At 40.9% G+C, this 576,716-nt stretch overlaps 1 protein-coding gene and 2 long non-coding RNA genes across 9 annotated transcripts; 1 reads left to right on the forward strand and 2 right to left on the reverse strand.

Annotated features, from left to right (window-relative positions):
* Positions 1 to 4,977: 4,977 nt before the first annotated feature.
* On the reverse strand, positions 4,978 to 351,378 carry RALGAPA2 (Ral GTPase activating protein catalytic subunit alpha 2). 7 transcript variants are annotated; one of them, XM_067532900.1, is made up of 40 exons: positions 350,960 to 351,378; positions 333,828 to 333,938; positions 331,283 to 331,332; positions 300,871 to 300,928; positions 295,028 to 295,071; positions 293,824 to 294,001; positions 291,278 to 291,393; positions 286,281 to 286,419; positions 284,025 to 284,224; positions 281,359 to 281,583; positions 271,116 to 271,283; positions 269,936 to 270,073; positions 266,576 to 266,724; positions 260,894 to 261,005; positions 255,706 to 255,943; positions 252,716 to 252,880; positions 234,731 to 234,871; positions 228,546 to 228,683; positions 226,395 to 226,492; positions 224,099 to 224,189; positions 223,745 to 223,921; positions 202,562 to 202,755; positions 201,860 to 201,958; positions 201,380 to 201,535; positions 176,586 to 176,714; positions 171,974 to 172,102; positions 166,123 to 166,181; positions 160,538 to 160,646; positions 151,367 to 151,477; positions 150,832 to 150,900; positions 150,529 to 150,663; positions 147,902 to 148,085; positions 139,548 to 140,319; positions 138,974 to 139,045; positions 127,106 to 127,229; positions 123,505 to 123,660; positions 108,422 to 108,580; positions 100,469 to 100,596; positions 30,282 to 30,403; positions 4,978 to 7,793 (listed from the first exon to the last, which is right to left on the reverse strand). In XM_067532900.1, exons 1-40 carry the CDS (start codon positions 351,063 to 351,065, stop codon positions 7,639 to 7,641), a joined length of 5,904 nt encoding a protein of 1,967 aa, XP_067389001.1. In that variant the 5' UTR covers positions 351,066 to 351,378; the 3' UTR covers positions 4,978 to 7,638. The 7 variants fall into 7 exon arrangements, 6 of the variants coding, with proteins under 6 accessions (XP_067389001.1, XP_067388995.1, XP_067388998.1 ...); XM_067532897.1 differs by lacking the exon at positions 234,731 to 234,871 and adding an exon at positions 12,516 to 12,555 and having other exon boundaries at positions 7,672 to 7,793; XM_067532898.1 differs by lacking the exons at positions 4,978 to 7,793; positions 234,731 to 234,871 and adding exons at positions 10,514 to 10,967; positions 12,516 to 12,555.
* A 38,898-nt stretch (positions 351,379 to 390,276) lies between these two features.
* On the reverse strand, positions 390,277 to 393,583 carry LOC137143199 (uncharacterized). The gene is made up of 2 exons (XR_010917125.1): positions 393,302 to 393,583; positions 390,277 to 391,553 (listed from the first exon to the last, which is right to left on the reverse strand). It is a non-coding gene; the product is annotated as an uncharacterized lncRNA (long non-coding RNA).
* A 136,418-nt stretch (positions 393,584 to 530,001) lies between these two features.
* LOC137143238 (uncharacterized) lies at positions 530,002 to 546,309 on the forward strand. Its single transcript, XR_010917134.1, has 4 exons — positions 530,002 to 530,402; positions 542,696 to 542,939; positions 544,356 to 544,462; positions 546,214 to 546,309. It is a non-coding gene; the product is annotated as an uncharacterized lncRNA (long non-coding RNA).
* Positions 546,310 to 576,716: the final 30,407 nt, after the last annotated feature.

Here is a 576,716-nt window from a genome sequence, read left to right on the forward strand (position 1 = left end):
CCCTGTCCTGCAAACACAGCTGCATGTGAATTCAGTGGGACTACTCGTGTGTAAAGTCACTCATGTGAAAGTGTGTACAGCATCAGGGCCTTCATCTCCATCAGTCTCTCAATTTTGGAGTATCCTGCAATTATTTTAACCCTTTTCTGACTGTCCTTGGAAACTGGGCTGTGGTAGAGTAGACTCCGCTTGCCAGCCCTGACTGTAAGGAGAGCTGATTCCCAATTGCTTACAATGTAGCAAATATCAACTTACTATTTCCCAGACAAGGAGCTTCAAAAGTGGGGTTCTAAAGTTAGTCACCTAGAGGACCCTAAATCAGTGGCCTGATTTATTGACTTGAATGGGAGCTTCTGAGTGGCAACACTTCTGAAAATCTCATCACTTACTTAGGAACCTAACTTTAGGCCTCCATTTTTAAAAAAATCTTGGCCAAAGAACCAGTATTTTTAACCCTAAAATGAATGTAAAGCACTTATGTTGTGGAGGTAGCAAACACATACTGAACATGTGTATCCCATCCTCAGCAGCTCAAACTAATTCACTCTCAGATCACATTAATCATTTTTACAAACAAAATCACTTTAGAATTCACCTCCTGCTGTGTAGGTTTAACTTTCCATTTCAGTATCAAAAGTTCACCCAAAGGTTATTTAAGAGAGAACTCTTTCATCCCCTCCTCTCTCCAAAATAGAGCAACTGTAGGGTGCCTTTTCCCACCAACAAACAAATACCCCCATATGATTCTCATTATGACTGAGAGACCTGACTCTCTTCATTTTCTTATGTAAACTCTCTCTAGAGTAGAAAATGGACATTGGAAACAGGTCATTTTGAATGCTCCTGTAAATCACTCTGCAACAAGGCCTTATGAGACTTGGAATAGGACAGATGACCTCTCATCAAGCATTTCTTACAATGAATGGTATATAAATAATGTCTTTTGGGGTTGGTAATAGCCCATCGGTATTAGTAGCAAAATGCTGCAAAAACCCAGTCAGAGGAAGCTGAAGATAAGGCCATTGTTGCATTTGCACAGCCTCTGCTGGTTCAAACTGTGCCAGAGGCTAGACTGAGAATGCTTGCCAGGTTCAATACAGTGGGAGTGCTCTCCTGAGGGGCCCACTTCTGCATTTATCCAAAGGGCCATTTCTTTGAAAATATTGATCAAATGTACTTAGCTCTGTCAGCTGAGTGCTGTAATGAAAGCGCCTAAATACGATCCAGCAAAAAGATGCCGGTGGCAGCGCTGGCTCTAAGTTCAGTTCTCAAAGATCCTTTGGAGGAGACAAGGCTTACAGACAGTGGGGACTTTTGCCCTTTTAAAAAAAAAAAAAAAAATTTCAGTCTGAACTGCCTATGTGCATCAAGGACACAGCCATCTGTGTGAATAAAAGAGGTAACATTCCAATGAAGAATCAGTCTGATTACTTGGCGTACCCTGTATGGGCTCAGTTTAGAACTCCTCACTCAGGCAAATCTCTCCATGACATATGTATGGTGAGGGGCTTTGCTGAACATTTCATATGGAAGCAATCCAAGAGTTCTACAGATTTGCCCAAATGCGGATGGAGGCTTTGCTAACTGAAGCTCTTTTCATTTGTTCAGGAGCAGATTGCATTTTGGACTTGAAGCATTCTGTCAAACATTATTAGCTGACAATAATAAAGGCTCAGACTCTCTATTCCTCCTTGCTCCCCTGAGTGGATGGGCTGAATTCATCCCGGGTATGTCTCCTTTGACTTGGATACAATCGGACGAGGGATGACTGTGACCTTTCTTGTGACACAGTTGCATGACTCAGGCCCAAAACAATCTGAGAAACCACTTTGCTAAATCAAGTTCTAAGAGGAGCAAAAACTGGTAATGCCACTATCCAGTGCAATTCACCAAAAAGGTGGTGCCCACTTTCTCCCAGAAATCATCCTAGGACACGAATTAAACTTCTAACGAGGGAATTCTTAAGAAGCTAAATAATCTGGGACATGGTTTCTGAACAAAGACAGGGTGCACCATTAGTGCATCCATTTGTGCCCGGGATTATTCAATAAACGTGCATTGTGGAGCCTGTAACTCCTGCCATGAAATTTCATTCGATCCCAAGCTAAAAGTGCAAAAACAGATTTGATAACATTTCAAATCTTGAGGGCCTGACTGCTTTCTAAGCCACTAGCCACATTGGGGGGGTTGAGGAGAGACTGCACTACAGCATGAACCCCAGATGGAAATTCAGCTAGGGCTTTAGGGAAGCACATACTGCAATGACTCTCTGCCACTGTTTAAAGGTGTAGCATGCACTGTGCTTTAAGCCAGGCCAGCATGGTTGATTGGGGTGGGATGCTCGTACCCTGCCCCCTTTTGGGAAGTTAGTACTGCTGCCAGCATGAGCTGGGGCGATACCTCTGATCTCCAGTGGGATTATTCTTGGCCCCTGCCCAGGACTGCAAGGGAAGGCAAACCTCTTTGCATTGTCACCTCTTTGGCCACCGACACTTAGGTCTGGGCCTCACCTAGCACTTAGAGTAGTAAAGGATTTAGTGCAGCTCGTGATATGCTGGAATCCAGTCTCTGCAAGGACAATTTATTTTCCGCAATTCCAGTGTTTGACTCTCATGAGGATGATGAACTGGGAAAATTGTTTGGTACATTCAGAGACAAGAAAATTACAAAGCACAGCCATTTCCACTTCACCTCTGCTTCTGGACAACTCCATACACTGTACATCACAGATGGGCCCAATATGAGAACATATAAAAGACTGAAGCTTTTCCAACATCTTTTTTCTAGCAAAAGCAATAGAAGCCGTACTTTATAACTTGTGATAAAAGCAAAGCCACTGTTGTGGAAATACCCATGTAGCCAGCTGTATATTAGGAAAACAGACTCCTATGATTGGAGACATTAAAATGTTGTATCTTACTGTTTTTTAAAAGACTCCTGCTTTCCTAGTACAGAGGGTGCAAAATTGCCCCTTTCCTATGAAAAATGCAGTATAATTTTATTTTGAAGGAGGAAAGCTTCCTGAGTTTTTCTAACGATACCATGACACCTGAATGTGAAAGATATATTCACTGCAGCACCTTTGACAAATGACACACAGCGTTGCACTATGGTAATAAGGTCTTGCATCACAACAGCACCACTTCTGGAGCAATTTTTTCCCTCAGTTAAGGATACTATGAAGCAAATAGTCAAGAGAACTGGAGAGGGAGAGAATTTTCAACAACAGCTGTTGTAAACTTTAGTCCGCTACAAATTGAAAAACATCTTTAGTCTTGTGACTTTAAAAAAAGTGACTCCCTCACCCCAAAGTTTTACAAAATATTTTTAGACACTGGTATTATTGTCATTATTCATCCAATAGTCATTGTATGAAAGGGTTAATTGGAGCTCCTCATGTCATCAGCTATGGGAGATTTCCCATGAATATTGAAATGAGCGTATTTGTAACAAAAAATTTCAAATTTCTAGGAAGTCCTATGGAAATACAAATATTGTTATGAGGAGCAGGGGCAGGAAGTGAATTGCTAAATTGTCCTGTGTCCTTACATTAAATTAAATTTAGTTTTTGATGTTTAATTATGCCAAATAGAACCTGGGTCCATCAAGTAGACCCAGGTAGACCAATAGTTTTCATTGATAAAAGCAATACAAAAAAACCAAACCAAAACAAAAACCTTCTACCTGTCAGAAACCAGCTCATTCATAAAAGTACAATACACTTTAAAAAAACCTGGGGCCTGCTCATCCTCTCAAATGACTTCAAAAGGGCCTGCACGTCCAGGCATGATGGGACTGTGTCCTGGTCCCCATGTCTGGTCCCCTGTACTTTTATGGATTAGCGGTATACTTGTCTGGCTGAAATCTATGATGGGCCAGATTCAGCAGTGACTTAAAGAATGGCGTAAGCGGGACAGAAAAAAGGTATAAGTAAACGCCTTGGTATTCAGCAGGTGTCTATTCTACCCTCCCATTCCATTCCTTACACCCTCATGTCAGCTGTTCTTCCTGCTGTACAGCCCATTCTGCTGCTCAGCTTCAGTCACACTAATGCCAGATCAGTGTAAGTGACATTGCTTTACCATTTACACCAGATATGTAAGTTGTTCATCATGGAAGTCTAATGAAATTGGCCGGAGTCTTCCATGAGAACTGCATTTACTTATGCCAAGTGTGAACTTTGGCCAATAGTTATGTTCTCTCAGCTAAAATGCAGATGGTAAAAAATGGTGCAGTTAAGCAAATGATATTCTATTGCATCCATATCCATCCAAAGCATTCAAATCTACATTTATTATTGGAACCTTGGAAATAAAAATCCATTGCCATAGGATCAACGTCTCTTGTTTTACCTTGGTATCAAAACAAAGGACTAGAGAGAGAGTAACTGTATACCGATATACAAAGATAAATGTAAAAAAAATAACATCTTTTTAATCAGAATGACGTAGTGAACTGATATTTAATTGATTTCTGAGAAGTTAAGAAAAGGGTGTGCCTGTTGATTTTACATTACCAAAACCCTCGGATTCTAATTTTCCTTTTTAAAAAGAAAAGAAGATATTTTTATAACAGGGAAATAATAATTCTGTATCTGCACTTTCGTTTTTCCCTGCATTAGAGATAGTGGTAGTTTTAGAAAGAAAGATTTTGTCTCATTCAGAAAAATGCCTTTGAACTATTCCACCCACTGTGTATTTGATACACACGTTTGGATAACTAAGCACAGTCCTAGCCTCCCTACCGGGGTGTATACAGGAATTTAAATTTGAATACTTTTGGAGGGGCATGATAAACACAAACAAATGAAAGGTTTGATGACCCCCCATCCACCCCTCAGATTTCTTGAGATTCCTCTAGTAGGGATGCACAGCAGCAAGGAGATAGCAGCTCCTCCTGGCAGTGGCACTCTGTGTCCCTGCAGCCCAAGGAGGGAGGAAATAGCAGGGCAACTGGCTGCCAGCTGAGCTCCTCCGCCCCCCACCTCTACAGCTGCTGCTTCTCCTTCCCTGCTGCTACAGTCCCAACGCTGCTGCCTGCTTTGCAGAATACCCGCTGAGGTGAGTCTGGGAGTAGGGCTGCAGGGACACGAGATTTTTGTGGGGGCCGTGCTGCTGCTTGCCCCCCCCCCCCCCCCCCGTGCACACTCTTGCTCCCTACCCAACAATGATTAAAATGAAAACACATTAGATAATGCAATATAAATTTTTTTCTAACTTACTTTATAGACACACAATCAGAAAGAAGCTAAGAACCAGGTTTTAAACAGAATTGAAATGGCAGTCAGAAATGTTAACAATTCAACTGTGCTCTGTCCGAGAAGGCTGACTGCATTTACCTGTGCACTGTAAATGCTAGCTAATGCAGACTATGTATTAACATCACAAGCAACGATTCCTAGTTTCTGCTCTGGATAATGAGCGCATCCCATTTTAATTTTTCCTGATAAACTGGTTACCACTAGAACCAAATAAACTAATACATAAAGTCAATAACAAAACACAAAACTGTAACTTATTACTGTAAAGATTTATCAAATACCATTAATTATTTACAGTGAATAAGCACAGATCACTTTCAACGTGAAAATACACATTCACTTAATGTATACACAGAAACTGAGTGCAATAATAACAAAAAAAACCCCACAAACAAATAAAAATGGCTACTCAATGGTGCATTTAGCTTCACTTAAAGTAGCTCCCCTTCAGTTAAAGTAAGAAGTCACATTAAGTTTTTCAGGTGTGCATCCAGATTAATAAACACAAACAAACAGGGACTATGTTAACTAGACCTGAGGAAGATTAGGAAGGTTACAAGGATGTAAAAATCAGGCATATAAACTAATACTAGTGCCAAAAGGTCAAAAAACCAAAGTTAAGGTAACATCAGGTGTCTGAAAACTACCCCCTGTCCCTTCACCAAACAAAAAAAAAAGGTCAAGCAATTCAATTTTGAAATTCCACCCAATACACTGTTGTTCCTAGGTATTACAGCATTTATCATAATAGAAAATCAATATCTGTTTAGAGAACTTTGCAACACGAAGTCTTTCTTAACAGATGACAGAATTTCAGCCTTAAATATAAATTTCCTACCTTCTATTAAGTGCTTAGGTGGTTACAGTATGTCTCTCTTATTTTCCTTGCTTTTATGGTAATGTTAAGTTTCTAAAAGTACAAAAAATTCCCCTTAGCTCCTCAAGCCCACTATTCATTGAAATTGCACTGCGTTGTTTTTTATATTCAAAACATTTGCATAATATGCAGATCACCAAAAGAACACAATGTAATATATCCTTGACAGGTTTTTATAACATCTAAGATTAATTAGGGATACTTCAATTTGCAGATTATTGCCCTGTTGATGTGATGTGTCAGTGTGGCTACCTAGGATGTGTACTGGCTCCAAGTTATATATATCTGGGTGAAAAGTACTTATTACAAATGTGCAATATTTGTTTTTCTAAATGAAATCACCAGTCATTTTATTTTTCCACACAAGTAGAAAAAAGGTGATTAGCTCACATTATCCATTAATCACATGCAACATTTCATATGACAAAATGACCCCATATCCAAAGATAGAAATCTTCTTTTGCAGCACTATCAGAAAATAAATGGACAGATAGAAACTAAATGGTTTGAACAAAATTGTGCATGTTAACATCTAACCTGTGTTACATTTTATGCTGTAAGTATGAATCTTTGTTAATAGATACAAATAATGCCAAAACTGCAAACCCTTAAGTTCAGCAGCCTTGGCATGTGATGTTTATAACAAACACTAACAGAGAGAATGCAGGGGTCTTAATTCTGCTCTCCGGTATGTTAGTATGCTGCATCACTTAGGGCCCAATACTGTGAGGATCAGAGCAAGCTTACTGTCAGGATTTTACTAAATGTATGGTGACATGCACCCTGGAATAAAAAGGCAAAATTAAACCAAGTGACTTTAATTCAGGTCTTGGAATTTTATGCAATTGGCAGCACTTTCCTAGATTCCAAATAAAACAGCTATTTGATACTTATGATTTTTATGCACAAAAACTGTACTGGGGGATCAATTCAAAACAGAAAAGGAATGGAGCACTTGATGACATACTAAAAAGCACCCATGTCTTTCACTCATACTTGAGAAAAAGTCCCTCATATGTTTAATTAAATGAAAATTTGTTTTCCATTTAGACAAAATTTGCTAATATACACGTGTTAAACTATAATTGGAATGACTAAACAATCAACACAATGAAAGTAAATTAAATAATTGGTTTCAATACTTGCTTTCCATCCTCTTCCTGTGACATCTGTACTTGCACCTACAGATTCTAAAGGACTATAAGTGAGTTATCCCACATCAGTTAAATGCCTCACACACTGAAAAATATCCAGTTTTGACTTAGTTATTGCTGTGACAACAATAATCAAGTGTAATGCATGATGGGTAAATCAAGTGATATCTCTCCATCAATAATATAAGTTTTGCAACAAAAGGGAACTGTAATTTTACAGCAAAAAACTACTTCCTTATGTGCTCATTCAAAGCATGTAATAATGTTCTATTGATACAGTAAATGATTTTATATATTTTGATTATTTTTTCAAATTCCCTTTAATGGGCTTCCCCTTCCAAAGTGCTTTAATTTGAAGATTTGCTGAGAGCACTAGTAGAGCGACGAAGTTTCCCAGAGGTTTTGTTTTTCATAGCATCTGGTAGTGGTGGAGAGGTCTGCTCTGCTAACTCTATGCCTGTAGTTACAGTAAGATCGGCACTCGCACTCATACTGAGACAGCCTGGGGAAAAAAAAGTGGGCAAAGAAAAAAAAGTATCATTAGAACAAACAGAATGCATCCAATGACAAAAGTGCTTCCTAAAAGATACAAAAAAGAAACCAAACTTCATCGCCGGTACAACTCCATTGAATTTAACAGAGTTGCACTAGGGTTCTGTTTGGCTCAAGGAACCTAAAGGTTAAGAAGAACAAGCTTCTCAGTACATGGTAAGGAGGCTGGTATTGGTAGCTTCCAGAGACGGTGATAAAGGGCTAGGTTGTGACTTGGACTAAGCGCCAATGCAGGGAGAGTACGAATCTTCTTCACACCCTTCTGCACACTACCCAGACCTTGAGACTAAAGAGTGCAGGAATGAACAAATGCTGCCCGTGCCAGCTACTCCCCCACCTCAGAGCAGGTGTTTGGGGAGGGGTGGAGGAAGGAACAGAGTCTCCGGACGTGCTGGCCAGTTCAGCTGAGTTAGCACAGAGGTTGTTATAATTTATTGCTGCTGTAGTTATCATCCCTGACCTCCCTGGAGCAAGGAGGAAGCAAGGAAGGAATTGTAACGCAGAGGGGTGTTTCTGGGTCACAGTGTCTCCTGGGGCTACTCCTAGATTGGTGTAGCTTACACAGCACCCTTTGCTCAAGGCTGTACTTAAAGGTACAATCTAGCTCTAAATCTCCCTCTTGCAAATATTATTAAAAGTGCTAATCTTTGTTGTGTTTCATTGGATGGCTCTGCAGTATTTCATTTCTCTGTTCCTGAGGGCTGAAAATTAGTTTCCTTAGTATTAATATTTTTGATAAAACTACAACAGTAATGTGCCTTAACTGCTGATGCTTAAGAGAAAAAAGCAATATTTTCTTTACAATTCCAGCAAGGAAGCAGTAAATTAAATCTCCATAATTTCTGTTGTATTTAAGAATGCTATTTACAAACTTTATGCAAAGCTTAGCAAATCCCTGTCGGCTATCACATAGTCCACGTGTAAATTTACACATTGTTATTTTACACATTTAAGTTACAATTCATTTATTCCCAAAAGGTGATTACAACTAGAGGTCAGGACTAAATAGCTTGTCTGAATGAGAACAGATGAGGACACAGCTATTAAACTCAAAAGTAAATGAATAAAATTAAAGCGTGTGTGGAACTCTTGTCTTTCCCCAGTGCAATTATAATCCTGCTCTGAGGAATACAAAAATGCATGCTGCAACACAGCTCTGTTGTTGCTACTGTCGTTTTGACTTGTCCCAGGACATTTCTGTAAGCGTGAATGCCATTTCATCAGCTCTCTCCTGGTACAATGTTTTTAAATAGTGGTCTAGTTCTCTCTGTAAATCCTCAATATAAATATTTTTATTAGAGATGGGACTGAAGCAAAGCTCCATATCCAAACACCTCCAAACCTCTAGGGATGGAGGAGGAAGATTCAGAATCCAAACTCAAATCTAGATCTACATTTCACAGTTGCCCTCTATGTTTTTAAAGGGCCGAGCATCCACAAACGTCAGACCAGGAGCTAAGCCCATATCTAATTTATCGACATACTGCATTTTCAGATTGCTCCTGTAACTGGATTTAATCTAGTTGTGTTAAAATAACATTTTACATGTTTATAGCACCTTTCATCCTGAACGATCCCAAAATGTGCACAAACACCACCACTGAAATGCATCTGCCACTGAATTACATCTGCGGTGGGAGTTGGCAACCAACCAGTTGAATAGCATGCGACACAACAGCGGGAGGAGAGGAATAATTGGCCCAGAAACAATGGAGTAAACTCTGCCCTTGTGAAAACTGCCAGGAAATCTTTCATGTCAAAGCAAAAGAAGACAGGACATCCATTTGTGAGGTCTTAACTGAAAGATTCCCATGCAGAAAACTGAATGATATTCTATTACCTTGGAAGGACAAAGGACTAAGTTGACTCTGCTGGATTTGAACATGTCCAGTGAATTCTAAGTATTTAAAACCTGATACTTGGGGCCACTAAACTACCTCATCTTATCCTTTCTTATAGTGATGTAAAGGAGCTGTAAACCCAGTCTAACGGGTACTCTGCATTGCTGGAGCAGTGGAAAGCATCTGCAGTACACTGGTGAATCTAGCTCAATGTGTGTGTGTAAAGCATTTTCATTTGAATCACTTTGTCCTGATGCCTGACAGAAGGGACACATTCTAATGATTGCAGCTGGCATTCTACCATGAGCCCATGCCTTTAGTTCCTCACTGAAGGGGTTAAGATATTTTACAGAAAGTATATTTTATAAATTTCTAAGTTTAGGAGACAGATTCTCACAAATCAATTACACAAAAAGCAATTCCTATAGGTGTAGCTACAAGCAATCCTGGGTTATCGTCTGAGTGCTTCTGGAAATTCAGCTCACCACTGAGAGCTAGATGCCTGTATTAATCTTACTTCTTCTCAGAAACAAAGTCTGGAAATTCAACAGCATGGTCCATGCCTCAGTTTATTTCCTTACTATAAGGTTTAAAAGACAGGACTCATGACGAGTCAAATCTGTAATCATTAAATGCAACTATGTTAATAACTATTATAGTAATGCATAAAAAAAAACAAAAGCCAGGGCGATTCAGTTGCTGTTAATCTGAAAGCATTTATTGCTTATTTTTAATTCTTAAACTACTTAACAAACCTGATACTCACATTTCAAAAAATACTTTTTACTTACCAGTTTTATATTTTAAAGCAATTGTTTGGAGCAGAAAAAAGCACTTCCAAATAAGTGAAAAATGTGATTTAACATGCAAAGACATTTTGTGTGAAAGCTGTGGTTAGTTTTGACTTAGAACTGGAAAATTGCTGTGTTTTCCCTAAGAAAGAAAGCGTGGGGGGAGGGAGGGAGGTGGTGTATTTTACATTCCTGCAGCTAAGCAGAATGGCAGATGGTCAAAATAATACAATTTTCACCAAACAGGCAAGCTCAAGCAATATTCATGCAAGCTCTCAGCAATAAAGCTCCAGCACATATGAAAAGCAGTGCAGTTCAAACAGTGTGTAAGAAGGAACCGCCACACCTAAGCATTTAGAATCATCCCAGGCATTCCATTAGCCCTTAGAGTCTGTGCATTCCATCAGTCAAAACTTTCTTCTGGCAAGTCCTTAACTATGCAATCAACCTTGAAGCTCCCTCTAAACCGTCTTGATTGATAGGAGACGGCAGCTGCAGAATGAGCAAGTAATAACCACAAAAGATTAAGGCTTTCATACAAATATTATAATTCCACTTGCAAGCTGTCTGGCATGAACTCAAATTACTTGGCCTTCTCGCAAAGGAAACTTGGAACTTTATTCAGACAAAATACTCTAACCCACTTAACTATACACCACTTTAGTGAAAGGAAACAGGACATTACACACATATGTACAAAATAAACAATACATTAATATAAAGGTTACAATTTTTGTGAGAGATTTCAAGATTTTTGAACAGCCCATAAGAGGTTTATCTAAATCTAAATTCTAAAAAAAATTTTTTTTGGGCGGAGGGGGATAAGCAGCACAAAAATTATAAGTCATCAAAACACTTATAAAGATGGCTGGGTAAAGTCCATCACTAAATAATGAACATTAGTGTCTAAGATTCTGATTCACAAATGGCACCGTTTTCCTGGGGAATATTTCAACCCTATAAAATACACAATTCAAACACAAACACCTACCAAAAGACCCTCTATGCCAAAAATCATCATTTCACATAACGTAAAACAATCCATCATTTATAAGCAACACTTTTTAGATGATACAATGTGGCTTATAAAACCATTCATCAATCCACTGAGCTTCTAGTTTGACAGGTTATTATTTAAAGGCTCTTAGGTTACATCCATCTGTGAATCAGGATTCAAAGAGTTAATTCAGTGCTTCAAGCCCTCTTTGCTTAAGCCCAGCCTACCACTGAGCATATCCAGCCAGCATGCTGCTGTCAGGCTGCTTCCCTCCATTCGATCAGTGCATTGGAAATTGCCCAGACAAACAAGCAGAACCAAGGAGCCTGCAAAGGTCACACCTGGCGTGTGGCCGGCTGGCCTGCTCTCCGGGTCCTAAACCGCACCCCCAATCGCCAGGTTCAGGGCACTCTGTGTTTCCCCTCTTTTGTTTTCTTTTCCTCCCCCAGCTGTTCCATTCAGAGGCCCAAGTTCAGCAATCTGCCCTCCCCAGAAAGGGAGGCCCTTATTAAGCTGAGCTAACTCAAAGGGCCAGCACAGCACGTGCCGCTCCTTATCGGCCCCATCTCAAGATCCTATTCCATGGTGCTTAGCCAACAAAAAAGTAAATGGACTTAACTCCCATTGGCTCCCCTGCAGCAATTCAAACAAAAGTGCAAAGCAACAAAGACATTTTCCACTATGGCAGGTGTTGGTGTCAGATTCTGCCTGCAGCAAACAGGAGCAGAAGAAAGAAAAAAAAAGTATGTGCTTCTCAGACATGCAGGGGGATGCTTACAGGGCAGGCAGCCGGGCTCTTAGAGCTGCTGCTTATAGGCAGGCATAGTCAGAGCCACTTGAGTTCCAAGCACTGTGCTGGAAACATGTTTTGGGGGAGAGAAAGAGACCCGGCCTGAAAGTCAGGTGGGACTGCAGTGGGAGAAAGAGAGACCCACACAATCCAGGAATTGTTTCAGCTTTATATTAGCAACAGAAGGAAGGAAGCTGGTTAGTAAATCTAGCATGATGCCAGTGGAATAGCCTGCTCGAGGTATCACTCTTACCTTTCTCAATTACCGTAATGAGACTTTTACATATTTTAATCTAAAGGGAAAAAACACAAAATCATATCAATAAAGGAACAACTCACCCACTGTTCTGTTAGAGACTCAGAGGCTCAGAGACATTGCTTACAACCATCTAGAGGTGCAAGAACACTAGTTGTGCATCTTAACGCAAACTAAACATTCAGAGGGTAACTTTAAGGTATCATTCATAAATGGAAATTAATGATATTCTTTAAAGTTCACATTAGTGCCATTATCCGGTGAGGTATAAGTGGGAAGAGCAGATCCACACTTCTCTCCACTGTTGGTTGAAATATTGAGAAAAAATCTGAGCACACAATCATTTCCCCCCAATTTAAGGACATATTATATGCACATTATTATGAAATTATAGAAATTTTAGTGCTCTGATATTGCAATTGCATATCCAACAGGTAGTGGCTGTATAATTTCCAAAAGCTGTAAACTCTGAAATTTCATGAAGATTTAAATAGCTTTGACCTGCTAGTCAAGTTAAAAATCAGCAAGTGAATAAATAATTTTAGGCTTTTTGGGCTACATTTTTATAATGTAGAAGCCCACTTGTGCATGCAAAAATGCATGTACAAGTCTGTGCCTAGGTGTGCACACAATTTACACAATCACATGCACAAATAAGGTATTTGCATGAACAAATGATGATTCAGACACTTCATTTGCATATGCAAATACTTGATTTGTGTGCAAAATTATGTTAGCTATATTGTGCAATTGCACATCATTTTTGTCCATAGATCTCAGGCTTTATATTTCTGGTGCATTATGTCTAAAAGGGGATTACAATATTCAGTTTCTAATAAAGAGGAAAATTATACTTCTAATGAACGGTCTGTGATTCCTGGAAAATTAAAAGGACAATAAGTTAGTTTAAAAGAATTCAAGTTTCCGATAGAACACTCTTTACTCTGCATGTAGATTTTTTTAAAAAATCTATAAAAAAAAATAAGGGATTTTTCTTTTTTTGCTGTTTATTAGGCTCTTTCCATCCCAGGAGGGAAGGCAGTCCTGAAAGCAACACCATTAAATATGCTCTGTCCCATTCCTTTTTGCCCCTCCCCTTTCTGTGTATATGCCTGCCTGCCTGCCACCTCAGTTTCAGATTTGCTGCTAACATCCTCTGTATTTGCTGTAGAAGAGCATACATGTGAGCTCTCCTAGTGCATGAGTATGATGTCATCCCGCTAGAACACAAGTCAGGAAGTGCAACTGACCAGTTGAAACCAGTTGAACAGTGAAACTGACTAGACAGGAAGGGATGCTAAAAGCACAAAATAAACAATCTGGAAAATATTGTTTTCTCTCTAATGTCGCTCCATTGCAGCAATTTTAGGTGTTATTGTAAAACCAGATGTTCGTTATTCAATGGAAAATGTGGTTTTCAAATTGATAGCATCCTTTTAATTCTATTTTCAACAACTATGCTTTACATGAACATAGTCCATGTCATCTCAAAGAGTTTGACAAACAATATACAGTTTGTATATAACAGGAATTCAGTACTGTCAAAATTCAGCTGCCAAAATTTTTATCGTGAATATTTGGTGTTTTTTCTAAAAGCCCCACCTCCTGGAGTCATGTTATTAGATGAGAATCTCAGCTTTCATTAAAAAAAACCAAAAGCTTCTAGCCCTCATTGGTATGAAGAAAACCTGGAAAATATGAACCCTAAAGGCTCAAACACCAAAAACACAAATAAAGAGAAACCCCAAATTTATTTTTAAAATCTTCTGATTTTTAAACAAATCTCAAGATTTTTTGAGGCTTGACTCATGATTTTTGAACATGGGGGCGTTTTGGGCAAAACTGGGAATTACTTTATCACTAATATCTCATGGCTGTGAGGGGAAAGGGAGAAGTAAGACAGAATCAGCAAAATGCAAAGTGAGGAAATATTGACCAAAAAGACAAATCTCTACTGTTACCAAAAAGACCAAGCAAAGCAGGTATTACTTTATATACTGTATGGAACTAAATGCATCTTCCTTGTAAGGATGAAGGGCTGAGTTGACTCTGTTGGAATTCAAATCAGCAAGGTTTGATCAAGTGCCTAGGACAACCTGGTTCCTACAGAAGGTCAGCATTCATTTAAAAGAAGGTTTTAAGCCTTCACATTTGTGAAGAAAAGCTTGTAAAGTTGATCTGAGTGTAACTGATGCAGCAATAACTGCCTGAGTCTGCAAACAGCCGGAAACAATAATTCAGGTGCCTAAAGGGTTGTTAAGTCTGAACCTGCTGCCCTGTCAGCAGCCCTGACAACACCCTCTCAGCAGTTACCTGATCATAGCTCTGCTGAGGTGGTGTTGGCAAGGTTCTCCTGTCTCTGCTTCGATGGGTAGGGGCTGAGTCCTCCTGCCTCTGGGATGGAAATCAACCTGCCAACGCAGGGACAGTGGGTGAAAGGAGGGCCTGGTCTACCTGAAGAGGAGTAGTGGAGGAGTTCTCCACCATATAGCTTAGGGTTTGGAGTATCGTCCTCTATGTGTTAAGTAAGAACAAAAAGATAGAGAACAATAACATCATCTCATCTGTAAATTCAACCGTAGGTTCCCTATTCCTGCCACTCCCTATGGCCAGCTCACTTTCCTTGTCATTCATCATCCTTTTATGGACCCCATTACTGTAGTATCCAAGTGCCTCAGAATCTTTACTAAATTAATAATCACAACACTTCCATGAAGCTGGAAAGTACTGTCTCTCTATTACAGGTGGAGGGTTGAGGCACAGAGAGACTAAGCGAACCACCCAAAGTCACACAGGAAACCCTTAGAGAGCAGAGAACTGAACCTGGTAATTAGGGTCCTACCAAATTCAGGATCCATTTTAGTCAATTTCATGGCCATAGGATTTGAAAATTGGTCAATTTCTTGATTTCAGATGTTTTCATCTAAAATTTCAGTGTTGTAACCGTGGGAGTCCTGACCCAAAATGGGGTTAGGGGGAGCACTTTTGTAGCAAGTCTGATCTCCCCTGTGCTGCTGGGAGTGCCCCAGCCCAGCCAGGACTAGCAGCGAGGGGCCTGTAGCTAGGGAGCTCCCAGCAGCATGGGGAAATTCAAACCCACTCCCAGTACCTCCCCCTGCTGCAGGAAGCTCTGGGACTAGGCAGCCGCCCCAGAGGTTCCTGCAGCTGGAGGAAGCTTCCAGTCTCCCCCATGCTGCTGGGAGCACCCCAGCCTGGCCAGGACTAGCAGCTAGAGTCCCCCAGTTGGGGCGCTCCCAGCAGCATGGGGTAGAGCCAATGTCACGGGAAGGGGCCAATTTCACGGTCTATGACGCGTTTTTCACAGCCATGAAATTGGTAGGGCCCTACTCACAATCTATTCTGTGATGGTGATATGTCTTAGGTGGGCTGCCTCAGTAGAGTGCTCCAGGGTAGGAACTTATCTCCCCAAATATCCCTTCCACGAGATTAGATGATTGTCTTCGTTTCAAGGCTATAATGTAGTAACTAACTCAAAACAATTCAGGACTCATAAGAACATAACAGCTGCCATACTGGGTCTGACCATGGTCCATCTTGTCCAGTATCCTATCTCTGAGAGTGGCCTGTATCGAAGCTTCAGAGAAGTGTACAAAACAGGGCAATTATGAAGTGATGTACCTCTTTTATTCCCCGCTTCTGGTAGTCAGAGGTTTAGCTTGTCCCGAGGAGGGTTTGCATCCCTGACCATCTTGGCTAATAGCCATTGATAGACCTATCATCCATGAACTTATTCAGTTCTTTTTTGAACCCAAGTTATACTTTTGGCCACCACAACATCCCATGGCAATGAGTTCCACAGGTTAGTAGTGAATTGTGTGAAAAAGTACTTCCTCTTGTTTGTATTAAACCAGCCACCTATAAATTTAATCGAGTGATTCCTGATTTTTGTATTGCATGAAAAGGTAAATAACATTTCTCTATTCACTTTTTCCACATCCTTCATGATTTTATAGACTTCTATAATATCCACTCCCTTAGTCGGTTCTTTTCTAAGCTGAACAGCCCTTATATATACACCATATATTTCCAGTGTGTGTGTCTTTTCTCCCTCATAACCCTTCCAACAGGTGGCATGTCCGACCCATTATTATCTCCTTTCAGATGTCTTATGTCATAGCCCCCTTCCTCCCTGACTCACAGCTCTGTTATATTTTTCAGGATTCTTTCATGTGCCTGCTTTTTCATACCAGACACATCCCCAAAGTAGTGTCCTCTGGGGTCTCTAAAGAGGGAGATTTTAGTCTCTCCCTAAGGTAAGGCATTAATTATTGTAATCGCTGTGCTGGAAAAACAGTTTAGGTTCCTATTTTTCAGAATACCTTTGGACTTGTCTAACACGAACAGAGTTTGCAGCAAGATGGGGTGTAAACCTACCCTGCATTAGCCTGCCACACACTAAAAGTCAGTCTGGACACACTAACCCTTCCCTAGTGTGCCTTGATTTTGAAATGGGAGTAGATCAAAGCATACTAGGGAAGGGTTAGTGTGCACCAGTAGGGTTCACATGGACATATTGTATGGCATGCTAGTGGAGGGTAGATTTACACCCCAGCTTGCTGCATACTAAATGTTTGTGTAGACAAGTCCCTTCATAACCTGAAGTTTCCTTGAAGGTGTTTTTTTATGTTGTAATTGTTTCTCAGTTGATCATCTCACCTTATTACCCAAAAGGTATCCCTCACTCCAAAGGCCTTCTGGTCTGTGTTCTGGCCTAATAACCATGCTTTCACACACTGATTGTCTTAGCTGAACATGTTAACCTAAACCCAGTATGCTGCCTGACTTGCATCTGAAGTTTAGAGCAACAAGGCTCCTAGAATTCTTGTCAGTCTCTTAACATTAATTCTAATCAAATATGGATTATTCACAGTTTAAGTGTAACCTGTCACATGTCTGAGTTAATTATTAAAATGCAGTTGTAAATTTGCCTTGCTTTAATTTCACTTTGATCTTGGAATTATGCAGGAATTTAAACTTTTTTTGGATGATCAAATTCATCCTGTGATTCTAACTTTTAAAAATTAAATTGTTATAAAGATACGGACTCTTCTGACTATAGAGTATGTTTGGACTATGGAACTGAGAGGTCTTCCCTGCCTACAGGAGAAAGACTAAGGCCAATTTTACACTATAGACTTTTGCAGTCATAGCTATGTTTGTCAGGGATGTAATGATGTGCGACACAGCGGTGCCAGCAAAAGCCACTAATATAGACATGGCCAAAGAGATTTAAGGCCTATGAACTATTCTCTAGTACTCTGGGGAAGAACTAAAATCACTTATCCAAAACTATGCTAAGGAGAACCCAGTGCATTTTCTTTTGAGCAGTGGACTTTTGTTGATAGGTTCTAAGACGCATCAAAGCTGCATTGTTTATGAGGTCAGATTGTTTGGGTAACAAGAATACTGAAAATTTCTGGAAAAATGACTGCTCTGGACCATTGCCTGAGACAGTATAAATCAGGAATAACCCATAGATGGGATCTGTATCAATTCTGTCAGCCCTTTTCTTTGATTTCTTTTCTTTCCTTCTCTCAACCTATAAGTCTAATGGTTGCTATGCCTGATGAACCTGAGGCAATGATGTCTTGGAGGTTTAAGAATGGATCTTAGAGTGTTCTAGATTTGGTCTCATCTTCTTGTCTGACACCATCTCCACTGGATCCTGTTACTGGGAAAGAGGAGAAAACTTACTCTAACAACTGAACTTTGCCTCCAAACCAGTCATCCAGATTGACCTAAAATGGACTAGGGAGTCTCCCTGCTAGAGAAAGCACAACTCCTAACTGAACTTGACAACAGTCACTACTTATCTACCTCAGCTGGACCATAAAAAGGAGTACCTATTTATTTTTTCCCCTTTCTCTGTTGTCCAAGTTTGGTTGGGGGAACTGATTTGCAAAACTAACATCAGAGTGTTTTGGCTGCAACTGAATAAACATTTCCTTCATTTAAGAAAAAGGCAGAGAAAGAAAAGTTGGGTTTGTAACATGCAATGTTTAAGTAAATAAAAAGACAGAAGAATTAACATCAGCGGTGGTGATTAAGGAGTTTAAAGCCTTAGATTGTGAGAAAGAACCCTAAACTATTTTACTGTTATCCAGTGTGTGTTACTGTAGCACCCAGGAGCCCTAGTCATGGACCACACCACTGTTGTGCTAGTCCAGGGGGTCTCAACAAATTTTTTGGTGGCCTCAGAATGGTGGCCACTCTGACATCTTTTCCTAAAATACTTAATTAACTTTAGGAAAAACAAATAAATATGCACATATACACATCCAAATCATTGTAACTTACTTCTGGAGGTGTTTCTTTTTGTGGACTCAATAATAAAAATAATACACAGTGTCTCTATTCTTGGGCTTAATTTGTCCTGGGGCTTCCTGAGAAAAGTGATATTAACAAATGTACAATTATGACTTTTCACAGCACGCTTAGCAGGTAGCTGGGAGGCTGTGAAAAGTGATGTGATATTAACAAACATACAAGTAGTATCACTTTTCACAGCCTTTCGACTAGCTAGTAAGTGTGCTGTGAAAAGTGATACTTGTGTATTTGTTAATATCACTTTTCTCAGGAAGCCCCAGGACAAATTAAACCCTGAAGGGGAGGTCGGGGAAGGCAGCAGGGACATGGGGCAATGGCGGGCTGGGGGAAGGAGCGGGGGTCAGGGGCGATGGGGGGGTGAGCCCTGCGGCCGGGGCTGGAGGTCAGCCCTTGGGACCAGCACTTGCCACCATGTGGCCAGAGCTGGGGGCCCAAGCTCAGGGTCGGTGCCTGCTGCTGCGCAGCTGGAGCAGGGAGTTGGTGCCTGGGGCTGCCTGGCTGAGGCTCGGGGTCGGTACCTGCCACAGCACAGCCAGGGCTGGGGGTCGGCCCCCAGGGACAGCGTCGCTGCACAGCTGGTGACAGGGGTCAGTGTCCTCTGCCGCATGGCCGGAGCTGGGGCCTGCCTGAGCCGTGTGGGCAGGCTCCCAAAGTCTCGCTGCCCAACAACCCCAGGGCTGAAGCTGGATCCCTTCTCCCGATGGGTCAAGAACTCACCTGCTTCTCCAGAGGCAGTACAGGGCGGTGCACAGGAGCAATAGGGAGAGCAGGGAAGGGGCCAATGTTTTGCCCCCCATCACCGCCCAGGAGACTGTTGTGGCTGCATTTGAGAAACAGTTGTTGTACAAACACTGAACAAAAGACAGTCCCTCTCTCAAGGATCTTACAATCTAAGTATAAGGTAAGAGAGAACAGATGGATATAGACAGACAGAGCAGCACAAGTAAACAATAAGAGAACAATGATCAGGATGATGGGCTGTGGTGTCTGCACATCAACAGCTTTACCACTGTCAAGTGTTTGGTAGGATATCATGGCAAAGGAGAGAGTTGAGGAAGGATCTGAAGGTGTATACTGAGGCAGCTTTGCAGATTTTTATGAGAAGTGCCTCCCCAGTGCTTACCGCAGCATGGGAAAAAACACAAAGATGGGCAATGGAGGCTGGTATCATGAGACAATCAGAGGTGACTACCAACAGTCTGATAGCAAATGAGAGATGACAGGTAGGGTGGAGATTGACTGTGAATGGCCCTGAAAGTGAATACATGCAGCTTATGTTTGATGTGAGGGAGAAGAGAGAGCCAGGGGAGAGCAGTGCAAAGAGAGTGGTGACACAGTCAAAGCAATGCCTAGGAACATGATACTTGAAGCATCATTCTGATTAGATATAGGAGAGGCAAGATTTCATTTGTCATGAGAGAAGAATATTGCAGTAATCTAAGTGTAAGATATTGAGAACCTGGATGAGAGTTTTAGCTGTGCGGGTGGACAAGAAAGGTTGTATCTTAAAGATGTTATGCAGAAATAACTGGAATAAATTAGATATAGCCTCGATGTGAGTTCCTAGAATTTTAGCCCTGGCCCTGGGATGTACAAAACAACATCTAAATAAACTATAAGTCGTGACAGGTCTATGAAAGTCTTTGTTTTCAGGATATTACATTCATGTCTACTGTTAAACAGCCACAAAGGAACACTGGTAAATCTGCTTAGCACTTCAATATACTGTACTTCTAAACCTGCATGGACACTGGTCACTGCGGTTATAATCATAGTGTAACTGGAAACTTTAGCCTATGTGTTCAAGTCAGTATATTTTGAAGAAGTTATCAATTTAACAAAAACAATTAGGGCTGCATTCACTCAGAAACAAACATGTTTTAAACACATTATGATCAGAAATGCAGATCTATAGTTAAAAGATATAGGAGTGTGGAAAAGGAAAACACAAATTCCATTTAGACCAGCTACTCATTTTTTAAGTGTTAAGAATGGCATGTCTGGTGTAACCTGTTAAAGGATTTGATATTTGGTTATACATGATCATTCATTTAAATCTTTCTTTGGATCTCTCTCATTTGTACCTTTCTGTGCAAAACATTTATTAAACCACAGACTCATTATATAATCTAACTTTTAGTTATATTTGGAGGGTTTTTTTAAACAATTGAATTTAAACAAAAAAAATATATACATGAAAATACTGCATGAGATATACCGTTCACCATGCCACAGCTGTTATGCAGCACATTTTTTGCGCCAGCAGAACACAAAGTATATGGAGGACATTAATGCCAGAGAGTCAAATATAATAGGACTCAGCCTTTATTTTTAGGATCAGATGCAGAGCCGACTGAAGTCAATGGGACTCTTTCCAGTGACTTCACTTGGCTTTGGATCAGGCCATTGATGAATGTCTAGAGGAGAATCAAAAACTTCTGTACAATAAGGTTTAAGGTAATAATACCTAGCTTTTATATAGAGCATTTAATCAAAGTGCTTCACAATTTTTAATGTATTTATCCTCACCATGCCCCCATGAAGTAGGGCAGTGCAGTTATCCCCCATGTACAGAAGGGGACCTAAGAGACAGAGGGGCTACGTGACTCACCAAGGTCACACAGGAAGTCTGTGGTGAAGCAGGAAATTGAAGATTAGTGCCCTAACCACTGGACCATCTGTGGTTCAGAAAAAGTTGCCATATTTAAAAAAAGACAATCACACGATATGAGGAGGGACTTGAAATATTTCCAGGGAGGTGAACTCAATTCATTTTAGAACTTATCCTGAGAGAAGGTAAGCACCCAGTACTCCCAAAGGCAATGAGTGCTCAACTTCCCACAGAATCAGGCCCTTCATTATATTAGAAAATTGAAAATAAAAAGCAAATGTCTGCAGGAAAGAAATAATGAAAGCAGTGAGGGCTCTGATTACCCAAGCCATTTCTGCCGTTACTCACCAGCCAGCAAAAGCTTCACAAACCTCCTAACCTCCACAGCCAGGGAAGCTACAATCTGTCTCAAAGAGGTATGTCCTTCTTGAACTAGGCCATATAATGCTAGAGAGAGCCTTAAAACGCCAGCCAATATTGTCTCTTCTTGGGATGGAGTTGGTGAATGGGAATGACACCATCACACAGGGGGCTAGCTCACTCCTGGCTGGCTGGCTGGCATTTGTCAGCCACGGATGAAATTTTAAAAGGGCCATACTGCCTGGAGCTCTCTTGCTGGCTGACAGGTCAAGCAGCTGGAGCTGTCAGCTTGGAAGAAGAGAGAGGCCCATCGAGTTAATATTTCTTTCTCTGCAAACTGATTGCTGGGGAGGATGCTCCCCCCACCATTATCTTCCAGAGATCGTGGAGGGGGAGAGCTGCCCCAACTGATTGCTGTTCGCAGCTCCTAGTTACTAGAGCCACATATAGTGGTTACAGCAGCGTAGGCCAGGAGTAGCTCCTATAGCCTAAGCAGCCCTAGTGGAACAGATACAAATTGTAAGCAGTGGTATGCAACGGGCAGGCAGAACTCCTGCCATGATCCTCAGGGTTTTTCATTCCCTTTGTACAGCAGGAAGGCCTTTCCACGACAGGTCCAGCCTGCTGCATAGCCACTGTATGCAGACTCCTTAGGCCTCACAATTTTGCCTGAATAGATCCCTAAAAGAAAGGGGGCCAGATCCTCAATTGGTGTCAATCAGCATAGCCACTGAAGTCAGTGGCGCTACACCAAGCTACATTGATTGACACCGTCTCAGGATCTGGCCTTTGGTATTTACTACAGCTTTTTGTCACTGATTTAATAGAAGAATATTCCTCACACCAACCTTACAGATTTTACTACTTAACTACAGTATTTCTGTTTCCTGAAAAATATGCAAATCATCATCTGGCAACACACACAGTATTAAATCATTTTAAAATGTTAAGCGTCTGATCAACCCACAAAAATCAGAAGAGTGAGTTTAGCATGTGTGTTTTCTTCCCACATTCCATTGCACAGAACTAGTGGAGGAGTTTCAGAATTCTGAGACTCATCATACCCATTAGTAGATCACTGAATTAAGGATGGTATGGCAGCCTGAAAGAAGAAATTTCAGTGTTGTCCTTGTGACCATGGCAGGTATTTGTGTTTGAATGAGATTTCTTCATTCCTGCCGAGCTGTTGCATGGTTCTTCAGTGAAGTTATAATTTTGCTTATGATATCAGTTTGTTGCCACGGAAATTACTCTGATCTCACAAATTCACCATTAAAGATCCAGAAGATGGACCAGAATTTGTGTGTTATATCGTCTGAATGCACTGATTCTAAATTTACTATAATGAGCCATAGAAAATTAAGGAAAATGTGAAATGGAATTACATTTCAGTCAGATCTCCTGGAAAGATTTCCTTAAGATGAAAGGGTAAATGTTGCTCCTACCTGTAAAATGGGTTTGGGGGTGGCGGGAGGGCTCCAACCATCTGAAAACTACAAAGTTTTTCCTCCTTTGTTAAATCCAATAGCTCCACCAGTCAGCTGACAGAAAACTTTGGCACCTCTTTATCCTCTGCTACCAAAGCGCGCTCTCTGGCCAGTTGATAGCTTCTCTAGGTGGAAGGATTAACACCTGCCTGTCTGCTCAGGGGCTCTAACAACTGGGAAACTGGGCCTGGCAATACACAAAACCCAGACTGGGAGGACTTTTCTGGGGAATTTTCCAGAGATTCCTTGGACTACAGCACTCAGGATCATAGGCCCAAAAGCTGCATCGGGGGAGCTTCAATGCAGAGGAATGGAATGCCAAATGCCCATTTGTTTTCCTGTTCTGATGCAGATTCTCTCTCTGCTTACGAGTTGACTACATTACGAGAGGAGTGATCTTCAATGCCTATGGAATAGGGAGACTGCAGTGTATGCTTCCTTAATACATACACAAATCCATTTAGCAATGACCAGATGGGAATGATCTACCCCTTGGGGGAAAGGGAAAAGAAACAGGGAGAAATACTAAATTCCCTGTAAGTAAAACTTCAAGTCCTACCACCATCTACGGAATGCTGATCCCTTTCCATACACAGAGTCATCTGAAGATGAAATGGTATGGAGATCAATGTCCAGATCCCTGCGGAGCTCAGAATTTCTCTGGTGAACAGACCTGGGAAGCACATGAAGAGTTACTTTACGGGATATCCAAAAGAGGAACTGGCATTGCAGGAGAGGGCTGTCAGCTCACTCACTCTCCACGGGAGGAAATGGCTATCAGGAAGGCCACTTTTACTGAGCTAAAAACAAGGTATGGAGCCACAATGTAACCGGCAGCAATGGAGATAGTTACTAAACTTGGTTTCTACAGTTATTGAATCCTAATTTGGGGCCACAAGGGTCCTTTAGGCACAAAGTACCTTATATAATGAGAGATGATGACTTGCCTCAGGACGTAACTGTAGGGTCTAAGCAGGGCAGAGTACCCCAGAAGATGACACACCTTTCTGGTAGTCTATAAAAGTTATGCATAGCCTTAAGGAAGACAGGCTTGGCATCAGGTTTCTTATAGGACTTGGTGATTAATTCTTAAATATCTGAGTGAATTTGGGAAACTGTCTGGGCTTAGACAGTAACTTTCTCCTTTCTATTATCAAGGCTTCAAGTATCTATCCTGAGGATCTAATGAATCTCCCTCTTATCACTGACCTATCTATTTGCACCCAATAATTTTTAGTATGCAAAGTCATACTGAGTTCAATCAGACTTTGCAACAGACTCCGTGCTAATCATAATCTGTTGTTTCCTCTACATTTGGAGATGAAAATTGTTTTGGAAACTGATGGATAGATAGTACAGGAGAGATCCAAGCACAATTCAGGCAAGGGCTATATATGACTCTTCAACTACAGCACTCCAGTCTTGACATGCAACACACCCGAGGCAATTCTAGTTTTGCCGCTTTCCTGATCAGAAAATGTCAAACTGCTGCATGGCTTTGTGAAGTAGACTTTACTCTACTGCAGAATAGGAAGTCACCATCACCCGTGAGGGTCCAGCCCGAGCCCAAACGTCTACCCTGCAATTTTACAGCCCTGCAACCTGAGCCCCTCAAGTCTGAATCAGCTGGCATGGGCCAGCTGCAGGTGTTTAACTGCCGCGTAGCCATACCCAGAGTGTTCACTAAATCAAGACTATAAAAAGTGTCTTTTTAAATAACATGGCTGCATTGAATATTTCTTTCCATGTAAATAACAAAAGGGATCAATGAAAGCTAAGTATTAAGCAAAATGTATTTTCAAAAACAGTAAATATGTGTTGGCCAAGGAAAACATTTTTTATTAACCTCTCTTTTATTTCTAGAATGTGTAGTTCTTTTACATCTTTTTTTAAAACAAAACCAAACAAACAAAACCAAACAAAAAACGGAGCAACCTGGCTACCAAGTTTCAATCTTATGGAAATGAACATGTAAGAGTTCCATAGCCTTTAAAACTGGGGAATGCTGGAAACGCCTACAGTTCCTTAAGTGTTCCTCCTGGGCAATGCTACAATACTCATTAAAGAATCCATTTATCAACATATATTATTGTGTGCCACAGTTTTCCTATATAGTTTTCCTGTTAGTTCAGTGACAATAAAGGATGCCTAAAAAAAAAAGGTGCAGTGTGAGGTTCATTTATCTTTCCTTTCATTCTACAATAGCCATCGGCTACTAAAAAGTAAAGATTTACACTATTTATACCCTTTCTGATAATGTCAAGCATTATGCTTTATTTTCCAAATCATTAGCATGCACAAGAATGACCTCATGGTGAACAGATGCACTTGGATATGGCAGTGATTAGATCAGTCCTCTCAGCAGTCAAGTGTGCCCACTCCAATTAACCCTTTCAAGAATCAACTGCAAGTCTACAATATTAAAAGTACGCTTGCAGATACAATTTCTGGGTTCTCATGTCAGGTAGAAAGCTACCATGACGAGTATCCAAATGTGCAGTACAAAGCTCTTTCTGAAGGAACCGTCACTTGACGTCTGAATATTTTCTTTTCTTGAACTTGCAACTGTTTCCTTCTCTTAGGAGTTAAAATCACTGTCGGGCTTCCAGTCTTAAACTGAAACTCTATTTGTTTCATCAACAAGAGCAATTAGACTTGGAAACATATTTTATGCATCTGTTTGTACATATGTATCAACCATTTAGGATTGGTTTTTTTGAAAGGATGCACCATCAAGTTGCACCTTCTGACGTTCATGTGGAGTACCAGTATTTTGTCCAATAAAATTGTTTTTGGCAAGTGGGAGGAAGAAGAGGAAAAGATTGTAGCTAATACCACCCTTCAAAATGGGAAAATCTGCAGAAGGACAGGATGAGAATTAAATACTGAGGGATTACTGAAGACTTCCTGTGTTGACATTTATACACAGCCTAATTAAAATAAGGCATGCAACGTACCAGTTTAGCAACAAAGGACCTTATTCTGGTCTTTTGATCCTAAATCTGCACATCCCCTAAATGAGTTATGGGGTGTTTATCTGCATAGTAGCCTGTATTTTCAATGCCTAAGATGCATGGAGATCTAACACCACGTATAAAGAGCTAAAGGCCCTGGGTCTACAAATAGTTATGGAAATCAACTTGACTTCACCCATGCATAAAGTTAAGCACCTGCATACATGTTTGCAGGATGGGAGCCTAAGCCAGTGCACACTTTATAATCCATGTCACATGCGAGTCTGAGGGGAACATTCATTCTGCAGCATCTGGCTATTTGCTAGTAATCTGATGCTGTGTCACAGAACATGGAAGCACAATTTATTTTTAAAAAGGTGATTCATAATAATATACAAATTACATATATTATTAATGGCTACATTTTCACTGCACTAATTTACAGAATATCACAGGATGTTTTTTAATCTTATGTTGCATTAACTGTTTAAAAACCCTGGATAAAATAAAACTGTACTACTCATTGATACCTGGGATTGTGTAGATGTATATACAGTGATCATGGATTATGATTAGGTGATGTTGAGAATAGGATGGAGGAAGAATGGGCCCTGAATTCACCGTGAAAGCTTAAGCTGTTCAGGGTCAATTTTTCCAGTTGGCTTGCTGCTTGGAAGAGGGAAGAAACACAGATAGATGGGCCTGCCTTGGGCAGTTCCACTTCTCTCTGCAGGTTTCATTTCTCTGTTTCAGGATGGGCATTCCCCTCTGTGTAACCTGAGATCTTATCAACATGTGTCAAATTTCTTAAATGGAAGAATGCCACTTCCACACAAATTGCACAGCCACCCTGTGCTACATACATATGTAAATAAGGCAAAATTCCAAACTACATGTGACATGATGGATGGTAGAAAGTGTATCTACAAATACAGCACTGGTAAATTACAAGCTGAAATTATCTCAATTTGTGTTTGCTTGCACTCAAACATGCTCTGGGAATAGTTCATTTAAAAATAACACCCCTTCCCCTTCCTGGACATTGATGTGAATGAATGTGAACTCATTAAAATGAATTTAATAGTAAATTTGCTTTTTATTTTAAAGGAATGGCATTACCGTTTCATGAAGGATCAAGATATTCCACATTTGCCCGTAGAGTTACAAACACACACCATCCTGATTTATAGTTTTATGCATTGAGTTGGTAATGGAAGATCAACTGCAAAGTACTAACCTAAAATGTGATGATAATGGAAATGTTAGATTAATCCAGATGTCTCTGATTTACAGGTGGATGTGTGTGGGAAGACCACTGTGTACATGCTGAACTCCACTGACTTCACTAGGGCTCTGTTAAGGTGCAAGAGCCTGCCTGCTTGGATCTTCTTGTCGAATCAGGGCATGTATTAGTGCTTGAGCACTGTCTGGGACCATACAGCATTAACGGCGATTGTGAAATTACATGAGTTATATCCAGTTTCAATATTGACTTAAAGCCTAAGAGTGCAGAATCGTGAAATCTAATTATAATAGGACTCATAGCAATCCTGACACTAAACAATTTAGCAATTAAGAAGTAACAGATAAAAGTGTGGATAGATTCTCTTTTAATCCCAGAATAGGGCAATTCTTGAGTCACGGATTCACGTATCTTTGTAAAGGATAATATGACAAGTAATTTTCATGATTTAGGAAGCTGTCTAATCTAGAAAATTCTATTTTAAAAATATTAAATAACTTATTCTCTTCTAATGCATAATTCAAAACCTTACGATATAGAATTTTCTAAAGCCCATAAATGAATGAGTTTCTGAAGTATACAGTTTGTCATGTTATTCTTTCAACATTCTCTAATTACAACAGATCTTTTAAAATAGGTATTAACTGTCTTGTAACACTAAAGATTTGCACAGTCAGAACAACTTGAAACCTTGAAGGGGAATAAAGGAGACTGCCAGGGGATGTTTCTAAATTCAAGCCTGAGCCTGAGTCTGAATTTTGTGCCACTAAATATAACTAAGCAACTGAAATCCCAGTTCTGAACACTTTTGAACTTTGGAGCCTTGAGTTTTGGTATCTGACTCATGACTGGTCTTAGTATAACAGAACCATATTTTTAGTTCAGCCTAAGTACATCAAAACTTTGGAAGGCTGAAAATTAGGATCTGAATTTTGTGACATGTTCTGTTTAAGAAAAATTAAATCACAAACAAAGAAAATTATTCTAGTACTTAATGATTATTTAATGATTCTTCTGAACAATTTAAACAGATCTTAAGTAAATTTTTTTGCATATAACAGATATTATAGAATTTAGAAAGTTATCCCATATTAATGTCTTTTCTAGTTATGCTTAACTTGATCAGAATAATGTGAACAAATAATGTATGCCAATGTGGTGGAATAATAGCATGGAAAATTGATGAAGGCAATAAAATATGCTTACAGTATTTTAAAATTCTGCCAAGATGCCTATGTTTTTATTTGCTGATACCTAAACAGATAAATGACTCAAAGTTTCTAACAAAACTGGGTATGAAATTTACATTTCTTTTGAAATTGATAATTTTTTTTGTCTCAGAGTTTTGGCAGGGTGTATAAAAGAATTTAATTCACAGCTGTTCTACTTTTTTAATGTAGAAAACATTAATCAAAGCTTTAAGTTATAAGCTTTTCTAATGTTGTTTAGTATTCCAGTTCAACAAAGATCAATAGAGGCCATCCCTGTGTTTCTTGACGCCTCTCCAGGAAGCAGAGGCGCGATTATGTAAATAGCACTGGTTCCCCTTTACTTCTGCCAGCTTGCTTATCTCCAAAGCCTTCTGCCTGCTGCTACTGGCGACCAATACAAGTACATGCATATACCTCTTATCTCCTAACAAAGCTCTGAAAGCTCAAGGATTGGAGCCAGTAATGTTAAACAATGATGCATGGCTGATTTTATTGGTAAGTGATTTATTTCAGTAAATTTAATTTCTTCCTTCAATTTTTCAGTTTAGATGGAAGATATTTGTTAACAAGTCAGAATAAAGAGAAATAAAGTAGATGTTCTGAAACATTTATACAGGTTTGAAATAATCTATTAAACAATCCACAAGAGTATCATGAAATAATTAGGAACTGTACACTCAATGGCTGCAAAGAAGGGATTAAGGAATCTTTATTAAGGAATTCATCAAGCACTGACCATATACTTTTCCGCAACAGAAGAAAATTAATCCTGAGGGTGCTAGAAACCTACTCTTCAGAATTAATGTTTCCTTTTAAAGCAGATTTATCTAGAATAATTAAAATGATAAAGTAGAAACTGGTATCTTATTGACTTAGAAGTTAATTTAAAATCCTGTTATGATGTAAAGAATATATTCACTGAGTTTTACATAAATCTCCATCTTTCAACAAGACTGATGAAATAATTGTTGAAATAGAGTTGAAAAATGAGATTCCAATCCAGGTAAAGGTAGGAAGTTTGAAATTTGTCCACACATATACCAAATATTAAAAGGAAAATGTTAGCATACTGTATTACTGTTAGAATATTCTAACCAAACACTATCCTGACATTTCTTCTGCATTAATCCCTGACCCTGGTATCTCAGCAGCATAATCCCCATTTAGCATTAGTAGCAACGGCTTCTACTGTGAGGAACTATTTTTCGATAAGTAAGCACTGATTCAGGCATAGCTTTTGAACAACATATTCCCAGCTCAGCAAGAAACCCACACTCCTGAATGAACCAGAGCACATTACTGAGAGAAAGTTCATTAACCTTGCTAGATTCAGAGGTTAACAGGATAGCTGAAGAAAGGAACTGAGTGAATAGCTCTGATGCAAAACAAATTAAAATGAATGTCATCATTCCTTTTGATATTCATTAGTTGATTCAGAGGGAGAATGCTCTTCTTAAATTTGCAAGCATTTATCTACGAAAAACAGGTGTACATCTGCTGCTCAAGTGCTTCTTAGTGCTAAACAGAAGAATACTGTACAGAGACTCACCAGTTCCACTGAGGGAGTAGCTAGGAGAGGGAGAAAAGATCTGAGCAGCGAAATCCTCAAATGTCATTACTTCTTTGTGATTCTGGATTATTGCTTCAAGATACAGAGCTCTTTCCTCATAACTGCAATAATCAAGTTAAGGAAATGCACATGCAAAACTAAATGCTGTTACACAATGTCTTTGAATGCTAACAGTTCAATCCATGCAAACACATGTACACAACTACATCACTGGTGTGAAAAACATGCCTTTCAAAATTTCTTTAAAATATTAAGATTTCTAAACATAAGCACTGAACTATAACTTTGTACTTTTAAAAATTATGTATCATAATAATATTTTTCCACCTTCCATACTAATATCATTATTGAAAAAGACATAGCTTAGTGGCTGAATCCAAGGGATCTCAAAAGTTAGTGGGAATGAAAAGAGAGACCCTAGGAGTGCATTCCTGGAAAATAAAAATGTTATATTTTAAGGTGAAAAATCATAACATTAACAGAAATGCTGTAGCATGTTTAGCATGCTCCTGATGGACAATATTTTGATTACAATTATTCTTTTCATCCTATCAACAAGGAATGAATTGAGAGTACAGGTTATAGGGAAAGGGAAAGAATAGATGCAACTGAACATTGTACTACTTAAAATAAGGAAATATACAGTATTGAATAAGATTCCTAAGCATGCAAAGTTTACATTAAAGGTATACTGCAGAAGGTATCATCTGATGTACCAATAGATTATACATATTAATAAAAAAACATATGCAGTACAGTCTACATAATACAGACAAGAAAGCAATCTAAACCAAGGCTATTGCCTTTTAATTAAAACTCGGCAACCTGGAACACGCAGCATTCAAATGTGTAATCAAAAACCAGTCACCAATAAAACTTACAAGCGTAACAAGCTGAAGCAACTTTCCAGCTGTCTTAATAGGACCCCTGCTTGCGGCAGCTTTCCACAGTGGAGAAAGCAAATCTTTTCCTTTTGTGTGCAGCTTCTGTTTTTTCAGAAGGTGAATCATGCATTTCCAATAACAGGATAATGTCTGAAACAAATCTACAATGGACTGAAGAACCTCACATGACTTTATGAATTAACACTTGAAGAAGCCAGTATGACATCTCATTTCCCCATTTTTCTTAAAGAAAGAAGAATTTTCAGATCTTCATTGTGTTTTTGTCATGTGGAAAGGCATTCTAATTTTATGAGATTGCATTAAGTAGGAGAAAGTGCCAATTCATAATTAGCAAATGATGAGATGAAATAACATCAGTGACTCAATATAATGTAGGTGATTGGGGTTTTTTTCATTGAAAAGCCGACATTAACTCATTAGAATTATTCCAAGGAATAAGTTTATGGTTTCTGCTACATGAATATGATACTTTAAAAAGGACTGAACGTTCTTTTCAATTCATAGTAAAATAATGCAGCATTAGATTTCTAGTGCTCTATCTCAGTGGGGATAATCAATGTGTTTATGTCTTAATCATATGCAAGTTACTGTAGTCACTGGGGTTAAAAGGCATTTTAGAAAGATTTTCATGCTAATGGAGACAGATACACATATGATAAATCCTTCTATAAACTTCCGTTGGGAAATTGAAGAAAGAAAATGAATACTTAGCATTTCAGAGATTGCACCTGCTGACAATTTTATTTACTTATTTTCTTTTTAAGTCCAGAAGAACGCATTCCTGATAGCACAAGTATTAGGCTGAGTGTGTTTGGGGCTGCTTCACTATTATAGGCTGAACTCCTGATGACTCTTGTTAATGAATAGGCTGCCAAACTTCCTAAGAGAGGAGGCACACGCCTAGAACCTATTCTAAAGGGACTGACTGATGCCATTCACATCTCATTATGAACATGCTTATTCTGCACAGCACTTGGCTGTTGCCAAGGCTCTGTATTCCACACTGCCACAGCAAGCCGCTGGTCCTGTTAACAGCAGGATGTTAGGCTTGAGTGGCCGTCTGGCGAACAGGCACTCTGACACTAAGCTGGCACGTGCTGGCGCAGCAGGAGCAGACCAAGGCGTGACAAATTACTGAAAGAGCTAAGCTAAACTTATGGCTGACAACCACCTGAGCCTTAGGACCTCTATGGGCCTGCCATCAACTCTCAATTCATTGCTCACCCTTTTAGTCCGCAGTCTGCTTGTGGGCCAAGTTTAAACAAGGCAGATACACTATAAAGGCTTTTCATGCTAAGCCTAATAATATCCTGCTGTTTAATGAAAGGCCTTGCACATCTAACACATAAGCATACAGTGCAATAAATCACTGCTAACAAAACAGAAGTTCCTATGTATTTTGCTAAATATTGTACGGAAAGAGAGCAACATGAGGCCCTTGCTATGTTAATTCAAATCATATTGAAATGAATTATGAACACTCTTATTTAGGAGGGAGAAAATGTCCCTAATATTGGAAAAGGCAGAGGGAATAAGTCCATTAGTTTTCAGTAACAACATTCAAAAAATAACATGTATGTTGGCTAAACAAGCATTCAGAGATCTTCAAAGATTTAACATGCTTTAAAGGCATAAAAAGGATTTTTCACTTAAAAAAACAATTTGCATTTGAATTTCTTGCAGGTGAAAGACAAAAAGCACTACCTGTAGCTCACGTCATGCGCAGTGTGGGAAGGTTTTGTGAACGTTTCCCCAGATGGTTGTTCTCATGCACTGTATTATTGAATTCAAGATATTTTTTATTCCAGTTTCAGTCTACTCTCAAGCACAGACTCCAAGAGGGCCAAGTTGCCCAGTGAGTTTTGTATTGTAGACAGAAATCCACTTGGGAGTAGAGTGAGATGATCAAACTCATTTTCACTTGTAGCCTAAGCCAGGAAGTATTAAATGACTAAATAAAAATGAACGTAAATTCACTGTTATCTATTTTAAATGGGCAAAAATATTTGTCCAAGGACAAAAAATAGTTTTATCAAGATCACTTAAAATGTTAGCTTAGATGGGAGGTAAAAACCCCAATTTTTATGGGAGACTGTAGAAGTTTTATTAATTTAGTAAAGTATAATATAGTATAGAGCCATTTGACAATATATTTCTTTAAATAAAGGTAATTTAACAAATATCTAAATGGCCTGTTTTCAGAGAAATTTTCTCCAAAACTAAATATCTAAGCACATAGGCTGAGTTTTCAAAAGGGGTCTAATAGAATCAGGTGTCCAAATCCCATTGGATTTAACAACAAACAACACCTTCACCATGAATGCCTGTTTATCACTCAGGCCACACATCAAGCAGAGCTTTTCTGAATAGCTATATTGGTATATACTATACTGGCAAAGTGCTCCTACTGTGGGCACAGCTTGCACTGGCAAAACTATGTTTTTGCTGGTGTAGCTTATTCCAGCCCTCCCCAGCAAAATAAGCCATGCCAGCAAAAGCACAGTTTTGACAGTATAACAGTCTACACTAGGGCTTCTGCTGGCACAGTGTTGTCAGTCAGGGATCACACCTCCTCATATTCCTGATTGGTAACGCTATGCCAGCAAAAAATTGTAGAGTAGACCTGGCCTTACACAGATCTGTCCAAATGAGTAATTACCCAAGGAAAAAAGAAGAATGGAAGAACTTCCAGAGGAACATTTCAACAACTTTTGTACTGCTACAGGTACTTTGGTGACTTATTACTGTTTAATTTATCAGCTGGAGTAAACTGTTCTAGCTCCATTGTCATAGTCACAAGCTATCAGGATTGTTTCTGTTGGTTAAGGGAACAATTTCAAGTGGAGCTGGAGGGAAGGGGACAGTAGCTACAAGGCATGCTCCCCTCTCCACCTGAATGTCCCTCTGAGAGTATGCTTGGGTTACATGGGACTAGAAGGGGTAGAGACATGGAACAATCATTCAGAAAGTTATGCACAGGAAAAATTTAACAGGTCTACATCACTAATAACTAAAGGCCAGTTCAGAATGGGATACAGCATGATGAGCAAAAAAGAATGTTCTGAGAACAAAAGGAGTGATGAAAAGCGGACAACAGCTAGATGGATCTATACAGCACCAACTTGAGGCCTGAAGACAGAAGGTTTTGCAAGACATGATATAAGTAGCAAATAAAGGAGTCTAGGGAGAGACTCGAGTATCACAATGAAAAATGTGTTCACTTAACTCTACAGATTGGAGGGTTTACTATTCACTGTCAACACCTGCCTGCTGGAACGGGGATTATTATTAAAGCTTTCGGACTCAGCCTTTAGGAAACAGTGATTATCAATAGCAGTTTATATTTATATATAGTGTGTTTCATCCCAAATGATTTCAGAGTGCCTTATGAATTCTCACACACATATTTTTACACATATACTTCATCTATATAAACACATACATTTTTGTGTTCTGTTTGTACAGCGACTAGGGCAATGGTTCCTGGTCCATGACTAAGGTTATGAGACAGTATGATGATACAAATAATAAATAACACTCACAAGAAATGAACATTAACTACATACCTGAACTCTAGATTGAGCTTCCACAATAGACAGAACCAGAATCCCAGATAAACTTGGACATTCAAAAATCAGGCCTTAACTTTACCAAAGTCCTGAATGATTGGATTCAGTATTTGGATTGGGCCAGTTGTAGAGATCTTGGATCCAGACCCCCTCCAATATTTATTTATTTATATATGATGTATAATGTGCATGCAAGAGCTGCACACAAAAATAACTGTAAAGTATAAACATCATATAGAGTAGAAAGACCCATTACTTACCTCATGGTAAATGTGGTTCTTTGAGACGTCTGCACATGTGAATCCCACTCATGGTGCATGGGCACCCCAGTACAGTAGTTTGAAATGTTTTCACTAGCAATATCCTGTAGTGGTCACGCTTGCACAGATCATTCTCTTGTTTTCCACACCTCCCAAAGGCAAAGAAAGCACGACAACTCCCCCATCACCACACAATTCCTTTGCCATCCAGAACCCAAAATATATAAGACTCTGAGTTGTGGGATCCACATGTGCACAGTTACTCTAAGATAGTAACCACTCTTCCTTCTTTGTGTACTACATATATGGGTCCCACTCACAGTGGTTAGCTAGCAGCGACCTTAAAAAGAGGTTGGGGCTAGGAGTTATTACAAAAGAGATTGTAAAACTGTCCCTCCAAAATGGGTATCTGAATTAGAAGCATTCCCTAAAAAAATAATGTTTTGTCAAAAGTACCAGTCAAAGTCCAGGTAGCATCTCTGCAAATCTCTAGTATTGGCACTCAACTTAGGTATGCAACATGCAAATGTTTTTTCAGGTGATAAATCTGAGGAACTGTCCCAGACTGTAATGTCATGTCAACAGAGGTGGTTTTGGAACAAACTGATAAATTTAAACAGTAATACGTCAACAGGATCAGATAGTATTCACTCAAGAGTTCTGAAGAAACACAATTAAAATTCCACAACTATTAACTGTATTATGTAACTTACTGCTTAAATCAGCCACTGTATCAGATGACTGGAGAACAGCTTATCTAACACCAACTTTTAAAAAAGGCTCCAGAGGTGGATCCTGGCAATTACAGGCAAGTGAGTCTAATTTCAGAACCATGCAAACTGGTTGAAACTATAGTACAGAACAAAATTGTCAGACACATAGATGAACACAATATGTTGGGGAAGAATCAACATGGCTTTGGGAAAAGGAAATCACACCTCACCAATCCATTAGAATTCTTGAGGACATCAACAAGAATATAAAAGAGGGTGATCCAATGGATATAGTGTATTTAGATTTTCAGAAAGCCTTTGACAAGGTCCTTCACGAAAGGCTCTTAAGCAAAGTAAGCAGTCATGGAATAAGAGGAAAGGTCCTCTCATGGATCAGTAACTGGTTGAAAGATAGGAAACAAAGGATAGAAATAAATGACCATTTTTCACAATGGGGTCCCCCAAGGATCTGTAACCGGAATCTGTGCTGTTCAATAGATTCATAAACGAAAAGGAGGTTGGTCACAGTGAGGGGTGCAAAGTTTGCAGATGATAACTATCATGAGTAATTTTGTAAGTCCAAAGCTGACTGTGTAGAGTTACAAAGGGAGCTCAAAAAAACTGGGTGACTGGGCAAAAAAATAGCAGATGAAATTCAATGTTGATAAATACAAAGTAATGCACAATGGAAAACATAATCCAAACTATACATAGAAAATGATGGGGTCTAAATTAGGTGTTGCCACTCAAGAAAGATCTTGGTGTCATGGTGGATAATTCTCTGAAAACATCTGCTCCATGTGCAGCTGCAATCAAAAATGTCAACAGAATGTTAGGAACCATTAGGAAAGTGCTAGATAATAAGACAGAAAATATCCAAATGCCACTATATAAATTTATGGTATGCTCACACCTTGAATCTTGCATGTAGTTCTGGTCACCCCCTCTCAAAAAAGATGCATGAGAATTAGAAGAGGTACAGAGAAGGGCATCAAAAAAGATTAGGGGGATGGAACAGCTTCCATATAAAAAGAGATTACAAGGACAAGACTGTTCATCTTAGAAAAGAGACAACGAGGTAGGGATAAGATAGAGGTCTATAAAACCATGAATAGGATGGAGAAAGTGAATAGGGAAATATTATTTAACCTTTCATATAACACAAGAATGAATTAATAGGCAGCAGGTTTAAAATGAACATAAGGAAGTACTTCTTCAGACAACACACAGCCAACCTGTGGAACTCATTGTCAAGGGATGTCATGAAGGCCAAAAATATAACTGGGTTAAAAAAGAATTAGATAAGTTCATGGAGGATAGGTCCATCAATGGCAATTAGCCAAGATGGTCAGGGATGTAACCCCATGCTTTTGGTGTCCCTAATTCTCTGACTGCCAGAAGCTGGGACTAGACAACAGGTGATGGATCACTTGATAAACTGCCCTGTTCTGTTCATTCCCTCTGAAGTATGTGGCACTGGCCACTGTCGGAAGACAGGATACTGGGCAAGATGGACCATTGTTCTGATCCAATATGGCCATTCTTATGTCCTTATGTTATTTGTGGTCTGATAGACTGTGTCTGAATGTTTAAAATTATTAATTGTATTATTATTAATAATATTGCAGTCCTAAAACAATCAGATATCTATTTTGAAAGTCTCTGAGATGAAATAACCATTTCCTTGGATTTATTACTGTAAGCAATACAAAGTTTTGAAATCTTATGTAAAGTTTTATTTCTATCCACATAGTAGAACAATGACCTTTTGGCATCCAAGGTTTGTAATTTAACTTCAGCTGGAGACAAATGAGGTCTTGGAAGGAAAACTGGTAAATCAATAAGTTGATTGATATAGAAGTCGAACACCACTTTTGGAATAAAGGAAGGAGGAGATCTCCTAGTCACCCTGTCCATATCTAAAATCATGTTAGGATAGTAATTATTAATGCAATTCACTTATCCTATGTGTAGAGGTAATTGCCACCAAGAATTCTACCTTCATTGATAAAGGGTGAATTGGACAGCTTAGTAAAGGGTTTCAAAAGGGGGCCCCCTTAAGGGAAGAAAGCGCTATATTTAAATCCCAAATTGGAGTATCCTTTCTTACAGCAGGAAAAATTCAAATCAAGCCCCTCAGAAATTTGCTCACTGACTGATGACAGAAAATAGAACCTCCTTTTGCAGGTAGATGAAATAATGATATTAGTGCCATATGTACCTCACTTGAAGCAACAGAAAGATTCAAGTACTTTAAATATAATAAATAATCCAAGATTATTGGAGCAAAACACTGAAAAGAAACCTGACCCTGCCCAGAATAAGAAAACATTTCCATTTTGCAGAATATGTAATTCCTTTAAAAAAAATTTCTGCTCTGAAGTAAGATATTCTGTTCTTCTGAAGAACGTTTTCTGTCTAATGTAGACATACAGAAACCGTCCAAGTTGTGAGATGTAGCAATACTGGATTTGGGTTAAGAACTAAGTGGATGAGTTATCAATCACATAAAGAACAACAATGTAGTGGAAAAGATTAATCTTTCTGGTGGATCGATATCTTCGCATCACTATAAATTCTGTTGTTCTGATTCTGAGCAGGAGAATGATGTGACTCTAGAGAACTTGAATTATGTGACTTACATGTATGCCCTATGTATTGCGGGGGAACTTGTCCTGATTGTTGCAGATACTCTGGCTATGGGGTCCCATATGGCCGAGGCTGAGGACCATATGGATGAGACACATTCACCCAACTCGGGAGATACCAAGGAGAGTAATTAGGATTTAAACCTTTACATTCATAACAAAGCTCATTTGCATTGCTTTTTCTGTTATTCTTTTTACTGACTTGCACTCTTCTTAAGTGGAGGACTCCCCTCCTCCTGGAGTCTGAAGAGGCATCTGAGTCAGAAGATGAAAATCCTTCTACTGATGGGATAACCATACGAGATGTTAACATCTGAATAGGGCTTCTATTCTCAGACTTATTGTTATGCTGATGAAGAGAAAGCTTTTCTAGTCGGCACAGGTACTCTACACCTCCCCGAGAGACGGTAACTATGTTGACAGAAGAAGCCCTCCCATCGACATAGCACTGTCTACACCAGGACTTTGGTTGGTATAACTGCATCGCTCATGGGTATGGATTTTCCACACCCCTGAAAGACATAGTTATACCTGACAAATCTGTAGCGTAGACAAGGGCTTAGATGGTACAGAAAAGGAGAAGCTTGCAATAAAGGTGATGCAGGCTCTGGAGTTATTCTAATACAAAAGAGACAAGTATACTTTGTACTGCAGCTAGCCTTTGTATTGCACGTTATTGGAAAAATGTGATTCCTATGAAGTTGTGGTAAAATATGGATTGTTCTTGTAATGGAGGAGCTTTCACAACACATATGTACACAAGAGACACCAAAAAAAGGACAGACATTTAGAAATTTGGTCATCCTTTTTAGTGTGCTGACAGGAGGAAGGCTCCTCATCCAATGAGCCAGAATCTTTAGACAGGTTCTTTGAATATTAATCTGAACATGAATAAATAATGTACAATAAAATATGTTCACGTTATATTGTAACTTTGTAATAAAAGTTTTAAAAAATAACTGCTATCATAACTAACAAACAACTATAAAAGGAAGACTAATGTTGTTCCAGCTGCTCTGCCTTCAGTGGTCAGGGTCACCATGCTCTTTATGTCCTTGGGAGGAGAAATGCGAGTTGATCCTTAATGGACACTGCTAGTGAAAACACTCTGAGCTACTGCACTGGGCATCTACATACCATGAATAGGATCCACATGTGCAGTACTCAGAGAACCGTCTCTATTTTACAAGCTAATTGGGGGATTGAGGTGTTCATAAAAACAAACAGTTCATAAAATTGAACATTTCAAAATTACAGTAGCTCTGGTGCATAAACTGCAGTAGGATGTACTGTGCTGCTATCTTTCTGACCTTCAAACCACTGCAAAGCAACTTCCAATGCACTGAAAGCATCAAATGTGAAGAGATGTTGACTTGGTCATCAACAGCACGTTTGTTGTATGATTTTTCCCTCCCCCGCCCCCCCCCCTCAGGAAAAATGAGACTGGCATTCGTAAAATGGAGATTCTACTGTAATTAGAAATGAAACTGCTGTGGGAACTGAGGTAGGCAGAACATAGCTATCCCAAGCAGAATCTGAACATTCTGCTCTTATAAACTCCCATTAGCCCTATATTCCTTACAATTGGAGAGGATCACACTTTTAAGTCTCATCTTAAAAATAAGGAGATTCTAGACTGCATTTTACTTTCACCAACATATGGCGCATGACCGCCATCAAGCATACATCATTCTGACATGCCATTATTTAATGAAAGCACAGAGTTAAACTATGAGGGTCTGTGGATATGGAGGGGTGGGGATTGACTGACCAGAGTATTATTATTTGTATTGGGGTGGTGTGTAGAAACCCCAGTCATGGACAAGAAACCTATTGTGCTGGACTCAGTACAAACACAAAACAAAAAGATTGTTCTCCCACCAGCCCTATGGGGATTGTTAAGCAAACTAATGCTAACTATCCGCATTAACCTATTAAGGGTCCCATCAATGGTGTGAATTCCACCCAGAGAAGGGACTTGTGAGCACGTGACCAGTGGATAGGCTGAGAAGCAGTGTGGAGGCACAGGGCTCCCCTCATGTGGACGGCTGTGGTCTCTGGGAGATCAGCTAATTCTTTCAACCCACCGTTATCCATTCAGTGAGAGGGCAAGCTCTGCCAACTGCAAGAAATTTAGAGGAAATTTCGCCAGCCCAAACTTGGGAGATTCCAGCACCCTGTGTAGGAATAACCCATTACCCACACAGTTGATTATTTGGCTCATAATTATTGTAGACAAGACCAGGGAACCCCTCTTCTGTGATGACACATTTCCTTATGTCAATTTTGCAGTTTACAGGATACAGAAGGAGTACAAGAGCATGGTGAACTTTTATTTGTTTTGTTGATTGCTCCTTCAAGACTCCAGCACCAAAGAACAACTAGCTGGTAATACCCACCACTCATCTGCATTAGCAATTATATCTTTTGGGCATTAAACTTACTTTCTCAGTTTAGTGTAGGAGTGTCCACAGCATGCCTCTTGACATAGAGCTTTAGAATAAGTAGTGGTAAAAACAAGAGAGGCAACAGTTTTCGTATTACTGGAAATAGCAACAGAAGGACACACAAGGTTTGTTAAAGTTTTGCCATATGACTTCCATCCAATGAGTCAAATCTAGGCACTGTGATCTTGTTCTCAATAAAATCAATAGCAAAACTCCCATTTACTCTAGTAGTGGAGAATCAAGCCACGTATACTAATGGAAGCTGATTCTTTGTTCTCATGGTTTCCATGTAAAATCACTAGAAGGGGAATCACTGCACTCATATTTAAAATATGCACTAGATAAGAATGCTGTTAACAGCAGGTCAAATCCCTCCCAACTGCTGGAACATGGATGTGTATTTCAGTTGTTCTTTTAATTAAATATGGTGAAGCTAAAACATCTTTATTAAACAAAGAAATTGCACAATAAATATAAAATTCCAACAAATATGGTACATTATAAAAACCAATGGAGACTGAAACACTGAGGAATTGTAGGTCCAAAAGATGAATGTAGCTTTGCATTTTATTTACAATCACCTTACATTGTTTCACAAATGGCAGAAATGGTTCTCCAAAGAGGTATTAATATTACACCAAATTAATGTATAAAAGATAATATGGTTATAAAGGATAGGGGTTTACCAAAAGGGAAGAATGTAGGGACCATAAAAATGATTTCAACAGAAAGTGTTAGTACACAACTCTTATATGCCTAATCAATCTACTGCTTGCTCTAAGCACTTTAAAAACATAACAGGTTGTACTTTAAAATAAAAAGTTCTGATGGTTGATTTGTGTGTGAAACTCAATATGCTTGGTAGGCTTGCTATCAGTTACGGTCCAGTTATTGCCACTACTGCATAAATTTAACTGAAAACTTTTGGGGGAATTCTAGTAGCATATATCCTTCATAGAACAGGAGCAATTAAACCATATTTGTTAACAGTTACACTTTTTTAAATTTTATTTTTGGTAATTAAGGCAGAGGTTTCCATATTATAACTAATGTCAGATGCTGGAACTTAAATAAACAAGAGTTTCTCATCAGTATGAGAATACGGGCTAAAATTCAATCTGCCCTGCATCTCCCCGAGTCAATGGCTTTGTGTGTGGAACTAGGTGGGATGAAGATGAAATTCACTGCTTCAACCCAGGGACTGGCCACAAGAATATAATGCAGTTCTGTGGCAGCTACTCCAATCTATGGGATGTCATAGTGGCTGCTGTCCACAGTGGAATTGAACTGGGTAAGAACAAATGCTGTTGCTCTTCCCTAGCCTTTCCCTTATTCAGAGCAAGCAGAGTCCTCCTCGGCTGAAGTCGGGAGATGCAGAGAGTGCAGCCACCATACGGACTTATGCTGGACAGAGGGCCTTGTGCTGCCCCTGCATCCTAGGTTTGTCCTGCCGATTAGGAGTACATGCTTTAGAAACATAGACAAAGCAGCAAACTTAGAAGTTGGTTTTCAAAGGCACAAAGGGCAGTTAGGTGTCCAACACAAATGGGCTTTCAATGGGAGTTAGGGAACTTTGTCCCTTTAAATATCTCCCCTTTAATGTTTTCAGCAGCTTTCTAACACCTGAATCATTTGTCTGTTGTGCCTGTAGATTACACTGTGAACAATGAGAAACTTTGCTGAACCTTTTCAACTGTATCTTCCTATATGTGTAGACAACCCTAAACACAATGGTGCCCAAACCCAACTGGGGTCTCTAGATACTATCATAATATAAATAATAAAAATAATTATACTGGAATGTGTTCAACTGTTCAACAGAAGTCTGTAAAACGTAACCTGGTGGGATACAGTGTGTTTCTGAATGATGATTAATACCACTGGCTTTAAAATTAAAATAAGACAATTTTATATTAGAAGACCAACTCTTTGAAGAGGAATAATATAACAACAAAAACATATAGTGGCTGCCCTCAGGTGAAACATTAAGGCTTCTGCTATTATGTTCTGAGATGCTCTGTCGCATCTGCTCCTGGTTCTGGTTCAATCTGTGGTACCCCAAGGTGTGCTAAGGACCACCAATTTAGCAGAGGGTGCTACTATTCTTCTTCAAGAATATGTGGTAGATTAGTCATACCAAGTGCACTGGAGAAAAACAGTTCATTTGTTATGAAAAAGGGAGTAAAGAATCATAACTTGTTTACTACTGTTCCTTCCTTGAAGGAGACCTCCTGCAAACAGATGCATCACATCACTCTAGATGATTTATTTGATGATAGCACTGAAAGAGCAATGGGTTACTTTCCTGGTTCTGCATTTTCATTGGGGTTTTTTTTCAGTTCTTTTAATTGCCTTTGTTATCAGACACTCTTATTTATACAGCTATCTGCTCTGTAGAAAACATCACAAATGCAATTTATCTTCATTATAAGTTACTTCTCTTATTACAAAATTCTCACATACTTTGGAAATGACTTCCCACTGCAGCATTTAGAAGGATTGGCAAAAAGAAAAAAATCTGTCACTCAAAAATATTGTGGTCAAATCTACAAATCTAAGGAATAAAAAGACACTGTGATCTCATGAGACACATTAAATTTATCTTGACTAGAAAGCTCTGTTAGACATACTGTATTTTTCATTTAAAAATATCATGTAGGAAACAGTAGAAAGAAAGCCAAACTATTAATCTTAAATTATGATGTTAGATACATACCTCTACTACAAAGTAGTCAAGCTGTGTGAGAGACCAGAATAAAATATTGTAATGCTGAGAAAAAGATACTAATCCCTTATTTTTAACTTCTCTGTATAATTCTCCCTACAAAAAGTATTTGTCAATTTGACAAATAAAAAGCCTATTCAGATAACTTGTGCTACTAACAATCAAATGAATAATATGGAGGAAACCTAGCTAAAACATGTTCATACAATTACACTCCCATATAAACTGACGTGCAAAAATACCATCATTGCTCTAAGGACTTCAATGGGCTACAAGAATTTACACCAAAAGGGGTTCTGTCCCATTGACTTCTCCCTATTGTTCAAAAGCAGAGCTCATAATACCTGATATATCTGTTCTCCGGGCCTAAACTTTGCTGAATGGAGATTGCTAATCATCAAAGGCACTCTTGGTGATGATACAGACTGAAAGCAGCTGAAAAAAGGCAACAATATCTTACTGAATTAAAAGACAAGAAAACATTTTGAAATTAAGGGCTGGGAGTCCTGTTACCTGGGAATGGGTGACAGCTTGGTTTGCTCTCATGACAAACTCCTTAGTGAGATCTTCCCAATCTCATCATATGGTCAAACTGTATGTGATGAAGGCAACAGTAATGTTATCCACCCCTCACTTTAAGTGATGGAATCCACCACAAAACAGTCCAATCCCCATCAATACAAGTGATCTGGACAATGTTATAGAAAAAATAATATATCCCCAGTCTCCTGACCACTGTGCAGTTGAGAGATCACTCTCACCCACTGACAGCTGTGTGGTGGCAGCTATTTCAATCCCTTCTGTCAGGGCCATCAACCTCGTTGTTAATGGTCTAAGAATGGCAATTCTGTGAGAAGAAAGGAAAACTATAAAGAAACCCCATCCTAATGCATCAGAAAGAAAAATACCTAATTGTAGCTGTGCACAAGACAGACAGACAGACAAGTCATAATAATACTCGTGCTACAGAAAATAATCCATTAAGAAAACAAGCCAAAAGCTGCAAAACAAAGAGGGACTTACACCTGTGCTATAAAGGTGGAATTTGTTCACACAAGGCATTGCAGATGGCAGACTCAGACCACCACAAGCTCTAGCTTCCACTTAGTATTATGCTCGCTCTGCACCCTACTGGTGAGATTTCAATCGCCATAGTTCAGCATTCAAATCCCCCTAAGGGGTAAAGTTAGCCCCTATTATAGGCATGTGATGTGCTTTTGTAAAGATCTCAGTATTTATCAGTGTACAAAGATAGTATATTAAAAAGCAAGCTTCACAAAACACAGGCTTGATGGCAACGATTTAGTAGGAGATATAAGTTCACAGAGTTTGACCCAAAATTTCAATAGAAGTCAGTGTAACCTGTGGGTGCTGAATTCCACAGTCTCCTGTGCCTTGGTGATTCCCAGGACATTTTTATCCCAGGTTTCTCCCCCCTGGTTTCTGTGTGCCTTTATAATTCTGTTACATAGACCCAAAAAATCTATTTTGCCTCTACATTTAATACATCTGAATGAAACAAATTTACACTAACTAAAGATTTCCATAACGGAATGCAAAGCAGAACCCAAAAATTACTTGATATTCAACGCCTCTTACTTATAATTCATTTTAAAATCATAAACGCTGCTATTAAGGTAATGAAATAACTATGTACCATGGACAACAGTCCTATACATGTCTTTAATATTAGGTAATTTCTCAGAACATCGAAATGTTCAAATACTAAAGCATATCTACTTTTGAAAGGGCTCTTCTATCCTGGGGTGAAATCCTAGCCCCACTGAAATCAACAGTTTTGTCATTAACTTAAATGGGGTCAGGATTTCACCCCATGTATATTATTTTATATGGATACCCTCTGGTTTATAATCTTATTCCTAGTCATATGATGTTGAGAGAATGAAGCCATCGTTTCTCATTCTGAACGATAAATGCCATAGTAACAGCAAAAAAGACCAGTAATTCTAGAATTAAAATATAGAAGTCCAGACCAATTCATTCACGCCTATGGGACTTTCCATATTTCAGCCTCACATGGTTATAAGATACTTGATACCTACTTTGAGAACAATAATTCAAATGACTAAGCTTGCTTTTATGCATAAGAAACAGTTGTTATGCTCCACTAAAGGACATATTTTCTGTGCTATATTTTGATATCTATCAATATAAATAATCTTAAATATTTAATGAGTTGCCCTGTTTGCTTTAAAAAAAATGAGTAAATATTCATCACTTCTTTGAGAAAGTTTGACTTTTCCATTGCAGAAAATAAAGGATTCAAAATAACTAGCTCATGGACAAACAATCAAAGATGTCAAGACATCCACGCATCTTGAATAGAGGATTTCCAAGCATTTCCCAGTTATTCAAATCCTAAAGACATCAGCCACTTGTAGGGATAAATTATAAGTTTAAACCAACCTTAATGAGACAGAACACAGTGGAAAAAGCTGATGAAACTATAGTGCTAAAACTCTGGTTACCTTACAGTAACTCTTTATTACAAGACTGAATGATGAAATGACCCATGCCACTGTAATCAATGAACCAAATTCAGCAAAGTTTGCGCAGGGAAGTGTAAATACACTTGCCTACACCAGCTTAGCCCACTGCACTCCAGAGGAGTCAACTTTGCTGAATACCCAAAACAGAAGTTGGTGACGCTTTGCATGGCTGCAATCTGGCCCCTGGCACCGTCCAATACCAGGCCTCTCTGCTATTGTTTACATCAGTGCAAAAAATGGACAATTTAACTTTGTACATATAAAATGTCTATGCAAATTGTACTGAGTCATTAAAAAGATATTATACATGAATCAAAACTGAGAAGGGTCTTATATCATTACAGAGCTTTCAAAACAAGTCCAATGTTGGACACATCAGAATGAAAAGGAGGTTGGAGTATTTGGTTCCAAGAATAAAGCGTACGACATTGCAAACTAGGAGCAAAGATCTGTCTCTGCATGGGAAAAAGCACCTCAGCTAAGGGAAGGCATGTACTGATCAGCACGGGAGAGTGTATAACATTAGGGATTCTCCTGTCGGAAGAATAGACATTTTTAGTGTCTCTCTCTCAGAGGCCTGAGACACAGAAGGAACAAAAATGATTTAGAAAGGTATGCTGGAAACTACCTTAGAGTGCGTTAGTCTGTTATTTTTATTTGACACTTGCCTATGCATCATGCAAATGGGACAATTAATATAAGAGAAACATACCATCTCAAACCTGTCTCCCCCCTTAAACTGAGAGAATGTGGACGGATGAGTGAGTACGCTGCCAAAATTAAATCTTCTGAGATGAAGAATTTCCAGGTAAAAAAAAATCTCATATCAGGAAACTAAGTCACGTGTCCCAGAAGACCAAGAGCAACAGTAATATTGCTGCCCGCAGTTTGAACTACAGCATGAAGTTCACTCCCTCTATCAGTTGAAGTCACTATCACCAGGAATATGATCTTCCAAATAAGAAATCTGATCTCACAGGTCCTGTGTGGCTCAAAGGAGCTTTCACCAGCTTAGAATCATAGAATATTAGAATTGGAAGGGACCTCAGGAGGTCATCTAGTTCAACCCCCTGCTCAAATCAGGACTAACCTCAGCTATATCATCCCAGCCAGGGCTTTGTCAAGCCTCAGCTTAAAAACCTCTAAGGATGGAGATTCCACCACCTCCCTAGGTAACCCATTCCAGTGCTTCACCACCCTCCTAGTGAAAAACTTTTTCCTAATGTCCAACCTAGACCTCCCCCACTGTAACTTGAGACCGTTGCTCCTTGTTCTGTCATCTTCCACCACCGAGAACAGCCTAGCTCCATCCTCCCTGGAACCCCCTTTCAGGTAGTTAAAGGCCACAATCAAATCCCCCCTCATTCTTCTCTTTTGCAGACTAAACATGCCCAGTTCCCTTAGCCTCTGCTCATAAGTCCTGTGCTCCAGCCCCCTAATCATTTTTGTTGCCCTCCGCCGCACTCTCTCCAACTTGTCCACATCCTTTTTGTAGTGGGGGGCCCAAAACTGGACACAATATTCTAAATGCGGCCTCACCAATGCCGAATAGAGGGGAATAATCACTTCCCGTGACCTAATGCAGCCCAATATGCTATTAGCCTTCTTGACAACAAGGGCACACTGCTGACTCATATCCAGCTTTTTATCCACTGTTACCCCCAGGTCCTTTTCTGCAGAGCTGCTGCCTAGCTCGTCGGTCCCCAGTCTATAGCTGTGCATGGGATTCTTCCTTCCTAAGTGGAGGACTCTGCACTTTTCTTTGTTGAACCTCATTAGATTTCTTTTGGCCCAATCCTCCAGTTTGTTTAGGTCCTCCTGTATCCTATCCCTACCTTGCAGGGTATCTACCACTCCCCCCAGCTTAGTGTCATCCACAAACTTGCTGAGGGTGCAATCTACCCCATCCTCCAGATCATTAATGAAGATGTTGAACAAAACCGGCCCCAGGACCGACCCCTGGGGAACTCCACTCGCCAGCTAGACATGGAGCCATTGATCACTACTCGTTGAGCCCTATGCTCTAGCCAGTTCTCAATCCATTTTATAGTCCATTCATCCAACCCATACTTCTTTAACTTGCTGATAAGAATACTGTGAGAGACAGTATCAAAAGCTTTGCTAAAGTCAAGGTATATCACATCCACCACCTTCCCTACATCCACAGAGCCAGTCACCTCATCATAGAAAGCAATCAGGTTGGTCAGGCATGACTTTCCCTTGGTGAATCCGTGTTGACTGTTCCTGATCACCTTCCTCTCTTCCAAGTGCCTTAAAATGGGTTTCTTAAGGACCTGCTCCATGATTTTTCCAGGGATTGAAGTGAGCCTTACCGGTCAGTAGTTTCCTGCATCCTCTTTCCTCCCTTTTTTGAAGATGGGCACTATATTTGCTTTTTTCCAGTCCTCAGGGACCTCCTCCTGTTGCCACGAGCTTTCAAAGATAATAGCCAATGGCTCTGAAATCACCTCAGCCAATTCCCTCAGCATCCTCGGGTGCATTGCATCCGGCCCCATGGACTTGTGTATGTCCAATCCTTCTAAATAGTCTTGGACCTGTTCCTTCAGCACTGTGGGATGTTCGACTCCTTCCCATTCTGTGCCATCCAGTACAGTAGTCTGGAAGCTGATCTTGTCTGTGAAGACAGAGGCAAAAAAGGCATTGAGTACCTCAGCTTTCTCCACATCCTCTGTCACTAGATTGCCTCCCTCATTCTCTAAGGGGCCCACACTTTCTCTAATCTTCCTCTTGTTGGCAACATACCTGTAGAACCCTTCTTGTTCCCCTTCACGTCCCTTGCTAGCTGCAACTCCAATTGCGCTTTGGCCTTCCTGATTTCATTCCTGCACGTTCGAGCAGTGTTTTTATAATCCTCCCATGTCATCTGACCAAGCTTAGTCAGGAAAAGAAATCCACATGCAACCCTTTCCAGCTTGGAATTTTAAGTCTATCAGGTAAATGGCTTTTAAAATGCCAAGAGGACATAAATCACTTCCTTGGACTCACCATAGCAATTCATCAGGATGCAGGCTGTCAGGGAGTAGTATTCTGCGTTGGAGTAGAGGGGGTGTTACTCTTGTTCTGAGTAATTATCTGAGATCACACACTCATCCCGATGGGGCTGATGATGACCATTTGCAACAGAGCAGAGAACCAAACCTGATTGGGCCAGCATGACGTTATGAAAACCATCAAACCTCTTTCTGATCTTTGCTATGACCCTTGCCACCAGGACTACTGCTAGAAAGTCATATAGGACCTTTTCCCATAGCAGATCTTGCAAGGCATTTCTTGCAATTCTTTTCTCAGTGCAAGGTGCAGAAGTAGTAGCTTTTTGTTCAGACAGATGGCACTGCAGGACATTCTGATCTGCCCTTTCCTGATCCAGAGACTACTCACAAACAAGGATCTATTACAAGTGGACTCATTCTGTGATTGTGTTTTGCTGACCAAATACTTGATGTTGAAGCCTGCTCTCCCACTTTTTGGGTTATCAGGTCTCTATGGGTATGTCTACACTGCAATTAGGCACCCATGGCTGATCCATGCCAGCTGACTCGGGCTGTAGGGCTGTTTAATTGAAGTGTAGATGTTCCAGCACGGGCTGCAGCCCGAGCTCTGGGACCCTCTTGTCTCACAGGCTCCAACATGAGCCCAGATATCTACACTGCAATTAAACAGTCTTTCAGCTCAAGCTCCACTAGCCTGAGTCAGCTGGCAGGGACCAGCCGTGGGTTCTTAACTGCAGTGTAGAGATACCCTAAAGGTCCTTGGTGAGGTCAGGGCCACTCATCTCCATAATATTGATGGTGCTGAAGTTATTCCTGGAAAGCCCAACCTGCTTGAGTGTAGAGTTCCTATGCACGGGCTCCTCATCCCAGGATGAATATGTCTGTGGTGACTGCAGTTTGAATAGTGGTCATAATGCAGGCCCTGTCCTCACTGAAGATTGTCTCTGGATTGCCTCTGGGCCAGAGAGCATCTGTCCCCAGTGCAATCTGGGCTGCTTCTATTAGAGGGTATTTTGTTCAGTAAGGTTGTAAGGTCAGGTTAACAATGCTCAAGACTCTTATGTCCAAAGAACTATCAGCTGGGCGGAGGGATGGTGGCAGCTCTCGCACCAACATACTACTACTGCCCTCAAAGACCAAAAAGCTGAGAGCTTGAAGTGAACTGCCTGTCTCACTTAAGGGAGCATAAAACCCAGGAATGAGACAGTATATTTAGAGAAACTTAATTACAAGCAGGGCTTGGGCACCGATGACCTTTGCCAATGCAGACAGCAGGTGTTGATTCTCAGGCAAGTGTGAAAGGAACCTGTTGTCATGCAGAGGCTTTATGTAACACTCATTTCACTGCAAAGATCCAGAATGAAATAAGCCTGATGATTACAGAAGACAAATCCCTAGATCATTTTTCTACGAAGATCATTATAACAATGCGACTGTCCCATTTTATCTGTGTATGTACAGCTGCCGATGGTCATGTTCTATAATTATCTATCTTGTTCCACAAACTAGGTGATCATCGGGGGATAAATAACTGGAGGAAAGGTCACATGTTACGAAGCAATGCTTCCCCTGTTCTTTGTTAACGTGTTAATCTTATTCAAAATACTGATAAAATACACCTATTTCAATAAGTCCACTAATGAGCTGTTACTTCTGGAGTTTAAGAAAGTGGGTGAAGTTAACTGAAATCTACTTTTTATTTAGTTAATTGTCATTTACTAATCCCATTCAGTTCCCTGAACTGAGCCATTCTAACTGACAGAAATGGTATGCCATCCTACTGTCAAAAACTACAAAAAGCTAATTATTGAAGAGCTAATAAAAATTAAAGTGAAAAGCCAACATTGTCACAGGATTGTCTCTGATACTGTATGCACATGCTTAGGGAGGATGAGATATTTCTGTTCAAAGCATGAGCGTTTCACCCCCCTTACAACAACATCCTAAGCCATTTACTTACTTGTAAAAACTACAGGTGGGATTTTCCAAAAGTACTCGGCATTACCCAACTCAGCTCCCATTGAAGTCAATCATAAAACTGGATTCAACTGGACATGAGGTGGGCTAGCCCTGAGCGCTCCTTTGAAAATACCAACCCTACATCACTTGAACATCTGCAGTATTGCTAACGTAATAATTCAAACTGACATCAGGTGTTACATTTTGAGCCCTTGACTTGAGCCTATTCACATGCTTACGTGTTTGTAGGATCGGGGCACTAGTTAAGACAAGAAAGCACGCTAAGAACCTTTAAAAAGTTGATGGAAAAAACACTGTCAATTTGCATTAGGTGACACACTTGAATTTTTTCACTGCCTAGCATTTTTTTCATTATAGCTAAAGTGATTAAACACTAATTAAACAGCTGTACTACCTAAGAGACCATTCAACTGCCAGATATACATTTTAAAAGTGAAAATATTCTTCTGAGTTCTAAAGAGTATGACTGTCAAGAAAGAGCACTCAAGCTGGGCATACACGTATTGTGCCAGTCTTCTGCTTCGTATGATTTCTTAGGATGCGCAAGTTGCATCTTGGTTGACAGACTAATGAATTAAGAATTTCCTTTCAATTATGGCAGTAGGGGCTGAATGTTCAACTAAACACAAAACCTAATCCGTGCACTCTTATAACCCAAAATACACGAAGGTGTGGCATAAAGATGTTATTAGCATGACTCTAGAATAGCTGCATTACTCGTGAGTACGGATACGATTTGGTTATGGAGGTCACAGATTCTGTGACTTTAATAGACCTCTGTGGCTTCCGTTTCAGCTTTGGCCCTGGACAGTGAGGCTTGGGCAGTCAATCTTTCCCCCCACCCTCACCACAAACCTCCCTGTGTGAGGCTTTGGCTTCCATGATTTATGGTTTATTGCCTGCGTTCTACCCATGAATTTTAATAAAAATCCTGTGCCAAAATCTTAACCTTACTCATGAGTGCTGAAACCATGTAAGCATTGTGTGTGTTGGTCTGTTCACCTTTCAGAGTATCATGTTGATGGATCTGGCTCTCTCTATTTTGCATAGTTTCTCTAAATTGATCACTTTTTCTCTTTCTGTGGGCTATCCATATTATCATTTGTCGTTCAAGTTGTGTTGGTGGGATCCTTAAAGCACGTCCCGAATATGTCCATCATTGTCTTCTTACCATATTTGATGGTTTAGATTGGTTTGTACCCCTTAGAATTTTTGATGCTGCAAGAAACTCTTTCAAATTGACTTTGAAGATGTTCCATGGGCATTTATGTTAGACTGAACTGACCCCTTTTCAATTTCTGTTGCAGGTTTTCATGACTCTGCTCCATCAAGGAGGACAGACATGATACCGGTGTTAAAAATATATATTTTTGTGTTAGTGATAATCATGCCTTTTCCAAATCTTTTCAAGTTTATGAATGTTGTCTGCTACTTTTGAAATTTGTTGCTTAGCATTTAGCACGGTGTCACCATCATTGCACATCTCACTCCCTAGGTAGGTAAAACGACTTACTTCTACTATTTCTTTGTCCTTTCTAATGGTTACATTTGTGATATTGATAGCCAAATAGTTTGTCTTCCCCATATTGATGAACAAACCAGCTTGTTTTGCTGCATTTGCCAAAAGCTGGATCTTTTCTTCTATTAAGCAACGGACTGAACTAAGCAGGACAATGTCATCAGCAAAAATTAGGTAATCCAAGCTTGCTTTATCATTTGTCCATACAATTCCTCAGTTGCTTTCTGTGGTTACTTTCCTTGTGACATAGTAGCAAACAATAGTGGGGACATAATACACCATTATCTTACCCTAGGTGTCACTGCAAACCTTTGTCTGATATTGTTACCATTTCTGATTGCATATTCAGCATTATCATATAGATCCTTGATTATTCTAATTTTTTTTTGGCTGGTACTCCCTAGTATGCCATAATTTTCCAGACTGTCTTTGTAATTATAAATGTAATTATCAAGTAATTATGATAGAATAATTCAATATTTTAAAGTAAAAATTGATTTTAAATCTTCTCTTGCCTGAACAGTGTATCCAAATTTTAAGTAAACTAAATATAAAAACTATAAAAATATATTTTTTCCATGTACATTTTAGAATTATGGTGACTAGTTCTTAGGAAATTGAGGATGTGATGTCAACTTGATAAACTAGATACGTTTGGAACAATTCAGCAGCAAAATAAGAAGTCAGTATCTACAACTGTAAGTAATAAAATAAAGACTTCTGTCTACTTTGATATATAAATGTATCTAAGAACATAATACTTAGCACTTACATGCTGATTTACATTTTTAAAGCACAGTAGATTCCTGAATCTACACACTTGTTCAAACAAAACTTAACCAGAAGAAACAATAGTAATAAGACAACAATAAGATGGCATGTTGGTTTTTTTCCTGCTGGGTGCTGGAGACAGCTCCCTGTGGTTTTCTCAGAAAGGAAGATAGTGTAATGGGTTCAAAAACTTTATGAACGGTTTTATAATCTGCTAAGAAATCACAACTATGATGCAATTTGAAATGATTTCTTGAATCATTTAGCCCAAAACCTTTTCTTGAAACAAAATAACCTATAACTTTTCCCATAAATTTATCTAACCTTCCTTTAAAGACAGCTAATGATTGAGTAAAAATTACCTTATCTTCAAACTGTTCCACTGAGACAAGTTGGATGAGGTAATATCTTTTATTGGACCAACTTCTGCTGGTGAGAGAGAAGCTTTCAGGCGTACACAGAGCTCTTCTTCAGGCCTGGGAAATGTAATCAGAGTGTCAAGGCTAGGTACAAAGTGGAAAAAAAATGTTTAGGATAAGTAGTTAACACATATTTCAAGGGACCATGCAAGATGACATGGCCCATTAACACTTTTCCAGTCATCAGGCATAAGGGGGGAAAATGCTAGGGGAGAAGGGTAAATGGATTATAGATTGTTGTAATAAGGCATAATTCCAGTATTTCTATTCACTTCATGATTTTTAGTATCTAGTCAAGTTATGAATTTGCATTTCCAGGTTCATCTTTTGAAAGTGTTGTGGCAAGTTTCCTTTGGGAAGGGGACAGAGTCAGATATAGAGTGATCACTTTGTGAAAAGTGTTCACTCATAGGTAATAGTGTTTTTGTCTTTTATCATTTTTCTCTGCGAGTTCACTTGAAAGCGTAGTGATTGTCTGGTTGCACTGGTTGTTATTGGGGCATTTAGTGCATTGATAGATACGCCACATGGTGTGATAGATACATGTAGGATCCATGGATCTTGAAAGGTGTGGTCTGGGGGTGTTGATCATCGTAGCAGTGGAGATATGTCTACAGGTTTTCCATTTGTTGTTCTGGCAGGGACTGGTACCACTTTGAGTTGGTAGGACCTGGTCTAGGTGGAGTTTGGTAATGAGCAGGTTGGAAGGTTGTCTGAAGGCCAGAATAGGAAGTTCAGGAAAGATTTCTTTCAGGGTGTGGTCCTCATTGAGTATGGGTTGAAATTGCTTGATGATACCCTGTATGGGTTCCAGTGCGAGGTGGTAGGTGACAACTAGAGGTGTGCAGTCAGTGGGGGTTTTATTTCTATATTGAAGCAGGTTCTCTCAGGGTATTTGCATGGCCCATTCCATGATGCAATCTAGTTCTCTGGTGGAGTGTCCTTGTTTGGTGAAGGCGGTTTTAAGTGGGTTAAGGTGCATATCCTGGATTTTCTCCTCAGAGTATATTCTGTGGTATCTGAGTGCCTGGCTGTAGATAACAGATTTCTTGATTGTTTGGGGTGGTAACTGGATCTGTGACGGTAAGTGTGGTGATTGGTGGGTTTCTTGTATATAATTGTCTGTAGGGCTCCACTGTTGAAGATGATAATGGTATCCAAAAAGTTGATGCTAGCATGGAAGTGTTCCATAGAGAGTTTAATGGATGGGTGGTGATTGTTGAAGTTGTGGTAGAAGTTTGAGGGATTTTAGATCATCTGTCCAGAGGATGAAAATACCATCGTTGTATCTCAGGTATATCATTGTTTCATGGTGCATCTGTCCAGAAATTCTTTTTCAAAGTGGTCCATGAAGGGGTTGGCATACTGGGGAGCCATCCTAGTACCCAGGGCTGTTTGGACAAAGTGTTTGTTGTTTAATGTAAAACTGTTCTGGGTGATGATGAAATAGATGTGTTTGGGGTGGATATCTGAGGGTTGTCCATTGTCTTGTAAATATTTGAGGCAAGCAGTGATGCTGTCATTGTGAGGGATGTTGGTGTAAAGAAAGGTGACATCCACTGGGCACACATGGTGTTTTGAGGGAGGTTGTCAATGTTGCGGAGTTTAATCCTCACCATTCAGTGTACTAAATGCCCCAACAACAACTATGGCTTGGTCTACACTTACCTCGGCGATTTGGCGGCAGTCGACGGGAGTTAAGCAAAGTATGCAAAGAACTTGAGTAACTCCTGTCGACTTCTGTGTTTCTTTTCTGCGCTATCTTAATTGCACTCTGCCGACGGGAACTGCATTCCCGTCGACGCAGCGCTACGCCACTTGGGGAGGTGGTTTTAGTAGGTCGACTTCTGGATCGACTGAGCGGGTCTTCACTGACCGCTCAGTAGATCCAGATAAGTCGATCTGACGGTGGCGACTTTGCCGCCATCAGTGTAGACATGGCCTATGTGAGTGAAACCAGACAATCACTATGCTCTCAAATGAACTCAGAAAGAAAAATGGTAAAAGACAAAAACACCAGATCACCTGGGGTGAACACTTCACAAAAAGTGATCACTCTGTATCTGACCTCTTAGGCCCCATTCTCAAAGAACACCTGCACAACACCTTCAAAAGATGAACCTGAGAGCATAAATTCATAACTTTGCTAGATTCTAAAAATCACGGACTGAATAGAAATACTGGATTTCTGGTTTATGACAATAATCTCTAACCCTACCACCAACTTTTTTTCCTTTTTCCCCAATGACAGAAGAGGTGTTAACGGGCCACATGACCTTGAATCATTCCTTGAAATATGTGTTTAATTATGCTAAACAATCTGTTCCATCTTGCATCTAGTTGTGACACTCTGAATACATTTCCAAGACCTGAAGAACAGCTCTATGTAAGCTTGAAAGCTTCTCTCTCTCACCAACAAAAGTTGGTCCAACACACAATACTACCTCACCCATCTTGGCTCACTAATATCTAGAGACCAAAATGGCTACAACAACACTGCATACAAAACTATTCCACTGCCCAACTAAATATTGTCATCACAGAGTCTTCCTCATATCTAAACCAACAAATTCAAAGCATCTGGGGCAGGATGACTGTGTAATACAATATTGACACACAGGCTCTAAATTGTCAACTAATTTATATGACATAGGTGAGAACACAGACACTTGAGGTGGGAAGGAGGAAAGAGATTATGAAGTAACAGTATTAACCTAGGAAATCTCTGCACTGAAAGGTGCAGATGTGGAGGTATTTTTAATATGCACCATTTTTTCTTATTCATGAACTGAACACTGGTGAAAGGACCCAGACTGACAGCACAGGAGATGGAGATTCTTTGATTACGGATCACTTGCAAAGGTCTATATTTTAAATGTATATGGACAACAGTTCAGAGGCCTGATTGAAATGGTTCATGTATTCCAAGAGCAGAAATCTGTAAAGGACAGATTAAATGAGTGACTTCTGCTATTTCCAGGATCCACTTAAAACAGTATACATATTTTCAGAGGTTCTTTGAAATTTAAAAAGATCTCTTATCTACATGAAACAAACTTGTTTGGTAATACTCCTCATAAAACCACTACACAGCCCAGACCATCAACTGGCCTGATGGTCTTGTAGTAGTACAATGCACTGTCACAAGAAGATCCAGGTTCAGGTTCTAAGACCAGATTCCAACTAAATCTTTTTCTTGGGCTTCCAAGTAGCAATTTTATGTTGGTCTCATGTGGTCCCATATACCAACACTCAGACTTGTACAGACTGGGGAGAAGCTGCCTTGCTTTCTTGTTGGCTAGGAGGAATGTCATCATAAAACCAGATTTGTTAGAGTAGGGGCGACAAGGAGGTAAAAAGGGTACATATTGTGCAGGCTGTCCCTCTTTCTCCCTCATTTCGTGCTCCTCAAAAAAACAAAACAAAAAACTACTTCTTTAAAGAGAGTAAGGGTCTGATCCTGAAAAACTTATGGATGTGCTTAACTTAATATATACTGAGCAGTCCCACTATGAATATGACTCTTAAGCAGTCCCACTATGAATATGAATCACTATGAATATTAAGCTTTTGTTCAGGGCTTCTTCAATTTTTAATTATCACGGATTATAAAACCTATGGAGGGTGAGAGAAGGCAGTTTATTCCCTATCTACCCACTGCAGCATTCTTACACCTTCTTCTGAAGCATCTGGTACTGCTGGACACTTTCAAGACAGGATATTGTCTCAGTCAGACCTTGGGTCTGATCCAGTACTATTGTTCCTATGTGGGACCAGGTGCTAAGTAAGGATACTGTGGAGTTGGCATTTTTCGTATTTTTATTAGAAAGCTTTTGAGATGTAGTTAATAATTTGGGGGGAAGGGGAGGGGAAAGAACTTTTTTGGAAAGACCCCGAGATACTGCTTCACCAAACCCATTTTATTAATTGGCAAATGTTTACCTTAGAACCAAAGAGATTCTAGACTAGCAAAACATAGGATTAGGCTAAAATTGATAAGAACACATCTTACTGATGATCTCTTCCCTTCAAAGCAAGTGGTCCTAAATTCCACAGCATGGCCCTTCATTTCTGCAGCATTTTGATGCAACAGACTGGAAATTATGTGGCAGATGTATTTAAATTTTGAAAATGGAGGTTTTAAATGAAATAAATAAGAAAATGAATTCAGTCGGTACAGTAGTTTAGTAGCCCATGTTATTTATTTTACACTGTGACAGTATTTTTAATATGCCACACATTTTTGTAATGACAACACACAACTGCATACGTGAAACAGGCAAGGGAAAAGCAGGTGGTTTGAGCAACTGGTAAAGGGGCAATTGGGGCTTCCAGCACCGGGGAGTGAGGAAGGCAGTTTAGGACTGTAGGATAAAAAACATTAGTTGGATATTTCCCCCAAAAAAATCTAGTAATTAAACAGCAAATAATGTTGACATTTGAACAGCCATCTTTACGTTTCAGACTTAAGCCATTGAGATGAATGGGGCTCACCTCAGAGAGGTTTTATTTCAGGCTGTAGGTAGACTCTGGAAGAGCACACTGCATCTATTTACATGGTTATCGTCACAATTCCAAGAACTAGAAACAATTTTTAAAAGACACAGAAAATTAAATACCAAATTTTGGAGCAATAGTTCTTACTCCAGAGCATTGTGTCTTCCTGTGTTAAAGAACTTCTGACAATCTCATCATGGTTGCATGGTAAAATCAGTTAAAATAAAATAATTGAAAGGACAGAAAAATTAAGAATGCTAAACAACAGAATGGTAAATGCACATCTGCATTGTTAAATAAAACATGCCATTTTAGAATGCAGTACGGTCTTAAATAATGCATTTTGGCTCCAGCCTATTGAAATGTATACAGTAGACAAGATGACAAAATATTTGGTTCCACCTGTATTTATGCCCCAATTCTCCCCTTTATTAGGACAGCTCTGCCCCATTCCACGGGAACAAAGGAGCCCTAAAGCTGGTGTAGCTGGCCACTGGAGAATTTTCAGTGTACTTCTAGTCTTACATTACCCTACTGATGAACAGCATAGAAGTTAAGACAGGGAAAGAGTGCATGTTTTGGGTTTTAATTTAAAAAATAAACAAAATGACATTGTATGTCAAAATGTCTATTTGAAATAACAATTTTCATTTAGTTTTGACTTAAAATGTTTTGCTTCAAAATGTGATTTGAAACACAAATTATTTCAAATTGGTTCAAAAATCCATCTTTTCCCTAGGTTCTGGGAGGAAGTAGGCTGAAGGCTAAAAGTAATCTTTGAACCCTTTTCCTCAGGCTTGCACCAAGTATTCCTCAGCCACACCAGAGAATCTGGCCCTTAATATACTAAGGAATAAGAAGCATTGCAAGGTAGTTATGAAGTAATGAATGGACTAATCTATTGTAATTGAGACTGAAATGCTCAGTGTATCATTTGAATAAAATCCTATTTCTGATGTTCTGTAATGGAGCTTCAAGTTCTTCACAATTAACAACTTTACATCTGAATAACATTTGAGCAAACCTAAAGAAGAAGGTTTAATTTGACTGAGAATATATGTTTTGTAAAAGTTTAAAAAACCTAAAATATATAGAAATATTTCCACGCATTAAACATTTCTGTTCAAGATAAGAGAATAGCAAAAAGTAAACAGTTTAATAGTGAAAAGTACATACATTTCCTTCAGTCTTAATAATCTGAGGTTTTATCAGAAACCAATATAAGGAAATGAGTTTCTAAAAGTGTATGGAGCCTTATTTCCAAAGGGCCTCAAAGTGGTTTTCAAAACATCTGGAAAGACTTTTTGAGCACTGACACGCCTACACATGTGATTTGCATGTACCAGTTCTATTACCCATCTGCACATGTGTAAATACTCAAAAAGCATAGGTAAAGGAGTTTACAAAATTTGTAACTTGACAAAATTTATTCCTTGCCAATGTCTATTTAACAATACATCTCTTTGCAGTAATAGCTTTTTCAGATGTATTTTAAAATCAGTATATTTTCCCTATTGAAGATTATTAACCATAACTACCAGTTTGATAACAGAAAATGATGCTCAGGCAGCTGTAATCAGTACAAAATATAACTACACAAAATAATCCTCCCTCCTGTGTCATTTATTACAGAGCTTTTAATTATTTCTGAGAAAAATACTAAATAGCACAATTTTATAGAATCATAGGACTGGAAGGGACCTCGAGAGGTCATCTAGTCCAGTCCCCTGCACTCATGGCAGGACCAAATAATATCTAGACCATCCCTGACAGGTATTTGTCTAACCCGTTCTTCAAAATCTCCAATGATGGAGATTCCACAGCCTCCTTAGGCAATTTGTTCCATTGATTAACTACCCTGACAGTTAGGAAGTTTTTCCTAATGTCCAACCCAGTGTTTCTCAACCTGGGGGTTGTGACAGTTTTAGAGGGGTCGCTGGTATTGGGGGTGGCAAGAAAGGCAATTGCCTGGAGCCACAGGGGCGCCATGAAACTAAGTTACATGCCTCAGCCCCGTGGGGGTGGGACTCAGGCTTCAGGGGTACAGTAGTTTGGAAAGGTTAAGAACCACTGGTCCAACCTAAACCTTCCTTGCTGTAGTTTAAGCCCATTGCTTCTTGTTCTGTCCTCAGAGGCCAAGAACAACAATTTTTCTCCCTCTTCCTTGTAACAACCCTTTATGTACTTCAAAGCTGTTATGTCCCTGCTCAGTCGTCTCTTCTCCAGGCTAAACAAACCCAGTCCTTTCAGTCTTGCCTCATAGGTCATGTTTTCTAGACCTTTAATCATTTTTGTTGCTCTTCTATGGACTTTCTCCAGTTTGTTCACATCTTTCCTGAAATGTGTCACCCAGAACTGGACACAATACTCCAGTTGAGGCCTAATCAGCACGAAGTAGAGCGGAAGAATTACTACTCATGTCTTACTTACAACATCCCAGAATCATGTTAGCTTTTTTTGCAACAGCATTACACTGTTGACTCTAGGTCTATTACAGTTAATAATTTAATTGCAAAACAGCAATAGGTTACCAGGGGGCTTATCACCAAGTGCAACATTGCCAGTGGTACCTCTACAGATGCTGGATACTGAATATATTTTGCTGCTGTGGTGCTAAAGCACAGGGAACTGTTTACCCAAACACAGTTCTGCATTCAAGGTTTTGAAGGAAGAAGAAACTAAGACTCAAAGAACCATGTTGTCCTAGCTTACATTCATAAACACAGATGAAAATTAGAATTTGACAAATATTCATGACTCCTATAAATATCCAAAACCAGACTGGACCTGGGAATTCATATTCATAAAGTAAGGCCAGAAGTGGTCATTGTGATCAAGTTCAGCCTTCTGCATAACACTTCCCTGAATTAATTCCTGTTTGATCTATAGCATCTCTTTTAGAAAAAAAAATCCAATCTTGTTTTTAAAATGTCCGGTGATGGAGAATCCTCCATAATCCTTGGTAAATTGTTCCAATGGTTAATTACTCTTACTTAAAAATCTGCACCTTATTTCCTGTCTGAATTTGTCTAGTTTCAATTTCCAGCCATATATCTGACCAGTTAGCCACTTGAACACAGACACAGAGCTCCCTGTAATATAAATACCACCTTCGGAAACACAGTTTTTCATCTTTCCACATTGCATCCCCTGGAAAGCCTCAGCTTTGCCTAATATCAAAGCAGATATTCCAGTGTTGTTTCCTTTTATTTGGTGCAAAAGAGTCTAATTTCAGCAAACATATTCAGTATTAGCTCTACCTGAGTTCATTAGGAGCACTTGCATACTCAAGAGTCAAAACTAAAATGACGGTTGGCAACAATCTTTAGATTCTAGCCTCCCAGCCATACTGTGCAATCATGCTGTTTATTCCACTGTAACAATCAGACAAACTGAGCAGAACACCTGGTACTCTCAATCCTTGGCCTTCCTTGGCAGTAGACTGCAAAATCTCCCTACCAGGTGGTTGCACTTCAATTACATTAGCTAGTCATTCTAGGGTTAACAAGTACCAAATGGAAATCTTTTATTCATATAACATAGTGTCCTTTGTTGATCATTGAACAATGCTGCTTAAAATCCATTAAATTAAAATACACTTTGCAAACATGCAGATTGCAGTGGTCTAAATACAGCAGTAAGTTTCCACTGTGTTCAGTTCACAAAGCATTGTAATGGTTCTTACCAGTTTCTTCATGATTTGAACCTCAAAGACAAACAATTAGGTAAAAATTTGAAATAGCAATTTTTCTTAAAGGGACTTGTCCGTTGGCAGAGCAGATTCTCTCCCACTACCCATTTCAACACAATGAACATATTTGGATATTATTCAGTTTCCCCAAAGGAGTAAATTAAAATACTAGTGCACCTAGGTGAAACCTCTGGTTTTCACTTGGGAAGTATGGTAATAAAGCAAAACTGAAAGTGTTAGCAACACCTTTGCAAAAAAGTTATATGTGAAAGTTTGCCCATTTTTTCTGATTTTTTCTAAGCTTTGTTCCTATTTCATGATTTTTGCAAAGCAATGACATTAAAAAATGTTAAAAAGAATAATTTTGTTTAGTTCTAAGGAGTGCAGTAAGAATGAGGTACAGGTTTGCTGTAGGGTCTTAAAATCGTGCATTGAATTGTGGAGCATGAAGTAGAGTTAATGATTCAGTACAGTTTTATCATACATTATTCAGACGAACAACTTTCTCAGTACTAAACCAAAACAATGGAAATGTTACAGTGAGAAGGTGGGAGAATGGGTGGTGACATGAGACAGAAGTGCAGGCACAGTGTAATAATCCTGGTGTGCAGAACTGGTTGACAGGTCACTGAAGGCAGTAGAGAACGCTTCAGTTTTGAGCTACGTCTATAAAAGGGATGTGAGGCTCAGGCATAGGGAAGGCAGCAGGCTGCGCCAGATAGATAATGTGACTTCTGACAGACAGTAAGGCGGACTACAGAGCTCAGAAGAGGCTGGGATGGCAGCGAAGAATATATCAGTGTATAGGAAGAGCTTAGATTACAGAAATAACTTGAAGTGGATGACCATGAAAGGTCTTGAAGAATAGGAGAGTGATATAGTAAACAAAATGGAGCTTGGGCAGGCAATGTGGGTGATGATATCTTTTAGTGGATTGACTTCGGTTGGTGAGAGAGACAAGCTGAATAGCTCTGTGTGGCTCAACAGCTTCTCTCTCTTACCAGTAGAAGCTGGTAATCCTCACCCACTTTGTCTCTCTCATACCCTGGGATCCACGGCTACAACTACATTGCACACAAAATGGAGTTAGGACATAAACTGACAGACATCTGAGGAAAGAGTTTTAATAATTGAAGTGTGAAGCAAAAACCATTCAAATACAATGGTGATGGTGCCACACACGTACCTAGCTAGAAAGCAGCAATGAGAACTTCTGTAGTGTAAGTGGTGAGGTGGGTCGAAATTCACAATGGGTTTGGGTGTTGCAATGCTCAGCGTTGCAATGCCTGATTTTTAGGCACCTATCCTCCCAGGGGAATCCACAAACCCTGGATTAGGTCCCTAGACTCCCTATAAAATGCATGGGCGAAAAATAGGTGCCTGAGAATGGGAACCACAAAAGTCACATACTAGGCAGGCAACGAGAAGGGTGTGTCCTAAGCCCTGTCTCTCTTGGATTTAGCTGTCTAAATCTGGGCTGGAGCAAGATGCCTATCTTTGCTTGAGATCCACAACCAGTAACCCTCTCCTGGAATCAGGCACCTAAGCCATTTCTTGGAAGAACAGCAGTGGTGCCTGCCTAACTCCATATAAAATGTCTGGTGGGGGTTAGGAGGCTTCCCTTATAACCTTTAACTCAGTGGTTAGGAAACTCATCTGGGAATTGGGAAACCCTTGTTTAAATTTCCCCCTGGTTCATATGATAAGAGAGTTGAACATAGATTTCCAACATCTCATGTGAGTGCCCTAACCATTCAGCTACAGAATCACTCACTCTCTAGCCCAATGCGTATTTAGTTTTTTAATTCTTTATATATAGTGGAACAACTTCAACAAGATAGATAGAGAGAGCCCGATATCAGAATACCCCATAGTTTAGGGGTTAAGGCACTCACCGGAGAGGTGGAAAACCCAAGTTCCAATCCCTTCTCCTAATCGGGCAGAAGGGGAAATTGAACCTGTCTCTCCCACATCCCATGTAAGTACCCTAACTACTGGGCTAATGGCTGTAAAGGAAAGCCACCTCCTGTTCCACACCCTGGCTGGTCACTGTGTGTGGAGTTAGGTGAGCTCAGAACATGCCAACTGGATTGCGCCCTGCAGGAGATGGGGAACACATAACTTCACCTGGTTTGAGGATCATGTAGGAGCTTAGGAATGAAATAGGTGCATGCTCAAAGGCAGAAGCATAAGCACATAAGAGACTTTGACAATGAAAGTTTAGGCTTTGAGGAATTTTAGGTACCTAAAGGGTTAGGTGGCACCTAAAGTGGAAGGAGTTTAGGTGCCTAAGTACTTATGTGGATCTTATGTGGATTGTGGCTCATCACTATAATATCCGGGCTGCTGTGGAATATGCTGTTGTTGTGGTGATATTAGACTGACTTGTAGAAAGACAGCTCAAGGTTTGACAATGACACCTGCATTATATTAAAAAAAGTGAAAATGAGATCAGATTTGAGAAGGAAAATGAATGAGATAGTGAGATGACTGAGGGATTGCTGGAGTTGAATTTCGAAACGATAGGCCCAACTGGGTGCATGTGAATAGAGAACAGGAAGTATAGAGAGAAGAGGATGCCAAGAAAAAAAGTTTTGGGAATTCTACAAAGCAGTGGTCCTAGATGCAGATGCCACTACATCTCAATCACAAATTATTTCATGTGCATATTTAATTATGATAAAAATAAAGATGAATTTATTACTACTCTTATTTGTATGTTGTTCTTTCTATGCTAAAGTTTAGTATGCTTTCCTTTAAATACCAGTAATACAAAATGAACCAGGTGTTTCAACCTATTAGCTTGCTAGACCATCATCTGTCTTTTTTATTGGCACAAGAAAGAAAAATAATCAAAGAATGTAATACCAGTTAAATTCATAAGTCTTTTTTTTCTTTCGTTTGTTTTTTAATTTACAATACATTTTCTTTTGAAAATGAACTTCTATGAATAATCTTGTTTTCTATAGTCTGAAGAATAGAGTTCACAAATTTTCTGAAATGAGGGTTACTTACCTGTAAACAGAGTTCTTTGAGATGGAACTTTGCATATTCACACTGTTGGGGACTTGTGCCGACAGATGCAGCAGGACAGTAGAACCTTCTAGCAGCAGTATCAGGGCATAAGCACGGCACTGTTGCCGCCTCAGTTCCTTCCACCGCTAAAGTGGAAAAAACAGATATTTTAATCTGGACTCTGCAGGAGTGGGGAAGGTGGGTGGGAAGTGTGAATATGCAGAGTCAATCTCAAAGAACTCTGATTACATGTAAGTAAACTTCATTTCTTCTTCAAGTGTCCTCTGCCTATTCCCACTCTTGGGAAAGTTTGGCAAGCAGTACAGAAAATTGACTGGAGGAATGTGGAGTTCTGATTAAACAAGGATTGGAATACCATTCTACTAAATTCGGTATCCAAGTTAGATGCCATATCTAAGGCATAATAGTTCGTGAAAGTGTGAATGGACTTCCACGTAATAGCTTTGCATATTTCAATCAGGGGAATGTCTTTATTAATAGCTGTAGATGTAGCTACTGTCCTAGTAGAATGAACTCTAAATCGACTAGGAGTGGGGAGAGAAGCTCCTCAATAATACTCTTCAATGCACTGTATAACCCTCCTAGACTGGGATTGAGATGAAATTACTTTCCCTTTCGAGTCACCAGCATATGAGACAAGTAACTCGGAAGAAGACCTAAAACTCTTTGTTCTGTCTAAATAACATGGTAATACTCTTGGCATCCAATGAATATAACCTGACTTCCCCTTTAGACGAATAAGATTTTGGAAAGAACACTGGTAGATTAATGGTTACACTTGCATGAAACTCAAACAAATTTAGGAAGAAATGTAGGGTATGGTCCAATAACCATCTTGTCCTTGTAAGAGGTATTATAAAAGAGGTCCTCCACCAATGCATATAATTCCCTAATTCTTTTTGCAGAAGTAATTGCTATTATAAAAGCCATCTTCACAGCTAAATGGAACAAAGAGCAGCTCACTAATGGTTCAAAATGTTCAGACACTTATTGAATCAAAACTAAATTCAGATTCCATGTGGGGAAATGGTCCAGCACTGGGGGAAACAGATTCAATAGTCCTTTCAAAAAGTTCTCAACCAGCAAATGTTACAAAATAGATTTGCCATTAATATGAGTATGGTATAGTACTACTGCTGTTAAATGAACATTAATGGAGAACAGACACACACAACCCATTTATTTTTAAGTGGAATAGATATTTCAGAATAAATTGTATTGGAGCTAAACTGGGTTAGCACCTTCCCCAGCTGTCCATATAACAAATGTTTTCCACTTGAACCCACAATTTTTTCTAATTGATAGTTTTGTGGCATTAATTAAAACTGTGCATCTCAACTGAGTACAGTACCTAGGTTTTCATCAGGAGATAAGCCACTGTCCCTGCACCATAGCTTGCTGTTGAAATTCCTGTAGTGGAGAAAGGTTCTCTGATGCTACTTCTCAAATAATGTCTCCTGTGGTAAGGATGGGAACATTCTCTAGATGTTGGATCTGGACCCCTTAGATCCTGACCCTTTGAATCTATTGGTTCTGGTGAAAGATGTAATGGCACCGAAGAGTCATAGAATCATAGAAGATTAGGGTTGGAAGGGACCTCAGGTTGTCATCTTGTCCAAGTCCCTGCTCAAAGCAGGACCAACTAAATCATCCCAGACAGGGCTCTGTCATGCTTCTTGCAGTGATAGTGGTAAGTAGGAGTTGGCCAATATGGCCAAGGCATTCCAGGTGACAGGCAAATCCTGCCACACATCCCTTGCTTGGAACTTGGTAGCCAAGGAGGAAATCCTTACAATATCCACCATAATAAGCTGGTTTATTACTAAGTGACTAACTCTCCAAATGTCATCGTCATTGTTTACAAGAAGGAAAAAAAAGGGGGGGGGAGGGGAGGACAAACATTGCTTTCCAAAGTAAAAGTCTAAGTTCATTGTAAATTACTTTGTCCTCCACAGAATACTATTAGGGTTGACTAAACTTAAATACTGCAGGGTTATTCATACCCTATCATCCTGACATTTTCAATTTTTATCTTTATTTATTGTTAATTCAGACAACTATTGCTTGATGCTAACAAATAAAAGGAACATCTAGCATTGGCTAATACACATGAAAAATTTACCCTTGCGGATTTTCCAATTTTACTCTGCTTTGACAAGCATCAACTCTCTGCTGTTGAAGTCTGGGGTTGCTCCTGTGCAGAGACTGCAAAACTGTGTCTGTTTTCAAGAAAACATTTACCATGGGCTAAAATGAGGCTTCCCAATTAATTTCACTTGCTAATTAACTTTTCAAATAAATTACAATACAGTTCTCAAGAATTACTGTAAAAGGCTAGTGTAATCATCTACTGCATCATCTAGCTCTCTTTTTATTTTCAAACTGAATTACATTATTTGGTGTAATAGCAGTAAGGCTAATGGAACAACACATAGTTATGAGACCATGATCAGATACTTTGAAAATAAATGTTTCAATTTTTTTCAACATTTATTTTCAATGAATGCCTTAGCATTTCTCTTCTGGGGCAGACTACTATCTGGTGCCAACATATAATGCCATTAACATTATCGTTTATTTGTATTACCTTACCTTAGATAAGGTTTACTACAAAGGTATTATTACAATATGCCTTTTTGGAGCAGATACTCTTCTACAGCTCAAAACAATAACCAGCACTTCTGAATGAAAACAGAGAAAGTGAACATTAGCACATCAAAGGCCCCTTTCTGTAAAGAAAAAAAATTGCATGATGCACACTTTAATCTTTCGGACAATCTATGCATGGATTGAACTGAATTCCATTTTTCATACAAATGTGAATGCTTGGTACAAGGACATCTTTACCAAAAGTAAAAAGAAGAACACAAAGATATGCTAGTGCGGCCTTTGAACTTGTAAAATATTTATCATTGGGCAATAATATTTAACTATTGATAGAGTAATATACAATTTTCAGTTGGTCCATTAAAAAAATCTAAGTAAAACCAAAATAATGATTACATGTAATATAAGGAAAGCTTTAAAATAGATACTATAACATTAAAGTAAAAACGGTTTAAAAATCTGTTAAATCACGATTAGCGGAGAGCCAACATGGAAAATATTAAAGTATATCTTTTTACTCCATTAAACCAACTATTCTCAATATAACAGTCTGAAGTTTTATAGATATCAGTTGAACTTGCACCTCGGTAAGAACTAAACTGGGCTCAGATTCACAGTTTTAAAGGAATATAGTTAAAATAAACTTGTAATTAAATCTCACATAAAGCATGGCTTTCTAGGCCTGATTGGTTTAGCTATTTTCATCTACTAATTTTGCATTAATCATTCTACATAACAGAAAAATACATTTTAAAGAGCTAAATCCTTGGACTTGGAGAACTCTTTCTCAACAAGATCTGGAGAACAGATACTTCCAGAAAATAAAATGACATGTCTGTTAGCCAAAAGTATTTATTACTTCTGGGATGTGTAGTCGATTTGTTTCTCTATCAACTCAGAACAAATGATTATTTCTTATGGTAAAATACTTTTTAACTAACAACTTTGATTAACCCCTGTTTTGCTTTGATGAGTAAAATCTCATGCTCCATTCTATTTCTTTCTTTCGAGTAGGGGAAGTTAAAGAAAGATTATTTATCAGTAATTAGAATAATCTAATTATATTGCCCTCATAGATCCATATTGCTGGAACAGTGTACAGTGTTTTCTAGGTCCCAGAACTATTACAAACTGTTTATCATTAAGGTCCATGCATGCAGATCAACTCCTGGTTGCAAACATTCTGACAGACCAAGTCAGAATTGTATACTTTGAAAGGAAAGGCAAAAAAAGCTTGAGGGTGAAGGTTGACAGATTCTTCAATACTTCTCTTCCCATTCCCCCACAAGGATGCTCTAGTTGCTCCAGTGAGGTGCTGCCAACATTTTATCCAGGAGGTTCCAGTGAAATCTTCCCCTTTACACTGTTGTAAACGCTGTGCACAGTGGGCTGACATGCCTACAGGGATGAGGGAAGTAGGGAATCCATTTGTGTGCATTTTCATTTAAACAAAAATGCATTCTCATAATTATAACCTAGGAGGGAGATGGCAGGATTTCACAAAAAACATATTAAATGCACATGCTGTATCTGCTTAAGTCTTTGAAAAATACACTGTCAAATTCATCTGGGTGCAACTCCATTACACTTAGAGGTTATATCGGGGATGAATCTGGGCCAAGTTTATCAATTATATAGCACAGTGTTTGACTTGTACACTTGAGATATAGAAAGAGTATAATTGCATTGAAGACTATGTATCAGCTAGGGTAGCATCTTCCCTGGTTAATTGTTTTGAAAATACACAATGTTTTGTGAAAACATTCCCAAACAAAATATTTGCTCTTTAAAAGCAACCTTTGTTCCCAAGGGATAAACCTCTCTTGCGAGGATGATTTGGTAGTGTCCTGAAAAGGTGATAAATTCTACCAGAGGTAGGGAAATCATCCCAAACCTACTCTCAGTTCAGTGGTGGAATATGAACAAGGGGCTCCCTGAAAACCCCTTTCTGTTTATCCTTATGCTACTCAACCCCTCCCAATGAGGCAGCTGTCATCTCACCCAGCCAGGCTCTTACACTCAAAACTCAGTGAAGCTCCTGTCACACCTTTTGTCTTCATAATTACATTTAAGAAAAGAAAAGGTTTGCCTTATTTTCGTCACTCCCTCCCAATTCCAGCTCTTCAACCACTGTACTGTTTGCATGTGCCTGGGGTCAGTTCTTCTAACAGAAATTTTAAGTCCCTAAAAGTCCCCAGTTTCTCTCAGATCAAAATCTAGCATCAGATTCCAAAGGAAGAGAGAAGGAGGAAGGTTCAGCATAGGTCTTCAGAGGTAATGCATTCTGTGAACTCCAGTTACTAATATGTGACTGTCCTTTTTCCTTCATTTAACTGCCTCTATAGTGTCTAGCTGGAGGAGATTAATCAGCAGTAGAATCTCCAAAGAGAGCACTGACTTGTGAAGCCCTCTGCAAGAGGCTTATGGAGACAAGGCAGAGGGGGGTTAGTAGCACAAGAGGTGTGCAGATTATGGTAGTACCAAGACTGCAGTACCTGCCATGAAACAATGGATTTTTTTCATCCTCAAGTCCTGCCAACACCCTATCCCACACCTGGGTACTCAGGCTTGGTACATAAAGGCTGGAGAAGAATTCCCCTCTGGAAAATATGCAAAGATAATTTAAGAATGTATTTATGAAAATATTTTTAGGAGATCAAAAGTCATTTTTATTTTTAGTGAGAGGTAGGGTATTTCACAGGGGAATGGGAATTTGTGCAGCAGAAATGCTGAGAGAATGAATGTGAAGGGCCAGGAAGACTCATGGAAAGGAGGACTGATACAGCTGGGAGATACTGACACTTTAGAAAGAGGTTTGACTGGATCACAGGAGACTCCAGAGGAAATAAAGGCAGATAACTGATGCTGTCTCTAAACAATTCTCACACAGCCTCTGAAAATCTGAAAGACACTCCTCTCTGTTTCACTCCTGAAAGGAACCATAAACATCTAGGCTTTGACCCAATTCCTCCCTTATCATGGATGCAGTCCAGTTCCTCTTAACACAAGAACATAAGAATGGTCATACTGGATCAGACCAATGATCCATCTAGCTCAGTATCCTGTCTTCCGACAGTGGCCAAGGCCATGAACAGAACAGGAAATCGTAGAGCAATCCATCCCGTTGTCCACTCCCAGCTTTTGGCAAACAAAGGCTAGGGACATGCAGAGCCTGGGGCTGCATTCCTGACTATCCTGGTTAACAGACAGTGATGGACCTATCTTCCATGAACTTGTCTAGTTCTTTTCTAAACCCTGTCATAGTTTTAGCCTTCACAACATTCCTTGGCAACTACTTCTACAGGTTGACTGTGCATTGTGTGAAGAAGTACTTCCTTCCGTTTGCTTTAAATCTGCTGCCTATTAAATTCATTGGGTGACCCTTAGTTTTTGTGTTATGTGAAGGAGTAAATAATACTTCTTTATTCACTTTCTCCACACAAGTCAATATTTTATAGACCATCATATCCCCTCTTAGTTGTCTCTTTTCCAAGCTGAAAAGTCCCAGTTTTATTAATCTCTCCTCATCCGGAAGCTATTCTATACCCCTAATTATTTTTGCCACTCTCTGTACCTTTTCTAATTCTAACATATCTTTGTTGAGATGGGGCAACCAGATCTGCATGCAGTATTGATGGTGTGGCCATACCATGGATTTATATAGAAGCATTATGATATTTTCTGTCTTATTATCAATCCCTTTCCTAATGGTTTCAAACATTTTGTTAGCTTTTTTGACTGTTGTTGCACATTGAAGGGGTGTTTTCAGAGAACTATCCACAGTGACTCCAAGATCTCTTTCTTGAGTGTTAACAGCTAATTAAGACCTCATCATTGCGTATGGATAGTTGGGATTATGTTTTCCAATGTGTATTTCTTCGCATTTATCAACACTGAATTTCATATGCCATTTTGTTATCCAGTCACCCATTTTTGAAAGAACCCTTTTTAACTCTCTGCAGTTTGCTTTGGACTTAACTATCTTGAGTAGTTTTGTATCATCTGCAAATTTTACCATCTTGCTTTTACCCCTTTTCCAAGATCATTTATGAAAATGTTGAACAGAACTGGACCCAGTACAGACCCCTGGTGGACACCACTATTTACCTCTCCCCATTCTGAAAACCGACCATTTATTCCTACCCCTTTGTTTCCTATCTTTTAACCAGTTACTGATCCAGGAGAAGATCTTTCCTCTTATCCCATGACTGCTTAGTTTGCTTAAGAGCCTTTGGTGAGGGACTTTGTCAAAGGCTTGCTGAAAGTCTATGTACACTATATCCACTGGATCACCCTTGTCCACATGTTCGTTGACTCCCTCAAAGAATTCTAATAGACTGGTTAGGCATGATTTCTCTTTATAAAAGCTATGTTGACTCTTCCTCAACAAATGGTGTTCATATATGTGTCTGATAATCTGTTCTTTACTGTAGTTTCAACCAATTTCAACCTGATATTGAATTTCGGTTTACTGGCCAATAATTACTGGGATCGCCTCGGAAGCTTTTTTAAAAAATTGGCATCACATTAGCTATCCTCCAGTCATCTGATACAGAAGGAGATTTAAATGATAGGTTACATACAGTTAGTAGTTCTGCACACCTGCCATCAAAATGCATTTCAATCTCCCTGACCTAAGGAACAAAGACATACCTGAAGCCAGTCTGCTGTGCTAACTTTGGATGCTGAAAAGTAATTTGACAGGGTTGAGTGGGATTCTGTCTTGAATATATACTTGGATTATTGAAAAAATGTCAAAGTAAGGTAAATAAAATAACACCATACTTCAGCCGCACTGTCTCAGTATAAATGAATTACCTACAGATCTTAAATCTAAAGAACAGCATCAGGAAAGTGTGACTTTTCTCTCCACTACTAGCCTCTTTAGCACTGAAACCCCCAGTGACAGCAATTTGATATATGGATTTGATATATCAATTTGATTATATGAAGTCTTCCTGAATGCAGGAGTTATTACAAGAATGTTATTGGCTAGAAATCCTGTCTTAATCACAGAAATGATAAAGGCTATAGCTGACTGTAGAGTTATCTTAAGGTCCAAATTCAAATAGCTCCATTTCTGAAATCCTTGTCATTCTTGAAATGTTGTTCTCTCTCTATTCGTAAGAAACAACAATTTACTTGGATTAAAACAAATGATAAACTACTCACCTGCTCCTAACAAATCAGGTACTCAAAGTTATTGAACTATCATTTAAAATATATGTACTGAGATATATATGATATCATAGAATAATAGTCCCCAAACTTTTGGGGTCATGCCCCCCCTCTTTACCTTGTCTCTGCTCCCCCTCCCCTCAGGAGCTGAAATCGGGAACCAGGGTGGGAATGGGGACAAAGCTGGGGGGAAGGGGGTTGGGAATGGGAGCCCAGTGTGTCCCCCCCAAAGATTCCTAGGGAGGCACGCCCCATATCGTGGGGACCTGTGTCATAGAGACCATAGGTTATTTTAATGCAAAGGTTGGAAGTAACAAAGATGGGTTGGATAAAATTATGGGCAAGTGCAGCAGGAATTTGGACATGAACCAAAGCGGTGAAGAATTAGAAGAAATTTGCAGTGTGAGCAATAGATGGAATAATAGTTCCTCATAAAGAAATCTATAAAGTGACATGGACCTCCTAGATGATACTACGGACCAGGTAGATCACTTCTGAATTTCAGTGTTTTGCAACTTGCTGACAGATGTACATGCATACAGGGCAGCAGTTGTAAGCAGTGACCATAACCTTCGTATCACTAAACTGAAGGTCAAGTTAAAGACGAAAAAGGTTAAAAGGAAACTGTGCACCAACATTGCACATTTAAAAGATTCATACACAAATAGTGTTTTTCAGCTTGAACTGAAGAACGGGTTCAGTGTTATAATGGAGTTAACTGAAGAAAACCAAAACACTGATCCTCTGTGGGAAAACAGCAGACACTGCTATCTAGAAAATGCAGAGAGAGTCCTATAACAACAAAATCTAAAAGGAAAGAATGGACAAGCCAATGCTATTTGGGCAGCAGTGGAAAACAGAATAAATGTAAAGCAAAAACTCACGAATGCTGAGATGTAGAGAGACAAGCAAATGGCAAGAAGAATAAAGAGATCTACACACAGAAGTTAAAAGGAAGGCTAGAAGAGATAAAAGGACATATATTGATAGAAAATGTCAAAAGGCTGAACATGCTAGCCAAACCTTACAATCTTCCATAAGACAATCAAACAGCTAACAGGAAACTTTAACAGTACTGGAATCTTTATTAAAGATGTAAATGAAAAGACTCAATATAGAAGAAGAAAGGAAATGATGGGAAGAACATTTTGAGGCTGACCAAGCCTAAGAAAACTACTAGAAATATGTGATGAAGATATACCATTAGAGCTTGATATTGCAGAGTTAAAAGATAACATGAGGGAATTTGGTTTTTTTTAAATTAAATTAGGAACAAAAAGAATCCTAACAATGGTATAGGTCCATCACTAAATAGAAATGGTAAAATTGTCAATAAAAATGTTGAAAGTGTTAAATAAATATTTCTGTTCTGCATTTGGGGAAAACCAGATGATATATTCTCATCATACAGTGATGGTAACACTCTTTCCATTCCATCAGTATCTCTGAAGGATGTTAAACAGAAAATACTAAAGTTAGACATTTGCAGGTCCAGATAATTGCATCCAAGAGTTTTAAAAGAACTGGCTAAGATGCTTGCTACACCACTAAAGTTGATTTTCAATAAGCCTTGGAGCACTGAGAAAGTTCCAGAAGACTGAAAGAAAGCTAACGTGCCAATTTTTAAAAAGGATAAATGGGATGACCTAGGTAATTACAATAAGAATCAGAGAAATATAGGGCTGGAATGGACTATGAGAAGTCATCAAGTCCAGCCTCCTGTGCTGCGGTAGGACCAAATAAATCTAGACCACACCTCATGTGTTTTTCTAGCCTGTTTTTAAAAGCCTCCAATGTTGCAGATTCCATAGCCACTCTTGGAAGCCTATTCCAGAGTTTAACTACCATTATAGTTAGGAATTTTTTCCTAATAGCTAACCTAAATCTCCCTTGCTATAAATTAAGCCCATTATTTCTTGTGTTATCTTCAGCAAGCACGGAGAACAATTGATCACCATTCACCTTATAACAGCCCTTAACATATTTGAAGACTTATCAGTTCCGCTTCAGTCTTCTTTTCTTGAGACTAAACATGACCATTTTTTCAACCTTTCCTCCTCATTTTTTTTTTTAAATCATTTTTCTTGCTCTCCTCTGGACACTCTCCAGTTTGTTCACATCTTTCCTAAAACATGGCGCCCAGAAATGGACACAGTACTCCAGCTGAAGCCTCACCAGTGCCAAGAAGAGCAGGACAATTACCTCTCATATCTTACACACGACACTCCTGTTAATACAATCCAGAATGATAGCCATTTTTGCAACCACATCATATTATTGACTCATGTTCAGTTTGTGATCCACTATAGCCCTCGGACGCTTTTCAGCAGGACTACCGCCACCCAGTTATTCACCATTTTGTAGCTGTGCATTTCATTCTTCCATCCTAAATACTTTGGACTTATCTTTATTGAATTTCATCTTGTTGATTTCAGACCAATTGTCTAACTTGTCAAGATCGTTTTAATTCTAATCCTGTCCTCCAAGGTACTCGTAACCCCTCTCAGCTTAGTATCATCTGCAAATTTTATAAGCATACTCCCCACTCCATTATCCATGTCATTAATGAAGATATTGAACAGTAGTGGACCCAGGATTGACCCCTGTGGGACCCTACTAGCCCTTCCAATCTCACAGCAAACCCTTGATAACTATTCTTTTCAGTACAATCTTTCACTCACCTTACAGTAAGTGCGTCTAGACCACATGTCCCTTGTTTGCTTATGAGAATGACATGGGACTATGTCAAAAGCATTACTAAAATCAAGATATATCACATTTACTGCTTCTCCCCTATCCACTAGGCCAGTAACTTGTCAAAGGAGGAAATTAGGCAGGTTTGGAATGATTTGTTCATGACAAATCCATCCTGGCTATTCCTTATAACACTATCATCCATCAGATGCATTCAAATTGATCGTTTATAATTTGTTCCAATATCTTTCCATACACGTATCTAATTTAGACTGACTGGTCTATAATTTCCCAGGTCCTCTGTTTCTTTTTTTAAAGATAGGTACTATGTCTGCCCTTCTGTAGTCTTCTGGGACCTCACTTGTCCTGCAGGAGTTCTTTAGTATAATTGCTAATGGTTCTGAGATTGCTTCAGCTAACTCCTTAAGTGTCCTAGAATGAATTTCATCAGGCCCTGCTGACTCAAATACATAACTTATTTAAATATTCTTTAACTTATTCTTTTCCTATTTGGCTTGCATTCCTTTATCCTTGTTAATATTGTGTTGAGTATTTCGTCACCATTAGCCTTTTTAATGAAGATTGAAGCAAAACGGACATTAAACACTCCAGCTTTCTTAATGTCATCAGTTATTAGCTCTCTTTCCCTGCTAAGCAGAGGACCTACATGTCCCTTGTTTGCTTATGAGAATGACATGGGACTATGTCAAAAGCATTACTAAAATCAAGATATATCACATTTACTGCTTCTCCCCTATCCACTAGGCCAGTAACTTGTCAAAGGAGGAAATTAGGCTGGTTTGGAATGATTTGTTCATGACAAATCCATCCTGGCTTCATCCTCCATCTTTCTCTTTTTCCTAAATGTACTTAAATAACTTCTTATTGCCTTTTATGTCTCTTGGTAGGTGTTACTCATTTTGTGCCTTAGCTTTTCTGATTTTGTCCCTACATGCTTGTGCTATTCTTTTGTACTCCTCTTTAGCAATCTGTCCATGTTTCCACTTTTTGTAGGATTCCTTTTTGATTTTCAGATCATTTAAGAGTTCCAGATGGCGCCATATTGGCCTCTTATTATTCTTCCTATCTTTCATTTGCATTGGGATATTTTACAGTAGTGCATTTAATATTGTCTCCTTGAGAAAATGCCAACTCTTCTGAACTCCTTTTTCCCTTAGATTTTCTTCCCCTGGGACCTTACCTACCCATTCTCTGAGTTTACTAAAATAAACTTTTTTGAAGTCTATTGTCCTTATTCTGCTGCTTTCACTCCTTCCTTTTTCTTAGAATCATGAAATCTGTCACTTCATGATCACTTTCACCCAAATCGCCTTCCACAGATTCTCTAGCAATTCCTCCCTGTTGATCAGAATCAAGTCTAAAATGGCTGTTTTCCTGGTTATATCCACCACTTTCTGGGACAAAAAGTTAACTCCAATAAATCCCCAAAATTTACTGGAAATTTTGTGTTTTGTGATATTTCTTTTCCAACAGAAGCCTGGATAGTTAAAGTGCCTCATTACTACCAGGTCTTGTCTTCTGGACATTTCTGTTATTTGATCTAGAAATTCCTCATCCATCTCCTCTTTTTGGCTCCTAACATGACATCACCCATATTTTTTACCTCAAGACTCTCAACTGGTCTGGCCCCCACCGCATTCGGGACCTAAGTGAACATATATTCCTGATGTATAATGCAACTCTTCCTCCCTTTTTACTCTGCCTGTCCTTCCTGAACAAGCTATTCCCATCTATATAAACATTCCAATCATGATATTTATCCTACCACGTCTCTGTGATGCCAATTAAGTCATTAGAGAACTGTCAGACTGACCATGATCCCAGGCAAGATAATGGAGCAGCTGATCCGGGACTCGATTAATAAAGAATAAAGAATTAAAGGAGGGTAATGTAATGAATGCAAATCAACATAGTTTTATGGAAAATAGATCCTGTCAAACTAACTTGATATATTTTTGATGAGATTACAAGTTTGGTTGATAAAGGTAATGTTGATGTAATAGACTTCTGTAAGGCATTTTAGTTGGTACTGTATGACATTTTGATTAAAAAACTATAACGACAGAAGATTAACATGGCACACATTAAATTGATTAAAAACTGTTAGCTGATAGTTCTCAAAATGTACCTGCAAACAGAGAATTGTCATTGAGTGGGTGTGTTTCCAGTGGGGTCTCATAAGGATCATTTCTGGCCCAACAGTATTTAACATTTCTTCCAATAACCTGGAAGAAAACTTAAAATCATCCAGATGATAAAGTTTGCAGATGACACAAAGATTGGGGGAGTGGTAAATAATGAAGAGGTCAGATCACTGACAGACTGCCCTGGTTCACTTGGTAAACTGGATGCTTGGAAATAATATGCATTTTAATATAGCTAAACATAAATATATAAACCTAGGAACAAAGAATTTAAGCCATACTTACAGGATGGGGGACTCTATCCTGGGATGCAGTGACTATGAAAAAGCTTTGGGGGCTGTGGTGGATAATTAGCTGAACATGAGCTTCCAGTGCAACTCTGTGGCCAAAAGAGCTAATGCAATCCTTGGATGCATGAACAGGGGAATCTTGAGCAGGAGTAGAGAGGTTATTTTACCTCTATATTTGGCACTGGTGCGACTGCTGCTCAAATACTTTGTCCAGTTCTAATGCCACTATTTAAGAAGGGAGTTGAAAAATTTGAGAGGATTCAGAGAACAGCCATGAGAATGATTAAAGAATTAGAAAATGTGCCTTATAGTATAGAGTTAAAGAGATCAATCTATTTAGCTTAGCAAAGAAACAGTTAAGGGGTGACTTGATTACAGTCTAGAACTATTTAATGGGGAACAAATATTTAATAGTGGACTCTTCAGTCTATCAGAGAAAGGTATACCATGATCCAATGGCTGGAAGTTGAAGCTAGACAAATTCAGACTGGAAATACGGTGTAAAATTTTAATGGTGAGAGTAATTAACCACTGGAACAATTTACCCAGGGTCATGGTGAATTCTCCAACATTGACAATTTTTAAATCAAGACTGGATGTTTTTCTAAAAGATCTGCTCTAGGAATTATTTTGAGGAAGCTCTATGAGGTCAGATTAATATGATCATAATGGTCCCTTCTGGCCTTGGAATCTACAGAAATTATGGCAAACTAAGGAATACCAGCAAAAATAGCATGACAGGCATTGACATAAAAATATGAATTTTTAACATTGACATTTCTCTGCTCCTTTATAGAGCAGAGTTATAGAAACCTATAATAGAAATTGATAAGAAAATCAACTCATTCCAAAATAAATGCCTGTGGAAGATCTTCAGAGTCTACTGGAAAGACTTTCTTGCAACATCAGAAACTATAATGTGATGCTTTAGATTGGTTTGCCTCTAATATGATAATATGACAATGGACTTATTTGGAACACAATTTAAGAATGCCACTAACACAACTTCCATGGCAAGGGATAATACAGACAGCATATGGAAAGAGAAAAAGAGGGCTACCTAGAAAAACATCACACAGAACAACAGAAAAAGAAGCCAGCTCCATCAACATGACACTAAGAATCCTGAACAGACCAGCTCAAGACCGAAATAAATGGCAGAAATTGATGGATGCCCTGTGCACCTGAGAATGTGGGAGGATAAAGGAAGAGAAAAGACAGATAAATAAAAGCATTATTATTATTTATATTAAATTAGTACACAGAAGCCCCAGTCAGGATCAGAGTCTCATTTTACTGGGTTAAACACAAATACAGAGTAAAAAGACAGGCCCTGCCCTGGAGCTTACATTTTAATGAAGTGGGCAGATGAAAAATAAGGGGAAAAGATATGGATTTATCTGCCATCTCTCTACTTTCATTGCCTTCCTTTTAGAAAACACAAAAGACATGCATACTGAAACATTTTTTACTGCAGTTATCCATATATCCTTCTCAATGGCATACCAGGAAAAGAGATCAGAAAGATTTAAAAAATGCTAAAAGCTTTAGACATCAAAAAGAGTAATAAAATTAATGTGAGAATTTGAGCCCCTCCTTACACAAATCCTAATTAATCTAATTAATCTTATACAAGTCAAAGCTCTTCAATTTGCTTCAAGAATTATGAGTACTTTGCATGTGACTTTTGGAATTCCATAATTAACACTACTGTAGTATTTTAAAAAACAGGGTGGACATGCTGGCATGCCAATCCTATTCAACAATTTGAGAATTCTAAAAGCTTTTACAAGGCAAAGACCACGTTAAAAGTTCATTAATTAAACAGTGCTTGTGGAACAGATGGAATGGCTATCTGGACTCTAATTACTGTAAGTTGGTACAGCGGTTTGCAGACCTTAACGAGGTTCAATAAAATGAATAATTACACATTAGTCACAATTACAGAAACCTGCAAGATGAGCTGAATTATCATGGCAACAAGTCATAAAACATAGTAACACAAAGACCAAAAAGCACTGCAAAACCTAATAAAGAAAATGCTTTTGGATTCAAACAATACATTCTCACATCCAAGCTCATGGAAAAAAATCATCAGGATTTAAAGTAACTGTTTACCATTTTTATACATGCAGTAGAATTGCTCAGTTGTAACCAAGTCTCAGGGAAAAGTAGCACCTACAGGGTTAACCAAATGAAAACCAACAGGGCAATGATCTGAAAAATAACTAGCTACAGAAATGAACAGAACAGGAATCTTTTTGTCACACATTAAATGCATTATTGAAAATGAGACATTGAAGTTTCCTTTTATCTTTACAGCAAAATGGAGATGTAATGTGTCAGGTACTGAGGCTGTTTAAACCAGTATGATTAGTAAATGCAGCTATCCAGAAAATTGGATTATTAAGATTATTCAAAATTTATTTTTTTTAGTAGCTGTAATTAGACCTTTAGTTCTGTAGATATAATAAGTCCTTAACCTTATTTATTTCATAGCTTGTTTTTGTTTCATGTGATATTGAGACGACAGTTGTCATGAAGGATGAGAAATTATTTTATTCATTAAATACAGCAAAACCATTTTGATGAAAACCTTTGACTATGTTTTTACTTTAGTAGAACATTTTCTTAATATTTTTATGAATCAAGCACATACTTCATCAGTGTAAAGTGTTACTGTTTCCCCATTCAGAAGACCAGTTATGATAATGTAATTAAAGGTGGCTACATTAAGCACAGAGAAAATGCTTAGAAGAATGTACTATAATACAATCATCATAAATCAACTACAATACTGTAAAATACTTTAGACACATTTGTATTTAACTGGTAAAAGGGACATTTTAAAACTAAAATGATAAAACAAAGTAATGTATTTAAGCCACTTGAATTGAAATTCTGCTAGATTCTTTATATTATTGTTTATTGTAAAGACGTTTACAACTTGGATGAAAAAGTAACATGCACTGAAGTTAAACATAGCATACAAAATTTTAATCCATTGAAAATTTTATTTAGAATAAAAGGTTTCATATATTTATATGGTTATCAATATAAAATTCAAGTTTAGGACATATTTGCTCTGCCAGAACCCTGTATCCATGGAGCATTCTCCCTATTCTGAATGGGATGTACTCTGTATGTAAAGCTCATGTAGCCATGCAAATCCTGTCACCTTCCTGGGGTGGAATCTGTGACTTATCACCTAGCCCAATGAGTCTCAAATGCAGCCACTGAGGCCACTTGTGGCCATCAGGAGCTTTTTCATGCAGCCACAACAGCCTCTTGGGAGGTGATGGGGGGCAAAACACCGGCCCCTTCCCCTCCCTCTCTGTTGCTCCTGTGCACTGCTTCTGGAGAAGCAAGGTGAGTTCTCGACCAATGGGGGGAGGGGAGGCTTGGGGCTCCGGCTTCAGCCCTGGGGTGGTTGGGCGGCAGGACTTCGGGAGTCTGGCCGTGTGGCACCAGGCTTCATCCCTTGGCTCTGGCTGCTGGTCCCAGGCACTGACCCTCGGCTGCGGATGCTAACCTCATCTCTGGCTGCGCAGCAGCAGACGCTGGCTCTGGGCTCCGACTATGTGGCGGCAGACGCTGGCCCCAGATACCCACCTCCGGCCCTGACTCCCTGCTCTGGCTGCGCGGTGGTGGGTGCTGGCCCCCGGCTCTGGATACAAGGCAGGGGGCACTGGCCCCAGGCGCCAACCCTCAGCACCAGCAGCAGGCTTGGGCCCTAGCTCCGGCAGGTGCTGGCCCCAACCCTGGGGCTTATCACCACCCCCATCACCCCTGGACCCCCACATCCCCCCTGGTCTCCTCTACCTGCCCCCGCAGCCCTCATCCAGGGCTTCATTTGTCCTCGGGCTTGCTGAGAAAAGTGACATTAACAAACATGCAAGTATCACTTTTCACAGCAGACTTACTAGCTAGCTGAGAGGCTGTGAAAAGTGATACTTATCACTTTTCTCAGCAAGCCCCAGGACAAATTAAGCCCAAGACTAGAGAAACTGTGCATTATTTGTGTTATTGAGTCCACACAAAAAAAATCCTCCATAAATAAATTACAATGATTTGGATGCGTATATGTGCATATATATTTGTTTTTCCTAAAGTTAATTAAGTATTTTAGGAAAAAGTGTCAGTGCAGCCACCAGCAAGAGTTGATGGCAAAAAATGTGTTGAGAGAAACCCTGAACTAGCCCTTTTTGTCATACTTCTAGGGCTTCCAGGGACTAAACTATGAGCAGGCAGTGGGTATGCTCAACAGGTAGAATTTATCTCAGGCTGAGTGACAGCTCAAAACATGAACTCGGCCAATGAGAAAATATGTTGGAGGGCCCTTTGGCAACCGGAGAGGAGGAAGGCGATCCCCCTCACTGTAGTTAAGGGAAAGTGAAAGGAGCCCTAGTCACAATACAGAGATACAGATGATCTGCCCCTTATTTCAGAGGCAGAAACTCTGCTCAGCTTGGCATTCCGTCAGTCAGTGTGAGAGTAACTACGACCATCCCAAACCTTCTTTTTAAATAAAATGACAAGAAATTAGTCTCAGTCCCTTCCTCTCTTTTCCACTGGAACTGCTTAGAAGGAAAGGTCTTACCAGAGCCCAGAATTTCTAAGCCAGTAGTAAATTTCAGTAGCTCCAGAAAGATGGAGAAGAAACTTTTAGAGGGGAATAGAAATAAGTAGCAGGGCTACTTACAGAAGGGATAGGCTCATTTACAGTACAAGTTCTTAGCATTCCAAGCAGCTTCAGGACTGTGCCCTCGATAACAGGTGCAGTTCAGCTTCTGTACTTATCTCCCTCGGAAGATGTTCTGGTGCACAGACTGCATATGTACTCCAGAAATCAACATTCTATATATGAAGGCTAAATAGGGTCCTAAAATATGTAACAAGTCAAAATATGGACCTTCAAGTATATGAGGAGGAAAAAAAGGGAATCTCAAGGTAACATCTACAACTTCAGTTTCATAATTCAACATTTTTTATGTCAGTCCTTTGCAGTAACAAACAGCGAGCTACGACTATGTTTGTGTGGTAGAGTCATGAATTTGGATTTAAAATGGAGACACATACTACTTAGTCAAGCTAAAAGATGCATGCATGATGGATCCATTTTACGTCATGAAGTCAATGATTTGCAAACTAAGGTTTGGTCTACACTACAGACCTATATTGGTATAACTACATTGCTCCGAAGTGTGAAAAATCCACACTGCTGAGCAACATGACATAGTTTATACCAACCTAATCTCCTGTGTAGATAGCGCTATGTTGACAGGAGAGCTTCTCCTGTCAACATTGCTACCACCTCTCGGGAAGGTGGATTAACTATGCTGATGGGAGAGCTCGCTTCAGTTGGTTTAGAGCATCTGCATTAAAGCACTGCAGCTGCTCTGATGCAGCATTTTAACTGTAAATCTACCCTAAGAAGCGTTATGAGATTATCTCCTTACAAACTGTTACTGCTTATATGGACAACTCAACTGACCAGATTTATAATATAGACCATAACTTTCCAGAAGATACCATAATGGATTCTGAGGGACATGATTTTTCAAAATAAACATAATCAAAACAATATTTACCTACCATGTTACAGTACTTCAAAGGAGCCATTGTAATGTATCAGGGAAACTGAAAAAGGTTTTCAAAATTAGTAACTATAGGGAAACACTACATATCTGCTGGAATCTCTTTTATGTTTAGATTTAAGTAACCATAAAAAAGGACCACTTAAACAAGAGGTTTAGCCACTCTGATAGTAATCTTACAACAATGTAACACATCCAACAGAATTAAAAATATAAACATTTGCACAGAAAAAAATTAACTCAGCAGGCAGGAAACCAGTTACAGAAAAGTACCTTTCCATAAGCCCTAACTTCCTATTGTCTCCAGGACCACACCTTCAGCCTTCTACAGAAGCCCTACCAGATAAATAAACTGAGTTGCCTTTTTCAAGGGCATATAAAGAAAGAGAAAAATGTCATGAAGTGTTTAAGGGCTGATACAAAACAGCATAATGACATTTAATATAAAAGCCCTAAATAATTATACACCAGATCCTATACATGCAATTACATATTAGACTCATGGAAGTTCACAAACCAAAGTAAATGCATTTTGCTTATGAGACAAGCCAACAAAATTAAGGACTTTCAAAACTTTTTAGCTATGAAAGTACAGAATACATAAAACCAGGTACTGAGCTCAGACTACTTTCAGAATGAAAAATTGGAGCTTGGTGTACAAAATGCATATTCAATTGTATATTAGTGTATGAATTTATTACATTTATTAAATTGAGTATCTGTATATGCAAATAGCCAGATAGGCATCTAGCTGGTGTATTACATCTTCATTCATTCTAACCACAGGTGCAAATGTAAGTGTGCATTTTTAGGAACATAGGAATTGCCATTGTTAGTGGATCAGCCCTGTGGTCCATTTAAGTTCAGAATCCTGTCCCCAGCGTCACACACTTCAGAGAAACCTGCAAGAACCCTGCAATAGGCAGATATGGGGGCAGATTATCTTGAAAAGGTCTCATTCAATTCCCTAATAGTTAGAATTGGTCTTAATCTTGAAGCATTGCTGTTTATTTCCCTACCAAAACTGCTAGCATTAACTATAACAACTCTGTATATTCTTGAATCTCATTAAATTCTTGGCCTTAGTGATATCCCATAACAATGCGTTCCACAGTCCAATTATAAGATGTGTGAAAAAGTATTTCCTTTTATGGGTTTTGACCTTTTAATTTCATTGACTGTCCTTTTGTTCTTGAACAGAAATACCTGATCTATCTTCCCTAGTCCATTCCTTATTTTATATACTTTTTTCATGTCCTCTCATTTGTCTTGCCTCTAAAGTAAACAATTACAATCTTTTCAATCTTTCTTCTTGAAATTTTTTCATGTCCAGTATCATTCTTGTACCCAAACACTTATTTTCCATACAATCAATTTCTTTGTTTTATTGTTTTTACTTTGAATCACTTTGGTTTTGGCAGTTTATTTTAGCCACATTACATTGTAAAAATTTGGTCACATTCTTTTATATCTAAATTAAATTACATACTCAAAATAATTTAACGTAATTTAGTTAAAATATAAAAGTGATCACTGTATATTCTGCACATAGGGATTATATTGGATGGTTTAGGAATACTATAAACAACCATCAGTAGCTCCCGCTAGATGGAAAATTATTCCCCCCCCGCCCAAGAAGAACATAGCATTCTGGGGAAATAAACAGATGTTTCAACCTCACCATTATAAATGGGTGGTCACTGAATACTATAAAATTCAAATATGCCAATTCCACACCCAATAGCTATATTAATATTAATATATTGATTGGCTCATTTCCTTCTGAAATACAATTGAAAAGATTCTGTGTTTGTACAGGATGATTCTGACTAACTTTCTAAAACAGAACTATTAGAAAAATTAAAAACCTCAGAACAGAACAGAACAGAACAGAAACAGAAAAATGTATGGTTTAACTTGTTAGAAAATGAATCCTGAATTTTTATACTATTTTAGTTTTAAAATAAGACAAGAACTTGCATATACTTTTAATAAATATAAGCTTTCAGATATTGATCTAGAAGCCACCGACTTACATTTACAAAGCTTCGAAACTAAAGAAGAGGCTTTTTAGCCTGAGGGGTTAAAAGTGTGGGTGTGGAAGTGGGCTTTTGTTAGAAAAATTAGCAATGCTATGAGTCATTGTGCATTAGTGGCAGAATAGTTTTGCATCTTGTATGAATCCAGACACCATATGCCATCCGAGGACCTATTACTTTATTCGGTGCCATTGCTGACAGGCAGACACGTGGGTATCCCCAGTGGAAAGGCTGTCTCCTCTCCATGGTGAGTACAGGAACCCAGTGATCTGAACACATCAGACATTGTAACTAGCAGCAGGAACAGCTGGTAAGCAAGCAAGAAGCAATGGCAATACAGAGCTAGAATGTTAATGAGACTGCATGAGCTCACAACACAAACCTCAAAAGGGAAAATATCAATTTGAATTTTGTCAGTTCCTGCATTGCAAAATGTGTAAATTTTAATTTATTTTTGATATCTTAAGGCTCAATCCTGTGATCCTTATTTAGGCAAATTCCCACCACAGTCATGGGAGTTTGCCTGAGTAAGGACTGAGTAAAATCTGAGTAAGGGCCTTGGGATTTTGCAGTTTAGTTCTATTATTTTAAAAATGTGACCTTTATTTCCAGCTAATAAGGTAGTAAGCGGCCAAACTGGCAATCTTCCGTCAGGCAAAACTTGTGGTAAAGCCAATGAATGTTTTGTTTTAAAGGGGATTACAGAGTCTGAATTAGATTTAAAATTAATTCACAAACAAAAATATTATAGGATCTCTCTACACACACACTCTCTCTCTCTCTCTCTTCCCCACCCAGAAATTCAAAGCATAATATTTGGAGGTAAATTTTCAAAAAGTGTTTCTCAAGGTTTTAGTTCATGGCTCCATTTGAAATTAATGGGAGCTGCACAGCAAATTCCCCAAGGATTGCCTTGAAAATTTCACAGTAAAGTCCCTAAATCCTTACTTTGTGCTGGTGTGGGGTTAAAAAAAAAGCCACAACTGTTTAGAGTTAACAATTCAGTGTTAGCCCAAACATAGGAAGTATTGTGGTTAATTTTGTTTTCTGTCATAACTTTAAAAGATATTTTACCTACGAGTATCTGAGTTAGAGGTTCTTTGTTTTTCTTGAGAACCCAGAATACCACTAAGCTAACAGGCGTAGGGAGCTGTATTCAGCTCTTTCTTGGAGAGGAAAGAACCCTACACTCAAGGGAGGAAGTGACTATCAACTATTTTGTTTTTAAAATCTGCTTATGATGGAACCTAATTCTCTCTTTGCTAATCAACAAACCAGATATTGTAAACAAAATTCTGGGGTTTCACCAATTTCCAACACAGATTTTAATACTAATAACAATGTATAGTAAGGGTTCATAATACAAATACTTCATTATTTTAAAAAAATATACTGAAGTACATTTAGTAGTGTAGTATTAAATTAGTGTTACAAATAAAACTATATTTCTCTTAATTAGTGCCCAATTTTGCTAATGTAACTTACACTGAGTAGCATTGCACTCTGTGAGTAACCCTATTGAAATCAGTGGAATTACTCACAGAAGAAAGCACTACTCAACAAACAGTAAGTGGCCCTCAATGACCAATGGACATTTCAAAATTCAGCATTACTATTTAGTATTTCCATAGCTCTATACAGATTGCTCCTGGTCTCAGAGTGGTGCAAAGAGACTATAAAGCTACCCGAATTGAGGCTATTCTTGTGGTGAGCCCTACACAATCCCCCTTTGCAGGCTATGGCTGGGGTAGGGGAATGGTCAATTCGCCTTTGTGCTCTGATGATCCCATATTATAACTACCCCGGGAGAGTTATTACCAGCCAATACAAATTAAGAGTACAGCTGAGGTTCCCTTTACTTGGTTATTGGTGAAACCAATCTCGAGCAACCCAAAAAGAACAAAAGTGGCATATTGTCACACTTTTGTACAACTCAGCCTTATCCAAGGAGTGGGATCCACATGTTCAAAGCATTATACACATAATAACTAACAAAATTCTGCAGAATAAGTGTATGGTGCAGTATAAATAAAATTGTTACAGATGGGGAAATAAATCAGAAAGGGAAAGTGATCTGCTAAAATAAAAGCATTTTCCATGATAGAGCTAAAATTAGAACTCATAATTCCCAAATCCACCCCCTATGCTCATTCTAGTAGACTATACTGCAAAAACACAATGTACTTTCCAATCCTCAGTATGAATTAGAGGTTTTACTGTATATTTAGGCCAAAAGTTTTAAATTCAGTGGAATTACTCCACATTTACACCATTTTCACAGAATAGAATGTGATTGGTATTCTCTTTATGACATGGTATCTCACACAGTTAATTAATTTTTGGTTTTTAAAACTATTTAGCCTACCATGACATTATTTAACCATAGATTCTGTTTTATGAATGTTACTAAAACAATGTAACAAAAACCTTTTAAAAATTGCTTATTTACTGGAGAGACAATGGTTTCTGCACATATGGAGATCATAATCAAGAGAGGATGCAAACAGAGCAATTGAAACTTCTATCAGTGGATTAGGACTGTATCAGTGACATCACTGTCAAGAGTTGCAGCACTAATGACTATATCAAAAACAGAAAATAATGATTCTCATATTGAGACTAAGGCCTTTACCAATAAAGGGAACAGGATCAATTGTCTTGCAAAATTCACAGCACCTAATCGAGGTGAAGGGTAATTAAGTTCAAAGTTGTGGTGGAAAGATTAGTTGGATTGTTGACATGGGTTAATTCTAAGGCATACGAAAACATGGGGGAACAACAAAGGCCTCTTTGTCAATAAGCTTTCTGAGGGTAGTGCACTCACAATGCAAGCTAGATACATATAACATGGAGGTCTTTATTTGGTAACCCTGACTGTAACGCCAGCAATGATTTCAAGGAATCAAATGGAGCCTTGAAATCAATGAAGAGGAGCAATGCTTCTGTTATGATGAGAGAGATTTCAAAGAAAAACAAGAATGAATTGGCAGGAGAGCTAAACTATTCACTATCAGAGACAATCCTCCTATCACTCGTCTGAGGGATGTTGAAAGTGTGAACTATAATTGCTGTACCTGATCTATGAATAAAGAGGACTTTGCTTTCTGGGGCTGGCTACCGTTCTGGTTCTCAATTCAGTTCTTAATTCTCTTTAATTCTGTATACATGAGATACAGAAAGGAAGAGATGGCACTAAGCTTTTTAGGATGGTGATCATCATCAGAAGTGAAAAGGAATTTACATCCAAGATATGTGAAAAGGGAAAATGAGCAATCATTAGTATATGGGAGGAAGCACAAATGTATCTGAAATTTAAGGTTTTAGGTGCTTATGACTGTTAAGTGTGACTCTGTGGAAGCGAATATATACAGAACTATACAGTACCACTGGAATGCAATATATTTCTCTCCAAGTCTAAGAAGTGCACTATGAATAAAAGCTGAAGAGCTGCCTCCACAATCCCATGTAATGCCACCTAAATGCTTTGCCTCGCATGACTTATTACAGGCTGGAACAGATTAGAGCTATCGATTGCTGCCTGGAGAAGGTTCTCACTGTGAGAACGGAAGGCAAGCAGCAGAGACTCACAGCTAAACTATCGATCTACTTCAGCAGGGAAACTGCACTTGAAAATGAAGGTCACTACTCCTTTACACCACCTATTAGAGCTACTGTAGCGTTCATCAGACTACTTCAGAAATTGGTGTGATTGGACCACTACTTCTATCTCAAACCTGTCTTGTGATAGCTGGTTACAATAGCTGACAGAGCTACAATAGCTAAACATGGCAAGTTAAATCTGTACCTTTTCTGTAGATAAGGTATCAGAGACTGACTATGGATACTTCTTAGAGTTAGAACTTATCATTTCAGCAGAAAACTGTCAAGTGCCATATCAAATAAATTGCCAAAGCTACAGTAATACAGTCTTAAGAATTGCATTCTAATTTCGAACATGATCTATATAATTTAAAGACAAGTATCACTGGATTAAAAAATCCCTAACCCTTAACCTAAAAATCTAGATTTTTAGGCTTTTTCATTGATTTTCAAACACAGGTACCATCAGAATCAAATAGATCAAAATGGCACTCTTCTTAATTAAAGTCCAACACAGCAAGTAATATACATTTCAAAAAAAATTGCCTCTGGTATGGGTTGTAGCATACCAAAAATGTTTTAACCCACCAGACAGTCCATGTACTTAGAATTATATTTTAGCCACACAAATGTTTAAATCAAGCACGGTGAATATTTACTCTTTCAGGACAACTATTAAAAATAAAGAGGTGGTATGTAAAATTAATGTTAAGGGTTTGACCTAAACCAACAAAAGGAAATATATTCAGAATTAAAACTGAAAATCTGCATTTAACTTACCCTATTCTGGACATCATATAAAGTAGATATATTAATATCTGGACACAATATGGTGAGTTGAAGACTTTGAATATCTTTGCTTTTGTGGTTCTACAGGTTAGACTTTTATACTTAACCTAATGTAGCTAATTGTTGTTTTAATATAGGTAAGTATACGTACTGTATTCACTACAGCACATAAATGTTTAAGAATTGCTCATGTGCCAAACTACTGTACTAGCAGTAATTATCACACTTTCCTACTAATCTGCAGTACTACAAACAAATATATCTGAGTAGAGAAATAGTGACATCCAATGCTCAGCTATTACATAAATCAAGTGTGTGTTCTTGTTGTCTGTATGTTTATATAGACATATACACAAACATATACTGTTGCAGTTGAATAGTATGAGCATTCAAGATAAGCCTGAGAAGGCACTCATCACAACCCTCTACTTTCAGGGTTTATATGTGGATGAAAAAACCCCAGCCTCGCGGTGGAACACCATACGCTGTCATATTGGGAGTGAATTTTTTGCTAGCCCAGTGAAATTTAGTTCAGCTTGATTTTTAATTTACACAAGAGAAAAACCAAACAAAACCCCAAAATGATAAATGACACTGTTAGTATTTTCAAATTTTTGGAACCTTCTTGCCCGACTACTAGCAGCAATGAGTCTATGGAACAAGAGGAAGAGGTGTAGTAGAGTGTAACACAGCTATCTCCATTTCTATTGCAGGGAGGAGACAACCCCATACTGCAGAATAGTGGAGATTTTACTAAATGAAATGATAAAGATACACAGGAATCTGAAGTTGCAGGAATCAAGTGGCTCAAGAAGAAAATAGCATCAGTTTTTGTTGATGTCCTCTAAAATGAGGCTTTTTAAAAAGATGTCTTTAGATTGACCATGGATTTATTAATCCAAAACAGATATTAATTTACCATCTAATGGTTCCTGATAGGAGAAACTGTAGTTAAACTATTAAGGAAGTAGTTAGAAGACCAGAGTCAGATTACCACTGAATGTAGAAAGCATAGCAAGCAATGTGTGTGTGAAGACGACGACAGACCGTAAATCTTATGGTCTTCAATGGATGCTTTAGAAGTTAGGAAAACCTGGGGCAGCACTTCAGATGTGTCCCAAACATTTTATATCTTCACATTGTTCTAAGCAATGAACATTAGTGAAACGATAAATTGGATAGGAATTACTACAGTCACATCCAACCGAAGGAAATACCCAAAGTCAACAAAGGACCAGCAGATTTTAGCACCACAGTCTCTTCTGAAGTTAGACAGGACCTTACCAGAACTATCAGAGAATAACCATATAGGTATTTCCATCAAAGAAATGAATGCTCCAATTATCAGTGCGCACCTCTTATAGTTCAAGCTCAAGACAGAGTAATCCTTCCTCACAGTTCCACTCAAGGATCCAATTCACCATGGATCAGTGTGGCCATTCCTCAGAGGCAAGCTATGAGATGCTCTTCTCTCAAATTCAGAAGCAGGCAGAAAGGCCTCAGTAGATTCTGTACTACTTCAAACCTTAAGAGTTTCCCAGTGCAAGTGGACTGAGTTTATCCTTTCTCGCTAGTCGATGTAAAGCATCACTGACTGGTTGTACAAAGACAATTTTGCATGACACCAGATTTTTAGTGATCCATAGAGAATCCAGGAAAGTTTTCATTTCTAGGATGCTGATATGTACTATGCACTCCTAGAGGGACAAAGTATTCTGCGTATGAAATTTCCTGATGAGCAGCCCAATTGTAAGCATAAATGACCAGAAGCAACTTAGATTTAGGGAGTTAGAAAATTAATCTGCTTTGACAGATTGGATTTGGAGACATGTTAATCAAAGCAGTATTTTCCAGTTGCATTCTGGGAGTATGTGCATGATATGAGGTCATTGAAACGTCAAAATCCTTTTGGCAATCAATTTGAAATTATGAATTATGAAACAATATTACTTAAGTCCCTGAAACTTGCAGACTCAATTGCACCTTCACCTCCAGAGAATAAAACTAGTACGTAAGATTCAAAACAACATAGCGATTTAGATTTAGAACAGTATGAGTGCATTTTACAATACAACCTTGCTTTGTTTCTTTTTTAATCTTGACAGATAAACCCAGTTCTCAAGACGCATGGTAAATGACTGCAAGACAACTGAGGAAACAGTACCTGTGGAACATATGGATGTGCAAAAAGACCTTCCTAATGTATAGTTCATTAAGGAGAATCTAGAGGAAAGCACAAAAATACATTGTATATGTGCCAGTGTCAGAAGTTACCCATACTTAATTACAAATACGTAAACCATGTTCAACCTCTCTCTAGATTGTATAAGATCTGGATTCCATCAAAAGCCAAGTCTATATATCTCATTATGGACTTTATGTATTTCAGTTATTGTATTTTTGTATATAAGATGGAAGAGATATTGTTTAAGAAAAGAACAAGAGGAGCTAGCCTGAAGTTCACTAAGCTAAATACAAGTAATCCATATCTCAGAAAAATCCTTGAAGTCAGTGACAGGTCAGTTTGGGTTTTATTAATTGCTTTATTTACAGTATTAAATTTACAAACAAACATTAGTTCAGCCAATAAAAGTTTTTTTCTGATATTGATTATTTTCAATTAGCCTAGTGAACCCACACATTGAGCATTCAATGTGAAGATAATGTCCCACACATGCCAAAAATAAGTATCTTCCATAATACAAGAGATTGAGAAACTTCTGTGTATTTTCTGAAACTTGCAGCTCCATGCAATCTGCCTGAATCAATTCCTGATCTTCACAAGCATCAATGCGTATCCTTACCACATGCTCAGCTATTTCTCTAACCTACAAAATCAGCTTCTGGGAATTCCTTGCATACAATATACCATTATTTATCTTAATTTTAAGCACTTTTGGTAGTCATTTCTCAAAATAATCCATAGAGGGGACTCCTACCAAAGAACATGGGACTCGGTAGTGAAGAATATGATCACATAGTTTATCTAGATATACCCTGGTTTCTCACAAGGAAACCAAGTAGAGTTAGCAGAAACAGCAATTTAATCTTATAATATACTTAATTATCCAAAACATTTTCATATTTTTTTCTTTTATTACATTACTTGATTAGGCCCCAAAACATAACCTTCTTAGAAGAATAAATCTAGGGGAGGACTTGTTCTTTCAAGTTTTTACTGCCATGAGTTTGGGATGGCTGAATTACTCACATGTAGAACAGTTGTGAGTGACTTACGAAGGTCTTTCTCAAACAATCGCCAATTAAAACTTTTACAGCAGCTTCACAAAATCACATTTTGTTTATGTTAGATTTTTACAACCTCCTCCATTCCCCCACCCACAAGTATAACTGATGCAATTGTTATTTTAGAGGAAGGGGAGGAGAAAAATGGGAGAAACGTATTGCTGTCCACAAGTACAATGTGAAGCCATTTTACTAGTAGTTTTAAATTTTATACCCGGATTTGTGAGATATATGGTTTAATGTGGTGGCCATTCTACACATTGCTTTACCAAGCACCAATCATTCTCTCTCAGATGCTTAGCTAACTGGTTCTTGCTCACATGCTCAGCGTCTAAGTGATCACCATTTGTGGGGTTAGGAAGAAATTTCCCCTTATGTTAGATTGGCAGTGGCCTTGGAAGTTTTTTGCCTTCCTCTTCAGCATGGGGTGCAGGCCACTTTCTGATTATCTGGATATACTGTACTTAATCAATTCCCAGCCATACAAGGGGCATTTGGTAGTGCTGTACCTCAATTCCTCCTGTTCTCTGCACCTCTAGCACATAATAGTGTAGTCTCCTGTGGGCTGTAATACTCAGTCTAATTTCAGTTACTGGATTTAGTGTGGGGTGCTGCCGGTGGCATGGGATATATAGGTCAGACTAGATGATCTGGTGGTTCCTTTTGGCCTTAATCTCTATAACCAATTTGCCTCAATCCTGATTTACAAGGTTTGGGCCAATCTAGGAGATGTGCTACTTCCACAGCTGCTTTATAGCAAAACTGAAGATAAGTTAGATGTACAACAGCAACTTGACCTGCAGTCTTGAATTACAAGAATTTATATATATATATATATGTCACTGTGTCTATGAAGTTGTTCTACCCAGAAGCTACATCATTTGCTAAAAGAAGCAGTTTAAATCCTCTGAAACTGACTATAAAAATATAGCATATTTTTCTGAGCTCTGTGTATAATATTTAGCAAAAACATTCATTGCCATCATTAGAAAATGCGTATAAGTAAAATTTCCCAATAAATTACATTTAAGGAACTCTAAATTGACTAAAAAACTATTGGAGAACCCTGAAGAAGAGACCACACAGAAGGATGATTCTTTTTACATGGAAACATTTTTCACTGCATCATAGATTTACATGCTCTTTGTAGTGCCCTGCCTTTTTCTCTGTGTGTAATTAAACTGATTTAAAGCCTTAGTTTTACACAAACTGTTTATCATCCCTACTCCCATTATGTTCTTTTCAAGTTGGTGCTGAGAAATAGAGACCTCAAATTTAATTGGGATTTGATTAGGAGGACCTTTTATTTATCTGCAGTCAATTGTTTTAGCCTGAGAGAGTACTCAGGAATGATATCTCTTGAAGATTACTTGTTCCTTCCTCTCTCCAGGAAACAGAAGATGGTTTTGAAACCCTCAAACTCTTATGCAATACTTAGTATGTTAGTTTACAACAATTTCTGGTAGATTTACATATTTGTATGCTATATTCTTATTATGATATGTCATCTGAATGCTTATGATTAATCATTAAAACATTAAAAACACATTTGTGCCTCAAAAAGCATGACAGTGAGGCTATTCCCTGAACAATATCAGCTAGCCCTTTATAGCATCTTCAAGTTTGTGAGAGTACTCTTTAGTGTGGGCTAAAGCTGGGAGTCCAGACATTTCTAGAAACTAAGACTGTACTCCTGAAAATGAGTGGATTATTTAAATGTATGCTGATACCGGACACTAGTAAACTATATAACACTTCAAGAGGAAGCTGGGTTCAGATCTTTCAAAAGAATACTATTCTAGTCTCTGTTTTGTAATCTAACTTAACACAAGTACAACTACATTGGTTTGACTTTGTGCGATACCATCATTCTGTCTGAATTGTGTAAATGAACCAGTTTACATAAGTGTCTTTGAGATAGAAGTCAGCAGCTACACCCTAAAACTTAAATATATCAGTTAATTAACAAATGTTTCATGCTCTAATATATGCTTTAAAACATAGAAATCACTGCAGCAACATGAAAAGTATTTAAGGCCAGGGAGAAAAAAAACACTCATACACTCTTTGAAGTTTTTACCTTTCCTACTTTCTAACATCAAAATGTATTTGGGTACAACAATGGAATTTGAGTCATCATGACCAAATGATTACAGTGCAAACCCTAGATTCTTCTGTGGCTCTGCAGGCTTCTGGTCCCCATGGTAACTAAACCTCAGATATTGTCCTCCACTCAGCTGGAGTACTAAGTATTGGGAGGCTTTTGTGTCTGATGAGATTTCTTCCACAACCTTCTAGCAACAGACCCTAGTGCTTCCTCCTGACTCTTTTCTAATTGAGATGCAAATTAATCTCTGTGGCTGATTACACTTCCCTAAAGCTACTGACAAGTGCAGCTGTAACCAGAGTTTACAGACTTTCCAACAAGTGACTTCAGCTGCCATTATTTGCATGAGGCTGCCAGGACTTTACAGCCCACTATCTGGGAGATGTTGATCACTTCCCCTTAGGCAGTGCAAGCATTTTATTCATTGCATGTTGTTTAAATTTAAAGTGAAAATGAAAGTGAACTCTGCTATCTGAAATAAATGTTTTTACAATTATTGTACTGTCCCAAAAATTATTCTACTCTTTGCAGCATGTCTCTGACTCCATCATCATTTGTCATAATGCACTGTCTCTCTTTACTTCCAAGTCTAGGTCATAAACAAATTTCTGAAGCCCTCTAATAGTTTTTGTTGTTGTCCTCTGAATGCCTGCAGATTTGTCAATATTTTACTGCTACTGAGGTGCCCAGAACTAAATGGAATATTTCAGGTATGGTCTCGGCAGAGATACAATACTCTGCATCACTATCGTTTACCACACATCGTTTACCACCTATACACAGAACAAAAAGTATCTTTGGTAATTTTGTGGTAATGGTTGACAAATGTTGACCTTTTAATGGCTTGTACCTTAAAGAGAATGGGAACATTGTTTCCCTGCTCTGAGAACACTTCTTTTATACATATGCACCCCAAAGCTGCAACAACTTTTTTGGTGTCATATCCGTGTGCAAAGTCATGTTTAATTTTCTGTCCAATCTCAATCTTAATTCTTTCAGCATTATTGCTTTTTGGGTTTACCCTTTCCATTGAATATTTTTGTTTTAATTATTTCACAGCAGATTTCTTAATTTGTGTTTTTCCACACTGAATCTTATTTTCTTATTTCCAATTTTACTAGGTCCTTTTCAATTATTTCCTTTTCCTCATTTAAGTTTGTAATACCTGCAGTTTTTATTATCTGCAAATTTTATTAATATGATATTTAACCCCTTTCTTATCGTTATTTTAAAAAACTGAATCCCAAAGAGTTTACGATCTTAGGCCCTAATTCTGCAACTCACACCAAGTGCACTTACTCACTGCAAGAGTCACATTAAGTGGGAATAGCTACTCAGCATGCATAAGCATTGAAAAAATCAGACCCACAGCAAGGATGTAAATGAGACTGGACATAAACTTCAGCAACCTGCTAGACATCATCTCAGCAACGTAACACATTGCTATTTATAATTACATTTGGTTACAGTTCTTCAGCCCATTTCCAGTCTACATGGCACTGTCCATACCTAGGAAAATCTCATTAAATGTTTAGAGTAAGATTTCATGAGACATCGGAAAAGCTTCAATAATATTTGAATACTGTACAGTTATTGAAACTACCTTTTTTTGTAATTCTGTCAAAAATGCAAATAAATGTATCTAACTAACGCATGAGCCTATTGTTCAGAGTTCAATTAATCTGTAGATGCTTAGAAAATTTTCCTCAGTATATTTTTTCTACTATTTTACTGAGATTTGGAGGGCTTCTTTTTTCAATAGGAATCACTGGGAGAATTATCAGGATGATTATTCTTTCCCTTTTTAGAAGAAAAGAGGACAGTGATCTTCTCAGATCTTATAACTCTATCAATTCCTTATTCAAGTACTTCTGTTTAAAAATCACAGGGTGCTGCTCAAGGAACATGTTTAGTTTGTAACCAAACACAAATTTTCTTCTTAACACAGTCACTCTGAAAACACCAAGGTTGGATATCACCAGAACACAAAATATGAAAACTACAGAAAAGACTATTAGCATGTACATATTGAGCTTTTGATTATAATTACTAATTGCTAAAGTTTCTCTCTTTTGGTGTAAGCATTTTATGTGCATATAGGTGCATGGAAAATGATAGTTGTACATGTGAACCTTTTGAGCTTATCCTGTCAATCCCTCTCCAATCCTTTCCTATTTCCAAACAGCCCGACAGATTCCTCCACCCAAAAGGCTGAAGCCACAGCTGCCTTCTCATCCAATGATGGACCCTTAAGTCCTAGAGTGCTCTGTTCTGTCTTGTTTTCCCCACCAGAAATCAGCTGCTTCAATGAACTCCCTATGGCAGGGGTCTCCAACAAACTGCTCCGTCCCTTCCAGAATGTCACCAAACCTTTCCTTTCTTTTTAAAGGGGAATCTTTATTCTCTCCACTTTCTATTTGCAGGTGTTTTACTCACATCCAATAAAAGTTGCTTAGGACATTCCATCCTGCCTCGGTTTCTTCCCTTCTCTGATGTGACCTCTCCACTATGTTACCTGTTGTGAGATCCAGCTGCTTCTTTGTCAGGCTCCACTATTTCCATTTTCCATTCACATCACATCACTACAGGCACAGATTGATTTGATGCCAAAGTGCACAGAAAGGTAGAGGTACCTGGAACCAAGTATTGATGCAGTTAGACCGCACAATGCACCCCGAAGGGTAGAGTGGCACGCATCATGCCTAGTCTGTGTCTGTGTTGCATTAGACTAGAGTATAGGGAGACAGAGGCCTAATGAAGGTTGGGTCACAGCAGACTGGTGAAAACCAAACGCCTATGGAATGTGGAGAGACTCTAGAGAGTCTAGGGGGATGAAAGTCATGGCGATTCCTCTGTAAATTAGGTGGATGGGGTAGTCACAACAAAGGAGCGGGGGACCTGTTTATGGGGTGGTGTTGCCTTAATAGGAACCTTAAAAATTATTTGTTTTGGAGAAACAGCTGAATGATACAGTTCCTTATGAAAACCAGTTTACCTATCCCTAGCATTCTTGTATGGATATAATTATTTATATAAAATAACTATTTTCTTTTTAACACAGACACCCTCAGATGCCAGTATATCACCCTCAAATGCCATTACACATGCACAAACAATTAGATACATATATATCTGTGCTAAAGTGCTAGGGAATAGCCAAGTGGTTCTCATAAGAGAACTGTATCAGACCTGAGCTCTTTCTTTAAAACTAATCCAAACCTCCGTATGCGTGTGCACACGCATATGTATATCACTACCTTTATATCAGATTCTGATACCCAAGCACAAACTGTTAAGATATGTATTTTATCACGTATACAGTGCTCTGAAGTTAACGCTTCAGTATTTATACTTGCTGTATATCACTGTTTTTAGGTGAAGGAGCTCAGCTATAAAGAAATAGTTTTTGGACATGATATGCAGTGACCATGATTTGATTCTAAAATCATTGGTTAACTTGGGAACTGTAACCATAGCAAGTGGCAAACTTCCAGTTTTCAGCACTCTAGACATAGAAATACGTTCACTGATTGCCCACTAGGGAAAAGAAATAAGCAGATGGCAGTTGAGTTAGCCCTCACCACTGAGAAAGAGCAGTGACCACTAGATAAAGGCTAAACTTGATAGATTCTATTTAGCCTGCTGAGGAAGTTATTATAGGAAAATCTAGGAGGAACAAAGGGCAAGGATGAACATTACATCAAATCGTATCTTCTGTTTTCCAACTGTGTCAAAAATCATTTTTTCCCTAAGAGGTAATAGCATCTTTTTCACTCTTATAATCTCTGTTACTATGTTCAGGTTACCAGCAACACTACACTGACTGTTTTATTGTCAGACACAGCTTAACACATCTACTCATACAGTCAAGGTTACAGATAGAAGGAACTACTTTGACAGCAGTACTTAGGTGAATTACCCACTCATGAAACAAAAGTGAAAAAGCTAGTGAGTTTTGAGTCTTCTATTAAGTACTATCATAATCATCTAACTAAGGTATTGTTTGGACTTGCCTGTGCAACTCCAAACAACTTCACCTTGTTTAAACTGAAGAGAAAAAACAAAAAGGTAATAAAATGTTATTTAGCTTCCTTGATTCCTATGCAGATCTTCATTTCTGAAGCTTTTCACAAACACAATGAATGAAATTCAACCTTTCTACAAAAATTACTATTTCTTACATAGCCATAGTAGCTAGAAAAATTGAACCTAAAATGTACATGCCTCTGATAAACTCTAATAAAGCCTTCTTTCCTTCACCACAAAGATTGAGAATTCCAATTGTTTCATCTCAGGAAAATCAAATGAGGCACCCCTCATTACATAATTCAACCCCCGCCCCATCAAAAAAGCCTCCAAAGTAAACTTAAATAAGATGAGTGCTGATCCACAGAAACTTCTGGGACTGGTAACAGTGTGGTTAATGAAGCACACTAGAGCCATTTGATAATATTAGTGACATTAGGAGAAAGAAAACAGAATGTCAAATAATGAGTGATTTTATGCCATTATCCTGCATACCATGCAAGAATAATAATTCATATGACACATTCTACAACACTGGAGCATTCCTTCCAGTTACCTAGAACTACTGCTGTAAGAATGTGTTCTCTATACTCTAAGATGCAATGTGAGTAAAATGAAAATGGAGATAAAGACTGATAAATATCAATACCATTGGCCAAATGCTACCTATCTTATTGATGTGAAGATTCCCAAAGACGACTGTGGAACTACTTGCATGATTACAGTAACTGAGTAGAACTGAGCTCCTTTTGTAAATATTAAACTAATATAAACAATTATTTTCTTTATGCTACAGAAATTTGAAAATAATCCCCTTCTAAAGTTTAAAACACCATTACATCTAACAGTATGCCTGTTGACTTTGCAATTAGCAGGAAGGTCCAAAAGTGTTGGTGGGAACATTTCTGTATTGCTATCTTTTATTTTTAAAACATACCAAATCAAATAAAATCTCAGCAAGAATGAGTCTAAAAACATGCTGCTTGATATGGCATTTTCCTGATGCACAGTTCTTAGCATGAAGCCAAACAGAAGAGAATTCATTAGCACTTACCTCTAATAGGAAAATATTTGTACTTATGATTCCTACTTACAAATTGCATAAAATGCACAGAAAGGAAGGATACAAGCTCTGGTAGAGTGGTATAAGAGATTTCACAGCTCTGCTGGCATTGATGCATGTGGCACATATAAGGCTTGGCAGCAGTTTTGCAGTCACTATTGCTCCATCAAAGAGAGGACCAAAAAATGGCACCTGCAAACCAAAAAAATAAAAGTGATGGTCTTTTCAGATACAGCATTCTCTAGTCTTAAATTGATTGTATCACGCGGGGTGAGGGAGGAGGAAAGGATTTCAAAGGCATAAATGGGCACTACGCACTCAATCCCCATTGCCTTTTAAAAGGAGAAGGGCAACTAATTGTCCTCTAGACCTTTGAAAATCTATTCTGAGGACATTATATTAAATGCTGCAGTACACAATAGGGATCAATGGGGTTTTGGAGGGGAAGATTAAAAAAATGAAAATTATCTGACCAATTATCTCTTTATAATGAGCCTGTTCCTCTATTTCCAACCGAAACAAAGTAACCATGCTATTATATGCACCAAATCATCTTCTAGTAAGACATTCACACCAATATTTTGTTTTCAAGAAAACATATATTTGTTCAAATCTGGCATTGTGCTCTCAGCTAAATATTTGTATACCTAAAGTTCTGTCACTGGATATTCTTCACAGATATAACCATCAGCTCCCATCTCCCTTGGAGACCAAGAAGATACTAATAAATAGTTTTTCAAAGTCTGAGTGCAGACATAAAAAAATTGATTGTTAGAATAGTTCCTCCTGCAAGTGTGTTTGGGATGTAGTCCCTCCTCCATTCCATCACTTGGGCTAAGATCAGAAGAAAGGTAGGGCAATGAACATGGAGGAAAATTCATACCCAGCAAAGGGTTTAGTTTTGGTAAGTACTGCAAAGCAGGTTTTTTTGTCATGGATTTTCCATCTCAGATTGTAATTTTTGCTTGAGAACAAGCTATAGCTTAAACTGCAGCACAGATTCAAGTTAAGAACAGAAAAATTTGATGGCAACTGTCAGTCTTTGTATTTATATACGAAAGTAGCAGTAAGGTACAATGTGGAAATAATGCAGACACTGAACCGCAAATCTGTTAGATGATGATTGGTCTGGCTTGGGCCATGGGGACTGCTTTACCCCTTTATGCTCCAGATCTTTAGATGCATCTAGTGCAAGTTTGTCCAACGGGGACCACCTCCCGCTTAAAAAAGTAATTTAAACATCTATTAAATACTGACCACCATAACACATTTTGAATAAAGGGAATCTCTAGGTGTATTCTTATAAGCCATAGCACTAGGAAGAATACTGAGGTTCACTCATGAGTTTGAGATTGTCTAGCATCCTGAAGAACAGAGTCACCCTAAGAAGACATAGTTTAATGAAAATGGTAACAAGAGTAAAACTGAAGTCTCCAAGGGATGCAAGAAAAGAGAAAATCGCAAAAGAGGTCTAGAATCTGATACAGCTGTTAAGTAAACTTTAATGGAAGATTGGATTGAGCTAAATATAAAAAGTGAAGTAATCCAGTATGTCTCTCAAAGGGATTCTAAAGACATAATACAATCATTTCCTTTTAGCTTTAAAGAGTTTTGCACTGGAGACTTGAGGTGATAATGTCCTCAAGGGCCATACTGTCTAAGTTAGGGATGCCAGATATGGATGGAGGATCAGGTTCCAATGGCAATATACCAACAACAAATACTGTACACATCATCTCTTTTAGACTGTAAATTCTTCAGGACAGGGAACATCTCTGCTATGTTTGTAAATGACTTATAAATTTAGGGCAGTATAGACATGATTCTTTCTATAATTAAGATTGGAGTTAGCTTTCCATTATAAGCCAAATTTTAATAGGTCCTCACATTTATTAAAGCTGAATAAATTCATCAGATATTATCCGTGTGTGATCTGATGCCAGACAAGAATTTTTCTGGAAAGCTGCTAGGGGTAGGGAGAGCAGACAAACCAGACAGTGTTGTCATGAGAGCTTAGAAATTGAGTTTCTACTTGGAATGTTTCTACATTTTTTTTGGCCTGTTATTTTTAAAAAATGACATGAACTAGAACCCCAAACTTGATGTGATGATTGTTAGTTCTTCAAGACTAGAGCTGTTCTTAAATTATTTCTAAAAATGTAAAGAAAATATATGAATAAAAAAAAACCTGAGAGACTTGACCTATATTGAAAATACGTAGTCGTACCCTCAAGGATTCCTTAAAATAATTTACATCTTAAAAACAAAAAAACCCCAACCATCAGTCATTAGATAGACACCAAAAATTCAGTCAAGATCACCCAAACAACCATCCTTAACAGAGCCCATATTCTCATCTTTCGGATACTGTTGTGATAGTTTCATTATGGAAACCAAGATAGTATTAGACATATTTCAATGCATGTAAGATAGATACATTTTGCTGAGAGGTTAAACACTACATAGCTGTCCTCAGCACGCCTGACATGTAAACAAATACCTTCATAAGGTTTTTAAGATAAAGCACATTTTAATTTTTTATATTATGTATAACTACAGAGTTCATCTATGAACTTGAAGGCTGTAGTGTGTTTCTGGTAGATATTAATTTATGATATTCAAAGTAAAAGATATTTTTCTATGCTGAAGCTCAACAGGAAACCCCGCTCCAATGGGACAATATTGGAGGAATTTCTGCAAGTGGAACCTTGCCACAGAATTCCCCTCCACTGTACAGCCCCCCCTTGCATGAGTTTTATAAAGGGAAAGAATGATCTGGTCCAAGGTAATTAGCTTCTTGGCAAAGAGGTAGTAATAACAAAAACAAACAAAAAAAACCCACCTTAAAAACAGTATCAAGACTTAGAACTGTGACACCTTTCATTGGTTTAGAATCACTGCCCAAGGAACTGATCATATCATGTAACTTGACAACTTGCAATGCTCTCAGTGCCCCTGACCATCACAAATAAATGCTACTATAGGGACAAGACATGGAGAAGCCCAAATCATTTTTAAAGTGGTAAAATGTGCGGAAACATACAAAGTGAATATAGATGCTTAAAAGAAAAATGAAGTCTTATGAATACTAAAAAATTTTAAGATACTTACTTTCAGAATAAGTCAACCATGAACTCATTTCTTCATCACAAAAATCAAAATAAAAAAAAAACTAAACAGGAGCTAGTAGTAATTATCAAAATTTAATCTATGGATTTTTTCCATCTGTACTGAGGCTTATCACATAAATAAATACCCTCTATTATTCTTCTGCAACTGCTTTGTGGGTGACTGTGACAGTCATTCAATAAACGGACAAAAGGAATAATATAAATCCCCTGCATCCAGGGAATCCCTCTAATTAGAAGTGGCAATGAATCACAGAAGAAATTTGGTTTTAATATAACATCTGCAAATGACAGCTGCCTTTTCACACAGTTCTTATTAATGCCATTCCTTTACTTAAAATAACTATTAAACCAGAAAAAAAAAGATTAGTATAAAGTATTTCCATAATTTGACTAATTTTGGATTATTTTCAGCACATGCAATTTAACATTTAGAGACTTCATCTATTTCTCTATTCAAGATTTAGTAGACCCCCCAGGGGAAAAAAAACAAACAACCCATGCCACACAAGTTCTAGAGCATCAAGTTTTGTGCTGACTTGTTTTAAATTAAGAATTGCATATACAAAAACAATTCTATGAAAGGAAGAACAGTTTTAGAAATATTGAGACAGAGAGCAAAACCTGTTAATTTTGTATGCCAGGTGTGAATAATGAGGGTATACACTTATAAACACCATATGCAGACTTCACACACATTTTCAATTTGATATTTGGTGAGTTATGCATGTAAATGCCCAGAAACTGATCTGTTAGTCAATGTATTAAGAGTTAGTTTTACAGAAGTTTTAATATTCACATATATACATTTAATATCTAGAATTATAAAATGTTCAAAAATTTTTTTTTTTGACTATTAGTCATTATTTATAGGGTCTTGATACCAGCATATTAAAGAAAATGATTAGAATCTTGTGGTGGGTTGTCTTGAGGAAGTATCAAAAACTGAGTTACTAAATTCATCATGACATTTTCTGAAATTCTTCAATAGGAAATCTTCAACAAATGTCAAACAATCAAATGTTTCCAAACTCAGACATTTACATCTACAGAATTAAATGCTGGATTCTGACACATAAATCTATTTCAATATTATATCCCTAAAGAGAAAAAGCATCCATTTTTTCCATTCATGATTGTATTTTTATAGTATTCAAGAGAAGTATGCCATTAAACCATATTCTGAGCTAATGTAAAATGTTTTTCTGAATAATATGCAATTCAGAAGAAAAGCAGAATTCTGAAAACTGGAACTATTACCTTGTGTTACAGAAGAGATTTTATTGTTATTTGTATAACTCTAAAAGTGTCATAGGTATTTATGGATAAATGTGAAGACAAAATCCTTGCCCTGAACAACTTACAAAGTAAAGGCTCAATCCTGCCAACATGTGCAAGTAATTTTACTCATGTGAGTATTACCATGAATCTTCTCATCTGCATAAATGTAACAGGACAGGTGCCATAACATATGATATGCAAACAATGTGGTGGGGAAGGGGAGCAATAATAAAGAATATGGTACAATTGTGAAGTTAAGTCTTGTCAGTTCCATGATTTTGCATGGATTACTTTTTATGTGAATAACTTTTAGTATATCAGGGGGGAAAGTGGCCTATGGTTTAGAGGCCTCTCTAAAAATACGTATTTTCAGGAAGACTTTGAAGAAGAATGAAGGGGGTAGACAAATCTTGGACTTGGTCAAGGGAATTTCCAGGCAAAAGTTTCTATGAAAATTATCTAATTCCTGTGGTTTATAAATATTTAAAACACAGCAAACAAACAATGGCAGCTGCTGCCAACATGTGTACACAAACACCGTTTATGCACATACCTCTTTTTAAATGCAGTACAGATTCAACGAAAGTGAGCACAGAGAGGTCAGAATTGACTTTGCATGACAGTTAATGAATGTGTGGTATAAAAGACAAATATTCAGAATGCCAGTGTGTAACATGGTGCTGGTGATACCCAGAGCTGTGAGCGTGTTACCTCTCTGCCTTATCTAGAGTGTAGAGTTTCCTGGTGATGAAGTCAGGGTCACAGAGTGGAATATGGAGTTAACAATATTATTATTATTATTAATAATAATAAAAATATGTATTTATCCATTGCTATAAGCATACCTGGCACTTCCCAAAATGCGTTAAATCCGTAACATTAATAGCATTGTGTTTGAGGGTCCAATCCTCTGAATTGCTGAGAATGCTTAATTCCATCTGAATTCAGTGGCTGTTAAGGGTGTTCAGTACACTTCAGGACTGGTCTCTAAATCCCTAGTTGTGGATTCTAATTCCTTGCGAGTGTTGGCTGCACAAGGAATACACAACTGGGCCATAAATCCATAAGAATAAAAAGACCAGAACTATCAATTCATATGCAGACTCTCAATGCCCATGCTGAGGCCCATTAAAATCAATGGGACTCAGTATAGTCATAAGCTTTCACCCATGTGGATCTTTTTTGACTTAATGAGGTAGTTTGGTTGAATAAGTAAATTGAATGTATATTACTATGTCCTCTGTTCAGTACTTTATGTAAGCTGATATTATTTTAAGGACCAAAAACAAGATTACCCTTTGAAGAATCTTGTGTCACAAGGATGAAAAATAAATGTACTAAGCTAAAATAAACTATAGTCAGATAAAATTTACAGATGTAGAGAGAAATGTCCCCTTTTGACCACTACAAATTCTAAAGTAAGATATCAATGAAACACAAAAATTAATATTCTCTGCATTGCAAACACCTGCTTCATTACAATCACTAAGAAAAAATAGGGTTTTTTTGGTTCTACACACTAAAAGAAGGCAAGGTTAAATAAACCTTTTGAGTATAAATACTTCACTCCTATAGTAAGCAGCACTAGTTAAAAGACTGGGGAATGGGTAAATTATTGTACCAAATGGCTGAGAATTAATCTCTGATGACTAGCTGCAATCTAACGAGGCATCTGTGTCCCAGGGAACCCACAGTATGTCCCTGGCGGTATGTGTAGTGTGTAGAGTCTGCATGGCATTCTTTGTCCTCTTTTGCAGGCAGCTTTTCGTCTCATTGTTTAGAATATCCTCATGCATCTGTGACGCGTGGAATGCATTCATACTAACAGACTTACTATTGTTTTCTCTCAGAAGCTTTGTTGAGCAAAGACTGCATCGCAGTTCCTGATAATTATATTGCTTAATTAATCAAGACAAAAAAATTTGCAAATCATTGCCTGGTTGCCAAGCAGGGAGATAAAAAATGAAAACAATACAAGCTGAAGCAATATAACAAAAGTAACAGCTATCTGATCAGAAATTCTTATATAATGAAGCTATTAATGCTAAATCGGTTAATGTTAACATTGCTCCAGGTGTCTCTACTTAGATGCAAACAAAAAGGCTAACATTATGTATATAAAAGGCCAAATGTTGCCATGGATTCTGTAACCTGATAGAGAGGACAGCCTTTTCATTTGATTAGGGAATGCAATTTAAATACCAGGGACTGAAGCCAAACAACAGACATTTCTCTCTGCAAGCCTCTTTCATTCACCCTGAGGTCAGTAGCTGGTGAACAAAAGGTCAGCCACACTTGCCCTGGAAATGTCTGGATTAATTTTATTACATTGTAATGGTTTGTACTTTAAATGTAGGGATAACACTAAATTTCCAGTTGGCTATTATTCTTTATGCCTTTGGGTACTTTTTTGACTAATATATAAAAAGAGACAGCTTTTCTCGGGTTGATTCACACAATTTTCAAACAAATTTATAATGCTAAATTCTAATTTTTTAAATGAAATTATCTCATGACAAGATACTATTGGCTAGATTATTGTATAATACTTCAGCATTCTAAGATGTCATTTTCACTACTTTTAAGTTCCTGACAAGTGGATTGCAGATTCTTTATATACCCAAAATAAAATTTAACAGCAACAAAAGGTCATGACATAATTTAAAAAGTTGCAAATTCTAAGGTTTATTTTTGTAAATGTATGCTGACAAATTACTAGTTGTTAAACTGTACAGTTCCTATATCTTTCACTGTTCTGAAAGACATATTATATTCATCTTGAAAAATGTGTCACTAGATTTATGCATCATTTCTGCACTTGGCTGTACTCCAAGGCAAATATCATCCTTTATGTATGAAGGAAGTGATATTGTGGACTATAATTACCTTTATCAAATAAAATTTTCCTTCAAAAGTTACCATATCAAATATATTAGAATCACAAATTTACACACACTTATAATTTCTGCATTTAAAACATAAAAATCCCATCTTTATAAATACAACTTTTTAGACACTGGTTGCTTTTGCTTTGAGATTTAATCCACATTTACAAGGAAGTTGAAAAGTTACACTATTTTAAATTCTTGACTAAAACAGAAAAAAATTAAAATAAGCCTTATAGACACCACAACTAGTTTGATATTTCACAAAAAACCACAGATGCTGAGTGAGAGGAATGACACACAATCCTTAAATCATCCCACTAAGTCATCTTATTGCAGAGGCTTCAAAAACTGTTTGAGGGTACATACAGTACCATATGTGCAGCAGTAGCTAAGCATGATGGGGTGAATTAATGCCAAGTGAAAGCCTTAATTCTAAATTCCCTTGCTTTTATTAGTTTATTAGTTATTAGTTATTAGATCTTTGCCATTATTTTAAACATCTTTCTTTATATTTCACCTCTACAGTGTTATAATTTTGAAAGGTTGCCCCAAATGCTCAGCATTAATGTAATATGAATATGTTCTTCATTTTGTATCAAACAATTTAAATCTCTACGCATATTAAATTCTCAAAATAAGAGTATTTTTTAAAGCTACACAAGAATTGTTAGCCATTTGAACAATGTTTATGATGCACCAAATAAAGTAGTCAAAACATACCTCCGGTTTCTTCATTATCTCTACAAAAAACATGTGATTCTTCATTGGATAAATAATAATTAAAACATCTCCAAAATCTGTTGGTATAATACCCCTGCGGTAGTTCCTGGTGTGTTCAGACCAGACGATGTGAACCTCATCATTTCCCAAGTGACGAAGCTGCAACAGCAAATTGGCTCTTTATTAATCAGAGTGATAACAACAGTTTATGAGGGGTCATGGCTTACAAATTGAATTACAATGCTTGACAGTAGAAATATTTCATTACAAAAAAAGGTTAAAATATTGCTTTTTCTCTGCTTGTTGGAATTAAAAGCAACTAAATAACTTGTTTCATTCAAAGCACATTGTTATTTAATGGTTTGATTAAGTAATTATCAAATTATCAATTTGCATGAGGTGTAGATGCACAGTATATATACAGTTGTCTACACTAATCTGGATTACTAGACTAAAATGCAGAATATTTAAATTCAGTTAAAATATATTATAGCTTTCACAGTGGTAGTGACTGCTATGATTCAGTTTGCAAACACACTTTCCATTGTGACTCCCCATATCCTATTTTCTCAGACACCTAAAAGATTCACTTTTGGGTCTGACACTTACTGTGCTATATCTCTGCCAGAAGACAAATAGTGTTTTGAAAACGTGAGCAAAATCTCTGAAGTATTTTCGAGTTACGACAGAATGGGAGAAAAATGACCTTTTAAAAATATGTCTAAAGTTTAAAGTTGAAATTTAGCATAGAACTAATCCTTATTAAGTACTAATGTCTTTTCTTTGTTAGGAAAGAAATGTTTGTTATTTAACAAAGGTAAAGTCACTTGAAAATTATGTATTGAGCATCCACAACAGATTGTTTCTGCTATATACTTTACCTTGACATTATATCTATTATTAAAGATGAAATTTACTGCTATGCAGAGTGCCAGCACAAGACCTGTGCAATTCTTAAATTTCATTTAAACCTTAAAATAGATAAAGCTAGTGATTAAAGTGAAGCATAGGCCTTGTTTCTGGCTCTCTGTATAGTGATGAATTTCACTCTACTAGAATTGGATGGTAATTTTTAACAGTAAAAGATTTCTATCAAAGTTGCAAAACAATATTGTGATATCTTGCCAAGTTTCTAAGAATCAAAACATTAAAAACATTAAAAACAGTACCTTTGCTTAGGACAATATAGGGCAATAATATCTGGGATTTATACTTGAGCAAAGCAAAATAAGACATGCTCATACAATAACTCAAATTATTGTATGAGCTCATTATTTGATTTTACTTGACACAGAAAAGTTCTGAATGTATTTATTTAATTTATATGTATAAGTGAAAAAGCCATTTCAGTCCTATTTACAAAACAAGTAATCATCAGTCCTTCATTCCTTAGTTTGAAATGTGTAAACACTACACACATACACTATTTTTTCCCCTAGACCTCTACAGATTAGCATAAATTAAGTCTCACTATCCTGCCCATGGCTATGAGTATTCCATTATTTTCTAATGATATCTGAGGACTGAGATAAAAATAACTATAATGTGTGAATATTGTAAATATACATATTTAGCCATATTAAGCGATTGCACTATAAGATCATAGGGTGAAATCTTGATTCCACTGAAGACAATGGCAAAACTCCCATTGACTTCAATGATTCTAAGATTTCACCCAAGTGAGCAAACAGATGCAACTATAAAATCATAAGAGTGACCACAAGCAAGATGTGAAGCAAATTTGCTATTGAAAAAGAACTACCTGGGTTACATTAATACATACATTACACATATTCAGAAATAGTCTGTATTGATCTAACAAAAAGTAAAAGGAATCTGGAAGGGAATTCACAGCACTGAAACTGGTACTTTAATGTATTAGTATACTAGCAGAACAATGGTAAGGGCCCAGTTATACCACCGGTACCCATTGAGTAGCATTTCTGAAAACAGTTCAATGGGACTGTTTTTGGAACTGCTACTCAATGTAAATGAGGGTTAATATATATAACCCAATTAATCAAATATAGGCTTGGAATAGAGTTCTAGCAGTAGCTTTGCAACAAATTAAAAACTTACATTGATTGAATTTTAAAACCTTCACTAATTTAACAAATTTCAGTAAATAACATATGTGAGTTCACAGAACACCCTCTTCATAGATTATTCAACTGCACAGGAAAATTCACAAGAGAACGCAAGCACATTCATTTAATTATAAGATACATTCACAGCTATGAAGAAATGCCTCTCATAATGCTCTGCCTCAGATTACTTTGGAAAGATAAACAGTATATGAAGATGTAGTGAAAGCAGTGAGCAAAACATAGGACCAAATCCTTTTAAAAAAGGAATATCTTTTTTCATTGTATGATTCTTCAACCAATGATTTCTTATATTTATCAGCATTTTTCATTCTGAAAAATCCCAGAATACTTTATAAACATTACCCATGATCACTCACCCATATCTGAAATATAGCCACTTCTAGAGTGTTAACATAGTAGCCATTCTGAACCAGCAATACTGTATTTTGTAGTAAGATTTAGATACAAGAGAACTACAGGAGGAATTTAGGCCAAAAGAATGTAATTTTGCTAGATGCCATTTAGCCAGGAAACAATAACTAACACCCCTAACTCTTGCAAACACCACAGTGGCATACTTAATGATCACATGTGATCGGAGCCTGGTTCCATGTCTTTTCTGAAAGATATCTCCCTTCAGCAGCATAGTGCTCCTTAGCACAATGCTTTGGCATCAATTTGATACCCACTTAGAGGAAAGAGAGATATCTACTGAATCACGAACCTTACTTCCTATAGCACCTAAGGGTCTCTGAGATGTTACCCATCCAAATACTGGCAAGGCTACATTCTGTTTCATCTGTGAGATTTAACACAATCACAGCCCAAGGTAACGCACTAGAAAGATGCATTTGCTTTAGATTAGGGTGATAATTGCCTTTAAAGCATAAAACATCATTTATCACAAGATTTGTAAAGGTCGTATCTCCTCGATCAGTATTAATTATTTGTATTACAATAGTGCCTAGGAGCCCTAGACATAGACCACATTGTGCCAAGCACTGTACAAACATAGAAGAAAAAGACAGTCCCTACCCCAAGAGGCTTACAGTCTGGTATATGAGATGAAAACCAACAGACTGATATAGTTCAGGGGTCGGCAACCTTCAGCAAGGGCTGTGCCAAATTCCCCCCAGCCCCCTCCCCTGCAGTGCTGGAGTGGCGGTTGGGGGGGGAGGGGTGGTCTTCAGGCCTGTTCCTGGCAGCAGTGGCGGGGGGTGTTTGCGGCCCTGTTCCCGGCAGCGGGTCTGCGGGCCTGTTCCTGACTGGGGGGGGAGGGAGGGGGGGCGGCGTGCGGCGGCAGCGCAGAGCAACGTGCGCGGTGCTGCTTGGGGATGGGAGCAGTGCGGCTCTGGCCAGGGTGCTGCATGCACTCAAAGTTGGCGCATGTGCCACCTTTGGCACGGGTGCCACAGGTTGCCAACCCCTGATATAGACAGACAGGGGAGTACAAGTAAACAATGAGGCAATTTGGTCAGCATGACGGGCAGTGGTCTCTGCACAAGAACAGCTTAATCATTGTCAGGTTTTTTGTAGATATCATTGCAAAGGAGAGTTTTGAGGGGGGGATCTAAGGTTGGATAAGCTAGCTATGTGGATGTTTATGGGAAATGCCAACCAAGCATGTGGGGCAACAAAGGAGAAAGCACAAAGATGCCTGTTTGGAAATTTAACAAGTGGGAAGTGGAGGCTGGCATCATGGGCCAAACAGAAGCAAACACTGACAGCTCAATAGTAAACGAGAGATAAGTAGTATACGGATTTACTATGAAGGGTCTTGAAAGTTAATACAAGAAGTTTATGTTTGATTCAATAGAGAAGGGGGAGCCTATGGTATATTCAAAGAGGGGTGACATTATAAAAGTGACGGGCTAGGAAAATGAATTTAGCAGCAGCATTCTGAATGGATATGAGTGGGGAAAGATTGCATTTGTCAAGGCCAGAAAAAAGAATGTCACCTTAATCAAGGCATAAGATGATTACAGCATGGATGAGAGTTTTAGTTGATGTAGAAAAGCCATATCTTAGAGATTTAGATATAGCCTGGCTATGAGGACCTAGAGAGAAATCTGCATTGAAGATGACATCCAGGTTATAGGTCTGAGTGACAGGCAGGATGGTGGTGTTGTCCACAGCGATAGAGAAAGGAGGTAGCAGGTGTGGGAGGGGGAAGATTAGGAGCTCTCTTTTAGCCATGTTTAGCTAGACATCCACAAGATGCTCAAGAGACAGAGCGAGATTTTAGTTTGGACAAAATACAACATGGAGCAGAGATGCTGGCATGGTAGTTAAATTTGTATTTGTGGATGAGATTACCCAGAAATGAAATGTATAGACAGAAGAGAAGGGGACCTAGGACAGAGGCTGTGGAACCCACACAGAAAATTAGAGGGCAGATGAAGAAGGACATGCTGAAGAAGAGGTTAGAACAGGGGTGGGCAATAATTTTTGGAGGGGCCACTCCACAAATTCTGGTAAACTGTCGCAGGCCTGGGCCACTTCCAGCTTCCAGTCACGTGACTGGAAGAAGGAAGTTCGGGAAGCAACTGGCCCGAGAAACCAAGCTGCCCGACACTCCAATTACCTTGGCAACTGAAGCGTCAGACAGCTTAACGATTCTCGGCTGGTCGCTTCCTGAACTTCCCACTTCTGATCATGTAACCGGAAGCCAGAAGTTCAGGTAGTGGCAGGCTGAAAACTGCCTGACGCTCCAGTGTAGCGCTCCTGTATGGTGGGCTGGTGAGCCAGACAGAAACGTTAGACAGGCTGATCCGGCCTGCAGGCCGTATTTTGCCAACCCCTGGATTAAAGTGTTAGGAGGAGAACCAGGAGAGGACATAGTCTTGTAAACCAAGAGAGGAAGAGATTTCCCCCAATTTGCAGTGGATTCATACAATATTGATTATATCGTTATAATACTGTATCTATCAAATAATTTTTTTGAAAGATCAACTTTTGTGTTTTGCTAAAACATCATTATATCATCATTAATATGGGATAGTAAAATCATAATACACTAACTGGAGACATCTTACTTGGATCACTGAAAAAAAATTGGATTTTTTGTGGGATATACGCAAAGCTTCTGAGCATAAACTAAAAAACAAAAGTAGCAGTTTTGGCTATGCCCAAATAAGCAACAAAGTGATGAGTCCTCCCTCCTCCAATATAATTCATCTGAAAACAAACAAACATGAAAAGGATGAAACAACTGGAAAATAAGACAAGTAAGTAGACTGTCATTTTAAATTGATCCCTGTCCTGAAAGATACTGGAGATGTACATCAGCAAATATTCAGGAAAGGAAGCTTTTGCAGTTTTCTATTTTCCTCCTCAAAACTTCATAGATTAGTATTAATTTATAAACAGCACATAAAGGCAACTTTAATAATGTGAATGAGATTTACAAACATTTTTAACCACATATTTGTTCAAGTATAGTAGTTTCCTTAATGTCTCAATTAGATCAACCCATGAATATACATGTAACTTAGGTCAATTTATAGTCTCTAATTTGAATTACACCATCATTAATCATGTCTCGGCTGCACTCCCTCAGCTATAATATGTGCTTCAGAATGTACTTGTCAGTTACAGCACAAATGCTCGTTTTTCAAGCCTTACGAAAACAATTCCATGTTCTGAGGCTAGTCGTGCGCCGCTTCCACTCACTCGAGTAAATAGTTTTAAAGGCACTCTGCTTTAGCTAGTCTGCATGCTGCCTGCCAGGCAACACGCCACTGCTGACACTGGTCATGGTACACACCTAATAGTCTGACCTCCTTTTCCTACTAATTGCATTACATAGCCAGCTGGCTCCAGAAAGGAGTCGTCTGTTTGATTGAAGAATTCCTGCTTTTGGGTAGGCATGGCTGCTACTTTTACTAAGTAACAGTCAGGCCTGACATCCCCATTGTTTGTCTGACAGTGTGCCCATCCTAAAATCTAAGTTTTATTTGTAAATTAACCAAGAAACTTCCTGCCAGAACAGCGCTGCCTGGAGACTGATAATGTGTGCCTTTCATTCCCTTTCACTCTTACTGTATCACTGCCAATTTGTTTTTCTGCTGCTGGCCAGCCTTAGGCTATAAAAGCCTTGTAAGACATAAGTGCAATTATAGTCCTGGAGTCAAATGAATTGGACAAATCCAATAGCACAGCTCTGTCCCCACTTTGCAAACCCCTACAGCTGTTAGATTAGCTGCTAAAAATCTAATCTAGCTATAGCTAACAAATTTCTGCACCGAAGGAGCAAGAGTTCAGTATAGGGTTGCAACCAGATTTCTGAATTGAAAATGTTCTACTATGACAATGGGAGAAGAGAGAATAAATCACTTTGAAATTTTGCAGCTCACTTTTAAACTGTTAGGTACAATTTAGTTAGACTAAGACAAGGGACTGTAGGATGCTGTTACTGAGATTGATTTTCATTCTAGCTGCAAGACATCCTGATAAAAGTTTTAACACTAATGATGCTAAACCTTATAGCTGGAAAAGGTACCAGCTGAATTTTGATTATGTCAGTAGGAAACCTTTTGTTCAGGGCCAAGTCTTTTAATATTATTTCGAGTTGTAATATTTATTTATTTTTAAAAGAGCAACAACATTTTTAATATAAAAATTTGATTTTTTACATTTAGGCCATAAAAATATGTAAAGGAATAAAAATATATTTGTAAATTATTGTAGTCTGTAGAATTACTGAGCCAAATTCATCCCTGATGGACATCCACTAATTTTAGTGAATTTTATACTAGAAATGGATGCATCCCCTTGTGCCTAATAAAAAAAAGACACCACAGTACAATATTTATGTGGGGTTCCTACATCAGTCTGTAATTCCACAACCCACAGAATCTATGGCCAACTGTACAACTGCAGTATTTACAGGATGCTTCCTTGGCCAGCAGAGATAAGACTTTCTGTTCTACTATCGGGCTTACAATACAAAATAAGATGATCAGCACACTGTTTGTTCTGCCTGGAGAAAGGCAGAAAGAATAAAGCAAAGAATACAGATATGAAATAGACCTACTGGCCTAGGAGCAACAGGGTTACTTACCAGTAACTGTTGTTCTTCGAGATGTGTTGCTCATATCCATTCCAATATAGGTGAGTGCACGCCCCGTGCACTGGTTCCTGGAACTTTTTTGCCCTTAGCAAGCCCCGTAGGGTCGGCTCAGGCGCCCCCTGGAGTACCGCACTCATGCCATGGTACATAGGGCACCACCGACCTCGCGGGCCCCCAGTCCCTTCTTTCTGCCGACTCCGACAGTGGGGACGGAGAGTGGGCATGGAATGGATATGAGCAACACATCTCGAAGAACAACAGTTATTGGTAAGTAATCCTGTTTTCTCTCTTCGAGTGATTGCTCATATCCATTCCAATTAGGTGATTAAATAGCCATATCTTGGAGATGGGTAGGAGTCAGTGTTGAGCTGCTCTCGCCAGTACTGCTCTGCCGAATCCTGCGTCCTCTCTCGCCTGCTGCACGATGGCATAGTGGGACGTGAAGGTGTGGACTGACGACCAGGTCGCTGCTCTGCAGATGTCCTGCAGGGGCACTCCTCCCAGGAAAGCCACAGATGAAGCCTGGGCTCTAGTTGAGTGCGCCGTCACAGCGCCCAGAAGCGGCACCTTCGCCTGCTTGTAGCAGGTCCTAATGCAGGTGGTGATCCAGGTGGAGATGCGCTGGGTGGAGACAGGTGAACCCTTCATCCAGTCTGCCACTGCCATGAACAGCTGCGCTGACTTGCGGAATGGCTTGGTCCGCTCAATGCAGTAGGCCAGGGCTCATCTGACGTCCAGTGAGTGCCATCTCCGCTCCTCCTCCGAATCGTGTGGTTTAGGAAAGAACAAGGGGAGGAAGATATCCTGGTTATAATGAAACTGGGACACCACCTTAGGCAGGAAGGCCGGGTGGGGTCTCAGTCGCACCTTGTCTTTGTAGAAGACAGTATATGGGGGCTCTGAGGTCAAGGCCCTAATCTCAGATACCCTCCTAGCCGATGTAATGGCCACTAGGAAGGCTACCTTCCATGAGAGGACGAGCAGTGGGCATGTAGCCATGGGCTCGAAGAGGGGTCTTGTCAACATGGTGAGGACCAGGTTCAAATCCCAGGGAGGCACCGGGTCACGGACCTGGGGATACAGCCTCTCCACCCCTTTGAGGAACTTGAGAGACATCGGGTGCGAGAACAATGACCTCCCCTCCAATGGCTGGTGGAAGGCCGAGATGGCCGCCAGGTGCACCCTCAGGGAGGCCAGGGCCAAGCCCTGCAGCTTCAGATGGAGCAGATACTCCAATATCACCTGTATGGGCGAATGGCTCGGTGGGATACCCCGGGACTCCGCCCAACAGGTAAAGCACTTCCACTTTGCTCGGTACACCACCTGAGTGGAAGGTTTTCTGCTACCCAGCAGAACCTGTTGGCTCTCTCTCCCTCCATCAGCCACAGAGTCTCCACACTGTCAAGTGGAGGGAGTCCAGGTCCAGGTGCAGCATGCGTTCCCGGTCCTGTGAGAGCAGGTCATAGCGCCTCGGGAGCAGGATCGGCGTGGCGATGAACAGGTCCAGCATGATGCTGAACCAATGCTGTCTCGGTCAGGCTGGGGCGACCAGAATGATGTCCGCTTTGTCCCTCTTGATCTTCAAGAAGACCTTGAGCAGCAGCGGAATGGGGGGAAACGCGTACATCAGGGTCCCCGTCCAGTCTATGAGGAACGCGTCGGAAATGGAGCCCGGCTCGTGGCCCCGGAGTGAGCAGTACCTCAGGCACTTCTTGTTCCAGGACGATGTGAACAAGTCCAGTTGGGGAACACCCCACTTGCGGAAAATGGAAGTCAGCACCTCCGGGTGTAGAGACCAGTCGTGGCAGGGTAGAAACGACCTGCTGAGGCAGTCCGCCTCGTCGTTCCTGACCCCTGGGAGGTGAGAGGCAGATAAGTGGAGGTCGTGCCTCATCGCAAGGTCCCAAAGTTGAATAGCCTCCTGGCAAAGAACCGAGGAGCGCGCCCCCCCCCTTGCCTGTTGATATAAAACATGGCCGCCGTGTTGTCCATCAGGACTTGTACCATCCTGCCCCTCAGGAATCTGAGGAAGACTTTGCAGGCCAGACGGACTGCCCTGAGCTCCCAAACATTGATGTGGAGACCCTGCTCCTGCACGAACCAAAGCCCCTGGGTGCTGAGGTTGCTGCTGATGTGGGCCCCCCAACCCACATCTGAGGCATCCGTGATCAGAGTTATCAAAGGCGTGAGTTCTCTGAAGGGGACACCCCTCAATACCTTCCCTGGGTCCGTCCACCAATCCAGGGAGGACAGAACTTGAGTGGGGACAGTGACCACTCCGCTTAGTGAGAGCCTGGCTGGTGCGTATACTGAGGCCAGGCAGCCCTGGAGAGGCCTGAGCTTGAGTCGGGCCAGCCTTACCACATATCTGCATGCAGCCATATGTCCCAACAGCTGAAGGCAGTGCCTGGCTGTCGTCGTGGGGGACCTGTGGAGATCTGTGATTATGGCGGTCATTGCCTCGAAGTGAGGCCGTGGGAGGAAGGCTCTGGCCTGGATGGCATCTAGGGTGGCCCCGATAAATTCTATGCACTGCACCAGGGTGAGCGTGGAATTCTGCTCACTGATGAGCAGACCCAGTCTGGTGCATGTCGCACAGGTGAGTGCCAGGCTGTTCCTCACGTAGGCCCTGGACTTGCCCCGGATCAGCCAGTCGTCCAGGTAGGGGAAAATTTGGACCCCTCTGAGGCGTAGGTGGGCCGCCACCACCACCATACATTTTGTAAAGACCCTTGGGCAGACGAAAGGCCAAACAGCAGGGCCGAAAATTGGTAGTGGCAGCCAGCTACCACAAACCGGAGGAACCTTCTGTGACTGGGGAGGATAGTGATGTGGAAGTACGCGTCCTTTAGGTCGAGGGCAGCATACCAGTCCCCTGGATTGAGAGCAGGAATGATAGAGGCTAGAGAGACCAAATGGAATTTGAGACACCTGATGAACCTGTTCAGATGTCGGAGGTCCAAAATGGGCCTCCGGCCCCCTTTTGCCTTGGGGATGAGGAAATAACGGGAATAGAACCCCTTTCCTCTTTTCTGAAGAGGAACCTCTTCCACCGCTCCAAGTAGGAGAAGAGAATTCACCTCCTGGATGAAAAGATACTCATGAGAGGGGTCCCTGAAGAGGGATGGGGAAGGGGGAGAGTCTGGGGGGAAGGCCGAGAGTTGCAGGGCATAACCTCTGCGCACTACGCTCAGGACCCAGTGGTCTGAGGTAATGCTCTGCCACTCGGCAAGGTATGGTCTCAGTCTGTTCAAGAAGGGAAGGTTTTGATCCAGAGGGACGGGGGAGGTGCCACCCTCGGGCGTCCCATCAAAATTGCTTTTTGTTGTTGCCCTTAGAGGGCGGTTGCTGTGGACCCCCTGAGGGGCCTTGGCGGTCCCGGCGGTTGGGAGCCCTATATCTATCCCGACCCCTCCTGGGTTGAGGGGGTCGGGAAGGCGGTCTTGGTGCCTGTTATGGCGGACGCTGGGGATGTGGCCGCGCCTGGCATCTTGCGGGCTGCGGCGTATACAGCCCCAGTGAGTTCAGGGTGGCCCTGGAGTCCTTCAGGGCGTGTAGTTTCTCATCTGTGCGATCTGAAAAGAGGCCAGCACAGTCAAAAGGCAGGTCCTGGACTGCCTGCTGGACCTCCTGTGACAACCCTGAGGACTGGAGCCAGGAGCAGTGTCTCATAACAATGCCCGATGCCATAGCTCTACCAGCAGCACCTGCAACATTGCAGGTGGACTGGAGGGCCGCTGTTGCCACTGTCGCAGCCTCCTGGATAAGGATGGCAAAATCCTCTTCCTGGTCCTGAGACCACCCTTGCAAGAATCTTTGGAGGGAGGACCATAGATTCAAGTTATATCGGCCAAGGAGAGCCTGGTGGTTGGCTATCCTGAGTTGTAATGCCCCTGTGGATTAAACCTTCCTGCCGAACAAGTCAAGCTTCTTGTTGTCCTTGTTCTTAGGGGTATTAGCTTGGGCCCCCCGTCTGTCACGCTGCTTGGCAGCCTCCACAATCAGTGACTGTGGGGCAGGATGGTTATACAAATATTCAAAGTCCTCAGCAGGGACGTAGTATTTACGCTCGGCAGCCTTCGAGATGGGGGCCACTGAGGCAGGGGTTTGCCATAGGGCCTTAACCGACTTTAAAACACGCTTGGGGACCCGGAGGGCAACCCTGGACGGTCCCGCTGAACCCAAGACCCCGAAGAGGGGGTCCTCCTCTTCGGAGAGCTCTTTTAGCTCCAAGTTTAAATTGTCCGCCACTCTCTTAAGAAGCTCCTGATAAACTTTAAAATCAGGGAGCGGAGCTCTCCTATCCCTGGTGGCTGCATCGTCCGGGGAAGAGGATGACGACTGCGGGAGGGGCCCTGTAGAGGGACCCTCCTGAGGGTCGGATTCCTCCTCAGAGGAATGGTCTTTTTCCACCCGGCCTGGAGGGTGGGGCGGTGGTATGGCAGTCGAAGAAGGGACCGACACCGTACCGTGGGCCGTCTGAGAACCGCAGGGCCCCCAGTAGGGCCATTGCCAGGGACCTTGGGGCCAAGCTGGGATTGGTCCTGGTGCCACATAGGGAGGAACCCCGTGTGCCTGGCGCCCCGAGCTACAGGACTGGTGCCGTCAGGACTTGCGGTCTCTGCTGGCCCTCCCCGATGACCCACTCCGGGACGATGAGTGGTCTCGGCGGTGTCTGCGGTGGGATGAGTGGCTGGAGGAGCTGGACCAGTGCCGTACCGAGGTCTTGTACCGGCGCTTCCTAGGAGACCGAGAGCAGTGCTGACCCTCTGGAGTGCACCCCCTCCTGGACTCTGCGGAGCGGGAGAGGTGCCGAGTGCTCCTCTGGTGCCGGGCCCGGCACCGGGCTTAAGGTCGAGGATCAGGAGCGGTGCCGATGTTCCCCGACGCTGGAGGAAGTGCGGCGGCGGCGACTGTCCCCGAAGCTGCGAGACCGGGACCTTGATCGGTGCCTGGCATGCCGGGTACCAGGCTCTGGTAGGCTGTGGTCCGGGGATCTGGACCGGCGCCGAGAGGACTGGGTTCCCGGTGGCACCAGGATCCACGCCGGACTGCGCACTGGAGACAGAGAGCAGTGTGTATCATCCACGGGCGCCGGGATCCGCACCGGACTTTGTGCCGAGGATCGAGACCGGTGCCGTGCTCCTCTGTCGGCCTCTGAAGAGTGGGAATGGTGCCAGGTGTGACGAGCAGTCGGTGCGGGGCTATACCCTGGGGATCTGGACCGGCGCCAGGTGTCTCCTTTCTCAGCCGCCAGGATCCATGCCGGGGTGCTCTCACGGGAGTGGGAACAGCTAGGCGAGGCGGGGCTTGGATGACATCGTCCCACTGTAGAACCTCAAGACCGGCCTTGGTGGTGTGGTATCGAGGGGCTCAATGATGCAGTGTTGGAGCTAGGAGGGGAGCCCGCACTCTCGACCCTCCTCGACCTTCGGGGGGAGAGGGGGGAACCTCGACCCCTGTCTCCGCCACCCACTGGGGCCACCCAGCGCGAGTTTGCCCCGAGACACTGGTCCCCAGGGCCTCGGCTGAGGAGGGGACGGAGGCATGGGCATGCCCATCAGGGCTCATGCCACGGCCAATGCCTCAGGCGTCGACGGCCCTTGCAGGGGCACTCCACCACCCCCAAGAGTCGGGGGAGGCTCCCTGTGGGGAGATGCTGGTGCCGGAGCGCACTCAACGGCATGTGGCTGGGGCATCTCCTGTGCTACCCCCGGCGGTACCGGTGGCGTGGGGGAGTCCATGTGAGTGGCACCTTGCCACTTCTTCTTTGGCACCGCTGGCTGCTGAATCGACTGTCCCGGTGCCGGCAGTGCGCTGTGCACCAACGATACGCTCGGTGCAGCGGGGGAGCGAGACGGTTCTGAGTCCGGATGGAGCGCGGACTCCATGAGGATTGCTTTCAGGTATGCATCCCGCTCCTTCTGGTTGCGAGGCTTGAAAGCCTTGCAGATCCAACATTTATCCCTCCGATGCTGCTCCCCGAGGCGACGGAGGTAGCAGTCGTGGGGGTCGCTGATAGGAAAGACCTTGCCGCAGGCAGCGCAGGCCTTGAAACCGGTCAAGCCGGGCATGGCTCAACATAAAGCCCCGAAGGGCAAGTCTTATCTCTAACTCTAACTATGCTACTAAATACTGTACTTAACCAAACAACAAACTCTAACAGCTAACACTGGAAGAACTACAGGGATTGCTGCTTGCTTAGAAAGCAAGGGGCAGATGTTCCAGCTACTGTCAACGGGCAGAAAGAAGGAACTGGGGGCCCGCGGGGTCGACGGCGCCCTATATACCACGGCATGAACGCAGTACTCCAGGGGGCGCCTGAGCCGACCCTACGCGGCTTGCTAAGGGCAAAAAAGTTCTGGGAACCAGTGCACAGGGTGCGCACTCACCTATATTGGAATGGATATGAGCAATCACTTGAAGGGAGAACATCAGGTTTCATGGAGGTGAAGTATCATTGAGAATCTGCCTAGTGGAAGCAGAGGGAAAGGGAGAAAGAGAATGCTGCCCTTCTCTGATCCTGGAATGGCAGCACACTATGATTCTCACCCCTGAGTAATACAAGTTCTCTTTTTAGCATTAGATATTTCTGTAGTAGCATCAAATGAATGGAAAACTACTAAAAACATGAGGTTTTAATGCCACAATATATAAATCTCTCCTCTGTCTTCCTTGGGAAGTTACAGCAGGGAAGGGAAGGAGTGCAAAAAGGTGTATTTTATATCCGCATCATAAAACTCTCGTCTCTTGACATACTTCTCCATTGAGATGGAAACATGGATTCCTCCTACATGAACATTTGGATGGATAACATCAGGCCTGTTGTGAATATGGCAGATACACGTCATGACCTTATTTGAGAATGTCACCCAGATGTGGCAACTCTCTCTCACTCCTGGATGAGTGACATGATGAGTCCAATGTTTTTATGACTTGTTCTGGTCAGGTTCTGACTGATCCACATGCAGAACAAAGGTGTTTGTGAGGGCAACTATGATATTTTCCTTTTGATTGAAATGCATGAGACAGTCACACGGAGATGTTTATTCAAGCACATAGTCCTATGTGATTCTGTTAGTGTACAGACCACCAAATGTGGGATTTCATAGTTTAGTTCTCTGAACTGGTCTGAGTGTTCCTGTTGGAGGAATGCTGGAAACGAGGATAGCAAATGAGAAAGCTGTGATGCCATTACTAATGGACTTTAACAACTCACTTTATGAGATTAGGGTGCCGACCATCCTTAAAACACGGGAAATGTTTGCCACGTGTCCAAAATATCGCTGGATTCTAGAGTGCCTGCCAGTTACTGTTCAATCTCAAAAGAAAAAATAGTTGGATATCAACAAAATTCTGAGTTGGTTTCTGTCTGGATTCTAGTCCTGCCTGGGTCCTTTGGAGCTGAGACTCTGTCAGGATTGTGAATGATCCAATGATGATTTTAAATTGAAGTCGGTTGGCTATTTTTGCTACTACACTCATCACTTTTCTTTCATTCCTTTTCTTTTTCTTTACTAGATTAGATTGCTCATTTGTTCATTCATGTTTATATTTTAAGAGGATGATACTTTATCGCATTTTATTACAATATATATGTTTTTATTCTGTTGCACTGAACTCTGAAGGTTTTGGCAGCGAGGCAAATGAAATAAAATGATTGCTATTATTATTACTAATAATGGTATTTGGTACTGCCATGGAAATGCAGAATCCAGTGTTTACAAGGCACTTAATTCAAGGGATCTAGCTGCAGAATTTAACTCCCGTGTGCTGCAGAATAAAGAAGGACTTGCATGTATAGTACAATTTGTATTTCGTTCAAATTTGATTTAAGCATATGAACATTACCTCCTGTATTTCAAAATAATTTACTAACAATATCTTAGAAATGTCTATCATAGTAAATGATATAAATGAGCTACCTTTTTGGTCAGTGAATCATCTGAATCTGATGGCATTCTTGTGGACACATGAAAAATGACTTCCACGGTAGAGGTAGCATAATATGGTGCTGTTTGTCCTGTGCTGCCATTACGTTGCAGACCACCCATAAATCCACAATGTGTTGAAAGCTCAACCTTATTGACGTAAAAGGGAAAACAATAAGGAAAAACCCTCTCCTTGCTGAGCCATACTTAAAGATTATAACACAGACAATCAATATGTGTGTGTGTGCATATATTTGAAATGTTAAGACTTTAATTTTGTGCATGTGGGGAGGGTCTTTGTATAACATTTTAGGATATGCCAGTTTTCAATTTCTGTAGCTGTAAGCTGCTAAGAAGAAACATCTCTATAACTAGAAACTAGACAGTCATAATGGAGACAAGGTGATTTGCTTACCTGTTAATATAGTTTCTTTTAGTCTTTAGTGGGTCATTACAGACAACTGGTATTATATCTTTCTACTAGCAAATGGAGGGAGGGATCAAAAAAAATTGCATAACACTAGGCTCCTTTATAAAGGCTAATTCTGTTTAAGCAAACCAGTTCATGGAACCTCAGAGTAATGAGCACCCTTAATGAAATATGAGCACCATGCACCCTTAATGAAAAATAAATGTCAAATATGGAGAAAATATAAACAAACAGGGAAACCACAGATGAAAAGAGCCTCTCTCACTAAATGTGGGTAATACCATTACAATTTAGTGAAAAATATAAATATCTAAAAGCATACATGCTCTGTACAGCTTCATTCTTATAATAACTGTAAAACCCCACATTAAAGGGCAAAGAAGAACCAAAGTTTACACTCCACAGTTCAGCAATCTCAGGGTTGGAGATGTGGACTGACCCATTAAAAAGTAAGAGAAGCTAAAATTAGGATAACAGAACTATCTTCTTTCTCCTATATCCTATTGTCAGTCCTGACAGTGGGAACGTCAATGGCAATATTGTTATAGGAATTAATGTAACAATCAACAGACCACATTATGCAGGGCTTCCTTGCATGCATGCCAAGCTGGCCGTCGCAAGAGAAATGATGTAGGAATGCTTATGTTACAGCCATGCAGAGTTCTGTAGGAGAAGCATCTCTCTCTTTCTGCCTATGAGATGACTACATTCCTGTTAGAGCAGGCTGATGGCTGGAAGGTGATATCTGCTTTAGATCACATAGGTGACAGAATGACTCAAAGAGATGTATCTGGCAATTGTGTCAACCTTCCCCACTTCTGTAAGATGAACAAAAGGTCAGATGACAGTCTGTCTAGGGCTTTTTTAAAGCTGACCCCCAGTTTCCTCTTCACATTAAGGGTATACAGTAATTCTCATTATTTAGAAAGGTACAGAATTGCTGTTTGTTTATGCCACATGGGTTGTTTATACAAGTTTATACAAGTGACCACGGTCATGTTCATCTTCACCACTCTGCCCACAGCTAAAATGAAGGACAAACTACACTGCCCAGTGGCCTGAGTTTCAGAGGTGCTAAGCATCCACAGCTCTCATTCAACTCCACTGGATCTGTGGGTTCTCAACACATCTGAAAATCAGGTGCTTAGTTCCCAGACAGTTAGGAACTCTTCGATTCAATCTAGCAGCCTTGTGCTGCTTTGTGACAAAAGTGAGCAGTACAGGTCAAGAAGCTACAGATGACCCATAGTAAATGATATCCTTTCAAAGCCAACAGCTCAGGGATAACTTCAGGTCTAGTGAAAAAGACAGTAGCTCTAAAAGGTACAAAAATCTCATGAGTCGTAGCTGAAGAGAGTACTTGTGGAAGTGAGCCCACAAATAGATGGATCTATTTATTGAAGTTTACTGAGTGCCAATCTTTATAACATGCAAGCTCTCTAGGCAAATCGACAAGAGCACAGAGATCTGATCCCTGACAGTATATTGACGCAAGGCTCTTCGAAGAACACCTTGCCTCAGTGAGTACTGAGTTGGGCTCCAAGAATTCAGAGCAGGGGTAAAGGATTCCTTGGACTATAACTTAGTTCTGGACTTATATATAGCAAGGACCAGTCACTACTACTTGGAATATCTGGTCCCAGAACTTGGCTCAGATGAGTAGGTCTTCCAGAGAAAGATGTCTAAAGAGATTCTCCTTCTAATGAGTGACAGCTAACATCACCATCACCTTGACAATCAAAAGCTAGACCAAACTCCAGGGCTTCATATTAATAATCACCACTAGACAAAAATGGAGAGAAACAGATAGGTTGGTCAGATGGGAATGTATACATTTATACATAGGAGATCTAGGGCATAGAGAGACACATCCAGGTTCACTGCTGCAATCACTGACTTCAGACATGAGATGAGCAAAGAAGCACACAAGAAAAGGAGTTCAAAAGCCCAATGAGTCTTTGGAGACCACAAAGAACATACAATATCTTCTGTGGCAGGACTTGGGGTCACTGTCCCAACTGCTAGCAGGTGTGTTCAGCATTTCCTGATTCATTTATAATTCAATCAAGTCTTTGGACACAAGAAAGGAATGAAATGATTCTTTTCATCGTACAGCTGCAATTTAAACTCTGTTACCTAAAGCAGAGAAATTCCTTTTCAGGACTCAGTGATCTGACGTGTGGAGTCTGTGCTTGTGAAAATCTTTGTAGCCTCCCCTGAATAAGTGGAGTTCCCCTGTGAGCATATGGGCTTTCAAGCAGTTGAGCTTTTGACTGTGGAATCTTTTATAACCTAAGCTGAGACTCTGGCTTCTGATCTAGGAAGGGAAATGGGAGAACCTAGAACAGCACACCATAAACTTCCCACAAATGGTGGACTGTTTTTCCATGTAGCATTCTGTGAAGCAAAAGATAGAACAGGAGAAAATAACCAGAACCGTTTTCCAGTGGAAACGTTTTCCACTGCCTATTTATAACTCCAATGGAAAACAAAGTATCACAGAACAAAGGTAAGATAAAATATATTAAAAAAAGCTAAAAATAGAATTGATCGAGACATAGCTGTAGACAGAAAATGAACTGGTTTTGTGGAGCTCAAACTAGCCTTTCTTGGGGCAGATATTACAATATTAATTTGTTTATCCATCTCCATCTTCAGGTAAGAGAAAAAAATAACCACTGTCTGGCCTCCCTACAGGAGAAAACTTGTTTTGTTCTGAAACATGTCAATGTAACATAACTTAAAAAAAAAAAAAAAAGTAAGGGAAAGTTGCACTCAGATTGCTCCCCTCAACACAGCCCCCTGAAACACCTGATGGTAAGAAATGTTTCACAATGGAATAAACTATGAAAACATATATAAAAATAAACTTAATTTAAATGGGTACTTTTAGTCTCCTTTTTTAGAAACTATTTTCTAAAATGTTTCACAGTTTACATGTTGCAGGGAGTGCTTAACATATTGACTATCAGGATTCTGCTTTGTATATTGGTCAGCATTTTTAAATGAACTTTTGCCAGATATCAGTATGTAAGTTTAAATTATTTCTCTCATTTTCAAAATTAAAATATATGTAACCAATGTATAATTTCAATGTTTAAAAAATGTTGATTTCAACTACCCTACAAAAACATTCTGAAGTTTGCCTATATTTGTTGTAATTACCTCCCAGCCCAATCCAGCAACAAAATCTTCATATGCTTGGCTTCCTCTTGCATTGGACAGTATTGAGCATTTGTCCTCTTGTCCTTCTGCAATGTAAAACACTGCAATCTTGTGAGTTTCACGGCTGCAATTAAAGGTAACAAGAAATCTAAGTTAATTTTAAAATGGGGAGATTACTTACTGTAACCGGAGGTTCTTTGAGATGTGTGGTTGCTATCCATAGTCCACACATGGGGCATGCATGCATGCCAAACACCCGAGTCTGGAAGTTCTTCAAAGCACTGTCCGTGGGTCTGCACAAGCGCGGTAGCTCTCATGCTCCTGACCGAGGGTATAAGAGGCAGTGTGGACTGACACCTCTCCAATTCCTCCTCTTACCACAATCCAACAGGATCTGAAGCAAAGGGGACGGAGAATGAGTAGTAGAATACAGAAAGGGAACATACATCTCGAAGAATCTCCAGTTACTGTGTGTAACCTCCACTACTTCGAGTGATGGTCCCTATGTGTATTCCACATGTGGATGAAAGCAGTGTTCAGACTGGAGGCACATGGGAGGAAGCTGGTAGCAATACTGCCTATCCAATCGCAGCATCTGCAGCTGAAGTACGAACTAGGGCACAATGCGTAGAGAGCATGTGGACTGAACGCCAGGTGCCCACTCTACAGATGCACTACAGCGGAATGTCTGACAGGGATGCCAAGGAGGCAGCTTGTACTCACTGGACGGAGCTGTGACACTGCCAGGAGGAGGAATCTTTGCTAACTTGTAGAACTCTAAGATGCATCCTGAGACTCACTTAGTAATCCTCTGAGAGGATACGACTTGCTCACGTGACTCTCTGTTATGGCAAAAAAGAGTTTTGGGAATTTCCTAATGGGTTTGGTTCTTGGCAGACAGACCGCCAGGGTGCACCATACATCGAGGGAGTGAAGTTTCTGGTCTTCAGCTCAAGTGTGACATTTCGGGAAAAATACAGGTAGGTGTATTGTTTGAGTGATGTGGAACTCAGAAACAATCTTGGGGAGAAACTTGGGGTGTTGTCAAAGATAAACTTTTCTTTGTGAAACACTGTATAAGGAGGGTCCCACCATGATGGCTCTGGGCTTGCCGATCCTCCTAGCTGAGGTTAAGAATGCCACCTTCATGGACAGGTGGGTTATGGTACAAGTCACCATGGGTTCGAAATGTGGACTAGTGGGCTTGGACAGGACACGGTTAAGGTCCCATTGAGCACTGGTAGGAAAGGCCTTTAGTGAATTGTACTGTAGCTGTATGAATAAAGACAAAGTGTTCTTTCACCAGAGGGAGGAAGGCACTAATCACTGCTGGGTGTACTCGTTGTAAACTAATAGAGATCAGAAGTCTTTAGGGACAGGAGATACTCTAGAACAACTGGAATGCTTACAGTATCTGGAAAATGTTGGTGCAATTGTGCCCTGGCCAAAACACTTCTCCATTTGACTTGATAGCAGGTTCTAGTAGACTTTTTTCTGCTCTGATTAAGGATCACCTGAACAGCGGCTGAACATGAGCGTTCTATTTCTGACACCCATCCAAAAACCAGGCTGTGAGATGGAGTGAGCCTGTACTGGGGTGCTTGGTTTCCCCCACATCTTGGGTTAGGAGATCCAAGAACAGGTGAATCCTGACTGGTGGTTGGGCAAACAATGTTAGAAGAACTGACTGGACCAGTGGCAAGCTATGAAAATGATGTTGGCTCCGTCATGACTTATCTTTCCTATGATCTGTGGAAGCAGAGAATTGGGAGGAAAGGCATATCTGAGGCCATTTATCCAAGACATCAGCAGAGCATCGCCTTGGGAGTCACAACCCATTGCTCCATATGGAGCAACATAGTGGAGCTTTCTGTCTGTTTGGGACAAAAAGAGGTCCCATAGCAGAGTACCCCACTGTGTAAATATCCCGCTCAGGACTGTGTCATGTATCTCCCACTCATGGTCGATCAAGAAGTTTCCGCTTAATTTGTCTGCCAAGGAGTTTTGAATACCGGGAAGGTACGCGGCTTGTATCGTGATGCAGTTCCTGATTCACCAATTCCAAAATCTGATGGCTTCCTGGCAGAGGAAACGAGATCTCACTCCTCCCTGTTTGTTTATATAGACCATGGCAGTGATATTGTTTGACATTATCGGAACATGAAGCAAGTGTATAAGCAGAAGAAAGGCCTTGCACACAAGGCAGACTATCCTCAGTTCCAATAAGTTTACATGTAGTCTGGCCTCTTGTGGGATCCAGGTACCCTGAGCAGTTAAGCACTCCACCCCAAAGGAGTGGTATCTTTCACAAAGGTAGTCCTGGGGGCCGTAGGGCTGAAGGGAGCTCCCACCAAGACCTTTTCCTGATTCGACCACCAAGTTAGAAAGATGACAACTATGGGGGGAGCTACTACCCTGGAGTTTGTGTGGTCCTTACTTGGTTGATCGGTCCAGAGGAGCCAAGTCTGCAGGCACTGTAAGTGGAGTCTAGCAAAAGGAGGTCACACAGATGCATGTGACCATGTGGCCTAACCGTGAGAGTCACTTGTGCACTGAGGTTCGTGGTCTGCGAATGGCATATGAAATCAGGGTGCTCAGTGCATGAAACCCTTCTGAGGGTAGGAATGCTCTCAAGTTCAACCTTGCCCCATAAAGTTTATTGACCTTGTGGGTAACAAAATGGACTTTCCTTCATTTATGCAAATACCTAGGGTTGTTAAAAGTTGTCTAAGAATCCTTGTCACAGACCAGATCTCCTGACAAGATTGGCCTACCAGGAGCCAATTGTCCAGGTATGGGAATACCATATAGCCCTGACTCTCATCTGGGCCGCTAATACAGAGAAAACCTTTGTAAATACTCTTGGTGCCATAGCCTGCTCAAATGGGAGGACTTAAAGTGGAAGTGCTCCTGGCCTACCATATAACACAGAAACTTCCTGTGTCATGGGTGAATGTCCACATGGAAATATGTCCCCTTCATGTCAAGAGTCGCAAACCACATCCCTCCTTGAAGGGAGGATATTATAGATTCCAATGTAATCGTCCAGAACTTCAGTTTTCAAATAAAGATGTTGAGTTGCTGAAGGTCCAGGATAGGTCTCCACCCTCTCTCTTTTTTGAGAATTAGGAAATACAGGGAGTTAAATCCTCTTCCATGGTAATGAGGCAGGATGTGCACTAATGTCCCTCAGTGTAACAGGGATTCTGCTTCCTGTTGAAGAATTACCTTGTGAGAATGGTCCCTGAAAGGGATTTATTAGATGAGAAAGAGAAACTCTGTGGAGTATCCCTGGTGGATAATCTCCAGTATCCAACTGTTCGTAGTGATCTTGTTCTATTTGTGGGTGAAGAATGCAAGACTGTCTCCAACAGTAATAGGTGATGAGGTGGTTGGCATCAGCGGCTCTCGACCAATATGTCAAAAGAGGCTCTTGGCTCGTGGCAGAGAATGAGTAGAGATTGTGGCAGTAGCAGGGGTTGAGATGGGAGACCTCTGAATCTTCTGACATTTGTGTGGGGGCTCAGCTCTGCACTGGTAATAAGGTGCATGAGGAGGGGATAGCCTCGGTCTATAAGGTTGCCTCTGGTACTTCCTGCTGGAGGTAGAACGCCTCTCATAAAGGCCAGGACGCCTCTCATAAAGATTCCATGGACCCCAATAAGGCCAAAAAGAGGGATGAATTGGTTACAGGGGACCCCAAGGAAATCAGTACCAGCAGTCCCTGGGAAAGTTGTACCTGGCAGAATGGCGAGTTCAACCCCTCGACTGTCTACCAGGGCTCAACTAACTCTATGGAGATAATGGTGAAGCCATCTCTGATTTATCTGAGTCCAAGAACTGCTCCACTGGTAACAGCAGTGACATCAGTACCAGGGCACTCCTGCCAGTTGGTTGGAGGTGAGACAGCTCTTGGGACTTCTCCCGAGTAAAGACATCCTTTAGGACAGCAGAGCCAAAGAGAAGTGGAAACAGTGGATAAGGGAGGAATATATCCTGAAGTGTTAGTGTCTGAGGGTTTCCCACAGTTAAGTCTGATGGATCTGATACAACTGGACAGTCTTTAGATGGATGAGGTGGTACCGATAATAGTTCTGGAGCAGCACTCATATATGGAACTGGTGAGTGTCCATCTTTATGCTTCAGTACCAAGGTGACCAGGGGAACCAGTAGATCTTTCTTTTTACATATCTTGCCCTCAGATCTGGGGGTCTTCCGTGGAGCCAGTTCCTTAGGTTTCACTTGCGACGACACATGATCCAGACTGAATTGAAGAGGAAACGCATTTCTTATAGACAGTCCTTAACAGGGATCTGTCCTTGCACTCATGAGAGTGCCCTCTACTCTCATGGGGAGCCCTGGAAAAGAGTCCTTGGGTTTAGATGTTGATGGCTCCGCTCCAAGGCACTGCTAGGTAGTTGAGGCCAATGTACACAGGGGTTTCCCTGGTCCAGATCAGAGAAGGGCCTCATAGCCTTCTCCATCAGATAGTTCTGTAGGAGAAGCTCCTGGCTTCTCGATTTCTGGGTGGGAAGAAGCAGCAAATACCGCACTTTGCAGAGATACGCGTCTCACCCAGACAGTTCAGGCACCACTGATGTTCATGACTGATGGAGAAGAATCGACAGCAGGAGATGCAATTCTTGAATCCCAGGCCTTTGGGCATAGTCCCAGAGCAGGGGAGGGGTTCCCCGTCCAGGGAGAAGGAAATACTTTATACTATACTATAACTTTTTGGCTAAATAACTATTTATAAATAGATTATACAATGAAGTGAAGGAGGATCTGATTCTGACTCAGGCCATGTGACAGTAAGAAGGAGCTGGAGAAGCATCAAACCTCACTGCTTCTTATACCCTCAGTTGGGAGCATGAGGAGAGTTACAGCACATGTGCAGGCCAATGGACGCTGCTTTGAAGAACTTCCAGACTTGCGTGCATGGTATGCATGCATACCCCCACATGTGGAATACACATAGGAAAACTTGTTAATTCAATTAATTTTTCTTCAACTTAAGAGCAGTCTACTCTGAAATAGGACTTTATAAAAATCATACCATTTTACTCAATAGATTTGTTCCTTGTAGAAATAGTCATATTACTCAACTTCAGTGACAAAAACATATTTTTATCATGTTTTACTCCTGATTACACTGAAGAGTAAACACCATTAGGGAAGAATAAACTGGATTCTGTTCTTTTTGTGCAACAGCAAAAGAATTGATTACCTAATTCCAGTTACAGGTTAGTCACTTACATCTGTGCAACCTCATTGAAGACAAGGGAGTTGCCCAAGTGTTAATGAGGGCTTAATTTGGCCTCTAGAATCTTGGTTACTGGTGATGATGTACAAGAAGAAAAAAACATTTAGGGACTTTCAGAACCTAGGTTGAGTTTGAAGAGCCTCGGTGTGTAAAAAAACGTTTTTGGGGGGGCTAAACTGAGCATATTTGTCATGAAAAATGGAACACATTAACAATGGAACCCGACAATGCTATCTTTACAATCACTTTTCAAAGAAAAAAAATCACACTTTAAGGAATGGCAAATAGTACATAACATTCAGAACTCTGTTCTGCCACTGCCCAGTTCTAAGAGATAGTTTTGAGCTTGCTCTTTAGAGGACTGCTATTGTCACATGAATCATTTTGAAGAAAATTCTTCTTTGGGAAAATATTCCTCGACTAATATACATTTACAGTATCTCCTTTCACCTATGTTACTCTGGACACTGGCACGAGAAAGGGATGTTACTTACTGTAACTGATGATTCTTCGAGATATGTGGACTCTATCTGGATTCCATACATGGGTGTGCATGTGCCCCTTGCGCTGGAACTGTTAGAAGTTGTCTCCATTGACCCATATGTGCATTACGCATAGTCCACACCGTGTGTCGAGCTCTTATGAGACTGCGTGGATCAATGCTCCCTCAGTTCCCTCTTATTACAGACATCAAGCCTGCAGCAGAGGGGATGGAGAGTGTGACTGAAATCCAGATAGGGACCCCATCTCTTGAAGAACCATCAGTTACAGTAGGTAATCTCCTTTTGTTCTTCAAGTGCTGGTCCCTATGTGCATTCCATATGTGAGTAACGTATCAAGCAGTAATCAGTGTGGAAGTGGGCACGAGGATTCAGTAGAGATGAGTGTTTGCAGGACTGCACAGTCAATTGCCATATCTGCTGCTGCTGAGCTGGCTATGGCATAAATTAGTGGTGAATGTGTGGATAGAGGACCACGTTGCTGCTTTACAAATGTCTTGCAATGGAATGTCTGTGAGGAGGGTGGACATAGGGGCTTGTGCTCGTGGCATGACAGTGATTCCAGGTGGCGGAGAAAATCGGGAAAGGGAGTAACATTCTGTGATGCAGCGTCACTGGGAAGAAAGCGCGTGGCCTCAGCAATTCTGCTATTGTGAGAAAAAGTCTAGGTGAGCCTTGGAAAGTGAGGGTGCGCTGGAGATAAAAGGCCAATGCATGATGGACATTGAAGGAGTATCGTGTGCACTCCCTGTTGGAGGTGTGTGGTTTAGGATAAAAATTTGGGAGATGTATGACTTGGCTGAGGTCAGACGGTGAGGCTACTTTGGGGAGAAATTTGGTATGGAGTTGTAGGGAGGTTTTGTCCCTGTGAAACACTGTAAAGGTGGGTCTGCCATCATGGGTGCCCACTGACTCATTGGGCAGAAATGATATCCACTAAGAAGATTATCTTCATGGATAGATAGGTGAGTGAGCAAGTGGGTAGGGGCTCAAAGGGTGATTTAGTGAGGGCTGAAAGGACAAGGTTGAGGTCCCAATGGGGGGTAGGTTTCCTGACTGAAGGGAAGGTGTTAAGAATAGCTTGGAGGAATCAAGCACTGGTTGGATGGCTGAAGGCAGAGAAGCCATGTACAGGTGGGAGAAAGGCAATGATCGCTGCCAGGTGGACTCGAATGAAGAAGTGGGCAAAGCCTGAGAGAAGGAGGTTAAGTAGATAGTCCAGGATGATCGGTATAGACACGGTGTCTATGGAGTGATGATTGCTGGATGCCCACTCTGTGAAGTGTCTCCATTTGGCTTGGGAGCATGACCTGGTAGCAGGGCATTGGTTATATGTGAATACATCCCGCACCGGTGTGGAGCATGCATTGTCTATCCTCAAGACCCATCCAAATACTAGGCAGTGAGATGCAGAGGGAGTGGATTGGGGTGGTGGATTTGGCCCTACCGTTGTGTGTGGAGGTTCAGGAGAAGGATTGCAGGGCAGGTTGAAAGGTGAAGAAAAACTGTGAACCAATACTGGCGTGGCCAGAAGGGGGCTATGGGTATGAGGACCACTCTTGCCTCACTTTGTGGAGTACTTGGGGGAGAAGCGGAATGGACGGGAAGGCATAATGTAGTCCCGGGGTCCATGGAAGGGGAAAAGCATCCCCTTGTGAGCCTTGCCAGAGGGTGCTTCTGGAAATGAAGAGGGGAAGTTTGTGGTTGGTGTCTGTCATGAACAGGTCCCATCGTGCTGTGCTCCTCTGATGGAAGATAGAGTGAAGAGTGGGGTTGTGGAGCTCCCAGTCATGGTCGCAATTGAAGGAACAACTGAGATTGTCCGGCAGGGTGTTGTCTGCAACCGGTAAGTGGAGTGCATACAGTGTGACGTCATGTCATAGGCACCAGTTCCACAGCTGGATTGTCTTTTGGCAAAGGGTTGGTGATCTGGCTCTGCCTTGTTTGTTTATGTATACAACTGCTCTGAAGTTGGCCAAGAGAAGTTGTATATGCTTGGAGTGGACAAGAGGGAGAAGCGTTTGACAGGTGCGCTGGATTGCTCGTAGTTCTAGGATGTTGATATGCATCCTTGCTTCTCTGGGAGACAACAGGCCTTGGCCAGGTGGCCCTGTATGTGGGAGCCACAGCCTGTGTGTGAAGCATCTGTGGTAAGGATGGTGTGGGGCATCAGGAAGTTGAAGGGGGTGCCTACCATGACCTTGGATGGGTCGCGCCATCATGAAAGGGAAGTTTTCACTGAGGGTGGAAGGAGGATCTGTTTGTTGAGATGGTCCTTCTGTGGGTTGTACACCAAGTGGAGCCACTGTTGCAGGCATCTCATGTGAAGGCAGGCACAAGGTGTGACAGAGGTGAATGTTGCCATATGTCCCAGGAGTGAAAGACAGTGACGGAGGCATGTGTGGGGATGGTGTTGCCGCTTTGTATTGAGGAAGGTGAGAGTGGCAAAGCAGTCTCTTGGAAAGAAGGCCCTTCCAGCATGGGAGTCCAAGTGTGCACCTATAAAGATGAGTTTGCTGGTTGGTACAAGGGTTGCCTTGTCCTCATTGATGCAGATGCCCAGACTGTTCAGGAGGTCTTGCAGCATGTGGACAGTGATGAGGAGGGGATCGCGGGATGACAACACTAAGAGCCAGTTGTCCAGGTATGGAAACACGGAGTGCCCAGGCATCTCGCATATACATGGCAACCATGGTGAAGACCTTTGTGAACACGCAAGGGGCGGTGGTGATACTGAAGGGGAGGATGCAGAATTGGTAATGGGAGCGTCCCATCGTAAAGTGAAGAAATTTGCGGTAGGTGGGGTGGATGTTGAAATGGAAGTATATGTCCTTCATATTGAGAGCTGTGAACCAGACTCTGCGGGGAGGGAAGAGTGATCATTTGAAAATGAAATTTGTGGATGAACCGGTTTAGTGCCCGCAGATCCAGGAGAGGGAAAAAGTCCCCTCCTTTCTTCCGTATAGGGGGAATAGAAGCCATGGGCCTGATAGTAGTGTGGGACCCATTCTATGGCACCCTTTTGAAGGGGTGGTGGTGTTTCCTTCTGGAGAAGGTCTAATTGAGCTGGGTCTGCAAGGCTGCTCTGGGGAGAATGGTGGAAGGGGGAGGTATGGAAGGTATCCCTGGTGTATGATGTCTAGTACTTATCTATCAGTGGTATTCTTGCTCCAACTGTGAGCAAAGAGAGCAAGATGGCCCCTGATGATCGGGGAAACTGGGGGAGGGGTGGAGCAGGGTTTGTGGTTCTCTATGGAGGAGTCAAAAGGGTTGTTCTGAGAGGCGCTGCTGGACGGTGGAGGCAGTAGAACTAGAGGTGGCAGAAAAGCTGGATTGTTAAGAACCTTGGCAGCAGTGGGGTTGTTCTTGTTAATGTGGAGGGTAAGGTTAATAGGTGGGATAGGTGGGGTATCAAGATTGGAAAGACAGTTCTGGTAGCGGGTAGGGACCAGAGTATATAGGCCCAATGACCGAAGTGTGGTCCGAGAGTCTTTGAGTGAGTGTAGACTCTTGTCTGTTGTCACTAAACAATTTTTGGTTGTAAAAGGGGAGGTCCTCCAAAGTGGTTTGGACATGCTTAGGGAAACTAGATATTTGTAGCCAGGAGTCCCTTTGAAGCAAGACCCCAGAGGCTAGGAAGCACGCTGCTGTGTCTGTGGCATTGACTGCTGCTTGGAGACAGACCTTGGCCACTAGCTTGCCCTCCTCGATGGGGGACTTGAATTCTATTTGTTTGTTCTCTGGAAAGAAGGCTTGCAAAGCCGCAGTTTCGAGTACGACCTAAAGTCGTACTTTGCCAGTATGGCTTGGTAGCTGGCAATGCAGAATTGCAGGCCAGCTGAAGAGCAAACCTTCCACCCGATCAGGTCAAGCTTTGTGGCTGCTCGATCCGGAGGAGTGGTCCCGAAGTGTTGTTGTCTGGTATGTTGCATTGCCGCTTGCACCACCAGTGAGTTGGGGGGAGGGCATGAAAAGAAAGTAGATACCCTTGGCCAGAATAAAGTAGTGCCTATCCGCATGCTTAGGTGTTGGGGTGCAGGATGCCATGGTGTGCCAGATTGCTTGGGCTGGTTGAAGGAGTGCATTATGGATCGGTAGCATGATGCATGAGGGACCTGCTGGCTGTAGGATATCCAGGAACTCGTCCTGGGCGTCTTTCACATCCTTTGCTGACAGGTTGAGGGTTATTGCCATACAGCACAGTAGATCCTGATACTGACCATGATCATCTGGTGGGGAAAGCAAGAGAGGAATGAGCGCCTCATCCGGGGACAATGATGCTCAGGTTGGGATTGGCAGTTCCGATGGCACTGATAGTGCCAAGAGCATAATGGTGCCATGTGATTCCTCAAACTGAGGGAGGGTCAGTGTGCTGGGGAGATGGTGGTGCTCCGCTGTGACAGTGGTCCCAATGATGCCAATAGGACCAAGCATACTAGTTTATTTGTGCCAGCAGGCCATGGTGGTGCATATGTTGGAGCATACATTAGGTGTTATGGTCATGGGCTATGTGAGTGTGCCAGTGAGAAGGCCGGGCCCAGTCAAGAGGACCAATCTGAATCTGACTGCTGTTCTGAAAAGTGCAGTGCTGTCAGAGCGGGTGGTGCAAGTATGGTCTATGATGACTCTCTGGGCTGTCCGCTAGATGGTTGATATAGCAGCAGAAGTTCATCTGCCGGAGATGGAGGCTACCTGATACCAGGTGATACGTGCTGTGGAGGGAGCCCTCAAGAGGCAGAAGCAGTTTTGCTGTGGGCATCAGGAGCGATAGATGGCTCAGTATGCATAGTACTGGGAATTCACATGGTACCGGACATAATAAGCCAGATGGAATGGGTGGAGGGGATGGAGCCAGGGGTTCCAGTGATGCGCCAGTGGTTGTGATGGCAGAGGACTCCAGTCTGTCATGATGTTTGGTCTTCCGCTCTGCTTTAGATTTCTTTGGAGCAGATGCTGCTGTGTCAACACGTGATTTCTCACCAGCTTGTCTTGGTTTGCGGAGGTAATGCTGCACTTGGAGGCGGTCCATCTCAGGGATCTGCCCTTGTGCCCATGGCTGTGCTTTTTCTGAGCACAATGGCTTTTAGCTGGCGCTGGTGGCACCACTGGCATAGTCCTAGAGGGAGACACTCACCAGTGCGGCTGGGTGTTCAGGTGCGTCCATTGGTACCACCTCTGAGGGCACAAGTGGTTGCATTGCCTCCTCCATGAGGTGTTTACCTAGTCTAAGTTCTCTAGCCTCACAAGTTCACAATGGGAAGGATTGACAGATGGAGCACCAGGCGATAACGTGGGTTTCACCAAGACAATAAAGGCATCGTTGGTTTACGTTGTTTATTGAGAAGGATCGTGGGTATGAAGCGCAGTTCTTAAACCCGGCTTGCCAGGACTCCTGGAACGGGTAGGACACCCCAGATGGAATCAAATGACGGTAGACTAACCTAAAATGTTAAACATTTTAACTACAGCTTACTTTAAACAAAAAAACCCCACTACAATCATAAAACTATTAAAACTTTTTTTTTTTTTTTTGCTATGCCGATCAAAAGGTGAAGAGGAGGGGTGTTCTGACTCTGACCATGTGGCAATATGAAGGAATTGAGGGGGCAGTTGACCCGCGCAGTCTCAGAAGACTTCGGATGCACCATGTGGGCTACAGGTCAATGGAGACTACTTCAAACAGCTCTGGCACATGATGCGCACATGCACCCATGTATGGAATCCACATTGGGACCAGCACTCGGAGAAGAACAGGATTTTTGTTTAAGAGGTTATATGTTACTGCTACTTCTATTCTATCTCATACATTGACAGTATTTTGCTCACCCCAGTTAAAAAAAAAAATCAAGAAATCTTTTCATTTCCAACTTGTGAAGAGGGTCTCACCCAAACAGACTGAAAGCATGGGAAAAACAGTAATAGGCTGATTTACTGAATACCAAGGTTCTCTCATAAAAAACGCAATACATTGAATTCAATACACAAAAACAAGTATTTGCATTGCTAACACATGCAACTTCTGTTTAGTTTTGGGTATGCTGTTGTGTTACCTTCCCTTGAAAATGTTGCCTTTAATATTAGAACTATTGATCAAGTTTCACTTACCATTGCCGGGAGTCCAGATTTTTCAATTCTCTCAATAATTTAGAATTTTTCTTAAGTAGATGAAAGTTTTTTCTATAGATATATAAAAGAAGGATTTAAGGGAAAATGCATCACAAAATATATGAAGCAACTTTCATAAATCAAACAGCTAAGTGAAGGTAAACAAATAGTATGATTTAAAATATACATATAAAAACTTCCATCCATTATGACTAAACTGCATCAGTTCTGTCCCAGACACCCAAACCAGCAAAACCAGGTATAGTAAATACTGAAAAATGCTCTCTTTCCAACTACTAACCAACCTCAGTTTTCTCTCTCTCTTTTTCCAACATTTGGGGAAACAAAGGTGTTTTGTAGCCTGCTCTGAAGACAATCAAATTTGAGAAATTTCAGACCCAGGGACCCTTCTCTCAGAGAATACTGTGCCAGGGCTCCACCTGATTAATACCAAGGTGGCTCCAGCATGAGCATCTCTGCAAATCACAACTGTGGCAGTACAGCAAAAGGAGACAGAAGAATTTTTGAGTTTTTTGAGGTAACAGCGGCATCGAAAACATAGATTCATTCTTACCTTTTATCCCAAGAATTCATTCCTAAGTCATTTAGCAACAGCCTACAGAAATAAAATGGTGCTTGTGGGTCTGCAGAGTTTGGTTCTTCTTGACTGGCTACTTTCATACCAAGATCAGAACTGCATCTGTGTACATGCTCTTTTTCTTGGGCACTCTGCCTTATTATGGCTTCTATGATGTCATTCTCTTGGTCATGGCTCATACCAAATGGTGGTGGTGATGGCTCATTTAGTTTTAGCTGTGGATGTAAAAGGCATTCAGGACTAGCATTACCAATCTTTTCTAGCAATTTATCAAGAGCATCTTCTCCTCCTTCCGTTGGAGAAAAGTCTGTCGGGGTTTCAAAATGCTGTTTATGACTGCCCGAAATCACAAATGAATTATTTCCATTTTGGCTTGCTAGACAGCCTTCCAAAGGTCCGTATAATATCCTTCCATCCCAAGAATATTTCCCTGAGATATCTCTGACAATTACTCTTACATCTGAGAGGGCTCCTGCTGGCTCAGTATCCACCGTTGTTTCTGAAGGAATTTGAAGGTAAGATATAAGAGTACTGTCATTAAACACAAATAATTGCAAATTTGGACTTCTGAAGACTTCTGAAGACAGTTCAGATGATTCTACATAAAAGTTGTCATGATTCTCACTAATAAGGCTGTGAAGAATAGCAGGTCCTCCACTGAGGGGAAAGTGACTTAAGTGGTTTACTAGATGTGTCATAACCATCCGTGCCGTTAGAGGTATTAATTCCAAGCTTCTTCTTTTTTTTTCTAAAAGTCAGTCAATAGAAAGAGAATAATCAACAGCAGCAGTAAAGAGTAATTAAAATGACCATGCATACATTTCAATCAATATGTACTCCATTTTTAGTTATAAGGCTGCTTTGATTTTTTTTTCTTTTAAACCATCCATTTTTCCATTAAAGAAACTTTTTTTTAAAATTAAAAAAAAAAACAAAAAAAACACTTCCCATTCCTTTTCAAATAATCTTTAGATTTCAAAATTCTCTTTTGGCTATTTTACATTTATTCTAATGCACATCTTCCTCAAAATGTAATTATCTGAGAATTTGACTACAATGACATCCAGTGAAAGTGGTAACACTTATTTTATGAAAAATCTGACCTGAGACTGGCTATCAGAGTTGCCTTATTTCTACTGTACTAGGCTCTTATTTCTTTATAATCTACAAAGTATAGCTCATCAACAGATATGAGAGAATGTTTAACAACAAGGATGTTGTGACTTTAAAGAAATCTGATGAGACAAAATGGATTAGATAATCTTTTGTTGGACCAACTTCTGTTGGTGAAAGAAACAAGCTTTCAAGCTACAAAGAGCTCTTCTTCAGGTCTTGGAAAGGTACTCAGAGTGTCACAGCTGAATACAAGGTGGAACAGATTGTTTAACATAAGCAGTTAGCACATATTCTAAGGGACCATTCAAGGTGAAGAGGCCTGTTAACAACCCCCACAGTCATAGGACAAAAAGAGGGGTTAGTGGGATATGATTATTGTAACAACATAATTGTTGCAGATCTGAACGATCACTTCCTGATCAATCACAAAGCATTTGTCTATTTCATATGACAATGCTAATCTTCCTTGCAAGATGAGTTACAATCATGAACTCTCTCTAGATATTGCCAAATTCAATGTAAAACAATACTAATGAAGTGATGTTATAGCCATGCTGGTCTCAAGATACTAGAGAAACAAGGTAAGTGATGTAATATTTTGTACTGAACCAACTTCTGTTGGTGAGAAAGACAAGCTTTTGACCAACATTTTACACAGTTTTTCTTCAGCTCTGTGTAAGCTGGAATGCTTGTCTCTCTCACCAACAGAAGTTGGTTCAATAAAAGATATTACCTCACCCACTAATGAAGAGTTTCATAGGACATGGTTTCTGAAGGAAGCTTGGGAAATACTGAACCTACCATAACTGCCAATGAGATAAAGAAAGTGAGAGGAAATGTTTTTGCTCTTGCTTATAAAAATAATTGGAAACAATCTCAGTAGTAAAACTTGGTGGGAGAGGCAAAATAAATGAAATGTGTTCACCTCTTTGAATAATAACAAAGAGGAACATTTAGAAAGAGGCAAATAGCCTCCAATTGAGAGATAGTAGTGTTATGTTAAATAAGGAAAGCAGGAGCCCAGAGTATGTCCCTCAACTCTCTTTATGGAACTGGTTTACCATCACAACAGAACAACTACTGTATCCCACTCCCAATCTTACCTGCCATCCCCATACCTCACTTCTTACTCCACACTCAATCCTGTTAAAAACACAGCCCCTCTGATGGTTATGTATCATATACAGAACAACAACTTCTTCATAGCTAATGCTACCTGGAGTAGGGTATATGAAAGACAACATAAATAGGCACCATTTAAGTACCCTAGAGTTCCAAAACAGCTCTAGCTAAGAAAAAATTGCTGAGGCACACACTGGATGGTGCAGGAATCTATCCACTTTGAAGAAATTGTAATTTTAATGAAAACACAGACCTTACAGAATTTAAAGGCAACATTTACAATGAACATATTAAATTTGTGATCTGACTTCTATATCCGACTGTTGCCATTAAGTAAAACTGAACTTGGATTTCAGAAGCCTGTTTAAAATCACTACTGTATATAGTTCCAGAGGGGTAGCTGTGTTAGTCTGTATGCAGCAAAAACAACGAGAGTTCTGTGGCACTTTAAAGACTAACAAATTTAATATTTGCAGGCATAAGCTTTCGAGAGACTTCAGCTCTCTTCTTCAGATGCAGTAATACAGAAAATAGGTACTGCATCTGAAGAAGAGAGCTGAAGTCTCTCGAAAGCTTATGCCTGCAAATATTAAATTTGTTTGTTTTAAAAGTGCCACAGAACTCTCGTTACTACTGTATACGTAATGGTCGATATGAGAGAAAGAGAAGTTATTTATCAGCAGCTGGCTCTTGGAGAGCGTTGCCTCTGAATATTCCCACTTATGGACGTTTCCCTTTCGTGCAGCTTGGTTTGTGAAGCTTCCAGCAAAGCAATGCTTTTTGGCACTCTTTGCATCTCGCAACACAAAGTTCAGAGCTGAAGTTTTAAGAGGTCATGAATTCCACAAATACCTCCATTTCTTCTGCTAAATCATAGAACAAATGAGTGATAAGAATGGAGGGTGTGTCATCAGGTCCATTACTACTAGCAAGACACTAACCCCCTCTTTTAACGTACTAATGTGTACTTTTCTGAGACCTGCATGACAACACAGAGCAAAACAAAATTATTTCAGAATGTTGGGGGAACATTAGATATTGGCAGGCTGGTAAGAAGGTAATGATTTTTATAAAAACAGAGAAATTTACACTATTTTCTTTTGTCAGCAATGGATGTAGCTGAATTTGTTATATGTCTGCCCAATTTTGAGATCAACTAAAATTCAACTCTGTTTCACAAACCCCCTTGTTTTCTTTTTTTTTTTTTTTTAAAGAGTGGAACCTTCAAGAACATTTAATATTACTGCTCCTGTCCACCCCCAAAGACACAAAGCAGCTGCCTGCATTCTGTCACAATGGGCTGGATACAGCTCTTTCTGGACCTAATCAATGACATTCCATTCATTGGCAAGAAGAGGTTACAAGAGTGTTGTCAGGTGTTTCCTCCTTAGGGGCTAAGCACTGACAAGCCTCTTAATAAACAATACTTAACATGTATACAGTGCTTTACATCTGAAAAGACAGACACAACACAGACGATTGTTCTCAAATGTTCATTGGTGCTACTCTAGTCTAAAGTCTCATTAAATCTTGAATATCAACAGCCTAATTTCATCTTATTTTACTTTTGCTCACAACTTCTTAGTTATGTTACATACTCTTCAGAATAAATTTATGTCCAAACAAGTTCATAGTCTAGAAGAACATCACCACAGTTACAGGGTGAGCTGTGATTTAGAACCCTTTTAGTCCCTCTTGAGTGCACCCTGCAGGTGATCAGCCTGGATTCCTGGACGTCTCTTTGGGTGGAACCACATCATCCTACCACTCTTGGACTTGATTCTGGGCTGCAGCTCTCTTACCAATTGTGTTAACCTGACAGACCCAACCTGGCATGTAGGTTTGGTGCCTCTAAGCCCATTTCCCCTGGAAAACTGCGACAAAATAAGTTTGCAGTGACAGAAACAACTTCTTCAGATCAAAGCATTATTTATTCGTTCAGCCAAAGTACCTAGCAATCAGAATCAAATGTTAAAATTATAAAGGTCTATATGCATATTTCCTCTTATCTAAACCCTGATCTTTCCTTGCAAGTTATAATAATTTCTATTCAGTCCAGTTACCCCCATCTCTGGGCTGGGAGGGACAGCCTGCCTTGCTGCAGCAGCATGCTCCCTCTCACTCTCTCTGTCATGAACACAACTCCAGCTGCTGCTGACAACCCTTTCAGCCCTCCACTCCCCTTCCAGCTTAGGCTAGCTTCTTTAAGGTTTTAGTATATCCTTTGATCCTAAGTCTAGCCTGGGAAGAGTAAACTTTGCCAACCTAGTGGGCATCAAGCTGGGGGTTATTTACCTACAGCTTCCCAAAGGACCCTTGCTATTCTGTACAATACCATCTTATCTTTGCCAATATGTAGTTTCCTGTTGGTTTCCCACTTGCAGCATCCTTTGATTTAATTTGCATTCAGAAAGGATACTATCAAACTGGTATATCGAGTGCATAAGATATTAAAAATACACTCAACTCCTCCATGCTCTACCAAGAAAGATGACTTTCTCAAAATTCTTTATTCAAGTATTTAGCATTTATTTCATTGCGGCATAATCAATCATCTGACAGGCTTCAAGTTCATCCCAACAGGATAGAAGTATCTGTAAAAGTCAGTGGAATAAGGCTGTGAAAGACTGTCCAGGCCTCTGCCCATAATTCATAGTTCATGATACAAGAACAAAAAACCTGCTTACGGGTTTTTAACAAGGGGCCCGACCAAAACTAGACACAACTAGGTCTGTGAAAGTCAGCATCTGAGCTAGGTCATTAAGCTTTTATTGTTCAACAGTCAACCTCTCCCTCAGTGGGCTGTCTCCTGCAAGATGAGGCATGAATCTGGTACCCTACTGTGAGTGACTGAAGTTGAGAAAACTGTTTTGGAAAGTAGAGATAGAGGCTCTGGATCAAGGATCTTGGCATGGATGGTGAGTAAGAAGAGAGATCTCTTTCTATAGACAGCAGAGTGGTGCTGACACAAGGATCAGAATGGTTAGACAGAGGGAATGGTTAGACAGACAGAATGGTTAGACAAGCTGTAACTAAGCTGAAAATGCTACATCTAGGTTATGAGAATTAGAAAAGTAAATATGTTAAGCAAACCATTTCTCTTGTTTCAATTCCATTTCTTTCTGTTTCTAATAAACCTTGTCTTTGTAATGATTATTGTTGTATGGGTAATTTCATGCAGTCTGACTTCAAAAAGAAGAAAAATCTCTCCCATAACTTCTAAGGAGAAGTGCTGAAGAGTAAAGATTCTCTGGAACCTACATACTCCCTTCTCAGTCTCAGGTAAGGCATATGACACAGGTATCCTATCCCAGTGAGGTGTGTTGTCATTAGGCTGCATTGGGTAAACACAAGGTTAGAAGCCGAAGGGCCAAGCAGAAGAGAGTTGGCGGGATAGGCATTACCCAAGTGCTTGCTGGTTATGTGACAAGCACAAAAAAAAAAAAAAAAAGAAGATCCAATCAAAAGGGAGTAACATGTCCTGAATACATTTTGGTTTTTAGAATAAATATGTTCAATATTCCTAATATTCAGGTTTTCATTAATATAAAAATAGTGACAGTGATTTCAAGCTGTTACGTTTCCAAATTGTTGGGGACTATGTCTAATTTTCTTGTGACTGGTGAGAATAGTAGAGAAGTGGGAGAGACAAACAGCAGAAAGCTTTATTAATTGTAATTTATCTTGTAATGATTAACTTTTTGTATTTAACTTATTTTAATTATCATGGACCTTGCAAAATTAGTAATCAGTTTTCTACCTATGCGATTATTATATTTTGAATAAAAATACACACTCAGTACTGTTTCTACAATGCTTGTTGCTACTATGGCAGCTGTTACTGTAATGTGTTTCCTCTTTCCTCTGACCTGATTAAATCTATTGTATTGTTGTTGCCAGCTATAATGAATGATGAATAACGTGATAGGTAAAAGGCATATGTAAATAACAAAAAATAAAAAAGCAGCAAGAATCCCTTTTTAATATTAGTTTGAGAATAGCAGGACAGTAAAATGGAAGAGTGTATAAGGCAAAAACATATTCAAGATGAGAAACATTTTGTTCTGCCTAAAATGAAAAATCTCTCTCACATCTATTTTTAACTTTCTGCTCTTCACAAAATGTACCCAAGTCAGCAAAAAGGATGTGCAGAGCAATTGGTTTTAATGCTTCAAATCTTTTTGTTAAACTAAATATGCAGGTACAAGGGGAGTAAAAAGAAAACATGCTGTAGTGATAAAAATTTGTTCCAGTATGAAACACAGAAAGAACTGTACTTCACAGTAGCATAGAAGATCTAGCATTATTTGGCACATCCTTATACTACATCTGTGTTTCTGAACCCTGTGTAAAAATATTTCTATTATATGATTTACATAAATTTTTAGAATAATATTGCACTCTGGAAGTTATTTTTAATCTAATGCTGGATATAATGATATTAGCCAAGATGTTTTCCCTTAGTGAAATCATCCTTCTAGATTTTTTTTTTAAGTGGGTGAATCACATGATCTGACATATATAGATCTGAATTCACTATAAAATATGCTAAATGTGTCTCTCTCTCTCATCTAGAAAATGTTTATTTGGACATTTTATGTATTACAATCACAGGAGCTTTTCTTGCAACAACCCCCAAGAAATGCTGCATTTTCTTAGTATCATACTACAATTTTACACCACTGAGCTTGCCAGAGTCTATGGATGACACATTTTGGTTTTCAGTAAATCAATATCTTTACCAAAGATTTTCAGCATCAATTTCTTTGTTAAATATTCAGCTCAAGACCTTAACTAAGGTCCAAATTCTGCTCTCAGGCACTCCTAGTGACTCTCCTTGAAATCAATATTTATGAAGTTAAGGTCATTTTTAGTAACAGGTGAAGAGCCACTGCTGTTTGGAGAGTGTTCATATTATTCCATCAACATCAGATCACTGAAGACTACATACTTGTTTAGTTTCCCGTAAAGCAGAAAAGGTATTCAAACATGGTACACAATTGACTAACCACACAGTTCTCAAAGGAATTTTACTTGGCGTTAATTTTATTCACTCAGTTTTAATTCTGGATATGTAACCACAAGCAAAAGCGATTGCCCTACGCCATCTTATCTATGACTTTTTCACTATAGAATAGGCACATGGGAAAGGTGACATTTTCTTCTCTATTCATCTTAGTAGTTGAACCGCTGGCAAGGGATTAACTGACTGGATTAGCAACTGTGCCTTTTTACAATGCTCTTGTGAGATTACGAGATCCTAAGAATTCCATATCACATATCTGCAGTCTATTAATGACTTTAAGACGTTTTCGTGATGCTCTGACAAGAGGCAGAAATAGAGCTGTCTTGAACCCAACTTTTATTATGACAAATTCTTATCTTTCTGAGGACTTGAATTCAATCGAATCTCAGAATTTTTATGAAAATTAAATTTGAATCAATGGATAAGGTCATATTTTCTTCCATACATCACTTAACATAGAAAGCATACTCACAATTAACAATTTGTTTATACTTTACCCCAATCCTATTATCTCTTTAGACTCCAAATGAGAATTTCAATCAGACTTCTTAACGGGACAAAAATTTACTCTCTTGCCATTCTAGCTCAGAAGTGTTAGGAGTTCCCAGCACTCTTTTCAAAACAGTACATCAACTTCCTTACGTAGTTAACTAGTATAATTTCCCTTCCAAAAAAGGGCTCTTGAGGTAAACATTTAATGTTTGCAGTCATACTGAAGATGACTTTATGTTCTCTTTTGGCATATTTTCAGCCATAATTTATTCAAGGCTGTTATTTTCTCTACAAGAAATTCTGGTTTTGATACATTTTAGCTGAGCAGCAAGAAGCATGTGAAATTTTCTGGTTCCTCACTGGTGTTCTCCTTATATAGTGAACATGCCCAACAAAAGTGCTATTAATGCGTTGAATCACATTGTTTTCCCTGTAAAACACCTGTAGAATTAAGTGTTACCAGTGCAAGCATGTTTTTCAACTAAGAAATGCCACTGAGAAGGTTATTAAATCCTCAAATTGTTAATGTTGAAATGCTAGCAATATTTATGTTATTTTCTGTGGAGTTACTTACCCTCAAGAACAGTGAGTAGATTTCCCAACTCTGTGGTGGAATACGAATGTACTGGCTCAGAATTCTTGACATTTCCCAATGGCAAAAATGGATCATAGTCATTAGATGAGAGATCTGCAAGGCTCAGTGTGTAATGGCTTTGCTGTGTATATGTGCTTGAGCCATAAACACAACAATGCAACACCTGCAAGAAGAAAAAAGACAAAAAATGTACTAGAAATAAATCGGACAAAATATATCAAGTCAAGTGATATACAATGTCACAATTTACTATGGTGTTAAATACTGACACATTGTAGCATATGCTACAATATAGACTGTGTCTAAATCTTGCTGCTTCTTCCTACATAACATTGCTAAAATAAAACTCTTGCCCAGGCCCTCATCTCACATCTTGACTAGTGCAGCAGCCTCCCATTACAAGATTCTCCCTTCTGGCCTTGAAAAATTAAATCTCTCCCTGCTTGCATCAATTCAAATTATTGCTGCAAAGATAATTTCCCCAACCCATTGTTTTACTTAAGTCACCCTTCTCTTTGCATCCCTTCACTGGCTTTTGCTTTTCCATCATAATCATCCCTTTTAAAGCCCTTCATGGCTTATCCTTATCCTACCTATCACTGCTCCAACTATCAAGATGTTAAGTTCTGCCTTCGCTCCGACAATGCCACCTGCCTTCATCGTCCATTTGTTAAATTTTCAAACAAGCACCGTTGTCCCATGCTGCTTCTCATGCTTAGGAGGAGCTCTCCACAAACATTTGCAAGGCTATCTCATCCTCCTTCAATCTCTCCATAAAACATTTCTTTGCTATGATACCTTCTAAAAACTTGACAACAGATATACATCAGATGTGCTGAGATTGCTGCCCATCATGCTGACTAGTATTGTTTCAGTTTCCTGGTGCTCTCCCAGTCTGTCTCTTTAATCCACCTGTTCTTTCGTCTTATAATTAGATTGTAAATGCTTTGAGGATTGGGCTATCATTTTTGTATGTTTGTACAGCACCTACTGCAATGGGACCCTGGTCTGTGACTGGGGCTCCGCTGGGCTACTATAATATAATCAAATAATAATAATGCCCGTTGTTAAATTCTCACTGATTCTTTAAGAATTAAAAAAGAAAATGGTTTTTCTTTCTTATCAAATTATCTGTTTAGCAGTAAACTACAGTATTTGCCTTGAAAGCAAAAACCCTTTATCATCACAGATCCTGATTTTAATTATATGTAAAATCAACATGTTATTTATATATTTGGAAAATGTGTTTATGCGTATTTTAAAGCAAGACTGACTTCATGCTTAAGTAAAATTTCACAATTAGGACAAGACCTATTGTGGTATATTGTTATAAATTGGAATGTCGTCATAGAATATCATCCCTCATGCATATGCAGACATAGCTGGGGTTTGGTCCTGCTTTGAGCAGGGAGTTGGACTGGATGACCTCCTGAGGTCCCTTCCAACTCTAATATTCTATGATATTCAAAACTGTACTACGTCACTTATAAACCAGATTATTTTTGTTTACTTGAAAGATGTTATTGATGCTTCATAAAACATGTTTAACTTATTTATGGAAAATTTTGCTAATTTTATATAGTTTTACTGTATTTCTTGCCTTCACTTGATTATTATTGGCATTTGCATTAACTGAAGAAGTTCTACAAGTGTCTGAGGGTGAGCAGTCATGAGACTGCTCGTCCATTGGGAAATGGCCACAAAGCTTAAACTGGCTTTACACAACTGTCTACTTCTATCTCTTCAGCCTCGGCCCTAGGTATCCTACAAGGGCCCTCTAGGGGGACCTCATATTCAACAGTCACAGCTCTGATAGAAGGAGGTGCCTATAGTTTTCATCCAGATGCACCCATCCTCATAAACAAGTGTGCAGGAAAGACGTAGTATCGCTATGGATCTCTTAAAGTCCTCAAGACAGGAACTCCTTTCTTTGTGAAGTTCACTAGTCATGTTTCCCCTGGCTGGACTCCTAAGCTCCTTGGGAGCATTGACCCTGCTTCTGTAGTGTTTTGAGATCTGTTGGCCAAGGCACTTTCTTTTTTTCTGTCAAAACTGACAACATTTAAAATTTTATATCCTGGAATTTGTGTGCGCAAAATTTCAGCTCTTAGTATCAAATGTCTTTTTTGTAAATGTCGGCTTTTATAATGTAAATAAAGAGTTATGACAAGCAATGCTCATAATGTTGTACTTTTTAATTTTTTAAACTAACCTAACACATTTTGTTTAGTTCTTTTTTCCACCCAATGATTAAAGCATTTTAATAATCATTTGTAGTCAAAATGATCCCCAAAACATGACCCACCAGCTATGAAATGTAAAAAGGAGTCATTTTAACTCCTCCAAAGCTACTGAACAGATTTACTTGTAATTTTCCAGAAAATTAAATCTACCCCCTAACTATTAGGAGTGAAATTTTAATTTGTTTTCATAAATAAGTGGATTTAAACCACACTAACTGAAAAACTTCAATGCAGTCTAAATGACAGAGTCATCAGTCATGCTTCCATAATGCTTCTGTGTCTAACAGATCCAGGATAGGCACATCTTTTTATGTTTAAAAACACTGTTGGATGAATTGTACCAAATTGATTCTTTGTACTCACCCTATATATGTAATCCAGTAAGGGAGCTTTGGATGAATGTTGATCTTCCAGAACAGTAGATACTGGCTCTAGCAAGGTTTTCATTGGTAGTGCCATGCACCAATCCAACAAGCAAAGTAATAATGAAACTATAAACTAAACAGAAACATGCAAAACAATACATAAGCATTACTCATCAAATTCATCAAAATGTTTAAATCTTAGCATGATATTTTAAAGTAAGATTTAGGGCTAAACTATTTCATTTAATATGTAGTTCAAGTAGCAAAAACAATGAAGGAGTTTGTGTTTTAAGCCACATACCTTTTTATCTGTTTCTACAGAGGAGTATTCAGCACTTGGCAAAAGAAATGCAATCGTGGCCACAAGTATCTGCACAAAAAATCAAACCCACATGCAAACAAAATTACAAAAAGATATTTTATTTTTTTTAAAACAAACAAACAAAGCCTGAACCATTCACCTTCAATAGGCTTTGGATGAAGAATATAAAGAGCAGTTAGCAGCCATTTTTGTAGACAGCATCTGAACCAAACAGAGTTTCATATTGTTAGCAGATTCTAGAAATAACAGTGCAAATTGGAAAAAACACACTGGCTCCAGCAATCTACAGCAAAGAACTCTCCTAATAATGATTGCAGAAGGAAGCAAAGAAAGTTAAGAGTTATATGATTGCAACTTTATGTTAAGCAATGATTCTTTCAAACTGTTAAAAATAGCTTCAGTTGGACATTCTGTTAACTTTGAAGCTTTTTCAATTCTATGAACAATCAATACAGAACATCAGATGTGTTATTGTCAATTCCCATACATGAGTATTTTAAGAGAGAAGACATACTTCAGTAATTTTCCTGGATAAAGAGGATTCATACTTCTGAAGCTTTTCCCAATAAGAAACTAGCAGTTGAAGAACATCACAGGCTACCTGAGCTACCAATTTATTAGAAAACTGTAAGAGAAAAAAATAAAATTAAACAAAACAGTATCATGCCAGAAAAAATATTCACATATAATAAACATTTAATGTCAGAGTTTCTACTATTTTAAATGGTGCTACAGCCATAAAAATTACATTACAGGAAAATAAACGTTATTTGTAACTGGAGTTCTTCGAGATGGCTCTGCATATTCACATTTATGGATTTTGCACTGCCTAGTGGTGCCTAATGGTAGAACCTTCTCCAAGCAGCGTCCGATCACATGCCCACTCCCTAGTGCCTCTGAATGTTCTGAAGTTGAGACTATATAAAGGGTGTAAAGTGCCCTCCACCACTTTGGTTCCTTTCACAGCCAACTCAGACAAGCAGAACAAAAGGGATTCGGAGAAAGAGGAGATATTGGGTTGGAAGTATGAATTTGCAGAGCCATCCTGAAGATCTCTGGTTACACGTAACCAACCTTCATATCTTTTTTGAGTGGCTCTGCATATTGCCATTTATGGGTAGTTTGATAAGAAGCGCTGAAAATAACCTGGAGGAGGGAACAGGGTGTAACTACATTGAGACTGAAATGCTGCTCTACCAAATTGAGGCCAAAGTGAGAGCATAATGTTTAGTGAAAGTGTTTATACAACTCCAGGTTGAAGCCATGCAAATTTCAGTAACAGGGACTTGCTTAAGGCAAGCAAAAGAAGCTGCCATAACTCTAGAAGAATGAGATCATACTGTTGTGAGGTATAGGAACTTCTGCTAATGTGTAACATTCAACAATACATTGTTTAATCCATCTAGAAAAAGTCTGGGAAGACTCTGTATAACCCATGTGATTCTTAGCATACGACATAATTTAGATGATTTTCCAAAACTTTTAGTTCTAACTAAATAATATGCAAGAGCTCTTCTTACATTCCAAGTGTGTAAAATAGTTTCCATCTGCTTAGCGTGCAGTTTTGGAAAAAAACACTGACCTATTCATCTGACTGATGTGAAAATCATAAACCACTTTTGGCAAAACCTAGGATCAGGCCCAAGAACCACCTTATCTTTATGAAAAGATGTAAATGGTGAATCAGCTATCAAAGCATGTAATTTGTTCACCTTTCTGGCTCACATTATGACAATAATGAATGCCAACTTAAGGGATAAGGGAAAAATAATATAAAGAACATGAAGCCAAGGGGGCAACAGGTAACTTACTGTGATTTTAGCTACACTCATGAAGATCCCATGGAGGAACAGGATTTTTCAAAGTGGGATACATAAACTTCTTAACTATATTATGCATGAATAGCAATCTATCATCAACTAAAATATGGTAAGTGAAAATACCTGCCAAATGAACTTTCAAAGGAATGGAAACTGAGACAGGTGAATCAGATTTTCCCCTCACCCAAGTCAGAAACCTGGTCCACTTCAAATGGTAACACATTCTGGTAGACAACTTTCTAGAACTAAGCAGTACATTCTGCACCGACAAGAACCATGACTGTTCAAGAATAGACAAAATCCAAGTCTGATTGCCCAAGCCATCAGGTTTGTAGATATGGATGAAGAATCCTGCCCTGTTATAACGACACAAGATCTCGAAAAAGAGGAAGATGGAAAAGAGGAAGAAGACCCATCAACTATGGCTGATGTGGCCAAGCCAAGGCAATCAATCATATTTGCCCTGTCCTGATGTATCTTCATCACTACCTTCTGGATCAATGGAAAGGGAAAAAAGCATACAGAAAGCCACTTCCCCACTGCAGAAGTAAAGCATCTGAGATGGATTAACTGTCCTGACGACTCTTGAGCAGAAGAGGCAACACTTTTTGTTGAACCTCATGGCCTACAGGTCCATGGTTGACCTCACCTAAAAATATATATTCTGAATGAAAAGATCCTTCAGAAACCATTTGTGTATTTGAGATCCGTCCCTGCTGAGACGATCTGCAATCACATTCTCTCCTGTTAAATCAGCATCATTGGATAAACATAATGAATAATCTGATCACTACTGTGCAAGGCACAGTGGATTAAGTAACCAATTTGCTGATGTAATACATGGTGGATGTATTGGCTGTTATTACTTGCACAACCTTCCTGGCTCCCAACTCCAACATGCTGATGTGCAACGCTCTTGCCTGAGAAGTCCATTGATCATGAACTATAAAATGATTCAGATGTGGCCCCGCCCCCAACCACTATTTGACACATTTTATGTTATCTTCACTGATGGTGAAGAGCGATTGAACTGGACTCCCCTGAGAACGCATGCTCTGACTGACCATTACATCAATGATTCCAGACTGTTTTGAGGCATGCTGATTAACATTTAGAAATTTTCCAGATTTGGTCTGTAGATCTGAGACAGCCAAAGTTGCATTGGCCTCATAGTGAGTTGCACAAACAGAGTAATAACTGCCATAAAACCCATAAAGAAGGTTACTTTCTAATTTTGACATATCTGAACGTATAAAACATATTGAGCTATTTTAAAAAATGTGTCTTCTAGTAAAAAGGCTCTTCATGCTACCAAGTCCAATATGGAGCCTATGAATAAAATTTTCTGAGTTGGACAGGGAATTGACTTTTTGACATTCAGAAGAAATCTCAGGTCTGAAAAAAGAAAAGGGGGGTGGGGGAGATGTAGAAGCCATGTGGCTTAATAAAACCTCACAAACAGCCTTCAAGAGACAATCTCAGGATAGGGGTAAACAAAAATACCCTGCTTTCTCAACTGAGCCGCTACAACAGAGAAGCATTTTGTAAAAACTCTTGGTGCTGTGGACAGGCCAAACAGTTGCCCCTTATACTGGAAATGGTGTCCCGCCATCACAAAATGAAGGTACTTTTGGTGACCGTGTCAAATAGAGATATGAAAATATGTGTCCTTTAAACTGAGAGTCACAAACCCAATCCATAACTGAAAGCTTCCATAGTTAAAGTACAGAACCAAAACTTCGGATATACTTGTTCAAGTTTCTTAAATCTAAAATGGGACGAACCCCCCCTCCCCCAATCAATTTTCAGCACTAGAAAGTACCTTAAATAAAACCCCTGATCTTGCAAGTTCCCTGATACCTCCTCAACCGCTACCATGAGAAGAAACTTCCACATGTCTGAAAATAGAATAGCCTTGTGAGAAGATTCCCTGAAAAAAGAAGGGCAGGGGAAACAAAGCGGTAGTTTCTTGAACTGAATGGCAAAGCCCATTTCTATTTGTTAGATGTAAATAAGCTTCATTTGATGATAAAATGGGCTAGGATGTCTCCAAATACAGGAAGGGAAGGGTCCTCACTGACTAATTCTAGACTCTCAATCCTCATATCAAATCTGAGGCCTGGTATGAGACAAAGATGACAGAAAAGGAGCAGATTACTTAGAGTTAGGCCTCGATTTAAAAGACCTTTTCTTATGCTAGCTCTGGAAATACATAGCCCGCTGGTGCTGCTGTAGAAGTTTTTGATTTGACAAGAAAAGCTCAAGATGACTGTGGATAACACTTTCTCTGATAAGGGAAAGAAGAAGTAAAAAGTCTCCTCCTAATAAAGCTCAAAGATTTTGTCTTCTTCAGCTTCTCCAGCAACTCATCTGTCTTTTCACAGAAAATACCATCTCCTTTGAAGGGGAGATCTTCCACATTAATTGTAGTATGCAGAGACAGAGAAGAGGAACAAAGCCAAGCATGTCTCTTCGAAGTAACTGCAGAAGTCAGTGATCTAGCAGCAGAGTTCGAGGTATCAAATGAAGTCCTGAGAGAGTGCTTTGCCACATTCTGACCCTCCATTAGGATTGCATTTGCCAATCTCTTTTTGTCATTTGGCAAATCCTGCACAAACAGTGCCTTCTTTTTCCAAAGGTGAAGCTGGTAGCAGGCCATAACAGCTTGGTAATTTGCCACTCTAATACCAAGAGAGGAACAATAGAACACCTTCCTCCCTACATAATCAATCTTCTACCCTTCTCGGTCTGCAGGGGTGGAACGTGCATGTCTACACCTCGACCTACTACTGGCAGCAGTCACCACCAGCAAATTAAGTACAAAGTTTGAATGCAAGTATGAAAATCCCTCCAAAGGTACCTGATTTAATTTGTCTGCTTTCTTGGAAATAGGTTGGCAAGAGGCAGGCATGGACCAAGCAGTCTTAGCAGGCTGCAGCAAACTATCAAGGATTGGTAATGACATCCTATTCTTGAAGGTAGCCCCAAAAATGTCCAACATCAGAAGGGATGTCTCTTGCTCAGGCACTGTAGGTAAATGCAAAGTGGACACCATGTGATCCACTAAATCAAAAAATTGTAGCATGGTCCAGAAGGGGAAGAGGAAGCTACTCCCACATGCTCACATGGTGAAAAATCAGGACCACAGTCTGTATCTGCATGATCCTGTTTAAAAAGAAGAGCAATCTCATCATCATCTTCTTCAGACAGAGTACCATGGACCACTGTCTGAGATGCAGGTGGATCTGGTGGAATCGCAAGAAAGTATTTCTCCCCCACTGTCACAAGGTGCACCACTCACCGCTGGACTGGCGCCTCCACCTGGCATCGTGGAGATTAGCTTGAGGCTGCCACCTCCCCCGTCTGTGGTTTGTACACAGTCACTCCATCCGGCTGCAGCTCTTCCCACAGACTCAGGAACCACAGCATTGTGGCTCAACACTCCAGCCGTGTCACTGTCTGTGTTTCCCCTTTCTGGGGGAGGTTTCGCTCCTCAATAGTCCTAGGCAGTCCTCTTGCTCACTGCCTTGGTGCCACTCACCCAGTGGCTGGTAAGGGAATCTGGGCCCGCCCTTATTGATACTGGACACTTAGTGATCAGTGTGAATACCAGTGAGACACGGTATTCCCGATTAGCAGATCAATAAGGTTTAATGTGCAAGGTTTTCTATAGATATACTAGTTGAATACAAAACCTAAAATTAACTACAATATATCATATTCACTAAGCCTGGAGAGCTAAGCAGTCACTCAAAAGGCTGTATATAGAAATGGCTTTCTTCAGAGGCCCCATCAGGGAGTCAGCAGCCTCTGGTCTGATCGGCAGCACCTCTCGTGGAGTCAGGTGTTGATGGAGCATGCCCCTTTGTCTAAGTAGTAACTTCTTATACCCTACCATAAGCAACTTTTACATAATTACCTCTCTATTCATTATCATATATGCTAATTACCTACACTGGGTTTTCACCCTTAACTACATTCCATTCTCACCATAATAATTGGGGTCGTCAAAACAACATTTGGTGATAGGAGGGGCAGTGTAAAAATATGCCCCTCGGCAATGAAACGGTGTACCCCCAGACATAACTTCTTGTTCCCATCACCGTTATCTACGTGCAGCTGCAAGTATACATGTATATTTTGTCTTGTTATGTGCTATGGTATGTGGAAACTAAGACATCTGCAAGGTTACTCAGTAGTCCTATTCACTCTACCAACTGGAAGATGTCATGCTACAAGGGTCAAAATAGCCAAGCAAGCAACTGAAGCTATGCTAGGCCTGTAAGACAGTGATCAAACAACTCAAATTGTACTGGGCCTCCAACAGCCCTCATCTCCGGATTCCAGCGTAGGGACCCTCAGCTCAGCAATCTGGACCTTTTTTCTCTGGTCTCACTGCTTTATCCCTGGGCTGCCTCCTATTGCTGATTCCCCTTTTCTTCCTGGGTCTACCAGTTCCCAAAGCCTCCTCCCTCTTCCTAGGGAGTGCCTGTAGCCTCTACTTATTCCCCTTCTCCTGGGAGTGTCTGATTTTTCCCAGCAGCTCCTTTTCCTTTCAGCTCCTGGGCTTTATAGGTCTCACGTATTCCTGCTCAGCCAAGCCTCCTTAATTAGCTGCCTAATGGGTTAATTGGCCCATCTGGCCTGCATTAAACCCTGCAGAGTGAGTGTGTGGTAGTCACCCGATCACACGCACCAAATCCTTTACAGATGAAACATGACCTCTCCATTCATAAAGAGGACAACTGAAAAGTCCCTGAAGCTCAGAACTGCCAGTCTCCCTGGCAACTGGAATTCAGGAACATACCTGCAGGAGGATCACCAAAAAGAGGGACAGATCAGGAGGAAACATCTCTATTATTCCTCTATCCTCCTTTAGATACAGATCCAGCCTTGGATCCACTATGGAATGCACCAGAAACAACGGCCTGGACCGAGGACAGAAATAAATGGAGAGAAAGCTGTGTGGAAGCCCCCCTGTAGGAGCCTTAGGAGGAGGAACTATAGTGAGTCTTTTTCCTCTGTTACTCTCCCCTTTTCTCAGGTGAAGATGATGCAGGCCTCAGAACCATCAAAGCCTGTATCACTCAGATCCGAGGAAGAAAGCAGAGCACAAAGCACAATTCTTGAAGAATCTCGGATTTTTTTTCTTCTTTAGTTTCGCCATAACCTGGAACTGAACTACTAACTACTGATTTATACTTAAACTACAATACTAAACAATTAATTAACACGAAGAATGGAGACACCTCCCTCCCACCCACCTCCCCAAATGCAAATGGACTGGAGCGGTTCACTTGCATCGAGGCAAACAGTTGGAAGGAACTGAGGTGGTAAAGGGCCCTCATGAGCCCTTATATAGCCTCGCCTTCAGAATGTTTGGATACACAGGGATGAGGGGTAGAAGAGAGCGTGTAAGCATATTAAGAAACAATGCTTGGAGACTAGGTGGTGCAAAATGCATAAGTGGGAATATGCAGAGCCCTTGAGGTAGTAGTTAAGGTTGCAAAGTCAAATACTCAAAATTAGTAAATGCCATAATTAAGGTTACCTACACAACCTTAATCCAGACCCCTTTTGTATATGCATTATGATATTATACAGTTTTTAATTACATGATCATATACTATTTTTTCACAGGACTCACTCAGCCACTCTGAGAAGGGTGCATGAGTAGTTTGGTTGGTATGTAGGAGCAGTGGGAATGGAACTACTCAGTGCAGATGGACTCTTCAGAAAATTTAACTGCCAATCTAACAGCATATGCAAACAGATCATTTCAAAAGAGGCCAAATTAGGGTGAATTTTCATAGAGATGGCAAAAGGCACATCCCTTGCACCAGGTCAACGCCACCAGCCAAATTTCACATCTTTTTTCTACGGCATAGAGATGCTAGAGCTGCTGAGCTTCTCAGTGAAACAGATAAGATTTTTTTTTAATATGGGCAAAACAACATATTTTTCTCTAACCTCATTCTTAGATACAGTTGAACTATGTTAGCTGAAACTTTCCAAAAAAACTCAGCCTGAGGCAGATACCCACCATAGAAAATTTCAACCTAAATAGTTTAAGTTTGGCAAAGTTATAAGCAACAGAAAACAGGGTCCTATAATGGAAAATTTCAGGCAACCTGAACTAAAGACATTGCTACCGTCACCACCTATAATCACCTTTATTTAGTATAGTATAACTAATTATTATAAGGATAAGTAATTATCATTACCTTACGTAATATAATCATTTCCTGCTTACAACTATTAATTTTTTACATGATCTTTTCAAGCACTTCCTGAGTTTTTCACAAGGCCTCTTCAATCATGCCAATATTTGTATGAAGTAGTCAAGTTTTTGTTATTTGACCAATATGTCTACCCATACAATGACATTTCAGACAAACACATACGTTTATGAAAATTAAAGGCACATGCTAACAGAGATGATCACACTGATTTTTAAAAAAATGATCACTAGTTCAATAAAAATTAGTGAAGTATTTGAAGATTAAAAAATAAGGTATATCTTTCATTTATTTCTTAGATGGCTGAGACTTACCAATAAGATTTTGAAAATTTAGTAAGAATATTTATTAAATTAAAATATTTACTATTTTAAAAGAACTGCAAGCTCATTCTGTTCTCTATAAGCCAAAAGGAAATGTAACTTTCCAAAAACTGACACAATGAATAGCCGTCACTCCCCTGCATTTACTAATTACCAATTATTTGGAATGATAGAAAAGTCATTTAACACCATCTCTAGGCAAGTGGCTCCTATCTCTCATCAAAATTTATTTTCTAATATTTTAGAAAGTATTCATACAGCTGCAGGAATTTATCACCCCATAGCAACACTCTATTCCTTTGCCACTATGTGTCTTTGACGAAGGTGAAGAGACTGTATCCAGTGAGCAATTGTACCACATGGAAATAAGAGAATCTTTTCATGATTCTTTCATTCCTTCTGCTAACATATTAAAGTAAAACTGTTTCATTTATTCCATCTCAACTGATATTAAAGACAGCATCAAGCAACACTGAGATAGAGTGGTAGGAAACCGTAGCTGATCCAGCACTCTGGTAACTAGTACTCCAATTTAGACGCTCTAGAGCAGTGTTTCTCAGGTTCCGCAGGAACACTGTTGGGATTCCGTGAGAAAGTGACATCGCGCCGCCAAGAGCAGCTGTTCTCCGTGCTGCCGAAAAAGGGAAGATGTCCCGGATTTTTCGGCGGAGGGTATCGAGTATGAGTGTAATTTCCCCGCAGAGCCTAAAGGGTTCCGCGGGGAAATTTAACTGAGAAACGCTGACCTAGCAGTTTGTATATAATTTGCTTATTTCGACATTTTTTTTGACCCCATATGTAAAAATACTGTTAAGAGTTTGGGGGTTCTGCAATTATTTATTGAGTTCAAAAGGGTTCCGTGGCCAAATTTAATTGAGAAACACTGCTCTAGAGCAACAATTCTCAAACTTCATTGCACTGTGACCCCCTTTGGACAACAAAAATTACTACATGACCCTTAGAAGGGGGATCGAAATCTGAGTCCAAGCCCCACCACCCTGGGCGGGGGGACCAAAGCCGAAACCCATGACTTGCCGCCTTGGGTGGGCGTGCGAATGGGAGGGAGAGATAATGAAGCCCAAGGGCTTCAGGCCTGGGCAGTACAGAAGTGTGCACTATCTCAATTCATAAAGAACCAATAATCAGGATAGACAACTGAGACACACCTTGATCCTAAGTCAGAAAAACACTTATGCACATGCTTAACTTTATGTATGCTTGGTGAATATTCCAAGTATCTAAAATACCTTCTTCATACAAATGTTCCCTTTATTCATCTCACAAACACATTTCATACTAATACCTTTAGTGTCACACCTATAACATTTATCGCATCCTTCACTTGAGGATGGTTTGTGCACTGTACTAGTTCTTCACATATCCAAACTCCAAGGCAGCAAACAGCTATACACCTTTTAAAAAGAAAAGGAAACAATGATTTAGTTATAAGCTTTAAAAGAATACCCTCCTTCCTTAATATTTCTCACTTTCTGAAAAATATCTTTTGGAAGACTTCATAATGATTTCTTAATGACACAGTACAAATCTTTTTTTATTTACAGAAGATTTTATTGCTAATTTACCAAAAGCAACAGAATCAAAAAGAGAGTTTGACATCGAATGAATGTTAGTCAACCCGAAATAAATTTTAAACTGTGTTCAGGATGTCTCAACCCCTAAGGTATGATTTTTTGAAAGTACTCAGAAATGGCCTAACTCTACTCTCCCCTGAAGTAAACAGGAATGACTTGAAAGGAAGCAGAGTTAGGGCAATGCTGAGCACTTCTGCAAACCCACCCTAAGTTTCCCTTTCAGCCAGGGAGAAGAGGAGAAAGGGCCCATTAAGTCACATCTCTCTTTCCTACACCTCTTGGCAATGCTCAAAAGCCAATTATTTTGGGGGAAGGAAGGAAGGAAGAAAAGAAGGAAGGAAAGAAAGAATGAAAGAAAGCTCCTTAAACATTCAAAGATGATACTTGCAAGCAATAGAGGTGCTAGCAAAACCTCTAATGACTGTGGGTGGGTAGAAAAATTCCCTTCCTGACAAAAATCCCTTATAGATTTTCTATTTTATAAATAACAGATGGTGTAATAAAGGTGCAGCACACAGGAGTGTTGATAACAGACTGTTCTCTGTTTCCTGTCCCCAGCCATATATCATGGGTCAGTGTTATTATAAAAGGGTATACTCCTGTCACAAGGCAGGACTCGAATGGCTACTGCATCTTCCCATTAAAAAATAACCAACTGTAAATAAAACATAATATCAGACAAAAACATCAACCACAAACTAATGTAAGGGTAAAAGAAAAGTAAACAATCCCAAATCCAAACAAACAAGCTAACCAATATTTAGGATGGAGGTCAGGCTAGACAACCAGTAACCTCTCCAGCAGATTGGAGAACTATTCTGTTTCTTAGCAATCATTTGTCAACTACTGTCTCTGAACCTTGGTGGCTTTCAGACCACATGGCCACTTGTTCTCTGTTAATTTAACTTTATCTGTCCATTTAATACACAAAACCATTCTTCTGCAATAGCCCACACAACCACTGAGGTGCACCACTTCCTGGAGTCTGGGCTTGCTGTTCCTGACCTTTTTCATTTTCAGTGACCAAGTGGGCATGTTTCTTTGGTCTGCTCACAAGCATGGTCAGTAGAATTCTACATGTCCTCGAGAGACAGAGACATGGTGTCCTTGGTTTTGTTTGAATGTCTTCTGTTATTCCTGTAAGAATGGACTTCACAGATCACTAAGATACAACCCCTTGGTAAGGAAGGTATTGCTTTTAGTTCAGCAACTTGACAGCCACTTTATGTTTGAAACCCTACAGTCACTCATTTACAATGGAGATAGCTGTTTGGCATTCTTGTCATAGCCTGCCTTTAGTTCAAATCTCCTGAAATTATAGCTCTTCTGTAACTACCCCAGGATTAACAGTTTTTGGTTCAGGAAGCTCGTTGGACATTGTAAGGTTTTTATCCAGAACTTTCTAAACTAGTGACCCTCAAAGTATTATGAGTTTTGTTGTGCTATTTTAACATTGCTAAATTCTGAACCTTTGAATTGGCCTGGAGTTTTATTTTATTTTTAAAATCAAGTTGTTTGTTATTTTTTCTGACTCTTCCGCCAACCAAACTGACAGTAGCCTTTGGAAGCTGTTAGGAATATATAAGCCACAGTCTACAAAACTGATCCATGAATCTCCTGGCTGGGGAAAGCCCTCAAAGAACAAATGTTCTCACTAATCATGGAAATAATCCTCCAATGAAACTCTAGCAATATATTAACCAAACAAACATTTTTTAGATGAGACACATACACCTCTATTTCACAATATTATATAGCAAATATAGATTTATGTCCTGTCATATGACCCACCCATTTCAAAAAAATCAACTCCTAAAAGGATGTCTTCACTAACAGAAAACAATTCTTATTCGTCTTAGTTGACAAGCCTCCACTTCAGATAAGCAACCCTGCCAACCTACTTGAAAAAAACATTAGTCTGCTCATTCTTGAAAAAGCCAACATTGAGAAAGAAAGACATTCCCAAATCTCACCCCATCTTCAACCTCACTTTCTTACGAAAAATCATCAAGGATATAAATAAGTTAGTGCTTGCAAGATCGGGACCTTACTTGTGATTACAAAAATTATTTGTAGAGGAACTGTATATTGCACTAAAATATATTAAGTCTGATCCTGCTGCTGCTGCTGAAGTCAAGAGTAAAGCTTCCATTGACTTAAGTGGTAAAGGACAGCATCCACAGGGATTATTTAAAAACTTCTTTCTTTATCTGATATCACAGTCTTCACTGTTTAAATGTAAAGTTTAGCATTTCTTTTCATTTAGAATCCTTAAAGGACTTTCTCAAAAAAGTGTAGAATTGATGGTAAGCTCTTGTTTAAAGCTCTCATGATCTACTCCGTGTATCTCTGACTTTTAATTAAATGTTACACGTAACTAATAGCATGTTAAAATATCCAGATTTTTAATACCTACAAATAGATCTGATGGATTCAAAAGCCTCCTTCAAAGCTGTAAGGCAGTGATGTTGTAGCCATGTTGGTCCCAGGATATTAGAGAGACAAGATGGGTGAGGTGACTTTTATTGGACCAACTTCTGTTGGTGAGAGAGACAAGTTTTCGAGCTTACACAGAGTTCTTCTTCGGGTCTGAGAAACGCACACAGAGTATCACAGCTAAATACAAGGTGGAACAGATTGTTTAGTATAAGTAGTTAGTGTCATGCTGGCTGGATTGGGGGGGCCCTTGAGGTGTATTCAGGAGCTCTGGTTACTCCCTTCTACACCAATCTCGCATTGGGGGTGTCATGCTGGCTAGATTTGGGGGGGGGGGATTTAACATCAATATGTCAAAATCATAATAATTCATATGAGATAAGCCGTGTCAGGTACTGTTAGAAAGGCTATAATGTGCTAAGTAAGATGATGATGTTTATGTTCATGTGTTATATGTGTAATGGAAGTTATGGATATGTTTGATATATCTGTATTTCAAATTGTGCTGTGTCTGGGCGACACCCCAGACAGGATGGCTGCAGCACTAGTCTGCTTAATGGCCCATTAAGAAATTCACAGGTACAAGGGGCCCTGGGGGAGAAGCCAGAGATATACCTGATGAGTCACCAGGACTTACTCATGTGACTCTGGACTCCATTTTATTCCTGTAAAATTCCACAAGCAGCATGGCCTAGGCCAAAGGACATAAAAGGCAGCTGCAGGACATCTATTTGGTCTTTAGTCTGTTTTCTGTCTTCAGTCTTCACTTATCTCTGGATCAACTCATCTACAACTGAACTGAAGCTGTGAAACAAAGGACTGAGACCCACCCAGATACTGAATGTATACCAGAGGGACTATACAAGCCTGCAAACTCCACAATCCTACTAGACACCTGATATATATGGACTTTCAAATAATTTGTATGTACCTGATTGCTTTTAATCCTTTAACATTTCTCTTATAATTTGTTTCTTTCTTTATATAATAAACCTGTAGTTTCATTTACTAAAGGATTGGCTGGCAGTGTGGTATTTTGGGTAAGATCTAAACTTATATTGATCTGGTACTGTGGCTGACCCTTTGGGGTCAGGAGAAACCTTTTGGGTAAAGAGTTTTAAATAACTGATCTCTTTACTGGACCTAGTGGCTGATTGGGAGCCAGAGACTGAAATGTAGTAAATATATTTTGGCTTCTTGATAACCAGTGTGGGGAATCAGAAGCACTGTTTGTGGCTGGTTGGGAAGTCTGACTTCAGTGTCACCCACCAGTGTTGGGAGAATCGGCTCTCTTTTTGCAGCCTGCCCTGACCTTGGTATTTTCAGGTGGCTACACTAGGCATGGACAGGTCACATTTCGCACATATTTCAATGGACCATTCAAGCGAGGAAAGAAGGCAGCTAACCATCCCCCCATCGCCTCCCATCCCCTTCCTTTCTCCACTATGTCTGGAGGGGTATTAATGAGCCTGAATTGTCCCTCATCCACCTTGTCTCTCTAATATTCTGGGACCAACACAACAACATGTACACTGCATATCTTGTATCGGGGTAGTAACAGGTGAACAGGCCAAATCTGGACAGCCAGATGCTTTTGAACAGACTGTGAAATCTTTTTATTTACTTATCAATATTGTTGTTATTTCTGTATTCTTTTCTCTGGAGTATGGACCTTGACTATACATTGACCAAGAAATAAGGACCTTGACAAAAAATTGATTACCTCTGCCATGTATCCTTCAAAGCTGACAGGATACAAGTAAATACATTTGATACAAGTAAATACAAGCCATGCTAAAAAGGTCTCAGAATGGACACATACTCTGTTTACCTGATTTTCACATTATGCAGGATGATGTGCTTTGTCTATCAGAATAATCCTTTTTGTAAGAAAATGCATAAGACAGCAATTTATTAAAACTAATAGTTGAAAACGGAAAATAAAGGTTAAAAAGAAACTTTTTGGTTTTATTTTAAGTGCAAGGTTTCTTTTGTTTAATAAGGATTTGAAAATATGTCTTATAGTGATAGACTCAAAGAGCTCAATCTATTTAATTTAACAATGAGAAGGTTATGGGGTGTGTTGATTACAGTCTGTACGTACCTATATGGAGAACAAATATTTAATAATGGGCTCTTAAATGTAGTAGAGAATGGTGTTACGCAATCCAACAGCTGGAAGTTGAAGCAAGACAAATTCAGAGTGTAAATAAGGTGTCAATTTTTAATGGTGAGAGTAATAAATAATTGGAACTATTTTCCAAAGGTCATATTGGATTCTCCATCGGTGACCATTTTTAAATCAACTTTGGATGTTTTACTGATATGCTCTAAGAAATTATTTTGGGGAAGTTCTATGGCCTATGTTGTACAGTAGGTCAGACCAGATGATCATAATGGTCCCATCTGGCCTTGGAATTATGAATCTATGACTAAGTACAAAATCAAAGAGGTGAGATTTCAAGGTATGTATGCAGGCTTACGGTCCAAATTCTGATCTCACTTATACTGAGAATGAGAGCAAAATATGGTCCCCCCGTCTGTGCTACAAAACAAAAGTTCAAAAACGGAACTTTGGACATAGTTATTTGTTTACAGATAGATGAAATAATAGAAATAAAAAACACCCACCCGACCACAATATTGTTTTACAAGACACTTCAGTCCAATCTGTTTTTAAAACTTTACAATACACTCAGTTTCAAATATCCACAAAATCATTGTCACCCAACCTATTATTTTTGATACTGTTCAAGTTGTATGGCCTCCAAAAAGTACAGTCATTTCACACTAACTTATTTCTATTTCAATTTGCCATCTTAAGATTTCACAATATTTTCTCTTTTATTCAATATTTTACCTTGCAGCTTCACTTGGCTCGTCTGTGGCATTCTTCAATAGAATATTTATGAGGTAACACTAAAACAATAAAATTAATTAGAATAAACAATTTTTTCCCTACAAACAGATTACTTCTTTATTAATTCAAGTGTGTTAGATATCTAACTTAGACTGGGTCACAAGTGAAATAAATTTGGTAGTCGCAGTACACTCTCTCTAATGGATATTTATTTCACATCCTATTTTGACAAAAGTGGGAGAAATATTGGTTACAGCCAAAATTTATAAAATTGGGTGGATCACCTTAAGTACTTACATTCAAACACAGGCACCAAAATTGAAGTGGGTTGATTTTCAGAATTGCTGAGCACCCATTTGCCCCAGTGGGAGAACTCAGAATTTCTGAAAATTCATATAGTCACTTTTAATTGTTTAGCTAGGGATTTATGGGACAGATTCACAAAGAAATGTAGGTATGGTGATGCTGAGTGTCACCACACCTAACCTCTAGGTGCCTAGAAAATTGCTGGGATTTACAATGCCTGAGTTCAGTGCCTAGGCTCCCTATACAATAAATAGGGAGAGACAGGTGACTCAGACAGGGGTTCACAAAAGCCAGCATGCTAGGCAGCGCCCCACCCAAGCTACCCAATGGGAAATTCCGAGATGGAGGAGGACTCCTAAATTCTACCCTGAGGGAGTTTGGGGCCTAAATCCAGTCTGGAGGAAGACGCTTCCCCCTCTTCTTGGGATCATCAGGTGCAAACCCTCTTTTGACATTCGGCACTATGCGTTTTTGCAAGAAGCTGGGCATAGGTGGAGGTGGAAAGCAGGAGTTCTCTCCTAACTTTTAGCCCAGTGGAAAGAGTACTGCCGGTTCAAGCCCTGCTCCACCTAAAGAGGAGATAGCATTTGAACAGCGATCTGCCCTCTCTCAGGTGAGAGCTCTGACTTATGGGATATTTTTATGTGGGGCTACCTCAGTCTCTCCAGTTGAAGCTGTTCCACTGTGGATAAATAATTTTAAAAAGTCATGGGAGCAGGGGACTAGATCCTGGGTCTCCCACTTCCCAGGGGTGGTCTCTAAACACCAAGCTAAAGAGCCATTACTCATGCTTGCCCTCAATTTCTCTCTGGCCCAAAAATTATTTCATTATTTATTCACAGTGGAACAGCTTTAAGAGGAAAGACAGAGAGCCCCTCCTGAGAATATCTCATAACCCGGCACCTAGGCCACTGACCTGAGAGGTTTATAGATCCCTATTCAAATCCCTTCTCTCTCTCAGGGGAGTACCCTAACTACTGGACTAAGAGTTATGCGGAGGGTCCTCCTTCCCCTGGCCACTCTGTATGAGCATGTTTACACAGGTCCATTAAGTGCACTCAGAGCTCTCTTACCACATTAGACCCTGCAGGTTGGTGTGACACCCTGCATCCCATGGTCACCCTTATAGTGTGATTGTGTATTGTTAAATGTAATGTGTGTCATGTGAGATATTTCTGGAATGCTCGTGACGCACTGAGCATTATTGCTATAGTAGTATGTTTGTTGCAATGTCATGTGTATGGTTATGAGGTGCCACTATGTAATATTCAAAAGATGCATCCTCATGGCCTGAAACATATCCAGGCAAAACTCTGCAGAGCAGAGGGGCAATTCGCACCTCATTAAGGCATGCATAAAACAAACCCAGCTCAGCATTCCAGGAACAAAGGACAGGATTAGGTATCAACAAAGGATCAAAGAGACTCTCGAGTGAATTACTTCCCTTCCCTTGGCCAGTATGAAACTATGATAAGGTGATACTCACTGACTCAGGACATGGATGAAACCATACAAGGACATTGTTTGTCACCTGACCCTGGAGGCAGCCGGGGGAGGAGGGGAGAGGGGGGGGGGGCGCCAAGCCCCACAGGGGAGAAGGAATCATGCTCTCTCTCTTCCACTTCCATCTGCAAACACCACCAAGCAACTGAAGTCCTGACTGGGGGGAGGGAGGAGGGGGAGAAGAGGGGAGTCTGACTGAAAGAAAACCAGCCAGCCTGTGGTGAGAACCACCTGAGTTTGTAGAGTTGCTGAAAGTGTTTAGTTTAGAATGTGTTTGGCTTTTGTTTATTTTGACTAAACCTGACTTGCCTTCCTCTGACTTATAATCACTTAAAATCCTTCTGTAGTTTAATACATTTGTTTGTTTATTTTATCTGAAGTAGTGCATTTGGTTTAAGGTGTGTGGGAGAAGCGACTTGAAGTAACAAGACTGGTGCATATCACATTATTTGCTAAACTGCCGAATATATGAACTTGCAGAGTGTATGAACGTGCAGATGCCTGGCGTGGGGCTGCAGTGGGCATGAGCAGAAGCAGAAACATAGGCACGCAGAGAACTTTTGCTGAAAAACTTAGGTGCAGGAGTGAATTTAGGCGCCTGCAGTGTTTGGAGTGGGAAGCTTTGTGAATCCCATCAGAATCTGATTCTGGAACTTGGGTGCCTGAAGTGGCAGTTAGGCACCTAAGTTCTTTTGTGAATCCAGCCATAGGTGTCTCAGTTCTAGGCAGTTGTGTGAAAATTTTGGCCTACTTTAGTTAGCTCAGAAAAGGACTTAACCCTACCTAATTTGCCTCATTTTAACATTTCTCATAACTCTATAAGGTCTGATTTATATTTGGTTGAGAAAGCAAGAATATTATGCCATGGTGTTAAGGAGGATGCGGGCAGGGGTGGTTGTCTTGTGCTTTCTCCTTTTCCAACCACCTACAGTTCCCTACATGACATTTGAAGATTCTCCTACATCCTTACCTAAATTCCCCAGTATATTAGTGTGGTATCTCATGTTTTATATATAGATATATAGCTTTACCACTAGGGCTGACTTCAGTGTAAATTAACATTTTATCACTTGTTTAAAACAAGGTGATTACTATTAAGGCCCCTCTACTGCAAAACATTATATCCATGTGTATAGTTACTCTCCTATGGAGTTCCATTGAAATTAATATTTTAGGAAAAAATATATATACTACCTACCACCTGACCAGGATGGTGATAATTACTGTGAAATGCTCAGGGAATTTAGATCATAGAAAAATAAAAAACTCTATAATAATGGGGGATTTCAACTATCCCTATAATGATTGGGTACATGTCATCTCAGAACTAGATGAAGTTTCTGGCTACCTTAAATGACTGCTTCTTGGAGCAGCTAGTCCTGGAACCCACAAAAGGAGAGAGAATTCTTGATTTAATCCTAAATGGAGCACAGGATCTGGTCTAAGAGGTGAATATAGCTGAACCGCTTTGTAATAGTGACCATAACATAATAAAATTTAACTCCCTGTGGGGGAAAAGCATCAAAGCAGACCACCATGGTAGCATTTAATTTCAGAATGGGGAACTACATAAAAATGAGGAAGTTAGTTAAACTGAAATTAAAAGATACTGTGTCAAAAGTGAAATCCCTAGAAGTTGCATGGAAACTTTTTAAAGACACCATAATAGAGTCTCAATTTAAATGTATACCCCAAATCAAAAAACATAGTAAGAGGACCAAAAAAGTGCCACCATGCCTAAACAACAAAGTAAAATAAGTTAGAGGCAAAAAGGCATTTTTAAAAAGTGGAATATAAATTGTATTGAGGAAAATAGAAAGGAGCATAAACTCTGGCAAGTGAAATGTAAAAATATAATTAGAAAGGTCAAAAAAGAATTTGAAGAACAGATAGCCAAAGACTCAAAGTAATGGCATTTTTTTTTAAGTACATCAAAAGCAGGAAGCCTGCTACACAACCAGTGGGGGGCCATAGACAATGGACAATGATATACAATCGAGATGCTAAAGCAACACTCACGGAAGATAAGGCCATTATGGAGAAACTAAATGAATTCTTTGCATCAGTCTTCACAGATGAGGATGTGAGGGGGTTTCCCAAATCAGAGGAATTGTCCCAGATTGAGGGGTCATTAGAGGTGATTTTGGAACAAATTGATAAATTAAACAGTAATAAGTCACCAGAACTAGATGGTGTTCACCTAAGAATTCAGAAGGAACTCAAATGTGAAATTGCAGAACTACTGACTGGTATGTAACTTATTTAAATTAGCTTCTGTACCAGATAACTGAAGGATAGTTAATGTGATACCAATTTTTAAAAAAGGGTTCAGAGGCAATCCTGGCAATTACAGGATGGTAAGCCTAACTACAGTACCAGGTAAATTGGTTGAAATTATAGTAAAGAATAGAATTATCAGACACACACAAACATGATTTATTGGGGAAGAGTCAACATGGTTTTTGTAAAGGGAAATCACGCCTCACCAATCTACTAGAATTCTTTGAGAGCATCAACAAGCATGGGGACAAGTGTGATCCAGAGGATTTAGATTTTCAGAAAGCCTTTGACAAGGTCCCTCCCATATTAAGCAAAATAAGCAGTCATGGGATAAGACACAAGGTCTTCTCCTGGATCAGTAACTGGTTAAAAGATAGGAAACAAAGGGTAGGAATAAACAGTCAGTTTTCAGAAGAGAGAGAGGTAAATAGCAGTGTCCTCCAGGGACCAGTACTGTTCAACATATTCATAAATGATCTGGAAAATGGGGTAAACAGTGAGGTGGCAAAATCTGCAGATGATACAAAACTACTCAAGAAAGTTAAGTCCAAAGCAGACTACGAAGAGTTAAAAAATTTCGTGACTGGGCAACAAAATGGCAGATGAAATTCAATGCCGATAAATGCAAAATAATGCACAATGGAAAACATAAGCCCAAGTATACGGATATAATGATGGGGTCTAAATTAGCTGTTACCACTCAAGATAGAGTTCTTGGAGTCACCGTGGATAGTTCTCTGAAAACACCCAGTGAATGTGCAGTGGCAGTCAAAAAAGCTAACAGAATGTTAGGAATCATTAGGAAAGGGATACATAATAAGACAGAAAATATCATATTGCCTCTCTATAAATCCATGGTACGCCCACATCTTGAATACTGCATGCAGATATCGTCATCCCATCTCAAAAAAAGATGTATCGGAATTGGAAAAGGTACAGCAAAGGGAAACAAAAATGATTAGTGGTATGGAAAAGCTTCCAAATGAGGAGAGATTAATCAGACTGGGACTTTCCATCTTGTAAAAGAGACTATTAAGGTGGAATATGATAGAGATCTATAAAATAATGACTGGTGTGGAGAAAGTAAATAAGGAAGTGTTATTTACTCCTCTTCATAACACAAAAACTAGGGGTCACCAAATGAAATTAATAGGCAGCAGGTTTAAAAAAAACAGAAGGAAGCATTTCTTCACACAAGGCACAGTCAACATGTGGAACTCCTTGCCAGAGGATGTTGTGAAGGCCAAGACTATAATGGGGTTAAAAAATGAACTAGATAAATTTATGGAGGATAGATCCACCAATGGCTATTAGCCAGATGAGCAGGGATTGCTGTTTGCCAGACGCTGGGAATGGGTGAAGGGATGGATCACTCAATGATTACCTGTTCTGTTCATTCCCTCTGAAGCGCCTGGCATTGGCTACTGTCAGAAGATGGATACTGGGCTAAATCGACCAATGGTCTGACCCTGTATGGCTGTTCTTATGTAATGTGATTTGGCTGACAGAAATGAACAGCACTTGATTTCAGCTAGTTCTCTCTCATTTAAATTAAAAAATTAACATCACAAGTTGAAAATGTTATACTATATATTTAGCTTATTGCTAAAAATGGTCTGCAAAATTAGCAAAGTATCATTTATCAATTAAGTTGTGGGGTTTCTTTTGTTTTTTTTTAATGCATGATCAAAATCAAATTATTTAACCAAATGTAAAACTTCACTATGTTAGATAAGGATTTACTAATATAATTGTACTTTACTTTGACATCTGCAGTTCCTTCTATGATTTCATCAGCTTCAAGGATGGGTTGTAATAGGGGGATTTCTTGGTAGATATTTGGAAAGCAAACTAGAGAACCAAGAATGGTATGAGCTTCTGAGCGAGGGGCCTAAAGGAAAAAATACAAACATAATATATGTTATCTTTTCCAATAAGCTATAAAAAGGACATTTTAAACAATGGTGATACAACTCAAAGTTCTTTGTACTAGATCACATTTCTCTTCTGCTCTTTCTTTGCTGAATTTGTACATCACATTAAACTATTCCCTCAATACTGATCAGGCATTTCCTTTGCATAGTAAGCATAAAGTTTTGGTTTTACGATGATACATGCTGTTCCCTCCTCTTATTTCCTCCTATTTCCATTTTCAGTTGGTCCTTAGGCTCAATAGTTTGGCAACAAGAGGCAAGCAACTTCCCCTGTAGGATCTGGCTCTCTGACTGACCACAGTGACCACTCTTGGAAATTAGGCCATTACATCCCACTAGAGGGTTAAATTTTCATTGATCTTCATCTGTTGTTCATGCACAATGTATTATTACCAACTCTTTTGGATAATTCTGTAGCTTCACATTTCTGTGTCTATCCATGCTACTTGGAATCAATTGTACACATGTAATAATAATGTGATGTAATAAACATGTAATTATATACATGTAATAATCAGAAACTACAAGATGTTTGTTATTCTTGCTGGACCAACGTTAGAGGCATTAAAATCTTTGCTAGTTTGAATTATTTCTCTCAAGCAAGTGATCAAGGGCTCAAAGTGCTAGATGCTTCGTCCAGTATCACATCATAGCACTTTCTGCATGCGTTATGCTACATGCATCACAAATGAAATACTGCATTTAGTTTCATTCCATTAACTCTGAAACATGAGCCTCACCCTTTACAAATGGCCATTAACATTCTAATCTAAAATGTGATCTTTTCTAAGATTTGGGGAGCCTAATTTTCACAAATGCCTAAACAGACTGTTCAAATCCCATATTTGGAAGCTTAAACTCACAGTTAAACATATAGAAGTCTATTTTATGTGCCTAATTGCTGATTTGAGCATCTAATTTTAGCATTTGGATCCCAAATTTGAAAATTATAGACTCTCATCCATTGGATGCTAAAAAATAACTATACATTTAAAAATTAGAAGTCTATTGATATACTTGGAATGCCCAAGTAAACACAGAAAGAGGGTCAAGCAACACAATTACCTTTAAATGTTTGTCTTTGAAATTTTGTGTTAAATATTCTTACTTTATACCTCTTTAGGATAAGGAAAAAATAATTATTTACTAAATGTTTCCTTTAACCTAGTTATCGGATACATTTAGCATATATATTGGAAGTTACTGATGTTTATAATTTGAGATCAGCCTGTAAATTGATACATATTTACAATCTCTAAATCTAGCTACATCTCCCTGTTTTTTAGGCAGTCCTCATCAACATGGTATCTCAGTGCCTTAGCTCTAACTTAAGAAGTCTGTGCATTGTGCCTCTTATTTTGGTTACTATGACCTCTCCTCCAGCATCTCCCCACTTTCTACCTCTTTGGATGCTTAATCTATGTTACTCTCATGGACCTATGATTACATCAGAGTCTCCCTGAATTGCTTCACAGGCGTCCTTCCATCACTATATCAAATTCAAGTACTTCACTGTCAAGGGCCTGTGCTACCTTGCTGTAAGTTTCTTTATATACCCCATCTCTAATCCCGACAGTCCTCCAAATTTTCTCCTTTTCCCACTCTCTGCTTTGCACTCTTTCATGCTTGGAATGACTTGCCTACCAAATGTTCCCTTTCCCTTATTCCTCCAAGTACTTCTTTAAAATCAGTTTCTTCTAGAAATCCTTCCTATCTCGTTCTGCTCTCCAGTCTCTTCGGATCCGTCCTCACTTGTACTGTTCTTTTTTTGTGTGCAATTTTTGCTGTCTGATTATCAGTGTTTTTGGCCAGGGAACTTGTCTATGCATTTTGTACTACACTATAGATATTTATGGCACATTATAAACAATTTTAATAATGTACAAGAAAAACAAGGTTACTTACCAGAAACTGATGTTCTTTGAGATGTGTTGCTCATGTCCATTCCACTATAGGTGAATGCATGCCACCGTGCACGGTTCCTGGAACGTTTTCCCCTTAGCAGACCCCGTAGGGCCAGCTCTGGTGCCCCCTGGAGTCCCGCGCACATGCCGCATTACATGAGGCACTGCCAGCCCTACGCCCCCTCAAGTTCCTTCTTTCCACCCGAGAGGGTTGCTGGAACTAGCCTTGCTCTCTGCAAGTACCATTCCCCTTCTTTGAACTCTTTGTTATTTGAAGTACTTTAGTTAGTTTTAAGTAGTTGTTAAGTGTAGTTAGATAAGAAATCCCTGAGGGACTTAGAGCGGTCAGGCCATGCCCCGGTCGCCTGGATTTAAGCCCCATGCCTCCTGCGGGAAGGCTTTCCCGCACAGCGACCACCATGATCGGTGCCTTATGTGCCTGGGGGAAGAGCACAGGAAAGATAAATGCAAGATTTGCAAGGCTTTTAAACCATAGAGATCCGGTTAAAAGGCCTGCTCATGGAGGCAGCGCTTCACCCGGCGTCCAAGCCGTCCCGCTCCACCTCGGCGCCGAGTGTCACGTTGGTGCAGAGTGCACTGGCCTCGACTCAGCACCAAGCAACATCCCCGATGCTGAAGAAGAAGAAACAGCACGTGGAGTGTGGACACTCCCCTGCACCATCAGTACGGGGAGGGTCGAGTGTGGAGATGCACCAGCCACGGCCCGGCGAGTCTTCTCTGGTGCCTGCATCTCCGAGCAGGGAGCCTCCCCCGACTCCTGGGAGTGGGAGAGCGTCCCTGCCGACGTCGTCGACACCAAAGGCTTTTCAGGCGGCAAGAGCCTTGTCGGCCTGGCCTATGCCACCTCCACCCTGCCCCCCCCCGCCGAGGGAGAAGTTCCAGAAACCATGCACGGTGGTGTGCACTCCCCTATAGTGGAATGGACATAAGCAATCACTCGAAGAACTAATGCTTCTATTTGTTATGGGTGTTGTTTATGCAAAATAATGTAATGTAAATATTCTTTAGATAAAACTTTTTTTGCATTTGAACTGTAGTGTGACAGAACCCCATTTAATCATCCTTGGTACAGGCAAAAAAAATGCTCTTAGGCCAGGGTCAAGCATGGAAAATTTCAGCTCTCTAATCTATTATTTCCATCTATGGCCTAACCCTGAAAGCTCATATGAATGGGCATACTCCTGCATCCATGTGGAACCTCCTCAACACTGATGGTTCCAACCTCATTATGAGCTTTCAGCACCAGAAACTATGTTTTTATACCATGCCCATCATTGCAGTATCCAAGTGTCAGTCATGGCTGCAGAAACCAAACCAACCAACCAAACAACTTCCCCACAAACAAACAAACAGAAGGTGTGCAGGGGGTCTTGAATGGAAATTCAACATTTACAGTAACATTGATAGCATGACATTAGAAGGAGAGCATAGAGCATTCAAAAAGTAGACCATATAGGACTTACTAGGTTTACTAGGTGAAGCACTATTCCAATTAAACTGCCCAAGAACTACTAAGGGCAAATGGATATTTGTACATTAAGTATATTATTTAATTCTGCATAATATTTTGTAATATTTCAAATAAAAACATTGTGTAACAAGCATCAAATGGTTTGTACCATAAAGGTGGTTTTTCAGAGGAAGGATTTTTTACATATTTACATGAAGTATAGTTTTATGGGGTTTTGCAGAACTTACTAGCTTTGCAAACTTTTGATCAATAATTAGGTTGATTAATTTTTATGATAATTCTGTACAAAGTGGACTAAAACTGATGACTGGAAATCCAAGGATAACACAAGAAAACTCAGGCTATGGACAGCTAGAGGCAAAAAGTTTCACCATTTGAATTCTGCTGAAATAGCAGGTAATCTTTCTTCTTCCTTAACTCATGCACTGTGCCTGGATATTGCAGCTAACATACTGCTACACAACAATCTAAACTTACTGTGCATAAGAGCTTCAATAATTACAGTAGGCACAAACACACAGAAAGAATATCCTTGTTCTGATGTCCCATTCTTATGCCCAAATTCTCCTGCTTTTCCATGCTTGTCAGACCTTTCACTTTATTTTAGCCTGCTAGTAATAGTTTTGTATTTTATTATTTTTTTTAATTAGATGTAACTGTATCTGGTTCACATTGCTATTATCTTCCATAAAATATAGGCAAATCAGCATTTGTTATCAGAAAGCTTTGTGTTTTCAATATTCATTTATTGTAGAAAGCTAATGAGATTCTGAAATCTAAGTCTTGCTTTTAGTGTGTAAATGTGCTGCAATATTAGTGAGGATATGATTTCTCACACTTTGGCCTTTTGATGAAACACCTTTGCAATACTAGTATGTCACCGTATCCTACAATTTCACACATCAGCTGCCATGGTATCTGCCCCGAGAGCCCAGTTTCATATTGCACTAATGAATCAACACCTGTTAGAGTGGAGAAATCTGAACCTTGTTAGTGACTGTGCACTCTCCTGGGAACTTGGATGTTGAGCATTGTCATACTCACCTCCAACATGTCTGTACTAAGAACTCTGGCTGCAGCTGTGATGAAGTCTCCTATCAGCATTGTAAAACCAGGTAAACCCAAGAAGAAAAAGCAAGATGGGCAGTGTTTTATGACAGTATTTAAAATGTCCTGAAAAGAAGAAGAGATTATCCCTTAATTTTTATAGAAAAAATGTTTGAGAATATTTAACATTGTATTATTATAATGATGTTACTGTTTACAGAAATTAAGTGCTAATATTTGATATATAAAACATAAATATACACATAATAAGAGCACCCCGAAACATCAATCTGGTTTACTATTCTGTCTTAGAGAAGAACACCTACTAAGAATGGTTTCCCATTTCTGTAACATTTCAGTTCTTACCCCCCTTTGAGAAAAATTCATAGGTTTCTTAATTTAGAAACACTGAAAAGGAAAACAACTATTTATAAGATGATGTGTTTGCTTTATGTTTATTAGGTGTACTAAAACATTCAACTAGTCAGTAAGTTTAGGATAAACTGATATAACATCAGATATAAGCTATGGCTACAAAATCATTTTATTCAGGATTCCAGATCTACGTAACATTAATGAAATTGCACTAGCTATTGTCCTTGTTTCTGAGTAGTTCAAGACAATAACCTACAGCCATTATTAAAACTTTAGTATGACTGCTTTATAGGCTTTGTAACTAACTCCACAATAACCAAGAAATGCACCGATGTCAAACACAAAAAGTACCTGGAGCATAGCAAAGAGAAAGAGTAACGGATAAATCTTTGTTAAATTTTTTTTTTTTTTTTAAACCAAAAAATCACACTTACCTTTACCATAATAAACTAGGTGGGGGTAAACATCTTTTTTTCATGCATTATTTAATTTGCTAAAGGGAAGTCTGCATTAAGTATAAGGGGTAGAACACCATCAAAAGCTTTGCTGCCACAACTTGGTGCCATGCATCTTATGTATTACACACACATACACACACTTTCTTGGAGTGAGATTTTTTTCATCCCCCTTTTGCTTCTGCTCAATTTTTTCACTGGCTATCCTCATTGAGAAATGATCCCAACGATATTTGAGTTAAAGTTCCAAATCTATAAAATTTGACGGGGTTCAAAATTAGACACAAAGTTTGCATAAATCTGACTGCAATTATTATTTTTGCAGAAGACTGAGGTAGTTGATTTCCATAGAAGTTCAAAACCATTCTCATTCTTACTAAAAGATTAAAGAAAACTTGCTGAAGAAAATGACTAGGTTCCTTTCCTTCCCCACTACTTTTACGATGCATTAAAGAAGGCCTTAACTTATTTCAAATCACAAAGTATTTTTTTTTCCTGCTTGATTTTTAAATTAGAAATTAAAGTTTTTTCTACCTTGGAATAGTCCATAGGTATCTAACAAGAATATGACATCAGAGGTATCAAGGAAGTGAAACTTAACTGATATAGGATAAATAATTTTATTCAAACTGTTTAAAACTCTGGGTTTTTTTTTTTTTAACGTCACTTATTTAAACTAAAACACCCGAGAAAAGCTCCCTTTGTTAAGGATTCAACATTTCCATCCTTTCAATTAAGATCTGAGAAAGTATTCAATCTACATTAATTCTTAAACCACCAGTGAGTCCTCAAAAACAACGAAGACCAGATTTGACATTTCTGAGATTTTTTAAACTAAAAAAACAAGCAGAAAAAAAGTCTTCTTCATACACACAATAAATTAGCAAAAGAGCATAAACTCAAGTCTTTTTCCCATTTGCAGACCATCTTTTTAAATTACATCAGTAATTTGCAAAACACTATAAAAGTCTGAGCAAAAACTATTTATTGTTTCTCCTTTAAAATATTTACATTAGCATACTGTGAAATGATAAAAACCATGTTATAAAATTAATAGATAATTTTTAATTTTGGCATTGCAGAAGATAATGTTTTCACCTCTCTGAATGACCACAATGCCACTCAAGTTAATATTTAAACTAGTTTTAATCACTTCCTTTGATACATTTTAAAGTCAATATCAGTCAATGCAAACATTCTAAAAGATTGAGCAGATGGATGCTGCAGCTCATAAAGTGGGTGGTAAATTCATGCTCTGAGGGCAGAACAAAAGATCCACCCTTTTTCATAATTAAGGGGCTGATTAATGCACTGAGCTCCTCACGACACACCTGTAATTACTAACCAAGATAGGTATTGTACTGTGGTCTGTTTCTGAATATCAGGCATCAAGCTATACAGCAGCAGATGGGAGTACACTTCTGCTGACATATGCTACAATAAAAAAATGCTTGCTAACCTGGCTTAAAGAAGGCAGAGTGTAGCATATTTGAAGATGAACACCATAAACAACTGCATTAACTTTGTCCTGCTTTCATTAATTCCATCTGTTCAAGTTAGATATTAAACCAAATCTTCAGTTTTCTTTTTGAAATCTTTAAAAGTTGGCTATGGAAACTACTGGGAAAGGGCTTTGTATGGAGACTATGGACAAAAGGTCTGTGAGCCTGCTAGGGAGGCTTCAAAGATTCAATAGGCACCCAGTCTTTTGGGTGTTTATCCAAGCTGAACCTGAACCTTTAGGAAGATCATCTCTTACTAATGTCTACAACTAGTATGGTGTTGATTAGATTAAGAAAGCACTGTGTGCCAGATTATGAAGCTTTAACTTTGGTCCTTTTTACATCACCCTTTGTAAATAAGCAAAGGAAGAAAAGAATATAACTGGAAGACAATGCTGTAGGTGTGAGAATACAGTTGCAATATAAAACAAGATGATGCAACTTTAGCCCCTGATATGTGTTTTCACATTGCATTTTTCTAAACAATGCAAAAATATAGTTACAGGTACCACATTTGCTGCTGAAGAAACATGATAGAGTATCTTTTACAAATAAAAAACGGATTTTTTTCCCCAAAGTAAATAGTCAGAAAACTTCTACAAAATTGTTTTACAATGTCTATTACAGTGGAGTGACCCTTAGCTTCTCATTTTCACTATTTACAGTCAGGTTTAGCAATTTCATAACACATGAAATGTGACTGAGTGATGTGGCAAACTCACAACTTTTGGCACCAAAGTTATCTATGTACAGTTAAGTAAAAGTCAGTTTACACCCAGTGTTTGACTTTTTATCAGTTTCTACAGCCAAATCCAGTGTAAATCCAGGATGGTTCTATTGATTTTATTAACATTAATCCTGTTTTATACCAGTATAAATAAGATCAGAATCTGAAAAAAATAAGAAAAAGGCTTCTGCTTTCTTTGAAATTAATACAACTAGTATAACCTTAAAAAATGCAAAGTTTAATGACAAAGTTTGTCAAATTGTCTCGCTCATTTCCTGATTAACATACTTTTGTGCATTGCATACATCTTGTGATAAAAGCTAGATTTTATGTAGTAATACAGCAGATTTGCAGTTTATCAAAAGATTCAGGTTTATGAGAAATCAACCAAGTGAGAACATCTGTCCTTTATCAGTGATCTTGCAAAAATCAGGTAATTCAAACAGAGGCAAGTTGTTTCCTTCCCTTCAAAGCACGGTTCTATAAATGTAAACTGTATTCAGCAGCTTACAGCCTAGTAAATGAATCACTTTAATTGAATACTATGTACACAGTAACTGGAAAAACACAAGCAATAAGAAAAACATATGGTGATGGCAATAGAAATTGGTTTACTCATTTTGTACAGTGTTGTTTCTTTACTTCTTTCATAACTGACCTTTAGAACTATAAATGTGTAAAATAATTTTGGTTTATTATGGCTCCAAACCTTTCAACAATTATACAAAATGAAAATCTAAATGGAAGTATTCATTCTGGAAGCATTTCCATTGTTTACATAATTGCACAGCTATAATTTAGTGTTCATGTTGTTATGGAAAAGTGAAAAAAAAAAAGAACCATTATGGACTATTTCAATTCCAAATGCTTCACCGTAGTGTCAAAAATGGAAAAAAAAAATCCTATTTATGCCAGTCAAAAATGGATTAACCCTATAATTGATAAAATATTTCAATACAGAGTATTCTAGTAGTGAACAAAATAACATCATATAGTCATCACCATCCTCTGAGTATGTGAAAAAAATGTTTTATGCAAGTTCACTGGAAGGTCAATTATAAAAATATTCTTCCACTTAGTTTTTTTTCAAGCTATTGCAGATTATAGGTGTAACAAAATAGCTTGCCATCTGTCTTTATCAGGTTTCCCAACTGTCCCTCATCAGGAACAAGCCGGGTTTTTCACTGAAAGTTCACCTTGTTCTTCAATGAGATATCATTAAGGACTGGAATTTACAAAAGGGAAAATATCCGTCAGAAAATTGCTCTGTTTTGTTTCCACTTTTTTTAAAGGAAAAATACTCAAATATACTGGTTTTTGAATTTCCCAGAATACATTTTTTCATCTTTTTCCTTTTTCAGAGTTGCAATATAACTACTATATGGTGTGAACAGACAAAGGATTAACAGGCAGAAATTTTTGATAAAGGAACCCTTTATCATTATTAACTCTTTAACTCTATTGTAGCTACAATGATATTTTAGGTGTCAAACATTAATCTGTAAAATTTGAAGTTTCAATAAAATTCTATACAAATTTTAACTCACGTGAAGCAACAGGATTACTTTGATAGACCAGCCATTAAAATCTGTCATTTAAAAGTACTCTCCAAACAATTATAAGTACTAAAGTGTATATTCAGCTAACAGCAGGGAATGGTGTTAGAATTATAGATATATATGGCCAATATTTAGAATTTGGTGAGACAGAGAAGTGACCCTGAGGAAAAAGTGTGCTTAATAAGAGACAAGAATGGAACTACATGGAGTCAGGGATAACTGGAGATGAAAATGGATGGATCTTCGTGTCAGTCTAAAAGGTTAGGGGCATAAAGTAGAAGACAGACTTCAAAATTTGAAACAGGAGTGAAGAGGTGGAAGGAAGAAGAGGGGCAGAGGGAGAGAAGAGATCAAGTTGGATGTTACCTATTTTGGAATTAATAAGTTCCTGGGCAGGGTTAAATAGCTGGGAAGTGAATGTACAGAAGAGACTGGTGAGGCCTTCGGTGTAAGAATTGATTAGTGGGGAAAGGTAAAATTATTTACAAAGGACAAGGGCAGAGATGAGAGGCAAGTGATGAATTTCAGTTGTAGCTACCAGACTCACTACAGAGTTCCCTGTTTCTGTAACAGACAAGTCCCAGTTAGAGGGAGGGGCTACGGAAGGGGAAAGCCATTCTACTACGTTGCCGTCATAGGAGCTCTCATTCCCTGGTCTCTTAAGAAGGGTTGGAAGTTCTACCAAGCATTGGTAGAGCAGCTTCATGGAATGGCTTTAAATGTAGCTTTTTGACTCTCTAGAATACTATACACATAACACCCATATGCTCACACAGCAGTGTAAGATTTTATTGAAAAAGGTGCACTACTAAGTGCTTATCTAGAAAATGGCATTCGGGGAAAGAAGAGGTGGGAGAAATCCATTATGACTCTCGGAAGGAAACCAAAATTAACAAAATAATATGGAAGTCTTATGAAGTTATATCAGTTTTATAAAAACATCAATCTATAAAAATGGATCTAATATCCACAATGGCTTATGGTTTCTAAAATGCCTTAGAACTAAGGGTCCTCAGCTGCAACAGTTTATCAGCCACATAAATACCTACAAAGAGTACTTTTTTCCATGGAGAACAAAAGCAAAGCTACTTGCTTATTGTGCCTTTAGAAGACAATGTTCTACCCACCTAATACATGTTCCAGTAAACAGCACTAGTAGCTTGGCAGTCTAAAAGTTCTACACTACTCCTCATTGTATTTATAAACAAGAACTTAATAGAAAAAAACATAACAACCCACAAGTACTTTTTTACTTCATAACAATGGTGATACAAAATAGATCATTTAAATGGCTTCTATAACCGCCCTCACATAAAATGCTTCACATTATAAATTAGTAAGCTTCTTAACAAAATCAAACTAACATCTCTCCATATCTATTGTTTCTACAGAAGCTTGCTACATAACTATGTTATTTCCTTGCCACAAGTACCAATAGCATATTCAAAATATGTTTAAAAAACCCTCTCATCTAAATACGCAGACTATCTTAATAGACATAAATGACAAATAATTTGTATCACTAATGTACATTCACTTTTTCTAAGCCTGGTCTGGACACACCTGTAAAAATGAAAAGAAGAAATGAAGTAAAAATGTAACCCTTAACTTTTCAGACTACAGCTGTGCAGCTCTTTGTTGGCTTACACTTTCTATATGAAGAAGCATATCCTATCTCTCTGTGTTGAAATTTAATCACCAAGTACATCTGCTAACTCAGCAAGGTTTCTTTTCTAGGTTTTAGTTTTATTCTTAACTTCATAAAAGTAAAACATGGGGCAAGTGCAATACTTTCCTATTACTTTAAAGCTGGAGTTTTCACTGAGCATTTCTGAAATAATATTCTTTATAAATATTCTCTAATATATTTTCTATCTTAAACTCATAGCTCCAAAATGGGCTACTTAATTAAGTTGATACTGCATCCATGAAATCTAATTGTTAAACTTTCAAATTTTTATGGAATTAAACTCAAAAGTTTGGAATGTTGTATAATCCATTTATCCCCATCTCAAACATTCCCCTTTGTCCAGTGATCATATATTATCTATTATTATACTAAGTATGTTCACCAATGTGTTGTGGCACGAGGCAGAGGATCTCTGAGGGAAATTTACACTAATCAGCTGGGGGTTCTTTAAAACAGTGGTTCTCAACCAGGGGTACACATACCCCGGGGAGTACACTGAGGTCTTCCCGGGGGTACATCAACTCATCTAGATATTTGCCTAATTTAACCATAGGCTACATAAAAAGCACTAGTGAAGTCAGTACAAACTAAAATTTCATACAAACAATGACTTGTTTATACTCTATATATTATTTGCTATATATGTATTATGCTCTATATATTATACACTGAAATGTAAGTACGATATTTATATTCCAATGGATTTATTTTATAATTATATGGTAAAAATGAGCAAGTAAGCAATTTTTCAGTAATAGTGTGCTGTGATACTTTTTTATTTTGTGAGATTTTGTAAGTAAGTAGTTTTTAAGTAAGGTGAAACTTGGGGTTCACAAGACAAATCAAATTCCTGTAAGGGGTACAGTAGTCTGGAAAGGTTGAGAGCCACTGCTTTAAAAGAATCTCTCCTTTCAACGTTAAAAAGAAAAATCTTTATATCTAGATAATGAAGTAATTCTGCCAAACAAAACAAAAGCAGTTTTTTTTTTCAGATGAAAATTCATAGGAAGAGTTTCAAATGGCAGTTAGATATTCAATGCACACTGAAAGTGCGCCTTAAACTAGTTGGTGCAGTTCTAGCCATAAACAGCAAGAAGTGAGCCATGAAACCTGTGAAGATTTGATTAAAGAACAAATCATCATCTAAAAGATGGAAATGTTCATCCAGACCTCTTCTGTCCGTAAATTTCAAAGAACTGATCTGCTCATAAGATTTCTAGTACTTCTGATTTCAGATGACACCAGGAAATCACAGAGCTGTGTGAAATGCATCTTTATTAAGGTTCGTAAAATAATAAAAAATGGTTTCTTACCACAGTAAATATGGATCTTTGAATATACAGAGGCAACCCTCTCAAACACTTCGGAGGATCTATACCTTTCTGGACCCCTTCTCCGACTTTTTGGAAGACCTGTGTGCCCTAATGCTTTGGGAATCATTTAGAAAACCAAACCCATTGAAGCTACAGGTATATCTTCCTGTGGTACTGGATGTTTGGTGCCAAAATCATAAAAGGGCCATACCGCACCCATCACCTCTGACCCTTTTGTAAAATCCCTATGGCACCAGAAGATGGGAAGGTGGCTAGGTAGTGTGAGTATGCAGAGGCAAAATTTTCAAAGAAATAGTTATTATGGTAAATAACCATTTTTTCCTTCTTTGTGGTGGCCTCTGAATAATCCTACTTATGGAAGTGTAGTGAGCAATATAACCCTCAAGAACTGCTAATAATTAAGCAAGAAAGAATAGATGTAGATGTCAAGCTGAGAAAGCCATACTCTGCAAATGTGTGCGGAGAACTCCAGGTAGGAGTCCTGCAGATTTCTATGATGAAAACATTAGGAATGCATGCCATCAATCCCATCTTAGCAGTGGTAGTAAGCTCAAAGACCGAGAGCTACTGACTTCCTTGCTAAAGCATAATGTGTCTCAAAAGACATCCTATTCTACTTAGATAATTGTTCAGTGTAAACAGTATTTAAAATGTCTACATGCCTTAATCCTTCCCAAATAAAAACTAAAAGCTCTCTTGAAATCTAGGATATGCCAGATAGTTTTCCTTCAAACAAGAATGAGGTTGTAGGAACACCACCAGAAGATCAATGGTCTCATGGAGGTGGAACTCACACACCTTTTTAGTATAAACTTGGGCTGAAGACATGGAACACCTGCACGATACCATGTCTCTGCATGATACCATGAAAGAAGGATCAGCCTTTAAAGCCTGTAATGCACAGTTTTTCCAGATGTAATTACAGTTAAAAACAGTGGCCAGATTCACAGTTGGAGCAAACTGGCATAGCTCTATACAAGACAATGGAATGGGATTTCTGACCTTTTGGAAGCATTTAAAAAGACATTTCAGATGACTAAAAACAGTACAGTCATCTACTGGCAGAAGATACATTGAACAAGTAGATAAGTGCACTTTGAAAGAAAAGAGGGGGCTGCTAACAATAGAACAAAATAAAGTATACAAACACAGAGCATGAAGAAACTTCTCTGGTGTACACAGAGGGAAAAAAATGACTCATAACATTTAAGCATTGGTGACTTTCTAGACTGCAGCAGACTCTCACGTGGAATCTCCTAAAGAGCATGTCATGTGAGAATTGGACAACGTCTTATGTTTCAGCCCACAAACTGGGACAAATCCAGATCAGACCTTGACAGTTTTTCTGATAGCTGGTTCGATGATACTGATAGAAGAAATGACAGAAGGAGGTCTATGAATGGCCAGTCCCACTTCTTCTACAGCAGATCCACCACGTACTGTTCCAGGAAACACTCATGTTATCTCTGAAGCTTGTCACTGGGGTTCACTGCTAGCACATTCTTTTTGCTACCCAGATGGAGAGTTATTAGATGCACTTGATGAGGCAAACCTATTGCTTCCTGACAGGGTTTTTGGGAGTCAGCACCAGATTGTTTATTGATATAATACATAGATCTTGTGCTGTCTGTTTGCCCTTAAACAAAACCCTTAAATGGAAGAAAATCTTTTAGAGCCCACCTTTTACAACTTTCAGATCCAAAACATTTAAATGGTATTCCGTCTCCCACACATTCTACTGAGTACGAACTGTCAAGCTCCTGGAGGACGAGTTTCCCAGCTCTAATTGGTGATAGTGATTATCACAGGAGTTGTGGGTGAAGGATTGAAACTTTCAACACATTATCTGGAAGCTCCCACCAATGGAAGGTAATAAGGCTTTCAGAGGAAGACGTGCTGGAGCTGCCATGTCAGCCACATTTGGGGTGAATTTTGTTGCCTGAGATGAATCGCAGTACTTGGTCAAGGCCTTGGTGAAACAGAAATGCCAAAGGAAAAACACCCTGAACTGATGTTTGATCCCCCACGTAAAAGTGGAGGGTTTTTTGTGAGATTAAGAAAGTAACAGTTTAAATCAACAGCCACAATCCAACCGGGGTTAGAATCATAGAAGCGAGTATCAGCATATAGAATTTAAATCTTTTGGAGAAACTGCTTAGTTTCCAGGAGGTCATCTGGTATAAAGAAGTACCATGAATAAAAAGCCTATCCTTTTGCCTCTGAGTTGCTGAGGAATGTCTATGGCTCCCATTCTTAAGAAATGTACTTCTAATCTGAACAATTTTGGAGGAGAAATCACTGATAAGGAAGGATTTGAAGGGTACATGCAGTGGAACTGGATCATATTTTGATCAAAACTGAATGGTCTCTAGTACTGCATAAAATAGGAATTCCATCTCAAGACACCAGGAAGCAACCTCCAAAGAGGGGATGGCAAGGGAAGGAAACAGGTTTAAAACTGTTTATGGGAACATGGGCAATATCAAATTTGAGGCCTTCCTCAGAAATTATTACTGTGTATTAACATCCTCAACTCCATTAAATGAGGTGTTTCTCCCTCTATTGGAATAACTAAAGTAGACACAGAGTATTTAATTTGCTACAAAAGAGGAGAATCCTAACAGTTTCCATTGAATCAAGTATTAAGAAAAATATTCTAGTAGTGCAGTGGTTCTCAAACTTATTTGATCAGGCTCCCCTGCTCTGCGCCTGTAGTCATTTACATCCTCCTCCCCACCCCACAAGTACATATACCGCCACCCAGCTCTGAAGGCAGAATGGAGAGCAGCAGTTGCTAGCTAGGTACCCAGCTCTGAAGACAGTGCAGAAATAGGGGTGGCAATACAAAAAGTGATATTTGTAAATATCGCTTTTCACAGCAGACTTAGTACCCCATTGCCACCCTTACTTCTGCACTGCTGCTGCCACCTGGGGCTGACAGCCAGAGCCTGACCGCCTTCCGGTGAAGGAATGTGAGGCGGGAGGAGAAAAGCCTGAGCCTGGGATGCCTCATGGTGAGGGATTAAGAGGGAATGGAGGGAGGGAGGAAGAGGCCCGAGCCCAGGGCTCCAGGTGTCCCCTTTATCCCTGCCTCCCAGGTGTGCACGCCCCTTCTGCATGAGCTCCAGCCAGACGGGGCTAAAAGTCAGAGTTCTTTTAAAAAAAGCACACAGCTCACGCCTCCCTTCACACAGTCCCATGCCACCCTTGGGAGGCCCATCCCACAGTTTGAGAACCGCTGTTCTAGTGTATCATCTTTTCAGGATTCTTCAGAGTATTATGCAATCAAGCCCAGAATTTAGATGTTAGTAACAGTTAAAAGAGTACCACACAATTTGCTTAGCAAACAAAGATTTACATTTAATACACATAAACATCATACACAGCATTTGAAATACTCTTAAATAATTTAAAACAAATACTAACATACCCCTACTGTGGCAGACATGGAATGAAACACTGGGCTTGATTCTGTGTACATTGAAATAAATAGCAAAATTGCCACAGACTTCAGTGGTGCAGCATCAGGTGCATAATGCAGCACAACATAAGGTTTTAGCACAACTTTTACATGTCTGTACATTAGCACACAAAAAGCATTTTCTTTGCCTTCTGATCTTCTTTCAGAGGTTCATTTTTCATTTTGTATTGTGGCCTAAAAGGTAGCATGTCACCTGTATTCTTTAGATCCTGAAAGGAGACAGGAGCATTTTTCATTTGAAATCCTCACACTTCCGTCTTGTCAACAAACAAAAGACTGGTGGCTCCTTCTAGCTAGCAACATTCACTCATTTGTTAATAGGAACATAGGAATCCCCACAGTGGATCAGACTTGTCCCCACATTACGTCTCATCCTAATTTTTAGTAATTTGGGATTAGTTTAACTCTGAAGCATGAGGTTTAATATTCCTTCCAAAATTTCTATTAATAATTAATTATAAATCTGGATTTTATTATCTGTGTAAGTATCCAATTGTTTTTTGATCTTGCTAAGATTTTACCTCAATTCCATCCTGTGTCAATGGTTCCGCATTCTAATTACATGTTGTGTGAAAAAATATTTCCTTTTATCAGTTTTGAATTTATCACCTTTTAATTTCACTGAATGGCCTTGTTCTTGTGTTATGAGACAGGGAATAGAGAACTCCCAATCTACCTTCTCTAGACCTTTCATTATTTTATATACATTTATAACATCCCCTCCCATTCATTTCCTCTCTAAAATGAACAATCCCAATCTTTTCTATCTCTCTTCATATGAGAGTTTTCCCAGGCATTTGATCATTCTCATCACCATTCTCTGAACCCCCTTAATCCTGCAATATCCTTTAAGAGACAGGGTGACCAGTACTGCGCACAGTATCCAGATGAGGCTGTCTACATCACTGAATTTATATAATAGCATGATAACTATATTATTCTCCATCTCATTACTTATGTATCTTAATATCTTTTCAGCAGTGAACTTCATTTGCCATTGTGTTGTCCTATTTACCTGGCTTGATAAAGTGCTCTCTGGTCATGACCAACTTAAAAGAACATTGCATCATCTGCATATTTTGCTATCTCACTGCTCACTTCCCTTTCCACATTTTTATAGGCAAAAGCTGGGAGTGCCACCTGTACTTAAGGTTGCCATTTATGACTCTTCAGTTTCTTATAATTTTCTGAACTTTAACTGTTAGAGGGATGAAATTTTCCGTGATGGATGAGCCTCAGGGTGAATTTTGGGTGCGGGAGAGAAAGGGGGAGAATTTCAGCAGAAGTTGTTTAGCTGTTCCCGAGAATGAGATTAGAGGAAAATATATTGTTTTGCCCAAGTTAAAAAAATTCTTACAACCATTTTGCGGAGAAATTCTAGTGTCTCCATGCTTAAGAGCAGCGACTTGAAACTTGGAAGAGGAAAAAAAAGTCCTAGTGTCAGGGATGTGCCTTTTGCTGCTTCCACAAAAAATGGCTCAAATTTCATCAAATTATAAGACATTGAAAAATCTCAGTTCCCATGTGCTCAATAGAAGACAGGTTAGCAGCTAAATTCTTTGAAGAATCAATCTTCATTAAGCATGCTACAGCCCAGGAGTGCAGAGTTGAGCAGGACATTCCCTGCAATTGCTGCTCCTGGCTGCTGCGGTGCTAGGCACCAGAACTGAGACTCCCTCCTGTCCATGCCCCTCCTGGGCCCACACAAGGGGAAGAAGCTGGATTCAAATGCAGAGGCCACAAGAGCTGGCCTCAGGAAGGGATGTGGGAGAGCACAGAGCAGAGGGAATTGACTGGGACTAAGAGTCAGGGGAAGTGCAGTGACTGGGTCTAGAATCTAATAGTGGGTGTGGAAACTGGGACTGAGAGCCAAGGTAAATTGGGGATAATATCACCACTTCACCATGCAGAGGTGGTGTGAAAATAAATTTATGAATGTTTGTGAAGCTCTCTGCTAATATAACAATAAGCTCCACAGAAAAGCTATCAAAAATGAATAATTCTGTATTCAGAACAGAGTTTGAATAATGTACAATAAATAAATCACAGAACTACATACTGATCAGTGAGGAAATAACAAAATATTGAATAGCTGGTCTTCTCATGAGCATCATTGCAGAGGCAACCCTAATTCTGGCCTATCTGCAGATTTGAGAGTTGTCTTTGCCACCTTATCTTTTTTTTTTTAAACATTGTGGGTGTATGTGTGTGTAATTCATTAATATAGTTAACACAGGACCTAGTGCAGATTTTTGAGGCACCCCACTGTTAACCTTTGGCCATGATGAAAACTGACCATTTAATCCTACTCTTTGTTTTGTCTTTGGCCTATGGCAATATTTTGCCTCTCACCCCATGACTATGTAATTTCTTTTGTAGCCTCATGTGAGGGATCTTGTCAAAAGCCTTTTGAAAGTCTAAATTATGTCCACTGCTTCTCCTTTATCCAGTACTTCACTGACACATTCAAAAATTCTAATAGAGTAATGAGACATGATTTTCCTTTGCAGAAATTGTGTTGGCTAGACACTATCAAATCATGATCTTCCAAGTGTTTTATTATTCATTTTTAATTATTTTAACAGGTCATTCATTCTCCTCAGCTTGTGTGGTCAGACAGGAGTTTTTGCTTAAGACCAAAGTGCGACAGGTTTTGACCATGCTCCTGGCCTCACAAGAAGTCCACTAGGACTCTCAAGAACTCCTATATTTATCAGGTCTTTCATCATCCTTGAACTGCGGATGCTTAAGACATGTATAACTACCAGCCCATAGTAGGGGTTTCTATACAGCTTCAAGAAAACTACTGATCATGCTTAGTACCTAGATCTGGGTGAAAATGTTTAAATGAATTGCTTTTTCACTGAAAAAAATGCATTATTTGCATTGGAACACAAAAAAAATTCATTTCAAGTCAACTCAAAACATTGTGGTCAATTCAAAATGATTTTTTCCCCCAATTTTTTCAATTTGAAGAAAAAAAACCAAAACAAAAAACTGTTTGGGTTTGAATCAGACTGGATTTTTTTTCGGTTCAGCCCCCCAAACTCAAAAATCTATTATTCACTAAGCTCTAGTAATAATTACCATAGACTACTTCTGGGTTTTTCTGAGCACTTTTAACTGAATTCCGCTACCTGCAATTTGCTCTCTGCACACATGTAGAAAAACAAATGATTCAAACAAATCCATTCCTCCTCCCCTTCTTTGAGCTTACTAAAAAGAAGTTCAGTATAAAGCATGTTGAGTACAATGACATATCAGCCCAATGTGGTCTTTATCGGTCTATAAAAATTTCAAGTTATAAGGCGGGAGGGTATTTCCACACCGTATGTTATGACTAATTCTTATTTTCCACTATACAGTATGATTTCTCTAGTCTGAAAAAAGGTGATGCAATTGTTGCATAGGATTGTTCATGTCTTCGTACAGGGATGTTTGTTATTAGAGGCAGGTTTGACCAAATTACAGGCCTCTCAGTTACATCACTCTTTCTTTCTCTTTCTTTCTAAGCTAATTGCTAAATCTTAAACTCAGAATGCCTCTGGGAGCTTTGCATAAAATATTCTCTTACACTGCTCTTTTCTATACCTCGAAAGAGGAGACAAACATTTCCAGCAAGCTAGAAATGTTAAGTCATGTTTGCCATTAATTATATTGTATTACTATATGAACATAAATCAAAAAGATATTTTTTAGTTTTACTCCTTTTCTAGCAATATACAAACATCGATAAGATATAGAGGGAAAAAATTCAAATTCAGCACACACGTAGCCTTCAATAAGGATTGCTATCTTTGCCAGTCTGACTAGAGTTGTTTTAGAAATAAAGTGATAAGGAAGTAAAGACAGCATATGTGCTTTAGCAATGAGGTATCGTCCTTACCAATTTAAGAGTACTGTGGTATGTAGCTATCCAGATATAGAGAATATGCAGATAAATAGGCACATACATCTGGATGTCTGTGCACTGAAAGAAACTCAACTGTTTGTTGTTCAACTAGTATCTGCTTGCTAATATTTTATGTGCTTTCTTTTCTGAAAGAAAGCTGTCAAAACTCTTTGTCATAACGAAAAATCATGCCAGCAATGTTGTGAGCAATTCTTCAACAACAGGTTTGCATGTGTGATACAAGATTTGTGGATTTTTGTTTTTAAATAATGAAACATTTCAGAAAAGGCTTATTACTGGTGCCAACCTGCAAACGGAACCAGAAACTCTTGACTCCACATTTCAATGGAAAGGTCCCTGGGATGTATATTTACTTCATTATACAACCACACAAGAACTTTAGCTCAGTTGTATGGTGGTCCGCAATCTTTGTGCTCTCCCCTCACTGTGAGCTTTGAAGAGCTTTGGGCATTTGTGTTGTGCAACCACCTGAGGATGTGATTATTATTCACAGTATTTTCTTAGACTGTAAGGACTGCCCTCCTGTATGTGTCTGTATAGTGCCTAGAACAATGAGGCTCTGGGTCTATGACCAGAGCCCCTATACGCTACCATAATAGAAATATTAACAGTGATATTACTATACTATATAAAAAATTGCTAGGCATTCATTTAAACAAATCTATTAAATATCACTGACTTGTATTTTTTACCAGTATCTACATTATTAATGCTATATTATGAGTTTTAATAAGTTGCTCTGGTTTTGCACAGTAATTTTTTTTTACGACTAAGGCATCAGTTAGCTCTCTGAGAAGCATGATCTAAATTCTGCCCCAACACCCCTGCATAGTAACATTCCACTGCAGTCAATTTAGGACATTCTGTAGCAGCTTCAGATAAAATTGAAAATTTAGGTTTTTATTGAATTAAATAGGGAAATAAACATGAAAATAAATATCACAATCAACACAATATCACCTCCATTTCAATCTGCTGTTAAATTGAATTGTGTTCTACTGATAAATTTTAAATTTTGAGTGTGCTGTAGATCTTTGTACTGAAAATGCACAACAATTCTATAGAATCCATCAGGGGAAATCAGAATCTTTGGCAGATTAGCAAGGGACAATTGGGGCTTGTGGCACCCAAGCAGCTATGGAAAACATTTGAATCTGTGTGATAACTACATTAACTGAATGTTAAAATAATTGGCAATGAAATAGTTAACGAGATTGATTATGCTAGTTTTATAATTAGATTTCAAAGTTAATACCCCACTGAGCTGAATGGAGTAATTCATATTTCTCAGAGCTTCTGTTTCAGGCTGTCTGAAGACTCAAACAAATATCCCTATATAAGTTTGTACCCATTTCTTCTTTGACAGGCTTTCATCACGACCATAGGGACAGGAACTACTGTTCTTATGAATATTTAGATTCTGGACTACAGTTCTGCAGTAAGGGATGAATTTGCAGGATTATCAAGTACTTAGGGCCCTATTTATTATGCATACTATATGTCCAATGGTATCTCATCCCATTATACAAATATATAAATAAGTAGCATGTTATTAATAAAGTATATAGATTCAAATAATCAAAAGTTTATACAGTAGTATAATATAGTAGTATATTGTAGTTGTGGAGCAGCAGGTGTTAAGACTAAGTACTTTGATATCAGGTTATAATGTTACACCCCAGTTGCTGCAAAATATGCTTGCTGAGTGTACTGTAATTTTTCCAGTTGCAAAACAAAGTTTTCATAAATCAAATCAGTTATTTTCAGCTAATATAACCACCTTCTTTGTAAATATTCTTACATGACTATTTGTAGTAGATTTTATCTTCAGTTTATGAAACAGATCTGAGTTGTTGATCTAGCAGCATGATAATAATCACAGTGGTGACATTCTAATAAATAAAAAATAGTAATAATTAGAAAAAACTCATTTATTCATGAGTTTTGAAAATCAAAAGGAACAAAAAGCAAATGATTCCTCTGAGCAGCTTTTCAGCTAAATTAAAAGTAGACAAAAATAAGAGAATATAGCATGATAGGAAACGTGCAGTCAAGTGCGCCACCAAGGGGCAAAATTCAGCAAGCCACGTAAAAACAAAAGGACACTGTAAACATGTGACAAAACTGAAAAACATTGGAATGGTTTATAACTCAGGATATGCATTCACTATGCAGTCTTGACACCTTGACCAGATTTAAATTCTAGATAGTAAAAATATATCAAAGATATATATTCATATATAAAAGTAAAGAAAAAATGTTAAAGTGGCTCCAAGGGGAAAGTGTTGTCCGGTAAGTAAATTCACTGGTTTTAAAATGCCAGTGAAATTCAACTGTGTGATAGTAAGATACAGTAAAAGAGAAACAAGAACAGTTTATGGTTAGAATACACTGCAGTGAGCATTTCATTTTAAATTTTGGCACTGATTTTTCAAGAAATACAAAACAAAAATTGCAGTGACAAAATGAAAAACAACAAGACATTTAAATTAATATAGTGGTAATTACCAGCACTAGGATAAAGGAATGTAAACATACAGGGCTAGATTTCCAAAACAGCTCAGCATCAACAATGGAGGCCAGATTTTCAAAAGTGCTCAGCACCCAGCAGCTCCCTTGGTTCTCAACAGGAGCTTCTGGGCGATGCGTTTTTTGAACGTCTGACCACTTTGTGTAGGTACCTAAATGGGAGAGAGAATTTCTTTAAAAATGCCCCTCAGCCCCCGTTAAAGCTTCTATTAGTTCTCTTGTTTTGTTTTTACTTTTTGTACTAGGAAGGGCAAGTTCAAGACCACAGTGTCAAAGAATACTAATTATTTTGTTTTTGTAATGTTCATGTAACAGCCATGTTACAGCATTAATGCAACCATGACAAATCAAGTGTTTTCCCCATTTTGTTGCCTTTAGAGAGTTATAGCTGTCTGCAATTCTTTCAACCATTCTGAATAAACTGGACCTGTAATAGTTTAATTCCAATATAATGATTTAAGCAGACATTTGTATTCAGGATGGCACAAAAACTGTTTCTATATTCCTCTAGAAATTTAATAATTGGGGGCAAGAAAAATTATTTTGCATAGCACTTGCCATGCCTAACTAAACCTGCTTTAAATAAATGTTTTGGCACACAATAAAATCAGTTTGATAGTCTCAGGACAAAATCTCAAAGAAATAATGGCATCCTTAGGCTCCTGAATTCAGATGCTGAGGATTTTTCCATGTCAGAATTCTCACATTCCTCTTGAATAATGTCCTTCAAGGATGCGCTCTCAATGGAAGGGCTCTCTCCCCACTAATCATATGAATACATTTTTAGAAGATTTACTGATATCCCCATAAAAAACATGGAAAACCATTTTTAGAGATGTTCCATTTTGTTTAAAATATCTTACTTCCTGTACTTTTACACTATGTATATTTGCACGAAAACAGAAACTTAGTTTAAGAGAAGATCTGTTTCTGTTGCCTATTCCTCATGTTAATCCATAATCTCTTAATATCACTCCTTTCCTGATTTCCCACTGATTTATTGCTCAGCTTTTCACCAAGATTTAACACAGGAGCTAGAAATCGTATTTATGCAAGCAACACAAGTAAGCAGAATCACAATGGTGGCTCATAGTCATCCTGTGATCAACCAATACACTCAGGTCTTTCTCCTCCATTATTACTTCCAATTTATACGTCCCCACCTTATAGCAAAAAGTCTTGTCGTTAGTCCCCAAATGCATGACCTTGCACTTTGCACTATTAAATTTCATCCCATTTCTATTACTCCACTTTACAAGGTCATCCAGATCTTCTTGTATGATATTCCGGTCCTCCTCTGTATTGGCAATACCTCCCAACTTCGTGTAATCTCTAATTTTATTAGTGCACACTCACCTTTTGTGACAAGGTCAGTAATACAAATGTTAAATAAAATTGGTCCCAAGACTGATCCCTGAGGAACTCCATTCGTAACCTCCCTCCAGCCTGCCAGTTCACCTTTCAGTATAACTCGTTGTAGACTCCCCTTTAACCAGTTCCTTATCCACCTTTCAATTCTCATATTAATCCCCATCTTCTCCAATTTAACTAATAATTTCCTATGTGGATGAAATCCAGGTAGATTAGATCTACTGCATTTCCTCTGTCTAAAAATCAGTTATCTTCTCAAAGGAGGAGGAGATCAGGTGGTTTGGCACTATCTATCTTTTGTAAAACCATGTTGTATTTTATCCCAATTACCATTAACCTCTATGTCCTTAACTACTTTCTCTTTCAAAATTTGTCCCAAGACCTTGCATATAATTGAAACCTGTAGTTTCCTGGATCACTTTTTTTCCCTTTCTTAAAAATAGGAACTATATTAGAAATTCTCCAGTCATAGCTTGGCTTTTGGCAGTTCTCACTTAATCCCTACACTTTTTGACCTCCACCCAGATGACCCCTCCCATCTTTCATATTTTGTAGGCTTTCTGCTTTCTCTTAATCACCTGTTTGAGATGCTTGCTCATCCAGCCTGGTCTACAACCTCTCTCTACACATTTTTTTCCTCTTGCTTGGGATGTAGACTTCAGATACTTCAAGTCAAAGTTTCAAAAAAGAAGTCCAAGCCTCCTCCACATTCAGATCCTTGAGTTCTTCAGTCCAGTCCACCTCCCTGACTAATTCCCTTAATTTTTCAAGTTAGCCCATTTTAAATCCAGGACCTTAAGTTGCAGATTTATTTTTGTTTATCCTTCCACTTAGTTTAAACTGAATTAGCTCATAAACACTTGATTCAAGGTTGCCCCCTACAACCAGTTCTTCTATGAGGTCCTCATTACTCACCAATACCAAATCTAAAATGGCATCACCTCTTGACAGTTCAGCAACTATTTGGTGAATAAATCTGTTAGCGACCATATCCACAAAAATATTGGCCCTATTACTAGTAGTAGTTCTTGTCCTCCAATCTATAGCTAGGAAGTTAAAGTCTCCCATAATCACACAATTCCCAGTAGTATTTATTTAGTTAAAAATATTAAAGAGGTCTTAATCTATATCCAAATTGGATCCTGGGGGTTTGTAGCATACCCCAAACATTAGCTAAGGAGAACCTCTAGTAACTTTCTTCCCCCAAGTGATTTTGCCCCAAACAGACTGTCTTATCCATTCCATCACTTCTAATTTCTTTATAGTCTACCTCATCATTAATATACAATGCTACTCCAACGCCTTTGTCTTTATTTCTGTCTCTCCTGAGCAACACATACCCTTCAATACTTGTACTCCAGACATGATTACGATTCCATATATTTCTGTTATCCCTGTAATATCTGGTTTCACTTCCTGCACCAGTAGTTCTAGTTCCTTCATTTTGTTACCCAGGTGTCTTGCATTGGTATACAAATATCTTAATTGTTGCTGCTGGATTTCACTCACATTCCTCGCCTGATTGGGTACAGTCATTCTACTGCCAGTATCGCCTACCTGACTGTTAGCTTAATTGGTATTGGCACTATCTTTCTTCTTAAGTCCATTCTCCTAAATACTGCTGTTCCTTTCTTACTAGACTTTGCTCCCTCTCAATCAGGTGTGGAGATTACATGAGCATCTCCCAACTGTCTCCCCCAAGTTCCTAGTTTAAAGCTCTTTTAATCAGTTGTGCCAGCCTCCATCCCAGAAGTCTATTTCCCTCCCTACACAGGTGGAGTCCATCCTACGGGAACAGTCCTCTGTTCTAAAGGATAAAGTTCTTTAGAGAAAGGAACCTGTTGAGAGAGATAAGCTCTGCCTATTATCGAATCCAGAAACAGTCCTATAAAAAAAGAATTTGTTGTGCAGGAGTAAAAAAATCAATTTTTTAAGATTTATCTGCAAGCTTAGACATCAAAATAGTGAAGTTTTTGTTTGACCTGTCAACCAAATCTGATATGACCGACCTTTGAGGAGCCAGTCATCAAGGTAGGGAAAGATGTATTCCTAGATGATGGAAATAGGCAGCTCTGACTGCCATGATCTTTAAACTACCCTTGAGGTGGATGACAGGCTAAAGGGTGGTAGGACTCTATACACTACTAATAATTGTGACTGAATGTGAAATGAAGAAATCTTTTGTTAGAGGCATGAATCATTATGTGGAAGTAGGCCTCTTTCAGGCTGAGTGTCTCAAGCCTGTTCACTGATTCCAGGGAGGGAACTGTAGCTAGTAGAGACACCATCCTGAATTTCAGATGTCTGACAGGCTTGTTCAATTGTCTGAGATCTAGTAACGGCCCCTGAGTATCAGAAAATATCTTGAATAGAACTTTTTTCCCCTGTGTAGAAGTGGAACTCGTTCTATGGCTCCTAGACTTAGGAGACATGAGCTCTCCTGTGTTGGCACTGATTGTGAGAGGGGTCCCTGAACAGGGACGGAGAAAGGGGGTGGGGTGGGATGGAGATAAACTGGATAGTGTAACACAATGTAATGGTCTCCAATACCCATTTGTCCAATGTTATATCTTCTCATGTTTGATGGAATAGAGAGAAGGGTGCCCAAACTGAGGCGGGGGATTGTGTCATGCAGCTGAGAAATCCTGGTCAGTAGGTGGTTTGGACTCAAACCATCAAAAGTAATGTTTGGATGATGTTGATGGCTGGGATTAAGCCATCGATGTAGCTGTAAGGCTTCTTTTTTGAAAATCGAGCTCTTAGCTGGTGTCCCACAGAAGGAGGAAAATTGAGCAGGGTGGGATCTTTGTGACGACTGAGACATAATACATTTTCTCTTATTTGTAGGTGTGTATATCACTAAAGACATAAGCGTGTATAAAGCAAATTGTCTTTGGAGTCCGTGAAGAGCTTGTGGCCATCAAAAGGTAAACCTTCCACATTCGACTATACTTCCTGTGGAAACTCAGATAGCTGGAGTCAAAAAGCTTGTTTCATAACTACTGCAGTGGAAACAGATCTGGCTGAAGTCCACCCCATCAAGTGAAGCCTTCAGTGATGTTTTGCCAAAAGCTGATCCTCCTTTATTATGGTGCTAAACTGCTTGTGTGTTCCTGTGGCAAATGGTCAATAAAAGCATTAAACTTCTTATAGTTCAAGCAGTCATATTTTGACATCAGTGCTGGTGATTAGCTATTCTGAACTGTAATGTTGCTGATGCCCTTACAACCAAAAAGGTCCAGCCTTTTCTGGTCCTTATTATAAGGTGTGGTTTTTTGGGTATGTTGCCTGCCACTTTCATTTACTGCATCCATGACCAGAGAATTTGGTGCTTGGTGAGAAAATAAAAACTCGGAATCTGTGTCCAGTACAAAGTGTGTGTGTGTGTGTGTGTGTGTGTGTGTGTGTGTATATATATATATATATATATATATATTTTTTTTTTTTTTTTTTTTTAAATCAGCTCGCTTGCATGCAGGGTGGGCCTTTGCTGCACAGGTGATCTTGGCTGGCTCAAGAAGGGCTTTGTTAATTGGCCTCTTGCACTAAGGTAGAAGTGTGCAATACGGGAATCCTAGACTTCTTCCAGGGGAATCTGCAGGGTGTCAGGGACCCACTTCATCAGGTCCTGGAATTGTCTTAAGTCATCAGCTAATCATGGGAGTGATGGTATGACTGCCTCATCAGGTAACGATGACAAGATGTTTGTAAGGAGGTAACCTTCTTATCCACTCTTGCCTCTTGCTTCTCAAAGGTCCTCTAGCTCAGAGTGGAAAGGAGGGATGGACAGTACCAGGGAACAAGGTCTTCTGTGTTCCTCATAGGACTGAATCAGAGTCCCGCAAAATTGCTGGTGATACATTGCCCATGGATCCCATTAAGGCGAAAGAGATGGACCATAAGGCATGGGGGGAGGTATCCAATATTGGCATCCCAAGTGTTATTAGCCAGGGGCCTGTTATCTTGCCTTTGTTGCATTTGCATAGGGGAATAACGTCTCCTGAAATATACTGGAAAGCCTTGAACAGAAAATTCAGAGTCTGAGTCAGAATGCTCCTCCACATATTATATCATAGTTGAAAACCCCTCTTCATGGATAATAGAAGTTGGGGAAGAAGCAATTTTCACAGAAACATGAGCAGACTCAGTAACAGGAGATGTCTGAAGGTCACAAGCCTCAGGGTCATTCGGTACCATGAGGACTTTTGGGTACCAAAATTCCTGTGGTACTGGAAGCACAACAAAGATTGATATAGGCACCGATGATGTTCTGGATACCATTGTCTGAGATGCTGATGTCGGTACCTAGGGGATCGCAGATTCTATTGAAACTGCTCTTTTGGTCATATTAGTCTTCATTATGAAGTCCTTACTACTGAGGTATGGGACTGAATTTATGTCTCCATTACCACTTATGTCAGCAAAATTTATTTCACTCAGGGGTGTGAAAAAAACAGCACCCTGAAAGAGTTTTGCTGGTATAAGTGGCAGTATGCACAGCGCTATGTCAGTGGGAGAGCTTCTGCTCATAGAGGGGGTTTACTATATCGACGAGAAAGCTCTCTCCCGTAGGCATAGAGTGGCTTACGCAAGCAACTGTACAGCGGTGCAGCTGCATCGGTACAGCTGTGCTGCTGTAAGCTAGCTAGTGTAGACATTGCCTAATTTGACATCTTGCAGTACTTTGCAGTACCTGAAGCTCTCAGAACCTCATTAGCACTCCTCTTGGGGCCTGCAGTCTTTTGAGGAGAAACTGCTGTTCTGCTCCTCTCATCCATCTCTTCAGTCTTTGAGTGGGAAGCTCTCTGTACCTCATGCACTGTTGTTGGTATCTCACTCATGGACAGCATCAGAGACATGGGTTTCAATGCCATCTTCACCTTGGAAGTTCTGGTGACCATGATCTTGACATTGACAGGGCACTGACAGAAATTTAGAGCCCCTGTGCAGGGGGTTCCAGGACAGATGCCAGTCTTCAGGCTCACTCCATCATTAAGAGCAGATACTTTATTTCCCTGCTCCTAAAGGATCTTCCCTTAAAAGAAGTGAAGATCTGGCATTTGCTGGGATTATGAGTCTCCCAAACAAACTAATTAACTGGGAGTGCCCGTCACTAACAAAGACTGCTTGTTGCCAAGAAAGGCACCTTTAAACCCAGAAGCCCAGCATCCCAGAAAGAAGAAAATTTGTTATGGCCCCTCAATAAGGGAAAACAAACAAAAAATTATTTCTTTTCTTTCCAAAGAAAATACAACAAATGGGAACAAATGTTCCAACAGTTACACTACAAATTAATAATGCCAAGAATACTAATGAAAGAGAAAAAAGGCACAAACTAAACTCCATTTTTGGCTGAAGGAGACTGAGAAGAAACTGAGGGTGGTTTGCCTGCGCAGGCCTCTATAGCCTCGGTATGGGGCATGAGGATGCATAGGGCGCATGCACGAGCTGAACGGGCACTGCTACCAAAAACCTCTGATCAAAGGCCCTGTGGTGGATGCACAGCTGAAGTAAAGCACCCACAGAGATATTAGTCAAAGAACAACAATTACTCTTACTGATGAAACAAGCAAACCAACAGCATTTTACAAGCTGGAGAGAACAAAATTTAGGAGAACAGAAAAAGGAGGCAAATATACAATACACAGGGAGAAGAATAGTTTAGGCTACAGTATAAATCATTTCAAGTCCATATTTTATTTTAGTTTGTGGTACAGCCATTTCTCCCCAACTCCACAGGTTCAAATTTGCTAATCCAGGCTTCACCATCAAAACAATGTAGTAAATGTGTAAATGCAGTAGTAAACGTAGTAAATGCAATTAAATTATTTTTAAAAGAAAAGTCAAGCTTTTACCTGATCTTCACTAGTTAAGCCAATGTGCATCACGAGGTAAAAATGCACTAGGAAATCAGAATTTGGCAAAACATCTTGGCGCCTAGTCATCATAGCACAGATCAACCTGTATGCTTGAAGTTTGCCTTCCTTATATTCATTTGGCAAGGTTGTTGCCTGAAAAAAGCAAAGAATTTTTAGAATCTCTTCTAGTTACTAAATAATTCAAATCTGTATCTCCTGCAAGATATATTTGCAGCATGCTAATGTATGTAATGTTAGCCAATAAATGTTTTGAAGCCACATTCTAAACATGGATACTCAAGCGTCATTTTGCTGTTTTAGACAAAAGAATAGCTAAAGAGTGGACACTGATTATTTTTCTAATAGATCTAGAACACCAAGGATTGCAGAAAGAAACATCAAAAAAACCACCATTAAATGATTCAATATTGACATGCAGCAAAATTTTACTCTGTGCAGCATTTAAAACTAATTTACCTTGAACAACCATGATGCAAATATTCTGAGAGGTGGAATTAAAACAGGAGGAGAGGGTGTAGACTGATTGTCCAAACTTATAGCAAGGTTGTCCCTTATCTGATTTAAGAAAAATAGAGAGAAGGGATTAACAAAATAACATCTAATACGTTAAAATAAGTATTTACAATACATTATTACTTCCCAGCCTTTCTACTGCCCTCCTGTCTTCCCACCCTCCCTCACTCAAGCGTTCGACCACCTTAACCAAATATTACCATTTAAGGGTGTACTGTGGAATTACATTAATTCCCAACATTTGTGGATTAATTTGTACTTTCAATTCATTGCCTCTTTTTCACTATTTTATTGTCTCGGAATACACTAATTTAAATCCTTTTTGTTACTACTCTGAATTGTCTTTTATTAGGTGTTTTTATTGAAATTCAAACACCCTTTTCTTTATTTAAAATACAATCTTCCCCGCCAAATACCACACTTCATTGCATTCTTCAGTTAAAATTATAGTATCAGTAAAAAAAACCAGAATGAGCAGCTGAAACTCCTTAAATACTCTAATAAATAGTAAATTTTACTACTTAGTAAACTTTTATTAGAATATTCTGTAAATTAATTTTACAGTGTATTTAGTAATCAATCATTTTTATAGCAAATACAAAACCACTCTCTGAATTAGAATAAAATACACATTACAAACTATACCTTTGCCAGTTTGTACCATAGTTCATAGAGATACCCAAAAACTTTGGCATGGATTTTAGGAGACTGGATATTGTTCACATCTCCAAGAATTCCCAAGATCCTCCTCCATAATACAGCTGCAGAATCAGGATGCCAACCTATAAGGTTTCCACCAGCAATTATACTGCAGTCATCAGCAAGGAACTCACTGCTGTCTATAAAATTTTAAAAAAATGGTTTCCCTCAGTTATAAATGCAATGGGTAGTCAGTCTATCTTTTGTCAACAACACACAAACATTCATATAAAACAAAGGAATAATGTTTATGAAAAAAGTTCTGAGCTATGAATTTAAACATTTATTATCCAAAATATATATTCAGAGCAACCTTTCTCAATATCAAAATAAGGAATGTTTTTACAGATAATTGGTAAAATTGCCCCGGTAAGTCATTTTTTTTCCAGGAGATGCACCCATTTTTGGCCCTTTTATATCCTCTAACTTCCTACTGTGAGATATCCTCATCCAGTCTCTCCTTTTCTAATTCCAACATGACTGACATTTTAAACTCAGAAATAAAACATCAAAAAGACATTTAGCTATATGCATTCACTTAGATACAGTGAGTTAGTAATGGGAATAAACAAATGCTTTCTTTACAAGTTTAGGAGTCAAATATGGGAAATTTTGACTCCCATGCAATTAATTTAATTAGGAAAAAATAAACTTTACCTAATACCCCAAGTAATGTGTGATCTTCCCCATTTGGAAAGATTCAAAACAGTGAAATAATGGTTTTCATTATTAAAACACAGACAACTACTTACGAAAATCATGGCTAACAGATTAGGGAACGAAAGGGAAATTGAGCTTCATTAATTATTCTACAGAAGAAACGGGTAATATCTACAGATAATGGCACATTACATGACAGACAAAGAATAATTTATAGTTACTGATGGTCATGTAATTAGAGAAGGTCTTTGTTAGCATTTAACAGCAGTATCTAGAGTCTCCTAAATAATTTTCTCTGGGTTCAAAGTTCAGTTATTTTCTTGCAATGATTTATTCATACCCTGTAGTGATAGTACATACAAAATGTTTACAACTTTTTTTTCCCCCTTTTTTTTCCTTACTTCACTAGGTAGGATTGCCCCTTCAGCACCATTCCCATTTGAACTAGGTTAAGAACACTTATCAATTACTAGCAGAAGCAGACGGCTATATTAAGCATTAGACTGCAAGGGGATGACACACTATTATTAGTAAGCAAACCCTGTAAAACTATTTTTATCACTCAAATCATCATGGAGAAGTTTGGAGATTTTTCTAGATATAAATTAAATCACTCTCAATTAGCAAAAACCCTACAATTCCACTATGCTTATGCCATGGGAATTTAAATGGGTAACAAAGAACATTTATTTGGGAATTAAGATGACTATGATATTAAACAATACAGACAAGGAAAGCAAAAAATTAGGCTCCTACACATGAAGTACTTGACCAGAGCATGGAGACCTGAAATTTCCAGGTCTCAAGCAATATAAAACATACTAATTTGTCAAATACCAATTCATTAGTGGATCTCTGTACCCCAAAACCTTGAGTTGGGATGCAGGAATGACCATGGTAAAAGTTTCAACAGCCCATAACTGTCACCATCAAGGTTGGGAAACACCTATTGTCCTTTAGGGGCAAAGATCAATTTGACCATTAAACAAAAACACATCTTCACAGAGTCCCATCCCAAGGACAAACGAAGACTTTAAAAATCAAAACAAAAAAGAAATTGAGTGTGTGTGGAAAGTGCCAATCATCAGGTATGAACAGCCTTCACTGGTAATATGGTGGCAAAAGCTGCTGCCCTCAACCATTAGTATACACAGGAATGCATGGCTACAAATCATCCAGCCTTCATAACATGACATGGCACAGTGTCAGGTTCTCCGCAGCGTACTAACAACTGAACTCAGAAGGCTGTTAGAATCAATGAGTCCTTACTGACAAAAGTCACCAAGACTCAATCCTCTCCCATATATTATTCAACAGCCACATAAAGTAAAAGGGAAAATTAGCAAAACAACACAGCTTGAAGTGCTTATGAAATATGGACAACACCCAGCTCTTCATCCTCCTTTCATCAGACAGAGCGCCATCTCCCAGTTTTCTCAATGCTTAGATAAAATTAGCATGGAAGATGACAGCCATAAAAAAATTAAAATTTTACATAGAGCTTGACAGTTTTACCTCATTATGTTTCTGCAGTCCCTAGTATAATGAATCCCTGGGTGCTACTGTAATACAAATAACATTCTACAAAATTAGCAATTCAGGGAAGAGATTTTCAAAAGCATCTAAGGGAAACAGAATCCCAAACCTCATTGCCTGCCAATGTGAGTCAGGTGTCTGTCACCCTCTGGTGCTTCTGAAAATCTCACTCCATCTTATAGACAAAACCCATACTCTTGCTCAGAGTTTTTTTGTTTTTGGTTTGTTTTTGAGATTATAGACAGTGAAATGACCTGGGATTGCAATTTTTCCCTTTCAGGTTTTTTTGATAGTTTTTTTGTTTCATCCTCACAACCTCTTTATGAGCCACCTTGAAGAAACCAATGATATACCTGAAATACATTGATATTTTCATCTTCTAGACCAGGGGTCGGCAACCTGTGGCATGCGTGGCATGCCAGGCAAAATACACTTTTTAAAGCCAAGTATCTTCATCTTTGGATCCACCATGCAAACCAGTAGACAGAACCAAAGAGCTGTCTCTATAACCTATACTAAGAATAAACCATTCCTTAACAACTAATTAATTTTTCTTAAGACTAAGATCTGAAGAAGCTCATGTCATCTGCTGTTGTGGTTGGAAGGAACTAAGGGGCAGAGGTTCCCAGAGATGGTTCTGATCTCCTCTGTGCTTCTGGAAGCACCTCAGTCTGGGGTTTCTAGCTAGTCCCAGCAGGGCTGAGGAGAGACTGGACTTCCTTTTCTCTTGCACAGCCACTCTCGGGGCGGGAGCTCACCTCTACCTCTGGATACCTTGCCGACTGCAGGAAGTGTCACGGCTGCTGCCTTCACAGCCCATTTTCAAATAAAAGTCTGATTTTTAAAAAAATGCTTTAAAGCCAAGTTCTTTATCATTATTAAATTTACAAAGTCAACTTTATGTTCTATGCATCGAAAGTTACAGTATGTTTGGACTTAACCATAGTATGCACTGTGAATGGGAACAGTTTTAGCACACATACAGTAAGACACTATGTAAAGAATGAAATGGAATAAATTATTTACATATAGCATGAAATAATGGATTAACTCTGGAAATCGAAGACAAAACATCAGAGGATAATAAATGTTGGCCTATCTAAGAATCGTAAAATATGTATTTAATACTTAATATTACATTATAGCTTCCATGTAGTCTCCAAAGTGCTGTCTCAACTTTATTTATGTAGTGCAATGAATACTTTTTATTATACAAAGCAAATGAATGGTAAATAAAGGAATGACATTTACTAAAAAGCAAGTGACCTTATTTTGCTAAATCAACATGTGATATAAAAAGTAATTCTACTACAATGAAACTGATACATACATTTCAAGCTCAAGTATAGCCCAAAATTTCAAGATATATGTCGACTTACTAACTTCCTTTCATATTGCTAGATTTCCCTATAGTGTTTGAAAACAGTATCTTCTGGGTGGCAATATGCACCAGTCTGTTCTGAACATGCCTGAGGATATAGATATTATATTTAATCTTGAAATGTTGGTGTTAAAAAAAAACAGGGCAGTTTTGTCGGCAGGGAGGTGACTGCAGTGTGTACACCAGCACTGTTTTGTTGATAAAAGCTGACTTTTGTCGACAAAAGTCTTCAGTGTAGACCAGACCTAAGGGAAAATAAAATAAATCACAAATTTCCTATTAATGGGATCCTTATGGTTAGCAGTGATAGGAAAAGAACAGAAAAAAAAAAGAGAAAATGGATTTCACGTATTCTCACAATGTCTGTATGTGATTTACTTATTTAACATTGTATTGTATAGACTGTTCAGTATGTTGTTTAGAGATATCATTATTTGATTTTGCAGTGTAGCAAGTTGTTCTTTGGAAGACTGTTTCCACTACTTCTAGGACGACTACAGTTCTTAATCCAATTTAGAACAGCTGTCAAAATACAGTACAAGATATTATAACGGAAAGAAAATTATCTGTATGCAATCTGTGTTTAGTTTAACACACCACAATTTAACTACATAATTTTTAGCTGTAAATCTCAATTAGGCCTAGTGTAGGTAGCCTTCCCTCCTGCTAGCACAATTTTCAGTCTGTCATCTAATCCTGCTGGAAGCAAGTGTAACTGACATGATTCCGAAATCATGTTGGCAGCCAACTGGTATCTACGTTCAGACCTCTAATGTTGCTTATTAATAATAGTAGGAAATTTATCACAAATTTATATTGTGCAGACAAGGCCACAGATATCCAAGGAAGACAATACAACAAGGTTACTTACCAGTAACTGATGTTCTTCGAGATGTGTTGCTCATGTCCATTCCAATATAGGTGAGTGCATGCCACCATGCACAGTTCCCGGAACTTTTTTCCCCTTAGCAGACCCCGTAGAGTCAGCTCTGGTGCCCCCTGGAGCACCGCCCACATGCCGCGGTATATGAGGCACTGCCGACCCTACGGCCCATCAGTCCCTTCTTTCTGCCAACTCCGACAGCGGGTACAGAGGGTGGGGCTGTGGAATGAACATGAGCAATACATCTCGAAGAACATCAGTTACTGGTAAGTAACCTTGTTTTCTTCTTCGAGTGATTGCTCATGTCCATTCCAATATAGGTGATTAAAAAGCAATAACTTGGAGATGGGTAGGAGTTACCGGTGAGCTGCCCTCAGCACAGCTCTGCCGAATCCCACATCTTCTCTTGCCTGCTGAACGATGGCGTAGTGGGACGTGAAGGTATGCACCGACGACTAGGTGGCGGCTTTGCAGATGTCCTGCAGGGGCACTCTCTCCAGGAAGGTACAGAGGAGGCCTGAGCCCTGGTTGAGTGCGTTGTGATGACACCCGGAAGTAGCACATTCACCTGCTCATAGCAGCACTTGATGCAGGATGTGATCCATGTGGAGATGCGCTTGGTGGAGACAGGTGATCCTTTCATCTGGTCCACTACTGTGACGAAGAGCTGCGCTGATTTTCGGAACAGCTTTGTCCTCTCAATGTAGTAGGCCAGGGCTCGTCTCATGTCCAGCGAATGCCAGATCCACTCCTCCTCCGAGCCATGTGGTTTGGGGAAAAACACGGGAAGAAAAATATCTTTGTTATAATGAAATTGGGAAACCACCTTGGGCAGGAAAGGCTGGATGCAGCCTCAACTGCACCCTATCCTTATAGAATACAGTATAAGGGGGCTCTGAGGTCAAGGCCCTAATCTTGGAGACCCTCCTAGCCGAGGTAATGGCCACCAGGAAGGCTACCTTTCACGAAAGGATGAGCAGAGGGCATGAAGCCATGGGTTCAAAGGGGGACCCCGTAAGTCCGGAGAGGACCAGGTTGAGATCCCAGGGAGGCACTGGGTCACGGACCTGCGAATAAAGCCTCTCCAATCCCCTTGAGGAACCAGACCGACATGGGATGGGAGAACAGGGATCTCTCCTCTAGTGGCTGATGGAAGGCCGAAATGGCTGCCAGGTGAAACCTCAGGGAGGCCAACGTCAGACCCTGAAGCTCTAGCTGGAGCAGATACTCCAGGATTGCCTTAATAGGAGAGAGGCTTGGCGGAATAATCCGGGACTCCGCCCAGCGGGTAAACCGCTTCCACTTAGCCTGATACACGACCTGTGTTGAAGGTTTTCTGCTGCCCAGCAGGACGTGTTGGACCTGCACTGAGCAGGCTCTTTCTCTCTCCGTCAGCCACAGAGCCTCCAGGTCGTGAGGTGCAGAGAGTCAAGGTCCTGGTGTAGCAGGCGACTGCGGTCCTGGGAGCTCCACGGGCAGGGCGATTGACAGGTCCATCAGTATACTGAACCAATGCTGTCTCAGCCAGGCTGGGCGATGAGTATCACATCCACTCTGTCCCTCTTGATTTTCAAGAGAACTTTGGGTAGAAGCAGAATGGGTGGAAACGCATACATGAGGGTCCCCATCTATTTGATGAGGAACGCGTCGGATATTGATCCCGGCTCGTGACCCTGGAGCGAGCAGAACCTCGGGCATTCTTGTTCCAGGACGATGCAAACAAGTCCAATTGGGGAACACCCCACTTGTGGAAGATCAAAGTCACAACCTCTGGGTGCAACGACCCATTGTGGTGGGGTAGAAACGACCTACTGAAGCAATCCGCCTCGTCGTTCCTCACCCCCAGGAGGTGAGAGGCAGACAAGTGGAAGTCGTGCCTCACTGCAAAGTCCCACAAGCGGATGGTCTCCTGGCAGAGGGCCGAGGAGCGCGCTCCTCCCTGCCTGTTTATATAAAACATGGCTGCATTGTTGTCCATAAGCACTTGCACCACCCTGCCTGTCAGGAATAGGAGGAACGTCTTGAACGCTAGTTGAATAGCCCTGAGCTCTTTTACATTGATGTGCAGGTGCCTTTCCTCCCCCGTCCAGAGTCCCTGAGTGCCCAGATTGGTGCTGATGTGGGCTCCCCATCCCACATCCGAGGCATCGGAGATCAGTGTGACTGATGGGACCAGGACTCTGAAGGAGACACCCCTCATCACTGCCCTGGGAGTCCGCCACCAGTCTAGAGAGGCTAAGACTGGCGGGGGAACCGTGAGCACTCGGTTCAAGGGGTGTCTGCTTGGCAACTATGCCGAGGCCAACCATGCCTGAAGCGGCCTGAATCTCAGGCGAGCTAGCCTCACTACGTACGTGCAGGCTGCCATGTGGCCTAACAGCTGTAGGCAGTGCCTAGCTGTTGTCGTGGGGCACTGGTGTAGCTGGGCGATGATCGCTGCCATAGCCTCGAATCGAGGTTGTGGGAGGAAGGCTCTGGCCTGGTAGAAACATCCAGGGTGGCCCCAATTAATTCTATGCTCTGTGCCAGGGTTAGTGTTGATTTCTGCTCGTTTATGAGCAGTCTCAGCCTGCTGCACGTGGAACAGGTAAGGGTCACACTGTCCTGCACGTAGGACCTGGACCTGCCCCTGATTAACCAGTCGTCCAGGTAAGGGAAAATCTGCACACCTCTGCGCCTCAGGTGGGCAGCCACTATCGCCATGCATTTGGTGAATACCCTGGAGGCCAACGAGAGCCAAAGGGTAGGGCTGTAAATTGGTAGTGGGAGCCAGCCACCATGAAACGGAGGAAATGCCTGTGGCTGGGGAGGATAGATTCATGAAAGTATGCCTCCTTGAGGTCGAGGGCAGCATACCAGTCCCCTGGATCCAGAGAAGGGATGATGGAGGCTAGGGAGACCATGCGAAACCTGAGTCATTTGATGTATTTGTTTAGATGACGCAGGTCTAATATGGGTCTCAGAACCCCCTTCGCCTTGGGGATGAGGAAGTACCTCAAATAGAACTCTTTCCCCCTTTTGTCTTGGAGGACCATTTCCACTGCTCCCAGGTTGAGGAGGGTGACCACCTCCTGCAAGAGGAGTTGCTCTTGAGAGGGGTCCCTGAAAAGGGACGGAGGGGGAGGGTTGTTGGGGGGGGGGGGGGGGGGGGGATATGATGCAAATTGTAGGGCATAGCCCCGAAGGACTCTCGAGGATCCAACGGTCCAACGTAATGCTTGCCCATTCTGCATAGAAGGGTCTTAGTCTGTGCAGGAAGGGGGGGGGCAGATCAAGGGAGATAGTAGGGGCGCCACCTCGGGTGCACCATCAAAATTGCCCTTTTCTATTGCCCGACCCCTTGGGGGGTCCCTGCTGGGAGGCTGAGGACAAGCTAGGGGGTTGATTCTGCCTTTTAAACCCCCTATTTCTGTCCCTGCTCCTTTCGGGCTGGAAGGGCCTAGGGGAGCCATGGTTGCTGCTGCGCCTGGGGCCAACTCTGCCGCCTGAAAGCCTGGGGCGTGTACAGGACCAGTGAGCAGAGCATGGCCCTGGAATCCTTGAGGCTGTGCAGCTTAGCATTGGTCTGGTCTGAAAACAGACCGATGCATCAAGGGGGAGGTCCTAAATAGACTGCTGCACCTCCTGCGACAGCCCTGAGGACTGCAGCCATGAGCAGCGTCTCATGGAAATGGCAGAGGCCACTGCCCTACTTGTCGAGTCCGCCGCATTGCTGGATGTTTGCAGTGCTGCCCTAGCCACTGTGATCCCCTCGTCCAGGACCGTGGTGAAGTCTGCGGCCTGGTCTTGGGGCAAAGCCTCAGTGAACTATCTGAGGGAGTCCCATAAGTTAAAATTGTACCTGCCCAGCAGGGCCTGGTGGTTGGCAATCCTAAACTTCACGGCTGCTGTTGAATAAACTTTTCTCTCAAACAAGTCCAGTTTCTTATTGTCTTTGTTTTTGGGTTCCGGGTGGGTGAACAGGAACTCGAACCCCTCGGCTGGGACATAGTGCTTTTTCTCAGCCCCCTTAGATGTAGGGGTGACCGAGGCAGGTGTTTGCCACAGGGCCTTGGCAATTTTAAGGACCCTATCATGGACGGGCAGAACAACCTTTGCTGGGCCCTCTGCGCCCAGCACGTTGAAGAGGGCATCCTCTTCCTCCACTAGTTCTTTGACCTCCAGCCTTAAGTTAGAGGCCATCCTCTTAAGCAGCTCCTGGTGAACCCTCAAGTCCCTCAGTGGTGCCATGTGGTCCCTGAAGGCTGCCTCATCTGGGGAGGAGGACTGCCAAGGTGCAACCTGTGACTGTTCCCCCCACTGAGGTGCACCCGTGGAGGATCCCTCTCCTGGGTCTGATCCCTCGTCCAAAGAATGATCTCTCTGGGCTTTGTCTAGTGCAGGAGGCGCAGACTGGACCGCCAATGATGGGACAGACTGTGGCCCCGGTCCCATCTGGATGCCCCATGGGCCCCAATAAGGCCATTGTTGCTGCCAGAGACCCTGTGGCCAACCAGGGGCTGGCCGCGGCACTAGCTAAGGTGTCTCGTGAGGGCGTCGGCTGGCCTTACGAGCATCCCCCTGGCTGTTCCCCTTTCGGGACCCCAAGCCACTGGAGAGGCCCATGGTGCCGCTCCGTGCCGGTGACCGACCTCTCGACACCTCTGACGTGGAGGATGACAAGGACCGCCTCCACCTCCTCAACCGGTGCTGGCAAGCAGAGGAGTGCTCTGAAGAGCTCGATGTCATTGAATGCCATCTCGGCACAGATGACTTCCGGTGCCGTTTGCCCTTAGAAGAACGGGAGTGGTGTCGTTGGGAGCGTCACGGTGCCGACCCCAACTCCATCAACCGGGTGCTGTGCTTCCGCGAGGGTGACCAGGTTCTGCGCGGTGCCTGTGCAGGCGAACCCTTCGGTACCGGGCTCTCTGACAGTGATCTGGTCCTGCACCTCCGGGTTGCGGGCGACCTCCTCAGTACCGGGGATTGGGACCTGGAACCATCCCCGCGCCGCAGGGCTGACCTCGAGCGGCGCAGCCTTTTTTGCGCTGCCTCTGGTGTCAGGGACCGACTTCGGTGCCATGGGGAGGATCTGCTTGGCAAGATGGACTCGGAGTTACTGTTAGGGGAGCATCCTCGCTCTACCCTCGATGGCTGTTCGGCGGGAGACTTTTTCCACCCCTGCCGGGAGGCTCCACCACCTTTCAGAGGGACCCAACACGGGTTTGCCCCGGGACTCCAGCCGTCTCTCCCTCGTTGGAGGGGGGGAGTAGGCAAGGCCATCAGGGCTCTTGCTGCCTGACAAGCCTCCGGTGTCGATAGCAGCACACCCCCACTGCCAGGAGTTGGGGGAAGCTCCCTGCTCGGAGATGCAGGCACCGGAAGGGACTCGACAGGCCGTGGCTGGTGCATCTCCGCACTCGACCCTGCCTTTACTGGCGGCGCAGGGGAGTGTCAGTGCTCCGTGTGTTGCTGCTGCTTCTTTTTCGGTGCTGGATCAAAGTCAGTGCTGGGGGTGTGCTCTGCACTGAGATCACGCTCAGCACCAATGCACATCGGGTCGGTTCGGAGGCCGGGCGGAGCGCTGCCTCCATTAGAATAGCTTTTAACCAAATATCTCTGTCTTTTTGTGTCCTCAGTTTAAAAGCCCTACAAATTTTACATTTTTCTTTTCTGTGCTCTTCCCCCAAGTACCTAAGGCAGCGGTCATGGGGGTTGCTAAGGCACATGGCTTAAAGCCAGGTGACCCAGGCATGGCCCGGCCACCCTAAGCCCCTGAGAGCTTTTCCTACTCTATCTAACTAACACTACTTGACAACTACTTAACTAAGAGAGTTCAAACAATGGGGAATGGTACTTGCAAAGAGCAAGGCTAGTTCCAGTAACTGTCACAGGAGGAAAGAAGGAACTGTGGGGCCGTAGGATTGGCAGTGCTTCATATACCATGGCACGTGCGCCGGGCTCCAGGGGGCACCAAAGCCGACCCTACAGGGTCTGCTAAGGGGAAAAAAGTTCCGGGGACTGTGGCGTGCACTCACCTATATTGGAATGGATATGAGCAATCACTCGAAGAAGAACTAACCAAATTTGTTTTTTCCTTTGCAGGATTCTTAATATATTTATTAGTGATCTTTGCTTCCATTTCTATTCTACAGTAGAATGTAAGGCAAGAAGTGAGTACCAGATCATCTAGTCTGTCTTCACAGGTCATCACCACCACCCACACACTAAACCCAACAACTAGATTCAGATTAAAGTATTACAGACCACAGGAGACTAGACTACTATATGCCACAGGCACAAAGTACACAAATGACAGAGGCTCTAGCAGTGATTAAGTGAGATATACCCACACAATGTTGGAAAGTGACCCATACCCACATGCTGCAGAGGAAGGCAAAAAGCCCCTAAGGTCACTGCCAATCTGGTACAGAGGAAAGTTCCTTTCCGACTCCACATACGGCAATCAGTTAGACCTTGAGCATTTGAGCAAGAACCAGCCAGCCTTGCACCTGAGAGAGAGAATACTGTCTACCTCATCCAGTATCCCTTTTCCAGTCATGGCCAACTCTGATGCTTCAGAGAAAGAATAGTCTGGCATGTCACACTATATAGGTCAGGGGTGTCCAAACTTTTTTCACCAAGGGCCATATGCGATAAAATACACAAACAGCCGGGCCACTCACTCGAGATGAAGTACGTATTGCCTCACCTGGTTTATTTAAGTAAGTAAACTAAATCAATCAGCCTACAACACTGCTTTTCATGAATGGGATTTTTTTTTTTTTAAGAACAAAAAAGGTTGGCAGTTCATTCTCAAAACAGCTGCCTCTGATTGCTTCTGGATGGTGGTCCTTCTTGACAGACCTGGAGGGGGTGGGGATATAAAATAAATTATATACTATATTTCAAGCTTGTTATGCAAATAAGTTTGGATTGTCAACAGATCAACTAATATTTGTTTTAAAAATGCTATCAACATAAAATGATTACATTTATTAAGTAATAGGGCTTGATAACACATGGAACGTGTAATATATTTTGAACTCAGGGGAACACGGTTGCGCTCAGTGGGAACAATGAAGTTGCGCTTTGGCCTGCAGGATTGCTGGCAGGTCCGGAGTCAGTTTTGTGGTTGAGATGCGAAGGACGTAACAGAGATGGTCGTTGGTCATTTTGGTTCTCAATCTGCTTTTGTTCAGCGTCATCAGAGAAAATGTTTGTTCACATATGTATGTTGAGCCGAACAGACTCATCATTCTTTTTGTGTGGCGTCTCATCAGAGGAAACTTGGCTTCTTCCAAGCTCCGGTAGAAGTCAGGTAAGGAGAGAAGCTGATGTTGATTCTTCAGAGAATCATCACACTGCATTTCTATAAGTTCTAATTGCAGACTCTCTTCCACTTCTTCTGCATTTATCATGAAGGGAGTCGCGAACAGCTTGATATCGTTCTCAATGGTAGAAAAATCTTGGAAGCGCTGAGAAAATTCTGTCATGAGAGATGTGATCACAGACACATATTTCCCCTTTTTATCAGTGAGATCGGCCTTTGGAAACGCAGATCTGATTTCGGACAATGTGGGGAAGTGCGCGACATTGAAGGTGCGCAACTGTGCCTCAAACAGTCGGAGCTTCACACAGAATGCGTTCATGTGTGCGTGAAGCTGCGGTACGAGTTGGTCTTTGCCTTGTAGGTTTTTGTTGAGTGTGTTGAGATGTTCAGTGAGATCAACTAAAAACGCCAGGTCTGCCAACTATAGAGGGTCACTCAGCTCGTGAAGAGGTCGGTCCTTTTCTTTCAAAAACTGGTCGATCTCTGATCTCAGAGAATAAAACCGCCGAAGCACGGAGCCACGACTTAGCCAGCGCACTTCTGAATGGTAGAGCAGGTCCCCATATTCAGCATCAACGTCAGTTAAGAAAGTTTGAAATTCTCTGTGGTAGAGTGCTCGTACTCGAATTATGTTTACCGTTTTCACAACAGTGTTCATCACATCGCTAAGCTGTACTGTCTTGGCACAGAGTGCTTCTTGGTGGATGATACAGTGCATTTTAACTGCCTCACCTCCGCTCTCCTGCACCTTGGCACACACCATAGAGGCCATTCCTTTGTGGTCGCCTGTCATAGCTGGAGCTCCATCCATTGTAACTCCACACAACTTGTCCCATTTAAGTCCTATCTTGTCAATTGCATTTGACACAGCTTCAAAAATGTCTTTACCCGTTGTTGTGGTATTTAGACTGCTGAGATCAAGCAGCTCCTCCGTAACGCAAAAGTTATTATCAACTCCCTGCAAAAAAATTAATAACTGTGCGGTATCTGTGGCGTCTGTGCTCTCTTCACATGCAATGGAGTAGAAATCAAAAGCACACGTTTTGTCTGACAGTTGATGTTTTATGTTGGCTGACAAGTCTTCGATTCGCCACACAACTGTGTTTCTTGATAGGCTAACGCTGTCGAATTCTTGACTTTTTTCTGGGCACATTATTCCTGCGACTTTAGTGAGGCACTGTTTTATGAATTCACCATCTGAAAAAGCCTTCCCATGCTGGGCAATGAGTTGAGCCACCTCATAGCTGGCTATTGTGGCATTTTCTTGAGTTTTTTTGGCACAGGAAAAATACTGTTGTTGAGCTAGCAAGATAGTTGTCATCTGCTTAACCTTCTGTTCTCGTTCCACACCAGTGTAGGACATGTAGGTCTGATGTTTGGTTTCGTAGTGTCATCTTACATTGTACTCCATCACTGTGACACTCTCATTACAAATCAAACACACACACTTCCCCTTGACTTCCATAAAGAAGTATTCATTTTCCCACCGTGTCTGAAATTTTCTACACTCACTTGCTATCTTGCGTTTCTTTGGTGTTGTCATTTTCAGTGCGCTGTGGCAAAATTTTTCTTGCCTTAATTTTGTTTTGTAGAGGAACTGCCTTGATCAACTCAGTAGCTCCACCTAGAGTTAAAACCAAGAAGTGCAATACCGCCAGGTTTCATGTGCGGGCCATATTCTGGTATATTTTTGGAATTTGCTGCGGGCCAATTAAAAATGGATCGCGGGCCGCAGTTGGCCCGCGGGCCGTAGTTTGGACACCCCTGATATAGGTACATGCTATGTGACCTAGCAAACAGACACTTGCAGTTGTGTTGAATATGGATAGGGTCATGGATATGCTGGACAGGACCTGCGATTTGGAACAACCAGTCATCCAGGCACGGAAACACATGGATGCCCAGTTTTAAAAGAGGGGCTGACTCCATCACCAGGCACTTCATGAAAACTGAGGAGCTGCTGCCAGGTCAAACAGAAGAACTGTGAACTGATAGTGACCACCATTCTCCAAGACCCTGAAAAACTTCTGATGATTGGGATGTGTGGTGATACGATACGTGTCTTTCAAGTTGAAATCAGCATACCAGTCTCCTTGTTCCAGGGAAGGGATACTTAATGCTAGGATAATCATGTGATATTTAATTTTTTTTATTAATTTGTTCAATTCTCATATCTAAAATGGGCCTGAGATCCCCTTTTGTCATGGGGATTAGGAAATAATGGGAACAGAAGGCTCTTCCCCTGAAGCACAACAGTACTTCTTCTATGGCCCCCACCTGAAGAAGAGATTGAACTTCCCATTGAAGGGCAATCTTGTGAGAATGGACCTTGAACAGGGATAGGAAGATGGTGGTGGGGGGGGCGGGGGTAGAAATAAACTGGATGGTACACCCCTGTTCCACAGTGCTTAAGATGCACTAGTCTGATGTTATATGAGCCTAGGCACTTAGGAAGCGGGACAAGTGACTGGTAAACAAACAAAAAAAAAAAAGAAAGGGGGGGAGAAACAGATATCAGTTAGGAGACTGGTATACTGTCCTCAACAATCCTGTCTAAATGCCTGCTTCAAAGAGGTATATGGATGGGACAAGCTCATTGAGGTTGAAGAGGATGGTGGAGGGTGCCTCCTATAACCTCTTCCCTTTTTTCTAGGCAGATCTTGGGAATGGGGAGCAAAGCTATGGTGTCAAAAGGTTGCTGTTGACAAAAATGCTCTCTCCATCTCTGGAATGTACATTAAGGGATTTGAATGTCATCCTGGAATTTTTAAGGCTGTGAGTCTGGTCATCAGTTTTCTCAGAGAATAGAGTAAGACCTTTAAAGGGGAGATTCTGTATGGTCTGTTGAACTTCTACAGGCAGGCCAGATGACTGTAACCATGTACATGTTAATAATGCATCACAATTTTTATAGTGATTGCTGATGCCATGGTGCAAGCCACTGGATCTGCACTCATCGGACTGTCCTGGAGGACAGTCTTGGTGACCAGCTTACTCTCCTCCACTATCAGTAAAAACTCCTGCTTACAGTCTTCTGGTAATTTGTCCTTAAATTTCACAGTGTTCTCCCAGAGTGTGCAGTCATAATGATTTAGGAGCTGGTTTGCGATCCTGAGCTGCAGGCTCCCTTATGAATAAAGTTGTGACCTAACAAATACAGTCTTTTTGAGTCCTTGCTCTTAGGCGTGGAGGCTTGTTGCCCCTGCCTTTCCCACTCATTAGCAGCTGCCTCCACCACCAGAGACCCTGAGAAGATGTGAGAATAAAAATGCTCTTAGCCCTTAGAGGGTAGAAAGCATCTCCTCTCGGCTCATTTTGCTGTGGGAGCCAGTGACGGGGGGTCTGCCAAAGAGTCTTGACTGGCTCCATAATTGCTTCGGTGATTGGCAGAACAACCCTAGCCAGTGCAGCAGATACTAGGATGTTCACCAACTTGTGAGAACTCTCATGTACCTCTTCTGCCTGGATGTCAAGCACTAAGGCCACTCCTTTCAAGAGGTCTTGATGAGCCCCGTGGTCTTCTTGGCAGATGCAAATCTCTCTGTGTATTGATAGCTTTGTCTGGAAGAGAAGAGGAGGATGCAAGTGGGATCTGAAGTAGCAGCATCTCCGAATCTGTGGGGGAGAACTTGCTCTAGGGGTCCTCATTGGCCAAGACTGGTCACAGTAGTGGACATCAGAGAGTGACTGTCTCAGTGCCTCGTACCCATCTTCAACTCAAGTATCGGGGAATGATGTTCTCAGTGCCAGTGGGTGCAATCTATGGAAGAGGGAGACGCCATGGAGCACAGAGAGGCCACTGGTATGGACCTGGGACCCATCCTTGCCCAAGCCAATGCCCCTTGGCAACAAGACAACATTGGAGCTGCTGCATTGTCCATGACCCCAATGACCTTGAAGGAGGGGGTACATGTTATGTCCCAGCTGGGACACAAAGCACCTCACTTCTGAGTCTGAGGATGAAGAGTCAGAAGCTTTTGACAGCGGAGGTACCGATGCAGACAGTACTGGATTTAGGCATCCTGAACCTGGGGATGGCAGTACTGGATAAATCATGGGAAGTCTCCCTCTCAATAAGACTAGCTTTAAAGGAGATTTGGGTAGTGGTACTTGGGGTTCCCGGTGCGGAGAAGAGTCAGCCGACAATGCCAAAAGTGGTTGAACCATTTCCACTGCTGGTGAAACCAGTACTGAGAGGCCAAGCAAGTCTCTTGCAGCTGCATAATTCTTCTGGGGTAGATGGCAGTAGCATCAACTATTGGCTCCTCAACTGTTTATCAGGAGGCAGCCTTGGCGGGTCTGCAACAGGGTCTGGAGGCAACGAACCCCTTTTAGGTGGCAAGGCTTCTGAGGCGACTCTCTCTGCCACACGCTTATTAGAGTCCTTACCTCTGTCTCACCTCAGTACCAAGGTTAATGGATGAGATGCTGAGCCTGAGGAAGGTCTGGGTCTCTTCTTCCGCAACAGGGATCATGATTGGGGAGCCGAAGATATTTCTGGTGGAGTGCTCCTACCAATGCTGAAGCCTTTGGGGCACTCTCCCCATGAGGTAACGCCGATGGGAATTGAACTGTTGCTTCCATAAGCAAACATTTAAGCCTTGCCACTCTGTACTTTTTTGAGCAGGGTTTGAACCCCTTGCAAATGTGATGCCTGTCACTTATGTGGGCTTCATGCAAGATCTTCAGGCAGGTTAGATGGGGAACTCTGACCAGCATAGACTTTGAACAAGTCCCATAGGACTTAAATCCTGGGGAGCAAGGCATCCTTTTGGTACTGAACCCAGTACTAAGAGAGGAAAATTGGTCCAAATGGACACAAAAAAAGAAAGCTAACACTAACTTAGAAAAAAACAAACTATCTAACAACTAACAATAACTAACTGCAACTATCTACAATGAGAGAGGGAAGGCACTTGAGTTAACAAGTCCAAGATCACTCCAACAACCATCACTGGTGGTAAGAAGGAACTGAAGGGAGTTGGGGGCAGCCCCACCCTCTTATACCAGTGCACTGCAGCGTGTGGTGACACAAAGTGCTCAAGGCACCTCAACAGGTACTGCTGAGGAAAAAATAATCTCAGACGTCTGTGCATGAGGCGCACATACACTTACAATAGAACTGACATGTACAATCATGGAAAGAAGAACTGAAGATGCCACCAGTACTGAATGGTGGTCTGGGGCTGGATTTGGGACTAGAGGAGCATGCACTTCCAGTCATGATACCAGTGAGACTCCTGTACAGCAGGGGAAGTCAGCACTTACAGGTTAATCTGGCTACCTTGAAAGATTTGGGTGTAGAAAGCACAGGAAGGAGGTCTTGCAGAAACAAAAGATGCATCTGTCTTTCAGGGATTGGTCTCAATGAACACTCTCTGGACCCCCGAGTCAGCAATCCCTCCTGGCTTGCAGACTGTGTCTGGGGGGCATCATCTTTGATGTACCTTAAAATCCTCTGCTCAGTGCCTTCACCACAGACTTCGAAGGCCCCTGCACAGAGTCTTTGGGAGACTTACATATTCTCTTTTTAGGTACTGGTGTCAAGGATCTGCCTTAGGACTCAGTCAGAAGGGAGCACTCTTAACGGACTTGGATGTGCTCGCTACCCATTCCAAGAGGAAAGGTTCCAGTGGTGGGCGAAGTGCAAACTCCATAAACGGGTACTTGAGTCTGTCAGCCTTGTCTTTTTTCAACTGGGGTTTGAGCCTTCTACAACTGTGACATTTGTCACTCACATACTCCTCCCCCAAACACTTAAGGCAGCTGAGGTGTGGTTCACTCACTGGCATAGACCTGTTAAACGAGTGACAGGCCTTGAAGCCAGGAGAACGAGGAATTAACCCGGTACAACCCGCCTGTTACTGCTGAGGGAACAATCTCTGACACTAGGCATGCACGCACACCTACAGTGGAATGGACATGTGCGATCACTCTAAGAACTCATACAATATGCATGCTTGAACTTTAATTAGCGTAACTTTTGATGTCCCTGCTATTTTCAGATTATTTCTCTTTTCTGATTGGTTTATTACCACTGATTACTTACTCTTATCCAAACACCAGCATTAGAGGCTACTACAAACAAAAACACAAGGAGCTTTTAATTCACAAGACCAAATACACTTACCTTCGGAGAAACAAGAATTAATGAAAAGGCTAAATAAAATTAACCTGAATATCCAAAATATAAACGGAAAACCATAAATAAGCTTCAGTTAGATGTGTCCTTTTAATGCATCTATTAAAATTGATCACATTGTCCCCGCCACTACAATGCATGGAGGAGAGCTAAATCAGGAGTATTGAGTAGAAAGTCCAAAAGAGCAATGGCAACAATTCCACAGCATGTTTTTGTTCTTTCCCCATTCTCATAGAAGCCATTCAGGCAGGTGCACTGCAGGGTAGGGCCTCTGCAAGTTGGAAGATAATGAATTTATGGAAGGGATGCTCTCTGTGGCATCATCCCCCCAAGAATTGTGATGCATTATTAACATTCAGCATTAACATATGCTGGTTGCCCAGTGAAACCCTCAAAGGTTCTGAGGAAGCTGTGGTGCCATAGGAGAAGAGGGTGACTCAGTGAGCTCTACAGAAGTATTCCAGCTTTGACAATGAAACTTGAATCACTCAAAGGATAAGAAAAGCAAAATCCTCCATCCTTTCTGCAAGAACTCTAACACTTTACATTACATGGAACAAAATGATGTTAATTCATTTAATTAAACCTTGGAATTTCTGGGCCCCCTAAATCTAAAAATGGTTTAAAAGAAAGAAATATTAATATTTAACATGAACTAACACGCTCAAATTGAGAAATATAGTTATGCACGCTCCTTCTGTTGGGTAATTACAATCTTATTACTACATTTGCCTTTCTACTCTAGGTTACCGATCAGATTATTTTATAAAACTAACTTTCTTTTGTATACACAGTGATCAAAGTTCTTGCTTCAAAGCTACCAGTTTGTCTTCTTCACATAGATAATAATCCTTAACATACGTTATATTACAATCTCCTTTTGTACCAATGACAAGCTGAACTATTAAACTGGGTGAACTTATTCATTGTATTAGTAGTATTTCAAAGAAGAATTGAATATATGGAGTAGATAACCCTGAAACTATATAGCTCATCAGAGAAAAACTACCAAAAAAATTCTTATATTACCTGATTAAGTTACTGAAATAACATCTATGATGTACTTTTAAAAATTAGATGGAAAGGAGCCGTTACAAAGAACAAAGCACCTAAAGAATACAATATATAGTCAAAAATGTTGTATCCTATATATCAAAGTTACAATAATTAAAATGAGAAAGGTAAAAGAAAATTACTAACAAACTGACTTTTCTGAAAGGGTTACCCTTCATTAGATCCATATTCTAATGTATTTCCTAATGACACTGCAGATTTCTAGATAATTAAAGCACATGAACAGTATTATGTAAAAACTTCAACATATAGGGTGAAATCCTGCCGCCGCGCCTCCCCCACTCAAGTCAGTACGAGTGTTGTCATTGACTTTAACTGGACAAAGATCGTACCTGCAGAGTGCATGTTTCAGAGAGTACAAATATGGAATTACAATTTACTATTATCTTCGGTCTGACTTCCTAAATCCTTTAATAGTGGGAGTCTGCAATTCCCATTTCTGATTCAGCATTCACAGCAAAAGCTTGGAGACATGGATTCCAAATGCTTAATCTTGAAAAAGTCATTGTCTTGAGGAAAGAACAGCAACTGAAGAATAGCACATTCAGGGAGAAAGAATCAGGGCTAGCAAGTCTGAATATTTTTTCTTAAATTTACTCATACTATCTTTCTAATCAATCTGTGAAAGTGGTAATGACATTTCTATTTGAAGGAAACAATAGATCGAAAATGAAAAGCAAGGAACAAAAGCATGAGAATATAGTTGATACCACATCTGATGAAGTGAGTTGCAGCCCATGAAACCTTATGCCCGCAGAAATTTGTTAGCTACATTTGCAAGGTTGAGCCAAATCCCTGCCCTGGTGTACAGACAACCTGTCTCTTAAATCTTCATAAAGATATTAGTTGCTTCTCATTAACATGTTACATTTCAAGAGCAGGCAGGTTGGAAGAGATATTAACTAAGCATAGGATTTTCAAAAGTGTCTCAGTGACTTCATCAATTTTTCCGTGTGCACTGAAGCTAGGATCAGAAGTAATGGGCTTAATCTGAAGCAAGGGAGATTTAGATTAGATAATACGAAAGGCTTCCTAACTATAAGGATAGTTACGGTTTGGAACAGGCTTCCAAGGGAGGCTGAGGAATCCCCGTGATTGGAGGTTTTTAAGAATAGGTTGGACAAACACGTGTCAGGAATGGTTTAGGTTTACTTGGTCTAGACCTCAGTGAGGGGAGCTGGACTTGATGACTTCCTGAGATCCCTTCCAGCCCTACATTCCTATAATTCTAAATAGTATCTACTATAATTAAATAATTGGATATTACATTCTACTGCCCATTTTAACTCTAGTAGACCCAGTTTCTTGACCCTTAGATGATATTCTTGTGACTATACATCTCTTCTTCCACTTCTAAATATCAGGAAACTAATAAGATTCACCTGGAGTATCAAAAATATAACCTCATTCCCCTTAACTTCACATAAAGCCTTACAGGATGAATTCTTTCCTGGTTCATAAAGGGAGGGAGGGACAAGCAGTCGTTTCCACTTCCATGGTATCTCTTGATCAAATAGCTAATTACTTATGTTACTACCAAACCTCAAGATGAAGGATAACTAGAGCACAAACAACGAACTTGAAGAGAAGTCCTTTCCTTTGAGATATAAGTGATATCTGATATTTTCTCCATTATCATGTTTTTCAAGAATTGTCCCTTATTTAATAACACATAGTATACATTTGCTGGACAGTAATGAAACAAACCAATTTTCCTTTGTGTGTGTTTTGTGTGTGCATTTTGTTGTGTTGCAATACATTTGGCCTAGGGATCAAACTGATACATCATTGTGATGAAATGAAAGAAGTGTGTTAACATACTCTCTGAGGAAGGGTTAACTTTCTAGGTACTAGTACTCTGTGTACACACACACACACACACACACACACACACACACACACACACACACACACACGTTAATATTATTCAAAATTAAGAAAATGAAGCATTACTAAGAGTTTACAGTATTTTATCTTAAAAGATTAATCCTAATGGCATAGTTTATGTCAAATAATTCTCATCTATTTTTAAAAGGCAAAAAAGTGCATGCAAATTGAGTTGTATAAACTAGCACATGTATGTTCCACCCTTTTGAGAGAAAAATCTACAATAACTATTGCATTTTCTTGAACATAAGTACCTGTTAAATTTGCAGCATCTGAAGGACTAAGCTGCAGCCAATGATGTGCATCTGCATCAACACAAATATCTGTTGGTATATTAACTTCATGTTCCTCTTCACATGTTTGCCAGGGGACCAGGGTGATCTCTACTTCATTATTATAGCCATTGGATGTGTCACTGCCAACACTTTCACCTAAGTAAGCAGGAATTATTAAGTGTCATGAGCAATGTGCCACAATTAAAAAAAAAAATCTTATTTTCAAAAACAAGATTGAAAGTAACCAGTATTATATATACGATTAGTCAAATTAGTATGTACCACAACAAATGACTACTGTTTAGAAAAGGTGTTTGGTTTCTTGGAACTCACTCATTTCTCTTTCTCTATGATTTCCATGTGACTGCTGCAAGTCTGCTTTCAAATCGAATTCAGCTGGACTGCTGCTCCTTCGTATTAAAACCTTCAGAAAAAAATATAAAATTACATTCCTCTCAATTCATTTATGGCTAATTTGAAAAATATATCCCCTGAACAGCACTGTTTGCACAGTAGCCTCTCCTACCAATGGCAATGAAGTCAACACAGTGATTGTAAGCAAGGATTCACCATGGATAAATATCTAAAATCCCATGCATGCCTTGAAATGACTCATCCATATAATTCTTCATTTTTTCTTTAACATAAAAAAATGAAGATAATACCAATCTCATGTCAGAAAATTTCAGTTGTTGATAATCCTTGGGGAAAAGCAGACCCAGCTAACATTTAATCTGATTTTTTAAAATTAATTTAGAAGAATATTCATACTTTGCTTTACTCAAAAATATGCATAATCATGCCCTTGAAAAACCCTTCAGGAATTCTATACTCCAAGATGATATTCGTCTGCCCCTCACCATCATCTTTTTGTTTTTAATTTGGTAGATCACCTTTGAGTCAACATTTCTTATATTTCCATGTAACCTTTACTTGCAATAAGAAGTATTTACCAAATAGTATTTCATGTTGTCCAATGTTACGTAATTGCTGTCATCTAAGGTTTTTTTAAGAACATGTTAAACACCTGTCAGGGATGGTTTAGATAATACTTAGTCCTGCCTCAGTGCAGGGGACTGGACTAGATGACCTACTGAGGTCCCTTCCAGTCCTAAATGTCTATGATTCTATGAATAAAAAACTATATCACATAAGGCACAGAGCAGGAGTATGCTGCTAGCGTTAGTTGCCCTGGGAACCTTAACTCTACATTTCATAGATTACATGGGTGTTAAAAACATGTCAGTTAAAATGTTGCATCAATACAGGGTTTTGGTTTTTTTTATTATTTTTTTTTTTATTTGCAATGAATAGTCTTAATTTTTTTAAAAGGAAAGACGACCTATATGTAAAAAAAAGAAAACTTAAGAGTTCTTGATACATTGGTCAGGCCTTACGACCAGCTTTTCACCCTACTTGGTTTCTCAGGCCTAAGTACTGCCACTAACGAGGGGATGAACATATTTGCAGAGTCTGTCTTTCTGAAACTTGTGGCCCCAGAGCTGGTTTTTGTGGGGAAGGAACTGGCAATCATTCCTCAGACAAATGCAGCTGCTTGCACTGTTTAGAAGACCGCACACTGTTTTGTTTTTCCCACCACATCAGGTTCATGTTGAGCACTGGTCAGATAAATCCAGCATGTAATAATTTTGAGCTTTGCATTGGTTCATATAATAAATATGCAATAAATATGGCAACAACCTCAATATCAACTTGCAAGAAAGGTGGGAAATGTGATATTGATGGCAGCATTAGAAGGTGGTGGTGAGTATTTTGACCAACACATCAGTAACAAAAAACAGGAGAGGAAAGTTAATCTCTTACTCCCACTACATTGGCTTTGCATTGTGTTGGTCACCCTTTCAAACATAGAGTGCTGGATACACCCCCCTTTAAAGCACTTTGTTTTTATTCCAGAATTGGCTAAAGAAACTGCTGCAGACCAATACATAGTATTCACACTCCACGAGAGCCAACTGTGCTATCTCAATGTTGCTTTTAGACTATATCCACTTAAGAGCAGGGGACCAAACCAGAATTTCAAATTATGTCATCCATTTGGTATTGCACTGCACTTCTAACAGGATCACCAATTTCAAACAACAATTATTTCTGCTGTTTAATCAAAAGCAACATGAAAAATTTAAAAAGCCTGTCAGTCGGAATGCTGACATACACAGAGTTTTGAAATAAACGGCCAATGGTGCAACTGGTGCTGAGAAAGAAATTTCTCGCAACACTTCATGAACTATCAAACATTTATTTTAGTTCTATGCAATTATGTAATTAATATAATTTATTTATAAAACAGTTATGAACTCCATGTTTATATTTTATATATACACATATACATAGTATCTATATGTTGCTTTATGTCATCTTCATTTTAGTGTTTCCATAAACAAGTGCTACAGCATTATACTATTAGAAGATGCAGAATATTCAAAGTACTTGATATTGTTAACAGCTACAATTTAATTCCTATTTCTATATCACCAATGAGTTCCACAAACTTAAAATTTCTGTCGTCATCCTGTGCAAACATTAATATTAATTTAACTAGAAATGAAACTTTCTTAGGATCTTGTCAACTATGAGAACTTGGATCAGTCTACCAATTTTGCCTTACATGTTGGGCTTCATTTTCTTTCTTCATATATCCCTTCTTTTCTTGAATGGATTTGGAATCTGAATAATTTAAATTCTGCGCACTCTCAGTCTTTTTATCTGCAGAGTACATAATCAAAATTTTAAAAAGTAAACAAATGAGACAAGAAATACAGAAAGTTAGGGAAATGGGGACCATGTACTAATTCTAAAAGGATTCAAAACAGCACTAAATATTGTATCTTTTTCTTCTTTCCAATATTTACAGAGAAGTGATTGATTATGACTCATACGATACTGTAGGATTGTTGTGGACTCATTTATATGGTGAAAGTGTTCAATTATATTGAGAATTCTCTCTTAAATAGTGTAAAACACTCAAGTTATGGGAATACAACTGAAATCTTTAGCTGTGGTGTGTGAAATGTAAATGCAAATGCAGTCCTAGATACTGGAAATGACAAGTTACATACCAATCAGAGATATTTTCAGTGACTTTGATTGTAAGACAAATACGGCTTTAACAAAGATGGTGTTCTACACTTTCAAATGACAACTGTCTAAAGCCAAACTGAGTTTTACAAATTAACTAAAAACAAGGCACATTTGCCCAAGAGAATGTGGTGCTTGTGAAAAACTTCCTTTCTGGAGCAAAGCAGGTAAGATATTATCAGGCCACCAGCTAATAAATTATACAATGAAATCAAGTATCTCATTGAATTGCTCAGTGTCCATTTATGAGGCCCTTCAAGAAGGCAGATGAGAAAGTTTGCTTGACTGTTCCTTACACTTGTTAGATGAATGGTAGGTAACTGGATGTAGCCGAAAGTACAGTCAGTATCATAACAGATAAACCCTGGAGGAAACATGTACAGGTAAATTATTAGCCAACGATAGCTGTCTTTCAGTCATTGGTAATGTACTCATAGCCTTGGTCTACACTACAGAATTAGTTTAGTATAATTATGTTGCTCAAGAGTGTGAATAATCTATACCCGAGTGACACAGTTACACCAACCTAAGCACCGGTGTAGACAGTGCTATGTTGGCACGAGAGCTTCTCCCACCTACATAGCTATCATCCCTTGCAGAGGTGCGTTAACTATGCCAACGGGAGAAGCTCTCTCAGTGTAGAGTGCCTTCATTAAACCATTGCAACAGTGCCAATGTAGCATTTTAAGTATAGACCTGCCCATAGTATAAAGTACCTGTAACTAATTCACATGCAAGGTTGCAATATATTCTCTTATAAAGAAACATTATAAAGAGGAAGTTTATACGAAAGATCTTGTCCATTCTGGGGAAAAGTTAGAGTTCACTGAAGGAAGCTATTTTGAAAACTGGTTCAGCTCATTAAATTTACCACCTGCAAGTAATTAATGTTACCAGTGTATTCCTCTACAATGAGGAGTATGTGCACGTACAATTCCTTATGAGCAATAAGTGCTAATGTTTTATTGGTGACCACTCGAAGTATACAGCTATACTGGAAAATTAGTACCTGCAGTTCATCAATGGTGGCACAAAGGGTGGAAGCTATAGTGTTCTTGTGTGTTCATCATGTCATCTAATGCTGTAAATAGTTCAAATTAACACTACCACAGTGCTCCAGTACAGAAAAATATAATGGTAGCACTACTTTTTTGCAAGAGGTAAATAACATTTTAATTATGATCACTGAAGCAGAACTTGCTTTTAAAGCATGATGATAAAAAATGAATGGCTCTTACCTACACTACAGCATGCACTGATGCTGAATTAGGAGCTGCACCGGTAAATTATGAGTCCTAATTTTTCTAATGTAGCCAAAGGTGAAGGTAGGTTAAATATACTTTCCTTGGCCATTTTTTAAATGCATCTTCAAAGGGTTAAAACTAACTTTTAAAGTGAGGTGCTCATGCTATTGAAAATACTCAAGTGGTGGGTGGACGGGGGTAATGAGAGATATTATTTTAGGAACATGCTGGTGTTACATTTAAATTAGTTATTTAATAAAACAGTCTGGAGCACTGAAAAATAGGATTTATTGTATCATACATGAACACACATCATGGCATAAATATACATTCATACAATAGCAATGTGATATTTTTCTTCCAATTCACAAATGTAGTTTAATGAGATTCAAAGACAGCCTTAATACATTATAGCTACTGTATTTCACAAAAGTTACCTTGAAAAAAATCAGAACTAAATTGGTCTGTAACGTCTGAAGCGCTACTGCTTCGAGTTAGTTGTTGCTCTTGGTCTGCAAAGGGGCCACTACAGTCTGTTCCTATTATATTTTCTGACTGCTGAGCTTCTTCAACTTCTGCAGGTATCAATTAAAATAAAATGTGTTACAACGATTCTAAAATTCATTGTACATTTATTACACACGAACCTAGCAAAGTCAAGCGAAAAGATGAACAAGCTAAATATTTAAAATACACAAAAATTATGAGAATAAAATGAAAATTTTCAATTTTAGTTTTACCAAACACTCTCCACAAAAGATAAAAATTCTGAAAAACTATATGTCGGCAGCAGTTTCCAGAGAAAGGAAACTGAAATTATTAGAGTCAGAGAGTAGGTGTTGAGGGTTGGGGGAGATGTCACATAGAGAGAGATTAAAAAGACTAAGACTGTTTAGTCTAGAAAGGAAAAGGGTAAGGAGATATGATAAAGATTTCAAAATGTTCATTAATTTATATAAGACCAATTTGGTGTTCCCATTTACATAATAAAGGAAAAAGAGGGAACTTAAAAAGTCAACAAATTCAAAAATAGACAAAAAGAATATATATATATTTAACAAACACTTTGTATAACTATCCAGTGGGACTCACTTCTAAGGGATTTGATTCAGAAAAATAGATTAGTAAATCTCAAGCAGTATTAGACATTCATAACAGCAGTGTAAAATTTAGGGGCAGAACTTTCTCCCTATTTCTACTAACTCCCTCATAGCCTGTTCACCTAGTTATGCCTTCCTCAATCATCCAGCATTCACTACCAGCACAGACTGGATACTGAACTAAATAGACCATTGGTTTGCTCCTGTGTTGCAACTCAGACTTAGGTGCGTCCTCAGACATACAGGAGGGGATCATCTCGCCTGCATTCCTTAGAACATGCACAGAAAGCTGGATCCTTTCCAAGGGACCTCATGGGATTTGCAAGTTGGGAACAGAACAGGAGAGGTAAGAAGCAGCACATTGAGGAGGAGGGGGGGGATGGAGCATTCCCCTGTCCTTCTAGTGGATCACCTCACATGCATGAGAGCAATACCTGCAAACCTTAGGAGGTGAACAGGAGTATGGCTCGATCTGGTGTATTAACCACCTGACAAAGCTTCGGAGGCTCATCAAGTCCCAGGACCAACAAATTCTGCAGGTATTAGCAGATTTATGTCCCTCCCACTCCCCAAACTCCCTACATGTAGGTGCTAAAAGGACTGTGAGGTCCTGTTATTAGCCTTTATGAGACAGGTGGGTAGACCTTAAAAATCTCAAATGCTCTGTGAACCATAGGAACCTCTTCATGGCCAACCAATCCCTCCTAACATTAGAAAGCTTGTTAATTCTTGATGAGCAAAATCTGAATCATTAGTCACCTGACAGGCATAATAAGTCAGACTTGGGACAGTTCTACTTAAGCTCATCAGAGTTCTGATGACCCTGAGGGCTATGAAGATCTGCCAAATGATTATAAAACCATCCTCACCAACCAGAATCCTTAAAGGATCCCAATTAACCTATTAAGGCTTATGAAAGGTGGGAACCCTCAATAAGTTTACTAAGGCATGTTGGGGAATCCTCAACAAGTGTCCTAAAGCTATTAGCAGGGTTAGTTAAGTATGAGCAATACTCTCTTCTGTGGTGGGGATTGAATAGGGTTTTTAGCATGTTATAAGTTTTAAGTTACCTCCTTGTTATTTAACTGCCTCAACAACATTAACTTGGGTACAGATTATGTTGCCAGGAAATTTGGTAATGCACAACAAGCAAAACAATTTCAGAAAGTCTGTTCAATATATATTAAATACACAAAAAGAAAAAAAGTTTAGAGATTTAAAGCGTTAACAAAATTATGTAAGCCATAATTTTAAACACACTTTCTCTCATTCCCTCTCTCTTTATAAGGCAGCAAATACCCCTGCTTGACAGTTTCTTAGATATTATATATGCTTGATGGGAAAAATGGGGAATCAATTTTAAGTGTTAGCTCTTGAGTTTAGCTGTTAAAGTCTGATCCTGTTTCTTTTTAAGATAGAACAAGACAAGCACACAAAGGTAGAGAAAGAAAAGGATAGCAAACAATAAGAAAATTCAGCATCTTTCTTGGTCTTCAGCTGTAAGTCATTTGCTGGAAAAATCACATTAACGGCACACTACCTTATTAACCTCTATTTGGGTCTGGCAAACAATCACCAGAATTGGAACACGTTATTTTATCTTGCCTCTCTGGAAACAGTAAAAAGATTGTGTGGTTTGGTTTATCCTGACAGGCTAAGCTAAACTCTCATTAGACTGAAGTCAAACAGATAAAGAGAAGAGAGATATATGAGGAGTCAATTGAGAGAAAAAGGAAAACAACACAAGCAAAGGAGTGACAGCAGGAACCTTGGGTTCACAGCTCAGGAGTTAGTCAGGACACAATTGTGGAGATTATTCTTTTTGAATGGTTAGAATTTCTCCCGGGACCAAGAAAGAAAAGAGCTAAGAGTCTGATGGTAAAGGGTTGGGTCTTAGCATGTGGTAGTGGTGCTAGCAATACCCTGGCAGTGATGTTGGTCAATGCTCCCTGCCATGCCTAAACTAACAGCCAGCTTCTTCCTAAAAAATATCCCAAAGGGATAGTAAACATCTCATCAAAACTGACCCTCAGAACAAGTATCCAATGATTCACATATGCACAAATTTCCATTTGCACATTTACAAATTTCCTCTCCTCTTAAAAACATTTTGGTCTTTTGCTAGTGCAGTTCATCAGGTGCCTTGAAAATCCTACTCAGATTTTTTTAGTTTAGACAAATACAGGTTTATGCTATTGTCTCCAAGCTACTGTTTTTTCAACCAATATTACATAACAAGCATATAAATTACACTGACCTTTCCACCAGGTTTCAACTCACTGTGGGACAATTCAAGACCATCCCTGAGAATTCAACACAACTCTTCTTCACTCCCCCTACCTTTCCCTACTCCTCCACTATGCCTTTCAAACCCTTGATCTGTTGGCACCTTTGTTCTGCTACCCCTCTCCATGCTTAATTCCTGCAGATATCCTGAAGTCCACATGACGTGAACGCCTAAAGGAGTCTGCAGAAGGGAGAAGTGGGGGTAGCAGGGGATTGTGGGGAGGAACAGCAGAAAAGGAAGACATTCCCCTCTTCACACCCTCTGTTGACCACCCTGCCTTTGAGTGTGTGTTAGTTTATAAATGGATTGCATGATTCACTTCAATTTTTGTGGAAAATATCATTCATTCCACATTGATAAAACTCTGTTAGTTGGTTTACATTTTGAGGCCTAAAGTTTAGCTCTCCTGCAGTAATTTAAGGGGTCTATTTTAAACTCAATGGAGTGGTCAAGCTATTGAGATGTTACTAGTTCAAAAGCTAAAATTTCAGATCAGAGTTAAATCAATTATCTGGGGGCCATATGCACCAGATTTCAACTAGAGGAGTCCAGTAAACTAGCTTTATGTCATTTTTGCTATAAAATCCTTTTAAATTCTGAGGAAGACCTCTATTTTTAAGGATCTTATTTCAGAAACTAACTGTCCAATTCAAATTAAATTTGATAGAAAAATGCTACCTTAGCATCCTGGCTCAATCTATTGAGCTTGAAGCATATACTTCTTTGTTCATGAATTTCTTAGGAAACCCCAATTTGTTGTTAACAGAAACTCACCTGGAATCTTACTTATTGGGTGGATATTACCATTCCAAATAAATCCAGAATAAAGCCACTGAAACTAGTTGACTTATTCTGAGGTTACACTGTACAGACGTGAGAACAAATACGGGCCCTCAATATGCAGATTGGATGAGTATATGCAGCATGAGGCAAACATGTTTAATGTCCAACCTACACACTAAATGGGGCTTCGGTCCTACTGAAGTAATAGTAAGTGATTCATGTAATTAAAAATTGTATCATAACGCATATGCACAAGAGTTAAGGCCTCACATGGAACTTTAACTCTGGCGTTTCCTGTCTTTTGAACATTTCACTTTGTAATTTTAATGTTCTGTTAATGTTGGGTTGTTTTTTTTTTTTTTTTTAAGAGGATAAACTTTGTTTATTAGTTAACCTTGGAGATCAATGTCAATGTCTATTGGTTTTAATTATCTGAATGTTGCTGCCCTTAAGGATAACTATGAGTAGCATCAGAGGAAGGCATGGAAGTTATTCAGCTGATGAGGAAGTCTCAAATCAGAGGATGGAAGTGCAAAGAATGGAGACTTTCTCTTCCCCTCGCAACAGTCAGAGGCTCTGGTGGAGATATGACAGACTGAAACATCTTCTAGCAAGTGGGATGTGAAGAGAGATAGAGCTTCAAACTTGTCAGACACGTACTAACTAGTAAAAATAAAAGAAGGTTAACAAGCTGGGTGGAAAAATCTAAACACCTTCCCTCAACAGCTGGGTGTCAAAGAAGAAAGGCTTATAATGACACTGCTACTAGATCTTGATAATCAGGCCACTCCTCCCTTGTTTTTCATACCTGCTTCTAGCTAATAATCCATTCTCTGACTAGCAGGTGTTCAGTAAGTTTTTCAAGTCCTGCGTATACAGTAGCAAATTCACAGCATATGCTGCAATCAGTATCCACATGGTTCAGAGCAGGATCAAGCCAGTTAATTACACTTTTCTAAGTGACAATATGACAATGACCAAAATTTTCAAATCTGCATGCCTGAAGTTATGCTCCTAAGCCATTATTAGACCCCTAACTAAAAATGGGCAGATGCACAAAAATAAAAGAGGCCAAATGCATGCACTCATCTCCGCTGAAAATCTGGCCCTTTTTGTTTATGAGCCATCATGTGGCTGTAAGAACATAACTTTAGGCACTTGGGTTTGAAAGTACTGGCCAGCATATATTTATTTTAATTTTATATTTGTCTCTATAATGTCAAATCTAGATTGCATCCCTAAATCCTGAAATCTTCAGTCTAAATTAAATGAACACATCTTCAAGAACACAACTGTTCAGAAACTGTTCTAATAAATCAAGTTACTGAAATGTTTAAAAATTGAGATAAATGTTACTCGATCATTAATGTTTGCAATGTTGTTGCAGCCATGTTAGTCCCAGGACATTAGAGAGACAAAGTGGGTGAGGTAATATCTTGTATTGGACTAACTTCTGTCGGTGAAAGAGACAAGCTTTTGAGCTACACAGAACTCTTCTTTAGACCTGAAGAAAAGCTCTGTGTAGCTCAAAAGCTTGTCTTTCATCAAGAGAAATTGATCCAATATAAGATATTACCTCACCTATCCAGACTCTCTCTATATATATTAATGGGAAGGCAATTAAATTCAGATACATTTTAATTGAGTTATCCAGGAAGACATACCTAAATAAATTGCAGGTCAAGATAAAGATTAAGTGAATAAAACAGAATGGTTTGTGGGGCTCCAAACATCTGAACAAAAACAGAAAATGATAATGCCTAAGCTTTATATGTTTAAATACATTTTTGGTAGTAAGAAGCATAGATAGAAAGCTTTTTGTTTCTGAAATCAAGATCCCCAGGAATATGTCTTTAGAGGTAAACATTTACAATTAGCATTAACTTGTATGGCCTCATTGTTAGATTTGAGAGTGAATGGAATTTATTGTCAACAAGCCATGGCTGGCTGGATTTTTCCAGCACATTTTGTTTTGAAGCATTAGGCCCAATCATTCAAATAGCTTTAGGAATATTTTCCATGAAACTGCTCCAAAAAAGAAATATTTAAAAAGCTTTTGTTCTCCTCTTTCTCAAAGTAGTTCCCCATTTTGACAGTAAATACAGTTCCAGTGAACCAAAAATAAAAATCATTAGAATTATTTAAATGTCAGTACTTACCACCCAAACAAAATTTGAGAGTGAACAGGAGATAACCTGTGTTATTAAACTTATGATTAAAGAGAAAATATCTCCCAAAGACTATAGAATGCTACTTTAACAACAGAAGTCATTACTGATTAAATTGTAAGGTAAGGAGAGAGAGAGAGAAAGAGAGAGAGAGAGAGAGAGAGAGTGCAGTGTAAAACATACTAATGCACAATACTGGAGAATAATTAAAGAGAAAAAGCCAGCAACAGCAGTTTAAAAAATATAAAGAACATTTAGATACAAGATGGCTTTAAGTACAGTACCTGAAAGTCTGTGAGAGCAAGAAGTGTAAGAGATACCAGGTAAGAGAGAGCTCACAGTGTGAAGCAGAAGAGGTACACTTTTAGTGGTTGGCAAAGCCTCATAAAGATGAACACAGTTGCTGATAGATTGGCTTCGCTTAGCTTCCAGGGAAAAATAAATTAATAATTGTGTGTCAGAAAAACAGTAAAATATAGGGATTTTTCTTAGGATATTCTGTGTCATGGCAAAATAAATTCAACACACATCAGAAATAGTTATTTAGCATAAAAAATATTCAGGCCTACATAAAAATGAATTCCCATACAGTAAAGTTTTGAATGTGTTGGAATAAAATTGCCACATAAATCAATGTGCTCTAATTAGTTTGGGTTTTTTTTATTTACAAGATTGTGAAATATTACAATACCATATCTTACCATAAATCTATTTAGAAAATTAACATACTGGGTATCTTACCAGAACTTACTCAATAACTCTGTAAAATTACAATGTGCCATCAGTCTAACCTAGCCCAAATCTTTGTTTATTAATTACTTAGAAATATTAGAAAACAGAAGAGAAATATATCTAACAATGTGGGTAGCACCTCAAAGGTAAATGAATGGAAAATTTCTTCCCTGGTAATTTCTTTTCTGTTACCTGTGTCTCTCACAATTCGGAGATGTATGGGCTATCCCCTGCCTCTCTGCAGTTCTGGAGGTGGTTCAACATTCTAACACAGCCTCTGCTGGCCATGCCACCTTCTCTGGCTTACCACTAGACAATTAATTTCAACACTGTGTACAAACTCTGAGAATATGACGTGTAACAATAATTTCAATGCCAACCAGTAAACTATGTACAGCCGCCCACAAACTGTAAATATAAAAATTACATTTTGTTCCTTGGTTAAGAAGCCATGTGGAAAGGCAGAAATGCGGACGACTGCTAGCAGAAAGGAAATGATCAATTAAAAATTTTCCCATTCTGCAGCCCCAGCATGTCCACAATTCTGAGGTGTATGGGATGTAGCAAGGAGTGAACGTAAGTAGGGAGGGATAAAGAAATAGACTGAGATAGGGAAAGTTCCCCCCTGAAATTAAATATCAAACTGGCAAGCTGTTTCTGGACCATCGCAGGAAGCACCTTCCTTCTGGAGGAGACTTCTGCAGAGGATAGCAAGTCCACCTTCTTGTATCTAACGAAAGTGTCAACAGAGAACCTTGTTGCTGCCCTGCAGATTTTCTCAGTGGAAGCAAATGCTTTTTCTGTCCATGATGTCACCAGAGACCTTGTGGAGCATGCCTTAATTCCATCAGGAACAGGTTCACCTGACGCCTTGTATGCCTCTCTGAGGCATAACTTGATACATCTAGCCAGAAATAATTTGGATGTCCAAAGTCCACTTTTGGTACTTCTGGTGAAAGGAGACAAAAAGACTGGCCTCCTTGTTAATTTGGTGCTCATGATCTATAACTTTAGTGCTCTATAGGTATCTAGATTCATTGCCTAAGTTGTAGGTCAGGACAGAAAGATGGGAGGACAGGTAGACTTTGGCTGCTGAAGTGTCTATGTCCACTCCCAGGTGAGCCAGCTTTATGAAAGGGATCAGATGGCTTTTCTTAAAGTTTAATCATAAAACCATACACTTGAAGCAGCTCCAGTGTCTGAGCTGCAGTGCTGTATGCTACTTCTTTCATTGGAGCTCTGATCAAAATGTCACCCAGGAAGAAATACAAGTGAGTGCCCTAGGGCCTAAGCCTGGCTAGAACTCCCACCAGCATCTTGGTGAGGACTCTGGGGGTCAATGAACAACTGAAGTGGGGGAAGAAGAGACATGGTGCCCCTCAGAGGTTTTTTCTTTCAGCCCCAGTCTTTCATGGAATTTACGCCCACGAGCTGGTCAGATGGCTTCCTCCTTCTCCTCAGACTATTTCCCTGAGTTACTCAGAAGGTTCTGATTGGGTTTTTCTGCAGTGGAGTCACAGCTCCATGGGGAAAGGTGGGAGGGACATGCTGATCCAACTCTGAATGCTGTACCCTGAGAGTACAAAGGTAACTACCATTCAGGCAGAGTATAATTCCCCCTTTGAAGAACCTGAAAATGCTGCCTCACATATGGCATGCCACTTGGATTTGGCCCAGTGTTTGGAGGAAAGCTTAAGCATGCCTGAGGAGGGGTGAAGAAGTTCTGGCAGGGAGGTGTTGCAGTGGTAGATCCAGGCAGCTGACAACCACCACAGTGCTAAATACCCAATAAGAGGGAGGAGGAGGACGAAAAATTGTAAGTTGCTTGCTACTGCACAAAAAATGAATTAAAAGTACAGCTGACAATGGACATATTCAGGGCAAAGCAAATAGCTAGTAACTGCTGCTACCAAGGCAGAAGATCTGGCAGCAAGATGGAGAATGGGAAGTGGCCGGCATGAACTGTATTAGGATGATGAACCACCTCCAGAAGTGCAGAGAACAGAGGAACAGTCCACACACCTCAGAATTGCAGGAGATACTGTCTGCCACGTGAATTCCCATATTATTAAAGAAAGAAAAAAGAAACATTTGTTTCCTGCAGGACAGAAGGAAGATTCCAGGACTGTCATCGTGCAAGTACAATTAAATTTGATGTCAATGCTAGAATTATGGTGGTATATATGCCCAAGAAGTGAGCTATGAAACCAAATTCTGATATCACAGCAGTCATCCAGGACATTCCTGCGTACCTCAGAATCACGCACAAAGACTGTCCCCACTTTGATATCCATTTAAATTTATACACAAAATAAAAAGGGGCATCCATTCAAGGCTCCAGGTGCCCTTGCCATAAATTACAAAAACATCAAACTGCCCACAGAACACCTTCAGCACTAGAATCTCAACCTCATGCCAGCACTCCTTGTAGGGTCTGCTGGGTGAGAAAATCCTCCAATTCCAGCAGTATTTTTCCTTGGTTGACAGTCCTGGTGACATTCAGGACTATCCTTCCTCCTCCACAACTGCATCTGTGCACACTGAAACACTCCCCCACACTCCACTAAGCTCTTGCAACTAACCCACAGTGCAGTCAAACAGTAGAAAATTATGCAAATGATTTTGTTTAAAGTTTTGGCAATTAAGACTCTAACTGCCAACTGGCCATTATAATGCACTGCAGCATTAACTCCCAGACCGACAGAACAGCGGCCTTCACTTTCCCTCTCTCATTCCAACAGATCTAACATGGAAGAGCAAGGTAAGCTTGAGATGCTAGGGCTATCACTATGCACACGTGTACTTGAGGGAAATGAATGCATACTGATATCAAGGCTGACTTCTCAGGTTACGGCACATCATACAATTACTCTAGTACTGAAACCTACAGTAATATCACAGAGCTACCAAAATTATAGGTACTTTATTTGAATAGTTTTGTAGGACTCCTATGTTTATTCAGAACATGAAAGGGACAAATAATTAAAGTGGTTATCGGTGTTTATTGTGTATTGAGATTTGCATGAAATTGTGTTAAATTAATTTTATATATAGTTTCTTTCTACATGCAATTCCATCACCTTATTTAATCTAACTCAGTTTATTATATAAATAGGTAACGTTTTATATACATTATACATATAGTATAGTACACATATACATAACCTGTATTATTGTTCTGTCCTCAAATTGAGAGCTTGATGGAAGAGCAAAATGTTTTGGAAGGCATTTTGTTTGGTTGGTTTTTACCTTTGTGTCCTGCTGTATTTATATAGCTTAATGTTAGAAAGAGAACATGATTGAACAAATATATAAATAAAAATTTGAATAAATGCAAGGATCCCAAAACCAATGTTCAATGAATGAAAAAAAGGGAATGCCTACAGTAACACTAAAATAAAGTAATTCTGACTGTTCTTAGTTACCTTCTTTTTATCAAATTATTATATATTCTTTAAAAATGGATAAAATATATTCTGCAATTACAAACAATCTAATAGGAAATGGCATTCAATAGCTTAGTAATTCCCACTGATTGCAAGGAAGGGGGGGGGGGGGGGCGCGTTAGGGTTTAGAATGGAAGTATAGAATCAACCTTAAACACAGAAGCTCTACTGATGCTTTTATAATCTTATGAGCAGTCTTGTCAATGGCAACAGGTTGACAGATGCCACAGAGTGCCTTACTTGATTCACTACCTTCTGTTCAGAAACTGTTCCAAGTGATATGAAAAAACATCACATCAGCTCTACGCAAAAGTAGCAATCACTTGGGAGGGAACAGGAGACCATTAATGCACATAAAAATTCTAAATTCAATCTTTCTACTTGGTCTTCATGACAAATTTCTGTGTTTCTAGTTCAAAGCATAGGGGGAACGATGGACAGATTCATAACCCAGGACTAAAAAGAAATCAAAGAGTAAGAACTCTTCCACTGCAGGTAGCAAGATATTTGAGGCAAAGACAAGCTGGGGCAATTAACTCTCCAGTCTCTTAGTCCAACAGCAGGAGAGCTGAAAAGTTCACCAAATGCTAAGAATTTGCAAAGTGTAAACTAAAATCGGTCTCCCAGGTGGCAAAATGAGAAAATTCTTACCTGACCTTTCTGTTAGCAACTTCTCTCCTCGTTCATAACAAACAGGTAATGCCTCTCACCTGTGGCATTTGGAGACCATCCATTGTTGTTGCTTGAGGACTAAGCCCTGCCCTTCAGCTCAAGCCTCCAGAAGATTATTCCAAAGTTTTAGAAACCCTCCAACAATTGATCAGTAGCATTAAGGTAACGATTTGAAATTATATTGATTAAACTTAAAGCAGTTTTATGTTTAAGTCTCCCTTTAAAGTAAATTTCAACTTGTTACTGTGATTCCAGCAGACCACATGCCAACTCATGCCAAAGTCCCCATGTCTCAATGAAACACTGACAAATACACTGCTGGGATCAGTCTGGCTCAGTATTGTTAAGATAGAAATCAGAAATATAAGAATGTGTTTGGTGTTTAGATTTTATTGAATGTTTGAGAGTTGCTGCATTCATTAATCTCACTTATAACATCTGTATCCCACACTGAGGTAATATTTGAGCGGTGGTATTGAGAGCCTTTGTGACTGTGTAAACCACCAGACAAGGGAGATACATCCAAGAGTACTGAGGGAGTTAGCTGATGTAATTGCAGAGCCATTGGCCATTATCTTTGAAAACGCGTGGTGATCGAGGAGGTGCTGGACAATTGGAAAAAGGTAAATACAGTGCACATCTTTAAAAAAGGGAAGGAGGAGGATCCAGGGAACTACAGACTGGTCAGTCTCACCTCAGTTCCCAGAGAAATCATAGAGCAGGTCCTCATGAAATCATCCATTTTGAAGCCCTTGGAGGAGAGGAAGGTGATCAGGAACAGACAGCATGGATTCACCAAGAGCAAGTCATGCCTAAACAACCTGATTTCCTTCTATGATTAAATGATTGGCTCTGTGGATGTGGGGAAAGCCGTGGATATGATATACATTGACTTTAGCAAAGTTTTTGATACAGTCTCCCACAGTATTCTTGCGAGCAAGTTACAGAAGTATGGATTGGATGAATGGACTATAAGGTGCAAACAGAACTGGCTAGATCAACGGGCTCAACTGGTAGTGATCAACGGCTCGATATCTAGTTGGCAGCTGGTAACAAGCGGAGTGCCCCAGAGGTTGGTCCTGTGGCCGGTTTTCTTCAACATCTTCTTTAATGATCTGGATGATGGGATGGATGGCACCTTCAACATGTTCGTGGGTGACACTAAGCTGAGGGGAGTGATAGATACACTGGAGGGTAGAGATAGGATACAGAGTGACCTAGACAAATTGGAGGATTGGGCCAAAAGAAATCTGATGAGGCTCAACAAGGACAAGTGCAGAGTCTTGCACTTAGGACGGAAGAATCCCATGCACTGCTACAGCCTGGGGACCGACAGGCTAAGAGGCAGTTCTGCAGAAAAGGACCTGGGGGTTACAGTGGACAAAAAGCTGGATATGAGTCAATAACGTATCCTTGTTGCCAAGAAGGCTAACGGCATATGCATTAGTAGGAGCACTGCCATCAGATCAAGGGAAGTGATTATTCCCCTCTGTTCGGCATTGATGAGGCCACATCTGGAGTAGTGTGTCCCATTTTGGGTCCCTCACTACAGAAAGGCTATGGACAAATTGGAGAGAGTCTTCCTTGTGCATAGAAACACCTTGCCCCGCCAAAGTTCAAGTGGCATAGAGATACCAAATTCCTTTTGTTAGGGGTTTCATTCCACTCCTGCCATGTGCTCTGAGCTGCAAACTTAGCTGATGGGAGGAATACACTTGCATGACTCATCTTCACAGGGAAGAGGGCAGAACAACAAAATCTTTTGTCCTCTTGTTGAAAGTACATAGGCAAATTCCAGTTGCAACATCCCACACTAGTCCATCTGGTATTGATGGACCTTTTTATCCCACATCAGTCCTAAAGGACTCATAAAGCTTGCTGATTATAGAAGTGCCTATTACCTTTTGAAATTTAAAACTGCAATCCATTTGTATATCTATCTTTACCTACGTTAACCTTGCAAATAACTCTCTGGTTTCCTTTTCCTATTTAATAACACTGTATATGGTTTATTATAGGACTGGCTACAAGCGTTGTGCAATTGACCTGGGGGAAAGTGACTGGGAGTAACCTGAATACTGGTGATTAGTGGTGTAAGGCACCAGCTATCACAAAGGTATGCTCACCTGGGTGGCAAGATAGATCAGAGTACCCCAAGGGGACTGTCTGTGACTCCACGATAAGACTGTTATAGTACCTGAGGAGTTTATAAATGACAATTGGTTGATGAAATCTAAATATGGAACTCACAACCAATTTTGGGTTTGTGCCCTGGTTGCTAACAGTCTACCATGAAGTTGGTACTCACACTCTTGAGTCACTGCAGGCAGGATTACAGTTACAAATTGTATTACCAGTCTACGAGGGTGATTGAATGAGAAGAGAAACTGCTAACAGAAGGAAAATCATAAGTTAAGAAATTTCTCACTCTACTGCAGTTTCTCTTCCCATTCATAACAAATGGAAAGTAGTAATCAGTGAAACACAGATGGAGGAGGAGGAGAAAGCAGAAATTTTTAATTATTACAGTAGAAGAGTATGCCAAAATAGATGGTCCTGCCATACAAAGTAAAAGGGTTGAAATTTAAGGAATTATTTGGGAACCAACCCCATCACACCTTCTTACTAAAGGATGCTTCTGCACAAGAATGGAAACATACTTTGTAAATGTCCTCAGATGAAGCTCAGATGTTCTCTTCAATAATGACACTAGAAACATTGTAGATGGAGCCTTGATTCCCACTGCAAATGGTTTCCTAGATGCCTAGCATGTTAAGTGGTGCAAGATTTTAGCATCTTGCCTGAAACAACTTTGAGGACCTAAGTGCTGTGGCATTTCAGATGAAATTAGTTTAACAGAGTAAGATTGGTGTGTATACTCTATATCCTTGAAATATTTCTTTACAGCAACTACCATTTCAATCACAATCTTTCCAAACAACTACTAAGGATTGGAAAACAAAGTAATGAGACAACTATTTCTCAAGAAACATAAAAAGAAGAATTTACCTTGGCCAGAAAGGTTTTTGGGGCTATAAGGAACATCTTTGCCTCATGGCGACAGCAGTGTGGTTCTTGTACAGATAAAAAAATTAATTCCAAAACCTGTCATTACCTCCAAAAGATAACTAGAAAAGCCAATCACAGCCTTAATTAATGTGGCTACTCTAATGAATCCCAAGACCGGATAATACTCGGCCATAATCTACCCTTAAAAGTTAGATCAATGTAGTTATGTCACTCAGAGATGTGAAAATTCATGTTCCTGAGCATGTAGTTAAGACAACTTAATCCTCGGTGTAGACAAGGCTAGATCGACAGAAGACTTTTAGCCACTGCCACTCAGGGAGGTGGATTATCTACATTGATGGAAATACCCCCTATACTGATGGAAGAAGTGTCTGCGCTGTGGTACTACAGCGGCATAGCTGTAGCTGTGCCACTGGTGTGCCCATAGTGTTGATATGCCCTCAGTTGAGGAGTCCGATGTACCTGCGTAAAGAATGCTACTAGGACTGATACACTAGTTTCTCCAGGATGATTGGTCAGAGTCCTGCAATCAAGCACTGTAGAAAAGTATGTAACTGAGATCACCAGAACTTTGTGATTAATACTATTAATTATTTGTATTATGATAGCAGCTAGAAGCCACAGCCCTGTTGTGTTGTGCAATGTACAAACATATAACAAAGACAGTCCCTGACCCAAAGAGCTTACTGCTTCCCATGCTTTGATGAGATGAAGTTCTGGATCTTTCCAAATATTTACCATTGCTGTAAAATTATGACCACAATCATGGCTATTCTAACCTCAATGGTCTTCTTGATTTTGAACTGGTAGGTTTGAATTCTTTCCAGTATCTTGGAAGTCTGAATGGGTCTGTTTCACTGGACAGGGCACAGATTCCAATGCTGCCCATGAATTGGTAGAAATATACAAACTGTGACCTGAGTCTTCATTATACCATTACCAGCCATTTCTTAAGACTCTGGACGCACAGGGTAGATTGCAAGGAAAAGTCTTGTACAGGACCTGGAGGCTCTCAGACACATTCATTTGGAGGATTTTGTTGTTTTCAGAAGAAAATTTATCTAGGTCTTTCCTGGGAGCTTTCACTCTAGAGTTTTCATTCTCTGCCAAGAGATGAGCCTCTTCTTGACTACTCTTGCAATTGATAGTGACCAACAGATTGCTAGATTTGTAAATGAGAGTCAAAGTCACCCTGCAGTATCATCTAATAATTCTTTTAATGCTTTTCCAAATAGCCTTGCCCTGTAAATTTGGACAGACAATATCTGTGTGGGATGATTATTTGCTATTCATGGATGTGACATACTGGGGTGCAATCCAAACCGGTAGGGAGCTGTGTGATCCCTGCCATGCAACCTTGGGTGCCATACAATGCCTTGCTGAAGTAACTCCCACCTGGGCTGCTCACAGCCTTGCAGTATGCAAGCCACACCCTAAGTGTCTGTGTGTAACTGCAACCTCCCAAACACACTTGGGTTACACTGGCTTTTACCAATCTTGGTCACTCAGCAGGATGACTCCAACACACTCCAAGTCCCAGATTTTGCCCCAGAAATGTATGCCCTGTACTATTCATCCCACTCCTGGTTAGTTCAAATATATTAAGTCCGTAATTCCTGTAAGGGGTTAATACACAACAACTCAAGTTAAAATGTCTGGGTAACTCCATTTAAACACACTGGATTAGGGTTGGTCTACACTGCTGCTGGTGGTCAACAGGAGAAATGCAAGTTACATGACATAGCTTGTGTACCTCCCATCGACGTACTTACACTGATGTATTGTGGCATCCACACAATGCTGAGTTGATGAGAGATGCCCTCCCATTGACACAGCCTTACTCCTTTTGGGGAAGTGGCCTAAATGGCGTCAACCAGAGAGCCCATCCCCCATCAGTTGAGCAGGTCTACACAACCTGGTCAATAAAACAACAAAAGTTTATTAACTACAGAGATAGATTTTAAGTGAGTACAAACAATGAGACAAGAGTCAGAAGAAGAAGTTACTCCCCTTATGCAGTCACAATGTTTCTACGAGATGTGTCCCCCTATTGGTGCTCCACTATAGGTGTGTCTGCACTTCAGCGATGCTGATCAGAGAACTTTGGTAGCAGCATCCATTGGACCCACACATGAATGGTCTCTCCTTGTGCTGCACCACAAGGCTAGTCAGCACCCGCAGGTTAACCATCCTCAGTTCCTTTTCTACTGTGGAGTCATAGTGAGAACTCCAAAGCAGAAGGGAGGAGGGTGGGTAGTGGAGCACCCATAGGGAGACACATTTTGAAGAACCATTGTTACTGCACAAGGTAACTACTACTACTTCAAGTAGTGTCCTTGTTGATGCTCCATTGAAGCTGACTGCTGAGTCCCCTTGGAGAGCTGAGACTTCAGCGTCAGGTTAGTCACAGATGATAGTACTGTGGAGCCAAAGACAGCATCAGAGGCAGAGTCCCCGGTTATCACAATGTACTGCAAAGGTGTGGACTGATGCCCACGTCGCCACTCTGAAGATCTCTGAGATGGCAACATTCTTAAAGAAGGCGACAGATGAGGAGCTTGATCTTGTGGAATGTGTATGGATCGAGTATGGAGTAGTCATGTTACAAATTTCGTAGCACTGTCTGATGCAATTTGAGATCGACTTGGAGAGTCTTTGGGCTGATATCGCTGAGCCCTTATACCTTTCCACCATGGACAGGAATAGTCATGGGGACTTCCTGAAGGCCTTTGTCCTATCAAGGTAGAATGTCAGGGCTCTCCTGACGTCTAAGGTATGCAATATGGCCTCCATATTGTCTCAGTGAGGCTTAGGGTAAAAGGCGGGAAGGTGAATAGACTGATTCACTTGAAATGAGGTCACTTTAGGGATGAACCTCAAATGCAGCCTGAGTGTAACCTTATCTGGGAAGAACACTGTGTATGGGGAATGCATCATTAGAGCTATTTCCCCTATTTTTCTGGCTGAGAAAATTGTAATTAGAAAGACCATTTTCATCAATAGCTATGCTAGCAAACAGGAGGCCATAGGTTTGAAGGGAGGCCTAGTCAGCACTTTCAGCACTGGGTTTGGTTCCCACAAGGGGATAGGAAGTTGAGGTTGAGAGAAGAAGCTTGTTATTTCTTTAAGGAACCTTTAGATAGTACTGAGTACCCCTCTATTAGTTGGTGAAATGCTGTGATAGCTACTAGGTGGACCCTGAGAGAGTTCGGGGATAACCCCGATGTTTTAAGGGTTAGGGCATGTTCCAGAATACATGGAAGAGTTGACAACACTGGAGAGACTTGTTGGGACATGAACCATATCTGGAACCTGGATCATTTCTGCAGGTAAGTATGTCATGTGCAGGACTTTCTACTGCATAGTAGAACCACTTGTACTTCCTTTGAGCATGAGCTCTCTAGGTGGTTGGAACCATGTAGGACTCAAGCCTTGAGGTGGAGGATCCCCAGGATGGGATGTATGATACGCACCTTGTCCTGAGGGAGAAGGTGTGGACTGGCTGGAAGGGAGAACAGTAGGCACCATTGCAAGCTGCATCAGGTAAGGGTACCACGTCTATCTCAGCCACACGGGAGAATCAAAATTGTGTAAGCTCCATCCCTCTATGTTTAGCAGGTCCTTCAGCAGAAGAGGAAACAGAAGGAAGGTGTAAAGAAGGTCCTTGTCGCACAGGAGGAGAGCATTGCCCAGAGAGTGCTGACCAATCCTCCCTAGAACATTACTGTGGACACTTCTTGTTCTGGTAAGTGGTGAACAGATCTGTGGATGGTGTTCCCCATTGTATGAACAAGTCATGAAGTACTGATGGGTGCATCGCCCACTGGTGGGAATTTGCAACTGAGCTTGTCCGCTATCGAATTTTACATGCCTGGGAGGACAGCTGGGGACAAAGTGATGTTGAGAGAGATGCACCCGTTCACAGTTTCATCACCTCCAAGCATAGGGACAGCAATCTGGCTCCTCCTTGGCAATTGGTATACATGCAGACTATGTTGTCTGTTAGGATCTTTGTATGTGATTCTGTTATCAGTGCGAGGAAATGTGCATAGACATTCCTGACCATTCTCAATTCGAGGACACTGATGTGAGGGATATCTCCTCATAACTATTTGCCTTGTGTTGTGAGACCATTTAAATGTGCACCCCATCCAATGAGGGATGCATTGGTGGAAGGAGTGACGAAGATGGCGCCTGAAAAAAGAGGGTCCCTTTGCATGCATTGGTAAGGATCTTCCACCAATCCAGGGAGTTCTTGATCCAGGTGAACAGTGACAGGGGTTTGTCCAGACTGTTTCTGGACAAACTGAACCACTGCTGCAGGCATCGCATGTCAAGTCTGGTATGTGGAATCACCACCGTGATTGCTGCCATATGTCCCAGGAATTGGAAGCAGATTCTGGCTGGCACTTGAGGGCTGCACTGAGCTGTGTGTATAAATGAAACCAGGCATAGAAACCTCTCTTGAGGGAGGAAGGCTTTGGCTTGTAGTGTGTCTAAGTTGGCCCCTATGAATTCTAAACATTGCACTGGTGTGAGGGTTGACTTCTGGGAATTGATCTGTAGGCCCAGTTCTGGGAACAAGCGCATCATGTCCTCAGTGGCTTGACGAGCCTTCTGAAGCAAGCAGGCTCTGAGGAGATAATCGTTCAGGTAAGGGTAAATCATTATCCCTTGTGATCATAAAAGGGCAGCTACCACTGAGAGAACTTGGAAAATATTTTTGGGACTGATGAAAGTCGGAAGGAAGGACGCTGTAGTGATAGTGATCTTGTCCCAGAGTGAACCTGAGACAACATCTGTGAGCCGGCAGCAATGAAATGTGAAAGTAGGCATCTTCTAGGTTGAGGGCCGAAAACCAATTTCCCTGTTCCAATGATGGAATGATTGTCAACAAGGTAACCATCTTGAACTTCTGAGCTTTGATGAACTTGTTGAAAGCTCTGAGGTCCAGGATGAGTCTCCAAACTCCCTTCCATTTGGTTATTTGGAAATAACAAGAGTAGAACCCCTTGCCTCATAGATGCTGAGGTACTGGTTTTATGGCTCAGCATCTAACTGCAGGAGGCGATCTATCACCTGCCATAGTAGACTCCCCTGAGAAGGGTCCTGAAGAGGGACATGGAAGGTGGTTGTGAGGAGGTAGGGATGTGAAGTGGATGGAATACTTTGATGTGATGATCACTAGGACCCATCTGTCTGATGCTATGCACTCCCAGGCACTGCAGAACGCTGCCATATGGTGGCTAAACGCATGCATGGGCACAGGTAGCAGTAGGGAGAGGTTTCAGAGTGCCTCAACCTGCGCATCAAAAGTGGTGCATTGAGGCAGGTGGTTGAGTCGAGGATTGGGAGCCTGAAGGCTTCCATTTTGGGAATTTCCTATTCTTTCTTTGGGGCTCATAGTGCTGCTGTGATGGGAATTGGGACGAATAAGGCCTCTGTTGGAATTGAGGGCTAAAACGCCTCCTTTGCCATGGTGTGTAAATTCCCAGTGACCTGAGGATGGCCCTGCAATCCTTCAAGGAGTGGAAGGAGGCATCAGTCTTCTTGGCCAACACCCTCAAAGGGGAGGTCCTCCACCTCCTTTGGGAATTCTGAGAGGTGAAGGCATAATGCCTGTTTCATCACCACAGCCACGGAGACGGTCCTGGCTGCTGCGTCGGTGGCATCAAGGGCCAACTGCAAAGACATTTTTGTTACCAGCTGCCCGTCCTGGATGATGGCCTTGAAGGAGCCTGAGGAGCTCTCTGGCAGTTTATCAATAAAGTTGTGCAATTTATTGTAATTCGTGTAGTCATACTTTGCCATGAGCGGCTGGTAGGTGGTAATTCAAAACGGTAGGGTGGCCCAGGAGTACACCTCCCTACCAAAGAGATCAAGGCGCTTCCAGTCTCTGCCACAGGATGTTGTCCTAGAGTGGTGCTGTCGGCCATGAGAGTTCACAGCGTCCACCACAATGGAATCTGGTGGTGGGTGGATGAACAAGAACACTGATTCCTTTGCGGGGACATAATATTTTTTTGTCCTTCTGCTTGCATGCTGGGACCACGAAAGCTGGGTCTTGCCACACTGTCTTAGCAAGGTCTAGGGTGGCCTCGTTAATCGGGAGGGCAATTTTGGAAGCATATGAAGCATGGAGGATATTGATGAACTGGTGGTGTGTATCTTTAACTTTCTCCAGCGGCATATGAAGAGTGTCAGCTACTCTTTTTGCCTGAAACAAGCAGAAGTCGTCTGCAGTGGAAGGAGGTGATGGCATGACCGCTTCATTTGGCGAAGAGGAGGATATGGCTTTGAGTGTTACCTCCTCTTCTGTCTACTTCCTGTTCCCCCACTTCTTGAGGCTCTGAGGCCCATGATGCTGTGGCTGAAGGAGTACGGCTGGAAGGTTCTGAGGCAATGCTCGATGCTCTGAGGCAGGCTATGCGTGTGCAAGGCAGGGGTCCTAATATGGCCACTGCACTGGCACAGGGCCTGATGGAGATGCCCACAGATGGCCATACCAAGATGGTGGTAGTGCCATCTGGTGGTATGTTCCTGCATTCTGTTGATAATGGGTACCATATGGAGCTTGGGAAGAGTACTGAAAAGCTCCTATTGGCTGACTATCTGATCCCTCACTTGAAAACAGAGGGGAATGGCATGATTGCAGGGAAATACTCCTCAGCTGGCCATGGCTTGATGCTGTGATTTCAGTACTGAGGGGTGGAAAGTCAGGTGCTTCCAGCATAGCCAGCGTTCCGGCCTGATGTGTACTGAGTGTCCTGGCATCAGTGGCAGTGCTATGGGAGATGGAGACCTCGCCCATACCAATCTCTCTGGAGCTGGACAGGCCAATGCTGCTGACGGTATTGCCATCAGCTCATGTACTGGGAGTATTTTAGGGCTTTTGCCTTTATTTCTCAGGGGTGGTTGAGAAGGAACTCAGGACGGTTAGCCCATGCATGCTGGCTAGCCTTGTGGCGCAGCACGAGGAGACACACTGCATGTGCGGGCCTACTGGACCCTGCTACCGAAGTTCTCTGATCAGTAGTGCAGGGACGAAGACACCCCTACAGTGGAGCACACTTAGGGACACAGCTTGAAGAAAAAATGGCTCCAAGAAAAACAAAGATAAATTGCTTTCTAGTGCCTAATAAACTATATTAGATTTAAAACAAAGTTTCTCACCAAGTGCCTCCAGCAGCATTACTGACCAAACTCTTCAGGTCAGCACCCTCCCTCCAGAATCCAAAAGTGCAAAAAGTGAGATGGACAGGGAGGGAGTGAGGTGTTTGTCCCTCCTTTTTATAATGTCAGTCCAGCTCAGAATCAAGAGACAAGGGGTCTAGTTGAGGAAGAAGACCTCATGTTTCTTTGCTAAGATGCAGATCTTTGTCCCTGCCCCCAGGGGTGTAGCCAGACCTGATCTTTTAGCAGGACCTGTGGCTGACATGGGTGGGCCGGCCAAAAAACAAGCACTTTTTTCCTGCTTCCAGTCAGAAAGAGAGGACACTTGTCCTCAGAAGTGGCAAAAGATCAATCTCTGCCCCCCTCATCTCTGGAATATGTCCTGGAGGACTTCAGTGTCCAGCTCCTATTTGTAGTCATGGGAGAAGTATCTGCTGAGTGCACTGGTGCTCCAGATGCCTGTAAGGTATGCTGTTGAAATCTGGATGTGGTCTCTTGACCTGGCTCAGAGGGTGATTGCAGGAAACAGTCCATCACCAACAGTCTGAGTCTTATCTCCCTGTTCTTCCTAACTTTGTACTTAAGGGCTAAACAAAAGGAGAACTTCTGGGAGATATGGATGTATCTGTTACTCACTGGTATAGCCTCCCGGCAGAAGAGAAAACATCTGAAGTATAGCAAACTAGATACACCCTGCCAAGAAAACACAAGTCTCTCTGGGGAAAAGAGGGGCAACAATCCTTTCACTTAAACTAAGTATACTAACACTAACAACAACAGAAAAAGTAAAGAGAAAGGCAGAGTATGCTCTAGGCAGACGAGTTAGTGTTCTGTCTAGGGCCGAGGCAGCAGAGAAGGAACTGAGGATTGTTGTTCCGCGCACCCCTATATAGCCTCGAAGTCTGCAATGAGGCGGCATAGGGTGCGTGCACAGGACGAACAGGCACTGCTAGCTAGAAATCTCCAATCAAGGGCTCGAGAGGCGCATGCGCACCGGGAATGGAACATCCATAGGGACATTACTCAAAGAAGAAACTGAAGTTATAACAAAGTGGTTGAGAGTAATTGAACCACCAACTTGTTTCTACCAGGAAAGACTGAATTTCTGGTGATCTGACCTGGAGGGCAAGACCTAGTGCTGGAGCCTCTAGTAACAACATTGGACTGCCTCCAAATTCCACAGTGAGATGCTTACCCATTTGTTATGAATGAGGAGAGAAGTTGTGCAGCAGAATATCCTTTACTCAAAAGCAGTAATGAACATCTGCTGTGGCTGCTGCTTGATGGCCCGTTGAACTGGAATCAGCAGCATTTGTGACCATCAAATCTGAGAAAGACAAACTAACTGAGGAGTTCCAATCCAGGCGTTGGAGTGTTTGAAAACCCTGCATTTTCTTCTGTATCTGAAGACTCAGGGATATTCTTCTACATCCTTCACTCCCTGACCTGCCCCATATTCCTCTTAATTTCTCATCTTCTCTTTCTTTACAGAGGAAACACAAGAGAAAAAGGAAACTGGAGAATGCTAAGCTACTGTATATATGTATTGAGCTATCGTACATATTTACTTGGCCTTATTTTCAAAAGTGCTGGGAGCTCAGCACTGTTGAAAGTCAGGTAACATTCAGGCACCTAAAATATGGATTTAAGAGCTTAATTTAGGTACCCATATTTGAAATCTTGCCATAATACACAGTGCTACAGACAGTGGTGCTGGAACTAGAGGTGCTAGGGGTGCTGCTGCACTTCCTGGCTTGAAATAATAAAAACAAACACCAAATACATGGTTTCCATCATCAGTACCCCCAATATAAAAATTGTTCCATCACCTCTGACTACAGACGTATATTTCACTTCACAGTAGAGAAATCACAAAACAAGTTTTAAAAAGTCTGTATGTTGAGAAAGTGTAAATTGTAATAAAGTGTACAAAGTGGTATAGGTATGAATGTTAGCTATGAATAAATACAAAGTATTCTTATCCTGGTTAGCTTTATTAGATAATGGTCATTTTAAAAATATTTTCATGAAAAGAAAGTTGACATTTTAGAATAATTAAAATAAGGGATTTTTCTCTGACTGTAAAAATAGGCTATTTTATTAAATAGATCTATGCCATAACTATTTATTTAACTGATATTTTTACAATTATACAAATACAAAACTTTGTGAAAAATGGCTTATTCTTGCAGCTCTATTTCATGGATTGTAATAAGCAAATTCCCCAATACTAGTAAGTATTATATATTTCCTAGTATTCTGTAAAGCTCTCAATTTACTTGCTTAACCCTATAATTTACAGGTACTATAACTGTTTAAAGTATTAAATTGTTGAAACTTTAAAGTATTTCTATACCTCCATACAGTTAATGTTTACCAAACACTAAATCATGTAGTCCAGAATTTATTATATACATAGAAGAACCTATTCATAATAAATACACTAAAATACTTTCATACAGAATCCCTCACCAAAAAAATCCAAGGGTGTTTTACAATTCAGATCTGGGAGAGAAAGTTTATTGTGAATACATATTGTATTTTCGGTCTTTAAAACTGAATCTTAATACTATATTAACAGGATTATTTTGCACAGAATATATATAAACATCAGCAGAACATGATAATCTGGGCATTCAGACCAGTACTTGAATGCTTGAAAGGCTGAGCAAAGTTTTAAGGCATGAAGCCAAAGTGTCTTGATTCACTAGTGAATGCTGACTTTTCCTGGGAACAGTGGCCTCTGAAGACGTGTTACTGCTTTTATAAAAATAGTCACTCTGTCTGAAAGGTAGTCCTGCCAGCTAAAAAGTCCCAGCTTGTACAAATACATTAGTTATAGTATATCTATATAGTTCACAACACTTAGTCAATCATTCTTTATTATCTAGCCCATTTTAAAAACAAAACTACAACAAAATATTAAATAATTGTATCCTACCTCAGTACTCAATAAATCTCTCCTATTTTATATAATCACTGTATGTTTGACTAAAAGGATTCCTGAAGTAAATAAAATTGACCTCTCTTTTAAGGTATAAGAAGAAAAGTGAAGAAAAAGGTTTAAAGACAAATTTGTGAACATTTGCTCCTAATCAATATTCCAAATTCAATGACATGCGAGAAGTTTTGAAAAATTAATCTGTTATAACTTCAGTTTTATAAATTTTCATCTTTCAATTTATAATTAAGATGTTAAAGCAGCCAGCGCCTAACCTGTTGCTCTTTGTCGGACTATGTTTCTTGCTTTCTCGACTCCTGGTGCTCCAGAGGTAGTAGCACTCCTGAATCTCATTGGTTCCACAACTTCAGGATGACTTCTCCAGCTTAATGAAAATGATCTTCCCACTGAAGTTGCCTTTTGAGGATCTGAGATGCCAACTTTGAGATAAAGAAAACACAAGCATCATCAAGCTAGAACATTTACAATAATGCTACACTTATTTCATAATACACAGAGTTAAGTGTTTCTACTGAAAGAAAATAAAGTGGGACAAGTTTTAAACCTATTATTTTTGGCAGAAAAACATTATTCAAAATAATTTAAGAGATGCTGACTATGGAGAAATTACACCACAAAGCTCATATGGTATAGTTCCTCCCAGTGTCACTTCTTTCTATCCATTTTCTCAAATAACGTAGTTATAGATAGTCTCATCTACATAAAATGATGTACAGAAAGTTGAAAATAAATCACTGTAATGGATCAGGTCAATAATTTGCCACTTGAACAGAACTCAAGGTGTCAGGACTTAATCAAGTGTCAAGATAGGTTCCTACAATAACACTGTATTGCATTGGGATGCACAAGTAATGTGTTCCTTAATTTAAATACAAGAATGAACTCACTGGCATCAAGAGTCCAACTTGCTCCCCCATCCAATTCCCTGATTTTCAGAAATCAAGATTCCTTTAGTTGCAAGATTAATTTCAGTTTTAATTTAAAAAAGGATGACCCAATTTTGAAAAAGGGATGCTAAACTGAGAACCCGTACCTCCCACTGATTTCAGGGGTGCTGCTGGATGCTTGGCATTTTTGAAAACTAGACCATTTATTTAGCTGTCTAACTTTAGACACCCATTTTTTAATAATCTTGGTCTATATGCTTCTAAACCCTATTCCTTCTATGGAGATAGCAGAGAAAACTGTAAACTCAGCACTAGACCTAAAAGCTTGTTAGTTACTTTTTCCGAATCTCAGATTATTCATGATCAATGTCCAGGGCTGGCCTTTGGGGGTTGTGAAATTGGACCACTGATTTCTGAGGGAGAGCTGAGACCAAATAATGGCTTGAGGTAAATGTAATGTAATTACTGCAGTGGTTCATCTCCACACTTTCCCCTCTGTCAGTGGTGTGCATCCTCACCAGGAGTGCTTCCATCGACTTAAGAGGGGTAGTGTGGGGGAGGGCTCTCAGCTCCCAGGCTCTCAGCTCCGCACACAGCTCCTCTGTGGGAGCCCAGCTCTCCGCTCCCTATGGGGAGTATGGCTATACTGAGACTCCCGGCTCCTCACAGGGAGCACGGGTGCTGCCCGGCTCTCACTTTCACTGTCATTCTTGTCAATTTCACAGCTATCTGAAGCCATGGAATTGACAAGAAAGCCGGGGTGGGTGAGGGCTCCAGGTAGAGCCTGCTGTCCCTGGGTTCCTGGCTCCCCACAGGCAGCCCTGCTGCACCAAGGCTCCCGGCTCCCCTCTGGCAGCCTCCACACAGCCAGGATCCCAAATGGGAATAGGGAGCCAGAAGCCTGGGAAAAAGCCAAGCTCTACCTAGTGCAAAAGCTGTCCCAGATTTTTGGTTAATTTCACCACTCCAGCAGGGAGCTGTGAAATTGACAAGAATGACAGCAGAAGCTGGAATCCTGGGCAGCACCTGTGCTCCCTGTGAGATGCATGGAGCAGGGAGCCCAGAGCCTCTGTGCAGCCAAGTTCCCAGCCAGGAGCCCAGGGGACAGCAGGGTTCTAGCTGTAGCCTCCCACCCACCCCAGCTTTCTTGTCCTGCTGGAGCTGTGAAATTGACAAGAATGGCGACCAACAGCTGATGTAAGTAACCCACAGTGTCTACATAGACACTGTCACTCCAACTACACAGACTTGAGCCCTATGCCTCTCGTGGAAGTGGAGTTATGATGTTGGTGTAGTAGGGTACTTACATCAGCAGGATCAAGACCAGTGTGTACACTGATGTAATTAAGTCAATGTAAACTGTGTTACGTCTATCTAACTCTTTAGTGTAGATCAAGCCTAAATCACTTTTGCACCCTCCTGATCCTGAATTGCTCCAGGGCTAGAAAGGCATCTGGTGTAACTTAAGCAGACCCCTAAATTATGGCAACTTCCTGTGGCTACCCTCTGGGCTTCATCACTTCCTGAGACCTCTATAGCATTGTGTTCTTGCCCCCATAACATGCTTTTTCTGGCCTCAGCCCTGCCCTGGATCTTGTAAGAAAATCCTTGGAGGACAGCTTTAAGGCTATCTTCTGCAGTGCCTGTGCTAGGTGATTAGTCCCCTGGCCAGATAAAGGCCTCTAAGGCCCTTCTATGTCCTTTTACCCAGCATAAGAGGGTTGATGCAGTGGACAGGGTCTCACCTTGGGTCTTTTTGCCTTAGTTTTCCCACCTGTAAAATGGGAATTACATTTATCTACTTCACAGAGCTCCATCCATGTTCACTAAGACAATTCAATTAGTTCATTATTGTAAACTGCTACGTAAATGGTGCTAAGATTCACAGGACTGCACACAAAATCCTCCACTGCTCTCCAGACTCTCCACTTACTTGAACAGGTTTATTAAAATAAAATGCAATAAAACTAAATTACACTAAAAAGGATTTCTAGTGTTGGTAGCTATGCACAGATTTCAGCACAAACAGCCATGCTCCATTGCTACTACTGCAGTGGAGACCAGTGTTGAGCCCCTAAATAGTTATACACTTTAAAAAAAAAAAAAAAAGGTTTTATAAAAAAGATCAGTGTTAGTAACTTACTAACCCAGATGCTTATTATTTTTGGTAAATGAGGGATGGGCATGTAACAATACTAAGTAAAGTAAAACGGAGTGCATTTTTTCAAATGAATTTATACGAGGTGTGAAAAACCATGCATAATGTTTAAGGTACCCTTGAAAACCTAATATAGTCCATCTAAGTTTGAATATCTTAACTTGTTTAACATAAATACACAAAAGAATAGAGATTTTACCTTTCCCTCTTTGTTTTTTTTCCTTTTGCTCACTTAGCTTATCCAGTGGTAAGTTTGTCATTTCAACCCCATACACCATTCTTGCTAACACTGCTGTTAGAGAATCCATGATATTGGCCCATTCAGTTATCAGCTCCTCCCAGTTGGTAAGGGAAGACAGTACACTAAGCAGTTCATCCCAGAGTTCTCGAGAAATGTAAACACTCAGATTTGCTCGGATCCAAGCTACAATAAGAGTCTGGGAAATAGAAAAGCAATGACATACATTTCTAAAAAGCACAGAATTAAACATTCTGAAAAGCATTTCCAAAGACAAAGGGAATTTAGACTTTTGTAACAGCTTATCACATTTTTAATTTTCAGTCACTAAAATGAGAATTTTCTTTTCTTTCCTTCTGATATTCTTTGCTTTCAGAAGTTGCCATCTTCTGAGGCTAAGCTACTGCAAAATGATCAAGAACTACAAAATAGAAATCATGGTCTCATGGGAGTTAAAATATTTTAACAGCTGATAAGAAAAGAACTATAAAACAGGGCCCTATACAGAATGAGGCAAAACACTGCAGCAATGCCCCTTATTTGAGCAGCATGTTGGGGCTTAATTCTGTGTGTGGGAGGGGAACGGTCAGGACTTTAGTCCATGGAATGAAGAATCAGAAAGACATAGCTCCTCTTCCTTTCCCTCTAGTGTTTTTCTTTCACTTGATTCTACCTTCCTTCCCCCATTTCTACAGGAAAGGAGACTGCTGTGTCTTTCCCCACCACCAGAGTTGAAGAGCTGACTAGTACCATAGTAATACAGGTACAGGACACTAAAAGCTGAAGAGAGTAACAACAATTCAGGTTGAGCTGTCACTGCAAGATTACTTACTCCTGAAAATAACTTTGATGCCAAGAAAATTGGTGCTTATAGCGTCAATGGGGTTGGCATTGGAGCTGAGGAGCAGAAGTCATCAGCACTGTATGAGGTGATGTCAGTAGCAAAAGACTGGTATCAGTGAAGTGCAGAATGTTGTCTCAGAGGAAACGGAGTGTATTCGTGATGGGTTTTTGCCAAGGTCTTGGACAGACTCAATTTGGACCATGAACTGCCTTTTGGCTGAGTAGTAAGGAGATTTATGCCCCATTTTACTAGGTTCCAGTAAGGGTAATCTAGGCCTGCACTTGTTGTGGAAATAATGTTCGTTCTGACCCCTTTCAGAAAACTGAATGGAGGAGGACTTAGCTACCCTACTGCTTTGATTGCTGGCGGGTCTGAACTTTTTGATGAACAGTGAGCCTGGGAGTCTCGGATCTAAGCTGCCACTTCCAGGAGCACTAACTGTGGAAACCTGTTCAGGCCTGGTAGACTCTCTGGTTCTGAGAAGGCTCTCATAGAATGCTCCTATCTTGTGTATCTTCCTGGAGAAGGAATGAAATTGAGCATTTAACAGGGATAGGTCTTTCTCCAAGAAAGGCACCTGAAATGCCCGCCATTAAGTGAAATAGTTGCATTATAAGAGGGGCAAGTTTTGAACTCTTGGGACTTGGTTTTAGCCATAGTGGCTAAATCCTGGTAACAGGAAAATCCATAACACTAATTAGAGAATTACTTTAGTGCTTTAGGCCAAAAGACATGAAACAAGAAAAAAAAAAGTTACACAAACTATACTATATATATATATATACACATATATGGATGGATCACTTGATTACCTATTCTGTTCATTCTGTCTGAAGCACCATTGTCATTAACCATTGTCAGAACACAGGATACTGGGCTAGACAGACCATTGAGCTGACCCAGTACCGCCTTTCTTTTCTTAAGTGGACAATGCAAAGGCTCTGTCTTGGCGTCACAGGAGGCAAGAAGGAACTGAGGAATGGATGAGCCTACTTTGCACTTTATGCCCTCAGGTAGAAGGGGGAGATATGACGGCAGCCAGGGCACAGAAGCGGCCCCAATGGACACTCCTGGCCAAAAGAATTTGATATGGTGTGTGTGTGTGAGGTGCATGCACAGCAGATATGGAATACACATGCACAGTCACTCAAAAAAGAATAGACAAATAATTACTGAAGATTTCAAGTAAATAATTCCACTTGAGAAATCTAATTACAACATAAAAAAATTTAAAAGGCTGAAGAAGCTAGTACGGCCCCAGCTACCTTTAACTCTAACATGGAACTTTTTTTAAAATATAGGCATTTAAAAATTTCTATAGATTATATTTACATTAGAAATTAAATGCAAAGTTATATGAAACTGACATTGATATAAATGTACTGTTTTTCAGATGTGGCTCTATTGTGACCTCAGTTAATAATTGGCAATCCTTTCTTTCATGCAGATACTAATTTAACCTGTTTGTGGACACCACAGTTGTGAACAAAATTATAATAGAAAAGCGCAGTGTATGCAGAAAATGAACAACAATAATAGCCAGAAGGTGGTGCTAGAGATCTAACTTCACAAAGCTGAGGAAGATGCTGATTAAAAGAGAAAAGGTTACATTTGTTTTTGTATTTTTTCTTGAGCAACCTCTTTATGTCATCAAAAAGAAGAAAACCAATCTATTCTTATGGATGTTCTGTTATGATTTTTGAAAAAAATATCAGGAAAAATTCCTTTCTAACCCCTCCTCATTTTATTTTTTCTATTGATCTCTGTGTATAGTTGCATTAAATTTTCTGGCACAATTTTCCTTCCTTTGTGCTTATATTGTTTTAGAAAAATACTTGATTTGGCTTAGTGAATGTAGATTGAATGATGTTAAGAAATTATCCTCAGAATCACAGTATACTGAAGCTTTGTTGATGCTGGTATACACGCAATGTTATGCTACAGTGTGTTTAAATTATTTTAGTTTTTAATGTTACTTCCAACTACTTTCACAAGCCACAGAAAAAAAAAGTTTACTAAAAAGGAAATAAACAGAATTGATAGGGGGGATGTTATTGTCAGCCTCCTAAAAAGATTATTTTTAAAAAAGCAAGTTAAGATTAGTGCTTTGATGGCAGAATTTCTACATCATTTTAGGAAGGATAGGTCACTCCTCTTGCTTGTAAATCAGTCATTCAGGAATATACATAGACCAATTTTGTGTCTAATCACTATAAATAGTATGTTTGATACCAGAGAGTTCCCTAAATCTGAAATCATTAGGAATGTGCTATCTGAAGTGGGAAAATACATTGTACATCCTTCAATTTAGGAGTCCCAGTAAACCAATTTATACAAAAGATAACATTGTTCTATTCACATTGAGGTAACAGACTGCAATCTCAAATAGTTTTTGAAATGCAATAAGCAAGGGTGGAAAAAGATGCACAGATAAGGCACCCAAACAAACTTAATTCTGTCCTACAATGATGTCACAAGGGACAGAAAAATAAAATGTCTTTAAAAATCTACCCTGCCTGAGACAACAAACACCAAAATGCCTTAATCGTCATCATTACTGTTATTGCATAGAGTCACAATATGGTAGAGTTTAGGATATTTGCGTGACTTACCGTATTTCCCCATGTATAAGATGCTCCCATGTATAAGACGCACCTTAATTTTGGGGCCCGAAATTTGAAAAAAAATGTATTACGGTAAAAAAATCTAAAACCACTGTATAAGACGCACCCAGTTTTTAGACCCCAAATTTTTTGAAAAAAGGTGCGCCTTATACATGGGGAAATACGGTAACTATTCATTTTTTACTTTTATGTAATTAGATTTCTATTAAGTGTAACAACTTTGAATTTCCTGGGTTTGCATATGCTTGGTTTGGGGCTAATTACAACATCCTTGCAATGTTTTTACTTGTAAATTCCTGACACATTCTCTCCACCTTATATCCATCTTAATAATTTGAGGTGGAACTGTTGAGGTATTTTTGTTCATTTTGTCTGGAAATTATGCAGTACATGTTTTAACTTTTCATCAATTCAAAAACTTTCAAGGATCTTGCTGAGTGAATAATTGTGAAGATTACTGATAAAGGAAATGTATGGAAATTGGAGCATAGCTCCAAGGTTGCCTATAGGACTCATATGATTTCTTTGAGAACAAAGTTTGGAAGAAAAAGAAAAGGAAATATCCTGGTTAATATGAAAAGATGAATCTATATTGGTGACAAATTCTGGGTAAATTCTCAGAGGAGCTCTCTCTAAGCTAGAGAAATTTACAGTTGTAAAAAGGACTCCTGATAAATATGTGAACTTGCTGAAAAACTCTACTATTCTTGTTCATAACCCCTTCATTTATGAAACTTGAAATAATTCACTGACATGGAGAATTATCAGCATGACAAAAAGCATAAGGTACAAAGCTCCTTCACACATCCTCAGGACGAACATAATGCTACACATAAAAACTCTGAGACACACAGTGCACAGTCCTAGATATTTATTATACCTCAGGACATAACTACTTACTAGCTGACTTATGACTATTTTCCTCTGATTCAGCATGATGCAGCATTTTGGCTTACTAGATATTAATTTACCTTTAGGAAACAATTACAAAAAGCTCAGATTTTAGAGACGATTAGAATAGTTCTCCAAAGATACAGCTGTCCTACAAAAGGAGCACATCTTGATTACGACACACTTTATGTGCTATTTCATTAAAGCGTCCAAGTTAATTTTTATAAGAAAATAAATGTGTGACCATAAGAGGCCAAAATGAACAGAAAGCAGTAAATTAATATGGCTAAACAACAGAACACTTAGCCAACACAAGTAAATAAGAGATCAGTGAACATAAGGGAAATGCAACTTTTTAGTACATCCTGTACCTTGCAGTAGTAACAAAAGCAAATTCTGTAACAACAACATACAACATTTGCAGGTCTGTCTGCCTACTAAAATATACAAGTGTACTGGATAGATTGACAGACCTGCTCAAGTGTAGGTGATCAAGTCTTCCTCTAGTGGCTACATTCTACAGTGGATACCCTGATACCCTAAATTGTATTATTAACAAAAGTCAGTATTTTATGGGTTACAGATAGTATTTTTTTATAATACAGTGCAATGTTTAAGTAAAACCATACAATTTTATGCCATTCAAAAAGGTATAATGAAAAACCCACTGCTGATATAAAATAAACTGACAGTGAAATTTACTTTCCATTCTTCTGAAAATTCTTAAAAGACCAAAAAATAGCACTCAGTTTCAGTTTTACGTTTTCTTAACAAAAATAAAGGCACTTACCCTGAAAAGCAATCCTGCCAAGCTTTGAGCAAACATGTCCTTTATTTGGCTATCCTTTGGCTTCTGCATGACAGCTTCTGTTATTCGCAGCAGTATTTGTAACATCTGTTCCCTGGTACCAAAATAAAACCTTCAATTACAAGTTTTATTAATCATACTTTTCAGTTTCCACATATGAAAACCACTCTTAATTAATTGAGAAAGTCTAACAAGCTGAAAATATGAGCATACACAAAAACAATTTGCAAGTCACTTTTAAGACAACCTTAACTGTATGTGGAGACTTATGTTGAGGATAATCTCTTTTGGAGCATCGCACAGAGGAAAAAAAACTTTTAATTTTAGAGGAGATCATGTCAGGGGTGGGAGTAACAGCCTGGTCCCTAAAGTCAAGAGCAACAGAGTATGAAACTGTTAACCTCGAATAGTTTGAAGGCACAGTTCATTGTAAGGACAGGGAGAATTGAATGCACTGAAGAATAACTCTTTATTACACACTAAGGATATTAGTAGGCATTGAAACTAAACGTTTCTGTAAGCTGACAAAAATGTGAGTGTTTTCAGCTGCTTTCAGCTGTTTTCACATTAAGTACTAACAGGATATTTACAGTAACAGGATATTTACAGTAAGGAGTATTGATAAACCACATCCGAGCATTTTCTCAACTTTGAGCGTCAAAATTGTCAGTTAAATTTAAGACTCCTCTGCTTTTTATTGTTATATTTCATCTGTAGTAGTACTGCATCAGGGTTAAGCATAGAGTATAGCATAACTTCATAATACTTTCATAAATGTTGTTCACCACACATAGGGCACTGCATATTCTTCATAATGCTTTCATAAATGCTGTCTCCCACACAGAGTAGTTCGGTGTACTAGAGATATTACACAGATATTTAAGGCTGCAGAAAACATACTAAGATATTATGTTGTTTTATTAGAAGAATAGTATGCTATTGTGTAACTGAAGAGAGCATACTAATACATATTCAGAAGTGGAGTGAAAATAAGGTTGAACAAACAACTTTACCTTTGGGTATTTTTTAATACTTAGCCCTGCATTGTTAACATTATCTAAACCAGAAGTCTCCAAACTGAAGGGTGCACACCCTCCTTGGCAGGGCACAGGGGAACATTCAGGGGGGCGTGGCAGGGCCTGGGCCAGCCCCCAGAGGGGGTGGAGAGGAAGCTCCACCCAGCCTGCTCTGCCCCCACCCCTAGCTGCAGCCCTGGCCCAGGCTCCTGGCTCCGCTCCCAGTCACAGTTCCAGCCCCCACTGTGGCCCCACTCTCAGCCCTGGCTTCCAGCCTCCCACCCTGATTGCAGTCCCTGATCGCGGCTCTGGCCCCGCTCCTGGCCCTGGCTCCTGACAGGGCACAAGCCAGATAAGGGGAACGACCAAAAAACTGAAACTGAGTTCTAGTCTGTTGAAGAAACCTGAAGATGAAGTCTGTAAAAATCTGGAATTCTTCAGGTAATCATACTTAGCCATCAGAGTTTGGTAACTGGCTATCCGGAACTGAAAGCTAACAGAAATGAAGACCTTTATTTCCAACAAATTGAGTTGCTGAGCCTCTTTATTGACTGGAGTAAATGTAGGATGTTGCTGTCTAGATCTCTCATAACACAGCTGGACAACCAAAGTGTTAGGAGCAAGACGAGAAGAGAGAAATTTTCTACCCCTTTGGCCCAATTTTTCTGTCCCGTTGTGGGTATGGGTGCAAGTGACCAAAGCTGTCAAAACATGCTTGAGCAAGGCTGAGTACTAAGAAAAATACCCCTTAATCTGTATATGACAATTTATGTATTTTAAAAAGTCAATCAAAATATAAACCTTTTAATCACAACTAACCAGATGTTAAACTACTTGTACTAGGTACATTCATGTTACTATTTCACCTCAATTAAGCAACAGTTAATACATTAATTGTCAGACTACAGTAGATTTTGGGAGATGGTATTATTCTGACAGCTCTTAGTTGTTCCTATGTCCCAGTGAAGTACAATATACTGTAGTAATATTTGACATGTATGTAACGGGTTATGGCTAAAATGTTAAAAAATTTAAACTTGGATGCATAACATGCTTCCTCTCTCTCATCATCCAGGCCATCTCAACCTTGCAAGGGTGATGTGAGGCTTCAGTGAATAGAAGTTAAAGGACAGCACCTTACCAAGGCTAAAAAACTCAAAAAGGAGGAACAGAACTCAGCTTCTGGTTCCCAGCCATATGCATTTTGTAAGAAAAGAAGAATCCCTTTTTCCAAGCCCTGTGTTTTCCTGGAGAAGATGAAAACTTATCTTGGAAGATTGGCCTAATTCAGAGACTGTGAAGCTAAGTATTTAACTACTTAAATATGCTCAAGGCAGCCATCCACAGCTAAACACTTTTACAGACTTAGGAAGGAAACTTGTGCAAGATGTACAAGATACACACAGTGATTCTTAAAAAGCTCAGTCATATTTGATCAATCCTCCTTTACTTAAGAACACTCAAAGGCATTTCAGTTGTTTATGAGAACAAGGGTAGGGGAAAATATGTTGTTCTGCCAATGTTACAAAATTCTTGAGATTTGTTCTTTGAGCAGCTCTCCCACCCTCATGCTTTGGAGCAGGAACTTGAAATATGGTAGGGGGTAGCTTTTGTCAGGGATGTACCTTTTACTATCCCCATGAAAATACGGCCAAGTTACAGCACTTCAATCAGTCAGTTTACACATACTCAGTGGAGTCTCAGTTAGAGGTTTGCAGCCAGAATCTCTGAAGATGCACCATTCCCACCATCCCCACAAAGTGACTGAACATACTCTATCCTCTCCGAGCTCTTGGTGCTGACGAGACTGCACATACAGTCTGGGCCAGGCAACAGATCCGAGAGCAGAGTGCCTCTCTTTCGATGACTCCGATGCTGGGATCCCAACGATGAGGAGGTGGTAGTAATCTGAGTCAAATGTTGAGGGAAAAAAACTGAACTAGAGGGGAAGGAAAGGAGTAGATTGGGACAAGAAAGCTGGTGAGACTGTATCATGACATAAAGCACACACATTAATGGAATTAAGGTTGTACATGAATTCTGGCATTTCCTAACTTTTGGGAACCTTTTTAGTAAAGTGCATAGAGTTTAAATAACTAGTCTCTTTACTGGACCTAGTGCTGATTTGGGAGCCGGAGACTGGAATGCAGTAAAGGGGGCTGTGTGTATTTGTATACTGGCTTCTTGATAACCAGTGTGGGAAATCAAAAGCATAGTTTGTGGCTGGTTGGGAAGTCCGGCTTCAGTGCCACCCACCAGTGCTGGAAGAATCTGCTCTCTGTTTGCAGCCTGCCCTGACTTTGGCATTTTCAGGTGGCTACCCTGCGCACAGGATGGGTCACAGCATCAATGACCATAACCCTACTGATTTAATGAAAATCAGACAAGTTGAAAGGGGAAAATGGGAATGAATCACACATGGAGCCTCTGTCATCTAGTTAGCAGAGCCAGAAGCTTCAACCATCTTTATGCATGTCTACAGATCAAAGAACCAGTTGATAACAGCCATTAACATATTCCATTAGAACAATACCCTCCATTTTAGCTCTGCCCATCCTCCCAATACAGAGTAACATGTTGACACCCTGAAAGACTTTTCTCCCAGATTGTAAAGAAAATAAATAAGAATAGATATGAGAAAGCATGGTAGCACACAAGAAGGGGAGGAAGGGGCAGACAAGCCAGCAGAAACATTTTCCCTGATAATGATATGGCATACCTGGTAGCTGAACTTTGTCCTGACCCACAACTACTTCAGATTTGGAGGCAATCTATACCTTCAAGTCAGTGGCAGAGCTATGGGCACCCACAAAGCCCCACAGTATGCCAACATTTTTATGGCTGACCTAGAACACCGCTTCCTCAAAACTCATCCCCAAGCACCTCTTCTTTACCTATGCTACATTGATGACATTTTCATCATCTGGACCCACGAGAAAGAGTCCCTCAAAGAATTCCACCGGGATTTCAATAATTTCCACCCCACCATCAACCTCAGCCTGGACCAGTCCACACAAGAAATCCACTTCCTGGACACTACAATACAAATAAAGGATGGTCACATTAATACCACCCTATTCCGAAAACCAACCGAATGCAATACATATCTTCATGCCTCCAGCTTCCATCCTGGACACATTACACAATCCATTGTCTACAACAGCCAAGCCCGAAGATACAACCGGATTTGCTCCGATCCCTCAGACAAAGACAAACACCTACAGGATCTCCATAAAACATTCTTAAAACTACAATACCCACCTGGAGAGGTGAAGAAACAAATTGACAGAGCCAGACGGGTACCCAGAAGTCATCTGCTACAGGACAGACCCAACAAAGAAAACAACAGAACACCACTGGTCATCACCTACAGCCCCCCAGCTAAAATCTCTCCAACACATCATTAAGGATCTACAACCTATCCTAGCAGATGATCCCTCACTCACTCAAGCCGTGGGAAGCAGGCCTATCCTTGTTTACAGACAGCCCCCCAACCTGAAGCAAATACTCACCAGCAACCGTACACCATACAACAAGAACATTAACCAAGGAACCTATCCCTGCAACAAACTCCGTTGCCAGTTCTGCCCGCACATCGACTCTAGTGACATCATCACAGGTCCTAACCACATCAGTCACACCATCAGCAGCTCATTCCCCTGCACATCTACTAATGTAATATATGCCATCATGTGCCAGCAATGTCCCTCTGCCATGTACATTGGCCAAACTGGACTGTCACTACGCAAAAGAATAAATGGACACAAATCAGACATAAAAAATGGTAACATCCATAAACCAGTCACAGAGCACTTCAATCTCCCAGGACACTTTGTAGCTGACTTGAAAGTTGCCATACTTCTACAAAAAAACTTCAAAACAGACTTCAGCGAGAAACTGCAGAGCTGGAACTCATATGCAAACTTGACAATTAAACTGGGTCTAAATAGGGACTTGGAATGGTTCTCTCATTACAAGAAGTAATTGCCACTGTTTACACATTCTCACCTTCTAATCAATGGTTGTGAATAGGCCTCATCTACTCTAACTGAATGGACTTTGCTAACACCTACCCTTCCCATTGTTGTTCCTTACCCTTGGATGTATACATATAAACCCCCTATCTGATTTCTATTTCTTGCATCTGACGAAGTGGCTTGCAGCCCATGAAAGCTTATGGCTGCAGAAATTAATTTTTTTAGTCTTTAAAGTGCTATGCTCGTTATTTTTGCTGTATACAGATTAACATGGCTACCCCCCTGGAACTTTCTTGAATTAGTTTTTAACGTTTCTATACTAAGCATTTCCAGATTTGAATAAACTATATTTTAAAAAGTTAAAAATTCAGTTTGCACAAGAATCAAGTTTGAGCTAACAACAGTACAACAGAACATTATATAAGCAAAAACTTTAAACAAAAATCTCTGACATTCACTATTTTAGGAATTTTTTCTCCAGTGGAATCCTGAACTGTGTTACAAAATAAGTACAACCTTATCATAGTTCTTACAAAGGTGCACAAGGAAACATTAAAAAAACTGAAATGTCCTCCTCTTTTTTCAATTATTCTGTCTAACAATTTTAACAGAATTTACACTATTAATTTATTTATTCCACTTAGATTCTCTAGGATGTATTTAAAACTTACCATGTCTTTTTATTCATTGAAAGCTCCATTATCATGCGCCTAAAAATACTCAAAACTGCTTTGCAAGCATCAACTTGCTCCTTCAGGAGAGCAGGGACTTCAGCACACGGTTCCAATAAAAACACATTCGCAGAGTTTGTCAAAAACACCTTGAAAACAAAGCATTTTAATTAGGAAAAAATAAGCTTACACAGGAGCAAACACGACCAAAGGTTAAGTTTCAAAACAAACACATTTTCTTCTTCTAACCAAATCCTCATCTTTCCTTAAAGAAGGATATGTTAAATTATCTAACACACTATTTTGAGTTCTCCCACACTATATAAAAGAAGAGAGCCACCTTATATTCATTATCATAATACAAATAACATATTTTTGATTTTTTAGATGCTTGTCTTTTCCATTCTGCCACCTGGGGGGCATTCTCCCCCTCCAAACCCATTTTCTAGCTGTAAATATTTAAACAATGGCTAAAGATATTTTTGATCGTTTATATTCCATATCGGCAAATGTACAGCTTTCTGAGTAACTCCCAATTCCATAAGTATAGAAATAGTGTCTAATTGTCTAGTGGTTCTAGTGCCTCTGTAACTGGTGTCTGGTTCTCCAAGACAGGAACACACAGTTAATATGCATTTAAAAAAAAAGGAGAGGAGTCAAATTGTTCACAAGGAAACCTGTGAAAATGCTCAACTCTTCTAACACTTACTTTCTGCTATCTGAGAGCAGACAAAGGCTTTATCCAAGCTCTCCTTCAACAACAACAAAAATCTAGAATTATTGCTTATATTAACTAGAACTCCATTTTTAACACAGCAAGAGAAGGTACATGGTGCTTTCTAGCATGTAAATGCATTTTGATCATTTTGAGTGTTTTCTTTTAGGTCCAATCCAACATCTATAAAGTTAATGGAAGGACTCCCACTGACCTAAGTTTAAGTTGGAGGGCCATTAAACTAGGATCATTTTCCCAAAAGACAGCTATCAAAGATAGAATTTTGAAATTGGAATGACAGCATATTAACAGAAAATGTCTTTCATCATAGTGTACTTGAACAGGTATTTATTGCTAGATACACAGAACGGGACACCAGAAAGCCCCAAAGGCTAACCCAGAGTAATTAGGGTTACTGTATATTTACCCACTTTTTTCAAAATGGAGTTCAAGAAAAAAGAGGTGATGAAGGAACTGCATAAATCAAATAAACCTTGAAAAACAAAATATAGCTCCATGGGCTACACATCTTTGGTTTGGATTAAAAAATTGGGGTAAATTGCACTACTACTCATATATGACACAGTCTCTCTTTGATGTCCCTTAGATTTTGCAACACCTAAGAACAAACTCTGAGTTGAATGGCTTTATTACTGGAGTGCATTTTACCTGCTCAGTTAGTCTGCTGTCGTGCTTACACTGTTACCTTCTGATAGTTGATATTGCAAGTAGATTTTGTCTTTAAATTCTAGATAGCTAGCTCTGTGACCTTCCTCTGCCATATTTGTGTCTTGGCTGACCATCTGACTTATATATAATAGTAATATTAATGTGCCTGATTGAATTTTATGCTTTCCCTATCAAGTATTTCTGCAAAGAGATAAGAAAAAAGTTCATATTTTAACCAACAGCTACTTCTCTTCTATGATTATTACAAGGTGCCCAGTTCACAGCTGTTACATCTGCTGATACTACCTGTATGATCCCTAAGCTGTACAAGTGACTGAACACTGCACCATAATGAAAACGGTGTCACTTCAGTTATCTAGTCAGATATGCAGACCAAACAGGGAGAGACTCAGATCAGCTGAAGTGAGCATAGTGCAGTTGCATGCACTCAAACAGTTCAGGCTATAGAGAAAATAATAAAGCTTTCTCTACTTCTGCTACATGAAAGTTATGTTCTATGCTATTTATGCTAAAGACAACATAATATCCTTAAGATCACATGGGATTCTACCGTTCATGTCCTCTGAATAATCAGGAATGATAAATGTTTTCTATCTGCTGGCATGCAGAGTCCAGCCGTTGGGAACATACTAGGAGACGAATATAAAAACAACACTTTCTGAAGGGTGGGATTTTGGGGGGAAGCAAAGTTACACACACCACATTTCAATTTCTTAATATTAATAGTATGATTACTTTTTGCTTGTGTACATGGTTCAGAATTATAAAGAGATTCTATATAATCTCTGTTTTAATTATTAAATGACATTTAAGGAAAAATCAAAAACTAATTGAAAAAGTCAACTTGATAAAAAAGAAACTAGGCATCTTTTGTACTTACAGTAGCAATAACAAACATGGATTTGCACGAAAGCATATTTAGTCACTTTTCAGAATAAGTTCACACTTTAAACTTTGCTTCTTTTTTGTTTATTTTATCACCAGAGCTCTCCAAAATAATCTCTTAACTCTGAATTCCCATACTGTAGGCAGGGCTAATAGCACAGCCTACGATTATGATTGCCTGTTATTTCCCATTATAAATCTGTTTTCAACTATTTATGACTGTCAAAAACTCTAACCCCCCGGCTGAAATTTTTCAGGCCAGGTGTCTTCCATAGGCTGAATAGACAATGAGAGTTCTGTGGCACTTTAAAGACTAACAAATTTAATATTTGCAGACATAAGCTTTCGAGAGACTTAGCTCTCTTCTTCAGATGCAGTAATACAGAAAATAGGTAACACAGAGGTATCTTATAGGTATTCAGGTGCACTGAGAACAATGGGGGATATTTTCAGCCAAAAATGATTCAGATATTTTGGGAAGGAGGATAGTAAAATTATATTGTTTTGCCCATGTTAAAAGATTCTGGCAACTTTTTATTTGAAATATTCTAATGCTCCCATGCTTTTGAGCAGGGACTTGAAATTTGGTAGGGGAAGGCATGTGTGTCAGGGACATGTCTTCTGCAATCCCTATGAAAATTTGCTCAAATTTGGCCATGTTATAGGCCTCTGAAAAATGGCAGTTTGCACGTGTTCAGCAGAGACTTGCTAGAGTTTAGCAGCTGATGGTGTCCTCATCGCGACTATGCTGACAAAACTGAACATGCAAATGAGCAAATTTTTTACCCTATAAATTCCCAAATGGCTTCATAAATTTTGCTTAAACTTATCCCAGAAACATTCATCTTCAAGCAAGATTAGGTGATATTTCAAAAAATTATAAGCATGTGAAAATTGGCTTAGAATGGACACTGCTTTGCAACCTTTAGTATAGCAATTGGAAACCTTAAATTAATTTATCATCTTTGAAAAAGTGTCCCTTCTTCTGACTTTACAAACAAACAATTCAATGGAATAATTACAAAGGTATTTTTAAATTCATAACCTAATGTTTTCTCTATATAACCTACCTGTAATGCAGCCTGAGTACCAGCCTTAACGTTCTTGTTTTCATCTTCTAGTATACATCCTCTGCTAACAGCGTTAGAGAAGGAGTAAGTTCTTCCCCAACTGGAAGATCTTTTATGTCCAGAATGGTCAGAGGCAAGCTTTCAAAAACACAATTAAATAAGATACAGGATAATTAAAAGATTCATTCCTACATAGATCATATAAAAGCTAAAAAGTTTTTTTTTTAAATAGTCATTTTTTTAAATGGTGCTCATTTTGACAGAGCCTGCATATCCATTAATTAATAGCTACTCTTTTTCGGCGATCTAATCTGTATTATGTTCTAAGTACTCAAAAGTGGTATAAGGGTTGTTCACCTTAGCTTTAAAATAGTTTATAATACTATTCATAACACATTCATATCTGTAAAATTTCCATCTTTAAAATTCTTTTAAAAATATTCTTAGTTGAATTTTAAACTTTCTGTAAAACCGCCTAAGCAAAGAATGGTGCTATAAGGTTTTTTTATATTATCAATCTTGTTCCCCAATGTGCAGAAATATCCTTTTAAATAACTTCACACCTCAGGAAGACTATCAAATAGAGAGGGCATATACATCCAGTTCAATATGTTAGAAGATCTGAGCACTCAAGCCACAAGTTTAGATCCGAGTCTGAACTTCCCAAAGTTCAAGGTGCCTGGATCCAAGGTTTTGGTCGAGATTATAAAACTAGTGGAATATCTGCAAATATAACTGGGTCCTTATCAGGATTTTATGAAGTATTTAAGATCAAATATTTGTAATTTTAATTGTGTTACTGTACACTCATGCTACAATATTACTGTCAAAAGTTAACAAACATTCATGCAAACAGGGAATCCTAAACCAGCAGACTGAACAATTCAACACTGCAGAATGAAACACTATTTGTGCCACTAAGTCTACCCAAAATAGTATTTACACAGCGTTAAAAGAAAGATTCAAGGTCAGATTTTCAAAAGAGCTCAGCGCTCAGAATCACCCATGATTGAGAGTTGCTGGGTGCTCAGCACTTTTGAAAATCGACCTAAAGAAATAAAAAGGTACACATGCAAATATGTATCCTTTAAAAAAACAGTTATGAAATAGGACTGACAACAAATAAAGAGTAATATACATTATTCAACTTGTACACAGTAAGTAATGCCTGATACCATACATGTTTGCAATCCGTTTCCGTATGCTCCAAGTTCGTCTCATCATCTTGAATGTTTTCTTGTTTATCTGGTTCTTCCATGAACACAGGTTTGTCTTGCAATATCCACTTTCTATACACCTTAACCACTTTTCGTGTTGCAGATACATCAGAGGAAGGCAACAAAAAAGCCTAAAATGCAAAGTTAACTCAATTACCTATATAAATAACATTATAAATTACACAGACCAAAAGAAAATAATTTGTTAAAATCTACTTTAAAATTACTGCTAACAAGAGCTATGATGATTAGCATCAAGCTATATATAATCAACCTGAAAATACATATGAGATACCATAATTATTGAGCCTAGCTGATTTCCATATCACATATGCTCAGACTGCAAGTAAAAGGATGTTTCTCCTCACTGCCTTTCTGCAAACTCAGCCTGGCTTCTTTTTCTCTCATCATCATCATCATCATCAGTGACAGAAGTTCTATAAAAGCTAAATTATACCCTCAGATACATCACCTATGCAACCAGTAAATTCAGATTATGTTTCCAGTGTCACATGTAAAATCCCATTCAAAGCAAAAAGCAAAAAGCTGTTAAAAGGGTGTCATTAAGGGCATAACCTGGAGGATGGGGGAGAAAACAGGGTTACTTACCAGTAACTGTTGTTCTTCAAAATTTGTTGCTCATATCCATTCCAATATAGGTGAGTGCACGCCACTATGGACCGGTTCCAGGAACTTTTTTCCCCTTAGCAGACCCCATAGGGTGGGCTTAGGCGCCCCCTGGAGTACCGCGCTCACGCCGCGGTATATGAGTCGCCGCTGACCCTGCGGGCCCTCAGTCCCTTCTTTCTGCCGACTCCGACAGCGGGGATGGAGGGTGGGTGTGGAATGGATACGAGCAACACATCTCGAAGAACAACAGTTACGGGTAAGTAACCCTGTTTTCTACTTCAAGTGATTGCTCCTATCCATTCCAATATAGGTGATTAAATAGCCATACCTTGGAGGTGGGTAGGAGTCATTGGTGAGCTGCTCTCATCAGCATGGCCCTGCCGAAGCCCACGTCCTCTCTCGCCTGCCGCACGATAGCGTAGTGGGATGTAGTGGGACATAAAGGTGTGAACTGATGACCAGGTAGCTGCTTTGCAGATGTCCTGCAGGGGCACTCGTTCCAGGAAGGCCGCAAACAAGGCCTGGGCTCTGGTTGAGTGCGCTGAAACAGCTCCTGGAAGCGGCATCTTCGCCTGCTCGTAGCAGCACCTGATGCTGGGTGGAGACAGGTGAGCCCTTTATCTGGTCTGCCACCGCCATCAACAGCTGTGTCGACTTCTGGAACGGCCGTGTCCGCTCGATGTAGTAGGTGAGGGCTCGTCTCATGTCCAGCGAGTGCCATCTCCGCTCCTCCTCCAACCCGTGTAGTTTTGGAAAGAACAAGGGGAGGAAGATATCCTGGTTATAATGGAACTGGGACACCACCTTAGGCAGGAAGCCCGGGTGGGGTCTCAACCGCACCTTGTCTTTATAAAAGACCGTATAGGGGGGCTCCGAGGTCAAGGCTCTTATCTCAGAGATTCTCCTAGCTGATGTAATGGCCACCAAGAAGGCTACCTTCCAAGAGAGGACAAGCAGCGGGCATGTAGCCATGGGCTCGAAGGGGGGTCCCATTAGTCTGGCGAGGACCAGGTTCAAATCCCATGAAGGCACTGGGTCATGGACCTGCGGGTACAGACTCTACACCCCTTTGAGGAACCTAACTGACATAGGGTGGGAAAATAATGACCTCTCTTCCATCGGCTGGTGGAAGGCCGAGATGGCCACCAGGTGCACCTTCAGGGAGGCCAGCGCTAGACCCTGGAGCTTGAGGTGGAGCAGATACTCCAGGATCGTCTGTATAGGCGAGCAGCTCAGTGGGATGCCCCAGGACTCCACCCAACAGGTAAACCGCTTCCACTTGGTACACAACCTGAGTGGAAGGTTTTCTGCTGCTCAGCAGAATCTGTTGGACCTGTGCTGAGCAGGCTCTCTGTCCCTCTGTCAGCCACAGAGTCTCCATGCCATCAGATGGAGGGAGTCCAGGTCCGGGTGCAGCAGGCGACCCTGGTCCTGGGAGAGCAGGTCGTAACGCCTCGGGAGCAGCACTGGCGGGGCGATGGACAGGTCCAGCAACATGTTGAACCAGTGCTGTCTCGGCCAGGCTGGGGTGATCAGTATGACATCTGTTTTATCCCTCTTGATTTTCAAGAGGGCTTTGGGCAGAAGAAGAGTGGGGGGAAACGCATACATGAGGGTCCCCGTCCAGTCTATGAGGAATGTGCCAGAGATGGAGCCCGGCTCGCGACCCCAGAGCGAGCAGAACCTCGGGCACTTCCTGTTCCAGGACGACGCGAACAGGTCCAGTTGGGGAACACCCCACTTGCGGAAGATAAAAGTTATCACCTCTGGATGTAGCGACCAGTCGTGTCGGGGTAGAAACGACCTGCTGAGGCAATCCGTCTCATCGTTCCTGACCCCAGGGAGGTGAGAGGCAGATATATGGAAGTGGTGCCTCACCGCAAAGTCCCAAAGTCAAATGGCCTCCTGGCAAAGGGCCGAGGGAGCGCACTCCACCCTGCCTGTTCATATAGAACATGATCGCTGTGTTATCCATGAGGACTTGCACCATCCTCCCCCTCAGGAATCTGAGGAACACCTTGCAGGCCAGCCGGACTGCCCTGAGCTCCCGGACATTTATATGGAGACTCTTCTCCTCCGACCAGAGCCCCTGGGTGCTCAGGTCAGTGTTGATGTGGGACCCCATCCCACGTCCAAAGCGTCCGTAAAGAGGGTGACAGATGGGTCCAGATCTCGGAACGGAATCCCTCTCAGTACTTCCCCAGGAGTCCTCCACCAGTTCAGGGAGGTCAGAACCTGTGTGGGAATCGTGACCACCCTGTTCAAGGAGTGCCTGGCTGATGCATACACCGAGGCTAACCACGCCTGGAGAGGCCTGAGTTTGAGACGAGCCAGCCTCACCACATACGTACAGGCTGCCATGTGTCCCAACAGCTGCAGGCAGTGCCTGGCTGTCGTCGTGGGGGACCTGTGGAGTTGGTCGATTATGGCGGCCAACGCCTCGAAGCGAGGCTGTGGGAGGAAGGCTCTGGCCTGGGTGGGGTCCAGGGTGGCCCCGATGAAATCTATGCACTGCACCAGGGTGAGAGTAGACTTCTGCTCGTTTATGAGCAGCCCCAGTCTGGTGCATGTCGCACAGGTGAGTGCCAGGCTGTTCCTCACATGGGCCTTGGACCTGCCCCGGATCACCCAGTTGTCCAGATGGGGAAGATCTGGACCCCTGTGCGGCAAAGGTGGGCAGCTACCACCGCCATGCACTTTGTAAAGACGCTGGGGGCAGATGAGAGGCCAAAGGGCAGAGCTGAGAATTGGTAATGGCAGCCAGCTACCATAAACCTGAGGAAGCGCTTGTGCCTGGGAAGGATGGAAATACGGAAGTGCGCATCCTTTAGATCGAGGGCGGCATACCAATCTCCTGGATCCAGAGGAGGGATAATGAAGGCTAGGGAAACCATGCGAAACCTGAGACGCCTGATGAACTTGTTCAGACGGCAGAGAATTAATATGGGTCTCAGGCCCCCTTTTGCTTTGGGGATGAGGAAATATCTGGAGTAGAATCCCCTTCCTATTTCCTGTGGAGGGACTGCTTCCACAGCACCGAGGAGGAGGAGGGAATTCACCTCCTGCAAAAGGAGTTGCTCGTGAGAGGGGTCCCTGAAGAGGGACGGGGTGGGGGGGGAGGGGAGTCGGGAGGGAAGGCCGTAAATTGGAGCGCATAGCCCCTGAGAACTACACCGAGGACCCAACGGTCTGATGTGATAGCTTGCCACTCGGTGTAGTGGGGTCTGAGCCTCTCCGCGAACAGGAGGTGTGAAACCAAGAGAAGGGTATTGGTGCCACCCTTGGGTGCACCATCGAAACGGCTTTTTGGAGTGGGGCCTCTTAGAGGGCCCTTGCTGGGAGGCCGCAGAGGATCCTGAGCGGTCTTGACATGCAAACCCCCTGTTCCTGTCACGACCCTTACGGGACTGAGATGGTATAGATGATGGCCTAGGGGGCGGCTGGGCCTGGCATTGTGGCTGCAGCCGAGACTGGCGCCTCGAAGCCTGTGGGGTGTAAAGGCCCAATGATCGGAGGGTTGCCCTTGAATCTTTCAGGGCGTGCAGCTTCTCATCTGTCTTATCAGAGAAAAGACCTGCCCCATCGAAGGGCAGGTCTTGGATGAATTGCTGCATCTCCTGGGACAGCCCGGAAGACTGCAGTCACGAACACCATCACATGGCAATTGCGGAGGCCAGAGCTCTGCTGGCGGTGTCCGCAGCGTTGCTGGCAGTCTGCAAAGCCACCCCCCCCCCGCCACCGTGGTACCCTCCTCCAGTACCGTGGCAAAGTCTGTCACTTGTTCTTGGGACAACCCCTCCGCAAACCTCCTTATTGAGTTCCACAGGTTTAGATTGTAGCGACCCAGGAGCGCTTGGTGGTTTGCTATCTGCAATTGCAGGGCCCCGGTGGAGTAGACCTTGCAGCCAAACAGGTCTAGTTTTTTATTATCTTCGTTTTTGGGCATGTTGCCCGGGCCACCTTGTCTATCCCTTTGTTTGGCTGTGTCAACCACCAGGGTCCCCGGGGCTGGGTGAGTGTATAAAAACTCAAACCCCTCAGATGGCACATAGTATCTCTTTTCTGGGCCCTTTGAGGTGGGGGGCAACCGAGACGGGGGTTTGCCAGAGAGCCTTGGCCAGTTTGATGACTCTCTCAGGGACCGGCAGGGCCACTCTCAATGCTCCTGCCAATCCAGTCACTCCAAAGAGGGGGTCATCCTCCTCGGAGAGCTCCTTGAGGTCGATGTTTAAGTTCCTGGCCACCCTCTTAAGGAGCTCCTGGTGTCCCTGGAAGTCCGGGAGGGGCGCCCTCTGATCCCTAGCGGCTGCCTCATCAGGGGAAGAGGACAACGACTGTGGAAGGGGCCCCGTGGAGGGTCCTTCCTCAGGGTCTGTTTCCCCCTCAGAGGAATGGCCATTAGTCTGTTGGCTTAGTGGTGGGGGGGTACTGGCTGAAACACCGATGATAAGATAGACACAGTGGCCTACCCCATCTGCACCCCCCATAGGCCCCGGTGAGGCCACTGCCAAGGCCCTTGAGGCCACCCCAGGGCCAGCATCGGTACCGACTGCGGTACTTCGGGATGGGACTTGCCTTGCGGGACCCCGAGCCGCTGGAGCGATGCCGATAGTGTTCGCGGCTCTTGCTCATTCTCACCTGGGACCTGCCATGCGACAATCCCAATGAAGATGATGAACATCGGTGCCAGCGTGGACGGTGCCGACGGGCAGACGTGTGGCTCGACGAGCTGGATGACGACCTCCGTCTCAGTGTCGAGGACTTCCGGTGCCGCTTCCCTTTTGAAGACCTGGAGTGGTGCCGTGCAACAGTGCTGCGATGCTGAGCCAGACTCTGAAGAGCAGGATCAGCGACGTGTAGAGGAAGTCTGCACCAGCGGTGCTGGGTCCTTCGGCACCGGGATCCGTGCCGGACTCCACGCCAGAGATCGGGACCAGTGCCATGGCGAAGGGCTTGGTGCCAGAGTGCGGGAGCCACTTGTACCATGTGAGGCTGACCAAGATCGACGCCGCCTCGAACGCGAAGCCTCCGGTGCCATGGACCGTCCTCAATGCCGCAGTGGGGAGGAGCTCGACAACTCATAGTCGGAGCTATGAGGGGAGCTGGTCGGCTCTACCCCCTCTGGCCATCTGGGGGGAGACTTCGCCCGACGGGAGTCTTGACCACCCACCTCAGGCACCCAGCATGGGTTTACTTCGGGATGCCGGTCCCTGCACCCTTGGCCGAGGGGGGAACAGAGGCGTTGGCATGGCCAGGAAGGCCCATGCTGCGTGGTATGCCTCTGGCGTCGACAGCCCTTGCAGAGGCACTCCCCCACCCCCAGGGGTCAGGGAAGGCTCTCTGCGTGGAGATGCCAGCACCAGAGCGAGCTCAATGGGCTGCGGCTGGGGCATCGCCTGGCTCGACCCCGGCTGGTAGGCGGTGCAGGGGAGCCTTGGCGCTCGGTGCCCTGGCACTTCTTCTTAGGTACCAGCGATTGGTGATGGGTCGACTCTGGTGCTGGTGGAGCTCTCCGAGCCAAGGAAACACTCGGTTCCACGGGGAAACACGCCGGTTCGGAGTCCGGGCGGAGCGCCAACTCCATCAGAATGGCCTTCAGCCGAACGTCCTGTTCTTTCTGGGTCCTCGGTTTGAAGGCTTTGCAAATCCTGCATTTGTCCTTCCTGTGCTGTTCTCCCAAACATCTGAGACAGTGCTCATGAGGGTCACTTACAGGGAAGGGCTTGCCGCAAGCGGTGCAGGACTTGAAACCAGGTGAGCCAGGTATGGCCCAGCCCTAAGCCCCTAAGGGCTTCTTATCTAATGCTAACTAACTACTTAACTACAGTAAACACTAACTATTCAACTACTTAACAACAATCAACACAGTCAATAAGGGGATTGCTACTTGCTGTACGCAAGAGGCAGGAGACATTCCAGTAACTGTCACGGGCGGAAAGAAGGAACTGAGGGCCCGCAGGGTCGGCGGTGCCTCATATACAGCGGCATGAGCGCTGTACTCCAGGGGGGCGCCTAAGCCGACCCTATGGGGTCTGCTAAGGGGAAAAAGTTCCGGGAACCAGTGCACAGTGGCGTGCTCTCACCTATATTAGAATGGGCATGAGCAATCACTCGAAGTAGAACGTGGCATTCTGTCCCTTCCTATTAAACTTCCTGAGGTCACAGGAAGAATATATTTTTCTATACTTCCTATGGTCTGCAGCTAGGAGCCTCTCTGTAAGGTCCTGTGTTCAAGAGCCTTGGGAGGTTAAGTTGGCAGCCCCCCAAATGTCTGGGACTCATCAGCTTCTAACATGTCTAAATAGGCTTGTCAGCCCCCTTCACAACATTTCTGAGTAGGCTTACGAGAGGCTGACAATCTTACTAAGACATCAGAGAGTGAAGTCTCCCCAATAAGTGTAAGGCTCCAATGGAAAACTTCAAAGGTCACTGTCGTCTCATATACCAAGGTCAAATTCCTGCTTTGACATTTTGTAGTTTTTAAAATTAGAGTTTAACTAACTAAAACTTTGATTCTCTGCATTAGATTGTGGTTAAAACTTAGATTACAGAATTTATCCAGCTTTCATTTTGGTTTCATGCTATGTAATAATAAACAAAGTTAGAAGATTTTTTGGATTCTGATGAGCATTTGTTTTGTAATGTTTTATAACAAGGAATCCTTTATGTTATTAATTCCAAATAGGGTAGAAATTTTTTTTCTTGGAAACAGATGTACCATTTCCCCCCCAAATATTATGATGGAGGCCAAAGTCTGTTTTATAAGAGACTTACTTCTAACTATGGAATGGTTACCTACTTTCCGTAAGTATAGTCTGAAATGAGAGAATATAAAGAGTCCAGACTTAATCTTTTTCCACCTGAGCTACCCGAGCTGGAAGCACTGTAATGGCATCTTGCTCGGAACCTGGATATCTGTCAATACGACTCCCTCTGAATAACATGAGGTGCAGGGTTAAGAGGCTAAAACTGGGTTGGGCATGCTTCCAAAACACCAGACCATTTTATTTGGCCCATCCATAGATAGGGTTGCAGCCCCAGAAAAATATTTTTTTTTAAAGATTGAGCCAGGATGTTGAGGGGGATAGTCTTTTAGTAAAACTGCTGCTTACTTATACCATTCTGCTTGGCTCCACTTCATCAACAGACTCTGATTCAACCCCATGCCACCCAGTTCCAACTACTATTTCCCCATTGGCTGACTGTTTTGGAGCTGAGACCAGCCACCCTCCCACACAGTGAGTGGGGACAGGGCACATCTCTGCCAACGGAAAGGAAGTAACAAGAGCTGGGTGGCATGGAGCTGGTGCCTGTGCTGCTGGGGAATAAAGTGGAGTCTGGGAGCAGGAGCTCATGCACCAGGTCGCAATGCCACTTACTGGCCCAACCACGGGTATATCTACACTGACTGCATCTTGGAGAGCGATGCACTGGGATCGATTGAGTGGGCTGTGTAGACCCGCTCAATCAATCCCGGAAGTGCTCTCTGGTCAACACGATAAAATCACCTTCCCGAAAGGAGTAAGCCTGCGTTGACCAGAGGGCAACTACTGTCAATGCAGCACAGTGAAGATGCCACGGTACACCAATGTAAGTACATTGATGGGAGATATGCTATAGCTTGCATATCTCCCATTGACTGCCGCTGCCAGTGTAGACTAGGCCCATGCTTCTATCCATCACGTAGAAGGTGGACTCTGCCCTGTGCCACTCAGCTTTCATTACTGCCATATCATTGGCTCCCACAGACAGCTAATCTGTTTGTGGCCATGTGGTAGAGCTTCTGTCCATGGGGCAGCAGAAAGAAGGCAGAAACTGGAAGCAGCAGAAAAAAAACAAAGAAAGATTTGTTTTGTTATTTTAATTTATTAATCTCCTCATCTTCTGCACACTGAAAAGAGATTATAGATTTGTTTAATTTGTATTTGTTTATTTAAGGGTTGTACCATAAGGGATTTAAGAATGTTATGTTTTTATATTTAAGAATACTTAAGTTTTACACTGTTAGTACCTGGTTAATTGTATATTAACATGCTGTGTTGTAGCAAACATTTCTGAGTTATTCTGTTAAAAAAATATGCATGGTCCACCAAATGGTTTTAGTGGACTTTGTGACCCTCTGTTACCTTAAAATTAACCATCTCTGGGCTAAAACATTAAGGGAGTATTAAGAGTATTAAGAGGTACACAGCCCTCATCAAGGGAGGGAGGGATGCTGCAATATAAAGCCTTCAAAAAGAGCAGGATAATTAATTTACACTGTGACCAGAAGAGACTCACTTCCTCCTCTTTAAAAAACGAAAACAAAAACAAACAAAAAAAACCAAAAATCCGTTTCAATTACATAATCCATATTTATATTAAATAAAAGGCAAAATACTGCTGTGGTGTTCTTTATTTCTATAACACACAGTGAAGTTTTAAGTACTTGGAAAGAATGCTGAATTAACTCATCATTATGCCAGAAGAGGGCAGCATAACAGTGTTTTATAAAGGATACCAAACTATGCCATAGTGACAAACCACATCCTTCTCTCTTTCAATATAGAAAGCATCTGTACAACATGCAGACATTTTCCTTTGAAATCTTTTTTTTAAAAGATGGCAAATTAATAATGGGGCTAAGAGAACATCTAACAATGACTCTTACTGTTGTCTAAATAGAAATTAAGTATTTATTTTCATCATAGCTGTGGAAGCAAGCTACTTGAAAACTCAGTTTTGCACATGCATATGCAGTAGCAGATTCTACATGCTTTTTAATTATATGCACCAGTGTATGAGATATCAAAATTCATATGTAAGGCTGCATTAAATGATCTAGGCAAGTGTGACAGAACTGCTATTTTGGTCTGAGCAACAAATTGGTATTCCTATCTGACTTTCTTATCTTCATTTGTCAAACTACTAATTAATCCTGATAAAGAAAAAAGTTTTAGGTTTTCAATGCTAGGAAATGTCAAAACTTCTTTTAATCATGTTAATCCAGCATCTTGTTACATTATATAAATAATACTCGTTTCCTCACCTGCATACCTTGCAAGTTATCTTATTTCAGAACCCTCTTCTAAATTTTACAAGGAAATATACAAAATCAAACTTCCTGAAAGTTTTCAGTGGTAACGACTATTCAATTTATAATCAGAAAATGGGAAACAGACTCAAGGTGATAAGCATTAGGGAGAGGGGGGAAGTAAAGTTTCTCTGGTCACGCTAAGAAAGAGCAGAATACAGTATCACATTTCATGGTTTTTACTGCAGATGTGCCAGTTTAAGCTGCATCTTCAGATGAATTAATAAATATATTTATAATATTTTATATGAAAGTTGTTTAACAATTGATGTTTTCCTTTATTTAGAACATTATAAATAATAATCAGCTAGGGACTGGACCTAGAAAGGACTCCTAAAGATAAGGACTTGCAGATGGGACCACGGTCAATTTTAGTTGATCATTTGGTTCAACAGCATTTACAGTAATCTTTTGCATAACACTTAGCCACTCAGTGCAGTTATACAAATGTTTCTGCAGTTTTTTAAGTTATACATTAGTATGTATAATCTCATAATACTTACCTGGCGAAATACTTCATTGACAAAATTGATATAACCTCGAGTGGACAACAGAATTCTCTGCACCATCTCATACACTGTCCGATGTTGTTCTTCAATGCTGCAAAGGCTAGAGTTACTGAGTCTTCTATCAGACAAAGTGCTGCTATTGGAATGATTTTTCTCTTGCTCTGATAGCCCACTGGTTTCCAACTCAGGGTTTTTATCTTGAGTTGTACCACCAACAGTCTAGACAGGAGAAAATGCAAGCCTAATAAAATAATTGTATAATATTGCATATAAACATACCAAAAACCTGGGTTACTTATTCTGAACTCCAGTTACCAGCAACTTTCACAAACCCACGGAATCCCAGGAGCAACTGTAATACAACTTTCAATAAACTTGAGTTAAGCAAAAAATTAGTCTGAATATTTAAATGCCTAATGTGCATCCTATTCCCGTATCTCGGATCTGTTGACTGTCTATCAGCTCTGTAAGACAGAAAACCACGAGATAGGGTGAGCTGGACTATGGAGATTTAAAGAAGTTTAGTGATATGGAGTACACCAGCAATCTCAATTTCTCCAACTTGAGATCTACCTCCAAAGCGTCTTACTTTTAGAAAGTAGATGGCACATTAAGGCACAGTACTAGGGGATGATCCTTAGGTCACTCTGTGCTCCATCAGAAGGGAGAGAGGAACTGGGAAGGAAAAGATGCAGGGAGAAAGAACAAGTAGAGGAGACGTTCCAAGTCACTTTTTTCATTTGGGAAAAACTATTACCCTATTCACATTCATGAAGCATCTTGGCAAAATGGTAAATTATGGGGTTATTTGTACAACTGCAACATTTTGTAATAAAAGAGATCCAATCATGACAGATGATGACACAAGATGTAGTCTTTTGAAAAAAGGTTATGTAAAACGTATCTACCTTAGTGGAAAAAATGCTCTCTTAAATTAAAATGTATCATCTACAGGCAACAATTTTCAATATTCATTTCACTGAAAATATTGCCTGGACATATGTGCTGATTAGCAAAGGTTCCTTTCTTTTTACAATATCAGAATCCAGCAATATTTTAAGACTAAAGTTCATAGACTGCAACAAGGGGGAGCAATCCACATTTGGTGAAATTCAAAGTCATTAAAAAGTCAGCATTGCCAACAACTGCCACACAGTTCGTACCAATTCTGCTCTATACTTAGAAGAGGAATCGCATATCTAACTATGTGGTAACTGTTGTCAAATTCTGATGGTGAACACTTTAATATTTGGTTTAAAACATAATGAGGTATGGTATTTTCAGTATTAGCTTTCAGCCAGTTTTACTAGAGAGAAAAGGTCTCGTCCAAACTCAAGTGGCTACAAGCATGTTGGATGTAGCAACACAAATCTTCATACCAAAATCAGGGAGACAAATTGATCCAAAGTACTTGAGCTTCAGGGAAAACAAAACAAAACAAAAACAAAAAAACCCAAACAAAAAAACACCTTCCTGTTAAATAGCTACGCAAGTTTCAACTTTAGACTTGAAATTCTTATAATCTTCAGTAATTCTAAAGAAATTATCACTATTTCAAAATTCAGAGCTTCACAAAAGTGAATTTGTTACTTGCATTCTTTTCAAATGAATTCATATTTGATGCTGATACTCCATATCACAAGAAAAATATGAAATGCAGTTTATTTCTGACTTATTTATTTATTTATTTAAAGATAATCTGCAGCCTTAGCCAATTGTTCGCTATGGAATTCATAGTGTGTGAAGCTACTAATCCTGGCCAGTTTTGAACCAGTAACTTGTAAGTGAAATGTGTGCTCTGCAGTGGATCATACTGGTACTGTTTCTCTTCATTTCCATATGCTAAACCAGGTGTGTCAAACATCCGGCTTGCGGGCCGGATATGGCCCGTCAACCTTTTTGGTTTGGCTCCTGGCGGCAGCGCATGCTGCCACGACATCTCGCGGCATTGTACTCTCTGGTGGTGTCGTGCACTGCCGCCAGAGGGTACAACGCCGCGAGATCTCGCAGCATCACATGCTGCTCCCAGAAAGTATGACACCATGAGATCTCGTGGCATCGCGCGCTACCACGAGATCTGTGTACTCTGGCAGCAATGCGTGGAGCACTGTGTGCACGAGACACAGTGCTCCAAAAGTGCCTAGTATTTCGATTTATGGTATGTATGGCCCAGTTGAAGTACATTTAATTCAAATCTGACCTGCCATAGCAAATGAGTTTGACACCCCTGTGCTAAACTATATTAAAGGAAGCTAAAAATACATTAAATACTTTCCTAGTATTTCACTGTAAACAACTGCTAAAGTTATCGTAAAGATATTGTTTGATTATTAAAGGTGGCCATCAAGACACTCTTTCTATTGAGAAATGGTCTTCAAGACCTTCTGGTTTAGAACAAGCATGTTTAATGATAATACTGTATATTCAGAAGATTTTTTTTCCTCTTCAAATAAGGCAAACAGTTATAGAAATATTTTCTGGTACATTGCTGAAGGGGTTCCTCCCAACACTCACTCCTCCCTCAGAGGAAAGCTAATTTAAACTTCTTCATTCACCCACCTAAGCAGAGCATTTCCTTTTTGCTTCAGTTATCAACATATTTTGATCATCTGCAGCTTCTCTAGCATATACATAAGGAAACAAGTAAGTTTATGACATACCTGAATAATTTTAGGTAGCATTTCTCCTCCATTTTTAGTATTCTGCACTGAAGTTAAATACTTCTTTTCGAGAAAGAAGGTTACAAGCCATTTAATAAAAACAACACGAGCAGCCATGAATGGGATTTTTGTGCTGTAGATGTTTTCATTATTTCGAGTTGCAGTAATATATGCTGGTTTTGGCCTCAAGTCAGGAATATCTGGTGAGATTAAACAGATAATATAAATATTTTTTTTTAAAATAACTGCTTGGTGAAATGAATTAACATTAGACCTACAGCATTTTTTCTCTATGTGAAATAAATGTGATGAAACAGGTGTTTATACCTAATATTCTTTTACACACACACACACACACACACACACACACACACACACACACACACACACACACACACAGAGCCATAATTTTGACTGGTGCTGGAGATAAACAAGACAAAAAAAGCACAGATCCTGTCCTGAAGAGCTTAATCCATACCAGATAAATAACAGACAATGCAAGTGGTAAACAAAAGGAAGGGACAAGAGTTTAAAGTAAGAATGAGTTAAGTAGAATGTGAAATTTTATAAATTCTGATAATTTTTATGGAGATTAAAGCAAAAAAAGGGGTGGAGTAAATAAAACAGGAGCAGTCAAAGGGTGCTAAGCCAGGCTGAAGGAGTCAGGCTTGAAGAGGAGAAAGAGAATGTGCTAAGGCACGCTAGAAAGGGGAGAACAACTCAGATACAGGGAGCAGTGTGAGAAAAGCAAAGAGACAAGAAAGTGGAGAACAGGCAAAGGGCTCAAAGTGTGAAGAATGGCCAGAGCACAGCCCATGAGGAGGGGAACTGTATAGATGAGAGGTAAAATATAAGCAGGGCAGAGCTGTACAGAAGTTTAAAAGTGAGCATGAGTACTTTGAATGTTGTGAAAAAAGATGGAGTAAAGGGACGCTAGGGGTGAATAACATGATTGAAGTGGCAGTGAAGTAAGAAGTATTAGCGGTTAAATGCTGGATAGACTGAAGAGGAGAAGGTTGACAGTCAGGGGAGATGTTGAGGAGGAGTATTAATATTGGTCAAGTATTAATGGCTTTGTTCCCATTCAAACACCAGCCCTTGAGTTCCAATGCACCACTTAACTGGTATATTAGGAACAGCTCAAAGATGAAAGGATTTCAACATTCCTAGAGTGACAGAAGCCTTTAATCATACAACTGGATTTTTTGACTGCTCTGCAGCTCTAACCCCTGCTCACAGCATGCCTGTATACTCACGTCTACATCTCAGCATCCTGTTACCCTCTCATAGTATGTCTACACTTTGAGCTGGGGTTGTGATTCCCAGCTTGAGGAGGCATCCTTGTGCTAGTTCTCATCAAGCTAGTATGCTAAAAATAGCATATAGCCACAGAGCTGCAAGCAGTAGGACAGGCTAGCCACCTGAGCATTTGCCTATGGCCTCTCACAGGTATGCACTCAGGGGGACTAGCTTGTCCTTACACCCAGGCTACATTCTGTATTTAGCACACTAGCTCAATAAAAGCTAGCACAAAGATGTCTCTCGAGCTGGGAATCACACCACCAGCTCAAAGTGTAGATATACCCCTAGATGCTATTCTCCCTCCTCTTCCTTTCGGAGATGAAGGTAAAAGAAGAACTGTACATGTACATATATTAATGATTTTATTTGTATCACAATTAATATCTGGCTTTCGGGCACCTTAAAAATTCTTTTAACATCTAGCCTGATGTATGTATTGCATATATTTTGACATCTTTATGCACATTCCCTGTTCACCTAAAACATGAAGGCTATGGAAGTTTCAGGTGTTCAAGGAATGCAGAACCAGCTCCAGCCCACATGTAGGAAGTGGAGTGAAAAAAAGCTTCCTGTGTTCTGTACACTGCTCCCATGGGGACATGAGGGATTGAATCCAGTCACGGAATCATTATAACACATTGTTCCTTAGGGTAACAGTTAAATAACTCATGGCAATATCTGTGATTGCATGTGAAAAGTCTGTTTTTTAAATGAATAGTACCTAATAATTTGATGATAATGCAAAATAAGAAAATTATGTTAATCTGTTTCACCATATGTTAATATAAATAGAGAAATCTAAAATAGTACTAGAGAAAATAATTTTTTCTTATAAGCCATTAAAAATACAAATTTCATGCATATATTCAGCAAATAGTTGTAATGATCACAAAGACACTACAAAAAGTAACCTCCAAATATTTTTGCTACTTAAAAATAAAACTTACTACTTACCAAGCACAGGTTTGTAGAGGTTGGTTAGTTTTGTAAAAGATGGAAACAGGTGAGGAAGATAATACTTTCTAAACAAGGCGAAGAGAAACTTAAAACCAGTGTCTTGGTTCTCCTTATTCTTCCATTCTAAGCTTGCAGCCTTTGCCATGTAGCCAAAAAAAAAGTTTCAAATTAATACACATTCTGTTAAAAATTTCTCCATGTTGATGATAAATGCTGTTTTACTGAATGTGGAAGATGGAAAACAACACTTCAATAATAGATATGAAATATTAGTATTCTATTTTCAAAGCTCTACACAGTACAATAAAACCATAAGAAAAAAAATGATGCATGCCAGGTCGTTTAAAAAGCAAACAAAAAAAAAGCTCACACAAAGCTGACATTTATACTGTTATAATCCAATCACTCCAATAAACGTCATAAATTAATGTCACTGTATTTTGTTAAAATATTTTACTAAGATTAAACAAAGCTTCTTACCTCTAAGTAGGGTTCTATGAAGCTACTAGTCTCTCCAGGGCATATTTTTCTCTCATAATCAGCATACCCAACTCCTGTCATTAATGGGGTTGCATATGCACATACAAGATAACCTTATGAAGTCTCACTCTTGAGCCATACATATTTACCACTGGCATTGGGAACTGACTGCAAAATTTGATTTTTGTGCTTGAGTATGTCAGCCCTGGGCAGCGTCTGGTGTTGTGAGCACCAATTATGTGAGCTTCCACATACCACTCTGACACAGTCCTGATCTGCAATATCTTGGTGTAGACAGTGCTAAATTGTGCTAAAGACTGTGGTGATTTTTTCATTGAAATATAGGCATATTAAAAATAGTAGGCATGTTCCAATCACAAAACCCTACACGTGTTAATTTCTTCTAATTATTTGTGCCATGGATTCCAATACAAGTGCAAAGAAGAATAGTGAAGGTAGACATCCCTGCAGTAAGGGGAAAGATAGATTTCTTCTCCTCACTTGAACCTCTCTGTGGATTTTGATCTCTCATATCAACTTCACATCATGTAAATCACAAGCCAACCATTTATTTACCATTCTTCTGAGGTACATTCTTTCACTTTACTCAATCCCTACCCCTTTTTATTTAAAGCAGCTTCAAGAGAAAATAAAATTCTCAGTAACCAAAAATTTTCTATTTTTCAAATTCCCACAAAAGCCCACCTGATCCCTATACACCAAACCAGGAAATACAACTCTAGTCATCTTGCCAAGACTTTCATATTTTCACATCTAAAATTAAGACGTGATACTGGTTCTTCCTTTACTTTGCTATCCATTGATTTGTTTGCTTCAGCCATAGTCTTATTACATTTTCCCAACTTCATCAATAACGAACCTACATCCCAATTAAATGTTTTTAAAACTTACAAAATCTCTAAAGGTCCTCTAATTTGTAAGGCCCCATTCTGCAAATACTTGCACATGTAAGCTTTGGGAGTGAGAGGATTGTCTGGAATTTTTCCATTCTGACCGTCTACTGTCTGAAGTAAATTGTTACTTCTATTTAATTATTTTAGGTTGGTGGAGTCAATTTTAATGTATTAATGCTACAGTGTAGTTACTGTAAGACTAATTATTGTCAGAGCAGTCAGGGCTTTTGTATACATATTCTTTTTTAATGTCAAATCTAAATAAAATAAAGTAAAATGAACCTACTTGTGAGTATCCGCAATGCATACAATGTGTACTTTATTTATGTGTATAAAATTACTGTTTGCTTGATGTGGCAAAAATTTATGCACAGAATATAAATTCATGATTCCCTTTAAAATTTACTGTCTGGTGCTTGCTTGCTTTCTCTGGCCACCTCAAGACATTTGACAGAGTCAGCTGTATTTCCACTAAGTATTTCTTGATTGCTTCCATTTTAAGATGTTTTTCTTTGTTTCAAAAACAAAAAAGTTAGTTAAAAAGTGTATTTTTTGCCATAACTTTTATTTCTATTTTGCATCTTTAATCGGGGGTATCAGCTAACTTTTCTCCATTCTCAGTTTACATGCTATAAATAAAATCACTGGGCCATTCTTTTGGTTCCAATTCCACAATGTATGTAAGTTAAATCAATTTACAGAGCAACAGCCCTAATTTCTTCAAAATGCAAAACCAAAAAACCAACAACAAAATTGTGATCTGAATTAAAAGACAAAAATTTGTTTCCCTGAAAGAATGATCTTAAAAATACATGCAGCCTTTAGTCTCTGTTAACTATTAGGGAGTTTGTCTACCCCTTTTTTCCATAAAGTGTGGCCTTTCCTTAAGTGTCAGCTCTGAATACTTATTCCGTACTAGAACTGGGTGCTTTTCATCTCATCCATCACCATCAATAAAAAAGGTTTGCACAGCCAAACTGGGTCCTCAGCTGCACTAGTGAAACACCATTTTCCTCAAGTGTAACTGATCAGAATTTAAACACAGTTGTGTTAATGAACCAAAACAGAACAGAATCTGCAGTACACACAGTCCTAATTTACAGGACCAACAGCACTAAAAAAAGCACTGAAAATATTTTTGCACCATCGTCTGTTGGGAGTTTGTATACATAAAGGGAGCAATTCTGTTGAGTAGGAAAGTGTTATTTTTACATAGTCACTATGTACATTAAAACTGCATTTTAAGCAAGATGACACAAAGACTTAAAACCATTTACCATTTTGCTTGCATAACCTTCCTAAAACGGGTCTCCTGTAGAAATAAAATACCAATTTTCCACTTTTTTAGTTTTTCCATTACCTTTTTAATTTTTACAGGAAATATTAGAGTTCTTTAACCCCTAATTTGTACATGTTTATTTGCTCTATTAGTGTTGCTTTTAATATTTCCCTCCCACATTTTACTTTAATTTTGGTTTAATCTCAATTTCTGTGTTTTTATAATACTTTCATTATCTTATTCTTCTTTCTTACAGGAAGAGTGTGTAGAAACTATTTGGTTTTATCTTTTTTTTTTAATTTAAAAAATAGTTTAAATCAGCCATCACACACCTCTAAACAAACCCTCAATCTCTCAAATCCTCTCTCTTCTCCAGTCATTCTTTATATCTGTTTTCATCCATGTGTGTGTCACTAACAAGAAACAAATTATATCTATACCCCCAGCCAACAATCTAAATGCAAACCCAAACACTGGATCAAGATAATCCTACCAAATAGTCCCACAGCCGCTTCTCCTTTCCTCACTTATTGTACATTGGGGATTTAAAACATCCAGCCAAACTGACAAATAAAGATGGCTGTATAAAGGCTATTTTTAGCACCTTCTTGGATCTGCTGATAGCCAGAAATAACAAATCTAAGGCCATGTCTACTTTGTGGGGCTATAGTGGGATAATATCATTGCTATGTTGGTGTAACACTGTAGTGTCGACAGCCTACAGCAACAGAAGGGTTTTTTCCACTACTGAAAGACCATCGCTTGGGGAGTTGATATTAACTAGGTTGACAAAAGAATGCTTACTCAGCTGAATCTACACCGGGGGTTAGGTTGGCATAGCTATACTGCTTGGGGGTGTAGATTTTTCACACCCTTGAGCACTGTGGCTATGCTGACCTAAATTTTAAGTGTAGACCAGGCCTGAAACAAATGTGAATTGACCCATTATGGGAGCAAACAGCAGAGGGAGGAAGAGTACAGTGAGAGGACTGGCAATTTTGGACTGCCTTCTCCCATGAAGAGCAAACTGTCTCCCTCTTCACAGAAAAAAAACCTCCCTCTCTGTCACAACAACTTTCGAGGACACCATATGCCCCTAGGAAAACATCTAGCTGAGATGACTAATTAAAATGTAGGAGGCCCATTTGTATGCAAAAGAGATTCCAGATTAAACAAAGTCCATTTTAAAAAAACATCCATCAAAGTAATTGTCTACATCAGTACCAAATCCTGCTGTAGCAACTATGTAGCTGAAGAAAACAAACCGGTCACAGCCATAGGTGCTACTAAATCAACAGCTACTGTACTTTCTAAGCTTTGCTGAAATCTTGGGGTATGTCTACACCGCATCTGGGAGCAAGCCTCTGAAGCCCACATCCACAGATCTGTGCTCATAAGGTTTGCGATAGCACGCTAAAAATAGCTCTGTAGATGGTGCTTTAATGTTGCATCTCAGGCCACAGCTCAGGCTCTGAAGCCCTACTCTAGGTTTCGGAGACCAAGCTGCAACATCTACACAGCTATTTTTAGAATGCTACCATGAGTCAGTGAACCCAGGCTGAGAGGCTCACTCCCACATGCAGCGTACACATATCCTTGGAGACTAGCAGTAAAATAGGAGAGTACAGAATGAAGTTCTCTGGAGAACATTAATTCAGAGGTGTGGCTTACTATAATGCATTTCATATACTACCTGGCTTTATCCTGATTTAAAACAGGATGACATTCCTCAAAGGCTACATGAAGAGTAAATTACTTTACTAGAATTCTTCAGAATTCTGTAACAACCAGCAACAAAGATTTGAAGAGTTATGACAATCATTTGACTGAAATGAATTGACCACCTCTTATCATGCTAGCAATACTGATGGTTGAATGAGGGATTATTCTATTAATAGCTTTTGAGATATGTGAAAAGTGCATCTATTGTATGAAAAGTCAAAATTAATTACTCTTTGAAATCAGCTTCCGGATGTCAGTTGCTGTAGCATAGTGACTAGGGATTTGTGTGAAACTGTTTACCTTGTGAAAAACCTTTATGGATATAAACTAATGCTTTTTTCTTTTCTTTTTTTTTAAATAAAAACACAATATAACATCATGTCTTTTTTTTTTCTCCTTATTTGAGATAGAAATAAACAATTTCAATACAAAAGCCGCAACAAAATGTTTGACTTTTTTCTTTTATAAAAAATAAGCAAATACCTGTATGACAATAACCTCCATTTGAAAAATACTGTACAAATAGAAACAAGAAAAACAAACTCCCATCACAGATATGTTCCCCTACATATTAAAGACTTAACATATTATTTTCGCACCTGGATTACCATGTACTTTAACAAAATCTGAAGAAAATAGCAGGTTTGGTCCTCAGCAATCTTTTCACCAGAGACAGCTGGCAAAAGTGGAGTTATCTCTTCAGGATAAATCTTTGCTAAAATACAGAGAAAGTTTTTTTTTTAAATGACTATTGCTTTAAAATGGTGGTGTAAATAAATTAAAATTTATGATGTAATAGTGTTCCATATAATATTATAGTATAAATATGGCTACTGATTGCACAAAGCCATGTTCCACTTAGGATCATTTTGATATCTACCCAAGCCCCAAAATGCATAGCTAAACATAGCATTACCCCTTACCTCCCATCCCCACAAATTAACACACATTTTTCTGTGTGAGAACTACTTATCAAGAGAGGAATTTCTAGCCTTCACAAAAGTGACAATCTTGAAAAAAATGAACTGAGTGAGAACTGATAAAGTGATGTCAGAATCTGCAGACAGCCTGAAACAGTAGTTTTGACAGATGTGAACTGCCCAATTCGTTTTAACACCTTGTTAACGATGAAAACTAAAGATGATAATCTATGGCATACTGAAAATGTGAGGACAGCACAAACTGAATTTTATACTGAAACGAGTAACACATGGTCTATTATTCATACTCATTTTAAATTTAAACCTCTATTTTTAAAATTTATCTGAAGTTGCCACCAAATATTGAAAATTTCCACTGGAGTGTCACAGAATCCAGGGACCTTACTACTGAATATGTGAAGCCTTGACAACACTAGACATATTAGCTTTTTACGGAGAACAAGATAGCCAACAACTGACAAAAAGAACAGAAAGGAAGGGATTATTAATGATGGTTGGAATCAAAGTCCCTTATATATCTTTGCATCTGAATGTTCAAGATCGGTGAGGGGATGTGTATGGAATCAATAGTCCCTGATATCCAACTCAAGTATATCTAAAGTACATCAGTAAAGTATCCAGTTTAACAATTAAGAATGACGCTGAGCTTTCCCAGAAGGTAATATTCCCACAGATGTCCCACTCCCCTTATAGTATGCAGTTTTTAAGGTTTCCTTCTACTGCTCCTCCCTCCCTCAAACCCCATTGTTTCTTCTTGCCTTCTACATTTTTCCCTTTAACCTCCACCTTGTGGACTCCTTCTGTGGGGAAGACTTTAGCAAACAGATGATTCTTGCATTTACGCTTGACAATTTAGAATCAATCTAATTATCCTTAAAAAGAATACTCTGGAATTTGCTGCCCTCTTTGGGCTGCAAGAGACCAGATCTGAAGAGCTTCAGGGGTGCTGCAAGACTCACGTTTTCCTGGGCTTTACCTGGAGGGAGAGAATTGGGCCAGATGGCTGAGAAGACTCTTTGTTGGTAATGTTCCATTGTACTGTTTTCTTAATTGTTGGTTTGTGTGTTTTTTTAATTTTGTACATATATTTAGGTGCCTGTGATTGGCACATGAATAAAATAGCCATTTGTACTAGAACCCTAACTGCCCTCCTTTCATATGATGGTTGAGGACACGCAGAAAAGCGGGGTGGAGCCCCTCACTGTACCAGACATCAGAACTCCCAGTCCATTCCTCCTCCTCCTTTAGGGGATGCCTTCCCCTAATCTCGATTTAAGTTTCAGGTGACCAGGGAACTTGACCCCCTATTGACCAAATACTTGCACTGGACACCCGCCAAGTTGTGACAACATGAACACTTTACAACCTAACTTACCGATCAGGTCACTGGGCTGCTAATCTACCAATCACAGAAAAATTCCTTCCCAGACCGAAAAAGAGATTAGTGTGATGCCCACGCCAAGACCTAGAAATCCGATTCCTCAGATGTAAAATGGCATCCTGGGCAAGGGTAAGGACTCATAAGTTTTCTCTTCTAATGCACAGAAGCCTGTAGGCTTCCACTGCATCCTTCAATCGAGCCAATTAACTAAATTGATGCCAAATTCACAAGAAGCCTAAATGCTCACAAGGAAAGAGGATCTGAGCAATCCTTAAAGGGCCCCCAAGGATTTTCTTTTCCCTGATAGCACAAACAAAGCCTCTCCATCTCTAAAGGGGTGGAGATGTTCGTAGTGGATCTCAAATATGGGATCCATGATGACAATATACAAAATAGAATCAGGGATTAGTTTTCTACTTACAGGCATCTAGAAAGTACTCTTCATCTAAATATAAACACTGGCTCTAATATTTAAGTTCTTTTTAAATTTAATGCTGAATAGAACTGTCTAGATCTACTTACACTCAGTGACAAGCAGGAAGTAGCAAGCAATGAAAAAGAAGATATGGTGATTTCTGTATCTTTAACACTAAATAACAAAAATGTTCTGCACTCTGACACTATAAAACTAGAGAGATATAATGCTATGAAAACATTTTAATAGATTAATAATCTCAATATGACATGTCTCTGGTTCACTGATTTACAGAGTATAGTGTGATCTATTCGATATTTTCCCATATTAGCAAAATCTGTAATTCTATGAATTAGTGATCAGAAAAGGCAATAAATTCAGCACTTCAATTCTGATAATTTTACTTACCATCAGGCAAATTAGGAGGAGGGCTAATGAGTGTATCCAGTGTACAAGGACCTCTTGATGACATGATCACTGGAAAACCAGGCACTAGGCATGCAAAAGTTAACACTTGCTCCTCTCTGGAGTTTGTCTGAAGTGCTTGAAGCCAAAGAAGAAACAGCCGGATTCCTTCACATCTTATCTAAAAGGAAAAGAATGTAGAAAGGACATTGATATAAACAGGAAAATGCAGTAAAATACTAAGAAACCATATTAAGAGACAACACTGATCAATTTAACCATGCAGACGATGTGCTGGAGGCATGTTCAGGAGGCATTCTGCCAATACCCACCCAATGTAATAGTTCATAGGAAGCCAATATTGTCACTATAAATTAGAATAGTTCTGAAGCTGCTCCCCCTCAAATCAGGGGCCAAAACACCTCTTGTAGCTCCAGGAATTAGTGCTCCATCCACCTTCTCCTCATGCACCCTTTGGTCCTGTGCCAAATACAGCCCAAGAATCAGAACCTTAAAACTGACCCTTTGGGGTAGTATAGCAGGTGTATCTCATGAATGCACCAAATGCCAATACTTCATGCCACACTAGGTAGGGGTAGAATTCTGGCCCCATTGAAGTCAATGAGAGTTTTTGTGGTTTTTGAGACTTCAGTGGGTCCACGATTTCACCCCAACATTCCAGCCATTTTCTTGAAAACCTGTACATAAGCCAATTCCTATGCAACATGCCATGATCTCTTTTGTATATATTCAGGGTAAAGAGTGCTCAATAAACCTTCAGCAAGAAAGCAAATAAACTAACAATGCAGAATTTTAAATTTTGGCATTCTAATTGGAAGGGGAACACTGGATTTAAAAAAATGCAAACACGAAAGTTTGTATTCAGCCTGATAGTTTAATATCCTAAGTTTCAGGCTGGGAAAATTTAAAAACAAAAGATATTAATCTGCAGAAATTTATCTTTACTATAGCTAGCTTTAACAAAGGGTCATTAGAATGGTAGCAGGTCTGGTCATAGATACTACAGTAATAAATGGATGCTACTATGATTTTTTATTAAAACATGAACAGTTATTATATAGGAAATATGGTAATAATCATTATACATTTACTCAAACAATAATTACAACAAATCGGGAATCTTTAATGAGTATAAACAATGGAATCAAAGGTAGCAAGAAACACTAATGTCATCTAAGGGAAATACCTTAATAGAGTTTCCAGTGTGCAAAAGCTTCTTCAAAACTGACCCTGAAGTTAGAAAAATGAAATAGGAAAATACATTGATAAATTATTTGAAGCTGTCTGCTTTTGTCAAAAAGACATTTTTACCAAAACAGACCATTTTAACACTGCTAAACAATATTAGTACTGCAATGCATTTAAAAAATAAATACCTGTGTGGAATTAGCAACAATGCAGCTAATATATTATCGTACATTCTGTTGAACAGAAAGATGGGGGGAAAAAAATCAAATTTAATGTATCTTTGAAGTCTATTTTGTTTTATTCAGATGCCTCTCTCATTTAAAAGTATTACCAGTGGACAACGAATTACTTTGACCCATGAAATTTATAATTTTATATCTTTTTTTATGTAACTATTGTATTAACATTTCATGCTTACACTACACATCATGGTATACTGACTGGAAAGCTGATCATAATGGTTTTGACATTTGGGGAAGGGAGAAGCACAGGAACAGGAAAAATGTAATACTAACAATCGGTGAGAAAAAAAATATATATACTAGAAGGCTTGCAGACATATGAACAACTAAGGGAACAAAGACCAAAAGCTGTTTTAAAATAATTCTGATAGTGATATTTAAAAATGCCATGTCAATTACATGCAGTATATGCTTCAAAGTTGTATGATCCAAAATTAGACACAACTTTGAAAGTGCCAGTCAAATAACCTAAAATATTTTAATAAAAATCAGAGCAAATTTGAAAGTGCAGAATATCATTAGCTGAACTCTCTCAAAAATAATCTCAGTGGAGAAGTAACACATCCATGTCTTGTTATTAAATGCATTACTTAAAGATGGTACTCTATACTCTACTGAACAGAGTAAATCTAGTGCACTAATACATTTGCATCTTTATTGTATTAGTGCACATTAAGTAACTGTTTGCCAAAGCACACTATTTGCATGTGCAAATACTTTTTCTACACACAAATGTGCATGCACAAATCAAATGTGCCATCAAGTTTATTTCCCATTAATTGAGGCTGGCTAAAAACTTCTCCAATTATAACTATATGACTGAAATCAAAACAATACAGTAGTTACAAAATGTCTCAGTAAAGCCCAATTTATGCTGTTCAACTTTACAGGAAATTGTAATGAAATAGTTCAAGCAGATGTCTCCTTTTATTTTTGTCTGTGCTATCTGAAAATTTGACAACAGCCCTTTCCTTGACCTTTCATTTCCACCCATTATTTCTGCTGCCATCACAAATTCATTGCTCAGCTAGAAAACACACTGATTGATTGAACAGCAAAATCAATGTTGAAATCCCAAATAAAGAATAGTGCTTTAAAAAAATAGCCATGTATCCAAATTATATTCAATAAACAGAATAGTAAATGTTCTGACCACTTTAGTGCTAGTCACAACTATGGTTTTTCATTTTCACAGCAGCAATAAGTCTAACACATTCAAATTAATTTACAGGGACAGCATCAGGTTAAAATATATATTTTAAAGTTTCCTTACTGTGTTACAAACAAGTTAGATTATTAAAATTTAAAAGAACTTTCAATATGTGTTTTCAGTATTTATGGTCTCTTTCTACTCTCTACTTAATTCAACCAGGTTAATGAAATAACAATGATCAGTTTTGCTTTCTTGTTCTCATGCATTAGCACAAAGCCACAATGTTTGGCTTACAAATTTTGCATTTTAGAGCCCTGAACTACCTGAGATAAGCATGTCTCTTCAAGCTGTAAAATTCACTCAGAAAAATTATTTCTGCCTCATTTTATTATTGGCTTTTCTACTGTACACAAGAGAATAAGACCAGCTTGTTAGTCATATTGCATTGCATCTTTAGGTTTATTAAATAAACAAACTACATTAAAAAACGTTAAGGTTGCAAAGTCAAGCACTCAAAAATTAGGAAATGCCTGAATTAAGTTTGCCTATGATATCTTAATTTGGCTCCTTTGTACAGATGCATTATGATACACAGTCTTGAACTGCATGTCCACATACTACTTTTTCACAGGATCCCAGCCTGATTCAGTGCAAGGGACGGACAGTGCTCTGGGAATTAATCAAGGTTGTAAAATAGGAGGCTGTAGACTAGAGGGGTCCCTCCCTCATTTGCTGCAGAAGTTGGAAGGTCTGCAGAAGTATGAGGCAAGGAAAAATGAAGAAAAAATGTTCTCAGGGTGAGGCAGTTAAACACTATCCTGAATAAGGAATTTTATCCCTCCCTCTGCCACAGCGTTCATATACAATGCTGGACAAATTTTACATTTTCTGGGTGCCCACAAAAGACACCTGGGGCCAGTTGTGAATACATGCTGAGCACACACGAGTGTAACTGAAGGTCATTATAGCTGTGCTTTGAACATATTAAGTGCTATAAAAATGCAAAGCACTCTGAAAAGTTAGGCACTAGGTGTCTCATGTAGGGCATCCAAAACTAATGGGGACTTGGCCTTATTATCTCTGAGTCTCAGTTCCTCAGCTGTAAAATGGGGACACTACCACCACCCAACCTCTCAGAGACATTGTGAAGATTAATTAATTAATGCTTGTGAAGCACTTGGATACTATGGTGAGAGCACCCAACATGTCAAGGAGGAAATACATTTTCTGTTCAGTACAGGATTTGTATGGCTTGAATTAAATAAGACCTGAGTCCACACAATGAATAAGAAGGATAAAAAGCAATATTGAATAACTACCTATGGAAAGCATATTATGTGTTCATGTATTAAAGACTATCATAATGCATAAGCACATAGGAACTAAATTAAGATTTCATAGGCCACCTTAATTCTGATGTTTCCAAACTTTTGAGTGTTAGGCTTTGCAAACTTAACATTCTTTTAAGGTTGTTTTTTAAATGTAATTTCCCTAACTAAAAAACCTTGAAACTTCATCATATAGAGCCATACTGATGCTCCTCTACCCTCCTTTGGGTCATCAGCAGGGTTTGGATCTTTAGATCCACAGCAGGGATTTCTACCACTTGAGCTAACAGAATAATTGGAAGCAGTAATAGGCTGATATCCTCTATGTTGCTCAGGCACTAGATGGGGATGAGACACACTGTTAGTGGATTTCACAGCTGATGCCCCCTCCCTCACCCTTCCTATCCAACTCCTCCCCCAACCTCCCTCTCTGCTCCTGCCCCCAATCCACTATCCAACAAAAGGTATGTTACTTGTTTTTTCAGATGTGGTACAAACTATATGGCATACCACAACATTGCTAGCTTGCAAAACAAGTATGACCCTCTGATGTCATGAATGCTATGTGTCACAAATTATAGTAAAACCCTCTATTGTAATCTCCATTCTATTTTTTTCAAGAACATGATGTTGTGGCAAGAGTTAACAGAAAGATTTTTCAGATTTGCTCATCCCAGAAGCATGAAGTTTCAAAAAGATAATGGCAAATTAATTTCCATATTTATTGCTCAGTTTACATACGCTGAAAATAACTGCTTATTTAAATTTCAAGTACTGGTCTGATAAAAATGACACTGTTTCCATGTAAAGAACAAAGCATACTGGAGCCAGATTCTACTCTAAGCACAGATGAAAGTTCTGTTTATTTGTCATCCCTAATTCACTAGTCAGTTTATGAATCAAAACTACCCCAGTGTGTGCCATCTTGTATGCTACTTTTTGCCTGTCAGTGATTAGGTCACAGATACTTTACTGCTTTTCATCCAAGAATCTCAAAGAACTCTGCAAAAGAATGCCTAAATATTATTCCCATTTTACATATGGGAAAAAAGGCACAGAGAGGTTAAGAAATCTGTCCAAAGCTCCACAAGTCAGCAGCAGAATCAGGAGTAGAACTCAAATCTTCTGACTGACATTTTCCTGCTTTTACCACTCAAGTACACTGCCTCCCTATTCTATATAAATGCTAAAGATGTGAACCTTATAATCCACTCTTTTTGGGGGGCCCGGATTTGTACTATTTGAAAAAAATCCCGGGAAGTAAAAGCTACAACTATATAACAGTCCTTTTGGCAAAAGAAGAAAAAATTAGCCAGCCGAATGCCAAAAAAATCAGGGGATGAAGCTGAAGGATTATCTGACTGCTTTCGCAGGGAAAAAAAAGAGGAGCTGGGAACTGTAGCTGAATGGAGCACTTGAGAGCTGAAGGTTCAAGAATGTTTAGCTCTTGGGCTAGTACTGAAGTTCTTCCTAAACACTCTTCTACTACTACTAAATGGTTTTGTGGTTCATAGGGCATGATGTGCACTTCCTTCTGTGGGGATCTGGAGGGCAATTTAGGCAGGACAGTAGCCCCACTGGAATTTTTATGACAAAGATGCCCCTGAGAATTTCACTGAAAATTGAACTACTAACCAGCTTATATTTGTACTAATAGGAAAGTTTATAATGGTAAACTACCATATTTTACACACTATTTTAATACTGCTGTGACAATCAGCATTCAGACACCCAAAGGGGAAAACGGGGGTTGAACTCCAAAGAATAAACAGTTGAATCAACTGATTATATACAATGTTACTGTACTATAAAAATATGTTGAGTAAGGTCTTTTATGAAAGCATTTTATGTTCTGAACTTGATGGTCATTTGAAATATGTATACAGGCTATGGTTATGAATGTATGTATTCATGAATATAAAAAACTGTGCTCAATTTGTGATGCTGTCAGGCTTGAAAGGGGCTGCCTCCTTAACCAGAGGAGATTAGCTCCAACACCTACCATTGTACTACCCAAGAAAAGACAAATGGGAAAACACTGAGACTTCCTAACCATCATCTTAAGGAAGAATTTCCCTTCCTTATTCCCAGTCTGAATAAACATCAGTCACCATGTTCGGAGAGGAAAGAAGGGGGCGAGAGTGGGGAGGAGCCTTTTTAAAAGGAGGCATGAAACTATCGTTTTCATCCAGAAACTGAGGGACCATCACTTGGCGGGTGCTCTCCATGAAACACTGGATCCGATCTATAGCAGAGGTTACTTTGGGAAACTATTCAGAGGCTATCGGTAACTTGTATTAGAAAAGGGAGTTTATCTAATTTGAAATTGTAATGCCTGAGGTTGAGTCATTATGCTTATTTGCTGTTTAACCTGTATATGTTTGCTATTTCATACTATTTTATCTTTGAATCTTTGATTTTTTTTTTTTTTATTAAATAAACCTTTTGTTTATTTTTACCCCAAGCAGGTCTCTGGTGTGCAAACTGTATGGAGTGTGTGCGCCAAAGTAAACTGGTGTCTGGGGGGGTCTAGTTTCACCTTTGGGGGTAATAAAGCAGAGGAGAAAAGTCCAAATGTCTAGTACTTCAGATCACATGGTGGATGGATTTGGGGAGACTTGGGACTGGAAAGGCTGTTGGTAGTACTCTGCAAGGAGTAACTGGGTTGATGGAAGACAGGGTGAGACCAGATGCTCGTGGGCAGGCCCCTGGTGTCAGTATAACCAAAGCCGCACAGCATAAAGGTACCCAAGTTTACAGGGCATCTGGTGACCAAACCTTACTGGTTTGGGTAATCCCCAAAATGTCACAATAGCATAGTGATTACAGGAGTTGCATCACGACACCAGCAAACTGAGGTTCACACTCCAAACATTTGCAAAACTGACCCTAACAGATGCAAAAGTGATGGAATAAAATGCAAGTGATTTGTTGTTTTCTTTTCTTTACTTTGGTTTGGTTTAAAGGAAATACAACTAGGAAAGAGGAAAATGAGCCAATTAGAGTTCTTGTGTGATCAGACTAAATATTGAGGGGGGAGGAAGGAATCAGTAGGGTGAAAAAGGAATTACATTTTAAACTGCTATTAAAATATCATTTTAAAAGCATTTCTTCTTACCTATACTGTGGAAATGCCATCGATAAAATATCCTCTCAGGTAGCAGCTGTAATATTTTCTGCAGAAATAAAACTCAACAGTTAACTTTTCCATAATAAATTAGGTCATTCAGAGAATCTGATAGAATAGTTGATGTCTCCCTCCAAGCCAAATATGAATTAAACAATACAAAAACAGACATCTACTGTAACAAGGGTTAGTGTCCACTATTTCACTTTCCCTAGAGTACACATTATGTTCATTAACTGCAATTGTAATTACATTTTAAAAAGTAACACTGTCAAGGAATTTTTTTTTTTTTTTTTTTAAACACACTTAGGGTTTTGATCCTTTTCAAAACAATGGAATGTTTCAGGGCATAAACAAACTTCTAACTGAAGGAGTTAGAAGAATCTTTAGCTATGGGCAGGGTATTTCAAAACTGCTCACTTTCGGGTTTTTATACCTTCTTTGGAAGCATCTGATATTGGCCACTGTCAGAGACAAGATATTGGCCAGATCATAGCAAATCTTACATTTCTATCGATTAGAAAAGTAATAAACTCTTTTGTTTCCACCACCTAATGCTGGCATATCCACCAGCTCAGTCAGCCCTAGGGGAACTGTGATGTGTACTCTTACACAGAACTGCACTTTCATCTGCTGAGTGGAACTGAGCAGAACCACACAAAGCTACATTAATTACTCCACAGCAGATGTAGTTGGTAAAGCACTCGTGTAATATGCAGTGGTCTTCCTCTGTAGTTTTGGGATGAATATGTCAGAGGAAGATCAAGCCAAGAAAGGGGGAAAGTCTTGACCACAACCTCTAACTTTGGCATTTTATATGGTCCCAATAAAGCAAAGCAACTAAACAGATGCTTAAGTACTTTGCTGAATGTGGGCCTATAATCTTGGTTGGAAAAACAGTTGGGCCATCAAATTTTGCTGTTTGCCAACCCAGTGAATTATAATGCTACAAAACAATTTGTATGAATCACCAAAACTTTATTTTGTTGTTTTTACATTTGGCAAAGACAGCGTTTTTTCCTGACTTTTAAGTGTAGTGCAAGCCAACATGGCTAAGTTGTATATAAGGCCTTTTTTAGGCTGATGTCCAACAAAGGTAACTCTGGCAAGTAATGCCAGCTTGTTGCTGCTGAATATATAAAAAGATCAAATTAATATAAAACAATAGATATGGCTTTTGTCTTCTTTTGTGAAAACTTTTCAGCTGCTGAGTGATGAATTTTAAAAAGAGATTAAGAATCCAAAAGGGAAATTAGTTTTAACACTAATTTTAAAGGTCAAATAATTATCTCTAAAGAAATTGGCAGTACTGTTTAATCATCACACAAAACAGTAGGAGCACATTTTCACAAAACTTACAGCATCACCACTTCTTAAAGAAAAACTACATGCAGGATGCAAAATGAGTGACGGGTAATAATGTAAGCAATTGTGACCCCACTTGTTGGTCTTTCAAGATAAAGACTGGCAAGAAGAAATAAGGCAACACAGCCAAGTAGACAACATTTAAAACTTCAGTTATTCCTTCATATAAGGCCAACAAATGAGCCATTACTGCTGTTGGAACAATATGCTCAGAAGATGGATTACGATAGAATAAATCTGTTGGAAAACAAAGCATTTCAGAAATTGTATACAGTACTCAAATGACAGTCTCTAAAAATGGAATGTTCTTTTCTTCATAGCAGAAAATGAAAGTCATGGCAACTTCAGACTTTGAGAACTAGACCTCAGGTCACATCAGTTTTCTACAGTGAACAGAGTAGAGTAAAAATACTCTATAACCATTATTATGGCAAATTGTCCCATAGACAGTATTAAAAGTCTTTGTATAGTTAGCTCAGAAGATAAAATAAGTCTGGGATATCCCTTTTATATTCCTCATTATACTTCGCTTCAACATAATCCCCACAAGTACTTCCATAGGCTTTCAACTAAGGGCTTACCTTGGCAGCAGTGGTTAACAATAATTATCCTGAAAAAAATCACATGGCCAGATGTCTAGCTCTCTGTCTATGGGCAAGGTAAATGTGACTGGAATGGAAAGATCTGACTGGCTAAAAATGAGAACATGATTAAAAAATTTGGGGGTTTACCTGTTAATTAAGGACCATGTTTCTTCCAATCAGATTGCAGGATATATAAGGATATAATAATTATCCATTTAAGTATTAAAATACTAGGAGCCTTGAACCTTTCAACAACACCTTTGACATTAATCATCTAATCTCAGTTTTTTTTCCATTCTAAATTATTAACTTTTATTTTTGGTGTTTTCATTCTAAGTTTTTTATAATACTACATGTACCAAATGTGAATAAAAACTTGTGCACAACTTTTCATGCATTCAGATAAATGTTAGACCCATACTGTATATGCATATAGTGTACAGTAAGAATTCATGGCTTTTAAAAAACAAACATTTGCTAAAAACATGAATGAAATGATGACCTTCAGAATGCATCTTTTGAAAGGGGCCTGATATGGAAACAGTCCAACTTTTTTGTACTTATTAAGAATTGACTAAAAGAAAAAAAACCAAAACAGCTGACCACAAGGAAATAAACAAATAGAAATAAATACTTTGATGTATGTCATCAAAATATATATCGTGTATCATTAACAGAATATTGATTTTGCCATATGCAGTACTGCAGATTCTTTCTAAGAATCTGGAATCTCCTTAGAATCCTTCTTGTGTATAACGTCTCTAATATTCAAAAATACTCTTGTACTCAATATTTTATACCTCTAAAAAGGACCATTGACCTTTTTCTGTATTGGAATATTTCAGGACAAACACATTCAAAGACTGTAGGTAACGTAGGATTTTAAAATGCACTTCTTGCTGTATTGTACAAAGAACTGTAAAATGTCATGTTGTATGACAACACAATGGAAATGGGTACATAATGAAATACGGGTAAATTGTAAATATGACTCCCAATAGCACGTTCATTTGCAGAACATGGCATAGTATGTTAGCTTTAAAAATATATGGAGTTCTCCATATTAATGTACTACTAATAAATATCAAATATAATCTGATGCACAAATTATGTCAAAAAACATAGTATATCATCTTCAGCTTCAGAACAAAGAGAAGTAAATGAAAAGCAAAGAACTTGCTTCCATGGAAATATACTCATTATAAACAATAGGAAGACCTGTAGAAAATGTAATACACAATATAACTGCAAATTGCTTCTAAAAAGTAATGTTTTTTTAAAGGGTGGTCTATAAATGCAGAATATTGAAGAAAAATTAAACAAGTTGTAAGATTATGTGAATATCCAAAAAGCAAGGACTAGCTGCACTCTGAACGTAGCTTATTCATCCACCATTCACCACCACCAAAATCTCCACAATTCTTGCTCTATGAGAAGCTCCAACATGCATTATGTTGGTAAGACTAAAAACTCACTGAAAACCTCACTGTAACATACAACCTGGCTACTGGAAGAAAGAGTGCCAAGAAATGACTCTTTTAAACCACCAGTGTTTTGCAAATATTTATTTTGTGTGTGTGACATGACACCTTTATGAGTTTTCTTTATTTGCAGTAAGAAATTAAGTCTCCAATCACTTGGAGGTTTCTGTAGGCTGCAGGAAAGTTCTCGGATTGGAAATTGTAAAATGTCTTGAGTCAAGATGGGTCACTGACTCAAGTAAATGAAGATTACTTACCTGTAACCAGAGTGCTTTGAGATGGCTCTGCATATTCACTTATGGGTACTATGCCATCTTGGGGGACCTTATAGTAAAAAGCTCTTCTAGCAGTGTTAGCTACAGTGCTCCCACACCCTCACCTCACTCCTCCTCTCGGCATTACAATTTACTAATGGCGAGAATATAAAGGGGGTGGCACGCCCTCACCACCCCACTTCCTTCTGTCACAAAGCCAGAGACAGAACAATAAGGACTCTAACAGAAAGGGGAAGGCAGATGAGAAGTGTGAATATGCAGACCCTTCTCAAAGAACTTCAGTTACAGGTAGATAACTTTCATTTCTTCTTTGACTGGACCTGCATATTCCCACTTACGGGATAGACTGATAAAGCAGTGCTGAAAACTAACCTGGAGGTGGGAACAGAGTCCTAGCTGAATATATACTAAAGCACTGCCTTGCTGAATCTGGTGTCTGCCTTAGAAACCAATTCCAGATTATAGTGCTTGGTGAAAGTATGCACCGAAGTCCAGGTTACAGCCTTACAAATTTCAGCAACTGGCACTTTCTTAAGACAGATGAAGGGAATAGCTGCCTCTGCTTTTATATGGTTGAACTGCAGCAAGAAAAGGGACTTTCGCTAGCATGTAACACACAGTAACATGTTGTTTAATCCACTAAGAAACAGTCTGGGAAGAAACCATATATTCCATGTGGTTCTTTGCATAAGAAACAAACAAACAATTTAGGTGATTTACAAAAACTCTTAGGCTCTCACCTATTCCCTTGGACAAACCTTTCTAACATCCAAAGTGTGCAGAACTGATTCCCCCTTTTTATAGTGAGGCTTGGGGGTGGTGGGGAGGAGAGAGAAAAAAGGCAAAGTAATGATTTGATTGATGTGGAAATCAGACACTACTTTATGTAAAAATCTGGGATCAGGTCTGAGAACGATCTTGTCCGCATGAAAAGAAGTGAAAGAGAGCATAATTCATTCACTCACGACACCAATGCTCTGGCAACACAGTAAAGCATCAAACATGGTGTTTTCTGTCATCAGACACATCATCTTTCTCCACATGGAACTGGTAATAGGCCATGGCTATCTGATAATTCGCCACCCTAATACTGAGAGATGATGAAAAGAATATTTTTCTTCTCAATGAATCAACCCTTTTCCCCTCTTTATCAGCTACGATATAATGTGATAGTTCAGATCTAGCTCTGTTACTGGTAGCAGCCACTCACAGGGTGGGTGTGAAAGTAGGAAAATCCTTGAGGGTATCTGATACAACTTATCAGCTTTCCTAGAAACAGGTTGGCAAGAAGCAGGTGTGGTCCATATGGACTTAGTTAGCTGTAGCAAACTATCCAAAATGGGTAGGGATATTCTACTCCTTGAAGTAGCCATAAGCATATCAACACCAGGTGAGAATCTCTTCCACAGGCACTAGAGGAAGATTTAAAGTGGACACAAAATGATGCATCAAGCTGTGGAACTGCATAGCACCCTCAGAAGGGAGAACACGGAAGCAACCCCCATATTTTCATCTGGTGATAAACTGAGCTCAATCAATTTCCAAATGCTCCTGATCAACAGTATTTGAGAAATCACGGTCAGTAATGTTGACTGATCCAAAGGAGTTGAATTAGAGGATCTCTGGACTTCCAAATCTTTAACAGACAAAACATTACCACTCCAACCACCTGGAGGATAATTAAAAGACTCCTGAGGTGGCCTCAATAAGGCTATGGCCCCATGATTGCCAGTCTCTCCAGCAACTAGGGTTCAGGAATATGCCTGCAGTAGGAAAACCAAAAGATGACACAAAGAGAACCACAGATCTCTGTATTCTCCTCTATCTTCCTCCTGGTAAGTACCCAAGTCCAGATCAGATATAGAATGCAATGGTGATAACACTGGATTCAAAGGGAAGAACAGAGATCCAGCATTTGGATCCAGCATTCTGGACTCTGATAATGAAGTTTCCTGGCCAGGGTCTGAGGCGGGTCTCAACCACTTTTCCATTAAAATTGAGTTTGAGTTGGAGATTCCTATCCCTTCTAGCTCTGGACTTTAGGCTCTTAAAATAGGTATGCTTTTGGGGTACTGCCCCTCACCCAGATGTCAGACACATTGAGAGTGTCCCTCCGATGCTGGGATCATGTCTCTGTAGGGGGTGAATCTTTTAAATCCTGGTGCACCAGGCATAACAGCAGATTCCCTGAGGGAAAAAACTATTCTACGCTATGAGGATAAAAAATTTTAAACTGTAATTAAACAACTAAACTAATACTATCTAAAGACTATCTAATTGTTAGGATGGGCTAAAGGCAGAAACTGCTGAGGGATCCATCTCAGACTATGGATGGTTGAAAAGAAACTAAAGGGGTCTGGCTGCATGCATGTGCCTAGCAAAACGCCAAAGGCACCACAAAACAGGGACGACGCATGCGCAACCCAGACAAGCACTGCTGATAGTAATCTCTGACTGAGGATACGAGGACGCGCCAACACCTTAACTGGAGCTCCCATAGGGACACCACTCGAAGAAAGTGAGTTCTACTTAGATTCTCTCTACTCAGGTCCAGAGCCTATTGATAGCTATTTGAGAAAGTCATACAAAAAGGGTTTATGTATCTAAAAAAGGTTAAATAATACTTTAAATGGGGAAGTGAGGCCACATGAAGCCACAAATAGATGACCAGTGCAACTGGGTGGTAAGAGGGTATAATAAGGAGGGTCTCCTATACATATAGCTCAAGCAGTTAAGTTGCTTCATCCAAAATTGAATATAACCATGTTATGATGATTTTCAATTTAACCTACAAGAGTGACTAGGCAGGAATTCTTATCACTCTTAGGTTCTCATAAGGAATGAGGGTAAGCAGAGGCTGAAGAAAGAGTGAAGATTTAAAAAACCACACATACCAGATTTGCCTATCTGCTCTTGAGGAGAAGAAACTCAAAACAAATGATCATGGTGTTATGATTCTTGTTTGAACAATTTTTCATAACTAAATTTCACACATTAGGCCTCATTGAGAAAGATGCTGAGCACCCACAACTCCACTCATTCTGTTTCTTTAATGTCTTAAATTACAGCTTAGACTTGTAAATAGTTGTATGACAAAGTCTGTAAGTGCAAGTTCTGACTGCATTGTATGTAGTTTGTATATTAAAGTATAACTCCTCCAAGATACATTACCAAAATCTTATGTACAATAAGGCTTTAATTCAGCAGTTACAATTAAACCACATGCTTCAGTTCTTCTGAAGTCAAATCTGGACCTAAACACCTAAACACAGTAATTCTGTGGATTTCTAGTCCGATTGCCACAGAATCTCCAGTGCTCTTTGGTTTAAATTTTAAGAACAAAAATGATTAAAATAAATTAACAGGGCTCACTATACTGATTGTGTTAAATTTAACTTATTTCAAACTATTCTCATATTTTCAGCTTTTGGTACGTCACAGATTTTTGTACCTTTATAACTACATTGTAGAGGTTGTTGGGGTGGAAGCTACAGGTTTTGACAGATGCATAAAGAAGAGGTGATATTTTGACATCCAAGAAGGCATATGGAATATTTTAGAATAGTTGGGTAAGCCGATTAGGTGACATTTAAATTAATAATGTTGACATTTTAATTTTAATTTTTAAATTTCAGAGTTAACAACCTATTGAGATGAAATAAGCAGTTCACACTGTCACGCTGACTGGATTGGGGTGGGAGGGCATTTATTATATTATTTAACATCAATGTCAAAATCATAATTGATATGAGATATGCCATGCCAGATACTGTTAGAAAGGCTATAATGTGCTAAGTAAGATAATAATGTTCATGTTCATGTATTATATGTGTAATGGAAGTTATGGATATGTTTGATATATCTGTATTTCAAATTGTGCTGTGTCTGGAACACACCCCAGACAGGATGACTGCAGGGAGAGCCTGCTTAATGGCCCATTAAGAAACACAAGAGGCCCAGGGAGAGAAGCCAGGGATATACCTGATGAGTCACCAGGACTTACTCAGGTGACTCTGGACTCCATTTTGGTTCCTGTAAAATTCCACAAGCAGCATGGCAAAGACCAAGGGACATAAAAGGCAGCTGCCCGAGATTCATTTTATCTTCAGTCACTAGTCTTTAGTCTGTCTTTCAGTCATCACCTACCTCTGGATCAACTCATCTACTGAAGCTGTGAAACAAAGGACTGAGATCCGTATACCAGAGGACTATACAATCCTGCAAACTCCACAATTCTTCTAGAAACCCGATATATATGAACTTTCAAATCAATTGTATGTATCTGATTGATTTAATCCTTTAACACTTCTCTTATATTTTGTTTCTTTCTTTTTATAATAAACCTTTAGTTTTAGTTACTAAAGGATTGGCTGGCAGCGTGGTATTTTGGGTAAGATCCAAACTTATATTGATCTGGTACTGTGGCTGACCCTTTGGGGTCAGAAGGAACCTTTTTGGTAAAGAGCATAGGGTTTTAAATAACTGGTCTCTTTACTGGACCTAGTGGCTGATTGGGAGCCAGAGACTGAAATGCAGTAAAGGGGGCTGTGTATGTTTTTATTTTGGCTTCTTGATAACTAGTGTGGGAAATCAGAAGCACTGTTTGTGGCTGGTTGGGAATCTGACTTCAGTGTCACCCACCAATGTTGGGAGAATCTGCTCTCCTTTTACAGCCTGCCCTGACCTTGGCATTTTCAGGTGGCTACCCTAGGCACCGACGGGTCACACACACGTTACAGGAGATATTGTTTTAGGTATTGTTCTATGTGCAAAATCAAGAAAACTAACATTGGTAAATGCTCAGTTCACCTTTTCAATATTATCTCTACAGCAGAAGAGCCCGGGGGGGGGGGGGAGAAAGTTTAAAATCTGAAGCACAATTTTACAGAAAGGTGTGGGTTCCGTGTTTGTGAAATCATAGAATACACAGAACCTTAGCAGTAATGAAGGTTGAACAGAGAGTAAGTATGTAGCTTTTGGTCCAAACAATGTCAAACAAAACAACTGTCTCACTTGAAAATACACTAGGGTTCACTTTACAACCAGGTTATAACCCAGGTGCCACTGAATTTCAGACTGTCTACAGCCAACACTGAACAGAAATGGTACAGAGTAGTCTGAGATACCCATTGGGAAGAGCAAATTCAGGATCTCAGTTGCACAGGGCAAGTCACATGAAAAAAACCCACACCTTTTTCCTTATCCCTGGTAAATGCAGTATTGGGTAGAGGAAGGGCCTTTGGAAGATCCTTGCATTAAAACAGCCCTTTTAGTCCTGATCATAAGATAGGGAGAAATAAAATGAGTGGGAAGGAGAGTGTGCAAAGCAGTCCTGGCTCAGAATAGCCTCCATATCTGTGTTAAAATTAAATTCAAGACACATTTGACCCACATTACTTCCTATTCTCCTCCACTGCCATCAGCAGTTCAAAATGAGAGATGAAAAATGAATGCATTTGAAGAAGAAAAAAAGAACAACAGTGATCAGATTAGGGAATCAGCTGCACAGTCCAATCTTGAACACTTAGCTGAAGGGGTCTTCCAATCTATGTAATTATCTGAGGTCAATCACATCACAGCTTCTGTTTAAACCACTTTAAAATCGTGCAAGTTATTAAGCGAATGGATATAACTAATCGAAGTTAACTGAGCACACTTTGACCCTGATGCATAGGAAATGGCTCACCTAAGTGTCTGAACTGCTCAATGAGCTAAAAACACAACTTAATTCAAAGTTAAGACTGAAACTCTTGTGTAATTAGTGCTTCTTGTGTCTATGTATTACAGAGTCCCAAGATAAAGATGTTACTTTACATATTAACATTGGGGAGGTGAACTCACAATCAGATGGACAACCACACACGATTGTGTTCCTGAGAATCCATTCTTCACTCTCTCTTCTCCCACACAGTTATAAGAAATGTATCCTGCCTTTACTGTGAAAAACAAATGACATTTTCTTCCACTCCAGCCTAGATTCTTAGTTATACTGCTGTGAATACCAAACTGGCCATTGACATCTTGTTTGTAATTTCACAGTAAAGTAATATGAAATATTTTAAGAAATCCGACAATGTGAAATAATATTACTTTTCCAAAAAACACACAGATCTATTTAATGCTTAGTGCTTTGCTGCATCTATATGGTAATCCATTATAGCACACTTGAAATAGAAATTAGGTATTACTACTGATCAACACATCAGGGTATCTGTCAGTTCTCTTAACTGATTATCCATAGTTCTTTTTCTTCTGGGCTTAGTGCATGACTAGGAATAATGTGAAGTTTAAACCTTGGTTTACACAGGATGCTGCTTTTTGAAAGAAACACTTTTGTTTTAAAGTCTATTTTCATTTTGTACGTGTAAAAAGAATCCTACATCTCAGTTTATTAGGGTGTGATTGCATTATTTCTTAAAAGATTCACAGTCTTGATTAATAATGCAGTTTCTGAAGGAAAAAAAGGAAGATAAAATGTTTCTATTTTGCCAACTTTATTTAGCAATATAGGATTGGAATCCTGCACCCAGTAATGCCCACTACCCTATGCTTTTAAGGATGAAAATAATGCTGTAAAACAGCTATCCATGTGGCAAGGGAGAAAAATCCTTCCTGACCCCAGTAGGTTTCCAGCTTTCACCTTTAAGGAAGAGAAATGATCCTCATTATTGTCTTAACTTATATAGCTATAACTGCAGGTGGACTGAAACACACTGAGTGCCTTATTAAAGGAAGCCTGGGAGTGAGTGTATTCTTGTTGACTGGACAAGGAAAGAAAAGCTGTGTACAAGTGAAATAGAGATGGTGTCAGTCATGTGACTTCACAGGAATACATATCCAGAAGGTAGCAAATGTTTGATTCAAACTATCACATTACAGGGAAGTTCTATTATTCACCTGGTGGATGGATCTGCCCTGAGCCAACACAAAGATTCTGGATAGCTCTTCTACTTGACTATGTGTAAGTACTGCAATTTACTGATACCTGTAAGCAAAGATGTGTACATTTAGTATTTAAGGGTTCCATTGGTAAGGCCTACAGCAAATTAGGATGTAAGCTATTATTCACTGATTTAGGAGCTTGGTCGAACTTGCAGGAGACCTCTGAAGTTAGGATGTCAGGAATAGCTCAATCTTGACTGGGATTTACATCACAAGTAAACATTTGTAAGTACTTGAGGACAAGTGGAATGTGTGCCCAACCATGCAACCTATTCTCTTCATGCTCCAAAGAAGAACCTTAAAAGTAATATTTTAGAAGTGAAACAAGCAGTATGCTGCAAATTTTACAACGGAAAGCTATGAGAATATTTTAAGGGTACACTAGGACAGCCATGACTGAACGAATCACAGTCATGGTAGACAGAGCATTGGAAGGTACAGAACGCCATTTCCTATGTGTAGGAGAAAAATCAACACTCATGAACTCAGGAATTATCTTAAAAGATTGGTGATATAGTGAGGAGAGACAGGGCATGATGATAAACAATTCCATTATTCAAAATAAAAACTGCTTAACATGTGAGGACCGACAACAGACTGATGCCTACCAACTTGGCAAACTTTCATGTTCCATATGCTAAAGGAAGTTCTCTTATATATACATAGAAGCAGGAAGCAAAGTTCCAGAGGCACCCAGAACAAGATATGGCTGAGGAAGAGAACATAGAATAATGGAAGTCTTACTCTGGTCCCATTTTTATGGGAATGAAATTAAATGGTTTGTCAATGCTACAGTTGACTATTAAGGTTTTTGTTTAAACAGATTGACTCAATATTGCTAACTTACACTGTAATATGTATAAAGTAGTACTGCAATGGAGATTTTTACAGATGGGTGAGACTATTTAATGTTCATGACAGTCTTATTATAGTCCACAGATGGCTGAAAATTGTAAAATTTTAAAATATATTTACGCTAGTTATTATGTGGCACTGAAAAAAAGAGACATATTCCCTTGAAGAGTGTTGGTCTTTGGGACTATTGGGCCCGCCTTAAATATACAGCCTCAGTGAGTATTTGTCTGACAGATTGATGCTTCTCAGGGGTATCCAGGGTTGTGAGGCACCTCACCATCACCTGCTCTTAGTGTGAGGAAGTCTTGATTGGGCTTGCTGTGGATCAGCCCTCTGAAATCACCAGCCTCAGCAACACAAGCACTACTCTTCAGGCCTCGCTCTCTCTGTAGCAAGAGGCACACACCAACCCCCAGTCCTATATGCATCACTCTGGAGTGCTCAGCCCCTGTTCCACTGAACATGGTCAGAATTCTCAGACTCACTATTCCCAAAGGAATAGCAGACACCAGCTTATAAAACTCAACTCAGGATCACCACTCTACTCAACACACAGCACTCAGATACATATATAATGAAAACATGAAGAAATTTAGTATCAAAGAACAGAGATTCAAGTGATATTGGAAACAAATGGTTACATATAAAACAAAATCATAACACTCACTAGAGCCTGAACTTCACCAACATGCATTTCCCAGCTCTTACAAGACACCTTACTCCAAAGTCCTTTTCCCAGGATATTCAACCAGTTTCACTGAGACACCTCCTCATAAGATTAAGTGGCTTATCCTCACAGGAAGGAACCCGTGAGGGTTCCTCTGCACTCCAGATCAAAAGTTCATTATCTTACACCTAAATAGGATAACTTCTGCTGTTTTTGTTTTTCCCTCCAGCCCCTATAATCTATTGATTAGCATTTTGCTCACACTGTAAATGGGCATCCATTGTAAACCATACAATAATTAATTTGCACATGCCTGCCATGGGTATGTGCATCACCTTTTGGTGACTTGCCTTAATTCACAATCCTAGAGAGCATAATTTTTTAATATAAATACATAACTTCATAGTTTCTGTACATACATCCCACAATGATTTTGAAAACCAGTGTGACACAGCTTTCATTAGAGACCTTACTTGACATTATTTGGCAGAGTTGAAAGTAGAGGCCGGACCCTGTGGGAACTCTGTAATCCTTATATATCTCTGTGCCCTTTGACAGTTGACATCAAAAGGTCCTTGGGTCACACAGACATCTTAACATTTGCTTAATTATCTTGTTTCCTGTATATTATTTACACTACATTTTCCAAAAAAGGATGTGTGGTCCATGCTCAGTTAAGCTCCCACCATGACTGTATGCACAAATGGAGTACTTGCACACACAATTGTGCATAATTGAACAAATAAATTTAGAATATAGGTATTTATACACCTACTCTGTTCAGATTCTTAAATCACCCCATCACAATGGCATGTGTGCACCATATATACATATCCTTCTATTTCTGAAAATATAGACCTTTAAGTTTTTATGTCTAGACATATTTCTAAAGACCAATCATTAATTTTAGACTGAAACAAGCAATACCTCACAGTATGTGTTTGTGTAAATTCAAATTTTTTTATTCATTGTGATCTCTGAAAAGGAAAGATATATATCCTGATGGGAAAACTACTGTAAAACCTGGAACTTTTCTGGAACATGTTTCTTATTTTAATCCTGTGTCTTTCTGAAAGAGTTTGCATGATTTGAATATTGCACAAATGATTAATATAAAAGTCTCAGAAAATAAATGTGCTTAAGAAAATATTGATGTGTTTTCATATGCCAGAGCACATTAAGGCAAACCTGAATGCAGACACACCATAATTTGGCTATTTGTTTGCAGGGAAGGGTGAAACACAGCTTTCTCTTTTCTTGGTTGATATCACTGCTAGCACCTCAGCTCAGCAATACAATGAACATGAAAAATAGGGTTGGGCTTCACTGGCTGACCCGCCAGGGATCCAGAAGCAGAGCCCAGACAGGGTCAGAGATCAGCTTTTTTAGACAATTTTCTAAAACTATAAATTTCTCCCATAGTTCTGCAGAGCTACACCTTCAGGTGCAAGAGCCACCACCCACGCTGATCACATTAGTAAAAGTTAATAAAATAAGTTAAAGATAAGTGAGAAAGATTTATAGGGAACAGGAGTGCCTGTGGAGTAGAGAGGTTACAGTGGCTGCCGCGTGGCCCATAAGACCAGTATAATTTTATTAGCTGCTGCCAATTACACTGCTTAGTATAAAATATATGGGATTCTGAGCAACTTCTCATAGATTTAAACACATCAGGAGACTGGGCGGAATGATGTTAGTTTAAGTGACGTTAATATGCATTGGCAAAAGTGGTCTGAGATTCCACACAGACAATATTTGGAAGATTTTCTCTGGGAGAAAATCTTATGGTTATTGTGGACAGCTAAAGGAAGATGGGTATCTAGTTCTAGTATTATACCAAAAGTGCATTAAGGGTACATTCAACACTGGTACACCCTCATCCAGGGTATATTTTAATTTTGGTTACTTCACTTGAAGTACGTGAGCTAGAGCAGGTGAATGATGCTTTACAACCGCAAAAAGGTAGAATCTCACTAGTTACGCCAATAGTAGGAGTATTTTAAATTGGGAGTTTTTCAGAATAAATAGCACACTTCACACAGGGTCTAATTAACGTAGAAAATTCACAGCTGCAGCAAGTTCATTGAGTCAATTTAATTTAGGCTAAATAATTTTATGATTATTAACAACATTTATGAAAGTTAGGATATTATGCTTTTGTGTTTAAAAACAAGTAATTGCAGGGATTTGGAAGAAATTGATCTCTAAGCTATGCTGCATAAAGCACAGTACAATTGTCTAGCTGCACTAAGGAGGTGGAAAGGGATTTTTTCTTCTTGTTGTCTCAGGCAAGGTATCAGAGGTTCCTAAGAATGAATGGCTATAAAAGAAATCAGGCTCTCTCAAAATCCAGTTCTCTCAATTACCTACTCTGGAAGTGAATTCCATAAGATTACTATAAGCTATGTAAGGTTGCAATGATGTATATATAGTACTCATAAAAAGTGCATCATGACTGAGTCCAGCCCTAACAAGTAATGCCTCCTCAAGTCACAGAAAGTTACAGCACAGGCAACAGTAGTACAAGCTTCCCAAAAATATTCTGTAACTTTGACAGGGAGGGACCATCTTCAAGGGAGAGAGGGAAATTCAGTGTTATATATATATATATATATATATAGATATATATCCAGTTTTTAGCCTCCAGGCTACGACTGTGAATGGGGTGTGCTAATTAAGGCAGTTGTGATGGCAATTGATACGTATCCACTGGGAACAGGACTGAGGCCAAAATCATTTCACAGAAGATTCCAAAGAGCTGAGGTTTAATCTTACATTTTTAATTTAGTCATAGAAAACGTTCCAAAATAGTCATTGTGAACAAGTATTGATATCTGATGTTGCCTTTTAATTTAATAGACTTTCCCCCTTCTGATAGTTTCATATCCATTACTGTATTGGTTGTAATTAGACATTAGGTATATAAACACTAAAGCTGAAGTGCAGACAAGTATTCCAAAGTAAAGTAGAAGCAGCCTTCTCTGTTTGGAACTAAAAAGGTTTTATGCTTTCGTATTATTTGTGGAGAAGGCAGTTACTTTCTTTTGTTTTAAACAAACACTAGGTGTCACTCTAAAACAATAGCAAATACAGTACCACCAAAACATGCTAGAAAGAGCAAAGGAAGAGTAAAAAATTATGTAAATCCTCTTCCTAAATATGTCTGATTCTTAAACTCAGTTAACCCCCAGCACTTGTACTGAGGATGTTTTAATCCTAACTAATTAACTACTTACCTAATTAGAAGAAAATATTGGAAAACCCTTGGCTCCTGCTGACATAGGATTACCTATGGTAAGCTAAACAACCAATTAATTTAATCTCCTATGGCTTGAGGTATGAATGTTTAATTTATTGGCATTTACACTGTTTTCTCTGTCCTATATTCATACTGAGGTATATTTGGTGTATGAGTTAAGAGCCCCTTCCAAAGGACCATTCTCCTTTGTGTGAAGTTACTAATAGTGTAACAAAGAGTGATAAACCTACTAGTATAATGGGTTATCTTATTTCCAACAGATAAACATTCACGCCTAGTTTTATGGAAATATCTTATCTGTGGTTTCCTCTTCCTCGTGCTGCTGATGATTATATAATGTTCTTGAATGGTAAACATCTCAGTAAGTCATCTCCACCTACATCCTCTGACTTCCATTAGCATTCAAAGTTTTTGATACTCATTCAAGCCTTTAAAGCCTTGTTTCAGTAAAGTACATAAGCACATCTTTAAAATTAAGTATGGCTTTAAATCCATTTTATTCAGCAAAACACAACCATGAGATTTAAACACATGCTTAAACAATTTGCTGAATCAGGAACTAATGCTGTTCACAAAAGTTACTTCACAATATTTTTTCCTTTTATGTAGTATATTTTGTGCTGTGTGTTTTCAAGTATTTTTTTTTACTATTAGTCACCTATATAGTGACTTACATTTTGAAAATTAATGTGAAAACATTACATACTTACATACCCTACCTGGTAGATATCAGCTTTGGTTTTTTAATTGAAAAATAGACACAGAATTACTTGCCCAAGACCATAGAGTAAATTAATAGTAGAGCTGGGATTAAAACTCAAGGACCAACTACATTCTGATGCCTTGCTCGGTCATTTAAACCACACTACCTCCTTCTTCCTCTTCTGGGGGAAAAAGTTTTTCCTGCTGTTGCCATTGCAGAGCTAATACAGCTATAGAACAGCTAAAAGGAATCTGTTCTGCCTCATGCATAAACTTAATAGTCAGCTAAATTCCCACTGCAGATTCTTTTACTAGTGTTAACATAAATAGCTGAAAACAGCTTGATTTTCAGATTACAGGTTGAAACTGAGGTTTGCAAATTAGGGGAAAAAAACACAAAAATCTGGACTATAAAAGTCAAAAGATAAGAGGAGACTGAAAATTCCAGATTGTCCAGACTGTCATTTCATTTTTTTTTTTTAAGATTACAGACACACATTAACATGAAGAAGAGTTTTTGTAATTGTTTATAATCCTAGTTTATTGGCAATTAAAATATAGATGCATGTAAGAGTAAAGATGAGCGCCCCACTGACCCTTGCTTTGTAAAAAGGAAGGTCATAATGCAGGAGTTGAGAACAATCTTAATTAAATTTCATTTTAACTTTTGTATTGAAGGGTTTTCTTTTCTTTCTGGTTCTAGAAAATAATCCCCATTACTAATGCCATCTTGAGTGTAAAGTCAGCATTGGAGAAGTAGTACTCAGCTGAAGATAAAAATTCACTTTTGGACTAACATCAAATAAAGAGAAATTGGGGTATTAAAGTTGCTTTTTTTAGCGAAACTAATAAGACTAAAACAGGGGAATCAATGGTAGCTGCTATACGCTTAGCACTTTTGAAAATCAGGCCATCTACTTAGGTAGCTACGAATGGATTTAGAAACCTAATTTTAGACAGCCACTGCAATCTGGGATTTCAGGGGCAGACTAGGATTATGTTGTGTGATATGGCCTCTCGAGTACATTAAGAGCACTTTCATTTTCTGTTTATACAGTTGAGGTTTATCTACTCCAGTAGTGATGTTTGCTCCCACCCAAATGCACGTAGACAACAGCTCTAACCAAATTAAAATTATCCCTGAAATAATCTTACCCATCCAGTTCCATTGTTCTTAATTTTTGCTCAAACTAGAATAGTTTTAATTAAATTATTTGGTTAATCTGTCTTCCATACCCACTGTGAAAGGCAGGGCCCATGGACCCAAGAGCTGATTGGGTGTTTGCTGCTAGATATAGAACAAGGTGCTCCACTGAGTTTAGTAAAACAGATCCAGACATACCAACAGTTGAGCCCGGCATTTAACACTCATACACCCAAACAGACATCTCCCAATTTCTTGTATTTTCTTTGGATCAAAACCAAGTATTGCTGTCAAAATGGCTGCCTGAATAAGAAAAAATGAGTACAGGCTAAATACCTCTTATAGTAAGTCTAGTAATTTAAACTCTTTTGAGGTTTCTTATTAACATGGAAGAGGAGGACTCCATCTGTTCTTGCCAGGACACACATTCTCCATTATTAGTGCCTTGATTTACACATTTTTAAGCATCCACATTACCCCTCAGAAACAGCCAATATGTAATAGAATTTATTTTGCTTAAGCAGCCTTTCCACCTATCCCATGACTGCCTACTTTACTTAAGAGCCTCTTATGCAAAGTAAGCAGTCTTGGAATAAAAGGGAAAGTCCTCACCTGCATCAGTAATTGATTAAAGACAAGAAACAAAGGGTAGCAATAAATGGTCAGTTTTCAGAATGTAAAGACATAAACAGTGGTGTCCCTAGGGATCTGTACTGGGGCCCAGTCCTGTTCAACATATACGTAAATGATCTGGACAAAGCGGTAAACAGTGAGCTGGCAAAATTTGCAGGTGATATAAAATTACTCAAGATAGTTAAGTCCAAAGCATACTGCGAAGAGTTACAAAAGGATCTCACAAAACTGGGTGACTGGGCAACAAAACGGCAGATAAAATGCAGTGTTGACGAATGCAAAGTAATGCAAAATAATGCATATTGGAAAACAATCCCAAATATATATACAAAATGATGAGATCTAAATTAGCTGTAACCATTCAAGAAAGAGATCCTGGAGTTATTGAGAAAACATCTGCTCAACTTGCAATGGAAGTCAAAAAAGCTAACCATGTTAGGAACCAAGGGATAGATAATAAGACAAAAAATATAACAATACCACTATATAAATCCATGGTACTCCCACACCTTGAATACTGCGTACAGTTCTGGTTGCCCCATCTCAAAAAAGATATATTAGCATTGGAAAAGGTACAGAGAAGGCAACAAAAATGATTAAGGGAATGGAACAGCTTCCATATGATGAGACATTAAAAAGACTGGGACGGTTCAGTTTGGAAAACACAATTAAAAGGAGATATGATAGAAGTCTATAAAATCATGAATGAGGTAGATAAAGTGAATACGGAAGTTTTATCCCTTCACATAACACAAGAACCAGAGGTCACTAAATGAAATTAATAGGCAGCAGGTTTAAAACAAACAGAAAGAAGTACTTCATCACTCAACAGTCAACCAGTGGAATTCATTGTCAGGGAATGTTGCGAAGGCCAAAAGAATAACTGGGTTCAAAAAAGAATTAGGTAAGTTCATGGAGGATAGGTCCATCAACGGCTATTAGCCAGGATGATCAGGGATGCAATTCCATGCTCTAACACCTAGAAGCTGGTACTGGATGACAGAGGATGAATCACTTCATAATAGCCCTGTTCTGTTCATTCCTTCTGAAGGATCTGGCATTGGCCACTGTTGGAAGACAGGTGGGCTACATGGACCATTGTCAGACCCAGTATGGCTGTTCTTATGTTCTTAATTTAAAGACTGTACAAAAGTGAAGTCTTATACTTCCTACATAGATGGAAGGAGTTTTTCCCATAAACGTAGTTAATCTACCTCTCAGAGAGGCAGCAGCTGTATCAACAGAAGAATCTTCCAATCGACCAAGCTGTAGCGACAGTAGTGTGTTACAGGCTGACCTAACTATGGCACTCACGGTGTGAAATTTTTCACAGCTCTAAGCAACATACCTTGGTTGATTTAATTTTTAAGCCTAGACATCACTTACAAGCCTAAATCTCATTGAAAGTCAATGGGACAGGCACTTTTTCTAAATTTTATCCTTAATTCATTACAGCATAATACATTATTATATGATTCTGAATGTTTCTAAAAAGGAAGTATCAACACATTCAGACCCTTGCTTCAAGACTCTTCTTCTTCTTTCACTGCTGCCTACAGGGCTGAATCCTTACCCTATTTCTTTGTCTTCAAGGATTTTTTCTCCCTCTAACTTGGCTGTCTGCCACTGTCAGCCCTTTCAATTCTCCTCAGAATCATCTCCTTGTGTTTTAGCTCCGTCTTCCTTGTGCAGTCCCAGAGAACGAAGCACCATTTCTCCTTTTAGATTTCACTCAATGAAAATCTTGCTGCGATAGGTAAAATGAGTTTACAGGGAAAATCCAATTTAGATTTTTGTTCTTTGCCTTAGTTCTTCCATTGCTTCTCTAACTCAAAATTTCACTGACGTATTCAAAGACTTATTTTATGCCACTAGATAAAAAGTTTTCTTTTGCTCTTACCTCTCTTATGAGTCACGCTGATAGTAAGTGCATCTTAATTACATCTCTAGGACAATTTCCTTTTGAGGGGGGTGAGGTGGGAGCAAGAGAGGTAAAAATCAGGCTTGGAGCTCCAACAATAACCACTTCTGGTTTAAATTCAGTATATCTTAAAAAGCTTTGCACCAGCAGAGTAGATTTCCTTTATTCCAAAATATTCAGGAACTCTTTATTCTCATATTATTTCTACACTAAATAGTCATTTCTTATGGTCTCTTTTCTAGCTGCTTGATTTAAGAAGTGAAGATTCAGGACAGGACTGCACCAACTGCAGCTTCCACAGTGCATTCACCCTCTGACCTAATTGGACAATTTTAAATATTTTTCAGAGCTGGGAGTTTAGTTTTAATACTGTTTGGACAACTTTAGTTCCAAGAGAAATAATTGTGTATCACTTAGACAGACTTCCAGCAGTTATTCTCCACATTAGCTTGTTTTGCGATTGTACTTCCACTCAAAGCTGCAGATCTTCAGCGGGTGGCGAGCTGCCTCCCTGTTAAATACTTAAGAAGAGGAGGGACGATCTTTTAGGAAGTGGGAAATGAGGAAGCAGATTCTGTAGCTTCTAACTCAGAGCTGAAGTTCAAACTGTCAACCTCAATGGGCCCACCTGACTGGCTCAGGATCTACAACTGTTAAGATTCACACCCTTGAACATGCCAACGTAACTCCTGGTATAGACACAGCTAGGTCAATGAAAAACCCCCTTCCATCGCCATAGGAAGCATCTACATGATGTTGCTACAGCAGCACAGCTGCACTGCCATAGCTGAGCCATAGTAGTGCCCGCATTAGCATACACAGACCTGAATTACAAATAGAATTTTTGAATAAGATATATGTAGATCATAGTTCCATCAAAAAATAAATCCAAGCAAGTCAAACAGCTGGTGGACATTCCACTTCTGACCAAGAAGCAGAGAGTAGGATAGATTGATTTGAGAATGCATTTTAATTCCAGAACAAGAAGGGTCATTCCAATTCCTCCTGTGACACAGCCTATATCAAATGAAGTATGGGCTTCCTCTGATTTTATAAAGAATTCAGCATGCCCAACCTTGATCATGGACTACTTTATACAGTTATATTTTCGTCTCTTTTCACTGTCTTGAAGTGAATACGCAGTGCGTATGTTGTCTCTTCACCTGAAGTCCCAGAAAAAGGAGATCTTAGTAGATTTGAGAGTGTTTTTAATCCAGGATCTTATCCATATTCCAGGAATTGAGAAGACAGTAAATCACATCTTAAAGCTACTGGTGCATGCTGTTTACAGTCAGTCATTAAAACTCTCTTTTTTGGCCCACCAAAGTACTTTTCACCCAGCCAAACCCTCAAAACTTCTTCCTCTCTCATTGGTCTCCATGGATCGATCTCAGAGCCTTAAGACAGTCTTTTGTTAAGTATTTGTACATTTTCTTGCACAGTCCTTGACCATGAATGGGGCTCCTAAATGCTACCACGATACAAACAATAAATCTAGTGTAAACTAGCCATTCTTATCAAAACTCAAAAATCAGAATTTCCTCTTTCCTCCCATACCAACAGTTGAGAGGCATTTTCAAATAAATATCAAGCACCCCATTTCCCCCCTCCCTTCAGCAATGTCAGTACCCTCACATGATTTTTCCTCACTTGCCTTCACCCTCTGAGGCTATGTTCACACTAGAAAGAGATGTTAAATGATATATTAAAATATAAATTGCCTTGTCTAACGTAGGGACAACCCCAGAATGCTAGTGTTCCATTTCAAATCATAACTGCAACTATTTAAAAAAAACAGAAGACTTGATCTGTGTGAATTTCAAATGATATGTTTCCTTCAGTTAAAAAGAGAGAGAGAGAGCTATATAAATATATATATATATTTTTTAAACTCATTAGCACCGCAGAATCAATATAAACTACAGGAAAGTGTACACTGTTCTTTAGTGGTTTGCAGTGTCATTAAAATTGTTAGCTAAGTTCCAAATATAGTCTCTCTTTCAGAAGGTTATGTGCAAGACTGATAGACACATGCTGACTTTTAAATCTCAACTTGACTTTGCAGGGCTATTGGAAAACCACTTGTGTGTGTGTGTGCACGCGTGGTGTGCATGTGTGTGAAGTGCAAGAGTTAGATCCAGTTGTTATCAATGCTTTGTCTGAAATGGAGAGCTGAACAGTTTGTAATTAGTCATTTTCTGCACCCAACTGAAACAAACAATTCAGTGCATCCACATTAGGCATGATAATCAGTTATCTTTCTACCAGGCACCTACATTGGCATTGCCTTTAAACATTTGATTTCAAATGTCTTAAGTATTCATATCTATACCACAGAGGGGTGTCAGGATTCAATTATTTGTTAGGTCTTTCTCTAGGTACCTTCCCCAAGTCTTGTGGGGGATAGAAATGTGGGGTGGGGAAGGAGTGGACAGCATAGCTATATTGTCTTGGGCCCCTCCCAGCCATACTCCTCTGAAGGAAATGACACACCTCTGCCAATAGCCCCACCAGCTAATGAACCACAACTGGTCTGCTGGCTAAGGACTAGGGTGGCACTAGTGAAGAATAAGGGACATTTCTAAGGGGTGGAAAATGCAGGGTGGTGGCCAAGGAGCATTACTCTGGGGAAGAGCTTATCTTCCTCCACTACATTCCTCTCTGCTGGTGCATCAGAATTTTTTCACGAACTGAGGCTATGAGTGGGGGTGGGACTGGTAGAAGTCAACGGAGAGGAAAAAGGGGGAGATGATAGGGGGGGCAGAAAAGAGACTTTTAGGTGGGGAACCATAGGTGGTTTGCCAACTGAGGCATTTGTGAAGCAGAGCTGGTAGCACCACTTTTGGCATTCCCTCCCCTTTGCTGGCAGGTAACAGTGTGGATAGAGGAGCTGTCTCACAGAAACAAACAGTGGAGGCAGGAACAACAAAATCAGTTGTTCATTAGCCCCCAAAACAGTGTGTGTGAAATGTTCCTTAGAGCTAAATCACTTGTATGTGGACGTGTTGTACCTTTCAACTGAGTAAGGGGGAACAAATATTACTGACCATGTTAAGTTTCTCTACTATAGAGAAGGCCTGAGACACAATGTGGAACTCCAAATACCGTGATGGTGGAAGCTTTAGAAATGCGTAGCAAAATTTTTTGTTCTCATACACAAACTTAAGAGTATAACTGCACTCAGATTTGTATTGAAAGCCTCCACTAGCTAGGCTGAAGGGCACCTTCAGCTCAGGATGAAGTTACTCACCTTGGCAGTAACGATGGTTCTTCAAGATGTATCCCCCTATGCATTCTCTACTGTAGGTGTGCCTGCATCCTTGCGCTGCTGATTGGAGAACTTTCATTGCAATGTCTGCAATGAACTGCTCCTTACCTGCCACGAGGCTAGCCAACATGTGTGGGCAAACCTTCTCTACCACAGAATCAATGACAAGAACTCCAAAGCAGAGGGGAGAAGGGCAGGTCATGGAGCATCGATAGGGGGACACATCTCAAAGAACCACAGTTACTCATCTTGTGCAATAACAGTCTTTTTCGAGATGTGTCCCTATGGATGCTCCACTGTAGGTGACTCTTGAGCAGTGCCTACCACTAGAGACTGGGGCTTCAGAGTCGAGTATGTTATGAATAACACCGTGGCATCAAATCTGGCATCTGCAGCCGAGTCTCCCAGGATGGCGTAATATTCTGCAAAGGTATGAGCAGATGCCCAGGTAGCTGCTCTGCAGATTTCTGATATAGAGATGTCCTTGGAGAAGGCAACAGAAGAGTGCACTCGTATTGAAGATGGGGATGTTACATTACTCATCTAGTAACAGAGCTTGATACAGTTAGAGATTCATTTGGAGAGTGTTTGAGCTGAAATTAATGTAACTTTTGACCTATCTGCAAGAGAGAGTCTTGGAGATTTTCTGAAAGACCTTTTTCTGTCCAAATAGAAGGCCAACAAACTGCTCATGTTAAGCGTATTGAGGATGGCTTCCCTATTATCCTGATTAAGTTCAGGATAGTAGGTTGGAAGCTGAATAAGCTGATTTACATAAAATGCAGAAGTCACCTTGACAGTGAACTTCGGATGTGATCTAAGAGTGACAGTCAGGGAAGAACACAATTAAGGAGTCATGCACCATTGGAGTCACTCTCTCTCCTATCCTTCTTGCTGAGGCAATGGTGATCAGGAACGCCGTCTTCACTGAAAGGTGAGTTAATGAACAAGTGGCCATGGGTTCAAATGGCAGTCTAATAAGTTCTTTTAACACTAGGTTGAAATCCCATTGAGGAGTAGGAAGTCTGGGTTGGGGAAAAGAGGTTTGCTATGCCTTTGAGAACCTCTTCATGATTGGATGGGAGAAGAATGAATATCAAACGCTGCTAGGTGAAGCTTTAGCAAGCAAATAGACTCGATTTCTTGAGAGTCAACAGGTAGTCCAAGACCACAAGTAGGGTAGCTGCATTCAGGTTGATGCCTTTGGGTTGACACCAGATTTGAAATCTTTTCCACTTCTGTAAGTGGGTGCGATGAATATCTCCTTTCCTACTATGTAATAATACTTCCAGTACACCTCCTCAGAGCAAGATGTCTCTATGTTCTGGAACCATGAAGAAGCAAGGCTTTGAGCCACAGAATCTGCAGGTTGGGATGGAGAGAACACGCCCTTCTTTCTGCGATAGTAGGTAAGGAGTGATGACATAAAGTCAGCTGTGACTGGTAAAGAGTACCATGTCTGCCTGGGCCAGGTGGGAGCAATCAGTATGATGTAGCTTTTTCTCTTTTCATTTTCAACAGGACTTTCAGAATGAGAAGTAATGAGGAAAGGCATAAAGAAGATCTTTGTCTCAGGGAAGGAGAAGAACGTCCCCCATGGAATGTCATCTGATCCCCACTCTGGAGCAGTACTGTTCTGGTAAGTAGCAAACAGGTCTGCTATCATTGTCACCCATTGTCAGAATGTGTCATATAGGACCACTGAATTTATTTCCCATTCATGCTCAAGTGAGAATTTGTGGCTGAGATTGTCTGCCATCATGTTGTGTACTCCCGATAGGTAGGCTGCTGATGTTATGACATTGTGGGAAATGCACCAGTGCCATAGCTTTAGTGCTTCCATGCACAGGGAATGTGATCTGGTGCCTTCCTGTCAGTTTATATAATTTGTGCAGACCACATTGTCCGTCATGACATTTGTGTGTGTGTCTTTGATGAGTGGGAGGAAGTGGGCACACGTGTTTCTGACTGTTCTGAGTTTGATCAGGTTGATGTGAAGGCACTTCTTGGATGGAGACCATTTGCCCTGCCCTGTGAGACCACTGAGATGCGCGCCAAACCCGAATGATGGGGAAGACTGAACAAATGGGATTCCCGTACATACGTTCACTGGGTCTTTCCACCAGTCCAAGGATTACTTGATCTTCCTAGGCATTGATAGTAGATTGTTTATGCTGTCTCTGTTCGGTTTGCAAGCTGAACTGAACCATACTTGAAGGCATCTCAAGTATAGTCCGACATGAGCTATGATTGATGTGCTTGTGGCCACGTGCCCCAGGAATGGAGACAGTGTCTGGTCAAAATTTGGGTGCTGGATTGCACTCTCTCTAAGGCTATGACTACACTGACGGCAGCAAAGTCGCCGCCGCCAGATCGACTTATCTGGGTCAACAGAGCAGTCAGTGAAGACCCGCTCAGTCGATCCAGAAGTCGATGTTATTAATCCACCCCTGCAAGTGCCGTAGTGCTGCGTCGATGGGAACACGGTTCCCGTCAGCGCAGTGCAGTGAAGACGGCGCGCAGAAGAGAAGCACAGCAGTTGACGGGAGTTACGCAAGTTCTTTGCATACTTTGCGTAACTCCCGTTGACTGCCGCCGAATAGCAGAGGTAAGCGTAGACCAAGCCTAACAGTGTGGAGAAACTGACTAATTTACGATGTGGGAGACGCACCCTTGCCTGAATGGAGTTGAGGTCGGCCCCTATGAATTCTAGCCTTTGAACTGGTGTTAATGTCGATTTTTGTGCATTGATTTGCAGGCACACATTCTGGAGCAGGTTCAGTGTGCTCTGGGTGACTTGCTGGCAAGGAACATGCAAAGGAACGTGCCCTGAGAAGACAATCATCCAGGTAAGGATAAATCAGGATGCCCTGAGAGCATAAGTGGACTTCACTACCAAAAGGACCTTGGAGAATACCCCGGAGGCTGATGAAAGGCCAAAAGGGAGTACTCTGTACTGGTAGTGGTTTTGACCTAGTGTAAATCTGAGGTAGTTTCTGAGACTTGGTATGATCAAAATGTGGAAGTAAGCATCTTGGAGGTCGAGAGCCAAAAACCAAATCTCCTTTCTTTAATGGTCGAATAATTATTGATAGAGTGACCATCTTGAACTTCTGCGCCTTGATAAATTTGTTGAGCACACTGAGGTCCAGTACGGGTCTCCAACCTCCCTTTTTCTTCATTATCAGGAAGTAGCAAGAGTAAAAAAGTCTTCACCTCTTAGACATGCAGGCACCGGCTCTATGGCTCCTATGCTAAGGAAATGGTTTATCTCCTGGCGTAGCACACTCTTATGAGAAGGGTCCCTGAAGGAGGATGGGGAAGGGTGTTTGGGAGGCTGAAGGGAGGAGAAATGGATGGCTTATCCATCCTGGATGATCTCCAGTACTCATTTGTTGGAGGTTATTCATTCTCCTGTGCTACGGAACAGGGTGAGAGAGTCTCTGAAGGGATGGGTCGGGTTTTCCAGCGTGAGATGGTGAAGAGAATGTTCCATGAGCATCTCAACCAATCTGTCAAAACTGCCACTTTGAGGTAAAGGGTTGAAAGAAAGTGGGCTGAGATCCCGATGACTTTTGTCAGGGAACCCTGGTTTCTTCCTCTGAAGTTTGTAAGATTTTTGTGATGAGTATTCTGATGAGCAGGACTTGAATGGTGGCTGAAGGCTATACTTTCTTTTGTAGGCAGGAGTACAGATCCCAAGAAACAGAAGAGTGGCCCTAGAATCCTTCAATGTGTGAAGGGAGGCATCGGTCTTCTTGTTGAATAGTTTTGTCCCTTCAAAAGGAAGGTCCTCCACGGTAGTTTGGACCTCTTTTAGAAAGCTGGATAAATGAAGCCACCAAACCCGTCTCATCCCAATGGCCATGGAAATTGAGTGTGCCGCCATGTCAGCTGCCTCTAGTTCAGACTGATTTAGTCACCAGTAGGCCTTCGCTGACTGACAGTAGGGCTTCTTGAATTGGTCTTTGGGAGAATTGTGAAGTTGCTCCATAAGGAACCGAGTATTTCTGGTAGTCATATTTTGCCAACAAGACTTGGTAGTTTGCTACATAGAACTGGAGGGTGGCTGAGGAATATGCTTTCCCATCCAAAAGATTCAAGAGTTTCCAGTCCCGGTCATAAGGGGTGGATTTGAACTGGTGTTGGCAGCCTTTCGAGTTGACTGGGTCCACAATGATCGAATTGGGAGGCGAGTGGGAGAAGAGAAATGCCGTGTCTTTTGTTGGCACAATATTTTTTGTCTGCTCACTTGCATGTTGGCGGAACTGATGAAGGGATCTGCCATATGACTTTGGTGGTGTCCAGGAGTGCCTTATTAATAGGGAGGGCCAATCTGGAGGAGGTGGAGGAAAGTAAAATGTCCACCAGCTTGTGGTGAGACTCGGTCACTTCCTGTAACGGTATTTGCAAGGCTTCTCCCACTCTCTATGCCAGATCCTGAAATAGTCTGAAATCATCAGTTGTAGATGGTGAAAGGGGCATCACCATTTCATCTAGGAATGACAATGAGAAGTGGGCTTGAGGAGTGACTTCCCCTCCACATCAGCCTCCATTTCCTCCCTTGCCTATTCAGGGAGTTCAGAAGCCCTCGAGGCAGTGACTGGAGGAGGGTATCTTCTCATATGCTGGTATGTCACACTAGAGGCATGGTAGGCTTGGTGTCTCTGAGCCTGCCAAGGTTCCCAGTATGGCCATTGTGATGGGAAGAGGCCTGGTGGTTAGTATCCCAGTTGACCAAACCAGAGAGGCTGTGGATCAGGGGGACGATAAGCCTAGTGTCCATAGTGAAAATGAGCCCCGTATGGCAGGTGAGAAGAGTGGTGGGAAACCCTGTCTTCTCGCTCACTTTCTGACTCCAGCAATAAGAAGGACGGTGTGCAGTAGGAAGATGTTGGTGAGTCCAGGTCTCTGGGTGAACTCGACACTGGGAACCCAGTACTGAGTAGAGGTGAGTCTGGTGTGTCGGACACCAAAAGATCGGTCACACACTGGAAATCCAGACATGTGGATAGCATCAATACTGGTGGTGAGTACCAGTGCCAAAAGACTTGCACTGAAGGGGTGGGAGATGCGATGTTCATCAGTGCATGGTGCACTGGGGTCAGTACTGGTGCTGATCCGTACCGATGGAGCCTTCCCAGGGATGAATCTTCTATGTTTTTTCATGCTTTCATGGTACCAGTGCTTCCTTGCCCATGCCTACTGGGTCTTTAGGCAGTCTGACTTGCTCCATCAGCTCCATACCATGCGTGCCCTGCGTACCAGATTTAGATGGCTTCAGTGCCGATACTGATTGAGTCAGAGACCATTTTCGACTCAATCGGGGCTCGGTATGGGGTTCTTTTCTAAGAGGCCGTACATAAGTGGTTTGTGTCTCTCTGTCACCTCTCTATGAAGTAAAGACTTGTGGTGAGAGCTCCTACTGGGACTCCGGAGGTTGAGGAGCCTACTGAATAGGAGTTTGAGCCTTAGTTCTTTCCTGGATCTGGGTTTCAGTAGTTGACACAAGCCACACTTTTGTGTAATATGCTTCTCTCACCAGCAGCTAATGCATTGAGAGTGTCCATCAGTAACTGGGTACAAGTCCAGGGAGCAGGACATGCCCTTGTCCAGGGGATTCCCCCCTCCCTTTTATTCTTTTTCTAATTTTTTTCTTTTTTTTTAGGCCATGGCCAAATAAAAATGCAAACCAAGTAACAAAGAAAAAAGCTTCAAGGAAAGTTAAAAATTAGCAATTCTAAAAGAGTTAATGATCCACAAATGAACAGCTATAGCTCCAACTCTAGCCAGGCATGGTTGAGAAGAAACTAAGGAGATTTCACCTGTGCATGCTGGCTAGTCTCATGTCAGGCAAGAAGCAGTGGGCTGAACAGACACCGCAACACAGGGACGCAGATGAACCTACACTGGAGCACCCACAGGGACAGTATTTGAAGGAGTATGTGTTTTAACTTGGCTTTTTGCTTTTCATTGTTTTCCCTCTGTGAAATGGGATTTCACAGGTACTTCACTGAAGTTCTAAGAGAGTGTCACACTAACATTGGATATCATGAGTTGTGAAGGATCTTTGGGTATCTGAAGTCCTAGAATGATGCACTCAGAGAACTTTAGTGAAGCAGGAACTGAAAGGGGAATCTTGAAGAGGAAAGGAGAAAGGAATTCTAGAATGCAAGATACGACTTATTCTGCTGCTGAATACTTTCTTTAAGCCTAATGGAGACATAAAGCAATCAAGTTTGTGCTTCCCTCAATTTTCATTTCAGCTTAAATTTCATCAATATGGGCAAGAAAACATTTGCTGGTGGTTCAACAAGATAGAAATGTACACAGAAAACATTACTTAAATTGAAGGGGATAACCTACAAAGTTATTCTGACTTGTTTTTAGCTGTTCCATCCCTAATTATAAATCATACCTTGCTATCAGCAAGCAAACCCTCAATCCCTTAATGTGCTGAAGCATTCTTATTCAAACTTAAAAAAATTGAGAAGTTTTGATTGGCTGGTTAAATTTAATTTTTCTCTTGGTCTGACGTAGCTACCACAACATAAAGGGTGTTCAGAAAAATCACAGATGAAAAGAGTACATAAGGAATTCTGATCTGCAGAAAGTTAAAGAATTTATAATATCTTTAGAAATAGCGTATCACTTCTACACCATAAATGCCTCTGCCAGTGCCTTGAATGAGATGAGATGACAACACTATTAGACAGAATACCCCCAGCAGTACAAATTAAGGTATAGAATATTTATCTCCAGATTGTGTGTTTTATATTTCTACAATATTTATGATCCAATATAATTTAAATGTGATTTTCAATTATATTTTTCATCAGGTTTTCTGATGAATGCTAAAGTCAAGAGATTTTTAAAAAATCCTATATTCTGATTGGGAGAAACTGACTAATACAATATATAATAGTGATTAAAGGCCACAGGAGTCTAGAGCTAGGCTCCATATGATATTGCAAGATGAAATATCTTTTGTTTTCATTTTGAATTTCTTAGACCTGCATATTACTCAAGCCAGGTACTCATGTACCATAACACACAGTTGATTTCTGAATATTTATTTTAAAAAGAAATATTAGCCAAATACAGGGCCTGAGTCTCTACTGACTTGCAACTGATATAGTCACTGACCCTTGTGAAAATGGGTATAAAACACTACCACCATTTTTATTTGTGTATTTTAAATTTACTCTGCACAAATATAAACAACTACACAAGAAGTGAAGCAGTGAAGAATAAGATTTGTAGAGTAAGAGTAAGATTGTGGAGTAAACAATAATGAGACAACTTACTTCAAAAAGAAACAGAATAGAGTCCAACTCCTCCCTTTGTGATTTATTCCCTGAAATACAGAAAACAATATTGCATATCAAAATAACATGGCTTGTTGTTCTATAATTGCCAGAAAACATAAAAAGGAACAGAATGTGACTTTTTTTATTCAAGTGAACAGAAAGGCTTTGAACCAAGGTTCTGCATTTCTATGGCTTTCGAGCCAGTAAAGAAAGGTATATCCCCATATTGCAGAATATTTAACAGTTATCAATGTATAATATCTAAGGCTCCGATCCTGCAAATTCATATCTACATGCTTATCTTTAAACACGTGCATAGTTTAACTGAAGAACCTTCATGTTAATTAAAGTCAAAGGAACTATTCATGTGACTAAAGTTGAGCACATGTATTTGCAGGATCAGGGGCTTAATTATTCTGCAACAAGGGTACACACACATTTGGTGTATATATAATGCTTGATTTTTGTGCTTACGCATAATCTATATTAAATCATCAAAGTATTCAAATAGCCTTCAGTTAATAAAAAGAATGTATTTAAATTGAAAAACATAGATTTGAAAATTTATATCAACCATCTGAAAACTAGTTAATCCTTTTCTTTCCAGATAAGGCCTTGTCTACATACAGTTTGCACTAGCTTAATTAAAATTGGTTTTGAAATGGATTCAGTTAAACAGTGCAAATTCAAAACCTGTGTTCAAAACCTTATCAGTTTTAAGCCAATTATATTAGTTTAGCTGATGCTTGTAAATTTACCAATACAAACTAAACAGGTGTAAGTCAGCTTAAAACTGGCTTATGAATGTCCATACAGGGTTTTTCATTAATTTAACTACATTGTATTAATAATCGCACCTTCAGTTGAACTGGTGCAACTTTGTATGCAAACTATACCTAAGTTATAAACTGTAGGAAATTGCCATTTCCACACACACCACAGAACTTTAAAACTGCCCATCAATTTTCTGAATGTTCCAACTGCAAAGTGTTCAGGGTCCTGTTGAACCTCCTGCACAGTATGCATACAATACACACAGAGCTAGAGCTCCAAGCAAGACAAGCAAAAACATCATCTCTTCCATCAAAATACCCTTTGGCGTATGGAAAGACCCACTGTGATGGGAGCCAGGAAACCATAAGGCCTAGTTTCACCTCTTCTACCAACCAGTGTTAATAATTCTGTTCATTTCACATCCCTGTTGGGCAAGGATTCGTATTCCCAGGTTAGGAAGCTGACAAGCATCACCTGAGCTGGAGAATTCCTGTTCAAATCCTTCTCCTCATTAGGTAGAGTGAGAAGTTGATCCAAGGTCTCCTACATTCCAGGTAAGCATCCTAACCACTGGGCTTACGGTTATAAGGGAGGCGTCTGCTGCCTCTGCAGCCTCCTCCTCCACCCCAATCCCCAGTCATTTTGCATGGAATAAGGGTTCCTTATCTTACTTCAGGAGGGCATCTTACCCCAGTAGAGGGTTCATGGTGGTGGATCTCAAGCAGAGATAGGAATTTCCCTGGAGCCCTGACTTCCGCACTGAACTCTGTGGGAGGGGCTTAAGACACCTCCCTTATTGGCATCTCCCATTAGCTAGCTTAGGCAGCACACCACCTAACAGGCTAGCTTTTTTGGATCCTATTCTTAGTTGTCTATCTCCTCCCATGCATTGAACAGGGAGCCTCAGTGCCCAATTCAGGCTTTGTTGATTCCACTGTTGTTAAATGATTTTCTAGGCATCTAAAAGTTAGGAAAGGCAACACTTCAGTCACTCTGTGGATCTGGACTGAAATGTCCATGCTCACTAAGTGTGAAAACTGGCATTTACGGGGGTTCTGAAAACTCCTTGTACTTGTCAGCAATCTGGCATGCCACCTTAAGATCGGTGTCATATGAAGCATTATTTTAGAAATAAAATTAGATATTTGCAATATGCCCTTTCATTATTCTTGACAGGTCTTATTTTCCTCTTTAATTCATAGTTTCAATGAAGTTTCAAAAAAAACATTGAATTTGGAAATATGGATAGAATTGTTTATTGCTAAGTGGAAAGTCAAGGACACAATGGTCAATGGATTTTAAATTAGTAATAGTTAAGCCAGTAATATCCCCATACCTACAAGTGTTTTTTAAATGCTTTGTTGTAGGTCATGATTTTTGCATGTACCTATAACTGCTTCTGTTTTGACTGGAATATATATCAATTGATCGTTCTAAGCAGTTTCCCTTTAAGATTTGTAAATCCAAATTCTTAGAAAAAAAAATCAGATGTTAAAGGGAATGCTCCTAAGTTGCTTTAACAGGTTACTTTATCTGGCTTAAGTTTACAAAATGAAGCTTAAGTACTTAAAAACTTAAAATTTAACAGTCTTGATACTAAGGGTACTATAAAATATTATAATGTATGGAACTATGACAGCACTATGAATACAGTGAGGTATGGAAGACATACCAATTAGAGAGTGTGCTCTATTGGAATGCTTTTGAAACTGGCTAAGAACACTTGAAGATTTATCAAAAATCCTGGCAAAACTGCAGGACAGATTACCTTTTTGTTTCAAACTATTTTCCAGTGTTATGAAATTTTCATAGAAGATAAAATAAATTTGAGAATAGTTGATCTCAAAAAATTGCTTCAGGTCACTTCCATCCGCAATATCTGAAAAATTAAGAAAAAAAAGATAAGACAAGACAATATAACTTACAAACACTGGTATGAAGTATGAAGTCAGTATTTTCCCCATTGAAAATAGCATGAAAAATCTTCTATTAATGTAGCAATAATATAACTGTCACATTATTTTCTATAAAATATTTAAGAACTTTACCCTGCATTACTAATGTTTAAAAGTGGATATTTAAATGTTCTTCCACTTTCCTTTACGAAAGGGAGCTGAAGAAAAATGGATATTTTCAGGAAAATAGTTCCCAATCCTTCAAACATAAGTTTTGTCCCATCATTTACAAATAATAATAATAATAATAATAATAAACAACAACAATGGGGTCCAGACACTCAAACTCATACATACATTTGTGGTAAACAGACAGAGAGCCAGCAAGGTGTAGCCAGCCAGCTACATGTGCAAAAATAATTGCAAGTAAAACTGCAGTGATTGCAAATATAAATTATGCATGGATATTGTTCCATGTGTAGTTAAAAGAAGCCACCAGAATTAATTTGGTGCACCAAATGACTGTGTGCACCACAAATCTAAGAAGATGTGCAGATCTCTATTAATAACATTCCTTAGTCAAATTCTGCTGCAAAGACAGCAGGGAAACTCACCAATATAAAATTACATTACAGAGGTGCCTGGTACTGACTCTACAGTTAGGGTTGTGCTCTGTGTGCTTTGAATGGAACAGTTAAATGCCTGTTTTTCTCTAGACATAGATGGCCAATCTGGCAAAATTTCACAGTGGGTTAGTTTTTGTATCTTTATTTGGTTTCTCATCATAATTTGTTTTTATGAGAAGAATGAATCTGGACATCAGAAGTTGGTAGTCCGACTTCTCATTGTTGAACAACGGGGACACTAAACCTGGTACAGAGGAGTGCTGAGAGAATCTGGTGCAATGGATAGTTTTAATTAAATATATATATATAAATAAATATGTATATATATAAAATTATAATCTATCTCAGAAAGATATTTCTTATTGAAATATCAAATTTTGAGCACACCTTAATATCAGCAAGATCACATTTTACAATACTAAAATAATTTACTATATTTTTGTAGAATCAATATGTTTATATTTTTTTTCAAAAGCTACATTATAATCTAATATGTTTAGCAAGTCAATGTATACAGTATATTCAGAATGATTTAAAAAAAACCCTAATTTATTATCCTAGTAAGTGGTCTGATTTTCAGAAATACAGAGCACCCAGACCTCCTGTTAAGTCAACATGTACTCAACACCTTAAAGTCATACAGCTAAATAAGTGGTCTATATTTGAAAATGTTGGCTTCGATATCTTTGTGCGTCTGCTTTCCCACCTGTTAAATGGCAAGAATATTCCCCTAGCTCACAACAGAATTAATGCTTGTTTAGCACCACAAATATTATTAGGTTCCTCCACCCAACAGCTTAGAGAAACAGAGCAAGAAGGATCCCCCTGTGTATTCTATCTCTGTCTGCTTCGCAAATGATCTCTTCACTGAGCAATTCTTTTGTGACACAAACATGTCTACCCTGCATTAGGTCATCATAAACCTAACAGAAAAACTGATATCACCATAAAAGTCTGTTAATCTTTATCATTTATGTACACAAAACTACTGCTTATCTACATAATAAGATTCCAGGATTGCTGACCTGTCTGTAAAAACAACGAGAGTACTGTAGCACTTTAAAGAGTAACAAATTTAATTTCTGCAGGCATAAGCTTTTGTGGGCTGCAACCCACTTCGTCAGATGCAAGAAAAAGAAATCAGATAGGGAGTATGTATATACATCCAAGTGTAAGGAACAACAATGGGGAGGATAGGTGTTAGCAAAGTCCATTCACTTAGAGTAGATGTGGCCTATTCACAACCATTGATTAGAAGGTGAGAATGTGTGAACAGTGACAATTACTTCTTGTAATGAGAGAACCATTCCAAGTCTCTTGGAATTCACCTAACTTAGGAATTTACCTAATTTACATGCAACAGTTTCATTGGTTGAGTGAGGGGGAATGTAAAAATGGTGTATTACTTGGCCCAACTACCCTAGTTCTTCAAAACAAATCACACAATCAGCACACACAAGAACCCCAAACACAGATAGCCCTTCACTGTAGAAAACACCTCTCATTTGCCACCGGCAGAAATCAACACAAAATCTCCCAGCACCATACACTCATTGACATGTACCATAAAATCATAAATTTGAGTGGCAAAGCCACAGGTCATCACTAGTATACAATAAGGCACTCCAGTGTATATACTTGCCTAAAAATCATGGTCAGAGAGGATTGATTTAAATCAAAATTATTTAAATCATTGTTTTTAAATCAACAAGCTAGAAAACAATTTAAATCGATTTATACTTGTTTTGCATTTGTATTTTTTTAATTATTTTCCTAAAGGAAAGTTCAGTGTAGCTGACTGGCACACCATTAAAATACGTTGATTAGATAGCAAGGTAACAGGGAGAGGGGGGGAGGTCATGTGCTGCAGGAGAACGCGGGCATCGATCCCGCTGCCTCTCGCATGCTAAGCGAGCGCTATACCACTTGAGCTAATTCCCCAATAAATATAGTCTTTTCCCTAAATTTGGTACTTTTTGCTAACCAGGACAATACACTATGCACATGTATTTAAAGCAATTATAAAGCTCAATATACATTTGTTCAGATTCTTCATTTTTACTTTTTTTATTGTTAGAAAATGGTGAATGAAATTTATTTACTAGATGATTTTTATACTTGTGTGTCAAGCTGCTTCTGAATGGAAATTGGAATCCAATTAAAAAGCCAAAAAAGCATTAAGATTATTTAACTAGAACAAACAAAGCTACCTTAAAAGTGCTCGAGACATAAGAAATAAATAAGTTTATCAAAATATTTTTATATTTAAAAACTCATTTATTAAAACATAGGAACTATTATCTATAGTTAATGAATTGCCAGACTGCTTCTGGTCACCATGGGTCACATTTTTCAGCACCTTAAAATCCAGATTTTTGAAAATCCCCCTAGGCATCTATCTGCATTCTGAGTTGCCTAAATACCTTTGAAAATCTGGTCTCATGTCCCCCAAAGTTTTAGAATTAGCTCTCATCCTCTCCCAACTGGTTTTAGTTTATAGACTGGAAGAAAAGCTTGCCTATTTTTTCAACTCCCAATCTGTTTGTCAACTTTGAATGAATCAGTCCAAATAAAGAAAAAACTCTGCATGTGCTCACTAAGATGAAACCAAAAGTAATTAAAGAAAACCTCTTCTGCACAACAGAAACTGAAGTACTTATATTTGGAAAAAGGTAAAGACAAGCACTCGCCCCATTGTAAAGACTGAAAATAATGTACTTAATGCAGTACATGACACTGTGACATATTTAGAAAGCTTGAGCTGGCCTCAAAAGTTTGAGATGTTTCACCCCAAGTCGTTATGTAATTTAAAAAAAAAGCAGTAGCACCCTTTAATTCATTAAAATTTGAGGAACTGTTGATATGGTATCTTGTTTATTTACATTCATGGATTATACAGTAGGCCTTAAGATAGGTAGTCGTAATTTCACATTTAATTATAAGCAAGTTAATTTTTAAAGAAAAATATATTTAATTTTTCAAAAACATTATTTAATCAATTTTTATCCATCCTGGTCATGGTAGAGCCAACCCCAAAAAGAATACATCTAACAATGCACTGGGAATAACAGCACAGTAGACAATACATGTTCTGTTGTCCCATGTTCCTCTCTACTGTAGTACCATTTTTCAAGGGGCCATTCATTATTTCCTTCAAGGTTAGAGAAACTAATTGGAAAAAGAAGGCCCACAACATTGTACAATTTTAGAAGATAAAATGAAAATACTCTGCCTTAAAAGTTTTGGTTGACTTGCTATTTGTACATTTTGAAAAGCAAAGATTTTTTTAAAAAATAGTCTACTGTGAAAGTGATCTATCCATGGAAAGTGTTTTATGTGCCAATTGTTTCCTACAAATGCAAGTCCTGAATTTGCAAATTAAATGTTTTATTCCTCTCTGAATGTCTCTGTTAAATACAACAGCTAGTAGAAAACAAGGCTTCCATTTATAGGATTTCACATAAAAGAGATGAGGTCATAAAAACTTTCCCTTCTATTCAAGAGGAAGGGGGTTTTGAGGGGTGGAATGCCTAATCAAAAAATAAACTCATGAAAAGGGAGTAGATAACCACTCACAAACTTATTATTGTTATTCGGAGATAAGCATACGTTTTTATAGCTACATCCTCTTCCTTCTAAGCTATTTTGTTCCTATAATTCTCTTGCAGAGTACAGAAAAACAATTTGCAACTTTGAATGACAAAAAAGTCAAAAGGGCACTCAACAGCAACACTCCCTTTTTACTGCACCAGTGACAGCCAATTCCAGTATAATTAAGGTTCTGCTGAAATTGTGCACAAAAGTTGCCAGTCCTGGGGCAAATGATCAATAGATATAAAAAAATTCTGAATGCTGGTGTATGTTGGATCACTGGATTTCCTTACTTTGTTGCACCCACTGGAAAATCATGACTGTCCTCCACACTGTGTATCCCCACAGCAATGAGAGGAATATAGCAGGGGTGGGCAAACTTGCTGAACCTCCGAGCCACATACGACAATCTTCAAAAATTCAAGAGCCGGGGCTCACTTACCTGAGCTCGGGGCTTCAGCCCTGTGACAGAGTGGTGAGGTTAGGGACTTCTGCCCTGCAGAGAAGGGGGAGGGTCTTGGGGCTTCAGCCCCACGGGATGTGCTTGCTGGGCCTTGGGGCTTCAGCACCGTGGGGTGCGCTCCTGCTAAAACCCTGAGCCCAAGTAGCCGTACCCTGCAGGCTGAAGCCCTGAGACCCCCCTCCTTGCTGGGCAGAAGCCTCTAGCCCCATTACCCTGCTCCAGGGCAGAAGCCCCAAGCTCCCTCTTGGTAGGTGGAGAATGGAGGGGGAGAAGGTGTGAAGGGCTCTACGAGCCGTACATTAACTATAAAAGAGCCGCATGCAGCTCACGAGCCATGGTTTGGCCACCCCTGGAACATGGACACATTGCTTCTATCAGCATTGATTCTTACACTGCTGAATGGAGTTTTCTCAGATGGTCAGAACAGTAAAGAAAGAAATGAATAGACAGTGAGCCAAACACATAAGGCTTGTCTGGTGGCGGAATTCTAACTTCAATTTTGCCTTTCCGGGCCAACATGAGTTGGAAGCTCCAGGGAAGCCGTGGCTTCCATTTTTTTCCAGTGAAACTTTCCTAGCCAAATGAAACAGCAATGTCTATGGTATTTGTTAACCTTGCAGACTCCTTCCTTGTTGTGATTGCCTCCCCCTCAGTTTCTGTGGTTCTGCCCACTTCCCAGCTCTATTTGGTTTACTCTTCGTTTAAAACCCTGATTTTTAGTAATGGCAGCTATGGTTATCACAGATTGAGCCTTTGTCATTTTTGGGTGTAAGGAAGAACAGAGACTGTTTCTCAATTAAACTAATGATGAAGAGTTGCTAGAAAGACTGGAACAGACACATAAAATCATTGTCATGGCTACATTTTGATGACGGCATCAGATATAGCACCTGAAGGATCAAGCTCAATGTTCTCTTCTTCAATTTCAATAATGAAAGTTTCATTCACTATCTTATTTGATCTTTATGAATACAAAGAGACCAATAAATTTTTTGCACTTTTTTAAAGCTGAGCACCAATTTTCTTGTTACTTCACTTTTGACAATATTCTATTCACATTAAAATTGTTTTCATCACTTCAGTCCATTCAATTTCTTTGTTCCTACCCCTCCCTTCAACTTCATATCATTAGTACATGAATTTAACTGTTTTAACATATCTAAACTATTACCATTTTTATTATTGATCAGCAGCTTTCAGATTAACTACAGTTAGAATGAGAAACAGCCACCTATTGAATTCAACCATTTGAAGACTAAAATAAAAGTTAAGATTGCATGCTTCATACAAAACCATGTTATCAGACACCTTGCCCATCTTCTAGAAGCATCTACATTCTAGCTTTGTTTGTTAAAAGTTCCATGGGTCAAACTCTTCTCTAATCACCAGTGACTCAACCCATTGCCATTCCCCCCAATATTCTAAACAATTCTAAAACTTTTAAATTATTTCCTAACACATATGAAACTCAATTTTCTCATTATACCAGAAACACTGGGCTGCAATTTCAGTAAAAACCCTTTTAAATACATTTTGTTGTCAGGTGTTGGCTGTGTGTTCTTTCAGTGTGCTGCTCCCACACTGCGCAGATAGTGGATGCAGCAGACCTTGAGTGAACTGCCCAATAAAGCACACAGACCCGAATTCAATAGTGAAGGCACCTGGCCAGATTTATTGCCAACAAATCACGGTAATAGCACTTGGTAGACTCCACAGGACACTAAGACATGTATGCCCGTGACAATGGATACAGCTCAGTGAATGGCGGGACTTTCCATTCCCCACTTAACCGGACAAAGAGAATCCCTCGGATACCCTCTTTTATACAGTGATACAAACAAGTTTTGTACTACCCTTCTGAATAGCTAAATATCATCCTTTACCTTGTACATGTGGATTTGATCAAAACATCTCTATCCATCATACTTTCATCCTGACCTTATCTAAAAGAAGCGTAAGCATGTTAGCTTAGAATTGGTACCAGAGGTGCTCTGTTACCACCTTTCTGGAATGTGCTTGCGTGAGTGTTCTGTGCCTAGAACTTCCTCAGGAATGTATGTTTTGGCAATACCAACACTGTTCTTGCCAGATTGTGTGAACTTGCCAGCAGGTTCACAGTCTGACTTCTGCTAACTTTGCTTTATAACAGCAGGGCCCAGCTACTACTTTATCTCAGGCCTTAGGCCTCACACCAGGCCTGTTATGCTAGCCTCATGTATCAGTCTCACTTTCTACTACATTTCCCCACTTTTTGTCTTTTTATGGGGAAGATGTTTTACCCATTGTCCCGGAAAACATAATGCATGGACTGAAGATGACCCAGGAGGCTTACCTGCTTTTAGGTTTTAAATTGCTTGCAATCTTGACTTTTATTTTATTCTTTGAATGATTGCATCAACTTAGCTGTGCAAGTGTCTTCACTTAAATTCGGCTCCCACCAATGGAAGTGCCTCTCTATCCCAATTTAGTAACACTACTTCCCCAAGTGGTGTAAAGTCACATTCAATGAAATTAGGTAGATGCAGTGTCAAAGTTGCTTACATCAACTGTTACTAGCCTCCAGGAGCTGTCCCCCAATGCCCCACAATAACAATACAATTGATACAAGCCCTCCTGGTGAGGATGCACACCACTGACACAAGGAGCCAAGTGTGCACACACATAAGCAATTTAATAACTGTGGTGGCTATATGCCGACTTCAGTTAGGTTGACATAATTTTGTAGCACAGACATGGCCTCAGAAACTTAATACACTAAAATATACACTGTAAAAAAACATTAGCAAAGATCAATCACTAATCAGCCATCAGTGGCAACAGCTATCATTGATAAGCAGAGAGTTGTACATTTTTGTACAGAATACATTCAGAATTCTAATATTCAGGAAATAAAAATCTACAGTTGCATAACAAAAAAAATGTGATAAATATAAATGCAATGCAAAAAACTGCCAATAAAACTCAACATTTTGGTTAGTCTAAATGTCATTCCATTTTAGAAGAAATAATTTTCTTGCTATTTTTGTTGTTACTTACAACAAAGCACAGCATATGTCAGTAATTTGCAAATTGATCTCTACTGATAGAAATTATTAGTTATTCATATCCCATTTCTACTTTTCCCATACCACATTAGAGGCAAATGCTCTGAAAACCAAAATTTAGATCGTACCGAACTCAAGAAGGTGCTAATTATATTTATGGTGGATAAAAGCAGCAGGTTCATTCTCTATTCCTATAATGATGCAAGAACTAGAACCCAGGTCTACAGAGCTGGGAACCCGACGTTGCTACAGTGCCACTGGGAGGCCATGCTGAGCCACAACCAGGGAGCACTGTGGAGAATTACCCAAGATACCCAGAATGACAGTACCCTGTGGCCCTTTGATTGGCCAACCATCCTATTTAACTCTGGAGGGTGCACCCAGGAAGTTGTCTGGACAACACCATAGACTTTGGGCCTGCTGTGACTCCAGACCTCACCTTGTCTCCTGATCTCTGATCTCCGATCCCAGCCTGATCCTGATTCTTGCCTCCCGATTCCAGCCTGATACTACCTCTGGTCTCCAGTCTCTGCCCCTGGCCTGACTTTTACTCCTACTCTTGCTTATTGAACTCAGCTTTAGCAATTCCTCCAAGCCCTGCTCACCTACTACCATCCCCAACGTGTGAACCCCAACCCAGCTGTGACCATTAGGATAGACTGCCTATGTCCCTTACAATTCCATTTTTCATGGCTATAGTTTTAATATAGTATTTTAAGAAATTAAGCATTACATTAAATATCCTATTACATGAACCAGGACAATTTAAAAGGCACAATATGAATGCTGGTATATTTTGCCATCTTTTTTGGGGTTTACAGGTGCACTATGTCATGATAATATGCATATTTTGCCACCTGCTCTGCCTACCGGCTCCATCACAGGAAGCCAGCAGTGCTATGAATCCTTCTCATGGAAGTACTCAAATAAGTTTCAATATCCTGCTGGCTCAGAGAAATGGAGAACAGAGAAACAGAACAATGTATGCAGTCATGACGTGCAAACCCACAAACCAAAACAAACACCATAGTTTGAGTGTAAATATAGCCCAGAATGGATGCATTGGTTTTATCTACCTCAGTTTGGTGAGTTGAGCAGGGAACATTAATAAAAAGTTACCTGCTCATTTAAAAAAATATTTTCATTGTGGGAGAGCAGAAAGCAGATAATTTGAGGGACTGTAAGCCTTGCCTTTGTTACTTTAAGAAAATAACCTTTCTGCCAGACAGTTTCACAAAAGATTCACCTTGGTAGATACAACAAAACAGATTCCTAACATTTCAAATGATTGAATATGAACTTCCCAAAACACTGATTTAAAACAAAGCTTTAAATATCTATTTAATATTGCTATTTTTATAAGGAGCACATATTTTCATGAATTATATGCCTAATGGGGCAACCCTATAATTTAAAAAAATGTAAAAGCTTATTTTGACAGCAGCAGGCATGCTTTTTCCTCTGTCTCTTTGAATTCATCCCTTGAGGTGCTTTTACTATGACTTCCATAATCCGATTGATTGTTTTTGTTTTACATATCTCCAATTTAAGAAAGTTACAAAGCTGGCTAGCAAGCACAGATCACCTTTAAAACTGGACAACTATCCAGGTACTCTATTTACCAGCTTTTCTTTTTAGGAATGGGTGCAGCTTATGACTCAAACAGCTGTATATCATTCATTCATAGCGAACGTGCAGAGTAAAGGTCCAATTTAGTACACAAAATACCACAGAAGCCAAGGAAACCTTACATAGTGGTTTTAAAATTTTAAGATTTGGGGTGGAAGGAGAGGAGAAAATTGGGGTTTTTTCCTATTTAAAAAAAAATGGCCTACTGACCAACTCCTAAACAATCTAGTATCCTACCTACCTCAGAGAGCAATCTTCTCTCTATGTTCCACGATAGCATCTATTTTGTTCAGGAGCACTTGGGCTATCATTCTCAATAGCAAAGTTTAAAGGAGCCATTGACAGTACATTTTCAATATTGGAATCTGTTGCTGCCAATATACAAGTCCAATTCTGGACACTTTCAGAACATGGTGTAAGATTTTCTACTTACTTTCCAACAACTTTGCCACCTATCACTGTGGAAAACATCATTTGTCCTTAGGGTATGTCTACACTTAAAACATTACAGTGTAGACACTACCTATACTGACAGAAGTTCTCCTGTTGCCTAGGCTAATCCACCTCCCCAAGAGGCAATAGCTAGGTCCCTGAAGGAATTCCTCCATCAGCCTAGCGTTGGTTACATGGGGATTTAGGACGGCTTAAAACCACCACTGAAGGATGTGGATTTTTCACATTCCTGACTGACATAGTTAAGCCCACTTAATTTTCTAGTGTTGACCAGGCCTTAGTGTTACTGGAGATGATGAAAATACATCTCCCTGGATTAGGCAGCATATTTAATCTAATCTATGAAAAGTGTGCTCAGATATCACCGTGATGGGCAACTCACAAGTCCAATAATCTCATATAATACAGACCCTTATTATGGTTAGTTTCCATGTTCTCACTGAGCATAGGTGTTCTCAAACTTTTCAAAGGGCTGGATCAGCTTCTAACAGATTGTCTGGTGGATCACCTACCTTTTCATTCATGATCACACAGTATTCTTGTGGCAATTAAAGCAATTGTTTAAATGGTTAAATTATGTTAGGAAAGTAGTAATATATTTAGCCATCTTAATGAAATTTCACAACAAGAGACAGAGGGGAATCTTTTGATCAGTGCTGTGTGACCACCCCGTCCTTCACAGACCACAGTCTAGATTCTTTGGCGCTAGAATCTTGAAATCTGACAGCAACCTATAATGCAGTGGGTGAGTACTGTAAAAATCCTAAAATCCACTTTCAGAGATAACCAAAAGGACAGTTTTTCTAACATTTCAACCAATCGAAAGCCTAAGTGTCCTTTAAAGATATAATTACTCTGTATTTCCTGTGCAAGGAAGATGTGCTGATCCCTTACAAGCAGGTCTTCTGTTGCAGCTTACTGAGAGGCAGTCAGAGGAAGATGGGAGCACCCCTCCCCCGTGCAAACCACAGCTCACAGCTAAAAACAGATCTACTTTTCATTGAGGTAGTTTGGATTTTAGAAATAGAAGGACCAGGCTTCTGGTTGCAGCTCTGCAGGTGTGTGTTGCTGTATTACAGAAGAGGACACACTTGCTATGGTTAAGCATACAACCAGTCTCATAAGAACCCCCTTTGTGACTCCCAAAAGAGGGCGGGGGGGGGAGGGAAGAGGAGGAATCTTTATGATATCAAATTATAGGGTTAAGTCATTGATAGCAGGATTAAAATATTTAACTATGGTTCTTCCTAAAAATTTGCAAAATGGCTGTTACTGCTTTGTGTCCTGTCATCTGCCCAACACAACCACAATACCACACACTTAAAACATCATTATATTTTGATACTGGATCATGCAAGAGGCAGCTTTCAAGATCAGAAATAGTAAAATGTTTAAGATATTGTAAATATCTGACAACTAGACATTTGGTCAATGAAACAGATGAAAAAACTAGTATATGGTAAGATAATATTTTCATCATTGACATCCAAAAGAGCTGGGGCTACTTTTCAAAAGTGAAGCTACAAAGTATAGTAAGATTATTCCCCACTAAAATACTCTTTTGCCTTAATATGCATAGGTCCATGTGGAGAAGAAACTTTCAAAATGGATTTTTCAAAATGGGATAACTAAGGAAGTGTTTAAGGCCCAGATCCACAAGCAATTTAGGCATTGCAACCGTGAGCGTTGTGGTGCCTAACTTTTGAGCATATAGAAAAATCACAGAACAATGGGATCCACAAAACTTGAGTTAGAAGCCTATGCGCCATATACAGTGAATGGAGACAGATAGGCACTTTAGAATGCAATCCACAAACAGAACGTTAGGCAGGGAGCATCATAAAATAGCCAATGGAAGATGCCAAAGAGAGATTATAAATCCCACTTCTCTCACAGTATTCAGTGCCTAATTCAAGGCTGCAGGGAGGCATCTCTCTCTGCTTAGGGATCCATAAGCAGGGACCGGTCTCCTCCACTCAGGTCGCTTAAGTACCTAAGTAGTTTCTTACAGGAATTAGTTAGGTGTCTTGCCTCACTCCACACAAAACAACCAGACAAGATGGAAGTGGTGCCCACTTTATAATTTTTAGACCAACTGTTAGAACACTTCCCTGAGATGTGTGATATCCAAGATCCAGGTTAATTTCTCCCCTTAGGCGGGGGGAAGAAAGGATTTGAACAGGATCTCCATAAACATAGGTGTCTATGGAACTTGTACCTTAAAAACTTCAGCTTTGAATGAGTTTAGACACCCACAGGGGTCAGCAGAAGTTTTGTGGCTCATAGTTAAGGATAAGATTATGTTACAGAGATCTTGGATTTTGTGACTTCCAGAGACCTTCTTGACATTTTCTGCTTCAGTGCTGGGGTTGCATGGCCGGAGCTGTCAGCTGCCAAAGGTGGGGGGAGGGGACCAGGAGCTCTGAGCCATTGGCCCCGGAGCTGTGGACAAGGGGACCCACTTCAGACACAGAGCTCTCAGCCACTGTATGGGGCCCCTGCTTCTCCAAGCCACCAGCCTTGCAGGATAGTGGAAGGCCCACAGACCCGAAGCTCCCAGCTGCAGCCCCGCAGCTCTGAGTCACTGTAGGCAGCGGGGACCTAGCTGCTGTCAGCCAAAGCAGATGCTGGACTCCTTCCCCACCCCAAGCAAGGCTCAGGCTCTCAAACAGTCAACTCCATTTTGTCACAGTTATTTTTAACAGAAGTCAGGGACAGGTCACGAGCCTCCATGAATTTTTGTTTATTGTCTGTGACCTGTCCGTGACTTTTTACTAAAAATAACCCTGACAAAAATCTTAACCTTCATCACAGTGGAGCCTAAACCTGGGTCTTAAGTGACTTGCCAAAGATTACACAGAAGTTTAAGGCAGCACTGAGAACAGACCTCTGACCTGACAGAACTACACCTTTGCCACAAACTGCAGCTTTCTAATACAAACAGGCTCAATTTGCTGTACCTAGGCCAAACATAAAACAGGGATAATTTTTACTCACCTCTGAAAAGTAAAGATCTACAAATGAAAAAATACCAGCTAACTGGAAAGCCACATTTTTCAGACGGTGTAACCGAGGGACAGAAGTACATTGATTTGGCAAGGAAGCTTTAGCTATGAGAAAAAACCCTATGTGGGTTCCAGATTTGGATCTGAAATTTGCTTACATGGGCGGAAGATGTGGTGGCCCAGCCTCTTCCCTCCTCCACTCCATCCCCTCCCACTCCCGCTGCTTGCCACATGCAGTCCGTGGCAGGGCTCACAGCTCCTCTGAGCAGCCTGGGCTCAGGACTGCTCCAGAGACCAGCTGGGTAGCACCAGAGACCGGGTCAGCTGGGGTTCAGGGCTGCACAAATGATCTAATCAGAGAGAGTGGGGGGGGAGCTCAGGTGGGGTGGGGCCTTGGGCAGAAGGGGCAGGGTAGAGGGCTAGGCTCCCTGAAGGGGAGGTGCCTGCATCACCCATGCTTACTTATCCAACATTTGGAGTGAACTTTGACTATGCTGCACATGCATGTTTTGGGAACTTAGCTACCTGAGGAATGTATCTTGTCGGAGGTATATCAAATGAGACAGGGCTTTGAAGGAACCCTTTTCAGCTCTCAGTTTAATCTGGTGATCCATCCCATCCCACTTCTTTATATTTCCTATTGTGTAGATAAATGAAAACACTAAAAATAAAAGTAAATGTTTAAAACAAAACAAGACACTATGAAATTCCAAAATCTTTACAAAGAACAAAAAAAACCAAAAAACAGCAACTTTGTTTCAAATAGAAATTAAGACTCTTAAGTGACAACAATGTAGTTTCCTATCACATTACTTACAAAACCAAACAGTGGAAATGAAAAATTAAGGACGTCAAAACTTACACCGCACACAATAAGAATGTGTTTATTTACTAAGTATAAAGAAATGCATTTAATCACAACAACCTTCACTCTGATGAAAAAATACTATTCTTTCATCAGTAAATTCACACAAAATCCTCCTATTAAATCCAAATCAAGTCCAGATCATTCCCAGACCACAATAAGTATTTCACTAAAAAATTCCAATGTCAATTGATAAATATTAGCTGATAATAGTTCCATGTAAGACTCTCTCTTAAAAGAAAACTACTGAATTCAAGAGCAAAAACATCTAAAAAAACACCCAGCAATCCATGGTTTGGAGTTAGGGTTGTGCTATGATGAAATGTCTTTATATGAATGAGAATGCATTAATCTAGGCAGTATTTTTAAATTCTTAACTATTAATTTATTTGATTTATATGCTTGGATTTTTTGACTGACATCAGTGTACTTTACTCTTACCAACCTTCACTCGTTATAAAATTACATAAACTTTTAGTTTCTATTAAATTTCTAGCCTAAGAATAGCTTTTAAAGTTATTTAGGGGGATATAAATGTAACCAGTCCCCCTGTAATAATGTCACCTGCTTATCTTAAAAACCAAGATGCATGTTTTCATATTCTTGGTTGAGCGAGAATCAAAAGTAATCAGATAACGACTAAGCAAATTAACAAAAGTTTACAAGAATTTGGTTACTTATGTTTGTGTTTATTTTTACCAACTCTCTCTATACTGATAAACAGAACATGTTCAGAAGGTATAGAAAGTCACAAGACTGTATTTGGGCAAAATCTTTTATTTCAGAGAACTGAAGGCATCAGGAAATAATCACTGGACTGTAAATGTTTCTTCTGTTTTATTGCCTTTTATCAATCACGTCTTCATAACATAGACTGATTCTATACAACAAATATGACACAACAAGAAATTAATCCTGCAAAGGTTATTTTGTATTTTGTTAATTTAAGTGTCTGGGGAGAAAAACCTTGGACTTGTTCTCCAGTGTGTTTATTTAAAACAAAGTATTTTAAATCACCATTTTAAATCAGCAAGCAGGAAACTTTCATTTAAATATTTGATTTTGATCTTGTTCTGTATTTATATTTTTAGTTATTTTCATAAAGAAAGTCAATTTTCATTGGTTGGCATACCCATTAAAACATGTTAATTTGCAACTAAATATAGCCTTTACTTTAAAGTTGGCACTTTTTTGCTAACCAAAACTACACTAAATCTATGTAGCTTTATTTAAGCAACTAAATAGCTTAATATACATTTATTCAGATTCTTAATTTGTATAGATTTATTATATTAGAAAATGGTAAATGACATTTATCTACAAGATGATTAATTGTTTACTCATGATTTGTGTCAAGCTAGGTTTGGAAATGAAATAGGAATGCAATTAAAAATGCACAAAACAGCATTTTAAAATTGGTTCATTGGTAAAATAAAAGCACTTTAAAGTACTGGGTACATATATAAAAATAAGTTTTTCAAAACACATTTTGCACTTAAAGCTAAGTGATTTATTAAACAATGAAATATTACATATAGTGAACTGAACTAATTTTTTCTGGTGACCATATCCTTCAAGATTTTAGAACTAGTAGATCTTATCCCCTCAGACCTCTTTGTTATTCATAGATCAGAAGAGGAAAACAAGTTTTTCTACTTTTTCAACTCCCAAGTGGTGTCTCAACTTTGAATGAACTAGTTGAACTAAACTAGTTGAATGAACTAAAATGAAGAAATATTCTCTCTGTACCTGGAGAATAGGGTACTGCTGTCAAATTGGTTTTAGCACTTCAGCAATTTCCAGGTGCTTGCCCACCATTTCAGTGGTTTGACTTTCTTTAAAACTTTGTCAGTAAATCAGTACTGTTTGAATAGTTTTGTTTTATTTAAAGGCAAATGGTTTTAATAGATCATAATAAGCTTAGGACTCAATGTAGGTTATCAAATTCACATTTAAATGTAAATTTATTTTTTAAAAGCAGGTATTTAATTTTAAGAAGCCTTCATTTTTACTCCCCCTGTCATTCTCTCAATCTCCCCCTAAACCCTGTTCACATACTATTCACAGGTTAATTTGTGTATGAATAAAGTATTCCATCAAATGCTCTGAAAGTGATTTGAACATGTATATTTCACTTCCATTAGATATAATATTGTTACATATCCTGGAACATCCTAAAAGGTCTTACCTATCCTAGTGTGTTCTTTTCTATTAATAGTTTAGGACCACAGTTAAGACATTCTGAATTTTGATTTTATAAAGCACACGTTTCCTTTTATCCAAATACAATTTAAGATATTTACTTAAATTTATATAAGAGACATTAATCATAACAGCATTAGTTGTAACATTTACTAGTGTGTGGGTGGTTTACTTCTATTGGAACATCAACAATTAAACAGTAAGTGGGATGTAGAGAACTATTCCCTTGCTTAAACTTTGCCCTAAGCATCAGTATACACTAATCAGTGGATTTCATTTGGAAAAGAATTTTTTCTTGATTATTATATGGTACAGCTACCATCAGGAATAACATAAAAATCAATCTTTTTGATTAACTGATATGAAACTAAGGTTGTTTTTTTAAACCACAAAAACAAAACAGAGACAGAAACAAAAGCAGTTTTCCCCATTCTCTGATAATGCTCATATACGCCAAAGGAGACAAATCCTCCCCCCCCCCCCCTTTTTGGGGGGTGGGGTGGAAGGAGAAAGATTTCAAGGGCATTTTAAAACCAACTCCCTCTTGCACTGAAAGGTTGTGATTTAACTAGTGAGAGAAAGTTCCCCCTTCCCAGTCTTTTGTGGTATCCATGTCATCCTTCATCCTAGGCTTAGACTACAAGCTGTTTGGGGTAGGGGAAGTCTTTTTGTTAGATTTGCATTTAGTGCCTAGCAAGATGGGTCCCTGACTGGGGCCTTTATACACCACCACAACAGAAATAAATAAATAAATCAACCAGACGTTTAGCACAGGTGACCTCAGAGCCTGGGAGCAGCAGTCCCTTGGCTTGTAAGAGCCATGCCCTGAACCAGAGCAACTGGATTTCAGCCATGTACCCATTCATTGAATAGCAGGAAGTGACCGACCGAGAGGAACTATGGCACTTTTCATTCCCTTTTTATTTGGGCCCTATCTCAGGATACCAACATTCAGCACCCAGTAGGGTACAACCCTATAGTGGGGAGGGGAAAGAGTATTTAGCGAACCAACTGATAGCTCCTCGCTCCCCACACCCCACCCACACAGTCTTTTAGTCTAAAGCCCTCAGGGTCTATCTGCACCTTGTCAGCTGCCCCTCCACACACACACACACACACACACTCACCCAGCAGCGCTTTGAGGTGCTTGAGGCGGGTCAGTACGTCCTTCTTTGGATCCAGAGCTTTCTGTGTAGATTTCTTGACATCGGCATGGCTCTTTCTAGAGAACATCCCGCAGGGGGAGACCCAGGAAGGGAGAAACTCCTTGATGGTGAGGTGGGGGAATCAGAGACTCTCCGATGCCGGGGGACAGGAAAGCACGGCAACACCCCCTGCTGGGGGGGCAGGAGAGCCCCCGTGTTCGCTGGGGGAGGAGCAGCACCCCCTACTGTGTGGAGAGGGGCAGCCCCGCTGCTCGCGGGAGCAGAGGCAGCACCTCCAGCTGTGTGGGGAGGGGCAGCCCCTGCTCGGTAGGGGACGGGGCAGCACTCACTGCTGGGGGGGCACCAGGGAGCCCCCTTTTCGGTGGGAAGGGGACCTGGAGAGCTCTCCCTGTAGGGTGGGGCAGCACCCCCCGCTGCTGCGTGTGTGTGTGTGTGTCTGAGGAAGAGGAGAGGCGCCCTGCTGGGGGGGGGGGAGATAGGGCGAGGGACCCCCGTCTGGAGGGGCCGGGGAGCTCCTGCTGCCCAGGGGGGCCGGGGGCGAGTCCCTGCCCGGCGTAGCGCGGCGGGGGAAGGCTGCCTGCCCGCCTGCTGCGACTCGCGCTCCGCTCCGCTCCGCTCTCGGTCTCGCACCGCTCCCCGGGGTGGGCGTGTAAACACGGAACTGACCCGCCGCCGCGACGGTTTGGTTAACTGCCTCCAGCCCGGCAGGGAGGGAGCCGCACTGCGCAGCCGCCCGGCCCTGCCGCCGGCCTCCCCGCCGCCTGCCGAGCGCGAGCCCTCCCCTGCCGGCGCGCGGTGAGGAGGACGCAGAGCCACCACTGCCCGCACCTGGGGGCGCCCCGGCTCAGCGCCGCACTACAGCCCCCAGCGTGCAGCGCGGCCGGGAGGGGAGGGGGTGTCACCGTCACGCGGCGCCCCCTGCCGCGCTGCATGCTGGGAGGGGGAGCCACTTGGGAGGGGGGGCGGCGTCACGCTGCTCGCTCGCTCGTGCTCCACCTTTGACACCTGCCCTGAGTCTGTGCGGTGTGAGTCACCCGCAGGGTCCCCCCCGCCCCAATGGACATCGGATCTGTGCGGGCCCCCCCCCTCCATATTTTCAATTCCTTGGGCCCTCCCTGGCTTTGGCCCAAACGGGACTGACGAATACAGCCACACGCGTTTCTAAAGAGGAATATGCCCCAGGGCCACACTGTGCAATTCCGCACACCACTGAAGCCCCCTCCCCCCGGTCATAGGAATTCCTCAGGGGCGTGTTATAGCACCTGCCTTTCTTTGTTTTTTTTGGTTTTTGCTCCCACCAAAATGTTTTTATATGAACTCCTTTTTTCTCCCAAAAATTGAGTGGATATGCTCCTAATACCCTGTCACCAGCAGCTGTTGCTTCTCCCAGGCTCCAAAGCACCAGCTGCCCACGCCCAGACTTTTCAAGGAGGTTTATTCCTTTAAACCAGCGGTTCTCAACCTTTTTTTCCCGAGTACCACTCAGGCCAGGTACAATCAGGTCAAGTACCACCGCTGCTTTAAACAAAGGTTATAAAACAAACAGAAAATAGTCAGCTCCATCCTTAGCCACACTCTAGCTCCTGGCAACTTCCTAGCCTCAGCCAGCTTCCCTGCATGAGTGAATGGAACTAGTATCACCAGTTGGAATATATACATACATTTCAACTAGCACTAGTTTGTGGGGACAATTTCACTCATGTTTTGGAAAATGGTGTATTATTTACGCATTTATAGTCCAAACAGTGTTCTTAGACTCTGCACATAGTAAGAAAACAAAAGGCCAAATTGATTTGCATGGGTATAACAGAACAAAATTTGGCTCAAAATTCCAGACCACATAGAATTTAGTGAGATTCTAGGGCACAGGGGTTAATGCACAGCTACAGACTGGGGACCGACGGGCTAAGTAGCAGTTCTGCAGAAAAGGACCTGGGGGCTACAGTGGATGAGAAGCCGAATATGAGTCAGCAATGTGCCCTGGTTGCCAAGAAGGCTAATAGCATATTGGGCTGCATTAGTAGGAGCATTGCCAGCAGATCGAGCGAAGTGATTATTCCCCTCTATTTGGCATTGGTGAGGCTGCATTTGGAGTATTGTGTCCAGTTTTGGGACCCCCACTACAAAAAGGATGTGGACAAATTGGAGAGAATCCAGCAGAGGGCAACAAAAATGATTATGGGGCTGGAGCACAAGACTTATGAGGAGAGGCTGAGGGAACTAGGCTTGTTTAGTCTGCAAAAGAGAAGAGTGAGGGGGGGATTTCATAGCAGCCTTTAACTACCTGAAAGAGGGTTCCAGGGAGGATGGAACTAGGCTGTTCTCAATGGTAATAGATGACAGAACAAGGAGCAATGGTCTCAAGTTGCAGTGGGGGAGGTCTAGGTTGGATATTAGGAAAAAGGTTTTCACTAGGAGGGTGGTGAAGCACTGGAATGGGTTACCTAGGGAGGTGGTGGAATCTCCATTTTTAGAGGTTTTTAAGCTGTGGCTTGACAAAGCCCTGGCTGGGATGATTTAGCTGAGGTTAGTCCTGCTTTGAGCAGAGGGTTGGACTAGATGACCTCCTGAGGTCCCTTCCAACTCTAATATTCTATGATTCTATTTTAGTAGATCCCAACTCAGAATTCACGCTTTAAAAAAAATCTACCTTATGCAAGTAAATTATCTACACCTTTCTTTTTTATATTACTGTCAATTACAGAAGAATAGAATGGGGGCATCAAATTTACTCATTGGTGGGAATGAGGAAAAAAATATCACCAGAGCTCCCTATGTAAGGTTGGCCTCCAATCCCACCCTTGCACTCTGTGGTCACTTTATTCCACTGAGAATAGGGGGGTGGGGTAGTTAAGTGAGGCTTTATATAAGAAAGTTGCAGCAGTTTAAGTAAGCTGATTGAGTCCAGTTTAAGAGCAGTTTATATCAATTTTGCTTAAACTGATTCCTATTGGATTTAAACTAAACTGAATCAAAATCAAAGCATTTCATGGAGATGGTTTGATTTCAGGGAAGCTCCACCAGAAACTAGCCTGCCAGGAAAATCTGCCTAGTTTCCTGCCAGCTTGTTCACTTGGCTCCACCACAGCTAACTTGATGGGCTGCTGGAGAGCTCATGAATCCATGGTCTGTGGCTTCTCACATCCTGCCAGGATGTCCTGGACCCCAGGGCTTCCAGGATCTGCTGCTCCAGGGCAGCCCATCAGGTGGACTGCCCCAAAGCTGGGGGCTTCATCCCCTTTCACTGAGAGTTTTCAAATGTTGTGTTTGCATTTCAAACTGGAATAGAAACCAAATAAAAAAATCCTTCACAAAGCTAAATACTTTTCTCCACCCAGCTCTATTGCACCAGTTTAACTAGACTGGTTAAAATCACTTAAATCATTGCAACTTTCTCATGTGGACAAGGCCTTAGTTCCCTGCATTCTCCCCCCTTCTCCTTTCCTGAATTCTCCAGGGAATCTTTCATTGGGGCAGCAGGGGCAGAGTGGATGTAGAGCAGGTTTCTGCTCCCTCTTTTTCCCCATGAACACTTCTTTTACTAGATCCAGTTGTTGAAGGAGTCTCTGCTGCTCCCCCATTCCTCCCTCACCTCCCTTTTCTCCCTGGAGATGGGGGAATTTCCTAACAATTCTCCCTTTCTCTGTCCCTTTCCTTTCAGGCTCCTTTTGCTACAGCAGCCTGCCTGTCAGCGGGGTTCCGTCTTTCTGCTCCTTTAATTAAAACCAGGGTTACCAAAAGAGGCAGAGGTTCATGACAACAGAGAGCAGGCCTGGGAAACAGGGAGGTGTTGGCATCTTGCCTATATTGAGACACCTTCTACTCCCTGCCAAGGTAAAATGGATGTGGGTAAGGAGTGGGCCTAGATGGAGAGGGGATGGAACAAAAGAGTGTAAGTTTGCAGGCAAAGACTGTACATCAGAGTGAGAGCAAGGGCTGAGGAGGGTTGAGACTTTTCATGCTAGCATGTCCTTTTGAGTTCTGATGGATTGGGTCTCAGATTTACTGAGTTCTGTTGAATTCTGTACCAATTACAGCCCTGCAATTACTTTCCTTTGTTCTCTGCTGTACGTTTCTGATTTTTGCCCTTTAATGTCGCCAACTTCTGTGATTTTCTTTATCACCATTTTCACTATATTTAGTGTTTTTCTTAAAGCCCCAGGTCCTGGAGTCAGTTGATTAGCTCTGATTTGGGGGGGGGGGGGGCGGGGGCGGGACAAGGAAGCGTCTAGCCCTCATGTTTGCAGAGAAAAGCTTGAAAACATGACCCAGCTGTAACCTCGAGGTCCAAAAACCGGAAGGCAAAGGAAAATAACCCAAATTTATTATTCTTTTAAAATCTCATGATTTTTGGGCCTGATTCCTGATTATTTAACAGACATGGGATTGACAGTTCTCCATGTTTGCTTGGTCTATTTATCCCAGTTTGTCAGAAAAATTGCAGTTTCCCAAGAAGAGTGAAATAATTCATTATTGTTTCTCACATTTAAGTACCACAAATAGCAAATATGGTTGCTTGAGGCAGTACCTAACTCAAGGTCTGGCTTCCTCCTTCTTCATTTAAATTAGAAAAATGACAACTTTCAGTTTTGCTCATCTGATAATTTCTGACATTTCCACATTTCTGCCTCTGCATTGTTAAAAAAGAATTTTTTTATATTTACATAAAATCTGTTGCTATTGAATCAGTCTGATTTTCCCTAAATCACTTAACTTCACACAGGATTCCTGAATTAAATAGTCTATGCTCTTCCAATAGTATTTCCTGATTAAAAGTTACTTTCATGCAGGTATGTTTTAGATACAGAAGATGAACATAATACCACTGTGAATTTCCATTACGAAAACAAGAAGTCAGTGCTGTAGAAAAAGCTGAGACATTGAACCTGCTGCACTTTCTAATCAAATCTGTAATGCTGTCACTTGCTACATTTCAAAGATAAAATCTTAACTAACAAAAATAGTAGTCATTTCTTAAATAATAACACTTTGTTATTTTATGGCACTTCCACCAAGGAGTCAAGGCACTTTACAATAATCCTCAGAACACCTGTATGAGGTAGGAAAGTATTATTCCCATTTACAGATGCTAAAATTAAGTTAGGTTACATGCCCAGCTCACATAGCTAATCAGTGGCATGATTAATACTAGAACCAAGGCATCTGAACTCTGAATTCTCTGCTATAACCAATCGATAATAATAATATCATAATAGTGAGAAGTTATGCAGGGCCGGATTTAGGAGCTGGCAACCCAGGCAACCACCTGGGCCTTGGGGGTCACCGGGCTCAGGGTGCAGTTTTTGTTGTTAGCAACAAAAGGGAAAATAGAATGTTTAAAGTAAAATGTTTCAGGTACTTCATATGTGGATTTATTTTTTCACAAATGAACTCAGTATAGGAATAAAATATAAGGTATTCAAAAGTTTAACAAATCGAGGGGGAGGGAAGACACCGAAGATGTTCCTCGCCTGGGGCGCCATTTGGTCTAAGTGACTTGCATCCAAGAATCTCAAAGCTTCTTAGAAACGGCGAATTGAATCTCACAGCAATTCTGTGCGATGGGTAAATATTATTCTTTCCACTTTACAGATGGTTCAGTTGAGGCTCAGAAAGATGAAGGCTATAATCTTCAATTTGGGGGCATACTTAAATCCATATTTAGGCAAAAAACGTTAAACTGTCCTATTTTTCATGGGTGCTGAATAATAGTATTGAAGGTAATGGGAGCTGTGGCTGCTTAGCATCTCAGAGAATCAGATTATGTTTGCCTTGTTAACCAAATATGAATTTAGACCTCTAACTTTTGGCACTCATATTTGAAAAGTTTGGCTTAAGTTACTTGCTTTCAAAGTCACACCAAACTGAGCATAAAATCCAGATCTCATGACTTGCATTCTTATGTTTTAACAAGACTGTCGTTTCTCTATTCATACTGTAGAGCACAGTCACATAAAGTAGAGGACATAGCATAGCTTAAAATTTGTATAACTAAAAAGAATGTATTTTAAAAATTGCATGCTTTCAACACTGAACTAAGATTATTTGGGCCAAATTCTCTGACTTTAGTGGTGATATGCTAGCAGAGAATTTGGCCCAATAACTATATGTAGACAGTAGGAGAGCTCTTTCTCTGTCGTTTGTTACCTGAAAGTTTATAAAGAAAACCTATATTTGGCAACAATCTTGGGATCTTAAGACTAGAAGGCTCACACTGGTAAAGAAAAACATCTTCAGCAATTAGCTGCAAGCTGACAGTGATATTTTGGAGAAGGCCACTTGTCTTTTGTCAGCAGTATAGAAGGGCTTTGTGCAGGGCATAGGGCCAAATTGGACCCTGATGCAATTCCACTGAAGAAAATTGATTACCACTTACACCAAGGCTGAATTTGACACTCCTATAAGCATCTACTCTGGAATGGAAAGACAGATATGATGGATAAAATTACATGCTGGCATAACTAACTTGATTTGCACCAAAAGTGAATTTGCCCCATTATGTGTAGGAAAACCGCAAGGGCTGACAAAAATCTTACAACTGCCACACATAGACTCATCCACAGATTAAGTCAATATCTATACAGAGTGTGTTGAGACTCTCTTTGTAATGGGTTAAGATTGAATAGTATTAAAACTTCTGAGGAAAAAAGCACCTATCAGTTCTCATCCTCAAAGGAAACCTGCACAACACTTTCAAAAGATGAGCTCAGAGCTTAAATTCATAACCTTGCTAGACACTAAAATTCATGAACTGAATAAAGACATGAGATTTATGACAGGGACCTGGTCTACACTACAGGATTAGGTCGACACAAGTCAGCTTACATCGACGTAACTGTAAGCCTCTCCACTAAATGTTGCTCCTGCTGATGTAATTCACCTGCTACACCGAATTAATAACTCCACCTCCACAAGAGGCGTAGCGCTCACGTTGACATAGTTAGGTCAAGGCAGTGTCGGTGTAGACACTGTGTTATTTATGTAGACTTTAGTGGCCTCCAGGAGGTGTCCCACAATGCCCCACTGTGACCACTCTGGTCACCGTTTTGAACTCTGTTGCCCAATGGCCAGTTACACAAGGTATACGATGCTCCCCTCTAAAGCCCTGCGAATGTTTGAAATTCCATTTCCTGTTTGCTCAGCATGGAGAGCTCACCTAGTGACTGCCCAGCTAACCATGCTGCAGGTGCGCTCCTGCCTGCAGCACACAGGAGATGGTGGATCTCCTGGGTCTGTGGGGGGAAAAGGCTGTGCAGGCACAGCCCTGATCCAGCCATGCAAACGTTGATATCTACGTGCAGATTGCTCAGGTCATGGAGGGACCCGCAGGATTACCACGTGAAAGACAAGGAGATGTTGCAGGCGTACCAGAAGGCAAGGGAGGCAAACAGTCGCTCTGGTGCAGAGCTGCAGACATGCCAGTTTTACAAAGAGCTGCTTGCCGTCCTCGGTGGAGACATCTCCCTTCCCCCCCCCTCCCACCTCAGAGCCTTGTGGATACTTCGGAGGAGTCAGAGTCACAGGCTCCCGGAGTGAACAGTGAGGAGGAGGTGTTGGACAAGAAAGAAGAAGTGTAGGAGTATAGGGGACAGGCAACCAGGGGATCCAGTGGCACAATGAGCCAGGACCTGTTTTTGTCTCCAGAGCAGTCGAGCCAGTCCCTACCGTCCAGCACAGGCGAGCCTGACGCTGGGGAAGGAACCTCTGGTAAATATGTACTTTGCTTTGACATTGCAGGGACACGTCTGTTCATTTGCTCTTTTTAATCATGCTAGAAGAGGTAGTGAAATAACCAATAGAGGTAGAGCTGCTATCTGCTTCTCGTTCCCCTGTATAGTTAGGCAGAGAGGGCCCTGCTGTTTGTTTATGTGCATCAGGATGGCCCATGAATCCTCTATAGAGATCTTGAGGAAACTTTCCTGAAGATAGTCTGCAATCCTGTGCCAAAGGTTTCTGGGGAAGTCCGCCTTATTTCTTCCACAGGGACACTTTCCCATGCCACTCAGCAATTACTTCCACAGGCACCACTGCAGCACAGACTAGCAGCATACAGCCCTGGTCTGCAGCCAGATGCGTGCAGGAGCTATTCCCTTTCAACCTCCATTACTCTTAAGAGTGGGATATCAACTAAAATCACTATCGCCTGTGGAAAATGGTGCCAGTATTCAGTTCAGTTGCCCTACATGCATATACTCATACCCATGAGCTACCCTCCCCCCCTGCTTTATTGTTCTAACTTGCCCCCTCCCCTCTAGGCCATACTTACCATGACTGGGACTGCCACTGTGTTCTATGAATCGCAAGGAGAAGTGAGAATGTAGTGCTTGCAACTTGTGTGGATCAAGGGGAGTGAGTTCAGTATACAAAGTTTCCAGTTATCTCAAAATCGCATTGCTGTGCATTGTATCTTTTGCAGCTGGAAATGTGGTCTCGAGGTCTCTCTATCCACACCAGCAGAGTGGCTCAGCCAGATGAGGAGAAGAAGGAAGAGGACATGGGATGACATGTTTCAAGAGATTCTGCAAGCCTTCAGTGCTTTGGATACCAAGCACAGTGCTTGGAAGATCACCCTTGAAGACAGAATGGACAGGGATAGAGTGGAGAGGAGAAAAGCATAGGAAAAGAAGAGAGATGTGCAGCAAGAGATGCTAGAGCTTTTCAACTGGCAAATAGACATGCTGGAGACTCTTGTTGACCTTCAGGTTCAACAGATCTGTGCTCGCCTCCCTCTGTAGGCCATAGAGAACTGCATTCCAGGACCTCCTTACACAACCCTCTCACATTCCACGTGGCATCTGGGGCCATTGCACTACTCCTACCACTCTACCCTGTGGGAGAGTACAGAGAATCACAGCTGCACATACACTGACATACACATACACTGAGAGACACGGTGGGTGTATGGGTTTGTGAAATGAAAATGACTGTTCTTTCTCCTTCAAAGGTTCTTTTCCCTGTATTTATAAAGTTTCATTCAGTTATGTCTGCTTGCATGGGGTTGGAATAAAAGTCTGTTTATGGAAACTTCATTCATCTTTATTAGTTCACAACATCTACTGCCTGGGGCTGATATCATTCACGGATAGTAGCAATAGATGCATTTGGAATGTTATATTGCTACACACAGAGGACTCACTACAAGGTTCAGACTCGTGGTGCAAAAAAACAATGTCAGGCAGAGCACACTACAGCAACATGCATCGCTGTGGCTATTAAAATGGTCTTTCAAAGCCTCCTTGTGCCCTATATCTCCCCATTGAGCTCTTCTTATAGCCCTGATATCTGGCTGCTCAAAATCATCAGACAGCCATTCCAGCTCAGCCCTCCACCTGGAGGAAACTTTTCCCCCTTTGCTTCATAGATATTATGAGGCACACAGCAGGCAGCTATAACCATTGGGATATTTTTTTCACTTAGATCTAATCGTGTGCGTAGACAGCATCAGCAGCCTTTCAAATGGCCAACGGCACATTCAACTGTCATTCCGCACCTGATGAGCCTACAGTTGAGGTTCTCCTTGTTGCTGTCAAGATGGCTGGTGTACAGCTTTATGAGCCACGGGAATAAGGGATAAGCTAGGTCTCCCAGGATCACTATTGGCATTGGTAATCACCAATGGTAATCCTCTGGATTGGAAAGAAAGTCCCTGTTTGTAGCCTTCTGAACAGGCCTATTTCTTAAAGATGCATCTTACTGACCATCCCACACTGATGTCTGTAAAACATCCCCAGTGATCCACCACTGCTTGCAATACCATAGAAAGTAGCCCTTTCTGTTGATGTACTCTATGGCAAGGTGGTCTGGTGCCAATATAGGGATATGTTTGCCATCTGTAGCCCCACCGCAGTTTGGGATCCCCATTGCTGCAAAACCATCCACTATGTCCTGCACATTGCCCAGAGTCACAATCATTCGTCGCAGGATGTGATTAATGGCCCTGCACACTTGCATCACAGCAACCCCCACAGTGGATTTCCCAACTCCAGATTGATTCCCCACTGATCAGGAGCAATCTGGCGTTGCAAGCTTCCACGTGGGAATCGCCACTCACTTCTCCGCTGTCAGAGCAGCCCTCATTTAGGTGCTGCTGGAGAGCTTTTTAAGAGCTGGGGCGAGCTCCGCACACACATCCATGAATGTGGCCTTGTGCATCCGAAAGTTCTGCAGCCATTGCTCATCATCCCATATCTACATAACAATACGATCCCGCCAGCCAGTGCTCGTTTCTTGGGCCCAGAACCAACACTCCTCCCTCTGAAGCTGCTCTGTGAATGCCAATAACCACCTTGAATTGTTTCTTTCTAAGTCCCACAGCAAGCTAGCCTCCAGGAATCATCATGTATCCTGCGGCTCCTCTGGCGGCTCTGCATATACAGCAGGATCAGATATGTGGCGCTCATCACAATGGTGCAGAACTGTGCAGGATTCATGCGTCTCACAGACATGGCAGACATGCAGGTTTGCGGGGCTGTTGAAAAGAGGCGCGAAACATTATGGGATGCAGATAAAATTATGGGATGGAGAAAACTGCGTCATGGGACACTGAAACCATATTCTGAGTCATCCCGGTGTCACTCGTTTCCCCGCATAAGGCATTGCAAACCCTTCCCAAAATACTCTGCACTAGATGGTGGCAAGTTGCCCAGTGGGATAGCTACCCACAGTGCAAAGCGCTGGTAATGAGGATGCACACCACTGACACAAGGAGTGTAGTGTGGACATGCAAAAGCGATTTAATTACTGTGGTGGCTGTACATTGAGGTAACTTAGGTCGACTTAATTTTGTAGTGAGACTTGCCCTTATTACTCCTGGGAGAATAATGTGCCACTATGTGCGTGCAGCATTCTGGTTCCTTGCAGATTTCTTTGCTTCCCCACAGAAAAATGCCTTTCTGACAGGGAAGTAAAGGGAAACTGCAAGAACAGTCATGTGCCTCTCCCCTGCAGTATGGGCTCATTGTTTCCAGCACCTGTAGTAGCCGGCAGAAAGGTAAATCACTGCCAGGGAAAGGGTGGGGTAGGAGACACCCCTGGGTGTAGTTTGTGGGGGGAGAAGGGGCATTTTAAAAATGTGTCCAGTGTTTTTAATGATCACTTTCACTAGCTGAAGGAGCACTATATAAAACACATAAAACTCTAATAAGCATGCAGTGATGATATCAGCTTGTACAGAGAAACAGACCATAAAGTCCTATGACTTGTACTTTCTAACAGTACAATGGTTGTAATTTCCCAGAAGTTAGATGATGCATTTCAGAAAGCTTAAGTGAGAACAATTTCCTGCAACAGATCTTGATCATTCTGTTTCCAGGATCAGAAATGACAATGTGTAATGCAATTGTTTAAGTAGAAAGCAATTTACAGTAATCATGAAATTAAGTTTTTAAAACCTTTAAACACCCAAGAGAATGCTGGAGGAGATAATACCAAAGCTTAGTGCCTATATTATGCTCATGCTGTTCTTAGCCTTCTTCACTTATTGGCATAGCAGGGTATGTTGCCCTCATTAGGAGCTACAGTATGCAAGAAGAACAATGGCAGAACATGGTCCTTAATAATTAAGGTCTCATCTATTCCATTTTGTCCATTGGAAGTGGGGATCGGGAAGGGAAATGTGCTGAGCAGCACTGCCCCAAGAGAATTTTGCCTTGGGAAGGCAGAAAGACTCCTGGAGCTCCCAGGCACATAAAGGCAGCATGCCCACTAGTATACTCATTTGTGGAGTGTGGCTTACTTGCCCACCCCGTCCAGCTGATTCCTTGAGTCCTTTTCCCCACTTCAAACATACCTAAGAACTATGCAGAATCTGGCCCTAAAAAAGAAATGAAACTTCTGTAGGAAATTAAATCAATTTAACTATGTTGTTTGGGAGGGGTGTGAAAAATCCACATCCCTGAGTGGAATAAGTTAAGTTGAGCTAAGTCCTCCTGTAGACAAGCTAGCTACTGCCTCTTGGGGAGGTGAATTACCTACACTGATGCACTGAAACACTACAGTGGTGCAGCTATGCTGTGGTAGTGTTTTAAGTGTAGAAAAGTCCAAGGTCTCAAGCCTAAATAAAGCTGTGTTCTGGGGTCAACAGTCGTGTTCAGGGACAGTTTTGTTTATTATAGGTAGAGATGGTAGCACTGCTTATTATTAAGGTTACCTGACAGTTCACAATATAAACCCCCGTTTTCAGTTGCTTATAACTTTGCCAAACTTTAGCTATTTGGGATTAAATTTTCCATGCTGAATGTCTACGCCAGGCTGAAATTGTCTGCAAAAATTTCAGTCAAAAAAATTAAGCCATTTTTTTGACAACGAGGCTATGGAAAAATATGTAACTTTGTTCATGTTAAAAAATTCTGATGACCTTTAAAAGTTTTATTGCCCCATGCTTTGGAGAAGGGGCTTGAAATTTGGTAAGAAGGTGGCCTTTGTGTCTGGAATATGCCTTTTAAAGGGTAATAGGGTCATAAGTAATAGCAATATGGATTTGTCAAGAACAAATAATGCCAAACCAACCCAATTTCCTTCTTTGACAGGCTTATTGGCCTAGTGGATGGGGGAAGCAGTAGAAGTGAGAAAACTTTACTTTAGTAAGGCTTTTGGAACAGACCCACATAAAATTCTCATATGTAAACCAGGAAAGTATGCTGTACATTAAATTACTATAAAGTGAGTGCAAAACTGATTGAAAGACCATACTCAAAAAATAGCTATCAATGGTATGCTGTCAAACTGGGGTGGGGATGGGGGAATTATCTAATGGGTCCCTCAAGCATCTATTCTAGGTCTGGAACTATTAAATATTTTCATTAATGACTTGTGTAAAGGAACAGAGAATATGCTTATAAAATTTGCAGATGACACCAAGCTGGGAGAGGTTGCTAGCACTTTGGAGGACAGAATTAGAATTCAAAATGACCTTGACAAAGTAGAGAATTAGTGTGAAATCAACAAGATGAAATCAATAAAGACAAGTGCAAAGGACTATACTTAGGAAGAAAAAAACAAATGCACAGCTACAAAAAGGGGAATAACTGCCTTTAGCAGTACTATTGCTAAAGGAGCGGGGGGTTGTAGAGGATCACAAACTGAATGAGTCAAAATGTGATTAAATTGCAAAACAGGGTACCATTCTGGGATATGTTTACAGAAGTGTCATATGTAAGACATGGAAGATAATTGTCCCACTCTACTTGGGTAAGGCCTTGCCTTGCTTTCGGAAAGCTATGGACAAATTTTGAGAGATCAGAGGAAAGCAACAAAAATTATAAAAGGCTTAGAAAATCTGACCTATAAGGAAAGATTAATCTTGAGAAAAAATGACTGACTTAAGGGGGACTTGATAAGGGTTGTTATAAAGGGGATCGTGGTCAATTGTTCTCCATGTCCACTGACGGTAGGACAAGAAGCAATAGACTTAACCTGAAGCAAGGGATATTTACGTTAGATATTAGGAAAAACCTTCTAACTATCAGGATAATTAAGCACTGGAATAGGCTTCCAAGAGAAGTTGTGGAATCTCCATCACTGGATGGTTTTAAGAATAGTTTAGACAAACACCAGGGATGGTCTAGGTTTACTTGGTCCTGCCTCAGCACGGAAGGCTGGACTACATGACTTCTTAAAGTCCTTTCCAGCCCTGCATTTCTAGGATTCTACTTTCCCAGTGAAAATCTGCCCAAATTTGGCCAAGTTGTAAGCCTTTGAAGAATTACAGTTTATACATACTCTGTAGAGACTTCTTAGATTTTAGCAGCTAAATTCCCAGAAGTTTCTGTCCTCACTGAACATGCTCCAGACTCTCACAAGTCCTACTGCTAACCAGTTTATGCATGCACCAGCATCACAGAGCAAGCTCCAGTCCTGTAACTGCTGCTGTACACACCAGAACTGAGAGTAGGGAGCCTGTTTGGAAGACTCTATAAGGCTAGAATATAGGGTTCTGGGTAGCTGATTCTTCCACGCTACCACCTGGCAGCCATCAATGTACTGGGAGACTAGATACCACAGGAAGTGCTGCCCACAGAGACCTGATGGGCAGCAACCTGTGACTGCTGATTGGCCCAGGTGCACTATTTAAGTATGGCGGGTGAGTCAAGAAGCTGTTTGGGCAGCAAGGCAGATTCTGCCTTGTTCCAATCTTCTTCCTGTCCTCCCTGACTGCTTCTGACCCTTAGCTCCGGTTCCTGGCTCTTAATCTAGTTGGACCCTTGGCATGGGCATTTGGACTCTGGCTCTGGTTCTGACCTTCAGTTGTGAGTCTTTGCTGTGATCCTGGACTTTGGCATCTGGCTTCTAACGCTGGTGCTGCCTGTGGATTCTGTTTCTGGAAATCTGACTCCTGCTTTGACTGCTAGGAATGACTGCCCACACCTGGTTCCTGAGACCCTTTCTTGTACTCTCAGTGATGCACACCCCCTCTCCCACCCCCCACTTTCTCCAGACATTGTGAAGGAGGAAGCCATCTGACTTGAATGCAAAAAGGGGGCAAAAGCCAGACTCATGAGAAAGAGAGGAGTAGAGTGGGATGAGGAAATCCTGCATAATAAAAGACTGTATCATAAAACAAACTCAGATGAAGGCAGAACTAAAATTGCACAGGTAACATCAATTTTGGCATTTCCTAACTTTTGAGTGCCGGACTTTGCAACCTTACCATCCTTTTTAATGTATTTTTTGTGTGTGATATATATTTGTTAGGCACATTAAATGCCAATGGACTTGGGGTGGCTTTTTGGTAGCTATAAGTTTGTGAAAAGCAAATTATCCATCCTTTTCCATCTCTGCCCGAACACCACTGAATAAGGCATCACTTATGACAATACACAACATTAAATGGCAATTAAATATGGATCATAAGGGACTGTGCATTGTATGCTATTTTTAAAGAAAAATATTTGCAACTTTGTCCGCTCTCATCCTATCCTATTTTGTGTGGTCCTTTATGAGACAAATTCAAACCCTGGGAAGTTGGAGTCTACAGTGGATTAGTGAATATAGCAGGGGTTCCCTCCTTTTGTTGGAGCTCCAATTTAGGATGGATTAGCAGATGAGTGTCACCTATTTATCTCCTTGTACCATGTCCAAAGAAAGATGTTGCCATCTCTCCTTTTTTTCAGTCCATTTTCACTCTCCCTTCTCCTTTTCTGTCTCTCTTTTTTCCTTTCTGTGCATTTTTTCTTATTTCTTCTCTTTTGTTCTTTCACACATTTTTCCTGACAATTCTCCACCATTCCCTCTCCCCTAGTAGCTCTGACTCCCACACTCCCCAGAATGCTAAGGGGGGCATATATTAATGCTTAATAGTGCTATTAGAGCTTAGTGCCATGGGAGTAGAGGAGGGAAGCCTGGGTTGGAGGGCTCCAGCCTGCAGCCCTGTATTTATGAGCAGTGGCCAACTGCATTAGAGAAACGAGGGGTGAGAAAAGGAGTGGATTTGGAGGAGCCACTGGTTCAGTATGGGGGTGAGGGGTGACTATGAGGTTTTGCATCTATCCCTATGCATTGTGATGATGATTTCTTCTGCCCTGGGGTCTTGGTCCTTCAAATAGTCTGGGTTGGAAGTCATTGAATTATATTGTCTCATGTCAAACCTATCATCATTTTCTTTTTCCTTGATTTCAGTCCCCACTGCAAACTGTTTCAGTGGAACTGCTTTTTGTATTCTGTTATCTAGAGGTTCCATTCTATCATTCAGGGCCCAGCTCTGCTACCCTTGCACTGAGTAGTACTTTACTCCACAAATAGTCTAGTTAATTCTGCTTTTTGCATTTCATAAAGATGAAGAAAAGAGAAGGAATTCAGTGGAAAGACAATTCCCAGTGATTTCTACTTCGAGGAGTAGAATAAGAAATAGGAGTTTAACTTCAGCATAGGGGAAAGTTTCAGCACATTCTAAAATCCTGATCTCTGTGACTTCTTAATGCCAGAGGCACAGATTTACTTCTGACACCTGGAAAGCAGTGGCCTACCAGCCCATACTGCCCACTTTAAGCATCTTGCCTCTCAGAAAACACATGTCCAAAATTCTGTTATCTCCCTTATATAATGTCTAACGTTATTTCTAATACACTCACTGGTAGGAGTTGTAGCTCTCTTAAACCACAATCCAACAGAACTTAAGTGCTTTGCTTAATCATTGTCTTGAAGCATGTAGAGTGTAGGCACCTGTTCCTGATTCCATGGAAATGGGAAATGCATAATTTGCATATATGTTTTGTTAGTCAGAGAACATTGACTTCCCATAACAAGTCCCCACATTTACGGAGGGACAGTAAATTCATAAAATAAAAGGCCAAATCCTGCTTCCCATGCTCATTTGACTTCACTCATCTGAATAAAGCAGAGCAGAATTTGGCCTAGACTAGAATATGCTATATAGCTGATAAAAATTAATCTGTTTAGTCACAGCATGCTGATTTCCCTCGCTACATGAAATACGGGTGTGTTACAGGGGGGATTGTGATCCCTTTTTCAACTTTTATTTAAACATCAGATATGCAGTTTAACTTGTGAACACAGCCTCCCAAACTGGACCTGACTTGCTGAACAAGTCTAATCACCTTCTTCTAAGTCTGAAAGTTTAACGGAGGAGATTGAATTACAGAACTTCTCTAAATACCTTTGTCAACCCTGCTGTGTTACTGTTCTGGAACTACTGCTAGGGAGCGAGCAAATCATGTCATAGAAATTTATCTCATAGATAAGGGTCAGCGGAGAGAACTATTTTCTTACTATAAAAGATGCTATTAGTGCTTGTGGAGGGATATATATATTTTTAATGTGTTGGCTGAGACATCCTCTCTGGAAACAAAAGCAACTGCACACAAAACGCATTAGAGTTTACATTAGGACCGATGATGGAGAATATTGGCAAGATCCACGAAAACTGATGCCAGATTTAGGCACCTAAGTCTCTGTTTTGGCTCCACTATGATCCACAAAGCTACCACCGAACACTGTAGGCACCTGAACTCATTTGCCAGTGCTGGCACCACCTCCTCCTTTGGCTGATTTGAGTGGAGCAAGGCAGGTGCCTAAGTGATCTGACTCCAGCCAGCTGGTTCCCATTTATGGCTCACTAAGCAGAGCTAGGCACTTCACTGAAGCCTGGCTTAGATGGTTGTTTCTGAGAGAAAGGTGGGGCAGGGCTTAGCACACACCCGTCATCAACATCTCCCACTGGCTAGTTTTAGGAGGCTCCCAGCCTAGTTTTCTGGCTTTTGTGGATCACATTCTTAGGTTCCTATCAATCCCCATTCATCGTAAAGGGAACCTGGGCCTTGAACTCAGGCTTTGTGGATCGCAGTTTTGTTCCTGGATTTTCCAGGCACCTAAAAGTTAGGTGCTGTGACTCTCACATTGCAATGCTTAAGTCCCCTTTGTGGATCCCACTCACTGTTCCTGCCTGTTAACCTGAAGGTTAAGTTTATAAAAGCAGAGGTTCAACCGCTGCATTTTGGTCCTTATTTATTCTTCAGTAGCAAAAGGCAGCATTTTTAAGTCTCCAGGTGACTTAGTGCTGGGGCGTTTTCTTCAGTCTGTCTCCTATCATTAGTCTTGCTTACATCTGTTGAGCGACAGTAGCTTCATATTCTTGTGCTGATTGCAAACTGTATTTGTCTGAACCAATTCAATTGATGTTTGCTGGAGAACGTACGTGTCGTTGCGCCACGGAGTTCTGTTCCTGTGCCAGTATGGTTAGCATGGAAATAGGGAATCAAAGTATTTTAGTTACAATGTGTCAAAATGTGTGTTTAAAAAAGACTTACCCCTCTGTCTGTGAGATTAATGGATGCATTTTCCCATCAGTGTCAAAGGGGTTTACACCCATGGACCTCTGGGACAAGAGCGTACTGCTCTTGACTTGAAGGCGTATATTTAAACATTTGTTACTCATATAAACAAACTTGTTGTCCTAGGCACTGATCCTAATCCACATAATCTGCAATCTAATCCACATAATCCACACTGAAACCTGTGAGGAACCCCGCTGATTTTAGTGGAGCTCCACTGAGCTTACCCCACATGAAGATCTATCCCTGTATTTTCATCTCGTTACAAAAGGGTTTATTCTTTCTATACCTGTTGCATGTGAATTAAGGGCACCAGCAGCCTTCTGTGTTCCCATTGGCTAGAAATGCCTGAGAAGCCGGAGGATATCACTGTAACTAATGCTATCTCTTGCCCCTGTATATATGCTGAAGAGAGAGCTGTGCAAGAAAGCACTGAGCTGGCTTGAGAGTGCTAGTGAAGAGTGTGCTGGCTTCCAAGATGAGTAGGCTGCATCCTTTTCATGTCTTTGAAACCATTTATTTACTTCAAACTGAGAATTTGTTTTAGCCAAGTGGGTGCTTTCGTATTATTTAATATTCAGTGCTTGCATTTCTTCTCAAGAATATAACTCAATATTGATGGGCCAGAGCTGCAAAATTCAGAGCTAGGTGTGCCCCTGGATTTGGAACCAGTCACATTCCCCTGGAGTTTAAAGGGGTTCAGATATGGGTTCCAGTGGGGGGCTCAGTGTCCAAAGCTGGATTTCTGAACATCAGGCCAATACTCTACCACACTGGCATTGTTAATTTTTTAGATGTAAAGATCTAGAGGCGCATAGAAATATAGGGCTAGAAGGACTTCAAGAAGCCATCTAGTCCTCTCCACTGTGCTGAAGCAGGCCCAACTAAACCTAGACCATCCCTGACCGGTGTTTGTCTAGCCTGTTCTTAAAATCCTCCAATGATGGGGTTTCCACAACTTCCTTTGGAAGCCTATTCCAGAACTTAACTACCCTTACAGTAAGAGAATTTTTCCTAATATCTAAAGTAAATCTCCCTTGCTTTAGATTAAGCCCATTGCTTCTTGTCTTACCGTCAGTGGACATGGAGACCAATTGATCACTATCTCCTTTATAACAGCCCTTAACGTAGCTGAAAATTCTCATCAGATCCTCCCCTCTGTCTTCTTTTCTCAAGACTAAATATACCTAGTTTTTCAACCTTTTCTTCATAGGTCAAGTTTTCTAAAACCTCTAATCATTTTGGTTGCTCTCCTCTGGACTGTCCAATTTGTCCACATCTTTCTTAAAATGTGGTGCCCAAATACTCCAGTTTAGGCCTCAGCAGTGCCGAGCAGAACAGGACAGTTACCTCTAAGGTCTTACATACAACACTCCTGTTAATACACTCCCCAATGATACTATCCTTTTTTGCAAATACATCGAATTGTTGACTCATATTCAATTTGTAATCCTCCATAAGTTCTAGATCCTTTGGCAGTAGTACTCAAAAAGACACTTATTCCCCCTTTTGTAGTCATGCATCTGATTTTCCTTTCCTAAGTATAGTATTTTGCACTTGTCATTATTAAATTTCATCTTATTGATTTCTGACCAATTATTTAATTTATCAAGGTAATTTTTAATTGTAATCCTGTCCTCCAAAGTGCTAGCAACTTCTCCCAGCGTGATGTCATCTGCAAATTTTATAAGCATACTATCCACTCCATTATTTAAGTCATTAATGAAAATATTGAACAGTACCGGAGCCGGGTCTGACCTCTGTGGGACCCCACTAGATGTGCCCTTCAGGTTGAGAGCAAACCATTGATAACTACTCTTTGAATACAGTCTTTCAACCATTTATGCATCTACTTTATAGTAACTGTATCTAGACCATATTTCCCTAGGTTATGAGAATGTCACATGGGACAGTGTCTAAAGCCTAACTAAAATCAAGATATATGATGTTTACTGCTTCTCCCCATTCACTAGGCCAGTAACTCTGAAAAAATGGAATTAGGTTGATTTGGCATGATTTGTTATTGACAAATCCATGTTGGCTAGTTTTTGTAAACCGATTATCCTCCACATGCTTACAAATGGATTGTTTAATACTTTATTCCAGTATCTTTCCGGGGATCGAAGTTAGGCTGACTGGTCTATAATTCCTCAAGTCCTCTTTGTTCTCCTTTTTAAAGCTAGATACTATGTTTGCACTTTTTCCATCCTCTGGGACTCACCTGTCTTCCAGGAGTTCTCAAAGATAATTGATAACAGTTCTGAGATTGCTTCAGCTAGTTTCTTAAGTAGCCTAGGATAAATTTCATCAGGCCCTGCTGACTTCAATACATCTAAACATTTTTTAACCTGTCCTTTCACTATTTTGGCTTGTGTTCCTTCCCCCTTGTTGTTAATATTAATTGTGTTAAGCATCTGGTCATCATTAACCTTTTTAGTGAATATTTACATGAAAATATGTTTCCTGTGGGAGCACTGTGGCACAATAACTTAAGGGCTAGTAGTCGGTTGGAAGGATCCAGCCCATCCAATATTTGAGCACTGGTAGAAAATTTCAACTTTTCATTAAAAAAAACAAAACAGCAAAACCATGAAAGCTTTCAGCCAAAAAGCTGTTAATGAAAACTTAATATTTTCAGTAAAAAGCAGACATTTTTCTCCCTACATTTGTTTAATCAAAAACTGAGTTTTCCATCTAAAACCTGTTTGGATGGAATATTTTCAACCAGCTCCATGTACAAGGCTACATAACTTTGTTGAGATGGTAAAAATAAAAGGGAGGCAGTAAAAACAGCTAGTTCAAAAGAGATGCCCATGTTCTGTATGCCAGGTGTTCAAACCAAGTAAAAAAAAAAAAAAGATAAGAATTTACAACTGTGAATGGAAAAACTCCAGGGAGTATCCCATACCCCTTAATACACTTTGAAAAGAGTAGGCAATGATACCTAGAAAATATCAAGAAGTGAAAACACCCACCAAACATAGAAACAGCTGGGAGAACTCAAACTAGGTTTGCAGAAGGAGGAGACATATAAGGAGGCTTATGGCAGGCTGGGCAAGCCCTGGATTGATTGGCCAAGCAAAGAACTCTTCAGACACAGGTGGTGTGGTTTATCCTAAAAATTAAAGGAAAAATCAAGGATATCCTACATTGTTAAAGCTTGAATATTTACTACTCCAGGCTTCTCTTAGCCCATAGTCCCGCGATAACATGTTGCTTGTCTCAGCTGCACTAAATCCATGTTATAGTATTGTTTGCTTCAGCCATAGCTGAGGGGAAGGATCACTACTACCTCAACTGGCAGCTCTAGCCTCTTCTTCTTGCAGTGTATACCTCAACCCTCAGGGAATCAGCTGCCTGTGAGCTAATGAGGTTCATCAGCATTCCTTGCCAAAGGCACATGCTGGCTGGTAGCAGAATGCAGGGATGTTTGGCTCTTTGGAGAGATGTTTTAATTCCATTTCTGCCAGTCCCGTTAAGGGCTTTCCATTAAAATTCTCAAAAGATAGGTCAAGGCAGAACTTACAGTAGAACTTTGTTTGATAGCTAGGTCCTCCCAAAGCTCAGGGAGTGACATCCTGGCTCCAATGGGAGAGTTACCATGGAGTTCAAGAGGGCCAGGGCTGTCACAAGTGGTGTTTATAGGTATTTCTATAGCTCTCATCAATGCAGTAGTCGAGTATAAGAGAGAGAAACATTAAATAGTTGTCTGAGAAAAAATTTAGGGACTTTAGGAATCAAGGACTGCAGATCCACAGTTATGATTCAGATACTGATGCCTTCTTGGCCTTGGACAAGTCATCATCCTGATTTTCAGAAGTGCTGAGCACCTTTCACTCCAGACAACTTCAGTTGGAATTGTATGGTCTCAGGTATTCAACTTCTCCCCCTCTTTTATCCCCATACTTATCTATGTGAGCAGGGTCTCTATGAGCTCTCCCTTAACATCTAGTGATGCACTGGGAGAAAAGACCTCAGGAGCAGACCACATTTGCATAGACACACCTACTTTGTCTAAGTGTTTAGCGGAGACAGTGGGTGAGTGACTATCTTTTATTGGACCAACTTCCGTTGGTGAGAGAGACAAGCTTTCAAGCCACACAGAGCTCTTCTTCAGGTCTCAGCAGACAGACCTGATTTGCCAAAGTGTTCAGTTTTGTCTGGTCTTGGGTTACAATTCACTTGTATCTTTTTGATAATCTATGCATTATTCCCAGATGTACAGCAAGTCTTTCCTTCAAAAACTCTGCGTTTGATTATTTTATAACATTAGCTTTCATACATTTTTTTAAAAGTATTGAATGCAGGGGTAATCAAATGTTACACTTATTGTATGAGTAAAGGGCAGCAGAACTGTACTTACTATTCTCTGATTGAGGGGGGTCACTCTAAATTGAACCTGTCTTGCTAAGCAGGGGGTAGTGACATCACTTCCTACTGATGATGATGGGGCTGCTGTTTAAATAGCTGTGGATGCTCCAGACAGAGTTCCATGGAAGCGGCTTTGCACATCTGAAAGTTCTGCAGCCACTGCTCCTCGTTCCAGACCTGCATAACGATGCGATCCCACCACTCAGTGCTTGTTTCACGCACCCAAAAGCGGCGGTGCACCAGCTGCAGATGCTTTAGAAATGGAAACAGTAATCCGGCGTTGTCTGTTTGCCTGGCACACAGCAGGTCAGGCACCTCGGATTCCAGTTCCGATTGGGAGCTCATGATATACTGCATGACCAGCCTTGATGTGTTCGGAATGTTGACAACAACCGTGGAGAGCAGTGCAGGATCCGTCCTTTCAGACAGAGATGTCGGGTGCTCAGAAAACCGGGGCTGTTGAAAAACGCCACGGCACGCGGTTGGAAACGCATGGAATGACAGGACAGAAATCACTGCATCATGGGACGTTAAGCCTGCACTCATGATGCGCTGCGAGCCTCTCCATCCTCCCACAACTCCCAGCGGCACAAGGAGGCGAATTACACAGTGGGATACTGCCCACAATGCACTGCTCTCACTGTCGACACTAGAGCACTAAGTGTGGACGTGCTTCGGTGACACAATGAATGCTGTGTGGACAAGCACAAGCGTAATTACAGCGCCTTTTGATGATCGCTGTAACTTGCATCAACTAAACTTTCTAGTGTAGACAAGGCCTTAGCGGCAACCCAGAGTGGTGTTTCATTTTCCCAGATTACTGGGTGGGGGCTTGAGCTAGTTCTGTTTTGTCTTGTTAAGGGAACCCCTTGATATTGAACCTGGCCCTTGTTGCTTCCAGTTCCACCTGGCAGAAGGGCTACGTCCACTCAAAGAGGTGGTGTTGTGAGCATTAATTACGAGAAGATTTGCAAAGCGCTAGACTGTTATCACTTCTAGTGTAAAGCTGAGGGAGTTAATAAGCCTGGCATTCAGAAGGAATTAAAACAACAAAAATGAACATAACAAAGGAGAGAAATCTGCTCACATGAGTTTTGCTTAATGGTCGTTGCATTTACATCACTGTTTGTAGCTTGAGGAACTAAAAGGTTGAGCTAACCTCTGAAAAAAAGCAGAGGAAGTTGCAACTTAATATAAACAAAGAAAATAAAATAATTTAAAATGGGTAAATTATAATTTAATTTGTACATTTACGCGCTTGCATTTCACTGATGGAAAAAGGGAGGATTTTAAAGAAGAGAGGGAGGAAAACTCAGAGACTCTAGTTTATTGTGCCCTAGTTGCTGGGAAGAGCAGGATACCACTAACCTCCTGTAAATCTTAGCACTGTGTTTCTATTACATTTTTACTCTGCATGATTCTAGTGTTTCTGTGGAGGCTTTGTACCTGCCTCCCTAATAAAATTATTTAAATATGTATGAACTCTGGGGACTCAAGTGAAATGAAGGAAATTTGAGAGGGATGCATCTTAGTTCTGAGTATCTGGGCCTACTGACTTTCTTGCTTTAAGCACTTATGCCTGACCGACTGTTGGAGTTTTAAATCTACACTATATACTCATGTATAAGCTGACTCTTTCAAGTCAAATAAGGAAGGCAACTTGTTTGAAGAAGGGTGTAAATGAGGGGTGGCGTGGGTGGTTTATACATGAGTCACATAAAGTTGTGCATACACTTTTTCTGAACACCTGCTGGGGGCACGAGGTGTTTGTATCCTGCTTGAATTGCTCTTTGGTCTGAGCTACTGTGGACGTTTCCTGTGAAAAGAAATGGGACACATTTTCCCACGCAGCATAAGCACCTATCTGACATCAGCTCTCTGGTCTCATATATGTGCATGCATAAAGTCTTCAGCTAATAAGTAAGCAATAATTTTTTTAGAGATTTGTAACCCTTAAATTAGGAGGTCATTTTATACATTAGCATACACGGTAGTTATTTTTCTAACAGTCCAACTGTCTTTTTAAATCATTCCACAATATAATTTTTTCTGCCATAAAAACATCATCAATCCAAGAAGGTTAATGTTGAGAAACTATGCCCAAAGTATCAGGAAATTCACAGTGAAGGTCCAGAAAGAATCTTGTTTCTCCCCCTTGTTATGTGTAAGCATTAGTTTGGGCAAACTGGCTCTTCCAAAATAAGAACCGGTTCTAACCTGAAGCAACATACACATTACAATTAAGTGTGGGAGAACTAGTATTGTCAAAATAAGGATGGAGTGCAAATTTTTGCCCATCCCTAAAACAAGTCACCTGATCCTTCTAAGCTTAATTCACATGCTGAACTTTGCTATATTTTTATGGAGACTCACTTGCTCCTGTTTTTTATCTGGGAGCAGAAAGCCCCACCTAGAGGATACTGAGAGCTTTAACTTGCTGAATGGTAGGCATGAGAAGGAAAAAGCTGTAACACCCTAAAAAGCTCCCCATGCAGCTTGAACAGGCACCCAGAGGCTGTCTCTAGGGTAATTTTAAATATCAGTGAGATGCTGCTAGTAAGACTTACAGAAATACATTTGGATAAGGATTAAAGATAATTTGTGGTGAATGTAAGTTATATTTGAATTATCCTTTCCTGAATGTAAAAATTGTTTTTCCTTCTATTGTTCTGTAGATATAGATCAACTTATTCTAATGGTCCCGTATTCGTTTTTCTTATTTGGCATATACTTGGCCTGTATTACATTAGATAGACTTAAGAATATGCTTGTTCTGTAATTTCCCATATATTGTGTCTTGTCTTTATCACTCCAAGAAACAGTTATTGAGGGAGGGAAGCAATCCAGTATGACCACCCTTGAACCAAGCTTCTGCAACATCAAGAGTGATCACGCAGACCATCTTAACCCTGAGCACAGGATATAGGAGCAAAATTGGGGTTATTTGGTGGCAATGTAATTCATTACATTTTCTCTGAAAGTAAAACATCAAGTTCTCTTGTACATCGGGGGAAAGAAACACAAAGCTACCCACTGGTCAGTGATGTTCCAGAGATTCTTTTTTTGCAAATGAATTGCTGCAGAATATAGTGCAGTAATTATACCCTTCAGAAATCAATCATTCCCCTCCCTCTCCATAGACAAGCAGAAGGGGAAAAATCATTTTTACTAACACAGCTGGTGTTCAGATGAAATTAGACCGTTAGCTTTGAAAACATATTAAAAGAAAAATTTTAATTAACCTGTTCCACTGAGTCATAAGATAATATCTGATGCATATAACAGGCAAACAGGCAAAGTATGATAAAATAATTATTTGCAATTAGATATGTGCATTACAGACAATGCTGTAATTAAAATGTACTTAATGTCATAGGAGGTCCTTTATTATCAAAATTATTTGTGGAAGAACTGTGGAAGCAATGTGATTATTATCCATAGCTCTGAAAAATCTCATAATTTACCAAAAGACCAAAGAATTTCCTGTTACACTTTCTGTTTTTAAAACAGAGAGTGATATATACAAGCTGCTGGACTCCTGTTATTTTAGTACCTAATCCATTTGTTACTGGAGTGGTGTTTAGGTCACTTGTTCACTGATATTCTTTTCTTTCATAATCCCTGAAAGCTGATCTGCCGTAAGTTCTAGACTTGCTATTGCCAAGCAATTAGTCGTTAGAACAGGGCATGTTTTTAAAACATAAATGGATTTTTGTGCCAATCTGATGGAGAAGGGGGGAATGACATTATGCAGTTCTTACCATAAAATTAGATATTTTTAATTCACAATTAGAAGAATCGTCCAATGGTTAGGGCGCTAGCCCAGGACTTAGCAGGCCTGGGTTCAATTACCTGCTTTGCTTCAGGTTTCCTGTGTGATGGGGGCAGGAGGGATCAGTTTACCTCTGTGCCTCAGTTCCACACCTGGAATGCTGTGCGCCGTTCTGGTCATTCCATCTCAAAAAAGATATAGTAGAATTGGAAAAGGTACAGTGAAGGGCAACAAAAATGATTAGGCAGATGGAACGGCTTCCATATGGATAGAACTTAAAAAGTCTGGGGCTGTTCAGCTTGGAAAAGAGGTGACTAAGGGTGGATATGATAGAGGTCTATAAAATTATGACTGGTGCGGAGAAAGTGAATAAAGAAGTGTTATTTACTCCTTCTCATAACACAAGAACCAGGGGTCACCCAATGAAATTAATAAGCCACAGGTTTAAAACAAACACAAGGAAGTAGTTTTTCACACAACACACAGTCAATCTGTGGAACTCATTGCCAGGGGACGTTGTGAAGTCCAAAACTATAACGGGGTTCAAAAAAGAATTAGCTGAGTTCCTGGAAAATAAGTCCATCAATGGCTATTAGCCAAGATGATCAGGGACTCAACGTCATGCTCTGACATGCCCTAAGCTTCTGACAGCCAGAAACTGGGAGTGGACCACTTAATGATTGCCCTGTTCTGTTCATTCCCTCTGAAGCACCTGGCACTGGCTGCTGTCGGAAGACAGGATACTTGGCAAGATGGACAATTGGTCTGACCTAGTATGGCCATATTTATGTTCTTTTATGTAAAATGGGGATAATAGCATTTGCCTACCTCACAGGGGTGCTGTGAGGATCATAAAAACATAGGGTTTGATGGCATACTTAACTTACCAGCCCCTCCCCCAGTCTTCTTTTCTCAAGACTAAACATGGACAGATTTTTAACCTTTCTTCATAGGTTGGGTTTTCTAAACCTTTTATCATTTGTGTTGCTCTCCTCTGGTCTTTCTCCAATTTGTCCACATTAAAAGATGTGAGGCACTTAGGTAGTACAGAAATAGGGGTTGTTAGATACCTACAATTGCTAGATAAAATCAGTGCATTTCTTGAGAAACTTACCATGTATCTGAGAATGTACCTATGGAAATTTTTCTTACCATACATATACAAATCTTCTCAAAATTTTCTTTATAGCTTGGAAAAACTGTTGTTCATGGTATATTAGAATTTCAATAGGCATTTAACTAGTATTACCACAGATTACCATACAATGTGGGAAATCCTGGCCCCACTGAAGTCAATAAGAGTTTTGTCACTGACTTCACTGGGGCCAGGATTTCACCCAGGGTCTCACAGACCTCAGTAGTATTACAGGGGTCCTACACCCAGAGTTGTGAACTATCTTTGAACAATGTCTCGAATATATTGGATTCACTAGTGGTGAAAGTAGTTTCAAAGAAATACAGAGGATAAGATTGTGATTTGCACTGGGATAAATGACCTATTGGGTCTCGTCATAAACCACGATTGTAGACTGCTTGGGGTAGAGGCTTTGTACTTCCTGTCTGTACAGCACTTAACATCTGATTCCTAGTCTGCATCTCTAGGTGCTACTGTATTACAAATAAATAGTAACCATGGATGCCACATTAGTGTCAAATTGATGAGATCATAGACCCACTCAGTCGGAGCATGGCCCTAGGCTCTCCAAGGAGTCTTCTCCGAGTGTACCATCCAGGGGATGTCTTCAAAAGCGCATTCTCTTAATTTAATTCTGTCGCCACTGAAGTTAGCATGCACTGCTGTAACTGTGTTGGTCCCAGGATATTAGAGAGACACGGTGACAAGGTAATGTCTTTTATTGGCCCAACCAACTTCTATTGGTGAGAGAGATAAGTTTTCAAGCTTCCACAAAGCTCTTCTTCAGGTCTGGGAAATGTACTCAGAGAGTATGTCTGTACTGGACGGCATGTAAGAACCTGCAGCGCTGGAACCTGGGGGCTTCTTGGCTCCTAATGCCTCTGCCTCGCCTTTGAAGTGTTTTAACTTCCTGTGGACTTATCCACAGGTAAGATGACTGTGGGCCTGCAATAATAAAGGTGCTGCTGGTCAAGAGTGAAGTGCATTGAAGCTGCCTGTAACCTGGCATCTGAGGCTGATCTGCTGGTAACCTGACCTTGCCTTACTCCTGACACCTGACTCTCAGTTCACCCTCTGGCCTGTCTTGCACTCTGTCAGACCTGTTTGGATGCCTGGTGCCTGACTCCTGCTCTGACCACTAGGTATAACTACCCCCATCCTGGTCATGACAATGTAAGCCCAGGGTTAGTGAGGATCCAGTCAGAGGACCCTGGATTAGAGAACCCAGGGCTTGAGCATCTAAACTGACTTAACTCTATGCTAAGAGTTTTCTAACATGGGTGCAAACCTGATGCTCCGGTGTCCACACTGCAGCATGCAGACCCAAATCAAACCACCCATCTCCCAGACTCCTTAGAACCCTCCTGAAATGTGGCCTTTCTAGCTCTTTGGTCATGGTGCACCCTGGGAAAACTTGACTGTCCACCCTGCACATTACATCCAGGAAGTTTGAATGGACTGCCAACACATCCTGCCAAGCAATCTTGTAAGTCTGTACGCTCCCAGCTACCAGAGCCAGCAACATGGAGGAGGCATCTTTTGAAGAACCTCTCTTGCTGGTGCTTTCAGTAAGGAGATGGGCGGTGTGTCTGAGATGTGGGTGGACATTTCATCATCATTTTCTAACCCATGAAAGATACCTGAGGTAGGTTATGATGGAGCAAGGGGAGGAGGAGGCATACTCAAGCATGGTGGCTCATACTGCTTATGACAGTTGGTGTAGCCGCCCAAGCCCCTTACATAGACCAGCGCTTCTGGAGCAGGGCTACAAGCACAGACTGATGCATGGGCGCTGGGTAAACTGCCCATTAGGGGAGGCTAGCCCATGGCCCCGCCCCTTCTACCTGAGGCCACGCCCCTACCCTTGCTGCTGCCCGGAGCTGTCCTCCTGCTGCAGCTGGAGGAGCCCCACAACAGAGTCGGGCCACGCCGAGTCCCGACAGGTCTCTTAGTGGTGAAGTGGGGTCGCCATCGAGGATGGCTTCCAGCTCCTTATGGAAGCAGCAGGTCTTTGGCTCTGCACCAGAACAATGGTTTGACTCCCTAGCCTTTTGATAACCCTCCTGCAGCTCCTTGATTTTCTCACAGCATTGCAGCGTGTCCCATTCATAGCCCTTCTCTGCTATGCCACGAGAAATCTGACCATAGGTATCAAAGTTCCTATGGCTGGAGTGGAGCTGGGACTGCCCAGCTTCTTCTCTCCATATGTTCAGCAGATCCAGAAGCTCCAGTGTGCTCCAAGCGGGAGAGCATTTGCTGTGTGGAGCAGCCATGGTCAGCTGGGAAGATATGATGTGAGCTCTCCACGTTGACCAAGCAGGAAGTGGAATTTCAAAAACTCCTGGGCCTTTAAAGGGGGAGGGACAAATGGCTACAGGGTAGCAGAGTTCAAATTTCTGACCAGAGCAGTCAGGGTGGGCATTGTGGGAAACCTCCTGGAGGCCATTTACTGCGACATAACCAAGTGCAGTGTCTACACTGATGCTTTGTTGCTAAAAGTTTGCCCCCAAAAGCTCTACGCCTCTCATCAAAGTAGTTTTATTTTGTCACCAAATCAGGGGAGATTGGTTGGGGGGGGACAAGGGAGGATTGCAGCATGTACACCACCCCTGTGTTTTGGCACAAAAAGCTGACTTTGGCCAACAAAACTCTGTAGTGTAGACCACGCCTCACACAGGAAAAGCAAGGGATGTTCATTACCACAGGCAATAAATTACATAAAGCAGTTCATTATACACTAGGTCAGTGGTTCTCAAATGGTGTTCTGCGGAACCCTGTGTTGAAGGGTTCCGCGAAGAAGCGGAACCGCGCCACCAAACAGCTGTTTGCATGCCGCTGAACAGCTGATGGGGCCGCTGAACAGCTGTTCGCGCACCGCGGTTCTGTTGCTCGCCGCCGAACAGCGGATGGGGCACCGAAAACGGCTGAGAGAGCGCGCTGCCAAATCAAGCCTGCACCGCGCCGCCGAAAAGAGGAAGATTTTCTCCACTTTTCGGCGGAGGGCATGGCATAGGCGCGCAAAGGTTCCGTGGGGGAAATAAAATTGAGAAATATTGCACTAGGTCAAAGACTGACCAGCTACATTGCAGCATTTTGACATTGAAGCTACAGGAAAGCTTGCCTCCATTTTGTGGCAATCAGTAGAGAATGAATAGTCAATAAATCAGAAAGCTGGCCTGGTCGCTCTTTGTGCATGACTTTGTCAATAAGTAGGAACACCACTTAACTGATGCAAAACTGGACTCGTAGCTCTTGTATCTGGGCCTAGACTGGGCACGCAATTGAGAATTCTGGCTTCTCTGCTTTGTTCAAGTTGCAACCTCTAAATCAAATGAGCTCAGATGCCCGTAGGAAAAGAACTGCAATAAAGACTTGATGAATCCTCATCGGCCCCAGACAGAACTTGAAGGATGCTGCTGTAGCTAAGGGAATGATGTGTGCTAATGTGTGAGAAAGTAGTCTGGAGGCTCACGTAGCTTCTGATCTGAAAAAAGCAGTGGGATGCATCCCCTGAGAGCATATGCTGCTGACCTTGATGCATATATTAGTCAGTAGAACTGGCCAAAAAATTTTAAACAGCACAGTTTTCTATCAGAAAATGCAGTTTCCCTGAAATTGAAACATTTGGCTTTGATAAAAGTACAAATGTTTTATTTTCACTTTTTCACTTTGATTCATTTCATCCAGTTTTATATTAGATTGATGTATTAATTTTATTATATCATATTTTATATTTGTTTCAATGATTCCAAATAAAATAGATTAAGAATTCTCATTCCGCAGTAAATTTCAAAAGGTTGGGCTTTTTGTTCTGATTTGGAACAAAACCATATTTCGGAATGTTGAATTTCTCACAGAGTGGACATGCTCGTTTCTGATTAGCTCTACTAATCATCTTTGAGACTGAACACATCCTCTAGGGGGTAGACCACACCTCTTCAGGACTAAGGAGTGCACGAGAAGTACAGTAGTTGACCTGCTCTTTTAGCACCTGGGAGCATTTAGAGCCTCTGCTCTACTATTTGTGTGGGATAGGCAAGACTCATTTCTTGCCCACCCTTTCTGTTCGAAAGTGCAGAAGAGGGCAGACTGTTACTGAGGGTGCGTACCCACACTAGCACTCCAACCCTCTCTAGTAGTGGCTGGGCCACAAACAGTGATTGATGAGATGCACTTTTTAACTTAGGCAGCAGAGGCCCACATTTTAGGTCCCAGGTTCAATTTCTGCTGCTAACCACTCCCGCAGAGGTCTGGTGTTACTAGTGCTAAGGGTATGTCTACATTGACAGTGGTGCCACCGTCAGATTGACTGAGAGGTCAGAGAAGACCCGCTCAGTCGATCCAGAAGTCACTGCAGTAAATCCACCCCCTCAAGTGGTGCAGTGCTGCATCGGTGGGAACACGGTTTCTGTCAGTGCAGTGAAGACATTGCGCAGAAGGGAAGTGCAGCAGTCGACGGGAGTTACACAAGCTACTCTGTGTAGCTTGCGTAACTCCCATCGATTGCCCGGTAAGTGTAGACCAGGGCTAAAAGAGAGAACATCAAATCTTTACATTTGACTAAATTTTATCTCCTTGGAGTTGCTGTGTGATGATTACTGAGATATTTGTTGTTGTAAGCCAGAGCTAGCACTTTTTCTACTCGCAAGGATTCTGTCGTGCACTACTGCAAAATTTCCCTTGAAGTCAATGGAGCCTAAGCTTTGTTAAAGTGCATGTATTTTCCTAGTGTTGGGTCTTTCTGAGAATGCTACATAGTATCAATCTGCCACTGTCCAATCAGTGTTTCTTTATACAAATACTCATCTCTTCAAACTGTAAATAATAAGTAAAATTGTTTTTAAACATATCAAATTAAAGAAACTTCCCAGCAGGAGTGGCAAGCATCCCTGTCATATAATCTGCTTCCTCGCCATGTCCCTTAGGCTTCTCCCCTTTACAGTTTTCAGAAGAACAAAGAAAATGTACCAGGGCTGCACTGGGATTTTAATGAAAAATAATGAGAATTCATCGCTAATTAGGGCAGCAATTAAAATATAACGATCGTTGCTGGGGCCCTGTTAATTAACTTATAAATTGCAGTTATAGACTTGTATCCAAATCCACATTACTTTAGTCTTAAATTAATTTGTATATCTAAAAAACAATAATCAAAGTACGCTGGCATTTATACATGGCATTGCAATAATCATTTGGCCCCCTTTAGAGCAGTCTAATAATCCCTGCTGCTACTGGCTGTACTGTATGTTCTCAGGGTCACTTTTAGGACATGAGTAGCATATAAATGGTCAACGTCTATATTCCAGAAGGATATCAAAAAGCTTTGCAATTTTAATAGCTAGTCTCTTGTCAATATCCACTGAATTTGCTGCCTACAGGATTGGCACAGATTCAGGATTGCTGATTCAGGATGTTCATACTCTGCATAGATAATACTTCACTTAGAATCTTATCTCAGAGTCAGGAAATTATTCCAAATTTAGGAACAGCGTTGAACTCAACTCCTCAGTGATTTTCACGTCCCATGCAACAGTGTTCTGTGAGGGTGATCCTCTCTATCACAGTCAGGCAAAGAGAGGCAATAAACTCATACCAGTACAGGGAGGGATGTAGGTGATGCATGTCTTATCAGGGGATGTTAGCAGGAGAGGTGGCAGGCAGAGAGCATGGCAATGTTAGATGTTGCTGCACATGGGGGTTGATGCACACCAGCTTTACACTTGATTCAAGCAGCCTTGTGGCTGCTCTGCTTTACACCCATCACTCACACCAACTTTACCCAGACAGCTAGCTGCAGAATACTTGCAGTGTGGATTTTTATAATCAAGTCCCTTTATGGTCTAGCCATGCCCATTTTGAAGTTCATATCTCAGCTCCCAGAGCTTTCCACCTTTATGGCAACTACTCCATCTGCTTTTCTCAAGTAGAGAATCACTTTGGAGGTGTACAGTGAATCCAATTCACTGCTGGTAAAGTTTAGAACCCAATTTTGATAGGCTCAGCTGCCTACAAAGCAAAACATCAGGTCTTATGTGTACATGCCACACACAGTTGCACATACAAGCGTATTTCCAAACATATGTGCCTGAGGAACCATCATCAAGCAGATGTTTTTATCAACAAAAAAAATCTATTGGGTTCAAATCTACAAAGATAAATGGAAATTATGTAATGCTCCCCAAGGGGATGCAAAAGCAGGAAAACCAACCTCTGGGCAGACTGTAAAAACCAGGGCATAAACTCCTAATTAAGTTTAGAACTCACAACCAGATTTCACCAACCAACTACAGCAAGTGCAAACACCTTAGGCACTTTAATAGCTTTAACACAGAGTCACAGACAGTCCCCTTGGGCCTGTCATGCCACCCAGGTAAGCGTATCTCTGAGATAGATGGCCCCTCACCCCAAGAAACACAGGCAGATTCAGGTTATTTCTCACCCCAAAGGACCAATCCCTTACCCCAGGTCAATTGCGCTTTAGGTCTCACACCAAAGACAACACTTGTAGCCAATCCTATAGTAAACTACATGAAGATTTATTAAATAGGAAAAGGAAATTAGAATTATTAACAAGGGTAAAGCAAGCCAACACAGACACACAAATGAATTAGAGTAGGTCTTCACTGCTGCGGCAGCAGGGTTCGATGCAGCAGCATCGATTGGGCTGGTCTGTGTCGACCTGTTCAGTCGATTGGAGTTTGCTCTCCCATTGACTCTATTAATGCACCTCCGCGAAAGGAGTACGGCTGCGTTAACAAGAGGGCGTCTCCCGTCGATGCAGCACCGTGAAGACACCGCACTATGTGAACAGAAGTACTTAGACGGGAGATACGCAAACTACATTACATAGCTTGTGTATCTCCTGTCAACCACCACCATCAGTGTAGACCAGCCCTTAGTTTTAGGATTCAAAAGGAGATATAGGCTTCTATAATCAGCAAGTTTTGTTTGGCCTTTAGGCAGGGCTTAATTTGTAATGAAAGAGGTGCCTGGGCTCAAGCAATTAGTTGTCACGGCTCAAGCACTTTTCTTATATTCATCACTGAGGCAGCAAGCCCAGAGGTGCTGGAGCTACAAACTGCCAAGTCTAGAAGTGTCAGGCTCAGCCCTGGCACAAATTAAGCACTGCCTTTAGGGCTAACCCAGGTTAAGCAGCTGGGGTTCTCTTGCTGATGCTTGGAGACTCTAGGGCAGGGGTAAGGAATGTCCGGCCCGTGAGCTGTATAAGGCCCGCAAAATCATTTGGTCGGCCCGCGGGCCCATTCGGCGGCGGGGGGGAATTCGGCAGGAATTCGGCGGCGGCGCTGTTCCGGGGGGCAGCGCCCGCCACCGAAACCCTGCCGCCGTTTGCCCCTTTTCGGCGGCGAGGGGGGAATTCGGCGGCAGACACTCATCAGGCCCTTGGCACAAAAAGGTTCCCCACCCCTGCTCTAGGGGGACAAGATGTTCAAGCACCACAGAGATCCCTTGTTCCTTTTGTTTGTTTTTAATCCCCCTCTTGCCATGTGTACTGAACTGCAAACTCAGTTGATGGGAGGAGTCCACTTGCATGACTCACCTTCATGGGGAAGAGAGCAAAACAACAACATGAGTGTTTAGTTCTTTTGTTGACAATTCCCTAAGTCAGATTTGGGGAGTTTCCAGTTGTAAAATCTACCCCTAGGCCTGTCAGGTATGGATGGGTCTCCTCCTTCAGGAGGGGCATAACAATTTCTGTAGAAGAGCAGCTCTTTACCCTAATTCCCTCTCCTTTATGGCAATTCATACAGTCATGGAATATGTGTGGTGAGGATTTTTATAACCATGTCAATGCAACTGATCAAATATTACATTACAGTACAGATCCCAGGTATTACAAGTAAGATTAATGCAGGCAGCACCTCACAAACATTCAACAGTCTAAGCACTTTCTTATAATTCTGTAATCCCCTTCTTTTTCTGGGTTACTTGGGAGCAGGCAACACTCACTGGTGTGCAAGGGCACCTAAGGGTCCTGACAACAAAGGAGATCCTGAGTATCCCAGTGATGATGTAGGATAGGTGGGAATCCTCTATCCACCCCTCTACTGCAGTCCCTTTACTTCTAAAGAAATTTAAAATCGGTGGTGCCTCCACCTGGCTGACCCCTGCACACGCTCAATAGTGGGCCTTGGGAGCTTCCAGGACTAAATCTAGTCTAATAAGTATAGTAATCTGTGACATAGGTCTAACTCAACAATTGCAATTATGCAAACTAAACATCCAATATACTTAAATTAGAGTTAACACACCTTTATTTAACAAATTAATAAAATATGTGTTAACAGACTGAAATTAAACATCACTACTATTTTAAATCCACAGGGGCAGTTGAATAAATCAATTAATAAAAATAGTATACAGTAGTAAATGAAACTTGTCTAGCTGGCATTTACACTGCCACTATTTACCCCACCTCGGGAGTGTACATTCCCCTAGAGGTTTAGAGCCCTAACCCCTTGCTTGCTTGTCTGAAGGAGGAGACAGCACTCTGTTGGTTCAGTGTAAATCAGTTCAGCCAAGGTATCAAACTGGAGATTTGGATTTGGCCCAAACAAATGTCTGCAGTCCTAGCCCTGCTTGAAGGGACTCTGACTCTCTGCCTCTTCTCAGGCCCAGTCAAAGTCTCTCTACTGTGCCCCTTCCTTTACAAGCCCTACCCCAAACAACAGAGGGGGGGAACACTCACACCACCATCACTGCAGGCCCACCTCAGCCAGCTCCGGGCTCAGTCCCTGCCCTGGCTTGGGCAATGCCACCAACCTCTGAAGCTCCCTGCTCAATCAAAACTCCAACAGACTCCCAGCAGCAGACAGTCTCAGCTGCACTCCACCCCAGCACCAAAATGGAGTCCCCCACATGCTTTTTTCTCACTCCTTGGAAGGGGAAGAGTCTCTCTCCTTTTTCCCCAAGGTATCATGGGAGTTGTAGTCTTCCAGGATCTTCCTAACCGTAAAATTCCCAATTAAGTTTCAAGGCCCTAGAACAGGGGTGGGGAACGTCCGGCCCGCGGGCCTTATATCATTTGGTCTGGCCCTGGCTGCGGGGGGGAATTTGGCGGCGGGGGGGAATTTGGCGGCGGGGGGGATTTGGCAGCGGCGCGATTTCACGGCAGCGGCGGGGTTCCGTGGGGTGGGGGGAGTGGAGGCAGTGCCCACCGCCGAAACCCTGCCGCCGTTTGCCCCTTTTTGGCGGCGAGGGGGAATTCGGCAGCGGCGCGGTTTCACGGCAGCGGCAGCGGGGGGGGGAATTCGGCGGCAGACACTCAGCCATCTTCCGCGTACCACCATCAGGCCCTTGGCAGAAAAAAGGTTCCCCACCCCTGCCCTAGAAGTACAGAGGTCCTACAATTCTAATACCTGTTTTATCAATATTAGCCCACAAGTGAGCCAGACTGATCCCAGCTATACATCTGTCAACATCCAGTTGAGACATAGGGACTTCGGCACGAGCTGGCACATGGCCTGCTAGCATCACCAATTAATAAAGGGAATTGTATAAGAAAATTTATGGAAAACTCAGTTCGGGGTTTAAAAGTTTTGGGGTTGTAAAACCTTCATAAACATCACATTTAAATTATGAAGCATAATTGATTATATAATTTCAATCTTTCTGGATTTAATTAGGAAACCTTTTCTATTTCTGTAACTTGGTGCAGACACAAAGAAAAGTGTTAGTTAAGGGTAATTGTGTGAGTGCACAGTAGTAGCACAAAACAGCAAACTGCCAGTCAATATGAATATATATATTTACAGGCTCTGCAGAGGTATTTCATTGGAGTTAATGGTTAACACAACCTCCATTCACTTTTAACAAGCGAAGGGTCAGTGGTTACAGCTGATCTGTTCAAGCTTGAAGAGAAACAAATAAGAGGGTTGGGAAAAGTTTATCTCATTTTTAGTCATAGACTCAGACTCAGTCAGAAGGGACCAATATGATCATCTAGTCTGACCTCCTGCACAATACAGGACATGGGACCTCACCCACCCACTCCTGTAATAAACCTCTAACCTATGACTGACTTTATTAAAGTCCTCAAATTCAACTGGTAATTCAAGGAGAACAAAGTAAATTGATCTTGGTGTAACTTCATCAGCTATGACTTAGTTACATCAGAGAGGAATTGGGTACAGTATTTGTTTCTGTGGTCAGCTGCTGCCAGGTGAAGGATATTTTGCAATACACATTAGTTTAAGGATGAAGGCCAAGTGACATGATGTATATGAAGCTGGTAAATATCAAGGCTATCAAATGTTCCTATTATGGAATTGAAAGAACAATGATAGAACCAGATAGAGATGTTCAGAAAGCATCAAATGTATCTCATTTTTAACTCAAATATTTTAAGAAGTAATGTCACAATTGCCATTCTTTTCCAAAATTATTGATATGCAGCAAGATTTATGGTGGCACTTGTAATATCACTGAGATATTTCAGTTACTTTGGGTATATGAGTTAAAGATAAATTCCTAAACATCTCTTGTGTGCTTATGAAGTCTTAGGACCAAATTCAGTTGAATATTGGGTATATTCACATTTATTAAACTCCATACTTCCACTGTCTGGAAGAAGGTCTCTAGAACTGCAGCAAAGAGAGCTCACTGCTACTATGGAAAGGCCCTAGGAAATGTAATGCTGATTATATTTATGATATCTTTTTATTAAAATAGATGCATTTTTTACAATAACCAGTTCAAAGTAAATTGTCACTTTTTCAGCATAGGTTGGAATCTTGATTATTTTTAACACCACACTATGGGACCACCTGGTGCTCATCAGACAAAAATGAGAGATCCCTTTCCCAAGACTCTTGCCATTTTAAATTATACTTAACACACAAGCGATGACCTTAAACAAGGGTGATGGAAAAGGATATCGTGGAATGAAGGTTACAGTGATGAAAGATCATAAGTGCTTATTGTTACATTCATATTATCCTAGCTCATCTTGAATTAAATTCAAGATGAACTAAGAGGATGCGAATATATATATTATGTGTGTATGAATGTGTTGGTGAGTAGTTCTTGAAACATGCGTCACCTCATCAACATCCATTCAGTGAAAGGGTGAAGTCTCAGGACCCATTAAATCACTCTGTAGACAAGTCTTTCCATTCTCCAAAACACGTAATTATGGTAAATTATCGTGTTTATTATGATAGTGCCCAAGGACCAATGAAGAATGGGACCCCACAATACTGGTAGATGGAACTGGAACTCTCTCTTTTAGTGTCAGGTATAAAGAATTTAGGGAAAGCATAGAAAGATTAAATAGTTCCTACTAAAATAAATTGTCTCCTCAGCATTAATCTAGTGCAAACCACAATCTTAAAGCTTATTAAAGTAACTGTTCTTTAGTTGTTTTATTACTATTGTAATATCACACTCAGCAGATCACTATGGGCGTGTTCCAAAATCCCCTGCAGCCAATTAGTGGCTCAGGGGCTCAACCCTTGGACTGGAAAATAGATGTATTAACTTAGTATTTTAAAAATACCCCCTGGCTCTTTTACAGCCCTTTTCATCAGTAGAGCTCAAAGTGCTTTACAAGAAGAGATGAACATCATTAGTTCCATTTTACAGGTGGGGAAACTGAGGCACAGGGAGGGACATGCTGTGCTGCATGTGACTCAGCAACAGAACGAGGACTAGAATGCCAGTTTCTTAAGCCTCATCCACTAAGACATGCTACCATGTACTCAGGGTTTCTTGGTTGGAAATCACAAGGACAATGTTATTACACAGCTGCCCAATATTGGAGCAGAAAGATTAGGCAATGGTAAGCACAGTAAGCGCCTCCAAGAGGAGCCATCTGTAATCCTCCCAAGTCACAAGCTGCACTGTGATTAAATGGTCAAACTGTCTCATTCTGGGGTCCCTCACGGATAACGAATATTTAAATGAATATAAACATGATGCAACAGTCAAGAAGTTAGTACAAAGTATACTCCCCATACGCGCTAATGCAGATGGAAAGAAGCAAAGAACAAAATGTTGATTCGGCCATTTAGCAAACTTGCCATTGGCTTCTGGGGAATTATTTGTTGCTTGTTAGCAAGCTTTGCAAGGCTGGTTAGTGTCTATCGGAGTCTGAGTTTCATGGATTTTTAAGAGAACTGAATGACCCCTGATGAGAATGCTTAGACTGGTAGGTCAAGTGCAATCAGTGACACCTAACTGATGGGAACATACCTGCTGTCAAGCAATGTGACACTTCTGAAATTTGCCATAGCTGCATTGTACTGGGCACATGTTAAAGGCATATTTAAGTGTCACCTTGTGGAAGTTATATATGGAAATGTTTGTACCTGTGTTCCAATGCGTGCTTAGCATTGTTTTTCCAAAGTCCACAACAGAAAATATATACAGTACTCCATGAAAATGGATTATACATTTTTGTACTATAGTCTGTTAGAGACCTTACACAATAATATAGGTCTGTTTCTTTCCTCCATTTAATTCCACTATAAAATTAAACAAAAGTGAAGCAAGAATGTAGGATGGCATTCGTGTATTCTTTCTAAGCTGTTATCAGGACTAATTCCACATTGTGCCACAAAACATGCTGACATTTAAATACTTTGAAATTTTGCAGAATTTTAAGTGATAGCAAAATATGAAAGCTTGCCTTGCAACTCTAGTACTAGGTGTATGAAGCTCTTGAGTGGGAGCAAAATGGACAAAAATTGGTGTTCAAAGCTTTAGACTCATTGGAAATTTCAGAGTTGCCAGTGCAGTTCTGACTTGCTTGTTATGTTTCCAAACAAAAACCCCAAGATTTTTAAAAGATGGCTGCTGAAATATTAGGCTCCTAAATCCAGATTTAGGCAACTAATTAAAAAGTCAGATTTTCAAAAGTGCTGAACACCCAACAGCTGCCACTGACTACTTCAATGAGAACTGCAGGCTGATCAGATTTTTTTTTTTTTTTTTTTTTAAAAATCAGGATTATATTCTAGTGTCTAGTCACTTGTGTACACATGAAAATAGGGTTTGAATTGAAAGGGGATTAACTATTCCTGATGAACTCCATGTGTGGGCTCTTATTCCAAGATAAGAATACTTTATTCTGATTTAGCTTAATCCACTTCCAAAATGGATTAAACTGATTTTGGAATCAAGTTCTCTTTTTCATAAGTGTCCACAAATGGAGTTCATCAGGAATAGCTTTCCAGAATAACTCCATGTAGACAAGCCTCAAGAATGGGCTTTGAAGTCTAACTTTGGAGAACTTGTTTTTTAAAATCTTGGCCAAAGTCTGTGATAGGATATTCCTGTCTAACAACACTCAAATTTGTGATTTTGTAGGATTAATCTAATCTATGGGTTCTCAATCTGGGGGTCATGACCACCTCCTCCCCTTTCCTTATGGCAAGGTAGAAGAGGGGTTCTGAAACTTCTCTATTATCCATGGAACGAAACCACTGGTCCAATCCAATTCTGTTTTGTATCTCATTCAGTTGCTCACTCTCCCTGTAAAAAAGAATGAATGAAAGCAAAAGTTTTCCTTCTGTGTTAATTCACCAGGAAAAGTCCTCTAAAACAAGATTTCACATATAAGCATAGCAGTGATTATAAAGGAATAAAATGCTGTGTAATAGGAGAAGTTTTTAAACACAGTTGATTTAAGGCCCTGATTCTGTGGCCACATCAATGTAAATCAGGAGTCAGACCACTACGAGTGAGAGCAGAATCAGGCTGCAAATTATCACTATGAGATGCTTAGTCAGCAAATATGGGAAATAGAAGTAACATTTTAAAGTGTAGGAGGTGGGACAGTACATATTTTTTGTTTGTATCTGTTGTGGGGCTGGTGTGACATGCTGTACCCCATGTACATCCTTATAGTGGGATTTGTGTATCATTCATGTTCACCTTTATAGTGTAATTGTGTATTGTCTAATGCAAAGTATGCCACATAAGGTGTTCTCAGAATGCTCACGACATACTGAACATTGTTATGTTAGCATGTTTCTTGCAAGGTCATACATATGTACAGATATGAAGCTCTACTAGGTCATATTCCCAAATAAGTGTCTCACATGATTTGACTAGACCAGGCAATCACAAAGCTGAGTGAGGGTCGTATCTTGCAGGGGCATGCATACAGGAACAATGGACTGGTGTGAGCACCTGATAAGGCGACACACATATGACTCAAGTGAGAGAAATCATGCCCATTGCCTGACATGGCCGATCACCTGATCCCAGAAGGCATTGAGAAAACTTGTTAAAAGAAAGAGGCATCTTTGTCTCAGGGCTCTCCTTTGGAATCCATCTAAGCAGCATCAAGGACTGACAACTACCCACAAAGGGGGCCTGGTTTGCTAGAGGCATTGGAGCCAGCTGTGTGGAAGCTAACATCACAGACTGAAAAACTAATGAAATATTAATCTGAGTTTAGGATGCAAGTTACCTTTTAGTGGATTGTGACTAACTCCTTGACTCATTATTAATCTCTTGATTTATATTAATCTGATTTATAGTCACTTAGGGTTAGGGTTAGGGTTAGTCACTAAATTTGTTTGTTTTATCTAAAACAGTGCATGTGGGTTGAGTGTGTAAAGACCTCGCTTGGAGGTGACAAAGCTGGTGCATATCAATTTCTTTGATAAATTGACAGACAAATGTAAATAAGCTTCCAGGGTGCAGTGTATCACACTGAACCCTGCAAGACGGCAGTTCCCAGGGTTGCATCTGGGGCTGGGGGTGTTTGCTGAGGGTCAATCTCATGAGCGACTGGCCAGAAACGCTTGTCACTGGGCAAGGGACCAATTACTCACAGAAGGCTGGGTGTGCGCTGACCCAGGAGTGGGTTATTTACACAGCAAAGCAGAGTAAGTCAGGTCAGATTCACAGGGGCAGGGGGAACATCACAAGTGGTATACCCCATCAGAAGGCATGGGTCAAATACACTGGGAAGGTGGGGAAAAGCAGCATAGCCCCCCCATAAGGTCCTCTGTTGGTAGCCCTTACTATTAAATGGGGTAATATGGCCCAATGGCCAGAGTTGATACGGCAGCATTGCTTAGTGGCCAGAGTCACTCAGGCAGCCCTTCCCATCAGGGGAGCAGGGTCTAATGGCTAGAGTCAATAAAGCCACCCACCTCTGCAGGGTAATGTGGCCTATTGGCACATTGGTGGTGCCCCACTCCCCCAAAGGGTCTTCTCTGCTCCTCCAAGCCCCAGCCCAGGGCCCTAGCAGTGGCAAGGGTACCCACCTCAAAGTCAGCAAGGATCCTCCCAAAACACAGATTCGTTCCCCAATTCTCCCACCATAGTACCCTTTAAGTTCCGTGGGCTACAGCCTAGTCGGTCTTCCATGGCAATGATCCATGATGTCCTGTGGCCTCCAAGGTCTCCAGCCAGTGCCACTCCGAGTGGCTCAGTCCCTTCTTCAGGTTCATCTACTGACCTAGGATCTGCCTGGGGCTCAGCATAGTTTAGCTCCAGGGTCAGAATCTGCAACAGGTCCCTAGGGAGACTTATCAATCAACATGCTTCCTCTTCAGGAACCAGCCTAGAGTAAACTAGCTCAGATGGCTTCCTTTTATATCTAGTCTCCAGGCTGAGCATGCTCAGCAGAGGCAGAGGGGATTGGCCTTCTCAGACTGCAGTGCATCATTAATCCTTGCTGGGCCAGGGTGGAGCTGGTATGCTCTGTCACAGTATCCATCTCTCAACCTTTTACAGATCACAGAAGCCTTTCTTTGGCTGTGGGTTTAGAGACAGACATATTCAGTCTGCAAACAAATCTCTTGCTGCTTTTAAAGGGAGTTCTGCATGCAGAGCAGTGGTAGCATGGTCTCTTCCCTTGACTGTTGCAGCCACCCCCCGTTTAGGGTGGCCCTTCCAACAGCAGAACAGCTCAGAGAAAAGAGAGGGTGTGGTGGGGCAGTGTGGAGAAGGCAGTTTTTCATGTGGACATAGCAGCCCCTGCACTTCTTGAATCAGTAGGGTTGGTAGGTCTCACAACCTGCTTATTTTGAACCTCTGGAAAACTCCTCCCATGTGAGGAGATGATGATTACCTGTAAATCCCACAAGGAGTAGGAAGAATGACCTAGTGGATAGGGGACTACACTGTAACTATCTGTGCAAAATATGGAATGGTTAATAAATGAAAGAAACCTCCATAACCCTTTGATTCTTTAGCTTAAGTCCCATCATGCCTTCTTTATATTTCTTTGCATTTAAGCTAAACCTTAGCTGAACTTTAGCTGATCCTAGTGGGTTAACAATAAGCTGATTTTTAGCTGGTACCGAGTGTGTTATCAATCACGGCTTATGTGTCCTCTTACTCTGACCTGTTGATCCTTAAGAAATGTGTCCAGCTGGCCAGAAAGGGCCTACTTGTAATTGATATGGGGCAGGTATTTCCTGTGTTTGATGAGACAATGGTCTATTGAGATGCATTCAGCTTATCAGGAACTATTCTAACTGATATTTTCTGTCATAATGACTTGGTTACTAATATCTTTGGCAATTGATAAAATAATGGATTGTTGAACTGGTGTTTTTAGCTTATCAGTTATGTAAACCAGATTCCATGAGAAGAGCTCCGCAGGTCAGTAGGTCATTTTCTTTGTATCTCTTCTGTACCTGTGCTGAGTACATAAGGGGATGTAATTATGGGAGCTAGTTGTAACAGACTAATGCTGACTGCTGCTCCGCAAACTGGTCTGGTAGGCATAACCTTCCTTCCTTTCTGTCTTGTGTTGTGTTAATTTTTTACTAATAATCTTAGATTAATAAATTCCAGTTGAGCCAGTTATCTGACACCTCTTATTATTAATATTACAATTAATATATTATTAATAATAATTAATAATAAATGTGAAAGGTAACATAACTTTCTGCTGAAATTATGGATCTTTTGCATCCTGGCTAAATTCTGAAGTGCCTGCTTGTTTTCTGCAGCTGTACACTTTTGGATTGTTATCCTGTAGGTCATCCAGTAGCTTCTTGGTTTTCCTCATTAGCTTTCACAAAACATAACTTTTCCACAGGGCACTTGAGTGGAGGGATACCGATTAGTTTCATTAGCTCTTTTCAGTTGCCTGAGAATCAGTGTTGTGACAATCCATCTCTACAGAGTTCTCTCCACTTATATTTGAGCCATCATAGATTCCTATTTGTAATGCTGTGGCAATCACAGGATGCTATTTCCTGCTCTGTTACACTTAAAAGGACCCTTCTGCAGCTGTCTGCTATAATACGGAATGCTTTGTTTATCTATTGAGAAAACAGGAATGTATTATTTTGTGTGTTAACAATGGACACCCCCTTCTTAACCTGACTGGATGCAAATAATAACAGCTGACTGAATAGATTTCCTACATTCACTTGCAGTATTAGAAGATGAAGCAAAAGCAGCATTTTCATGTCTATTGGCAACATTAGCCCAAACAGTATAAAGCAAACATAGAACTGACAGCAACAGTCTCCAGTTTGACAAGCAGCTAGCAGAATGCCATTTTATATTTGCACAGTGCATATAAAAAGCAGGTGCTTTCCTTTTTTAGGTAGGTCGGGCCTTACATGTCTTTTACACGAAGAAAAGCTGTCCCATGGATATGCACACACTTTAAATCTAGCTAATAAAGTACCCACGTGCTATGACATTCAGAACACTTTTACTGTGTACTGGGGACAAATTATACAGTCTCAGTCACTGATGTATAATAAAGGGCAGTTGTCCCTTTATGCAGAACTGGTCCTGTGTATTGTACTACTGTAGATATGCACTATTAAGCTCTACGCAGAGGGTCCAGGCAAAGATTTATAAGGGCCTGAAGTCCACATGTGCCCTCCAAATAGGGACAGGTTGTGATATCTGTTACACCAGTGTAAATCCAGAGTAAGTCCTCTGACCTCGGAGTTCCTCTCCCTTTGTGCTGCCCTGGTGCTGGGGACATATCAGAATGAGAGAGGGTTAGGGGATGGAGCATGCTGCTCTCTGGGGATCTCCAGCTGGTGCACGGTCCTTTAGGGACTCTAGCTAGTTGGTGCAAGTTACAGCAGCCTGCAAGTTGCTCTCGCCTGCACTGGGGCTGGGGCAGAGAGTCAGGGAATCAGAACTGGCTGTTGGTTCAAAGACTCTCCTTTTTGGTCACCCTCCTGGGTGGAGGAGAGCCATCTTGAGCTAGATGCTCCTCTAGCCTTCAGAAGAGCCAGCTAAGTTCCTGATCTCACTGGGGACCCCAGAGCCTGTTCTTGCTGTCAGAGCTGGAAGAGAGACTTATTTCTGGTGTTCTCTTCTCGAGAAAGGAGCTCACTCCAACACCATCAGAGTGATAGCGAGATAGCTGCTCTTTCCCTCCTTCCCTGCAATACCGAAGGTGGCCCGCAGGGGAATGGCTGAGAAGGGACAGAAGCTGCTCAGCGTGCTCTTGGCTTGCATCTGAACTGCTCTTAAGGGTTTGTGTACACTTACAACCCTGCAGCTGCGCTGCTGTAGCACTTAGTGAAGATGCTACCTACGCCGATGGTAGAGTGTAGGTACTCCACCTCCCAGTAAGTCAGTACATATGTCGACGGGAGAAGCTTTTCTGTCAACCTAGTGGTATTTATGCTGAGAGTTTGGTCGGGATAACTGCATCACTCCACAGCCCTGAGTGATGTAGTTACACCGACATAAATTCGTAGTGTAGACCAGGGCTAAGATTGCAGGGGAAGCGGTGGGAAGCAGCTGTGGAGGTCGTGCCCTCTCCCTCCTTCCTACAGCAACGGGGGCAATAAAAATCAATTAATAACCCAATGTAAATATGTCTTAATACGGCTACCCTTGAGGGCTACAGTTTAGAGTCTGAAGAGCTATAACTGGCCTCCAGGCCACAGGCAGGAGTCTTGATGCTAAATGTCAAGGTTTGGCATCAGATGTCTGGGTTCTGTTCCTGGTTCTGCCATTAGCTTGGAGTGCAACCTTAAATCTCAGTTCCCTGACAGAGAAATGGACAGTATCACCTAGCTCCTGGGAGTTTTGGCAGATTTTATTGCAAGGATTTGAAAACACACTTTTTTATCTTCTGAATGTTTGTAAAGTGCCTTCTCAGGGACCCTGAAATTACTCTTTTGTGACAGTATCTGTCATTCTGCTAGATTGGCAGTGAGTACACAATCAAAACTCAGAATAATCAACTCTCTCTCCATGAGAAGCCAGTGTCATGCATCCTACCCCAAAGATTGAAACTAAAAGAGAAAATTAAGCCTAACACATCAAAATTCTTGCTCCAGTTTTTACTGTTAGATGTGTCAGGAGAGTCTGCATTAGAGAGCAGTATCCCTTTAAAGCAAAGAAAACTCCCAGGGCTTACTCTTCAGCAACAACAGAAACATGAAAGCACCTGATTCGCATGCTCAGTGTGAAGATGTACTAGGAAAAATTATTCCATAACTGTGAACCTTCACTGCAGTGCGTGAGTGTTTGCAAAATCCAACGCCATATACTCCATGTGTTAGTCTTTGTGAACTCTGTCGTAAGAGAGATATATTTGTACCGGGGATTAATGTTGCAAGGCTGTCAAGCTGTGACAATTTGAATGAGGGAGCTTTCAGATGTCTCATTGAAACGCACAGCAAAAACCCTCATTGTAAGAGAACCATATTTTTAAAGCTACTTTAAATGTAATCCAAATGTGGGAGTTTCCCTCCTTGAGCATAAGAATTAGGAGCTTTGAATGCTGCCCAGTTCACTTTGTAAGGTGGACTTCCTGTTACTGTGCTTCAGATAGAATTTTCAGAACAGCTCAGCACCTGCAATTGGGGCCCACTTTTCAGAATGTTCCGATTTTAAATATGTTGGGCTCTTTTGAAAATCCGGTCATAAGTGTCAAAATGGGAGCTGAGCTCTTTTGAAAATCTGTCTGTTAATTAAGTGCCAAAATGGATGCTGAGCTCTTCTGAAAATCTGGCCTCAAACGGGGTGCTGAGCCCTGAATCCTCCACCTGCTCCCCTTCCACCCGTGAACTCTTTTGAAAATCTAGCCCTAAATGCTTCCAAGTGGCTGGATTCTTCAGCAAATTAAATGAAACATGTCCTATGGAACAATGGGCTCATCAAAACTCAGATGTAGGGGGTGGGAAGGAACTTGCCTGAAACTGAGATGCTGATAATCATTGCCCCAAACGTGTCTTTTTGACTCTCTGAATTTTGTACCTGCTCTGGCCTCTGCTGCATCCATGTCAGGCCCTGCTTTTTCACCCTTTGCTCTTAACTTGAGGGCTTGCTGAGTTGCACAGTGGGTCCAAGTTCTCCCACTAGAACACATGCCTGACGTCTTCACTCCTATTTATTCAACTGGATTTGAAATGAATATAGACTGCCAGAGTAGCACCCGAATGGATCGTTGGTGGTGGTTAGGTTGCTTGCAGAAAATCTGTATTTGCTCCTGACAGGCTAATGATGTCCCTAGAAAAGAGAAGGTGCTGTTGAGGTGCAGCCACATAGATTTGAGGGTGGATGGCCGGAGCTGTTGGGGGAGATGCCTTTGCTGAAGACTGGGTTGGCCAATGCAGGTTATCTTGTTCAGCACGGTGGTAGTACTATGATCTGTGAAGTGCTGTTGATGGAGTATTCAGGAAAAAAAGGTTACAGCTGATGTTCTCAGAATAAATTCAAATACTCCTAGCCATACTGAAGCCGCTAGGAGTTTTGCCATTGATTTCAATGAAGCTAAGATTTTACCCCTGGAATGTAGGTTTTTGAGAATTTTGACTTACAGCACTGCTGATTATCTGCTCACCATTTTTTGAACTTATCCGTGGGTTCATCTTCACAGCACAGACTATCCTACTTGAGCTAACTTGAATCCAACTGGCCCGGGTAACAACAGCAGTGAAAATGGTGCAGCGCAGATTTCAGTGCAGACTAGCGAGCTGACACTGTACCTAGGGTCTGTGCTGGATTTGTACTACCTGTGCCGAAGTCTGCCCTGGCTTCTTCTCTGCTACGGTTACCTATGCCAGCTGGAATCAAGCTAGTTTGGGTAGGTTATCCCATGCACAGCTTTTGCTTTGTGATCACAGTGCTATGGCGGCAGAGTAGGCTGTCAGCACTTTGCCTCATTGCCATGCTTGTCACTTTCTTGAGATTCATACTTACGTTTTCTATTTTTTCTTCCAAATGTGGATTCTTTTTTTTTCTTCTCATAATGATATCCCAGGTGACACTGGGATAACGGAGCCATTTAAGGGATATTTCTAGGAATAGACATTTTCTGATATAAATACATGCCTGAAAGACCGAATACTGGTTTGCCAATAAAAAAAACGTCAGAAATACTTTAAATGTTCTAAGGCTTTATAGACAATTGAGAAAACAGCACATGTACATTTAGAATGATATTGACTAATAGAAGAGAAGGCATTTTGTCTAAATTGTACCTAAAGCCTTCAGCATAAAGTGCTGTGGAATAACCACAGATTTAGACTCTCATTACATTTTCAGGGAGGCAGCATACCAGAGAATAAGCTAGGGGAGGTTACCCTGACTCTGAGATACAGACAATGAACTTTGGAGAATATAAGGAGAAGGCAAGGAAGAGACGCCTTTAACCTACACCTAGGAAGCAATCAGGCAGTGCGATTACAGTAATGAAAATTGAATCACAACCTGCTCGGGTTAGAAACCCTGTGAAGGACACTTGGGTGTGATAAACTTCTTTGGAAGATTCGACTCTAGAAATTATTCATAATTTTGTTTTATAAGTAACTCTTTTGTTTCCATTATCCTTTCTTGCTGTCTTCTGAACCTTTGATAATAAACTTATTGTTTTCACTATAAATATTTCTGTGCTGTGGTATTATACGAGGAGCTGATTCTGAGGGGAATCGCACAAGCTGGTGTGTACGCTAGTCCCTTGGGATAGCAGAACTGATACTACTGTGAGTGTTCAGTGGATAAGGGGCTGGACACTACAGTGGAACACTTCAAAGGGGCTTGGAGTGGGGTGCACCTATGCTTAAACTGCAAGGCAAAGAAAAAGCTGGCATAGCCTAGGGGGTGGTGGGGCTGACAGGCTTGTGATACCCAGCGTAGCACAAGCAATTCTCCCTCACTGGAAGCAGGAGGATAACGGGGTGTCTCTCAGTACTGGGTACCCTGAGAATCCTCACAGGCTCTCAACTCCAGTGGAAGTCAATGGGAGTTGGGCACCTGCCTGCCCTTTGCACCTTTTGCTTCCTCTGCCACCCAACATGTATTGTCAGACAATCATTTTCAAAAGCATTCGCGGTGTTCTACCTTTTACCATCAGCTTTAAACAGGAGCAATCTCTCATTGACCTCCATGGGAGCAGAGCTAGGCCTGTATGGGATGTCTTTTTGAAAATCCAATGCTTCCATTATAAACTACAGCATCAGTTTGGATCACAATAAGCTGACTTTATTATGCAAAAGCTTCATCACTCAGTGCTATATTTAGGAAATCCTCTCATCATCACCAGGATAATGTGCAGTTTACAGGCTGGCTATTGGCCAATTGACCACTGCTTCCCTTGGTATCTGTGATGTAAACCTGGCCTCTTTCCATGGGGAGTCATTAATTGATCCTCTGCGCAGCAGGGCTGGACTGAGGATTTTTGGTGCTCTGGTTTATGATGTATATGTAGCATAGATGTAAAGCTATGCTGAGCAGGGCAACATAAACCTGAGAAACTGCCTTTTTCATGAAGACATTCCAAGAAGGAGCATTTGCAAATCACACATAGGCAATAAAATAATTGCAGGCATCATACTTGCAGCTTGAGGCTTTTGCTTGCCTGATCTTTTTCTTAGGAAAAGTACAACAGACTTGGTGAACAACTGGCACAGCTTAGGTTTCTGAAAACAGGTCTTGCCCTGGAGTAAAGAGGTCTCCATTACGGTCATAAGTATGGTGCACATATGGATACTAATAGATTCAACTCAGTTCATCAGCTGCACCTTTGCCATAGTAGACCAAGCATAACTTTGGACTTGGAATAGCTAGATATAACTTTGTAGCAGTGATGGTAAAACAAACTGCAGAAAAGGAATACCAAATGAATGCACATCCTACTGGTTGAAGATATCAATGCAATTTTGGAGTCCTGCAATAGTTAAACCCCAAGTCTTACCTTAGCATTAAGGCAGCACTGACGGTTGGGGTTTTAATGCCAATAAGTATTGCAGTTGCAGAAGGATGACTTAGCATCCTTTGGAGGGTAAATTCTCAGCTGAGGAACAGAATAAATGAGGGACACTTCACTGGATTTGGTGCATTTCATAGAGCTCATCAATAAATTGACAGAAGTGCAGAGCAGCTCATAACAGATGTGTTTCCATGCAATAATTAATATCCCACTGCTAGTGGGATTATTTAGTTTATAGGATAGTGTTGATTTGCAAGACTTTGTAATCCCAAATGCATGACAGAAAAGCATGGTATGTATCTTGGAGCTTATTTTGAAAGGCAAAGTATATAGGTCTCACAATAGCTTATTTTAAAATTGGGGTGGGAAGGAGCGGGAGGTGGTTTGGGGTTTTATTAGCAGATGGGTTAAGGCTGCAGGATTCTACCAGTGATTTTTGTTTAGACAAAGCATTCTTGCATTTTGAGTGTGCTGAGGACCTGTAGCTCCAAGGAAGTTAATGGCAACACCTTTGAAAAAATATAAATGGCTAGAGCCAGAGACTTCATGTTTACCTCTACACAATCTTTTGCATGAGATCTGCAGTAGAAATAACAGTATATGCCAATGCCACACATAACCATTCAAAACTGTTCCTCTAAGAAACAAGGACTAAAACAGGTGTCATTGGCTACATGACACTTGGCTGTGTACCTTAAGTCTCGATCGTGCATTTCAAACAAGTGGTGTTGTTCACGGAAAAGTCCATCTCTGACTGTTCACCCCGGCCCCATACACATATATTTTAAAAGCAGTACATGAGTTAAGGTTCACAAATCCTGAATATCTACCTGTGTTTTCTATGGCTAGAATAAAGGCTCAGTCCAATGTCAAAGGGAGAAAATAGAACTGTTGGGATAGTGTTTATATTTCACTTGTGGTGGATAGTGTAAGTGCATGTCCTGTATATTACGCAATTGATTTTTAATTTGCTTCTCAGGGAACATGAAATCAAGCAAAAATGGGCACATACAATCAGCTTTAGCTACACGATTTTTTTAACTTTGTTTATCCTTTCTCTGCAAGCTGCTCTTTCCTGTGTTGGGTACTTCCATGGTCTCTATCACTGTAATATCTGAGCACCTCACTATCTTTTTAAGTAGGGAAGTGCTACTGTATCCCCATTGTACAGATGGGAGAACTGAGATGCAGACACTGTCTCACAGGAAGTCTGGATTCTATTCCTTGCTCCACCACAGGTCTCCTCAGTCCCAAGATAATACCCTAACCACTGGACCATCTTTCTGCCCTTATTGTTCCTTTACCCCAGCCTCATAACAAACCTGAGTGCATGGAAGCAGTAGAAAGAAAAAAATCCTACAAGAACACAGATTAAAATATTGGTTCATTACAAAGAGTGATTAAAGGCATACCACCTTGGTAATGTCACTTATAACTTTAATTAAGGCCGTGGTTCAGGAAATATCACTATTCAGGACAGCATTTTAAGTACACGCTAAGCACATACTTAACTTCAATGGGCCTTTAAGTGCTGTTATGAAAAGGAATGGCTGCTGCTTAGTTGCTTTCTTGAATAAGGGCCATGAGTTCATATGTTTTGACTTATTGTAATAGTTTATAATATTGGTATACTAGTAAATGGAGCCCCCTTAGATACGTCTGTTTTAAAAATAACAAAAAGCCTTCTCCACAGACTGTAAGCCTAAATCCTGCTAGCTTTACTCATACAATATCAATGGGACTATGTGCATGAATAAGGCCCTATATTTTCTACACATCAAGTGAAAACCCATTGAAAAATGCACTGACATCTGTGGCCTATGTTATACAGGCGAGCAGACTAGATGATCACAATGGAACCTTCTGGCCTTGGAATCTAGGAATATGTATTACGTTTTTAGTAAGGTAAAATGTAGAACTAGTTTATGAGTGTGTGTGGGGAGAACAGATCTGTTAAATACATCTTCAGTATCTTACAGGGAAAAATTTTTATTGAAAAAAAAAGCCTTTATCTCAAAACTTATTTTGAAAATGAACATGTTAAAGCAGGGGTCGGCCACTTATGGTACGTGTGCCAAAGGTGGCACGCGTGATGATATTGAGCGGCCCGAGGGGTGGGGTTGGAAGTGGGAAGCGGCTGCCACTGGGCCCCCTTGGGAGATGGGCGGCCAATGGGGATGTCAGCGGAGGACAGCTCCTCAGAGAAGGGCCCAGCTGGCGCCCCCCTAGGTACTCCACTGCCATAGCATGGGGGCAGGGGGAGAGCAGGAAACTGGCCTGCAGATCCCCCCTCACTGTCACCAAACACCCTGGCCAAGGCACTGGGCCCACGGTATGTGGGAAGAGGGTGAGGGGGGGAAGACTTGGCACCCGCTTCCAAAAGGTCGCTGACCCCGTCTTAAAGGAACAGAACAAAGTAAAGAATACGTGTGTTCTACAACAAAGTAATCCCACTTAATATATTGCTGCTATGATACTGTCTGTATGTAAAGATCAGAAGAACAGTGGCAATACTTTTACATTACTCTGTGTTGTGCCATAATATTGAAAGTAGAGGCCCTGAGATGTAGGTCAATATACACATAGTGTGAACCAGTTTCCAGAGTGTTGAAAATGATGGACGCCCAACTAGATCTCAAATAAGGGCCTGCTACAGTTTTGGCTTGTGGAATGCTTAAGTCTTGAGCAGGGCCCAAGCATAATGTTTTCGGGCCCAGTACAAAGTTATAACACGGGCCCCCTCCCACACACATACCACAATCCTTCATCACGTACATATAATCTCATGAACCATGAACATTTTTTCCCTCATGGTAATGGGGGTTGCAGCCTGGGCTGGGCCCTTCAGGGCCTCCGAGCCCTGTAACGTGTACCCTTCCTTTCGCCCCCTTCCCCCATGTGGGGGCCCTGGTCTTGAGCCCTTTCTTGGGTTAAAATTGTTTCTACCTAGTATATGATGGATGTTATGTATGGGAATGAAACACAGCAGTTTTACGTTTTTCTACAGTGCCCTCTGCTGGATATTAGTTACTATAAGATGTATAGTAGTTTATAGGCTCAAATGTATTCAATAAGCATAAATTTCAAATGTGGACCCTGTTCAATTTTTTTAAGGAAGGGGCTACATAAGGAAATGTAAAAGGTGTAACCTCATCTGAACTCTTTTAATGGTGGTAATTGAGATGGAATGGTTAATGGGTTAGTTCAGATATTAGATTTCTAGGAATTTAGGCTGGGATTTTGAAGATCTTAAGGGAGTTAGGCCTCTAAATTTCAGTGAAAGACAATGGGAGTTGGGTGCCCATTGTCTATTTGTGTTTTTGAAAGTCATGCCCTATTCAGGTTACTGAATCCCTAGCTTCACATGTTCTTTCAGAGGGGCTGCTGCAGGTTTGCTGAGAATAGGCGAAATAGCTACACCTCCACCTTTCTGTGACTTTTTCCAAGCAATATCACCCATTTTTTACACCCCTTTCCAATGCCCAGGGGAGGGAAGGAGCTGAGCTACAGTCCCATAAACAATTCTTCCCAAGAGGGAGTCCATTCAGTCACATGCACATGACATGTGGATGAACTGACCTTGCATGTACCATAGTTCCCACATCTGTCAATGGCATGTATCCCAGATATTTTCATAGGATGAGTCAGTGGCTAGGTCAGTAGCATAGGATTCTAGGTTTAGTTCCCTGCTTTACAACAGACTACCTGTATGACTTTGGGCAAGTCACTTAGGCCCAACTCCTCAAAAGGTGTGTAGGCACCTATGAGTAACTCAGATGAGATTCTGCGCCTTAGTCTCCGTGCCTCACTTTCCTATCTCTAAAATGGTGATGTTAGTTCCTCCCAGAGGTGTCATCAGGCTAACCACACTAAAAGATTGTTAGGTGCTCACAGACTGCAATGATGAGGGCTATATAAGTACTTAGCTAGTATAAGATAAAGATTTTTGGCTGTATTTATTTTAGTTTCACACCCACAGCAGAGGTGTTGATGTAACTTCATAGTCCTTTCTTTATTTTACTTTTTTATTACAATGCAAGTCTGTTCTCCATTTAGTTCTCAGTTCACTCAAATTATGTTTCATTGCGGAATGTGGAAACCTGCAGCCTTTCATGGCTAAAGAAATTCTTCTTTTTCATTTGAAGGCACAAACCAGGTTCTTTAAATGCAGAACAGAGAAGGGATCCTCCAGGAAAGGACATCACAAATATGCACCATCCCAACCTGCTTGAAAGGGGCAGGGCCTATCTTGTTTTACATCAAAGCAATCCCCATTTCAAAACAAAACAAAAAACTTACTACTTAATGTAAAGTATTCCCAATTAAAGAGAAGACATACTTAACAGTGTCACCTGGCAGTAGCAATCCAGTGCCTATCTAGCATACATTGTCTCACATCAAAGTCATCTTATAGTAGGCCATCTCTACCATTGCTTGTGTCACTTACTGTAACTGCATATAACTTAGGCTCAGGACCAGCTGAAACGCTGGTATGATTCTTGGTCCACAGCTGCTAAGCTGACCTACTGTACTACCATGCTGCAAAGATTGCTCTCCTTTTCAAGAGGCAAACATCTTTTCCCCATCAGCTATGAAATCACCTTCACTTCTCCTTGGTGGGATGGTGTCCGTGGGCCAGATTTCGGCTTGCGCAGATTGATAGAGCTCCTTTGACTTCAATGGAATTACACCAGTTTACCTCATGTAAGGATCTGGCCCTGTGATCTGCCTTCTCCAACCACCAGGAGGGGCAGTTGGACAAGTAGAGGCAGCAAGGGGCTATGGTGGAGAATAGGAGCTGCAGTCCTGAAGTGTTGGGCTTTCTCTGGCTGACAGCTCATTTTCGGAGCCTGCTGAGAGCAAAAAGACTATGTGCCCTACCAATTATCCTCTTTCCCCTCTTCATTAACATGAGGGTGATGATGGTGTGCATGGCTGAAAACGATTCCCTCTCTTAACACCACTACAACGCTTGGGGAAAGGAAGGAGCCTCCCTCAATGTTTTGGTGTTTACACTCCAGTGTATAAGTTTTCTTCAATGTTCTGTAGTTATTTTGATTTATATAGAGAAAAACGCCTACCCCAGGCAGCCGAGCCCCTTGGTAAGGTGCAAAGCCATCTGTATCTTGTACTGCAGACTTATTCATGTGATTTGCATGACGTGACAGGAAAAAATGTATTTCATTAACTGTAAAGGGTGCACAAGGAGGCAGAGTTATAGGAAGAAATCTTTACTAAGCATGCACAGAGATCAGTGCTATAGGCCGAGGAGCCTGTGTTTGTGTGCCAGCGCCCCTGGCGTCTCACGAAGTGAGGGTCCTTTTAAATCCTGACCCTATTTCTCCAGTTCCACTCATCAGACTACAGGATGGACATAACAAGTAAAGGACGCGTTTGAGCAGGAAAGGCAGGAACTCATTTGCACAAGCACTCCTCTTTTGGGGAGTTCTGTGCTTTATAACTCTCTGCTGCAGAGATATTTTGGGAGTGGCTGGGAGCCCCTCCTGTAAAGCCGGTGGATGGCATTTTTCAAAAGTGCTATGTTGGCCTAACCTCAAGACGTCAAAAAATCATGCGTCGCACCCCTTAAACTTGTGAGCTTAAAAATCCCGCAAAACATGTTTTTGAGTGGGTCTTTCTAACTCCCCTCTACTTCTTTGGCAGTGTGTGTGTGAATTTCAGGTTGAAAAGCCAGCCTCTAGTGCACCCAAAATGCACACCTCAGCCTGGCTGTTTAATTGGAGACACTACCCACCCTCCCTCATGTCTAAGGCAGTGGAACTGCCATCCATTTCCTACTACTGTCTTGACTCTCTTCCTTCCTAGTTGATTTCTTTGATAAAAGAGGGGCTGGATGGCAAATAGTTGGAACTTGTATTATGTTTTAGGGTAGACAAGTGATAAATATATACATTGAAGAACTTTAAACTCATCATTCAGATGAGTGATAGTGTCCCAATAATAACACGAGGGGATTAGCTTAGCTTTTTACAAGAAGCATCACTTTCCTGACTCCCCCTTCTCCTCCACATCTTGGCCCAAAGCTGGCCAGCACTATCCACCTTCCTCCCCTGCCTCTTGATGCTCTGGACAACACCCTGTTGTGCCTCCCTCTTTTCTGGACCTGCCTCCCTTCCCTCCCTCTTTTTCCTATACCACATTCTCCTACACCTCTTTTATCTGCCTCCTGCTCTAAGGATGCCATCTCTGAGATACCGAAAACACAGCCACTGGCCGCCCCTCCCCCCCACCTCAGCCCTTGAGGGAGTCCCGGCCTTCCCTCACCCTGCTCCTTTACCCTCTCCACTGGTTTCCGTATGGTTTCAATCACATTGAAAACAGTGGGAAGGGGCTTCCCACACACCCACATGCAGATGGACTGTAGGCAAAAGGTGACCATCTTGCTGGCTTCAGCCCCCTTGACACCAATAGAGGAGGGTGGCCATTTTGAATAAGGGAAAATTCATATGGTGGCAGCCTTTCATCATGTTTTCACAAGACAGGTCAAAAAACAATTGCTAGCATTGTGATAAAATCACAGGAGTTGGCACTACTAGCTGCGCTCCCATTAAAGTCAAAGGTAAAACTCCCACTCACTTCAATAGGAGAAGAATAAGGCCAAGGATGAGCAAATGCAAATTTTTTGTGCTTCCACTACATGAAAAGACACAGATATATTATGTAGGACTGGGATCTGGTTGGAATACTTCAATACACTAAATGTGTCTTGCCTAATTGCCTAGGTTGCCATAGCAACAGAGCTGAGCTTGTTGTTATAGCAATAGAGTTAGACTATTAGGGGATAGCTCAGCCAGTCCTGGCTGGTTTTAGCATTAGTTCAATAAAGATGCTCCTGTGTTGCATCTCTCTGTGTTCCTGTGCTGATTTCCCTCTTTGAATACAAGCAATTAAAAGGAATTCAACATAATCAAATTGGCAAGGAAGGATGGGGTAGACCTGTGCTGCACCAGCAAAAAAAGTAAAAGTCAATGTAAGAAAAAACCTTTTTGCTGTTTTGGGGGCTGGGCTGTTTACACTGAGGGTTCAAACTGAAACTAAAACAGGCTCTGCTTTGTTCTGACCGAAGTGAAGCAGACAGAAGCAATGCAGTGCTAGTGAATGGAAATCACCAGCAATTGTGTGTGAATGACCCCAACACACATGAATAAAAGACACAAAATACACAACGGGCTTTATCTGGAAGTAGTATATTGAAGTATTCCAACCTGAATCCTGTAAACGTGTACACATTTAAGTTTATGCAAGTGAGTGATCCTTCTGAAGTCGTCAGACTACTCACGTGTATATAGTTAAGCATGCCCATAAATGGCAATTTAGTTAGAACCCTTAGTGGCAATCAGTTTAAATCATTACCCTCGAAGAGATGAAAAGGGAGCAAGAGACCTCACTGGACCAAATTGCAAATCTCTAGTATTTTTCATTTTGTCAGTTATTATTATTATTTATTATTTGCATTGTGGCAGCACCTGGGAACACCAGGTGGTGGAGTAGGATCCCACTGTGCCAGGTGCTGTACAACCAGAACAAGAAAATGGTCTTTGCTCCCAAAGAGTTTCCAGTCTAATTATTTGAAATCTAATCTAATCTAATCTAACCTAATCTAATCACAGTCTACATTTTTTTCTGCAGTTTTGCTTTCATTTGAAGAATGCCACACAGATGAGTTTCAAATTGGTTAGTTAGCCTGATCATGGCAATTTTGGTGTGACTGGTTGTGACTCTGATACCTTGGGGATTCAGTTACATTAAATGGGACTGATTATTTTATCCTTCAAAGTACCCACAAAAAGGCCGTAAAGCCCCACAGAAGATGGATTGTTAAATCTTTCTACTCTGGGGTGTTCCTGAAGATTTCTCTCCTTTAATGGTGTTGCAGTTCCCCTATGATGGATCTTCTTTGTTTTCCTCAAGTTGTTCTCAGTGAGAACACTACTGAGTGATATGATTCTCTCTGCCAGAGTTTTACATAAAAACTAAATTCCTAGAAAGTGAGCTAGCACATCAATGATATGTATTTTTACAAATTCTATTAAAATATAGAGTTAATATTATGGTTTGTATACAAAGTCCAGTGAAAAGATGTGGTATGGTGGCACCTAGTTACTATGGTGAAAAGTTCAGTAGAATAGCTTATTATAATTGAATATTCCAGTACAGTACAATATATGGTGTCTGTGATATGAAACACAGATCAAGAGTTTCAGAAGCGACTAGTGATTTTGGGTGCCTCAATTCTGGGGTGTCTAACCTGAGACCACTTCAACGGGCCTGATTATAAAACAAGACTGAGCACTTGCAAAACAGGTGCACTCAAAATGCCTACCCACTTTAGAAAATTTGGGTCACAGTACATAGTATACTAAATGACTAAGCAGGTGGCTTCTTAAGCATAAATAACTTGATTGTTTCCAATGGGAGGGACCAGATGGAAGAATATAGCAGAAATGATTAATCCACTTTCAGAACTTGTAAAATTATGTCTGTTTCCAAACATCAGCCAGAGAATTGACCAGCTATACTGCCTGCAGGAATTACATGTATAATACAAAAGTCGATAGTCTCTTAACTACCTATTTTAGTTGGGGCTGCTATAATACTGTATAATTTTAATTACAGTCTGGTTTTCTATCTTATACTTGTTGGCAGATATTTAGAGCATCTTTGTTTTAATGTTTCTTTGAATGTTTAATTACTCTATAATAGCACAATAATTACCATGTAGCTATTACATAGTTGTCTGTGCTCAGTAAACTACAATGTTAACCCTATATGCAAACAAATAATTATGCAGCAAAAGTACCTGTGAACTTAAATGATAATTACCAAACAGGTAAAAGAAACTTAAAAAGTACAGCGACCTATTATATAAACAATACTTTTAATATAATTTCTTAATAGTTAGTTGATTACCCTTTACTAGAAAAAGATTATATTGTACAATAGGTAGTACTAAGAAGAATGTTATTGTACTTTATAGTTCCTTTGTACATTCATCATGCAAATAATATGCATCATGAATATCTGTTTGTTTCTACAGAAATGGTTTTAAACCAAGTGAATGGAAAAATTTCCAAATGAGTCATATTTGTTTTGGATGGATTGTTAATTCTGTCTTTTTAAAGAAAATTGGTGATTCCACAGCCACAAGGTGGCAGTGTGTACAAGGAAATAAAAATCTCTCACTTAAAATTAATTTGCTTGGGAAGTATAGTACTCCTTAGACACATTGGCCAAGTAGTTGGCCTTTAAAATTAAACTGTATTCACAGCAGCCCCGTATTGTAGGATATAGCTTAAGAATTACAACTATTTGTTCTTTTAAAAAAAAACCTATTCATAACAGAGGCAGTAACTTAAAAGCATTCACCCAACCTGTTTCTAATTACCTTATCTGGTACTATAGAGTACCTTAGTTAAATGGATATTTTGCATTAATATCAAAGACTCAGAGATGCCTTATGGAAGACTTTGAGAAACATTCCATTTATAAACAGATCTGTTCATTTGTCATGTTTCTCATCTAAAAATCTAAACTAATATAAGCCATCTGTACATTTCTAATGCAACCATCACTGTGGCATCTAGGCACCAGATTTAAAATTAAGAATAGCATGATTTTGGCCCATGAAGAACTATTCTCTCCATCCCACCCTCGTTTTTAAGATGTTTTGCTTAGTGTCGTGTATTTTCACGAGGAATATTGCCAGGCCGTTCTTACCCCATCACTGGCGAGAGAAGGCTTTGCAAAAAGTTGGGTCAAACCAAAAAGACAAGGCCCTGTAACATCCTGAGCTTTGGTGCTAGAGAACTCCGTAGCCTTCCACTGGCAGTGCTTTTCCCCAGCCCCCAAGAGATACATATTGGGCTCTGTCAGCTGCAATGCTCTTGTTGACAGAAGAGGTGGCCTGTGAGATGGGCAGGTCCAAGACTACTGAGGGCTTTAAAGATTAGGATCAGAACCTTGCTATGGGTCTGGGACTGTATGGGAGAGCCAGTGAAGAGCACAGAGAATTGCTGTGATATCATCTCATCAGTTTTTCTTGCTTGATTGGGGGGCTGCTCTGTGTCTCTCTCCTTTATTAATTGGGGACATTTGCATAAAGACAAAATCTTTGACCCTTAGAAGTTCATGTGCTCCTGCTGTTTATTCCTCACCTGAACCAATGCCGCTGACAGTACGATTGATTGTGATGTCACAGGGGATTAATACTCTCAAATGGGAATAACCAAAAGTAGATAAACATTAATAGCAAATTGCTCTTCTCAATATGCAGGGTAGATCTCAGCTCTGATATTTTGCTTGCCCCAAATGTACACATCTCCCATCAGCATCAGTGGGAGATTTGAGCATGTGGGTAAAACGGAGTCCTGGAGTCAGTATCTGCCCTGCTGGTCTGAAAAGCAAGTTTTGACAGAGGGAACAAGGACGCTGTTTTCATGAAAACATCACTGATAATGGAGGAGGAGAGAAGACAAGAAGAGAAAAGAGGACATATGTGAATCCTGCCAGCGGAATCCATGCTTTACAGTGATCATGGTCACACACAAAATGTAATTGACCTATGGGGAGATTTACCACAGCACTGTAAGGGAGATTGTATTGCTTTTGCCACAGCAGATTAAGAGTAGGACAACCACACTTCTACATAACCTCCCCCTCCCCCGGCCATATTAACAGAACTATTTCCAAATAAAATGTTTTCCAGAGTTCTCTGCGAAGCACCAGTAGCTCAAACTGCCTGGAAGTTGAAGCACTAGGTTAGTGTTTTGAGAACGCTTCTCTGCGTTAAACCCTCTGTCACATGTACACAGTCCAACTTCTCTCAGATTAGAGCATCCTTCACTAAAAGATGCTCAGCACCAATGTGTGCTCCTTTTGGGATGTGTGTCTGTTTACGTGTGTTTCCCATTTCAATTTTTAGAGAAGGCCCAGAATTAAAACCCTGTATCTGAACTATGGAGCACAGAGCCAAAAGTTATCCATCTCCAGCAGGATTCAGCTACCAAATGGAGGGTTTTGCCGCTTTCCTGTACCAGTTGTATTGAAACCAATATTGTGTGGGTGGAACAATAAAAGCAACACCAATTCTCAATTTTGATTATGCAGTTTCTGGGTTTGTCGCTGCAATCTGGCAGGCTCCAGATACTAGATTTGAAGTTTTGCAGCAGTTTTGTATTGAGGTGCATCACATCTGGACTTTAAATGTGCAATAGGAGTGGCTCAAAATGTTCTCTAGTTTACAATGGCATATGGGCTTGGAACCAGCTTAATCCAAGTGCTGGATCTGGGTTTTTGTGGTAATTGATGTAGTGGGATGCATTAGCATCCGGGGGTTTTTTGGGTTTTTTTTGTTTTTTTTGCTGAACTAGGAGTGGCCAAGTTTATGCTGTTTTAATGTGTTAGAATTTGTGGAAGAAGAAAAAGAAGAAAAGAAGAAAAATTGATTGGACCAGAATTCCGTGGTTCTGTCACACCAGGATGTGTCCTGGTCTGGATTGTATTGGTGCAGTAGGAGCATCTACACTTGTTCTCTATTTAGGCATTAGAATTTGGGGAATGGGGATCAAAAATTGGCTGGATCAATCCAATTGAATTGGTTTTTGCATGGTCTTGCACTGAGGTTTGTTGATATTTGGATCTTCTGGAGACAGTAGGAGCGGTTAGATTTGTTCTCAGTTTTGACAGTACAATTTGGGAGTACAAAAAGCCATCAGGATCCAGGTAGATCCGTCTTTTAGCTATTTCCTACAGCTGTAGCTGTGCAGCTTGCTCTAGAGCACCACCCTTTCCTGGGCCTCTTGCCAAGGCCAAGCCACCTGCTTCGCCTCTGACCTTTGCACTGAGCAAACCCAGCCCTGTACCCTCCCTGTGCAGAGTCCTTGACCACAGGAAGGGGTCCAGGGAACAGGAGAGCCACAGTGAAGGGCTCTGGCAATTTTAATATGGTGAGTTAAACTGCTCAGCTCGCTCTGCAACTTTGTTTCCTCAGCTTGAATTTCCCTGCTGCAATATTCAGGGTCCCTGCTGGGGGAGGAGTGGAGCGGGGGGAGAGGGGGTCCTCTGAGATTCCAGGCGACAGCCCTGGCTCAGCTATTGATGACTTCGAGCCCCGGCGTCTCTGGCTGCGTCTGTGAGGCAAGTGAAACAGCCATCTGAGGTGATAATGCCTGGGTAAGCAGAGGTGGTTAAACATCTTCAGGATTTAATTTCAGCAGCAATGCAGAGGGCAGTGAGAGGGTGTTCCCCAGGAGATCAATTCACCTTGAATGCTCACGGTGATCCCAAAGCACTGCACAGACTCCGTATGGTGTGGCACCACACTGTACCTGCCTCTCATGCGGCAGAGAGCGCCACCTGCCTTTCAAAAAGCGAGGAGGACAATCAGTATGAAAGAATACAGGGCAAAGACTGTTTTCAAGGGACACCTCTCCCGTTCACTCACACATCAGCGTACAATCAAACATGTGTATCACAGTGCCTGATTGCCACTGAGAACCAGGACAAAGTTTGTCCTGTATTGACTTACCGTGGGGCGTGGGATAGTAGCTACTAAATAAAGGATGTACCTTGAGATAAGGAACAGCTAATCATCCTGCTAATGGGAGAATTTGAAAATTTTCCCCTTTTGGGAATCCTTTCCCCAATCTCACCCTGAGTTTCTTTCTGTTGTGTGAAAACAAAAATTGAATAATCTCCATGAATTTATGATTTGTAACTGGGAGGATAATGGGCCTAAGTTTTCAGTTGCACTAAGGACCCTTTACACTATTCAGGTTAATGTAATTTACGTGGGTTTTATGTCCACTTTACATGGCCAGAACAGTAGAAAAGGGCTGCAGGAAAATGAGAACCTGGACTGAGATACATCTCCTTCTGTAAGTGAGTCTGGACATAAAATGGGCTCAGTCCCTGCCTTTTATGTGGCCTTCCTGGATCCTCTAAAGGGCCTGATCCTGCATCTGGGTCCACGTGCGCAGAGTGTGATTGGGTCTCGGTGCAGGAGCAGTGGTTTGTCTGCACAGATCCACTTGTGGGATCTGGCTCTAAGAAAGGACTAATGTCTTTCTTTCTTCTCTGCTCTGCTAAATCTTACTTTAATGGTTGCAAGGAATATGACTGCTGAATCTCTGGCACCCTCAGCTACTACACTACTGAAAGTCCTGAAGATTTTGAAGCAAGTCTGAGAAATTGCTCCAAAGGACCAGTGTGTGGGGAACAGCACCACAGCAAATCTGCTAGGCATGGGAAGAGAGGATATTAGTCCAAGTGCATGGAGGACATCTCCTAAGTTTATTGATATTCTGTGTGATTTCTGATGTCCACCCAGCACAGAACGGCTCATCTGATGATCCAAAGGACTCCTCTAGGCTAAGTAGCATTTAGCTGACTATCTCTGACACTGACCTTGTTAGGCTGGGAACCTGTGTTTTGATATCATAACTGTTTTCAACCCACTTTTAGGGTCTGGGTGAGAGATTGGAGACAAGTCAATTTCCTACTTTAAATACGCTCATTTATTTCCTCTCTGCATAGAGATCAGTCAAAACTCTCTCTCTACCACCCCTTTAGATACCGTTTGGACATAGATGTCATGTATAATGTTGCTAGCATTGAGACGCTGTCTGTTTGAGATGGGGGACGGCATTTTGGGTTCTGCTGTGAGAATACAGTGATGTATATCGTGACATCATTTCTAGACAATGGGACTACTGTTGTGTATGCCACCCGAAAATGGACCGGATTAGAGCAAAAATCTACCAAAGTTTCCACCAAAGTCATTAAATAAAGTTTCCAATATTTAACCCTTAAAGCCCCAAACCTCCTTGTAAGGAGCAGCATTTGGTAATACTGCTCCCCATCTGTATGGACATGACTAGGTACAGTTTGGTTTGAGTCTTGTCACCTTGCACTCATTATGCGCATGTAGACATTTGGCATCTTTCTATAAGTTTTGTCCTTTTTCTAAGTCCATATTTTTCTTTTATTTCATTCTTTGTTTTGCGCACCCACAACCACGAGAATTTCACAAAAGCCGCAGGAGCACTGAAAAAAACTGGATTGGAGCAGTGTTGACTGTTACATGGAGATAATTATGTAGCAATGTCATGTATGTTGTCAGTGAATAGGCTTTTTCAGAGAAAAAAATATGCCACAGTATCCAGGGTTTCCCATCAAAGCACTATCAGGCCATTGTGATAATATTATGTGGATTCCTTCGATGTTCCTTGTGCTGCAGTCCATTTGCAAAGGTCAATAACCTAGATTCCATTCTGCTCTGCACCAAAAGATCTTGTACCCTAGAAGGACCTGAGCCCCAGTGACTTCAGTGGGGTTCCATATTTATAAGGGATCCTCCATGGTGACCATATTGCAAGATCGAGGCCTTCAGAATAATTGGAAAATGAAGGTCTTCATCTTTCATAACGAGCACATACCTTGGGGCTAGAGAGTGTCTCTTCTCTAAACCGATCATGGCAGCGCCGCACGTGATAGTAAATAAAACACCCACCAAAACCATTTTTGAAAGGATCAAGGCCTAGACATTTATTAAAAATAACACATATGTGCTTTAAACATTCTGTTTAAAAGGGGACTATTTTTAAAAAAATGATCTGTAGGGACATCTCAGAAAAGAATGTTCTCTAAAAACAAATAATTTTTTAGCATCAACGCAACTGCAGCGGCGCATTCTGCAGCATGTGTGTGAGAGCGTTACGACCAAACAATGCAGATCTAAAATGGCAAATACACATTGAGATGCGTCTGATTGCTTTTTTTAAGCTCCCAAATTACGTGAACTTTTAACGGAGGGCTTTAGCTCCAAGCTAATCAAGACAGCTGAGTACTAAAAAAGATGTGAAAGGTCAGGGCTGGATATTCCAAGACTTACCCACATGCTTCATTACTCTTATGCTCAACTTCAAGCATGTGCGTAAGTCTTGTGGATTCAGGTCCCAAATGTTCTCAGAGTTTTCTCATGTATTTCTCTAAGCAGAAAATAATTTCAAGACAATAAAAAGACATGAAAAATAATTTGGAAAGCAATTATTTATCTAGTAAAGAGGGCTGCTCTTGGACATAAAGTTGCACTGTTGTTTGGTTGGTTCTTTCCCTGAATTTTCTTTAAATTCTGTGTCCTGCAGCCTCCTTATATGAGGCTGGAAAAGTCAGCTTTGCCTTTACTCATTTTAACCACCAGGTGTCATCATTTTAGGGAGACAGAGCAGGTGACCTGTATAAGAAGCTCTGCTCTGCTGAGTTTTTCTGGGCATGGTTCCAAATAGTAATATCTTTTCCCACCAGTTGTGTTGCAGATCTAAACTTTAGTTCACATTTAAAAAAAAAAAAAGGGGGGGAGGCGGGGGAGGAAGGGAGCCTTTTTAAAAAACCAAAATCCCGTTTCACTCATGTGCAATACTTTTGGGATAGCTGGTTTGCGAACTATGGGCCTGATCCTGTAATTGACTCCCTGTGTTGGCGTGCAGCCTCAGTGAAATTAATGGGCCTTTGTGCAGGAACAGGGATCTTCTTGCACAGAGTTAATTGCATCGCAGCTGAAATCATCTGCAGCACTACGCAGACAAACTGTATGAAAGGGAGAACAAGAAATCTCTCGTACTGTGCATAGCGAAGCAGGGGTGGCCTCGTCGCATCACAACAGTGCAATTTTTATTAATCCAGCAAAACCTGGGCAAAGATTTTTCAAAAAGGGACTCAAGATTTTTGGGTGCCCAAAACTAGTGATGACTTAAATGGGCCTGATTGTCAGAAAGTGCTTGGCACCCTCCCCACCCCGAAACACCTTTAAGGTGTCTTTTCAGATACCCAGAAATTGAGGCAGCTAAAACTACTAGTCAATTGTTGCAAATCTTGACTCTGGTGTCTCTGTAGTTAACTGAGCACCACCTAAATTCTGCCTCCTTTGCGAGAAAGCGCTTAGCCCCAGTATGATCTTTTCTCTCCTTTTTCTTTTTCAAACCAGTACAAGCTGTCAGTGGCGGAATACATCCTACCACCTACCTGCCCCTAATGTACCGGACTGGCTTTGCGACTGACATTCAGCCACATGCACTGCAGTACAGAGAGGGTCCTTTACCACTTGCCTTCCACCCACCTTCACTTTTTGACTCTAGGAGAATAAATGGTATGCTGGCTAATTTTGGCAAATATATTTCTAATTTCGGAAGAATGTTTATTTCTTGCAAAGCTCAGTCATTGCCTGTAGCCATGAGGGCCAAAATGCACTGCCAGTGTGGTAGGCACAACTGCACTGAGGTCAGTGGAGTTGGGCTTGCTTATACCCAGTGGCTTCTAGCGGTGAGATTCTTTGCTGTGCCTCTTAAACTGGCAGCCCAGGAGAAAGAGGGACTTCTGTGCCTCCCCATCCTGAGCTGTTCTGCTCCCCCTGGTGAAATTTAGACAACCATGGGGGTCTGTCTAAATTACGCTAGCCTCCACAGGTCTGCCCTATAGGCTGCATATTGTAGTCCTGCCCCCAACGCTCTCCTTCCTCCCTCAGCCCTGACTCTGGCATGCCCCCTGGGTCTAGGTCCTTGGAAGGCAGCACTTTGTCTTCAGCTGTACCTGCTCCACTGGAACTGGATTCTCCTGGCTGGATGTGGGCGTCTAGGGTCCTCTTACCTAGCGTAATGCGGCTGAAGCAGGAGACAGGATCTCGCCATGGGTGCCTCACTGTTAATACAAGCAAGAAAATTCTGGACTCGGTGACTCTTTCTTAGTCGTTTCCGTGATTGTTTTACAAGCTTTTTAAAAAAAATCTTAGGTGTAAAAAAACCATATATTTGTACTGTGTAACAGCTAGCTGCTCACGTCCATGCCGAAGGTCTCGCTTGCAGTGCTACGGCGACAATTCTCATTTTAGTGTGCTAGCTCGATCAGAGGCTGCACGAGTGTCTCTCCTCAAGCTGGAAATTGCACCTTCCAGCTCCACTGTAGACATACCTGTAGTCTTCTTTGTTACAGGCATGCTTCAGCCACTAGCGATGATAGAGGGCCCGATTCAGGAAAGCAGTTAAGTACGTGCTTAAGTCCATCATGATTCAGGAAAACACTTGAGCATGTGCGTAAGTGCTTGCTTTCGTCTGGGTCGGAGAGGGAACGTAGCAATCTTCAAGCACAATTGCTGTAGGAGACTGAGGGACGTCTGTTGTGTCTGAGCACAGGACATTGTAATGTGACACTGAAATGAAAATACAGAAGTTACACAGACCAGGCAGCTTCTGAATTCCTACATCCAAATTCCTGATGCTCTCATTTTCAGGTAAGGGGAAATTGCAATAAGGATATTCTATCTGTGTAAGGCTTCATCTTGCACCATTGAAATCAGTGAGAATTTGGCCACTGACTTCAGTGGCTGCAGGTTTGACTCCGTGGTGCCTTTCATGCTGAAATTATTCCAAAGTGCTTTGTAAAAGAAAGAGTTAGGTAGCAAAGGGACCAGTTCTGCTCCTATTGAAATCAATGCTAGAACAGTGGTGCAGGATCAGACTCTAAATGGCTGCTTAAACATTATGGGCTCTAGGGCTCTATGACCTTGGTTTGGAGAGGTACTTAAGCATGTGCCTAACTTTAGGCACGCAAGTTGTCCCACTGAAGTCCATGGGTCTACCTACGTCCTTAAACTGAGGCATGTGCCTAAGTATCCTGTTGAAATGGGGTCCCTAATTCTAAACACATCCTTGAGTGTTAAAATTTGTTTTGCTGAGAGGGGGAATATTGGTTGAGATGGTGGACATCTCTCTTATTCTTTTCCAGAGAAGCAGGGGATTTTTTAACTTTCATTTAGATGGTCATCAGAGATAACTGAAAATATACTGAAAAAAATGAATAAGTTGGCATGCAAAGCATTTTGTTGAATGAAATGCCATCCTTCTCCCTCATCTCTCCTCTTCCATCCCCTCTTCTTCCCCCCAATTCTAGTAGACCCTTTGGCTCATTCTAGTCTTTATTTGATACAGTCTTCTATCTAAGATATTTATATGGCCCTCATAACTACAGTATCTATGGTCTTCACAATCTTTTTTTTTAAACTAATTTATTCTCACACACCTCTGTGAGGTAGGAAAGTGCTATTATCCCTATTTTGCAGATGGAGAACTTAAGCCCAGAGAAATTAATGTTGTGTCTTCATTGCCGAGTTAACCTGGGCTCTTACTCTGATGTTAGCCCTAAATCCCCTCCCATCCACACACAGGAAACTCTCACCCAGGCTAGCTGGCCCATCCTACGGTATAGGGTAAAACTCAGGTGCTGCTTTCACTCAGGCTGGTCACCTCCCCACTTTGCAATAAGGACACAGCTTAAACCACTCAAATGTTGATAGTCCTCCAGTGCCATCCCACAATTCCCTCCATGTGCCCAGAAAGACAGACAAGTTTTCCCATAAGTCACTGGGAACCAATTGTAGAGCAGCTCAGCACACTGCAGCACAAAAGACATGGCTGTAAAAGTTTTAGCAACACATACAGAGCACAGCACCAGGGACCACACAAATACTTTGGGTGTGGATTTTCTGCAGAGCTGCTTCTGCACTAGCTAGGTTATAACCAAGGTGCCAATCACCCAAGTTACTTTCACGGTGAAGATGCACCCCAAGTGACTTGCCCTAGGTTATGCAGTGGGCTGTCGCAGACCAGGGCATCACACTCAGGTTGTCCCAGTCTAGACCAGCACCCTAACCCTTACTCTATCCTCCCTGTCTTTTCCTAACCATGATTTTCATGAAATTAGTCATTACAGCTGGTTGAAAATGTTTGGATTCTCAAAATGTTGACAATATGTTTTCCTGTGGTTTACTGACCAGCGTATTGATTGAGTGGTTGGCATGTTTTGAAAATGTGAAATTTTGACCAAAAGTTTTCATGAAACAAAATTCATAAATGTTTTCTGAAAGATGGTTGACGTTTTCCATCCAGCTCTACTAATAATGTAAATGAATGAAGCCACCTATTCCTCAGCAATGCTAACCAGTGGGGATTGGTACCCAGTAGGCAGAGAGGTTCTGTGTTAGCTCTTCCACCTTTACCCCCTTGATTTTGAGCAGTTATTTTTTTTGCTGCAGACTTATGGTCCAGTCCAGCAGAAAGACAGACTGCAAGGCTGGGGCTCACTTATATTCTGTTCATCACTCCCTGAGCCCATTCAATGGCAGAGTTGGAACCAGGCTTCAACAGCCCAGATTATTTTAAAATGAATTGCATGGCTGGGTGTGGAAGTCAGTGGCTCTTTTCGGAAGAATGGAGCCGTTAGTGTCTGAGCTGCCGTACTATTGTCCTTTTGTTTTGGTCTTTAGCTCTTTGTTATATCAACATCTGTAGTCTTGAGTAAATAGCATCCTAGGTGAATACATCTTGTATTTCTATTAAAGAAGCAAAACTGTTTAGGGGCCCTGTAAATGTATAAATTACATAGTCTGCGTGTGAAGGAAGTTGATACTTGCTGGATGGGGCTAAAGGAACTTCTTCCTTTGTAACACCTCTAGCTCCATCATGAATGATATCATTTAGTATTTATATAGACTTTCTGGAATATATGAGAGAGCCCGGCTATTCTCCTCCCATTCACTTTCTACACAGCACTGTCATGTCAATGTGAAGTTTTAAATATATGATTATATAGTATTGATAAAACTCCTGCAAAGAGAACTTGTTTTTAAATGACACCAGAGCTCTTAGGCTGAATATAACTGAAGCAGGGGAACTGTCGTTAAAGAACAATTTAATCAAAACTGACATGAATCCACTTGAGATTGTGCTGCTGGCAGAGCCTGTTAATTGCTGTGAGAATCTTCCCAGTGACTTCAGTGGGGCTTTGGATCCGGCCCTTAATGAACAAAAATTAGGACCATAGTTAGGGTCTAAAAAAGAAATCTTTCACAAGGGAAAATGATAGACGCAAAACATATTTAGATTCTCAAAAGAGTGAATTTTGGAAGGGAGAGTGGAGTGTGCAGAAATGAATGTTGTAGAGCAGGACCTTGAGGCAATATATTTCCATAGACACCCCACTGGGACTGGGAGTCTAGCAGCTGGAAGCTGTGTGTTCTATTTATGTTGTGGCATAGGAAACAGTGATGCTTATCAGGCTGTGGGAATCAGGTAGTTGCTATGGAATGATGAGAATATCCGGTACCACACTAGACATGCTGCAGAGCTCAATGGAGAATCTGCCATTTGAAGGTGTGTGGGGGGGGGCGGGGGTGAGGAGAGGACTTATATTGGGTGGCCCAAAGCATGGATTAAACGAGTTAAAATCTTACCCATGGAATATTAACCCTTATTACATAGCTCCCGTAGATCTAAACATCAAACTTGTGCCTTGCTTATGTCAGTACTTGCTTGAGACCAGTATGGTAAGCACAATACACAGCAGGACTGATCACAAGCTTGTCTTTTTTTCCCTCTGAGATCCTGTCCCAGCTTTCACCAATCTTACTAATAGGATAAAAGCATGTACCTCTGAATGACATGTTGATAAATGAGTGACTTCCGTGTGTCCTGGTATAAAATCTCCTCATCTTTATACTGTGTGTCCTGGTATAAAATCATCATCTTTGTCTTTTGCCTGTGTTCAGCTGTGAGCCATTTCTGTTACTCTGTTTTAGCTCTATATTCTGTCCTCTGTATCTTTTCCACCCCAGACTCAGTATTTGCCATGCCAGCCTATGTTCTGTGTGTGTTTTTGTGTTGAATTAAAATATGTGGCATGTGTCCATAGAGAAATTAGATTTAGCCAGAAAATCACACACCCTGTTTGAAGCCAGCTAACCCACAATTCCACAGTTTCATGGTTTTCATCTTATTTAAGCTTGTTTAGTTCAAGGCAAATTTACCACCTTAAGATGGGGTTGTTCCCCCTCCAAACGGAAAGCGTTGTCTGTACTGGCCCCTTGTGCCATGAGGTTAGAAGGACTCCTAAAGGAGCTAAGTAAAGTGAGAACAGAAAGGGAGGAGTAAACTTAGAGAACAAATGGCTGGCAAAATTGCTGAAATCTCTTTCATTGCTGAACTCAATTCACCTCAGTGTAGTGAGGAGACAGGTGATAGATTTCTGCATTTTAAAAGCTGTCATCAAGAACAAGCTGGGGAAATCTCATGCCGCAATTTGGTCTTAAAGTCTGCCAGAAGAACTTTCAGAAGCAGGTGAGCTGACAAGCAGCTTGAGAAAGAACTTCTCGTGGGCTCTGCGTGTCAGTGATGCACAGATGCAGCAGCGAAAAAAAAAAGGACCATTAATAGCCTGTACCATAATGGTATTTGACAGATAACTACTTTAACTGAGATATCGGAATTCTTAATATTATTTCATGATTTACCTACGGGTTTATGATATTTTATAGAAAATCAGATTAACGGGTTTTCAGGCCAGAAGGGACTGTTAGATTGCCTTTCATCCTGTTACTCCTGTACTGAGGCCAGTAACTTGTGTTTGACTAAAATAGTTCTTTCATCAAGGCGTCCAATATTGATTTCAAGGCATCAAGAGATTGAAAATCCACCACTTTCCTTGATAGTTTTTTCCAGTGGTGAATCACCTTATTGTTAAAAACATGTGCTTTTATTTCTAATTTAAAATTGTGTGGCTTTAACTTACAGCCATTGGTTCCTGTTTTGTCTTTTTCTGCTAGATTAAAGAGCCCTTTAATACCTGGTATTTTCTTCCATTTTAGATCTCCCCCGCCCCACTAGATTAATGTTAGTTGTTAATATTGTTATTTATTATTAAGCACTGGCTCAAAGTAAAAAGAGAGACTTACCTCAAGGTATTTGAGGGACCCAGTGCTGCAGACACTGGGTATGTCTACACTGCAATTAAAAACTCACAGCTGCCCCGTTTCAGCTGACTTGGGCTCACGGGGCCTGAGCCAAGGGGCTGTTTAATTGCGGTGTAGCCAGGGGTATAGGATCTTGTGAGGTGGGAAGGTCCTATGAGGTGGCAACCCAAGCCCAAACATCTACACCACAATTAAACGGCCCCTTAGCCTGAGGCAGCAGACAAGGGCCAGCTGCAGGTGTCTAACTGCCGTGTAGACAGACTCATTATGTGCATGTTTAACTTCACTCATGCAAGTGGTCCCATTGAAAGCAAAGTTAAACAAGTGCATGGTATTTGCAGGACTGGGGCCTAAGAGACAGAAACAAGCCAGACAAGTGAGAGTCTTCCAGAACAGGAGAGTGCAAGTGTAGGCCTCCACCCGCAAACACACCAATGCATGACTTTACTCGTGTGAGTAGTTCCACTGTGTTGGAAGCTGTGAAGGAGAGTGCAGGGCCATCCAATGGACAGGGCCTGGAGCTGAGACTCAGGAGGCTTGGGTGATATTGCTGGTGCTGCCATTAACCTTCTATGTGACCTTGGGCCAGCCACTTCACCTCTGTTTGCCCTCCCACCCTTGTCTATTTAGACTGCAACCTCTTTGGGGCAAGGAGTGTCTCTTACTGTGAATCTATGCAGTGCTTAGCACAATGACACCCCAATCACAGGTGGGGCATGTAGGCATTACTGTAACCCCAATCACTGATTAAAAAAAAAGAGTTTGATGGAGCTACTCACGTGAGTAAACTCAGGCATATGCTTCAATGTTGCAGGATCGGGGCCTTAGAATTAGTTGGTTTAATCTTCCTGATCTCAGCCTGTTTCCTCTATTCTAATGCTGGGTGCAGCAGACATTTCATATGGGTTAGTCTTTGCAGGTGTACATTTCTCTTTCTTTTCCAGAAGGTTGAGTATCTATTTCTTTCCTCTTCCAAATTCAAAACACTATTTGAAGGCACACTAACAATTCCCTTGTTTATAGCTATGTTTCATATGTCTACACTGCACTGGGTTGGGTGGGGATGATTCCCAGCCCGAATAGACAGACTTGCGCTAGCTCGGCTCCAGCTAGCGTGCTGAAAATAGCCATGTGGGCTTTGCAGCATAGGTGGTATCTTCGGCCAGCTATCTGGGCTTGGAGCCAGAGGGTAGGATGGGCTTAGACTGTGGCGGCTAGCTCAGGCCACCACCTGTGCCACCATAACCACACTGCTATTTTTAGTGTGCCAGCTCCAGTAGAGCTAGTGTGATTCTCTCTACCCATGTTGACAATCACTCCATCTCTGAGCTGCGATGTAGACACACCCTTAGAGGCGTGAGAATAAATCTTGTTTCCCTCATACTTAAGGGGGAGATTTTAAAGGCATGCACAAAGGGCAGAAAGGGCAATCCCAGTGGGTGCCTAACTGCCCTTTGTGCCTTGAAAAATCTTCCCATATGTGGGGTTTTTTTTCCATTTGTTTGTTTCTATCAGTTATGAACAAATGTGTCTGGTGGCCGGACCTGTCTCAGGACATCAGCACAACTGTGATCTCGTAGCTAACAAAATTAGTTGAAAATCATCAAGAGGCTCACAAGAGCACAGAACGTAGGTATTGTCTGGGCAGGATTGTTTCCTGCTTAGGCCTTAGGTAATATCTTGTCTATGGTTTTATAGATCTCCTGGCAGAGGGTTTTTTAAAGAACAGTTATTTCAAATAGGAGGGTCATGTACTATTCCATTAGAATAAAAAATTAATGTAAACGTTCATCGAATATAAACAGGGCAGTACTAAATCTTGATAAAAATGCAAACTGCCGCTCTGCAGCAGGTCCACATAGAAAGGTGTGTGTGAACTGTAAATACAGCAATTACAGTAAATACTCTAGCCTGCTCACGAAAGCCTTAGGTCTTGATCCTGGTAAGTGCTGAATGCCTCCCACGTGGCACACAGACATGATATCCAGCACATCTCAGGAGGTGCTCAGCATCCTGTGGGATGTAGCCCTACTAAGGAAGGTTATCAGACAAAAGAAACGATAGACATCCTGTTTTCTTCCTTTATGGAACCTTTCACATAGCAGTATCTCAAGGAGAGAAGGAAACCATAGAAGGGCAAGGGAAAGAAACACCTCAGCAATAAACACCACCTTGCAGAACCCACTTAAGTTTAATCTGTAATGGTGCCATGGGTGGAGTCCTCCTTAGTTGTCTTCCCATCAGAAGTTCTGCTGGAGAGAGTCCAGAAGCAAGAAGTGTTGACTGATATGCAAGGACTGCTTTATATGGATCCAGTGATTTTTGAGGAAGTCTTGTAAAGTCTGCCTGGCTCTCTCCACCTCCCTGCTGCTTGGGGAGAATGTGGACTATTATATGATCTTCAAAATCAAAGTCCTGTGCAAATGCTAGGAATGTTTCAGAGGTAAATGGAATCCCATTATCAGATATGAGTACTTCAGGAACTCCATGTCTTGCAAAATATTGATTTTAGTTTCTGAATGATCTGTGCCAGTGAAGTCTCTGTGAATATAGCCAACTCATCATTTCTTGACAAGTAACTGACTATAATAAAGTATGTCCTTTCCAGAAAAACAGATCTGTGGGGTACCTGCTGCCAAGGTATCTCCGATTGCTTTGTAGAGAGTAATGGTTTTGGTGACTCTTTTTTTTCCACTTGTTACATATCTTGCAGCCCTCTACTAAGGTCTGAATTTGCCTGTTCACACTAGGCCACCATACAGATTGTTTTGCTCATGCCCTGCATTATTTTACTCCTTGGTGTCCTGCCTGGATTTTGGAGAGCATCACTTTCTGAAGTACCATAGTGATAAGAATGTGTCTTCAGCCATGTGAAGGTCATTTCAGTCCTGCCAACATGGCTGTAGATCTGCTGGAAATTGCCTCCTTCAACTACACCTTCTTTGGCAGAGTTGAGTCAGTTTCAGGCAGGTTCATCCTATAATCCTTCATCTCTCATTTGCTGAAGTTGGCTGGCAGATGCTAGGATTGCTGCCATAACAAGGTCAATATAAACCTTGACATCTTTCTCTAAAGCCTCTGTTTCCATTGGTGGCTGCTCAACTGCTGCTCTAGATAGTGTACTCTGCTTGTCAGTACTTTCCCTGGTATGTGTTCAATGTTGAAAAAAAATTGTATCAGCCATAGTCGAAATCTTTGAATCTGAGGTAGAAAGTCATCCAGTAGTTTTGAACCCAATAATTCCAGTAAGGGCTACTGATCTGTTTCCATGTTAAAATTCAAGTCATATAGAAACCAGAACCTATCTGAAATCGCTCAGCTCTCTGGATCCATCAAGGCCAACTCCTGAGTTGCCAAAATCAAACTTCTCTAACAGAGCTATTTGTGCTATGGGCTCCATTGCTGTGTTGAGACAGGGCTCTGGCTCCTTGCTGTGGCTTTCACAAGTGGTCTTCCTTAATTTTCCAGTTTCCCCACTCACTCACTCCTCTGGCGTTCTCTCTTCTTTCCTTTACTACTGCTTTAAAGAGAGGGATTCACTCACTGCTAACACCATATGTTATGAGGATATAAACATAAAAAGCCATGCTTTAAGCAGCAACTAGAAAACTCTCCCAACCAGGAAGCTCCTGTGTTTGTTAAACTCCCCGCTGTAAGAGATCCTGGTCCTCTTTTGTAACTGTGGAGGAGCAGGAACTTTATAAGCACTCCACAACATGCTTTGCTGGATCAGGGCACTTGGCACCTGGCAGAATTGAGCCATAGACCATAAAGAGGGTGTGAGCCACCCGAGGAAAAGGAAAGGAAAGATTGGGATGCTGACCTGCTGAGCAAATTGCGTTAACAAAGGCCCTGCTGTAATTTATAGGAACATAGGTCTTGCTGACTGATTCAGACCTGAAGTCCATCTGTGTATCCTTGTTTCCGACAGTGGCCAGTACCAGATGTTTCAGAGGAACCCCACTGTGGGTGGATGTGGGCCAAGCTACCCCCTAACCCACAATGGAAATTGGCTGAAGTCCTGAAGCATGAGATGTTATATATCTTATAAAACTGTTTTTAAAATTTACTATCACCCTGTATATTCCTGTTTATCCATATAAGTGCCCATTCTCTCTTACACTGTTGCTAAGGTCTTTGTCTCAAAGACCTCCTGTAGCAATGAGTGCACAATTAGACTGTGGAGTTGTGTGAAAAAAAGATCAATTAAATTTGTCACCAGCTAATAGCTTGGTTGGCACTAAACCTGCCTTGCAGACTCAAACTGTCCAACTAACTCAGACTAAAACTCAGTAACTGTGACCACTAACAGCATTTCACCTGAGCCAGAGAACAAGTCTGGCACATAGGGTCCTGTAATCGACCCAGCTCACTTTACTTGTAATTCAGCCCTCAACGTATCTGTGTCAGGAGGTTGCCATATTTCCTTCCAGTTCCTTGCGGTAGGACATCCTACAGCACAGGGGCCCATGTGCTGCTGTTGCTGCGTTTGCATGTTGTGAGGGCACTCTCTCCCCTCCTGAGGCACTCTGGGGTAGCTGCCCAGCTTCACCCAGAATGCACTGGCACAAGCAGCAAGGTAGATTTGGGTGCATAGACACAGCTGTGGCAGCTGCTGTGCGGACTGTGAGAGGCAGATCCTCAGCTGGTGTAAATTAGCTCTGATAATGTCTGGAACTGTCCCAAAATGAACCATGTTACTTGTAACTTGTTAGGGTGATAGCACCTCTCATTGGTTACAAAATTACAGTTAAAAGTTGCATTGTGGGCAGAGTCAAAATCTAATCCAAACTATCTCCCCTGGTATACACTGACTGGTACCAGAGCCAAAATGCATATCTCACCTTAATTCTCTCACCCGGTGTCCCAACACAAATTATTGAGAATGCAAGTAAAGAGCCAAACAAGCTGAAATATTCTGGTAAGCCAAAGCAATAACAGCTGACCCAGTTTATGGATGCAGCATATGCACAATGATCCTGATAAGATAAAGTAAAAATCCAAACGAGACAAAGGAGATCCAATGAATAATTATGAACAGATGAATTTGCAGCTCTCCCATGAAATAACCTGCAAAAAGTATAGTGTGACACAATCAGATTCCTACTTATCAGTGATTCTGCAAAACGTGCAGAAGATTCAGACAATGAAAGCCAAGAGAAGGTTTTCAAAGATGTAAATAGCAGCTAGGTGTCTAAATCCCATTGAAATGAGTGGGAGTTAGGCACCTAACTCCTGTTTGTGATTTTGAAAATTTTCCCTTTGGCCCTACATGATCCCCCTGGAATTTATAATTTTGAGTAAGATTCAGCAAAGCATTTAAGAACATGCTTAACTTTAAGCACATGGGACTCAAGAACATGCTTAAATGTAAATGCAGGCTTAAGTGCGTGACACCTCAATTCAGCAAAGTATTTAGACGCATTCTTAATTCTATTCCTATTTAGCAAAACACTTGGATTTCTGCTTAAGTATTTTGCTGACTTGAGGCCTAAATTAGCTCTATATATTTTACTGGACTCCAATAAAATTTTAACCAGATTATTTGTTGCACAAATTTTCACATCTAATTCATAATCTAGTTAGCACCCATGACATAATCCATTTTTATACAAATTGATGCAATTTGGAATGCATCTTTTTTTTAAATGACTTGTTTCCATCCCAGGTGTTGGCACTCTTTATTTGCCTGTATATAGTGTGCAAGAGTTCAGTTTCAAAGTGATGACTTACATGTGTTTGAGGACACCAAACTTCTGATGAAGTGTGTGTTAGTGTTTAGAGATGATTACTCCCCTTTGCAACAGTGTATTGATTTCTGGATAGGCCACTGAGGTGTGCTAACAAATATACCATTGAAAAGCTGTAGTTTTAAATATATAATCTATTAATTTACAGCACACATTCCAATACAATGAAAAAAGTTTCGGCTTTGGCCATTCTAGAAATTGCTCCTTCCTTCTCCTTCCCCATTTTGTGAGGCAAAACATGAGAGTAAAATGAAAAGATGGTTTTCTGGCAATCTTTCATTTTGTGTTTGCTTATAATTCATCATCATTTGTGACAGGCCTTTTATCATCTACTGTATCCTTATATCTCTTATCTTTTCTATTACTATATTTCGATACTTAAATATGCCTTGTAGCTCAATTAAAAAGTGACCATCCATTGAGAAAAGGACTTATCATACACTGTGTGCTTTGCTTTTTTGTTTTGTGTTTAAAAGCTATTTTAAAAAAATTAAACAAACATATACTGTACTGTAGTACAATAAGAAAATGCAATTATCACTTTCCCCCACCTTTTTGCCAAACAAATTCCTCTGTGTTTTCTGCTTTAACAGCAGGAAACAAAAATGTGCAAAATAAGAAGATATATTTAGGGGAGTTTTTAAAAAGGCTGCATTAAGTTCAGATTAAACTCTACTGTAGGTTCAAGGGAAAATTTAAGAAAATCAATTTTCCCATACTGGGGGGGAAGGAAGAGAAAAACACTGCAGTTTATAGTGTTCTTTGTCATTTGAATCAATAGCTCTGTTCCCATGAATAGCTGAATAATCACTTTTTTGTACAGCGTTGGTATACATAAATACTTATCTCCTCCAGACTTTGTTGTTGAACCTGCAGTAGAACATTTTCGATCATTAACAGTTTCTTGCTCTTATCATTGTTAATTTTTTCTACATCTGTGAGTCTTACTCTGAGGCTGGAACACAGCGATTATTCCCTGCTGTGGAATTGACATGCTGTATAAAAATATGTTTTTCAGATAAATTAACATTCTCACAAGAAATCAGAAGAAATGTCAAGAAACCAGTAGCTAAATGTAACATTTTTGGGTGGGAAAATTTGCAAATGTGCTGTGTCTTACAGAATTCAGATAGTAAGAGGAAACACACATAGCTTAGTAAATAACAATGCTTCAGAAGAAAACACTTGAGTAAAATTTGTATTTGGAAATGCTGTGTGTTTTTGCTACCTATTATTAGAAATCTATAGTGTATAATATTTGTGTAAATGCTGATGTCAGGAATGGCCACAGGCACCTGCAGATGCTGTGAAAGCAGCAATTCTCAGCAGCTGCACAATGGAAGCCGAATTTAAAGTGGGTATAGATTTCTCATGTACAAAGGCCCCTGGGTATTAATGTTTGCAAGGAAGTATCTATTACCTAAGGCGTTTGGATTTTAGTGGAATATTAAATAATTAAGGGCTTCATAATGCCAACCTTAATTATGTTATGGTACTGCTTTGAAGGCCTACCTAGATCAGGACCCCATTATGGTGTAGGTGCTGTAGAAACACATAGCAAGAAACAGCTATTACCCAAAAGGGGTTATGATCATTCAGTAGACAAGTGGGGCTATACAAGTATTATTGTATAGCGGGAATTGAGGCGGAGGAAGACTTGTCTACAGTCACACAGGGAGTCTTGACAGAACTGAGAACTGAAGCAAGGTTTCTTGAGTTCCAGCATTATAAGACTGTCACGCTGGCTGGATTGGGGGAGGGGGTGTATTTATTATATTGTTTGACATCAGTATGTCAAAATCATAGTAATTCATGTAAGATATGCCATGGCAGGTACTGTTAGGATGGCTATAATGGGCTAAGTAAGCTAAGTAAGGTTTTTTATGTTCATGTGTTATATGTGTAATGGAATTTATGGATATGGTTGATATATCTGTATTTCAAATTGTGCTGTGTCTTGGTCACACCCCAGACAGGATGGCTGCAGAACAAAAGCCTGCTTGATGGCCCATTAAGAAATTCACAGGTACAAGGGGCCCAGGGGGAGAAGCCAGGGATATACCTGATGAGTCACCAGGACTTACTCATGTGACTCTGGACTCCATTTTGGTTCCTGTAAAATTCCACAAGCATCATGGAAAAAAGCCAGAGGACATAAAAGGGAGAGGCCCAGGATCCATTTTGTCTTCAGTTGGGTTCAGCCACCTATCTACCTGTGGATCAAGTCATCTGCAACTGAAGCTGTGAAACAAAAGACTGAGACCCATCCAGGTACTGGATGTATATTAGAGGGACTATATAAGCCTGCAAACTCCACAATTCTTCTAGAAACCGATATATAAGGACTTTCAAATCATTTGTATATATCTGATTGTTTTAATCCTTTAACACTTCTCTCATACTTTCTTTCTTTCTTTTTATAATAACCTTTAGTTTTAGTTACTAAAGGATTGGCTGGCAGCGTGGTATTTTGGGTAAGATCCAAACTTATATTGATCTGGTACTGTGGCTGACCCTTTGGGGTCAGGAAAAACCTTTTCGGTAAAGAGCATAGAGTTTAAATAACTAGTCTCTTTACTGGACCTAGTGGCTGATTGGGAGCCGGAGACTGAAATGCAGTAAAGGGGGCTGTGTGTATTTGTGTAATGGCTTCTTGATAACCGGTTTGGAGAATCAGAAGCACTGTTTGTGGCTGGTTGGGAAATCTGACTTCAGTGTCACCCACCAATGTTGGGAGAATCTGCTCTCCTTTTGCAGCCTGCCCTGCTGGCATTTTCAGGTGGCTACCCTGGGCACGGAAGGGTCACAAAGGCTATCCTTTCTTTCAGCATGGGTAGTTCTTTCTTCTGTAGCAGACCTGTGTCCTTGAATGGTAAAGTCTGTGCACATGTGCCCTGCGTCACTAATGGGATTGGTCCCTTAGTGGCTTTCAGGTTAAAAGTGATGGTGGAACACTGCTGGCAAGAAGCTTCCTTCTTTCCTTTACAGTTCTGCAATTTAAATTGTTATTGCACATAACTCTGCAAGGGCACGATCATTTCAGAGACTAACGAAGACATGCATAACAAAGGAAACTGCAAACAAAGCTTTTGCTGGTTTTGGTTCAGTAATTCATACTTATTATCACTTCGGATTTTGAGTCTCACCTTTTCCACTTATAAACAGTTACATAGTTAAAAATATTTCCAGAAGATAGCAACCTTGGCAGTAGTTGTCAAGGCTAATAGTCTGACATTTCATATCACCCACAACTAATCAACTGAACATGGCAACCCATTTGAAAAACCCATTATAGATGTAATATGTCAAAGCTAGCACTAACAGCTGTTATGTAAACTGGCTGATTTTCTTCTGCAGAATATTCACATGGTAAAAGAAAAAGTGCTTTTGAAGGACTCAAGAGCAGCTAAGCATGAGGACCTGTATGGTGTACTGTACTTTTGAATGCCATATATTTATAGAAAGTTCTCCTCAGTGATAAGCGCTCACTCTTCTCGTTCAGCTGCTTTAAGATATTTTTTCTCCTCCTAAACTGCTGTAGTTTCCAAAAGACGTGCTGTAAGATCTACCAGGCGACAGGTGTCTCTGATATCATTTGAAAAGAACCTTTGGTACAAATGGTTTCCATAACTGTTGTCTATGTCTTCCTTCAAGATCAGGGAAACTCAAAGAACGTGGAAGTTACATTCAAAACTGCTTGGACTCCCCAAATATCCAAGTCCAGTAGGCCAAAGAGAGAGCTAGAGAGAGAGGAAATTTTGTTTTAAGTCTTCTACAATGTCTAGTTGCTCACGATGATATTTCTTAAAGCGGTTGAGCTGGCTAATTGCTGAGGAAATAATATTGTTCTTTAGATGCTGGGTAGGTTTCAAAGCTTGTATCTAGAGGAAAAGAACACAGTGCTCTTTGAAAACACCAGCTGAGCTACCTTTTCCTGTGAAGTTAAGAAGATCATTACCAGTAACATAAAGGGGCTTTGGCTGATGGCCGGCAGCTTTATTTAATAAGACTTTTTAATTCTGCAACACAGTGTGCGAAAGGATGGCTCAGACCGATGTATTTGTTTAGAAATTAATTGGAAATGAATACAGAAATACACGGCAAATTTACGCTTGCTAGAAGTCAGGTAAAAGTCCTTTCTTGGCATCAGAAATTGATTCAGATGCTAGCGACAGAATCAACCATCAGCAGTAGGCCATGGTATTGAGACAATACCGGCCTTCAAATGCACTTGTGCCACTTCCATTAATACCAGCGGTAGCTATGTGTGTGCCTCAGGGGGCAAAATCTGGCTTCCTGACTTTAGCAGAGACATTGAGTGGAGGCTCATGCTGGTTTCGTTCAAGTAGAAGAAATTAGTTTCATTGAACTGGGGCTCAGGAGACTTGGATTCTAATACTGGCTCTCCCACTGGCCTGCTGGGTGACCTTTTGAAAAATGGTTTTCTCAGCTGTAAAATGGGGATAATAATTCCCTTCTTTTGAGCTCCATGGATGAAAAACACCATGGAAGAATTAGGTATAATTTATTTTTTTCATTTACAATAACAGCACCGTGCTAATGCCTCTGGCTGAATGTGGAATCATCCCAACATAATGGCTGCCGCGTTCTATTTGTTCACTTATTTGCCTGCATGTAGTTACAAATGTTATTTGCAAAGTGCTTGGGGTTGCTCTCTAAACAATATGAAAAGCAAAGTGGAAATGCAAGGTGCTAACTTGTCATCTGTTTATTCATGAACACAGCAATCCAAGTAGAACAGACATCATTAAATAATCCAGTTAATTTAAACTATATGCAATTAAATGGTTTACACAGTACTGCAATGCAGGACAAATGAAATCTGGACTGGCCATGAGATTCTAGCTTTCCTGCTCAGTATTCAAACAGGGCACTGGTTGGAGCTCTGGGTAGAAGAGGAAAAAGATGAGAGAAACTTTCCCTATATTGGCACTCCATGCAGCTTGGGTGCTGGTTTGAAAAGAGACATGCTCTCCCGGCTGGAAAAGAAGTGTCTCAATGACAGCTCTCTTTTTAAAAGAGGATTGCTAATGGAAGAACTAATATAAAATGGTGGTACCAGATTGAAACTGACTGGGCAAGACTGAAAGGATGGGCTAGATCTTCCATTCTATTTCCATTCCTCTAGTATCTCTGGAGGATGTTAAACAGAAGCTACCAAAGTTATTTGCACTGTTGTCCATTAAAAGATATTACCTCACCCACCTTGTCTAGCTACTAAAATTAGACATTTTAAAATCAGTAGGTCCAGATACCTTGTATTCAAGACTTTTAAAAGACTTGGCTGAGGAGCTTGCTGGACTGTTAATATTGCTTTTTCAATAAATCTTGGAGCACTGGGGAAGTTCCAGAAGACTGGGAAAAAGCTAATGTTGTGCCAATTTTTCAAAAGAATAAAGAGGATGACCTGGGTAATAATAGCTCTGTCAGCCTGACATTGATCCTGGGCAAAATAATGGAATAGCTGATATGGAACTCAATAAAAAGTTAAAGGAGGGTAATGTAATTAATGCAAATCGACATGAGCTTTTGGAAAATGGATCCTGTCAAATTAACTTGATATTTTTTATGAGAATGGAGATTGAATGAGATGAAGTTTGGCTGATAAAGGTAATATTGTTGATGTAATATGCTTAGACCTCTGTACGGCGTTTGATTTGGTACTGCACAACATTTGGAATGATAAAAAATTAACATGACACACATTATATGGATTAAAAACTGGCTAAATGATAGGTCTTAAAATGTAGCTATAAAGGGGGAATAGTCATCATGGAGGTATATTTCCAGTGCGTCCTGCAGGGTACTTTATGTAGTTTGCATAACTCCTGTTGACTGCCGCCGAATCGCGGGGGCAGTGTGAACAAGCCCTGAGAAACACCATCTCAAAGCGGCACCAGACCCTGCCATAACAACAGTTGCAAAACCTGCAGACGTAGCTCCACTGCTCTGATGAGCAATTCCTTGTGCCACCCACTTTTCAAGATCCACGAGTCCTGCACACCCCTATCACAAGATGTGGTGTAGTTCACCCCGTGCACCAAATGCCCCGATAACAACTGTATGGGTAAAAGCAGACAATCACTCAAATGAAGTCACACAGAAAAAGTATAAAAGACAAAAACACCCTATCACCTATGGGTGAACACTTTTCACAAAGCGAGCACTCCATGCCTGATCTGTCAGTCCACACGCTCCGAGGAAACTACACAACACCTTCAAAAGATGAGCCTGGGAGCTAAAAATCATGGACTTAATAAAGAAGCTGGATTTATGGCATATTACAACAATCTGTAACCCCTTAGCCCCCGCTTTTTTGTCCTATGATTGCAAAGGTATTAACTGGCCACTTCACCTTGAATGGTCCCTTGAAATATGTGTTAACTTCTTTTGCTAAACAATCACCTTGTATTTAGCTGTGACACTCTGAATACCTTTCCTAGACCTGAAGAAGAGCTCTGTGTGCGCTTAAAAGCTTGTCTCTTTCACCAACAAAAACTGGTCCAATAAAAGATATCACCGCACCCACCTTGTCTCTCTAATATCCTGGGAATAACATGACTACAACGATGCTGCAAACAATAAATGTATCCATAGCATCTCTGAACAGCCTCTTGGTGGGAACACTGCTTGGTGTAGTTCCAAGAAGCAACCTCATGATAGGAGCAAGGTTTGGTAGCTGGATAGCTCTGTGCTTCCACCATTTCACTCGTCGTGGCTCTGTCAGATACAGACCCCATAATAATTAAAAATAAATTGTTGTTATTGTGGTAATGTCTAGGAGACCCAGTCATGGACCAGCATCCTGTTGTGCTAGGCACTGTACAAACATATTAAAAACAAATGATGGGTTATTTGACAATTTAACAAGTGGGTGACAAAACTGGTAACACTGGCAAAGTGGAGCTGGGAGTCAATATCTTGATAGCATCTCAGAGATGATAGGTAGCATAGGCATAGGTCAGGAAGGGCCGGGAAAGCAAAGACGAGTAACTGATGTTTGATGTGATGGAGAAAGGGGAGCCGGTGGAGACATGTAAGGAGAAGGGTGACCTGGTCAAAGTGATGAATTAGGAAAATGATCTTTGTAACTCTATAATGGCAGCAATTCAAGAAAACGGGGGCTGTGGCTCTTTAGCTGTGTCTCTCAGCAGCTCCTCTACCACAGACTTTCACTCTCCTTGCACAGTACTTTGAACAATAGTACAATATGGCTCTTTTTATTTTCAGGTTTTACATCACCATCCTATCCATTAGCATCCTTCTTTTGTTGGGTTTGCTTAGAAGGCTTAGAGTGGCTGCTTTGGTGTCACAAAGGACACAAGCAACTATGTATTTCCCTGTTCTGATTTAATATGCCGAAAGTGTACAGAAATAGAGTTCAGCATTTCTACTTTGTATTTATGCTTTTGTTAGGAACTTGTGATTATGTTCATGTTCAAAGCACACAGAACTGGCAGAGCAATAGAGATGCAGGTTTGGTCTGTGCTACTCTCTTTGGTTAATTTTTCAAATGGTTTAGGTATACAAATTGAAGTCTTAGCAATGCTCTAAAGGAGTCAGCAATGTTGCATTTGGGTCCTGCAGTACACACTCAAAGATAATTTATTCTCATTGACATTTCATCATATAAAAGCTACGTTCCATCTTATAACATCGTCTTGAAGTAACTGATTGATGGGCAAGCCTAGTTCTTTTTGTGCATCTGCTAGGGAGTTTAGAAACTGCCAAGGACAAGTGTTCAAAATGGCCGACACCTTTGCAGCTGAAAGTTAGCACAGTTAAAGCATAGCTGTGAGATATTTGCAAGCAAAGCCTAACTGTAAACTTAAGAGTGATCATGAAAAAACTCTTTCTAGCAATGTGACTGCTAATTCTTTATCTCACATTTTCCCTATCGTTTTCTGAAAGGCATAAAGAATTTCACTATCTGTATATTTCCCATGGGAGAAGTTATAATGCAGCACTATACTTCTGTTAAGCTTGTTATCCAATGACTGTTAGGACTCAGTCTTATTACTTGGTATTCATATATCAAATAGTAAAGGAAAGAACAAAGGCATTTATTAGGAGCTTTTATCATTTGCAAGCATACTCTTTCCATAGAAACTAGGTATGACCACTGGAGTGCAAGTCTTCCTTGATGGGACTTTGTAATGTGGTTCAAGAATCGTTAGTAATCTCATTCCTTCTGTTACACAGCAGAATGTGGCTGCTGATCTAGTACAAGTATAACCCACTGGTGTGTGTGTATGCTGCAGGTCCCCCTGTGCCGGTCCGCGCAGGACTTTATAGCCCCAGATATGGAGCCTTGGTTCTTGAGCTCAAACTGTAATGGGTAATGCTTTTAGTTTTGAAGGTCCTCAATGCGTCAGCCAAAATGGTCGCTGTCACACAAGCATCTCATCGACAGTGTTAGATGTCTGCATAGCCCCCTGTGGTATCCCTGCACAGTACATTTTCTGAGCTACATGCTATTCTAACTCTAATATTTCATAGTGCCCACCGCAGTGGTGCCAGTGGTGGGGGTGGGGGGACAGGGAAGGAGGGCAATGGTTTTTACACTTGCTACAGGTTCCACAGGTTGCAGAGCCGGGAGGGCCATGGCCTGCCCGCTTTTAAGCATTGGTGCCATACTAGATCAATGTGGCTGCTGCTGGAGTGTTCCTCCGGCTGCGTGGTCACAACTTGCTGAAGTTTGAGCCATCCCTACAGACGGAGGGGCATCTGGCCCAAACTTCAGTAAGTGGCGCTGCAACCTGGTGCACAGGACTGCAACAGGTGGCCGGGCCCAATGATGTGGCGAATGGATGCAAGGGGAGTCTGTCCTGTGTGGCGGAGCGGGTCGGCTGAGAGCTTGGCATCCGGGAGCGCTGTCTCATGTGCTGCGGGGGTTGAGGGGAAAAGTGACCACCACAGCTGAGGGACACCTGGAATCCCTGGATTGGGGGGATGAGTGGGGATTGAAATGAGTCCCTTCTTGGGTGGGAGGAGTGGGGGGGAACCAGAATTTCCCTCCCCCCCCCCCCCCCCCCAAGAAATATCTGAATTGGTGCCACTGTCTCAGAGGCCACAGTCAAAATCAGGGACCTGCAGTGCTGGGTAGCCTGGAATCCCTGCTCGTCTGCGCGCACACGTTCAGGCAGTACCAAGTTCTTACTGACATTACCTGAGAGCAGCTCAGCAGACTCGGCAACACCTGAGCAGACAGAAGAGAGTTTTCTGCCAGCCCATTGTCTACCCTGGGCATCGAGCTAGATCCTGTCACTGGTGAACCGTGGGTTTCCCCCCCAAACACACACACACACACACTCCTTGAGAAAGTGAGCAAATGGAGCGATGTAGCTTGGCATGTGAGGCCTGCTAAACGGACCAGACTTAAACGGCTCCAGTCGCTTCTGGGTTTGCTTTCCTTTGCCTGTCAGGTGGTGGCTCCCAGCTGGCTGGTTCTGTATTCAGTCACAGCTTGTTGCCCATCACACTGACATTGCCACAGTGAGTGGGGGCGGCAGCAGGGACTGGATGTTGGGGATCTATTTCTTTAAGAACTCAATAGAGGGACACTTGTCCCTCCACAGCCATTTCTACTCCAATGCCGTGGGGCATGGCACATACTTCATTATCTCCTGGTTTGCTCAGGGGTGACCAAAATATTGCAGTACTAAGGATGTCACTCAGGATGAGCGCTGGGCAAAATTTCACCAGATCTGACTTTTTGATGATGTTCTTCAATAAAACTTTCGATTTTAACCAAAGCAGCCCCTCCACGGGCACATACCTACAACTGTTTAGCCCCTGCCCGGGCTCACTCCAGACACTTCTGGGCTCCTCACGGGACAGGGGATTGTGATTCGGGGCTTGCCGGCAAGGCACTGCAGTGCAAACTAGGGGGCTGTAATTTCTAGAGCGCTCAAGTGGGTTGTGTAGACTCTGCTAGCACCCTCTGAAAGGTACCTGCCATGTGCAGGGCCAGCCTTAGGGAAAATGGGGCCCTGGGCTACCCTGAGGGCGCCCTAGGCTTCCCACTCCCCCATCACTCCTAGCCCCTGAGAGCTCCCCACCCACCCCCATTACTCCTGGGTCCCGCTGCCTCCCCTCAGTGCTTAATTTGTAATGAAAGAGGTGCTGGAACTCAGCCCTGGCACACATTAAGCACTGGCTGGGCGGCCAGAGTGTGGTGGCTGCTGGCCAGAAGCCCAGCTCTGAAGGTGCTGCCGCCGCCAGCAACAATGCAGAAGGAACGGCGACCCAGTAGGTGGTGCATTGCCACCTTGTTTCCAGCTGCTGCTGGTGGCGGTGCTGTTCTCAGAGCTGGGATCCCGAGCCGCAGCCGCCACTCTCTGCCCATCCAGGCCGGGCTGCGCAGGGAGAAGTTTCTGAGCCTGGAGGCTCCCCTGGCCTTATACCACCTGACCACTGTGCCCACAGGAAGGATGGATCCAGGGGACGGCCCACTGGCTCCGCAGGGGCGAGCCCTGCTGCCTGTGCCTCCCTGCCCAGGTGGCAGCTCTGGGCGGCATCTCCCACCAGGCTCGCCCGCACTCAACCCTGCTCCGGGAGCCCAGGTCCGCCAGCTTGTGGCACTCGGATGGTGCCCCCCCGACCATGGCACCCTGGGCGGTTACCTATGTCGCCTAGCCTTCAGGCTGGCTGTCACCCTGTGTTAATGTAGCTCTGTTTGAACTGGAACTACAGCAATGAGAATCAGATATTTTTTAGCATGTGCCAGCAGGGTATTATTAGCTAGAACACATACATTGGGCATAGTATACACCATGCTAATGGATATTATGGCATAATATTGATCGGGTGTATATCATGTTAAATGTAAGTGTTGGGCAATCAGTATGATTAATTGCTCACTTATGCTAAGTGTCCAACAATACCTTGTAATGGTACAACTCAGCATTTGGTGTAGGCAGATAGAGACCCTGTCAAAGGCCAAATACATAAGTGTTCTACCCTGGCACAATCAGTTTGAAATGCCGTGTTCACAAACAAAAGGTCTGAGGGGCACACCCTGGCACCAGAAAAACAAGTTTAAATTGGTGCGTGGAATCTTCAGTGATGTACAGAGAGGTTTAATCTGGAGGCGAGAAACATTTCTTTCTCGCCCACAACAGGTAACCTTATAGTGACCGCATTCTGTAAAATTGTCTTACATAAAATCAAAGTTTATTGGCCTAGGATGGAGACTAAAAGGAGAATCACAAGCATAACACATGCTGTAAATCTAGACAACTCGCTATGATTAGTTAGACTCCTATCTTAGACGCACCGAATATTAGAACAGAAGCATTCTAATTGTGCTTCACTGTCCCAGAAAGAAATATGAGTCACTTTGTCCAGACCACTTGTCTTGATATATACCACTTTCCTGTGTTTTGGAAATGAAGACTTTACCCAATTGTGAAGGGATCTTATGGGTTTGGAATCTAGGACAATAATCAAATGTGTTTTTTCTTGCTGTACAACCATATTTTTTGTTTATATGGTTGCACCTCAAGGCCTGAATGAGGATTGGGCCATGTTGTGCTAGGTGCTGTGCAAATGCAGTGAAAAACAGGCCGTGTCATATTCTTTTATGTTAACTTCTTGTTTCGTTTCCTCTCCTCTTCCAGTGTTTGCAAAAATGTGTTACTAATGTGCCTATAATAAGAAGGTTTTCTGTACTTACACCAAAGGATATTTGATCTAAAGGAATGCAACCAGCAGGAGGTTTGCACAAAACCTCATTAGCCTCCAGATTATTTTCAACACCTTTCTGAGAGAAATCTTTATGACCATGGAAATTTAGCTCCTCCTAGGACTGCAGGGGAAAAAAGAGTGGTATTATTTGAGAAATAATATGTGACCATGTAATAAAAAAGAATATACACAAGAAAGTTTGTATCATCTACATTAACTTTTCCATTCCTTGGCTTGTGAATGCTAATAATGTTCTCTGATGGTAGATTTTTGTATGGAATTTTCTAGGATATTTTTTTTTTTAATATAAAAAGAGAATGAAAATAAATTCTGTAATCTGGGACTATTTCAGTTGAACTTAGAATGCTATTTCCCACACACATTTCCAGGTCTTGTAAAAATGTCCAGAGTTTGAGAGTTCCTTAAAAGCCCAGATTCATTTAACCTTCACTTGATGAGATGCACATATTTACTGTGCAACCAAACTAATTAGGCACATACATACACAGTATAGCCTGGCTTCCTTCTTTCCAAATATTGGTAAAAATGCTAACATAATATAGCAAGCTAAGTGTCAGACTCAAGAGAAGGGCCCACATCACTTGGTCTTTCAGCCAATGTCTAACCCACCAGGCTAACAGTGTCTCCCAGCCAAGGCACTTGATCTCTCTCTGCCTGAAAAATATAGCAAATAATAATGTTCTGTGTTTATCTACTGTTGTTTCATCAGTAAGCTCAAAGCGATTTATATTATTATTATTATTTGTATTACTTGTGCCTAGGATACCTAGATGTTGACTAGGATTTCGTTGTGCTAGGCGCTGTACACACACAACACATATAGGGATGGTAAGTGTTACTAACCTTATACTTGTTTTGGCCTAGCTAAGCACGAATGTATGAAGCAATTGGCACAAGACCCAATGTGATCTAGTAGATTAGACATAGGCCTTGCACCTCAGAGGTTAGGATTTATGTTCCCAGCCCTGCCAAAAGCTTCTTTTGGCAAGTCGCTAAAATGTTTTGTTCCTCATGCACCCTGTCTGGGAAATGGAATTACTGAGCGTGGACTCCCTATTTGGGAGGTGGTGTGAATTCTCACTCACTCAGATTTGGAAGTGAGAGAGATGTATGGTAGCTCTTCAATGGAAGAATAGAGCCTAGAACACAGTAACTGTCCACATGTCTCCTAGCCCAAAGGAAATTTTGGTAGCAAATGCAGATCCTGCAGTTTGCTTTGACTTTTGAAAAGCAGCCTAGATTGGTCGAGATCTAACAGTGAAAATATTCTTTGTTGTTGTAATCATGCTAGATTTTTAGTAGACTAAATAAAAGACATGGTCCCTGCCCTAAGGAACATATGATTTATAGACATGACTCAATGAAAGACAGCAACAAACAGTGATGAAAGAAAGGAAAAAAAGGTTACAATAATACGATTATGCCAATACTTAGGTTTGTTATACACCTGACTTGATGCATTCCTGCATTGTTTTAAAATGTAAGTTTGTATCTTTATTTACTGTTACGGCTAATCAAAAAATGCAGAAAAATATTCATGAAAAATATTGGATTTTTGGTGGAAAAAATTCATTGAAATTCTGGCTTTTCAGAAAATGTCAGCTATTCTATAAACTATTTTATAAACTATAAGTTGAAAACAGCAAAAAATGTGGAAAATGTCTGCAAAACATTTTAATGGAAATTTTTCAAACTGTTATATGTTTTATGTTTGGTTGTTAATAATCTGAGCTTGTTTTTTTTAAATATACTTAATTTACTTCAATTCCTTTTCCTTTTCCCTCTTACGTTGCATAGAGAAGGAGAGGTTACTGTGGTGATGGGTGGCAGTACAAAATCCTAAAAGATGACATTTGATTGATGGGGGTTAGTGTTTGTGGTTATGGCATTAAAACAGAATCTTTCAGAAGGATTTGAATAAAAGAAGAGTCAGGACCTAGGCCTTAATCCAGTGCCAATGAAGTCAATGGAAAGACTCCCATTGACTTCAGTGGATTGTTAAAGGACCCTCTGGTGCCCTGGGATTGGAAGGCTGTTCCATGAAAAGGGGCAGTGTGGAAGACGGGATGGGAGGGGACACACAAAAGACTTGTCTACATGGTGCATTAGTTTGGACCAAAGAGGTGAAAATTCGAGTGTGTGACATGCTAGTGCGCACTAACTGGCCCGTATGGCCCCTGCTAGTGTGCGCTAAAAGATCCCTAGTCCACAGTAATGTAGAGCAGTTTGAAACAGGACTGCATTAATGTGCTCAAGGGAACTTTTAGAGTGCACTAGCAGGGTCCACATGGGCCAGCTGGTGAGGACTAGCATTCACACCAGTCCGGTGCAGATGAATGCACTGTGTAGACAAGCCCAAAGGGGCACTCAGGCTTGAATTAGTGGTAGAGCAAAGAGGAAGAAGGGGGACGTAATAACAGACTAGTGTGGAGATGTAGTCTGGGGCAGAGTTGTGCAGAGGGAATGATGGTGCAGCCAGGAACTAGAGTTTCCTTCTTTCTTTCATCAGCTTCCAGGATTCCTGGCTAGATGAGACCTTTTCAGCCATATTTTAACATTCAAATCATGTCTGTCCTCATTCATGCACACCCTCAGCAAATAACTTGTTTGCTTTGGTTTAAAACTCCCAAATAGATAACGTCAGCTATGTTGTTGTGTTGATTCTGAATTCTTGTTATTTGCAGTATATTGTACTAATGTAAATTTATCTTTCCCTTTTCTACCATTTGATGACCCCATGGGTTTTTAGAAAATAATAAGAAAAAAACATGGCCTAAACATCTTTGTATTTTCTGGGGGGTTTCTTGTTGGCTTAATTGCAATAACATTTATATCACATAATATAGTGCACCAAGGTTGTAATTTTCCTATCATCTAAATTGTAGGCTGAAAATTGTGTTAAGAAAGGACTGTAAAGAATGAATTACTGCTTTCAAAATGACTACTGTTAACTGACAATGTGACAGGCAAATGATTACCAAAGACAGGATGTTTTTGTCTTTAATGTTAGTCAACTCTAGCATGGTGTTTTTAAGCATAGCCCAGCATACACTGTCTGAATAATACATTTTAAACTGTGAAGTACTGGATCTTTCTAAATATAGATATAGATATTTCTTATATACACTTTGAAAAATTTAAAAGGAAACAATCAACATGTCCTATTAAAATCTTTATTTCTATTACTAACAGCAACTAAGAGAATGAAAACTGGAATAATTTTTAAAATTTAATTTCCTGCTCTGTTTACATTTTTCTCTGCTCAGACATTGAAACAAGACTGGTAAGTTTCACAAGTGTTTCTAAATTGCTTTCAATGACTGGTTCTCATGAACTATTACTATTGTTATTTTAGACCTGACAGCGTGATTGATTCTGTACGAGACACAGAAAAAGACAGTCCTTGCCTCATAGAGTATATATCAGACGGACAGACCAACAGACACACACACACACACACATATATGATACTATGTGGGATTTCAATGAAAAGATGGAGACCTACTGCACTAAGAGTGGGTGATTGTCCCATGCCTATGAGGTAATGTGGACAAAGACATGGAGACAAGATCAGTAAAAGGAAAAAAAAAGAGTGTTAAAGCTGATATCATTGGAACAAACGGGTGGGAATACAAGAAATGAGATCTGAGGTGTAGACTACAGCAGTGCAGGGCTTTGAAAACAAAGATGAGGGGTGAAATCCTGGCCCCATTGAAGTCAACTGTAAAGCTCCAATTGACTTCAACAGGGCAAGGGTTTTACCCAAGGAGTTTAAACTTGAAGTGATGTGCAAAAAGGAACCAGTGCAGAGATTCAGATAGGGAACAGACCATGGGCTTACTCTCTGGCAAAGAAGGGGTTTTAACAGCTGCGGTTTGACTGGACTGGTAGAGGGTGATGTGGGAATCAGGGTGACAAGCATGGAAGAGGCTGCAGGAGAGAAGCAGGATATGGATATGCATTTTAGCTGACAATCTTTGTTCTTCTATGTTCACAGACAATAGATCTGGTGCCTGGTAAATGTTGGGGCAGAGGGAGAGGACTCAGGAAGTTCCTGGATACATGTTTTGGTTAACCATACTACACAGCTATTGTGTTCCTTGTAGCCATGCTTCTTTCCCCTATCTTTTTTTTTAATTTAATATGAAAAACCTGGCTTCAAACAACTAACATGATAAAAGTCAAAGTAAAGCCTGTCACACACTCGATGGTAGGCAAGGAACAAATGGCTGTGAGGGTAACAGCGGTAAAGTGTTGTTCAAGGAGAAAAATGCCTCCTGAGATTGTAATTTATTGACACTGAAAGTAGTCAGTATTTAGTATTCTTGGGATCTTTTTAATGATCTGAATTCCTTATTCATCATGAATAGGTCGGATTATGAACAGGAGGCTGCCAGACAACTCTCCAACACCACATTCTACAAGCCACTACCGTCCAATCCCACTGAGGAATACCAAAAGAAACTACAACATCTACTTAATAAACTCCCTAAAGAAACACAGGAACAAATCTACACAGACACACCCCCTGAGCCCCGACCAGGGTTATTCTATCTACTACCCAATATCCACAAACCTGGGAATCCTGGATGCCCCATCATCTCAGGCATTGGCACTCTCACAGCAGGATTGTCAGACTATGTGGAGTCTCTCCTCAGGCTCTATACCACCAGCATTCCTAGCTATCTTCGTGATACCACTGACTTCCTGAGAAAACTACAGTCCATTGGTGATCTCCCGGAAAACACCATCCTAGCCACTATGGATGTAGAAGCTCTCTACATCAACATTCCACACAAAGATGGACTATAAGCCATCGGGAACATTTTCCCTGATGATGATATGGCATACCTGGTAGCTAAACTTTGTGACTTTGTCCTGACCAACAACTACATGAGATTTGGAGACAATCTATACCTTCAAGTCAGTGGCACAGTTATGGGCACCTGCATGGCCCCACAGTATGCCAACATTTTTATGGCTGACCTAGAACACCGCTTCCTCAAAACTCATCCCCAAGCACCTCTTCTTTACCTATGCTACATTGATGACATTTTCATCATCTAGACCCACGGGAAAGAGTCCCTCAAAGAATTCCACCGGGATTTCAATAATTTCCACCCCACCATCAACCTCAGCCTGGACCAGTCCACACAAGAAATCCACTTCCTGGACACTACGATACAAATAAAGGATGGTCACATTAATACCACCCTATACCGAAAACCAACTGAATGCAATACATATCTTCATGCCTCCAACTTCCACCCTGGACACATTAAACGATCCATTGTCTACAGCCAAGCCCTAAGATACAACCGGATTTGCTCCGATCCCTCAGACAGAGACAAACACCTACAGGATCTCCATAAAACATTCTTAGAACTACAATACCTACCTGGAGAGGTGAAGAAACAAATTGACAGAGCCAGACGGGTACCCAGAAGTCACCTACTACAGGACAGATCCAACAAAGAAAACAACAGAACACCACTGGCCATCACCTACAGCCCCCAGCCCAGCTAAAATCTCCCCAACACATCATTAAGGATTTACAACCTATTCTAGCAGATGATTCCTCACTTGCTCAAGCCATGGGAGGCAGACCTATCCTTGCTTACAGACAGCCACCCAACCTGAAGCAAATACTCACCAACAATCGTACACCATACAACAAGAACACTAATCCAGGAACCTATCCCTGCAACAAACTCCGTTGCCAGCTCTGCCCACACATCAACTCTAGTGATACCATCACAGGTCCTAACCACATCAGCCACACCATCAGGAGCTCATTCACCTGCACATCTACTAATGTAATATATGCCATCATGTGCCAGCAATGCCCCTCTGCCATGTGCATTGGCCAAACTGGACTGTCACTACGCAAAAGGATAAATGGACACAAATCACTTCAGTCTCCCAGGACACTCTGTAGCTGACTTGAAAGTTGCCATACTTCTACAAAAAATCTTCAAAAGCAGACTTCAAAAAGAAACTGCAGAGCTGGAACTCATATGCAAACTTGACACAATCAAACTGGGTCTAAATAGGGACTTGGAATGGTTATCTCATTACAAGAAGTAATTGTCACTGTTTACACATTCTCACCTTCTAATCAATGGTTGTGAATAGGCCTCATCTACTCTAACTGAATGGACTTTGCTAACACCTATCCTCCCCATTGTTGTTCCTTACCCTTGTATGTATATACATACCCACTAACTGATTTCTGTTTCTTGCATCTGACGAAGTGGGTTGCAGCCCACGAAAGCTTATGCCTGCAGAAATTAAATTTGTTAGTCTTTAAAGTGCTCCAGGACTCTCGTTGTAGTGACTAAAGTGTTCATCACAAAACTCCTTAGGCACTAGGTATAAGGAAGTCAGGAAATTAAAACAGAGACAGGGAACTCAGCTACTGTCTAGAGTGATCTCATTGTTGCTGATATCAGACAGACTCATGCTCTCCAACTTCTGAGTAATTTAATAGTGATGTTATTTCTTTGGAACCAATCACATTAGTTAAAAAAACTGCAGTGGGCTAATTCGGTACTTTATAAAAACAAACAAACCAACCCTGAGCTGGTCTCAGACCTCTCATATATGGTGTAAGTGAAGGATGGAGTGGCAGCACGGATTCTGAATTTCAGCTTCCTTCCTCCAACTTCAGTGAGAGTTGGAGCTGTGGAAACATTGCAAATATTCACAATACAATTGGAAAACCTCAAAATGGAAGGCTTTTGCAAATTTGTGACTATTATCCCATTGGACAGAAAACCTTTTCATGCACTACTTTTTGAGTGAAAAGCCACTGTTTTTGAAATTTCAGATGATGATCAGGGTTTTGTATTTGTTAATTTTTTTGGGGCCGTAAAATAGGCTGGAATGAAGCCTATGCAGTTTGGTGGAGACACTTCAGTACATTTTGTACACCACTGATTATATCCCTAATATTGTTTGGGGGCCCAATCTTGCAATTTGTTGCTTGTAGCCAGATCCACAATCTGCCAGGGCTTTGCCAGTGTGGAGTCAATTGCAGGACTCAGGCCTTAATTAGAAATGAGCTCAAGGTATAAAATCTGCATCTGGGTTTCCAAGATCTTCAGAGTTCTGGGTCCAGTTACTTGGTTTGACCCGTTGTAGATGTAGGGGCCAATCACAACAGTCTGAGCTGGATTTTGGTTTAGAATGTTTGCACCATCACAAAGTCTGCTGGTGTTTTGGTTCGGGCCGCATATCTAATGTTGGGAGGAGGGGTGTTATCTGGGGAATGAATGAAAGCGCTGTGTTTTAAAATGGAGAACAAAAAGTCAACTGTGTCATTACTGCACATTCTGCTTTGTGTCCCGGCATTGCTATTTCAATCAATTTTAGACATGTTAAAGTACACAAAGGTATTTGGCACATCAAATGTCCTTGAAATACTGCAGAATGGATTTTTGGAATGCAGTGAAAGTTGTTTTGAAGCTATTGCAGTTTAACCTATTAGGAAGCAGCCCATCTCCTTTTTGATGTTAATGTAGATGTATGGATTAATAATAAACATTAGGTGGGTAGTTTATTAACATATTGTAGCCAATTATTAATATTAGGATTGCTTTTTATTTATTTACTTAAAATACCAAAATGGCCAGGTCCACAATATACATGTAAAATGGACAGTTTTTTAAAAAGTTAACGCATTTGTAATTAGCAGATAAGAAAAAGGCACCAAAACCAATCAAATTGCTGTACTCATTTTCCCCTTCCCATTAATCACCCCACTGTAAAAAAAAAAAAAAAAAAAAAAAAAAGTTGCTTCCAAGCAACGAACTTCAAAGGGATATTTCATATAGGAGTAACTTCTTCTTTTCAAATAATAAAGACTCGGATTTTTTTTCCAAAGGAAAATGTTACTCTTCCATATCTGCTTCATGCTTACATTTTTTATCTTACATTGTCAGACAAAGAGTAAACAGATGTCTTAAAATGTATATTCAGAGTCTGATTCTCATTTACATTAAGATCCATACCTTGCTCTGTCTTTTCTGTTACTTACAATTCTGTAAATGACCTTTATACCAACTTTAAGACTGTTTTACATCAACACAGTGCACTATAAAAGGGACTAAGTGAAAAAAGAGACTAGGACCTTCAGTCTATATACTTGTTTCTGTTCTAAAAAAAGTCCAGCAAAGCTTTTCTTTATTTAAATTTTAATGTTAATTTAAATAATATATTTTTTTACTTGTATGACTTCTTGATGGTACAATTCTCTATACATCACATCAGCAAAGGTCTTGAAGTTTTGAAGCACCTGGTGAAGAAAGCAATTTCATGGTTCATGCCATTATTAATGCTTTGTTGTAATCTTTAGAGAACAAGACCCTTTTGTTTAAGTTTGGGATAATGAAGGGTTTAAGTTTTCAGTTCTGTCAAATTAGTCATCAGAGTGAAAACAGAGGCCCATTTCTCTTTTGGTTTTGTGTAGATTGCCTGCAAAGATAAATAAGTGAGCATTACAGGTGATCCTTTCTATGCGCTAAGGTAGAGAGGTTCCATTTATTGCCATCAAATGCATTAAGCTGGAAGTCAAAGCCCTTAGCTTTTTGCTTGCTGCTAGTCTGGACCAGAAGACAATCAAACCATAAGGGTCATTTTCTGCATGAGCTAACCTTTTCCTCTCTTACGGTTTGAAGCCTTTGTTGACAATGAGATGCTCTGTGGGAACATTAAATTAACACTTCATATTCGTGGCTGTAAATTTACTGGCAGGCTGAGGAAAAGTCAGGGAAAACAAACACTCCATCATTTCTGCTTCATTTAGCTTGTGAATGGGGACGCTCTCACCTGCAGAGAAAAGAGGCCAGGGCAAACAGGGATAATTTTAATCTGACTGTCAGCCTCGTCTTTAGTTGTAGTGGATTGTGTTGCATTCTGTGCTTAAAGTAAAGGTGAGAGTGAGGTGAGAGCAAGAAAATAGATAAGTACTATATGAAATGCTTAAGAGACATTGTCACAGTAACTAAGGAAGGGATGGATAGTTGTATTGGTTACTAAGGAAACTAACAGACTAAATACTGTTAATTTTGCAAACTACAGAATCAGCTGTCAGATAACAGTTGCGTTTGGTATGTCATGAATAAAACTAAGAGACCATTCTCACAGCTGAAGATTTTCAAATAAAATGTTTGCTTTAGCTCCAAGATAATGAAACTTGCTTTTTAGGCTGCATGATTCCTGGTCATGTGTTCAATATTTCCCGTCTCTGTCCCGGGTCAAGATAACTACTCAGAATGAAGTTCAGGGTCTGCTGAGCAAATAGTTCTTGTTCGTATTTCACAGCTGAGTAATGTGACAAACACGGATTCATTTCTTACTGTTGGTGTCCATGAAATTGACCCTTGTAGACAGAACAAAAAAAAAAAGATCAATGAAAAACAAGTGTATTTTAAAACTAATGTATTAAAAGGACTTTTTCCCCCCTATTCCATCCATATAGCTTGTGAATTGTATAGGTTCTAATTATAAAAGAGAGCAAAATGAATTATGAAGAGATGTTTGTAGCTGAGTGGGAAGACAATTGAAACACTGTGTAGATGCACACACATGTTAGATCTGCTAAATCTGTGTTTTATGAGTTGCTGTATGTTACTTTTTCTTCAAAAATTGTCAGTGTTAAAATGTATGAAATATTTGAATGTTCATTTATAACTACTCTTGTTTACTCCTGCCAGAACTCAAGTTCTATCTCAAGGATAAAACTTCCTGCCTCATTGGTTGAGGATGGTGAGCTGGGGTAAACAAAATAATTGCACTGCATTTCTGGTGAATTACAGATGTTCCCAGGCAGTGAGAATGCTGCAAATTGTCAACTGCTGTGACTTGGTGTGTTAATTATTTCTGAAACTGAAATATTACAGTTTCTTCCTGCTGTGAAATCTCGAATGTTCTACATCAGATCAAACTTCTCCACTTTCTGATATAGAAATAACCAGAAAATTAATAATTATTCTAACATTAGTTGTGTCGTTCAAGTTGAATATCAGCTTCTTGCTGCTTTAAGATTTTATTTTTATTTAATTTCTTCTGAAATGGGAACACTTCAAAGACTGAAAATGACTAGAGGCAAATGCATTCCTCAGACTGTTTCTCTCTCTTTAAGTGGGGCAGAAAAGTCTGATTTGTCATGCTGCTTTGAGTAAAACTGTCATGCTTCGACCGAGGAATGGATTAATTGATTATGGTGAATGACAAGCAAACATGAAAAGGTGCTCAAATTGTGCCAAAAGGGATAATTATTTTTGGCCATGGTTTTTCAATTCACAGGTGCCACCAGACAAGAGTAAAATCATGTAATCCTTTATTAGATGGCCCATGTTGTGTAGTTTTAACTTGGGATGTTTCAGGGGACGAGTGGATTAAGAGGAATTCCAGTTTGTATTTAGGCTGTGTGGGAGAATTGAGGACAAAGTGGGAGTGCTGAACTGGTGTCATGTTAAAATTAGCCTACCAGGTGGTCCCAGAAAGTAGACACAGTGTGTCACGTAAACTGAAAAGCTGGGACTCTTTGCAATTCACTGGCTGCTAGGGAGCCTGGCAAAGGGTGCAGGCTATGGGGGTGGCACTCATATAGCTGTCGAGGCCTCAGAGAACTCTGTGTCAGGCTTGGTTTATGACAATCAGCAGTGATTAGAGTCCTTTTGATCGCAGGTTTAGTTTCCAGCCCATCAAGGGAATGGGGGGTGGGGATGAGGGATGGGATACATATTAATGTCTTGCACTGGGCCCACATAATTTCCCAGAGGGTTATGAGGTCAGGTTTGTATTTAGTTAGCAGTAATGATCTCGTTAGGGATCTGAATGGACCACCGTCCAAGCTCTTTCAGGGATATGAGCGTGCCTTGCCTTCGCCCTTCTTTCCCTTCGTTGTGTGGGCTTACACAGGACATGAACTGTGATTAATGGACTTCCAGTGCTTAATAATTTGCAAAACAGTATTAAACAAGGAAAGTTGAGGACAATTGGAATTGGACACAGGAGGGGCAGAAGGTTGTTGTAAACAGAACCAGAACAATCCAAGTGCATGGAATTAACTAAGATGGATGCATACAATGTCACAGCTGGCAACTGGCAGGGAGCCAGGCCTGGGAGAAAACTCCATTGCTATGTCCAGGTGGTCAGGCTGAGCTGGCCCTTTTAACTTTGTAAGTATTAAAAAAGGGAAGAGAAAAAAAAGACTACTTTTGCAGTGGGAAAGAAAGTAAGAGGAAGCCATTGAGCAACAGAAAGAAAGAGATTAAGAAGCTGAGAAAGTGACAAGCTGATAATAGAAAACACTTTCAATAGTAGTAATCCTTGACATACAAGGACAAATATGAATACTTTTGTTCTTGAATTTAGATTAACTTTCAGTTCAGGAGCAAAACTTCAAGGAACTTCATATACTTCTATCTCCTGGCATACCACACAAAATGAAAGTTTATCGTTCATTGCTATTGACCTTGTAAAAGTGCTTCTTCAAAGAACATTTAAAGAAAACAATGCGGCCCTACTAGCAAATAGATACAAATGCTGAAAATGAAATATGAAGTATCATGGATATTTTAAATCATTTTCTACGTCTCAGATTTATATCAGTGCATCCTTGGGGTGTTAATCTGCCATATGCAGTATCCCTAGCCTCTCAACTTACACAATAAAGAGCTGGACACATTTTACTTCTAATAAATTTCCTAGTGCACTTATGAGAAAATATGTTTTGATAAGAGAGCCTTCAAAATCAGCCAGTTTGTGTGGGCACGTGATTCACACAAAAGATCAGAAGCAACAAGAAACTGGAATTCTATGAAGTAATGACATTTTTACGATAATTAGACCATGTTATATCACGGAGAGCAGAAGAAAAAATGAAACCGTATGAAATAAAAATCTAATAAACAGAGTTTATTTTTTTGGTCAAAAATGAAGTCGTAGCTTTCTGATTCAACTAAATGTGAGCAAGTGCCTCAAAGGCTGGTAGAAAATGGAAAGTTAGAGTCAAAAGGAGCAAATTCTAAGATCCCCAAAGCAGTTAGTTTCTTTAGTCAAATAACTAAAAACTGACCTAGTATAACAAAAACTAACCAGCAATTCTGTATTTGCAAATTTCCCTCAGTGCCATAAAAAGGTGACTGCAAAGTAAACAGTCAGAGAAATGAGCTGCGATAGCAAGAGGAATGAGTTTGCAAAATGTTGATGGACCAAGGAGGGCAATGGCTTCAAGAAAGACCTCCCCCTCCCTCCCATGAAATTCTTGCTTGTGGTCAAGGAGATGAGTGAGGTTGGTTCCCTGAAAAGTCTGGCAGTGAGGTAGGGGAGGGAAAGACAAACAGCCTATGTGGGCTACCGCTGGTGAGCCTGGCAGGCCGGCTCATGTAATGTTGTCAGATTGATATACAATAGCACTTCATTGTTATAGTGCTTTTTGGCCCATGTTTTATCCAGTAAGGATGACTGACAGCCTTATTTTGAGATTTCCTAGCTTCTGAGGATTTGATAGACATCCTTATGAGTTCCTTCCAGGCAATGGCAGACTGTGGGGAAAAAAGAACTTCAGAGATCTTTCCCCCCTCCTATCCATCTCGCCCATGCATTATAGACCATATTGGATTTTGACATGTGTTTGCCATCTTTTTGTTCTGTGTTTGTACAGTGCCTAGCACAATGGGTTTCTGGTGCAGGGCTGGGTTTACTAGGTACTCATGCAATACAAATAATAATGTGCGTATGGAGATTTAGGGTGGGGCAGAAGATTGTTTGTTTGAATTCAGTCATGCTAACCTGTACTGTCTGCTTCCATCCCCTACCTGCTAATCCCGATTACTTTACAAGGCCAGATAGCCAATTTCTAAGTAGGCACTGTAGTCAGTAGACAGCTGATTTGACACACGCTTCTTGTTAAACAGCTATAACTTTCTCAAAATAGTTCACTTTGGGTTGAAAATTCTTGGGCCTGGTCACAGTTCCAAGGTGAATTTCATTTTGAAAGTCTGAAGAAAATCTGGCTTGTGGTTTTCAAGCACTGAACATCCGCAGCACGTGTTTTCTGTTCTGAAATGTTTCTGGTTCTCTGGGGTTCTTGGCGAACAAGAAAGGAACTCTGTTTGAAGTTTTTAACCGGGCGACCAGGTAAGTAGTGGTAAAAGAGAAATGGCCGCTCTGTGGATGTGAGGAAATTTGCTTTGCTTTGTGACTAGACTCTGTGATTAGAGCAGAGCTCTCAAAACAGTGCAAAACATTTTTTGTAACTATTCACTTGAATGAAAAAAAAAAACGGAATTCAGTTTGGCTGCGTTCATTCCTCTTTTTGTCTTTGCTTTTCACCTATATGGATTGACTGGCAGGAAATGTCTCAGAAGTAGTGAATTTAAAATGAGTATTTATAGAGACAATTCTGAGGTAGTAAATAGGATTCACACTGGAAGCCTGCTTCAAAAAGTTGCTGCTGTCATTCAGGGGACAGAAATGATCACGTGTGAACCAGCACAGCTTGAATTTTGAATCTCAGATTTTCATAACAAACTGTTCATGACCCTAGAGACCAAGAATGATTCTGAGAAACTATTTGGGGTGAAATCCACCCTGGTACAGAGGAGCTAACACTCAAGTCCCACTTAAACCCTATTTTAAGGTGATTGGAGTGACGTAGAGGCCTTAGGCTGGCCCTCTGGGAATTTTGTGCTTGTTGAATAGTTTCAAACAGTGAGAAAATCTGAGCAAATGCCTCCCTAGGTGAGTATATAGATCAGACTGGCAGTGGGATAGACAGCACGGAAGGGAGGTGGAAAGCATGCCTGAGAATGTAGGGAAGGGGTCCTCACTGTTCTCTTAGTTTTCCAGTGGCCAGTAGGGCAAGAAGTTGATTGACTTTGTGCTTTCTTTCCCTGCCCGTTAATTTAAACCCCTTCCTGGACTTTTGGGGTCTCATGTCCCCTTTAGCCGCCCCTCCCTCTAGTAGTAGGATGGGAGCTATGTTTGTAGGATGCTGTGGTTCTGACCAATCGCCTTCTTTAAGATCATGAAAGCATTTTTCCTGTTGGACCAAATTGGCAGAGGCCTGATGGGTTCCCCCTCCTCTCCCCTCCTTGCAGCATAGTGAAGGGACAATTGGGTGAAAGGGAGTACGAGTTGGATATTTAGTATTAAGGAATTTATAGGAATGTTTAATTGGTCCCCCCTGCAGCCGGTGTCCAGTGCAGATAAAGGCCAAAAGGGTCAACTCCCAGAGGTAAAAGAGACCCAGGATTTTGCTGGTGGATCTTGTGCTTGGAGAAGGGGACATCTGAATCTTTGCAGACTGAGGTGCCCTGCTGGTACCCTTTAGCCCTTTCGCAGGGAGGATGGTGAGAGGATTCAGAAGAGAGCTGAGTCCCAGAAATAGACTGAAGAAGATCTACCTCGATTTATTGGGTATATGGTGGGAACCCTGGAGCCCTGCACTGGATCCAGTTAAATTCCTGATACGTAGCAATAATTCATATACCCATCCCTAGTGGTAAGTTAATAAAGTGGCGGCCTGACTCTTCAATCCATCTCTGTGTCTCTCTTCATTCACCGGCATCTCCTGGTCGCTCATGAACAATTTGCAGGCAGAGGAAGAGGCTGATCTCTTCGAATGAATGATTTGATTAGCTCTAGATTGGAATCTATTCCACATTACATTGCAGTTCAATTGGTCATCACCATTAAGCAAGGAAGAGGCTTTATTGTTCATATGGGGGCTGCTGAAAAGAGCGCCAAAGGGCCAGAGTCTGATGCACTCAATGTAAGGAAGAGCCTTAGTCCAAGACAGTAAGGTACCACTCAATGATAGTCTGGCTTTTGGAATCTGGCCCAAAGTTCTCTTCACGCGAGGGGAGGGACGGGAATTTGCTTGGCAAAGAGTCACAAACACATTTGAGTACAACCTTTGCTCTTGGCTTCAGAGCTCATCCTACATGGTAGCCTCTTGAAGAGAGAGAAATTGAGCACGCTGTGTGGAAATTCGCAGAGCCACCACTTGGGTTTCACTTAGCAGCCAGCCTCGCTCCCATTGAAATCAATGGCCAAACTTACATGGACTTCAGTTGGAGCAGGTTAGGTTTTTTATTTGTTCATTAAGACTCAGCAAACACTTTACACACCTACTTAACTTTAAGCACAGGAATAATTTCTTCCAAATGAATGGAGCCGATTTGAACCATCTATGGATCTGTCCCAGTGTATGCAATATTGGACTCATTCTACATCAGTGCAAATATTACCATTTATTTTACAGATCCTCCTAAAAGATTGAAGGTTGAAAGGTTGAAACATATAGTTGAAACATATAGTCCAACAGATAAAAAGGGAAAACCAGGAGGAATAGACACATAACTCCCACGTACATATGGTTATTTCTAGCATAAGCTTATCTTGTAGGAACTATAAGATACCGTATAGGAAATAAATCATAATGTCAGGACCAAATGCCATCTTCCTTGTGTGCCTGATTTGCAGGAGCCCAGTCAAACAGATTTCTTTCTCTCTCACAGAAGCCTTCTCTTTAATTGAATTATGCCCCTGACTAGCACACAGAATTTATTGTTTGGTGAGATACAGGGAAATTACCATTTGATGAAACAATACTGTACTCTTCCGTCACTTGCACAAACATCCTTCAGGAAAACCATTATGTAGATTTCCTTGATTACAGACTATTGTCCCTTTTGATCTAAAACTTAATTTGCCATAATCAGCTATAGAACACCTCACTGCATGAATATTATGTATTGAATGCACAGATACATTTGAACTATCCTTGACAATTGTTTGCTGGATATTTCCTTAAGCACTTAAAAAAAGTTCCCTGACCCTGTTTAATTAAAGCTTTTTTTGCGTAAGACAATCAGTTTATAGGAAGATATTTACTCAGTGAATCATTTGGTGCTTAAGGCAAAACCTATTTTGGAATCTCCAGATATCTAAATCCAGCTCTTTTTCTCCAGGTGGAGACATTTAAGAATAATTAACCTTCCTGAATTTCTTATAGGGTGAAATGTCAACAATCATTATAACCCCCAGTTTAAGATGATAATTTTATATGTTAAAAGTTATGCACTGCTGTCAATAAAAATCAGATACACCACTATTAAATGTCAAGATTCAGTGTTACCAATTCTTGAGACTTTATTGCAGGTCTCGCAATAGTTGTTGGGATATTTTTAATCCCCAGCTCCTAGAGTCACATGATTATATTAGACTCTCAAGGTATGTCTACACTACGGAGTCTGTCAGTTTAGCTATGCTGGCATAGCCTGCTAGTGTAGACACAGCCTATACCAACAGAACCCTGAATGATGTTAATTATATTATCAGAAGCCCTTCTTGTCTTCACTGGGAAGTTAATTCAGATTAAGGTAAAGTGAGAATTTAAAGCAGAATCACTACTCCTGACTAACTTTCTGTATGGACACTCTTGTTCTGGAATCAGAGTGCTTTATTCTGAATTACCTTAATCCATAGTAAAACACTGGATTAAAATAATTCAGAATAAAGCTCTCTGATTCCAGAATAAGAACATCCACACAGACAATTAATCAGGAATAATTATTCCATCATTACTCCCTGTGTATGCAAATCCTCAGCTTCTATTAACCTGATTCTATACCTGATAATTGTATATCTTTCTCCAGAAATCTTTGGTCTTGTAAAATATTTGTATCTATCTCTAAAGATGCCTTAAAAATGAATCAATGAACATGGCAAGTCTAGTGAAAATCCTTACTGATAAATGAGGTGGAGGGGCAGTAGTTAATCTGATTACAGTAATGACATCTGATGTATTTACTTGGAGCAGTGATTGCTGAACTGCACAGTTATTGGCAAGCTTATTCAGTTTACAGGAGTTGTGATAAATATTCAAAAATCTGTCTCCCCTATGTAGGCAGAGAGCTTTGTCAAAGAGTGGAACCTCCCCATACGTATAATCTGATCTGTGTGCTTTGTCAAAAGCCCTTTCTGTTCATTGCTTTTGTTTTTGTAACCTTCCATGCACCAGGGTTTGTTTTTTTTAGTTTAATAAGAAATGATTTCCCAGAGGTTTACGACATAAATACCTTTAGCTGAGCACTAGTTGTGTCTGTGAGTTTTCTTACGACTACCTTTACTAAGATGCTGTATGGCCTGACTGTTTCACATGCCTGATTAGTTGGTTTACCAACCTCACAATTATTGCATTTGTAATTTATAAGAAGGATTAGTTCCTTAACACATTCAGTCAGCAGCATTACCAGCTGAGTGCAAAAATATTATAAGGAGCTTTGAATCTATAAGCCTAAGTCCTTTCTGAGGTTGGGCCATTCATTCATCCATCAACTGCAAATGCTACAGTGCCATGTAACTTGACAGCGAGTGTTGCTTCCTAAAATTCTCGTCTGCTTTATACAGATGCTTTCAGGCTACGTCTCCATAGCCTTGCATTTTAGCAGATAGATGCAGGCAATTCCATTTCAAGTGTAAAATCGGTGCCTACTCCAGCAACATCAGAAACGAAACAGGGGGGAACAAAAATAATTATTTACTGATTCAGCTGCTAGTTTCATTATTAGAATTTCAGATCCCTCACTGAGCTAATTATGGTGAATCTCATTAACTCTATGGAGTTTCCTGTGACTGGCTGCTGATGTAAATTCTTAGTGCCACTGCACTAACCGTTAGTGTCAAGAAATCCAGACTGCTTATTCATTTGTAGAGCATGTTAACAAACAGTTGTGGAATCTTAAAACTCCACCTGCCCCGTAGGGCGAGTCCCATTGAATAACATGAGTTCCTATAACAATGTTGCTACCTTCCTGAAAGGCAGCTACAAGTTTAAGACTCCTGGGACCAAATTCCTCCCTTGGGGGTCAGTGTTACGCCAGGTTCGAATTTGGCTCCAGAACTGTAGTTTAACTCATGTGTCACTGCAGAAGAACTCACTTTTATTTAATGGTTGATTTTCTCTGTTGCCCGTGGAATGGACTGTAACACTCATTGCAGGCATCCTCTAGACACACAAGTTAACACTGGTCCTATAAAACTTGGACATTTAAACACATGCCACAGTATTATGTTGTTTTATCTTATCTTAACTTATTTAAACATAACAAGGTTCGGTCATGAAACTAATGATTCTCAGATGCTGTAAAAACAAAATTAAGCTGCTTTACATTAAATTGGCATAATGCTAATTAGTTTTAGACTAATTCAAGGATAAATTAGTGCAGTTTATAACATATTCTTTGTAGTTTGCATTTTGATGTGCCTTTTATTGAAAGGTGAACAATCTAGGTGTACTGACCAATCCACAGTTGCCAACCCCAAGCATTTGAAAATCATGAGCCAAGCTCCCCCCCCCCCCCCCAATCATGAAATTGCCATAAAAGTCATGAGATTTTAATAAATAAAAGTTTTGGGGTTCTTTTTGTTATTGATGTTGCCTTTTCTCTGTTTGTTTTGTTTTTGAGCCTTTAGGACTCATGCTTTCAAGCTTTTTCTCCGCAACCATGAGAGCCTGAAATTTACATAAAACATTTTTAACCTGAGGATTGCTGTATTCACATGACTCCAGGACTTGGGGCTTTAGGAAAAGCAGCCAATTATTTGGGAGACTGGCAGGAAAAGTACCATGAGCATTAGTATAACACTGCTATCTGGGTTTTTTTTATCTAAATGTGATTGGAAAGTTGCATCACCTTCTTCTATAAAAGGATGAAGTTACTGCTTTTCAAGGCTCACTGACTGTGTCCTGAGGCCCGGGGCTTGAGTAGTCTTTGTTAACTAAAGCCGTACAAAACTAGGTAGTGCACCCAAAGCCCTAAAGAACTTCTGAAAATTGTTTTTGCAATTGCAGCATCAGTTTGCTCCTTTCCATTGTCTCCTGATTGTTAGTCGTACAGAAATGGGAACAGTATAAACAGAAGGGGTGCTCGCAAAGCTGCAATATCCAAAGATTAGTCTACTGTACAAATAATTACTTCTTTAAAATGTCCTCCAACTGTAGAAAACTCTTACTATTCCCTCCAAACTGAGGCCTGTTAAAATCCTAGTTCCTCAGTTACCAGGGGCTTCTGGCTTATTGGATCATGATCTGTTATTCACCTCTGTCCACCAATGTATTGTGACCCTTATAAATATCTGTAGCCTTCCTGGTGGCAATAGTGGAGCAGGCAGGATGAGCCGGAGGTCACTTTTTGAATCATGTCAACCCTAAGCATTCAAAAAGCATGAATCAGACCATGAAAAATCATGAGATTGGCATGTAAATCATGAGACTTTTTTTTTTTTTTTTTTAATTCAGTTCTTTTTACCTGTCTTCTGGCTTTTGAGTCTTTAGCATGCTTTTGGGTCTCATTGTCAAGATTTTCTTCACAACCACAAGAAACTTACATTCTTTAATGAAAGCAGAGACTCTTCTTGCCTAACCACAGGACTCCAGGAGATGGTGATTTAAGAAAAATATCAAATATTGAAAAATTTAGGATAAAATCATGAGAGCTGGCACCACTGAATTGACCCAGAAGAAGGGCTGAAATTTTGACACTTTTGTACCCCTTGTTTCAAAGTTGATGTTGGTGGGGGAGGGCGGAGGCTGAGGGTAGGGATAAAAAATAACCTGTAAGTAGGTTATGGTCTTGAGACTCTTACTAGAGTTGGTTAGACTATCAGGGCTCCAAGTTTGTGTGTTTGATTCAAACAAATTTTACAGTTGTGTCCTTTTAAGGCGTGTGTGGCTGGTGCAAGATATCGCGAAGCCACAGGAAAGCTTTGATTGCGGCACCTTTTAGCATAGGCCTATGCTTCCATTTGAGTCACTATAATAAAAATAATGTTTTGGCTTCCAGGCTAGAAACTGTCTTTAGCTAAAGATCTGGCTTAGGATGGGGGTAGAGGGTTGCAACTTGAATAGCATCTCTAACCAATCTTCGAAGTGAGAAAATTACATTTTTAGTTTCGATAGGATGTCAGTAACAGCCTCTCTGTAGTCTGCATTTTCACAGAAATAAAGCAAACGTTTTTATATATGTTCCTTGGTTTGACTAGAGTTTCAAGGCTTGTAGCTGCTTACCCCTCTAGTGCCTTTTCATGCTGATAGTGAAATAAGAGTAGGCCAGAAAGACTGTTGTTTCCTTTCTGCTACACAATGGGTAAATAATTTCCAATGGAAAATTTAATTTGATATTTATACTGGACCTATGACGAAAGAATAGTGCCTAGCTAGATGTGTATGTCCTACATCTTTCAAACCTGGCCTTCTTTGCTTATCTGAGTTCCTAAGGATTTGGCAGAGCTAAAACTGGGAGAGTGGCTAGGACAAGAATTAACAAGTGTTTGTCTAACCGGCATATAATAAAATACATCATTGTTAGTACGAGCTGTTATTTGTTGGCGGTTTATGGTGGGCCCAGCCCTGTACAGATCACAGAGGAAAGAAAACCAATGACCCAGTGTGTTCATCATGTCTGTTTGGACACAACTACAATGTTCATTCACGTGTGCGTTAGAAGACTTTGACAATTTGAAAAGTTAAATGGGCGGGGCGGGGCTTGTTTAGAAACTGGCAGTTTTCAGCTGGATTCTCTTTTGCCGTCTTGGCAATTCTCTCCATTTTTTCCATGGCCATTGGGGCAACTCTGTGGTGAATTAATTAGCTGATTGATAAATACAAACTAAACTGTCCCCGCTGGTAAAACCCTCTTCCACACTGCAGTCGTTACTCTCCTCCCCTCCCCCTCACCTCTGCAGCCTGTCAAAAATACCCTGCTAAAGTCATCTGCCTTGCTGCCATCTCCTCAGCTCTGTGAGTTCCTCCATTGGACCCCCTGTCTCTTACTGCATCAAATGCAACCTCTGTGCACACGTACAGGCCCTCCATCATCTTCCTCCTGGGTGCATTTCTTCCTATTTCCCTCTATTCCACTTCCTGACCCAAATGCGCCATCTCATTATTTCACCTTATTCCTCCCTTGATTTCCCTTCTTTGCCCTGGGCTTTGGGCCTTGTACCCTGCTGCCTTCTGTCGTTTGGATCATTCTCCTTCCCCTCATGCACCGTGCCCATTCTCTCCCCTGCACCACACAATCCCTTCCCATGCATTTCTTGATCCAACCCGCGGACCCAATTCGGTGATAAATCCTGATCATGGGCCACCTGAAGCACGTTGTGTGCATGCTCAGAAGAAGCAATCTCTCCTGCCTTCTCACTCTTGCTAACCTCCATGCTGTCCCTCTCCTGAACTCTTCTCCTGTGCCTTAGCTTCCATTTCCCTGGCTTGATTTAGATTGCAAACCCCTTGGAGCAGCTTTCTTTTCCTATTGGCCAGACCATTGCTGACCCTCTGCAGGTTTAGGCATGGAGAACGGGGAGCGGGAGAGGAAACAAGGAGTCTTTAAAGATGCTTAAGCTCTGGGGAGACCAGGGCTGCTCCCACCAGGCACCCATGGGGGCTGCACATTGCTTCAAAGGTGCTGGGGCCTCAGCAATAACTATTGGATTCAGACCTCTGCGCTAGAGCTGAAATGATCCGCCCATCCCACTGCCCCACAACCAACAGCCGTCCCAGACCACTCTGGCTTTGCTCCGATGGTTTCTTATAATGCTAACAAAATCCTTCAACGTATTTAATTCACGGCTACTGATTATTTATTCTCTCCATATGTGTGGTGTGTGTTTGTGCTCTGCATGTATATTTATATAAATTCTTATTTATCAGCTTCATAAACTATCCCTTCTGAGAGGGGCTGAGTGAGGGTGACCCAGATGTACAAGAGGAAATGTTTCATATCTCAAGGAGTACCTTATGGGCACCCTAGATAACCCCTCCCCCTGGTGTGTCATACATAGAACTTAATGGTTTTAAAAATTAGAGCATCTGCTTGGCTTAGAATTTATTGACCTACTGTGCATAACAAGTGGAATTTAAAATATAATTAGCTGAGTTGCGTCTTGTCCATTGACCAAAGTTTTACTTTGTCTGGTATTGTCATGGACCTGACTTTGAAAATGATATTTTTATGAGGCTTCTAGCCCTTTTGGGGGGTTACCCATTGCTGGAGTTTGTATCTCAGATTTTGTAAATAGAAAGGCTCTCCATTACCACTGTATAGTGCTAGACACCTTATTGATATCTCCGAGAAAAAGACTAAGGAAGGACAGCTGCAGTATCTGCAAGCTCTCTGCTCTGCTGATTCTACAGAAGCTGCTAATCGAGGAGGTGGAAGGCATCAGCTGTATTCAGTCAGGGGCAGACACACACACACACACACACACACACACAAGCCCTCTCCCAGCTGTGTCCATGCTCAACAGGCTATTCTTTGGAACAAGACGTTGCCCCAAGTAGACACTGGATGGGCCTCTCCATGCTGTGACTGTGGGGTAGTGTTGTAGGCAATGTCTCATGTGGAGGAAGAGTGCCCAGCTGGACATCTGGAGGGCACTTTACAATGTCTAGCCTCCCTTGATACAGAGGCTATCCTCTGATTATGGAAGTTGGACACTGAGCTCAGCATATGAGAAGCAACAGTGTCCAGTCTCAGACATACATAGGCCCCAATTCAGCAGCTTACTTAGGCTTATGCAGCGTGGCGCAGTAGCTAAAGCATTAAACTGGGCCTTACGAGATCTGGGTGCTAGTCCTGGCTTTGCTCCTAGCCTGTTAGGGGACCTTGTGTAAGTCACTTGATTTCTCCGTGCCTTAGTTTCCACATATATAAAATGGAAGAGAAGAGAATGATAGGGAGTATGATGCTGACCTTCTTTGTAAAGTGTTTTGAGATCTATGGATGAAAAGCTCTGTATCAGAGCTAAGTATTATTATCATGAAGTCAATGAGACTTGAGCACGTGCCTAAAGACAAATGCACGCTTAAGTACTTTGCTGGATCAGGGCTGCAACCTGCAAACTTTGTCAAGTCAGAGCGATTGGTGGAGGAGGGTGGTAGATGAAATCCTGATTACTTTTATTATTTGTATTACCTTACCACATAGGAGCCTTAGTCATGAACAAGGACTGCATTGTGCTAGGCTCTGTACAAACACAGAACAAAAAGACGGTCCCTGCCCCCAGGGGCTTATATACATGGTCATGTGAGTGGTACTGAAATTCCTGGTGCTGCACGGCTGGTTATTAATCCTGCTGTCAGTGTGTGTGTGTCTGCCCCACAATTTCCCTGGAGCAGGGAGCAGCGGGAAGGAGGAGGAGAAAGATTTGACTTATACATTTATAACATGTCATCCATTTGCCATTCCATGCTTGTCTAATTTAGATTGTAGAGTTTAGAACCTAAATTAGACCAGAAAAGCATCTGAACAGAACAGTCATAGTAAAGAAGGGACAAGGGTTAAAATCAATACAAATAATATAAGGACAGTTTCTGAAGACAATGAATCTGGACATATATAATCAAGGATAGAAACTGGTCTGTAGAATTTTCATTACTCCTGATGACCTGTAGACTAGAAAGAACCCAGCTTGACTCTCAGATCCTGGGTTGAATTGGCAGCATAGGCAATTAGAAAAATGTTTTTTTAATTGTCAGTTGAGCAAATCAGAGGTGGAAGTACCCAAGAGACAATAACTATAGAATCTCATTTTTACAAGTCAATTTTCAGAGCTGGCCTGGACTTGAAAGTAGAATTTGTTTCTATTTATAAACTTCTGAGTGAACAAGCTGGTTCAGGCCCCAGACTATGCTGTCCTCTTCCAGCACCATTTCCCTTGGTTTCCTGCCATCTGAGACAAAATTGTCAGCAGAAAAATAATAGATTTTTTTGGCCCTAGTAAAAAATGGAGCTGACCCTGGAAGCAAGAGAAAATGTGATTTAAGCATCAAATTCAACTCCTTGTAGAGAACCAGAAAAGCAGAGCACATCTACCTAAGGCAATGTTATATCTTTCCTTCTGATAAAACTAGCTCATTAAATTCCTCCCCTGAAGAATCCGCACCTATGCCTTTCTATCCTCCTCTGCTTTTTGGCAGCTGTGTTTGTGTGGACTGAGAGACTACATGGTGGTATGGCAAAAAAAAAAAGACTTTGCCGCCATCAGTGTAGACATACCTTATATCAGGTTTCCAGTAGAATTGTGCAGTTTGCAGGCTTGGATAGTCCCTCTGGTGTACATCCAGTACCTGGATGGGTCTCAGTCCTTTGAATCACAGCTTCAGTTGCAGATGAGTTGTTGTTGATCCAGAGGTAGATGAAGACTGAAGGAAGACTGAAGACAAAATGGATGTGGTGCCACTGCCTTTTATGTCCTTTTGCCTTTGCCATGGTGCTTGTGGAAATTTACAGAAATAAGATGGTCCAGGTTCACATGAGTAAGTCCTGGTGACTCATTAGGTGTATTCCTGGCTCCCCCACCCGCTCCCCCCCAGGCCCATTGTACCTGTGAATTTCCTTAAAGGGCCATTAAGCAGCTTATTGCTGCAGCCATCCTGTCTGGGGTGTCACCCAGAAACACAGCACACGTTGAACTACAGACACATCAAACACATCCGTAACTTCCAATACAAATATGACACATGCACATAAACAATATCATCATCCTTAGCAAATTATAACCTTTCTAATGGTACCTGACGTGGCCTATCCCATATGAATTATTGTAATTTTGAAATATTGATGTTAAATAATATCATAAGTGGTCCCCCTCATTCAGCCAGCATCACAGGGAGTACAACATGCAAAGGGAAGAGTGGTCAAGTGTGTCGTGTTTCCAGGCCATCCACATCATGCCGCTGCACCCACAGGGGTATCCCGGGAAGATTCTTCTCCTGGTTTGGTACAGAATGCCAAGACATTTGCCAAATGAAAAAGTATATGTGGGATACATCAGACCAAAGACTGATTATCATCAGCAAGAAAGGAAATGGTCTTCTTAGGAGCTTAGATGCACGGTGATGGGTGTAGTAAGAGAACATGAATAGAAGAGATTTCTTATCAGGCTAAGGTAGCTTTGCCCTGAACCCCCATAGACTTAGCTCAGAATGGAGATAATGGCTATGTATTGTGTATCCTGAGGAATACCTAGCTGAGCCCAGAGGTCTGCTGAGCCATTACAACTAACAAGGATTAGAGGAGAAACACTTTCCCCTTGTATCTCCTGCTCTAGGAGAAGATGAATGGGCACTGAAATAGCCTCACTTAAGGGTATATCTCATTACTACATTAAGTCAACAAGCACTTGAGTGTCCGAGGATTTCAATCAAAGCTAGATGTTGAAAAGAGGACAGAGTGCGAAAGTTAGCTGATTTCCACTTGCCTTTAGGGACTGTCCAGCACGACTCTCCTCACGGCGTGATGTGTGAACTGCTACCAGAATGACTGCTCAGGAGATTGTAGACACGGGGGCCATACGAAACTGGTCTGGTATGTAAAGGAAGACTGGGGCTAGCCAGCCTGACAATCTAAGAAGGGAATTATCTATCCAAGCCCTTCTTGGATACTTAGCCCTGACATGCAGCAAAAGGGAAATAGAAGAGTTACTGACAATGCCATTATCTGTGTTAAATTTGGCCCTATTTAAATCCTCAGAAAGAGATCCAACGGAGCCACCTGTCTGGCTATTAATGCTGCTAGAGGCAGGGAACAGCTAGCGGGACTCTGGGGAGAAGAGAGCTTTGTGCATGAGTTCAGGTGGTCAGCCCTCCTGACCTAGACGGAGTGAAGGAGGAAGAAGTATTACAAATTACATATTGCAGCTTCAGGTGTTTCTTTATTCACTCTCCTTCCTTTTTTATGGAAGAATAAATGAACAGCCGTTCACGGTTTTCCAAGACTACTCACAACCTTTCCCTTTAGTAAAAACAGTACTAGCCATCATGAACTTTTTAGCAAGGCAGGATGGTCTTGCAGTCAATGTGGTTGTCTGGGACTCAGGAAACGGGTGCAAGGCCTGCCTCTGCTACCAACTTCCTGTGTGACCTTGGGCAAGTCACTTAGGCCAGATCCTCAAAGGTATTTAAGCTCCTGATTTGCACTGAAATCAACAGGTGTTAGGAGCCTAAATACCTGTAAGGATCTTGGCCTCGGTGTTTTCGTGCCTCAGTTCCCCCTCTGTAACATTAATCTAATAATACTTCCTTTGTCAGTTTTGGCGACTGTGCACCCTGTACAGCAGGGACTGTCTGTCACTGTCTTTGCACAGCTCCTAGCACAATAAAACTCTGATCCCAGGCTATTTTCTCTGCAAAATGGAAATACGTTTTTACGTGGAGATAGCGATCTGAATGAAAATCACTAATGGAGGCAAGGCCTGGGTAGTTTTTACCTTAACCTTGATGTTAACACCCTTCACTCCCATCAGGGGCTGACCATGACTATCCACAATGAAGTAAAAACTACTGTGCCCTGTCTCCACTGGGACTGTACATCACAATAGTTATTTTGATGAAAAAACACCCTTCTTTTTTTACAGTGAAAACATGGCCTCGGTTGGGGCCTGTTGTCTATAGGAATATGGCAGGATCCTGTTAAAAAGCTGTGAACCCTCTGGTTCTGCTCACCGTGTTTTAGGTTTTAGAAGCCTCCAGAAGCCAGCAGTGCAGCAGCAGATGTGTATAAGTAGGCTTTGCGTGTTTGCATGTAGTTAGTTAACTTGGATCTTTGGGACCCAGCTTGTGTATGGTTTCTTCTTAAAGAGCAAAAGGCACAGCGGGACCTCTAGGTGTAATACAGAAAACTCTGCCACCACTTAGCCAACGGCCCAGTGTAGCTTTGGAACTATGAAAGAAAAAGTTGACTTCTGCTCTCGCCTGAGGTGAAAAGCTCTTGAAATCCCAAGTTTAACATAGAAAGAAGGTGAGCACCAGCCCGGGAATCTAAGCCGAGAAAGAAAAAATGGGGGATCTGGGAGAAGACTAAGTCTGGGTGGTGACAAGGTATTTATTAAAAATAGATCTGAAGAGATGGAGTACAAGGTTCTGGTGACAAACCAACAAAGTTTTTATTTTCTCATTGTTTATATTGTCACTGGCTCCCCACAACAGAACGTCAGTATAGTCTTGTACTTCATGGTTCATTATCTATTATTCTATTTATTAATGCATTCGTGGGTCCTGGTGATGTGACAAATCATCCAGGCTTTTCTTTTATGGTTTAATAGGATTTTTCTAAAACCCCTCAATGTTTACATAACCTTGCAATTCACAGTTATCTATCATTTCTTTTCTACTTTACAGGCACTCAGTAGAGCTATTACAGTTCAGGTTCTTTCAGCCTACACATGGTAACAGTGGCATATTGCAGATTAATATTCTCCAGTTCTTATAATGAGTGTTTTAATGAAATCAAATTCAGAGAGCCTTTGGAGATGCATATGTACCTAAGTAAATGGGAGCTGCAATGTATACTGTAGTGATTCCCAAACCAGAAAGTGATATGATGAGCATTTGGGCTGGGGTAGGTAACTAAGCAAGATTCTGCAAGGGAGGATAACCCTCTCCTTTTTCCTTGGTTTTAAAAATTGGAAGGGCCAGATCCTGGTATAATTTGGCACATCTCCATTGCCTTCAGTGGAGCTGCATTGATTTACAGAATTAAGGTGTCTGATATGACTATGTGGTGATAAGGGGACAGACTTTAGAAAGATAAGCTGTAGTGCACCCCTCCTGTCATCTGTGCATGTTGTGGGTTCAAGTCCTACCTGATTGCTTTCTTCTAATTGTGTACATCATCTTGACAGTAGCAAAAAGGGTTTTCCATCTTCATGGGAGCACTTACAAATAGGGGCAGGGAGATGTTCTTCCCAAAACTGGACCGATTTGTGGGGAGGCAGCATGCTAGGGTGATGAGCACAGTATAGGACCCTATATAGAAATAGTAGAATTCTCTTTGGATGATGGGTTTTCTCCCTATTCTGGGAGTTCACAGAGTTGCTGGATCGGAACCCTTTCCCACAAGACTATGTACACTTGTGGGATGGGTTGTATCTTGCCCCAATCCCTGTTAAAGGAGAACAAACATAAGCAAATATATTGCTTATGAAAAAAGCTAAATTGGCATCACCTAAGTCCCTGCTATAGCTATATAATGTGTTCAGCAAAGGTCATGGCAGCAGAAGCTTTCCCGCTCCCATCTCACCCCTTCAGTGGCCTGAACCTTGACCTGGGAAAACCATGCTCTAAAGGAGAGAGGGCAGGTCATTTTTCCCATTTAAGCTTTCCTGCCTCCAGGCAGCCAGCTGTAGTGATGATTTTGTGCCATGGGCACTGCCCTTGAAGATCAGAACTATGATGAACAATTTAGTACACACAGACCATTGCACACACCAATCATATGGCAATTAAATTTCCTCTTTATGGACTTGGGTCAAATTTGAATCAGGGACTTTTACCTTCTGGTGGAAGTCTCCATATCCTCTTAATAATCCCTGAACCACGAAGCCCCATGTGATAAACTGTTCAAATAATGTTGGCCTCTTCCAAATGGTAGTAGATTTGAATAACTTGCTGGTCAGCTTCCTACTAGAGGAGAAATCAATTACATAGAGTCTGGGTGTTTTCACAGACTACATCTACAGTTGAGCTGGGTGGTGTGATTCCCAGTTCACGTAGACATACCCACGACCCCCCGTTCTGTTGGAGCAGAGCTAGAACAGGTATGTCTATGTGACTTGGGAATCACATCTCCCAGCCATCCCTTTCCTGTGACTACACCAGTCCTTGAACAGAGGTGGTTGTGAATAGCACGTAGGTAATCCCTGTTTCCAGAAATTGCAGCCCAAACACCAATATCAATTTCCCAGAAAGTAACTCTATCCCCGGACTAGACTTTAGGTAGAGATGAAGGGAACATGTACACTGCAGCTGGAGAGGTAATTCCAGCTCAGCTTTGATCAAGCCAGCATGCTAAAAATAGCCATGGAGCTGTGGACACACAGGCTAGCCACCGCAAGTACTTACCTAGGGGTTTGGATGGATTTATACTTGGGTGGCTAGCTGATGCCTTCATCGTCTCCCTGGGTAGCAGCCACAGAGGCTACTACAATCCATTGGGAGCAGCAGCAGGTTCTGTCCTCTCAAACTCCTGTGCATTAACCGAGTATTATCATTCTTTGTTTGTGTTATGGTAGCACTTACAGGCCCCAACTGTGATCCGGCTCCCATTGAGCTACACAAAGAAAATGAGTGGTTGTGGCCCTAAGAGTTGATGCTCGAAATAGACATGAAAAGAAGTTATTTGGCTTAACTCATAGAACAGTACATAGCAGTGCTAGGAATAGAATGTAGGTCGCATGATTGCTTGTCCAGCACCCTAACCATTGTACCATACTACCTCTTCGTCCATTTATTTGAACTTTATACAAGAATAGCACTTGCAGCTCATAGCCAGGATTTGCCTATGTAAATGTGCTTAAATATGCTCTGTAGAATAGATGACTCCAGTTGCTGGATAGCTGCATAAAACAGGCAGAAAATTATCTGAATATGACGTCGAACATGTATTAACAATATTAATGCGTTAAACTGAAGATCTCATTTATGATTTCATTCATAATCCCTTCAAAATGAGTTAGTACTAGGATGTGATAAATGGATTATGTGTTAGTCCCAAGTAAAGCCAGGCACAATTGATGCTTTACTAAACTGGTTGCATGCAATACTAACACCTACGTCACGAGGGAATTAATGTATTTACAATCCCTAATTAGTAGTTTGTTACTGGGATACCAAATTTAAACAAATCTGTAGCATTACTGACCATCTGGGTTAGAAATCTCCGTTTTGAATTTAATTAGGAAATAGTTATGACAGCAAACTGGTCTTATTAGGTAGCTAATGATCAGCTTTACACTAATTGAAATGAAGAACTCTATCCTGCAGGTTTGTGAAATGTTTTAGATGTGAGGGTGAGCAATCAAAAGACATGCTATCCTTTGGGCTTATGAAACCACAACAATTGATTAAATAAAATAAAAAAGATCTTTTACCGAATAGAATGCAAATGACATAACTTTAAAAGTGTGTGACACAAATCTGGTAATTAGAGAAAGAAGTTCATCCAGATCTGTTCCAACTTTTAACTATATTAAAACTACTTTAAGCCTTTGCAAAGTAGAAAACAGGAAACTACAATAGGCGGATGCAGTTTCAACTTGGAGTTTCTGACCATTGTCAACCTGAAAAGCCAGGGCTCAGCTGTGAGTCGTGTGTTAAGATCATGCTTTGTTGTAGCTCAGGGAAGGGGAGGCAAGTTTGTCCCTAAGCCATTTTTTTATGCATCCCTCAATCTTCAGTTGCATTGCATGACTCCCAGCTGTTCCAAAGCTGTTCTAAATTGCACTGGCTGGAGAAGGAGCTGGCCAATGAGGAGGACGAGTGTGGTCTGCAGTATCATTCAAATTTCACTGTCCCAGGGTGCACTGCTCAGAAGTTTCAGGAGCATTGTTTGCTGCTAAACATAAATATTATGGAAGCCTTGATCGAAGGTTGAATGGTGCCTCTATGTAAGTAAAATGGCCACTGCCCTGTGCTGATTGCCATTTTAATGTTTGCAAGTCTGCTGTTCTAACATCATAGGAATATGAACACATGGTAAATATTAGTATGGGAATCACAGATTAGTTGTCATATTCCTAATACATATTCAGAACATCCTTAGTTTTTAAATTGTTTCCATTTTTAATAGCTCTAGAGTTTTGTCAGCATTGTTTGAAGATAGTTTTATCTGTCTTAGGTACCCTTTCCCACAAAATAAAAACCAGGGTTCACCTGATGAAATTAATAAGCAGCAGCTTTAATACAAAGAAGAGGAAGTAGTTTTTCACACAATGCACAATTAACCTGTGAAATTCATCGCCATAGGATGTAGTGATGGCCAAAAGTAGAAATGGGTTAAAAAAAGAACTAGATAAATTCATCGGGGATAGGTTCATCAATAGTGATAAACCAAGATGATCAATGATGCAACCCCATGCTTAGGGCAACCCTAAACCTTTGACTGACAGAAGCTGGGAAGGAGATCACTTCAACTGCCATGTTCTGTACACTCCCCTGAAGCTCTGGTTTTGGGCACTGTTGGAGACAGGATACAGGGCGAGAGCGCCTCTTGGTCTGATCCAGAAGGGCTGTTCTTATGTTCTTACAGAGACAAGGTGGGTGAGGTAATATCTTTTATTGGACTATCTTTTGTTAGTGAAAGGGACACGCTTTTGAGCTACATGGAGCTCTTCTCCAGGTCTGGGAAAGATACAAGTGTCACAGCTAAATACAAGCTGGGACAGATTGTTTTGCATATGGAGTTAGCACATTCTAAGAGACCATTCAAGGTGAAGTGGCTCATTAACACCTCTGCACTCATAGGACAAAAGGTGTGGGGTGGGGCGGTTAGGGGCTTAGGTACTTTTAGGCCCGCATCATCATCAGTGTCTGAGCACCTCACAATCTTTTATGTATTTTATCCATGCAATACTCCTTTGAATTAGGTAAATGCTGTTATCCCCATTTTACAGATGGAGAACTGAGGTATAAGAGAGACCATGTTTGAAATCTTTGACAGAGTAGGGACTTGAACCTAGGCCTACTAACGCTCAGGTTAGCATTCTAGCCACAGGGCCAGCCTTCTCCTCAAGTATGTAAGATGCAAAATTTCTGATCTCCCATCTTGAAATGTTAATCCTTATCTGTAACGTGAACCATGGGTGCTTCTTCCAATTATTTTAATAAAGAAGACAATTTTAGAAAAAAAATTCCTAATCATATTGTTCTTGAATATATGGAGATTAAAAACACATTGACAGTAAATTAACCTTTTTTTCAATTAAAGTGGAACATAAATCATAGTGATATAAACGGGGCTTGATCCTACACCTATTGAAAGCAACAAAAAGACTCCCATTGACTTCAGTAAGCATTTGACCACGTCCATAGACAGACAGGGACTCTATTTTTTGTACTTTGTACAATGCTGAGCCTATTACTGACATTTAACAACTAATCATAATGGGAAGGAAGCTATGTTTCCTTTTCTGCAAATGTACTTGGATTGTCTGAAGCTTGCAATTGAAGTTTAGATAGTTCTTTAAAAACACAAGCTGCAATTCTTAGTTAATTTTCACTTTGTCCCTTTATAGTTCTTCAGGACTCTAGATATTAGGTGTGGCTGATAAACTTTCCAGATTAAAGCGAAACATAGACACTGAAAATAATAAACAATCAAATTACTGCTCCTTTAACAGTACCTGATATTGAGAAACTCTCTCTATATTATAACAGACAATGAAGTTTCTGTAGGGGCTCTAAATCACTTAATGTTGAAAGGAATTCCCAGATGGCTTTATCAAGTCACTGTGTAAAATTGTTAGAGATCTCCACCAGCTAATAAATTTGATTTGGGGTTTGTTTTGCTGGCATTTGTTCAAACCCTCAGAGAACTATAGTTACTGTATTCAGATTCAAAATTGAAATGCCTGTTTTGCTGTCCTCTGGGACCGAAAATAAAACTCACTGATAGAATATGAATGTTGGTTGGTTTTCTTTTTAAGTCGGAACATGATTATTTGAGGAGATATAGTGTAGGATAAAACCATTTATTTCTCAAATATTTTATTGAGTAATAAAGCTAGCTTTACATTGTTGCCACATGTGGGGATTTGTGTCTGTTACTATGGCAGGGAGATAGATAAAGAAATCAGTACCCTAGTTCTACCATTTTTCAGTTTATGACTCTGGGCCCTGTGCTCCTTGTTCTTTATACCATGCAAAATACAACACATGAAAAGGCCAATCATGATGGGCTAGACTGTGCCATTAGATACATCCCAGTGCATATGCTGCACTCTCTCAGAAGTAGCCCTGGGTGGCACTGTGACTAGAGATTACAGGTGGCTGGGAAACGTGTTTTGTTCTCATGGGAAATATCAATGAAAAGAAAACCAGGTTTGTTTCTTTAAAAAAATGTTCTTCAAAAGTTTTTGGGTTTTCATCAAAAAACCCCAAAACCTGAAACCTCTTTGGCTTTCAGTGGCCAAAAGGTGACAAATATTAAGTTTTTAACTGAAGTTTTTCTATAAGCCCTCCCCTCTCCCCTCAAATTTAGAAAAAATGGATGTTTCTCATGGATCACTTAATGATCACCTGTTCTGTTCATTCTCTCTGAAGCACCTGTCATTGGCCGCTGTTGAAAGACAGGATACTGGGCTAGATGGGCCATTGATCTGACCCAGTATGGTTGTTCTTATATTCTAATTTAAAAATACATTTTTAATATATTTTAAAAAATGTTTCAGGTGAAAACTATCAGCTCTGCTAGAGACACTCTTCTGAGGTGCAATTCTCTTTTACTTCCTCCTTGCTCTGGGGTGGGAAGCAGTTTGCTGCAGATTTATGTCAGCAACAACCTATGTTAAGTGCTGGCCAGCTAGTTCAGGGTGTGGAACCATGGCTCTGCACCTCCCTGACCGCCTGCTCTGGGATAGAAGTAAGCAGTTGTGTAGTCTCACTTACTCCGATCTGATCTGACTACCAGGTTCAGGTAGCCCACAGGAGGGTTTAAATAGGGGGGTGTCACTGCTTTGTGCAGGTGTGACCCATGCCTGCTTGGGTGTGGTTCTCTGTCCCCCTCTAGTGGCACATAGAGATTAATGAGTCTGAGACAGCCTTAGCTAATAGCTACCTAGCTTTTAGCTCATGCAGTAATAGAGGCACATACACTAAGCTTCAGAGATCTTGGGTTCAATCCTGCCCACTAGGCTCTGTCAGTGTTACACAGGCATATCTGGCAAGTCACAATCCTAGCCTAAGACAAAAGGAAACTGGACTAAACATCCAAAAGTTTAGGGCCATGACTGAGATTTTCAAAGCCCACTGTCAGATTTAGCTATACAATGCTCATTCATTTCAGTGGCAGTTTGGTGGCTAAATCCCCTAGGTCAGCTTTGCAAAACTCAACCAGTACCTCCAGGAATATGCAAGTGAACCATGAGGCTACCTCCCCAGCCAGTTTGTATTTGTCTGTCTAGCTGAGCCTTATGTAGACAGTCGATTCCTTTCCCTCTGTGGTTCTGTTCATTATTTCCTACCATAGCTTCCTCCTCTCTAGCCTTCTGGGCTTCTCTGTAACCCCTTTCAGTCTGTCCAAAATGCATCCACAAAAATCATTCACCTTGATCCTAATGGTCCCTTCTGACCTTAAAGTCTATGAGTCTATGTTTCAAGACCAGGAGAGGCAAGTTTGCTGGGGGCAGAGGAGAGAGAAAGCTGTGCAGGGCCAGTCTTTGCTGATGCTGCACCAACAGCACTGGAAGCCACCTGAATTTATCAGCTGCTTGGGAGAGCAGTGTGATGAGACTGCCCAGTGACTAGCAGCTCCAGAAACAGTGGGCATCACTGGGTATGTCTCTGAAAGGAAGGTTGGTTTTTTTGGATGAGGTGCTGGGCTGGCATGCAGGAGATCTGGTTCAAGTCCTGGTTTTTCCACGGACCCACTCTGGTGCTGTGGCAAGTCACTTAATTTCTCTGTGCCTCAGTTTCCCATCTACAATGTGGGGATGACAGTACTTCTTTTTCTCCCACCCTTTGACTATCTTGTCTGTTTAGACTGTAAACTCTCAGGGACTGTCTGGACAGTGCCTAGCACAAGGGGCCTCTAGGAGATACAATTAACACTTCTTTCAAAATGAGATATAATATCACAGAGAGAGAGCTGCTCTAAGACCATGCAATAAAAGTGGATTTACTAACATATTCTGGTATGCTCTGCTGACTAACTGAAACTAGGCTTTAAAGGATAGATTTATTAAGCAAGTCAAGTATGAGCTATTACCATTGTAAACTTCTCTTCTGCATAGACCGGCCCTACTGCCCTTTCTGATTATGCCCTCCGTCTCAGACCCGGTGAGTAGCCTGTCACCTCTTTGTTAAAATTTGTAGAAGATAAGAAGCTAAAAAGCTCCATTGGTCATGATGAGTGTGGGTAGCATCAACAGCGCAATGCTGAGACTGGCAAATGCCACCAGTTGGAACACTAATAAGGCACCTGACACATGCAGCGATGTTTTAGCAATGCATATGCATAAAATGGTATGTGCACGGATCATTCCTGGAGATGTCTTCAGTCCCAGATTCACTCATGCTAAAGCTGAAGGCCCAGATGGTCAGCAGGTGTAAACTGGCATAGCTGCACTCAAGTCAATGCAGCTCAGAATCAAGCTTTCAGTGGGGAAATGCAAGGCGCTCTCTAAATCTGTCCTGCTCTAAGGATACTGTAGCCCATAAACCATATTTTCTCAGTAAGTGTGTTATCATCTTTATTGCTCTGTCTTTAATTAAACATTGGGATAAATTAGGTGGTGCTAGTACAATCGTCAAGGATGTTTCTTAAACTATAAATAGACATTCCGATCCTGTGTCTGGGTCCACGCACAGGCTTATGTGAACAAGAAAATGTTTTCCTGTTAATGTTTATGGAAAGGGTGAGTATCTCTGTGGCCGAGATTGCTGGGTTCTCCCATCAAAGCTACGAGTCAAGTCCTATCGGGCCACTGAACGGAGTTACTGGCCAGAAAATCTGCAACCAGCAGGTTAGGAGCATAGGATGGGCTCTCTCTGTTCCGGCTCTGACTCCTCAAGGGTAAAGGAAATGCCCTCTGCAACAGGACCCACTGGAGTGGATTGGGGCCTTCGGTACGGCAGGGTGCAATGCATGTTTTTTCACTTATGGCCTAACCCAAAGTCCAATGAAGTCATCGAGAGTCTGAAATTAATATTGTAAGTATCTGGAGGACCCAATGAGATCAGGGCCCCGTTGTGCTGGGTGCTGTACAAGCACATCAAAAGAGACAGTCCCTGCCCTGAAGGATTTGCCATCTAAATAGAGAGACAAAGAGTGGGAGGCAACAGAGAGGCGCATAGAGGGGAAGTGACTTGCCCAAGGTTACCCAATGGGACACTGGGGGTATGTCTGCACTGCAATTAAAAACCCACAGCTGGCCTGAAGCAGCTAACTTGGGTTCGGGTGAAGAGGCTGTTTAATTGCAGTGTAGATGCTGGGGCTTGGGCTGGAGCCTGGGTTCTGGGAACCTGCCAGAGGGGAGGGTTCCAGCCCAAACCTGAATATCTACACTGCAGTTAAACAGTCCCTTAGCCTGAGCCCTGAGGGCCCGAGTCAGCTGGCACGGATCAGCGGGGGGATTTTAACTGTGGTGTAGACAGACCCTTGCAGAGCTGGGAGGAGAGCCCAAGGTGTCTTTATATTATTATAAATAATAAAAATAATAATCATTAATCATTAAAAAACTATGCCACTTTTTCTAGATTTTTTTTTAAAAAAAAACCATACATGCCCTGCTATTTATTGTATACAGAGTATTTTTTAAAGGATCTCAGGGTGTGGGAGATGTTGGGTTGTTTTTATTTTTTAACACGTGAGAGCTCACCCTTCCCTTGCATCTTTCCTTGACGACATATTTGCTCCAGGACTAGGTTGCCAGGGAGTTTACGCTATACGGAACCATGAAAAAAATCAGTGTAACAATTTTGGATTATGCAACAATTGTGAACTATTTCTAAACCATGTCGGAATCATGTGGGTTTCCCCTTTGTTAACAAATGTACTAGAAGAGACAAACGTACAAGCCTACTTTTTCAAAAGTGGCTAGTGATTTTGAGTGTCTCGGTATTTGGCCCCACTTGGTACGCATTAACTTGATTTTCAGAAGATGCTGGCCTGTGTCCTTTAAAAATCAGGCCCCTTTGAGGTGTGTCTTCATCCACAAACTGAAGCATCCAAAATCATTGGTCGGTTTTGAAAATTTGAGCCGTGTGTGTGTGCGTGGGTGTATGCATGCATGTGCCTGCATGTTTGTGTGTACGCATGCATGCATATGTGTATGAATGCACATGTGTCTATAATGTCCCTGTAGTAGCAACAAACTATTCCAAGACTCTGAGTGTCCCGGCAGAGTGCCCATTTGTTTAACAGCGTCTTCCCCATGTTGATGAAAAGTTCCTTTGATGGCAAGATAAACAGAGAACCTATGTGAATAATTATTAAAAACTTGGTATTTGATCAAGCTGGGAATGCTTCCTTGTTTCCATCTAAGTTCCAGTTGCAACAGAAGCTGTTTACAAAAACAATAAAGATTGGTCTTTTAATGGTAGTTCTCCGCATTTACATCTGGTATAATTCCCATTCTTTGGCTCCCCTGGCCATGTGTGGCTAGCTGTACTAGCTCCCAGGACTAGCTAGGAGCTCCTGGGGCAGGGAATGTGTCTTTTGTCCTTCAGCTGTGATTCCTTTTGATGATTAAAGGGTGATATTGATGGTCACCAAAGGGAAATCCATCTGCCCCAACTCAAAGATGAATGACAGCTGCAGTAAAGAGTCTTGAGCATGAGAGGGTTTAATGCCCTAGAAAATTTAGGGTTCTGTGGAGCGTGCAGAGGATTTACGAAGGGGTACATCAGAGATTACTCATCTGTCACTTTCCATCTCCCAAAACACCCTGAAATTAAAAACCAGTGGCAAAGAGGTGACGACACCTCTGAGGAAGAGCTGAGGCCTGGGCACGCTATTTCCTGTGTGATCTTAAATAAGTTACAACCACTCTGGCCCTCAGGTTCCCTGGAAGTAAAATGGGAATCGCCGTACTTCTCCACCTCATCATGATGCTGTGAGGCTTCAGTAATTCAGTGATGTCTGTGAGGCACTTGGAATTCTTTGTACCGAAGGCATTTTGCGATCGCAAATTGTAACACGTTTCTGGAATTATGCCAGGTCTAGGCTTGAGTAATCCAAAGAATCCTAGTACTTGGCAAGACAGCAGGTCGAAGTACACCCAAGTGTTATGGTGCTTTCGCATGTCACTCCACTTCTGGCAGCTGAATTCCAATGTTCTAGCTGGTTTTTTTCCACAATGATGAGTGCTACCACAAAAAGAAATTCTTACCCTCTAAGCTACTATCTAGCATCACCACTCCACACATTCCCCCACACCTTCAGCTTCCCTATTGGTGACTTACCTGTTGCTGTTGCAGCTTAAATGTGAAGATCAGTATTTTTAAGCAAAGCCAGCAGCTGAGCCTGCTAAATTGCTTACAGATCTGTTGCGCTAACAAACCCCTTTATCTGTGTACCACACTACCCCTTTGCACGCATGGTTACTAGCTCACCTATTGTATCTCCACTATGATAGCCTGGCCCAAAGTAACTCTCAGTGCTCTTTTTCAGATGGTTTGGAAATATACCGAGAGCGTTTCTGCTAGACATACTGGCCCACCTTCCCAAAAGTGACTCATAAACTGAGTTGCCTTCGTTTTTGAATGCCCCCGTTTGGGGTTCCTTTAAGAGTGCTAGGCTGACTCTCAGAGAGTGAGTGCACAACCTTTTCTGGAAACCAAGCTCCTTTTAAAGTGTCTCAAGTTAAGCATCCAAAAATGGAGGCACCCCAAATCAGTTTTGAAAATGTAGACCTTTCTGGGAAAATTTTCAAAAGTAACTCACAGGCCTGGTCTATACTTCCGGCAGCCGTCCATGGGAGATACGCAAGCTACATACTGTAGCTTGCGTATTTCCCATCGACTTACTTACATTCCCTTACTGTGGCATCTCCACTGTGCTGTGTCGACGGGAGACACCCTCCGATTGATGCAGCCTTACTCTTTTGGGGAGAGTGGGGGTGGATTTAATATGTTGGCTGGAGGGCACTTCCGAGATCAATTGAGCGGGTGTCCACTGCCCCCCAATTGATCCCGCTGCATCGATCCCTGCAACCCCGGCAGTGCAGACACACCCTAAGTGACATTGGTGTCTAAGTTCGATTGAAAGTCAGTGGGACTTGGGCTCTGAAGCTCCAGATCTGTAAAGGTATTTAGATGGCTAAAGATGCAGCTAGGAACCTAGTGGGGTTTATAAAACCATGTAGGCCCAGATCCTCAAAAGGGATTTAGGCACTTAACTCCCCCTGAAATTAATGGGAGGTAGGCACCTAAAATATCTTTAGGATCTGGATCCAGGCATCTAAGCCTCATTGATTCAATGGGAGTTTGGTGCCTAGGCACTTTTGAAAATCCTAGAAGGCACTTATTTGCATTTTTTGGTATTGAAATACCTTCAAAAATCTGTCCCTAAGTGTCTAAGTCATTACTGAAAATGGGACTTAGGGACCTACATCTTTTAGGTGCTTTTGAAAAATATAATCTTTGATTCCTTAAGATTCTGGAATGAACGTGTGTCAGCATATTGAGACGTCCTTGATACTGGGATGTGAATAAAACGATGTATGCCATTTTGGCAACTGACTTCCACTTCTGCTGGTTTAATTGTTGTTAGATTATTCATCTAAATGAGAGGTTTGAAATCGTCTCCTTGGTTGGAACCCTGAACAAAGCACCTCACCTCCACATCTGACTGTCTGATAAGGATGGGAAAACTGTGGGAGGGCATGTTATAAGTGACTTGGAAGTCTTCACTACAGCTGAGATCGTGATTGGCGAATGTGCAGGCCTGCAGCTCACCCGGGAGATGGATGATCGCACAGGTTTCCCAGAACTTGTCATTAGTTCTTGCTCCGAAAAGGCTTAGTCATTTATACCCTGTAAATTATGTGCCATGTCTCAAAAAAAGTGGATTAAATAAATGGGTTTGGAGCATGCCTTCCTTGCTCTTAGCTTTTAGCTTATTGATTCAGACATATTTTCACGCAGAGAATAATCAATTCTTCAGTGGATGGGCAGAATAAAATAATTTCAGGCCAACTCTTCAAATGACTTGTCATTAATTTGCCTTTTGCCAGCACTTGTTCACTCCAAACAAGATGTGTTTAGCTTCCTCCAAGTATTAACTGAGTTGTGCCCTGGGGATTTTCTGGGACTGATTGGCCAGGATGGTGGGGGGTGGTGGGGGCTGGTGAGGGCTAATGAATGCACTATGTTTGCTCATCTTTACAGAGTCACTTATTACCACTAATTGGGAGGGACAGTTCAAACAAGCACAGAGGAGCAGTTGTCACATGAGCGTGACATGGTTTTAAAGAGGCAGTCAGAGACAACTGCACTGCCTGGTCCTGGCCCCTGAACTCCTGCAGCATCCTGGCGGGCAGCCTAGCACATCTCCTGCTCAGAGTGGAGCCTTTGTCAGGGAGTCCTATTAGAAGTCAGCAGTCTTAAGAAATCCGGGCAAGACAAGTCATTTCAGGGAGCTATAGACAGACATGCAGCTGTCTGGGACACTTAGAAAGTCAACAGCTGACGGAAGAGGTAGACTTCTGGCTTGGCTCGAAATGGATTTAAAGATGTGATCTGAATTAATTTGTGGTGCATAGTTTGGGTTTGTTTTTCTTAAAGAGTTCCTCTGATTTAGGAATACTTGATGGTATTAGGAGTCTAATATTAATACTGAATGTATTTTGCACATTGTTTCACAGCTGCCTGATGGTACCTGATGATTGTTTCCTGTATGATGCACTTAGCAGAACGCAGAAATGTTAATTTCTGACTCTTTCAGCTGAAATGACAACCCCCCCACCAAACACAGCTAAAGTTTCCAAGTTATTTTTGCTTTAAAGTGTTTCCCTTCCAAGTAAATACTCTTTTATTCACTGTCACATTCCCTGATTAAAACCATTTGAATTATGCTGATTCAAACAGATTGTTCCTTTCACATATAAATTTACCTTCAGTTTCAGGATCAATATGTTTCACTGGGCTTGGGGCGGGGGGGTGGTTATTGAAAGAACTAACTAGAGGTAAATATATTGGAAATATTAACACAATTTTGTTTACCTGCTACATTTTTGGTTCAAGATAAGTTGTCCACTGGCGAATTATAATAGGTTTGAAGGAACGGGTGGTGGTGTGATGTTATAGGGGTGTGTGGAAGTGTGTGAAAGAAAAAGCTTTATGAAAGAGGGATATATAATGTAGAGTTGTTATATTAGGTTCTAAATCTGAAATAACTACTGAGTGTTGTCCAATGGGACTATGCATGGTAATGAGAGCCAGGCTTGATAGTTAGGGCCAGATTCTTGTTTACACTGAGACCCCTTCTATATATCTCTGGCAATAAAGCCATTATTATTATCAATCATGATAATAATATTGCATCCAAAGTCCCCGATCAGGAGGGGGGCCAAACTCTGCTGTACAAACATCCCTTTTAAGGCCCAATGACATTGCCAGTGTGGTGTAAAAGGTACTTTGTGTAAAAGAGAATCAGACCCCCAAGTGTTGGCGTGATCAGGCCCTTAACCAGTGAGCGATGTAATAAAATAAATCCTTGGGGTCGAAGCTGTCGGACTGAGTTCTGAGTTCTTGTTTGATTCATTCTTCCAAAGAATTGACCAGTATAAAACTATCCTGTAATGGAGTCTATTGATGCTAGGCCCAATTCTGTCATCCTTTACCCATGTTGAGTAGTGCCTGCCTCAGAAAATAGCTCCAGTGGCTTGACTAGGGCACATCTCGAGGTCAGGCATGTGAGTAAGGGTGGCGGAATTGGACCCCTAAGTAATTTGACTGTGATTAGTTCCCATGTGTCCGTTTCTGGGTGTGTAAAAATCGGGGGCCTGACTCCACTGAGAGTTGTAGCTGCTCAGCACCTCTCAGGATCCAGGTACCAAGTCAGCCAAGTGTTTCGTTTGAAGTATGGGCGTGAGTACTTCGGTAAATGAGGGTGGTTTGTTGAATTGGAGCCCAAATCCTACTCACCTATTTGTTCAATGAGTCCCTGTAAAAGTCAATGCACTGTTTGCCCAGGCCCCACAGAGAACTCTCTGCTGGAGGGGGTGGGTTGGGGTGAGACTGGGCAGGACTGAAGGGACCACACGTCTCACTCCTTCACATAACCCTGTGCCCTACAGAGGTTCCTAAGGAAATGTAATATAGCCCACACTGTAGGGGCAGGTTACCCCTAACTGCATCCTGGAGATGCTGTCACTAGGGATAATCCCTGGTAGCATAAGTCACTTTGGCAGGGAGTCTGGGGAAGGGTGGGAACCCCTTGGACACATACATAATATGGTGGCTGTGAATGGTTTTTGATTCTCTGGGGGGGTCACGATAGATCTCAGGGGATATGCAGGTTTGGAGGAATTGCTCCCATGGCCTATTTAACAGAAGGGCAAACCCTGTCATCTAACAGAACAATGTGTGGAAATCATAAAGCAATTTCCTCCCTCTTCAGTTCCTGGGGTGGGTTTTACAATAGGAGAGGAGTGACCCAAACCACTGGACTCCATTAGTCCTTGTCCATTGCCTGATTTTTTAAATGTAGGTTCCAGTTAGATTCCAGCTTTCAGCCAGCGTTTCCAAGTGTATATTCTTGCCTGACTTAAAAAGAAAAAGTGGAAATGACAGGCTGTGTTTTTGTTTAAATACTTATTCGTGTTCCCTTTACAAAGAACACCATATTTTCTGTTACAGAATACAGAGATTATGAGCATCTGCAGTCTGACTTAAAATACGTTCTAAAGATGCATTGTACACACATTGTTACAGAAGGGGATACCATCTTAATCTGAGAAGTTAGACTAAACTGCTAAAGCACCAGCAAAAATTGTTTGTGTGTGGTTTGAATTTTAATTGACCATAAAGATACATTCAAAAATTATATTGTCAGGGGAGTTAATAGGAAATTAGAACATTTATCTGAGTATGGAGAAGAGAAATTGAATTTGTTTTGTAATCTCATCTGTTTTAGATTTCCTTTGTCATAATAGAATGAATTTGTTCATTGATATCTTAAGATATACGGCGTTGTGTTTTTTTTTTAAGGATGAAAACAATGTGCCCTTCACTTTTGCATGAATGAATGAATTCATTTATTTTTCTTAACATCCGGAAGTCATTCATTTTGCCCTGAGACATCTGCAGGGTCTGTTTATGTATGATGGTTGCAGGGTACTTGGCAAAAATGGAAAAATCATCAGCCTTAATTGTTCTTGGTAAAACCTAGCATTGTGGTAGCCTGTGCATAAATGCTGGCATAACAAATATATGCTGATCAATTAGGAAGCTTAATTGAACTTGTTTAAGAAATATTTAAAATATTTAAATTAAGCAAAATAGCATTGGTATACCTCAGGTAAATTTGCTGTTCATTTGTCCTTACATGGGTAATATTTACAGGCAGCCACACCTTATTTCTGTCTTAATTTCCCCTAATACAATAATATTTTAAACTATTTTAATTGTTCTTTTAATATAATAAATCACTAAGAATTTTTAGCAAATAGCAATCACAATTAATTGACTGTTTTTGTTGGTGTCATGCATTGTTTTCTGTTATAGTTTAGCCTTAGTTAAAGGACAACTCTATTTAAGAAAGAATTAACTTACCAGCTACAGAGGACAAATCTCCCATTGACTTTAATGGGGCCGGTTTCCCTCTGAGGGTCTAAATATTAACACTGAAAATACTCAAAAGTAGAAAAACAGTTTTAAAAAGAATTTTCCTTTTCTTATTTTTGTGCATTATTGTACCATTATACTCCTTAGGGTTTAGTACCCACAAACTTTTTCAACTGTTAATTTTTCATTTTATAACAGTTTCTAGATCTTTATATTTGGGAGAGAAATTTTTTTTCTGTTTGTTTTATTTTTATACCTTTAATTGTTTTTTATTTTCTCCAAATCTGTTGAAAGCACCTATCCTGTAGCTTTAAAATGTTATTTCAAAATTATGAACTGAAGGGAACATCTTAGATATCTTTGACTTGTCTTCTTTAAAACTTAAGACCATATTCAGCAAAATATTTCAGCATGTGCTTAACTTTAAATACTTACCTAAGACCATCCCTGTTTAGCAATGCATTTCAGCAAATGCTTAAGTCCCATTGAATCAATATTAAAGTTATGAGAATGTTTAAACATTCTGATGAATTGAAACCTTCGTCATTCCTACTAAAAAGATTGCAAACCACGCATCATCTATCAGAAATGCCTCCTCATGCCATTCCCCCTGCCCAAGATCCCAAGAAGATACAGGACCCTTGACATACTGTTTTACATTGTACAGATAAATACACATACTTTTATCTTATATTTTTCTCTCTTTCCCATGTGCATCATGGACCATGTCACTAGAATTGTAAAGGCTCCGAAGAGAGCTTGGGTGTCATCATCTAAAGTGTGACGTTGTGTTTTGGTGTCAACAGTAAAGATGTTCTTTTCTGTGCATACACCTCCTGGTCTATTTTGCTTAGGATCTCACACTGGTCAAGGACCCAGGTCCTCCAAGGTATGTAAGCTCCTGCCTTTCATTGATTTCCATGACAGTTAGGAGCTGGGCCTATGTGCCTACGTGGTGCTTTGTGGAGGATGGATTCAGTCATCAGGTCCGTCCCCTCTGTAAGTGCAATACCTGGGGCTCACACAGGTGTTAAGAAGCTTCACGTCCCATTGAATCAGGTGGGCACTTGGCCCTTCCCAGGAGGAACTAAGGCCTAGAGCCTCAAAGATATTTAGGATCATGGCCTCAGCGTCTGGAAGGAGGAACCTGCAGTCCCATCACTCCTTCCGCAGACGTCTGCCAAACGGCTTCCATGCTGATTCCAGCTCCCTTCCCCCTGCATGGGAATAGCACCTTCCTCCATGAGTAGCCCCAGTGGTCTGCAAGAGGAAGAGTGGGAGGACCTGCCCCTGATTAAAAGCAATTCCCTCCCCACCCCCACTGAAAACTTGCTTCTTTGCATCCTAATTTGATGTCGCCTATATTTTCTTTCACAGTCTCCCCTCCCCCACAGCTCCTCCAGTGGCACTTACAGTGCAGCGCCATGGCAAGTAGCTTTCCCCCAACCTTCTGCTCTGGGCACAGCCTAACAGAGAGCGATACAGCCTGCTTTCTAGCTCCCCTTGAGAGCAAGTGCTCTGTGTCTCCGCTTTATCTGACAGGAGTATATTTAAAATATTCTAGTGGCTTTAGATAGGGACAATGGAGGATTCTCTTTGGCTTAGTTAACTTGTGTTTCCTACCGATGGTGTAGCATTAGGTTTAATTTTAGGTGTGTATAAAGTACATTGTGACTGTAATGCAAAGTTTTTTACCGCATCTCTGAAGCAGATGTCTCTGGATTTGATTGTTGCTTTTATCATCCAGCAAATACCAGGTTATAAATACGATGACACTTATTTGGTGTGATAATCAGGAATAATCTGTTTCTTAATACAATTTCTCCATTAAAAGGTTTTGGAAATAATATATAAAATTAATGGTTCACAAGAATGGTTTTAAACATTTGAAGGGGGAGGGAGGGAACTAAACAGCTAACCTAGAGACCTTTTCTGTACCATGAATAAATTCACTCTCTGCCTAAAACTGAAGCCTAAAATTGGTTTTGATTTTTCTTTAAAATTCAAATGTCTGATGTTCTTAAATTGAACAAATGATATTTTTAAAAAATATATCAGGCTCCAACATCTGCAGATTATGATTTGCATTTTGAAATTGGCTGCTTGAATTGAACAAGGATGAATACTGTCAGTCTTCTTTTATTCACTCAGTTTATTTAATGAAATGCTAGAGGTCAACCCTTTGTCCTTAAATTAGTTACTATAGAAATCTTTTTGTACTTTTCTGCTTGTTATGATGTCTTCTAAGCAGAAGAAAAGGTTGCCGTTAATTATGTCTTTGTTGAATATGGATATCTATTCATAGTTAGTTAAACAGTTTCAAACAAAATTAGCATTGAGCAACTCTTAGGCCAGCTTTAGGTTGGTTATCAGGAATTTTTTCGCTAAGAGAATGCTCTTCTGCAAGTGTGCATTATCTAATATATTCAGCTTTCAGTTGCTAATTTTTTTTCCAGATGAAGATGAGCTTAATTGAGGTTGTGCTTTTAAGTTTGTAGAGCTCTTCAGCATCTCATACAAAAGCATCTAGAGGCTTTTCATTTGTCTTGAGTATGTTTTAGATGTACAAATATTATTTACTTTAAACTCTGAATCAAAAGGCACACAGTAACTATTTTAAATAAAACATTATTCTCTGCTGAAATATATATAAATTCAAAGCAGGAATTTTTTTCATTATCGCTTAATAATTTATTTGAAACAGCCACTATTAACAAATTCTCGGATAACACTGGAAGAGCGGTTTAGCAACTAGTCTCAAACAGGCATTTAATAATGTAATTTGCTGTCAGCTCCTCAAAAATAGAGGACATATATTAAAATTAAGATAGAGCTACAGTTTCATGTCTAACTCTCAGCTAAGTGCCATTTTGAATAGGACTTCAAAGATTAATCTTCCTTAGTTTTTAAAAAGGTCTAAATATATGATAAAGTTCAATTCTTCAATAAAGCCAGCATGATGTGTATTAATTTAGAGTGATTTTTATTTTTTGGATTCCAGCCAATAGTGCAACCCATAATAGTTTTCAGAATATAATAGGATATCCAAGTTCAGTGACAAGTCTAAAAATCCTGGCTAGTTAGAGAGTCAGGGTCAGGCTTTTGGATACTGAATAGAGTACCCATGCATGAACATTTTTAAAATACACATTTCTGAGGAACAATATAACATTGGTCATTAATGATTGGTTGCTTGGCCTTAAAGTCAGGCAGTAAAGTTCATGGCATTAAAAGAAAAAAAGCTACCTCGCAAATTAGAAGTTAATTATGAAAAGCAATAAGAAAAAATAATTGTAGTACCTGAGGATTTGTCCTAATCATAAATCAAATGAACATAATCATCACTTACAAAAATAAAATGTATATTTCAGAAGAGATTTCCCTCCCCATTTTTCTCCCTGTAGCTTGTCTTCAGTATACTATAGCTGCTTTTCCACCAACGTTACAGATTCTTAGAGAAGAAACTGTAACCTTGTAATGCTTTTAGGTATAATGTACATGTTTTCATTTTAAACATTAGCTCGTAATGACATTGTAAAGTAGGGATCGCAAGTCACCATTATTATCATGGTATCTCCTTGAGATGAACCTCTGAGAAATGTGAAGGGTAGACCTTTTTGAATGAACAAATCCTTTAGCTGCCTATACTTATTTATTAAAATAGACTGGGGGATTAAAGAATGGAGAGGGAAGCAGAAGGAGGTGAATATCTATCTATCTATCGATCTATCTATCTAATAATTAATACCTAGACAGAAAAGATTAGGACCATTAGAACACAACGATCTATTAGGTACATATTTAAGGGAAAATACAAGCATTCTGACCATTTCACTTAGCATTTGGATATTTCTAGGGAAAATGCTTGTTACCAAGGTGGGATGAATGTGTTTGCATATTTGTGCAAAGGAGGTAAAATAGGAAATGAGAGAAATATAGATGGGACATTATTTTCTCACTGAGTGTAAAGAAAGATGGTGAAATGGAAAATATACTTTGTCTTCTGAGAGGCAGGAAAAAGTAGTGGCAGTCATTTCATTTAATGAACTCTATTCATTGTTGCAGACTTGTTTAATTCTATTACTCAACCAAAATAATCCCTGTGTTAGCATTATACTTCTATGTGTAGTGGGAGTAAGGTAGAGCAATCTTCTCTCTACAGTTTGACAAAATTTATAAATATATCAGACTATTAAAAAAAGCATCTTTGAGGTCAACTTTCCCCTTGTGCCTTTAGCTCTTGAACAAGTACTTTTATGGTTTTTCTTCTAATATATAGGATTCATCTTCAATTCTGTGAAGAGCTTTTACATTTATTCCAGCACTGGAATAGCAATTTGTTGCCACGGCTTTAAAACAGGTTTTTTCATTTAACTTTCTCAAGATGCAGGCATTTTGTTTGGCTTAATCTTAAAAAACAATGTCAACCTGTCTTCCTTGTGTTTCAGTCGTAGTTTTCAGTGTCGCAGATGTCCTTCAGATATGAGAAATGAAAGCTGGTAAAGTATGTCTTGACCAGGCTGATAAAACAAAAATTGTCTAGAAGTTATACTCTAAAGACAATAAGAATCCTCCAGGTTTTATAGCAATATTACAAGAACTGTTGGTATTCTTAACTTTGTGTCAACTTCAAAAATCACTGCACTAAAAGTGATTCTCTGGTATGATTTTAGTAATCCCATCATGATTTTGGCCTCATTTTTTCATTTTTATTTATTTATTTTTAATCTCATGAGGCTTTTAATTCTAGAATTACTGTGATTTTTTATGTCATTGTATGTTAACTGTTAATCACTTAAAATTGTTTCTTTCTCTCACTTGCTGAAATTAGTGTTACTCTGATATTAAAATTTTATTTTGCTTGAGGAGACCACTATAGACTAGCAATATGTTTATTATAGAGAAGGAAAAAATCACAGTAATGGAAAAGGATCTTTTAACACCTGTATTCAGGCATCAATGATTTATAAAAAACCAAAACCTTTGTAAAGAGATAGCTTTATAGTTCTGGCAAAATTCTGCTTTAAAGAAACATTCATTTTTCTATCATAATAAAAAGTACTTTTGATCTCAGATTATTAAGAGCAGTGGTTTTCAACCTCTGGTCTACGGACCCTTAGGGGTCCTCAGACTATGTCTAAGATTTCCAAAAGAGTCTGCACCTCCATTTGAATTTTTTTAGAGGTCTGCAAATGAAAAAAGATTGAAAACCACTGGATTAAATAATATTTTTTTCCAGATACAAAAGCATATTGGAATCATGTTTAGGCACATTATAAGCATTTGGAAATGTTCACCACAAATATGAAATATTCACTCATAAATAAAGATATTGAAACTACAGTATTGGAAAAATGGGACTAATTCTGTCTGCCTTTATATTTTATCAGGAACATTTCTAAACTATATTATGTTATATTAAACTTTCTGGCCACAATGCTTTGGTCAAGAAATGTTGATGTATTTATGGGAGTTGCAATGGGTACTTTGTTTAGTGGCTGGAGAAATATAGATACATTTTATACATCTTTCAGATTCGTTCTCAGGGCTCACGGTATACATTAGCATATGCTTCTTTAATTTACAATAGTGGCAAAAATGTACATCTGAGAGTGTTATGGTTCTAAGGTATTTTTTATTTTTGTTTTTTAATAGTTTATTGAGAAATACCATGTGAACAATTCTCATAAACTTTAACCAGAATGTACATTTGTTTCTCTGCTTACATCTCATGGAAGTAAATCATTGCTGCTTTAACAGTATATTTAAAAACAACAACACGCCTACACCATTTGTTAAACCATAAATAGGGGAACATTCAGTTATAAGTATAACAGCATATATTGAATTTTCATAGGAATGATTTAGTGAATATTAGAACATATTTTTACTCCATTGTTTAAACTCAAGATGGCATAAAATTTTTAACATCTATTTATCATGTAGTTATTTTAATGTAAACATTTGTCCATTTAGATGAAGTGTTTTCATTATTAAGCTAATTTCAACATGTTTCAGATAGACTGATGAATTAGAAGCAAAGCACTTTCTGATGAGAAACAAAATTCTGTCTCAGCTCAGCCTGCTGTCAGATACATCTTCATTAGTTTTTGTCATTCACCGATGGCAAATGCTGTATAAATGAGATGACGATCAGGTCCGCCTTGATAACTTGCCTTATCTCATTAGTTTTCACATCAAAGTTAATCAGCAATGTGAATTGTAATTGCTGGAAGAGACAATGCAATAGATCACTAGGCCTTTTTTCTGTATGGCATCTTGAAACATCAGCAGGCTGGTGTGAGTAGATAGGCTCAGAAAGAAAATGATGTGGAAAGCATAATAAGCAAGCTGCTCAGAATTAATGAGCTTACCCAATAAGAAAAGAATAACCAATCAATGTGAGTTGGACAAATATAATTTAGGAATAATTGCTTGATTGGTTGTCTATAGTAGACTGATTTGACCACACACAAGGATTAAGAATTAAGATGTCAAGGCAAAAAATAATTTGGCAACTGAGGACATGTAATTTTTTGTTTCCTTTCCTTTATGACTGAAAGAGATTGCTGTTTGATATGTTATTTCCCAAGAATGAAAACATTAGATAGAAACACACTGGCTTTTTCCTTTATGCTTCCCTTATAATACAAGCTCTTTCAAACCCCAGCGGCGATATTTTAGTATGGGACATTAAAAATGAATAGAGTTTTTTTTTTAATTCCAAATGTTTTCATTTAAAAGCATTGCTCTGAAAAGAGACGTAAGTTTGTAGGTGTTGGGGCACAAAACATTGGTCTCCAGCTAAATTGTGTACATGGGAGTTTGTAAAATACAGCAATTATTTGGTCAAAAGCTGAAAAGCAATTCTTGCATTATACATGCTTTTAAAATAATTTCCCCTACAGCCATTCATCAATTAGTAAAGAACCCTTATATTCTTCTATCTAAACTATTGGGACGGTTCAGCCAGAAGGTAAATTTGCTTTGATCTACATTACATCTAATTGAGTCACTACCAATGTCTCTATCCCAACATCAAGAAATGTGAAAATGTTAGATTATTTCACTGGGGATTAAACCTAATTTTCGCGTGTTCTGCATTAACCTATTAGACTGACTCATCTGCATTGCTAATGTGGCTCAGACAGCTGTCACTGCTAAAGAAAAACATGATCATGCAATCCTTGAATGAATGATTCCAGCTCTGATTAGTGCTAGTGAAGTTAGCTGAGCCCTAGTGATAAGGAAGGAAAATTCCCAGGTTGCCAATAGCTTTGAAAATTATCAGACTGTAGGCAAAAATGCACCTCGTGACTCACAGGCTTCAGTCCAAATGTAGTGTTGAGTGACATTATTTAAAGCTGTCTATTTAGGCTAACTAAAATTGTCACTTGCATGAATGTGTTTGTTTCTTTTAAGGGGCTAATGCAATGGATACATATTTAAATGCGAATAGAAAACAACCTGAAATAGAAAACAGCATTTTACCTTTTCTCCTTCATTAGCCGTGTTTAAATGATATTTCTACAAATATACACGGAGGGAAGCATATCATGATTCATGCTAGACAGTGGCTTCTATGTTGCTTTTTTAAAGGTACTTCAATATTGTTTACATATTCACCCATTTTTTTTCTTAATGTGCCGTTGTGACTAACAGATTCCAGCCATGAAAATGGGATTCAGCTGGCACTGTACAAAACCTGTGTTCTGTCCCTGAAGTGAGTTTAACTGCCGTGTTATATATTTGTGCATTTGCACTCATCTTTGTTCTTTGTTCACATTGTAGCAGGCATTGCTGTAATCTAAAGCCTTTACTTATTTCTTTCTATCCATCAGATTTAAATAGTGAAAAAGCAACAATGACACATCCCCTTGAGATGTGAAAAATTTTGGAATGAGTTAGCCCCTAGCAATAGAACTAGGAGCCAATTTAATCCGATTAGTGCTTCTCAACAATAGATGTTCCTAACCCATTGTGGACAGAAGCCTTTACTTTATTTGTTTCTATTAGCCAAGAATCTCAGATATCAGAAAAGTGGAATTTTGCCCCATCAGAGTGCTCAAACAATCAACAAAAACAAATTGAGAAAATAGTCTAATGTGTCAATATTTATCTTTTGGCCCTAATTGTCTGCAAAGAGAACTTGTTGAGTATGTATAAAGTTTACAGCGTTGGTTTATCTATGTGCTCTTGATTCTTCCTATTGTGTGGACATAGTGGCAGCTACTCACAATGCAATGATATTTAAGAAGGGCAGTAACTACAGAGACACAATGGAGGCATTTTAATGGGAAAAGATGTGGATTTGTAGACCAAACTGTAATACTAGATAGGAAATATTTTTCAAAGGCGTTAAACTGAAACATATATAATTTATAAGTCATTTATGAATACACTTACTGCAGCTTCACAATGCAGCCATACCTCAGTAGAATCTGATACCGAGAAACTTGTTTTTAAATACTTTTGAATGATTTATTCAGTTTCACTATACCTTCTGCTTCTCATTTCCCTCTTTTTTTTTTGGACTAAGGCCCATAATGACATTTATATCAGTTAACTGTAGCAGCAGAAATTAATATCACTAGTGGCTTTTCTCCCCATATTTTATGTTTGTGGCATTTTTTTTTAAAAGCAGGTAACTTATCTGAACTGTATAAGATTACTGTTAAAATGATCTCTTTCCCAGCCTAGGCTAAAGAAAGACTTTCAGACTGGTTTGTGAGGATCAATTGTAGTTTGCAATCCAAGTGGAGAAATAGAGCAATCTTATTACAATCTTTTGCAGCTGTCTGCATGGTATAAATTACCTAAACCAGGATGGCATTTCACTGTTCAAAGTTAACTAAAGCTTGTCGTCCAAAATAAAGTCAGTGGGGCAGCTTCTGATTACGGTCACACCAGTGTAAATCCAGAGTAACTACACTCAGTGGAGTTACTCCAGAGTTGCACCAGTGTAACTGAGGAAAGAATTTGGCCCAGTATTCACTGCCAAAACAAATATATGCTAAGAAATAATGGAGTAGAAAAGCAAAGCTGGGTGGCAGATAAAAAATAAATACACAGCACTCATATTCTGGGATAAAGGCCTCTGGCTCTGCCTTTTAATAATTGAAAGAAATGAAATCTGGGAGTGAAACTTTGAGTTTCTATCTGCAGGGCAATGTCCCCGTGGCTGTCCCTTTAATTCCAGTGCCACATCACTCCTCTGGCTAGCTCAGCCCCATCATCCCTGGAGACCCAAGCTCATTAGTCTGCAAGTCTCTCCTCCCCTTCCTAATCCTTATGGGAACCCGACACTCTGTTGGGGAGAGTAGTAATAAGGTGTCCATTAACAGGACCTTACCCCCACCAGTGAAATCACCAACACCTGTCAAGCCCACCTCATTTTATCCAATGCTTTGGACGGCCCAAGACACTGCTAACAAAGCTGTGACAAATCCCTTAACCCCACTGGGCCATGGGGAGATGACAAAAATACTGATTTCATGGCCAGAAGGGGCCTTTGGGAGCATCTACTCCGACCTTCCTGCCTAGCACAGGCCATAGAATTTCACTCTGCATCGCGCCCAATAACTTGTGGTTGAATGTGGGTGTATTTTTCAGAAAGACATCCAAGCCTTGAGTTCATGATTCCAAGTGACGAAGAATCCACCACATCCCTGGATAAATTGTTCCAATGGTTAATTACCTCCACTGTCAAAATTCTGTGCCTTATTTGCTGGCATGCCGTCCCTCCGTACGCTCTCCCTGACACACACCATGGCCTGGTCTACACTGACCGGCAAATTTGGCAGCAGTCGACAGGAGTTACGCACACTACATAGAGTAGTTTGTGTAATTCCCGTCGACTTCATAACGTCCGTTTTGCACGCTGTCTCCACTGTGCTGCACCGATGGGAAATGTGTACCCGTCAACGCTTTCCTTTTTTTGGAAGTGGTTTTATTCGATCGACTTCCGGATCGATTGAGCATGTCTTCACTGCCACACAATCGAACTGGAAAAATCGATTTGAGTGTAGACATAGCCCGTGTGTATACGGAGAGGATGGTTGAAGTAAAACCTGGGTCCTCGCCATTCTGCCACAGGTAGTCAATGCGTTCCAGTCCCCTAACAGAGCAGTCAGTCCTGTGTAATCCAGCTGGGAGCAAGCCAATCCATAATACCTGGGGCTGTCCTTGGAAAGACCATGTCATTGCTTAGATCAGCAAGACTGAAGGAGCGGATGAAACATAAACAACCCGGATTGAATAAACTAATCCTCTCCCTACTGTCGCTTCCCACCGCCCGTAGGCTCCACGGCCGGCAGGTGCTGAGCAGCTCTGGCTCACTCTGTCTGGGCTGTCTGTGCAGAGTAAGCTCAGTCCTGATGAGTGTAGTTAGCCTGGAGGCCCAGAATGAGGGAGGAAATAAACTCCTTCCAGCAGCCCCCATCCTTGCAGCACCGCTTTTCCCCCAGCCAGTGCAGGTGAGAGGATGGATATAAGCTATTCAGACCCACCTCTTCTGCTCTCCTCTGCATAGTCAGGCCAGCCAGCCCCTCCGTTAGATAGTGCTTGAATCTGCCTGCCTGGACTGGCAATCGGATCTATTTTCCATTCTGGGTTGGCGAATGGAGGGCAGATTTGGTCAGGGAATTCCTCCCAAGGGCCACCCAGGCAAGACTTGGAAAAACACGCTCCTGTCTAAGTAAGAATCATTCATGCTGAAAGTTACCAAACACGTGATGTAAATAAATACTCTAAGCCTGGGTCAAAGACCTCCACAGACAACTTACATAAAGTAACTAACCCATCGTTAACATGAGAATTGGATACCAGTTACTTGCCTGGCACAAATCCCTGGACATCTCATTTAATAACAGGGTCTCTGAATTCCTATAGGCTTCTCAGCATATGCAGATCTCTTGACTTCTAAATCTCCCCTCCTGCCCTTTTCCCTGGCCATTGTAGTAGAATGGGCCTTTTACTTCTATCCAGTTATCTTCATCCTCGTGTCCCAAACAGGGGTGTCACTAATACCAGTCTGACCCATCTCCAAGCCAAGGACTGGGCTGTGGGCTGAGAGAGCTGCCTGGGAAATTGTCACAGGCCCTCGGCAATTCGTCTGATCACCTCCTCACCCGCATGTTCTTTTTAAAGAAGGGCTACAGGCTGCAATAATGGCCCCCAATACCACAGCTTACAGTACCTTCATGCACTGTGATGTCTAGAGCCATTGCTGTAGAATACAATGAACCAGCTCGCCACCTGATGTAAACTGGGGAAGTTCAGTGGAGTTGCACTAGTTCAAAATAGCCGACAGCCTGGCCCTGTATCTTTTTTATAAAGTGGTGCAAAGAACTCGTATAGCTGATAGAATAATGTTTCTGGTATCCACCGCCAAAAAATAGCACACAGCAACCCAGCATTCTGCAGGGAAGGTGGGGGCTCACCTATCCAATGCATAAACCTCCCCTGCAAATGCAGCTGGAAAGAAGTTCATCATGGCCATGTTTGCCATTTCCCTGCAATCGTCTGGCCCAGCCAGCTGATGTGCTCCAGATGCATGCAACATTGAGGAGCTGTGGACTGGTCCAGTCCAATGTCTGAATATCACTTTCTGATCAGGCAAAAATTTCCCCAGGACCTGTCATCCCACCGGGATCTCATCACCAGAGGTCCCCAAACAAGATGAAATGTTGAAATTTGACTGGTTTATGGAGCCATTAGTGACTTCTTAGATTTCTGATTTCTTCTAGTACGTACATTAAATCCCTCTGTGGCTAGCTGGATCCAAGGGCATGGCTTTATCCACTAGATCTCATGCTCATAGCTTTATCCACAGTGCTCAAAAACAGTCAGCTTGCCAGAGGCAGAGTTCACAGTTTGGGTTTGATGTGTCAGAATCTGTGGATATGGTTTTTGGGGCTTGCTCTCGGGCTAGCTAGGAGGGCGTGTGATCTAGTGGGGATAGGGCACTGGACTACGGGTCAGGAGATCTGGTCTTCATGTCTGCCTTGTCATTTAGAACCTAAGGGAGTTGAACCAGAGACTGTCCATATGCATGTATAAGGCAGAGCATTATGGGGCCTGTGTGTACTACTGTAATATAGGCAACAATAATAGCTGCTGCTAATGCTCTTTGCCTTAGAACAGCAACTTGAGTAGCCACAGATCCTAATATTTCAGAGGACTATGGGAGAACATTCAGCCAAAGGAGGCCTTCAGTAACTGACCGTTAGAGTCAAAGAGAACTTACAAGGTTCTAAGTCAGATGATGGCTGTAAATGCTTTAAAAAGAGTATTTCTGTTGTGGCAGACGGGTGCTTTGGGACGCTCACGGAACTACTGGAGTCCTGTTACCAGCCCAAGCCTTACAAGCTGAGCTATCAGCAATGCATTATTAGAAGAGCTATTCATTGAGAGCCTGATCATGTTCAGCTAGGAGGTGGTTGGCTCTTTCAAACACTCCTCTGGTGTCTCCAGACTTCACAGAGCGCTAGGCGTGATCATTACCCAGTTGACAACTGGTCGCTTCCTTTTTCTTCAGGCAACCTTAGTCAACCTGAGTACTCTTTCCCAGAGTTGCTTCTTTCAGAAATACCTAACCAGTGCCAATCTAAACCAGCATAAACTATAGAAGGTAGGATGGAAGATGGCAAGTGGGAGAGTTCAGGGAGAATTTGAAGCGCAAATGATAAAAGTATAATGAATGCACTCGTGTTTTATTTTTAAGTCTATCAGAAACAGGAAGTCTGCAAGAAAATTGATGGGGCTGCCAACCTCACAGGTAGAAAAGGGATCCCTTATGGAGGATGAGGACTTTGTGGTGAAGCTAAAATATTGCTGTGCATCAGTCTCCATCAGAGGAAGTGTTGGGGAGATCCTACTTCAGACTTGGTCAATTCAGGTAATAAAAATGAGGCATTGTTAGAGGCTGAGGTATCAAAAGAGAAGGTGCTGGAAAAAATGGATAATTCAATGGGCAAATAAATCACCAGGACCAGATGGGATTATAACCAAGATTTTGAAAGGGTTGTAAAAATGAACACAACACAAGCTTGGCTTGCCAGGCCTCCCCAGGCCCTGCTGTCTCTTTACAGGTTAGCAATAACCATATTCCAACCCTCGAGTCGGCAGAGCATCTTCCTGGACTTCCCAGCCCCTGATCGTGTGGACACTCACAGAATTCCCAGATCCTCTGCTCCCAAAGGAACAGTAAACCCCAGCTTGCCAGTTACACCGTAGCACGTGCAGTGCTTAACACACAGTACTTAGATATGTTTACAGAGAAAGCAAGTATAAGTTGATTTCACAAAGAACACCGATTCAAATGATAACAGGCAGAAATACTGGAAACAAAGGGTTACATTTAAAAAATAGAATCATCACACGCATACTATAGTCTACATTTAACTAGTAAGGCATTGTCGAGTCACAGAGAGCAAAAGCTCATTCACAATTCCTTCCAGCATATTGCAGCCAGGCTTGGTTGTGATCTTCCATTCATGAAACAAGACATGCTGCCCTCTTGCCACGTCAGTGGAAAAATCCAGAGTTTGTTTCTGTCTCTGCAGTTGCAGTCCAAAAAATCTCATATGCCCTTGTCAAAGCATAACCCTGCTGCCTGTGTTTTCCTGTCGAGGCTCTCTCCTGGAGACTTTGCATTCACTTGATTTGCAGTCTGCTCAGACAGTAAATGGATGCCTATGTGAACCATACATTACCCCATTTACAGGTAAACAGACAGACAGAAATAAACATCTCTTGCCTGAAAGAAACCTGTCTCTCACCTTTTCTGGTGGTTAACCCCAAGTCACAGACCTTATGCACATAATTTTCAGTCTATATTTATAACTCTTTACATGTTATTCGTACATACATTGTGCAATGATCATGATGACCAGTGTGACACAGGATGTCATTATAGACCTTACATGGCATTCATTAGTGAACCAGTATGTAGATACCAGACCCAGGGGATTCCTGTAATCCTTATGCACTCCCCTGCCCCCCGCCACTGGGCACCATGAGGTCTCTGGGTCACATTGATCAACCATACTTATTGAAGTTCCAGGAAAACTGGCTGAAATTATAGTCAAAAACAGAAATATAAAACCTAGATGAACAATTCTTGAAAAATCCATGCTGGCTATTCTTATAACCCAATTATCCTCCAGGTGCTTGTAAATTGATTGTTTAATAATTTGTCCCAATATCTTTCCAGGTATTGAAGTTAGGCTGTCTGGTCTGTAATTCCGAGTCCTCTTTGTTCCCCTTTTGTAAAGATAGGTACTATGTTTGCCCTTCACCAGTCATCTGGGATCTCACCCGTCCTCCAGGAATTCTTGAAGATGATTGCAAACGCTTCTGAGATTGTTTCAGCTAGTTCCTTAAGTACCTTAGGCTGAATTTCATCAGGCCCTGCTGACTTGAATACATCTAACTTATCTAAATATTCTTTAACCTGTCCTTTTCCTATTTTGGCTTGCAGTCCTTCCCTATGGTTGTTAATATTAATTGTGTTAAGTATTTGGTCACCATTAACCTTCTTAGTGAAGACTGAAGTAAAATAGGCATTAAACACCTCAGCCTTTTTGATGTCACCAGGTCTTAGCTCTCCTTCCCAGCTAGGTAGAGGGCCTACACTTTCCTGCATCTTTTTCTTGCTCCTAATGAACCTCTTCTTCTTGCCTTTTATGTCCCTTGCTAGATGTAACTCATTATGTGCCTTAGCCTCTCTGATTTTTTCTGTACATGTTTGTGCTATTTGTTTGTACTCCTCCTTAACAATTCATCCATGTTTCCACTTTTTGTAGGATTCCGTTTTGATTTTCAGATCATTATAGAACTCCTTCTATGAACTCTTTCCGAAACTTTCCTGAGTGGCATTCTTGTCTACCTGCTCAAGGGTTGGCTTGACAACTGACTTAATATATAAATCTCACTGCTTAGCTCCACCCCCCTCACTGACAGGAAAGGATTAATCACACTGGCTTGGTCTACACTTACCTGGCGATCGGTGCTTCCCTTCCGTGTGCCGTCTTCACTGCACTGCGCCGATGGGAACCACGTTCCTGCCGACACAGTGCTATGCCACTTGAGGGGGTGGATTAACAACATCGACTTCTGGATCGATTGAGCGGGTCTTCACTGACCGCTCAATCAATCCAAACAGGCTGATCTGACGGCGGCGACTTTGCCACAATCAGTGTAGATGTACCCTCAGACTTCAAACACTGGCTCTGATCAAAGGCCGAAGGGTTCCATCCATGTTGTTTGTTTGAGAGAGAAGATGAACAAGAGGCAGTAAGTTATAGGTATAGGGAACGACAAACAATATAGAGAAGGTAAATTGGGTGCTCTCATAACACAAGAACAAGGGAGCCTTCAATTATATTGTAAACTCTTCGGAATGGGGACTGTGTGTGTGTGTGTGTAGTACAATGTGGTACTGGCCCATGACTGGGACTCCTAGGTACTACCGTACTACAATAACTACTACTACCATTAATAAATGAAATTGAAAGGCCACAACCTGTAAATGCATAAAAGAAAACACCTTTCCACACAACAGATCATTGACCTGTGGAACTCATTGCCATAAAATATTTTAAAAGGTTAAGGCTCGAAGGGTCAAATTATCTGCTGGTGTACCTGAGCAGAATTCCTTTGAAGTCGATGGAGCTGTGCTGATTCACATCAGGCGAGAATTTGGATGATGAGAATCTCCCCAGGGACATTAGAAAGGATTAAAAAATGTTCTAAGGGATATAAACCCTCATGCTTCAGGGTGTAAGCCAGTTACTAACTTTGGGGGTTAGCAAGAACTCTTCCCCTTTGAGCAGGTTATTCCTTGCACTGCAAGGTTTCTTGCACCATCCTCCTGGAGCACTTCATGCTGACCACTGTGAGAGACAGGATATTAGCATAGATGGACCACGAGTCTGAACCAGTGTAGCAATTCCTATATTCCTAGAGTTTGCAATTCTAGTCCTAGATCCATTCAAGATGTTAACCTAGGTTATTAGCTGTGACGGTGCCAGCATTTTTATAGTGAGCCTTGTGGTTAGCAGAACGCTATCAGTCTAAATAAAGAACAAGACTGCCGATGATGATGATGATTGATGATGATGATAGAGCTATTGAACGTTTTAGGAATAATAGGGAGCGAGTCATAGACTTTAACGCCAGCAGGGACCCTCATGATCATCTAGTATAACCTCTTGCACATCCCAGGCCACAGATATACACAGAGAATGAGAAATATTAGAAGTATGGGCATAATATAGTGAAATGTTGAATGAGATCTAGAAGTACTAGAGCAAGGAGGTGATTATCCTAGCTATGGGCCCTATCCAAAGCCCATTGTAGGCAGTAAGAGACTTTCAATTGACTTAACTGAGCTTTGGTTGGATCAAGCCCTATATGACTCTGGTGCATATTGCATTCAGGTGCCATATTACCAGAAAGATTTTGTCAAATCAGAAAAAGTTCAAGAAAATACCAGCAAAAATAACCAGAGGGATTGAATTATGAAGTAAGACTAAACACGCAAAATATGAATAAACTGGTTAAGCAACAACTGTGATCCATTCCCTATTACTTTAAAATAAACATACAAAGAGTAAAAACATAAAAAGGATGAAAGGAATTATTTAGTGAGGAATATAGGGAACTGGGATGAGATTAGAAAGGGGGAAATTTAAGCAGAAGAACTTCCTGACAGTGAGATTTATTTGGCCATGTAACAAGCTCCTAAAGAAGAGTTGCAAATCTCACTAGTTATGGCTTTAAAAGCAAGATAGGACAAACCACTAAAAACATGTGATGTGATGCAATCCTGCACTGGCAAGGAGGTGGAAAGGTAATGGTCATTTGGGAGGAAGTATGGTCTCATGATTATATCACTAAGCTGTGATTCAGGTGACTTGAATTCAATTGCTGACTCTGTCATATACTCCCTTTATTAATATTGGGCAAATCAATTAATCTTTCTCTGTCTTAACTCACCATCTGTAAAAAAGGGCTTGTACAACTTTTTCTATCTAGTCTACTTAGACTGTAAACTCTTCAGGTAAACTGCTTCTTACCATGCTTCTTACCATGTATATGTAGACTGTCTATCGGGAGCAGGATACTGATCTTAGGGCTTTTCTACATGGCAAAATTGACTGGAATAAGGTATTCCACAATAGCTCTTCTAGAACCATTCCTGTGTGGACACTCGTGTTCTGGAATGAGAGTGTCCACATGGGGAGTTTTTCTGGAATAGCTACAGTGCTTTAAATTCACACTCTACCTTATTCCAAAAAAACTTCCCTGTGTACACAAACCCTTAGCTGATGTCTTTAGTGGCTAGTAATAAGATGGAGAGGTTGATCTAATAGATCTTTTCCATCTCTGGTTTTGAAAACTAAAATTGAGGAAATAATTTCAGACAGGCTCAGCAAGGTCAGTACAGAGCAAGGATAGACTATTGTTGTCTGATAGATCCTAGTTTTTAAGCCTATCCTTTGGAGAAAAGGTTAGTTATCCATCATCCTGTAAAAAATTAGGCTGAGGGAATACAAAATGTGTATAGATCTGCTGACCCGTTCTCAATCTCCAGTTAATGAAAATGCAATGGCAAGGGAAATTTAAGAGCCTGCTGTGCCATGGAAAGTTGACCCCAAAAGACTGGCGGAAACCAAATTCTATCAAGTTTCAGAATCTTTCTTTAATCACAAGGGGTAAGATTTTCAAAAGAACCTAAGAGACCTAGGACCCAAAACCCCATTGATTTTCATTAAATACTCTGAGCACTTCTCTTACTTATGCCAGTTAAAAAAACGCATTCCTCTATATGCAATCTGAGATTTCACTAGCTACACCAGTGCATCACCTGTCCATTATTCTTTCCACTCTCTCTCTGAAAGAGTGTGCATGAAATGTGTGCTGTATGTTGCACTCTTATCCTATGACAAATTGCTTTATGGTGTCGTTTGATAGATTTAGGCCTGATTTTCAGAGATGCTGAGCAGTTCCCAAGGACCAAATAAAAATCACGTCCTAAGCATGTGGTTTTCAAAAGCACTCACTCATTAAGTGATTCTGAAAATGTACCCATAGGCTTTATTGTTCAGCTGGTCACAATTATTTTATCGAAACATTTTTTCAATGAAAAATGGCTTTTTGACCAAAATGTTAGTGAGAAATTTTCATTTTGGTAGAAATATTCCAGTTTCTCAATTGGAAACTAAACAACGTAAAATGTTGATTTTTTTTCCCCCCAGTAAAATAAATAAAATCTTGGTCTCTGTTTTTCATCAAAAAACAAACTAACAAAAAATTTGTGGGACATTTAGGAGAAAAAGATATTTTTTTAAAGTTTCTCATTAAAAGTAATTGAGATTTTCTTCAACTGCATCTCTTCCCGCCTGACAATTCTTGTCAATGACTGGTATTCAGTGTTTCATGAATCTTAAAAATTAGAAATTCATCACAGCCCAGTCCCCATCTCTGTATATTATAAGCATCTCCACACAATATAGCATATTTTTCAGGCTCTAACTAAGAAAGGTCCTGGACAGGAATGAGATGTGATATTAGAGCTGTGTAGGGAAGCTCAGATCTTGGGCATGAAGCCAGTATGTTTTTCTCTCTCCCTTTCACAAGCACTAAATTCACATGTAAACAAAGACAGTTACAAATGCCAGTCCAGTTTCAATGTAATCAACAAGAACAATAACTTTCTAATCATTGCTGACTTTCACTACTCTTCAGGCAAACATCGCCATTATGTTTGAGGTCAAGGAAGGAGCCACTGAAGATATTGTTAATTAAATAATCAGAGTGAATTTAAGAAACAAATGTTAGTTCAATTAGGATTCCAAAGGAAATATTCGAACATCATCCAATGACACCACATGCTGACATGCTGAGTAAGTTGTTGTATCATTTAGAAACATTTATAAAAAGAGAGATTTGGGAAATAATATTTTTTAAATGACACAAGAAGATAAAAAGCCTAGCCTCACAGTCGGTGTTAACCCATCCACTGAATGGAGGTACGTCACTTTTCACCAGCTGAGTATCTGGCTCTAATACTGTATAGGGATATTTATACAGACAATACGTGCTCATGCTTAATTTTTGTTTTGGTGCTTTCCTAGACATGGAAGGATTTACTGATTGTATATATATTTTTTAACATAAATGGTTAATATCGAGGTTTATTTCCAAGTATTTATTTTTGTAGTCATATTTCTGTACTGTTTGCAAATAGCTTTTCCCCCTGAATTCAGATGCTATTATTTGCTTACCATTTAATGAGTGTAGAAGTGAAAATTGAAAGGAGATTCAGAAACAATATATTTAATCATCGTTCACTTTTAAGCAGCATCAGGCATCATGGAACATCTTTGCAAAAGATACAAGCAGGTACACTATGGTTAGCTCTTGTGCAAGCTGGTAAATTATTTTATCATCTCACCAACTGTAGATTTTTATTTTTAATTAGCGACATTTTTTGTTTTGTTTTTTGAGAGGAGGAAAAAATAATTTTCAGTAGTCATTTATTAAAATGTCATCCTTATAACCCTAGTTATACTTTATACATTATACCATAACAGATACATATCTTTAAAATAAGTTAGACTATTCTGATGTATGTATTACAATGTGACTCTCTGTTTTTTAATAAAACTAAGGGGAGTAGCGTAGTGTGATGGCGTGTACTGGGTCCTTTGAGGCTTACCATCCTACCACACCCCACCCTAGGAAAGGAACAGTGGGAGGTTGGTCCTCCAGGCCTGCCTAGACAGGCTGCAGGGAAGCAGCTAATCAGAGCACAGTGATCTCAGTAAAAAGGAGCTGCTCTGTCTGAGCAGGTCAGGTCCTGGCAGGGACCAGAGAAGCAAGGAAGGTGTATGTTCCTTGCTGGAGCTCAAGGGAGAACCAGTAGACAGGTTCTGGTGACATTGGCATTCCATGAGGAAAAACTTCAGCCATGAGGTAAGGGTGAAGAGGAAGGGGCTATGTGGGAAGTGGCCCAGGGCATAGCAGTAGCAATTATTAAAGGAACAGCATGTGGCTGCTATTTATAGGGTCCCTGGATTGACCTGGAGTAGTGGGGGGCACAGGTCCCCCAGGGGCCACTGGCAGAGTGGCCAAAGCCCTGCAAAGAGGACAAGTTTCATTTAGAAGCCCAACTGAAGAGTAGGACTTAAAGAGACTTCAGGGAGGAAGCCCTGAGGGCATTGCTCTATAACAGAGCAGGACGGATTTAAAGCTAGCCCAGAAGGGGCTGAGAACTGAGCCCAGAGACAGGGCTGTAGATATTACCACGGGCACAGGGACAGGCCCTGTTGGAGCTTTTACCCCAGAAGGGGTGTATTTGTTTATGCATTTGACTGTGTGACTTAGGCTGGCCATGGAAGACCCACCCGATAAGGGTAACAGCCGAGGGGGTACCAGGAGCAGAGAGAGAGTGCAGGTTTGCACACACCCAGCAGGAGGTGCTCATGTAGCTACAGAGGTAATCTATAGACTGTGGGCAATGTTTGATGGTCAGTGTTTTTAAGGGCGTGGCTACTCACAAATTTGGATTGGTTTAAATTAAACTAACCTGAAATAAACCAGGGTTAAACCAAAATAAGCACTGCATGCACAGCACACATTAAGTCAATTAGGAACTGTTTTAAGCTAAACTGAAATAAGTCACTTTTAAATTAAAGTAGTGTCCACACAGAAGTTTGCACTGACTTAACGAAATCAGTTTAGCACAACCAGTTTAACTAAACCTATGCGAGTTTTGTGTACAGACAAGGACTAATGCATCTCTCTAAATAAGAAAACGATAATATACAAGGCCTGCGATTTGCTCTTTGAAGCATCGGACGTTCCAGATCATGCTGAGGTTGCAGACTCATCGAAGAACATTGTCATTCACAGGATTATAGAAAAACAAAATCTTGTCAAAAATGCACATGGACATACACATGAGCACAGCAGGAAACTTTCAAGCTATGTATTTTGAAGCATGAAGAGAAAAACATGGGAGGGAGGGACCAGCAGATGGAGTGTATTGGGTGACTGGTGTCCGGAGAAGAACATGAACTCTGAGATGACACTGACGGTGGTGTGTTGGGTTGGCAAAGTGAAGTATATTGATACTGCTGGGTTCTGGCACTGAGGCTGGAAGTGTGGGCAGAAATGAATGCTTCCAGGCAGACATGGGTTTCCATTGCACTGATGCCTTGCTGTCCTCGTAGAAGCCATTCTGTTTACCTTCTTGTCCTGCAGCCACTGTAGGTTATCTTCAGTGCTTTGTCTTAACCACATTTTATAATTCAGTAGGTTGTTGAGTCATTCAGCATTGGTCTTGGTGCATTTCCTTTTTTGATTCCTTTTTTGGATGATTTAGCTGAGGTTAGTCCTGCTTTGAGCGGGGGGTTGGACTAAATGACCTCCTGAGGTCCCTTCCAACTCTAATATTCTATGATTCTATGACTCCAACCCATAACACTGCTAAAGGAGGCTGGGCTGTTGCAAACATCATCTTGCCTTGCTAGAGGAATGCTGCTCCTTTTGTCAGTTTCTTCCAAATCAGCGGCTAAAGACAAGAGAAAGGGTAGAGAGAGGGACAATCTTAGAAAATAAAATAAAAAGAAGTCATTTTTCAACATGATTAGTTCAGCCATGCATAATATTTAAGTCCATTATTTCCAGCATCCTAGAAGTATTTCTGCAGCTTTTCTAATTCCATTTAAAGGAAGGCATACACCCTTATTCTTCCTCTGACCAGATCCTCCACTGAGCTATTCAAGGGAATCATGATAATTATAAAATGGTTTCCTAGTTCATATGTATTTTGCATCTATTGGATGGAACAGCCAGGGGTACTATGAAGAATTCTGCATGGACACCTGGCAAGCCCAGGCATTATGGAAGAATTGCCTCATCAACTTTGTTCCGTTGGGCAACTATATGTTTTCAGCCTCTTGGCAACAGTATGGCTGTGGGCCATTACAGTCATAAGGATGCATTTGGACTGGAACCTATAAAATGGCTTTTCACCACCCTTACTGGTATGGATCAGAGAATGAAGGTGGGACCTAGGGGGAGAACAGCTTCTCCTTAGCTTGGTGCAGAAATTGGATGAGTGTCTGACCAAAAGAATGTGCCATGGAGACAGCTGGTGATAGGAGAAAATGAAATCAAAGATCAACTATTATTTCCATTGGACATTAGTGCTGTGACGCTGGCGGACCAGGTGCCAGCTCATGCCAAGGCCCCTGACGAAGGCATAGCTGGAAACCAGCCTGGCTCCCCTGTGCATTAGCACTGTTGAAATAGATGTTAGGTTGATAAAAATGTGTTTAGTCTTTAAGAAATGCTGGTAGGATGCTGCATATGTTAATCTCACTTAACAGCTGTACCCCCTGTTATCAGATTATATTGACTGTTTGCACTGTAAACCTCTGTAACTCTGTAACTCACCAAACAGGAAAGAAGCATTAATTAATGTAAAGGCAGGCTTCCTACAGGAGGTGTTAAGTCCTGCACACAAGAAGGCCCTTTAAAATCAAATGATCCATTGTGCAATATTAAAGGACAAAGATTTTGTTGATTGCTCTCCCCATACCCATGAAGACGAGACACGCACGAGGACTCGTCCCATCAGCTTGAATTGTGGGGGAAGGGAATAAAAAATCCCTGACTCTGAGGGGCAATGATTTCTCAGCATAAATGAGGGATCCCCAGTGCTTGGCTTGGATTAGCCCTAAAGGATTTACAGAGCTTGCTTGTTGTAGAAGCTTCTATCACTCTTTTGAAACCTATGACTTACTTGTGTATGTTTACCTGTTTTAACCTTGTAAATAACTCTCATTTCTTTTTCTAGTTAATAAACCTTTAGTTAATTTATTATAGGATTGTTTACAAACACTATCTTTAGTGAGAGATCTAAAGTGCAATTGGCTTGGGGTAAGTGACTGGTCCTTTGGGACTGGGAGGAACCTAAATATTGTGATATTTGGTGTAAGGGACCATCTGTCAAAAAGGCAAGCTTCTCTGAGTTGCAAGATAGATCGGGACTGTCCATGACTCCATGCTAAGGATATTCTAGTGCTTGAGGAATTCACACTTGGTTGGCGAAATCTAAGTATAGAACTCACAACCAGTTTGAGGTTTGAGCCCTGCTTCTTAACTGTCTGTCTGAGATTGGTACTCACATTCCTGAGCCACTCCAGACAGTTTGATGGTGTCATTAGTGGGGTTGGACTCAGTACAATGATTTGTTCCATTATTCAATGTATGGATCACTAACTTTGTACACTGAGGTCCTCTTTTCTCTAATTCTGTCCATAATCCTCTTTTATGTGACTTCCATTTGCACTCTGCAGGACATGCCCTCACCCACATCACTGTGGCCTCTTCCTAGCTAAGTCCAAGAGGTTATTCTTCTGTTTGATCTTTCTGTTGCCTTTGACACAGTGATTTGCTAAGTGACTGATCTTTGGGTCCGTCTCTACTCTAGGCTTCTGTAGCTCTGCTTTCCTGCCTTCTTCCCCAACATCTCAATTGGTGGTTCCATGCCCTCCCCTCTTCTCCACCCTGGTGGTGGACACCAAGTACTCAATCTCCTGGTACTCTCTCTTCCTGACCTACTTCCAGGATTTCATTTACTACCTCCATGTGGATGATTCCCATCTCTTTCTCTGCCACTATTCTTTCTCTAGGGGCCCAGTGGAAGTTTTGTCATTGACTCAAGTGGAAGCCAGATCAGACGCCAACTGTCCAATCTCACAACTCAATTAGTGTCCTGGACATCTTCTGGGTGTTCTGTTGCCATCTTAAACTAAATGATCCAGGTCCTTAGCCTCTTACAGGCTGCTTTGGGCTCCTTTGGTGGGTCAAAGGTTTAAAGACAGTTAAACTGGTTAAGGGATGATTCCTCCAGCATTAAGGAAAACCTTCAAGGTGGAAGCCTGCTGTTGGGCTCATAAGCCAGTCCCACTCCCGATGCTGGGGGAGGAATGTGGAAAGTGGGCATGGCTAGAACATCTTAATCCTGACTATTACCAGATGCTAGCATGGTCCTATGGGTCAGTTGAGAGCCAGGTGTAAAGTGAATTTTGTTAGGAGCACTTAACATCAGTGCCCTGGATCTTCATTTGCTACCTACTGATTTTTTTGCGTGGAATTAAAGGTGTTGATTTTGACCTATAAAGCCCTAAATGGCTTGAGACCTGCCAGTTTGAATGGCTGCTTCTCTCGCTGTGCCATAATGCTGCAGTTGCTGTCAGTAAAGGGGCTTGAGCTGGATAAAAGTGTGGGATCTGATGCCAGTGGCTTCTTCTCTTCTGTGTGAGGGCCTCTTGTCTTTGGATTCCCACTTCCCCACCTTTCTTCAAAATATCCTGAATCTACCACCCTCCAGGGCATGCCGCAAAACCCATCTCTTTAGAAAGGCTTTTGAGGAGAGAGAAGTGTAATATGGGCTGGTATTTGTGGACGTGGCATGGTATAATTGGGGAGTCCTTTAGATTGGATTATTTTCTCTGGAGAATTATTTCCTGGGCCTGGGGAAGGTGCTAGATTTTCTTTTGTCTTTGTCTTTTTCTTTAACCCTTCAGTTATGAATCTAAATAAATTAATTTTCTAATCTTTATTTCATTCCAACGAGGGAGACATCCCAGACAAGGGTGCTCCCTGGCTTCCATTTATTTCATTTATTGGTGGACCCATTGGCTGTGCTTGTTAGGCAAAATCAGCATAAATATTGGGAAGAAAACATCTCAATTAAGCATGTTCAATAATAATAAACTGATGATGCTTCAGAATCTGCCCATGTCTCTACCGCCAAGCCTTGACCTAATCATTAAATTTTGACACATCTCTTTATTAGATTAACTGGACCAAGGCTAATTTATCTGGTCGGTCCAAAAGATCAGATCTGACTCATTATCAAGACTTTTCCATTCCTCTAGGGCAGAGGACCCCAAAGCGCGTGGCCGCGGCCCTGCCCTCAGCCTCGGCTCCCGTTCAGCTTCCAGCCCCAGACCCACCTCCAGCGGTGGCCTTGGCCCCTGGCTCCCGGCTCATGCACCCGATTGTGTTCTGGCCATGGTTCTCCTTCTGACGCCACTCCTGGCCCCAGAACCCACCCACTGCCGTGGCCTTGGCCCTGGCTCCCGGCCCAGCCCTGGCCCAAGCCTTGGCCTGAAGCCCGACTGTGGCCTCACTCCTGGCCTGGCTCCTGGGGAGGAGGGCGTGGACGGGGTAAAGGAGAGCACCATATAAAATGTTTCGGGACCCCTGCTCTAGAGACAGATCAATCTAGGTGTTAAGCTACATGCTAACTTAACTAACATATATTTTTAAATATTATGAATAATATTTTGAAAGATATTTCACATTAGTTCAATTGCCCCTCTCTTTATTAAGTTACATTGAAATTACAGAAGTGAATGAAGGACTGAAAGGGAATGTTACCTATAAAGATTTCTCTTTTTAAAGACTTACATAAAAGCATTTTTGGTGTGGGGAAAAACCAGTCAGTCACATCTCTCGTACAAAATACTAAACAGATCATGGAAGAGAGGGAGAATGGGGCTCTTGGATTATTCACATGAATCCACTAATAATATGGCTTGCTTACACTCAAAATGATGTCTGACACCGTAGCTCAACATATAGAAAATACCAACTCCATTTGCTGCTTTGTAGGCGTTCCCATATCTTGTACACTTACCATTACCCTTGAGAAAGAATACTTTATTGAATATCACCCAAAGCATGTTACAGTGATTTCTAACACTCATCAACTCAGATTTATCAAATTTAGCATTCAGACCCATAGTTGAAGTTCCCTATACAGACAAATATTAAAAACATATAGCAACAGAACAAAATATATATATGGTAACATATTTAATATCTACTGACAAACTAGACCCCTTCCATTTCTTATGCAAAAAATATCACCTGCTCAGATTACATGACACTTTCTTCAGAATATTACACTCAGTTATACAAAAATAATTAGGCAATACGTAGGCAAACAAACAAAAGTGTCAGCTAGAGGATTGTGTTAAGAAGTTTGATAATAAATGACAGTTATCAATCAATATATACAAATGGCTTAATTATTTGTCACACTCCATGATTTTTATCTCCATGACATTGGAAATAACAGATAGCTGGCACAACGGGTTACATATCATAGAATCGTAGGAATGGAAGGGACCTCAAGAGGTCTTCTAGTCCATTCCCCCTGCACTCAAGGCAGAACCAAACATTATCTTTATATTTCATTGTGAAAAGAAGATTGAGAAGAAAAATGGGAGCATGGGCAAATACATCCAACACATTAACTCGGCAATTTTCTTCAGCACAAAATCTCAAACAACTTTTACCGGACACCAAAGCATCTATATAAATCAGATTTACCTCACCATAGTACATGTGGCGGATGCTGCCCGTCATCAGTTAACCTTCCCCATACAATGTTTTCTTGCCACAAATTACAAAAATATTGGGGGAATACATATGTGAAGCTCTTGTCACAGTTCTGAATTCAAATATATGCCCTGTTCCCAAAGGCTAATACTGGAATTAGTAGATAAATTAAATCTTCTAGGAAACAGCAAGAAATGGGAATGGATGTCTCTGTAAGCACTAAAATATTTAACACACTGAAAATAAAAAGAACAGACCTCTGGCGTATTCAGAATGGTTGAAAGAATTGTCCAGTGGCTTTAATGCAAAACGTTTTACACTGGCGATAAAATAGGAAACATACACTAGCATACACCTGGCTGCATTCATGCAGGTCTGATACAACAAGGCTTATACATGATATAATTACTAAAAGACAGTTTCTAGATTATGGCCCTAATCCTACAATGATTTACACATAGGCTAAAAAAGCCCTCCATTAGCTCACGTTGTACTGAAAGTCCCAGGGTGCTCCTTGCTGACAACTGTTGTATATGTAAAATTCAGCACACGGCCAGAAAGTCTTGTTAGAGAATTTGTTTGTTCATTCGCTCTTGTCATGGTTCATGCAGTTGAAGAGCTACTGATGCTGAGAGCCATGCCTGGATGCCTCTCCTCCGTCCAACTGTGGGTTGCAATCTCATGAGTTTCTCCACGGAACCTGCTATAGAGTGACAATTTTGATCTTTCTTGCATTGCTTAAGAGACATTCTTCAGACAAAAAAGAAGTGCCTACACACAGTATGAGAAAGACAGAAACATAACAATGTTGGTATCACAAAAATAATAAAACAGGGCTATTGTAGACAAGAATGCCACCGCTGTGTCACAGAAGGCAAAGCAGGGACATAATCTTCAGGCCACATCTAGGCCAGCACACTGAAGATTGAGCCAAGGATCTCCAGAGCTAAAAGCATGAGCTGCAACAATTGGGGGAAAAATCCACACCTGTCCAGCTGGGCCTGTAATTGACTCATATGCTCTGGAGATCAGGCACAGAAGGTGACCTGTGGCTAGAGCTTCTGGTTTTTGGTGTTTAACTGATAAATACCTCCCAATTTTAAAAAAGAGAGAGAGAGACAAATTGGTGCTTATTCATTTAAACTCCAGAAAAACACTAGGCGTGGTTACTTGTATCTAAGGGCTTGCCCTCACAGAGCAGGAATGCGAGCTATGGGGGTCTGATTTCTAAAGCGCACTAGTATGTTGCACATTAATTGGTCCAAGCAGAACCTGCTGGTGTGCCCTAAACGTTCCCTAGTGTGCTTTAACGTAGTGCTGTTTGAAACAATACTGTGTTATAGTGCCCTAGGGAACATTACATATTATTCATTACAGTGGATACAAAGAGAAGGCCCTGAAAACACACAAATGAACAGTTTTTGGACATCTACATAAGACTCAAATATTGCTAAAAATAACCCTCAAAAGTGAAATTAATAATGCTTGGCTTCAGACTTATTACAAAATCCCCATAGTGATCAATACTCTAGATTCCTGAGACATACCATCAATCATCCATGTTAACAAAGTTATTTTATCTTGGCATTTCTGTGATTTTTTAAAATGATTTTGAAAATTAATATATGAACATTAAAGAAGACACAAGAAGAGAATGGTGCCATGTGATATTTCTAATGATTTGAAGATATGTTGTATCAACCTTAAATCATTTAAAAAAATACATTTTGATACATGAAACCTTTAAAGAGTAATGACAGTCAGGCCTGGTAATCTACCAATAAGAATTCCTGACACATGTCCAGCCTCCCTGTATTGCTGATTCATTACAAACAATAGAATTGTTACATGCATATTAGCGATAGAGGAAGGGGTGATTGATGGTCTTTGCTGTTTAAAAGTTACCTGAACTGCAGCCTACATAATCATAACCAGAATATGGACTATAACTATCACACAAGATCATTTTTAAATATATCCCATATAGAAGATTTCAAAGACTTTTAACTACATGGAAAATATGAAGAGTTTGTATTCTTTTATTATGAAGGTCATGTCAGACAAAGAAATGCATGACACAGATGCTAAATTTCTTAAAGGAGCCAGTTTTTAATTAATTTTGTAATAAACTAATTAAGGGATTTATTAAAGAACGGCCATACTGTGTCAGACCAATCGTCCATCTAGCCCAGTTTCCTGTTTTCTGAAGCCAGGTGCTTCAACCGGAATGAACAGAACAGAACAATTATCAAATGATCCCTCCCATGGCCAGTCCCAACTTCTGGTGGAGCCTGCTAGGGAATCCTAGAGCATAGGTTGCAGCCCTGACCAGCTAGGCTAATAGCCACTAATGAACCTATCCTCCATAAACTTATCTAATTTTTTTTTGAACTCAGTTATAATTTTGGCTTTCACAACATCCACTGGCAGTGAGTTCCACAGGTTGACTGCGTTGTGTAAAGAAGTACTTCCTTTTGTTTGTTTTAAACCTGCTGCTATTAATTTCATTGGGTAACCCCTGGTTCCTGTGTTACATGAAGAGGTAAATAACACTTCTCTATTCACTCTCTCCACATCATTCATGATTTTATAGACCTCTATCATCTTCCCTCTTAGTTGTCTCTTTTCCAAGCTGAATAGTCCCAGTCTTTTTAATCCCTCCTCTAATGGAAGCTGTTCCTTATCCTTAATCTTTTTTTTTTTTTTTTTTTTTTTTTTGCTTTTCTCTGTTCCTTTTCCAATTCTAAATTATCTTTTTTGAGATGGGGCAACCAGAACTGCACTCAGTATTTAAGGTGTGGGCGTATCATGGATTTATATAGTGGCATTATCATATTTTCTGTTTTATTAACTATCCCTTTTCTAATGGTTCCTAACATTCTGTTAGTTCTCTGAAAACATCTACTCAAAGTGCAGTGTCAGTCAAAAAAGCTATCTGTAATTACTCTCAGAACTTTCTTGAGTAGTAACAGATAATATAGACCCCATCATTTTGTATATATAGGTGGGATTATGCTTTCCAATGTTCATTACTTTACATTTATCAACATTTAATTTCATCTGCCATTTTGTTGCCCAGTCGCCAGTTTTGTGAGATCCCTTTGTAATTCTTCATGAGTCTGCTTTGGACTTAACTATCCTGAGTAATTTTGTATCATCTGCAAATTTTGCGACTTCACTGTTTACCCCTTTTTCCAGATCATTTATGAATATGTTGAACTGCTTTGTCCCAGTACAGATTCCTGAGGGACACCATTGTTAACCTCTCTCCATTCTGAAAATTGACCATTTATTGCTACCCTTTGTTTCCTATCTTTTAACCATTTACTGATCCATGAGAGGACCTTACTTTGCTTAAGAACTTTGGTGAGGGACCTTGTCAAAGGCTTGCTGAAAGTCCAAGTACACTATATTCAATGGATCACCCTTGTCCACATGTAGGTTGACCCCCTTTAAGAATTCTAGTAGATTGGTGAAGCATGATTTCTCTTTATAAAAGCCATGTTTACTCTTCCTGAACAAATCCTGTTAATCTATGTGTCTGATAATACTGTTCTTTATTATAGTTTCAACCAGTTTGCTAGGGACTAAAGTTAGGCTTACTGGTCTATAATTGCCAGGATCGCTGCTGGAACCTTTTTTAAAAATTGGTGTCACATTAGTTATTCTCCAGTCATCTGGTACAGAAGCTGATTTAAGTGATATGTTACATACCACAGTTAGTAGTTCTGCAATTTCATAATTACTTGTAAGTTATCAAAAAACTCATTCTGTACACAGTGGGTAAGAAAAGCTGTAGGTTGGAGGAGGATACACTGGATTTTTGCATATGAACCAAAACCACGCTTTTTAAGTTCAAAACAAGAGTTCAGCATTAACAATGGAGTCATCATTGGCATTCTATAACTGGGCCAGTGCTGGAAGGCTTTAGCTTTTACTCAGTCTTTACTCAGGGAAAATTCTAATTAGGCTGAAACCTGAGAAGTGCTAGCACATGTTGGGATTTTGTCCAATTACTTCTGTTGGAGTTTTGCCTGCGCAATGATTTTTGCTCATCTAGTAGCGTGAGTCCTTACCTGAGAGAAGACTTTAGGATTTGGCCCTTCCTGTGTATATGACACTTACACACTTACCTGAGTGTAATAATTTTGCACTAACAACTCATGTATTTATCTGTGTATAAAAATCCACACCAACTACTCAGGGGAACAGGGCTGCTCACGTTTCTCACAGCCATTGCTTCTGGTTGTCAGAAGACAGACATCATGGCGTCAATTACATGCTGGCTCATTTTTAAGGCTAGCTGAAGTGGAAGAATGTTATTTTAAAATGAAAGATGAGATTCTGCTGTCATCACATAACTTCATAAACTGGGGCCCTAGACACATGTCTATCATACCAATGCCTTAATCAGGTCCTGCCTGGGTCTAAAAGGCGTGGAGCCTCCCAGCACTGTAGAGATGTAGATTCCACAGGGAAAGACTTCCTTCATTCCAGAGAAACAAGAACTGGAGCCTTCGTCACACGTAGCATTTTCCCCTGTACTGTTCATCTGCCCCCACTCCTTCTGGGCAGCTCCAATCTACAGCGTTTCCCACTGAGATCCAACAGGCCTGGAGGAGGCAGCTTGGTGGGAAATGGCCAGTTGTTCCCAAGTCTCCTAACAAAACCACTCTGGATCCCATCAAAACTCCACTAAGATCTGTCCCCAGTGCAGCAGTCTCTGTGGCATCCCAGGGAAGAAGATGAGATACTGTATTATTATTATTATGTATTGTTATTACCATAGTGCCTTGGAGACTCAGTCATGGACCAGGGCTCCATTGTGCTAGGCACTGACCAATCACAGTCCTTTCCAGAGGGGCAGGCAGAGCAATCCCTTCTGCACATGTACTGGAGGAGACAGTTTTTTGCCCATGCTAATTTGACTATGTCCTGACTCCTCCCACATTTATGCAGACCACTCCCCTTTTTCTGAGTTTGCAGATCTTTTGTCTGGGACTATTTCAGTGGTGTAAGAATGGCAGCCAGCACCCCAAGAGAGAGGTTTTTAGCTTTGGGCTTAAGCTTTGAAGGCCTGCTTTGTAGACTTATGTGCAGTATTCGCTACACTTTTCAGTATATGAGTGATGGGAACATATGACCTCAAGGGTGTGACTACATCACAGTATAACACGGACTCCCAGAGTCCAAGCTCCAACCTGAGGCTGAGTGTCTACATTGTCATTTTATAGCTGCGAAGTCCAACTCCTGCAAGATCCAATCGGCTGACATAGGCCAGCTGCCGGTGTTTCATTGGTGTTTTATTGCAGTAGACTTACCTTGGAGTAGGCAGCCTGTATGTCAAGAAATCCACTTCACTTGTCTTCCTTTTGGCAAGACATTCATTGGAAGTAAGTGATGAAAAGCATTAGAGATGGGTCTCCTGACCTTCCTTGTGTAGCATGCTCGAGTGCTCTCCGTCTCCAGTTTGCTTTTCACTTGCATTTGAGTCTCTCCTGAGCTAGCGAACTTCTGGTGTTTGTTTTTATTATTTGGATCACAGTAACATCTAGAGACCCCAGCAGAGATCAGGTCCCATTGCGCTAAGGACTGTAGGCGCATGTAGTCCTGCCCCAAAGATCTTACAGTCGAAATAGATAAGACAGAGAAAAGAAGCATTATTAATCCTGTTTTACAGATGGGGAGCGGAGATGCAGACAGATTAAGTGATTTGTCCAGAGTCATCTCAGGAGCCTGTGTCATAATCTGAAATTGAACCCAGGTCTTCTGACCCCCCAGTTCCATGCCCTAATCTTGGGCAAAACTTCCTCTCTTCATTTTTTAATCTTTAACATAAAAATGGGGGGTGGGTGGGAGGAAAATAAATAATTTTTATTCTTCAAAAGGAAAAATATAAAAGTTTATAAAAGCAAAACAAAACGTTTGCCTCCAGAGCAGAACAAATGTTAAAATATTGTTACTCTGTATTCTCTTTTGTGACTCTGAAATTAGTGCAGGTAGGTTGCAAACTTCTGCAGCAGACAGCTTCTCTCCCCCACTAACGTGATAGCAACGGTTATTTGGTTTTTATGAGATTTTTATTCAGACTGGAAACAAAAGGCAGCATTGAATTATATAGTATCCTACACATGGAACGCTGGTTCCTCCTGGGCTCAGAATCCAGGTAACATCTCTAACTAAAGTGTTGTGTTTTGTAAACCACGTATTTTTAACCTTCAGTGAATCATAAAGGCACCAGGGGGGATAGTTTAAAATCATTTTAAGTCAGAGAGAGAGAGTTGAACATTTATTAACATCTAATCGTGTTAAGACTTTCTACACCATATGTCTGAGTAATAGAACATGTGAAATGTGACTAATTACTGCTGCCTGCGTATGTGTGTATATTTTATATGCAGTGCCTGACCTTTTTGTTAATAACTTCACATTATATTCACTGACCTGAAACAAATTGAATTCAGTGGCACTCACTCAAGAATTGAATTACACAGTCTTCTTAATTGGTCTCTTATTTAAATGTGAAAAAAGTAACAGTTTGCCACCTGTATTTTTTTCCTTACGAAATTCCTTTAGAGAGGGGGGTGTGGGCGTTATTTAAGAATGATCACAGGCCGTAAGAGTTTGTAATCACCACCCGAAATCTACCACTAGGATTTATTGATTGATTTATTTATTTTAAAGAAAAACATGTTTGTTCTTTCCCCTTTAAAACAATCGTCATTGGGAGTAAGAGCCCCAAAATGTTGTCCTGCTCTTTCGTTTTCACTTCAGATAGGGCAGTGCAAACTGTGCAGCAGGAAGGTGCTAACACTAGAACGTGTGGGGCGGTTTACTTGTTGGGAAGCATCACTCGGGATATGTAACATGCCATGTCTCTGCACCTGACGACTTTTTAGCTGTGCTTCTCCCCAGCTCTTTAGAGCCGTCTGCTGTGATTTAAACACCCCCCCCGGTTAAAACTTGCACCACGAGGTATTTTCCCCCTGCCTTTGCCAGGTCCCAACTGCTTGTCTCTCATGGTCTGTTACCAATTAGAACAATCTAATGGCAGGAATTCCTTGTCAATGGAGATCCAGGGGACCAGTGTTCTGCTGGAGAGCGTGCGTTCATTCATCCCTTGGAGGAGTCGTGCGTGAGCCAGAAAAGGGAGAGAGCCGGCTGAAATTTTGGCTTGGCTTTTATTATTCCAGCCTCGAGTTAATTGGCAAAGCTGCGGAGAAGAGCCGGCCTCTTTCCATCCCATATTTAACTGGCGAATGCAAATGTTATTAGGGCGCTGATCGCTGAGAAGAGCGTCTTGTGCCAGGCTTTCACCTCCCTAAGGGGGAGTTGTGAGGACTTAGCCCACCTTGGCATTTGGGAAGTGTCACGGTGACAGCACTTGCTGCACAAATGCCTGGCTGTCACAGTGAGCTTTATCGCCAGGTTCCCGTCCCCCCCCTCCCCATGCAGACTAATAAACGCAGAAATTACAATTGCCTCCCTGCCGAATCTGTGATAGGCGGAAATAATGATATCAGTGCCCTGCTAATCGCCTTGCTTCTGCGCTTGGCACCAGCCTATTGAGTCACCTGTCAGACTCCGCTTTGATGAGGCGAATTCAATCTCTCCGCTGTAATGACAATGGAGCCATTTTCATGTTTGGAAATGATTACGTGAAGGTTTCTCTTTGCTCTGCCGTGGCAAGCAAGCCGGGTCAGCGCTGGCGCTGCGTCTGCAGCCCGGCCCAGGGGGGGGAAGGAGGCTGGCTGGATTAAGCGCGCAGGCCGAGTTATTAGCGAAGAGACACTGACGGCTGCTTCATTCTTTTGTTCGCCTGCGCCGCGCAAACAAAAGGGCATTTTGGAGCCGCGGCCATCACGCGGAGCCCTCTTGCGCCCGCCCCCTCAATCTACACGGCTCCCCCCTCCGCGCAGCTCCCCCGGGCACCCACACATGTGCGCACCACCTGCCAGCCACCCCCACACGCCTCCCAAGCCGCATCCTCAGTCGCACACATCGGCCACACACCTGCGCAGCCATCCCACGGACGTGTGTTTCACACGCATTTGCACGCACCAGTAGATCCGCATACCCCCCCCTCTCTTTCACACACACCCTAAATCGCACACATCAGGCCCACATCTCACACACCTGCGCAGCAGTCACACAGACGTGTGTTTCACACACATTTGCGCGCACCAGTAGATCCGCATACCCCCCGCCCTCTCTCACACACACACTTCCTCAGAGTGGCCTATCGTTCCCTGTATCCTCTTTGCTATTTTATAGAGCATATCTATTTTTAATATATTTTCTATAGTTGCGCACTGAATCTTTTGACTCTGCGAAAGCCCCCAGAGAGCGCAAAGAACGCAGGCTGCTCTGAGGAAGAACTGGAGCGATCATCATATGTCCAGCTAATGCCGGAGCAATAACGATCTGCCCCTCACCTAGCAGCAAGTACCATACTACGTCGCTGTTCCCATTGGCTTTTAGGAGGAGAGCTGGTTGCCAACAGTGCCGCGGTATTACACGCAGCAGCGCAAGGTCTTCCCGTGTGACCACGTTTGCCATGCGCTTGCACTGTCCGCCCTCACTATAAAGCAGCCTGCAGGGAGGGTGGCAGTTTCCTGTGTATTAGCTGCGCCACACGCGGCTGGGAAGCAGGTATAATGTGTTTGAGTCGCTTGCCGGAATTACTTTCTTTCGGTGAAAACATCCATATTCGCCCCCCACGGAGATGCTGTCGCTCAATATCGTTTGCGCAAGGACCTGGGTCGGTTTTGACGGCTCCAGGACCGTCTGCCGCTGTCCTCAGTGTAAGATGTGAGCACGCACAATCAGGCCTGGATTTCAGCCTGCCCGCACCAGGACAGCACCCAACTTTACAGGGGGGAAACTGAGGCACGCGGCGGTTAAAATGGGCTTGCGTAAATTCACCCTGGAAATCTGTGGGTGAGGCCATAACCGAACCAGGCGTCCAAATCCAGTGGCCTGGACCCTTCCCGGGCATATTTAGATGCCGGCACGATGTGGGTTGGCATCCACCCTACCTCCTAGCAGGCAGACTCAAACATGACGCCACAACCAGAAGGACTTTTTTTTGGTATTGTGCTCGATGATTATTTTTGCCCCTTCTCATATCTAAAATCCAGCGTCCCTATCTAAAGGGAGAATTCATCTCTATCATCAGGACTCTACCCCTCCTGTTAGCTGTCCTCTAAGAAAGTCGCCTGTGCTTTGAGACATCATATATTGCAAAAGAGAAGGGCTGGGCAAGGCAGAACGGGTTGTCGCCGTTGTAATCATCCTGCCCTGGCTTAGAGGGGAGATTTGGAAACCTTTCACCCCACACCAACCATTCACAAGGAGAGGATTCCCTATTGAGACGCACCTGTATGGAGGTACAACTAGCCCAACGATAAAGCACAGTAGATGCATCGTTATCTTGGGTAGTCACAACCCTGGAGCTGCCATGTGCACAGCCTAACCAGAGAAGAAAATGTGTGTGGAGGGGAATACACAACAAAAACAACCCCTCCCCCCCATTCAGAATGCTAAATTCTGAACAGCTGATGGCTGGCGTGCACCGAGGGAGGCAAATGGAGGCGGCAGTTTCTTCCCCCCGGCACTAAATATTTCAAGGGAAGAGAAGGGTTTTGGCTTAAATTAACTAAAAGCGTCACACCTGACAGCAAGTACTTCTGCCCCAAGGTGAACTCTCCAGGGGGGTTTTAGATGGGGGTGGGGGCCGATATACTTTTGGATATGAGAGTAGAATCAACACCCCCCCCTCCCCGAATATACCTGTGTTATTACTTCCTGCTGATTTGCTGGCGAGATCTCAATAGACGATATCATCTAGCAATCCGATCTCCTCCCTCGTGTTTGTTTTAATTGCACTGAAGTAACATCCCCTGAGGTGTGTGTCTGGGGGAAGGTTAGAAGCAGCCGGGCAGCTATGCTTGCACGTGTCTGGGTCTCTCGTGAATTTGGTGCCTGATTCCCAGCCAGGGCCCCCCAGTGATTTGCAGTAAGTTGTTAAACGTTAATGGGGAAACTAGTGGCGCTTTTTTATCTTAAAGCAGAGGCAGTTCGCCCCCATGGGAGAATATGTGTGCAAAAAACCACTCAGCCTTACGTTTCATCCCTTAGTCAGCATGTGTCACTGTCTGAATGGGCGTTGCAGACGCAATCCCCTCTGAAGAGGAGTATGTAGCAATGCGAAGTCCCCAGGAGAGGGATCATTGTCCATCCTTCCAACGGTGGGGACCAAGGTGCCATTTTGTGTGCATTTTTCTCCATGTTCCTTTCCTCGGTGTGTTTGTGACACCCGCCCACTTGAGATGACTGTGCAGGGCACCAGTGTAAAATGACCTGCGTGCCAGACCCAGCCAGCCAGCCAGCAACTGCCCCTGGTTCGAACAAAGCTTTAGCTAGGAAGAAAGGAGACAAGAAAAGAGTTGGCGCAATTATTCCCCCTTCGCCCTCCAGTCCAGGAGCATGCAGGAGCATGCAGGAGCCTACAGCCACCTGAGCAATGCCCCGCTCGGTTAGCTTTGTGCCTTTTGGCTAACAAGAGGAGGCTTTATTTTATTTTTCACAAATCTCCCCCGTGAACAATGCGTCCAAGAAGGGGGGAACTTTTGCTCCCTTTCCCTGCCTGGTATATTTTCAAACACACTCAGTTATGGTTATGTCTTAACACACACACCCGGGGGGGCGGGGGAAGCTGTTAAAAGACACAACCATTCCGTTCTGTTTGTGGATCTGGCTGGTTAATTCCAGAGAGGTGTGTAACTGACAGGCGTGCGCTCGAAGTACAGCGAGGGGAAGAAGCCTCCTTTAGTAGCATGCTTGTAATTTCAGTCTCTTATTGAGCTAATTTCATTCTGCAGCAAAGAAACCTGAATTCCTTCCTTTTGGAACAAACCGGAGCCTTCCCATTGATGTCAGTGGGCTCTGAATCAGGACCTCGCTGCACAATTAAAAGTGAGCTGAAAAGGAAAATAAAAACTTTTTTTTTTTTGGTTAAGCTGTTTGAGATCCCAACTGCCCATGTTGTGAACTTAATGAGGGTTGAAAGTCCTCCCAGAGAAGTGCTGGCTCCGTCAGTACCCAGAGATGGGATTTCATTAGTTCAGAATAAAACTGTGAAGGCTCTTAATGCTGAGGTGAACACCTCTATAATGTTCCCTCTCACCAGCTGTTGACCTGCTTCAGTCCCATCTCTTGTTTTTTTCACTTGTGGAGGTCTGCAAACTCCGGTGATTCCACCCACTTAAGCCCTGCTTAAAATGACAAACAAATGCATAAGATATGTAGAAGGCTCCATTCCATAAGAAAACTCCTACTGATTTTGATAGACATAACCTGCAGGGATCAGGGGAATGAACTTAAAAGTTTATTTTTCTGCCAAGACCTCAGCTTTAGCTTCTATCTCTCTCCTGCAACAGCAGATGTCATTACTCAGAGCTAAGCAGTGCACAGAGCTCTCGGCTCTGCATGTCCTTAGGTGTTAGTAATGCCATCAACACTTGCAGGGGAGACACAGAACCTGAAACTCAGGTCGTGGCAGATAAGTAAAGGAGGAAGAGATGTTTACATTCTTTTTGTTTTTAAAGCCTATTCATTTGTCTGTGTTCAGGGTTTGGGATTTGCCAGGAACTGCAAGCTAGAGGCAGTTCTTTATGTTGTCCTAGCAGCAGCCTGGAAGAAGATCTTGACAGTCAGTATGGTCTGCCTCATAGATACCCCTTGTTTTGTAGGGTAAGGAAGCTGCCATACATGGCACAGTGTGCTTCCCCTGTATCTGGGCTACCTGCTATGTTAGCCAGGAGCCTTGGCAGTTAGCTCTGTCCATTCTTCACTCCTTTTAGCCCGATGCTGCCACTCATGATCTGGGTAACCATCACAAGGACGCAGCTTATGCCCCTTTACTATCCTGTGCAGCCATGCAAACTGGGCCATAATCTGGGACATAAAGCAGGCTTCCCCCACCTCTTTTAATCTATCTTTAAAGCATGTCCATTTACTTTTAGTAGGAATAGAAGCAAGGAGGGTGCATTTAAAAAAGCAATAGTGCAGCTGTTAGGGAAATGAATTTAGATGAAAACAAAATGTTATTTTTTAATTAATTTTGTTTAATGAAACCACCAAATAAATCAATAGAAATTGACATTTTTCAAGAAAATTTCTGTTTTTGACAGAAAATGGCTTTTTAGATAAAAGATTTGACCCTCTGTAATAAATAGTTTGTTTGTTTTTTTTCTTTTAGTATAAGTGTACTCACCTCACGGGGATTTCTTTAATAAAAAATTCAGTCTTTGCAGCTCCTCCCCATCTGTTTTCTATGTTTACCAAGTCTCATCCACCCATCTCCATTAGGGTACCCAAAAATGTTCATAAACCCCTAATAACTTCAGTCATAAATGAAGCTTCTGAAATCAGCTGTTCTATATGGCTCAGGGCGTAGAGCACTGGACTAGAACTTAGATATGGGTACCGTTCCTGGCTGGATCACTGACTTGCTGGGTGACCTTAGGCAAGTCATTTTCCTTCCCTGTGCTTCAGTTTCCCCATCAGGAAAATGGGGATAATGATACTGACCTCCTTTGTAAAGCACTTTGAGATCTGCTGATGAAATGTGATGCATGAGAACTAAAGCATCATCTCTCTACTCAGATTCCAGAAGTGAGGGGATGTGTCATATCTTCTGCTCTCTGTACAGCAGATTTACTGTTGATAATAAATACATTCCCTGCAAAATTTTACATTGTATACAGTGGGGTTAATCCAAAAGGTTGATAATCCTATGGGAAATGTGCCACCACCCCTCTTATACACCTGCTTTGTCTGTTTCCCAGTCACTTGGTAAATTTGCCCCAGGATGATCAACCTTTTGTGTTACTCCTCTCTTTGCATACTTCGCTTGGAAACTCTCCCCCCATCCCCCCATCTAAAATAAACAAGCTGTCTGTTTTGAACATGTGTGTTCTTAGTGAGTGCAAATGCTGTCACAGTGCCTAGCAGCGCATGCCATTTGGAAATGACAGAGCTATTTAGGTTTGAAAAATGGCTAGTGCATATGCTGAATAGCTACTTTTTATAATGTTTTCAACAAACCTTGGGCCTGATCCTGCTTTTGCTTACAGGAGCTGCACTGAAGTCAATGGTGCAACAGCAGTATTAAACTACTATGTCAGAGCAAAATCAGTCCCCTTGTGTTCCATATTGTACAGTATGTGAGGATGCATGGAAATTTACAACTGTAATTCCCTGTTGCATGTCATGGAGTAATGTATTAGTGCCATTTAAGCTACAACTGCATTTAACATAGTGGGAATCTATGTTAATTCTGCTAGAGAAACAGCCTTTGGAACCATTTTATGTTGTGCTCTTCTAGAAATTTTGTAGCGTCACAGATTCTTCCCTTTTGAAGGGAAAAAAAAAGGACATACAATGAAATTGTTGGTGGGTTTCTGTATTCTACAAAAGCAGCAGGAATTTTTTACCCTTCAGTTTTAATGGATTTGTACTTGTAGATCTGGGGCTGGTGCTGTGTGCAGATTTTCATCACTGCTATAGTTAGGGCCTGATCCAAAGTAATTAGAAGTCAATGACTATCTTTCTATTAACTTCGTTAGGCTTTGGATCAGTCCCTTGACCAGTGTTTCACCCATACATGTGGCTTTATATGAGTCTCTGCTTACACATTTTTGTGTCTACCATATGCCACATTTTGGCTGTCTAGAACTAGAAATCTAGCATGGGCTGTCACAAGTGTTTCTTTACCAGCTGTAATATAGCATCATAACAATCACAGTATATGAGGAATCATTCATTGTAGAGTCTAATCAACTTAGCAGTGGCTCAGTAATGCAATATTCATACACATTGTAATTGACTTCTTCTCTTATTTATGGCTAATAGAATCACAAAATGTGTGTACATATGTGTATACGATGTGTATGTATTTTACCCTATCTGTCTATCTACACTCACATCTCCCATATTTGTGTTTTCATGTTCTAATCCTTTTCTGAATCCTGCTAAGTTCTTGGCATTCATGATATCTGTGGAATTCCTTGCCACAAGATTAATTATAAATTGTGAAAAAGAGTATATCCTTTCAACAGTTTTAAATGTGTTGCTTTTCAGTTGCCTTAGATGTCCCCTTGTATTATGAAAAAGAGAAAACAGGGATGTCTAAGGAATCTTCTACATATCATACAGTATTTTGCCTACCTATATTATCCCCTCCAATTTGCCTCCCCTCTAAGTAATATAAGCAACTTCTGTTGTGATTCTCTGACCTGCCCTATGGAATTCTAAAAGAGACCAGGATCAATACATAGGTTACAGATAAAAATAGTCACATATGTGGATCAGTATAATACACTCACTTGTTTATGGGCACAGAGCTCTCCAGGGAAAGTGACAAATCCACATGTGATGCCCTGAGTACTTTGATTGGCATTTGTCTCTCTGCTTTACCTGACAGGTAGGTATAACCTGATGGAAACCTCTGTAGCTCTGCATTAATTCAGGCTTATAGGCACATGTTATTCAGCTAATGTAAACAAAGTCGCTGTCACCCTAAGAGCCATATTTTTCAGATGTTTGTATACAAATAACTTTTGGCATGGGCTAAAAGAATTAATTTGGGTGAAAACCATTCACTCCTTCAGATGATTTGCACAACTGTCTCTAAAATATGAATTTTGGGAATTCTTGGCGGAGAGTGGAAGTTTTGAGGGACAAACCTATGCCTAAGTGAAGGCAGAATTTGATGCTCAGACCATCCTTCTCTCAATAGGCTCTACACAGGCTTGTCTCTCTGGTGAAACTCCAGATGATATCAATAGGAGTGGCACAGATGGTGATCCTGATCCAAAGCCCACTGAAGTCAATGGGAGTCTTTCTATTGATTTCATTGCATTTTGGATCAGGCTCCATGTGCATAACTCCTGCTAACATTACTGTACCGTGGGGAGAGGAAATCTCAGACCATTAGGTAAGGCAACGTTTACAGCTTCTGCTGCCCCACTGAGACTGGATGAGAGATTATAAGGTTTCCAGTGAGCCCAGAGGAAGGAGAGCTTTAACACACCTCCTTTTTTTTAACCAACAAAATAAAAACTTTAGGTTTCCACTTCATGAAAGAAATACCCACAAAAGATCACCCTTTCCTTGTACCATTTGTAAAAGAGATTCATAAATTCCAAGGACAAGTTGTTCCAATGGTTAATTATTTGCACTGTTTAAAATGTACACCTTATTTTCAGTCTCAAACTGTCTAGTTTCAACTTTCAGCTATTGGATCGTGTTATATCTTTCTCTTTTAGATTGAAGAGCCCATTATTAAATATATGCTTCCCTTGTAGGTACTACTACACTATAGTCAAGTCACGCCATGCCTTAATCTTGTCTTTGTTAAGTGAAATAGATTGAGCTACCTGAGTCTATCACTATAATACATGCTTTCTAATCCTTTAATCATTCTCATGGCTCTTCTCTGAACCTTCTCCAATTTATCAGTATCCTTCTTGAATTATGGATAACACAGAACTGGACACTGGTATGCCAGTAGTGGTCACATGAGCGCTGAATATGTGGTAAAATAACCTGTCTACTCCTACTTGAGATTTCCTATGCTTATGCATGCAAGGATCACATTAGCTCTTTTGGCCACAGCATTGAACTGGGAGCTCATGTTCAGCTGATTATCCACCATAACCCCTGAATCTTTTTCAGAGTCCCTGCTTCCCAGGATAGAGTCCTTCATCCTGTAAGAACGGCCGACATTCTTTGTTCCTAGATTTTTATATTTACATTTAACCATATTAAACACATATTGTTTGCTTGTGCCCAGCTTATCAAACGATACAGATCATTCTGAGTCAGTGACCTGTCCTCCTCATCATTTACCACTCCCCCAATTTGTGTATTATCTGTAAACAGTATCAGTGATAATTTTATGTTTTTGCCCAGGTTATTAATAAAAATATTAAATAGTGTAGAGCTAAGAATTGATCCCTGCGGGACCGCATTAGAAACACACCATTTGATGATGATTCCCTGTTTATGATTACATTTTAAGACCTAACAGTTAGCCAACTTTTAATCTATTTAATGTGTGCCATGTTAATTTTATGTATGCAGTTGTGTTGTAGCTGCATGGATATTAGAGAGACAAGGTGGGTGAGGTAGTATCTTTTAGTGGACAAGCTTATGTTGGTGATACATCTTTCTAGATTTTAAATCAATATGTCATGTGGTACCAAGTCAAATGCTTTACTGAAGTATAAGCATATTACATCAACACTGTTACTTTAATTAACCAAACTCGTTATCTCATTTTAAAAAAAAAGATATCAAGTTATTTTGACAGGATCTATTTTCCATAAACCTGTGTTGATTACCATTCATTATATTAACCTCTTTACTTCCTTATTAATCGAGTCTCCATTATGTTGCTGGTAATCCATATAAAACTGACAAGACTATAATTCCTTGGGTCATCCTGTTTTACCCCTTTTAAATATTGACACAACATTAGCTTTCTTCCAGTCTTCTGGAACTTCCACATTGTCCCAAGACTTATTGAAAATCAACATTAGTAGCGAACTCATCAGCCAACTCTTTTAAAACTCTTGGATGCAAGTTCTCTTGGCCTGCTAATTTTAAAATGTCCAACTTTAGTAGCTTCTGTTTAACATCCTCCTGAGATAGTAGAGGAATGGAAAGAGTGTTATCATATGATATGATTATATCATCTTTTTGCAGGGACTCTTTAAAAATATTTACTGAACACTTTTATCTTTTTTGCGTTAGTATTGATAATTCTACTATTTCCATCTAGTAATGGATCAATATCATGGTTAGGATTCTTTTTGTTCCTAATATATGTTTGAAAACTCCTTCTTATTGTCCTTAACTTTGCTGCCCATAGTTTTCTCCTTGTCTTTGCTTCCCTTATCAATTTTCTACAGTTCCTATCTTCTGATTTATATTTATTACTACTAACCTCGCTTTTCTTCCATTTGTTATTTTTTATAGCAGCCTTCATTTCCTCTCTGAATCAAGTCATTTTAAAACCAATATGGCCTTATTTCTCAAATGTGGCTTTTTGGTCCTCCAGTCAAATGTTCTTAAACAGTTCCTAATTATCATTCACATTTTTCTGATTAAATTCTTCCTCCTGACTGATACGGCTTATAATTGTATTCTCATTGAAGCCAATGGAAGGTGAGGGTGGCTAGTATCTTATAGGATGCTTTCCTGGAGTGTAGTCAGGTAGGCCCCAATCCTAGAAAGACTTACGCACACTATTATATGTACTGTGGTAGCACCTGGGAGCCCTAGTAACAGACCCCATCATGCTAGGTGCTGTACAAATGCAGAACCAAAGACAGTCAAAACCCCAAGGGACTTATACTACCTAAGTATAAGACAAGAGGCAACAGATGGAAACAGACAGATGGAGGAATATAAGGAAACAGGGAGACAGTACTAGTCAGCATGATAGGCACCGGCAGCCTAGGCACTCCTAACTTTACACACAGGAGTAGTCCAGTTTGTTTGAATAGCACTACTCACACAAATAAAGCTAAGTCCATGTGTAAGTACTTGGAGGATCAGAGCCATGATTTGCAACGTACAAACCTATAGTTCTAAACAGCATCTTTCTAAGAATCACATTCTTCAGCTTGTCCTAAAAAAACTGTTCATGCATTGGACATCTGTAGCTGTATTAAGGTAAATGGATGATGCACCTGACATTCTTAGGATTCCCCCCTGCCCCATTTCTGAGTCATTCACTGCTAAATTATTAGTATTTATTAATATGACATTAATTTTCTGAAATCTTGACTAACTCTTTGATAAGGGATGAATAAAGAACTGGAATTTCAGATGTCAAGCTTTTATTAATGAAAGTGTTCAAGGCCATCTCTGGATGAATATTACAGGCTGCATTCACTGTGCTCTCCAGTATATGAAAAGCAATTGTTTAGCTGTATAGAGTATAGAGCAGAATTAAATTGACCTACATGATACAGAAAGTAGTACTGAGCCCATTTAACTAAGGGTCCTTTGAAAGAAATCTTTTTTATTATAGATGAGTGCTGAAATTATTTCAAGGAAGTGATTATCTGTCTAATAATTTTAAATGCATGAATGATTTCAGCATAGAAAAATTAAGGCTGACTGAGATATGTTTAAAAATATGATAAGCAGCACAGATAGTTGAATGTTTAAGGCTTGGTGTTTTAGGAGATAAATTATGATTACTGACAAAAAAAATTTCTAAACCATACAGTCACAGTAGTGGAGATGAAACTGGCATAGCTGAAAGGTTTGTGTGTGTGTGTGTGTGTCCATTGGTTCAAAATGCATCCACGTAAAACACTTTCTGGGCAACTATAATTGTAGTTTTTTGAAGGAGCAGTAAGTCATTAGGTGGCTCTTCCTACTAATAAATTTGGAGGGGTCTTTGTCATATGGAATGGGCTGACAAAACCAACCTGGTGGGGCATGTAGAACCTGCTTGGACAACATGGACTTCATTGTATTTAATTTTTCTCAAACAAATGTTGCACATTCATGGCTCTGGCCAAATGGTGGAAAGCTGCAGGACCATCTCCCGATTATGTGTCTGTGAAATCGGTCACTGGCTTCAAAACCTGATATTTTACATGTCAGATGACTGCGGCGTTGGAGATCTACTCCAAACCAGATGGTTTTTCCACTGAGTTGATTGGGCTTTGGATCAGATGTGATCCTTGGAGATTTCAGCCCTAAACAAGACTTTCATTGAATATCTTCCCCCTAAACTTGCTGACCCATGTTTCTTAGGGAGAGTAAGGATGGGTTGTTGGGTTGGTTTTTACTTTGTTATAATTCACTTAAATGCAGTGTCTAATTCATTTATCTAGCAGTGTGATCTTCACCCTGTGGAGTTTGAAGAGTGAATCTGATCCCCGTGTGATCCCAGAAATAGGTGATTGTAGCTGGCTTGCAAGAACATCTACTGAGCTGAACCAGTTGTTTCTCAAGAACAATCTGTGTTAGGCAGGCGAAATCTCCACGCCAGTGTGTTTGCAGAGCGAGGCGCTGCTAATGCACGTTTATTAACCGCCACACACAATCGCTCGTCACAACAGGCCGGGGAGGGAGTTTTGCACAGATCCAAAGGCCGCTATTCACACTTCCAATTCCAACAAAGCCTCATTGAGAGCCGTGCGTTTGGTAAATAGCCCCATTCAAGTCGCGTGTTGTTTTTTCCTAGGAGACTTTAGAGAGGGAGACAAATAGATGACTAATGGGGGGAGGGGAGAGTCACACGAAAATTGGTTCTCCTTTGGACGAAAGGTATTGTTGTGATTTAAAAGCAAAGGGAGAGATGCAAAATTCCTATCTGAAGCCACGGCGAGCGAGCGGGGTTTTTAAATGGCAGTGCCTTGCCTTCCAGCGCGTTGCCATTAAATTAGTAACTGTAGATTGTGCGTGACACCCGGCTGCCCTTTAACATAATACCGTTTAGGGACCAAGGACGACTGACTTCCTTTCAGAAGCACTTTGCATTCCGGAGTGGGAATAATAACCTTTAAAAAACGAGAGCGGCGCGAAAGTAATTACATTTCCTTGGGCTGCCAGTTCTTCGGGGTGGAACCTGGCTCACTCGCCGGGGGGTTGAAAGAAAGACGGCGCCAGGCATTGTGCTTCTTCTAGACTTCGACTCGGAGGTGCTTCATGGCTCTTTGCATTGAATGGCTGGCCCGGGGTCGTCCAATTCTGCCCTAATGTGTGTTTGGGGGAGGGGGGACCCAATCACAAATCCAGGCCCCGTGCCACTGGAAAGCAAGACGCCACTAACTGCTGCCCATCGCGCTGTCTGATCGGATGCAGCTGGGCACCTCCCTTCGCCTTAAAACGCTGGGCTGTGACGTGCCTCCAAGTCCTGCTCCGGGAAATGATTACACGGCCGGGGTCACGCTCGCAAACCTCCCGGCGTTACTTCTGCACGCGGCCTTAGTGTCTGTGTAGACAAAAGTAACAGCCGCTCCCCGCAGGGTGTCGGGGGGTGCTCCGCTCCCACGGAGAAGTCAAACCAGAGCGCGGGGAGAGAGACAGACACGGGCCGCTGGCGTGTGTCTGTGACTCGTTTTGCCAGCCCGGGAGGGAGATCAGCGCGGTAAGTAAATACGACGAGTTGGTGCGTGGGACCTTCGCGCTGCTTTGTCCCCTTGGCACCGCCCTGGGTATGTCAAAGTTCGTGCACTTTAAAAAAACCCCACCAAACCCGAACCTTTCCCTTCAGTTCATGGCCGAGTCCGCTGGGTCCCAGCACTCGGCTCTAGAGCGCTGGGGGTGAGAAACCACTTGCAAATGTGGCCACGCTACCCCTCGAGCTGCGCGAGTTAGCGGGGAGATGAGCGTTCAGCTCCTTGCGCGCACACCGCTACACAATCCAGTCGAGCCCGTTACATTAGCGGTGTGTTGTATAGAGAGGCACACACGTGTAGATACACACGTGTGTGCCCCTCTACAGCGATAGCTGTACCGGTGTGTATATCGATACACGCCATCCGCTCCCATATACATATCTATGTAGACATATGTATCCCGTTCTCTGTGAATATCTGTATAACACACTTACACGCAAAGACAGAGGTACGCAGGTGTGTGTTATATATGTAGAGGGCTCTGTACACACGCGCGCACGCCAAATCTAGTGGCTCCCTATAAGAAGTGTACACGCACTTGTAGATACACTCAGGCTCACACATATCTAGCTACATCGGTGCCTTGCCCCTCTTTGTATATTTTTCTCCCCCCCCCCCACCCCCCAATAAACCAGCTGTCTGTTGGAACATGTCGTGGTAGGAGGCAGTGCGCATGGTACGACTCTTCCCGCTCGATATGGATACAGGCACCCATCCCGAGACAGGCACACACCTGTGTGGCTAGGGACGGACAGGTACATCTGCACGGCCACGGGTGGTACCCGGAGAGAGACGTTCAAAGCGTAGCCGGGCATCTCTACAGATACCCCCGCGAGTGCGCAGGCAGAGTTGAGCTAGCACTGAAGTGCTTTAATGGATAATTGTATTACCTGGGGAGGGAGTAGCCTGTTGCTATCTAATGAACCCAGAGAGATAACTTCGGGGGGGGGGCTTCCCAGCCTCCACCCGCAACCGCTAGTCCCTGCCTGGGCCTGGAAGTCCGCTGGCGAGGCCTTGGTCAAGCTCTGCGTGCGCCCGTCCTTCCCCGGGCTTCAGAGCCACTCGACGGGGACGGGAAATACACCAGCGTGCCTGCGCCCAGCGGGGGGAGGCTTTGTGCCGGGGACCTCCTGCCAGCCAGCCGCCACAGCTTCCATTTAGCGGCCAACTTTTCCCCCCAATTAAGCCAGTCAATCTAATTACGCGGCGTTCTGGGCGCGCTTCCTCCAACCCGGCTTCCAGGGCAGCCTGTTGGAGCTGATCAAAGACTGGAGCCGGGGGGGGGGGGGGGGAAGCTTCTGATGAGGCGCTGGGGCGCATCTGCCTGGGAGCGCGCCCTCTCCTTCATTTGCTCTGCTGCCTGGTCCAAAGCGGGGAACGTAATTACCAAAGTTAAGAAAACATCCCTGTAATTAGCGAGGCAACTCTAAGCACAAGAAATGGAAATTAGTCACAGCGTAATAAATTAGCGTGTGCATACATTACAGGCAACGGACACCCTAGGGGCTTTCTAGTCGCGGGCTGTGCCTTGCAGCCCCATGCAGCTCAATAAAGCCTTCATCCCTAGGTGATTATGTGCCAGCAAAGAGGGGTGGTGTTTGGTTTGGTTTTGTTTTTTGAACGGCATCACGCATTTCTTTGAATTCTTGTGTGGGAAGAATTTGGATGCCTCACTTTTGGGGGGGAGGGGAGGAAGAGGGAAGCAATGCAACAAATTTTGACACCCCCCCCCCCCCTCCCGACCCATCAGGTAAATGACGAATTTTCAGCTTTTCAAGGTGCTTCAAGATGCTGCATTGTTTGCCTAAATGAGAACCAGTAGTTAAGGAACTATTTAAATACCACCCAATTTGGAACTATTTTAGTAGTCCTTTCTTTACTAAAGGAAAAGAAGAAGGAGGGGGGGGGGGGGGAGAAGCAGGAAATTGGACTCTGGCAACACATAACATTTGCATCAAAATAATACAGCAGGCAACAGAAAATCACAGTCACATCACTCAGAAGGAAGGAACAGAATACAAATTAAAGGAATAATGTAAATTTTTTGCCATTAAGCTTCAATGACCATCTGAAATGGTGCAAGGCACAAAGGTTTTGATGAGCATCATCCAGTTTGATTATTCATACTTGTGTTTCTGCTTGAATAAAGCAGGAGTGCTAGAGCCTGTTAAAGCAAAATATTTGAATTGGTAGTGAACTCTCACCTTTACTTGCATCCATTTACTTTTCAAATGAATACCAGATAAGTTAGTGCATTTTATAATCGGCCTGTTTTCCAGTGAGTGCTGTCATTACATACCAATTTCTTTTAGAAGTGCTTCCTAAGAAACATTAAATACTTACAAATAAGGATCTGTCCATCACTAGCAGTCATCCTGGAGTAACTATTTAACTAGTGCTAGAAGATTCAGGAGGTATTTCATCTCTCTCTCGCTTCCCTCCTTTGATTGTGTTACTTTTTCTTTTCTTTTTGCAACGAACATTGAGTTTTTGTCTTGCTCATTACTAGGATGACAGTCAAGTTTACATGGACCTCCAGCACAAATATATCACCAGTCTGTAAACGTCACCTCGCTGACACATACCTCTGGCTCACACTGAGTTTGAGCTGTTCTGAATCTATGGAGTGATTTTTAGAGTGGATAGCATAAACATTTACTTGATTCCAGGAAACAGGGCCTGAGCCAAAGCTATTAAAGTCAATTTCCTTTGGAAGTTGCAAAGGACATTGACTTGAATAACTTTGGATCAGGCTTATGGCCCTGATGTGTCTATTACCCTTCCATATAAAAGCAATATCAGGTATCACATATTATAAAGTCTCTCTCTCTCTCTCTCTCTGTGTGTGTGTGTGTGTGTGTGTGTGGGTGTGGGTGTGTGGGTGGGTGGTACCTGATACAGATATATATTGCCCTGATATATACAAGCATGACAATGGACAAAAATGTGCTTCTGAATGACAAAATCCCAAATTCAGGTCAAAGTCCTCCTAGTCAGAACACACTCACTGATTTCTTACCCTAGTATGATAAGGTCAAAAGGACTTTATTATTCCTGAGGAGGTCGCTTACAAGGTATAAATATTCTTGTGTATCCATGCGCAAAGGCAAACAAGATTGTTCTGGCTCAGGGGTGCTTTTGGCACCCCAAAAGCTCTTCATACCACTTTCCTGTTGAATGCTGTTGTGTGTCAGTTATTTAATGATCACTTTTCCCATGCCGATCATCAGCAAATACAGGGTAACTGCAGCTGAGAAAGGCGGTGGTAAAGAATACTGAATTATCTGACTTTCGCACACTGGTTTGCACATGATGGGTAATGTGTAGAAAAAACAAGAAGCGGTCAAAAGAGTTAAATATTAGCAAAAGCCATGCCAGACACACTGTATTAATAGGAGCCTGATTCTGCACCCACTGAAACATTGGGAATTTTGCTATTGACTTCAATGGGAGCAAGATTGGACCCCTAATTTGTTCAAAGTTAGTTAAAGAGCAAATATAAGCTTGCTTCAATATAACTTTATAAAACTGATAGATAGATAGACTTTAAATCAACACCTACACCTTCAGTTCCTAATCCTTCTTTCTTTATTCCCCCCTAAAAAAATGGAGTTGGTTTGATGATCAAATTCCTCATTTCTGATCTAAAACTGACGTTACCCCAGGATCAGATGTGAAAAAACACAATCAGCACTAGAGGTTTGCCTCGCTAATAGTGTGTGTGTTTCGATCTAGAATGATGAAGCAATGTTAGTTCACAGCACAGCCAAATGCCTAATAAGAATTTAAAACACAAAGTTAGAACAGCTGAAATATTCAGCATTTAAGAGGCGCTGAAGAGAATGTATAATAACCGTTACCCAGAAACATTTTTAGTATGCATTATTACTGAGCATGGTATTCATTTTAAACATGTGTTTATGCAATAGAACAGAAGGGCTCTGAGCGTAGCTAACGTCCTTTTAATTTAACATTGTCAGTTTTAGAATAATATATTTAAAATAATAACATAAAAATGGTCTTGGCTTTGTTACCAAAAAGACCTGCAGGATCAGGCCCTGAAGCTGGAGGGATTTTTAAATTATGATTTACTTTTTTTTTTTTTTTAAATCCTTCATAGTGTTTCTTTTGCATTTTTCTCATCTGAAAAAATGAAAGAGAGTCAATTTCTCTTTTGTTTCCAGCCAGTTTTATTTTCTGACTCCCATGTATTAGCACATTGTTGCAGTGTTCTGGGTTGCAAACGCTCCAGCAGGTATTTGTTTAAAGCAATCTATTTCCATTGGAATTTTTAAAAAAATAAGTAGAAACATTTCCAATCATCATGGATTTTGGAAAAGTATGTTTCTAAAGGAAATAACAAGGGCCTTATTTTCCTGTCCATATTTATGGTGAAGTTCCCATTGGCATCAATCAATCAGTTTTCCCTGAAAACTGATTACAAGCCTTTTGATTTTGGTCTGGATTTGACCTGACAGCAGACTTGATCCTTCAGCCCTTAGTCATACAAACAGTCCCACTGTTATTTGTGTAAAAGAAGAAGGAAGACAATGCTATTCTTATCATGTTAGAAGCTCTGTTTATACAGCATGAGTTTACCTTTGCTACCCTCCTTTGGATTTAGGAGAATATTTTTACGGGGTAACTAGTTGATGATTATGTTGAGATATGAGCCGCTAATCAATACACTTGCAATGAGACTTTCATGGGACTTCTGGCATGAGTAAAGAGTATTCCTGGGAGTAAGGGTTGGGCCTAGGAAAAAGGTTTTGTTTTTATATACAAACATATGTAAGCACAGTGCCATTATACTCCTTTTGGCATATATTGTACAGTTATTTTTAACAGGACCAACACAGCTACAACACCACTAAATAATATGTACCTGATGTGGGGTCCAGTCCCCATCTCGAGGACATTCTTGGTTAAATGCGCATTGACTTTAATGGCAGCTGGTTTGGACCAATCATTCCTGAGCATGCAGGTGAATGTTATGTATTTTAAAACAATTTAGAAATTTATACATTTACATGATAGACAGGAAGTGACTTCAAATGAGTTGTTTCCATTTGTGGTCTGAATCTTCTATAAAAAGGATCTTTTCTGTAAAAATGAAGACAAAAATCAAGATAATTATACATTTAAAAAAAATACTATATTTAACGTAATTGTAAAGTTCTCTACCATGAACTAACAAAGGCCAGGATATACAAATGATAATAGGCACTGAAGGAATGCATATGATTGTCTTTGTCATTTTTCCAGAGTGGTCTGAGTTAAAGCCAGGCTCCTAGTCTTAATCTCAATTGCCTTTCTTTTAAAAATGTCTTTCACAACATTATTATTGAAACACCATTTTAATTTTATTTAATGTGCACAATAATTCACAGACTGCTGTAGATTACTAGCTTATAACCAGGAAGGGCTTTTCTGACATATTGCCACATCCCATACTCTGTTAAATGGCCACAGCTGGATTGTTCCCATCTTCCCTTCCCCAGGATGAGAGAAGACAGCAAAGTCCAGGGGTTGCTGCTTTCAGTAGCACTTCTGCCAATGATCTGATGCTCTTCACCATTTGTTAGATATGCTTGGTATGTAATGTTCCTAGATTCAAGGTTTGAAAATAAAATCAGAGGACAGAAAACCAATATTTTGCAGCCCTTTCACCAAAGATCCCAAAGTGGTTGTAGACACATTCATTTGTTAAGCACCATTCCTCTCCTATCAGATAGGTAAGTGATTTTTTACAGTTGGGGAAGCTGAGGGACACAAAGGTTGGGCTAATTTTTTTTTAAAGTGGCCTCTGATGTCCAGTGCCATATTTTTTAGACACACCTCAAGCCTGGTTTTCAGAAAGGCTGACCAGCTGCAGCATCCATTGACTTCAAATGGAGACGTGAATGCCAGCACCTCTGTACATTTTGACCTAATTCACTTGTTCAGGGCCACACAGGAAGTAAGTAGCATGGTTGTTAGTAACTCAGGCCACAGTGGCTCCCAGTCCTTTCCTCTAATACTAGATGGAAGCAGGGTTTTCAATGAAGATCTGTTAAAAGCAGTGGTCATCCAGACCCCAGTGGGGGAGGGAGAAAGGAGGGAAGAATCATAAGCTTGTACTAGTTGTAATTCATACAACAGATGTGACATCATCCCAGTGAATTGCCACTTTATTTTTTTACACAAGTAATTAGTTACATTGAAAAGCCACGAAAGACAGAGAAGATGCTCTTTGTGTGGACAATGAATCTTCCTTTTTACTTCATGAATTGCATAAAACACAAGTGGCAAAACCATGAATGAGACGTGACAGAGTTCATCCCCTGATTGGGGGGAAAGCATTTTCATTGCCCATGCCTGCAGCAGTCTTTTGGTGCCAGTATTTTTTTTTAAAATGGCATGTGTATTTCAAACTGCTATGCTATTGTCTCTCCTTCTGGCTGTGCAGCCAAGAGAATTCCACAGGTGATTCAAATGGTGTGGGACAGGATGGAAAGTTGTCCTGCCACAAATCACCATTGTGTCTATTTGCTTTAGGAGCACATGTGAAAGAAAAGGTCCCCATTTCCCTCTGATCCTGAAAACACTCTCACATGCTTCATTTTAAGCAAGTAATCCCACTGACTTCAATGGAACCTCTCAAGAGATAAGCATGTGCAGCATGGACCTAATTTTATTCTGTGTTTATACAGCACCTAACACATTGAGGTCCTGATCTATGACTAGGGCTCCTAAGTCACAAACATAATAATTAAGTGTTTTGCCGAATCAGGGTTTAAGTAGATTTTGCAGTAGTTATATTATTTTTGAATCTTACACTTGTGGGGAGGTATCAGAATGTGGCCTTGATGATGGATGTGAGCAAGGAATCCAGAACCGGGCCCTCTATTCGGTCCTGGAGTGGCAACTTATGTAATTGCAGCCTCTGGGTGGCTGTTTTGGACATAGCCCAGCTCCGTGGTCACACTGTCACCCCCTGGTGGCTGTTTTGAGGCCTTTCCCAAACAATTTGTTTGTCCAGTTTTTCATGTGTCCAGTTTTTCATGGACAAGGCTCCACATCACAAAACCACCGCCACGAGTGGCATTGATCTGGCAATCTCAGAAGAGAGGCCTATGGAGTGTACCCGTGCGACCTACCCCCTCACCTGTGCAACTAGTGCCTCTGGGTGAGGCAGGCTGGAGACGCTCATGCAAGCTGTCTCCCATGCTCTGCCGGTTCTGTAGATAAATTAGAGCTTTCACTCTCCAGGGCTCCCTCTGGCTCCTTCCCCCAGAGCTAGATTCAGTGGAGAAGGAAAGGATGGAGAAAAGTTGCTGTTGGGACCGCTGAGTCCCCACTAAACCTTTCGATTTGGTGGGTTACCTGCCAGAACAAATGGGGTTCTTTCCCAAGAACCTGCTGATCCCCCAAGAATCAGGCAGATCCTCTGGAGGCTAGGGCAGTTCCTATGGAGGCCTTCACCTCCACATCAGCTCTGAGTCCCATCCTCCATATCCAGGATAGTGCAGAAGGATAGTGGAACTGCCCAAGTGAGGCTGGTTGGCTGGGGTACGTGTGTGTGGAGAGCAGCGCAGAGAGGTGTGTGACGGTCATTCTGCTGGTCCCAGCTCACGCTCTAGCCTTTTCCCAGGCATGGGTCCCTGGACCCACACAGATCCATCCCTAGGGCAAGAAGGATGGTTCTATGGTGGCAGCTGACCCTTCATCACCACATGGTTATGGGTAGCTCTGGATGTCGAGGGTTTGTTCTCTGTGAAGATCCACAGGGCATGGTCTACCCCAAGTGGCCAAAGCCCCGAAAACTCAGCAACATGTGTCCGTGATAAGCATAGTCTTGTCTCAGATAAAAATCTAATGAGATTTACATTTTTTTTCTCTCTCATTTCACCCGATTTTTCTCTCACCTGAGCTTCACCTCTCTGGGTTTTGGATTGATCCAAACTGTGCGCGACCGATGCTCAGCCCTCAGTAAATGGCGCTATGTTCATCAACACAAGCTGAGGATTTTGCCTGATGGCTAGATCCAAAGCAGGGGAAAATAGTCTGGATTCAGGAATGTTTATCTCAATATGAAGTCACTCCACTGAATCCAAATCAGAAATTGATTATCCAAACTTCAGCTCAGCACCCCATCTCCCTCTTCTTCAAACCACTCCTCCCTCCCCCATGAAAATATACAATGGAGTAGAGTACTAAACAGCAGGGTGAGATCCTCACCATCACACCAGGTAAAAGGATTGGAGATGCATAAAAGGGCCCTAAAAACCCTGCCTCCAGCCAGGGGAGGATTCCCCAGGGCAAGCACAGTAGAAGGCAGCCATAAAACTCTGCTTTAGGTAGTCCCTCACAAGCCCTGGCCTTTAACTGTGGGCAAGCAAGACTGAGCATTCAATAAGCCAGCTGAAAAAGGCTCAAGATAGGAACATCAGATATCTCATAGAAAAAAGATCTGTAGAGCCCTGAAGGAAAGAGAACTGGGTAACAACGTGACCATTGCCCCCTTACTATATTGGATGAAGCATTGCCAACCCTAAATATTAAAATAGGAATCAGGTCCCCAAAATCATGAGATGGCCTTAAAAATGAGAGTTTTAAAAATATTTTTGGGTTTTATTTATCTGCCCTCTGGTTTTTGACCCTTTAAGATGCACTCAGGTCACATTTTCCTGCTTTCCTCTGCAGCCAGTCTGGCTAGAACCTTTTTAAAATGAAAGCTGAGATTCTCATGTATTCACAGGACTCCAGCATCTGGGGCTTTCAGGAACCACAGCAGTTATTGTGAGACTTGTGATACCATCATGACAACTAGCAACACTGTTCTGTTTTACTTAATGATTTTTAACATAATCATCTCCACATTATCTGTACAGAGAACCTTCCTTCCTCACTCTCCATACACTTTATCATTTAATTTCTTATGTCTGTCTGCCCATGGAATATGTTGGTTTGAAGGGGAGCTTTTTCCCTCAATGAGTAATTTTCAAGCTGCTGAGCATTCCTACCTTCTGTGCCACATGGATCTGCTTTTTCGGGTGTTTGGGTTCCTCCTTTTGAGCCTTCTCTTATTTATTTATATGATATTTCAGTTTGCTTGCTCAGGTCTAAGGACCCTATTATTTGGCCCTTTCCCTGCAATGATTATCCCAGATGGTGGGACTCTTGTTGCGCTATTCAGGGTTTTGTGCAGGGTATTAGTCTGAAGCTCTCCACACACACGCGCACACACACACACAGAGGCATGCAAAGTTGCCAAAAGCCTCTTTTGGTACCATATACATTGCCCGTTTAAGATTATTTCCTTTTTTGTCTGCTCCTTCCCATCTCAGCAGCTTAATGCTCTGTTCTTCTTAGACCGTTGCATACTTGCTTTCCCCTTATCTTTTAAAAACAAAGTTCTCTGAATAGCCTGGTGTGTGCGTGTGTGTTGCAAATTTATGATGATGCAAGGAGTTCGGAGTAAGAAAGCTAAGCACATTTCTGCCACAAGCCATTGCTTTCAGGGATCATTCCACCTGAGGGACTAAGGAGCAAACTGCTCTGATAGAAACTATGTTATAATAGTTGGGAACTTTATAACAATTCAGAACCAACTGAGCTGATTTATTCTAATATGCCAGCACAGAGAATTGTTATTCATCAAAGCAGAAAATGGAGCTGGCTTTTCAAAAGTGTTTAAAATCAAGCAGCTCTGAAGTCACCATCTGACTGTTTGGGTAATCTTTTTGTGGCCAGGCAATCAACTTTCATTAAGGGCCATGCTGTTCTACAAAGCAAATAGCTCATGGCCAAAATGGAACCACGTCTTCCAAAATGTTGCTTAAATACTGCTTGTTTTCATTTGGCTGGGGATGGTAAAATTGCACTGGCAAAAGACTCTACACAGATGGCCTTAGCCTTTTGATCTGGATGTGATGTATATGTTACAACACATCGTGTGTGTGTACTTATGTATGACAATCACCCTTCTTTCTTTATTTTTTTTTTTTTTTTTTTTTTTGCAAGACAAATTTTAACTGATTACCTCTATTTGTCTACAGCCAATTTATCATTGGAGATCAAATCTTTGTGTGTATGTGTGCTCAGAAAGAGAACTATTTTGTTTGCTTAACATTCTAACCCAATGCTTTTTCCCAAAGTTTTCCACTGCAGAGGAAACACCATAAAACTTTTTTGTTTGTCTCTGTAGTGTCATTATATAATTAAAATGATCATGTCGGAACAAAACTCTTACTCAGTTAATTTCTCCTCTTCATGTACTGATTATCTTTTTAATTTGCAGAGAAAGGTTTTAGAGTGAAGTCGAGTGCCAGCTGCCCAGAACTGAACTATTCACATTTGGAAGAAAGATTAATTACCTTAAGTTGAGTTTAAATGTCACTTATGTAACCCTCCATTATGCTTTTTCACAAGTTTAGACTGAGATATGCTAATAGTCAGTGGTATGCTTTTGAAAGAGCTCTCATTTAAACCCAAAACACCTTTCTGTGTATCTTCTCTCTTTATTATATCACTGGTTCAGAGTGATATTCAACTCAACTTGTGTTTGCTTTTCCAAGGGCACTAAATTAAACCTGGGTATTGTTGAGTTGGTCTGTTCTGCTGTGTTGGTTTCAATACCGAGCAGTGTATTAAATAGATTTCTGTGCTTTGTGATGAGTCTGTAATGCTTGATGCTAGAAGGAAACCCTGACATCTTTGCATGATTTCAATCCATGCATGTCCCTCGATCTGCAACGTTAAAAGAGGCTTTAATGTTCTGATCCAAATGTAGCACGGCACTATCCCTTTTGTCTGCATCTTCAGCCCTTGGGAGATTATGAAACCTGGAGTCTGTTGCGACTGGGTAGTATTGGTGCTAGCAGTCAATGTACTTGTAGACTCTGAAACCAATTAAGACCTGATCCAATGTGCACCAAAGTCAATGGAAGGACTTCCACTGATTTGAGTGGACTTAGGATCAGGCCCTTACAGATTCTGTAACTAAATTAAGAGTGCAAAGCCGGCTTCATGCTTTAATGGCCTTAGCAAAGTGATTCCCTCTTGTGCTCCTTGTTTGTCTCTATGGAGGGACGTGATGCACCAAGAAACATCAAAGTGGTGGTGAAGAGATAGGGTTCCCTGCATGGGTCCCCTTCCCCTCTTGGCCTGCGTACCTAGGTCACACAAGCATGTCTTTGCACAGGAGGTAAGGCTGTTTGCTTCCTTGATCGACAATCCCTCGCCAGTTGTGCTGCTGTCTAATGGGCAGGATGGGTTACGAGGCCCTACGCGACTGGAGTTTCTCAGCTTGTTACCACTTCTCTAGGCTGCTGTTGCTGTCACACAGCACAGTGTAGATGCCCCCAGGAAGGCAGGGGAGGAGAGACAGCACAACCTTGCTCCCACCCTCCAGCTCCTGGGACCAGCTTCCACCAGGCCTGATTCTGCTCTCACATCAGTGTAAACTCAGAGTCACTCCTCTGACTCAAATGAAGCTGAACTGGTGCGATGGAGACCAGGAACAGACCCAGAAGGCTCCCGCTGGTTTCCAGAGATGTCCCTGCGTCGGGTTCACTCTCCAAAACAAAAGCGTTCTCAAGCTCACCAGCAAGCAATCCCCGAACCCCAATTAACTCAGCTTCTCCTACTCCTTGTCCTGTCCAGACCCTCACATTCCTGGTCATCAATGTACAGCAACACAAGGCACTTCACTGAAGTGAAAACTAAGCCATTTGTCCCTTCTGATCTTCACTGTGGATTCAATCTGGCAGGGATAGTTTGAATACATGGGTTGGTTGGTAGCTCTCCAAAACATCAAGTGGCATCAGGCCACTGCCTCCCCACCCCCAAATAGTATTAAACTTTAACTTCTCTTATCAGCTCCCTGCAGAGAAGCAACAGACGGGAGTCATAAAATTATTGACGCTGGCTAGAAATACCTGTGAGTTATTTAAAAAAAAAAAAAAAAGAGAGAGAGTGGGAATGTTTTAAGAGCAACAGTCTAACTGATAATGAAGGAAGTGACATATGTTGTGGATTACCCAGAAATTAAAAACATCTGTCCAGGTTTGCTTTAGAAAGGAATAAATGACAGGGCTAAAAAAAAATGAGTGTTGGGTGCTGCCTATCTTCGTACAGGGGAGGAGAGAACAGCAGAGAATAATAAATAGGTTTTTAGATTTCTAAAACAAACAATATGTATGTGCACACACAGCTATACTGACACATCAACACATACACAAATATTTATAAAATGTATATTTAATATTCCTTTCTCCAGGACCTTTAATCACAAAGAGCAGAACTATACATCTACAGATTCACAATCTAAATGCAGCCACCTCTAGAGAGGAGCAGCTCCGCAGCCTACTAGCAAACAGCAAGCTACACAGCAGTGGAGAGAGAAGGAGAGAAGAAATTTTATCCAAGGTCATCCAGGCAAACCCCCTACTTTTATGAGAAGCATATGGGATCTTTCAGGTCCATGAGGAACCTACTTTTAAGGTGCCACCTGAAAAATTCAGGTTATTAATGTTTTATTTTATTACCTTACTACTGAGAGTCAACACTGGAAACTGCATGCTACCCAATCGATCTACCTGGAAGGATGAAGGTCTGAATTGACCCTGTCAGGATCAAATCTTGGTTCCAGGGAGTCTGAGTGTTCAAAAAGCTTCATACACAGGCAACTAAAGCAACCTCTGTATTTTACTAGCATGCTCCATTTAATGCCTTTGTGAGCACAGCCCCGCATATCCATTGATACTGAGCTCAGATACAGCACCATTTCATCTGTAATGAAGCAGAATGAAAGTCCCATATGGTTCCAAGGCGCAGCAATGTGCCTACCGCATCCTGCTTGCAGCATTCAGTCATGAACTCCCTGCTTGGGTCTGAGTCGGATGAAATGCCTCTTGCCTGAGCAACGACTCGGGGGCCTAACAGAGCAGGGAGCTGATCCTGTAACTGGATCCATGTAGACAGGCCTCAGTCCTATGCAGAGTCCTGTGAAATCGATGGGCATTCATGTGGGGCACAAAAGTCTGCCATGTAGCTCTAGCTGCAGCATCAAGCTTAGCTCAGAAGTCTTCCGAAGGAATTGAAATTAGAGGGGGTGTTCAAATTTTCAGGGAACTGAATGACTAAACTGGCAACACTGCATGCAACGAGTTGACCACTGTGGGAGGCAAGATGGGGAAATTGGGGGAGGGAGGGACATGTAGGGAAATCCCTGCAGACCTGGGTTTATTTCCCTGCTCTGTCACAGATGTCCTCTGGGACCTTGGACAAGTCACTTAGCCTCTCTGTGCCTCAGTTCCCCATCTATAAAATGGGCATAACAGCACTGCTCTACCTCACAGGCGTGTTCTGAGGATAAATACATTAAAAAGTGTGGAAAATGGGGACCATGCAAAAGATTGACAGATGATTTTGTAGGGAAAAAAATTAACTCCATTATAAAGCACTTCTGTGGAGAATTACTGCTTTCTCATCCCTTTGACATATGTTGCATCTGGCAGGTGTTTTCAAATCAGTGAGGGAAGAAATGAGAATAATCATTTGAATTCACAGCTGTTCGAGACTTGTGTATTATTTTACTCAAGCAGATCTGCAAAAGAGATGTCTTAAAAAGAGTTCCCTTAAAAAAAGATGTCTTAAAAAGACTTTCAGTCTCCAGTTATTTGCAGGGTTAAAAAAAAAAAAAAAGAGACATTTTTTAAAAGCGAACCTGAGTATTTTGCTTGTGCTGCTACCTAAAAAGCTGAGCTCTGCTGTCAAAGAGATGAGAGGGGGATGATGAGAGGTGTTGGGGGGGGTGGGGGCAGGGGGTTGGACGGAGGGATGTCAACAAAAAATCCTGGAAACGTTTTATGTCGGGTTTTGTTCAGGGGAGGTTTTCCATAATACATTTTGACGGTTTTGAAATTGTCCCTATGTAGGCCAACAATGAGGGATAGTGGAGCTTACATAGCAGAAAATCCATACTCTCTAGACACCTGCTTACCACAGAAGAATCACAAGATATTGACCTTCAATTCAGCTTGCGGTATGAGCTGATTCAGGGAGATAAGGGGAACTAATCTGTCAGTCTTCTCAGACTCTTCTTTATTGACTAACTGACACTTGGTTATTTCAGCTTCAGCTACGCTGTGGTAACATGTATTGGGTTTTTATTGCAAGTTAGATAGAAGCCCTTCTGTTAAAGAAACCTCCTTAACAAAAACTGTGGTTTGGGTTAAAATTGACCTGTTGTATAGTCCAAACCTTCCAGTGGTTACTTGATCCACAGACACAAAGTTAAACTTTTGAGCAGAGGTTACTAGTTTATAAAGCCTTATGACTGATTTATTTATACATATATATATATATATATATATATATATACACGCACAAATAGTCCGGAAACACTTAAATTCACACTACACAGTGACACAAAAACTATCTAACCAGTGGATATTTCATGGGCAGAATGAGAGCTACATCATAAGTCAAGTTCTTATTGAAACCACAACTTCTTAATTCTGGATTTCGAATTTGATTTTCTCTGAAATAAAATGAAAGCTATCTAACAATTGGATCTTTTATGGAACTTCGCAAAGGAAGTTTATTGCTGGCACAGTAAATATCTTTTAGTTACTCATTACAACATCTCAACTGGGTGCCATGCTGCAAGGAGATGTTTTACAAACAATTATTTGAACACCAATTCACCCAGTCACTAAAAAGCAATTATTTTATAGTTTTTGTTACTCCATTTTCCCCAAAGTACTTTGTGCAGTTGAAGTTGGTTTATGCAATAAATGGACAAGGTTCAGAAATGTGACTCCTCTGAACTTTTTAACCAAAGGAAAGAATTCTAAGAGCAATGGATAAAATTCAATTAACTGAGATGACAGAAAATAATCTACTAAGCGAATACATCAGGCAATTGGAAGCTTTCATACCTTTCAAAAGGGAAATAGCCTATTTCTTTCCTTGTTATCTAATGACACAGGAGTTTATTTCTCTAGACGCAGTTACAAATCTACCTAATGGGGCCTAAATGCTGTTGCCAAGCAATTAGGGTTTTTATTGTGTGGCTAATTCCTTCATTTCCTCAGTTGGTGATAATCATTACAAAATACAGTACTTAGAAGCTTTCTCATTTAAGAGCACGCATGCGCACACACAAACACATGATTTATATCTTACCCCTACATATAAGGGGTTATCTAGGAACAGAGAATGTATATCTCTGATGAGTTGGAGTAATTTTACTCTCAGATAACCAAATCTGTGTTGCTCAATAAGTAGCTTGAAAATATTCAGCCAAATACACAGCTGGTGGAATTAGCATAGCTGCATTGATTTCAGTGGCATTGCCCTGTTTCACACTAGTTGAAGATTTGGCCTGTTATTCATCAAGCCAGTCACTCATACGTGTTCATGTATGTGGTTTGTACCCAATTCAGCAGATCCAGTCCCCACTGAAATTAATGAAAATATTCCCATTGACTTCAATGGTGTGGGGGTCAAACTCTTTATGCACAGGCTCATATATCACGTGGTAAAAAAGCCCTTTCAGTAAACATATACAGTGAAGAAGCTGCACCAATTGCACATAATAATATTTATTTGATCCATAGTTTCAGTGAGGGTGACTTACAGTTGATTTGTAGGTGATCACCAGAAAACCAAGATAAAAATACAGCTTCAGAATATATTCATTTGGGGTGTATTCAATTTGTTTTTTAAGCATGCCAGATAATAAATAAAAAGCAAATTCCTAATGTATGTTTTTTAAATTTTTTTATCCAGAATTTGGCATCAGTTCCTGTGTTCTTGAATGCATTTGCTGTATTGTCCCCTCCCATTGTTCAGGTAATGCAACAATAAATCTGACTTTTTGAAGACATAGTACAGGAATGGGAATTCTTTGGAGGCTGGGGTAGAAGGAGGCCTCCGATGCAGTGGAACTTAGAGGCTGTTGTAAGAGGACTCTGCAACATCTGCATCTGACAGCTGATGTAGCTAGGCTCCACGGAACCTCTGCCTAAACCAGCCCTAAGGTCAAATTTGACAGCAGATTAGTGCAAGGCCAGGGCATGCCCATTAGGCCTTGATTACACAGATCTAGTGGCCGCAAACCCGAATGTCGGGATAGTGATCTTTATTCCAGTCCAGGCCACAGAGGGGCTGCAGGTCCTGTCTGTGAGCTAGGGAGTGGATTCCATCCTGTCTAAACCTTGTCTAGTTCTCCTATATAGATAAACATTCTGTGTTTAAGGTACTGGACAGGAATTTAGAAAAATCTGGGTATTAGTCCCACCTTTGTCATAGGCTTCCTGTGTTATCTTGGGCAAGTCACTCAGACTGGGACGGGAGCTGGCGCTTGATGTTCTCACATGCCTTAATCTCTTTGTGCCTCAGTTTCCCCATCTGTAAATAGGGATAATTGTACTTCCTACATCACTGACATGATGTGAAGATAAACCCAGTAATGTCTGGGAGCTGCTCAAATACTTTGGTGATGAGTGCCATAGAAAAGCTCATAAAAACAAGCATTACTGTATAACACAGCCACATTATTATTCATGTGATATGTGGCAGAGCCTTGTGATAGATACATTTATCACATACCATTGACTGTCTCTCCAGCCCACTCATCCATCTGCTCAGGTCCAATCAAGCTATACTGACCTACCTCAGGTCAATATTTGGCTCTTTGTCATCAACACAGTCATTACTGGATGACATATTTCTGACATACAGGATGACTAACTATGTTGCACACAGCTGACCAGTTAATTTGCATACTCCAGTTCTACTGTTAAAATAGAATGAAAGTTGTTGTGACAGATTAAAAGTAATGCAAACGAATGACAATTTTGTTTAATTTACATAGGTTTTTTTTGTTTTGTTTTTTTAAATAAACCATGTTGTCTATTCACTTTATCTAAGGTGATAGAAATTGGATTTACACCAGCTGAGAATCTGATCTCTATTTTACACTTAAAAAAAACCCAACTATGTTATAAACAGATGATCCAATTCATGGGCACATGGTTGGGTGAAAGGCACCCTGGGGCACGTGGGGCGGGGAGTGGGGCTGGGGCCAGGAAGATAGATGTAAAACAGCTGCTTCCCTGGTATGCGTAGTTCTTTACCTATGTAATTGTATTGACTGATGGAGGCAAGCTGACTGGCTGACAAGGATCTCAAGCTGTGTAATTGTAAGACTGGACCTGCATTGGCTTCAGCTCATTAATCAAAACATCATCATAATTATTTTGGTAAAATAACCATTTTGTATGCACAACGATACACTTCATGGTGTGCGATCACAGTGTCGTAGACACACTTCTTAGGTGCCGGTAGTACTTGAACTTTGAGTTCGCTCCTCACGATTCATCTCAGACATGCATTTATGACATTACAGCTGAACACTCAGTGCCAAATCTTTTTCACCTAGCTCACAGAAATAGTTCCAGACCACTCACTTGAGAAAAGTGAGCAGACCTTGGTTCCCTGTCATGTATTCTGGGTTAAATATTAAACACACATATGCCAGTGGCAGTTCTGCCTATGAACTGAGAACAGCTGGAAGCCCCTAGTGTGATCAAGAAAAGTCACATGAAATATTTCGTGAACATTTTTAATTACAATACTGATAAACTGAAACAAAGGTAACAGCTCTTCTAAGACAACCAACTTGATCTGAGACCTCTTTATCACTCTGGAATTGAGAAATTGTTTCCCAACGTGTGTTTAATTGTAGCGCTATTGTAGGTTGGCTTGTTTTTTAAATAAAATGCCGAAAGAAATTCTGTTGGGTTGCCATGCTTTTTAAACATCACGGCACTTTAATAACAAAGTAGTGTGAATAAAAGGCATGGTAAATATGAAGGGGATAAAACATTTAGAGTCATCCTTGAAGATCCTCCTACAATGAAGTATTTAAATAACAATGAATTAATCATATTTTGGAATCTGTAAGTACAAAAGCTTAAGTGCTATAATGAAGAATAGTGATAGGTACAGAATTGTTATTAAGGTCTTTTTATATAAAGACATCCTTGGGCAAGGCTGAGTCAAATTATTCTGCAGTGATTGGGAATATAAAGAAGAACAGAACTTAAAGATATTAACATCTTGGGAAAAAATATTCTGGTCTCTCTTTTTTTCTCTCTCTCTTTTTCCTCCTTTCTCAATATCATCTGAATGAAATACAGTATGTGGAGCAATTGCATATGAAGTATCTACTGCTTTAACTGATTTCTAGCTCCATAAATATGTCCATATACAGTGACAGATGAACATACACAAAGAAGATACATATATCTTTAAGTGACATACATGGATGTGTGTGCGTTAAATGGGGTGTACTAGCACTTTAAGACTATGGAAGAAAGACCTCTGAGGGGTTTTCCTGTAAATACAGATCCAAGGAACAAAAGAGCCAGCCACACACAATCTCATGGTTTTTATCCTTTTAGGTACCATTACAATAGGAAATACCTAAGGGCTTTTTGATTTAGTAATTACTCCCATGTCTAGCATGCTCTTCACCTCCTCCTGAATTTGCTTTTGCATTTCTGCTTTAGCACAGTATGCTCTACAAGGGGCAGGACATGGCCCTGGAGTTTGTATGAAATGCACTATTTTGTTAGTTAAACCTGGCCGGTTAGAAAAGACCCACCTGTAGGGTTTCAAGAAGGCCAACATTGCTTGCTTTGGGATTGGCTCCAAGCCCTCCCAAATCTCCGTGTTCTCCAGAGGAGCCTCTGCCTCACTCTCCCTGACCAGATCAATTACTGGGGCAGTATATGTTCTTTCATCAGCACAACAAATCATATTCACCACCATCTCCCTTTTGTGGTAAGCTTTCAATCTGTTGACATGCGCTGTTTGCTCAGCTCCCCCACCATGGGTTTCATTACATCGTAAATGACCTCATCCTCTCCCTCTATCACCTCAAAAGGTCCCCCCCAACAATCTTGCACCTTGTTCTTCCTCATTGGAATCGACACTAACATCAAGTCACCTGTACCAAAAAATCTTTTCCCAGCATGCCTGTCATACCAAGCTTTCCGAGGCACTTGACTCTCATTTCAAGGTTCTGATGCATTAAATCCATCATAGCCTTTACATTCTCCTTAAAATGAGTGACATAGTCCCCTACAGGTTGCCCTGACTCTTCAGTATGACACTCCAAAGAGACTCAGATTAGATCTAGGCATTCCCTTGCCCGTTTCCCATAAAGGAGATCAAAGGGGGGTAAACCTCGTAGGCTCTTGGGATACACTCCTGTATGCGAATCGCAAATAAGGAAGCAACACATCCCATCTCGCCTGGTGATGTACATCCTCAGCATCAACGTCAATGTCCCATTGAACTAACCAGGCTGTCAGTTTCTGGATGATAGGGGGGTGGGTTTTGTATGTCTCACTCCACACAACTCCCATGCTTTTTGAAAACCGCAGACATGAAATTTGCACCACAGTCAGAAAAGATTTCCCAGGGAAAACCCACTCTGCTAAAAATGGTAATTAGGGCAATGGTCATGGTTTTGGCTTCTATATGAGGTAGAGTTGTGCCTTCATTGTACCTGGGGGTAGAATCTGCCACCATAGGTATATATTTCTTTCCATTCCTGGAAGGTTTGGGGAGAGGATCCATGATCTCTGCAGACATTCTGGCAAAAAGCTCTTTAATGATGTGACACGGCTACAAAGGTCTCTACAGGGTCCCTTTAATCTCTTATACTTTTAACATAAAATAAAACTCGTATAGTAATGTTTTACTGTCTCATATGTGAGGGCAATAGAAATTGTTGGAGCTTCTCACAGGTTCTCTCCACTCCTACATGTCTAGCAAAGGGACAATCGTGAGCTACCGGCAGCAATTTTCTCCAGTACTTTTCAGGCACAAGCAGCTGCTGGCAAACCTCACCAGGGCATCTCTTTTTCCCTATCAGAAAGTTCCTTTTACAACAAACCTCCTTATAGGAAAAATCTACCCTTTATTTCCCCAGCCAGGGAAGCCACACTCTTCTCTTATCAGATCAGATCAGATCAGTCTGTTGAGCCTCAATGAACTCATTTTTGTGTCTGAGCTAAGTTAAGAGCAGACATGGCTAAAATACTATTACCTATTAAAACATCAGTGGAAAGTAGATTCCTAATTCCCGCAACATCTCCTTTAAAACTGTCACACTCAAGGTAGGCCTTGGCCAAAGATACAGTTTCAGGGAATTCAGCTAAAGCTAACATATTTAAGCTTTTACCAGGAAGTCTGTCTTCTTCCCTTACCAAACTTTCCCCGACCAAAGAGGCTTGGGATACCATGTCCTTCCAGCCCTTACAATCTATTCCATTTACCTTAGCATTTTAAAGAAATTCTTCACTATCCTTCCAAGACTTGGTCTTAATATAGCTTTTGACATTGGTAGCCCAGGTGTCAGCTCCTGCCAAGGCCCTCAGGCCTCACTGAACACTGACGAAGGCATAGCTGGAAACCTGTCTGGCTTCCCTGTGCGTTAGCCTTATTAAAATAGACATGCTCGAGGACTCATCTCATCAGCTTGAACTCTGGGGGAAGGGAATAAAAATTCCTGACAAGAAAGAACTGTATCTCTACGCAGTTTGAACTCTGAGGGGCAAAGATTTCTAAGCATAAGCAAGAGTTCCCCAGGACTTGCCCTGGGTTAGCCCTAAAGGAGTTCTAGAGCTTACTTATTACAGCAGCTTCTGCTACCCTTTCGAAATATAAGACTGTGTGACAGGGTGCTGGCTGAGCCCTGGGGGTTAAGCCAGCCCACTGCCACCAGAGCCCTAATTAAGAGTTGAGTGGAGCCAGCTGGGAGAGCCTGCAGGGTCGGGACTAGCGAGGAGCAGCTAGTAGGCTCATTCAGCCTAGCCCTGTAAAGGGAGTGTGGTGACAGGGGGGCCGCAAAGGAAGGGGCGAGTGCTTAGCCAGCAAGGGCGAAGCCGCAACTGGAGGCGAGCTGCCCTGACTGGGGAGCTGAGGCTGCGTGGCCCTAGCCTGGGACTGTTGCTGTATATAGGCGGTGGTGGGGAAGCCAATAAATAAAAAGTACTGGTGGGAGCATGAAGCTGAGGACTGTGCGTGATTTGTGGGTGCAGAGGACCTGACTGTCGGGGGGCCTGCATGAACCTGCTACCAACTGCAATTCATTTTTGTGTGTATTTTTACCCGCTCTAACCTTGTAAATAACTGTCATTTAGTCAGTAAATCTTTAGATAGTTATTATAGGATTGACTATAAGTGTTGTCTTTGGTGACAGTTTGAGGGTACAGTTGCCCTGGTATAAATGGCTGGTCTTTTTGGACTGGGAGTAACCTGAATATTTCTGTGATTTTTGGTGCAAGGGACCATTTCTCACAAAGGCAAACTTACCTGGGAGGCATGATAGACCGAGATGCTCAAGAGGACTGTGACTCCATGGGTTAGACTGTTATTGCATTTATGGAGTTCATCCTTGACACTTCGTTGGTGAAGTCTAAGTGTAGAACTAACAGCCAGTTTGGGGTTTGTGCCCTGCTTCTTCACAGTCTGCCCTGAGGGTGGCACTCATGCTCATGAGCCACTCACGACAGTTTGCCTTAGGTCACTACGATTTCCTCCTGCTCTATCTCTGCCTCTGGGGCAATGGTAGGGGCATTCACTGTGGCAGATGGCGTGTGGTTCAGCCAATTAGACTGAAAGATGGGAGGACTAGGGGTGAGAAGAAAGCCCTAATTAGGAGGAAGCTCACCGGAGCAGAGGTGGGCGGGGTTAGTATAAACCCAGGAAACTGGCAGCAGCAAAGGCTGCTGGGAGGAAGTGTGCAGTCACCCTCTGTTTAGTAGCAAGGAAAGGAAGGAACCCAGGGGAAAGAGTAGGACCCTGGAGGCCTGGCCTGGAGAGAAGCCTGTACCCTGAAAAAAGCAGGGTGAACAGATCTCTGGGATGTGGAGGAGGAAGCAATCCAGGGAGAGAGCCGCAAGGCTGGGGACTAAACAGACCTTGGCTGCATGTTGTAGGGTCCCTGGGATGGAACCCAGAGTAGAAGGTGGGCCCTGGTTCCCCTACCCACCACTGGGGAAACAGCGCCTGCAGGGTAGTAAACTAGAAGTCTGCCTGGGTCACTGTGGGAGTGACAGAAACTTTGAAGGACTATATCCAGAAGGGGGGAACACCAAGTGACCTGGCCAGAGGGCTGAGTCAAGGAGAGGCAGCTGCAGCTCCTGGAGCAAGAGAGGAGCTGTGGAAAGAGAGACAGAGAGATGGTGTGCAACTACAGGAAGGGTCGTCAGCCTTGCGGTGCTAATCTCCAGAATGGCCAGGAGGAGGTGCCGTTCCAGCTGTGAGTGGAACAACCCATCACAGAGATTTGAACCTAAGGATCCCCTGGAATTTTTTAAAATCAAAGTTGGGCTTAGGTTTATTTCCAGTCCCCTCTTAACTTGGGTGACATGGGGATTTCCCTTCTCCTGGGATTTGCGCCCCCCCGCTATGGGCCCTTGATTCAATTTATTTATCCTCAATTTCTGCAGCCTCTAAAACTATGGATGGATTTTTGTCACAGATTCTGCCTTTACATCATCTGTAACTACCCATAACAATTGTTCTGAGGCCATCAGGTCAAGCAGTTGTCCATAATCACCTTCAGCCCCCCACTCCCATTATTGGTTTTCTCATAAAATTACGCATTTTGGGTACTGTGACAGGGTCAGACCGGATGGCTACTGGAGAGTGCTAGAAGGCTGATATATCAGCCCTAGAATCAGTAAGTCCCTTTTCCCCTGGTAGCTGAGCAGGGGTTACTCCCAGTTAATTAATACACCTGGAGCCAATCAAGGCCCTGCCCAGGACTTGTTAAAAAGCCTTCTCTCCAGAGAAAGGCTGTGGCTGGAGTTATGGAGTGAGATGAACTAACAGAGTGTGTGAGCAGGCAAGACGCTGTCAAGAGTCAGGAGAGTTTAGGAGAAGGAGCAGAACGCTGGCAGGAGAGGACTCTGCAGGTACAAAGACTAGGGGAGGGGAAAACCCTGCCCAAAGAGAGCGAAGGACCTTTCCCAGCCCTGGAGCCTAAGGGAAGAGACCCTGCCAGAAGGGAAAGATTGAACTGGACATTTGGCTTGGGCACTACCATGCCCAGTGGGGCTGTCAGAGGTCAAGAACTCTTCCTGGCAAGGAGGCCAGGAAGGGCCCCTGTCCGAGCAAGATATGGACATTGAGTCAAGGGGCATGGGGAAGTAACCCAGGAAAACCAGCCGCTTTCCTGAAGCCACAGTGTAAGGCTGCTGCTTGAAGGGTCGCTGGGTTGGGACCTGGAGTTGAGGGTGGGACCGGCCCCACCCAGTCCTCCACCAGCTATTTATTGGAGGGGCAAGAACCCCACCAAAGGGGCAAGAGCCTAAGAGACCCAGAGGCAGGACTGGGAGCCAGCAGGGAGCAGCTATCTTAGAGCAGCTGCATTACCCCCATCCACCACTAGAGGGTGGAAGAAACACTAGAGGGTGAAGCAATTCCCTGACCTACCACTAGAAGGAAGCGCTGGACCCACTGAGGTAGAGGAAGAGCTTTGTCACAGTACATATTCAATAGGAGTGACATTGTCAAACACCTGAGGTTTCTATACTTCAATTAAAAACAATGAGAGTCCTGTAGCACTTTAAAGACTAATCAATTTAACTTCTGCAGGCATAAGCTTTCGTGGGCTGCAACCCACTTGGTCAGATGCAAGAAATAGATAGGGGGTATGTATATACATCCAAAAGTAAGGAACAACAATGGGGAGGGTAGGTGTTAGCAAAGTCCATTCAGTTAGAGTAGTTGAGGCCTATTCAGAACCATTGATTAGGAGGTGAGAATGTGTGAACAGTGACAATTACTTCTTGTAATGAGATAACCATTCCAAGTCCCTGTTCAGACCCAGTTTGATTGTGTCAAGTTTGCATATAAGTTCCAGCTCCGCAGTTTCTCACTGAAGTCTGTTTTTGAAGTTTTTTTGTAGAAGTATGGCAACTTTCAAATCAGCTACAGTGTCCTGGGAGATTGAAGTGCTCTGTGACTGGTTTATGGATGTTACCATTTTTTATGTCTAATTTGTGTCCATTTATTCTTTTGCTTAGTGACGGTCCAGTTTGGCCAATGCACATGGGCATTGCTGGCACATGATGGCATATATTACATTAGTAGATGTGCAGATGAATGAGCTCCTTATGGTGTGGCTGATGTGGTTAGGACCTGTGATGGTGTCACTAGAGTCGATGTGCGGGCAGAGCTGGCAGTGGGGTTTGTTGCAGGGATAGGTTCCTGGGTTAATGTTCTTGTTGTATGGTGTACGGTTGCTGGTGAGTATTTGCTTCAGGGTGGGGGCTGTCTGTAAGCAAGGATAGGTCTGCCTCTCGTGGCTTGAGTGAGTGAGGGATCATCTGCTAGGATAGGTTGTAGATCCTTAATGATGTGTTGGAGAGATTTTAGCTGGGGACTGTAGGTGATGGCCAGTGGTGTTCTGTTGTTTTCTTTGTTGGGTCTGTCCTGTAGTAGGTGACTTCTGGGAGCCGGACGGGTACCTATCCCTGCAACAAACCCCGTTGCCAGCTCTGCCCACACATCGACTCTAGTAACATCATCACAGGTCCTAACTACATCAGCCACACCATCAGGAGCTCATTCACCTGCACATCTACTAATGTAATATATGCCATCATGTGCCAGCAATGCCCCTCTGCCATGTACATTGGTCAAACCGGACTGTCATTACGCAAAAGAATAAATGGACACAAATCAGACATAAAAAATGGTAACATCCATAAACCAGTCGGAGAGCACTTCGATCTCCCAGAATACTCTGTAGCTGACTTGAAAGTTGCCATACTTCTACAAAAAAACTTCAAAAACAGACTTCAGTGAGAAACTGTGGAGCTGGAAATCATATGCAAACTTGACACAATCAAACTGGGTCTAAATAGGGACTTGGAATGGTTATCTTCTTACAAGAAGTAATTGTCACTGTTCACACATTTTCACCTTCTAATCAATGGTTGTGAATAGGCCTCATCTACTCTAACTGAATGGATTTTGCTAACACATACCCTCCGTGTTGTTGTCCCTTAACTTTGGATGTGTATATGTACCCCCTATCTGATTTCTATTTCTTGCATCTGATCAAGTGGGTTGCAGCCCATGAAAGCTTATGCCTGCAGAAATTAAATTGGTTACAGTGCTACAGGAATCTCATTGTTTTTGCTATATATAGACTAACATGGCTACCCCTCTGGAACTTTATACTTCAATCAGTAGGTCTCAAGGTAATCTTAAATCTCTTCAATACATTTTCTTTAAATTTCTTGAACACCTTAGCATCACCCTCCTCTGTATCATTAAAAACTTGTCTGGTTTCCCAGTTAATCTGGTTAAGAGGATGGGCATTTCTTTATCCTATGGAACATTGTGCATCCCACAGTCTTTCAAAGGTGGACAAGAACTCTTCTATACAGTCAGTTTCTTTATAAATTGGGCAGACTTTCTTCCACTCCCCTGTGGTGGGGACGGGTGATGTACTCACCAGATGGGGAAGTCCCTCTGGTGGCTCCAGTAGTCTGATCTGCAATGTTTGAGCTTCCATCAGCCTCCTGTGTGCCCTCTGCTCAGCTTCTTTGTTGGCTTTGACTGCTGAGATTTGTTCCACACCTCTTTGGCCAGGCTTTCTCCTCAGCTTCTTCGCTGGTATTGACTGCAGCCTGGGCTACCTCAATCTCTCCGATCCACAATTTAATCATTGGTGTCTGGTGGTCGCATTCTTGATTAGCTTTCAGGTGCTGCAATCAGGCCAATTCGCCTGTGGTGGTTGCTTCTGTGAGGTCTGGGCCAGGAAAGTCCAATGCCTCTAGATCAGACTCCATCTCTTTTCCTTCCTTGGGCACCTAGTCAAAACTTATGAGCAAAGCTCTCATCTGGGGTTTTCCTTTTAAAGGATATTCATTTCTGCAACCATAAATATTTAAGGTCTTTTCTCTCAAGACCATTATATGACTATGGTTCACTCACTGTGTCTATTATTTACCCTTTAAAACTCTCAATAGCAAATTTGAACTTTAACAGGGTTGAGGTTGTGATCTATACACTTAATTGACCTGTGGTATGTGAATCCTGCCAAGACTATGCCAGTGTAACTCTGCATGCAGTGACTCAATCGTGTGAGTACCAATCTCAGGGCAGACTACTAGGAACCAGGGCACAAACCCCAAACTGGTGGTGAGTTCTCTACATAGATTTCACCAGCCAATTATCAAGTGTGAACTCCTCAGGCACTATAACAGTCTTAATATGGAGCCCCAGACAGTGCCCTTGGATACTCTGGTCTATCTCGCCACCCAGTTGAGCATACCTTTATGATAGATGGTCCTTACACCAAGAATCACAGCAATATTCAGGTTACTTCTAGTCCCAAAGGACCAGTCGCTTACTCCAGGTCAATTGCACATTCAATGCTTGTAGTCAATCCTATAGTAAACTATATAAAGATGTATTATATAGGAAAAGGAAACTAGAGGGTCATTTACAAGATTAAAACAGGTAAACAGATACACAAATGAGTTACAATCTTAACATTCAAAAGAAAATAGAAGCTCCTGTAATCAGCAAACTCGACATGTCCTAAAGCGCTAAACCAGGCTAAGCAGCTGGGGATCTCTTGTTTATGCCTAGAACCACTTTGCTCCCCCCAGCTTCCAATCAGCATAGAGATAATGAGTTCCTTCTTATTAGGGGTTTTATCTGCTGCCTGCCATGTGCTCTGAGCTGCAAACTCAGCTGATTGCATGACTTATTTTCACAGAGAGGACGGCAGAACAATAAAAGTCTTTCATCCTTTTGTTGATGATACATAGGAAAATTCCAGTAAATGCAATGTCCCAAAATAGACTGGTTGAAGATCAGCCCTTCACACTAGTTAACATCTCTCTTTTGTCCAGTGCTTCACATAGTCACAGAGGCTCACAATACAACCTCTCAACTATTACAGTGTGGGATACCAAGGTTATAAGTAGGATTAACGAATGCAGCAACTCACAAGCATTCAATAAAGTCTAAACACCCAACACACACTTATAATTCCAACACCTCTTTTAACAACACTAGCATCGAGGTGAGACTGACTGGGTCCACCTGTGTATTTGTCAGTGTTCAACTGAGACATGGGGACCTTGGCATGAGCTGGCACCTAATCTGCCAGCATCACAGCCACCTCCTGGCTTCTTGCTTCTGACCCTGACCAGCGGGGGGAGCAACAAGATGAGGCACATGGCTGCCTACTCAGCAAATATCACATCAGCCTCTAGTAGCTGAAAGGTGGAATTGCAGGCCTGTAGCTTCCCTGCAGCTCAGGCGGATGTGTGACATTCAGGGTATGTCCACGCTAGAGGAGCACCGGCACAAGCAGCACCTACATCGGTGGAAGTGGTTTTATTGTCAATCCATCTATTCATCAACTTAGGGCTTGTCTACACTGTGGGCTCCGCAGCGATCAATGCAGAGGGATTGATTGAGCGGGTCATAAAGACTCGCTCAATCGATGGGGGAATGGACTCTCCGGTTGACACCATTACTCCATCTCCTCAAAAGGAGTAAGGCTGCGTCAACGGGAAGGCATCTCCCATCGATGCAGCACTGTGAAGACGCCAGGGTACTTCAGCGTAAGTACATTGACAGGAGATATGCAAGCTACATTACGTAGCTTGCGTATCTCCCGTTGATTGACACCACCAGTGTAGACCAGTCCTTAGACATGTCCACCGTGAGGGTTAGGTCAACCTAACTGTGGTGCTCAGGACACAAAATGTTTCACAACCCTGAAGGGCATCATAGCTAGCTGGACCTAATTTTTAAGCGTAGACCAGGCCTCAGACTGAGATGCTGGAATGTGAGACAAGGCTGCCAAGTGCATGAGTGTCACATGAGATGCATGACATTGGTAGCCCGGGGAAGAATTTCTGAGGAGAAAGACAGGGAGTGGGTCCTAAAAGCTATTTTTAGAAGAATGCCACAGACAGCCTACTCGTCTCTTTTTTTCATTTATGTATACACACATATAAGAGGGAGGGAATACATGATGGTGTCAATAAAATATTTATACTTAGAGCCAATTACAATTTTTCCTATGGAAAGATTTTTTTTGTTGGAAAATATGCTTTAATCAAGCATGAATTGTTTTACAGGGAAAAATATTTTAAATGAAGCTTCATTTGCTAATTTTTTTTAAAAGAAAAACATTTTTGGGGGAATAAACAAATATTTTTGAATTGTCGACACTTTTTCTTCAGAAATGTTAGGGTTTTTCCCACTTTCTCACTGTTTTCCAGCTTTTGAAAGTTGAAAAATAGTAACAAAACAAAAATGTTGCTTTCAGGAAGAAAGTATTTACTTTTAAAAGAAAGCTTTTCCCCCATCATTTTCTCACACTTTTTTACTGTTTCCCAACTGGAAAAAGTTAGGGAAACAGTAAGAAAGTGTGGAAAAGTGGGAAAAAAAAACCTTTCCTGCTTTTTTTTTTTTTTTTTTTTTTTCAAGTTTCCTGCGGAGAAATTGAAATTTCTTGATGGGAAAACTTTGAAGTTCATGTAAAGATTTTTTGCAAGAAAAATCCTGGTTTTCCAACTTGCTCTGTTTATAACATACCATCCTGTAGTCTATATATGCCAAATATTTCACAGAAAAGCTATTTTAAAAAAATAATTTTAAAATGATCTGGTATCAAATAAGTAACAATAATAGAATATGCAGCACTCGTTCAGCTATTCAACATGAGAAAAAGTCACCCCGCTCGATCCTATTACTTTTTCTTACTTCACCGCTTTATCCAAAACTTGGGAGAATATTATCCATTCTCAACATCTCTAAGACCTTGTATCCCTGAAGGTCTATGGACTTCGGCTCTGTAAGGTCAAGAGGAGAAGACTGTTCCAGAGATGAAAGCTCTTCAATGAAAACACCCTTTACCATGAAAGTCACAGGACTGTCATCTAAGGGGGAGATTTTCAAAGGCATCTAAGAGATTTAGGAGCATGATATCCATAACAAGTCAATGGGATTTGTGGTCCTAAATGCTTAAGGTGCTTTGAAAAATTCCACTTCCTAGTGCTTTAGCTTATTTACCATGGTATCTCATAAGTGGAGGGTTGGTCTCTCTTTTAATGGGTTCCCAAACTAGTCCATGCTTTGCGTCAAAACCAATACTTTGAATTGAACCTGAGAACCAAATGGAAGCTAGTGCAGACTGCAAGCACATTGCTCCCTGCAAGCTGCACTAACAAGCAGCAGAGCTGCCATGGTGTGATATTCCCCTGCGTACAATCTGGACAAGTGAACAGCTGTGTCCCCTTAATTCTCTAGCTTGGGGTGCCTTTTTATATTGCTATGCTGTCAGAACATCCACACCTGGCCTGCTCACACAGCCATCAGCATGCAAATTCACTCCCAGCTAAATACATGTACCCTCTGACCAGTCACTCATGAATTACAAACAGGGCAACACCCGCAATTCTTAGTCCCAGACTTTCCCCCAGAAATGTGCATCTTGTATTGTCCAGCACACTAGTGAACAATGCAAGCTCATAGAAAGTCCTTCATTTCATCAAAGGAAAATGATATATGCACCAGCTTTGCTTGTCCCCAGTGGAGCTTCTCACACACTTTAATCCAAACACACTGGTTAAGATAAAACAATAAGATGAGTTTATTAACTACAAAAAAAGATAGATTTTAAGTGATTACAAAGGATAATTCATAAAAGTCATGATTGATTGGTTACAAAAGAAATAAAACGGTAATATGCAAGCTAATACCTAACTTAACAAGCTAAATGAACTTAAAAGCAAAGGTTTTGTCTCACCATATGCTACTGTAAATTTCACAGGCTGGGTCTTCTAGCAAACTGGGACCCCTCCCTCTTAGTTCAGTTCTTTGAGAGTTGTTGATGTCATGAGCAGATAGATGGGAAGAGAAGAGGTAAAATGAAGGCTACTGTCTTGGTCTCTCTTATACCATCCTCCCCTCTTTGAGGATTACCACCAATTAGGGTGCAGGTGACAAATAATCTCTTTCAGATGTGAGGGTTGAACCTTATCTGTGGTTATATTTAAATTTCTTTTTTACACCTTCTCGTTGCTGAAGAATGGTTGCTTACCCTGGTGTTTGTTCCTCAACATCTGGCTGTGGTGCTAGAGTGTCTTTGTTTCTGAAAAACTGGTTTGGACCTACTTTTCTAACTCTGGAACATGTTACAGCAGTGTAATACAATAGAAACTTATAACTTTACATACAATGTTGACACACATATTTTACCAGGACAATAATGTTCAGTACATTATGAGTTTTCAAATGATAGCTCACAAGGCAGACTTTGTACAAAATTTATCATAGTCTTGTAAAAGTGGTGACCACAATGGTATAGACCATCTCACATAGTCTGCATAAGCTGAAGTTTCTGGAAGGTGTATCCCCATGCAAAGCACATTGAAGGAATCCAATTGCAAAGTAATAAAGGTGTGGATAATTCTGGTGGTGTCCACTTCCAAAAGAAAGAGTCACAAGCTTCTATTAAGTGTGGCTGGAGAAAAGCATACAGGCCTGTTAGTACAACCAAGCCTCTGACTCCCAGGGTGTAAACATATGTTATTAACCGTAGTCCAACTCCCCTCTCAGGGTAGCTGGATTAACTTTGTTTCAGTTGCTTCCCCCAGTCTACAAGTAGTACTGCTGTTTTATTCAGCTGAGTCTGCTAGCAATCATCCAAGACTCAGCCTCTGGTAGGCACTGTGTAGGCTGGACAACTGCATGGGCTGCAAACTCCAATAACAGCCTCAGCACCTCCTCATTGACTGCCACTGATAAGGAGGAGTAGGGATCTTACTGGTGCTTGAAGCTTCTCCAACACCTCAATGAGCAAAGCCAGCTAAAATGCAAGGAGAAAAGACTCCTGTGTGATGAGACAGGATGCCCTAAAGGTGCTCATACACCTTTATGAGGTTTAATCCAATTGCAGAATAGGCACCAGGACAATCCTTAGCTGTGGCTGATGCCTGATTGAGGAGCCATGATGATCCCCATGATTCTTCTGAGGGTCAGAGTGATACAGAAGCAGATGTGGAGGCAATTTTGGGCATCCTGCCAGCCTCAATACAACAATCAGCCCTCACCAGGATAGACATGAATGCTGATATCCAACATTGTCATATGTGGTTGGCCTAATTATCCTGGGTCCCGGTTCCAGCCTGTGACTTTGATGCAGTGAGAGAGGAGCTCTCCAAAGCTGAAGGTATATAGGCACCATACTGCAGTCCCACAGGCTTTGCAGGACAACATATTGGAAAGATATATGAGAGACTCTAGGGACTCCCAAACTGCCAGGAGGCTGAATAAGAACATAAGAGTTGCCATACCCAGTCAGAGCATGGTCCACCTTGCATCCCTGCTCCAACAGTGGCCTGTATCAAAACTTCAGATAGAGTGTACAGAACTGGGCAATTATGCAGTGATCCACCCAGTCTTCCATTCCCGGCTTCTGAGCATAGGGTTGTGGCCCTGACCATCTTGGCTCATAGCTATTGATGGATCTATCCTCCATTAATTTATCCTGTTCTTTTTTTAACTCAGTTATACTTTTGGCCATCACAACATCCCATAGCAATGAGTTCCACAGGTTAGTTGTGTTCATGTGGAAGGCCCATCACTGGGCAGGATTTTCAGTAGGAGAATGGTCTTGTGGAATGATCAGAAAGACACAACTCAGCAATCCTGTCACTCTCACAGCATTACCTGATAGGTATTGTGTGAATGTGAAATTGGTGAGTAGATGCATGTATACATATAGAGTCATATAGAGTCATGTGTTCATGGATATGTGCAAGTACTATAAATGATTACAAAAATATTATATTTGGACACCTTAAAAAAACTAAATAATTAATCACAGCAACATATGCAATTAGTAGTAGTAGTAGTAGTAACTGTATTCTGATTGTACTCAAAGGACCCAAATACAATCACAGACTCATTGTGCTGGGTGCTATACAACCAGAACAAATACAGTCTCTAGCCCAGAGGTCTTACAATCTACAAGACATTATCATAAAAACCACCAAATGGCATATAACCTTAAGAACCAGATCCTGGTATCCATACTCCCCTTGAGTAGGATGTTGCTTCACAAATGTTTCCATTGGCTTCAGTGTGAATATATGTGGAGAAAAGTGCTACTCAAGGTGAATAAGGGGTTTGCAATCTGATCCTAAATAAGGGAATTATACAAACATACTCTGTTTACGGTTAGGTTTTCAGATTATGCAGCATTCCCAAAACTTATAACTAGGCTCTTTTGTGAGAAAAGCTTTTGAGGCTGACCTATTACTTTAAAGTGAAGAAAAAGAAAGAAAGAAAGAAAGTTCCTCTCTCTCTAATGACCTGATGTTAGAAGATGCTGACCATCTCCTCTGATGGCCTAAGAATCGACCGGGCCCTGGTGAGTTAGTGATGCTCAGCATTTTGCAAGAAGCATCTCTTCACAGGAATAGGTCCTTAATGAGAAGACAGGAAAAGGCATTTGTTTGAATGGTAAAATTGTTTTTGACAAAAAGGATTACATTCGATGGGGAAAAGATCGTTTCAGAGCATGGCTCTCATATTTGGGTTGATTTCTCTGTATGTGTGCATACACGTGTACATGTAAATATCTTATCCAGGACTAGTTAAATAGATTTTATAGAGAACATTTGCTGATCCCTAAAATCCTTAGCCCCATCTACCAGCTGGGGGCATGATGAGACAATGGAAAACTCTCACAGATCAGCACAGACTCTCAGTATAGCCAAAGTACTGTGCTGCTCTGTGAGAGCTTTTGCCTCCACAGCAGACTTTAGAACATTATTACCCAAGGCATCTCCTAAGAGGTTACCATTTTTAAACAATAAAAACAAAGGGGATTTTTTAAAATGTCCCATTTAGTTAAATTCAGAACCTTATATGGATCATGACATGGAATATGACTGTACAGTTCTCAGCTGCATAGGTGGAGAAACATTATCTTTATTTCAATGTTTGACTTAAAGAATTGTCTTTTACAGCCAGAAATGTTGGGAAACAGCCACTCTGGGACAGATCTCAGCTAGTGTCAATTGCTGTCACTCCTCTGACTTCGATGGAATGATGCTGATTTGCCCTATACTGATTTTGTTTCACAATGCTACCACATTATTAGCTGTTTAGGCTGCTCAGGAAATAAACAGCAATTAGTAAGAGATGTTTATTAAAAATACTTGTAAATTACATGGTCTTTGCTGAAATGGGACATTTTAATCTTTCAGGGTCAAAGCCTCACCTGGCGTCAGTTGGCCTATTTGCATTGAAATGTCTCCATTTGACGGAAAGATATAAAAGCAGCGCTGCCAAATTAAACTTTTTTTCCAGGCTGGTGATTAGAAAACAAATGTGTGAAAGAACAGAGCAAGTTAAATTGCCATCGCATTCTGAAGTGAGCAAAGAGAAATGAAATGCATTAAGTACTCAGCCACCTGCTTCCGTATCATAGACACTTCACCCCTCAAATATGATCTTAAAATCAAACAAAGAGCCGATCTGAGATTTACACAGTACCATCATTGAAAATACCACCCTTAAAGTGCACTGAAATGTTTTAAATATCTACGTGTAAGGAATTGTTTAAGAGGCAAATTCAGGTCTTGATTCAGCAAGGTGCTGAAGCACACACCTAGCTTGGAGTAATCGCATTGCCTTCAGTGCAATGTGATTAATGTTAGGGATGCGCTTAAATAAGTATCTGGCTGAGCTGGGGCCTTAGTAGGTATGTCTACAAAGCATTTTGGAGCTTGTGGGAGTGAGCCCCCTCCTCCCCTGCCCCAGGTCAACAGACTCGGGCTAGTGGGGCTCACATTAGCATGCTATAAATAGCTGTATGGACAGCGCGCTGAAGTGGGAGCTTGGGCCATGAAGCCAACGCCCCTTCTCTAGGCTTCAGAGCCCATGTTCCCAGAAGGTCAGACTGGTTTTCCCACAATTCACTGGCAAGAATGATAGAGTGGCTGAGCTTCTGCTGCACAAAGAACCAGAGGACCTTCCTCTGCCCCCACATTCCTAATGACACTCATGGGTGAGTGCGGCATCAGAAAGGACACAGTAACTGGTGTATGGCTTTGCGATTGGCTGCTCACACCTGGTTTTGGCTAACCGTGGTGCCAATCGCAGTGAAGACACTCCTTAATAGATCAATGCTGTGAGGTGCTGAGCAGCTCCTGAGAGGTGCCGATTGCTTGCAAAGCCCAGTGACTTCAATGGGATTACTTTCTCATTGAACTTTCATGACCCAAAACCAATCACTTATCCTTATAACAACCTATATTTAGGTCTCACAAAGACTGAGGGCATCCTGGAGATGCCCTCTGGGTATCTCGTCAGACCCTTTGGAGAATTTCCAACCCCTTCTTCCTTTATTTTCACAGACAGCCTGAAGAAGGAAAGGGTAAACTGAAGTCTCAAGCTTGATCCAGGCCTGCAATCTTTACTGATGAAAGCAATCCTTACCTGAGTGAGTAATCTCTTTGATCATGCACAAGGACAACGGTCTGCAGGATTAGACCCCTCATTGGCAGTCCCTCCTCCCACAAGCTGTAGGCTGTTAAGATGTTGCTCTCACTCTTTGTATGCTTGGCGTGCTTGTCAGAAGTAGGCATGTTGGGATTGACCCTGCTTTGAGCAGGGGGTTGGACTAGATGACCTCCTGAGATTCCAACCCTAATCTTCTATAATTCTATGTCTTTCAGAGAAGAGAAGTTAAAAGTTCCAAGGTGGCATAGATGGCAGTTTAAGTCACATGTTAGATCTAAGTTGGCCAGAAGATGGGTATCAGCGGGTATAAATGGCAACATTGTTTAACTTGGCCCAATTTGGCCTTTAGTGAGGGAGTTGGATGACTGTAATTATTACTGATTTGGGAGTGACTATGCTAAATGTCCCCCTGAGCAAGTCAACATTCCCAGAAGCCTGCGTAGACTCAGTCTGAGTTCAGTGCTCTTGAGGTTCATATAGTTCTGTGCCGTCTTCCTATCTGCCTGCTTCCTAAGAGCTTCCTAAACATTACATGGTGCTTCCCCGTTGCCTGCCTAAAAATGACATGCAGCTTCCCTGCTGCCTGCCCCCCGCCAGAGCCTTCCACTCCGGCATCTAGCTACATGTACCGTACACACTGTCCCCAGTGTAGACAAGGTCACAGAAGAAGCCAGGGCTAAGACGGTAGTGGGAGCACAGAAATACAAAACCAAGGGCTAAATTGTGTTTAGGCTTAGCCCTGGGGAAGCTGCATTACCAGAGGAGTTGCATGTGCTCCAGGAGGTGAGGGCCCTCTGGACCTCATCATTGGGCCCCTGCCACATGAGCCTCCCTGGAAGCCCCCAACACACCACCTGAGCCAGCTGCACAATAACCAACTGGTCCGAACTGAGCCCAGGATCCATCTGTATATGCTTGTGCTTCCAACCATCCTTTTCCTCGCCCTCGTGTCCTGCCCCAACACCATGTGGTGGGCCCTGCTACCCCTGAGTAGGGCATGGAACCCTGGTTGGCCACTCTGGTCCCTGGCCCACTGGATATATTAGTCGATGGCTCCTTCACAGAGCCATGAGCACGGGCATGTACCTGGGGTGGTTCATAAATCACCACCACCACCCTACCACCCGGACGCCTGTGCCTTTTGTGGCAAGAGGGAGACCCTGGTGCACATCTACATAGAGGACGTCAGGTGGTGGCCTCTCTTCCAGCTTCTCCAGCACCTCCTACTGAGGGTCTGGCTGTACTTCTTCCTGCCCCTCCTGATCCATTTGCACCCCATCTGTGGCCCCACAAAGTTACGAAACCTCCTCATCAACCATAATGGCCATCCACCACTCAGGAGGAGGAAGCTGGACAGGGGGGTGCACTGCAACTATGGTGCTTATTTCTGGTTCGTTAGCCCATCATTCCTCCAGGCAGAGCTCCTCTGGACTGTATCCATGGCCTCCCTTGATGCCTTTGAGGAGCAATGGGCGCTGTACGGGCTCCTCTGCTCAGTGATCCCCTCTGGATCCCTGATTTTATCCCTGTGACCTTCACTCCATCCCTGCTTTTTCATTTGTTCTCCCCCCAAAGTTAGTTGATGCCTGGTTCTGGTGACTCCTCCCCTTAAACTGGGGGGGGAGGGAGCTTTAGTAATGGGTGGGCTCACACCCGCCCATCTCCAGTACTACAAAGATGCATCCCATAAGCAGCACCTGCAGTGACTCGGCTCTCGGGCATGTTGCAGCAGCCGATCGATTGCTGGGCAAGGCCTGGGTCAGATGACCCCCAGACACAGGTCTTTCACTCACCCCACCAAAGCTGCAGCACTATTTGGCTGGGAACCCTCCTGCTGCCTCGCAGTGTCACAGACTCCCTAGGTTTCTGGCCTGCTCTTGATCCAGTTCCTGTTCCGGCCTTGCTTCCGCCTCACCCATGCCCTGCTCTGACTTTGCCCTGCACCTGCCTCCAGACCATCAAACTGACTCCAATCTGGCTGCAACCTTCAGCCTACATCCAGACTCCAGCTCTTATCCTGATTTTTCTTGTCTACCAACTCCAACCCTGGTTCAGAATCACGGACTCTCCCTGGAACCCCCATTTCAAGCGCTGCCGTAAGCCCGGTCATGACTCTACGTTTGGCTTTGAACGCTGCTCCAACCACTAGGCTAGACTGCCTAGAACTCAGAGCATGGCCACAATGGCCAGTTGCAATTTAGGCAGGGCTAAGAAGGGAAGTGACTGAGGGACTCCTTCTGTACTGCCCTCAGTGTCCAAGAAAGAGTAGTGACAATCTAGCTATTCTGAGGAGTGACTGAAAACATCATTGTGGAAATCCACCTTTCTTATGTCTGAATGTTTTTTCCTAACTGCCAGCCCTGCAGTGTCAGCCTGGAGTCTGCCCCTCTAGATGAATCCTTTCTGACTCATGTTTCATCCCCACTCATAAAGATACTGCAGACCAAACCATGTCTTCACTGACTCATGGGCAGCCCCTTCGTATTCAAATGATGTCTTCAGCTATAGCTGCGCAACGCCATTGGCTTTCAGTAGGGATGCACAGGGGTAAGTCAGGTTGCATTTCGAAGACAACAGAGCCGGTCAGCTGTCATGGCAGGAATAATCTAGTCATAGAGTCGCAGTGTTTAAGGCCAGAAAGGACCAGTACATCATCTAATCTGTCCTCTTGTATATCACAGGCCACCACCACCACCTAGCACCAGAACACTAAACCCAACAATCGAAATTAGACCAAAGTATTACAGCCCACAGGAGACTAAACTATTATGTGCCACAGGCAGAGAAGAGGAGGGACCGCAGTGCCACCAGTGCCCGAGGCTCCAGCCATGGCAGGGAAATGAGTAAGAGATATATCCAGGTAATCCTGGCAAGCTACCCACACCCACATGCTGCAGAGGAAGGTGAAACTCCCCTCCCCCAAGGTCACAGACAGTCTGACATGGCGGAAATTTCCTTCCTAACATGGACAACGTCATTATTTCTGGGGATGAGCCAGAAAGAACCCAGCTTGACTCGTGGGGCCATAGTGGAATTTTCAGGGCTGACAGTCAGAAAAAGCTCTCTTCGACTTGTTACGTTCGTACAGTTGCTAGGAGAGACAATCAATAATGCATCCCACAATGCTGTTTTTAGAGTCACTTTTACCAAGTTTCAGCTGTTTATCCTCCCTTGCCAAAACCTAGACGTTAAGAGGAAAAAGTCAACTCTCTGAGGTGTGGGGTGGGGAGATACACAGAATAGCAGACATCCCACTATAGCAGATCCAAAACTGTCCTATGGAGGGTGGAGGATCTAATATGACATCCTTCCCTCCCCATCCCAGGGTACATGTTGAATGCACTCCAGCACATTTGGCATGTATTTTTGCCTCATTGGCACGCTTTGGATTTGGCTCACCTGGGTCATTTTGCAGTGTTAATATGTTTGCCCCTTTAAAGATCTTGCACAACGCCTCAAGGTGTGGTCTCATAAACTAAGCCACACTAGGGCTGGTCATTTCTTGGATGGAAGATCTGGTGTTGGCAATCCAGTAGGTGTGTGTGTGTGTCAGTGCTGAATCAATGACCCACCATGGTGTTGGAAGGTACTGTGCGGTCTTTCAGATGAAGTGTAGAACTGGGGTCCTGACTATTTGTGCTAATTAAAAGTCACATGACAATCTGAGAAGGCAAAGCTGTTAGCTTTCTCAGCCTTAATATTCTGTCCCAAATTCAGTTTGGGTGATTGCTCTCTGGCTAGCAACCATACCTGAAATGTGCTGAATTCCTCGCCTGAACTATTGGGTAGTGTTTCTATGCACTGTTAAACAGCTGCCATGTTCTACCCTAGAAGAAGCTACATTGAAGGAGGCTGAAAATGGCCCAAGCTCTGCTTCTGTCTACACATCAATCAGTCTGACTCGGGTCAGCAAGCACTCAGAACCCAGGTGGCCAGGACCCTGCTTGTGGGGTGGGTCAGAGCATGAGTCTCAGGTCCCAAGCCCTGTCATTTTGAAGTGTAAATACAGCTCAAGCAGGTAGTTGAACCTGGATCTCCCAAGTTCCAGGCTACAGCCCTAAACACTAGGCCTCAAGGCTCAGATGTAATGACTGTCATTCTTCCTGGCTCTCAAACTACTAGGTTAACAAAGCACACATCTGTGACAGAGTGTGAGTCATCCTTAGATGACCACTCTGTGCACTTTGGAAGAGTCCCCACGTGGGGCAAATTGATGAGGTAATACTTTAAGCACTAAGTAATTAACTAATTAGCTGGGTGATTGAGCTTATCAGCTGGAAACAGTTAAAAAAGAGGCAGAAAGACACTGTAGATAGGAAGTGTGATGTCTTAGAGAAGTGAGCTTTCCCCAGTACCTTTGGAGTAGGTAAAGACTTGGGGAAAAGTCTTATGCTGATGGGGGGGGGGGAGAGGAAGTGTTTATAAAGCACATTGTAAATAAAACACTTGGTGCTGAATTTGCTACTGTTGGGTGTGAAGCTTGTTTGCAGTAAGAATCCAGGATGAGGCAACTGTGCCCAGTGACAGTCCAATATAGTCTGCTAGTGTTGCCTCAAAGGGTCTCCTTAAATCCTCGTTGGACAAAGGGGTCATAAAGACAGGGAGAGGTGCCCACACTACAAAACAGCTCTTGCGTATATATAGAGGCAGCTCTCCTCTGCATGGATTATCTTCTCCTGTAATTGGTGGTGAGAAAATGCCTGAGGTGGAATTTCCTTCTAAGTGGCCTTTGGGAACAGAGTTTGCCCTGTTTGATTGCAGAATGGGCAGAGACCACAGCCTCCTCATCCAACAGATGTCTTGAAATTTGCATGGACCTTGAGACACTTGTGAAAGCTATTGCAGTCAACCCTGCCTCCTCAGCAGCATGGCTGTGCTTCTGCTATTTGCCTCCATTGGTCACTAGACAGCTGTGGCCACAGCATGGACCTGGTTTGGAGCAAAGTATAACCCCTGCAGATATCTGATTGGCTGGAATGGAGCTATTCCCTGGCTCCATCCCTTATGCCTCTGGTCCTGCCCTCAGATACCTGTAGAGCTCAGACAGAGGGCCTGTGTGATTTCGCGAAAGGTGGCAGAAGCATGGTGTAGAGCCAGCTGTCTCCTCTTTCTGCCCCTCCATCAATTCTGGCTTTTGTAAGCTCACAGTGGACCAAATGTGGGTCCCACTGCAGACAACAGCAGAACTCCCGCTGACTTTGGTGAGGCCAGATTGGGTCCAATAAGAATGATGGGCAGGAAATGACTTGAAGCTTTGATGGCACCATTGGAGCATGCAGGGTAAAAGCTGCCTCCTAACACGAGAGCTGATTTGTACTTGAACGTTGTTTGTTTGAGTCCTGCACAGCATTCAAACTTGCTCATGGACAGGGCCAAATTCAGCACAGGTGTAAGTAGGTACAACTGCATTCAGTAGACTTGCAACCGAGGTGAATATGGCCCATAGTTACAAAACAAAGTCAGAGAAAACCCAGATAAAAAGGTGGCCCTTGTTAGTAAATCAAAACTCCTGCCCACCCAGTAAACAACCTGTCACGTTCTTCATTCTGAGCATGATCTGGTGCTGGGCACTCACTTCAACAGGTTGAGTACCCTCAAAACTCACTGAAGCCAATGAAAGTTGACAGCATTGAGATCCTGATTTTCAGAGGTGCTGATCATCCACAGCTTCTGTGATGGCTGCAAGCGCAGCGGTTTTGAAACTCAGGCCTTAAGCACCTTGTAAAACTCACCTTCATTTCCATTGGTATATTTTCATGCAGAACAGCAGTGCAGTATGCAAAATATTTAAGACATTCACAAAACACTTGTAATTGCATCATCAAAGGTAAAGATTAAATATACCCAGGTAAATTAAGAATGTGCTTAATTTCTCACCATGCTTTTTTTTTTTTTTTTTTTTTTTTGAGAAACTTTCTTTTGTGGGGAATTTTTTTTGCGGGAGGGGTGGGAGTAGTTCAGTGTTCTCATAAAAGTATGTAGCAGATTGCATTATACTGTTAATTTCCCTTGTTTACTACAATGACTTATTTTGTGTCTGATACATTAGTTATCCAATTTTTGTAAACTGATTTTAAATATGTTACTACGCAAGCTCTTTTTACAGCTAGTGCAGCTCTTGATTATGAATGAGTGTGGTGATACACCCAGGAGTATTTATTATTTATATAAAATATATAAGCAGGAAGAATCTTCATAAATCACAAAATGCTATTCTCCTAGGGGTTCATGACAGCCATATCTTTTTTATGGAAAATCAGAATACATTAAATAACGTAGGAAAGAGACATTTCAAAAATTACACGATTGCTGTATTTGTTCAATTCATTTGGTATGTAGCATTTAAAATCTAAAGTCTGTCTTGCACAAATAAATCTTAAAATGAAGGTTTAAGGAAAAAATGTACAGAGAAAACTACTATATCTGCCTGTAGTAATAGTGTGTTTTATGACCTAAAGAATGTAGTAATAAACAAAGCAAGCTTCAAATGCTTGGGATTTAATCTTGGAGGGGGACTTTCTGAAAGCTATTTTAAATAAATTTTCTTTTACTAATCTAGAGCCTGTTTTGCCACTGTATATAGGGCACCTCACTATGAAATGATTTGCAAATGTCTGCTATATAGCACAGGACTGTAACAGGCAATCTATCCAAACCGAAAAAAGAATTCCCGAAGTACATTGTTATACCAAAACAGTACATCATTATATCTCTTACAATTTTTTTTACTTTGGTTGCACTCCCTTAGGGTTTAGTATACCATTTAATTAAATACATTTACCTTTTAAAGGAAAATCCATTGCAAGCGATTCTGATTTGGGTGTACTGCAACCTTTTTTTGAGGTTACTAGTGCTTTTAACCACTGTCTAAAGTGCATATGGTGTTAATTAGCATATTTAGTATTAAGTAGATTTACCATGCAGTAATCATTCTCTAATTCAGTAAGAACTATCTCTGGTGAATAGTGGACATTAATGACAGTTGCAAGAGCTTAGATATTACATAATCACTAATTACATTCTGCACAATTAGTGGAGTCTCCTCCATGTGATTCGCTAATGGCTGATTCCTGTCATCAGCCTGCTCTGGCTGTAAAGAAATATAAACAGTCTGCATAATTTTCTGATGGTATTAGCATAGAGAAGGACATTATTAATGAATTTTGGGGACCATGAAGAGGTTTGATGTATGTGATGGACCAAAGCAAAAGAAAATGCTATCCTTATATAGACTTTACCTTGATATATATACGTATACTTCATTATAAACTTCAAAGCTGCAGTTTTTTGGGTGGTATAGTTTTTTCCTGATGCAGATATTACATGAAGTTTTATTCTCTCTACACCAGTCAGATGGTAGGAAAAAATAATCATACAACCACAGAATGGGCATTAGAGAAATACCGTGAAAGAGGGAACCTTTTCAAGGTGCGCTGCTGAAAATTTGATTTAAGAGAAATGTACTGTAAGTGTGTAAGTGGCGGCAGATTTTAAGGGTTGAAATATATGCTGATTTAAGAAAATCTAATGATGCAATATGAACTCTTCTGTCATTTAAATTTAATCTGTTAGGTACCAGAAGATTTTTGCCAGTTTATTTTTTCATCGCACAGGACTGCATTGCCATTATAAAAAATATTTTACATTGTAATAGAATCTTTCATCCAGAAAGATCACAGAGTATGTAACGGACTGTGATCCAAATTCAATTCTCAGTCACACTGGTGCAACCCTCTTGAAGACAATGGGAATGCACCAAGATAGCTGAAAGGAGAATATAGCCCTGCGTGCGTATAGGGATCATTACACTCATCCCTGAAATACAATCATCTCAGTTGTGGGGCTGGCAGCTATTCTGCACCAACTTCACTACACAAGAGTTCTTCTCCTAGAAACAGGGAAGAATCACGTATCCTATTGAAACTGCAGGGCAAGGGTGGCAGAAACCGATATATTCCACAGAATATTGCAGGGTCTGATCCTGCCATGTCTTACCTATGTAAGTAATTCTTTCTCATTTGAGCAGCCCCATTAACATTCATGTGTATTTATTCATGCATAAATAATGGTTATTCAGGTGAGTAAGGCTTGCAAGATGGGACCTTCCTTTACATATAATTTACATTACTATTTTTTATGTATTTGATTATATTATTTATTGTACCTAGATGCCTTAGCTAGCAATCAGGGGGCCACTGTGCTGTGCATTATGCACGTCATAAAAAGACAGTCCCAGCCCCAAAGAGCTATTTAATTCCTTGCTGTTTGCAAAATAAATGTAGTCTATCAGTAAATATGTCATTATAAAGTACATTCTAGTATCACAAAACATACACAGAAAAATTTACACTGAAGTCTTTTTACATCTGTTTTTCTTGAGTCAGTCTTTGGGAAAATAAAACAATATAAACAATGTCCCAGAAGAATCTTGGTGTAATAGATTATTTTGGGATTTTGCTATACATTACTTTTGCTCCTCTTTGTTCCCCCCACATAAATGTAAACTGTTAGGTTGTTTGTTTTTTTTAAATGCTTAATCACTGTGATTAAAAGAGAGCCTTTTGTTTGGAAATGCCCATATTTAATGTCTGGCCAGTCTTATGAATTAAATCTTCATTATTTATGGTTTGTTTTTCTTTCTTGTCAGTGAAATGTGACACAGATTCAGCCAAAAGGGAAGAACATCATTTTGGTTCATAGATTTCATTAAGAGCCCGTAGTCAGTAAATACCTAGAGCCCAATTCTGTTCTCAGATACATGGTGGAATAATTTCACTCAGGTCAATGGAGTTCCTTTGGACTTCCATGAGTTTTACTGAGATTAGAATCAGGCCTCTTTACCTTCAAAATAATATTTTTTTAAAACCAAGAACAAGTGCATTTTACAGGGCAATACTCCAGCAAAAGCAATTTAACAAAAGGCAAGGTAACTGGTAATCACAATGAAGAGTTCTCCTCTATCAGGGAGTATATTATAGTGAGAGTGGACTAAATCCAGTGAATATTGTATATTGTTTTAGTCACTTTAACAATAACTTCTATTTTTATAGATCCTTTCATTCAGAAAGGTATCAAAATATTATACAAACATACCCACCACTAAAATGCTGTCACCTCTGGGGAGGAAGATGGCAGCTGTTTAACAGCACATAACATTACACAACAGTTGAGGACAGAAGGTGAAGAATGCCACATCTAGTTGAAACTGCTAGGGGAACTGAGAGAGGAAGGAGAGAGTTGCCCAAGATGGACATTGGTCAGGACACTGGCTTTAACAAAAAGTAAGTGCCATGGGAACTTTAATGACCACTTATGTCCAGGGTATTGGTTTTACATCACCAGCTATATATGTGCTCTGTGGCATCATCTAATGGGCAACGGCTCCATATTGATTCAAAGGATGGAGTGCCATATACTGATTTTATTTCGTGTAGCATCCCTCTGCCGTCCAGTAGAAGGCTGTCCATAAATTATGTAACACAATTTTTTGGTGATTTTTCAAGACCCACCAACCCTTTGTAACTCTGAAACAAATACACAAAATGAAGAACTCACCCCCTAATGCATTATGTCATTTATGGACAGCCCCAGACTCCGCCTCACGTACTGACTGGACCTGATCCTGTTTGATCATATGAGATTTAATGGGATGATGGCAGAAGGTGGTGTTACTGTTGTGATGCCCTATCCACCCTCTGAGGGCTGGTCTATACTGGTCTACATAACGTAGCTTGCGTATCTCCTGCTGACGTACTTACGTTGACGTACTACGGCATCTTCACGGCGCTGCGTCAACAGGAGATACCTTCCTGTCACCGCAGCCTTAATCCTTTTGGGGAGGTGGACTAATTGAGTCGACCGGAGAGCGCTCTCCGATCGACTGAGCGGGTCTACCCAGATCCACTCAGTCGATGCTGCTGCAACGATCCCTGCCACCGCAGCAGTGTAGAGGTCGCCTGAGTTTGCCACGTACAGAACCTAAAGTCCATAGGGACTCACGTAGTAAGCAACTGATCAAGAAGTGCCCAGCCTGGCTAAGTGGTCACACTGATGGGATCTGTGCCATCAACAAGTTGTGTATTCAGTGGTTATTCAGTATGTAAATAAACACATTTACAGCCACTGAATACATCAAATGTTTACCCTTGTGAAATTACTAATACAGGAAAGGAGGAGACCGTGTAGAAAGATGGCAATTCCACAAAACCAAGCCTTGAGTTAAATGCTGAACTCCTACTTTGATAAGGGGGGACAACACATTTTGAGCCTGATCCATCTCCCATTGCAGGCCAGGGCAGTTGTGATAGCAGCTTCATGGGCAACAGCATCATGGGGGCTATGTTTGGCTGACTTATTCTGATCGGGTAACCCTGTTGGCCTGGCTCACCATTGTGTCATCTAATTCTGTACCAGTGGGATTCCATTGAAATCAATAGCATCCAACTGGAGTGATGCAGTGGTGAATTGGCCCTTATGTTTAAACTGTGTTATCATGAACTCTGTGTAAACCAGATTTGTGTAGCATAGTTTGGGGGAGGAGGAGAGTTAAAACAGGAGCAAAAATAGCATTTATGTGGTGGCCCCAAACTAGCTAATGGATGAGTATTCATGTAAATTGTGATGGGGTGCCTACCCTACACCGCCATGGAAGCGGTTAACCCCAGAAAGGAGCAGTGGAGGTGAGTCCTCCGAGCACCCTAGAGTGGCTGTGCAGGCCACAACCAATCAGAGAGTGGTTGCAGGGAGCAACCAATCTGGACTCAGCCGAGCTCATATAAAAGGAGCTACGGGGCCAGAGTCAGGCAATCACATCCTGTGGCTCCAGAGGTAAGGACTGGGTTCCTAGCAGGCAAAAGAAGCTCTAGCTCTAGCTCTAGCACTGTGGACAGAGCAGTTGCTGCCACCGACTGAGGGAGCAAGAGGGGGCTTCTAGCTGGCTGCTGGGACTAAGTAAGGGTGAAGAAGGTGCTGGGATCCTGGGGAAGTGGCCTAGGGAAATGTACTGTACAGTTGGAAGGGATGCAGCACAAGGCTGCCAACTACAGGGTCCCTGAGTCAGGTCCCGGAGTAGTGCGTGGGCCCGGGTCTCCCCCATTCACCACTGAGGGACATGGCTGGATTAATGGACTGTGAGCTACTGACCCCCGGAAGGAGGAAATGGATGGGGACATGGCGTGAGGGTCAAATCATGAAGAGAATGAGGTGGTTCCTGAAGAGACTGCCGGTGGAAGCAGAGAGAGTAACAGGGTGCAAACCACAGATGGAAGGGCGTTTGTCCTTGAGCTAATCCCCAGAGTAACTGGGAAAATGCCCCAGTCCAGTGGTGAGCGGTGAGTTTTGCGGCCCGTGACATGAATAAATAATATGTCCTAATGGGCTTATGACCCCGTTCCAAGAGAAGTCATCTGGTGGTTTATGAGAATGAAACTGATCCCTGAAGACTATTAGGGAGACAAGGGGGATGAGGTAATATCTTTTATTGGATCAGCTTCTGTTGGTGAGAGAGACAAGCTTTCAAGCTTACACAGAGTTCTTCTTCAGGCCCAGGACTGAAGCATCTACATCTACACTGCGTACGTGAAGATTATATCACAGTCATCCAGGACATATATGAGGGTACCTGAACACTTTCTAGTGAGAGGTGGAGTATATCAAGCCTTGGCACTAAGCCCCTTTTAATTCACATTGGTGCT

This window comes from Emydura macquarii, unplaced genomic scaffold, assembly GCF_026122565.2.
Source record: "Emydura macquarii macquarii isolate MOO-44397 ecotype Brisbane River unplaced genomic scaffold, CSIRO-AGI_Emac_v2 contig_3305, whole genome shotgun sequence".
NCBI lineage: Eukaryota > Metazoa > Chordata > Testudines > Chelidae > Emydura > Emydura macquarii.

Coding starts and splice junctions, on each gene's coding strand:
- RALGAPA2 (XM_067532900.1), bottom strand. CDS start 351,065: ATGTTCTCTAGAAAGAGCCATGCCGATGTCAAGAAATCTACACAGAAA. Junction 172,103..176,585: donor TTAGTACAGACATGTTGGAG/GTGAGTATGACA, acceptor TTTTTCCTTTAG/GCCCCTCGCTCAGAAGCTCA. Junction 150,901..151,366: donor TATCCAGGAAAATTACTGAA/GTATGTCTTCTC, acceptor TTTTTTGTGCAG/ATACTTGTGGCCACGATTGC.